Source organism: Ambystoma mexicanum, chromosome 14 (assembly GCF_040938575.1).
Source record: "Ambystoma mexicanum isolate Mex_15411 chromosome 14, UKY_AmexF1_1, whole genome shotgun sequence".
Classification (NCBI taxonomy): domain Eukaryota; kingdom Metazoa; phylum Chordata; class Amphibia; order Caudata; family Ambystomatidae; genus Ambystoma; species Ambystoma mexicanum.
In genome coordinates this window covers 203,403,750-203,980,465 of record NC_090940.1, presented here as the reverse complement: position 1 = coordinate 203,980,465, position 576,716 = coordinate 203,403,750, and the positions used below count along the sequence as shown (strand labels likewise).

Sequence of the window (576,716 nt, the reverse complement as noted above, 5' to 3'; positions counted from 1 at the left end):
CACTTACCTTGCACTTGCCACCAGCTGGCCCTATTTATTTATTATTTTATTTCTATTCTACTATTTGTACTGCACTCCCCCCTCCCCCTTCCCCTTGCACTTTTTCCCTTCCCCCTACCCCTGCACTTGCGCGGTCTGAATGACACCTGGCCTAGTAGGATCGTTGTCTGTCTTCCCCTTGTTCCCCCCTCCCTGCCTCGTCGCGCCTTGAAACACTTGTGTATAGGCGCGTTACAAATGCCTTATCATATCATATCATATCACTCTGCTCGCAGATCACACTGTACCTGGAGTCTTGAGGTATGATCTGCGTCCGAGACACCGGACTTACAGCAGAGCATCGGCTGTGCCCACAAGTAATCATCGTTGAGCCAGTCCCTTGTCACTCTTTTGCTGAAAAATAAATAAGAGGCAGGGACCGGCAAAGTTTCCTTCAAGCAAGATATGCCACGTGGTCAGGAGCCACCGACGGATGAACTAAAAGAGCCTAACGGAGAGGCTTCTAAACGGACTCTGAGAAACAATGTCCCTTCCTAAATCCACTCATGCAGAGCACGCGATCGGTCTTGTGGCTGGCAAAGAATATTTTCTTCAGAGATCATGGTCCTTGAGGACCCACTGTTTTTTTAATCACAGTACTGGTTTATTTAATAATTGTATTTGCGCTTGGGTTCTGGTACATGGAAAGGGTGCGTCCACTTGAGGCTTTGTTACCCACTGAATGATCTCCACTGTGTCTCCACCTTTCGTGCATCTGCACACTCTTCCTCCTCGGGACTCCCATCATAGACAGGGTTACTATAATAACACTCTCTTAATGTTCATGAATGTGACCCATGCGATTCTGAACAGAACACATTGCTGGGTGTGTTCACATTTGCCACAGCATGGGGAAAAGGGACTGGGCTGGTATATTCATCCTTTTCCTTTAACTACTGCATGCTACGCCTCGCTCAGGGCATTATTCTTTGGTCATTGGAACAATAGTATTTCTGGGAACTTCGATTGGACAAAACTAAATGAATTTGAAAAACGAGTCCTAACACCGTTGGGATGTTCTCTCTTTGCAAATAGAAGCAAACTCAATGTTGTTTCTATTAGGCCTTCTGATAGACTCTCTAGACCTTTTCAATCACTGATTTCCTTGAAGATGGCTCCCGTAGGCAACCGGGATGCCATGCCTCCTTCCTATACTATTCATCATAGCCCCAACTCTGTTCCCTTCTGTATACAAAGGGAAGGTTCTCAGCCAATGGGTAAGTTTGGGGGTTGTACTAACATTGTGAATCTAACCAGTGAGGACAGACCTTTGTATGTAGGAGACCCTGTTTACTTTGTTTGTGGCAATGAAGCTTATAATTGGTTACCCAGAGATTGGCAGGTTACTTGTTATTTGGGTATCTTGTTACCAGGGGTATATGTGGCTACCACCTCTGAAGTCTCTAGAGCTCTTCCAGGGTGGGATGAGAATGGTGATACTTCTTCACAAGTCATGGGTGATGTAGCAAAATCCTTTGTGCCATTTTGGTTGACAGATAATGAACTCCAAGGATATCAGAAGACTAGCAAGGGTACTGGAAAAAACCATCAATAGAACCACCGATATTCTGTACAACATGACGCTGGAGCAAAAGGCAATTAGATTAGTGGCCCTCCAAAATAGGATGGTTTTAGACGTCATCCTAGCTGAGCGTGGTGGGGTATGTAGATTGGTGGGATCCACGTGCTGTGTTTTCGTACCTGACTCCTATGCTGCGATATTCAAGGCAATACAAAATCTACACACCTTGAGTACTGAAGTACATGTCCCTGAGGGAAGCTGGAATCTTGGTGCTTGGTTCTGGGACTTGTTGCGTTCATGGAATTGGAAACTCTTTGCAGTCCTAACGATAGCTCTTGGTATTCTATTGTTTTGTTGTTGCTGTATACAATGTCTTCCTGCCATATATTCAATGATAGGAGGATGGTGTGCACAAACGATAGGTACACTAGGACCAAAGGTACAGACGCCCAAGGAAACTGCTAATGCTTTAGTAATGAAGGATATTACTATCCAGGAACTGATGGTGATTGATATTTCTGAAAGAATGTGATTCAGGATGTAGGGAGATTTGAGGCGTTGGGTTTTGAATGAAGCAAATGTTTGAGTAATGCTCTTGGCTCAGGCCAAAAGGAGGGCTTGTTAAACTGTATTCGTATAATACTGCTTTGTTATGAATATTGGCCTAAGCCCATTCGCGTTGCAGAGAAAACCGTGTTTGTAATGCTCTGATTTCTAATCAACTTTTCTGCCATTTTAAGAATCATCTGCCATTTTGATTTTAACTCTTGCTTTGTGTCCCAAAATGATGGACTGTGTTTTCAACTACAGCCGAGCTGAACGACCTTTGAGTTGTGTCAATATTTAGGGTGACCGAGAGCAGACTGTTTGTTCTGTGAAAAGAAACCTTGTGACTCGTATGGACTGCAATACAAGTGTTGTCTACACTCACAAGCCTCATCCTCATCTAAACAACGAGACAATGCAGAACAAACTCAAACCGTTTGCTTTTGTTGTAATATATTGTTTTCTTTCTTGAAACTAGGCTTACTATGAGCCGGAGACCCAATACGACCATTGTATTTTCATGGACAAGCAAACTTGTTAAATCTGTTAAACAATATTGTTATATTTGTTATGTGAACTGGGCACGAACCCTAGCGTGTAAATTATTAGTTTGGAGAGGGGCTGGACAATGATTGGAAACATGTATAAAACAGCCTGCATTAATATGTCCAGCACTCTCACCCCTCACTGTGTCTGCTGGTACACATTGCGAAGTGTTGGGGGCCAGATACCTATCTGTTTTGCTTTGAATTCTGTACAGTAATAAAGATACTTGTATCTTTCGACCCGTAATTGGCGTATTTAATTTTGTGGTACTAAGCCTCGATATTTCTTTGGTCTTTCACTTGGACCAACGGGTCCCACAGAGATGCAAAGACAGAAAAGGTGGGCAGTCCACAAGAACGGCGTGGAGCCTGCCGGCTGAAGGACAAGACGCCTGCAAGCAGCAGCATGGAAAACCCAACCCTGGAACAACCGGAGCCGTGCCTGACCCCCCTATGAAGGTAAAGTGGAGCACAGGAGGTCTAGTGTAGACACTAAGTGAACCGCTAATGCTGGAAGCATCTGGGGAATGCTTCCTCGTCCCACTGGCGTGCATAAGACCACTGGACACCAGAGAAGCGTCTGGGACCCAAAATTGGACATGGAAAGCACCTGAGAAAATCTTCCTCGTCACAGTGGGAAAAGGAAAACCACTAACCACCAGAGAAGGGTCTGGGACCCACAAACCAATATGGAAGGCATCAGAGGAAATCTTCCTTGTTACAGTGGGAAAAGGAAAACCACTGACCACCAGAGAAGGGTCTGGGACTGTTACAAGATTTGGGACTTTGTTGAAAAGTAGTCAAAGTGTCATAGTGTGCGTGTAGTGGAAAGCAGTGAGAAATAACTGTATCAAGCTATACCAATAGAAGGGAGTCATTCTCCTGGTACCACATCAGGAGTTCTGATAAAGACATCAGGGGAAGAGAGTCATTCCTCCTGGCCTTGTGTTGAACTATACCAAAGCAGACTAAGAGAAGGGAGACATTCTCTTGGTCCTGAACTGATACTTGAGCCAGAGACACCAGGGCAAGGGAGTCATTCGGCCTGGCCTTGTGTTGACCTGTGCCAAAGCATACCAAGAGAAGGTAGGCATTCTCTTGGTCCTGAACTGAGAGATGAGGTAAAGAAACCGAGGGACAAGAGTCATTTCCACTGGCCATGTTGTGAATTGTACCAAATCATTCCAGGAGAAGGGACCCATTCTCCCGGAGGCAACATTTTGCTAGGACTGGGTGAAACCCGCAAACCAGGAGAAGGGAGTCATTCCCCCTGGTAATTTTGGTTTGAGAACACTCTTTCGAACATTCCCCAAGAAGAAGGAGAAGAGAACCATTCTCCTTAAAGAAGGAACTTTTTGTTAGTTTACCCTTCAGTTATATAGTGTGAGGGATAGAAATGGATTATGACAGAGGACAGTGGAATTTACATTGATGGACATTCTGACAGACCATTTTAGTATTAGTTTTCAGGCAGGGAAACCCCTCTCAAAAGTTAGGGTAGTAAGGACCTTTTTCACAGAGAAATAAAAGTCTATAACCAATACCATGCCACCTTTGTGACAGCGTCCTTCTTCGACACCCTTACAGTACGCAGAACCTGGAGAGGCTAAGCAGATGAAGTGGTAGAAAATACCAAAAGCTACTCCTGTGCCTCCAGCCCCTTCAAGACACATGAATCTGTGTCTGTTAACAGGTTAACAGCATTAGCCATAATTGATTGCGAGAGTAAACAAACTGTTGTTCATTCTGACCTGGTATATACAAAAGATTTAAAGGGGGGAACAAACTGTCCGAATCATATGTGTACACGGGGATGAAGAGACAAACATTAAAATTCCCTTTATTCTCGTAGTAAGAAATTAGCCTATACTCATTAAGTCAGCAATTTTACCTGGGCTTCCTGAGGAGGATATTAGGTAACGATTTCCCAAATTTTAATAACCCATTAGAAAAGCCTAATCATCCAAGTAATACCTATTCAACCCTAGATACTTGGAAAAGAGACTTTGAGAATTTAGAACATTACTATTGGGCTTGGTTATGGTCAACTAGCACTCTATTAAAGTACAAAGATGCTTCAATTGATGTTATCAATCAAACACAGGGCCTTTCATTACTGTGGTTTAGGCAAGAGATTTTAAGTGACCTGGGCATTGGGGAGTATTGGAGTAATCCAGGTACCATATCCAATGATTCGAAGGCAGTGATAAAGGTGGCAGCCCTAGGCAAGGTCTTGCGAGACAACAATTCTGGGGTTGTAGGCTCGACAGTCTTAACACGCTTCTGCAGCACAAAGGAAACTGAGGGTTACAAAGAGTATTTAGACTACGTAAACCCACATTTTCAAAGATCCCTGTTCATCAAGTTGCAAATGGGGATCTTGCCAACTGCAAGCCTTTGCCACAAATGGAATAATAATGTATCTGCTACGTGTCCATTATGTGGTAACATGAATGAGAATTTAGTAAATTTTTTGATGATATGCCCAGTAACAATACCAGCGAGGCAACAATACCTAAAGCCACTATTTTTGGCTCATGGTTGCCGGATGATGGATGAAGCCATGATAGTCGGTCTTAATTCTATTTATGTCCTTGAGTGCATGCCACTTCTAAATATCTTGTGTGTGCTTAAGAGCAAAAAAGATATTGGTGCACTGATAATGATGTTGGGTAATAGATTTTATGAGAATATTTTATTGAACACTTATCTAGATTTGTAATGTCATCTTTTTATCTTCTTGTGTGCATTGTTTGTTTTAAGATGTATGCTGATTTTATGACATTTTATGTCAAAGTAAAGCGTTATGAAATTAATTTAGAACATCCAATCTGGAATTGCGGAACAACTGAAGGAGTCCCAACATACGAAGTACAATTTAGGGAAGATGGAGAAGCCAATATCATAAGGAAAAAAGTATGAGATGAATCGTGGGATTCAGTCACTTCTCCCCAAAGGGGAGCCTTTCCTTGTGAAGCTAGGGAGGTAAATCGACTATGCAATAATCCCCCTTTGAGTAGCAGCATGTGGGACCTCACAGGGAGAGACTCCTCTCTGGGGGAAAGGGACTCCCATTCTGCATAGGAGCTCCCTAGAACTCTATCCTCTAGAACAACAGTAACATCAGAACTTCAGTGACATCCATTAAACCAAACCACGATATGTTATTGTAACATAAAATCTAAGATCCAAACTGAGGCTCAATGTAGTAAAACTACTGTGAAGAAGAAGAATGAACAGCGAGTATAAGTGATTACTCAATGGTTGGAAACCAACAGTACTGTGACGAGGAAGAATGAAAAAATAATGAAGAGTGATTAACTAAAAGAGAGAACTGACTATAATTCTCCACTGGGGAGGACCCAGCAGCCAATCACAAAAAGGGACGATGGACTACTGTGCATGAGAAGTGGAACCTGGAAGTTTCAAACCAGCTGAGTGAGTAGTGTGAGAGAGACTGGGACATCCTCCATCCGGAGGAAACCACAAGGTGCTATGGTTAAGAAGTACAAAGGAAGCTGAAAACCAGAGAGCGAGGGGAACGAAAGCCCAGGAGAAGGAGTGAGCCGAGAACAGTGGTGTGACCCTGGAGAGGTGAGCTGTTCAGTCTGGTTACAATGCTGCGACCGCCGGAGCACAGGTGCTGCACAGCCACAGAGAAGGAACATAAGGTAATGGGAACGACGGGAGACTCGGGAGCGAAGACAGGGATTAAGAGTACACTCTACCTACTCGTCCCAGTGAGTGGCCAGAAAGTAAGAGGTGTGAGAAACCCTCTGGGACTCATCCTACTCATCCCAGTGAGTGGCCTAAAACTAAGAAGAGTGAGACACCCTCTGGGACTCAGCCTATTCATCCCAGTGAGTGGACCAAAACTAAGAAGAGTGAGAAACACTGTAGGACACAGCCTACTTGTCCCGGTGAGTGGCCTGAAACTAAAAGGATTGAGAAACATTATCATATTCATTCTACTCATCCTAGTGAGTGGCCTGTGACTAAGAAGAGTGAGGCCCACTCTGTGACTCAGCCTCCTCACCTCAGAGAATGATATAAAGCCTAGAAGTGTGAGAAACAGTTTGAAACTTCTCTTACTCGTCTCAGTAATATAAGAATTCAACAGGAGAATGAGAAAAACTGTTGGGTATGCAATCAACCTCTCAAGGAGAAAGACGTAGGAACAGAGGAGGTGGAACAATATGTTAAATGCCTCGTTCATTTAAAGAACTACAGAAACACAGAGGATTATAACCACAGAATGAGGGATTCAGTATCCCTGGTAATCACAGAGAAGGAGACACTTTCGGAGACACCTAGAGACAGTGTATACGAATATCAGAAGCCGTAATATTGAGGAGAAGCCTACAAAGAGAACTAATAGGGGAGCTAAAGACTTGGAAAAATCGTCTAGAACAACTAAATAAGTGAATCCAAGACATAGCCAAGCATATCTCAAAATTATCTACTAAAGCTGAGGAAGCCTATCGAGGAGAAGGGAAACATTTTGTTATTTTGTATTAATAGTAGGGGCAGAGTTACTTAGCTTTGGATGGAGGACAAATCGCTCACAATTTGGTCTTCACCATAGATGATGAGCACCTTAGTTGGTTTGGTTAGTCAGGGAAATCCACAGATTAGGGATATTGATTGAATACAAATGGTTTAAATCAAAAGTAGTGTGTGGTAGGTCAAACTGGTCTCTCGCCTTCTGACCTACCACACACTACTTTTGATTTAAATACGTTTTATTCAATCAATATGTTTTAATACGTTGATTGCTTAATGTATAGTCTAAATTTTATACTTAACATTTAATGGATTATATTGTGGATTTACAGGTAACCTTTTATGGGATAGATGTATCATCCAGAAATAAAGAAATAAAATAAAGTTTTAATCAATTCTTGTAAACAAGCACCTAGTTTACAAATCCTTTCCTTATGGAGTAAACGTTACTGCTTAAATAAGTCTTCATGTTTCTTAAAAAAAAAAAAGAGATTTTGCGCATGTGTAATAGGGTGGGTGGTCAAAATCTTCAATGTAGTGTCAATCAGTTGGCATCAGTACACACATCATTTTCTTATGCATTATTTAAAAATGTGTAAACACACATCCTATTTAAGCTACATTATTCTGTTACATGGCCTTTCTAAGTGGATTAGTAATAAGATACAAATAGGATGATCATATATGTAAAAGATAATACTTGGTTCATGTTGAATTTCATAATGTCACTGTTTATTTTAAAGTGATACAGTGTGCGAAACCTATTCATTCGTCGCAAACCTATACATAACTGAATGTATTTAAAATGCATAACAGAATCCCTAATCAATATGTTAACCTTTTTTCAAAGTGGTCAGTGAGCATCAGTGGATCCCGTAGGGAGATCCCGGCAGGTTACTGGTTCTCGCAAACCGTTCTTGCAGCTCGAATCTGCCCAAATCTCTTTTAAGAAACATACATCTTTAGGCAAGTATGTTAGAAGTTCAGGCAGGTTCAGGGTGATATTTGTGAAAAAAACATAGGCAAAATATCTCTACATTATGTGGTGCACAAGGGAAAGGTTAGCATATATGGAGGGTGCAGGTGAAGCTGGAAAAGGGGTTAGTAAGAGGAAATTTCGCCATTTGCATCTGCAAATATCATCAAGAGAGGACAGCACATTAAACTCTGCAGTAGAATATCTAAGCAGATGAATGCGCATGTCGCAGAGATCTGCGTGCCGCCGGAAGGTCCCAGGTTTCAATCTGAGTAAGAACAACTCAGCCTTTCACCCATCTGAAGTTGATTTACTTGTAAAGATGAAGTGGGCAATTTCTAAATGCCATGTCAGACCAGCAGCGTCAGTCACATTTAAGGCATGCCTGGTTCTGCTTTTCATCACTCAGAGGTCTATACAGTAGGCATTATTGAGGTTTATAATATTAAAGTGTAGAGAATTCATAACAGACATTGACCTCTGGAAAGCCTCCAGGGCTGAAGATGAGTCAGTCATGAAGTTTCATTCTGCTGAGTTTGCGTCCTTGAGGTTACTCTATGATAGAGCATACCCATGTCTGCCTGCCAATATCTTTGGAAAGGCCAGTAGGGCTCAGGCAGAGTCAGTATCATGTCAAACATTCATGATGGAGACTTTCATCTCTCTAGCATTGCAGAAGTGAATACCAATTCATCAGGAAGTATTACAATGTTATGAGTTCTCTGCCTGGGAAAACCACAACAAATATCTCTACAGCATGTGGGTTTAAAAAAAAAAAAATGACTTTTGACAGCGGGAAACAAAGAGTTAATTTAGATTTGTATATTAAAGAAGCAGCTAAGTGTGAGCCAATCATCAATTATGTTTTATTTTGAAATCCCTGGCACCTTTTCTTAAGTGTATCCTAAATCCGCTGGGATACCTCTCAACGCAAATAAAGTTTCCGCAACTTGGTCCGGATCCCACATTCCGGTAATGAGGCCAATCCCCATTTATTTTGAGTATATAGGATTCTATGGGGCATTTTCGGCGCATTTACCACAGCGCAAATTGTGGAAATGGGCAGGAAGTCGGCACATTAATGCTCCGCGGTACGCCCAAACTCGTGATTGGGTGGAACGGTAATGTGCCTGTAATAGCAGTACCACTGCATTTTTACTGCTCCGCCCAACCCGTGATGAGGCCCGATTGGCCCTTAGTCACAACGCTGGTGTTTTGCCATTATAAAACGCTTCTGTGAATTAGGCCCAAGGGATTGTAATGTTAATTATTAGCCAGACAGAAATGTAGATTTCCATTGCACTGGCTTTGATTCAGAATCCCCCATATAGTCACAAGGGCCGAAAGGAATGTAGCATTTTAGGACTAACGCGCCTGCCATCACCTCCTTTTGGCCCATGAGTCAATTAAGCACTAATTTGCTATTTCATGATTACACCTGTTGATGCAACTCGCACACCAGCAAGCCGGAAATATTCATATGCATCCAAAACATGTTACTGGTTGGCCTCCAGCTATGTGGTTGATGCAGGCTTTGGCAGGCCTCTCTTTTGGCAGCGAGCAGTGGCAGAGCCGTGTTGTGGTGGCGCACATCAAAACAAATGTATGGAAAGAATGTGCTGCTTCACGTGTCATCTTAATCTGAGTCATACAAGTTACATTTATCAAAGCACTATTCCTAAGCACTGCATGGATATCAAAGCAGTCCACAGCGTATGCAAGTTGCCCATTCTTTTTCAATGCTTTATGAAGGAAGCACCTGCGTACTTTGCTTTTGTAAAGCTAGACACAAACCCATCATCATATGTGTTATCACGATATAGTTTGAATCCACATATATTTTTTAATTAATTTAATTTGGTTTATACAAACCTTTCAAATGAAAATGACATGCCATCTCTTCATCAACTTCAAGTATCAGCCAACCAATCAAGAAAAACAAAGAAAAACACACACACAAGTATCTTCAAGTGCAGCTTTGCTTGGTTTGTTGGTCCTAGGTTGCACTATTCCAGTAGCGCACTTCCCAAGGTTTTTTTCTAGGAATCCAGACCAGCTAGGATCCTGTTCACCAATCCTCTGCTGACAATGATGTCATTTTATCGACGAGTTTTCCAAGATAGAGTGTTCTCAATGTTCTCAACGCTAGACAACTAACCAGCAGGTGCTTTGACGTTTCGCAGACTTCCGACCTCTTACAGAAACTACACCCCGAGCTGTTATGTGGGTGTTTTTTCCACAGAAGTAAAATGTCCCCCAATTGTAGCGCATTAAGACAAACTCTCATGAAAGGCTCTCTAATGTGCCTTGAAGGGAATCGTTTTAGATAATTTGGCTCATCATGTAAGGGTCGTCCTTCCATTATGCGCTCAATGCGCCCCACATTCGGTTGCTAGCATTCAAAGATTGTCTCAGAATCCAATCTTCATCCTTCCGTTTTGTTTTAATCCTTTCAGGGTTGTTTATTAACGTGTCCTTTGTGCCACCAATCTAATGTATGCACCCACATATACTCTCCAGTGTTACATCTTCACCTTAAAAGGGTTTAAAGGCATATGTGACGATGCTTAGGAACACAATCTCAATGTGTGGAGTAAAAAATATTAAAGATTATCTCTTAGGAACACAATCTCAATGTGTGAAGTAAAAAATATTAAAGATTATCTCTTAGGAACACAAGTATCATGTTAAGTAAAAAATATTAAAGATTATCTCTTAGGAACACAAGTATCAATGTGTTAGGTAAAAAATATTAAAGATTATCTCTTAGGAACACAAGTATCAATGTGTTAAGTAAAAAATATTAAAGATTATCTCTTAGGAACACAAGTATCAATGTGTTAAATAAAAAATATGAAAGATTATCTCTTAGGAACACAAATATCAATGTGTTAAGTAAAAAATATTAAAGATTATCTCTTAGGAACACAAGTATCACTGTGTGAAGTAAAAAATATGAAAGATTATCTCTTAGGAACACAAGTATCACTGTGTGAAGTAAAAAATATGAAAGATTATCTCTTAGGAACACAAGTATCAATGTGTTAAGTAAAAAATATTGCTGCTGCATGTTAACATTCAAAACAACCCACTGAACATTAAAGTAAGCGCTGTTTTCAGGGGCGCTCAGTCTTGCTCTAAGGTCTAAGGTCTTCTAAGCGCCTCTAAGTGCTATAAATCAGGAGGGGCTTCAAAGGATATGGCAGCAATATCTTGACTAGGGACACAGAGCTTTGACTCACTTGGTTGTTGGCGTCCTTAAAAGACTCTGGTACAGAACAGGATTTCTTCATAAACTGCCACTGAGTTGGTGTAAAGAAGGACCTGGCTGATGTTTCGCTGTGACTCTGGCCATGCTCACTTATGCTTGGTTGCGTGTGCAGTTCAGTGGGCAGGCATTGCCTTTTCCAGCTGGTAGTGGGGTAGTGTGTGGCGCATCTGAAAGCTGTGTTGGCTCTGTAGACAATCAGAAAGGCAGGGTGCTCTTTTCTGCCGCAGAACTGTCATAACCACGTACGCAATCACCGAATGGAGGCGTAGAGTTTGCAGGTAAAATGCATTGACTTCCCCTGAGGTGGAAAAGCTATGAGACTGGAGAGGTACACTGCCAAGAAGCCCAGAGTTACTTGTCAGGGATGTAGTCACTGATCCATCATCTGCTCTACCTTCCCCCTTATGTCAGTTTCCCTGGAGCCCCTGTTGTCAAGGCCTTGATATATGACATCTATAACGCGCCTATAGACAGAAGCAATGGAGTGGAAACAAAGGGGGGACAAGACAACGATCAGACTAGGCCTAGTGACATTGAGATCGCGCAAGTGCAGGGGAAATGCACATTGAGGATTGTTAGTGAGTGAGCACTGCAAAGGCTCCCAATTCCACCGCCCAACTAGAGGTGAGGAAGGTCCTGTCATGGCCATAGAGTCTGTTCTATGGTGAAAGAACCTCATGTCCATGGCGAAGACAACCTGTCGAATATCTTTCCCGCCATAAAAAAATGACTTAATCATGCTACGACTGCTACTACCTTTACTAGTTCTACTACTGCTGCAACAAATATTTCTTCATCATAAAATGGAGGTTGTGCCGGGGATTTGCTGTAGGGTTTTCATGAAGACCAGCGAGGGACTAGGCCTAGCATAGCAGCCCCAGCCACTTGGCCCGGAATTAGCATGCTGGTGTGGCAGGAGCTACCGGAAAATCGTGTAATTCTTTTGGTTGTTTTTGGCGATGCTCTCCATGTATTATCTTCCCTTTCCCATTTCCCGCTTCCTGCTTTGCTGTTTGTGTTGTAGGGTTTTCATGAAGATCAGCGAGGGACTAGATCTCGCATACCATCCCCAGCCACTTGGCTTGGAATTAGCATGCTGGTGAGTAGGACCCCAGGGCAGCAGCAACACGAAATTTCGTTTTGTTTTATGTTTTTTTCGTTTTTGTTGGCGCTCTGCGCACATTGTCTCCCCTTCCCCTGCATCCTACTTCCCTGCTTCCCACCTCACTCCCAACCAACGCACCCACCCACCTACCCACCTGTGATTGGCCATAGGGCCTCCCTCAAGACCAGCGAGAGACTAGGCCTCGCATACCAGCAGCCACTTTGCCTGGAATTAGTGTGCTGGTGAGTGGGGCAGCAGCAACCCGAATTTCGATTTATTTAATATTTATTTTGTCTCAGAGCATCGTCTCCCCTTCCAAGGCTCCCCACTTCCTAGTTCCCTGCCTCCCCTCCTGCCCACCCACCGACCTGTGATTGGCTGTAGGGCCTAACTGAAGACCAGGGAGGGACTAGACCTCGCATTCAAGCCCCAGCCACTTGGCTTGGAATTAGTGTGCTGGTGAGTAGGACCCCGGGGCAGCAGTGAACCGAACTTCATTTTATTTTTTTGTTTTTTCATTTTTGTTGGTGCTCTCAGTGCATGATCTTCACATCCCAGCTCCCTGCTTCCTGTTTCCCTGTTTCCTGCCTCCCCTCCCGCCCCCCGACTTGTGCTTGGTTGTAGGGCCTATTTTGGTGACCTGGAAGACCTCTTCTGCAACATTCCTGGGGCAGTCTTGCCCTGGGCAGCTGGCAGAGGGCAGCTCCCCCCTGAGCAGCACCAATCCGTGTTTGCCCGTGTTCGCCTGGGACGTCTAACACAGACAACCTATAGTGATGGATAAGGTAAGTGTGGTGTGGGCGGGGAGTACAGCCTTTACTGTACTCCAGTAAAACCCCACCACTCTTATTAACTAATTATCCTACATTTAACCACATCTAGCCTAATTGTGTATTATGATTTCATTACACTGCAAAAGTTTGAATCTGGGGGGGCTTTCATCACATTGTAAAATATAAGTGAGTTTTACTTTCTAAGTGCACTTCCCTCTGCTGTGTGTTTTGAATTCTAGGTGCATTTTCTCTCTGCTGTGTTCTTTTACATATAGGTCAATTTACCCTCTGCTGTCTTCTTTTAAATCAAGGTGAATTTTACATCTGCTGTGTTCTTTTAAGTCGAGGTGCATTTTCTCTCTGCTGTGTTCTTGTACATATAGATCAATTAACCCTCTGCTGTCTTCGTTTAAATCAAGGTGAATTTTACATCTGCTGTGTTCTTTTAAGTCGAGGTGCATTTTATATCTGCTGTGTTCTTTCAAATCTGGGTTTCCCTCTTTGTTCTTTTAAATTGAGGTGCATTTTCCCTCTGCTGTGTTCTTTGAAATCGAAGTGCATTTTCCCTCTGCTGTGTGTTTTGAATTCAAGATGCATTTTCCCTCTGCTTTGTTCTTTTACATCTAGGCGCCTTTTACATCTGTTTGTTCTTTTATATCTAAGTGCATTTTACATCCGCTGTGTTCTTTTAAGTCGAGGTGCATTTTATATCTGCTGTGTTCTTTCAAATCTGGGTTTCCCTCTGTGTTCTTTTAAATTGAGGTGCATTTTCCCTCTGCTGTGTGTTTTGAATATCAGGTGCATTTTCTCTCTGCTGTGTTCTTTTAAATCTGGGTGCATTTTCCCTCTGCTTTGTTCTTTTACATCTTGGCGCCTTTTACATCTGTTTTGTTCTTTTATATCTAAGTGCATTTTACATCCGCTGTGTTCTTTCAAATCTGGGCACATTTCCCCTCTGCTGTATGTTTTGAATTCTGGGTGCATTTTCCCTCTGCAGTGTTCTTTTACATCTAGAAAAATGTTCCCTCTAGTGTGCTCGTTAACATCAAGGTGCATTGTACATCTGCTGTGTTCTTTCAAATATGGGTGCATTTTTCCTCTGCTGTGTTCTTTTAAATCAACGTGCATTTCCCTCTCCTGTGCTCTTTTAAATCGAGGTGCATTTTCCCTCTGCTGTATTCTAATTGTGTAAGTCAGCCACTGTTTGCATTTAACCTAACTGTGTGAGTTAGCCACAGTTTCCATTTTGGCACTGTTCTGTGAGTTGGCCACAGGTTGCATTTGGCCTTAATTGTGAGTTAGCCATAGTTGCAGTTAGACTAACTGTGTGAAGTTACAACAGCTGACATTTAACCTAAATGTGTAAGGTGCCCACGTCTAGCAACTGTCCCTACCAAGTAAGTTTGCCTGCTTCACATCTGGCCCAATTATATAGGTTTGTCCGTGTGCCCGTTGCCACTCCCTGGCATAGGCTTGTGTGGTATCTGTATTTTACTGGGGTTTCTGAGGGCAACTACACTCAAAAACGGGCATTGTGCCATAGTCACAGTCTTCTGGACGCTAATTACTGCTACACTCAGATATAGGGAGTATATTATACACAATTTGGGGACATTGTGCCTGTTTTCTCAAACAATCTGGGATAGCATCTTGCTCCCGGCTGTGCACAGGGATAACCACGTTGCGGCTTGCTGCCCTTTGACCTGCCCTGCACCTCTAGGACCTTGCCACTCCTCCTACCCGATACAGGTAGTGGCACTCTTCTTGACGACCATACAATACGAAGAAAACTCCCACAATGAAAAGGACACCCAAACAATACAACGAAACTCCCACAATAGTAAGGAACCTGCAAACCAAACAACCACTGAGGAACCAACAAGGCTGACATAAATCACTCAATGTCACACATAGACTAACGCCTCTGTGATCTAATAACATGTGCCATATACAAAGAAAGAAGGCAGAGATTTCTGAACAGCAGCACTACCATCAGTCGAAAGGTACTTACAAAACATAAACATTTTATTTATCAATCGTAAAAAAATAGTAAAAAGTATACACATACATGTAAAAACAAAATGCTAGTGACTTAAAGATAGATATTCAATAACTCTAAAGCATCACTGATGTAATCTTTACATCCGTTTTAGTTCAGCCTTATCTTTACTTATTGGGTTTAGAGGTGATCTATCATCTAAATGATCTCTATACAAAACCTGGTGATCGTGTGCAGAGCATGTGTAGGTGCAGAAAGGTCAATCAGCCTGATTGATGAAATCATTCCCATAATAAGCCCATAATAAGTAAACAAATGTGGAGCATCGTGTGGTGAAATCTATGTCTGAAGTATGGTGAATCTGGGGCACAACGGCACTAAAATGTGTCTTTAACATGCAAATGGTTCCATCAATCAGGCAGAATGAAGAGGAAAACAGTATCAACAATGTTGTGGCATGATGGCAGTTGAAGGGCAAGTGCAATAATCCTGTGTAAAGTGTTAACTGCGGTCAGAAGGTATACTGGGAAACCCAAACCCAAGGCCAGGGGATGGTTTGGAGGCACCACATGGGTGACCCATACCAGTCATCACTACACAGCCTCACCTGGCATTCAATCAGACCACATCACCCAAGCAACATACACATGGTTTGCACACACATGCATGGCCACTCACCGGACATTGCCTCAAGATCAGGTAGGTCTCCCATGCCTTGGATCTGATCCTCTGTGATGAAGCCTCCAGCAATTGACTCATGTTCTGTGAGTACTTCCTCCTCTGGTGGAGAACCACTGCCAGTCACCAGAGTAGAGGCATGATTGGAAGCCAGCTTGTTTTTTGCTCTGCGTTTGAGGTCATTCCACCGCTTAGAGCAATCATCAGCTGTGCGCCTCACAAATCCAAGGGAACTAATCTGGTCCGCGATGCACTGCCAGTGGGCCCTACGTTGAGCAGTCGTAGTCTTGCACCCTGCAGTCACCAGCATTTCGCGGCCATGGGCCGACACGTAGCCCACAAGTGCGTCTAGTTCCACATCATTGAAACTCCGCTTCCTTGACGTGCCGGAGGGGTGAGCCGTGTCTGGGGTCCCAGCCTGTACCGCAAGAGCACCCTTCTTCCTCTTGAGAGGTGGTGCGGAACCTGAGTGGCTTACGCCGCCATGGTTGGTAGGGGCTGAAGCGCAGGTGGACTGGGCACTGGAAGTAGCCAAAGGCATGATGACCAAAGGTCTCACTGCAGGCATTGGCTGCTGGGTGCTGTTGGCAGGACCAACCTTGGTGTGATGGTCTTGGACCAACACTGTCCCAGCTGGGTGAGTTGGAGCTGGGGTGGATTGAGCTGCAGCAGCCCCTGCAGCCTCCTCACCCTGGCTACTTTGGGCAGCAGATGACATTGCTGCCCCAGATCCACGTGGCCTGGTGACAGCAACTTTCACCGCAACATGCGGCTTTGACTTGGTGACACGGAAGTCGGCCTGTGAGTCATCCCATGCCAGTTCGGTGAACAATATGGGCCGGGTTAACAGGGCCTAAGCTGGGATGTCATCTGCATCTCCCCAACCCATTGGGGGGCATAGGTGTTGCTGATTGGTCCTCCACACACTGGCCTCTTGGGCCAACCTGCACTTTCTGGCCACGTCCCCTACCGCGGACACCTCTTGGAGGTCGGCCACCTTTGCCTCACTTACCACTTGGTCGCCTCCCAACCATAGCACTGATGTTCTTGTATGAATGGGAGGTGCAGTAAACAATTGTCCCGGGCACAATTGGGGTGAAGGGGGCAGGGTATTAGATGGAATACGTACCCTAGTGCTCTAGCAAGGCTGTCTGTGACCCCTGGGGGAAGATGACAGGTCACGTAATGCTCAGGCACCGCGAAAACAGAATTTAACGTGCACGCGACCCCTGGTAGCCAACATGCGTGGAATAAAGGACCTTCACTACGCTGTGGCACCCAGAAACACAAAAATACGCGTACGCGTGGTACACACAGGCTATAATGACCTCTGAATGGGTGTGCGACACACGGGGGCAACCACAATAGAAAAATACGTGCGCGACTCACCGTCTGCCTGGAAAAAGAATGTGAAAAAGACGCACGTGTGCGCGTTGGCAACACCCCCGCCAAAAGAAGAATTGAACGCTGTCTGAGTATACAAGGAGTACAAACTGGAACCGTTGTGAAGTAAGTACAAGAATAACCCGCTCGCTTTCTACAAAAAGCATGTACAATAAAATGGCATCCTACGCGTACCCTTTTAACCCTGCCCACACGTGCCACGTCACTTACATGCATACACGCTAAGGGCCTTTCCTCCAATTACACGCAGTGACACCCGGACGTGCAGTTTTTGCACGTGTACAATCATTATGCACCCGTGTAGAGGGAAATACCCGTGCGCGTTACGTCACAGACGCGCTTACGCGATAAGGGCTTTTCCTCGAATTTCACGCTGACGTTCATTTTTTCATGTGCCAAATCACTCCATATCAAGCTGGCCACGCGACAACACATGGAAGACCACACTCCTGCTCAGAAGGCCATTTTCCTGCCCCCAGATCCCCGAGCCTGCTCCCACCTGCCATCTGCTGCTGCCTGCTGGCCACGTGCCCTGCTATTTGGTGCCTGCATGTCAGCCATCTGCAGGGGTCCAGTTGCTGTAACCACCCCTGCTGGAACAGTAGACTCCCGACTGAAGTACCATCACTCCACAGCCCAGCACCAGGACCCAGTTGCCCACCCACACTTGCCTCAGCGGTTGCGATGTCGGGGGAAACACCATCAGAGACCACTAGCAACCCCCAGCCAGAGAGACAGAGGGCTACCAGCTTCAGTGCCGCAGAAGTTGGTATCCTGGTGGAGCAGTCCTGGTGCATTATGATGCCCTCTTCGGAAGACCATGCGCCGGCAATGAAGGACGGAAGAGGATCGGGAAGGACATCATGGCTGCCATCAACGTGGAGGGGGTGGCAGCCCGCCACATACAACACGTCCGGAAGCACTGGGAGGACTTCAGGTCTAGGACCCTCATCAAGGCCCGGCGCCTCTTGGAGGCAGCGTATGCATGGGGATGCCGGGTCCGCCTTACCAACAACCAGATGAGGGTCCTGGAACGTATACGCCCAGCGCTCCACCTCCAGGTCCTTCAGAGGCGACCCGTCTGGAGTCGAGCGGTAAGTGTCCATGCGTACTGATTGGACGCAGTGCATTTTGAGGTGTGCCAGGAGTGTGCTGCTTGGACATATGTATGGATGTGTATGTACAGGGACATGATCCTGCCGCATGTGAGTCCAGTCATGTGTGAGGCACATCAAGGGTGTATGTATTCAAATGCATGATGGCCAAATGCATGTGGGGATGCAAACATGTTTACATTTCTGTGTATGTACTATGGCATGGTTGGGGTGTGACACATGGATGCTGGTTCCACCTTCATGTACGTGCACGGTGTACTTGTGTGTGTGTGTGTGTGTGTATTTGACATGTGTTGGACTGTGACACACCATAGATGCATGTGACAACGACATGTAGGAGGCTGATTGGCAGATGTGACATAGTTGCCATTGATTTCACTGTGACAGGTGGTGGAGATGTACAGATGCATGTATGTCTGGTAGCGTGTGTGCATGTGTTTGGCACTCCCCAAGTTGCATGTGATGTCATGCTAACCTTCGGATACTCATGCTGTTGTATGTGTATGGATGGTGCTGTCTGCTGCAACATTCCTGTTAATTTGCACATGTGTGTGGGTTCAAATGATGTGTGTTGGGGAGTGTGATGCCATCTGTGAAGTTTAACACTGCCGCTCATTTGCAACTATTATGTGTGTAACAGACCATTGTACAGTGCCCTTATGCCTGTATTCTGTCTCTCCCTGTCTGCAGCGTCAACTGATGAAGAGGGCGGAGACGGTGCTGTGGAGCACAGCGGCAGGGATCCCACCGCCAGCCAGAGACGCAAGGCCCAGCTCCCCTCCCAGGTTGTCATCTCTTTGGGGAGTGAGGAGTCTGGTGCCACGTCAGTGGCGGCAGCTGCCGCAGGTAGGTCCAAGAGGCGAAGTTTGGAGGTGGACTCCTCGGCAGCAGAAGGGGCAGCTGAGACCCCACAGAGGCCTATGGAGGAAGATGGCACAGAGTCATCCAGGTTGGTGGGGGTTTTGGTTGACGAGCAGGCCGTGGAAGGCCCACGCACAGGGCCTGGAGGGGGATTCCATTGGTGCTAGTGGGGCAGTCCAGGGACAGGAGGCAGCATAGGCCGCCGCAGAGGTGCCTGTGTGTAATCCTGTCCCCGATCCTGTAACTGCATCATCCGGCACCAGCAGGGATGCCGCCGTCCAGACCGGTTTTCAGGGAGGGGATGCGCACACAACAACTGGGCTTCCTCTCCCTGCGGACGTGGCAATCCGGGACCGTGTTGAGCCTGCCCTGGCTGAGGTGGCGTTGCGTCAACGTGGCATTCGGGATGACGTGCATGGTTCTCGTGTGGACAATGCACGTCATTTCGAATGCCTCATTGACTGCGTCAACCTACTAGGACGGCTCAGCAGTGCTGGGTTCCTCTGTTTGCTGGAACGTCTATCGACCCCCTCCTCAACTGAACCCCCTATGCGCCAGTCATCCTCCATGCCATCTTCCTGCCCACGTATCACCTGGGCACCCTGTGGAGCTGCCCCTGACCCAGCGGCCAGGCTGGTGGAGGACAAATCCCTGCCACAGTCGGGAGTCGGAGGTGAAGCCGGGGTGGCCACCCCAACAACTGGACCCCAGCAGGAGGAGGTTGTGCAGGCATCGACAGGCAGGGCACATGCACGGAAGCAGCAGGCTCAAGGTGGGAGCGATGATGGCTCGGGGCCATCAACATCACAGGGGCAGGCATCGGCCAGAGGGCAGGAGGATCCTGGATTGTGAGTGTCTTCCGTGTAGCAGCGGTTGGGCCAGCAAATAGATGCGGAGTGGCGGCGGGCGGGAGAGGCATGGCTCACTATGGTCAGGGCAGGGAACTCCATGCGCAGAGCGTTGAGGCGGGCTGAGTGCCTTGAGGCAACTCGCAGGGAGTTGGTGAAGGCCATGGCTGCATCCCTGTGAGACCTCGGGGCCAGGGAAGAGGCCTGCCTCCAAGACGTTGAAGAGGAGTTCAATGATGCCCTGGCCTGGGACATCAACAATTGAGCTGTTGGACTTGTCCGCTGCCTTTGTACATAATTCTTTAGGGTTAGGTTTCCTTTGTTTTTTCTTTATTTTGGAGTTCATGGACTTTGCTCCACTTTATGTACATAGTTATTTTTATAGGATTTTTGGTAGGTTTCCTTTTGTTTGGGCATCATGGACCCTTTGGACTTGCAGTGTATATAATTCCAGATTTGTACATACTTTCGTTATTTTTACATCCCATGGATCAATGTTTTTTTTATTTTTTCATGTACTTTATTTGGACATTGGAAATGGACCACTTCCCTTTTGTCCTCTTGGGGATTTTTGTTTTACATTGGATTTTTTTTTTGCATTTCATCATTTCTTACTTTACAAGTTTGATATTTCATTATGTTTTTTAATTACGTATTTTAATACAATCATATATCTTCATTATTGGTGTTGTGTACTCTCATTGGTTTTGTGCATGTCTCATTGAGCATTGCCTCAGTCATGTGTTGCCACTGTGTGGCTCTGTTGTACATTTATGCATGGGCATGGTGGTTCTTTTGAGGCTCTCATGGCATGTGTAATTTGGGAGTGGGGGCAGTGGATGGTTGTGTGCTTGTACTGGGGGGCAGTGGGGGATTTGTGTTGGCATTAGGCCCATGTTGGGGCCTGCTGGCAGGTGCCTGTCAATGGTGAGTGGGTGAGTGGGTGGGGGACATGAGTCGAGGCCTGCTGGCAGGTGCCAGTCAATGGTGGGTGGGTTTATGGGGGACATGAGTCGGGGCCTTCTGGCAGGTGCCCGTCAATGGTGAGTAGGTCGGTGGGAGGGGGACATGAGTTGGGGCCTGCTGGCAGGTGCCCGTCAATGGTGGGTGGGTGTTTGGGGACATGAGTTGGGGCCTGCTGGCAGGTGGCCTTCAATGGTAGGTGCCCGTCTCGGAGGACATGAGCCGGGGCCTGCTGGCAGGTGCCCGTCAATGGTGAGTGGGTGGGTGGGTGGGGGACATGAGTCGGGGCCTTCTGGCAGGTGCCCATCAATGGTTTGGGACATGAGTCGGGGCCTGCTGGCAGGTGCCCGTTAATGGTGAGTGGGTGGTGGGTGGGGGAAATGAATCGGGGCCTGCTGGCAGGTGCCCGTCAATGGTGGGTGGGTGGTGCACATGAGTCGGGGCTCACAAGTGCATGGTGCCATGTGGGCTGCCTGCAGGGCATGGTCAGGGGTGAAGGGTACTTCCCTGTGGTGTGGGCTGCCTGCAGGGCATGGGGAGGGGGAAAGGGCACACCCGGGAGGGCCCACAATGCCAAATTACGTGTAAAAGTCCTTGCACACCCCCGAAATACATGTACCCCGCTGGCGCTAGCGAAACCGCCTGTAAAACTCCCCATGCGCCCCTGAAATACACCTACCCCGCTCGCACCAGCCCTATTGCGTGTGAAAATCCCTGCGTACCCCTGCAAAACACATACCCCACTCGCGCCAGGCCTATCGCGTGTGAAAATCCCTGCGTACCCTTGGAATACCCGTACCCCGCTCGCACCTGGCCTATCACATGTGAAACTCCCCATGCACCCCCGAAATACACCCGCTGGTACTAGTGAAATCGTGTGTGATACTCCCTGTGCACCCCCGAAATACATGTACCCCGCTCGCGCAAGGCCTATCGCGTGTGAGAATCCCTGCGTACCCCTGAAATACGCATACCCTGCCCGCGCAAGGCCTATCGCGTGTCAAAATCCCTGCGTACCCCTGGAATACATGTACCCCGCTCGCGCAAGCCTATCACGTGTGAAACTCCCCGCGCACCCCCGAAATACACGTACCCGGCTCGCCCAAGGCCTATCGCAAGTCAAAATCCCTGCGTACCCCGGGAATACACGTACCTAGCTCGCGCCAGGCCTATCATGTGTGTAAATCCTTGCGTACACCTGGAATACATGTACCCAGCTCGCGCAAGGCCTATCGCATGTCAAAATCCCTGCATGCCTCTGGAATACACGTACCTCGCTCGCACCAGGCCTATCGCGTGTGAAAATCCCTGCATACCCCTGGAATACACGTACCCCGCTCGCGCCAGGCCTATCGCTTGTGTAACTCCCCGCGTACCCCTGGAAAATGCGCAGGCACCCCATCAGCCCTTGGCAGGCCCCACAGGCAGCCCATTCACCCTCCCCATGCCCCGCAGGCAGCCCATCCACCCCAGGCATGCCTCACAGGCAACCCACACCACAGGGGATACTTTTTCAACGCAATTTACCTGGCGCGAGCAGGGTACGCGTATTCCGAGGGGTGCGCAAGTTAATTTTCATGCGTTTTGGCTGTTGTTGAGCGGGGTACGCATAGTATTTTCACACGATTACAGTGTAGCGGCCCTGTAAGCTGGTCCAGGTTTAGCGCGGCCCTTTGCGCTGTATTGGGGATTTCAATGGCTTTTCCTTGCACAAGGAGCGTTCTTGAGGTCGTAACTGGCGCTGCGGGATGTTCGCTGCGCCAGGGCTCAAAATGGTGGAAAATCCATGAATACGCAGTGCGCCAGAATGCTGTTTAGCGCACACGGCTGGCGCACGCTCCCTCTCTGCGCTGCTCGCGTGCGCTGCCTCTGTGCTGAAATCTATGAATTACCCCCTTGATGTCATATTCCGCCAGGTTCTAATGCTGTACAACCAGATGTTTGTATTACCCCATTCTACGGTAACCAATATATCAACCGTGAAAGAACGAAAGGCAACACAGAGATGCTGTTTCCCCGATTTAAGGTATCAATGAAGGGAAAACTAGCCCCACACGTGAGGCAAGCACTTTACTCCTGAACTTTCCACCTACACAGCTCATGTAGATGCCATGTGTGAGGTGCTGTACAGTGCTATGACACACACCAAAACACCTGTCTGTGCTCACTGCCTACCGCTATCATCAGCACCAATCAGCCAAGGCAACTTGCCACAAACGTAGTGTCGAAGGCACGCATCAACACAATGTGGTATGCAGTCTAACATGGTCCTGTGGAGGCATTGAAGGGCCTGGGGCAGTGTTTTCAAGAAAGTGGTTTAATATAAAACACCAGACAATCTGTCAGTGCCCATTTCACACCATTTCCATCCGCCGAACAGGACAACATTGTGCAAGAATTGTTGCACATGCAAGTACAGGAAACATGTATAGTGCTCTCTGTGATTTAGTTGTGAAATTAATAAAGCATAGCATTTCCAAGCTGGCAGTGCTACAGCACCGCCTAAAGGACTGGGCAATGGTCACTGTACACCTCCATTGCCCTGTCAAAAAGCAAAGGATTTGCAAAATAGTGGCGAAATCGGGTGTGGAATCTGAAGTGTGCTCTCTAGGGAGATGCTGTGTAATCAGTACAGGGCCTGCCACAATCTCTTCAAGCATGTGGTGGTATGCCGCACACCTGAACATCCTGCCAATGCTTCCCACCATCCACCATCAACCTCCAAGCTACATAGGGTTCTACAAATGCAACAGTGGAATCAAGTGTGGACAGCATGTAGTGTTGGTCCCTGACTAAACAATGACGCGTTTAGTGAACAATTCACCAAGAGGTTGGTGCAAGATTCTGACACAGGCAGCACAATTGGACTCAAATTATATTGAAAGACAAAATCCCCCAGAAGCCCAGCATGCCCTGCTGTGAAATCTACATAAAGGATCCCTCCGTAAAATCGTCTCTCATGACTCCTAATCCGCTGAAGACGTGGCTGTCATGTTCTTGGAATTAGTTTCTGAAGTGCCAAGATTCAGAGCATGACATACATGTCCTATTCACATGTATCGTTCATTGGAGTTATACACACATTCCTGCAGCATTTCATATTCAATTATTGTCCACAATGTCCCCTATGGAAACTCATTCTAGTTTCTCCTCTCAAGATAAAATATCAATTTAAAATAATTTGTCCTTTTTGCTTCGTGTTAAAAACGAAATAATTTCTGTGAAAGCCCTGTCTAAAATGTTCCTTTTTAAAAATCACCCTACTTTACATCTCTAATGTAAGCTGCACATAAACAACCGACACTGAGGCTGATTTCAAGTTGGGCGGTATTCCAGCGGTAAATCTGCCAGAATACCGCCCAACAATATTACAATTCCTGCCGCTTGTTCTGGTGGAATTACTGCTGGATTACAAGTGGTAGTGGCGGAGCTAATCTACATTTTGTTAGATTCAATTTTTGGTGGAATTACCGCCTGAGGAATTACTGCTGTGGGCATGCCACCGATTCTGCCAATTTCTGGCAGAAAGTCGGAGTATTTCCCACCAGCATGATGCTGGAGGTAGATCCCCCACTTCGGGGCTATACAATGTTTTCCTGCACCGCCATACTGGTAGTGAGCAAGCCGCAGAAGCATGGACCTTTCATCCTCCGGTATATCAGCATACCCAAACTTCTAAAAAGGTTGATGAGATTGCCAAACATCAAACACCATGAAGGTTCGGGTGTTTCAGGGTTTGCCTCCATGTTATGATTCATTATTTACAGGTACAAAATGGCCAATTTCAATAAACTGCCCCCACACTGCCGTTTAACTGATGTCTTTCCATATTGCTATTGGAGTCCTGCTTTTGGTGTGGGGAAGCTCGCGGCAGGGGTCTGCTGAGCTTTTATTTAGTTCGAGTAATCTGATATAAACTATTTCTCTTAGTTAGCAAGTAGAGAAAGCACTGGGACATCCATCCAGCCCAGAACATTAAATCCAACTGACACCAATGGAACCCAGCACTCCAAACAACCATCAACACTCCACAAGAATGTCAATGACATCACCACACCAACACTCCACATGGAATGTCATTGGCCCTCATTACGAGCCAGGCAGTAATGGTTTAACGGCGCCGTAAAAGGCGGCGGCGCCATTAAACCATTACCGCCTGATTACAAGGTCCCTTTGCGGGACCCGTACTTAACGGCTGGTGTAGACCAGCCGTTAAAGTGGGTGCCGCAAAGGGACCTTGGCGATAATTACGGCAACCGCTATTAGCGGTGCCGTAATTATCGCCTTCCCCATTCCCATTATGTCCTATGGGGCAAAATGGGAATGGGGAAGGGCAAATGGTGAGTGGGGAATTACCGCCCCCGCCAACCTTGTGATTGGGGCGGTAATTCCGCCACCCACCATGGCGGAGACCGGCATGGACCATGGTGCTAATAGCAGCATGGTCCAACGCCAGGGTCGTAATGAGGGCCATTGACATCACCACACCAACACTCCACATGGAATGTCATTGACATCACCACACCATCATAACAAACACATAAACATAATCCAGCCCAGCACAGATTATGACATAATCCCATAGTAAGAGGGTGCTGAGGGTGCATAGGTGTATAGTAAGATGGTGCTGAGGGTGCATAGGTGCACAGTAAGAGGGTGCTGTTTGTCCGCTACCCCGATTTCTCGAGGATATTCTACTTCTCTCCTTAGTGATCACAGGCTACCATTTGGTGAATCATTCAAGAGGACATTTGAGAAGAGAGCGGATTCTTGGCTGCATTCTAGAGACACACATTCAAGCAATAGTCTTCGAGCTATTTGCAATGCAACATTAAACACTGAGTTCTGGCCTCAAGAATGTAGCATTTTCACCACATTAAGCTTTTCTGTCCCCTGTGCGTCTACCAAACACCTGACCTTACTTTTGGAAACCTCAGTTCCTTGGGGAAGAATCTCTCTCCTAGCGCGGCATCACAGGTGGTCGCTGCGTGTGGTGCCCAACTGCTAAAAAACTCTATTCCCTTGAATCTGTACCCCATTGGGGGCTGCAATTGCCCAGGGTAGCAGCCTTTCTAAACCACCTATCCTGAGGCATTGCCAGTATTATTAGCAGCCTCCTTGGACTCCCTCTTTCCCCAAAACCCTGTGCAAACCACATCCCTCACTGCAGACTATCGACCCAATCATCTCTCAAATTCTGCAAACTCCTCACAGCCAAATTGCCCATCTCTAACTGTCGTACCTTAACCATCGACCAGATTTATAGGCCACCCGGCCCCATTGGCTCATTCGAGGCAGACTTATCCAGCCTCTTAGCCAACAACACAAAGGAAACCTCTCAAATACTATTACTAGGCGATCTGAATCTTGGTCTGAATGATCCTGATGACAAACCAGCACAAGCTATAGCCAACATGCTCGCTGAACACGGCCTAATCCAAAAAGTGCTCACCCCCACCCACAACAAAGGTAGGACCTTGGACTGGATCACCACACTGAACTGCGATACCACCATCTCCAAAACCACTCCTCAGCACTGGACAGACCACCACCTCATCGACTTCACTCTTTCGCTCTACAAAGAAGCCGGTGGGAAAAAAATCATGGCACCACCACTGCCCACTAGAGCAAAATAAAACAGAACTCCTGACAACCTCCTACCACTATTGCAGCCAACCCTTAATGCTCTCCCTGACAACCTACACCCAGAGTGCCTAGTAGAAAGTTATAACAATGCTATGAAGAAAGGACTAGACACTATTGCCCCCTAAAATTGCAAAAGAGCAAACAACAAGCCCACCTCAACTCCTGGTTCACCCCCCATCTAAAAGAAGTAAGAATGCAAAAAAGGAAACTAAAAACTCAATGGTGCAATACCCCCACTGATGAGAAAAAAATACAACTTAAACTATTCTCAAATAACCACAAAAAAGAAATCCTACTCACCAAAAAGAACCTCATCAATGAAAGAATCAAAACCTCCAGCTCCAATACCAGGGAACTATTTGCTATCCTATGGGAACTGGAATCCCCCATTCCCCCACCAGATAGCATAACCAAAGACAAAACAATGGCACACTAAAAAAAGACTCCCTAACCACTAACGACTCACCTCCTAGTAATCCTGCCAAAATAACTAACCCAGCAGACCCGAATCTCTTCAGATTCGCAAAAATCTCCATACCAGAAACAGAAAGGGTCATCGCCTCTCTCAAACCTTCTAATTGCAAAGGTGACAACTGCCCACCACAGATAATAAAGGATGCTGCCAGGGACTTAGCTCCCTTTATAACGAAACTGATCAACGCATCCTTCTCCTCCAACACCATACCAAGCAATCTCAAACAATCCTGGGTTCTGCCGTTCCTCAAGAAGCAAACCCTAGACCCCGCTATCCCCACCAACTACAGGCCCATCACCACGGTGCCATTCCTGCTAAAGATAATAGACAGAGTAGCATACTTACAAATTCAGCAATATCTAGAAACCCACAAACTCCTAGGTGCCTGCCAATCTGGATTCAGACCGCAACACGGCACACCAACTGCCTTAATCGACCTTAAAACCCAAATTAACGAGATTAACGACAAAGGAAACACCACCATGCTTCTCCTCCTCGATCTGTCGGCGACCTTCGACCTGGTAGATCACACAGTCCTGTGCGAACACCTGGCCTCGGCTTCCCACTTCTCAAAAGAGGCCATAGCCTGGATCCAATCATTCTTGGACAATCGAACCATGAGAGTCTTCTCCTCATTAGCCTCAGCAGACCCTATCAAAATAACCTGCGGTGTCCCCCAAAGCTGCTGCGTCTCCCCTACCCTCTACAATATCTTTACCAAGCCCCTATTTGACAAGTTGCATAAATTGGGTGTCTCATACACTAATTATGCAGATGACACCCAGATCCTCATACCCCTTTCAGGCAACTTCAACTCAGATACGGCCTTGGTAAACAAAATATACCTCATCATTCAGGCATGGATGGCCACACACGGCCTATGCCTGAATGATGAGAAAACTGAAATCCTGCTCCTCGGATCCAACGCCAACCTAAAAAAACTCAGTCCTGACTACAAGGCTTTTAACATAGATGGCAACACTATCACAGTTGCCAAAAGAGTGAAAACTCTAGGCTTTCACCTTGACTCAGAACCTGTCACTAAAAAAACAAGTTAACTATTTAGCATCTTCTACCGCTTACACCTGCAAGCTTATCTGGGCAAGTAGAGCATTCCTCTCCCAAGCTAGCTGCATTACCATCGCCAATGCCCTAATACTTTCCAGACTTGACTATTGTAATGCCATGTACCTAGGAGCCAACAAATACATAACAGACAAACTCCAAACTCTGCAAAATAACGCACTCAGGACAGCTCTTAACTTACCACACAAGGAACACATATCCAACAAGAGAAGAGATTACAAATGGCTCAAAATCTGCGACCGCATCTCACTGAAAACAGCATCACTCACCTTCAAATGCTTAAACAACGCAGCCCCCCCATACCTTGCAACCAGAATAGTAAAAAGAACCTTAACCAGGATGACCAACTCTTACTGCCTACAGGTACCCAAATTCAGACAAAAGAAAACGGGCGGCAGTAGCTTCCCTTTCATGGCAGCCCAACACTGGAACGCCCTCCCTCTCAACATCAGAACTGACCAATCCTATTACAGTTTTAGGCAAAACACCCTCACCTGGTTACGCTCCAACGATCCCCATGACTGAACAATGCCCTTGCACCCCTAGCCAACCTCACTGTATATATGTACATAAACTGACCTGCTGAAATGTAAAATACTGTATGTATATTTGTATATATGCCCTCTTAACAGATCCTACGAAATGTAATGCTCTGCTTACTACTCAACTGTTTCTTACCCTGCAACCAAGATGTTATGTAAACTTATTATCCTGTTCTCTGTTGTGCCCTGTTACCTCTGGGTTTTGCGCGCCATATTAAATAAATAAACAAACAAACATAAACAAACAAGCAGAACTTGTTCTTCGGTACATCAGGGCAGGTCTCTATGGAGCCCCGCACTCAGTTTCTACCCAGTGAATACCGCCCATAATTGAAAAGGGATTATACAAATAATTGGTCAGAACGAGGAAAAGGTTCAAACTTCCCATTGACATACTTGCTCACTGCTGCTGAGGGAATCGGATGCACAGTACTGATAAGGCTCAACAATTTTTATTTGTTTATTTAATAGTTCACTTATAATGCACTTAATACCAGCGAATGGTTGTGCCGGATCGGGATTCGAACCTGTGTGGCGCCGTATTGTCTTGTTTCCAAGACAAACGCGTTGCCCCTGAGCTATCCTTCCTCCCAAGCCCACTTCATGTGTAGGATTGCCCCTTTTCACATATAGAGACCACTTTGCCTGACAGTTCCGGCTGGTAGGCTCCCAATGGGTGGCAGGACACACATGGAGTGGCAAGCGGCTGTTCCTAGTCTAAAGCAATGGTAAGGCAAGCTGCCCAGAGTAATGGCAGCAATGCTTAATCACTTCAAAGCCTTCCATCCATCAGATTTTGGTTTTGGTGTGAGTGAAATGCCCCTACCTTGTTCCTCCAAAAGACTGTCAAAAGGAGAGGGGGATCCACCACGTTGTTTGCCTGGCCTCCTCCAGTATATGACTGTATTGTGCATTTCAGCCAGTCTGATTGGTTAAAGAATTTTCGACAATCCGATTGGCCCAGACAGTGATTTGGCTTTTTATCCAATCAAATTGGCAAAGTGCTTCATCAACACACATTAGCAAATATGTTCGACAGACAAGTCTCCTATTGAAATGAAAAAGAATGTTTTTTTTACTATAAAGGTAAAAAAACAAGTTTAAATAAAATCGATGGATGCCAGATTTCATTGTGGGATCCAACTACTCATGAGATTATTTAGAGCAGGGTTTGTAAACTTTGGCACTCCGGATGTTTTGGAATACAGCTCCTATCAGCCCTATCCAGCATAGTCAAGGGTTAGAGATCATGGGAGTTGTAGTCTAAAATATCTAAAGGGCACAGGTTGCAGATCCCTGGTTCTGAGATGTAACTCTCCCCCCTGGCAGGTGGATTGGCACCCTTTCTTGCTCATCCCAACCTTAAATTCGGAGGCTCACCCTTTTCCCTGGCTTTCTTTGGCATGTGTGGGGCAAACACAGGCCTCGTTAGTGTCTTTTGATGGTGCCCGCCTGTCAGGGTAACTTCAATCATCTCTTTTCATCCCTTTGTTTCTGGAGACCTGGAATTTGTCATTTTAAAGTGGTTGTCTTCTTTTCCCAAAGTAAGCATTTGTTTCTGCCCAAACACATTCTTGGAGATGGGGCTTCCGAATATGGCTTTCTTTCTGATTCAAAAAGGTCCTGGTTAAACATGCAAGCATTGGGACTTTTGCTTTGCATTTTTGTCTGCATGGCGTTCGGATGGAGTTGTGAATGTTAGCTTGCCCACACCTGGACTGATCTCTAAACACTAGCCTGCGCCGCGTCTAGATAAAAGTGTGAATGTTGGCATGACCACACCTGTATGGAGCCCTAATCATTGGCCTGCATCGCGTCAAGATGGGAATGTGAGGGCCAACAAGAGCCACACTCCCCAGAACTGCGAGTGCAAGCACTGGTAAAGGTCAGGTAACCCACTAACCAATATAAGCTCAAACTCTGCATACTTATCTCACTCAAAAAACTCACACAACCATCTCTCGCACAACACTTCACAACACTGCAACAACACATAAGCTGGAACAACAGCACACGCGGACTGACTCCGATCCGATACCCGCACCAAAGCTCAGCACCCGGTGTATACTGAGTTGAAGCTGCCAACAGAACACCACTCCTCTCACTATCCTACTCCCTTCTTCACCTTACTAACCCATCCCACCTTTATCGTTTGCAGATCCGCCTGAGCGCCTGGGGACCAATTCCGTTGGTGATGGTGCGCGGTACAATTACCTTTAACATTTAACATTTAACAGTAAAGCTTTTTCTTTAGAGCAGCTTTCGCTGGGTATGGTTGGGCGCATTGCACTCTTGGTCATGGAGTAATGGGGCTTGATGGAGGAAAAGGAAAGCGCAATTCTAGCTTTTGTCCGCATTCCATTGGTCCTGGGCATCTTTAACTTTTGTAGCAAACGTGGTCTTCCCTTGATAGAGTCATTTAAAAACAGCAACTGCAGCCTAGCAACGTTAAGCATACACCCAGCCATGCCTCTCACAACATGCCATTTAAAATAATGTTTTGCCTTGATTGGTTTCATACATACATTTGGTATAATAAAAAAAACAGCCCTAATGCATGTCAAGCATTTACCACTGGCATCTAGCATGCCTGCACGTTGCAAGTCTGAATCCCGCTGGGCTAAGTGCGACTGAGTACCATTGCATTAGGTCATAAGGACAGCTTTTAGCACTTGGAAGTCATTTTGTACCTCCTCTGAGCCAATCGGAATGTTTGGATTGCAGACATTAACTACTATTATCGACTGCATACCTATTATTCTGATTTCAGAAGCAGGTAGGGAAACAGGAGAACACATTTCTCTGCATGGAAGCAACAGAAATGCTATTTCCCAGAAAGATTTCGTTAAAAAAAGTACCCCTTTCCGCATGTTTTTTCTCTACACCTTTAACAGGACACACAATGGGCCTCATTACAACTCAGGCGGTAAGGGGTTTACGGCGGCGTAAACAGCGCCGACCCTTACCGCCTGAGTACGAGGTCCCTTAGCGCCATGGAGGTTTTAACACCTGCTTTTAGCAGGTGTTAAAATCCATGGCGCTAAGGGACCATGGAGTTAATTACGCCACCGTAATTTACGGTGGCGTAATTAACGCCTTCCCCACTCCCATTATGCCCTATGGGGCAAAATGGGAATGGGGAAGGGAAAATGTGAAAATGGGGATTTACCGCCCCGCCAAGGTTGGAATGGGGCGGTAAATCCGCCAACCACCATGGCGTAAACGTAGTTTACGCCATGGTGGTAAAGTCACGGCCCAGGCGGTAACTTACCGCCTGGGTCGTAATGAGGCCCAATATCCTATTCAATGGGAAGATGCTTTCGTGTCGGCTAGAGAAACGATGCGCATGACATAGGCGCTCTGACTGAATCATGGCTCCACCCCGCAGCAGGTACCGCACTTTTATTATCAGTCCCAGGGGGCTGCTTCATTCTCAGGGAAGATCATCAGGGTGGCAAAGGGGCAGGGGTGGCAATCATCTATCGGAGCGAATTACCTATACGTAAGGCAAACTTGGTGGAAACACCAAATTGTGAAATTGTACGAGTCAAATTGGATTGGAATCCAAATTCCACTGTAAATATGTATATTCTGTATCGCCCGCCCACTTCGACGCCGGACTTTGCGGCAAACTTATGTGGAATGATCTCCTCAATGCTCAAACCTAAATGCAAAGTGGTTCTGGTCGGTGATTTCAATCTGGGCTTCCACGACCCTCTCGATTCATTAGTCCGAGCAACCGTGATGGTGCTGGATAATCTGTGTTTTATCCAACATGTTCTGCTTCTTACACAACTATGTTGCAGAACTCTTGACTGCGTGGTGTCACATGAAATTGGCCTTGACAAAATAAAAGTGACTCCTTGTCCCTGGTTGGATCATTGTTTTATTAGATTTGAAATTCCTCTGACCTCCACTATTAAGAGAGACAAACTTAAGTGAAAGTGCTTTGTCGTAACCTAAGAAAACTTACTCTAGGAGCACTTTCTTACCCCTTTCTTTGCCCCCTGTGTGAGCAACCTTGATCAATACAAGTCGGTAGTCGAGCTTCCATTAGCCTATAATGAGAGAATGATGAACGCTGTGGAGAGCTTAGCTCACCAGAAGCTAAGACAAATGAGAACCACACTGTCAATAAAAGTATATTCTTCTGAAACCCATAAACTGAAACATAAGAAAAAGAAGCCCTTTAGGAAATGGCAAAAGACACTGGGCCTCATTACAACCATGGCGCTATTAGCGCCATGATTGATGCCGGTATTTTAACAACTCCGCCATGGTGAATGGCGGCATTACCGCCCCATTCCAAGGTTGGCGGGGCGGTAATTCCCCATTCACCATTGGCCCTTCCTCATTCCCATTTTTGCCCCCATAGGGCTCAATGGGAATGGGGAAGGCGGTAATTATGGTACCGCAAATTGCGGTACCGTAATTACCTCTAAAGTCCCTTTGCGGGTTCCTTCCTTAACGGCTGGTAAAACCAGCTGTTAAGTCGGGACCCGCAAAGGCACCTCGTAATCAGGCGGTAAGGGTTTAACGGCGCCGACACCTTTTACGGCGCCGTTAACCCCTTACTGCCTGGGTCGTAATGAGGCCCACTGACGTTTGAGGATAAATCTAACTATTTCCAGGCAGCCAAAGAGTACAAAGAGGCTATTTGTACTGCAAAAAAGAGCTCCTATGAGAACAGGAAAAAGACGCGGCCTCAGACACAAAGGAATTGTTCATAATTTTAAAAAAGGTTGAAGATCCTTGCTCAATTGACCTTTCAGTTGTGAAAGACTCCGACTGGTGTACTCAAACTGAAAAGGCCCTGTCCAGTAAGATGCTTCTGATCAAAGAGGATATTGAATCCAGGTTGGCTAATTTGAACCCTCCACTTCCTACTGTTGTGGCCCGGCACCAGGTTGCCCCACCCAAGCCCTTTAATTTTAGGGAGATAACGAAAAACAGAGGTCCTGGGAATTTGGAATAGGATAAAACCCCCAAATTGTAAGGGGGCTATCTGCCCTGAAAAAATAGTTAATGCCTGCACTCTGCCCCTTGCCTCCCTTCATTGCTAAATTTGTTAACGCTTATTTTGGAGAAATGTTAGTTCCAAAGGAGATCAAGCAAGCCTGGATAAACCCCCTTCTGAAGAAGCCTTCTGTGGATCCGGGGGTGGCAAATAACTATCGCCCAATGACAAACTCCCCATTTCTTTTGAAGGTTCTGGATAAGATGGCACACGAACAGATGCAGGCATTCCTGAGCACGCATTGCCTATTAGGCCCCAAGCAATTGGGCTTTCGGATCTTTCATAGCACTGAATCCACATTATTGGATCTTAAGACCAATATTTTACTACACATGGGTGAAGGCAAAGCTTCTCTACTGATGCTCCTGGACCTAACAGCTGCTTTAGATCTAGTTGATCATTCCATTCTAGCCAGCAGACTAGGCGAGAGGGCTTTCTTCTCCAACAAAGCAGCTAGTTGGGTTCTTTCCTTCCTGTCAGACCGTACAGCTAAGGTCTTCCATGAGGAGGACATGTCAGGGGGTTATGCTCTGGATCGTGGAGCCCTGCAGGGCTCTTGTTTGTCACCCACTCTCTTTAACAGATTCATGCTGACACTGTTTGATGAACTGGATATGGAGGGTACTTGTGATGCCAACTATGCGGATGACACTCAGTGTCTCTTCCCACTTACTGGGAATTACATCAAAGACACTGAGGTCATCAACACCACCTACAATAAAAATGAATTGTTGGATGCTGTGAAATGGCCTTGCCCTGAACAACTCCAAAACTGAGCTTCTAGTCCTACGCACTCCTCCTAAACTGCGTCCCTTAGACCATGCCTAGTCATCCATACAAATTGCTGATTGTCTGCTGCCCACTCTCAAGAAAGTGAAGACCTTGGGAGTTACTATCGGCCAACAATGAGGGCTCACATAAGCTGTTAAGTGTCTAGCTCCTCATATTACATCAAGCGCTTAGCTCAACTCAGACCATATCTTGCAATGTCCAGCTGTGCTGTCCTGGCTAGAGCAATTATAGGCAGCCGCCTGGACTACTGTGCAAGGATTCTACTGTGTGTACGCCGCCTGGACTACTGTGCAAGCATTCTACGGTGTGTACGCCGCCTGGACTACTGTGCAAGCATTCTACTGTGTGTACGTAAGGGGGAGATCAATCGCTTACAAGTTGTTCAGAACAAAGCAGTCAGGGTAGTAGTAGGCCTGCGAAAAACTGACCATGCGTCGGTAACAAGATCACTACATTGGCTTCCTGTAGCCAAGAGGGTTATGTTTCGTACTGTGTGCCTTCCACACTCTTGTGTCTATGGTAAAGGTCCAACCTACCTGACAGCTCAACTTAAACGGATACCAGGAGATGCAGGCTTAGGTCTAATAACACCGCTCTATTGCAACTACCGAAAGCAAACCTGTCACTTGTGGAAATGAGATGCTTCCCATTCTCTACTCCGCGTCTTGGGAATACCCTGGCACCTGACTTGAGACTGTGCCCTAGTCTCGTCAGTTTCAAACGCAACCTGAAACCCGTTCTTTTTGAATAACTGCACACTTCTCTGTGCTCACTCTTAAGGACTTTTCTGGCCTGTTATATGTTCTCTGTTGTTCGTTTGTCTCAGCGCTCTCATGCCTCAGGGCTCCTGTTCAGCGTTTTACAAATAAATAAAATAAATAAATGTACGTTTACGCTACAGCCAATGCAAGCTCGCGTTGAAACTGTTCCTGTTCTTCATCCATACTTACAATTAAACTGCTTACCTTCAAAAGACAACTTTGCTACTTAAATGCTACAAAATAAAACCACATTCATTTACTAACATGGTTTGCCATTTTACTGCACTCAGTAATAAACTCACTTTTTTAGTTCACCACTGAAACTCCAAAATCTATATTGCAATTATCACCATGGGTTAATAGCCATATGGACCTTGAGAAGGGACCTTGACTGCTCAGGATAATGACCCTTCCACAGCTTATGGCCCGATTTAGGTAGCCCAAAGCAGCATGTGGCAAACTCAAGCAGTGTCCTTGGTGTGGTCAACAACTCAGCAGATTGTTATTGTTTTAAAGCGAATGATGGGTCCTCATTTCATCATTCAAATACTTTTCCTCTCCTTAAGTATTGATACTTTCATTCTATGCGGATCCACGTGCTTCCTGTCAGATGCGCCAATCAAACCACACGAAGAGGGCGGGTCTAGGGATACGTGCCTTGATTAGGGGACGCAGGGCGGCATAACCATAACATTGTAATTCAGGCCGCTAAAGAGGCCGTTGTATAAACCTAGAGGAAAACCACAATACGTGCAGATGTCAAACGCTGAGCTCCACGTAATCCTTGTTGATTGTAATTGCCCAGTGGAATCTAGACCCTACAAGCTACAAAACACGCCCCCAACTTGCCACTCTAAATATGCTGAATATTATTGTCTTTTCATGAAAGACCCAGAACCCCTTATCCAAGCTTATTGGCGCCAAAATTCCAGCTGATTGCAATTCCCCTGCGATTCATCATCTGCGCAAATCCCCCCAATCGCCTGCGCGTTTTCTTGTAAGAAAGTCCAGTCCACAAAGGATATGATTAAAGCGCAATGCATCTGTTTCACGTTTCTACTCTTTTTTTGCAAACTAAATCAGAAAACCAGAAGAGCTGCTTTTAATTCAGTTTACTCGCACATGGCTTGAGAGCTTCGGGCCGCTAGGCGCTAGCTCGCGACACGCGCTGGATATCACAGGGATTCGTCGCGGACGGGGGGAATACACAGAGTACCACATTGGGTGCACGTTGTGGGAGTGGTTATGAATACTGCGAGATGGCCTCGTGCTGTGGCGAGAGCAGACTGGCATTTTATAAGAGGGGGCAGTACACCTCAAGTTTAAAAAGTCTTCATTCTTAGGGTCTCATTGCGAGTTCTAATACTGCCAAATAGAACTACTATTACCACATGCGGTATCAGCAATTCACAGCTCTATTAAAGGTCATGCTAATTCCCCATTTTGAATTCCCATTGGGGATAGGTGGAATTACTCAGAGGCTGAAGTACGCGGGAACGGTCGGGAGCGGTGTTCCACTACTTTTATTTTGATCTGTTTAGCATTGCTCTACTTCTTACGACCATAGTCACCATTCTATGTAGAGGATGTGTCCATGTATGTCCTTGTGCAAGGGTAAAGTTGTAATAGGAGCCTTAGTTACTAGTCACTTAGACTATTGCATTGCCCGGCCCGCAACACCTTGTCACATGTTGCACTATGCTTCCACCTGCCCTCTCCCCTGCCGAGACCACACTTCCACTACCTTTTTTCAGTACACCTCTACCACTAAAATTACTCCACGCAGTAATTCTGCCTAGACCATTACTACCACTTTACGTGGCGGTAGTACCGTGCCCTACATTCAGGCTTTTCAAGTATATGTGCGCTGGAACCCATAGTTGAGCAGAGCGGTAAAGGGGGCAGTATTCCATTTTACCACTCCTGCACAAACTGTAATGAGACCATTAATGGAAATGGTGGGAAAATGAAGTCACACATTACATGTAATCCTGAAGTGCATGATGTCAGCGTGTCTATTTCGATCCAGTACTTATTTGAAACTGTCTTTAATAGATTTCCTCTTGAGTGTTTGCCTCCAGTTGGTGCTGCAAGCCCTTTACTTTTTGTGTGCAATTAATGTTACATATTTCAAGTCAAAAAAGTCCCAAACTAAAAGAAAGACCTTAATATGGCTTCAAAACCTTGTGACCTGGCCCGGTGAGTGACCAAACAATATGAAACAGGGAAACATATAGCTTTGTAATTATGTAGATTGGCATCTCGTACATGTTGCACCTGTTGCAAGTAATGGTAGGGCAACATTTGCCATATTGCAAAAACAAGAATAGGCTTCATTACAAGTTTGGCAGCATTTTGGTAGTAAATCCACTAGAATACCGCCAAATGGAATGACCTCTACCGCCACTTGGTCTCACAGATTTACTGCAAGATAACAAGTAGTTATAGGTGGTTTAAGTCCCCATTTTTTTGGGGTCCATGGGGAGCTCCGCGGAATTAGCACCGGCAGCAAGTCTGCCAATTGTGCCGGTTTTTGGGTGGGCAGGTGGAGGATTTCCACCAGCCAAATGCTGGTGGTACATCCGCCACCGTGCCTCCAAAACAGAGTTACCAGAGCATTACACTGTTTATTCCCGCACCTCTGTACTAGTAATGCGGCCCACTCTCTCAATATGATAGGTTATTTATAACGCGCTTAATACCCAGAGGTTTCTAAGCGCGGACCAGGGGTCGAACCTGTGCTGCTCCGTGTCGTCTTGTTTCCGAGGCGAGCACGTTGCCCCTGAGCTATCCTCCCGAGACAAATGCAGTAGAGAAAAACTACTAGGACTAGGGAAAATATTGCACTGGAGCAAAAAATGCATTGAAAGAATATCATTTTTGCACTTGGGCAAATGTGTGTCTGGCGGTGCATTAATTAAGCATTGCGGTGCAAGTACTGTTGGGCAGTAGCTAGTGTGCCAGGCAAAATCGGTCTTTACGGATGCAATTGTTGATCTAATGCTGCAACAATTCACCTTGTGTCTAATAATTAGTACAGCTGGGAAATAATACATCCCCATGTGTGACCCTTAATGTGGGCAGCCAACGAGGGAAACACAGGTGGCTTGCAGGACAATGTATCCAACAATGCAGCAATTGGCCTAACGAAAGATTGAGCCGCCTAGAGGGTCAATCATTGAACGAGGGCATGCAACATATGAAGTACAGGTGATCAACACATAATGTAGCAGTGCAGGCATAGACCTAGCGGTGCAACAATTGCAATACTTCTGCAATAATGCAACTAGCCATGCAGCAATGTAGTGTAGCGATACAACAATTAGTCTAGCGGTGAAGACATTAAACTATGTGACCTGGGAGGGAAGTGCACTTAAACCAGAAATGAACTGACAATGCAAAAACGTATCCTCCTGTGCAAACAAGTAATCTTGACATCTGATAGTTAAGCCAGAGAGCAAATAGTCATTTTATGTTAACCAAAAAAGGAAACAGTGGGTCCCTTACTTAGATGGGCCAGACTTCAAAGAAAACCAGGGGTGGAGGAACACCTCCCAAATGACACGTGACTTGGGTGGGAGCATTGGGAGACTTCAAAGATGGGAGGAATAGTGGACTCTTAAAGGTTGGGGGGTTGCAGTAATGGGTAAGGGGTGATGAATGAAAGTGGTGGAGAAGATGGGTGATCCAATTTGGGACGATGGTATAGGGGCAAGTCGTGAAAGAAAAGGTGACCAGGGGGTGTCGACAGAACGTGAATGCCCCTGTTGTGTTGTGTGATGTTAGCTGGGCCAGCTCCCACCATGAAGTAGCAGCTCTGGTCACTAGACCCCAGACAAGTTCCTCTCCGAACACTGTTCCCAACTACAACTAAAAGGTTGTGTTCTGGTTATCACAATCTGTCAAGCCCTGCCACACGGTGAGGAATAGAGCCTCCTGTTTGTAGTGGGCTCGAAGGGGGGGCTGGTATCCCCAAGAGCTGCTGAGAAAATGGCATGAAAGAGATCATAAAGGAGAGAGCCCTCTACCCACAAGTAGGCTTATGTATAGACTAGCAATAAAGGCAGTGACCAGAAAGGGGAAGGACATCCATTGAAGGCAAAAGCATTCGGTTCTCCCCTCGGGTGCGTGCACAATGGCCACAGAGGTTCCCACAATGTCAGTTTCCCACTAGCCTTCAGAGCAAGCTACTACTGCAGTACCCCACGCTGGATGTTCATGGAATGGAGCAGCAGGAAGAGGTTCCCACAATGTCAGTTTCCCACTAGCCTTCAGAGCAAGTTACTACTACAGTGGGTCACCCTGGATGTTCATGGAATGGAGCAGCAGCAAAGAGGTTCCCACAATGTCAGTTTCCCACTAGCCTTCAGAGCAAGCTACTACTGCAGTGCCTTACTCTGGATGTTCATAGAACGGAGCAGCAGCAAAGAGGTTCCCACAATGTCAGTTTCCCACTAGCCTTCAGAGCAAGCTACTACTACAGTGCCTCACCCTCGATGTGCATGGAAAGGAGCAGCAGCAATGGACTTTTGTCACTGGTCCTGAAGGCACACATTATACTCACGAGACAGCAGCCTGCAAGGTCCAACAAGAACAGAACAACGATTGTCCCTAAACTGGAAGGAGCACACTATTAACAAATATGGTTCTACTCACAATAGAGAGACGTGACAAAGGACAGGGGTGGAAATTGCCTGCTGGGAACCCAGCAGCCAAACTTTGGGAAAAGGCTTACATAAGGACAAGTGAGGATGAGGCAACATTCCTCCCCCCTCTCTGAACCTTGTGACGCCAAAGCAGGTCAGGCCCATTGGAATTCTGGGCTTTGCATTTCTCAAGATTTCACATAGCAATATCCTGGTTTTCCAAGCCAACAAAAGATGCATACAAAGTGAATACAAAGCTAGACATATGCATGAAGATAGTTAAGGGTGGGTTGTGAGAATGCATTGTGAGCCCTACATAGCCCTGGGTGGGTGTTTCCTACAGTTCGGATGGTACAGTCGTGACAAATGTCAGATCAACTACACCTGTGAAATTGGCAAATGTTTAACTACTTAAATAACTGCATTGTTCATGCACAAGCGACAAGACACAGGGTCACATCTATGCCACCCCCCAAACTGACGGCGTGTTACTATGTTCAGCCTTTGCAAAGTGCGCTCCAGAACCGGTATTGGGGGTCCGTAAGAAAAGCAGTAGAGAATGAATTATAACGGGACACCTGGAGCCTAATCACCATATCGCATGACAATGAGACGATTATCAAAGCTTTGCACTGGTGCAAAAAAGTGAAGCAAATGAAGTTAGCACCGATTTTACTGCTTAGAAATTGGCAAAAAGGAAACAGACTGTTTTATTTTCTATGATTGATGAGTCACATGAAAAGAAATGTAGCAAACATATTTCTTTTTATGTTATGCAGCAAAAATAGTACAAAAATGTATGATTTATTTTTGCACAAATGCAAATCTTTTTAGATAATACGGATTGTTACAAAACTTGTTTGCTCCATTCTATATTATCAAAGCATTTGTTCACTTTTTAGAATGTGTGCCGATGTTAGATAATCTGGCCCCAAGGGCACAATTACTGTGGGACACAAATGGCCAGATTACCCAGCATTTGCACTTGTGCTAAAAAGTGAGCAAATGCTTTGAAATAAAGTAAATAAAACAGCTTGCTTGAATTTTCTCCAGGTGAAAACATTTAGAAAACATCGATTGGGGCTAAACCTTTTTCCACCATTCCCTATTAACAAACCATCAAAATGGGTGCTAAATTAATGCCGCTCTATTTTTTTGCACAAGTGCACATCTTTGATAATCTGGCCCTTTGGGACACATTAACATTTGCACCAGTGCAAAAAAATAAGCAAATGCTTTCATAATACAAAATGGAGCAAACCGGTTTTGTCGCAGTCCTTGTTATCTAACAAACGTTTGCATGAGGCCAAAAATGAATCAGCCTGGTTTTTTTTGTACATGGTGTGTTGCATAAAGAAAAATAAAAGTTGTTTACTACATTTCTCTTCATGTTCTACAGCAAACATAGTTAATAGAACTACCTGCTTCAATTTTGTCCTGGTGAAAACATTTTTTTTATAATGCCGATTGGCGCTAAACCTATTTGCTCCATTCTGTATTAGCTAAGCAGCAAAATTGGTGCTAAATACGTTCACTCCACTTTTTTGCAAATCTTTGATAATCTAGATTATCCAACATTTGCACCAGTGCCAAAAAGTGAGCAAATGCTTTGATAATACAGAATGGGGCAAACCGGCTTTGTCACAATCAGTATTATCTAAAAACATTTGCACTAGGGCAAAAATGAATCAAACAGCCTTTTTGCACTATGTTCGCTGCATAACACAAACATAAATCTGTTTACTACATTGTTTTCATGTTATGCAGAAGTAAAACAATCTGCATCAATTTCGTTCTGGTGAATTCTTTTTTTGAAAATACCAATTCGAGCTAAACCTGTTTGCCTCATTGCGTATTATATAGGAGTCAAAATTGGTGCAAAATACGTTTGCTCCACTTTGTTGCGCAAGTGCAAACTTTGACAATCTGTTCCATGGGAGCAAGATCACAGTCTAGCATTAATTACAGCGGGACATCAGAGGATCCAATCTCTATAGCATGAACTACAGGGACATACCGAGGGCAACATTGCAATGGCAGGCCAGGAAGCAAAATCACAGGGTATTTATTACCCATGAATTGCAAATCATTAGTCCAAAACACACCTCAGTAGAAAAATAAAATTATTCCAAAATGGCATTGATTGGAAACACACAGGGCCTAATTCCCAGAACGTTTTCCAATGGGGGTTTGCCATTATAAAGCACTTCTGTGAGTTAGGCCGACTTCGTCATGAAAAGAAAGAGATAGAAAAAAAGCAGTCCTAAATATTTATAAGTGCAAACTTTAGTTTCTCCTTAAGATTTAACAAACAGCTAACAAGTGAGCTTACAATGAAGGACGGTGAAGACGTGGTGCGCCATGGGGTGAAAGGAGTTGTGTGGTGGCATGAGCATAAGGACGTCAAGGGCATGAAGCAAAGGCGGTTCTAGGAACAGGGTGGTGAGCAGAAGGGGTAGAGTGCCCAGTGGGTTTGGTGTGGGACCAAGCCTGATTTGTATATGGTCTTTCCCCTTCTGTAATGGCTTGGCAGGCGAAGAACGATGGTCTGGAAGGTTGCCCAAAGCAATGCCAGAGGTTAGGATTAATTCCAATCCTTCCAGTCATCACCTCTTTTGTTCTGCGAGTATCAAGTGGGGGCATGGCAGATTGACAGGAGATGGACGCACAAGGAAGGGTTGCAGCAGTGAGACATAGACGGATCCAAGACATCTTTACGGAAGGTGGTACCCTGGCAGGCATTGTGTGGTACAGATGAATAATGAGGTACAAGCAGAGATTTGGGGCAGAAGGAAGAACCTTTAAGGAAAACGGTGGGCCTGCATGACAGGATTGGTGGGATTGGGTTGGGAGGCTGATGGTGGGTGGAGACTGGTTTGTGGGTGTGAGGTTTGACTTCGGCTTTAGCAAGCGGACAAGTGAGGTTTGACGTTTGAAATGTGCGAAAGTAGTGTGCTTTAATCAGAGAGAGAGAGAGAGAGAGAGAGAGAGAGTGTGTACGTGCATGCATGCGTAGCAAGGTGGCAGAGTAAATAAGGGGTGGTGAACAGAATACATATTCTGAATTGTGAAGAACTCCCTAACCCCTATCCCAGAGGGCCCCATTGGGCCTTTTCGCTCACCCTGCTACGCTAATACCCAAAAGTCACTATTTGACATGCAGGCCAGGTTGCCGCCCTCTCTGAAAAGAAAATTCTCTTTGGAATGCGTGCTGACCCGCAAGTGATAGAAACAGAGGAAAGACCATTTTTAGGGTAGGCAAGCCTAACCGGGCTTATAGCATGAAATGTTCCCGCTTGCTCTTACCATACACAAATCCTCTCACTCGCACCGAAAAAGAGTATCTTTTTTATTAAATTGAAGAGTGAGAAAAGTTATTTTTTTCGAAAGAGCAGGCATGCCATAAAAAGCATATTTTTGTATTTCCAATTCAGGGGGGCGCAAAACACGAAACACTTTTGGGCATGTGTTAGGGTTCTGAAGGATGGAGGCCTTTCGCAGGGTCTTTTTTTTGGTTGAACATTTCAGTATTTCCAACTTATTCGATTAAAGGTTTGGAAAGTTCCAGAACCTTTTACTACCCAAAATGTGTGTGATTCAAGTTGTCATCAAGCTGGTTCCCCAAGCCTCATCAGACAACACCCCAGGATGATTACATGGAGGACGCTGGCGCTGCATAAAAACACGTATTGGCTTAGAGAGGGAGGTTGTGTCGCAGTAGAATTAGTCGAATTTTCATCTTTTTTTTGCCGAATTTGGCCGCAAATATATGTGGGCGGTGTTTAAAGGTAATTAATCATTATGTTGGTGGGAAGCGAGGGGAGGCATGCAGGGGGTCTCGCCCTGCATATATTTGCAGCCAAATGGAGTAAAAGAAAAAAAGAATTGAACGAAATTGAATTCGACGAAACAACTCTGCGAAATCTCATAGAACCCCTGGTGCTACTCTAAGGCATTTCTGGGTGCCTTTCTGGGGCACCACCAGCGGAGATGCACAGTGTTGGCTCTTAAGACATCTAATGTAGCCCCCCTCTCTTAGGACAAAGGGGCCAAAACAGAACAGATCGTGGGGCAGCATCGGCCCATACACAGGCAACTCATACAGCAGAGTTCATCGGAGGGAGGGGAAACTTTCAGGAATTCACAGGTTTCTAATCTCTGCACTTATTCTGTGTTTCTTGCTTCTGTATCTGTCTCCCCACTTGGGCTTGTTAGAGTTTCCCGGTGCAGTAAAACATGAATACAATCACTTTTACCATACTGCCATGCTACAAGTTTGGTGCTAATATGGAGGAGAAACCTCCAGTAATTGGATGGAGGTATTTCAGCCACGAAATTCCTCCAAAATCCTGATTGATTGAGACTATAGACTCCAAAAATGGGGATTAACACCTCGATTCTGGCGCTTGAAACCAGCAGTGCCCGCTTCCAAGTGGCAGCAACAATAGCCTAGTTGAATGCTAATTCCGGAAGAATTACCGCCAAACTCATAATGTGGTCCAGCGTGCTGTTGGGCCTATTCCTTTCTACACATCAAATATCAATGCAGCATAAAAGGCAGTCCCATTGGCGCCACCAGTAGATAAAAGGGTGAAATAGCATCTGGTTAACTCAGCCTTTCATCATTCTGAAATCGATGAGCAGAGTGCTATTTTATTGGATTATATGAACACCAAATATCCAGGCCTGCTCTTAATGACTTAAGCAGAATTTCGGTGGATGTCTTTTGGTTGTAGCCCCTGAGCTTCAATCCGGGGTTACAACCAAAAGACCTAGGGCTATAGTCACCTCCCACCCCAGCCGTCCCCTAACAACGCCTCTGGGATCAGAATTCTCCTGCATCTCTGCAAAACTCTGAAACTCACTGCTCACAGCAAAAATTCAGAAAATGGCTAGAAACGTGGCTCTTTAACTCACCGTGCTAATAGGAAACACTGTTAAAGGGCACCGGCCAACAAAACACAAAAGAAAGACTCAAAACAACCAAAAGGTAATGAACCAAAACCTGGATGCCACAACGAAATAAAGAATTTTAACGCAAATCACTGTAGAAGGAATATGAACCCTGCTAGACCAACATAACCACCTCACAGAAGAGCACAGACCACTCACATCACTAACTAACCCTACTAAAACCTCTGCAATATCCTGCATACTCACGTTCAACACCAGCATGGGTAGTATAGCTCAGTGGCAACTAGCTCAAAATGGAAGCAAGACAATGCAGCGCAACACAAATTCGAATCCTGATCGCTTAGAAACCACTCGTTGGTACTAAGCACGTTATAAATGAACAATTACAAACAAAACACACACATACCTCTACAGCAGCAGAAACCTACAACTGCTAGAACATGCACACTCAACAACACCCAACCTTTAGGGAGAAGTTGAAACTTGCGCTTCAGTGCACTGCACGGAATATTCGCTTAAACAGGAGGTGCGTTTGTTTGGGGGTTTGGATACTGCGTGGGAGGGGTGTGGCGATGAGGTTTGTGGGGAGCGGGAACAGGCCAGCAGGGAACATAGTTCCACTACTTTTTTTCGTACACTTAGACTACTGCACAACACACTACAGAAAACTAAACCAATTACACACAAATCATCCCACACACACTCATAAAACAAACACCACCCGACCGTTATCGGCTTGAAGCAAACCCAGCAACAGTGACCGTTTCCTCTGAACTGAAGCCACCAACAGCACATCCAAGCTCTCTAGCGCTTTCCCTCTTCATCCCACTAAGCCCTCCCAGGCCTCATTCCTATTTAGATCCACCAGAGCGCCTGGAGACCATGAAAATGGCAGCGGTGCGCTTTATAAAACACAATAAGATAACATATATTCAGATCACTGTAATTTTGCATTTTCATATTATATGAGCACTGCAAGTCCCAGAATGCAAAGGAAGAAACAGGACTGCATCTGCTACACCTGATTGATATGGGTCTAGATGAGGGCGACGGGAGCCCCTATCATTTGAAACTGTAAGAATGTGACATAGGGCATTATATATTGAAATATAGACTGAATGACCCGGAAGATAGGGGAGGGAGGGAGGATTTTAGAAGTCCGCATAATCACATTTGTTCCACACATTTGTGTTGCCGAAACGACTCTCCTCATATATTTTTCCACCTACAGTATTAGTCCTGTGGCATAATTTTCCTGCCTTTGGCTGGTTCAAACAAAGTGGAAAAGATTAACGTCGCTTTGGAGTTACATAGTTGCCAGCATAACCCATTCCTGTAGGTGCTTATCCAGTCCTGTTTTGTTCTTTGCATTCTAGGACTTGTAGTTCGGCATTTCCTTTGATAAAACTCAGACTACAAGTCCCAGAATGCAAAGAAAAAAACAGCACTGGATAATCACCAACAAATTGGAATGGGCCATATTGGCAACTATGGAGTTAAACATTAAAATGCGCTCAGATTGTAGAGCTGATGTGCCCGTAGACTACAGTTTCCCAAATTGTCCCTGATTAAAATACGGAACGTGTACTTCCCGCCAAATTGTCAGCATCAGATAATATGTAAATAGAAACAAAATTCCTCTAGGTCAAACCTGCAGGTTATTCCCGGATCCGATTTAACAGCACTCCATTGTTTAGGCCTGGTACAGCTATGAATGAAAGGTCGCACGAGGAATCAAAATGCAGGACGTGACCTCGGGGTTAATTATGGCCCTGCTATCTTCAGGGGCTGCGCAGGTGGTCCGGGGCCTCCGGGCAAGGATGACCTGGGAAAAGCAGACGGAAGCATTCAGCTGCAACAAGCCTTGCACTATTGCAGCGCCCATTCTGCTTATTAAGCACGTGTATTCCTTGGTGACCACTAATCAGCCCGCCACTGACTTCCCTTGCAAGAATGTTGCGCTGCAAGGCACACTATACACACTTATAACAGTGCAGACTCCGATAGCTCTCGGTGGAAGCGAGCAGGGGGCGGGCTGGGCCTGAAGCCTCTGCTCCTGCAGGCAGGGGGCTCCTTCTCCTGCCTCCCCTCTTGACTGCAGGGATGGACTGGCCTGTAGGGGACTCTGGATATTTCCTGGTAGGCCTCTGCACCCTGGGCAGGGGTGGACTGGCCTATAGGGGACTCTGGATATTTCCTGGTAGGCCTCTGCGCCCTGGGCAGGGGTGAACTGGCCTATAGGGGACTCTGGATATTTCCTGGTAGGCCTCTGCAACCTGGGCAGGGGTGGACTGGTCCACAGGGGACTCTGGATATTTCCTGGTAGGCCTCTGCACCCTGGGCAGGGGTGGACTGGCATGTAGGGAACTCTGGAGATTTCCCAGTAGGCTTCTGCACCCTGGGCCTCTTTTGTGTATGGACATTTTCATTCCTGAATTTTCTCATAGGAAAAGGGTTGGGTTTGCAGGAGATGTGTAATATACTGCCACTTTGAAAATGATTTCCAAGGCCTCTTTTGGTTCGCTGTCTGCACCACACCTGCTTGGCTGGGATCCTGCTGACATCAGCTGTGATGCATCACACCATGAAAATGTGAAGTGCCGGTGCTGCGATTTCTGCCTCTGGGCGCTGGTGTACATTTACTAACAAATGATGCTGTTCAAAGAACGCTGACTGCGTCGTAACTTTGCCGAAAACATAAGATTTTAAGATAGGGCTTTGACGCTATACAAGTGTTATAACATAGCATAACATGCACATTTGTATTGGTACTTGCCAGTATTGTGATGCTATGGTTGTGACGTCTGCCTACACTGTACAAGAATGTCATGCATGCTACAGAGGCACTGTGATTCAAGTGTCTCTGAGGTGTCAGGGGGAGGCACAAGCAAGACTCTTGAAATTGACGACAAATTGTGGGAACCTAATCTTTTCGCTGGCATAGTGTACCCTGGCATAGCATGGCTTAGCCTAACATCACATGATATAGCTCATCAAAGAGTCAACATTGTCGTGTGTAGTTTATGAATCAGCACTATTATTATTATATTTGTAGAGACACTGTATTCTATTAAAACATGATGGAGCATTTTTAAAATAATTTGAACTGGATCAATTCTAGGGGCGTCCATATATAAGGCATAAAGAGATTAAAGTATGTGTCCAAAATCCGACACTTTAGTTAAGCAGTGAAGCCAAGATTTTAACCCACTCTGCAGTGTAAACACTTGATCGCATGCCTTCCAAGCTCTACCGAGTATACGTATTTAAGTTTTGGCTTTCAAGAGATAGAACAATGCTGGTTTATAGAGATTACTTGCACAGTAGACAAATCACATGGTTAAGCAAATATACATTTATTGTTTGCTTGTTAGGCGCTTATACGATAATAATATACTGTTTCAAAGCACCCACAGTGCAGGGAGGGAGCAAAGGTGGGAAATACATTACAACACAATAATTAAGAGCAGATGCGGAAGAGGGACGAACCTACTATGCCTTTTGAGTTTCCAGAACGTGCATCATATAACCATGCACGGCCAAAAGAGTATGATTGCAGCTTTATTTGAGTCATCCTGACTTATAGGACTACACATCCCAGAAAGCAAAGTAACGGGAGACTGAAAATCACCACTGTATTTTCAGCACTTCAAGACACAGAATAAAAGTCATTGGGCATGATTTACAAAAGCATTTCACAATGGTGCAATCATATTGAAAAACTTTTGTAAATTAGGCCCATTGTGTGATACAGTCACCTGACTATAGTTAGTAATTGGGTGGGCCAAACCTCAAGATCCTTTTTTAAGCAAAAAATGTGAATTGGCACAAAAATAAAAGCATTTTTTGTTTTGTTTCTGGATGCCAAACTAGCAGACATCGTAGCTATACATGTAACTTTTAAAAAGGGCTTTTGTTTTACAACCCCCTGAAAATGTCTTAGTAGAGGGCCGAGATGTGGTGGACAACTGGAGCTGTGTATGGTACTGTAACCATCACATTTCAAATATCCTAAACTTTCACACGTGACAAAGAAGGCAGCTTTATTTGATTGCTGGGACTTTCCGAATGTGCTGGCCTGGTAGCACTGTTTATCGCTGTCCTCCTCGTGAAAGTTCTGGGGAAAGAAGGTCCCATGAGCTACTGCCCACAATATTGGGGGTGCTAAAGCCTATTTGGCACAGTGGTGTCGTGGTGCACTGTGCCATACACACATGCATGCACATTTGGCATATCTGGGGGTGGGGGACTGAGCTGCAGGTGTGCATTTGCCCCTGGAAACCTGTGGTATTGTTCTGTGACCCACAATTTCGGTGCCTAGCCTTTACCATCCCACCCACCTCCATTTACCACTACTGTCAAAACAGGAAAGAGCCTCATTAGTAGGGCTGTGCCGAATAGCATATTTAGTATTCGCCGAATACCGAATAATTTGATAATTATATTCGCCGAATATGAAGCCGAATAGTTGCTTTATTTAATAAATCATTTTCACTTATTAAAAAACAATTAAAGCACAATTTTAAATGCATTCTATATTTTTATTTCTCTTCATTGTAATTAATGCAACATCTTTGTTTAAAGTATAAAAGCCAGGAAAAAAGCAGATTTAACCAAAATGAAGGGACCAAATTTACATAAGGTTGTTGCATATTCAAAACCAGTGCCAGTCAAGTAGGAGGCTTCACAAATGCAAAATGACTAGGTTGCAATGAACAAAATGGATATTGCAATTTGCAACTGCCTTTGTGAATCAGATGCATTGCATTCCCGATCCGGTTGCAAAGTCTCTGTGGTCAAGTTCAGAAACTTCTTTGCAGCTCACATAGAAATGTATAAAATGGTTCGTGTCGGCTCATGCAGGACACAACTCAAGAGGAAATCTAAAATGCGTGAACTCCATCTCACAACTATTCACCCCACCCCTCATTGACCAAACAAAGGAGAGGACCCTCCCAGAGAGGCTGTTGGTGTTTGGTGAATGGGTAAGCTTCCGTTCATTTATTACAATTGATTTTGCACATCAAGTCTAACTATTCATTGCATATAAATAAATACAAAAATAGAACAATTCTGGATTATACATAGGGAAAGTTTGTTTATGTAACTCTGGTGTGCACCAAAACAATTAAACACATTATAGCAGCACTAAAATATACTTTAACATTTACTTTCCCATTTTGGCATTTACTTTCCCATTTTGGCATCAGGTGAGCGTGTGCATGCAACCCCCTGACCCCCTTTTGGAGCATCATGGCTGCATTTTAAAAACCGGGACCCTCACAGGCTCCCCAGTCATGTGTGTGCTTCCTCCTCCATTGTCCCGCCTCCCACACCCTCCTCCTTGCCTGATTGGCCATCTCCCTCGACTGTATTGGTGCTGGCTGAGGTTGCTGCACGTCTGCTCCCTGTGCCATTTCCCATCTTGGCATCAAGTGAGCATGTGCATGCGACCCCCTGGCCCCCTTTTGGAGCATCATGGCTGCATTTTAAAAACCTAGACCCCAGCCATGTGTGTGCTTCCTCCTCCATTGTCCTGCCTCCCATACCCTCCTCCTGGCCTCATTGGCCAAGTCTGTCCTCATCCTAAACCAGACCTGGGCAGACCTCTGCCCAGCAGCCCCTGCGGCTAAGGGCCGCAAGGCAAAGGGCGGCCCCAACAGAGGCAGCTCCGGATTATGTCTATAGGTGTCCGCAGGGGAAGCCAATGAAGCCAGCCGTCAACAGACACCAAGTAAAACTGTAAGTGTGGCATGGGTGGGGTGTAGAGCAATTACTCTACTCCAGAAAGCCCCCACCACTCTACCTCTCCTTTCCATAACATAGACTGCCATAGACTTACACCATGCATACTTAGAGAGATTTGTGACCACCAGCCTGAATCTATTCATGGTTGAACTGTAATTGTTGCCTTGCATTACACACTAACTTACTTGCCAATGTTAACTAGTGCCACACCCGGAGAGAACTGTGAAGATAGGCCTGTGTCACACCTAGATAGGAATGTGAATGTTAGCATGTGCCACACTTAGATGAATTGCTCAACTTAGCCCGCGTCAAACCGAGATAGGATTGCGAATGTTAGAATGTGCCACACTTAGAAGAAATGCTTAACTTTAGCCTGCGACACACGTAGATAGGATTGGGAATGTTAGCATGTGCCACACTTAGATGAAATGCTTAACTTAGCCTGATTCACACCTAGATAGGATTGAGAATATTAACATGCGCCAAACCTAGATGGAATTCTTAACTTTAACCTGCGTCACACCTAGATAGGATTGTGAGTGTTAGCATGTGCCAAACTTAGATGAATTGCTTAACTTAGCCCGCGTCACACCTAGATAGGATTGTGAATGCTAGCAAGTGCCACACTTAGATGAAATGCTTAATATAGCCTGCGTCATGCCTAGATAGGATTGTGAATGTTAGCATGTGCCACACTTAGATGAAATGCTTAACTTAGCCCACGTCACACCTAGATAGGATTGTGAATGTTAGCATGCACCAAACCTAGATGGAATTCTTAACTTTAGCCTGCATCACACCTAGATAGGATTGTGAGTGTTAGCATGTGCCAAACTTAGATGGATTTATGGAACGCTTAACTTTAGCCTGCGTCACACCTAGATAAGATTGTGAATGTTAGCATGTGCCACACTTAGATGAAATGCTTAATTTAGCCCGCGTCACACCTAGATATGATTGTGAATGTTAGCACGCGCCAAACTTAGATGGAATTCTTAACTTTAGCCTGCGTCACACCTAGATAGGATTGTGAATGTTAGCATGTGCCACACTTAGATGAAGTGCTTAACTTTAGCCTGTGTCACACCTAGATAGGATTGTGAATGTTAGTATGTGCCACACTTAGATGAAATGCTTAATTTAGCCCGTGTCGCACCTGGATATGATTGTGAATGTTAGCATGCGCCAAACTTAGATGTAATTCTTAACTTTAGCCTGCGTCACACCTAGATAGGATTGTGAATGCTAGCATGTGCCACACTTAGATGAAGTGCTTAACTTTAGCCTGTGTCACATCTAGATAGGATTGTGAATGTTAGTATGTGCCACACTTAGATGAAATGCTTAATTTAGCCCGTGTCGCACCTGGATATGATTGTGAATGTTAGCATGCGCCAAACTTAGATGTAATTCTTAACTTTAGCCTGCGTCACACCTAGATAGGATTGTGAATGCTAGCATGTGCCACACTTAGATGAAATGCTTAACTTAGCCCACGTCACACCTGGATGGGATTGTGAATGTTAGTATGCACCAAATTTTGATGAAATGCTTAACTTTAGCCTGCGAAACACCTAGATAGGATTGGGAATGTTAGCATGTGCCACACTTAGATGAAATGCTTAACTTAGCCTACGTCACACCTAGATAGGATTGAGAATATTAACATGCGCCAAACCTAGATGGAATTCTTAACTTTAGCTTGCGTCACACCTAGATAGGATTGTGAGTGTTAGCATGAACCACACTTAGATGAAATGCTTAACTTAGCCCACGTCACACCTGGATGGGATTGTGAATGTTAGTATGTGCCAAATTTAGATGGAATTCTTATCTTTAGCTTGAGTCGCACCTGGATGGGATTGTGAGTGTTGGCATGCGCCACACTTGGATGAAACTGTGAAGGTTACCAGGTTCCCCACTTGGATGGAATCGTGATCACTAGTGTGCCTCACATATAGGTAGGATATTGAAGAATAGCAGATGCCACACTAAGATGAAATAGTGAAGAATAGCAAGCATCAAACCTATACATGATCGCTAGGACAGCAATGCCAATTAACCAATCCACTAGCAATCTCACCCATCTGCATACACCTCTCAAACTCTAACCAAACACAACCACAAGCCTACAACACAACAATCCGCACAAACTTCACTACACTGCAACAACAAAACAAACCACACATAGATTCTCACAACAGCACACGACAACTACCGACCGTAAAACACTCCAAGACCAGCCAACGGCCCCAACAGGACATCACTGCTCTCTTGCACTTTTCCAGCTCATCCCCACTAACTCACCCACTGATCCCCTCTTTTTTCAGAGCCGCCAGAGCGCCAGGGGACCGACTCCGGTGGTGATAGTGCGCGATACAAATATTTTTTAACATTAACATTAACATTCATACTTGATCTAAATATAGTCCTATTCTAACCAATATATTTGCTGCCGTTTTCTGATAAATTTGCTGTTGCTTTTGTCAAATTCGTCTTTTTGCCTGTTTAGTGATGTTTTTGTTTTGTTTTGATTTCTTTGGGCAATAAAGAAAGCTGCTTGGAGAGTTTGGTGTGTTAAACCAGCAGCAACCCTGAATTAATCTGAGTGGCTTGCATGTCTCACACGATTCAGGCTTTCATTCTTCAAAGTGTCATTTCAAAAGCATCACATTTTTACTGCCCAGCAATATATATAAAACATAGACAGTTGTGCAAATGTACAAGGAAATCTGCACCAGATATTGAACTGCAGCCCTCTGGTGGCTTTGAGAGTGAGCTTTGCAAGATCAACCTGTCTCCACTCCTTCGTCCAATTGTGTTCATGCTGAAGGCTCCCATGTAGAGTTTACACCCATTTCTTTAAAAAAGGCTACTCTGACCTGCCACCTTCTCCTTGGCACTGCCAGTATTCCTCTTGCCCCTGCATTCAAATGCTGCTATAAGTGATGAAACAGAAATTATGACCTGCACCCATTTCTGAGTAAACAATGGCCCGTAATCACTCATGCTGATGGAAAGGTGTTGTGTCTCAGCCTGGTCTATTCCTTTGTCACCTTGACCAGCTGTTAATATGTTTGTCAAAAGGTTAAAATGCTCATTTTGAGAAACAAGCATGTGAAGGGGCTTAACATTTAGGAGAGCCAAAACACATATCCAAACCCCTTTCATATATTAAGTAGACAGAAAGGCCCTAAATTCACATTCTTATGAGAGAATTGCTTTATGTCAGAGATGAACCCAATGCCACTAGCCCAACCAAATTAATAACGCTTTAAAGGAAACATTTCAGAGGAATAGTCCTATGTTTTGCATCACAAAAAGGCAATTTAATCACTAGCACCTGATAGTTTATTTTTTTATTCCTCGTTAAAGCAGAATCATTTTCTGGCTCGGGTTGCCTTCATTGTCTGATTGCTCCGATTAGGTGTAGGGTCTTATCTCTCTGCATGGTCTGGGGAGGTGGGATGGGAAGCAGAAATTCAGGTAGGGGATTTGTGTTGTTGGGGTGCCAGGTGGAGGTCCCAAGTAGGAAGTTTGTGGGGTTGTTGGGGAGGCAGGATGCCAGTAATGGAGGCTTGCACTGTATGCTGGCAAAGTGTCAGCAATGGTGTCTTTGGTTCCAAGACTTACATGCTGATTTTGCCGGTTCAGCCTATGTTTGCCACTTGGAGCCAAACAAGACTCTAAGGCTCAGCCCTGACTTGGTCCTTCCGAAGAATTATCAGGCTCTCCCAACTCTACATCCTACAAATTCCAGCAGAGCATAGCTCTCTGACTGTCTCATAGAGTCTTCACGCCTACTTAACTCACTGTCACACACTGGCCCACCTTGGAACTGGAGAGATTACCCAACATAAATTCCTCTGAGAGGCCTGTTAGGTGGGGGAATATTACTCTGCCTGACATAACCAAACCCTGCTACTCTCCACTACCTATTGTGAATTTGTAATGTTTCTCCATGGGTATGGCCCATAGAAACAAATGCTACTAATTTTTCACTTATCCTCGACACTCCTTCTCGCCAAAACACAAACATATGCACCTTATAATTTCTGATCAAATATCACATAATGTCAAACTCAGGACTCAAGTCCTTAAAAAAAGAAAAGGGGGAATATGACATATGCAATGGGAAGTGACATGACAGGAACTGAATGTATCCTTAAGTGAAATATGCACATTTCTTTCAGTTTGTCTTTTTCGAACTGAAGAAGGTGCACATTGCATATAAACATTCGCCAAAAGAAAGATGTTCCTATATTGTTGCTGGCTAAGTATAAAAGAGGAGCACCTTTTATGTCTAAGAATCTGTAACAAAACATGTGCTAAATAGCAGATTACAAAAGAAGATATTTTACAGCTGTGTGATAGCAATTTGTCTGGTAGGGTGACTAAGTGTCTGGTCTAATTCTATTCAGTTTTGCAAACTGAAGTCTATATTTGCCTTTCTGATTTCTTGTTGCATTGTATTCAAATGAAAATGACAAAGTATTCGGCAAGAGCCGAATAGCAGGAAACTTTTCTGCCAGAGCCGAATAGCTTTTTTTCAGCCGGAATTCGGCCGAATACTTACTCGAAGCTGAAGTTCTGTACACCCCTACTCCTTAGATAAAAAGGTAAGCCCAATTTCTTTTTTAGAAAGTGTCCCTTTATATGGTTGTTTTTCATAAATTTGTTTTTTTTAACTTTGTAAAAATGCTTTCACCCAGTATACAGAAATGCCATTGAGTACTGCAGCTAATGTGAACAACGCTCCCATTTAAAATGAAAGATAATGAGTGCTGTTTCACTTCCAACCCATATCCTCTTCCTCCGAAAGACGTCCCCTTTCCTTGCGTGCCCACGCTGCGGCGCAAGTGCTCATAGACCTCAGGAAGCAGCGTCTCCCTCTGGAGACTGACAGTAGTGGAATCTTTCTTCCCCTGAATAGCATTCACCATAAAAGAGACTCTTCAAGGGATTTTTAAATAGAAGGAAAAGGCCAGTGTTTCCCAATAGCAGAATGAAGGAGAAAAAACAATACATGCTTCTAGACAAAAACAAACTGAAGACATCTCCCATAATAGTTTTGGAAAAACCCCAAGCGAAAGCTCAGTAATACTATAGCTCTTATTCAGTAATTGCAGCAGCGATAGGTTGCTGGTAATAATGTCTAGGATAGACTAGAGACATTTGGCATTCTAAAGGGTTAGGATTGGAGTAGTTAGGGAAAGACAGTCTTAAATAGACTCCTCTTATTTAAGAGAAGGAAAAAGAAAGATTCGGAGAAGTGATTAAACCTCTGGAAAGTAAGGGCATGGCTGTGAAAACCTTGGGTGAACAAGGAGAACATTTAGATATTCAAGATGTAATTTCCGGGACGCTCCGACATAGAGCAAAGGTTTCAGGTAAATGGGAGAGTGGAGGACAGTAATTAATATTGGCACATGGAGATCAGTATTGGCCTTCTCTCAACTGCAGCCATTGGCAGCATCCTGAACATTCTGAGTTCAAAAGCAGACAGGGAAACCACAGGGCAATTTTCAGGAAGTTTTCGGTCAGCGAGACACTTCCTCTCTTGGAGGACCTTATTTCTTTATGGCAACATGCTATTACCAGACCAGTGAGTAAGCTCAAACAAGGGAATGTGCTTTCACTTTCTTATAGACACTTCCTTTTACGTGACACAGAATGCAGTCTCATGCTAAACCTACTCAAATATAACCAAGTTTGCAAATAAAATGCTTAACTTATGAAGACAACCGTAGTATGAAAGAGCCTGGCACAACAAACACCTCCAGTAAGTAGCAAGAGAATAGTTGGAGAAAGGGCCACTAGACGGCCCTAATCAAAACTGGTACATGAACTGCAGAATACTTCAAAGGGCTACCCCAAAGCAGGGGAATCAGGGTTTCTGCTTGATGGCTTCATAATTGCCTACACTGGCTCTAGTGGCACCATGGTGGCAAATGATGTAGAGTTTACATGAGAGTTTCCAAATGAACACTGAAGAATTCCAGGCAAGTGTGGTGTAGGTAGGGTGGTAGGGCCCTTCCCACACAGCATATTCCAGGCAGCGTCAATCTGGGGCTACCCCTCCTCAAGTCGTCTAGATAGCTTCTGCAGACCCCAGAATTGACGCTGCTGGATAAGTACTATATATGGGCTATCTGGCAGATCTTTGAGTCAGATGACATGTTTTCTGGCCCATCTTATTATCAACAATCAATTCACCTCATTCAAATCTCAACCAGACATTACCCGGAAGAAGGACCCACTCAGTCCGAAGTGCAATGGCCAAAAAGTTGCTGCCTGCTGAATAGCGAAGAAGATTTAACCAGATTAAAATTGGCAAGTTCTTGGCATAAATACTGATTATGTTTCTAGTATTTCTGAAGGATATTGGTGCAGTTTTACTACTAAGGTACTGCCAGTACTGAGGATGAGGTAATCCGCCTTTTTCCCACAGGGCCTTTCCCATTGCCACTGCTAGACAATCTAAAGGTTCCAGCTTTGAAGTATGTGTAAATAAAACAAAGGTGAATTAGGACTGATCAGCCACCTCTATTTCCTTCCGGGGAGGGGGTTCAGTAAATAATCATCTGGACAAAGAGCTATGTTCTGTGACTTATTCCTCGTTTATTCAGGCAGTGGTAATAGTGCAGTGCATGAGAGAAGGAGCTCTTAAAGCAGCATTTGACATGAAGTCACCCTTCAGGTTCTGCATCTGCGTTTGGAAATCATTGTTAATGAGGTATACCACCATGACAAATGACATGTTACGCCATCCTATGTTACTGGTATTTATGCTGTTCTCTGCTGCCATTTGCATGGTCTCCATGTTCTCTGACAGCTCTGAAAGAGAGTGCGGAGGAGGGGGTTGGTCAGTGGGGGGGAGAGGTAATATGCAAGATAGATTTGCGGTTGCATTGATGCATGAAAACAGGAAGCACTCAGAGCTCTGCATGTGGGTCTATTTCTAGGATTTTGTGTCGATAGCCTAGAGTCATTTGTGTCCAGTGGGGAGCCTTCTGTACCCATGTTGTAAGAACACAGTCGCTGGGGCTGTGGAAAGGTTTAGGGCCCGAATCATGGAATTATTTGCATGGAAAATAGGGCACTTGCATGCCAAACTGCATGCAAATCCGTGTTTGTCGATGCATAGAATCGAATGTGTGGTACTTTTTTTCAGGACTTGCGTGGGGTTCCCACAGGCTCGGCACGTCTCTGCGAGCTGTCGAGCGCCTTGCGTAAGACACCAAGCAGACCGTGGCTGAGGCCCGCACAGAGGGCAGAGTAGAGGGCGGAAGATGGAAAATAGGGAAGAACATGTGAAAAAGTGGGCGTTATGAGCGACGGCCCTCAGGCAATCCCTGGCACATCCACAATTGCGCAGCACGACACATATTCATGGATTCGAGCGTGCAACCTCTTGGCATAGGAATGACCACGCAAATCCCTCGACCACTACGCCATACAAACGCAGGCATAAGTACACTTGTGCATAGGATTCGCAGCACGGAGGTGGGTTTGCATGCCGGATTGAGGGGTGCGTGTACGCAACCAGGGTTCGGATCTAACCTGGGGTGCCCGTAAACAGTGTAGCAGGGTGCGGGAATGGTTTATGGGGTTTCACAAGCAGATTTTCAAAGTTTAGACTGAGCTACGATTTTTCAAATACATGTTGTCGGGGTGACAGCAGCAGTTACAGGGGACCGTGCGCAGGGTCCCCAAGATGCAGGCCTGCTTGCAGGGGACCCCATGCACTGTTTTTCGGGTGCATGTATTAGCGCCCGCAGGTGCGCACAAAGGTGTTCTGGCTGTTTATGCTTTGCATGTGGGGGTGTTGGTGGTGTTCTGGACACGACTTGTGAATATGTTTAATTTGCTCAGTGAATTCCATGAGTACGCGTGGTGTGCTTTTTTATTCTCTGCGCAGGCTCGTGCAGTGTCCTTCTCGGCGTGCAACACTTGTGGGATTTCTGCGCACATTTCCATGAATCGGGCCCTTAGTGTTCTGCTGGTTGCTGTCTGTTAGGAGGGATGTTCACTTGTCACAGGTGGGTGGCTTCATTGGTATGCATGCAGATAGTGGATACCTTGAGGGGCAGGTTGGTAAAGGGCGCAATCTTTAAGCCACTTGTAGAAAATCAGAGCCTGCCATAGCAAGTCATAAAAAGGTATGAAAAGGCATGAATAGTATAGCAAAACATCAGATGCCATAGCAAAGAATGAAAATGGCCGAACAAGGAGGAACAACCTGATCTCCTCTGTACAATAACTGCACCTACCACTATCCTCAGTGGAAGGCTCCCACTTCACTTTCCCAGCGCTTTGGCGTAAGGCGCTTTATAAATAAAATAAAATACAAATACAAAATACAATCTCTCTCTCTCGCTAGTTCTCTTTCTCTCTGTCTTCCTCTCTCTTTCTCTCTCTCTCTAGTTCATGCCCTCTCTTTCTCTTTCTCTCTCTCTCTCTCCCTCTCACTGCCTCTCTCTCTCTCTCTAGCTCGCTCTCTCCTTGTCTTTATTTTTCTATCCTTCTCTATATCATTATGGCTCTCTCTTATTCTCTCTCTCTCTCTCTCTCTCTCTCTCTAATTCTCTCTCCCTGTCTTTCTCACCCTCACTCTTTTTCTCTCTCTTTCTCTCCCGCTTTAGTTCATGCTCTCTTTCTTTCTCTCACCCTCTCGCTGTCGCTCTCTAGTTCTGTCTCTCTGTCTTCCTCTCTCTTTCTCTCTCTCTCCAGTTCATGCTCTCTCTTTCTCTCTCTCTCTCCCTCTATCCCTCTTGCTGCCTCTCTCTCTCTAGTTCGCTCTCTCCCTGTCTTTCTTTTTCTCTCTCACTCTATTTCCTTCAGGCTCTCTCTCTCTTTCTCTCTCTCCCTCGTTCTCTGGTTCTCTCTATCTCTGTCTCTCTCTCTCTCTCTCTCTCTCTTTCTCTCTATCTTTCTCTAGTTCCATCCTCTCTCCTAAATATATTTCATGATGTGCAACAAAAATCTGGCAATCTGCAGGTGAGCGGGAGGGGCACACCGGAGAATCCAATGAGTGTCGTAAGCAAAGTTGTAGAGGCTATGGGAAGCATGAGCTTTTTATGCAGAGAAAGGGCTGCCTGAGATATGCAACCCCAAGGTGCACATTTTACCTCCTTCCTTGCTATGTTGGGGGCAGGCTGAAAGTCATTTTAACTTCACTCTAATTTCCTCAGCTGTTGTGCTCAGTGGGCCCGCAGGGACCGTCTGGCTGCAAATAGCATGTGTTAGCCATTTGGAAGGTGATTGGAGCACGGGCTAGAATCCCTGGTCATTTCTCCCAGAAGTCTATGCCATTGCGTTCTCCAAAAAGCCTCATCCCCCTCTGACGCACCTCACACAGCTACCAGATAAAAATGAATTTCCCCCGCACCATCTACACCGCTGACCTGATTTTGGAGCAGCTACATACGATAGCACACGGCCTAGACGGGGTCATTCGCTACTCAGGCGACTTCCGCTTTGTCTGAAAGGTTGGGTCAGGGTCTTGTAACATTCCTATTCCCACGTGCCCAACAGACTGGGAGTGTCCCAAGCACCAGCCAAGTACAACCTGCCACATGTTCCTCTGGGTTTGGGTTAAAAATTAATACCATTGGGCAGCAATCAACACCAGCAATGCACAAGTCACCAACAATGCACAGGAGCATTTCTCAACGCATTTTAATGATGCCTTTACCCACAATATATGCCAGTATAAAGAACATGTTCATGCCGGCTGTGTCCATACATTTCCACGCTGAATGCACCTATACACGCCAGTAGTCCCATATCCGAACATGCCCAGGTTTGCTTTGTACATAATGCCAGTATTGATAGTATAAGAAAACATGTCCAATCTGGTTGTGCCAATGTTTGCCAGTAACTGTCATGAAGGGCAGGCTAGTCTTACCTGGTTCGCTTCTGCAACACTGGAAGTGGCTTCGAGTTTGTGCAGTGCCATCTTAACCACGTTTGGGGCCCTAGGCACGGACATCTTTGGGGGCCCCCTCCACCAAACCAAAGGAATGAAGTGATCAAGAGTATCTGGTCGCACCCCCCACCCCCCTGATGCTGCATGATGCATTAAAAATAAGCATATTTACTCCGTTTAAGTCCCTTACCGTCTTCATTCTTTCTCAAATCAGAATAATATACAAGTAGCATTTGAAGGCCAACATTAGCAGTCTACGAAGAGGTTACTTCTGTTCTAATATAGATACAGGATACTTTTTATCAATAGCACCCAGGAAGGTATGCAGTCTGTAGTTTTAATGCAAGACTGTAAAAGGTACATGTAATCCATAATAGACAGCGCACTATACAGAGCGCTATATAGATGCCAAATATAATAACATAGCATAACAGAGAACTCACATTAGCTGCCTCACAGAATGCAAAAGTGCTCAAGCATGGATAGAGGAGACCAATTGGAAGGAAAGAGAACTCTACACATACCATGACATGGATAGTGGATGTAGATTAGAAGCTACCAGGAAGGTGTCTGTATCCAGACAGACTGAGATAAGAAGTGGGATATGGTTTTCAAATAGTGTTGCAAAAACAAGGGGGTTCTGGGAGTTTCTCTACTACCAGCCTATATCCCGGGTTAGAGTCTCAACCAGAGTCTTTAGCTCACCATCCTTTCACAGAAGACTAAAACTCTGGTTGAGACTCTAACCCGGGATATAGGCCATTAGTAGATAAACTCCCAGAACCCCCCCTTGTTTTTGCATATTAAGTAGCTTTGGGTTGTCACCCTAAGTTACTAGGGTAATCCATCCGTGGAACCCTTGCTCACTGCTCTGAGAGAGGCACAGTTCCACCTCACTGACGAGGGACTACCAGGCTAAAACACGTGTCTGGGGTTGTTGTGGGTACTCTTGTTCAGAAGAGAATTGCCAGGCATTTCGGTGCTGGACTGCCCTTGGGCAGGACAAAGACTGATATGTAGTGCAAATTTCTCTTCTGTGAAAGGATGATGAGCTGAAACTCTGGTTGAGACTCTAATCCGGGATATAGGCCATTAGTAGAGAAACTCCCAGAACAAATAGTGTTGCCATTAGAGATCAAAGGAAAACGTGCTGTGATGTGCAATATATCAATGCCCACTATTATAGAGGAAGCAACACTATAGCCAGCAAACCTATCAGTGAGGCTTTTATGAAGATCATACCTTGAGAAGGAAATCACTCTGAAGGGCTGACAATTTTGAAAGGTTTAGGGACTGGCAATTTTGCAAGTTTAGGCAATACAAGGTTAAATGAGATGCCCAGGATCCCACATTGGTTAAGGAGTGGATTTGTGCTAACTCTGCAATTTCTGCATTCAAATACTTTCTTTTCCAGTTCTTATCATGAACTAAAACAATCTCATTTTATAAAACTGACTTGAAAAGTACACCAATCACATTAACAAACATGACCATTTATAAAAACAAAATATTATAGGAGGGTGTTACGCAAAATGGGAATGATTCTAGCTTCATTCTCTCCTCATGAAGGGAACTATATAAGTACCAGCATACCAATCAATGTGATTTAACATATTTAATCAGGGTTTATCTTTTGTATTTTTTTGAAAGCTTTAAATACTTCTAAAACAGTGGCTTGTGACATTGGCCCTCATTACGACCCTGGCGGAATCCGCGGTGCTAAATGCACCGCGGAGCATGGCGGAAAGCCGCCGATAGCGCCATGGGGGTTGGCGGATTTACCACCCCATGCCGACCTTGGCGGAGCGGTAAATCCCCAATCCCCATTTTACCCTTCCCCATTCCCATTCTTGCCCCATAGGGTATAATGGGAGTGGGGAAGGAGTTAATTACGCCGCCGTAAAGTACGGCGCCGTAATTAACAACGAGGTCCCTTAGCGCCATGGTTTTCTCCGCCCGGTAAAACCAGGCGGAGAAAACCTCCATGGCGCTAAGGGAACTCGTAGTACGGCGGACGGGTCCGCCGCGATTAGCGCTGGTGGAAACCCACTCCGCCAGGGTCCTAATGAGGCCCATTGTCATTTATAAACATGCATAAATAACTTTGACTTTTACAAAAAAGCAATGTGTTTTTTTGTGTCAAGCGTGCATACCTTAAAATATGCTTGCCCGAGGACTGCAACATCTGGTCTGCTCTCTTCTGTCTACCACCCCTTCCAGTCAAATGTCCTACATAAGAAGAAATATCAAGTAATGGGCTAAACAATGCCACTGCATGCAAGAAGGCAAACCTCACATAAGACAGCACAGTAATGTAAAAGATATTGGATGATTTGACCAGGATCACTGTATCGTCTGCTGACAACACCAGGATACAAGCATGAATGCTTTTGTTCCACAGTTTTGAATTTGGATACTTATTCACCTCTTGGACTAACAGATTATGCTCATCGTTGGAGGTGATTGTCTAGGTTTTACAACACTCCATCTGAACAAACCAATTTCTAGACCTTCACCATACAGATAATATGTTTTTATAGCAACCCCTATCTGATGCAGGTACATTGCGAATAATAGCACCTGTTGTGCTATTAAACCAAGTACAGATGCAGGTAGGTTTATAAACTTCAAACATAGGAAAGGTTCAGCCAGCCTTGCTGGAATGTGCCATTCTAATCTTGCATATGAACACATATCTCTGCAATGGGTGCTTGAAACACTGAGCTAACTTCTAAATGATTGTGGCATTCAATGTATCCATATGCATTTCAACTTTAGCTATTGCACATGATAAACATGATTCCCACAGGAAGGGAAGAATGCCACAGATTTGTCCCTATAGGAACACACAAACTATGTATGCCACAGTGAACACAGAAGGCATTATATAACAAATTGATCAAGGCAGAATGTACTTGTCAAAACAGACAGGCAATGGGCTTAGAACCTCAGCAGCATGCCATAAAATATCCTGACACGTGCTATTTAAGTCTGGTGAACAATGGAATCTTACCTCTGCCCCTTTTGCCCTCCCATAAAAACGTCTCTGAGTTTGTGGTCACTGCTACGGCCAGATCCGCATCTTCGCCACATCCAAGATGGCCTCCTCAGCATGACAATGTCACTATCTGGCCACACACAAGATGGATGCATGTCCTGTTCCAGAACGTCTCATATACGGACAGCTGATGCTATTTCTGCATGCAGCAGCTACCCGACAGACGCGTTGCAACGCTTCAGGTAACCTTGTTCCTGCAGTTGACATTTTTCCTGTTCCGTGTTCCTTCTCTGTTCCCTGCCCTCTTTCTGTTTCTCTGTGCCCTGCTTGTGTGTGTCCTCTGCTCCAGTTGTATCTTCCTGTTTCCTCCCCTGGTTCTGAAGTCTTTACTTACTTGACAACTGGAAGTCGTCAGTCCCTTTTCTGTGCTCCAGATGACTCCTGGATACCGTGCAGCTGATAGACTAGTGTTTCATCTCCTTGGAGGTTTTTTCCCCTCTGGTTGTTTTTCCTTTGTGTTTTGCTTGGTCATTTACCACCAGGTGCCTATCTGGCGGGTGGCACAATGGCGTCCGGGAGCAGAGGAGTAGACAGGGTAGGGCTGGAGCGGGCAAGGCCCAGCCAAAATATTTAAATGCCTACTCGGCAGCGCTGTGTGGGCATTTACAAATGTTAATGGCACTGCAGTGGGCCCAAATAAATTAGCTTCAGGCCCCACTTGTTGGACAATCCTTGCTACGCTTCTGTCCGGGAGTGACAGGCCATATCTACACTCGGCAAGGTGTCCTCGACAAACACTGGTTTGAAACATTGCTGACAGTACCTGCATATAACATACCCCTGTTTGCTTTGTCATTAACAATTTCATGCCAAAATAAGAAAACATGTCCAAAACATAATAACACTTATGTTTCCTTTATCATATATGCCCGGTAAAAATGCCATGCTGGCTGCACCAAAATGCCATTCTAGCCATTTAATAACAACTAACATGCTTACTTTATTGTAGATGCCCAGCAAAACATGTCATACCACAGTAAGAAATGGCTAGAATGGTTGCACCAAAATGCTGCCAGTCTAGCTACATAATATAACACTTAACATGCTTGATTTATCAAAAACACACAGAAAAAAAATGTCATGCCACAGTAAGACATGGCTAGACTGGCTGCACTAAAATGGCAGTCTAGCCACATAATAACACTTAACATGCTTGTTTTATAATAAATGCCCTGTAATTCCATGACAGAGGCAGAACACATAACCAGACTTGCTGCAGCAATGCAGTCCAATCTATCCATGTAACAATACTTATCATGCAAACATGATAAGTGTTGATAAATGACTAGGCTGGACTGCATTGCTTCAGCCAGACTGGTTACGCTTTATGCCTCTGGCATGGCAGTCTGTTTTGATTCATTAAACAAAAGAGCCCTGCTTACCAAAATGGTGTGTGCTGCTCGCTGGGCTGGTGAGCGGGCCTCTGATTTGGGGGCACTTGCTTCCCCAGCACTCACAAATCAGAACTCTAATATAAGGGTGCGGCGCAAGAGGGTTAATTTGTCACACATTCATGCACCCATAAACATTCACTTTGTCACTCACACACGTACCCACACAAGATACACTCATTCATCATACACTCAGCCATACACACATTTATATGTTTTTTTCGTACCTCTCCTGCAGGCAGTCCAGCCCAGAACCTGATCCTCCGGGTCCCTTGACGGCCAGCTGCCTGCAACATGCACAGGAACCAAGAAGCAAGGAGCAGGATCTGAAGCTTGACCTGGAGGACGCCCCAACAGCTCTGTATGTGTGGGGAGGCGCAGGTCCACCCCCTGGCACATTCAGAGCTGCGATATCCCTGCCTGCATTTCCAATGGACCATGCAAGGCTGCGTAAGCAAATATGAGCGCAGCGGTGTGAACAAGAAGCCAGCTCAGGAGCACTGCCTCAGCTGCAGGTGGCAGCGGAGGGAACGCTCAATGTTTCACTAGGATGGCTTGGCCGCAGCTTGTGCAAAACGGGTGGGTCGACAGCCCGATGCGCTATATGGATGTGCCAAACCAGAACGACGTAGAAGTCATCAAGGATCCGGGTCCGCGCTTAGAAACCTCTGGGTGTTTAAGCGCATTATAAATACGCAACTAAGACAAAAAAACAATTCCTGTAACAGCGCCTCGATGCCTGCGGGCTGTGTGAGTGCTTTAAAAAAGTAAATAAATAAGTAAATAAATAAGGAGCATGCTCTTCAGAGGTGGAAGAAGAAAGCTGTAAAAAGGGAACTTGAACTCCCACCTAGCAGTTTGGGACTGAGTGAAATATATATTCTTCACCTACCCTCCCACCACGCTAACAATTCAGGGTCCTTAAGTTGTACTTTAGTTTATGGTTGAGAGACTTTTGCCCATATAGGCATCTTGGTTCTGAAAGATAAACTGGATACAGAAAGAGGATGGCTTAAAGCGGAAAAATGCAGGTTTTTATTTTTAAAATAGCAGATCATCTCTGCAAGATCTTAAGTTAGGGACATAGCCAGAGAAGGTGGCTGGTAAAAGGCTCGGCCCTGATTGGTGAATCACACGGCGGGACAGGCGTTCTGCCAGGAATTCCACTCTTCTGCTCACTCACTGGGGTCTGGCACATGATCACGTTTTTCTCAAGGACTAGATAAAGCGAGCTGAGGCCCCCTGGATGCACTGAAGGCGACTGCTCTCGTTCCCAGCAAGCCCAAGTAAAGAGACATTACCATAAACGAGCTGGTATTAACATTATTCTTTGAGAACCCAGAAAATATGTAACAAGTTTAGAAAGTGTGATTAACTAAAAAAAAAAAAAAAAAGCAGCTGTTGGCCCAACTGTTTATTTGAGGATTCTGTTTTTTCCCCAGGTTTGATGGACATCCGCCATTGAGGAAAGTACAACCATCGTAAACAAGCCAAGAAAATCCTCTTCGCGATCGCAATGCAATTGGAATATAAACTTGTCTCAGTGCCTATTGCTGGCCTCGTGGGAACGAACATCGAATAGAAAAACTTTAACCGACAAAACGACAGAGGATCAGATCAAGGGGGGAAATAGGAGGGGTGGTCCAAGAGTGCTGGGGTGTGGGAGGGGAGAAGTGTGGGTGCACATCATGGGCTCCACAGAGTGTATGTTTCTCTCAATACTGAATCTCCACATAGTTCAATGAACATTTCCCATTGCACATATCTATGTTGCCTTCTCGTAGCTCTTTGTTTGTTTGTTTATTTATTTATAGAGCGCGCCAAACCCTCGGGTATGTAGGCGCGTTACAAGGTTGCAGTTACAATTACAAGGCCTACAGGTGTAAAACATTACAGGAAGTTGTTGCAGGTGCATCACAGATATGTACAAGTTAACAGGTTCAGCTATGCAATTATAGTGCCTCCTGAGAGAAGAGGCAGGTTTTAGCACTTTTTCCTGAAGCTGTATTAGGACGGTTCTGCTCTTAGGGCTGTTGCCAAGGAGCTCCATTTGATGATTCAAAGACACATTAGACTCCAGAATAAATCCAAGATTTCACGCCTGAGAAACCGGTGACAAGCATTGGCCAAATGAGTCAGCCCTAAAGGATTGGCTCCAAAAGTTGGGTTTTAAACCGAGGACTCAGTCTTAGACGGATTAAACTTTAGTCTATTTTCGTGTACACAGGCCAAGATTTTCTCCATGCATGCGGGAAAATTATGAAGGAGGACCTGGTATTATAAATGATAATCCATAGTAATGCATCAAGATGGCTAGCGGGTGAAGATAGAAATGAAACAGCAGTGAAAGAGCAGTGAAAGAATTTATCCTGGCGGAACTCCACGAGGCAGACTAGGGGCCTGATTTACAAAACGTTTTTGAATGGGACTTTCCCATTCAAAAACGGTTTTGTAAATCAGGCCCTAAGGGCCTCATCACGGGTTGGGCTGTTGCCCTTAAATGCAGCAGTAACGGTATTACTGCCGCATTTATGGGCTGCCCTATTACGAGTTGGGCGCTAAATGGGCTGTTTTAACTCCAGCTTTTTTCTGAGGACCTCATCACGAGTTGGGTGGTAGTCCTTAAATGCAGTGGTAACGGGGTTACCGCCACATTTAAGGGTCCGCCCAATCATGGGTATGGCATGTTTACCCCCAGCTCAGAGATGGGGGTAAACATGCCGGAAAAATGCTGATTTTTGATCCAATTACCATGCGGTAATACCGCTGGCGGTAATTGCGCCAAAAGAGGAGATGGGGAATAACGTTTACTGCCGAACCCGTGATCCACCGGTAATACCACTGGATGGGTGGCCGGTAATGCAAATAAAGTTGGGTGGTATACCAGTCGGAATACCGCCCAACTCGTGATGAGGCCCTGTTAATGTTATGCTATGTTAACGGATTTGTATCGCGCCACTACCCAACGCCTTATGTTCCTTATTACTGCTTCCAGTCGTAACTGAAGGATGTAGATCCTGCCTGGTTAGCTCTTCCCTGGTCTTTTTTTATGCTAGTTGCAGTTTGTCAGAGAAAGCTTTTTGAACTCTTATACAGTCATCTTTTGTGGGTTTGATAGTGGGATTTATGACTGAGGGTTGTTCCCAAGATCTGAGAAGTTGGAAGAGTTCTTTAGTTTGGTTTCTGGACAGATTTATTTGGTCATTATAGAAGCTATGTTTTGCTTCTATAATCATTGCCTTATATTCCTTTTCCTTGAGCTTCCATGCTTTAGGTTTTCTGGGGTCTTTTCTTTCAACCAGGCATGTTTCATATGTCTTTTACTAGCTTTAAGTTTCACTACAACCAGGAAGAACCATTTCTGATGGTTAGGTGTATCTCAGACTGTTCTAGTTTTCAACAGAGCAAAGTTATCTAACATACTTGTTATCTCCTTTTTATAAGTACTGATAAGAGTCTTGAGGTCGTCAGTTTTATTCATTGGGACATTCAGACACTCAGAAAGAATAGGTGCTGTAATGGCTTTAAAGTTCCTATTTAGAACTTAACGCAAAGGTTCATGCACTTTTTGTAAAAGGGATCAGAGCTGCAATTGGCATAGGATAGAAGAATGGTTGGACCATATGCAGGGTGTTGTGATAAAATCTGTAAGGAGGATGTTTCCACTCCCCGCCCAGTCTAGCATGTGCCCTTTCGTATGCGTAGGATCAGAGTTATGGATAATTATATTGTTATTTTTAAGGTTTTTCTCGGGCTCTAAGGCTTTTTTGTCTTTGGGGTATCCTTTCCAAAGATGTAGGTCTCCTTGCACGACCACTGCGGATTTTACAGTTAACATGGGGGTTACCACATTTACAAGATCCTCATTGAATTTAAGTGATTCGTCTGGTGGTCTGTAAAGCACACCAGGTTAATACTATAGTTAAAGTTGGGAATACATTTGATATGTAATATATCGCAACCTTCACACTCTACCTTAACTTCATAAATAGCAAGATCTTTTTTACATAGCACAGCCACTCGCCCTCCCGGACCTCCCTCTCGATGCTTCCCAAAGAAGGCATATCCAGGTGGAGTTGCTTGCTCAATAGTAGGGCGATGAATGTCAGTAAGCCATGTTTCTGTGATGCACATGATGTACACCCTGTGTTCTAGGATGAATTCATGCACATCAATCGTGTGCTTAACAAGAGATCTGGTGTCTTACAACGCTAGAGTCAATTTGGCTGTTAACAATCCTTTTGTCAACATAATATCAGCTTTTGAATCATTCTCTGCAGAGGAACATGTACCAACAGTCACAACTGGCGAGAATATGTCATTTCCCTGGTCAGTGCCGTCATCCGACGCACATTTTACCTTTTCCGCAACTACGTAGTTTAGCATTGGTATAGTATGTACTGCACTAATGTCAGTAGTCAGTACTAGGGGCTATAATATCGGGACCAGCAACAGCGTGCTCAGCCATTTGATCAACAAGTAGTGCTCTCTCGAAACTATAGGACTTACTTCTGGTTCTTGCAATAGCCTCGAGTACTTCAGAAATACACATGGGATAATAAGGAGTAGAGCTCACCGCAACCGCACGTACCGACACGGACTTGCACAGACTGCTTGACCCGTCCGCGCTGGCACGTTCGTGCTGGGTTTCTACCAAAATGTGCGCTCTCAACTACAAAACCGCAGGGAATTGTAGTTCAGATGCCTCAAAAGCATGTGCGTACAGGGAGTAGCTTCTGCTCAAAATCGCATGGGTTTTATGGCAAACACAGATAAATGCTTTCAAATAGAGTGCCAAAACACTAAGAAGAGCAGAACAATAAAATATACTAAAATTAAAATAGGTAAAAAAACGAGTGTTTTAAAATCGATATAAAGATGGATAAAAGCACGAGTGACAAGCTAGCAGCAACAAAACAGAATCAGTGAGGCAAGGTGCAAGGACATCCCTTACATACCGGAACAAACCAGGTTTCTAACAAAATGTGCGCTCTGAACTACAAAACCGCAGGGAATTGTAGTTCAGATGCCTCAAAAGCATGTGCGTGCAGAGAGTAGCTTCTGCTTCAAATCGCACAGGTTTTATGGCAAACACAGATAAATGCTTTCCAAATAGAGCGCCAAAACACTAAGAAGAGCAGAACAATAAAATATACTAGAATTAAAATAGGTAAAAAAACGAGTGTTTTAAAATCGATATAAAGCTGGATAAGAGCATGAGTAACAAGCTAGCAGCAACAAGGTGAAATCCCTGAAGGTGAAAATCCCATTTAGCACCCTGTATTACCGCCGGTGGTGTTAACGCACAGTAATTGTGTCATAAATTCCCCATTGGGTCCATTGGACCCAATGGGGAATGGGGACTTACAGTTAGTGCCCAACCCATGATCTGGCGGTAATGCCACCGGACCGGTGGGCGCTAACACTAATAAAGTTGGACGGTATTACAGACCAGATACTGCCCAACTCGTAATGAGGCCGCGAGTTGGGTGCTAAATGGGCTGTTTTACATCCAGCTTTCTTCTGGAGGTTAAAATCGCATTTAGTGCGGTGTATTACCGCCGGCTGTATTGGCATGCAGTATTAGCGCTGAAAATGCCCCATTGGATCCAATGCACCCAATGGAGAATGGGTATTTACCATTATCGCCCAACCCGTGATCTGGCGATAATAGCGCCGGACCGGTTGGTGCTAACGCAATTACAGTTGGGTGGTATTACAGCCGGGATACCGCCCAACTCGTGATGAGGCACTGTTTCATTGACACATTTTAAAACAAGGTGTGGAATGCCAGCTGAGTTAAGCCAACCTAGGAGGATGATGTGGGTGACGGTGCAAACGGTAGCCTAGAGCTTCAGTTGTATTATAGCCACAGCACCACCGCCATCTGCCATCCGACTTGGGCTGTGCAGCACTGACGCAAGAACCATTTTGGTTCCACGCCCAGGTCGAAACACCAACTTGTATGCATCTGAAAGGTCAAGTATTTCAGCCAGTAGATGTTGTTGTCTATTCAATGCCCACAGGGGTGGACCGGCCTATAAGGAACTCTGGAGATTTCCTGGTAGGCCTCTGCACCCGGAGCCTCTTTTGTGTGGTATTTCCACATTTTCCCATAGTAAAAGGGTTGTGATTGCTGAAAATGTGTAATATGGGGCCACTTTAAACATTCTTTCCAGGGCCACTTTTGGTTCCCAGTCGACCCCCGACTGCTCATAGCAACAGCTTGCCCACAAAAGGATTCTGGACATGGGGTGATCATTATTCGGCTCACATGGGTCCAGATAAGGTCTCTTCAGAAGTGGCAGCGCTCCTGCATGCTTCAGTTAAAATAGAGCATAACCCGCCATTCATAATAATGGTGTCACGTGAGTAATTTGCCACAGAGAGCTACATTTCCTCTATCAGCTCAGCTGGGCTGGGACCACAGCTGTGAAAAGCCCTGGCTACATCTCTTTAACTACACGCTGCAAGAAGTGTGCCCGGGTGAGATGTGCACAATTCGCAGGCCAGAAGCTCAGAGGGAACTCATGATATAATGTGTCTGGCCAGGTCGACCCACTCACTGTCTGCCTTCTATGTATTGCCTTCAATGCTTATCAGATGTGCTAGTTGCTTCTTTCTGGAGACTGGGCCTGTCATCATTATGGCTACTGGCCGCTGCCTCTGACGTCTTCCTTTACCAATGACTTCCAGCCGTCGCTACTGGACTCCATCAACTAAGGGTGACCGCACACAATGAAACAAGAGCTATCAAAGCCGCTCTGCGGCAGTACAGAGAGCTCCGCTTCAGCTGGGACTCAAGCCATACAGCATTTCAGAACTCTAATAGTTCCTGTCATCTCCCCTGCTCTGCTTGCCAACTTTTCAGAACTTTTCCGAATCCAAGAAGAGATTTTTTTTATAGAGACATATAACGTAGGGCCTCATGAAGAGTTTGGCAATATTACCCTTGAAAATACTGGCAAACTCAATTACTATTACCGCATGTGGTAAAAATAATTGTACAGGTCATTTAGAGTCCCCTCGGTTTGAAGTCCCATTGGACTGCATTAGGGATATGCAGCATTACTAAGTGTGCTATTACCGCATGGGTAATACTGTATCCGTCAATGCTTGATTTCTCGGTGATGGATTTTCAAAATTCACTACTATATTGGCTAGGAATGATGGGAGTTGTAGTCCAAACTTTCATGCAAAGCCAAAGGTTTCAGATCCCTGCCCTAAACACAGCTATGGACCCGTGCAGTGGTCATCCATACTATCTTTAAGACTCTTTTCAGATTAGAGTTAACATGAAAGGCAGATTATTGCAATGGGAGAATTTGACTTTTCACCTTCCTTAAAAACAGCAATGGAAAATAACTGATCTGCTTAGTAAGGATTCAAACATCCCCTTCGGCATACAGGGTCTTCAGAGAAAGGGGCTGGCCGCTTGCCTTTACAGGAAATTGCACACCAGGCATTTTTCATGTTTTCAAATCATGGAGCGGGCCTGCAGCACCATAGAGTTCTGGAGAGTGGGCCAGCGTGAGTATTGCTTTTTAGCTGAAGTCGTGTCTCCCAGTGGTCTTGTAGTCCTCCAACCTGCAGCGCATCTGCGCTAGGCCCTGGTACTTTTGGTGCCCCTACATCAATTGCATTAGGATGAATTTCGGGTACAAATAATTGAAGCCCACTATGCAAGGGGTCTGAAAGCTTTGTGTTGTCGGATGCTTTGGACTACGACTCCCACCAGCTCTATCCAACATAGTCAATGGTGAAGGATCCTGGACGTCGTAGTTCAAACATCTATAAAGCCATAGGTTGTAGACCCCTGTAGTTTACAATGGTCCGTGTCAACTACCAGATCATTTCGTTCTTTATATGTGTTGAGAATGGTCACTTCTCGTGCCAACATTTCCTTGAGATCATCATAGAGAGCCTGTTAAAGGGTAACGCGCCCTTCAGCTCTGGCCCATCTGATTGTAAAACGAGCCAATTGAAACTGGGCAGATGTCAAAAGATCGCTGTTACCTCATTTTCACGTCAGGAGCTCATTGTCTCCTGAGTGTGTCCACGCTGCACGATCACATTCTTTTTTCAATCAACCCCACATAATGGCGACAATTCCAACTAAAGAGAATGTACTTCCATGGAGAAACCCTCAGAGAGGAGGTCATAATTGCCAAGCCCAGATTGGGGGAGGGGGTCAGAAAGTCCTGCCTAGAATAAACCCTATGGAAAGAGGGGACGCTTCCGGTCTTGCCTCAATAACCCATCAGAAACCCTTACGGCAAGAATGGTGGCAAAACCAGGCTTTTCCTGACAAGAGTACAGTAAGCCACAAATATGTAAGAGGAGCACTTGGAATTGTACGATCGGACCGAAAAAAAAATTGTCCGACCGTACAAAAAGACCGAAAAATGCTGCCACCAAAGGTTCGAACACCAAAAGTTCCTTTGGTTGTCGTATTGTAGTTAAGTATTAAAAAAAATACTGCAGGGGGGTGCAGGGGTGTCCCCCGCAACACCCCGCTCACTATACTGTGTGGTATAGTAAGCAGGGTGTTGCGGGGGACACCCTCGCAGCACACCCGAAAATATATATATATATATAAAACGGGGGCTGCAGGGATGTCCCCCATAACACCCCACTCACTATACTGTGTGGTATAGTGAGCGGGGTATTATGGGGGTCACCCCCCCAGCACACCTGGGGGAAAAAAAACAGGGACTGCAGGGGTGTCTCCTGCAACACCCCGCTCACTATACTGTGTGGTATAGTGAGCGAGGGTTGCGGGGGACACCCCTGCAGATCTCGAAACATAAAAAAAAAGAAAAGAAAAGGACCCTGCGGCGCCAGTTCCCGATCACAGAAGTGAAAGGGTACTGGCACTGCAGAGACTCAGCGTGTAAAAAAGGTAAGTAGGGTTTGTTTATGTTGGGGGTGTGTGTGGGGGTGTGTTGAGGGTGAGGGTGGGGGAGTTTTGTGGGTATGTTGTGGGTGTGGTATGTAGGGGTTTTGAATGCGTGTTCGCATGGGAAATGTGCAAACCTTTTGTGGTTTGCACATTTCTCATGCACACTTTTCCGTCACTGACTTTTCTGCGACGGAATAATCACGCAGATCCGAGCACTTGACAATCAAATCATCTACTAAAGGCAAAGAAGTTCACCGGGATACCTAAAATGCTCTGAGAATGTGAGAGATTTGAAGGGAACTGTTCAGGGTGCAGACTCCCAGGGACCTGTGCTTCCGAACTGAGACTGGACAATGGACCCAGGGAAACAGGTCCTATTAGAGCAGTCCCTCTCTGGGATCAAGTTTGGCCTGAACTTTTGTCCTGTAAAGGCCGCCCTATTTTCATAGTTTAGATCTTCCCAAGTAAGTTCCCACCCTATCATCTGATTCTGCTGTGTGTCTCTGTCCGGCATCACCAACTCCTGCTGAAACAGAAATATCTCTAAATGTAATTAGTGTAGATAATTTTGTTAGCCCACTTAGGGGCTCCCTATAAGTTCCCTAGTATCCCGCCGGTAATTCCAGTGGGATACCGCAGAACTATTGTACTGTCTATGCTGCCTGATATCCCAGCGTTACTGGGATATTCAGAGTGGCAGAGACGCCTCTAACTCCAGATTCACCTGGAGTCCCATAGGACTATTACGGCAATTATCTGCCCATAGGGGCCTGATCTAGGCCTGCTGGTAGATCACAGCCCCTAGTGGCAGACTTGGAGTTTGACAGTCCGGAAAGGTGCCGTATACATTATTAACAGCATCTTATGTCCAGACCGGCAAACTTGTAATGAAGCCCTAATAGTCTTGGTAATGTTATCTGGCATATCTATATGTCCCAGATAAATATTATTTGTGGGCTTCTCAATCTGTCAAGGGGTTTATCATGGTGGCATGGGTGATCTGAATCCCTCAGTCGGCACAGGGGCTCTCACTTTCCCCTCTTAATTGATTACAGACAAGGATAACAGCGACTGGGCGCAAGGTGGTTTATCTTAGAAGGATTGTCTGGTACTCAAGATACTTAGTGGCACACCCTGGTTACACGTGTGCTGGCACTCAGCCAGGCGTATGCTCGCTTGATGTCCTAGGATGTAAAGCATGCTTTCTATCCATGCACAATCTCTCACTAGCTTAGTCGGTTAGCTTTGCACAACTGTTATGTCATAACTACAACGTCCGCCAGGTAGAACCCTAATGCAAGCCTTTCTTTAGGATTATCCCAGAAATTGGGAAGTCACAAGTCTCCATACTTGAGAGAAAGTCAGGGTCAATTTGCACCAAATTAAATCCAATGTTCACTCACATGGTGCAAGTGAAGGGTGTCCTGGAAGTATGTACAGTCTTACTCTAGGGTACTTCACGCGTGCTGCTCTGCCCAGACGCCACCTCTGTGAGTTCACATGTTGACTGACATGAGAACCAGATGGGTCCACAACAAAAACACCTGTTTGCTGCTACGTTGCTGCAGCTGATAGTCTGCAGTCTGCTGGGATTCTAGTTGCGACACACCGTGCCTTGACGTAATGGGGCTTAATTATTCCTCATTCCCAAAGATGGCGATGGAGGCTTCCACTCCTGCACGACCACCGGGTTAATTGGGAAATGTAGTTCTATGGATCCTGAAGTCCTTCTCTACTACCGCTAAGAGGGTCTCATACTCTTTTACTGCGGTTCTCTGCGTTACACCTCTACTACAGAACTGAGATGCCCTAGTGAGTTTGTAGCTATTCCAGCTGTATGGCTCATGCACCACAAATGTACCTCTTACTTATGTAAACATTTGTCATTTAATGTTTTATCTGATACGAGGCCATGCCGCAGAGCGATCGAATCCTCTTTCACATGTTCTATTTGCATATGTAAAATAAACTGCATGTACACGCAATGCATTACAAAAAAGAAGAAACTGTGTGTAGTATTACCAGTGCACATACCTCATAATGTACACATATACAATGTCCACACAAACCAAACCTAGAACTTTCCCTCTTGCTCCATTACAGTCGCAAGAGTGGCAAACACGCCCTACACGGCTCAGTCATGTGTGTGTGGACCGCCTTCCAGGGCACTTCTTTCACTAACCAGAGTGCTTTAGATACATGATTCCAACATGATGCAATCATTAGAACCTTTACATCTTATTGACATAGCACCAAAGTAAATATGCTCCCGACTTGTGCTAATTAAGCCTGGGTTGCCTATTGGTAGGTATTTGCTGAGACTTAAGTCACGTGGTGGGTTCAAACCATCACCATGAGGGGAGGGTATTAGCATAATTGACCCAAAATCATTTGACCTAAAACATTTGATCTAATTTTTTTGTCCTTTACTTCGGTCAAATTTAATTAAGTATATATATATATATACATATATATATATGGGGGTGGGTAAGGGTATATAGATTAGGATGGGGGGAGTTGGGAGGGGGTTGTGGGGGCTCTCCCCCTGCATTATAGACTAAAAAAAAGGTCAAATAAATTCGATCAAATGTGATTAGGTCAAATGTTTTAGGTCAAATAGACCCACACCTGAGGGGAGACCTATGGAAAAATGACAGAAATAGTTTGCAGGGATTGGAGGTCCAGGGACTGTGTGGCTGGATTATGAATCCTTTCATCCCCTCCACTCATTTCTGTATATATTTAATCCTGATGTGTGAGTTCGCCATTACATTTCCTGTGTTATGACGTCTCTTCTAACTGTGGACTATTGAAAGCATGAGCAGAGTCTTTTAAAGTGGAGGGACCTCAGACACTGTTCCTTCAATTGAATAAATGCTCTTGGTGCCCAATGGGGAATAAGGGACACTACTTCACTCTTTTTAGACTACATCGAAAATATCTTTTTAAAGTGACACACGCCTGCCTGGTACACGCATGAAACCACGTACTTACAGTCGTTCAGCAATCTTAAATGTAGGCCGCAGGCTTGAGGCACTGCGCCCTCGTTGTCTCATAAAGGCGCTTACATGTGCACCGAAAGAATCTCCCGCGCATAAAAACGCCGCCGCCTGATATGCACACAAAACACATATACTGCATAGTGTACTTTGATATACTGCGCTCCCTGATGCGCTGCTTTCTCCCACCTGGAACTCCTCAGTGGGGACCTTAAACTGCTCAGCTTTCCTATCTAATTGATTAGATCAAAGTGAAGCATGCTTCTTTCTGTTGAAATGTACAGTCATGGTGGGACATTTCAGCATTATTTTCTAATTCTCTGACTAAGTGTTGTAGTGACCTTTCTGCTGCATTGTCACGTGTTATTACATTTTGTTTATATGTGTTAGAACCACCTCATTCAAATTATATATCTGTAATAAACCACAGTGCAAAAGGTAGATTCTTCTGTCTGCACTGCAAATATCCGCACACAATTGCTTTCCTGTTCTTTGAATATTTCCCTATGTAACTGGACCTTTATTGATTTCCCCATGTAGTCTCTCTCAATACTCTGATAAACATTTCACTGATTCCTTTTGAAATATATGTAACATTAACCCAGAGCTCTGCAATATTTGTCTCTCTCCATGTTTTGGACTACATCTCCCATCAGCCCTCCCAGCATAGTCAATGGTGAGGGATCAAGGAAGTCATAGTCCAAAACATATCGAGATATATTGGTTGCAGGGCCCTGAATTAACCATTTCAACTCACCATAGAGTTTTTGCATGTGGTAATATCCATCACATGGTTTGTATAGAGTAGGATAAATGATGTATGAGATATTCTCAAAGGCACAAGCAGTATCTCTCTTGCATATCAATGTACAATAATAATCCTACATTCTACAAATCCTAATGACAGTTTTCACAACAGGAATTCCAAATCCTCATTCAAGCCCTTTCATTACAAAATAGTCTGTGTTCCCATTTTCTCAGGGCACCTTCTGTGTTGTCCTTCTCCAGCACCTTCAGAATCACGGTTCATACAATCTGGTTATAATCTCCAGCTAGCAAGGGTCCATTCACATTCTCTGTTCTGATGCAGATCATGTGCCAATTTATCCTAACTTTAGCCAATCTAGTAGTCATGCCTATATAATACGTGACACAGGCATCTTATCAAGTAAACCTCATTGTGAGTATTGCTTCCATAGTGTATTCAGACCTAGCTCTATATTGGTGGTGTGGGTGGTGATCTTACATGCCACGCATGAACCACAAGGGTAACACCCCTATAATGTTGGGAACTTCCACATTTCTGGTACGGTTACTTGGTTGTGTCTTCCTCACCTACTGATATGCGTATGTGTACCAGCACATTTACAATATTTTAAATCCTTCTATAGGCAAAAAGAGGTCTAACGTGATGGAATGGTCCATTCTGTAGAATATGTTTGTTTTGGGATATTGCTTTTTTAATGTGAAATGATAAATGAGTGTAGGTACCAAACACGGCAGTCTATCTTCATCTGTTGATCTTATTTTTGGTTCCATAACATGTTCTCTATGGTTCGCTCTTGCTCTTGTCTAACAACTTTCTTACGATATCCAGTTGTTAATACTTTCTAGGCTTGTCTTACTGGTTCTGACTCGTAGTTCTCTCTGCCCAAACTGTTTCTCCGAAACTGAAAAACTGCCCCATGGATGTTTTGGGTGGAATGACTCATACATTAAAAGAGACTTCTTATCTTTAGTTTTGTTGTATTGTTTCACTTTAAGCCTGCCCTTACAGGCATAAATAGTCATGTCCAAAAAATAACTCAGTGAGTAAATCACAACTGTGGATCTAACATAACAAGCCAGTTTGCAAATGCCTATGCTTGCCCTTGTGTACTCACGCATACCACCAATATACTGATTATTTATTTATCCAACATCTGTCATTAATAAATATCATTCATAAATCTTTTCCAGAGATTTGTATGGCATTGGACAACATTATCAATGTGGGTAGATAAAAGTTTCCTCAAAACATTCCACGTACAAATTTGCGATATTTGGTGCTACTGTAGTACCCATCGCTATCCCTTCTATTTGATGGTAATATTCTTTATGGAATCTCTAGAAGCTCTCTGCAAGTACTAGTTTAGTTCAAAAGCCTATTAATGTTCTTATGTATTTGGTCAAATATGGCATTGTGCAATTCCAGGTACACTTGTGCTAAGTTCATGGCTGGTTTCTGGGGAATCCTGGTGTACAAAGATTTTATATTAAGTCGTATTAGGGCATCATTATTGGGATTAAAAGATATGTCTGCAATGCTTTTGACGATGATGATTTTGATGATGTGTGTGGTGTCTTTCATATAGGATACCATTTTCAGTAAGAGTTGTTTGAAAAGAAAATCTGCACTACACAAAATCAAAAATATGCCACAAAATGCTGTAGATGATCAGACACTCCAGCGCACAACAGGGCCGCCATACCTGCGCGGGAGAGTTAAATAGACAAAAAAAGTGAAAAACATTCCATGCAATGAATAATATTCGCTCCATGGAGCGTGTATTAAATATATATAAGATTAAAGCAAGATAGGCTTCACTATATGGAGCAGAGCTCTTGAGACAAGGCAATATCAGTAATTTATTAATCACTGAAAACAAATTCTTCAAAAGTTTCCAAGGCTTTATGAGACAGTCTCCAAGAAGAGCAATATATTGTGAGTTAAGTTGGGTAGGGATTGAGGAATTCACTTAGTGAAAACCAATTCGGTATTGTATTAAACATTGCTCTTGCCTGCACTTGAGCAGATAGAAAGATTCAATTTGCAATGTGCCCCAAGAAGGAAGCTCTAAGTTACTGTAGTTTACATTTTTAAAATTAACCTTAAGTCAGATTGGGCTCCATGAGGTGTGGGCAAACCCAGAAACCATTACTGGGTAAAGAGAGCTTACTGGGAGTGGGCTGAGGATCACCATATGACCATGAGTATGCGAAGTAAGTTAATGAGAAAAATCTATATGGTGAAATCAACTAAAGGCTTTGCGAAATAGTTTGACAAGATAGGATCTCCATGCGTGCATGCTCTTTTTCTGGATCCGTTTGGATTTTTATCAGTTGCACACTTTTTAAAATCATGCAATCATGACCTTTCTGAAATGTGTCTAATGTGTAACACATGATTGCATGTAACCATTGTTTTTCTGTAATAGACTGTGTCAGGCATTGTAACTAAGCTTCGAGTCCTCTTGTATTGCTGCGTCCAGATGCCCACGGGCTTGGAGCGCATTACCAAATACATAAACAAACAAACAAACAAACTGCCAAAAAATTGACTCATCACTTTATGTTTTTATGTTAATTTTATAATGAAAAAGAGAGGCTACCCACAAACAGATCTGCAATCAGCACGTGAGCAAACGGAAACTCAAACACGCGATCAACTTCTTACCAAAAGAACAGATCGAGAGAACCCAGAATTGGTATTTATCACAACTTACGCCATACAAAGCAAGAACATTAAAGAAATTATTCAAGACAGATGGAGTATACTGACAAGCGATGCACGGATCAAGGATCTTTTTCCACAGCCACCAGTTTTTGCCTATAAAAGGAGCAACAACTTACGTAATATGCTTGTCAACACAAGGGGCAAACATACTGTCAAGAAACCTGATAAGCATCCGGGTACTTACCGCTGCATGAGCTGCAGCAACTGCAACAACGTGATGAAGGGTAACACTGTAATGCACCCAAAAACAGGAGCTAAAATCAAACTCAAGTATCATGCCACATGTATGTCTGAAAACGTAATATATGCCATTAAGTGCCCTAGTGGTATTTATTACATAGGAGAAACAGCACACAAAATACGAGTGAGAATTAATTAACACAATTCATGCATTTGCAATAACAATCGGACTTCAGCAGTACAAAGACATTTTAAAGCGAATGGACATTCTAAAACTCAATTGAGGTTTGCAGTACTTGAGGTGCAATCGACCAAAAGATCCAACAAGGACATGAAAAAATGGAGGGCACAACAAGAAGCGTTCTGGATCGACAAATTAGACTCACTATCCCCTGATGGAATCAACGAAGAGTTTGATTTAAGTTGTTTTTTGTGATTGTATTGAATGATGTGAATTAGGCTCAACCATAATGCTTTAAACATCCTGTCCCTTTAATATACTGTTTCAATAGACACATTTTTGAATAGCTTATCGTTTAGACATAATTGCAAATGTATATGAGATTTGTATAATACGTATACATAGAGGTATTCAGTTGTGTACTTATCAATGCATTCTTAGAATCTATGTCCCTGCAACACAGAGTAACAGTGTTGAGATTTACCATTTGAACATACTCAGCAGACTCCTTTGGAATTACTTGATTATGTTTCAATTTATTTTTAAAGGGCCAACATACGTTTTACTTCAATCAGTACTCCATGCTGCTGGGTGTTCCTACACTGTAGATCATTCCTTCTCGCAGGTACTTATGGGTTATTATTAATAACTACAGACTCTACATAAATTCATATGTATATTTGTTTTGTCATTGAAAAGCTCACGTTTTTTCACGTTGTTTTCGATTTATTATTAATAACTACAGACTCTACGCATATCCATATGTACATTTTTTTTGTTATTGAAAGGCTCATGTTTTGTCACATTGTTTTCGATTTTTTAACATTCTCACACTGTTTTATGTAATCAACACATATACTCACCGCCAGAGTTAACAGTGCTACTTAATTGCTCACTAAGATGCTCCCAATGAATATAGCACGGCTTTCCAAATGGACATATCCACATTATATCATGGCCGCCACGTTCTACAAACCATTTACACGACTTCTAGGCGTTCCCATAGCAACGCTATAACAACACTGATACTCGCTGTGCAACGCGCGTCCTCGCGACTTCACAGTGTTTCACTGCGATAGTCTGCGAGTCACTAGGTAAGACCTAGATTAGGTCTGAACTCAGCAATCTTTTCATTTTGCTCACACAATGTGACCATTCCCTATCTTTCTAATATTTCAGATCCTCATCGCGAGATCGCGTTACATGCCTATTGAGGCATTAAACAGCATCCTGAATATTTTGTCTTTCAAGTTACACGTGCAGAAGCTACGCTACTATAGAGGTCAGTCCAATCTACATCTGTATTTTTTCACTATTTTTGTATGACAGACCTTAGTGCCAAGTCCAATATATGATTTACCCTTCTGTATATTTTTCTAATTTCTTGCAATTTCCCTCATTCTTTCTCGCTAAATCCGACATCCCATCACTTCAACTCATTATCCCGACCCGTATGTACATTTATTATTTTTTCTTACTACAATTGTGATGTGTACTGTTAATATTATTGTTGATGGTATTTATGATAATATGGGAGTGATGGTTCTGGACTTATGGTGATGAATTCACTTTTGAAATGTTGATTAATGGGATGTGACCACAATGGTTACCGTAAATGTTTAACATTTTTTAATCGAATGTTTATGTGGAATCAACATGGCTATTACCGTAATTGCGCGATACTAACTCATTGAATATGGTCATTTTAATATTTTTTACTTCAGTGATTATGAATTTTTGTTGTGATTATGGAAACCAGAGAATTAAGGCCTTGATGAAGGAAGTTATTCCGAAATGCATTGCCTTCTTTATGGCACCTGCATAAATAGAGAATTTATAATTTGAGAACACTATGAATAAAAACACTGTAAAAACAGATGAAACATATTGAATATATTACTTTTTGTACTCTGGATGTATATTGATTATAAAACAAGAGAAACCACATTATAGTGGATAAGGGAGTGCAGCCCCCACCGCTGGCTTCACAGCCAAGTTCTTGGAACGTTAATTTTATAATGAATCGTATTGCCAGAATTTAAAAACATGTCTTAACAATTATCGAATTCATAGCCTCAAGGAGGCCAAAGATTTATGTGGCGATACAAGATCAGACGTTACTTTTTCTGCAACAAACTTCTTACAGCTAGCATGGAGACTCAGGAAATGATGGGTAAAAAGTGCTTAAAAACAATATTGAAGTGCTATTGACACAAGTGTACAAAGGGTAACTAGTCTGTATATTCTAGTGCAGCCACTGTTACTATTAAATAGTAGCATGTATTTAACAACTCAAAATGAAATTGTGTGATGTATTACATGTATATTATTCTTAGTCCTGGTGGATGTTTTAGTGACACATCAGACTTGGTATATAATGAATTGTATTGCCCATGAATGTTCTTAGATTTTGAATGTATTTCATTTGTACTGAGGTTTTATGATATTTGTTGAAATAAACTTATAATTCAAAATAATACTCAGCAAAATGAACACAGTGATAAGCAACCCTCAGTAGAGCCACCATACATGAGCAGTAGGTTCAGGAGGACAAAACTAAATAAAATAAAACAATCAAAATAAAATAGTGCGAACCTTACAGGATGATCCATTGCACCCAACACAAATCTATCAAAATAAATCACATATGAATCATACAATACTCTTGTAATAAAACATAGAAACCAATGGGGGAAAATGATTTGAAAATGATTTGAAAAAAAGTTAAGGTTACTAGCTATAAAAAGGTAAAGTCAACAAATGTTTTTGATGACAATGTTAAGTATTAAACCTATATACAACATCCACTAGCAATATATATGAAGACATATAGCAAACATACAGCACATTCTCATACACGCATTAACATGCATGCAGTCATCCTAATAAACATATTAAATGTAGTTAAACAACATACACCCACTATTACAGAAATAACTATCTCACAACAACATACACGCTTATTACAATCTTTACTTTTAATTTCACACAAAACAATAACTAACTATTACATGCCAAGTACAAAACCACATACAATAGCAATATATCAACAAACACAAAGCATGATTAACACTTTTTTAAAGAATATGACCTAAAATAAAAAGGGTGAGTTAAGGTTCCCAAAATGATGATTTTATTTTATGTTTAGGGTGTAATACTAGGAATTGGTGGGAAGTGGGAATATTCCCCATACCATCCCTGGACAACACATTACGTAGTGAGTGGTGGGGTGGGCACCATGAGGAACCTCTAAACAAACTTTTAGGGCCAAGCATTGGACATCATCATAGTATAAATCTTGCCACATTCATAAATTATGGTGTTAGTGTGTGATATTTATTTATTTGTTTATAGACTGCCTATTGTCTAGGCTCTTTACATACAGACAATTGGTACAAAATGGGTGAATCAATTAAAAGAATCACAAAGAAAGGAGGTGATCTTTGAGTTTAGATTTAAAGAAAGGGAAATGGGACAGAGAACGAGAGACAGAGGGAGAGCGTTCCAGAGATTAGGAGCCAAAATGGAAAAAGAGCGGAAGTGAGATGGAGCCTTCTGAATATTAAAGAGTTGAAAGTGACAGGCGCGTGAAAGTAAGGTGTGGGAAAAGTAGCACAGTATAGGGTCAAAGTGGACACCTAAATTGCAGGCACAAGTGGCAAGAGGGAGGGAAGCAGTGGCAAACGAAATGGACAGGGAGGTTAAAGGGTGAGGAATAGTTGAAGCACAAAAGAAATGGACCTCAGTTTTGGATGGTTGAAGGTGTCAAACATGTGAAGACATCCAAGATTGGATAGAAAGAAGACAGGCCAAGAGAGATGACTGTATTGAGTCTTGGAAGGAGGAAAAGGAGAAGATTTGAAAGTTATCTGCACACAAATGGTAAGAAGAAAAACATGCGCAAACATGACAGCCCCTAGGGGAGAGCTGTACAGAGAAAAAAGCAGTGGACCAAGTACTGTAACCTGAGAATCAACATATGAGAAAGAGGGAAAGTAGAAGAGGACTGGCCAGACCAAGAAACAGAAAAGGTGCAGTCACTAAAATAAGACCAAAACCAGTCGAGCACAGAACGCCAAAAAACAAAACATGAAAGAGAGGAAAGAAGAACAGAGTGGTCTACCGTATGGAAGGGGGCAGACAAGTCAAGAAGAATAAGAAGAGAAGACATCTCCTGACATCGTGCAGAAAGAAGAGATTCAGTTACAGCCAGGAGTGCAGTCTCAGTAGAGTGAGGAGGTCAGAAATGTGAGGGGTCAGTAATGCGAGGCAGACAACTACTTGTGTTTGTATCCAAATTAAATATTGTATTAAAGATAAAAAGTGCAATTTAATCCTCACTAAACCTACTCTATCAGGGAGTTTCCTACCTATTCTAAGGTCTAAGGCGAAAACTCCTAAAATAAACAAAACTGGCCCTCACACTAAACAATAAAACATTCAAAATAAATGATAAACGACATAAACAAATGAATAACCAACAACCAGGGATTTTGATGACTTTCACCTCTCCTGGGTAAATCCATTCCACAGGATTGTTCAAAGTCAATGGGCCTCATTTCGAAGTCGGCGGTAAGGGGTTAACGGCGCCGGTAAGGGTGCCGGTGCCATTAACCCCTTACCGCCCTATTACGAGGCTGCCTAGCAGGACCCACTCAGAACATCTAGTTAGACCAGACGTCCTTTGCGGATCCCGCTAGGGGACCAGGGAGCTAATAACGGGCCCGTTTTTAACGGGCCCGTTATTAGCTCCCTCCCCAATGAGCCCTATGGGGGCTCAAATGAGAATGGGGATGGGTTCCTTCAATGAGGAATTACTGGGTCCTCCAAGGTTGGAATGACCTGGTAATTCCTCATTGAAGGAACCCGGACCCGGTATGCGGTATGGCGGTAGTCATGGAGCTAATAGCACCATGGCTACCTCGATACTCGTAATGAGGCCCAATGTCTGCAAATGTTGAAAAGGAAAAGGAAAGTCTTGAATCAACTCTTGTGAGCTCCAAAGGAAAAAAAGTTCACCAAACAAAAATCCACTGGTTACAGCTCTTCGGCTGTCATTTGAAAAGTTCCCCTTCCAATCCTAGCTGAGAAAACAGCACCAATGGTAATCCTGGATATCCTTTTTCCAAGACTATGGGCCTCATTACGACCTCGGCGGTAGGGTCCGGGTTCCCAGAATGAGGAATTACCGGCCCATCCCAAGTTTGGAGGGCCCGGTAATTCCTCCCTCCAAGGACCCGGACCTTCCCCATTCCCATTGCAGCCCCCATAGGGCTGAATGAGAATGGGAGAGGGAGCAAACAACGGGCCGATTACGAGTAGCCCGTTGTTTGCTCCCTCTTCCCCTTGCGGGACCCGGTAAGCACGCCTGGTTTTACCAGGCGTGCTTACCATGTCCCGCGAGGGGACCTCGTAATGTGGCGGAACGGGTTTAACGGGTCTGCATCCTTTTGCGGCCCGTTAACCCGTTCCGCCAGGGTCGTAATGAGGCCCTATGTTGCCACAGTTCATAAAGGTAAAGAAACAACTTCTGCTTCAACAACTTCCCATGTGGCTCTGACCCCTGCATTGTCTCTAGTATAATTGTCAGAATGCTTCTTCTTAGGGTGTTATTTTCCTCTTAACAACCCCCTTCTATTACTGTTACTTTGGGAACAGTCTCCTCTTGTTCCACAGTATGCCACTACTGCATCCACTTTTAATGCAACACGTTCTGACAGTTCAGGTAGCTCTACTTCCCCTTGAGACTTTAGAATTGTTAGGTAGCTCAAAGACAAGATGCTTCGACCTCCACAGGTAGGTAACGCACTCTTGTTTCCGAGGCTATAAGAAAAGGAAAGCCTCTTTGCCTCTGTTTGTCTTATTGCCACCAATACAATCTGACTCTTCTTCCAGACTGCTTTTCTTTTCACTTCAACAGTCTCGGCATTATAGATTGTTGACTTAATCTTCTTACAAGCACCCAGCTCCCTTCCCCAGCTTCATTCACACCTTCTTGGTTCCAGTAGCTTCCCTGAAGTTGTATTGCCACTCTTCCAGCTTGGGATAAAACTGCCACACTTGTATCAGAGGACACTAGACCTTTAACAACTTCAACAACCTCAGAATGCACGGGGATAGAGTTCAACAGGGCTGGTTTCACTACAGAAAGGATATGTCTACTGGCTTTTCGTCAGTTTAGCAACTTCTACATTTATAAAAATACTTGTTCTGGATATTACAAGGTTCAAACTTCAAAAGAAAAACAGATTTAGGTACACACGACCACTCTTTCAAGAGGATCTTTAACGTTAAAGACCCATAAGTAATTGTATTTCCTTTTGATAACACAGAGGTATATTCTGACTTCAGTTGGAAATCACAATTGTTCACACGCGACATCTGTTTGATATAGTATTCCTTGTAACAATATGTTAAAGTCAGCTTTTTGGTTTCCAAGTGATTTAGAAAAGTGTCCTCCTTTCTAATTGGAAGCAGGCGACTACTTCGGCAACGTTAAACCATCCGACAATGGAAAATGAAAGTTTTTCTTTTACGCGGGAGCACTTCAACTTGCTTCAGAATCATGCATGATACATTGTCATTGTACTACGACCTCTTCACAACAACGAGCAATCTTTTACTCGCTCCCACTCTAACGTGAGTTAATCCAAAGCTGGTAACAGTGACTGGTAAGGGTTTTAAAGTCAACCTAAACATGGAGCTTCACTCACCAGCTCTAGGAACACTGCATTTGCGGGCTGCTTCCACTTCCTGACTTCTACTCCTTCTTCTACTATGTTAGGCACTCTTGGGATCCACACCCCTCTGCAGAACGGGTGTTTCTAGTCCGGCTTTAACCACAGGGAGTTCCCTTTACTTCTCTGTCCCTCAGCTTGCTTCTGTACATGGGCTTCGGGGTGTAGCACGATCACGGCTCTGCAGTCATAGCCATTTAGGTGCACCTGGGAAGACCTTCAATTTCGCTACGTCTCTCTCATTGCAGCCACGGCAAAGCAGGGTTTGTGAACACACGACTCTCTCAGGACTTGCAGGTGAAATCTTCTTTCCTCTTGCCCTGGCGTCCTTTAAGTGAACACACTTCCTCATGAACTGCCAACCTCGTGCTCTTCTCCTTCTTCTACTACTGCCAGCCTTCCAGCTCCTGCTATAGAGCTACATTCACTGCTCCTTCTTTTATGCCTCGTAGGTGGGTTAACTAACTTCAGGCGCAAGCCTTGATTGTTAATTGGCTGACCCTGGCAAAGGCTGTTAGGCCTACTTGCCTGTCCTTCACTTCTACATGCCTCTTCAGTGTTCTTCTTCAGCTCAGTTCGCAAGGGATTCTGGGACATGTAGTTTATTTTAAAAGAATTAGCGTTTTCCACTTCTTTTATAGAATTAATGGTAGATTGAAATCCCTTATTATTTTTAAATGAGGGATTGTAGGTTTCATTCTTATTAGCGAAAGAAGGTGTAGAGAAGGCAGCATTTCCACCATTTCCTGTAGTATGTTTTTGGTATTGAGCAGGATGTTTGTTTTTAGGGATACAAAAGATTTGTTCTTTTGGCATAATACGTTGTGAATCCACCACCTTAGAATTTACAATCTCAGTTTTACTAGGAGGTTGACAGATGCTAAAATGACAATAAGTCATAACCTCTTCTGGCACGGTGGTAAGGGTATCCCTTTTAGAGGAAAATACTGTGTCTCATTCCACGGATTTGGCTCACTACCCTGGGCCTTGTCTCCACCCAGGCGATCCTCCTGCATTACACCACCCCTGGATTGGGATCAGAATTCATGTGCCCTCTTTTGGCCACCTGGCAGGAGACTTTAGGCAGGGCTTTGGTGAGGAATCTGTTGGATTCTTCACGGAATCCAGATTGGAAAGAGGGAGGGAGTGAGTGTAAATTAACAAAGGAAGAAACTTGACTATAAACAATGCGCTCTAGTAGCTTAGAGAAAAAAGGTAAAAGAGAGATAGGATGAAAGTTGGAGCAGTGAGAGGGGTCAAGCGAGGGTTACTTAAGAATATGGTATTGCAGCATACATTTGGTAGCTCCACATGGGTACATATGGCATGGCTCAGAAAGTACAGGTGTGTTTACTTTTGTGCAGACATTGTTTGCCTAATAGTGCAACATTTGCCCATAAATTAGGAGAAGGGTGAAGGAGTGGCCTATTGGCTTGAAAAAGAAGGGCAATGGCAAGCCTGGGCAAACCACCACTTGGCCTTGCTGTCGACTGAAACTGGCTGGATACAGGGATCGCTGTGACATTGCTAGTAATCTATTCCAATTTCATACAGATGACTATTTGTATTTTACTACAAGCAAGAAATAGTGTCACAACATGCTTGTACTATGGGAGATTATGTTCTGTTCAACTGCATGTTATAAGGATTTGCAAGCCACATGGTGTTCTGCCACCACATGGATGCTGCAGGGTGAGTGCTTTTAGAAGATCATGGAACTCTACGCTGATTTGCGATATCCATTTTACATGCAGTTTGGAATGTTTGATTGCTTATAATTTACAGTGTTAGCCTAATTCCCCAAATATTTGCTTTAATATTCTGTTCACCATTATCTTGTGGTATTCATCACTTTGTTCTCCTTTAATTATTTTTTTTTCGGTAGCTGGTCTTTCCATCGAAAGGGTTTCCATCGAAACCCTTTCTAACCAAAAATGTTCATCACATTTTTTTGCATCTAATGCATTTTCTTTTGCATCGAATGCATATATGGATGGGGTAAAGGGTTATTTTTCATTGGGGTGGGATCCTAAGGGTAATAAACGGGAGGATGGGGGGTGGACCCTGCCAAAAAATGCAGAACAATGCAGACAAATGCATTTGTGCAAAAAAATTTGATGCAAAATTTTCGTTGGAAAGGGTTTCGATGGAAACTTTTTTCGATGGAAAGACCATAAACTTTTTTTTACATTTCCCCTCTCTTGGGCAAAGCATTTCTAGACTTTTCCATTTATCTAATCTAGTTTCTTGCCTCCTTTGCCTTTTTCTGAAGTAATCTTTATTTCTCATTAATTTAATTCTACTCCTTTCTATCAATCTTTCCCAGTGCAGTCCTCATTTCAGCATTTCCCACTTCCTTTACTCTTTTTTTAATCTTTTTCCTCTTTCCTTTCTATCTTATATTGTATCCAGCCTGTTCCATACCATCCTTTCCCACCAAAGGCTGTGCCTCCTCTTTTGCAAACAAGCTACACACAGCAGTATAAATAAGTAACAGACTGGCGCAGGCTGTTGCAGCTGGAAAGTGGGCTATGTTATTTTAGGGTCCTCAGCTTTCATTCCTCGCTAATTATGTGAGACTTGTCCAGGAAGTGGTTCATTGTGCCCCTAACCCGGTTAACCATACTATGGTCTGTGTCAGACAGCAACAAGTGAAATACAGAGAGGATGGGAAATGGAGGAGTAAGATTAAAATAATTAGAAACCCATTTGGCAAGATACGAGAGCATTGGAAGAAAGGGCGCATTATTGTAGCAGTAGGTGCTTGTGCGTGCGTGCGTGCGTGCGTGTATGTGGTCATCGATAGTACATCAGAACGTAACGCTGATCGTAAAGAAGAGAAATATAACTTTCCTGTGATAAAGAACATTTTCCCATGCAGGCACTGTTAGTACTTGACGTTGTGATGTCAGACGCCACCAGTAATGAGACACATAGGCAAAAGTGCCTTCTGTGGAATATTGGGTAGTAACGGCATAGTACCTCAATTAAAGGTTCTGGGCATATCAAGAGCCTCTTATGAGTGTGGCAGGCCATTACCATCATAGTACTGTCGACCACCAAAGGCATTATTGCCATTAGGACACCGGGATAACTACAGGCAAGATGGCCACCATGGAAATGGCACACGGTGCTCTTGGAGGAGTATTTTTCCATTTTCATGGGGCAGCTCGGACCAGCAATTAAAATCAGCATCTGGCAGCAGTGACAGTTAAGTGAAAAACATCAATTTTGGGATGGCAGCGGGGGCATAGATGAGGCTCTGAACTTAAGCATGGGGAAGGCAAAAATCAGGCATTTTCTGGCGGATTCATTTTCTTGTGTTCTGATCAACCTGATTGACTGCTTCCCCAGCCCTGGGGGCTAATAAGGCTAACTAGATGCTTGTGATTTTTAATTCCAAGTAAGATGTGGTATCACAAATAAAACAAAAACAAAGAGGTGATGGCTGGAAGGTTTAGACTGAATCTTAACCACTGGCATTGCTCGGGGCAACCCTCCAGACCATCGTTCTTCGCCTGCCAAGCCATTACAGAAGGGGAAATCCATATGCAAATCAGGCTTGGCCCCACCCCAAAAGGGGAAGTCCAGCCCGAACTGCTAGGTCACATCCCTTCTGCACGAGACCACAAGCATCCCCAAACATGTTTCACCCTTGTTGGGGCTCATCAGTGAGGAGTAGCTTGGGTCTCTAGGCCCAGCAGGCACGGGACCCACGTCTGGGCATACCCGTCCCACTCGGGGTGACAAAGCAAAAACAAAGAGGTGATGGCTGGAAGGTTTAGACTGAATCTTAACCACTGGCATTGCTCGGGGCAACCCTCCAGACCATCGTTCTTCGCCTGCCAATCCATTACAGAAGGGGAAAGACCATATGCAAATCAGGCTTGGCCCCACCCCAAAAGGGGAAGTCCAGCCCGAACTGCTAGGTCACATCCCTTCTGCACGAGACCACAAGCATCCCCAAACATGTTTCACCCTTGTTGGGGCTCATCAGTGAGGAGTAGCTTGGGTCTCTAGGCCCAGCAGGCACGGGACCCACGTCTGGGCATACCCATCCCACTCGGGGTGACAAAGCAAAAACAAAGAGGTGATGGCTGGAAGGTTTAGACTGAATCTTAACCACTGGCATTGCTCGGGGCAACCCTCCAGACCATCGTTCTTCGCCTGCTAAGCCATTACAGAAGGGGAAAGACCATATGCAAATCAGGCTTGGCCCCACCCCAAAAGGGGAAGTCCAGCCCGAACTGCAAGGTCACATCCCTTCTGCACGAGACCACAAGCATCCCCAAACATGTTTCACCCTTGTTGGGGCTCATCAGTGAGGAGTAGCTTGGATCTCTAGGCCCAGCAGGCACGGGACCCACGTCTGGGCATACCCGTCCCACTCGGGGTGACAATAGCAAAACAAAGAGGTGATGGCTGGAAGGTTTAGACTGAATCTTAACCACTGGCATTGCTCGGGGCAACCCTCCAGACCATCGTTCTTTGCCTGCCAAGCCATTACAGAAGGGGAAAGACCATATGCAAATCAGGCTTGGCCCCACCCCAAAAGGGGAAGTCCAGCCCGAACTGCTAGGTCACATCCCTTCTGCATGAGACCACAAGCATCCCCAAACATGTTTCACCCTTGTTGGGGCTCATCAGTGAGGAGTAGCTTGGGTCTCTAGGCATATGGTCTTCCCCCTTTTGTAATGGCTTGGCAGGCGAAGAACGATGGTCTGGAGGGTTGCCCAGAGCGATGCCAGAGGTTAAGATTCATTCTAAACCTTCCAGCCATCACCTCTTTTGTTTTGCTATTGTCACCTCGAGTGGGACGGGTATGCCCAGACGTGGGTCCCGTGCCTGCTGGGCCTAGAGACCCAAGCTACTCCTCACTGATGACGCCCAACAAGGCTGAAACATGTCTGGGGATGCTTGTGGTCTCGTGCAGAAGGGATGTGACCTAGCAGTTCGGGCTGGACTACCCCTTTGGGGATGGGACCAAGCCTGATTTGCATATGGTCTTTCCCCTTTTGTAATGGCTTGGCTGGCGAAGAACGATGGTCTGGAGGGTTGCCCAGAGCGATGCCAGAGGTTAAGATTCATTCTAAACCTTCCAGCCATCACCTCTTTTGTTTTGCCGTGGTATCACAAATATTCTTTTAATAAGAGGAGAAAAACATCTTTTCATCGATTAGTGTCCCATGTATTATAACAAATATAAACCCTCCCTTGTGTAATAAGAACATAATGCATGGCCCCTGTTTGCGCAGGATAGAGGCATAGAGAGATGGATGGATAGCAAGATGGGTAGATATAAAGATAGAGGCATTCAGGCTTCTCAGGGTGCAGTATCATAGAGCCCTGAGTGGCGCACACACTCATTTCATAGAGGAATACAACCTCGTCATATATTGATTAACAAAACAACTCAACATTGTTTTTTATAGTTGGAAACACCAAAAAGAACTATTGGTGCTGCAGTCAGAACATGCCACTATGTTGCTAGTTGCCATGTGAACTAAATAGGTTGCCTTTCAACACCTCTTCCACGTCTTCTCTAGAGCATTATTTTGGCAACAGTGAAGCATTGCTCAATTTCCATTGCTCCATTTCTTGGCAAACTCCTGGAAAAGTTGGCCATCTCTCAGCTTAACCTTCATTCCAATTCTGTTGGCTGTCTCCATGACCACCAGTCCGGCTTCAGAGCTACCAGAAGCACGGAAACTGCTATCCTGAACATCCGTGAAGATCTGCTCTCCAACCTTGACTCTAACATTCCCTCTGTCCTCATCCTCCTCGATCTCTCTTCTGCCTTCGACACGGTCAACCATACCATCCTGCTCAACCGTCTCCGTGAAAACCTGGGTATCACTGATCAGGCTCTGGCCTGGCTGACCTCTTTCCTCTCAGATCGACCCTCCCAGGTCCAACTTGGGTCCTTCCTTTCATCTATCTTCCTCTCTACCTTTGGTGTTCCCCAGGGGTCTAACCTCTAGCCCTGGCTTTCCAACCAATACCTGGTAACTCTCACCCACTGCATTGCCACTTTCTGCTCAAATTTCGTGTGCTACGCTGATGACACTCAACTCATTTTCAGGCTGCCCTCTGCCACCTCCTCTCTCTCTCTCATCTCTGATTGCCTAACTGCGATTCAAGATTGGTGTGCCGCCAATGATCTTTGTCTGAATGCCAGCAAGACGGAGATCCTCCTTATCGGCACACCTTCACCATCCTTTCCCCTCACTCTCTGGCCGGGCTCCCTTGGCCCTCCTCCTACCCCCACCTGCAAGGCTAAGAACCTCGGGGTCATCTTTGACTCCACCCTTTCCTTCTCCGCCCACATCTCTGACGTCTCTAAAAAGTCAAATTTCCGACTGCACCTCCTCAGAGGTACTCTGCCTTTCCTCTCCTTCCCCAGAAGCTCATGGTATCCCAAGCTCTGGTTCTTTCTAGCTTGGACTATTAACAGCCTCTTTCTAAATCTACCTGCCTCTACTCTCCGCCCTCTGCAACTAATCCAGAACAGGTCCGCGAGACTTGTCCACAAGGCTTTCTGGGGCCTGGGTCCAAAATACCTTCAGCTATCCCTCCGCAAATACCTCCCCTCTCAAGCTCTTCGCTCCTCTACCTCCAACTCACGCAGGGCCAGTCATTTTTCAAAGAAACAAGCTGGGGGTAGATCTCTATCTTCGGCTGGGGCCTCCCTCTGGAACAGCCTCCCTGCCACTCTAAAACTTGAGGAGAACCATCTCTGGTTCCGGAAGCACCTCCAGACCTTCCTCTTTTCTTCTGCCTTCGCTCCCCCTCTCCCCTGCTGATCTGTTCTCTCTTGGCACCGTGCACCTGGCCACCCTGTGTCCTCCGGGCCCAGGTAGCTGCTCACCCTGCCACCCTCCCGCACTGCCTCCGGGCCACCCCTTGCACTGGGGTCTGTATCTGTACCCATACAGCCCCCCTTTTTCTTCCTGCACTTATCAGACCTACCCTGTCTGCTGCCTTTACCTACCAATTGCAAATTGCTGGCAGCACTAAAACTGTTTGCTGCCTTTATTATTTATTTATTGTTATTTATCTGTTTCTCTTCTGCTTCACACTTTCCACTTCTCCCCCCTTCCATGAACTTTTCCCCTCCCCCTCTCCCATGCACTTGCGCATTCTGGGCCTAATAAGATCGCTGTTTTGTTCTCCCCTGTTCCCCTCCCTTGCCTTGTCACACTCTAAAACACTTGTGTACGAGCGCGATAGAAATAAAATATCAATATCAATACAACAAACAGCCCAGTCATTGGACTTCACTCTTACGGATACAAGAGGCCAGTGCACACAATCAACCCATCTGCAAACCAACACACACAGACTCCAGTTTCTCCTGGTTCTGGTCCTATCCTATCCTTCTACCTTCTACATAATATAACCTGTATCGATCAATGTATCTATTTTCCTTTCTGTCAAGCTACCTATCTATCCATCTACCTTCTCATCTATCCAGCTATCTCTCTCCCGCCTAATCTCCATCATTGCCATCCATCAACTGTTCACTCTTCACTGGGACAGCACATGCAAATCCCAGTCTCAAAGCAGCAAAGCTTGTCAATGCTGAAAGATACTGAACATTTCCAATGATGTAGCAGTGGTCAGATCTCATTCCTAAGCTGTATTTTGCTTTCCACGCGCACCATAGCGTGTTCTGCCCTGCTTGGTTGTGGTGCGGAGGTGAGTGTTCTGCCCTCAGTTGTAGCCATGATTAGTGTGTGCACCTTCCGATCTCCCCTTCCCTATGTGTTTATTTGGTGCAAGGGGAGTGGACGGAGGTTCTCTGATACTAGCTGTGATCTCTTATCCTCTATGTCTCCTTCTGTGACTTGTGTCCTGGAAGTTGATGATCACCTCTGCCGTTTCTCTTGCCTAGGTGAGATCATACGAGGTGCCTCTCACTCCTAACTCGGTGGTGATGAGAAGTTTGTGCGCACTGGTCCTTGGGGTTCTGCTGGATGTTGGACCTGCTGTGAGAAGGCGGTGCTTTATAAAGTGGACAGTGCACGTTTGCCCTTGTCTATCCGCCTACTGTCCCCTGTCTGTTTGCTGTGTGTGTGAATGGTATGGCACGACTTGTATGTTTCTCCTGCTGTGTGTTGCTATTAGGAAGGGACATATATGGCATACATGGCATACTAGCCTCTTTGCTCCACATCCAAGCTCCCAAGAGCCGACTGCAATGTTTTCATTAGTATGAGTGATGTCATACTTAAGAGTGTTGTACCCTGGAGGTCGCAACATTGTCAGTTGCAAGTGAGGTGCATGAGTGGTGGGAGCGGGTGGGTTCCTTGCCAAGTCCTACATAAAATAAACCTTAATGTACACTTGACTCCTGCATACTCACTACATACTCACCGTGAAGGGAGGATAGCTATATGACAATGCACGGGTCTTGGAAGCAAGACCACGCTAAGCAACACAGGTTTGAATCCTGTATCTGCGCTTGAAACCTATCTCGGGATTAAGTGCGTTATAAATAACCTGTACTTGCAAGATCCGAATGTACAAGTCCTAGTCGGAGCAATCCAAATCCCACGCCCCCTTGCTTTGTTGCATCTTGAGACACACAAGTATAGGCGCATAATAAATGACCAATAAAATAAATAAATAAAATCCAAAGGCACTTCACAATTCCACTGTATTATTGCTGTATATAACACAAGGAGACCTTGATAAATACCTCAATAAAGGCCCCACAGCCACACATTCTTAATAGCTGGGTAAAATGCAGATGTCAATGTGCCAGTCTACCACTAGTGAAAGCAATTTCCCTCACCCCGCCTCTCTTGCCTCCCTCCCTCCCTTCTGACCTGGAAATGAGCCTAGGGCCACGTGCGGATCTGCTACCTGAATGGTAGCATGAGACAGAAAATGGATGCCTATTTCCAACAGAAGGGGCCCTTCAGCTTGTCTATAAGATCTGTATATACATGGCTGAGGCTTCTCTGTATGTATGTTGGTGACAATTGTTGAAGAGGTGCAATTAACCGGCCTTCGGCTTTGATTGCAGGCCACTACATCACCATGACCTGTAAGCATGCCACCTCTTGAGCAAAATATATATAAAGTATATAGTGGACATTAGGTGCCACTCCTTTTATACTGGGTAAAATGCAACATTGGGCTCACAGCCTCTATAACCTCATAGAAATGACAAGACCACGCCTTCCACAGATGTTGTTCGGTCAGGGGAAGCAGCTATGGTAAAATAGCATTGGCATGGAGCTAGTCTTTGGCTGCTGGGTGGGTCTAGGCAGGATAGATATTGGGGCTGGGAATAAATGTTACATAGGAAAAGGATATTTACAAAAGGGGGGACAAACTTGCTTTGTCTAATTATCGACCCATAGCACTGACTGATGCGACCTGTAAGGTCTTTACTATTCTCCTTTTAAGGTATCTCAACAGTGCTATTAGGGAACTTAACCTTCTGAGCCAGTTTCAGGTGGGGTTTCGTGCAGAGATGGGTACTTCACTTAATGCGTCCATTTTGTCTCACCGGAGACATTATGTCCATCATTCTCAGGTTGGTGAAGTCTACCTAGCTTCGCTAGATATGACAAGTGCTTTCGATGGTGTGATAAGATCCAGGCTCTGTAAACAAAAGCTTTCTCTGAGTATCCCTTGTAAGCTGGTTCAGCTGATTGCTCTACTGCACTCTAACACTTCTATCTGTGTTCGCATGTCTGAGGATGGTGTCCTCTCCTCAGAGATACTTACCTTTACAGGTGTGAAACAGGCGTGTACCGCGGCACCTATGCTCTTCAACCTTTACACGTGCGATGTTGAGGGACCGTGGCAGGGTTCCTCCATCACACCGGCAAGGTTGGGGAGTGTTAGGTTGGAGTGGATGGCCTACGTGGATGATTTCATACTGTTCGACAGAACCCCGCGAGGTCTCACAGCTAAGATGCAGCATTTTTTTTAATATGCCCAGGAAAATAATCTGTTGCCCAATGCATCAAAGTCTAAGGTCTTGGTTCTTTCTCGTAGAACCAAGGATATACAATATGTTTGGACTATGGGACCTGATAGTGTGGAGCAGGTCAAGACATTAATCTATTGGGGATACCACTTGGCTAACAGGGTCAGTATTGAATACTGGAAAACCATCTTGAATGACAAAGCAAAGAAACTTACTGCTCAAATTAAATGTTTAAAGCAGAAAGTGTGTACATTTTCTATGCTCCTCCTGAGGTGCTACTATCTAGCCAAATTTGAAGCTATGATCCTCTATGGTCTTGACCTTTGCTCCCACAACATGGGTAACATTTTGAATATTATTCAGGGAAGACTCTGGAAGGACGTTCTCGGGCTTCCTATGGCTATTCCGAATGCGATTATCAGACACGAGTTGTGTCTTGTGTCGCTAAAGGCCAGGTACGTCTGGAGACAGCTTTCCTTCTTCAGAAGATTGATTGCTCCTCCTAAGAACTCCCTTTGTGAGAATCTAAAGGGAGCTATGCTTGCCAGTTCGGTTCCGTCCCTGAGAGAGTTCAACGATCGGATGTGTTCTCTGCTGGTGTGCATTACTGCCTCTGAAGACGATCTGGTTCTTAGACCAGGGCATATTAAAAAGATTCTGTTTAGGTTAGTCTGGGCTTACACAGTGGATTGTATCTACTCCTATGTCAGCTTGAGGAATACTCACAGTTTGTACATGAAAGGGAATGTCTACTGTTATACCTTCAGAAATTCCCCTGCCCTGTAATACGTATGAATTATATGGGTTTCAGGTTCAATCAACTACCTGTTTCTGAGAACATTAGGCATTGGAGCAGCCCGAATACCTTGGCTGATTTGAATGCACCTGAGAGGGAATGTAGTTTCTGTGGTGTAAGCAATTCTAGTGAAACCTTGAAACACTTGGCTGTTGTGTGTACGCTTTTTGATAAGGAACAAACCAAGTTATTCAAGGATAAGATAATTGGTAGCTCAGAGGTGTCCAGGAATCTGTTTTGGTGTCATTGCATGTGGGGTACTGCTATTTCTTTGGTTTTAGCTTTGAATCTCTTTCTTAAATTCCTCGGTTCTGAATTGAATAAGAAAAATCTAGTACTGAAAACTTTAAATTGATTCTATTTTACTAACAAATGTATTGAATGGTCTGTATTTTAATGATTTTTTTTATAGAAGATGTGATTTTTGTAATCTGTAATTTTATTTTCTTCTTTTCTTATGGAACTTATGTTGTGTAAGGTTTTTTGTAAACTGTAAATGCAACAATAATTAAAAAAAAATAAAAAAAGATAGGAAAAGGATATGTTAGGGAGCATTTGGGTTCAAAGTCTGTCTCTGAAAAACATAACTCCTAGTTCCCTACTGTGGTTCTCTCTGATCAATGGCTTTCGGTCATCAATTTTCCCTTTAAAGAGGCCCTTATGCCTCAGTCGGTGCTGATTTAAAGGGCAAGTGACATATTGGTATCAGGGTTTAATGCCTCAGATCAGGGTCTGCCACTTGTGGCACTCCAGATATGTTTGAATACGACTCTTGTGATGATCCCTTATCATGGATTATGCTATGTAGGGCTGATGGGAGTTGAATACCAAAACATCTGGAATTCCAGAGGTTGCACACCCCTGCCTTACATTGCAGCATACATGATGCAACACTTGCTAAAGGTCAAACCATGCAGAATGAAATGTTGGTTGTAGCCTCTAGGTGGAAATTCTGTATGGGTCATGCTCTGTCATTGTTTCGCCAATAGAGCACAGTTACTAAAGTTTACCATATTTGCTTAGTTCTGCATATATGTATAAGCATGTATGCTCCAGCTGTGGACATTCACCATGCTTTTTGCATCTGTGTCTCCAATCTTGAAATGTCCATTGGTTAATATCCTACTGTCTTGGCAAAATTAAACTTTAGTTACTCTTTTGCATTTGGGTCTTTCTGTGAGTTCCAGTTTGTGCATTGAAAGATCCCATAGCATTTTACTGTAATCCCAGGTGTGTAGCCCCTCATGTTACCTTTGCTCAGTCAAAATGCAGCAAGGCTAGTGTGATTTGAAGCCCTGCAAATAGCCGTCTCGTATGAGCCATCGCGGGGGATATTTAAGACGTAAGATCAAGTTGAAAGCAATCAAGATAGTTAGTTCTACACTTACAGGCACGTGACTTGTCACACACCAAAACCACACTATAGCATAATATAAGGTGTCAGCATGATGAACGCATTGTCGGGTGGTACAGAATTTCAGCTGATACATACAACGTGTAATCTGGGATTTGGTTTTTTCGAAAATGTAGAATCTGTTGTTTGTAAAAATGTATTTTGACTCAGGAACCTATTTTTAATTTTGGCCCATGCATATGGCGCTAGCCACACACATCAGAAAAAAACAATGTGTTTGGTACCTTTTTGTGGGATACATAAACAGTAGTAGTAAGACATGTGGCGGCACATTCTCTGTGTTTTCCCTGTGTTATGTAAATTGATGTTGCATTTAATTGATTTAGAACTGCCATTACTACCGGCAAAACATTGCCTGATTGAAAGGAGCTAATTGCAGCTGCCCAGCAGCTCCTGCTGTAATACAAACTTCTTAACCAAATGCGCCTTCAGCAACTTCATTTCTTAACAGCACAGCTTCCCGGCACAGACCGCTGAGCTAAAGTACTTATACTAGATTGTCTCATTTGTTTTCCTTTTGTTTACATAAGTTAGAGACTAGTAGCATGTTATTAATATTTTTTGGATGATTTGTAGAAGAACACAATAGATAAAGGTTTGCTGAGCGAAAATACATTATTTGGAACCAGCACCATATACTCTGGGAATGTTTTGTAAAAAGCCAATCCGATATTGCAAAGTGCATGTATCAAACTGAAAACCTGTACAACCTGTACGATACTTTCTTCATGCTGTCACCTCCCTCTTAAACTGTGTTGACCCCATTGCCATCGACTGGTCGGACCATGCGGCCTCCTCTTCTCCCTAGCTATAGTCATGGCAGCCCATAAAGGCCAGGATAAATGCGCTATGGTTCCACAACGATCATTCAAAACCTTCATAGTGTACACCACAGAAAAAAGATTCTCTAACTTCCCACGCTTAGGGAACGTCTTCTCCCTTTTGGACACCTTTTGCCAAACCACAAAGGAGTTGGCTGACACCAACGTGCCAGTCAAATTAAGCTGGGCCAAGACACAATTCTCTGCCCCTTGGTACACCCAAGAGCTCACATTAACAAATTTGAGATTAAGTCAGTGGGAAACGGTGGCCCAAGGCACACAAACCAGAAGACCTCCTAGCCCTCAAGCCTACATGGTACAGCTGTCAGATCTTCATCACCTTGGCCAAAGTGTCATGCAGCGCATTCCTACCTGGCATCTGTGGCCCCGATTACGATTCCACACTTCCTAATTTCTGTCATGTTTTCCGCGCTACGTCCACTTAGCGGTCCAGTCTTTTTCCGCTCAAGTGAACGTAGCGTTTCTTAGCCACGCCCTATCCTCTGTTCTGTGCATTGCAACCCTTCTCGGTCAGCTGCGTTCTCTTTTGCTGCCGTGGTTTACTATACGCTGTTTATCTGCTCCACTGAGCTTTTCCTCTCTCTTTCTTCTTACCCTCCTCGTCCACTCGGGTCCCGGTTCCCGTCCTGTTTTGCCTGCAGTTATTCGCTTACCTGGAGCTGTTATACCTTCTCCGCATTTCATTGCTGATCTGCTAGTCCAACTTCCATCAGGATACCCACCTGCCTTTGTGATTCACCAGCGTTTTTTTGCCTACCTTTGGCTTTTTTCCCCTTTCCGGTCCCTCCTGGGAGGGGGTCACGGTCAGGGCATTTTCTATCGCTCTCACTGTGGCTTCTTCTTGTGGGAGACCTACACAACAAAGAAAAAAAGAAAAGGACTACAGAGCACATCGAACTCTCAGCCCTGTCGAAGAAGACTCTGATTCAACAGGTGAGGAGGTGGAGGAGGGAAGCAGGGATATTGACGCCCTATCAGTGGAGTCTGCTGACAGTTTGCAACGCCCCCAAACCTCAAGGATGGCTACTCCTGAGCAAGTGCAGGAGTTAATAGCTGCCGTTCAAAATCTTTCTCTCGAAATGCAAAACATGAAAGTAGAGAATAATCTTTTGAAACAAATGGTGGCGGCACGCGAACCACCCACAACAGATCTACCTCCATGTCTTTGTCCTCTGGGAAGTATAATGGGTCTCCTAAAACCCTAAACGAATTCCTTGATGCTTGCAGGGTGTATTTTTCATTTAGAACTCGCACCTATGCATCCGATCATGCCAAAGTCGGGTTTCTAATATCTAATATGACAGGGATGCTCTTGCTTGGGCCATCCCTCTTGTTACAGGAACCGACCCAGTGCTCCTAAATTTCGATGCCTTTGTGGATCTAGTAAAACGCACTTTCGAGAGACCCGAAGTATCTATGGCAGCAGGGGAAGACCTGATGGGCATTCGCCAGGGCCAAGCCGATGTGTTATCATACATTTCCTCCTTCAAAAGACTGGCAATGGAGACCGGTTGGTCGGAGCAATCTCAATTCATATTGTTCCGCCGAGGCCTCAGAGAGGAACTTAAAGACGAATTGGCTCATTTTTCCCGTCCTACCTCGCTACAGTACCTGATGACTGCTGCCCTTCAAATGGAATTCCGGATGCAAGAAAGGCGGCAAGAGAGACGCAAGACACGCCCCTCCTTTACAAGAACCTCCTCACCTCCTTCAGCTACGCTCAAACATCATGATGAACCCATGCAAATTGGAGCTACTCGTCGGCCCTTGACCCCTGAAGAAAGGAAAAGGAGAAGGGAACATGGCCTGTGTGCTTATTGTGCTTCGGATCGTCATTCAGTACATAATTGTACAGAACTGCCTCATAAACCGTCGGAAAACGCAAACCCTCGTACCTAAAAGGGACGGGTTATCGAGGCCAATCTTCCAGTCCCTACGTGACTATGTCAATTGATTCTTCAGATCCCTCAGAAGACTCGCGTCTTATGGTATTAACAGTAAAGGTTACCATTCATGGTAATCAAGTGGAGACTTTGGCACTTTTGGATTGTGGTGCTGCAGGAAATTTTGCTGACACACTCTGAGTGGACAAAGTTGGAGCAAAGCGTATTGATCGCAAACACGGCCAAAAGGTAGAGGGAGTGGATGGCACGCCTTTGAGTTCTGGACTCATTGTACAGACAACTGCACCTCTGCCACTCACCATTTTTCAGCATTCAGAAGCCATCACATTCGACATTATCAGGGCGGCTCATTTTCCTCTGATCTTAGGTATCTCCTGGTTGCGTCAACACATTCCCAGCATAGACTGGAAGTCAAACTGTATGCATTTCAATTCCAACTATTGCCAAACCCACTGTTTCCAAGACACACCTTACCAGGAGGTCAAGATCCATCCCACCACTCTTCACACGACTATTGGAGTACATTCTCTTGACAAAGCCTTGGAGGAATATCAATCTGTATTTGCAGAAGCTACTCCCATGGCGTTACCTCCCCACAGACCGGAGGACTGCGCCATTGACTTGGCTCCCAATGCTCTAGTACCCTTTGGCAGGATGTTTGCATTATCAAACACAGAAAAGGAAGTACTACGCAAATACTTGGATGATAACCTGTGTAACGGTCTCATTAGACCTTCAAAGTCCCCGGCAGGTGCTTCTTTGTTTTTTATCCCCAAATGGGATTCCAAAGACCTCTGGCCATGCATTGATTACAGGGGACTTAATAAAGTAACTCTTAAGGATAGGTACCCCATGCCGCTCATCCCAGACATCTTGGAAACCGTACAAGGGGCAACGGTTTTCTCAAAGCTGGATTTGCATAACGCTTATCATTTACTCAGAGTACGTTCCGGTGATGAATGGAAAACTGCGTTCAGAATACCTTTTGGCCTATAGGAATACTACGTGATGCCCTTCGGACTTGTGAACGCACCCGCCATTTTTCAAAGGTTTATCGACCGTATCTTCTCAGATTTGTTATTTGTGTCTGTTGTCGTTTACCTTGACGATATACTGGGTTTTTTTCAGACCATGCCAGAACATCTAATACATCTCAAAGAAGTACTGGAGCGACTAAAAAGACATCAACTATTGGTCAAAAGGGAAAAGTGTGTCTTTGGAGCTTCTTCTGTACCCTACTTGGGATTTATTCTCTCATCCCAAGGGATTCAAATGGACCAAAAGAAGGTTGATGCCATTCTCCAATGGCTAGCCCCTTCATCTGTCAAGGAAGCACAACGATTCCTGGGCTTGGCAAATTTTTATAGGCGATTTGTACCAGGGTTTTCCAACATTGTCTTACCCATCACCAGTTTACTAAAGAGGTCATCAGTGCCTTTTGCCTGGAGCACTCAGGCTGAAGATAGCTTTCAACTCTTGAAGAAAGGTTTCTGTAGTGCTCCCATCCTACGCCAGCCAGATCAAAGGAGACCTTTTATCCTCGAGACCGATGCTTCAGCTGCGGCCATAGGAGTGGTTTTACTACAAGAATATGACAACACAGAACATCCGATAGCCTATCTATCCAAAACCCTTACAACAAGTCAGCGGAACTATTCCGTCATCGAAAGAGAACTCTTAGCCATGAAAAAGGCTTGCGAAGTTTGGAGACATCTGTTACAGGGGAGTTGCCACCCCTTCATAATTCGAACTGATCACAAAAATGTACAACTATTACAGTCTATGGATTGCATAAATTCCAGGCAAGCGAGATGGGCACATTTTTTCTCACAATACGATTTCCGTATTACCTACATCCCCGGAAGTCAGAATACCTTGGCCGATGCTCTATCCAGAAAGACACTTACCTCCCAGACAGCCTCTTCCTACCCTGAAAAACTGTTCCCAAGGAATCGAATAGTGGCTACCATCACCTCATTCTTTCAGCAGATCAGAGAAGCCACCTCCTCTCAACCGGAGCCCCATAGCATGACTGAATGGGATGGCCTGTTTTTCAAAGGTCAAAAAATATGGGTGCCATCCAAAACTCTCCAGAAAGACATTTTGTCTTGGTGCCATGATCACAAGACAGCAGGTCATAGAGGGCAAGCCAGTACCCTGGAATTGATAAGAAGAGCCTTCTATTGGAAGGGTTTGCCTGAGAATGTCAAACGGTATGTAAGGACCTGCAGAGTTTGTTGTCAGAGCAAAAACAGTACTAAAAGGCCCATTGGATTGTTCAGCAAGACACCATCCCTGATCGCCCGTGGAGTCATATATCCACAGATTTCATTGTGGACTTACCACCCTCACAGGGACACACATGTATAATGGTGACTATTGATTCTCTCACCAAGATGGCCCATTTTTCTCCGCTCCCAGGTCTCCCGACTGCTGACGGTATGGCATTGGTTTTCATGAAAGATGTTTTTAGACTCCATGGTCTTCCAGACAAAATCATATCTGACCGGGGGAGTCAATACGTCTCTAAATTTTGGAAATCACTTTGCGCTGCCCTTAACATCCAGCGTGCTTTATTGTCTGGATATCATCCCCACACAAATGGCCAGACAGAACGCTTGAATGCCACCCTGGAGCAGTACTTACGCAGCTACACGAACCTGGAACAAGATAACTGGGTGGACCTGTTGCCAACGGCGGAATTCGCATACAACAACGCCTGTCATTCAGCAAGTGGGATGTCTCCTTTCTAATGTTCCTATGGTTTTCATCCCCGAGCCATCATTCCTCTCTCTCCCTTTCAACCTACCCTTCTGGCGGTTGCCGAAACACTGTCCAGGATAAAAGATACTCAAGAAAAAGCAAAGTTAAACCTGTAAGAGTCTGCAAGTCTATAAGAGACAGGCCGACCGACACCGGCAGATGGTACCTGATTGTAAGGTGGGCTCTAAAGTGTGGTTATTCACTAAATATCTCCCAAGATGGTCTCGACCATCTAAACTGTCCCCTCAATTCATCGGTCCCTATCCTATCACTGATAAAATCAATCCAGTGGCTTTCCGCCTAAAATTGCCTCATGCATTAAGGCGAATTCACCCAGTGTTTCATGCTTCACTTCTTAAGAGTGCCGATCAGTCTCACAAGGCTCGACCCTTCCCTATTCTTTCTCACTCCCCCGATTCATCTGAATACAAGGTTTCCCAGTTGTTGGATTCTAGGTACCGTAAAGGGCGTCTGGAATACCTGGTACATTGGAAAAGTTTTTCCCATACTGAGGACTCTTGGGAAACCCGTTTAGATATCCATGCCCCGATCCTTCTCAGAAAGTTTCACCGATTACATCCTGGTAAACCGGGGGGTCTGTGTCTTGGAGGGGGGCATACTGTCATGCAGCGCACTCCTACCTGGCGTCTGTGGCCCCGATTCCGATTACACACTTCCTAATTTCTGTCACGTTTTCGACGCTACGTCCACTTAGCGGTCCATTCTTTTTCCGCTCAAGTGAACGTAGCATTACTTAGCCACGCCTTATCCTCTGTCCTGTACGTTGCAACCCTTCTCAGTCAGCTGTGTTCTCCTTTGCTGCCGCGGTTTGCTATACACTTTTTAATCTGCTCCGCTGAGCTTTTCCTCTCTCTTTCTTCTTACCCTCCTCGTCCACTCGGGTCCCGGTTCCCGGGACCTCCCTTCTTTCTCTCTCTCTATTACCTTTCTTTTTCTTTTGTTTTCTCGTCCTGTTTTGCCTGCAGTTATTTGCTTACCTGGAGCTGTTATACCTTCTCTGCATTCCATTGCTGATATCTGCTAGTCCAACTTCCATCAGGATACCCACCTCCCTTTGTGATTCACCAGCGTTTTTTTGCCTACCTTTGGCTTTTTTTCCCTTTCTGGTCCCTCCTGGGAGGGGTTCACGGTCAGGGCGTTTTCTATCGCTCTCACTGTGGCTTCTTCTTGTGGGAGACATACACAACAAAGAAAAAAAGAAAAGGACTACAGAGCACATCGAACTCTCAGCCCTATCGAAGAAGACTCTGATTCAACAGGTGAGGAGGTGGAGGAGGGAAGCGGGGATATTGACGCCCTATCAGTGGAGTCTGCTGACACAAAGCTACCTATTACACCAAAACCAATGCAACAGCCACCAACAGTGGCGAAAAGCCATTTTAAGCAATGTTTTTACCCCACTATGGACCGAAAGGGACAGGAATCGCAAGAAAAATGTGAGGCTTTGAACGACTCCCTCATCAGCAAAATCAACACCATCAGGACACACAATTGGTAGTCAATTAGACCCCCCATACCACGATCCATAGAACTCTGGACTGACTTTTCCCTCCTTTCTCGCAAGGAACTTCTAAAACATTTGCTTCCCTTAAGTCCACTGCCTAATTGGATTACATTATGCCGGCAAAGAGCCTCAATGAAATTAGCGGTCCCGCCATGAATCCCCTTCTCAAGATAATCAACTCATCTCTTTGTGAAGGCACTGTCTCAGACAGACTAAAACACATGCCTCATACGCCAGTTCTTGGAAAAAAACAACTTCAGCCCTGGAGATCTGGCAAATTATCATCCTATCACTTGCCTCACATGCACCGTAAATATAATTGAGAAGATAGTCGACAATCAACTACTCGCTAACATTAACCAACGTAGCCTTCTTCAGGATTAGCAATCCAGATGCCACCCCAAATGCAGCGCGTGGACAGCCATTATCCAGGTGGTCGATAAAGTCTTGCAAATTATTGATAAACGTGAAACGTGGGTATTAGTCCTCATCAACCTCTTGGTTGCAATTGACATGGTCAACCAGGGAATGCCACTGTCCCTCTTTACTCACAGAACAGGCTTTGCAGGCACCGCCATAAAATAGTTCCAATCATACATTTATGGGTGACATCTGGCTGGCCATCTGGATGGGTTCTCTCAGGTTGGCATTGATATTGATATTGATATTTTATTTCTATTGCGCTCGTACACAAGTGTTTCAGAGCACGACAAGGCAAGGCAGGGTAACAGGGGAGAACAAAACAATGATCTTACTAGGCCCAGTGACATTGAGAACATGCAAGTGCATGGGAGAGGGGGAGGGGAAAAGTGCATGGAAGGGGGAGAGGTGGAGAGTGCGGAGCAAAGGAGAAACAGATAAATAATAATAAATAAATAATAAAGGCAACAAACAGTGGTAGTGCAGCCAGCAAATGGTAAGTGCTGGGTTTAAGGCAGCAGACAGGGGAGGTCTGATAAGTGCAGAAAGAAAAAAGGGGGGGGGGGCTGTATGGGTACAGATACAGAACCCAGTGCAAGGGGAGGCCCGGAGTCAGATAGGGAGGGTGGCAGGGTGAGCAGGTACCTGGGCCACAAAATGCATGTGGTCCCCCATGAATAACTTCTCTCGCTAATCGTATTGGTATTACCCAAATTTACCTTTTACAATTGACCTTTTGCACAATTGACCTAATTATTGTGGTCCTAATTGACCTTCTGCACAATTTACCTTTATATTATTTTAGTTATTTTATATATGTATTGGGTTGGTTTTGGATTATAAATAATATAAGGAGATTAGGTGGAGGGTTGCAGGGGGTTTTGGATTGGGTGGGGAGCTTGCGGGGGGTTTCCCCCCGCATATATGTCCTCATTGACCTTCTAAATTAGGTCAATTCTCACAAGGTCAATTCTCACGAGGTCAATTGTGAAAAGGTCAATTAGTATACAACCGTCTTATTCAATCTATACATGGAACCCCATGGCACATTCCTAACTAACTCTGTCATCTCAATACATGGATATGCGGACAACACTTCGCAACACCCACCTCCAAGCATGCTTTGCCACCAATCAAAAATGGAGGTCAAGCGCCTACTTGGTACTAAACTCAATGTAGACAGAATTCCTCCTCTTAGCCAAGCAAGCTCCCACTCAAAAGTGGCTGGATGCAATGCAATTTGACAGATAGAACCCACAACTCACCAACTCAGCTAAATCTCTCAGATTAATTGTGGACAGCAACCTATCCTTTCAAGAAGACATGGCTATAAAGGCCTAACCAGGCCTGGCATGAAGTCACCCTACTCTGCAAGATCAACCGCTTCCCGCAACCCCAGGGCTTGCGAACGGTGGTGCAGGACCTGGTAACTTCTCACATAGATAGGAAAAACAGCCTACTAGCAGGGCTCCCAGCCACACTGCTGGCCCCCTTTCAGCCGGCATACCACGCTGCATGAGCCTCATCACTGAGGCACACATGTTTGACCACAACTAGCCCACCCTAGGTGAGTAACAACGGTAACCAGGTAGGATTGTGTAAGAAATGCCTGTAACACCTACAAGCATGTTAATGTGGGTGCACACACACACACACACACACACACAGTACTGCATTACTATCTGCCCCCCAACTCTCCTCCCTGTTAATGTCATCCTAATCCTGACTAACACAGTGTCCCAATGTTTCTGAGTTTCATTTGCTCTATGTAAATACAGTGTAAAAAAGAATATAAACTACTAAACACATCAATTAATTTGTGGAATATGCCAGTAAACAAGCCAAAAATGTTGACTTAGTTAAGGCCTGTTTCCGTGGCTAAAGAGAGTGCCTTTGAGCAGGTACCAAATTGGGCCAAAATGTTTGGGTCATGCTCAACTGTTAATCAAGCACTGGCCATGATTTAAAGGCTTCCATTTCATTCATTCTAACGGTCACTGGTGACCGGTCAGTGCAGTTTGGCTCGTCTCGACCTTCTCAAAAATGACTTTTAGCTCTTGCTGGCCACGAAAATAATGCAAATCAAGTTGCTTTGACATCTGTCCCTCAAAGTAACTTAAGTTCCACTGTTCCGTGTTTGAATGTGCAATGTGCATGCAGGCAAATTCATTGCACCTGTAAATATTCCATCCCTGGCAGCATGTGATGTGCTCTGCGTGTTCTAAGGGTGTATGTATACCTCCAAACATCACCACCACCACGTAAGCAGCACTGAGCCCAGAGCAATGCCAGATTATGACATTAGTGGCCCATTTCCCTGCCAGCACCCAGGGCATGGGAGGGGCCCCTGAACCATGCCTCCCTGGCTGGGGAGAGCTTAAGCCCTCTACCTTTAAGGCCGAGCATAGCACCTCTACGACACCCAGCTGGGGCTTTGCTGGCAGAGGATTGCAATGGGTAGAGCCTGTCAAATTTCTCACCTGGTTAAGCAGATTTACATTTAAACTGTCATTAACGTGACAGCAGCAAATGTACAGAGTAAGAAGACAAAAGCCTGCCCAGGCGATATGAATATATACCCCTTAAAATGAAGCTGAAGGATTCCCCCTTCCCCTGCACTTGCGTGATAAAATCCCCTGGCCTAGTAGGTCGATGTCTCTGTTTTCCCTCTGTTCCCCTCCCTTGCCTCGTTGTGCCTTGAAACACTTGTGTATAGGTGCGTTATAAATGCCATATCATATCATATCATTAACTTCCAGGCTCAGCTGTTAGATGCCCACATCTCCAATGATTAGCATCTAGGCTCGCACTGGCCTACAGGGCAGTAGGCCCATGGCCAGGCCAAAAACGCAAAATGCTGGTGTGGCCTAGTTTTTCGTGTCAATGTGGCCAAGTTTGACGAGTTACTTCACTAGGTTTGTAGTTTTAACCAGTGCTGCTGAATAAATACTCTTTAAGATGCACAATTTGCATCACATTTTATCAAAAAACTCCCACTTGGGTACTATTCAAACAGTGTCACAAAAGTAATGAATAGCCATTTGCAACGGTGGGCCACTTTTTCATTGGGGCCCGAGACAATTTTATGACCCAGTCGACCCTGTTAGCATCACTCTAACTAAACATCCTCAGAATTGAGGTCAAAGATACATTTTATAGGCCAGGCACAAGCTAAGGCAAGGCAGACAGAAGGGAGTGGCCAAATACCTGGCGACGACCTATTCTAACGAGCATGTCTGGGTGTGTTTGTTTGAGTGAACACCTGCGCAATGTGTGTGTGTCCATCTGCCTGACTGTGCCTGTGCACAAGCGAGCAGGAATATGCTGTTTGTGGGTGTCATACTTTAGTGGGGTACTAGCAAGGTTACATGTAGTGTGGGGCGGTTTTGTATGCTTTGCAAACTGGCATCGCATAATTATGGGGGCAATGCGAAAGTGGCGTTGATAATTTTAGTGAAATGTGAAGTAGGATCGGCCGTTTTGGGGCTGTGGGAGTATATCAATGGTGTCTGTGTCATGGGGCAACGTTCTGGGTCAATTTCTGATGTGAAATTGACAACCTTGTCAAAGAGGGCCAGGACATGTGGTAATCATCTGAGGGAAATGTGAAAATGGGTTGTGGAAATCAAACAGGAGAAATATGAAAGTGATTTGGGCATCAGGAAATCTTTTGGGGTAATGTGAAAGGCAGGAGAGAGACATGGGGACATTATTACATGGGCAGTGTGATTTTTGTGAGGGACGCCTCTGGAGACAACATGAAAGGGGACAAGGGATAATCTTCAGGAGGAATGTGAAAGCGGACTGGGCTAATGGGCAGTCATATGATGCAAGCCCATATCCTCTTCAAATCCTGCTGCCTCATCTACGAAGCTGTTGCTGAAGTCCCCAAGCCACATCTCTGAGAACATCTCCGGAGGCTACAATCCACCAGAAGTAAGAACATGTGCAGACTTGAACCCCACTGGCGCAGGAAGGAAAGAACCAGAAGACAGGTCTCTAGAACCTCCTCCATGCCAACATCAGACACGCCCTGCTCTTCTACAGTTCGGGATGGAGCTCAAGATCCTCCGCATTGAGGAACGGCGGAATGGCTCCTCGGTAACACCTAAGTCCACACACTCTCCACATTCCACCATTCCTGAGACTGGGTGATCTGCTCCCCACTGTTTCCTCCCCTGCTACCAAACTGCCTGCCCTCCCGCTCCCCCGTTAGTCCCCTGCTCCCTTGTTCTCTGCTTCCCTCGCCATGTTCTTCCCCCTTAGACAAAGGGCCTCATTACGACCCAGGCGGTAAGGGGTTAACGGCAGCGTTAACAGCGCCGACCCTTACCGCCTGAGTACGAGGTCCCTTAGCGCCATGGCGCTTTTAACACCTGCTTTTAGCAGGTGTTAAAATCCATGGCGCTAAGGGACCATGGAGTTAATTACGCCACCGTAATTTACGGTGGCGTAATTAACGCCTTCCCCACTCCCATTATGCCCTATGGGGCAAAAATGGGAATGGGGAAGGGTAAATGGGGATTGGGGACTTACCGCCCCGCCAAGGACGGAATGGGGCGGTAAGTCCGCCAACCACCATGGCGTAAACGTAGTTTACGCCATGGTGGTAAAGTCACGGCCCAGGCGGTAACTTACCGCCTGGGTCGTAATGAGGCCCAAAGTGCGCCATTGCTTCCCGATGCTAGGTCCGCTCTCAATAAATACCCTAATAATAACAATACTAATAATAATCTGGGGCAATGTTAAGGTGGCTGGGACAGTCTTCTGTGGGCAACATGAAAAGAGCAGGTACATGGGGCAATAATCCAGGGTCATGTTGAAACATGACAATGGGCCTCATTACGACCCAGGCGCTAATGGGTTAACAGCGCCGTAAAAGGTTGCGGCGCAGTTAACCTATTAGCGCCTAATTACGAGGTCCCTTTGTGGGACCCGACCTTAACGGCTGGTGTAGACCAGCCGTTAAAGTAGGGACCCGCAAAGGGACCTTGGTGCTAATTACGGTGCCGCAATTTGCGGCACCGTAATTAGCACCTTCCCCATTCCCATTGAGCCCTATGGGGCAAAAATGGGAATGGGGAAGGGCCATGGAGGAAGGGGGAATTACCGCCCCACCAACCTTGTAATGGGGTGGTAATTCCCCCTTTCTCCATGGCGGAGTCAGTAACTTACCGGCATGGACCATGGTGCTAATAGCACCATGGTCTTCCGCCTGGGTCGTAATGAGGCCCAATGTGTCTATTGTGGATTAGGCCGGCATGGCACTGTTGAGCGCCCATAGGAAAATGTTTTGTGGTTCTAACATGGCCTTTTTCTGGGGCAATGTGGAATCTAGCATGACTGAGGCAACGCTGAAATGGCACTGTGGAACCTGGCATGATTTTATTTTGGGGGCAATTTAAAAACTAGCATTGAAATGTTTTTAACTAAGGTAGAACTAGGGTGACAGTGACACTGTGAAACTGGCATGAACGCGTGTTTTTATCTGAGACGGTATGAAACTATAATGTATTTTATAGATGGCAGTAGCACGAGAACCGTGCGCGCACTAAGTGCTTTTATAGGGCACACTCCACCTGTTTGAAAGTTTACTGGTGTTTAATGCACGAAGTGAACGCAATGGTTAAACGTCGCAGTGTCATCTTTTTAAAGTCACCCAATACGTTAAAAGCTTTTTCTGAGGTAAAGTGGAAGAAACCATTAATGGACTGAAAAATGATCATCCGATATATACCAGAATGTCGGCGAATAATCACAGAGATGGCAGAGCGTTGCTTTAGACGCGGAGCCTATGAAAAATCCCAACAGATGCGCTTTAGGGAAGGAGTAATGTGAAAACGCAGTGCCCGCCCATCTGCCCACCTGGTTCCTATCAGCGATCACACCTTTAAATAGTACAAAAGGTGACCCCAATGTCATCCAGGAAGTGTCTGAGGGAAGACCTGGACTTCTTCAGGCGTAACCACTTCCCGTGTCTGCGAGCAGCCGCGGGGGTCGCCCTGTGAGTGACAGTTCATCTAATTTATAATTAGGACAAGCTTTCGAGAAAGCGCAGGTGGCCTTTCCCCGGGCACGTTTACAAAGGTGCGGAGCGTGGTCATGGCCGAAGCACTGATAATGGCAGCAGTCATTTCCTCCGCTGCGCCTGCACCAGAACCGATATCACTGACAGATGTGGCTTCCGCTGCAGCAGCGCCTGCGCGAGCAGCAAAGCGCGCAAGCGCGAGCAGCAACGGAAGCTGTGCTAATGAGGGGCACGCGCCGTGCACTGTCCGCCTCGGAGGGCGGGCTAAGAATGTGACCACTGGTCAAGTGGTCAGAGGAATACGGCATCAGTTACTAATGTTATTATTATTATTTTAACTCATGGCAGCCTGCAACATTTCTATACAAGTCTGGAAAGAATGTTCTCATCGCAGGCTAGTCCTGACACATAGCTCTCAACCCTTTCTGTCGCAAAGGCAGGTGAAAACACCAGATTTTGCTTTTGGCGGGTGAGAGCCCATTGAAATGAATGGCCGTGCAGGAGGTTTGGTGGGTGAGTCCGCTCTTTACAAGGCGGGTGACACCCACCAAAAGCGTGTGAGATGAGAGCTACGCCTGACATCACAACTGACCTACACTAAGAAAATGACATCACAACTGCTTTGTAATACCTAATCCCGCGCACTATCGTGAGTGGGGGTTTAGATTCTATTAAAGACAAGGAGGCGAATATTATGCATACAATCTTTACTCTGAAACCACAGCAGCAAAGAAAAATCTTTTACAAACAAAACAATTTAAAAAACTCAGAACTAAATAGAGTTCATGTCAATGCAAGGGGAACACCCCAATCCATCATGGAGGAACAGTCATGCCCTGCAGGACACCAATGGGCAGGGACCCTCCTCTATATAAGTCCTTTACTCCAATTCCAACTCCTCTTTCTGTAGCTGTCTTGAACCAAACTTCCACTGCACAGACCCGATGATGAAATAGGAAGACAAAATCCAACGAAGCTCCTGGATCACGCACTCTCCACCTCTTGTAACTGTGACCCCCGTTCCTGAACAGGACATCTCAGCCCGAAACTGTAAGAACAAACAAAGAAGGGTGGGTGGCTGGGAAAAAACAACAGACCGAAGAATGTTCTTCACTTGAAACATCAATATATATAGGTGCGCTATAAATGCCATATCATGCCATATCAAGGGTGGGTGGGTGGGATAATACTCACCTCCTTGTCTTTAATAGAATCTAAACCCCCACTCACGATAGTGCGTGGGATAAGGTATTCTATGGCAGGAAAGGAGGCTCATATTATGCAAGTTCAAAGCCCTTGCATCACCATAATTACATCATGATTAACCCAATAGAGATAATACAATAATAATGATAATAATAAGAAAAGAAGTGTTTTAAATGTTTCTACTTTGACCAATTCACGGATTGGAAACATATTCCCTAGGTTAAGCTGCCCAACAACTGTCCTGTAAGGCAGAGCAGTCTTATTGCAAGAAAATTAGGAAGTGAAACCACTTCCAGCGTTCCTCACAGGCCCCCCAAAACCAACTGGTTAAAAAGAGAGGGACGGAGGGGGGGGGGGGACCAGGCAAAAGACTTCCTAAAGTAATAGGAAGTTAAAGCATAGACATAATAAGCTCTACTGTGGTCAACATCAAACATTTAAAACACTTTAAGTCATACCATCCTATGGTAATCTAACAAACGTAATAGGATAAACACCTAGTTATCGTGGAGAGAAAGAAATTTCCACCTAGGGGTGAAATATATGTAGGCTCCATCCCATGTGTTGAAGAAAAAATATTGTATTTAGAAACAGGACGTATCACATTAGTATCCTGGAGACCAGAGTTGGAAAGACAAATCTTCATAGAAGGCCAAAGCAGAAGTCAAAAGGGCATTTTATCAACCTGATATAGAACAACCTAGTTTAGGAGGGGCTAAACTGCAATAGACTTGCAGGTCTTGTGCACCCAGAAGTGTGAGTCTTGAACTTAATCACACAATTGTCCCTGAATACCAGTAACCTTTCCCGAACCAAAAAAGAAGTACTTCTGCTGGAAGCAGAAGTGCAATGGAAGAGAAAGGCCACACCTGAAACCCAGCAGATAACTGCTAAATAAACTCCTCAGTAAGAAGAGCCCGACCAGGGGACATTGATGACAAAGAGATATATACGAAAAAGTCCTTGGAAAACCCCCCAGGAACAGTTAAATCCACTAAACCGTAAAGCCGGAAACCCCCCAGACCCTCTGAGTCCTTGAAGAAGGACTCTACTATCATGACAATAGGAAATGGTTACAAAAACCTGACCCTTAAGAGACAAAACTTGGCAAGGACAAAGATATCCTATACCCAATTGCTGCCCTCATAGCGAAGTCTGAAGTCCCCTGCTAGAGCGCCAGGTGCTAGGATCTATCCCCTCCTTCAAGGTTGGTAAATCTCACATGGGAACATAAACTAAACAAAGGAGAACCCACTAAATACCATAGCCTGAGAAAAAACCCTAAACTGCAAAGAAACGGATCACTAAAGAGCTAACATGAAGCTGTTTACGAGAGGGGAACTAACCCTCTTCTTAATAAATCCGAACTATCTTGACACCCCCAGCCCAGTGAGTTGGTACTTTATTGCAGAAAAAACTCCAGAGGGAACCAAAAGGACTACCTGCATGCAGGTGGCTAAGTGAACCCAATCACTACTAAGTGTCTCCTTGCCCTTGATCAATCGTACTGACAGACACTTGCGGGATGTCTAATACTGAGTCGCTGAAAAGCTCTGAGATAGAGAGGCCGAAATACTTAGATGGAAGATGAGCCCCACTCCCAGACCACTCTTTTCCACGTGAGGGAAATCGTCCCTTCATATAAGAGGAGAGAAATCTCCTCCATTTACCTAAGGAAAAAACCTTGCACCCCAAAGAAGAAGGATACAAACCCTGAGGTCTCCACTGAAGCCCAGAAGTTGATTCGTTTACACCTCTTGAAAACATATACTCTTAAAATTATAATAAATACCCTTGACTGAAGAAGGGGCTCCAACAAGAAACAAGTATATCATCCAGAATCCTTATGACTGAAGAGAGCCGACATTGGCTCAGCGTAACTCAGTGAAATACCAGGAAAAGGTGAAGGGGCAAACAGATAGGCGGGAGGCAACAGCCCAGTGCGAGCCCTGCACTGGCCATGAGCAAGAACTCCTGTTAAAGGAAAAACGGGAACCAACAGGTGTTCCCCCCAGAGGTGTAACTTTATGATGTAACCCCCCAAAAGTGTCTCAGGGAAAGAAAGGGGGGGAGGGGTAGGGGGAGGGCAGGTGGTTTTGTGGGAGGCAAGTCTGACTGGCCTCTCTGGAGGTCATGGGAAAAGGAAAAAAGAACCCATTGCTCATAATAAAATAAATAAAATAGCGCTTAAATAGTGCTACAAATCCTCAGGTATCTGAGCGTTGCCTATCATTACCACCCACGGTGTGTGGTGTTCATTTATTGACCCCGGAAGGATGAACATTTATTTTGACCCTTCCAGAATTCGAACCTGCAACAGCAGGCTCTGCACAGATATCAAAGCAAGCAGAATACTCTGCTGCGCTGAAGGAAAGAGTGAAAATAAACAGCCACCTAAACTGCAACAAGAAAACAACACCCTTAAGGACAAAAGACTGGGCTTGTACTCCTCGAGAATAGGAGAAATTGTGTACAACACTAGACTCATCAGCGGGAACAGGCGAAGACTTGGGAGGAAAGCGTGGGACGGGTACCATACTGTTATAATTTGGTAAATTTCCCTTCTGAAACCAGCAAGCGTGTCCTAAACACTGCACCAGGGTCAGAACCTGGGAGCTCAACATTGTCTTGCTTAACACACAGTTATCTATGACAAATAGTAAGGGAAATCACGCCATCCTTTTAAGGCACGTAATTGGTGTTGCAGAGCAGGCAACCCCGATCTGCACATCAAGCTCCGCAGCTCATGCACGTCCATAGGGTTATTTCCCTTTTCAGCAAGAAGAGCATAGATCTCCAATTATTTGCATAAGAAAAAAGGGTCTGAACTGCCTAAGGAAACGAAAGGACTGAGTTGTCCTGTACCGAACTAATGTATGGGCTGACATAATTAACTAAAAACAAAGGTTAGCGCCTGAGTGATGGTTAGAAAGGAAGGCAGGACCCCCCTAAAGACTGTCAATGAACTCCAAACACTCTTTTCTTTGAAGAATTAAATAAATAAATAATAAATAAATAAATAAATAAGGACCAAAAGTAATCCTTGCCTAGGCAGTGGGGTTACACCTGAACAGGGGCCCAAACTGTTACTGAGCCCTCCGGGCTACTGCCAACACTCACACATATCTTAAAATATTGCTTAAGAGAGAGTACACTGAGCAAGTGCACCTCAAACTGCTCACCCTAGAAGGGTGTGTGGTAACTAGTAGTACATGAGGGGGAGGGGAGGGGGAGGGTAGAGGGAGGGGGGATTTGGGCAACCTCGCACTAGAACCTAGGCACAACTTGCCACCGAGCAGGAATGGCACCTCCACCGTGAAGGTAGTCACCTATATCATATGCAGCACTAGTTATCGATTGGCAGCCCGTCAGGCTCTTGGGTGGGTGAGTCATATCAAAAAGAAAAAATATATATTGTAAATTATCATTATTAAAATATATATGGAATTAAAATATCAATATAAAAAATATGTATATAAAAAATGAATATGAACTGGACCTGACAGTAAGCGAACCCTGGACCACCTGCATGGAAAAACATGCAGCTGAATCATGGCGCTTGCTATTTTAAAATATGTATAAATAAATAAACATAGCGCCTTTCATATTAAACTATGGAAAAAAAAACAAGAATGAATAAAGAAAGTAGGCAGCAAAAAGCAGGTCAAACGCTGCATTGGGAAAGGCACAGCCGAGCAGGCTAGAAACTATTGCACACCCTAGCAGGGTGAAATGACGGCAGCAATGTAAGGATGGCAACCTTGCAAAGGGAACAGGCCTTGCCTGAAGCCAAACTGACAAATATACGCGAGCAGCATAACCATTCTTTATTTGAGCAGAAATCACAATTCTAATGCAAACTGGCAAATATACGCGAGCAGCGTAACCATTCTTTATTCGGGACAGAAATCACAATCCAATGAACAGCCGTGACGCGCGGCAGGCCTGAAGCCAAAGCTTCTTTACAGGCCACGTGCGTCACCGTTTAAAGTGAAAGTAACTTCAGGGCACGCCGGCCCGAACGGACTCACGTACATCAGGAAAGTTCCTGATAGGCACCCGCTCGCGTGTCGGTGGCCTGAAGCAAGGCTTCACACGACGCACGAGCGAGGCATAAAACTTTAAAATAAAAGAAAGGGAAAGCGCTGTTAACCACAGGCCTTTCTTAGTCTTTCTTATTTAAATGACCACAAAATTGAAAAATAAAACGTAATGGAAACCTACATTTTCCTTTCAAATACAATTCATTATTGAAGTGATAAAATCCGGACGGCACCCGGACTAGCGCCCAACTGAGGGGCATGTAATTTACTATAGTATTCACAATATAAGTCTAAAAAAGCACAGGCACGTTTCAAACGAACGTAAAACACAATAGAAAGCAAACGCTGAGGTAAGCCTATTCGTATTAAACACAGCATTGGCAACAAAGTTATACACCTGCCACACAGACTAGCATTTCTAAAGGAACACACAAAGGTGTGACTTAGCTGTGGCATCAGCAGCAAAGAAAGAGGAGTTGGAATTGGAGTAAAGGACTTATATAGAGGAGGGCCCCTACCCATTGGTCTCCTGCAGGGCATGACCTGTCCTCCATGATGGATTGGGGTTTTCCCCTTGCATTGACATGAACTCTATTTAGTTCTGTGTTTTTTAAACTGTTTTGTTTGTAAACGTTTTTTCTTTGCTGCTGTGGTTTCAGAGTAAAGATTGTATGCATAATATGAGCCTCCTTGTCGTGCCATAGAATCAGTTATTACGCTGCCATTGTGACATCACAATGCCTGCTGCTTGAGTCAGCAGAGAGAATTCCAGCTGTCACTGCAGCACTTCATTAAAAGCTTTTCAAATTCCTTACTTGAGTGGTAGCTTTCTGTGTCATTTTACAGTCATTCATTGACATGGAACTGTTTATGGTAGAATGTTTAATTTGTGCACTGCTGGAGTTTCATGTGAGCAAGAACCTGCGTGTTATTACTAATGTGAAAGCACAAAATGAAGACTTTTTTCTGACACATTTTATTACACTGTTTCAGCTATTTTTTGGCTTTTTTTTAAAAATCAAACCCTTGTATTTTGATTATAGGGATCAGCAAATGGAAGATCTCTTAAATTATATTACGCAAGAGAAAAGGGGCCTCATTACACAGTATACGGTAACCATGGCGCTATTAGCGCCATGGTTGCCGCCGGTATTTTACCGTGTCCGCCTTGGTGGATGGCAGAATTACCGCCCTACTCCAAGGTGAGCAGGGGTGGTAATTCCCCATTCACCAAGGCACTTCCCCATTCCCATTTTTGCTCCCATAGGGCTCAATGGGAATGGGGAAGGAGCTAATTACGGTACCGCAAATTGCGGTACCGTAATTTGCACCAAGATCCCTTTGCGGGCCCGTTCCTTAACGGCTGGTAAAACCAGCCGTTGAGGTCGGGTCCCGCAAAGGGACCTCGTAGTAAGGCGGTAAGGGTTGACCGGTACCGGTGCCCTTACCGGTATCAGTAAACCCTTACCGCATTCCGTGTATTGAGGCCCAAGGTATTTAAAGGAATGACAGTATATAAGGAATAAAATATCCCCTAACATACATAAAAATGATATTGCAAGTCACCTTGGAGTTCTGTGACCGTATAAAGGAACTCAGCCTTCAGCCTTGTTCCTCTATTTCAGTGGTATTCAAACCCCAGTGGTATTTCCTCCCTTTTAACAAAAAGGGAGGAAAGAAAAAGCCGGCGTGGGATGGGACATGCATGTCTGTGAAAATCCCATCTTACCATGGCCCCCACCACACACACGTGTGACGGGGCCAGGATTAGGGTCAATGGCAGTGGCTGACTCAGGAAATAGACACCCTGGATGCGTTCTCTCTTACCGTTTCCAGACAGCTCGCTTGCAGGGTGTTTGAATCCAGTCACAGGAATGAAACGGGACAAGGATTATACGAGGTAAGGCGGTAAGGAGGGGGGTCATGGGGTTGTTTGTGGAAAGGGTGGGGGGTTCTTTGGGTTGTTTCTGGAGTGGGTGGGGAGCCCTGGGGTTGTTTTTGGAGTGGGTGGGGGGCAGTGGGGTTATTTTGGAGCGGGAGGGTGGGGCCTGGGGTTGTTTGTGAAAAGGATGGGCAGTCTTTTGGATTGTTTTTGGAGCGGGTGGGGGAGCCCTGAGGTTGTTTTTGGAGCGGGTGGGGGTGCTCAGGGATTGTTTTTGGAGTGGGTAGGTGAGCCCTTGGGTTGTTTTTGGAGAGGTTGGGTGGAGCCCTGTGGTTGTTTCTGGACCAGTTGGAGGTCCTGGGACTGTTTTTGGAGCAGGTGAGAGAACCCTGGGGTTGTTTTTGGAGAGGTTGCGGGGCCCTGGGACTATTCAGGCTGAGGGTTCGGGGATCCCAGGGACTATGCATTGAGTGTGGTAGGGAGGAATGGGCAGGGGGGTCCCTGGGTAGGGGTGGCTCATCCATAATGGGCGAGGGGGCATCGACCCAGCAGCCCCTCACCGATTCTGGAGAAGCAGAGGAGCCAGCCCAGTGAAACACTGAGCGCTCCCTCAGCTGCTTTTTCCAGCTGAGGGAGTGCTCCTTGGCTGGCTGAACTGTTAAAGGGAAACACTGTTTCCCTTTGACAGCCCAGTTCCATCAGCCGCACATGCTCAATAAGCCATGCAAGGCTGTGGGTGTTGTAATGACGTGCACGAGCGTAGAATTCTCAGGAGAATGCCACGCTCGTGAGGAGAGCACAACCCGGAAGAACCATTATAACAGGTGTTATAGCTCTGCATAACTCATTGGAACTGCTAGCTGGGGAACTACATGTCTGTAAGTGCGAGGGGGGAGCTCCTGCGCCTCCTCGCACATACAGACAGATCAGGATGGAGTGCGGCGTTTCAGCACCCACACTCAGTTCCCTGCACGCATTTGCAGGAACCAGGAAGCTCTTGCTTCCCGGTTCCTGTTCGTGATGTTGGAGCTGGAGCGCTGGGGAGGAAACTTCAGGACTGGGACAGAAGGTATGTTTATGTTCATTTGATTTTTATTTAAATGTGTGTATGGGTTAGGGGAGCCTTGTATTATGAGTGAGTGTATGATGATGGCTGCTCGAGTGATTGATAGAGTGCTTGTTGTGTGTGTGTGTGTGTGTGTGTGTGTGTGTTTTTGTTGGTCTGTGGAGCTGATTTTGACAAGTGGGGGAGTTGTATAACAAAGGCATTTTAAAAATGCCTTTGTTGCACAATCCCTTACATCCTGGCAAAATCGGCTCTTCTTCTGAGGCTCTGTGGACCCCAGGGGATAGGGATGGTATTTTTTTACTGGACATCTATCAAAGATGTCCAGTAAAAAATACCATGCTTTCCCTCGGGACCTCCCAGTGCCTTGCATACATACATAATCACTTTGATTGTGTGCAAGTGTTAGGTGCTGTGAGGTCCAGGGGACAGGGATGGTATTTTATTACTGGACATCTATCATAGATGTCCAGTAAAAAATACCATGCCTAGCACCTGGGACCCCCAGCGCTATTGCAAACTGTTTGGCTTTTAACTCAATTTTCTTTAAAGTATGCTCTAAAATGCGACATTTTAACCCATTATTTTAAAGAATTTCCCAGGGGGAGAACACTCCTTGAGTGGTTCGGGCTCCTTTGCTACGTTCGGTTGCTATGGCATATCTGAAGGAAATATTTATGCCCCTCCACTTAAAAAATTCACCAGCCACCACTGACCCCAGAACTGTGCTGGGAGCAGGGCGTGGGGAGTCCAAGGACTGTGCTGGAGCAGGATGGGGTGGAATTATCGATAGTGGTGGGAGCAGGGTGGGCCGAGCACAGGGTCTTTGATGGGAGCAGGGTGGGAGAGCCCAGGGTCTGTGATGGGGTGGGAGAGCCCAGGGACTGGGTTAGGAGTGGGATGAGGGAGCCCAGAGACTGTGATGTGAGCAGTTGGGGGAGCCCAGGGAGTATACTGGGAGAAAGGTGCAGTACCGGCACTCAATTGTTCATAGCCATTTGGACTTACTGTCCATTTGGCATTTGGGGGGGGAGGGGGGCGGCCTGCCCACATTTTGCTGAGGGGGAGGGCCCAAGCCAAAAAAGTCTGAAAACCACTGCACTAATTGTTCACAAAACTCCTCTGTGACTTCCAATATCCTTATAACGAAATCTAGGGGATACATTATCACATATATTATAGGATAGTTGTGACACCACAACTGACCTGCAATACGAAAATGACATCGTAGCAGCTCTGTAATCAGTTATTACGTTTCATGATGACATCATGAGATTTTCAGCTGTCACTGCAGCACTTAAAGTATAAAGCTTTTAAAATTCCTTGCTTGCAGAGTAGTTTTCTGGCTCATTTGTGCACTGCTGGAGTTTAACTCACGTGAGTAAGAATCTGCATGTTATTACTTATTTTAAAGCACAAAATGAACGTTTTTTTCAATACATTCTGTTAAACTACTTGAATTATTTTTCTGCAACATGTTAGGCGCTGCATTTTTGATATAATTATCCAAACAGATTCTTTATTGATTATATGGATCAGCAAAATGAAGGTCCCTTACATTATATTAAGCAAGAGACGAGGAATTTAAGGGAATGACAGTGTGTGGCCATGTAGTATACGGAATAACTCTGTATGGAACATGACTGTGTACATTTTTGTTTAAGTGCAGGCAAGCTTAACCTTCCAAATCTCAAATATAAACATTGTTGGGGTAATTCATAGAATTTAGCGCACAAGTGCTGTATGCGGCTGGTGCACAGTGTGCGCGTGCGAATCTCTGCGCCAGCCGCGTGCGCTAAAATCCATTTCCGCGCACAGCGTATTCATGGATTTTAGCTATCAAAACCAGCCGTGGCGCACAGTGGTACAGCGACCCTGCAGCAGCGCCAGTTACGCCCCCAAGAAAACCCCTCGCGCAGGGAAAAACCATCAAAATCCCCAATCCAGCGCAAAGGGCTGCGCTAACCCTGTACCAGCACGGCAAGCAGGGAACGTGTATTTCTGGGGTTCGCGGGAAGTTTCACACAGGATTAGCCCTGTGCGAGTGGGGTACGTGTATTACTGGGGTTCGTGGGAAGTTTCACACGCGATTGGCCCTGTGCGAGTGGGGAACGTGTATTACTGGGGTTCGCGGGAGGTTTCACACACGATTGGCCCTGTGCGAGTGGGGTGCGTGTATTACTGGGGTTCACAGGAAGTTTCACACGTGAAAGGCCCTGTGCGAGTGGGGTACGTGTATTACTGGAGTTCGCGGGAAGTTTCACACATGAAAGGGCCTGTGCGAGTGGGGTACGTGTATTACTGGGGTTTGTGGGAAGTTTCACACGTGATTGGCCCTGTGCGAGTGGGGTACGTGTATTACTGGGGTTCGCAGGAAGTTTCACATGCGAAAGGGCCTGTGCGAGTGGGGTACGTGTATTACTGGGTTTACGTGAAGTCTCACACGCGATATGAGTAGGGTACGTGTATTACTGGGGTTCGTGGGAAGTTTCACACGCGATTGGCCCTGTGCGAGTGGGGTATGTGTATTACTAGGGTTCGCGGGAAGTTTCACATGCGAAAGGGCCTGTGCGAGTGGCGTACGTGTATTACTGGGGTTCGCAGGAAGTTTCACACGCGATTGGCCCTGTGCGAGTGGGGTACGTGTATTACTGGGGTTCGTGGGAAGTTTCACACGCGATTGGCCCTGTGCGAGTGGGGTACGTGTAATACTGGGGTTTGCGGGAAGTTTCACACGCAATTGGCCCTGTGCGAGTGGGGTACGTGTATTACTGGGGTTCGCGGGAAGTTTCACACGCGATTGGCCCTGTGCGAGTGGGGTATGTGTATTACTGGGGTTCGCGGGAAGTTTCACACGCGATTGGCCCTGTGCGAGTGGGGTACGTGTATTACTGGGGTTTGTGGGAAGTTTCACACGTGATTGGCCCTGTGCGAGTGGGGTACGTGTATTACTGGGGTTCGCGGGAAGTTTCACACGCGATTGGCCCTGTGCGAGTGGGGTACGTGTATTACTGGGGTTCGCAGGAAGTTTCACATGCGAAAGGGCCTGTGCGAGTGGGGTACGTGTATTACTGGGTTTACGTGAAGTCTCACACGCGATATGAGTAGGGTACGTGTATTACTGGGGTTCGTGGGAAGTTTCACACGCGATTGGCCCTGTGCGAGTGGGGTATGTGTATTACTAGGGTTCGCGGGAAGTTTCACATGCGAAAGGGCCTGTGCGAGTGGCGTACGTGTATTACTGGGGTTCGCAGGAAGTTTCACACGCGATTGGCCCTGTGCGAGTGGGGTACGTGTATTACTGGGGTTCGTGGGAAGTTTCACACGCGATTGGCCCTGTGCGAGTGGGGTACGTGTAATACTGGGGTTTGCGGGAAGTTTCACACGCAATTGGCCCTGTGCGAGTGGGGTACGTGTATTACTGGGGTTCGCAGGAAGTTTCACATGCGAAAGGGCCTGTGCGAGTGGGGTACGTGTATTACTGGGTTTACGTGAAGTCTCACACGCGATATGAGTAGGGTACGTGTATTACTGGGGTTCGTGGGAAGTTTCACACGCGATTGGCCCTGTGCGAGTGGGGTATGTGTATTACTAGGGTTCGCGGGAAGTTTCACATGCGAAAGGGCCTGTGCGAGTGGCGTACGTGTATTACTGGGGTTCGCAGGAAGTTTCACACGCGATTGGCCCTGTGCGAGTGGGGTACGTGTATTACTGGGGTTCGTGGGAAGTTTCACACGCGATTGGCCCTGTGCGAGTGGGGTACGTGTAATACTGGGGTTTGCGGGAAGTTTCACACGCAATTGGCCCTGTGCGAGTGGGGTACGTGTATTACTGGGGTTCGCGGGAAGTTTCACACGCGATTGGCCCTGTGCGAGTGGGGTATGTGTATTACTGGGGTTCGCGGGAAGTTTCACACGCGATTGGCCCTGTGCGAGTGGGGTACGTGTATTACTGGGGTTTGTGGGAAGTTTCACACGTGATTGGCCCTGTGCGAGTGGGGAAGGTGTATTACTGGGGTTCGCGGGAAGTTTCACACGCGATTGGCCCTGTGCGAGTAGGGTACGTGTTTCACTGGGGTTCGCGGGAAGTTTCACACGCGATTGGCCCTGTGCGAGTGGGGTACGTGTATTACTGTGGTTCGCAGGAAGTTTCACATGCGAAAGGGCCTGTGCGAGTGGGGTACGTGTATTACTGGGTTCACGTGAAGTCTCACACGCGATATGAGCAGGGTACGTGTATTACTGGGGTTCGTGGGAAGTTTCACACGGGATTGGCCCTGTGCGAGTGGGGTATGTGTATTACTAGGGTTCGCGGGAAGTTTCACATGCGAAAGGGCCTGTGCGAGTGGCGTACGTGTATTACTGGGGTTCGCAGGAAGTTTCACACGCGATTGGCCCTGTGCGAGTGGGGTACGTGTATTACTGGGGTTCGTGGGAAGTTTCACACGCGATTGGCCCTGTGCGTGTGGGGTACGTGTAATACTGGGGTTTGCAGGAAGTTTCACACGCAATTGGCCCTGTGCGAGTGGGGTACGTGTATTACTGGGGTTCGCGGGAAGTTTCACACGCGATTGGCCCTGTGCGAGTGGGGTATGTGTATTACTGGGGTTCGCGGGAAGTTTCACACGCGATTGGCCCTGTACGAGTGGGGTACGTGTATTACTGGGGTTCGCATGAAGTCTCACACGAGATATGAGCAGGGTACGTGTATTTCGGGGGTGCGCGGGGAGTCCTACACGTGAATTGGCAGTGTGGGTCCTCCCAGGTGTTCCCTCTACACCCTCCACAGCCCCTGCAGGCAGCCCACACCACAGGGGACTACCCTGCACCCCTGGTCATGTCCCGTAGGCAGCCCATCCACCATGGGCATGCCCCCCAGCCAAGCCACGTCAGCTTGCACTACTGATCACCAACTCATGTCCCCTTGCACCCCCACCGCCCAGCAGTGCGGGGCACCGGCCAGCAGGCCCCCACTCATGTCCCCCTGCACCCCCACCCCCCAGCAGTGCGGGGCACCTGCCAGCAGGCCCCCACTCATGTCCCACTGCACCCCCCAGCAGTGCAGGGCACCTGCCAGCAGGCCCCCACTCATGTCCCACTCATGTCCCCCTGGACCCCCACCCCCCAGCAGTGCGGGGCACCTGCCAGCAGGCCCCCACTCATGTCCCCCTGCACCCCCACCCCCCAGCAGTGCGGGGCACCTGCCAGCAGGCCCCCACACATGTCCCCCTGCACTCCCACCTCCCAGCAGTCAGGGGCACCTGCCAGCAGGCCCCCACTCATGTCCCCCTGCACCCCCACCCACCAGCAGTGCAGGGCACCTGCCGGCAGGCCCCCACTCATGTCCCACCCATGTCCCCCTGCACCCCCACCCTCCAGCAGTGCAGGGCACCTGCCAGCAGGCCCCCACTCATGTCCCCCTGCATCCCCACCCCCCAGCAGTGCAGGGCACCTGCCAGCAGGCCCCCACTCATGTCCCACTCATGTCCCCCTGCCCCCACGTCATGACGATCCTCAATCATGGCCCTTATGGCCAGCCTCCCCAGCCCAAAGACCCAACCAAGTATTGCATCCACCCACATAGAAAAGGCAATTACATGATACAACCCCAAAGGCAAGTATGTAAATGAACACATGTCCGTCACACACACACAATGGGTGCAAGTGAATGTGAAAACCCATATCATGACATGCATGAAACCAATGAGATAATACCACACATCGAAGTATGAAGAAAAAAATGTATTAAACACAACATGAATGTAATTTAAAAAAAAACACAACAATGGGAATAATTAAAGAAATGCTGCATGTCCGTAAAAGAATAAAAAACAAGAAATCATAATCCAAAGAAATCCAAAAGAAATGGTGTCCAAAGTCACAGTCCAACAAAGCAAATCCAAGGGAAAAAAGAAAATGAAATCCATTGCTCCATGGTGAAAATAAAAAAAAATGTGAATAATCCAATGGTGAACTATGTACAAATGAACAATCCAGGGTCCATGAGCCTAACTGATAAAATGAAACCTACCAAAAATACTACCTAATAAAAAACTATATACAAAAACATGGTGCATTGTCCAAGCGCAACCAAAATAAAAAAGAAAAGGAAAGGAAACCTAACTCCAAAAACTATTTACAATGGCAGCGGGCTAGTCCGACGGCTCACTTCCCGATTTCCCGGGCCAGGGCATCATCGAACTCCTGCTCAATGTCCCAGAGGCGGTCCTCTTCCATGGCCCGAGGGTTCGCAGGGACGAGACATCTGGACCTCTAGGTCCCTGCGAATTGCCTCGAGGCACTCGGCCCGCCTCAGAGCCCTACGCATGGAGTTCTCCGCTCTGACCATTGTGAGCCGTGCCTCTTATGCCTGCTGCCGCTCCGCATCTATAGCATGGCCTAACCGCTGCCACACAGAAGACACTTCCAGTCCTGGGTCCTCCTGCCCTCTGGCCGATGCCTGCCCCTCCAATGTTGAAGGCCCCGAGCCATCATGGCTCCCACCTTGTTGCTGCTGTGCCTCTGCCTGTGTCCTGGTTCTTGCTGCCTGCACATCCTCCTCCGGCTGGGGTGCAGTTGTTGATGTGGCCACCCCTGCTGGACGTCCGACTCCCGACTGTGGCAGGGATGTGCCCTCCACCAGCCTGGCCGCAGGGTCCGAGGCAGCTCCACAGGGCACCCAGGTGATACATGGTGGGGAAGATGGCATGGAGGACGACCGGCACATAGGGGGTTCAGGTGAGGAGGGGGTCGGAACAAGGTCCAGCAAACGGAGGAATCCGGCCCTGGTGAGCTGTCCCAGTAGGTCTACGTGGTCAACAAGGCATTCGAGATGACGTGCAGTGTCCTCACGAAAACACTTCAGGTCACCTTGCATGCCCCGTTGATGCAACGCCATCCCACTCAGGACAGGCTCAACCTGGTCCCGGATAGCCACGTCCGCAGGCAGAGGAAGGCCAGTTGTTATAAGCGGATCCTCTCCCTGAAAAACGGGTCTGGACGTAGGCATCCCTGCTGGTGCAGGATGATGCAGTCACAGGATCGGGGACAGGATTACACACAGGCACTTCCGCGGTGGCCTGTGCTGCCTCCTGTCCCTGCCCCTGCAATGCATCACTAACACCAGGGAAATCCCCACCTCCAGACCCCGTGTCTGTCCCTTGCACGGCCTCCTCCTCCACCAAACCCCCCACCAACCTGGATGACTCTGTGCCATCTTCCTCCGTCGGACCCTGTGGGGTCTCAGCTGCCCCTTCTGCTGCCGAGGAGTCCAACTCCGACCTCCGCCTCTTGGACCTACCCTCGGCAGCTGCGGCCTGGGACACGGCACCGGACTCCTCACTCCCTGACGAGATGACAACCTGGGAGGGGAGCCGGGCCTTGCGTCTCCGGCTGGCGGTGCGATCCCTGCCACTGTGCTCCACAGCACCCTCTGTGCCCTCTTCATCAGTTGACGCTGCAGACAGGGAGAGATAGGACACAAGCATCAGGGCACTTTACAATGGACTGAAACACACATGACAGTTGCACATCAGTGGCAGTGTCAAACGTCAGACATGGCATCACAATCCCCAACACACATTTCATTTCAACTCACACACATGAGCAATTCCACAGCCATATCACAACAGCCAGCACCATCCATACACATACAACAGCATGAGCATCCAAAGGTGAGCCAGACATCACATGAAACACAGGGAGTGCAGTAGACATGCACACACGCCACCACACTTACATGCATGTCTACATCTCGTCCAACTGTTGCACTGATGAGATCGCCCTACATGTCAGATCTGCCATTCAGCCTTCTACATATCAGTGTCACATGCATCCATGTTGCATCACAGTTGCACACTTGTCAAGTACACACACAGGCACATGTACACATTGCAGATACATGCATTAGGAACCACCCTCCATGCAACAACCATGCCAATGTACATACACAGAAATTCAAACATGTGTGCGCCCACACCTGCATTTGTCCAGCATGCTTACCAACACATACACCATCAATGTGTCTCACACATGAGAGGACACACATGTGGCAGCCTCACACCCATGTTCATACACATCCCTACATGGCCCTACAAAAACACATGTGCAACCTGCACACTACTGGCACACCACGACACGCACAGCGTCCAATCACTCTGCATGTACACTTACCGCTCGACTCCAGACGGGTCTGCCTCTCAAGGATCTGGACGTAGAACGCTGGGCATATGCGTTCCAGGACCCTCATTTGGTGGTCCGACAGCTGGCCCCGGTGCCCCTCGGCATCCGCTGCGTTTGCGAGGCGCCAGGCCTTGTTGAGGGTCCTGGACCTGAAGTCCTCCCAGCGCTTCTTGACATGATGTAAATCGCAGACTGCCACCCCCTCCGCGTTGATGGCAGTCACAATGTCCATCCAGATCCTGGTCCGTTCTTCAATGTCAGCACGCGAACCTCCAAAGAGGGCATCATACTGCCCCAGGACTTGCTCCACCAGGACACCAACTTCCCTGGCACTGAAGCTGGTGGCCCTCTGCCTCTCTGGCTGGGGGCTGCCAGTGCTGCCCGATGGTGTTCTGCTGGACATGGCAACCCCAGAGGCAGGAGTGGGTGGGCAACTGGGTCCTGGGGCTGGGCTGTGAAGCGATGGAATCCCAGTCGGGAGTCTTCAGTTCCAGCAGGGGTGGTCACAGCAACTGCACCCCTGGCTGACGTGCAAGCAGCAAATGGCAGGGCACTTGGGCAGCAGGCAGTCAGGCAGCAGCAGATTGCAGGTGGGAGCGTGCTCGGGGCTCTGGGGGGGCAGTAATTCGGCCTTCTGGGCAGTAGCGTGGTCTTCCGTGTGGTTTCGCGTGGCCAGCTTGATACGGAGTGATTTGGCACGTGAAAAAATTGCACGTCAGCATGTAATTGGAGGAAAGGCCTTTAGCGCGTAAGCGCGTCAGCACACGTACGCGTTTTCATTGTACCAAAGGCCCTAAGCGCGTAAGCGGGTGCACGCGTGGGCGTTTCCCTCGTGACGTGGGCATAGTGGTTCAGCGCGCGTGAAAAAACTGCACGTCCGCGTGTGAATGCGTGTAATCCATGGAAAGGGCCTACGCGCGTAAGTGACATGACGCGCGTGGGCGTTTCCCTCAGCACGGGTTAAAGGTGAGCGGGGCCAGCAGTTCGCTGTACGTGCCTTTCGTGGAGACCGACGTGTGTAGCTGCTTCGTGTTGTTTCGCGCGCCATCACATCTTCACAGCAATCGAGGACATATCTCTTCTTTTGGCGGGGGTATTGGCTACACATGTTTTTCTGCATCGCGCTAGTCCCACTGCTGGTGCCCCTGTGTATCGCACCCATTTTCGAGGTCATAGTAGCCTGCGTGTCCCACGCGTTTTTCGTGTTACTGGGTGCCACCGCGTACTGCGGGAGGTTGATTCCACGCACGTAGGCTGCAGGTTTGCGTGCACGGTTTTACTGCAGTTTTGGGGTGCCTGAGCGTAGCGTGATCCGTCACTACATCACTGGGGTCACATACAGCCTTGCAGGTGCAGGGGTGCTGTTAACATCTTGCATCCCACCCCCTTGACCCCAATTGCCCAGGTCAATTGTGGTGTACACCTCCCATTGGCACTACTCCATCTGTGCTGGCACTACTCTATCTGTGCCATGGTTGGGAGGCCACCAAAGGTGATGGGTGCCTCAGCTGGGCGTACTCCTCATGGCGGGCATGGTCAGGGACGTGGCCGGGGTGACCAGGGAGTAGGGGGACTCCAGGGTGTCCAGGGTGGCCGCAGAGGGGGAAGAGGCAGGGCAGCACCACTTGAGCACGATGTTGTGCCATGTGTCGGTGCAGTCATGCCAACACCCCCTGTGGTTCTGGGAGATGCAGCTTCTGCATCTGGCACTGGCGCCCGTGTGACCCGGCAGTCCGTTTCATCGACTGCCACGGGCCCAAGGGTAGTGGTAGCTGCAGGTGCAGCTGTGGACACCACCACCCAGGCTCAGGGTCTGCCAGCGCAGGCTGCGTTGGCAATTGAGGAGCCCTTGGAAGATTTCCAACCGGCCCGGAGGGAAACCGTAGGGGTACGCAGGGCTGCCCTGACCAAGACACGTGTCCCTGGGGCAGTAATGTCATCTGCTGCCCCGAACAGCCGGGTATTGGCAAGTGCAGGGGCAGATGCACCCAACAACACCCCGGTTGTGAGTCTGCCAACCAGGACAGTCGCGGTCAATGACCCTGCCACAGCAGATGTTGCTGCGCAGGGTCCATTAGCGGGCACCCAGCTGCCACTGACGCAAGTCAGGCCTTTGGTCGTCCCTCCACCTGCCACTCCCTTGGCTCAATCCACCGGTCCCACTGGCCTTGCTGATCAGGGCGGCATCAGCCAGCCAGGGTCTGCGCCACAATCCAAGAGGAGGAAGGTTGCACCTGCAGCACAGGCTGGGACCCCACACACAGCCACGACCTCCTGCACGTCGAGGAAGAAGCCTTTCTGCAACCAGGAACTGGACTACCTCGTGGACTACATGCGGGACCACAGCCGTGACATGCTAGTGGGTGCCAATTGTCAGACTAAGGCTGCCCACCGTGATACCCACTGGAAGCAAGTTGCACAACATGTGAGTGCATTCGGCCATGAGGTGCGCACGGCGCAAGAGTGCAAAAAGCGTCGGAATGACCTCAAACGCAGCGCTAAGGCTAAACGTGCCTCAAAATACAACTTGACTCTGGTGACTGGCGGTGGGCCTGCACCGGAGGAGGAAGACCTCACTCCGCATGAGTCACTCGTTGCAGAATTCATACCATCAGAATCAGTCGAAGGAGTGGGAGAGATGCCGGACTTTGATGCACAGTCCAGTGAGTGTTGATGCGTGTTTGTGGAGGACGTGTGTGTTTTAATTGTGTGATGTGATGTGCATGACTGCCACTACATGTCACGTGTACATGGTTATGATGTGTGAGTAATGCAATGCTTCCCTGATGCATGTCTACTCTGCTGGATGGTGGACATGTGGAGCAGACGGGGACTGTCCACATCACCACTTTTGCCTCCTACTCACATGCTGGTTACCAGTTTGCCCCTCCGGTCCATGTTCCAGCTCACTGGCACTTCTGCATGTAGCGTGGGGTGAGCTCCCTCTCAGCCCAGGAACTATGCATAGCATGACTGACGTGCATGTGTACTCTGCCTGCAAGGGGGTACCCAATGTAGGCATGCTCCCTTGCCCCTCAACCCCCTGCTCTGCACCCCAATTCCACCTTAGCACTGGTTTGCTAAAATATTGCCGTTGGGTACTTCCCTGTTCATGCCTCCTGTGTACATGCTAACATCCAGCGGCCAATCTGCCAGACATATCCATTGTGGTACATCCTTAGTACTTGATGCAGGGTGTCTCACTTGGACTGTGCAGAGTGCCCATTCATGCTCCATGTGCATTCCACGCATGCCCATATGTGTCCATGACTGGATGATGACTGTAATACAAGTCCAGGATGTCCTAAATTGCATGGCATTTCATCTGCCTTCCCATGTCAACTGTGGCTCAGTACTGCGTTGCACACATGTTTAGGGTCTGACAATCTGTGAGGGTCACAGGCCTCAGCCTGTTTAAAGGCCAATGACTCTGTCCAACTGGTGAAGTGTCTTCTTCGCACATGGGTGGACTCCAGAGGTTTCATCATGTGTCCTAATTACTGTCCCATCATCATTTGCAGTGTTGTCACTTGACTCACATGAAGCTGTTGATGCTAGTCAACACTGTCTGTCAATACACAGGTCTATGCTCAGCCTTTTTATACCATGCTAGGCATCCCTGCTTTTGCACTTGGGTGGAGGGGTGCTTTGCTTGCAGATATGCTACCCATTGAATGCACATTGCACGTGATGCCTGAAGTTGACCTTGCACTGCCTTCACATTTTCTGACACACACCATGGAGTCCTTGTACATGTAGGTAGTGAGTAACATACATATTTGCTGCACTGCATAGACCCACTTCAGTGCAAACTGCCACCTTTCAACAGGTCTAATCACAGAAGCAAATTCAAGTTGACCCAGAATGCATGCCAGGTTCTATTCTGTGTGTCACATGTCTGCCTGATGTGTTTGTTGTTGGTGTGTGTGTGTGTGTTGTGTGCTTCTAACATGTATAGTGTCCTTTTTTCTCTCTATTTTTCAGATGATGATGCAATGGAGCCAGAGGATGGCGTTGTCATGCCAGGCACAGGGTTGTTCTTACTACAACAACCCGACACAAGTGGGGGTTGTGGGGTGGTTGGCCACGAAAACCCCCAAGTGCTACAGTCCATCTTGTCTCTGGCTGCCTATGAGTCCAGCCCTGAAGAACACTCTGACGACCATGTCGAGTTGGATGAGCATCAGGTCCATATGTCAGGGGTGAGTGATTCTGATGTGGACACTCCTCTGTCCGCGACACCTGCACTGAGGGGTCAGACAGTCTTGGTACCTCCGCCCGTGGTGGATCGGGACGCAGGGTCACCCTCCACACCAGTCACTGATGTGCCTGGGACATCACGTCGACGGGGGCATGTAGTCGTGCAGCCGCGGGTGGTGCCAACACAACGAGGACACAGGGTCCTTGGGTCCCGCAGGGGTCAAGCCCAGCAACGTGGTCGCCGCGCGCAACCACAGTATACTGAGTGGGAGCAAGACATGACTGCCCATTCTGAACGGCAGGGGGCAGCAATGGAGAACATCACTGAGAGCATGGAGCGTGTGGCCCAATCTGTGCTCCCCCCTGCTAGGCAGGTGCTTCTCCAGCAGCAGGCGGCACGGTCCACGGCCCGCTCGCTCTGGCTGGGCATGGCGGCCTCAGACAGGGCACGCCAGGCTGAAATGTCATCTCTGCATCAAGCAATTGCTGCTCACGCAGAGGCACACATGAAGGCCCTGAGGGAGGAGTATGCTTCCCTCAGATCCACTCTGGGTGTCCTTCTGATGTCCCAGAGGGAGCAGGCAGAGGAGAGGTTTGCACAGCTTTAGCGTACCATCTCGGCTGAGCTACATGCTTGCCGGGAGGTGCAGCAGTTGTCAAGCCAGGCCTTGCAGGAGGAACTCCGTGTTACACGTGCTACCTTGCAAGAGGAAGCACGTGTATCATGGGAGGTTCTGCATGCAGACCTACATGTCATCACCACACAGAACCAGGCTCACCCATCCAGCAGACCTGCTGCCGACGAGGGGCAAGCTGCGGCTCGGCGTGGTCATGCTCCTGTGCCACGTCCTCCTTTCCAGGAAGAGCCAGACTCGTACGACAATCTATCTCCCACATAGGTCAGGCTGTGCAGGCGTTGAGCCCATGGAGGTTTTTTTTCCTCAGCATCATCGCATGTGGGTGTTGAGCAGTACCCTGTACCTCCCCCCTCCTGGTTGCCCCCCCCGGGTCATATATGGCCATGTTTGATTTTTCTTTTAGTTTAGTTAGTTAAGTTTCTGTTTGATAGTTAGTTTAAATAGGTAAAGTAGGTTTTTCATAGTTAGTGTAATTAGTTAATATAGTTTAAAATTGCTAGTCTATTGTGCTTTCATGTGACGGTGTGATGGTTTGTGGCTTTTGAAAGCATCCACTGTCTGTTCCAGCTGGGCCCTTCAAGCTTGTCTTGTGTATGTGTTTGCTGCTTGGGGTCCTTGACTCACATTTGCCACTCCTGCTTCCCTTATCCTTGGGCTCGCAAGGATGGTTCGGTGTAACAGCCTAATACACAAGGGCAATGGACTGTCATATCTGTGGCATGTCTGCTGCTGTGGAACTTGTGTTAACACCCCTAGTGGGGATGATTGGGGTGTAATTGTCCACTGTTCTTCTTTTGCTAGATTGGGTGTTTAATGATTCATGTGTACATGCATTGCTATGCATTGTGTAGTATGTTTCTTATCTTTAATGAACATGTGCTTGTTGCAAATCATGCCGTAGATAGTCTGTTCCACACTGTTGCTGTGAAAGACGGACTGATGGTGTGATTTCTGATGTACATCTCTGACATGGTCCAGGCATGTAATGCCTGAAGAGACACACACAGATGAATATTAAGCATTAATCATGTGTTTCATGCACTTTCTGCAGGGGGATGAGCCTCAAGACCACCTTTGCCAGCAGACATGGGCCATTGGACGTCTGGAATCAGGACACGTTTGGTGCTGCCGACATGCGCAAGTGTGCGCAGGCCGAGGCACGGGGATTGCGATCATACATCTGAAAATCGATGACGTGTTTCAAGGGACTCCAGGCAAGGTGAGTAGCACAGGGGGGTCACAACACAGTAAACCTTCCACCTGGCCAGTTGAACATGCATACTTAGTAGCAGCACTGACGGTGAACTTGGACAAATATTGGTGTAGAAGCGCACAATACAGCTCAGATGTGTTAATGGACTGATGGCTAGTTGATGTGAAAGTTGTCTGGGGCACCTGCAGGGGCAGTGGCACATACCCTCCGGTCCACCATGGTCCATTGAGGCACTTGTATTAGCCATGTAGCATTCCGAGACATGGAATGAAGCAGCTCACAGGGAAAGACAGCAAAGGACAGACTCGGGTGCAGTGCATTTCATTTCCAAGTAGAAATTGATGCATGCACTAGCTACTTTATTTTGGTCATGGTGGTACAGGACTTGTTCTGAAGTCAGACCTTGCTATATGCGTCTGTCTGCTTGCACAGGGAACATTGCATGTTTTGTGAATCGTGACACATTGGTGTTCCATTTGCCACGCACCCACCGGTGCCTGACTTACTGCATTGACTGTGTATGAACCATCAGAGGGGTAATGTTACGTATGGGTATGAAGCATCCACACATGTTTGTCTGTTTGTAGTGTATTTTGTTACTTTGGGGCATATTTGGTAGTGTGTTTGTGTGTTTTGGGCACGCACCGATTATTAACTGTGGCTCTCTTTGCAGCATTGAACTGCTCCTGTTACCGGACCGGAGAGTGCGCAGGCAGGAGGCCAGCACTCACCCCAGAGATAAGTTTCTCTTTGACTTCCATTTGAGTGATTTGCTGCTATGTGCATGTGAACAGGTTTTGTCGATTTGTGTATGTGTTAATGTGTGTACTACATTTTGTGCATTCCCTACTTTTCCGTGTTAATCCTAATCCCCTCTCCTGCCCCTCATTCCCGTTTTCCAGTATACCAATGCCTGTGCCGACTACATATCCCTGACCCTCCTTCCCCTCCAGGGTCTCAGAGGCCTGTGTGAGTTAGACCTTGCAGGCACCCAGACCACGGTGGGGGTGGTTGTTTTGTGCCACTCCTGCGCCTGTACACGGGAGCTGTGACAGTAGACATCCGTTTGTGTTGTATCATTCTATGTTATGTACCACACATGGTTCAGATCCTGTAGTGACATTGTTTTACTGTGCTACCTTGGTTGTTGACATCATTGTGGTCGTACTTGGCCTTTGTGGCGTACTGCTACTTGAAGTCATCTAGTGGAGGCTGTTCTGGTTTGTTTTACTGCCTGCAGGGTATTTGCTCGGCTTCTGTGTTGTCCTGGTTTGAGTTCTCTTGGATTTTGTGCTTTTGCAAATCTAGGTGGACTCTGAGGGTGCTGGCAACTTTTTACACACAAGGTGGGAGATGGTGACAAAGGGGAAGGGTGATCCTGTGGCCAGGTGGAATTCAAGGATATACGATGAATCCAGATGCAGTTGTTCAGTGGGTCGTGGTGATTTGTGAGTGGGGGGGGGGGTTGTTGTTGAGAGTTGCCTTGCCCTGCAGTGTGATGGGCACCCTGAAATTGTAATTGTGCTTTCCTATGTACATGATGTATTCTGCTGATCAATGCCTGTTCGTGTGTTGTGTTTACCTTACAGGTGTGAGGGGATAGTTGTGGTTTGACATGCTGGGGTATACACATGGTGAATGTTCACATGTGATGTGTAGACGACACTGATGGTCACTTGATTTCACATGCATATGTTGAGTGAATGTCCCTACTGACCCACACGCTCGCACTATGATCCACTACATGTACAACCACCCTTCCATGTCCATGTGTACACTCTGCCTTCTGGTGCCCACTGTGTCCCTGCAGCACATGTTCTCTGACCATTTGTGGATCCTGTACATGCCTAATTTGGTTTTTTATGTAGTTTATTGCTTAGATGTCATGCTCAGTGTGTGTTGTATATACAGGTGGGAGATCCCAAACCAGACTCAGGACTGAGGGCCATTAACAAATGTGTACAAAGAGGGGGGTTGTCCTGACTGGGAAAGTCTAAGCTGACTGCAGTTTATTAATTGCAGTATAAGTTTAAAGACAATATACTATCTTTGGGTGTCACAATTTATATAATTACCAAGGATATCGGTACATGAAAGAAAACCGTAATAATCCACATGTGCTAGATCATTAGTTTGTAAGGGCACAGCTTTAGTGGCTGTCCTTATTCCTTTAAACATTTTGTGAAAGAATTGTAAGTATCATACACAGGGGTGTACATATTTCACCCAAATCACACACCAAAATACAAACAAATATAGGTGCAAAGCATGACACAGAGAATAAAGTCAGTTCATACATGCAGATGCTGTGTGTTAACATTGATCCAAAACAAGACAGAAGTATAAAGGCATCATTTTGCTACTAATACATTCTCAGGGTGTGCATCACACACAATGGCTGTTCACTGTGCTGTGCGCTGAGCAGTGTGTTGCAGTAGGTGGACACGGCACACAGTAGCTGCAGTGTTGATTTTGCAATGCACATTGTGCATGTAGACAGGCATTCATTGTTATGTTTCAACTACAACTTTTGGAATGCATTTGGGTATGACTTATTTTGGGTGGGAGGTTGTTGGTCAGTCATTTCATCCGATTCCATGTCAGGCATCATTGTCTGATGCCAATTTACATTTTTCACATGGCAATGTGTACCTTATTGTTACTGTGTTGGTGTATGGCTATTGCTTGCCATGTCATGTTGTGGTTTTGGAGGGTTTGAGTGACATACCAGTGATAGTCATGGCCTGTTTGGCAGGTCTGTGTGATTCACACCTTGCATATGTGCCTTTTGGTCACACAGGATTGCTTGTGTTTAAATAGCTAGGGATGTACACAATGTGGCAATTCCATGGCAACAATCTCATGGTGGTAAGGTTGTGACAGTTGGCTGTCTCTTTGTCATCATCGATTGTCACCTGGTATGTGCCAGGCCTGTGTGGACTCTGCAGGGTGGGGAGTTTAGGTGAAAAATCTGTCCACAAGCTGGGTCCGTGCTTCCTCGCCATGTGCCCTATCCCCTCTCATGGGCAGCACCTGTGCCTGTGGTTGGGGATGTGGGGGCACCACCATGTCCACCGGTACGCCCTGCCGTGTTGCAACATTGTGCAGGACACATGCTGCCACAATGATCCTGCACACTACTGGGGGTGCATAGAGTAGCTGCCCGCCAGAGCGATCAAGGGAGCGGAAACGTGACTTGAGCCCTCCGAATGTGTGCTCCACTATGGCCCTGGTTGCAATATGGGCCGCGTTGTATCTTACCTGGGGTGGTGTGGCGGGGTTCCGGATTGGCGTCATCATGTGGTTGCTCAGAGGGTAGGCACTGTCGCCTGTAGAGGTGATAATGGTTGTGATTATTGGGGTTTGTGTATTTGTGTGTGTGTGTGAGACATGCATGCATGTGCACGGGCATTTGTACTCACCTAGGAGCCATGTGTCGCCATGCTGGCCAGCTTCCAGGGCCCGGCTCAGGGCGGACATTCTGTATATGAAACTGTCATGGGTTGAGCCAGAGTAGTTTGCATAGACAGAGGTGATGATTCCCTTTGCATCGCATACCACCTGTACATTGATGGAATGCCAGTGCTTGCGGTTTCGGTAGATGTGCTCAGTGGCCCTAGGTGGACGTAGGGCCACAAGGGTGCAATCTATGGCACAGAGCACTTTGGGGAAGTGTGCCACCCTGTAAAAGTCCTGGACAATGGCCTGCCTTTCTGCGGGTGTTCTGGGCATGTATATGTGCCTGCGGACTGGGGGGCGTGCAGTCATGATTGCCAAGACCTGGTGTAGGCAGCGTGATTGCGCGGCCTGTGAGACCCCCCCCCACTATGGCAGTAGTCCGCTGAAAAGACCCAGTGGCCAAAAAATGCAGGACATTGAGCACCTTCTCCAAGGGACTCAATACTTGGGAGCAGAGGGTGGGGGATGTTAGGTCATCTTCCCACTCCCTGACCAGGTCTAGGATGATATGGGGTGGAAACCTATACCTGCCATAGACCTGGGCATAGGTCGTCAGGCATCCCAAAAAGGCTTGTCCGTGGTGAAAAAATGCGTGCCCTGGCTATTCTCCTCCTCCTGCGGTGTCCCGCGATCAGTGCTGCGACAAATAGGGCATTCATCGTAGCTGTATATACGTGTTTGTTGTTTGCGCGCACTTTTAGACTGTGCGCTGGGATGCTTCCGCCTGCCTTCCTCTGGCGGACGCGTTGACGCCTGTGCGCGTCTTTTGCCGTGCACGGGTTTCCCGTATTCGAATCCATGAATACGGGTTGTTTGTGTGCGTGTGGGCGTTCCGTGTAGTTCCCTGCAGTACTTCCCCAGTTAGGCCTTCTTTTTCATGCGTTATTCCCCATTCCGCGTGTTACGCCCCCTGTTCCGCCTACTTTTGTTGTGTGTGCCGCACTATGTGCGCTTTCCCTGTGCGCTTAGCGCACGCTGTTTGGAGACGTGTGCGCCAGCATGCGCCATGCACGGATTTGGCGCACAACCAGTGGGAAAGTAGCGCAACGCCTTCCTTGAATCGCACGCGTGCGCGTGTGCTTGCTTTCTCGCGCTTGCGCCTCCTTGCGCCTGCTTGCGCTGTGATTTTCCGCGCGCGTTTGTTCCATGAATCGGCCCCTCAGTATTCTTTTCCTTATTTTCAGGTAATATTGTAATTTTTGTGGTGTTGTGGGACAATGTGGAGAAGTATCTATTCCAATTGCATAGACTAAGGAGCAGGTTGGTCTATACCCTAGGGGTCTGCAACCCTAGGGTCAGGTGACTGATGTCTACTTGTGTGTATATGATGTGTTTAAAACATGAACGTGAACCACTCAATGTATGTATTCAGACCATATCACAGAAGCAAAGATGGCCGCCATCTTTACTAGTCCTCTAGCTGACGGTTTGATATGTATGCCCACGTGCTGGGGAGTTATTTTAAGAAGGGGAGTTCAGGATGGCCACTGGGAGTTATCCACCGAGACCCTGAGCGGGCAATTCAAATGTGACCGAGTCCCGGTTTCCGAAGTAAGTAGATGCTGATACGTGCGTTTAAAGCATTTTCGATCGCATATATAGCGTTCAGCTATTTATTGTATGTGCAGATAGATAGCATGTTGAATTGCGAAGTGTGTACCCATGGGATGGATTGAGCCTCAGGGTATTTGCAACTGTAGCTATGTTTCTTCCATCTTCCCCATGTTAAACTAGAGGTAGCAAGTTGGTTTCTGTGCTCAGCACTTTGATGCATTTGCACTTTGTTCCGTAGTGTTCTGCTTAGTTTGCACACCACTCTGTTATTTGTATGGAGACAAGTATATGAATTCTAATTATGTCTTGTGATTTCTGTTATTGTTTTTCAAAAATATGAATACATTGATTTATTATTATTTATTTATGTGTATACGTTCAAAGAACGTTTGCAAAACACATCAATTCATAAAGATAATAATAAACATATACATCCGTTACAACCCAGGCGTTAAGGGGTTGACGGCGCCGTAAAAGGTGGCGGCGCCGTTAAACCCTTAACGCCTGATTACGAGGTCCCTTTGCGGGTGGCACTTTAACGCCTGCTTTTAGCAGGCGTTAAAAAACCAACCCGCAAAGGGACCTTGGTGCTAAGTACGGTGCCGCAATTTGCGGCACCGTACTTAGCGCCTTCTCCATTCCCATTGAGCCCTATGGGGCAAAAATGGGAATGGGGAAGGGCCATGGCGGCATGGGGAAATACCGCCCGCCAACCTCGGAATGGGGCGGTAATTCCCCATTCCGCCATGGCGGAGTCGGTAAGTTACCGGCATGGACCATGGTGCTATTAGCACCATGGTCCAACGCCTGGGTCGTAATGAGGGCCCTACACAGAAAGTTACAATCACAATTACGAGTGAAAATATTTGTTTAGTTACGAAGCAAATTTCAACGCAGATCAACACCTCACAGTGCCTTGACACCAATACATTTACCAATGAGTGTACCATACTACTTGGCTAACAGGTTGAAATCTATCAAATTTGATAAATTAGATAAAATAATATATCAAAAGTATTTACAATTAAAATCGGCGAGCGTCCGTTTAAGTCGACACTCTTTAAATATTACTAAAATGATTCAAGCAGCCAAGCAGGATACACTCAATATTAAAGTAATTAGCTTAGTACTGTGATTAAGGTTTATGGGTAGCAGTTCCGTTGCCCCACACCTGTACAAGGTAGCTCAGTAACTTACATTGTGCCCGGCAGCTGGGATTCTTCAGACGACCGTTCTACATTTACGTCAGGAAGTATTTTTGAAATATAACACCACAGGCGATATAAGGCTATCTTGACTCTTTCCGACTCAGTGTTAATACAATAGTTCCAAAATTCATCTTGGTTTATTGCCTCGTAGTCATGCACAAAACTGCCCATTATTGTCATATACACCGAGCCAAGAAGTTTACACTCAGTAAAAACATGCTTAGGTGTTTCCAGGACCAGGGAACCATACATATGCGACATGTCCTGTCTGCCTCTGGTATCTTAAGCCTAGCACCAAGAAATAATAACAGAGGCAGTTGGTTTGTCCGTAGTTTCAATAAAAAGGTCTGCATTGCAGGGTATGAACATTGTCTGAGGTATGTTTGTGTTTGTAGGTACGTGCGTGTCACATTAACTCCATACGTATAACTACGTAGGGTAGACAAGTGGGAATAATTATTGATCCAATCCCAGTTCCTCAGTTTGTTTTTAAACAATCAGTTCAGTATATGGACCCTAGTGCCACGTTTAAAATCAGGGTACCAGCCAATCCTCTCGTACATCCTGGACATTAAGTTACCATATTCAGCTTCACTATGCCTGGAGCGAGGGCCACCTGTGTCCCTTAATGTAGCCAATAATTGACAGCGGGGATGGGAATGACCTTTTATGTCCAATAAGCCTTGTCTCACCATCAATTGTCCCTTCAAAGAGACCAGCCCCAGTTCCAATTGGAGATACTCTATAGGGGTGAATGGACTCAGTTTTAGTAAGCCCTTCTAAAAGTGTCCCTCTAGGCGGTCCAACCACTTGGAATCGCCCATACACAGTGCCTCCAACCCACATAGCACCATCGGGCAGATGATATGTGTGTGTAAAGGGCAACTATTTCATCTAATGGGTAACCAGCACTTTTAAGGGCAAATTGTTCGACTAACGAGGTCAAGCGTGGAGCCTTTATAACCATAGCCTCTTTAATTTCCCTATAGGCCCTATTGGCAATCATGTAAAAACCCAGATCGGAGTACGAGTCTACATAATCAATGGTCCCTAGACTGGTATCAAAACTCAGATACTTAACTCTCTTAAAATATATTATCATTACATTCGTCTTCCCCATGTTCATTGTTAAATCGCTATCTTTTCCGTAACTAACTAGGGTATCGGTACAATAAAAATGTATGGGTTTGACCAACGGAAATGTGGGCTATGGCCACCTAAGTACAATATATTGGCAGGCTGGGCAGCCTATTCCACGGAGTACACCCAAAAGGGCCGCAATATAATGAAACAATTAAAAAGGTTGGTATAAGCTAATTGTGCTCCGCCTTGTTGTCAATATATTCCCAAAATAAATTCACATGAAAGCAAAAAATTACATAAATGTGTCTGTTTCAAATCTTCATCAGATGGTAGTTTTAATTTGTCATGAAGTCAGCCAATACGTGTTTCGACTTTATCAGTCGTTTTCAAGGCTGATAAAATATTCATATCCACATGGTCAAATGTGATCAAAATGCAAAATGTATACATACATTTGTAGCCAGTGTTGTTATAAAAGTATAACACATAATTACAAATGATACATATGAAGCATGAAGCTACATACCCATAATCATGTCCCATGCAGTGGGATGTGCAGAAACGGAAAGATACAGGCAAAGAGCAGCACATCTCACATGTGCAGATTTAACATACATGTATTTATACCACATTGTGTGTAGGGAAAAGACTCTACAGTTAACCACCTTCTGGCATGGCCCGTCATGCGATTGCCTCTGTTAAATGAGATCATATGTGATTCACTCGTGAAATATGGGCGGCCCAAACGTGGAAGAATTGGTGATCATGGGGATAGTGCCTTATGTGATCCCATGAGATATTACTCAAATGTGCTACCTATCTGCTCACCGTGGTGTGCCTTAATGCCCAATAAAGCCCAAAAAATTATGCCACATGAGGACGAAGCTTAAACTCGCCCTGTTGAGACTGGAGATATGATTCTATCAAATATAAACATTTGAGATAGAACTGGATTATCACATGAATGAGTCACTCCCTCCAAATGATAATTACCAAGAAAGATTAATATAACCAGCTATTACGGCCTACATGCTTACCAATGTTATGATGCACTGATTATATTAAAATATTTCATGATGTTTATTTCTGGGCAAGTTCCCATCTGTTTCACCCTACGAAACGTCTCAATTTCTGGGAGCTTAATACGATGTACTACCCTGAATTTGCTGCGCATTAAACGTTTAGCGTCTCTAATAGCACTATCGAGTTTGTTGACTGGTTTCGCACAGTTGGTAAGTGGGCCCCCAGCGCAGAAACCAGTTTTCCCTGCTGTCTCCTTCATACACGCTTCTATCTCATTAGGACTGAGCAGACCCAAACCCCCAATAGCCTCACTAGGGAGGTCTGCGATGTACTTACCCACTTTATGCATTTGTCTAGTGGTCCAACGTATGCAGCTACCCCCATAGTTTGACAACATCCCAGCCCCAACCCGTTTCTCAGTGGCCGAGGATTGGAGGTTAAGGGTCAGGGCCAAGATGTCGTAGTCACTGCTATGATTAGAGATCATCTTAAATTCGATAGCAGTAATAGTCCAACGTCGACTGGCCATTATTCCCAGTCCACGTGCAGTTTCCTGGGATGTCACCCGTAGTCCCGCCGTTTAACATTGCCAAGTAACATGTCCTCAGGAACTTGATCCACTTCTTACCCTTTACGTTACTTTTACCTTGCAACATGCTACATTGTTTAACCACGTTTCTGCAAGGGGCACATGGTCATTCATCTATACACTTAGCGTTAAGGTCTCCTCGCAACAAGACAAAATAATCTGCAGAGGATCCACTACTCACAGCTAACGCCTCTTCGATCAGGTCAAACATCTCGCCCATGTTACCCAAATCCGGAGGGGAATAGGTGTTTATGAGTAACATCTTCCACTTCTTTCCGATAGAATCAGACCACAGCTCGACCACCAACACATTGTCCCCAACTGTCACAGGGAACACACTACGGGAGCAGAGTTTATGGCTTACTCCAATAACAAGACCCCCGAAAGGGCGTCCCCTAGGGCCTTTGTTAGCAAAAGATTGGTATCGATGAAAACCATCCACCATTAGAGGACCGTCTAACCAAGTCTCCTGCAGCAGGAAAACACCATAATCATCCAGGACTTTACAGGTCCCCTCCGCAGCCAGTAAATGGCTAAACCTCCTAGTATTCCAGCTTGGGATCGTTAGGGGTCAATACGACCCTGCCTGGCTTTCCTCAGGGGCAACCCTTTCCTGGGGCATCATCACCCAATGTACGGCTTCAAAGCCTGGAGAGGACTGCACTGAGGCTGCGTGGGAAGAGGTAGCACCACCATATTTGTCAGAAAACCTGTCGTCATAATGGGTAACTTTCCCCACAGGGTCTGGGCCCTCCCTAAGTGGGTCAAAGCGCCTAGAGAAGGTCACGACATACAGTTAGATTCAAACCCAAGGAAAACAAAACATCAGCATTCACACACAATAATGAAACCGTAGATGGTGTGGCAAAGCGTATGAGAACCCAATTGGTGGGGCTACCCCATTTGGGTAGTTCAAGTTGGACCATGTCAGTGGAGGAGACTGTTGGTGGGTGCCCAGAGTCGGAGAGAGTAGATCTATTCAGGAATGGGCTTCGCTTCGTGGGGCTGAACCTCCTCCAATTTCGCTGAAGTTCCAGGCTTAATAGGGCCCATTACCCTGTTACCAGATGTTTCACTGTATGGACCACATAGCTTAAGGACTCCCCCCCCCCCCCCCCCCGGCGCTGCGTGTCACTCATAAACTTAACACCCCTATGTCTTCCACTGGCGTGGGGGGGGAGAAGCCTCCTACATTTACGTATGAGTGGCGCTCAGTAGTAACCTTAAACATGTTCCAGGCACACATGGCCAAACTAACTGTCCGAGGGTGCCACTGGTCCATTCCTGCCTGTTTCTGTATCAAGGCCAAGGGCAGTGCCCACCTGGGCATTACTTGAAGTGTAGGCACTCTTGGCGACAGTCCACCTGTCCAGGGACCCTTTAAGGTCACTGTGCGCCTGGAACCATCAGCCTGCACTCTATTGACATTTCACGCTTTAGTAGGTACTTTCTTGCACCCATCACTAACGTTCATCAGCTGTGTTATCGGGACAAGTAGTGCAGATGGATTGCCTAGTTGGTTGCACTCCAGCCCCTACCGAAGACCTTACAATAGTAGATGGCTTGGGTACCAGGGGAGGTATTTCTCCATCATTGATATCTCTGCACACAATGCTTCCAGTGCATCCTCCTCGTTGCCTGCCGCAATATTGACAGAGTCTTGGGAATTCCAGGACACCTCAGTCACATCTGGAGAGTCAGTAATCATAGTCACTAGCACACCCCTTGCCCTGGGATCACAGCGCAAGCTTCGACTAGGTGTCGTAAGTGTCTTAGCCCCAGGAGGGGCTTTTGAGGCAGCCAACATGTTCATGGAAGTCTAGGAATAAGCTGTATTGAATGTCCCATGCTCCACATGTAATTCCAGTAACATTGCCATTTTTCGTTTTAGGTCACATTGATCTGAGGCAATTACTGAGCATAGAGCCAACAGAGCGTCCGGCTTAGAGGTTACCTCATTGAAATGGGGTGTTACCTTGTCAACTCCACCATAGGCGCCCTGATCGTTCCTTTGCCCAGTGGTCCCAGGTTCATAGTCGCTCCAACTGCCTCCATTTCCAGGGCAAGGGCAATCAGATTAGGGCTACTGGACAAGTTAGTTAAATTGTCCACCCTGGCAGAGTGGACATTACCTTGTGAATTGCCTTGATTAAGTAACAAACCATTGTTGCCCAGTGACTGCAAAGAACAGGATAGTAATGCACAGCTTTCACCATCAGTACATTCTGCAGGCACAAATGTTTTCTTTATACAGACGTTGGTATCAGAAAGCATAAACCCCTAATTTCAGGGGGTGGGGGTACGTGGAGGCCATAGTAGATTTAGACATTTGCGTGGAGGCATTGCCCACACCGAAGAAGTATCCAGAGATTCTTGATTGACAATTAAGGTGACAGCCCCCATTAGTCCCCCAGTCTTTCTTCCCCCTTTTAGTTTTTGGTGCCCCTTTGTGCGCTTTCCTAGTAAGTGTCGGGCTATGTACACGCTTCCCCCTCAATAGCGTGTAGCTACGTAGACCTTGTCTCCGGTCAAGTTTAGGCTTCATGTTACCAAATAAGTATGAAGGGCAGCCACTATTGTTTCGGCAACCAGAAGGGTTGCACAGTTGGATCTTAGCACACACACTTGTGAGTATGTCCTGGCACACGTGCCAAAGGCTTACTTTTACTAGTTCAAGCCACCCCAACAGGCTAGCAAGGACAACGTTGACAGCACTCTCCCACAATACTCTGAGAATTAGGACAAGGTTCTGAGATACTAAGTCCAATAGACACTGCTCAAACAGAGTTTCCTTGTTGCCATCTGGGTGTTGCGGATCATTTAGCTGTCCAATGGGATACAGGGGGAAGTTCAGTCTCACCTGGTCTGGCACAGAGAGGCATTGATTCAGTAGCACCTTGAGAGCCTCACCTCCTGGGCTGCCCAGTCCTGCCCCGTCAGCACTGGCAGCAGTGCCTGTTTCTCCACCCCACTACGGAGTGCTCGGGTGGTTTCCGTTCAGGACGCACCTCCAATAGAAATGATAGTAGCCCAAGGTCTCTCCAGCAGTGGCAACACGAGAGTTGGTAAGCGTGACCCCCGCCGTGGCGCCCGCACCCAGACACCAAAACACCCTGCCTACCTCTGCCATGGCTCCGCCTGTGGAGGGAGGCTTTTAAATCCGCCTCCAGCAAAGTGCAGTAATCAAAGACAGACTCCGGTCTGTCAAGGTTACGGCGTGTCTCACCGCCAAGACACTCTGTGTCACTCCACCACATTGATATATGTGTTTTTTTACAATGTATTCACGTGTGAGATTGTGTTAATGAGACAGTGTAAAAATGAAGCTCTGACAAAGATGAAAAAATGTACTTTTGTTAATACTGTACCTATATGACAGAGTGCGGCACCTGATTAATCAGTATAAAAGCAATGTTATTGACTGTGGTGGACATTAGAGCGTAGAACGGGCTGGACGTCCTACTCTAGTCCTTATGTTGCATTCTATCTCAGACCCATCACCAGCAGGCCAATCTGGACCTTTCTTGTGAGCCAATATGGGCTTGTTTGATGACTTGGTGCCCCATGCACCTAGAAGCTTTGAACAATGTCACTACCCAACATGCTGTAAACGACATTGCTGGTCACAAATTTTCCCCAAAATAACTCATACAACTGGATTTAAAAAAGTAATTAATTGCAATTTGCAAATAAGGGGCACTTTTTTGGTTGGGCCGGGACCTACTTTTCTGTCGCAGTCTGGTCCCTGCCCAGACTGTGTAGGTGTGCCACACATTTTTTCATGGAGGTCATGTTGATGTCCTCTCTGTGCCCATTTTATTTACTTTGAGCTTGCATTTAAATGTCCATCTTCCTAGTGAGGCAGCTGCTTGTCTTCAAGTTAGGTTAGATACACGCTGATTGGGATCACGTTTTGCTTTGTTGGATATTATTTCTGTATATCATACCTCCTTTAATTAGCTTCTGATGACCTGTTTTAATTCCAAAAATCACTGACAAGACTTTTAATACATTTTCAGTGGCATGCTAGACTTGATCTCAGAGTATGGCCTTTGGTGAGGGGTCGCATCAAGAAAGATGTCCTGGTAGATTGAAGGGCCATAGGACAGGAACCACATGCCATCCATTTGCATCCAACTGTTTTAAAAGTCCATAGTGTCTTGGTCTTCTTTTCTTCTGCATGGTCCATCTTCCTCCTGTCAAGCCTTGTATTTTCCTTTGGGGGCAGACGTCATCCACTTGGTCACCTTCGGAATCAATATCACCAGGCTGACCAATGCAGACCAGTTGTACTACTTACAGATGGGTGCAAAGAAAGGTCATTTATATGGCTTTGACATAGGAAGGCATACAATAAGCAATGTGGCAAAAAAAAGTGTTGCTGCTGCTTTTCTGCTGCATATAGGGAACTCACAATGCATTGTCTTCCACCAAACATTACCGTATTATTGATAGAAAAAATATAACAAACACATATTTAAAAAACACATTCTGTTTATTTTTTGCTTTTTCTAATTAGAAACATGGAAAATCCTAAAATATCCACTTTTAATTAAATACTTTAAAAACATATATAAAAAAACATCAATGCATCGATCACATTGTATACAAAAATACAAAAAATACAAATGGCATACTGAACCAAACTCCTGTGTGCAATTCTTCTCCTTTTCTAGAGAATAATAGAATTCCATCTACATATGTGCTCGGTGTTCCCTTTTCACATAACATATAGTGAAAGTCTATCTCCTATAGACTTGTCGTCCCTGACATACACACGTTTATGTCCTCTGGTGGCCTGTGGCACCACAGACCTTCTTCAGGGGGATTGTAAATCATATTGGAAATTAGGGTCCACAGTATTCCTTCCATATAAAGTGCTTCCATGCCTTGTATTATTTCACCCAAGAAGCTGCAAAGCAACGGAAAATACAGATCACCAGAAATGCCCTATTGATTGGTGGGTTATCCCGTCCTGGTTATGGTGTGTATTTACATCCCTGACCGGTAGAAAACAATAGGACACTAACACAAAGATGTATACATTCGGTGTGCTTTTGCTTTTCTAAATCAATATAGACTTGAGTTTTGACACTGTTGTGTCATGTGAATTCCCTTTCTCTGCAAGAACATCTCAGGCAGTGGCAGCCCACCACGAGGGGCAAGGGGACCCTGCTCCTACACCTGAGTGGCAGGCATCACAGCCCCCTCTTATGCATATTTTTGTTTGTTTGTTTCAGAGCCATTTTGGCTCTGCAACAAATATAGTGCCTAATTTGGGAGGCAGCCAGGCATTGGAAGACTGGCCTCACCACATACCATTATTGAGCTAGCAGCGTAGACACGCTGCGTGACATGAGGAGTCCTCTCCTGTCACTCTGCATGTTTAGTTGTAGAGAGGTGGGGAGGGTCCTCTGGTCCTCCCCATGGCAGCACAGTTGTGTGTGGAGGGTTCATGCAAGTAAGTGTTGTTTTTTGTGTATGTGTGTATGCAAGTATGGATTGTGTGCATGTATGTATGTTGGTGTTTGTTTTTATGAATGTGTGCATGCACAGAGTTGTATGAATGATGTGTTAATGTGAAAGAGTTTGTGTGTGTGTGTCAGCCCACACCCTACATTTAGGGGTGGGTGCTGCTCGGGGCATGTTGTTCTGTTTTGCTTTTCCCTTGATGCACAGTACGGTGTATCAAGGGTAAAGCAAAAATGGTCAGTGAAATGTTATTACATGGCTAGACTGGCCTACATTGAATGTAGGCCCATCTATCACGTAATATTACTTAGGTTTGCTTTACCATTCATTTATTTATGTTATGTTATGATTATGTTATGTTATGTTTATTGAGTTTATATAGCGCTTTACGCCAAAGCCCTGTACATTATAACAACACGAATACAATAATAGTAGAAGCAATTACAAAATATGAGTCAAACCAGTAATATAGCAATTAGAACAATTTGCCAGTGGAGATAAATGAGGGAAGAAGGGGTGGAGAGGGGAAGGGAGTGGGGAACAGGAAGTGAGATAAGCTGAAGGCGAGAGAGTAGGAGAGGGGACATAAGAGGAGACAAGGCAGGGGGAGAGAGGTAAGATGAGGAGGATAAAAGAGGGGGGCAGAGGGGACGGCGGAGGATTATCAGAGTATCAGGGAGGGGAGTGGAGAAGAAGAGATTTTAAGGAGACACGAAAGGAGGAATAAGTGGGGATGGAACGGATAGAGAGGGGAAGGGAGTTCCAGTGGAGGGGGGCAAGGAGCTGAAAGGAGCGAAAACGAGAGGAGGCACATGGGGACGGGGGAAGAAGGAGAAGGAAGTGATCTGCAGATCTGAGAGAACGGGATGGAGTGTAGAATGAGAGGAGAGATATGGGGCAGCAAGATCATGAAGAGATTTAAAGACAAGACAGAGGAAGTGGAATTTGAGCTGGGAATGAAAGGAAAGCCAGCCAACTGTGAGAGCGAGGAGGAGATGGAGTGGTGAGGAGAGGAGGCAGAGGGTGCGAATGGCAGAGTTGTAGAGGGATTGAGGGGGGCAAGATGAGAAGCAGGGAGTCCGAAGAGGAGAGAAGAACAGTAGAAAAGACGAGAGAAGAAAAGGGAGGAGATTAAAAGTTTAGTGGCGTGGAAGGTTAGAGAGGAGCGTACTTTCCGAATATTGAAAAGGTGGTAGTGACATGCGCATGAAGTGAGAGAAATATGGTGGGTGAAGGAGAGGGAGGAGTCAAAGTAAATGCCTAGATTACGAGCATGGGCAGAGAGAGGAAGAATAGCGGGAGGAAAGTAAATAGGAGTGGGAGAAGGAGGAGGGATAGTGTTGGAGGGAAAGAATAAGACTTCAGTCTTGTCTGTATTGAGAGAGAGAAAGTGGAATAACATCCAGTTTTTAATGGCAGTAAGACAAGAAGAGAGCTTAAGATAGAGGTCAGGAGTGAAGGAAGAGAATGAGAGGAAAAGCTGGGTGTCATCAGCGTAGAAGTGGTGAGAAATACCGAAGGAAGAGATGATAGGGGCGAGAAGGGAGGTGTAAAGAGAGAAAAGAATAGGGCCAAGGACAGAGCCATGGGGTACACCATAGTCCAAGAGGAGCGTAGAAGAAGTACGACCACCCCAGGAGACGGTAAAAGAGCAGTGGGAGAGGTAAGAAGAGAGCTAGTTGAGGACGGAGCCTTTGAAACCTAAAGAGGAAAGAGTGTTGAGCAGTAAGGGGTGGTCAACGGTATTTATTTTATCCAATTTATTAATTGGGTATTTATAATGCACCTGTACATAAGTGTTTCAAGACGCAACAAGACAAGAGAGGGGAACAGGGATACAAAAACAAAATGATCCTACTAGGCCTTGTGACATTCGGATTGTGCAAGTGCAGTAACAAGAAGTACGGGGAGCGGGGAAGGGGAAGTGCCGGTCAGAGCGGAAGGGCCCGTGGGTTAAGTGAGTACCAGGAGAGGCCAGGTGGACAGTGCCAGGGGATGCAGAGAGTGCAGGGGAAAGAGGGTCCACATGCAAAGTGTGAGGAACGGGCTGGGAGGCCTCAGGGTTGCAGGCCCATTCTGGCAAGTGCAGGGGGAGGGAGCCTGGAAGGGCAAGTGCAAGTTGGACAGTGAGGCGAGACCATCTGCAGGGGGGAAACTGGTCCAGAAGGGCCTGGTGCCCTGTAAGAATCTGAGGGAACCAGGCAGATTGTTAGAAGGCAGAGTGGGTCATTAGCAGGGGAGTAAGAGAGGGAAGGAGGAAGAGAAAAGGAGGGTCTTGAGAAGCTTCTGGAACTTAAGGAGATCTGGCTCAAGTTGGGAACGCAGGGAGGCCATTACAGGCGGAGGCACCTGTGGAGGAGAGAGAGCTACCCCCAACTCTCTGTTTGGAAAGGTGTCTGATATGCAGAGAGTTTGAGCTAGAAGAACGAATAGCCCTAGCAGTGAGGTGTTTATGGAGGGAGAGTTGGATGTAGTGGGGTCCCAGGCCCCAGAAAGCCTTGTGGATGATGCAGAGAGTCTTGAACTTGCAGCTATCAGGAGCCAGTGGAGAGATTTTAAGTCTGAAGAGATGTGGTCCCTGGGCTTGAGGCCAAGGATAAGTCTCTCAGTCCTATTCTGGATTCGTTGAAGGGGGTTAAGGGAGGGGTTAGGCAGATTGAGGAAGTGGCTGTTACAGTAGTCCAGCCTGGAGAGAACCAGAGCTCTGGAGACATTGAGTTTCTGGTGGAAGGTGAAGAAAGGAAGAATGCCCATGAGGAGGTGCAGCTAAAAGTGGGCCTTTCTAGCAAGGTCAGTGATGTGAGGAGAGAAGGAGGGAGAGGTTGTTGAAGATGACACCAAGGTTTTTTACCTCACAGGAGGTGGGCATGAAGGACAGCCAAAGCTTAGGAAGGAAGGAAGAAGCTGCTGTCCCAATGAGAAGGATCTCAGTCTTACTGGCATTAAGGCAGAGATCGCTAGCAGTGCACCATGCGTTAATAGCAGACAGACAGTCAGGAAGGAGAGGTGTAAAAGGAGAGAAGCTTGAAGAAGAGCTGCGTGTTGGACGCATAACAGTGGCAGTTTGGAGAGAAGGCAGAGGGGCAAGGTAGATGTTGAAAAGCATAGGTGAGAGGATATAGCCCTGAAGGACACCACAGGTGAAGAGTGAGATGGTGGAGAGAAAAGGACTCAGTTGAATCTGGGAAGGTTGGTCAAAGAGGAAGGATGTCAACCAGTCCAGATCCAGGTCTGTGATGCAAAGTGTATCACAGAGCTGATTTATAAGGGTTGCATGATTTACTGTATCAAAGGAAAAGGAAAGATCGAGAAGGATGAGAACGGAAGAAAAGCTGGAATCGAGATTAGGCAGCAAGACTTCACAGGTGTACAGGAGAGCGTTTCCGTGCCCCTGGCAACTCTGAATCCAGACTGGTGGTCGTTGTGGAGGCAACCAACAGATTCAGTGTGGTGGATACGTTGGGTGGGAGATGGCCAGCTTCTCCAAGAGTTTATCCAGGAAGGGGGCAATGATTTTAAGGCTGAAGAGATGTGGTCCCTGGGCTTGAGGACAAGGATAAGTCTCTCAGTCCAGCGGTAGTTAGCTGGAAAGGAAGGGTCAGCAGAAGGTTTTTTGGGGAGAGGATGCACAAGGGAGTGCTTGAGGAGTAAAGGGAAGGATCCAGTGGCAAAGGAGTGATTGCAGAAATCAGCCAAGGCTGGAGCAAGGGCGACAATGTTGTTCCTAGTTAATTTCTCTGATGGTTACTCGCCCTGTTATTTATGCTTATTATTGTTGGGCACTGTTGAAGTATTTATATATTTGTTGGCACCTCACTGTATTGCAGCACAGTCAAAATGAACCTTTAAAATGGATAAAGGAATAAGAAAGAAATTTGGAAAAGATAAGAGATTCCTTTCCTATTTCATAAAGCACAGTATTTATCATGTGCCTCTAGGATGCTGAGCAGGTCAAAGGTTGGCTAGTGAATATAAGCCATTGCTAAAATTCGATCCTATTTCATAAGGCTCCATATTTCTAGTGTGCCTAATGAGTAAATTGCATCCAAATACTGAAAAGATTTGAGATGCTTAGAAAGTCAAAAGTTAGCTAGTGAATGCAAGCCATCAGGACTTACCATTTGGAGGAGATCCGCTTGTCCCTCTAGAGTCTAGATGTACCGCCGATCTGTGATACATTTGAGTTACAGAAATAGCAGCCTTTTATTTCCTGACATCATGACATCATCACGTTACTATGCGAAATGACGTCATTGCATCAAAGCGTGAAGTGGCCATTTTGAATCACTGTATTGAGTGCACTTTGAATATTTCCCTGATTCTATTAATATCTTGCCACATAGCTTTCCGAAGAAAAAACAAGCAATTAAGCTCTATACTCTCTTTTGCCTATAGAAGTGTGCTTATTAGTACATTCATTAGAATAAAGCACTGTATTAAGTTTCTAACTTTTGAAGTTGTGCATTTGCTTAATCCTCTATAAAGTGACAAGGTTTGTTTCCAGCTGGTTGATTTTTACCAAATTCGGCATTTTTCATCATCTGGTTCTAAATAAACATTAGCACATTTTATAACCTTAATATTTTTACACAGTTTTCTACAACTTATAACTACATGGTGTTAGCTTTTGACAGGACATACAATCCTTTCTCTAAGTTTACAGCCAGTTTGACATCTCATTATCAGAATTAAGGTCTGAAACACATGTGTCCATCAAGCATATCCATTTTGCTTCTTTTCGTCTGAGAAGTAACTCTCTATTTCCACCTCTTGGTGGTGTCTTCATGTTTTCAAGTCCCAAGAATGTAATTTTGTCCACTTCTGTTTACAAATGCTCTGTACAAAAGTGGATTGCCATTTCATATCTCAAGCCTTTGTTTCTTATGGCTCTCATATGTTCCAAAATCCGTATTTTAAGAGCTTGAATTGTGCTTCCAATGTAGTATTTTTCACAGATGCATTTTATGCCATAGATAACGAATTTACCATTGCAATTGATTGTGTTATAAATTTGGTTTTCCCATTTGGTAATTTCAAACTGAATTTTCCTCTCATTATTTGGGGGCATAGCTTGCATCTTCCACATTTATGGTTGCCTGTTGGAGATTTCATGTTCAGTAACTTGCAGAGGTCTTTTGGTTGCTTGCAAAGTTGGTAGCATATTATTGACTGACCTCTCCCGACATAAGAATATTACCTGTGTTCATGCTATTCATGTGCAAAGAGGAGGTAGTAAAACTGTTCTAAAACCAGACAGTAAATCAGATACGTCTACAAGAATATCCTAAAATAGGGAGAATAAGCTCAAATGTGTGGTCTCTCCGGTGACAATGATCTAAAATCTGTTTTCTTTAAGGGTGCCATTATTCCAAGGTGACAATTGTACCATCTGGCAGACCCCAGCAAGAAAGTGTAGCGCATATTATCTCTCTTTCAGAGACACAGAAAACCAAAAAGCTATTTAACCACACTTCCTTTGCAGATTCTGGGAAACCCACAATGTAAATGTTGTTAATACGCCAAATGGGAGTTTTCCTATTAAGAAATGTATGAATATTAGCAGCACAGGAACGTGCTTGTAGTTTGTGATTGAATAATGCATTGAAATTGGGACACATGAAAGGCAGAGTTGGAATGCTTTCAGCTATACCTTCAGATTTTAGTATGTAAAAATATTTGCTTCTGTTTGTCCTAGTCGAATCTAACTCAAACCTCACGAAACAGCGTGCTTTGAAAAAACGTATGCTATTAGTTTGAAGGAGGTGGGAATATTGGAAATGTAATTTGAATAACTTCATACTAATATGGCTCAATTGTAGATTCGGAGATGTCACTTTGGTGAGAGGAGGGGGCGAAATGGAAATTGCGAACTGTTTATTTATTTATTTATTTATTTACTTATTATTTCATATGGATAATACAATCATTCTTTCAAATATACAAAATCACATAGAAACAGTAAAAACATATTGCAATTTAACAATGTAAAACAAAGGTTTACGATAACAACCATATTGTGCACAAATATCAGATAATATCAGATAATACATGATGGAAATACAAAGACAAAAGCATTGTTGACAGAATTCATCAATAAAAAGGTTCAGATATTTGTTTATGTCTTAATGCTAATTGTAAAGGACAAATTAAATAGATCTTTCATCAGGAGGGCAATTTGGGAAGATTGCGACTAAGAAATGAACTAAGACCGCCTGCATTCCCAAATCGGGGTTGTTATTTATATGGCATCAAATTTCGTCCATTGACATGTAGTAAAGGTTGGTCAAATGGCATTTCTTGAAATGAGTAATCCTTTGATCAACTAACATTGGACAATATAAAATACAATGTTCTAAGGTTTCTCTTTGTGTCTTATCTAGACAAAAGCGGCAAAAGTTCAGTTCTTTCCGAAACAGGTTTCGTCTATCCAAAACCTCAGTTGTAGGCCAGAGATTCAACCGAAACCTAAGAAATTGATGCCTGATGTAAGGACACAGACATTTTAACAAATAGGGTGCTATTACATACAGTGCTTTGTTACTGAAAACTCGAGTGTCAAAATACTTATATTTTAGACATAACCTTCGATTTTCTATCCAATCGAAAAGAAAAAGTTTTTGCTTCGCACAAACTGGATTGGATAAGATCAAATCTAGCGAAACAGATGCATCAGATAAGGTGTCCAAAACTAAATTGCACAAGGTTTTGGTGAAAGCATGGTCCTGAGCCAGAAGATGTTGAGCCAAATGCTCAGCAAACCTCCGGAAGCGACGCCCAAGATTGATTTTCTAAATAAAGTGCACATCCTCCATTTGACTTGGGATTCTAAGGACGGGATTTCTAATTCAAGTCGAATTAGTGGTAGAGGCGTGCTCTTGGGCAGATGTAACAGTTGTTTCCAAAATCTGGCATCCAGGACTGACCACCAATTTGATTTTTTTGGAAGCATGGTTTCAAACCCGTAACTTATAATGGGGATCACTTTCTGTTGGTAAAATAATAAAATGTGTTTCAGGGTGAATTTTCAGTATTTTATTTTAAGAATTTTGGCTTGCGTGATTAAAGAGCGGAGTTTAAACTGAATGTCATCATCCGACACCTGAGATAAGATGGTATACTGAATGAAAATGTCTAAATATTTATGGCTCTGGGCTTGCGATAGAGATTCATTTAGAAGATACCAACTATAAGACTTTACTCTCGTTTTTCCATGAGGTTTACATATCATAGTTTGCGTTTTATGTGTATTGACTATGAGATTGTTGGTAGATACATATGAGGCCAAACAATTCAATAGATTTTGTAGGCCGGAAGGTGTCTGAGATATGAGAATTAAATCATCCGCATAAAGAAGGTGACTTATAGTATGGGTTCCAAGTGTCAGAGAATCTCCCTTGGTAGCTCGCAAAATGATCCCCAGATCAAAGAGAAAGAAGTTAAAGGATAGTTCCGGGACTTTTTTTTTATTGTCCCTACGGTTCGGCCATGTGTTTTTAAGCATAAATCGGTAGATCGTAGAAAACTTTCCTATGGACCTTACCCGACTTTTCGTCCATTAACGCACTCGAAATCAGCCGCCATTTTCTGATAATCCTATCATTTCCCCCCATCGCCCTGGCTCACCTGCTTTTGCGGCACTAAATCAAATCCCCCGCCCCTGAAACAGACTTTATCAAAACATTCATATTCCCCGCCTCTATCCGTGACGTGACTGTGCTGCGTAGGAAAACGCGCCCAGGCGTCTTCTACGCGACTACACACAGAACCCGGAAACCAACACAGATCAGCTCACAACACAGCGCGCCACAATTGGGAATATGAAACTGTACTTTTAAATCAAACCGCAAGATTGTAAATTTGGTAAAGTACATTTATTTGACATCAAATGTTTAGAGAATATTCAGCGATTTGCATTTTTATTTGCTCACGTTCCAAAAAGTTCGTTTTGAGGCACGCAATGTTCCTTTGCTGTACACAGGGTCTTAGATCATCTCACAATACAGCGCCACAATTCGGAATATGAAACTGTGGTTTAAAAGCAAACGGCAAGATTGTCCATTTGGCAAAGTACATTTATTGGACATCAAATGTTTAGAGAATATTCTGCGATTTGCATTTTTCTTTGCTCTCGATCCAAAATAGTTCGTCTTGAGGCAAGCGATGTTCGTGTGCAGTACACAGGGTGTTGGTTTACGATAAAATAAGCTCTTCGGTCGCACTGATAATCGCATGGCTGTTCCAACAACGAGGCACTAGGCCACCACAACGGTCTGTATGTTGCATCTAGCCGTTAGTACCGCGTAAGGGCATACTTGTACTTGGCGATCGTCCCATAAAATGGTCCGGGTGGTAACGTTGTTCACGCGGAGAAGCAACTGGCGGTTATAAAAGCCATCCGCCGGTGTCTGGTACTCGTGACACATACAATAATGAAGGATGTACCTGTTTTAAAAACATAAAAAATGAAATTAGTCTCACCATCAGATCTTTATTAAAATTATTCATTTTATATATTAGGTCGGGAAATTATTTCATAGCTAGGACAGTGCAACTGGGTATTATACGTCAAGGGGGGCTGTAGGATACGGAGACAGTCCCCCAGTGCAGGGGTTGACAGGGAGGCAGTGCAGGTGGAGAGTGGAAGGGCCCAGGACCGAGGTCGCAGACAGTGGACCAGTTGTAGCAGGGGAGAGGGAGAGAGAAGGCAGAAGCAAAGAGGAAGGTTTTGAGGTGCCTCCGTAAAAGGAGATGGTTCTCCTCAAGATAGTGCGCGGTACAAAACAATATGCCACATAGAACGAACAAGTACAACTTAACCCATCTTTAAAGCTACTGTATAGTAATTAAATTGCGGTATAAACTCATCTAAAGAGTTACTTACATTATATTTGCATTTTCCATTGTGTCTGTGCGTAGGGCAGCCCCGAAATACCACTCCTTCTATGCTGACGTTATTTCTTCTAATGAACGAACATTAAATGGCTTTCGTTTCTGAAATTATATTCATTATCGTTTCTTACGTTATTGCACCACACCCCCAAAAAGAAGTCTTTCGGGATGGTCCCGGCCTGTCGAGGTCAAATAACAATAGAACCTTATACTGAGTCGTGGGCCATTCCGGCACCCGAGAAAAAAATCAAAGCAGCTGACCTTCACTTTGAACGAGCACACATTCCTAGTTAGCTACATTCAGTGTAAGGCCATCTCACAGGACTCACAGAGCAATCACTTTTATTTACACAATACATAGCTACACATATTCAATGGACCTGCGACATGAGGAGACTCGAGAGAACAGACAATCAAATTACAATCATTTAAACCGTGATGTGTATTTCTCAATGAGCTCTTCTTTAGGTGGACATGGAACAGAGGCAATGTTGGGTGGCAATGCAGTTGTCCCCTGCAGAGGTTCGTTCACAACTCCATGTATGTGCCTATCTAGGACATCAACAATAAGTCTCTCAATAAAGTCATATTGCATATCCTCAAACACTGGTTTGATAACCCATTGTTTACTTCTTTTTGTGAAGGCCTTATTGTAGCGAAGCGTCCCTAAAGTTCCGGTCGTCCTACTTTGTTGACGGCCAACATTATGGTTAGGCTACAAAGCCAACTTTCTCCATGGCCACTGAGGATGTACTTTGTGACACCTGCACAACCACCGAACTCACAATTTTCTTACTTTCCATGTCCTGAAAGTGGTAGGTGCAGTACTTGGCTGAAAATCCTGGGCTGTCGCACTGTCCATCACCGGCTAGCCTGAACCGTTTGCCCGCGAATGTACTATCAATAGACATTTTTTCCATTCTCCAAGCTTCGCTAATGGCTGGAAATAGATAATCGGTTTGCTATTTGTAGAACTGAGTTTTCGCAATGAAATGGATTCCCACAAACTGAAAGAAAGACTCTAACTTTTTAAAACTTGAACCACTAAAAAGTGCAGCCGCTGCACAAAGTAGATTGCCTGCTGGCAGTTGCCCCAGCATGGGTTGTGCAGACCATGAGAAAGGATGATATTTTGTACAGGTGGCATGTATTTTAAGGTTAGTGCCTCTAATTGCACAAGTCACATTAATCAATGGCTCCCCACATACTTCCCCACCAACCGAATGCCCACATTTCATCCAAATAATAATATCAATCAAACAACTATCGAATACAATGAATTTGGCCTCTTTCCTTATACTGTCACTCTGCATCCCAGCTGGTTCGGCCAGTAACGTTGAGGACATGTCACTCACATGAAAGGTAGAATCTCTGATATCGTCTTCCGCTATGTTCAGTGATATTGATGGTGCTTCATTGTCGTCCACTTCATTCTCTTCCATTGCAACATCTGTTCCTTCTACGGCGATGGGTGAATAAAACAATTTCTTCAACTTTCTCGCGGTCTTAGTTTTTGCGGGTGTGGATTCTGTGAATTGATCTCCGACTGCATCCGAACTACCAGGAGGACATTCACTATCAATGGCTGGATGTGGTATAGCTCCGTTGTCAATCACTTCATATTCTTCCAATTGGCACGATGCATCTCCAGTCTCAAGTCCCTGCCAAAAGGTTTGACAAGCAACATCTCTCGTTCGCTTCACTGTCTGTGTAGATCTAGTTCGTACACCCACACGCAACTAGAGGACAGATTGGAAAAGGGATGTTCAGTTTAAACACAACTTACAGTATTGAACTATTAACAGTGAAAAACAACATAATATAGTGACCAGGACACTAACCTTCTTTTGCTTTCTTTTCTTTGAAACTTTCTTGCCTCGAACTTCAACATCGGGAAGCTGTTGCTCCGACTCGTGTGTGCATGTCTCCACTTCCTCTTGCGCTGCAACGACTATATTTTCATGATAAGCACATCCATCACGCACTGACGCTCCATCGACTCCCTGAAACATAGAACTTTCATTAGTATGTATAATAATATTGAAAACACAAAATGTACTTGGGGACCAATACCCACGTACATCTCAATAGCAAAACACGAATGAACGCTTTGTGTAGAACATTCAAACGACAATTATTCACGCATTGTTGATCTAGTTAGATGGAACTGTCAAGATCCATACCTCGGGCTCCTCATAGACTTCCATTGATGATGTTATTGAAGATGATGCTTCAGTAACTCCCTGAAACACAGTAATTGCATTAGTATGGTTTTCTATTTTGTTAAAAAGAACATACACTTTGTGCAGGCGTCAACGGCTCATCTAAATAGACCTGCACAAATGATCAGTTGTCTAAAATAAATAATGGATATCTAAATATGATTCGATTTGCTCGATCGTTGGAAGTGTCACCACCCAGATATCTGCATCAACTACTAGGGGTGATGTTCTTGTAGAAGAAGCTCCGTCATCTCCCTGAAACATAGTACTTGCGTTAATAAAGAAGGAAGTATAGCGGATGTAATCACGTCATATGATTTCGCTTGATCGAACTGTCAGTATCCATACCTCGAAATGCATAAGAACATCAAGGGACGATGTAACTGCGGTGCACACTTCTGCAAGGTGTTGCGCCGACCCGTAACTGCATGCTCCCCCTTCTTCTTGGACTAATGCTCCATCGACTCCCTGAAACATAGGACTTTCATTAGTAATGAACACAATATTGAAAAAAGAAGACACAAAGGAGGGCGACGACAGAAGGACATATCAATGGCTAAAAACGAAAGAAACATTGTGTGTAACAATCACGCTACAAGAATGCAAGATCTGATGATCTCCATCGATGGAACTGTCCGGAAACGTACCTCGAGCATCTGAGTGACATCAACGTTTGTCGTGAATACGTTGGACTCCTCAGCATCTCCCTGAAAGACAGTACTTGCATTATTTTGGATAACAATAATTATAACTGAAAACAAAGACTAGAGGACGAGTACAAGGGTGTACCATTAGGTAAAATAATCACACGATAAATTAAAACTATTGATTTACATGCCTAAAACAAGTCAGTGGCAGAATAGCTAAGTAAGATTACCCGATAGGCGCTTGAAGTGGCTGATGACTGCAACAACGACACGGATGGAGAATCTTCCGCCTTCATATTGAGTGGATACATAAATGGGGAAATTATTGTTAGCTAATGCTACACACTACCGCAAGGCCGAGAGATAAATACGTAAACTTGACTCACCAGTGGAGGGATGTGGACGAATAGAGTGGGAATAGCGGTTGAGAGCAATTTTCGCCTCGCTCGCGGTGTGTTCTTCTTTATTAGCAATGATGTGGAGTACATGTCTGAGCTAAAGTGCCTGCTGCAGATGCGGTATCGATCACCCCTCTTGTCCGCAAAGACTTCTAGGACTCTACTTTCAAGCTCAGACGGTGGATATCCGCAATATCGGACCCATTCTCTTATCTGATCTATTGTCTTAGGGAAAACATGCATTATAGTACCTTCAGATTTATTATGGGTCTTCGAAGGGCAACCGCCAATGGAACAGGCAGGCATTGTGGAAAGTTCTGAAAAGTAAAGATCAACAATTCTCTATGAATACCAATGTGTTAAAAAATTAAATGACACATAAAAGGTTCAATGCAAGGTTCGTTTTGGTTCTTGGAACTATACACGTTATTCACATGCGGATATGTATTTGAATAACTTTAAAAAAATAGAAAGATAATTTGACTAAACTCAGAACATGTGACTAGTTCCTTGCATGTACTGTCTTGAACGAAAAGAAATTGGACGCAAAATGATTATGGTACATGGCCTTACCTTGACGAACAAACAGTTAGATGCAGGGATCAGAGTAGTTTCTTGTCGTAGAACAGGGAGCAGTTCACAGGTTGCAAACTGACGAGTTTCCTCGAAGTGGTCACGGAAGTTCACAGAGACGAAGAGCAGATAACCAGCACCTTCACGGGTTGACTAGCAAAGCGCAAAGAAGTTCTCATTAGAATATGAAGTGGGTTATAAAGAATTCGAAACAGGGGTGTGTTTGTGAATGAATGACGTGTATATGTCGTGGCATTATGCGGTTTGCAGGGGGCCGTCCAGCGTGAGGGGGGATGCTTGGCAGGAGACACGGGGTCTAGAGGTAGACATGGGAACAACAACCCATGCTCTATAGACCACTTTGAAGTGTACATGGTCTTTGGCACCTCTTGGCCTTTATCGCTCCCTGACAGCTCCACTTGCCAGCACAAGTACCCTGGTGCGAACTGCCTTTGATAGGGCCGGGGGGTGGATTGGGGCGGTGGTCGTGCAGACAAGACACAGGAAGACTCGTGAATGGAGACACACTTATGTGGATTGCAGGGGGCCGTCCAGCGTGAGGGGGGATGCTTGGCAGGAGACACGGGGTCTGGAGGTAGACATGGGAACAACAACCCATGCTCTATAGACCACTTTGAAGTGTACATGGTCTTTGGCACCTCTTGGCCTTTATCGCTCCCTGACAGCTCCACTTGCCAGCACAAGGACCCCGGTGCGAACTGCCTTTAATAGGGCGGGGGGGGTGGATTGGGGCGGTGGTCGTGCAGACAAGACACAGGAAGACTCGTGCATGGAGACACACTTATGTGGATTGCAGGGGGCCGTCCAGCGTGAGGGGGGATGCTTGGCAGGAGACACGGGGTCTGGAGGTAGACATGGGAACAACAACCCATGCTCTATAGACCACTTTGAAGTGTACATGGTCTTTGGCACCTCTTGGCCTTTATCGCTCCCTGACAGCTCCACTTGCCAGCACAAGTACCCCGGTGCGAACTGCCTTTGATAGGGCGGGGGGGTGGATTGGGGCGGTGGTCGTGCAGACAAGACACAGGAAGACTCGTGAATGGAGACACATGTGGATTGCAGGGGGCCGTCCAGCGTGAGGGGGGATGCTTGGCAGGAGACACGGGGTCTGGAGGTAGACATGGGAACAACAACCCATGCTCTATAGACCACTTTGAAGTGTACATGGTCTTTGGCACCTCTTGGCCTTTATCGCTCCCTGACAGCTCCACTTGCCAGCACAAGTACCCCGGTGCGAACTGCCTTTGATAGGGCGGGGGGGTGGATTGGGGCGGTGGTCGTGCAGACAAGACACAGGAAGACTCGTGAATGGAGACACATGTGGATTGCAGGGGGCCGTCCAGCGTGAGGGGGGATGCTTGGCAGGAGACACGGGGTCTGGAGGTAGACATGGGAACAACAACCCATGCTCTATAGACCACTTTGAAGTGTACATGGTCTTTGGCACCTCTTGGCCTTTATCGCTCCCTGACAGCTCCACTTGCCAGCACAAGTACCCCGGTGCGAACTGCCTTTGATAGGGCGGGGGGGGGTGGATTGGGGCGGTGGTCGTGCAAACAAGACTCGTTTGCCGCAGGGCCTCACCAAGGAGAGGCCATCTAACTGCATGTAAGAGGCAGGCTGCAGGATCTAGTACATGGAAGGCAGGGGGGTGAGTTTATAAATACCTCACCCTCCCAGGAGAATATATGGGTGCAGTTCACCCTGGAGACCCTGGATGCCTAGGCAGTTAGTCAGCAGCAGGCTGGCCTGTGGTGGCAAGGCGGCACGGGCCAGAGGGGGTCATCTCTGTACCCGGTGCCCAAAAGGATGATTTATTATGATCAACCATATGGATTATTTACCTATAACCATGTTTTGTATCAATAAAATCCAACGGCCTTCCTTTTATTGCCAACGCTTCAACAAAGTGGTGTGGTAAGTATTTTTGGAGGAGGAGGCAAGGCCGGGAGGCTTGATGCCAACCCGCAAAATAACATATGTATGTCTGCTGCATATGGGTTCAACGGTTATATGGATTGAAGGTGGGCGGCCAGCGTGAGGGAGGATGCTGGCCGGAGACATGTGGTGTGACAAGACAAGGCACAGGAAGACTATTCAATGGAGACACACTAGATTCATTTAAAAAATCAAAACAACCATTGTTAAAATATATGTTGGGTTTTATTTTAGATCTTAATTTCAATTGAACATAAATAATAAACATTACACATTGTAAAGTTCCGGTTGCAGCACATCCAGGGAAAATCCGCGGCATTGTCCACTGTCGCTGGGGAAATGTTGTCTAATGGCAAGTACCGCACAGGCAGGTATTACTCTCCGAACGCGGTGTCCGAGCCTCCCGTGAAGCCACCAAGTGAAGCAACGATAGGCCACCAGCCTGTACCACCTGTGAAAATGAAAGATGCAAACTGTATTAAAATGACAAAACTTTCTTATCACTGTCGATTCAGGTAAAAAATGTCATTCTGCTTTGAAAAAAATTCTATCTAGAAAATGCCCAATATGGAACCAATTTACATGCATTCGAATGATATGTAGATGTAATTTTACATGTGGGAGACGACCATGAAATAGTAGTGGCATCACTGACATCACAACCAGAGTATACTTACTCGTTACTCGGATTACGCGGACGAACAGTGCCGCGAAGTTTGTGCATAAGCACCATCATCATCCTCAACACGGTCCGTGAGAGGCAGGCTTCCCTGAACTCTGGCAGCTCGGTGATGCATTGCGGACTTGGCTCGCCTTCCGAAATGTAGGCCAAGCACCCGGAATTTTCACGGCAGCAGCAGTTCTCCTCCTCAGTTGGCATTAGCTCGCACCGATTGCACGTGCACCAGGTGGAGACGCCGTCCATGCGACATGGTCCAGGCTCTTCATCCGTTGACTGGTCCTCCCAACTGCCGTCCGAATCCCCATCGTTTTCGCGTGCTTGCCTTTCCAGTAATTCTTCCTCGGTGTACTCGGGCTCGTACATATACGGCATTATTGTAGCCATTGTGTGGTAAAGAAAGTAAAATAATTTACAGAGATGGTACAGGTGTTCACAAGGCCTAGAAGCAGCGAAGGTAGCTGACCAGAGCACAGAAACGAGTCACAGAATACTCAAAGTAACACAGAGAGAGTAATGGAATCGAAAATCTGCTGCTGTGTGTTGTGAAACGGTGTGTTTATACTTATAGAGGAAAGAGGCGTCCTGCCATTTCCATGGCGACACTTCATTAGCTGAGGCGCAGCGATTGTTGACACGAAACGTGCTTTGGCGTTGGGAAATGGACGGTACGCGTCTGCTGATGTCAGGCTCAGGGGCGGGGGATTTGATTTAGTGCCGCAAAAGCAGGTGAGCCAGGGCGATGGGGGGAAATGATAGGATTATTAGAAAATGGCGGCTGATTTCGAGTGCGTTAATGGACGAAAAGTCGGGTAAGGTCCATAGGAAAGTTTTCTACGATCTACCGATTTATGCTTAAAAACACATGGTCGAACCGTAGGGACAATAAAAAAAAAGTCCCAGAACTATCCTTTAAGGATGGAAGATGCCAAGATGCAGCCTTGTTTAAGGCTTCTGACAGTCTTAATAATAGAAGAGAGTGTGTCTGCTAAAGAGAGTCTAATTTGAATGGATGCATGGGTATGTAGTAACATGACAAGAGTCAGGAGTGATGGAGGGCAATTATGTTGCATTAATTTGGAATGAAGAATGGACCTGTCAATGGAATCAAAAGCGGCTTTGAAGTCAATGTATGCCAGGTATAATAACTGGTTCTTGGCCGCATATTTTGATTTCAATATATTTAAGGTCATAAAATTAGGACAGGTACCCAAACATGCAACAAATCCCGTCTGGAAGGGGTCCCTTAAATTGTTATGGGATGTCCATAGATTAAAGTCCCTTAGAATGATCCTCGCAAAGATTTTTCCCGGCGCGTCTAATAACGCTATGGATCTATAGCTGGCCGGCGCGGAGCGATCACCTTTTTTATAGATCGGGACTATGATTGAATGAGTCCAGGTGGCAGGCAAACACTGTGTAAAGTTGATGGTGGTGAAAATCTTATGTAAAATAGTGGCCCAAAGGTCGGGATGTTTTTTAAACATTTGATTGGAGAGTCCATCTGGGCCACATGCACCAGAGTTACTAATTTTATTAATGTAATATCTGATGTCATCCATGTCAAAAGAAAGATGAAAAGGGTCATGTACAAAAGGTGTCATGTTATAAGAGTGTTTGGGACAAGCGCAGAGATTCTGATAGTGATTTATCCACTTTAACTCGCTTACACAATTAGCTTGCGAAACGGATTGTGGATAACGCGAGGCTCTGTTTAATAGTAACCACACACCTGCGACATTTTTAGATCGCATGGACCACAACGTGGCTTCTCCGTCGAACTGAAACATTTTTATTCTAAGGGCCTTACGGGCATTTTTGTGTCTAGTTCTAATAGTTTTCAGAATGGAAGCTCTAAAAGCTACTGGAGTGTTCAAAGCCTGTTGCTTTAGGGCCCGAGTATGAGCTTTCAATTTTTGAACCTCAACACTAAAGACATGAAGTTTCGGAGCTGACACCTGAGAGCGTGTACTAAGGTTTGGTGCTTTGGAGAACTGAAAATACTGCATCAAATCTGGATAATACATAATTTGATTCCAGTGATGATTGTCTAACGCTCCATTCAGTTCTCGCAAGGATCGTGCGGACCATCATAGTCGATTTCCTCCATTATTCAAAGTAAGATTTTCCTGGGAGGGATTCACAGCACTGGTGATACCAGGGGTGTGGCTCGTCCACACAGTAACTAATTGGTTGTGGTCACTATTGTGATTATCGATTATGTGGAAGTCATCCATATTTAAAAACAACTGTGCATTCACAAAAACATAATCAATTATAGATGAACTAGAACCTCTCTTCCAAGTGGACTTGGGCGGCGTATCTGATGGAAAAGATCCATTGAGCATAACTATAGTTGGAGGCCAACGCCAACCATTTAGATAATTTTGTATTACTAGAGGTTTGAGAAGTGAAGCAATTGCAATTTAGATCACCTGCAATGATAATGTTCAAAACCGATATATCAAGAGCGACCAAATTGAGTAGATCTGTTAAAGCTTTGAGAAAACATCCATCAGATATACGGACTGAGTTCCAATACACATTGATCAAGGCATAACCAACTCCATGAATACTTAATTTAACCATTTGTAAGTACTTATTCGGGCAACACCATTCTTGCACAACCATTCCTGTGCCCGTTTTGGTGGCAATCAGTAAGCCAGAGGTAGGTCTACCAGAAAAACCATGCTGGGCCGGATTAAGGAACACATCATAATTGTCCCACACTGTGACCAAAGTCATCCAAGTTTCCTGGAGCATGAGTATGTTATAGGAAGCAAGTAGGTTGTTGTCATTGCTGACCAAATGAGAAAGCCCTCTGATATTCCAACTGATAAAAGTGATGGTCTGAGCATTACTTTGGCCAGCTAGCTAATTTAATTGAGAGGCTACATTGCAGTGACATTCAGTTGATGATGCCACCTGAGAAATCTGATAGCTTCTTGGTAATTCACCACTTTTAGTTTGGAAATGCTCTTGTTGATTGAGAGCAGCTGCATTTAGGGTATCTATTGCAAGAACAAATCCCAAAGAGGTAAGTTCCGTCTTTGCCAACCATATAAGATTCTGAACAACTCTAGAGTTGATCCAGATCCTAATGGAAGAGGCATTTTGCTGTATTGGAAATTCTATAAGGGCAATATCTGTTGTGCCAACATCATCCAAAGATCGAATTTCAGAAAAGATGGTCAAAAGGGAGCTTCTGTTCAAATTATATTGAATCGAAGTTCTTGGTTTGCAAGTTTAATAGCATCGATAAATTAGCTGGAGGTTTATTAATTGGCTTCCTGGATACAAAATTTGACTGGACAAGAGGAACATTAGGTTGCTTCAAGGGCACATTCATCGCTTGAGTTTTAGGATTAATGACTGACTGAAGCAACTCCACCATTTCGAGGGTAATTTGCGAAAGTATTGCATAGGGATCATTTGCCGAGGTCACTTGAGAATTATCAGAAGGGGTTCCAGTTGCATCATTTTTGGAGCTTAAATGAGGCAAAACAGGAAGCTTTGTCAGAGGGACATCAAGAGGCCTAGAGTAGGGCACAGCTGGGGATGGTACACAATTTAAGGCATCAGTAGTGAGAGTTTTTATTGGTAAGCTACTCATGTATGCATCCACGGCCTTCCTGATCTCTTGACGGTGTGAGTCGTCAACTCTGGCTGCAGAACTAGTTAAAGTTAGAGGGCTTGCAACCTCAACAGGGACAACCTCGGGGCAGGACGGTTTACCGGCCTCAGGATGAGCTTGTACCATTGCAACCTCTACCAATTGGTCTAAAGGTGCATATGGTGCCGGAGGGTTACTAATGGGAGGCAGCTTGGTTGTCACTTTAATCTGTTTTAGTTGGAGGTATTTCTTTGAAACAGAGCGGCAGCATCAATCGCCCTTTTATTAGTCAAGTTCAAGTCCTTAATTAATAATTTCTATGTCACAGTATTGATTCTTTTGTTACCAGGAATATTTTTAGACAACTTGGATTGGTTAGAGGAACCGGAATTCTTTTTAGAGAAGATTGTGTAAATCTCTTTATTGTGTGAGGTCATTTGTGATTGAGTGGAAATCAAATTTGAGGCGCACTGGCGCAACTTTTCTGCCGGTTCAGCTGGAGGGACAATTGGAGAAGTCGTCGACTTCTTCTGCCGTTTTTCTGGCTGCACATTGTGGGCCTTTTCAGACTGGACCAATACTGCAGGTGGGCCACTATGCCCACTCAGAACCTCACAAGCAACAGTATTGCGGCTCGTGTCAGGACAGACAAATTCAACACTCTCTTCTACGGCTTGTATAGTTTTGTCAAATGCAGGCAGACAATGGTCCATAAATTCTCGAGCAGTGATCTGTGATGCTACAGCGAGCAGAGCTGGGGCCATGTCTCCTGCCGATGGCAGCGTGCCTGTAGGGGCAAAGGTCGGTAGTGTGCTGGGGCCATAAAGCCCCGGTTTGTTGACCTGATCCGCTAGCCATGTAAGATTTGTTTCCAATGGGGCCATTTGAGAGAGCAATCTAGCGTCTAGAGTGTCATATAATTTCATTAGAGTGGTCAAGGACAATTGTAAAGCATTCAAAGCAATTTGAGTTAATGACGGATTGTTCTCATTTAGCCACACCTGATTGGAAACAGGGCTATGATTTTGTTTTTTGGTCGGGGACTTTGGATCTGAAGCTCTGTCGAGACTAATTCTCATAGATGGAACAGAAATAGCATTCACATTTTCTTGAGGGACCACAGGTCTGCGAGGCGTAGGAACACAAAAAGAAACGTTAGACATAGACGAACAACTGCTCGAAAACATAATGGGAGATTTAGATAAATTGTCCGACATTAGCTGTGGAGAGAAGCAAGAATTAGAGAGGTTAAGATCGATAACAGCAACATCAGAATCTTGCGTTACTGCGAGGGCATGATTGGATAAAAGCTCTGCAGTTGCAGGAACATTCTCTAAAATGCTGGAGTCAGTGATCAAATTCAGCTCGCCAGGATGTCTTATACACGAAAGACCAGAGGAGAGGGGCTCATCACCACCTACCGAGGTGAATTGTTGGACATGTGCAGTCTGAGATGAGCTTATGGGATGAACGGAAGCCTGGTGAGACTGAATATTCATTTTATTGAGTAACAATACACCGGGAGGGACACTGAAGGCAGGCGTGTGAGGCTCGGCTACCGAAGCATCAGGAAGTTGAGTTATGGATTCTTTATAGAACTTTCGAATGTCCGGTAGACAGTGTTTTCTAAGAGTTAAATTTACACCTCTTGTGAAGCGAAGGACTTTTGGGGTGGAGGTGGAGTTCACAACATTCCCTTTTATGACTCTTGACGCCACAACTCCGGCTTCTGGGTACAGGCCCTTGGGCATTCCGGTTTTCAGAGTCGGGAACATGTTATTATGAGAGAAAACCACACTACACAATTAGTGAATCGGCAAAATTAACCCCCGGGGCTCTCCTGCCACTGGCCGCGTCGCCGCGGCGATGCGGCAAAGCAGGACTTGTGGGGACTTGCTTGGGTGCACGCGCGGTTCGTGCGCAGACCAGTTTATATAGCTCCGCCTCCAGGGGACACGAAAGCCTATACAAAAGGAAAATAAAACGTTTAGTAAGCCCTTCCAGCACCAACGTGCTAAAGTAAAGTCAGTAAAGAAGTAGCAGGGTTCACCTTCTGGTAAGAGAAGTCCTTGAATGCACTGCGGTGCAAATGTATGAAGAAAAGCAAGTCCAGCTGTAACAGTCACCCGCAGCAAAGCGGGACTTGTGGGGACTTGTTGGGTGTGATCTGTTTTACAGAAAAAGAAAGATGGAAATGTGAGAAATGCCCCCAGCCCTAAAGGAGACTCATGCTTTTAGCTAAACAGGCAAAGGAGGTGTAATTTGTTGAACTGTCAATGAAAACGAGCAGCCAATCAAAACAAACAATGAATAGAAAATCATTTCATTACAAATATGTCATGAAGGGAGTTGTTATCCCCTTTAAAATACGCAACCTAATGCAGAGAAGAGAGAGATTTAGGAAACATCGAGAGACGAACACAGTGGATCCACGAGGATTGGCGGAACCCATACAGAGACATACTTATTTTGGACAGAAGAAAAAAGTAGCCATTCTGTAAGGAAGGCCTCAAGATATTGTGGAGAATCCCGCTCTAGACTGGAATTGAAGCAGAAAGGAGTCCAGTGCTTAGCAGCAGAATGAGATTGCTTACATCTGGCATTGGTTCACAGGAGCAGCTGATGGCTCTGCTCACATCCAAGCAGTGAGAAGAGATGTGCCAGGGGTAGCCAATAGATTGACTAGCATGTGCAAAGAAACCTTAAAAGTAAATACATTGATACACTAAAAGAATACTTAGAGGCAAATCTCCATAAGAATTTAATGTGGCCCAATGCATACTGGCCTCTGCTTGATGGAACTGGATCAATATCCTGGGTTTTCACAGAAGCAAAATACATCTGAGTCTGCAAGGTTCAGTGCACAGAAAATCTTACAAAGTAACAGTGATTAAACATTTTGCTCTTCAGGTGACCATTGTTGAAATGAAAGTCTTGAATGAGAGTATTTGCTGGTCCTAAAAGGGACTAGAAAAAGGGGGTTGTGAAAGTGGATGGTTTAGTTTTGGTCTTTCATTTCCCGATGGAAATACATTGTCATTTCAAATAGCTCATTGCCATTTAAACCAGCACAGAAGTCAAGGTGCTTTGCATAAGTGGATGCTTGAGATCCTTAAGTGAGCAACTGGTTGGTTCTTTCACTATTTTGATTTCCAAATGTATTTGCTGTGCTGCATTCCAACTATTAATGAATGGAATTTTCTTTTTTTTAAACACTTTATATGTCAAAAGAAAATAATTTTGCAATGTTGTTTTACCTGCAATGTTAAGCAGTCTTATTCTGAATACCTGTCCATCCGCTGATCAAAGGGTGTGCATTTGGTTTGAATGAATATTGCAGATGGAGCTGTATTGTAATTGTGCATGCATAGATAGAATTAGACATAAATGTGTTGATCATGAAATTGTGATGTATTCTGCATGTTGTGGCAGGAGTAATTCAGGTGTATTCACTTTTTATTGAGAGTGGGGAGTCAGTTGGCTGGTTATTTGTTTCGGGGTCCAATTAATATGTGTTTTTGTCGAAGGGTAGAAGAAGTGAGATTTTGGGGAGTAGTGTTTCACCCGCCAAGGAAATGAAGCCCCAACTTTTCCAGCTCTCACCTCCTGCTACCACACTCCATAGATAACCAGAATACCCATCTCCCTTCCCAGCAGCTGCCAGATCCCAGGTGAACACCTGAAGCAGCCAAATCCAGCTCAGGAAATGCCCACGCCCTCCTCCCATCAACCCTACTAAACACCTCACACAGCTCCCTACTTTCCCATCCCTTCCCTACTCTCTCTCTCCCGCCCCAAGCCACGGTCACTGTACACACTAGTGAAGGGGAGCTTACAACCCCTCCCACCCCACAGGAACCTCAACATTTGCCCATAGCAGTCCCCCAACTCCCGACTGGGCCTAGAAATGAAGGGCCTGCTCACTATTCTAGGGTGACCAGACATCCTGGTTTTCCTGGGACAGTCCGGGGAAATCGCCCTGTGTCCCGGAAGTTTTTAATTTAAAAAACCCCTTCCGGGGTTTGCAAGGGTAGGAGCTATGGTCCCGGTTTTTGCCGGGACGCAATTTTGAAATCCCGAAATCGGGTCCCGGCGCAACTCTTCCTGTGCAAATGGAGGGCGTGTAATGCTTTTCAGGCCACCATTTCCTCACCCTTCCACTCCCCAGCGCTTTCCTCCAATGAGAGTCATGTGCCTGTGAGCACCCCCTACATGCCCCCCACAACAGGCCAGCGACATAGAAGTAGGACTACGGTTGGATTTGTATTTACGGTCGTCCTACTTTTATGTCTATGGCCTGGTCACCGTACACTATTGGCACCAGGTTCCAGAAGTAAAAGCGCTGTTAGACACACAACTGTGCAAACACGAGGCCTTGTGGCTAGGCCCCAAATGATCATGCTCTGTTACGTTGCGCCTGTGCACTGACCCAAAGACATCCTACCGCTGACATTGCACGCTGCACTATAATGTTACTGGGGCGCCAGTGGAGCTGCCCCTGTAATTTACTGACGCAGCGCGCGGATCACGTTTGAATGCTTTTGTCCGTGGAGATCGCAGGCAAGACCAATGGGGTTGATGCTCCGGGGATATAAGCTGTCATTTATTTGACCTCTCGCCCTCCGACTACATCATCGCCTACAGCTGCAACTAATCGGTGATCTGTGGCCCCGAGACGTGACCAACGCAAACAATCCCAGAGACTCCAGGCCAAGCCTCTCTGAGGTTTAGTCCACGCATATCTCGGCCAGAGGAGAAGTACATTCATTCCTTCATTGGATTGATCTTTTGTCACTTGACTGATTGATGACGAGACTTTAAAGCTCCTTCGCCGTCCAGCATAGCCCTTTGGGTGCAGGGATGTTAATGTTGGTACTGGATGGGCTATAATGTACACCCTTAACTCAATGCCACGGCTTCCGCCGCATGTTACCACCGTGCCTTCTTAGGAAAGGATAACGGCTCCTTCTGTGTCATCTGCAGTTTCCTGACCCTCTGCGCGCGCGTTTCTCCCACAGCTGGGAGGGCCAGCAGAACATTGAATGCCAGGCTGGCATCCACTCACAGGGCTGGTGTGGAGGTCACGTGACGAAGAGTCGTTAACGCACGCGCTGAAAGCTCATAGCATTAATTAAAGATCTCACTGGGGTTGGCTTCAAACTTTAAAGACAGCGTGAAACTGCGTTTATGTCTCTAGCTACCAGGAATGTATGTGTGCCAGTCATGAGGTGGCAGACTCCTTCTGAGCATCCAGGCGTCTTTTGTTCTTTTTTTCTGTAGCCCAGACGGGCGGGCAGAGGTGGACTGGCCTGTAGGGAACTCTGGCGATGTTTCTGTAGGTCTCTGCATCCTGAGCTTCTTTTGTGTGGTACCCTTTTTCATTTGCAAATGTTCTCATAGGAAACTGGTTGGGATTGCTGCAAATGTGTAGTATGGGGCCACTTTGAAAATTACTTCCAGGGCCTCTTTTGGTTCCCTCTTCCCTGTCCACAACAAAACAAACCACACATAGCCTCGGCCAACAGCACAAGTTGGATACGAAACCGAAAAACACACCTACGTTCAGTGACCAGTGTCAAACTAACGGAAGCTGTCAATAGCACCTCACTCCCTTGCTCTTTTTTCCCGCTCAGTCCTACTAACTTACCCTCCCACCGCCCCCCTTCCTTTACAGATCCACTCAGAGCACCAAGAGGCCACGCAGGTTGTAACAGTGCACAGTATAAGAACCTTTAGCATAACATGACAGCCTTGAGAACCCTCTGATCAGAAGACTCACTGCCACCACTGCAAACCCCTTCGACCGCTACCCGCGGCCCATCACTGCAAAGACCCTGTGAAACCAGCCTGTGACAGGACCACACAGACCAAGAAGAATACAAACCCACGACTACACACTCAACCCGAGAAGATGGAGTAATGAGGCTCAAGCCTCGGTATCCAAAAATCAGAACTGATAGATGCCAAAAGAAGAAGACGCGCCGGATGACCGCCCTGCGTGTGGAAGAATTCTCTCAAGTGAAGTGTGTTGACAAGAACATCAGAAATGTGTGCGGTGGAAGAGTTGGGGTCCTTTAGGATACCCCGCCATATTGGAGAATTCAATAAATTCAACGATGTGGTAATTCCCTAAATTCCGGGTGAACTTTTCGCTCGTTCTGTGCATACACGGAGAATCGCATTCTTTCAAACCATGTAAACTTGAGATGTCGCCTGAAGACCTGGTTGTTTCAGAATTAAAGGCCTGATTCACAGAAGTGTTTTATAATGGCGCAGTCCCACAAGAAAACGTTCTGTGAATCAGGCCCTTAATGTCTTCAACTTGGGAGGATGGGGGTTTTCGGGCCTGATATTTTATTTATTTATTTAATTGTTTTTTTATGATGCACTTAATACTATGCTTGAGTTCGCTTTCTAAGCACAGATCAGGGATTCGAGTCTCTGTTGCTCTGTGTGGTCTTTTTTCCAAGACCAACTCGTTGCCCCTGTGCTACCCTCCGTTCAGCGTCTCAATTCCTCTTTCGAGCCGAGCAGTGCAGTCTACAAATCTACTACCTACCTACCTACCTTATATTGTTTTGACAGGCTTGGGCTTTCGTTTAAGAGGGTGTTCTGGGGTTTGTAGTCTTGATTAACTTCAACTAAAATTGGCCACAAGGACACAATACCGAATTGTAAAAGGAAAGGCCAGAAGTGGAAAAAGAGTATGGCTCTCCCATCTGATTGGTATTTTTAAGTGGGTCCTTTGACCCGAAACCTGTTTTAATAAATGCAAGCTCCCCAATGCAGTCCTGCCTGCACAGCCTTTGAAGGGCAAAGGCAAAGTGTGGCAACTATTTGCCTGTTGGCAATATTCGCCCCAGACCCCTTCCTGCCGAGCTCCCAAACCCAGATCTCCCAAACCATTTCATGGCCAGGTAAGGAACATCACTCTTCTATAATAGTGTTCTGTCCTGCCATCATTTGGGCTCACTATGCTCATACTCCCTGTGTCCTCACATGATTACGCCAGTAAGATACCTCAGTGGGTTGAGCGCTCGCTGCTGCGATCTGAGCGTGATCTGCAGGTCGCAGGTTTGAATCCCGTCCAGGCCAACTCAGCCTTTCATTCTTCCGAGGTCGATAAATGAGTACCAATTTCGGTTGGGTGATATTGTATGTAAATATGTGCTCTGTAAAGCGCTTTGGATTAAGGCACTATATAAATAACACATCATTATCATTTGTGGCCTACTGTTAATTTTCTCCCTAGTGACCCACTATCATTTTCCTCCCTGGCATCCCACTGGAATTTGTACCCTAATTTTATTTTGCTCCTTGGTGTCATACTATAATTATGCTACCGAATGCCCAACCATAATGGGCCTCCTACTGTGATTTTCTCCCTGACACATAAATGGGATGCTGTGTTGCCCATCGAGCTCTCTACTAACCCCCCTGTGCTAACATGCTAAACTTGCCCAAACACACGATGCAAAAAACAACTAAGCCACTCCCACACAGCAATAACAGAACTCTACACTTCTTCAACCAACTTACTTACCACAGGCCGGCCTTTCCTCATAGCACAACAAGCATACACGGCACGGCACGGCACCCCTCTAGATACACAGGCCCCTAAACTCTGAAAGCCGAACATCTAGAAACAGACCCCCAGGCAGAGCTCGGGGTACTTCCCTCCGCAGCAGCACAACAGCAAAGCTATCATGCATTTCCCCCAAAACCCAAAACCCACTTACCCAATCCACCTCCTTCACTTTCAGACCGAACAAAGCACCTGGAGACCAGGCAAACTCCCAGTAACATCAAATAACATAACGCAATATAGTATCACTTAGAGAGAGGATCTGATTCACAAATAATTGGGCACTCGAAAAGGTGCCAGAGGTTGCACTTTATTCAGATGTCGATTGTCGGAAACGTTCAGCTCACTGAATTCACAAAGGGGAGCAGCGCTAGTGCTAGCACGAGGCGCTGATCAGCCTCCATTAATACACATGTTTCAAATACAAACAGTCAACAACAATGTATTTAGAGGCTCCCAGCACACATATGGGCTCTGGGAGAACAGCAGAGGATGATGGGCCTAGAGAGACGTCATGGTGAATGGTAATAAAAGTAAATGGGCCTCATTACACGGATGGCGGTAAGGGATTACCGGTACCGGTAAGGGCACCGGTGCCGGTAATCCCTGACCACCCTACTACGAGGTCCCTTTGCTGGTCCCTACCTTGACGGCTGGTTTCACCAGCCGTTAAGGACGGGACCCGCAAAGGGACCTTGGAGGCAATTACGGTACCGCAATTTGCGGTACCGTTATTGCCACCTTCCCCATTCCCATTGAGCCCTATGGGGGTTAAAATGGGGAAGGGCCAATGGTGAATGGGCAATTACGGCCCCACCAACCTTGGAATGGGGTGGTAATTCCGCCACTCACCATAGCGGGATTGGTAAATTACCGGCGACAACCATGGCGCTAATAGTGCCATGGTTACCGCCTTCCATGTAATGAGGCCCAATGTCTTCTCCTCACAAGTTGGAAATGCTTCCTCTGACGGAGGGGGACACCTCAAAAGTAAGTCCAATCACAAGGAAGAGAAGAACTAGAATGAATGAAGATTACCAGTAAGCAATCTGAGCATTAACCTAAAATGGCTGCCGCCCTAGCAGCCAATGGATAATTCAGAGACACAAATGGTGGGTGATTACCAATGGGAGGGATGCATGTAGACAGAACGACTAAAATCAAGAGCATTTTCTTTCACTGTGTTCCTATACAGAAGTGATTTTTCAGGATCATACTTCATTCAAGACTGGAACATAAAGCTAGATTTGTACTCTTTTTGTATGCCTAACTTTACTGTCAGGTTGATTTACAGTAATCTGTGTACATTTCAAGTCATATCTTTAAAACATAGAGTTATTTTGGTCCAGTGCTTTGTACACTTTTTACAACCCGGTCACCATGACTCTGGTGCAGTATAAGAAGGAGCAGTAAGGAAGCAGCAGGTACGAACGAAGAATATGTACATGTGTGTTAAAGGCAGAGGACCATGCTGGCCTGTGGGAAAGCACATTTCCTGGTGTGTTCAGTATCAGTGTGGCACCGAAATGAGCGATCCAATTATCCCACACAAGCAAGGAGATAAGCGATTGGGGTTGAGTGTGGCCTCATGTAGAAAGGATGCAGCATAAAAGGCGGGGCTTGCTTCCACCCATTGGAGCACAATCAGTTGTGATTTGCATAAGGCACATTAGGCCTCATTCCGAGTATGGAGCTAATCATAGCGCTATTTGCGCCATGACTACCTCCCATACCGGTACCAAGTCCGCCCTGGTTCAATGGGGACTTACTGGTCCATTCCGACCTTGGAGGGACCGGTAAGTCCCCATTGAAAAAAACATTCCCCATTCCCATTTCAGCCCCCATAGGGCTCAATGGTAATGGGGAAGTAGCTAATAACGGTACCGCAATTTGCTGTTATTAGCTCTAAATTCCCTTAACGGGTCCCGTCCTTAACACCTGGTCAGACCAGGCGTTAAGGAAGGGACATGCTAAAGGAACTCGGAATAGGGTGCAAAGGCATTACCGGCAGGGAAAGAGAGCTTTGATGTGCTGTTGGCAGCTTCAGTTCGGAGAAACCGGTCACTGAGCGTTGGTGCGATTTCTGTTGGTAGGCATCATGTGGTGTTGAAGTATGAGCATGCATAGGTGCTTTGTGTGTACTCGTGCTTGGTTTCAAGTTGGGTCTTGTGGATTGTGTGCAGTTTGTTGTGCGGTAGAGGTAAGGGTGTGTTTGTTAGAGTTTGAGGGTGAGTATGCAGAATATTGAGTTTTTAGTAGGGTTAGTGAGCACAGACTGTCGGGAATACACCTAGATTCAAAGCATACGCTGTGCTGAAATACACCTACACTCAAAGCATACACTGTGGTGAAAATAAACCTAGACTCAAAGCATACACTATGGTGAAAATAAACCCAGACTCAAAGAATACAAATTGTGTTGAAATGCACCCCGATTCAAAGCATACACTGTGCTGAATTACACCTTTATTTAAAGCATACAGTGGGCCTCATTACGAGGTGGGCAGTAAGGGATTACCGGCACCGGTAAGGAAACCGGTGCCGGTAATCCCTTACCGCCCTACTACAAGGTCCCTTAGCGGGTCCCTTCCTTAACGTCTGGTTTTACCAGGCGTTATGGAAGGGACCCGTTAAGGGACTTCAGAGCTAAGGGAACTCTTAGTAGGGCGGTAAGGGATTACGGCACCGGTGCCCTGACCGGTGCCGGTAATCCCTTACTGCCCACCTCGTAATGAGGCACAGTGTGTCGAAAATGCACCTAGATCCAAAGCATGCACCTTGTTGGGATTCATCTAGTTTCAGTATGCACGTTGTGTGAGTGGATCCGGCAGTACAAGAGTCTAAATTAGCCTGGGTCAGTAGGTATTCCAGGTGCAATGCATTACTTACCTGCCCGCCCCTGTCTTGCCTCATTGCCCACCCTCAGAAAGCCCATCTAAGTGCAATACACAGACCACCCTCAGAAGTCCATCCGAGTACAACACATTGCCCACCCACAGAATGTCCATCTAAGTGCAATACATTCAAGGGCAATTGCTGTCACTTGACAACGAGTTCAGGCCAGTGATTTCCTGCTGCGCACTTGGTTAAAATGAAGTGAATGAAACACTGTTACTGTGAGAGTTCGTCGGTTTAGTGGGACACCCTCCCCACCTTGCATTTGCTTGTGTGCAAAGGGTAAGGCTACTAGTAATTGTGATTAGTGCACATTCAGACTCCACCCCGGTGTTCCACCTTTCAATGCAAAGAAGTTACTGCATCACAGGAAAGGCATTTGTGAAAGACTGGTCAACGCAGATGACTCCAAGAAGAGCCTAGTGCAAGACCCAAGCAGGGGTGTAGGAGACCCATAAAATCTGGGAGGGGGGCAGGGGACACCTTGCGACTTTGCTTTTTTAATTTATTTATTGTGTTTTAGTCAAAGAACTCGACTTTTCACAAAATTAAAATAGCAGTACGTATTAAATCACATATATCATCAATGTATAAAACAAGAGAAAAGTATAAAAGAAAACAGAAGAAAATTAAGAAAAAGAAAAGCAGTTCAGAGTACAAAATCCTTTTATTTGGCATCTCACTTCAGAAGCCTCTTTTCACGTAAACATGTACCACTTCCCAGGTCAAAAGGTTTTTTATGGCCTGAGCATAGCTCGTCCGAAAACGATTGGGTGTCCACCCACCATTCCTGGCTTGTCCACAAATCTCACAAGCTTTACAACCCTCTTAATATAAGTACGGAACTACACGTCCCAGGATGCAAAGTGATGTGGGCTAAAAAGCCAGGACTCAGGTAAGGTGGCCGATGACAAGAGGCTAATTGTAAACTCTTACCTTTCTCCGATTCTGGCTCTTATAAATTAATGTGCACATTCAGGCATCTCCCCAAAGTGCCCCCTGCTGCCCATCTTTAGGGCAAGGCGAGAACTCCAGTCTCCGTGGACGTTTAGGAAGGAACGCGGCGGTACATGCATTTCATTGCGGGAAGAGCATCGCTTTGGCACAAGAGGGCCCTTGTCCCCCGGCCATAATACCTCTAGACCCACAAAGGCAAGCTGGCAAAATCAGTGAGGGGAGAATGAGATACAGGTAATTGCACGCACATGGGATACACATGACAGATATACAACAGGGAGCTCCATTGCGTGTGGTTCCTTTCAGGGACTAACAGCCTATGGCCTCAGAGACGCGGGGTTGCACTAATATCGCCCTTTGCTTTACTGCAGCGGTCCTCCATAGCGGTGCAGCATACTCCAGTTTCTAAAAGCGCTAGGAAGCACCACCCATGCGATAGAGGCTGCATGTTAACGCTATATAAAATATCACAATAACATGAAGCAGGTTCTGCCCGGACCGGGGCTGTTATTTGCACTGCAGTGGAACCTTTAAAGATAAAGCCTTGGCTTCTAGCAGCCTGATTGGCTGTGGCTACCAGGACACTTTAGGGGTCCATGGCAGCGCATCATCTCAGAAACACTTTTCAGAGATTGCTGGGGCTCTGTCCAGGCTAACCCCAGCCCACCTAAAGTCCTGGGTATAGCTTGTCCCTCTGCATGCTCTAGTCTGTCTGATTCTTTCGCCTTCATCTCTCCACCTGCTCTCCCGTGCTAAGGATCCTGAACTGTGATATCTGACCCCCTGCAGAACACACAGAGGGACCGCAGATTGACAAACTGCATTTGCGAAAAATATTTTCCATTTTAAATCATTGATTGTGTAAATATGAACAGGTTATCTACAAAGAATCAGGTGTTCCTTCAATCCTGCTCTTTGCAAAACGAGCAAATGGCTCTTCTCTTCTGTCTCGCACATTAGAAAATGTCAGCACTGAAAAACGCAGTTGTAATGAAATAAAACAACAGCTTTTATGCTGACAACACATTTAAATAATAATGGAAAAACTCCTTCATTTGACTAAAAGCTATTTGTGGTTTTATGAGCACATTTAGTCAATTCTGCAATTTGAATCTGCTCGGCCCAAGATGCGGAAATGGAAATAACGAAGGAAGTTTCTCATCGTCCAACTATGAAATGAGCAGTGTATGCCCGGCACCTTCCCGTTTTTGCACGATGCCTTGCAAAAACGCTATGCACCAAAAGATACGACTTTGATGAACAGCTAACAGAAGTTGCATGTCAAAATAATGCACAAAAAACGGGAGAACATTAGGGTCGTACTCTACACCAGCTCCCTACAAGCAGCAGCCTCTGGAAGAAAAGGACCAGACCGGCCCTGCTGCTGGCCCAGCCAAAGCCCATGGCATAGTCATGTTGAAAAAACACGTAATGAACGCCACTGCAATGTAGCCACAAACTGAGAGAATCAATACTGCCTGTCTGCCTGCAATGTCACAAGTGCATTCATCTACCCCATCACCTTGCAGCTTCCTTATCCATAAGTTACACCGGCAATCTCCCCAGAACGGAATCTCACCCGACCCATTGTGACCCTTGCAAACCATCTGCCAGTGCCACCAAACCACGTCGCACAATCCACGAGCCATAAAGACAGACTGGGAATGACGGGGGCCTTTCATCAAGTTAAGAGGTCGATAACGGAAGTACCCATTTCCTGTGATGTGGTTTTGATTGAATATAAAGCGTGTCCTGTTTAGCGGGTCCGTGTCCACAGGATGGGCAGGTCTCTGCGTTAATTGGGAGTTTGGACATGGCTGGTGGCTGATGCCTTCCAGAGAGGCCAAACGGGTGGAATCCAAGATGACAGTCTGTATAATAATAGTAATCAGAGCCATGTTCTCATGTGTTTTGCTGTTGTCAGTGAAGAGCTCCCCCTGCTCACCTGCCTTGGCAACAGCTTCCTCTAGGGACCGAAGGAGTCTAAAAGAGCCAGAACATTCTGCACCAGGGAAGCAAATAAGGGCCGTTAGTGACGAGGAGTCACCGTGGGGTGCTCCCTATATTTACTATAAGTGCAACACTGCCAGCTCTCCCCAGAACACTGATTACTCAACGCGAGAACACAGAGAACCGCCCCTCCCACTCTATGGCAGCTCGCCCACGACACTGCCAGCTCTCCCCCAGAACACCGACAGCTCCCCCTCTGTGGCAGCTTGCCCATGACACTGCTAGCTCTGCACCCAGATCAGCAACAACTCCCCCTCTGTGGCAGCACACCTATGACACTGGCATCTGACCCCGCATACCTGACATCTCACCCTGGCACACTGCTAGCTCTCCAACTCCGATAGCTCCCAACGAGAACTCCTTCTGTGGCACTAACAGCTCGTCTGTGGCACTGGCATCTTACCCGCGATTGAGATGCCAGTGTCAGCTCACCACGAGAAACTGGCAGCTTGTCCGAGTTAGAGAGATCACACACTGAAACCCTGACAGCTCGCCCCAAGACTCTGACATCCCCTCCCCCCGCTGCCCAGACACTGCCCAGCTCACCAAACGGACATCAAGACTTGAGAACACCAACAGGGCACCCTGCGGAACTCACAGCTCTCTCTGAGAAAACCAACAGCTCACCCTGAAACTGAGAACGTCAAGAGCGCCACCTGAGAAACAAACAGCTGCCCCTGAGAACGGTGTCCAGTGTCATGCTCACCTGGTCTCCACGGGGGCGTAGCACGTGGCTGCACGAATGAGGTCTGCGCTGGTGTGGTGCTGCGTGATTGGTGATGTCGCTGAGACTTCTCCCTTGTTATCACCCTCCCGAGCCTTGGGTCTGCAAGGTCAAAATAGGTATTAGCGACTGGGGAGGGAGTTGAGTTGGACCCACCTCCGCCACCACCTGATGCCCTTCTCCGCTTGCTCTCACCTTGAAGTTTTGTAAGGTAGGCTCTCCGTCCTGCAATCTAGCAGGGGCGCAAATAACACAGTCTTTCCAGGATCGAATTACTTCACTGATCCGATGAGCGATTGCCGAGTCTTGGAGAGCTTGGTCAAACGGGTAAATCTCTATGCCAATGACTGCTTGGTATAAAGTCTTTGAGTCTTAATTTGCCCCAACTCCTTTTAATCAGTGTCTTTGTCTTTACTTTCAGGCGTGACTTCAAATGTATTTTGCATGAGGGTTCAAATGGAATTAGAGAACTGAGCAGATGTCCTGCAGGTGAGTGGAAGAGCAAGAATGAAGCTCTGTAAATCTGAGGTATTGTTTTTCCTTTCCATGCGTAACTAACCTGTCACTCTTCTTCTTTTGCAGAGGCAGCGCAGCGCTGGAATGAAGAATGGAGGAACCGCTCCGAAGATGCTCCGGAAGGATGCTGAACCAGAACGAAGACCATCCCCTTCAGCCGGTGCGAAGGCCCGGGAGCGGCTGAAGAAGCAACCGATGGAAGGATGCTACAGGTAAGGCTTAGCCGTTGTACTGATTTGTCTTTCCTCTGTCTTTTTCCCTTCCAGGTACCGATGGATGAAGTCCTGGACGGGCGTGGCTGTCGAAGTTCAGGAACAGAACAGACACGGTGAGCTTTACGCTACAGGAGTGCAGAATAACGCAAAGCGTGTTCTGTATGCAGGGCGTGGCTTAAATAGCCTTGCAAGTAGTCCCAGGTAAAGTAGTCCCTTTACCACACCCTGTTTTTAGTCCCTCAGCCACACCCTGAGGAAACAGAAAGGCTCAGCCTGGCTAGACTGAGCAAGTAGTTCCACATGATTTATGCCATATTATGAGCCTGGCGTCAATGGTGCCAGGACTGAGTCCAAGACGCTCTGGGGGCTTGAAAAGCCCTTATGGGAGTCGCTGATTGGGGGGGCCCATCAGATCCATGGAGCCTTTAGTTTGAACCATGACAGCACTCCCCCCCAAGGTCCCCCTAACGGTGGGTTCTCCAAATGGGCCCGGTTTGTTCGGGTGGTTATGATCGAACTTCCTCAACAACCGAGGGGCATGAATGTGTTCGCTGGGTTCCCACGATCTTTCATGTGGTCCGTATCCTTTCCAGTCTATTAGATAAAATAGTTTTGATTTGATGATTTTTGAGTCCAGGAGATCCTTAACCTCAAATTCAGGTTCCCCGTAAACTATGATTGGTTTTGGTGGTTTCAGTATTCGGGTTCCGGGTTGCACTGGCTTCAAAAGTGAGACATGGAATACGGGATGGATTTTCATGTGTGAAGGTAAGTCTAGCTTTACAGCTACCGGATTGATGATGGCCTTAATGGTGTATGGGCCTATGTATCTGGGAGTGAAGGTGCAAGTTCATTTCATGGGAATATGCTTTGACGCCAGCCAGACTTCATCCCCCACTCGGTATTTGGGAACTTCACTCCTATGCATATCTGCTGATTTCTTGTATCTTTCTTTTGCTCGTCTTAGATGATCAGTTGCTTGTCTGAAGGCTTGAGTGATAGTCATGTGCAAACTTTTTACTGCTAGCATTTCCAGGGGTTGAAGTTGGTCAAGATTAGAGGTCCGTGGATGCAGCCCGTAGATAGTATAGAAAGGACTTTGTCCAATGCTGGAGTGTAGGGAGTTGTAGGTGAATTCCATTATCCATAAAATGTCTTTCCAATTGTCTTCTGTTTGGTGTAACATACACCTGAGGTATTGTTCTAAGGTCTGATTGGTTCTTTCAGTCTGCCCACCAGTCTGGGAGTGGTGACTGGTGGAAAGTATTACATCGATGTGAGCTAACTCGCAGCATTTTTTCCAGAACCGTGATACAAATTCACTGCCACGGTCAGAAATCAGGATAGAAGGAAATCCATGTATCCGGACTATTTGTTCTAGGAATTCCCTTGCCAGGATCGAAGCCGAGGGTGGGATAAAATGAGCCATCTTGGAAAACAAGTCCACTACCACCAAAATTGTGTTGTAGCCATTACAAGGAGGAAGATCAGTTATAAAATCAAGCGACAATGTATGCCAAGGTGTAGGTGGAATATCCAGAGGTTGCAATTGGCCTGGTGATTTCATTTTTAGGGCCTTGTTTTGTGCGCAGACCCCACAGGATAACACAAACAGTTTGATGTCTTTAAGCGAAGTTTGCCACCAAAAGTGTTGCTTTATCTTGGTTGCAGTCTTAGCGATTCCAGGGTGACCTTCGATCATTGATTCGTGATAATTTGAAATCACCTTTTCTTGAAGTTCCTTGCTGGGCAGATAAAGGCGACCCTCAAAGTATGGTAATTGGTCTGAGATTGAATGGTGAGCACTCTTGGTAGGCCAAGCTTTCAGAGTGTTGGTATCTATGAGATGAGTGATTTGCTTATGGATGTCATCTAAGGTGAGAGATGTTGTAATTCCCAAGATTTTTGCTCCAGGGATGATTGGCACTGGATCTGGATTGGCGGTCTCCTCGTCTACTCCTATACAAGATAAAGCATCCGCTTTACCATTTCAACAACCAGGGCGATAAGTAATCACAAAGTCAAATTCAGCAAAAAATAGTGCCCATCGAAGTTGGCGAGATGATTGAGTTTTTGACACCTTTAGGTATTGTAGATTGCGGTGATCAGTGATTACCGTGATCGTGTGCCTTGCTCCTAAGAGATAATGCCGCCAAGCCTTAAAGGTGCCCTTGATTGCCAAGAGTTCTTTTTCCATAATGGCATAATTCAATTCTGGGGCCGTGAATTTCCGTGACCAAAAGGCCACAGGGTGAAACTGACCGGATTCAGGGTCCTTTTATGAGAGTACCGCTCCCATTGCCAAACTGGAAGCATCGGTCTCAACCACGTACAGTAGATCTGGGCGGGGATGTTTCAGGATTGGGGCTGAGATGAATTTTTGTTTTAAGTCCTGGAATGCCTTCTCTGCTTCCTCTGACCATTGAAAACGCCTGTTCTTTCTCAGTAACGAGGTAATAGGGTGCACCAACTGTGAAAAACCTGGAATGAACCGACGATAGAAGTTTGCGAATCCAAGCATACTCTGAACTCCCTTAATTGAGGTCAGGGAGGGCCAATTGATGATGGCATCCACCTTCTGCATATCCATTCATACACCTTGAGGGGTTAGGACAAATCCAAGAAACTCAACCTCTGTGACGTGGAAGAAGCATTTCTCCAGTTTTGCAAAATAGTTTGTGTTGGCAGAGTTTGTCCAGAACAGCACAGACGTGTTTCGCATGTTCTTGTTCAGATGGGGAGTACACCAAAATGTCATCGATGTACACTACGACACACACATCGATTAGTTCTCACTGGACGTCATTCATGAAATACTGAAACGCCGCTGGGGCTCTGCAAAGGCCAAAGGGCATCACCTGGTATTTGAACAGCCCGTATTTGGTGCGGAAGGCGGTCTTCCATTCGTCCCCTTTCTTGATTCGTACTAGGTGGTATGCCCCACGGAGATCTAACTTGGTATAAATGTGTGCGTCTTTAACCTGGTCCAAAAGTTCAGAAATTAGAGGCAAGGGATAACGGTTTTTTACTGTGATCTGGTTCAATGCACGGTAATCAATACAAGTTCTAAGGTCACCTTCCTTTTTAGGCACGAAGAACAAGGGGGAGGCTGCCGAGGACTTAGATGGGCGAATAAAACCATTAGCCAGGTACTGGTCTAGATATTTCCTTAGATACAGATTTTCGGGTTCGGTGAGTGCATAGATTCGACTGCATGGAATCTGTGCGCCAGGTATGAGATTGATTTGACAGTCATACGATCTGTGAGGAGGCAGAGTGTTGGCTTGATCCTTCTGGAAAACATCATGGTGATCTTGATACTCCGGGGGCAGTGGATAAACTAGGCTCATGATCGTTGTCGCTTCCTTGACCAGGGGTTCTTTTACATGATAGCAGGTACAAACACATTCACCTGAGAAGGTCAGACTCTTAGCACGCCAGTCGATGCAAGGATTGTGTAATACTAGCCAAGGCATTTCCAGAATAACTTGGAATTGTGGGGCCTTAATTATATCAAACACAATGGCTTCCCGATGTCCGTCTTGGCACAGAAGTGTAATCTCAGTCGTTGAGTGCGTTACAGGACCCGAAGCGATCTCTGTTCCATCGACAGTGGTACCTAGATCTGTTGTTGCCTTTTCACAGAGAGGAAGATTCATCCTTGTAGCCAATTCTTGGTCCATATAATTTCCGATGGCTCTGCTGTCAATGTAAGCTTGAACTGCATGCATTCGAGAAGGCTGTTGGTGATTTATAAGGATCATTGGCAAGGCTAGGTGCGAGGTCTGGAAGTCATTCTTTTCGCTCGACAAGCGGACCTCTACGCTTGTCGGGCGGGGTAGTTTTCCGACTCTGGCTCTGCTTCCTTTTTGCAGGCAACCTCAACTGCTTTCTTCGGAGGCTTCACGGGGCACTCTCAGAGAAAATGGCCGGTTGACCCACAATATAAACACAGCTGCTGCTGCCGCCTCCGGTCTCTTTCAGCCTTGGATAGTGGCCCGCGTACCCCTCCAATATGCATGGGTTTGGCCAAGTCGGTGGTTCTAGGCGCACTTTCCTTTGGGCGTACAAATACCCGAGTGTCCATTCTAGCTCGGTCCGCCTTACGGTTCTGTAGTCTATAATCAAGCTGAACCACCAAGTCTATATATTCGGCACAGTCTCTAGGAGGGTTAACCACTTGAGCTAAAACATCCTTTAATTCACCTCTTAACCCTCGGTGAAACAGGGATGTTCTTTTGTCGTCTGGCCAGTCGGTTTCCACAACCAGCCAATTAAAAGTGGCGATGTAAGTTAACAGATGTTGATTGCCTTGGCATAGAGACAAGAGTTCGTTATCCAATGCCTGGCCCTGGGAATGGTGGGCAAAAAGCTTCTCCATGTTCAATTGGAACCTCTCAAAGTCCCGCAAAATAAGATCATCCCAACTTACTAGTGGCACTGACCAGTCCGCCGTGCTGCCACTGAGATATGACAACACAAAGGCCACCTTAGCTTGGTCATTCGGAAAGGCTCCTGGCCTACAAAGAAAATGCAGTTGGCACTGATTGATAAAGACTGCATACCTTTTTGGGTCTCCCGCAAAGCGTTCCGGAGGTGCCAAAGGTACGGCCCATGGAAGGACCACTTGGACTGGATTACTTGCCATTGTTGGAACCGTCAACCCCAATCCAGGTAACGGTGTTTGCCCCGCCTGTGACTGAAGCAATTGTCTAGCAAGGTCATCAGTACGATCCTTGGCCACGATCAGTTACCTCCTCAAGGCATTGGTTTCCTACCGAGCTGAATTTACCTCAGCCCTGAGTTCCCCCAAAAGCTGAGCTAGATGATCTGTCTCAGAAGTTTCCATTACGCCCGGGTAGAGGTTTTTGTATAAGGCCTCGCATTCTGTCAAGCTCACCTGGTCTCCACGGGGGTGTAGCACATGGCTGCACGAATGATGTCTGCACTGGCGTTGTGCTGCGTGATTGGTGATGTTGCTGCGACTTCTCCATTGTTAACACCCTCCCGAGGCTTGGGTCTGCAAGGTCAAAATAGGTATTTGCGACTGGGGAGGGAGTTGAGTTGGACCCACCTCCGCCACCACCTGATGCCCAACTCCGCTTGCTCTCACCTTGAAGTTTTGTAAGGTAGGCTCTCCGTCCTGCAATCTAGCAGGGGCGCGAATAACACAGTCTTTCCATGATCGAGTTACTGCACTGATCCGATAAGCGATTGCCGAGTCTTGGAGAGCTTGGTCAAATGGGTAAGTCTCTATGCCAATGACTACTTGGTATAAAGTCTTTGAGTCTTAATTTGCCCCAACTCCTTTTAATCAGTGTCTTTGTCTTTACTTTCAGGTGCGACTTCGAATGGATTTTGCATGAGGGTTCAAATGGACTTAGATGTCCTGCAGGTGAGTGGAAGCGCAAGAATGAAGCGCTGTAAGTCTGAAGTATTGTTTTTCCTTTCCGTGCGTGATTAACCTGTCACTTCTTCTTTTGCAGAGGCGGCGCGGCACTGGAATGAAGAATGGAGGAACCGCTCCGAAGATGCTCCGGAAGGATGCTGAACCCGAGAGGACTCTTACAGCCAGAACGAAGACCGTCCCCTTCAGCCGGTGCGAAGGCCCGGGAGCGGCTGAAGAAGCTGAAGAAGCAACCGATGGAAGGATGCTGCAGGTAAGGCTTAGCCGTTGTACTGACTTGTCTTTCCTCTGTCTTTTTCCCTTCCAGGTACCGATGGATGAAGTCCTGGACGGGCGTGGCTGTAGAGGTTCAGGAACAGAACAGACACAGTGGGCCTCATTACGACCTTGACGGTAGCCATGCCACTATTGGCGGCATGGCTCCCGGGTCCTCAGAATGAGGAATAACCGGGCCATTCCGAGTTCGGAAAGGCCCAGTAATTCCTCCCTCCAAGGACCCTGACCCGGTCCTTCCCCATTCCCATTTCAGCCCCCATAGGGCTGAATGGGAATGGGAGAGGGAGCAAACAATGGGCCATTACGAGTTAGCCCGTTGTTTGCTCCCTCTTCCCCTCGCGGGACCCGGTAAGCACGCCTGGTTTGACCAGGCGTTGCTTCCTGGGTCCCGCGAGGGGACCTCGTAATGAGGCGGTACGGGGTAAATGGCGCTGGCACATTTTATGGCGCCGTTTACCCCATACAGCCAGGGTCGTAATGAGGCCCAGTGAGCGTTATGCTGAAGGAGTGCAGAATAACGCGAAGCGTGTTCTGTATGCAGGGCATGGCTTAAATAGCCTTGCAAGTAGTCCCAGGTAAATTAGTCCCTTTACCACACCCTGTTCTTAGTCCCTCAGCCACACCCTGAGGAAATAGAAAGGCTCAGCCTGGCTAGACTGGGCAAGTAGTTCCACATGATTTATCCCATATTATGAGCCTGGCGCCAACGGCGCCAGGACTTAGTCCAGGAGGCTGTGGGGGCTTGAAAAGCCCTTATGGGAGTCGCTGACTGGGGGGGGGGGCATCAGATCCATGGAGCCTTTAGTGTGAACCATGACATCCAGTCAAAGTTTCGAATAAGTAGTTTTGAAATGCAATACTTTAGAAACAAAAGGATCGGAAAAAAAAATCTGAATGCTTTTTTTAATGTATTTTTTTGGGGGTTTCGTATAGGAAAAATTAGTGGTTTTTCCCCAAATAACAGGGGTTTTCTCCATCCTTTTGTTTCTAAAGTATTCCATTTCGAAACTATGTATTCGAAACTTTGACTATAAACCCGAGTACACAGACATATTACCCAGTGTACATTGACAGCATCTCCTGACAAATTGGCAGCTCACTGCGAGATGCAGACTGCTTATCCTGGTACCTTTAGAGCATTGTCGCAATGTCCAACCTCACCATGATTAACACGACCCCCCCCCCCTGCTTAACTCACACGTACTCGCTACTCCTTCCCCACAGGAACACCGCTTACTCCCTCCATTCCAAGTCCAACCCAACCCGATGCCGGCCCTGCCGCGGCCCCGCCTGCACTCAGGGGGAACAACGTTGACTTACTTAGTTAGCAGGATGAAGAGGTCTCGTCGAGTCTCAGGACTCCAGAGGTCGAGTCGGAGGGGCACGTGCAGTAGGTTCCCCTGGCCCGAGCTGGGCACGTGATGCTCCAAATGCACAGGCGCAGGGGGAGGGGGAGGACGAGGGGAAGGGGAATGCACGAGCGAGCTGCGAGCAGCAGCCAGCAGAGTTCTTGTTGATTTGTAACAAGAACTTTACCAATACCTGCGCTGCTGCTGTCTGAACAAAGTTTGCACACATCAATGCACAGGCTGCCGACTCCACACACTGCAGACAAAGAGACACACAATAGTCACAAAAACACAAACTGGTGCAGAAACTGGGGGGGGGGAATAAATGCCATTGTATTCCCCCACTTAAAATTGTGGGGGAATTTGTCCCCCATGTCCTACACCCATGGACCTCAGTCTTCATAATCCCAGTGGGAACCCAGAAGGAAACAGGTGAGAGCAGACACTGAGTACTGTTCTCCACTGGGAACCTTAAATTTAAGCTTACCTCACATCAAAGTGTCAACAGAGGTACTAGCTATCCCACCTTTACAGGCAGGTGATCAAGGATGTCCAGACTCCTCTGGCGCTCTCCTGGAGGACTGACGGTTCAGCAGACGACCTAAGGAGCACTGATGGTCACTGTGTTTACTCTGGCCATCTGACACCCACAATTTTCTGGCATTAGCATTCAACAGTGCATCAGAGCGCTCGGAAGCACCTGAAAGAATATTATTAGCGCTATATAATTGGAAGCCTAGCGCTACAAAGATGGTGCTAAGTGGGGACATTACGCCACCTGATAGCGCTATATCAACAGTAGCCCAAGGTCCTTTCCTTGGATTTTGATGCTGATGCCAGTCCTGTTGCTTCTTCTTGCCACAGTAATATCTGTGTTCCAGGGGAACTGATGCACAACTTTACAACCACAAGCCTTGCCTGCTGTGACTGCTCCAACAATGTCTGCCAGCACAAATTACTCTGATTTTGTTTCCTCTTTCGTGAACACTGACTTCAGGTGGTTAGTGCCATGGAATCTGTCCTCAATGCAAAGAAGCTCAAGCCAAGTTGACATGTCCTTAAAAACGACACATTACATTGTTGTTGCCCTGCATGTGTCTGGACTTCTGAAATTTATTTCCAGCTATAGCCGTCGCTTTATTGATCTTTGAGGGTAAAACAGCATGTGCAAAAGTATGATGACCCGTTAGGCACATATTCCAAGATTCATACATTTTTACACTACTTACCGAAATGCAGATAGTAATGATAATGATGTGTTTATTTATATAGCGCCTTAATCCAAAGCGCTTTACAGAGCACATATACAATATCACCCAACCGAAACTGGAACTCATTTATCAGCCTCTGAATGATGAAAGGCTGGGTTGGCCCTGCCAAGATTCCAACTTGCAACATCGTTCACATCATGAATGCTCACTGTTCTTTATGATAATATCGACCACTTTGGCGAATATATTTTTTAATTCGAGTTGTTCTATGGCCATGTTGAAATAACAGCCATAGACGGCATCCGCAGTCGCCACAATTGTGGTTAAACTAAATGCAGGGTCTTCAATTGAGGAACGAGATGTCCTAGTAAGCGTAGAGGATTTACTGTGATTAAACCGAAGCTGAAATGTTCGAAAGAGAAAAGATGAAAGTTATTTTACCGAAAATAACTTTCGGTTTTCTCTCCCCTAAACATTTCAGACTATCCCCTTGCCCCCACCCGCTTACTTACCTACGGGCAGCGCACCTCGTTGTGTGCCGCCGTCTCCAGCATCCCTCTGCAACGCCAGTTCCCTTCACTTGCATGTATGGGAAATGGCACTGCATGGTCCGCTTTTCCTTTTTCTTTTTTAAAAACGTTATTGAGACAGGAGTGGGGGCCACCCCCGCAACCCCTGCCCACATTACCGTGCACACGGGTGTGCACCGCTGCCATTCTTCACTGGAATGCAACCAATGGGAGACGTGGTTGAAATTTTCAGTCGTACATCATTTTCATACGGCTGAAATTCGGTCAACTCTCCCACTAGTTTTATTTCCTGTATTTTTGGGTATTTCCACCGTTGAGACTTCCGAATAAAAAGTAGAATCGTTGGAGCTAGATATCAGTCTTTTTAGATTGGGAGAGCAGACAGATTAGTGTCTATAATGTTATCATAATCCGGTGCTATGGGTGCAGAGACACAAGGGAGAGATACCCCTAGAGACTCCCATTGTACGTTCAAAGATAAATTCAATAGTGTCAATGCTAGGCGATATGGAGCCCTCTTCCCAATTAATGATTTGTCAAGGAGGTTGCTCCGCAGAACTAATGACAGCCACAGTCTCAGTGCATGGAGGGAGTGCCATAGAAAAATAACCTGTAATCTTGTATTGTTCCGGCACTAGAGCATCCAATTTATCTTCCTTAGGAACTGGCAGAGTTAAATTGATAACAGGATCATTTGTGAACAGACCCTGTGGTCTTTTTGCAGTGCATTTACATTTACTTTCCAGCGCATACGGGTAAGATTTAGTAGTTTTCATATTTGTAAGTTACAGCAAGCTGATGTTACATAATAACTCACTCAGAATAGATCCAATCGCCAAAGCCACAAGCTGCAAGTCTGCAGAGTCGACTATGACTTACTCACACTTCCTCCGCACGCACTGCGCTACGCGCTAATGGAGGTTTTTAAATCCGGAAGGCCAAAGTCAGTAGAGCTCGAAAACAGCAATCCACAGATGCAGATTCCACAGCGAACAGGAAAAGCAATCCACAGATGCAGATTCCACAGCGAACAGGAAAAGCAATCCACAGATGCAGATTCCACAGCGAACAGGAAAAGCAATCCACAGATGCAGATTCCACAGCGAACAAGAAAAGCAATCAACAGATGCAGATTCCACAGTGAACAGGAAAAGCAATCCACAGATGCAGATTCCACAGCGAACAGGAAAAGCAATCCACAGATGCAGATTCCAATCTGCAGAATCTGCTCTCACTTGCTCACACTTCCTCCAAAAGACAAAATCTATTTTTTCTGAAAAGGAAAAAACAAGGAGAGAAAACTTCGAAGGAAACAAAAATGTTTTTAAATGTTTACAAAAGATGAGGAGAGAAGGAGCCAAGCTAAGAGATTTGGGCAGGGCATTCCAAATACGAGGCATGGATACGGAAAAAGTTTCACAGTGTTATTTCTCCTGACATGAGGGATATCAAGGCAGGCGAGAGAGCTACTTCTGGTTTCATGCTGCCCAGCAGAGATGCTACGTTTCTCAGAGAAGTAAACCAAAAAATTAAGATGAATAGCTGTAAAGCAATACAGCAAACCTAAATCGGAATCCTGGCTTCGAAAGTAAGCCGATTAAGTGATTTTAAAACGGGTAAACTGTCATCCCATTTTTTACGGCAGAAATAAGTTGAGCACCATTGGGAAATGCTGCCTTTAATGGAGAAGAACATATTTGCTGTGAACCAAGATAAGGGCCTTTCCCCCATCAATTCATGAAAGTGTAATCACACAAGCTTTCATAGAAGGTTTAGAGAAGGGGTCTCCAACCTTTGTTGGCAAGAGCTACTTGAAGTTAATGGCCATTACACTGGAGCTACTGGCGACAGCTATTGGGGTGGTGATGTCGATGGAGTATGATAATTTGTGCCAATATATTTTGGGGTGGTTTATTTTCTCTTTATATAAAAAAAAGCTGAATTAAATTAGTTGGGGTTTTGTCGTGCCAACCTTCTAAGGTCCTGCGACCAAAGATCAGGTTATAATTGCTATGGTGTCACAGAGGTTAGAGGAAAGAAAGAGGCAAAGTCCCCTAACTCTATTTTGGAAGAGAAGAAAGAATATGCCAAACTATGTTTCATAGTTTTTATTTGTAACACCCAAAAATCCCTTTGGATAAAAGTTGAGCCATTTGAATTACACGTGTTTCAGCACTAACTGTGCCTTTTTCAAATCAGGGCAAATGACCACACCTCGTGCCATAATTATACTGCTTCAAAATATCTTCTTCTTTCCTGGTCCACTCGTCTGCCAGAACTAACTACTATTGATCTGTTTCCTGGTCGCCTGCCAGGATATAAAACCCCTTCAAATATAATTGTTCTTAGTGGCAATTTCTGTTCCAATATTCTCCACACCAGTATCCTATGTGAGAAGGATTGAACAATGGCTTCCTCTTTTCATAGTCTCTTCACTCTTGGCAATGTGGGTTATAGGTCTCCCTCAGTTGGCATCCCATACAAGGGAGTTGCGACCCTGTCGCCTTTGCATTACTCCTTTGGAGCCTTTTAGCTGTTGGCAATGTGGGTTACAGGTTGCGTCCCTGTTGCCTTTTCACTGCTTCTTTGCAGCCTTTTGGCTGTTGGCAATGTGGGTTACAGGTGTATTTATTTATTTATAGAACATTTATATGATCGTGCAAGTGCAGCAAACATAAAGTGCTGCGCGGGGCGGTGGAGGGGAAGGGCAAGGGGACGGTAAGGGAGGGGGCAGGGGAATGCAGGAGGTAAAGGGTGCAGGGGGTTGTGTATGTGCTGGGGGGGCAGAGGGGCAAGTGCTAGGAGGGGCCTGGAGGGCAAGTGCTATGGGGCAACATGAATGGTCCGGTAGTGCAAGGAGGAGGGGTGGTGGACCCGACTCAGTAGTCAGATCAGGGAAGGGAGCCCAAAGACAAGTGCATGGTGCTGAGGCAGACAGGTCGAGTGGGGGCTGGCCCCATATGACCCAGAAGGGACCAGGCAGCCAGTCATATCAGTGGGAGGGTATTAGCAAGGAAGGGAGAGAGCAAAGGAGGAGGAGAAGAGGAAGGTCTTGAGAAGCTTCAGGAACGTAAGGAGGTCCAGCTCAAGTCTGATAGGGGCAGGGAGGTCATTTCAGAGGGAGGATCCTGCCGAAGAAAGAGATGCCCCCCCCCTCCAATTTTCTGCTTGGAAAAGCGACTAACCTGAAGAGCGTTAGAGTTGGAGGACAGAAGGACTCTGGTAGGGCGGTATTTAGTGAGACAAAGGTGGATGTATCGTGGTGCTAGGCCCCAGGGTAACTTTAGTGTCAAAAAACTCACTGGACTTCCTAGACATCTCTGTTTTTTTGATTGATTGATATTTTATTTCTATCGCACTCATACCAAGTGTTTCAGAGCGCAACAAGGCAAGGGAGGGGAACAGGGGAGAACAAAACAGCGATCTTACTAGGCCCAGTGACATTGAGAACGCGCAAGTGCATGGGAGAGGGGCGAGGGGAAAAGTGCATGGAAGGGGGGAGAGGTGGAAAGTGCGAAGCAGAGGAGAAACAGATCAATAACAATAAATAAGTAATAAAGGCAACAAACAGTGCTAATGCAGCCAGCAATTTGCAAGTGCTAGGTTTAAGGCAGCAGACAGGGTAGGTCTGATAAGTGCAGGAAGAAAAAGGGGGGGCTTTATGGGTACAGATACAGACCCCAGTGCAAGGGGTGGCCAGGTGCACGGTGCCAAGAGAGAGCAGATCAGCAGGGGAGAGGGGGAGCGAAGGCAGAAGAAAAGAGGAAGGTCTTGAGGTGCTTCCGGAACCAGAGATGGTTCTCCTCAAATTTTAGAGTGGCAGGGAGGCTGTTCCAGAGGGAGGCCCCAGCCGAAGACAGAGATCTACCCCAGCTCGTTTCTTAGAAAAACGACTGACCCTGATTGAGTTGGAGGTAGAGGAGCGAAGAGCTTGAGAGGGGAGGTATTTGCGGAGGGATAGCTGAAGGTATTTTGGACCCAGGCCCCAGAAAGCCTTGTGGACAATGCAGAGGGTTTTGAATTTAATCCTTGCATCCGCTGGGAGCCAGTGGAGAGATTTCAGAGCTGGAGAGATACGATCCCAGGGCTTGAGGCCAAGGACAAGTCTTGCAGTCCTGTTCTGAATTAGTTGCAGAGGGCGGAGAGTAGAGGCAGGTAGATTTAGATAGAGGCTGTTACAATAGTCCAAGCTAATGAGAACCAAAGCTTGAGATACCATGAGCTTCTGGGGGAAGGAGAGGAAAGGCAGAGTACCTCTGAGGAGGTGCAGTCGGAAATTTGACTTTTTAGAGACCTCAGAGATGTGGGCGGAGAAGGAAAGAGTGGAGTCAAAGATGACCCTGAGGTTCTTAGCCTCGCAGGTGGGGGTAGGAGGAGGGCCAAGGGAGGCCGGCCAGAGAGTGAGGGGAAAGGATGGTGAAGGTGTGCTGAAGAGGAGGATCTCCATCTTGCTAGCATTCAGACAAAGATCATTGGCGGCACACCAATCTTGAATGGCAGTTAGGCAATCAGAGATGAGAGTGGGAGAGGAGGTGGCAGAGGGCAGCCTGAAAATGAGTTGAGTGTCGTCAGCGTAGCACTGGAAATTTGAGCAGAAAATGGCAATGCAGTGGGCAAGAGTTGCCAGGTATTGGTTGAAAAGCCAGGGTGAGAGGTTAGACCCCTGGGGAACACCACAGGTAGAGAGGAAGATAGGTGAAAGGAAGGACCCAAGTTGGACCTGGGAGGGTCGATCTGAGAGGAAAGAGGTCAGCCAGGCCAAAGCCTGATCAGTGATACCCAGGTTTTCACGGAGACGGTTGAGCAGGATGGTATGGTTGACCGTGTCGAAGGCAGAAGAGAGATTGAGGAGGATGAGGACAGACGGAATGTTAGAGTCAATGTTGGTGAGCAGATCTTCACGGATGTTTAGGAGAGCAGTTTCTGTGCTTCTGGCAGCTCTGAAGCCAGACTGGTGGTCATGGAGACAGCCAACAGAATTGGAATGAAGGTTAAGCTGAGAGATGGCCAACTTTTCCAGGAGTTTGCCAAGAAAGGGAGTAATGGAAATTGGGCGATAGTTAGCTGGACAAGAAGGATCAGCTGTGGGTTTCTTGAGAAGAGGATGCACAAAGGAGTGCTTCAGAGGGGAGGGGAAGGATCCAGAGGCAAAGGAGTGGTTGCAAAAATCAGCAAGGGCCGGAGCAAGGCTGTTAATGTGGTCCTTGATGGTTTTAGAGGAACAAGGGTGAACCTGTTTTGAAGAGGCTTTCATAGATCCCCTCTCTGATGCTTTGGCTGACCTTCTGTCATCTGTTTGCTCTTTTGCCAGCTCCAGGGTTTCTTCTACAGTCTGCACAGCTGCTTACTGTGGCTCTTACAGCTCAGTTGGTCTTCTGCACTTGCCTGCACACCGAAGTGCCACTCTTCCAGCTGGGCGCACGTCTTCCTCTCGACTGGGCTTCCCTTCCTGACACCGCTTTCCACTGCGCTTACTCTGCAGTTTCTCAGGCCTTCACATCCCGGGTTGGCATCAGCTGGCGTTCTTCTTTCTGCTTCTGCAGCAGACCCTATACTCTGGTCTGCCTCTGCCTCAGCTACTCCTTCAGCCTGCCCACCCAGCTAAAATGCATTCCTGATTTTAAATGTCCCACTTATGTGTTTTCGTCTATAAAAACCAGACCGCACATTCTGGTCAATGGCATTGTTAATCCTCACTAACTCTGAGCCCTTCTTGCTCTTCTCAGTACTATAGACATTATGGATCCTGAAGTCCATTGTGGTTTTAGGGTTTTTAAATTTAAATAGTTTGGACTGCTTTGTGAAATTAGATTTGTTAGAGTTAGGGAATCTTCTGTAAGTGGTTTGTATTTTAATTTTGGGTTTAGTACCTCTATTTAAGACATCATCATGACAATTAGAGGATGTTATATTTATTTCCTGTACCCCTAAAGTACACATCTTATTTTGGTTAGATGATTTTTCATAGCATGTTCTTTGGGTAATTTCATAGGATGCACTTGTACAATGACAGCATGCCATTATGTGTTTGGGAATTATGGCAATCGCATCTTCAGAGAAAGATGAGTACCGCTTCTCTCCCATAGGAGTCACCACTCCCCCATCACAACCAACTCCTCCCTCCTCATACAACCCCAGGGTTAGCATCAGGTAGCGGCTGCCTTCCCCATGCCACATGGGAGGAGGTCTTAGGCTGGGGTCAAGTGATGACTCCGCAGGAGTCATAAAATAGTGCAGCGTGTTTTAGTTTTGGAAGGAATGCTCACGAGTCATGCTTGGTCGCGTCGCTGGCACCCGTTCTCAGCAGATTTATGCCTGGACCACAAACGATATGCGTGTTCTAAAATCTTGGAGCAACACACAAAAAACAGTTCATTGGGATGTATATATTATATTTTATACCTTAGGTATTGAATGTGCCCAGACACGCAAGTCTTGATCCTATGCCAGCACATGAAACTGTTATTGGCCACATCAAACTTGAGAGATATATTCTCTTACAGTTTCTAACATCAACAATTATTCATAAAGAAAGTTTGTTGTTGCAGTTTGATTTATACATCTTGGAAGCCAATCCCAAGCCGACACGTGTTTTGAACAAGTAGTTATTTTTCAAGGCGTCATAAATCGCTTTAATTCAGATAATAATCATAATTCATTATTTACATTCTTAGTGAGGTACATTGCAAGTAGAACAAGTACACATTAATACATCTATGCCCGAGGCATTGTTTTGCAGAGGCAAGATAAGACATGGTGAGAACAAATATGTAAAGATAATGTATGTAGCAACAAATAATAGCGATAAAATGCAGGATTGAGGAGGAGGAAAAGGAAAAGCAAACAATAAAAGTATAGTTACAAATATAGATTACTTGATTTTTGTGTCGCACCGAGTGGTAGTAAAATGTCTCCATCGTCTTACCCATCGTTAAATAATAAGGAGGTTTCTATGAGTCTTTCATGTGATCTTATCAAATCTGAGCTTAAGACCTGTGTGACCAATAACAGTTGGATCGATTGGTATTGCTCGCCTGGCCACATTCAATATGTAAAGTATAAAATGTAATATGTACTGTGCCATTGGGCATAGCCACGCAATTCTTGTACACACACAGCAGTCACCTCGTTAACAACATATATGCAATCAAACTTGGCACAGATTATGTTGTGTTTCTTTGCCCAACCATTATTTACACATGCATACATTATACATGAAAAATATAAACATAAACACTGTATGCTTAGATATGTACATTGTATACTGAGATTTTGGGCCTCATTACGACCCTGGCGGTCTGGGAACTACGGTACCGGTAAGCATGCCGGTACCGCAGTTCCCAGACCGCCATACTACGTGTTGTGGTCGCGGGTGCCTGTCTGCCTGCCAGGTCTAACCTGGCGGGCAGACAGGCACCTGCGACCACAGCACGTCGGATGCACCAGCAGCACTCTGAATGCGCCGGTGCATCCGACGTCCCCTTCCCCATTCATCCCTATGGGGCCGAATGGGGATAGGGAGGCCCTTGTTGCCGGCACGCGCGAATGGGCAATTACCGGGTCCGCCGAACTTGGCATGACCTGGTTCTTGCCCATTCGCGGGTGCCGGAAAAAATGCAACTCCGGATTTACCGGCACGGCTACCGCCAGAGTTGTAATGAGGCCCTATGTATTGATACTAACATATATGGGGAACACTAAGATACATATATTGTATAATGAAACATATATACACTGTATATTGACGTGCATTAATTGCCTATTGAGATGTGTATGCATACATAATATATTGAAATATATGTTATGCTGAGGTACATTCATTATATACTCAGATGAATAAACAGTGTATTGAGTCACATACTGTACAGAGTTTGAGCACTAACACACATGGCAAAGTGAGAAAGCGGTTCTATTGAATCTATTTCAAGGAAGGTGTTGGACTAAATGACTAGAGGAACTTGGCAAATCTCCACACATCATAATGTTCTCTTGATCTTGTGCTGAAGGTGCTGATTCAGCGCCAGATAGGGGGGCACACCTATCTCCTAAGATAATAGGCAAGGGAGAAACAGGGCACCTGCCAGTGGGGGAAAACACAGACACACGAATAAACTGCAATCCTGACATGAGGGAGGAGGGTAACCATATGCTGGGCGCATCACTGGTCCAAGGAACCTCTGTATGTCAAAACTAAATATAGAAGAAACTCCTAAATAAACAAACTTACCAGGGATGCCCCAGGTTGGGCCTTGTCCGTGAAACCTACTCTGAATACATTACCAAAACGTCACAGTTTTGGAAGGAGGGAGACAGGGCACAAACTACGCATCTCAGGCAGGCCAAAGTTGCAAAGACAGCACTGGATGAGGTAATAGCAGGGCAGCAGGCCAATCCTGCAGGCATATGCGGTAGAGGGGAAGTTGACCTAAGCTAGAGAACTGTTCACATGGTCAAGAGTGCCGATCAGCAGCTGGCTATGGGAATAGGAAGCCGGACGGAGTGGCATTCCTGGAAGGACCAATCAAACCATAAGTTTCTACATGTCAGGGAGGCGACCAGCCTTCAGAGTATCCAACACACGGCTTGCAAAGGCCAATATCTGGCAGGTATCGTGTGGATGTCTCCCTTCCCACCAGAAGCAGGGGGTCTCGTGTTCTTTTCACAATGGTGCTGACCAATGGCAGTATATTAAAGTTCTGGCGGTCAGCACAAATATTATTTTACTAATTGCAAACTGTTCCGGGGAGGGGTGAGAATCAATGTGGCACCACATGGCAAGGCGATGAGTTGGGATAATGTTGATCAATTTACTCCATTCATGCTCCGCTAACATACGTTTATTTTTAGAATATGATGTAGCCTAGCCAATGAGAATCCTGGGAACCAATGAGAAATATGAAAGTTTAAGTTACACTGTGTCTATCTTTTCGGCTATTGTATTCGCAGTATAAAACTAATGTTCACTGTATGTCAAATAATCACTGCATACCCTTTTCCCCAACCTACCACATAGGATACTCAGAAACTCTATCCCCCCCTTTTCTGACACGAACAATTTTGCACACTACGAAAGACAACAGACTAACACCAAAGCCATTTACCTGATATGTCTCAACACAAGGGTCAGGCAAAGTCAGGCAATTGACCAGAATCACACACACCTGACTGCGCTTTCCCTACCCCACAGGGATAAAAGGTGGAGCACGAGAGCACACTACGAGACAGCTATCCCAGGGTGGCAGTTCAAGAGGAGGAGAAAAGCAGCAAGAACAGAAGAGGCGACAAGGAGAGAAGCGACCTTGCCTTTCTGACCCAGACCCATGAAGCCTCTGTAGAAGGAATCATAGGACTGCAAACAATAGCCAGCGTTTGTTTCAACAGATGTCAATGGTGCACAAAGCCCTCATACACAGATAAGCAGAACAGGGAGAGACGCTTGCTACCGTGGTACCATCCTTGAATCCAGGGACAAGTAAAGCCAAGCAATTCATCACAGCCGGTGAGTCGAGGGGAGAACCGATAAGAAACTGATCTGTGTTGAATGAAGTTCAAAGAACTGTTAACATTTTAGGGGAAACCCAGCTGCAAAGGGGTCCGACACCACGTAGGTGCTCATTCGAGAGACTCTGGTTGATTCCCCTTTTTGTTGAAACCACTGATACCAGAAGGCCTTAAGAGAGCCACCAGAAAACGGTCAAAGTGGTCATATGGGGGTCTAGCAAAATCCCCTGCATAGTCGAATGTCTTTGACCGACAAACCATTGGAAAACTGAGGGAAGCGAATCCTGCATAATGGGAAAGTAGAAAGAAGTAGAAGGAACTGAAGGCTGGCAAACATGACCCCAACAAAGGGATGCCTGCAAAGTGGGGTGTACCATGAGGCCCCGATGAACATGGTGTTGACAAGAGTGAATCCGGCAGAGGGATGTCCACAGCGGATTGTCTAAAAGGACATTAAAACTTGTGAATGCCACAGGTGAAATTGTTTTGGAAAAAAAGCCATAGTGAACCCGATAGAGGGAGGCAAACATTTGAGAAGGGTCCAAGCCCAGAAGAGAGGGACCCAAGGGTGAAAAGTCATCAATCAATGTACATACAGAAAGGAACTTTTTGTTTGTTATTTTGAACACATCAGGTCCTCGGAGGCAAGAGACATTTTGTAGAAAAGAAACATTGCTGCCGAAGGTCCTGATACAGGAGAACGGAACTGTAGTCTTGTGCTGGGAAAGCTTGAGCGTGTGCTGTGCTCAGGAGTCCCGCCTTGCCCTGTGCTCAAAACCGTAGGGAAAGGAGACTCCTGGCTAACACATCCTGGATTTTCATTTGTGAACACTTCTTTCTTTCTTGTGAACCCTATCCCATACACTTTTTGTATTAGTTGTAAGGATTAGCAATAGGTTTTTCTTAGCATATGCCCTTTTATTTGACAAGACACCATTAGGACTACCTTATTATTATTTGATAGTCGTAGCTTGCTCCCTTCTTAGATTTAGGTTTCGATTAGGCGTTTTTCCAACCTAGCTATACAGTTTAATAAACACCCTTGAAATGTGATCACTTGTGTCTTTACTTTTGCCACCATGAGTTCCTTATATATGGTGTCAGAAGTGGGATGTGACTCAATTGAAACTAATTGGGGAGCCCTACAATTTCAAAAACCTAGTCAGAGAGCTTCTAACCCTTCCATCGCCACCAGGGAATAAATAGGCTTTGATATCTGTAGCAGTAGGGAAGCTATTATTCCCACAGGCAAAAGAGTAATGATTCCTACAGACTTAGTTTGATACCCCCTCGTGGGTGCTACATAAGATTGGCCCCGAAATCTGGCCTAGCGCAGAAGTTCGGGATACACGTCTTAGCAGGCATTATTGATCCCAACTTCCGGGAGATGTGAAGGTTCTCTTACAGAATCATGGTGAGATCCCCTTTGAGGTACGTTGTGGAGATCAAATTGCCCAGGGAATTTTGAAAAGAGCTCTATTTCCTCAGTCTAAAGAAAGCAAACCAGATAAAACAGAAAGAGGTAACTTAGTCTCTGGGGAAGCTGATAAGTCACTTAACATAGAAGAAAGGCAGGGAGAAGAACCTACCATCTATTCCCACCTAATCTTTGCGCAGTGAAATGATCGCGCTCTCGCTGAAGCTATTGTACAAGCAATTCCAGAAGGAGACACTTAGAGAAGAGAAGTCTCTTTTTTTGCTTTATAGAAGAGAGACATCTACAGAAGGTTTAGTAAAAACACAATTAATAATACTCAAGAGCCACCGAAAGGTTGTGCTGGAGGTGGCGCATTCCCATCTTACCGGGGAGCATTTAGGACAATCTAAAACCTATGCGCAAATTAGTAGGACATTTTACTTGCCTGGTAACCACACTGATATAAAGGCCTTCATCCGGACGTTCGAAATATGTGAAAAGACCAGTACGCTCATCCCATTTGAACCCGTTGCCGATCAAAGAAGTCCCCTTTTCAAGAATCGGTATGGACATAATTAGACCTCAAGAGACATCCAGGCTAGGCAATAAATATGTCCTTGTGATTGTGGATTATGTGACCCGATATCCCGAGGCATTCCCAATGCAAAATAATACCACACAGCAGATCCTAAACACCTTCTACTGTATTTCTCCAGGGTCGGATTTCCCAAGGAAATACAAACAGACCAGGGTTTGAATTTTATGAGTAAGCTTATGGCCGATGTCAAAGCGCTACTCCACGTTACCTCTTTGCTAACTTTGTATCATCCCCAAACCGATGGCTTGGTAGAAAGATTCATTAAAACCCTGAAACTAATTTTACCAAAATTGGTAGATAAGGATGGGAAAGACTGGAACTGAGTGATCCCGTGGGCATTATTTGCTTCTCAGGCTTCCACAGGTTTCTCTCCTCTTAAACTGCTCTATGGTAGCCGAGAGATGTCCTGGACATCCTCTGGGAAAACCTTGGAAGAACGAGAGGAGGCCCCGATTCCCACCTCGCATACCGCCACCAGAATGCAAGAACATATGAAATTGGTTTGAGACTTAGTTTGTACTCATATTGAAAGGCTCAGAGCCAACACAAATCCACTTATGATAAAAAAGTGAACTTAAGGTCATTATGCATAAGACAAAAAGTAATGTTCCTCTTGCACCCCTCGGAAACCAAACTTGTCTCCAAGTGGCATAGACCTTATGAGATAGTAGAACGAACGGGAACCTGTACTTATAAAGTAGCCCAACCAGACAGAAAACAGAAGGTCCATGTGTATCACGTAAATCTCTTGAAAGAGTGGAGGGAGAACCTGTCAGCCACCCATGCCAGAATACTAGATTGTCTAGTTCCCGAAGAGATAAATAACTTTGACTTAATTCCTCCCGAACTATCTATCCAACAACCAGAATATCTGAAAGATGTAGTAGACTCATTTCCCGAAGTATTCTCAGAAAAACCAGGAAGAGTAAAAGGCACATACCACTATGTTAGAACACCTGAAAGTAAAGTGGTTAATTTAAAAACGTATAGACTCCAAGAAGCCCGTAAACAGAAAGTGATTGAGGAAGTCAACAAAATGTTGAAAGCCAATATTATCGAGCCTTCTTCAAGCCCATGGTCCTCTCCTATCATGTTGGTCACTAAATCTGACCGTTCCTGGAGATTCTGCATAGACCTCTGTCAAGTTAATGCCATTTCGGACTTTGATGCCTATCCCATGCCACGCAACGATGACCTAATTGATAAACTCGGAGCAGCCACCTTTCTATCTACCCTAGATTTAAGCAACGAGTACTGGCAAATTCCTGTATTTGGGCCAGATAAGGAAAAGACCACGTTTTCAACGCCTCTAGGACTGTTCCAATTCAAAGTCCTTCCTTTTGGCTTATACAGCACCCCAGTCAATTTGCATCTAATCTTACAACCCTATTCCAATTTCTGTGGAGCTTATATTGATGATATCGTCATTTATATTAAGATTTGGGAGGACCATCTGTTCCATCTTTATACCATCATAAAAGTCCTCAGAAACGCAGCTAAGTGCAGATTGGCCGAGTCAGCCATAAAATACCTTGGCTTTGTCAGGATTGGCCACAAACACTCATTACCCTTTTTGTCACCCGGCAATATCCCCAAAAGAATCCCTTTCAAACACACATCACGTTCAGATTCCCGCTACATCCACAACCGCTTCAGAATGCATACAGCATCATTGCCCTGGTGATTGTGGCGTCCCCTCCACAAGCGTAATGCTATCGCGTTCCGCAGGGGAGGAGTCAAGCGAAAGTGAGACCGCACTCACCCGTTATCTCTTCCGGGTTGCTGCACTCGTTGCTTCTGATTTTGTATCAAGGCTATTGTTGTTCGTAGCTTTGCTCTTGCTCTTGACCCCCTCTTGCCCTCCTTGTCTAATTGCTCTGCCCCTGGCACTCGACTCCGGACTGTTCCTCTGACCTGTATTGCATTGTGGATTTGTCTTACCTTCTTTTGCTCGCACATTGCTGACTCTGGACCGCCCTTCAAACTGCTTCTTCTCTACGGATACTACCTGTTTTCTCTCACGCTGCTTTACCCCGGACCGTCCAATGACCTGCTTCCTCTTTCTGGATATTACCTACATTGCTCGCACGCTGCTGACCCCGGACCGTCCAACGTCCTACCTTCTCTTCTCGGACATCATCTGCATCCGTCACACGCCATCGACTGGGGAACAGCTTCCAATCCGCTCCGGCTGGCTGGGTGGCCGTGCTTCCTTTGCCTCTGCTAGTGCCTAGAGCGAACCTACACCATCCCATTTCTAACACGCCTGGACTAGAGACTGTGATCATTTGCGCATAAGCCGCTAGGCGTCCTCGTTTCGTTGGGATAGTACCCTGGACTAGAGACTATTTCCGCATAGGTGTCCTCCTGCCGGTGAGGTGTTAGGGTCAGGTTGGATGGTGTACGAGTTCCTCCGCAGTGTTTTCACCATAGACCACAGTAAGTGTGTTACACCTAATGTCCTCGTTTCTTCTTGCACCCTGGCTATTTCATGTTCTCGCTTGGTTCTGGTATTCATGTTCATGTCCCTCTTGGCCAGTACTGCAGCTACTTTGGCTAACCCATTATTGGAGGATGGTAGCCCTTTGTTGTTTGATTGTGATGCCTTGCTGGAGGCGATGGGTCGTGTATTCGATACTCGTTACAGAACCCAAGCAACTGAGTTAGAGTTACTGTCAATCCAACAAGGCGATTCGCCTCTCTTGAATTACGTAGCCAAGTTCAATCAATTGATTGCAGAGACAGGCTGGCCTGAGGATAAGAAAGCCTCACTGTTCTACAAGGGTCTGTCTGATTCCCTTAAAGACACCTTAGGTACAGTCCCAGTGGTACCAACGGCGTTTCATGAACTCCTGGATCTTGTCCTACAGAGTGATGCTCGGTGAGCAGAAAGCAAAGGAGAAAAAAGGCGCATAATGCCAGTTCTAGTCACTCCCTCTCCTGCCTCATCCAATGCTCCTGAACCAATGCAAATAGGTGCCCTTAAGGGACCCCTGACATCTAGTGGACAGGAGAGGAGACGACTGAACAATTTATGTTTCTGACGCAGTTCCGCAGAACATTTCCTAAAAATGTGCCAAAAGAAAGCCAAAAAGTCGGGAAACGCCATGACTCGGTAGTAGATGGGGTTCTGCTACTGAGTCACACCTTTCAGGACCCTCTACTTGTTAATCCTGTCATGCTTAAAGCTTCTTTTCAGCCTCTGTAAGGATCCTCTTGGATTGGGGAACCAATACTAGATTCAGGTGCCACTGGGAATTACATCGACCTTTCCTACGCTTGGGAAAATGGTGTTACTTTCAATGCCAAATGTCATCCTGAGGTAGTTAATGCGGCTGATGGAACGTTCCTCTTGTCTGGTTTGGTTACTGAGCAAACAGTACCTTTGTCCATGAATACGGATTCCGGGCACACGGAAATCATTACATTGGATGTTATCACCACACCCCAGTTTCGGCTCATTTTGGGTTTAGCTTGGCTTAAGCGGCATGATCCAACTGTCGACTGGGTCAAGGGGACTGTAGTTTTTGATTCTACCTTCTGTGGTGTACATTGTCAAAGCAATCAATGTCTTCTTGAAAATCCATGTCGTGCTCTCATTTACATTGCACCCTCAGTGGGGGCTTTGGTTTCTACCACATTACCCACGGAGTACTGCCAGTATAAAAATGTCTTTGATGTGAAAGGAGCCGAAGTCTTACCAGCTCATCAACCCTATGACTGCTCTATCCATTTGGTTCCTGGTGCAAAGATACCAAGTGGCAGGGTGTATTCTTTGACAGTCAAAGAAGACGCCATCCTGAAAGAATACATTGACAAGGCGCTTAGTACGGGTTTTATCCGCCCGTCTCGGTGCCCTGCGGCCTCCCCTATGTTCTTTGTACCGAAGAAGGAAGGGGATCTTCGTCCGTGTATTGATTATTGTGAGTTAAATGCCATTACTGTTAGGAACCAGTATCCTATTCCCTTGATCTCGGTTCTGTTAGATCAATTAGGCAATTCCAAGATATTCACGAAACTCGATTTGCGGGGTGCCTACAATCTTGTTAGGATGCACGCAGGGGATGAGTGGAAGACCGCATTCAAAACCAAATATGGTCTTTACGAATACTGCGTCATGCCCTTTGGGCTATGTAACGCTCCTGCTACTTTTCAGCACTTCATCAATGATGTCTTTCGGGATCTCTTAGATACCTATGTGGTGGTGTATCTAGATGACATCTTGATTTATTCTCCCTCGTACTCAACCCACATAGAGCATGTGTCTACGGTTCTGCGGAGACTTCATGACAATCACTTGTACGCTAAACTGGAGAAATGCGTATTCAATGTCACTTCGGTTGAGTTTCTGGGATATGATATCACTGACAAAGGCATCCAAATGAGCGACACAAAGGTTAAAGCAGTCCTGGACTGGCCGACGCCTACGAATCTGAAACAGTTGCAATCATTCCTGGGTTTTGCGAACTATTATCAGCGTTTCATCAAGTCTTTTTCGAGTATTGTTGCCCCGCTCACGTCCCTGAACAGTTCAAAATGTTCATTTGGTTGGACTCCTGCTGCTCAGGAAGCATTCAAAAGTCTCAAGTCATCTTTTACCACAGCCCCGGTATTGATGCATCCTAATCCAGATCTGCCTTTTGTGCTAGAGGCGGATGCTTCGGATATCGCTGTCAGCGCTATCCTTTCTCAGCAGTGTAGAGACAGCGGGGAACTCCAACCGGTGGCTTTTCATTCGAGAAAACGCACTACCTACGAATCACACTACACAATCACAGAGAAGGAGCTATTGGCTATCCAGGATGCTTTCCTTGCATGGCGCCACCACCTGCTAGGGACTGCCGTGCCGGTTCAGGTGTTTACAGATCACTGAAACCATCTGGCATTACAATTCAGTGAATTGTACCACTGCTAGACATGCTCGTTGGGATGAGTTTTTCTCGATGTTCAACTTTCATGTAACATACAGACCCGGCGGACGGCACTCTAAAGCAGATGCTCTCTCTAGGATGCATAATGTCTCCCCGCCTCCCACGGAGGAACGCACCGTTCTTCTTCCTACTCAGGTGGTTTGGGCTTGTGGAATTAATTCTCCTTTATGTTCTGCCCTAACAGACTGGGTTAAGGTAAAAGCATTCACAAAATGAATTTGACTTTGCTGCATGGTCTTCCTTACCATAATGGACTGGTGTACCTTCCTGATCAAGATACTCATAATACTGCTATGCACTGATGTCATGACACTAAATTTTCAGCTCATCCTGGAGCTTGGAAAACCTTGGAACTAATACAACGATGGTCGTGTAGGACTCAGATGTCTAAAGACGTCTTGAATTATGTGGCTTCTTGTGCTGCATGTGCTCAGTGCAAAATGGTTCCGGCCAAACCTCTCGGTTTGTTACAACCATTGCCGGTTACTAAAGAACTCTGGACTATGATATAGATGGATTTCATAGTGGAATTGCCTTGTGACCATGGCTACGATACGATCTGGGTCGTTATCGACTATTTCACTAAACTGGCCCTGTTCGTTCCTTGCAAAGGATTGCCTACGGCTCCTGCTTTGGCTAAGCTCTTTATGCATCATGTTTTTCTTTTTTTTGGCCGTCCTCATATTATTGTTTCGGATCGTGTGTCCCAATTTACAACTTGTTTTTGGCGTGCCCTGACCACATCTTTAGGCATCGAGGATCATTTTTCCTCTGCCTACCATCCACAGACGGATGGTCAGACTGAAAGGATAAACGCCACCCTTGAACAATACTTGTGATGTCTCACTGTGCAATACCAAGACTCATGGTTGTCCTTGTTAGATATGGTTGAGTTCGCTTACAACAACTCACTCCATACCTCTACAGGAACTTCACCTATTTTCGCTATGTGCGGTCGGCATCCGCGCACCCTTCCCACACAACCTGACCTATCAGTCATCAGTATATGTTTGCTCAACTGCATAAAGCCAAGTTGCAACATAAAATACAGGCTGACTTGCATGGGAGTTCTGCACCCACTTACAAGGTGGGTTCCCGGGTTTGGTTGGCCACACGTAATTTGCATATACCCAGCCGGTGCTTCCTTCTGCCACGTTTTGTTGGTCCCTACCGGGTTACAGCCATTATCAATCCAGTGGCTGTGCCTTCGAAATTACCGGACAATTGGCACATCCACCCGGTTTTTCATGTTTCGCTACTGAAACCCTGTCTTCCCTCTACTAGGGTTTCTCGCGTCCTTCCTCGTTCAAAGTGCAAGGTTCTGATGAGTATGAGGTCATTCGTATCTTGGATACGAAGGTCGGGAGAGGGGTTCGGTTGTATCTGGTGGATTGGAAAGGGTACGGTCCTGAAGATAGAACATGGGAGCCTACAAACAACATCAATGCTCCCCTTTTGGTTTCTGACTTTTGATCCCGGAGAGGGAGGTCTTCTTTAAGGTGGGGAACTGTCAGGATTGGCCACAAACACTCATTACCCTTTTTGTCACCCGGCAATATCCCTGGCAGAATCCCTTCCAAACACACATCACGTTCAGATTCCCGCTACATCCACAACAGCTTCAGAATGCATACAGCATCGTTGCCATGGTGATTGTGGCGTCCCCTCCACAAGTGTAACGCTATTGCGTTCTGCAGGGGAGGAGTCAAGGCGAAAGCGAGACTGCGCTCTCCCGTTATAATCTCTTCCGGGTTGCCGCACTCGTTGCTTCTGATTTTGTATCAAGGCTATTGTTGTTCGTACCTTTGCTCTTGTTCTTGACCCCCTCTTGCCCTCCTTGTCTAATTGCTCTCCGCCTGGCACTCGACTCCAGACTGTTCCTCTGACCTGTATTGCATTGCAGATTTGTCTTACCTTCTTTTGCTCGCACGTTGCTGACTCCGGACCGCCCTTCAAACTGCTTCTTCTCTACGGATACTACCTGTTTGCTCTCACGCTGCTTGACCCCGGACCGTCCAACGACCTGCTTCCTCTTTCCGGATATTACCTACATTGCTTGCACACTGCTGACCCCGGACCGTCCAACGACCTGCCTTCTCTTCTCGGACATCATCTGCATCCGTCACACGCCATCGACTGGGGAAAGGCTTCCAATCCGCTACGGCTGATTTGGTGGCCGTGCTTCCTTTGCCTCTACTACTGCCTAGAGCGAACCTACACCATCCCATTTCTAACGCGCCTGGACTAGAGACTGTGATCATTGGCGCATAAGCCGCTAGGCGTCCTCGTTTTGTCGGGATAGTACCCTGGACTAGAGATTATTTCCGCATAGGCGTTAGGTTGGATGGTGTGCGAGTTCCTCGGTAGTGTTTTCACCATAGACCACAGTGGAAAGTGTGTTACACTTAATATCCTCGTTTCTTCTTGCCCCCTGGCTATTTCATGTTCTCGCTTGGTTCTGGTATTCATGTTCATGTCATTGTTCTTGGGAGACTACCTTGTTTTGAACTCAGGTCTTTCCATTTAGGCAGTCATCGGTATTGGAGTCCCCAACCTGAGGGTCACAACGGTGTCTGAACTTGCCAACTACGGATGCAGTGATCTCCATCTTTCGGCTAATTGATCCCTTTGTAGTTTTATTAGAAATACAAAGGGGTACATTGGTAGGAAGAACGCTACAGTGACGCTTCCAGTTCTTCTACCAGGTGATCCTCAGGAGCAGCAGCCTGACAGGCTTCTTCATAGGGAATGGGAATGTACAGCCCCAACTTGAGAAGGTAAAAGTCGTCTTAGATACACCAACCCCCAAGACCAAAAGAGTTCTTAGAGCTTTTCTCAGGTTAATAGGATATTAACATAGGTTTATCCCCAACTTTTCAGACAAAACAGCTTGGCTGACAGATAGACTTGAGAATGCCAAAACCCAAAAACTTCATTGGAATGAAAAGGATGAGATATGTTCTAACACTTTGAAACAGACTCTGTGCTAGAACCCAATCCTGAAGGTAGTCCACTTCTCTCTAAGGAGTTTGTATTACAGACGGATGCCTCGCTTACATGGTTAGGAGCCGTCAGGTCACAGGTTTGCAATGGATTGGAACACCCTATACTATTCACTAGTTCCCACGTGAAAAAGATTACTCTGTATTGGATCTAGAGGCCCGGGCCATCAAGTGGGCCATAATCCATCTTAGATACTACCTATTAGGATGAAAGTTCACACTCGTTACAGATCACTGTCCCCTAGTTTGGATAGACAACGTAAAGGCTCAAACCGTCGGATCATGCAATGGTTTCTAGACCTACAACCCTATTGTTTCACTGTGGAATACCAAAAAGGAAAATACCAGTGAAATGTAGATTTTCTTTCCTGGTTCCCATGTGAAACAAATGTGGCTACATCACATGGGGGTATGGCATGTGAAAAACCTGACTGTGTCTCCCTGACTAGTCCCCAGGGATCTGTCATCCAGGTGGCCAGGACACGGCCATCGCTATTGGATCCAGTTCCTTGGGGTGGACCAGGGAGGGAGAATCACCTGGAGGGCTGTCCTCAGAGAGTGGAAGTGGGACACCGATGGATGAGACGCGTTATCCCCCTTCTTATAACACCTTTTCTCCATCCTATAACGTAGGATACTCAGAAATTCTGCCCACCCTTTTCTGACACAAACACTTTTGCACACTACGAAAGACAATGGACTAACACCAGAGCCGTTTACTTGACATGTCTCAATGCAAGGGTCAGGCAAAGTCAAGCAATTTACCTGAATCACACACATCTGACAGACTTTTCCCTTCCCCACAAGGATAAAAGGTGGAGCACGAGAGCACACTATGAGCAAGAAAAACCGCACAACTAGACAGCTATGCCAGGGCGGCAGTTCAAGAGGAGGAGAAAGGCAGCCAGAACCGAAGCAGACCCGCAAAGCGTCTGTGGAAGGAATCATAAGACTGCTGTCATGATTCCTGCCCCTCATGTCCCCAGCCCTCCAAGATGTCAGGCTGGAGCCAGGCCACGATCACCTACATGGCCCTCAAGGGCCTCTCCATCCCTCCAAAGACCCACTTGGAGTCAGACTTGGCGCTTGTGGCACCAGACTCACTCACTCCCATAGGATAACATTGGGGATTGGACTTGTAGTGCATTGATGAGGACAAGATGGATGCCCCCACATATTTTGGTTCCCAGAACTGCATGTGCAGTCTAGTCTTTTGGGTGTGGTTCAGCCAAGAGGCACCTGGGATACCCAGAGACTATTTAAGCCACACCCAGGCTAAGAAACATGCTTTGCGTTTTCTGCACCTGCATTGTGACACTCACTGTGCTCGGATCGGTCTCCAGTAGGCCTGCATCTTTCTTCTGCGCTCAGCTCCTGCAAAAACAAGAACACTGTTAGGAACAGCCTTACCTTGCGGCGCTTCTGCCCATCAGTCATCGCTCCTTCTGTTCTGCGGGCATCTTCGGCGGTGTCATTCCCATCCCGGCACGCCGCTTCCTAAGGAAAAGGGAAAAGAACAGAAAAAAAGGCATTAGTAAGCATTCTGCAATTCTTTGCTTATTTTTAAATACTGTACGAGCTTCAAACGCTTACCTGAATCCCAGCCGCTCTGGAGGAACTCTGTCTCCGGAACTTCTCATCCATCTGCATGAGGGAAAAGACACTCCAGGTTAGTGTGGAAACATCAGGAGGCGCCGCATACCATGCTTACCCACCGCATTTGTTCTTCATAACCGGCATCCAGGCGGAAAACGTTGCGGCACCTAAAAGACACAGAAAAATAACTCAGTTCAATGCAAATACGAAAGGGGTGCATCGCACATCGCGCTCTCACTCACCTTCAGCACTACTCATCTCAGCAGCACGCTGCCATCCCCGGACGCCGGCCATCATCTAAGGAAGGAAAGGAACGAAGTTAGAGAACTGTTCAAAAGACTCATTATACTTACCTGTCGGACTCTTCCCAGTGAAGTAACTAGGCAGCAACGAGCCCGCATCAATCAACGCGCCCCTGCGCTGAAGGCAGGACGGAGAGCACACTATCCAAGAAAACAAGGCCCAGTCTCCAGTCGAATAGCCTCCAGGGGAGGGTTCGAGGTCGTAAGAGGTCAGAACAGGCTGAGTGACGTCCCCATGGATACCAGGTGAGCGTTACAACCGCAAACAATAGCCAGCGTGTATTGCAGCAGATGTCAACGGTATACAAAGCCCTCCTTCACTGATAAGCAGGCCAGGGAGAGACGCTTGCTAGCGTGGTACCGTCCTTGACTCCAGAGACAAGAAAAGCCAAGTGGTTCATCACAGCTGGTGAGTTTAGGGGAGGACCAATAAGAAACCGAACTGTGTTGAACGAAAGTGGCAAATGGCTAAGTAAGGGAAGTTCAAAGAACTGTTAACGTTTTTACACATGCTGACACTGGAAGGGACGCGTACCAAAAGAAACATATGTAGCATAAATGTATACTACAGTGCTCTCAGGGAGGGAGGGGACCTTACATCTGAAAACACCTGGTATGGAGAGATGAAGAGGGTGAGGCGATTGAGCACCAATGGCACCTGCTATGTGCACTCACTAATCCCACACCTCCCAGGAACACCAAAACAATTCTTGCTCCAAGAAGTGACAGTAGAGGAAGGGGGATGTCTGATGCATATGTCTTTGTGAAAAACACAGGGACTATTTCAGATGAAGGAGAGGAGATGTATGCAGATAACTACCTGCAGCTAGACAGCATGGCCCTGAAAAAAGCTACCAAGCACATGATATTGGAGTACAATACAGAAGGGGCACAACAGGAAACACATGTGGTGACAGTCCATAAGAGAGTATTCTGAAAATATGCAATTGGACAGGACATACCATGGTGCCACACCCGGCCCCTGATGTGAATCCGGGGCTCGGTGTATCATAATGGGAAATGGGAAAAAGGGGTGGTACAATGTCACAGAGAAGGGCTGGTGGGGTTTGAAGAAAATGTGGTGAAAAAGATAGATGCAGGGTGTAGAGAAATATGGAACTCCAATGTGAATGCCTTAACCTAGACAGATGAAAAACACCACCAGGTTTTCATAAAACAACTCACATAGTATTCTTTGTGTTTCACAGCAAATGGAACAGTGGCGCTGGGGATGAATACCGGCTGCAGGAAGACAATGAGCATTGCAGTATTGCAGAAAGGGACTACAGCAGTGATGGATGTATGGTGGGCTTGTGGGCCAAGAGCGTATGCCCAGCTGCCACCGGATTGGGGGGCGTAACGTGTGCCTTGGTGACCCTTCACAGCCCAGCATTAGTGGAGCCCTGTGCAGATTTGGTGCCACTCAACAAGCTGTCCACTCAGAATTGGAAGAATAAATAAAAAGGGCCAACCGCGATACAAGAAGAACTATCCAGATCCAGATCACCAGAAATGAAGTGTTGGGTTGGCTAATGGCCGATCCATGTTGGATTTTCAGGCTATCCCTCATTAATATTCATGAGATACATTTGCATACAAAGATTCTAAATGTACACACATTTTTTCTCATGAATAAAAATGAGGAATGTCACGAAAGCCCATCAGGTTTGAAGCCCTGGAGGCCTGGAGTTGGATAACCCGTTTTACACCCTTCTATAATAATCGGGGTAGTCTGCAATTCATTTGACAGTGTATGTATTTTAAAAAATGTGTACCTCTCAATAAACTCAACATATTTGTTCAAGCTTATTCAGTATGAATAATGAGTGCAAATTCACAGTGTACTTTTGGTCTTTGTTGCAGATATCTAAGTGAGCATTTTGTAAACAAAAGCAAAATATAGCTGTGTTGTCAATCAAATAGGCAATCTTTCTTCCCCATTATTCTTTCTGCAAATATAAACTTTCCCCACAACATACTTATTAATACGAATAGCGAGGGAGCCACTCTAAATGTGTGTTTCTCTTTTTAGAATAACTATGAATATTCGTTGGCCTGAGGAAGACGAGGCTGGTGGATATCAGTCCAGAGTTCCGTTGAAACTAGTATATTGACATGTTGTATTTTGCAGCAACATTTCAATGCTACACCCCTCCTTTGGAATTATACTATTGTTCCCTGATATGTATTCACCCCTATGGGTTGGACTGTCAATATACTATTTGGCATGGTATTATCATACTGGATCCCATCTTTAAAAAGATCATTGCAACAATCTTTGGCATTTTAAACAATACTGTTACTAGCCTACCCTGCATGTTTTGCACAACGAGTAGCACTTAAACATTGAGCATGTCTAGAGAATGTTTACTCAATGTTTTGAATGTTATATGTAAGTAATGCATGTTATAAATAATTGTTGGAATTAGGTAAAATTGTTTGTCATATATAATGATTACATTCTTTGTGCATACGCGTTATGTAATGTGCCTACATTGTGTTGAATATGTACAGTTCCGTGAAATACATTCTCTATGAAATGTTATTATTGATCTCTTTGATTTCTAGAAGATGTTATGAAGCATTGAGTAATATTTGTAGTTAATGGATGCTTGTTTGTGTAGTTTTCTGTATTCATCTGACATGAAGCCTCGGTCTGCACTTAGCTTTATTCCGGCTGCCCCCTTGGCTGGGCTTCCCCAGCCCTATGGTATAATTCTTTAGGTCTTACTCCTGTGTATCTGCTCTGCTTCTCATTGGAAGAGTTTATTATGACTTTGTCTCTTGGTTCTGGATTGGGTGACTCCTAACGGATCTTTGAATTTTCCTAAATGAGCCTCACTGCAGTTGTTAATCATTAGATTCATCTCACCAGTTCCTTCCGTCGCTTTATGGCAAGTGTGCAAGGCTGCAGCCATCTTGGTTGTCTCCCAATCATGTTTGCCTGCTCATAGTGCTCCGTGTCCTCAGGAGCTCTCCTCCTGACCCCATGAATGCGTCACTGTCACTCTTCTTTCTGAACCTCTGGTGCATTTCAGTGCCTCTTTCTTCAACTTCTTCGTTCACTGCCCAGGCACTGTCAAAAGCCACACCTTTCTGATGAATGCTAATTTCACTAAACCCTGGCATGGTGTTTATCTGACGGTCCCATCAGGAAGGTTTAGCTTTACATGTCCCTGATTGCAGAACATTGGAGACTCCTGATGGGACAGTTTCAGAGACTGTGGATGGGGTTTTAGTGGTCCCTGGCAGGAGCACTGGAGAGTTTGGACAGACCTGATGGCATGGTTCTGGATGTCCTTGATTAAGATTTGTATATTCCCCTGATGGAGCAATACCATATAATACCATGACTTGGTGGGGGTGGCGAGCCTACAGAATGCCATGCCTTCCCATTTTCGGAGGCAGATTGGATAGAACCCATGCCTAGCAGCAAACCAAGCTACATTATAATACACTGATATGGTACATTCTAATAAATCATACACACATGCTGAAATGCATGCATGATTTAATGAGGAATTGCTTATTCTACATATTGAAACACACATTGATACATTAAAATGTATCTACATGGTTAGGATTTAGGATAAAGGATTTCACCTTAGCATTGAATAGATCCACAATCAGGTGAGCTTTCTAGTGCAACAGCAAATACAAGCAGGAGCTTGTTCTGCCTTTTACAGAAATTTGCCAATATCAAAATCAGACTTCTTCATATCAATCAGCCCAGAGGAAGACGAGGCCGAAGGCTAGTCGTCGAAACTAGTATACATTGTGAGGCTCTAGACAATAAATATGCTAGAATTGGTTTCCAATAGGAATATCCCGTTTATGCATGCTAATTGACCCACTCATTGGCAAACTTGAAGAACACATGTCTTGTCTCGTAGTATTTGTAACAGTTAGAGTAGGTTGTTTTTTCTTTCTGCAACCTTCAGCATTGTATGTTTGGTTTGTGACATGAAATTATATGTGGTTGTAGATCACTACATGTATTTATTGTAATATGAAATGTGTCACATTAGCATTGGTGAATTTGGAGTTATTTATTATTTTTCATGACCTAATAAATTGTATTATTGATATTTGGGTACTCTTCCCTGTAGTATCTAGTAGCACATGTGGATGTAATAATGTATTGTATGATTATGAATGTGGTGCACAGAGATAAATTCTTGCTAGGAATTGTTCCAGGAAGGGATTTGTGTCTTCCTGAAGAAGAAAAATGTACTTAAGAAAAAATAATTCACTAAGAGAGTTGTGTTTGTTAAGTATTCTATTGCCCCGCACTTCATGAGTGTTCAGGGAACCTTGGTGTAGTAAATCTACTTGGAAACAAGGGGTACAATGAACTGAATGCATAGATGTATACGTCATACGTTGAACTAATAACGTAATATACTGAACATCTTTAGATACTATACTGTACTGTACCCTATGATGCTTGCATAATTGGATAATTGAATCAACGTGTTTTAAACAAGATCAATTTCCTCGTTTGCACATTTTTTCCCTTTGCACGTTTTTTTAAATGGGGGTTTCCCTCCACCCCATCTAACAAACTCCCACCACCTCACCTTGTCACTCAACGCCCCCAATCCTCTACACCAACACACAACATATATATATATATGTATATACGGTAGTGGCTGTGTAGTTATGGTTAAGTTGCTGTTTCCATAGGAAGAGCCTTTTTTGGGTGGCTTATAACTTCGCTCTCCTTGGACGAATCCTCACCAAACTTTGCAAAAAAAAGTATATGTGTCACTCTGAATTTTAATTTGCAAAGTCTAGGGGGGGCAAAGTTATAGGGGGGTCCCAAAACTTCTTTTTTTCCCATAGACTAAATGGGGAAAATACTTTGCTCACGCCTACAGGACAAACCGCTGGACGGATTTTCACCAAATTTGGACCAGGAGCAGCGGCTTGGTCCCGAAAGGGTGCTTTTGCAAATTTGGTGAAAATACGTCCAGTATTTTTTTAAAAATTTGACCAAAAAGTAGGTCACAAAAAATGTGTGATATCTATGTTCGGTCCACGGACACACTCCCTGTTCGATCCGCGGACAGTGTCCTGATTGGCTAACCGGCTTGCGTCATGTCCACGGACATGCAACGTGTTCGCTGATTGGACGGTGAAGAGCGTGAAGCGCATCAGATTTTCGGGAACGCCCGCCATCTTGGATTCGCGGACGCCCGCGGACAGCGCGGTGAAACTTGGTGGAAAAAATACTATTTAGTAGAGTGTGTTGGTGTGTAAAAGTGTTTGGGGAGGGTGGGGGAGTAAGAGATGGGTTAAATGTTGTATTTATTTAGGTGGTAGACCCCGCTGTTGTGTTAACTTTGTCCGCGGACAACACAGATGTTCTGAAATGTTCTAAATAAACGAAATGGGGGTATCCTGAGGACACTACGCCTGTAGGTATTGTTCGCAAGCAAGCTGAAAGTGTTCTAAGAACACTTGCGGTGTCCTGAAATGTTCGAAAATAAATGAAATGGGTGTGGTCTGAGGACGGTAAGCCTGTCCGTTTTGTTCGCAGGCAAGTTGAATCTGTTCTAAGAACACATCATGTGTCCTGGGATGTCCGTCAATAAACAAAATGGGGGTGTCCTGAGGACGGTATGCCTGTCCGTACTGTTCGCAAGCAAGTTCAAATTGTTCTAAGAACACATGAAGTGTCCTGGGATGTTTGTAAATAAACAAAATGGGGTGTTCTGAGGACACTACGCCTGTACGTATTGTTCGTAAGCAAGCTGAAAGTGTTCTAAGAACACTCATGGTGTTCTGAAATGTTCGAAAATAAACTAAATGGGTGTGTTCTGCGGACGGTAAGCCTGTCCGTTTTGTTCGCAGGCAAGTTGAATCTGTTCTAAGAACACATCATGTGTCCTAGGATGTTCGTCAATAAACAAAATGGGGGTGTCCTGAGGACGGTATGCCTGTCCGTACTGTTCGCAAGCAAGTTCAAATTGTTCTAAGAACACATGAAGTGTCCTGGGATGTTTGTAAATAAACGAAATGGGGGTGTTCTGAGGACACTACGCCTGTACATATTGTTCGCAAGCAAGTTGAAACTGTTCTAAGAACACTTGCGGTGTCCTGAAATGTTCGAAAATAAACAAAATGGGTGTGTCCTGAGGACGGTATGCCTGTCTGTTTTGTTCGCAGGCAAGTTGAAACTGTTCTAATAACACATGCAGTGTCCTGAAATGTTCGTCAATGGACGAAATGGGGGTGTCCTGAGGACGCTGTCCGTATTGTTTGCTGGCAAGATGGAAGTGTTCTTAGAACACATTATGTGTCCTTGGATGTTCGTAAATAAACAAAATGGAGGTGTCCTGAGGACGCTATGCCTGTCCGTACTGTTTGTAGGTAAGTTGAAACTGTTCTAAGAACACTCATCATGTCCGTGGACATTAAAAGTGCCAATATGGCATAGTTAAAATGTTTGACTCTATGGGTGTGATATGCTGCGGTGGTTGTAGCCAGGGCATAGAGTCTTGGGAGCATGGCCATTTGGCCATGCACCCAAGACTCTATGCCCTAGCCACAACCACCGCAGCATAGCACACCCATAGTGGCTTACAACCTTGGGATCCAAGAACAAATTTATAAGCAACGAAGGTATAAGCCACTATGGCTGTAATATGCTGTGGTGGTTGTGGGCAGGGCCTATAGTCTTGGGTGCATGGGCAAGGCCAAATTTATAAGCACCAAAGTTATAAGTCACTATGGGTGTGATTTGCTGTGATGGTTGTACTTATTATAATATACTTACTGTTTGGTTTAGTAACTGGAGTACATGTATTTCTTGTTTATTTCTGTGATAAAAGAAAAGATCATGTTAGTATTGGTATTTTGTAACGACTTATAACATTGAATAATCAACATATTTTTTTGACCCTCATATTTAGTAGATTACAAACCAGTGTACTGTGCAATTTGCTCAGTTTATGTGTTTGTTACTAAAATCATTTGGTCTGTGGGAGAAAAAAAATCCATGTTGGATTAAAAAAAAACTTTTTTGTTATGCTACAGTCTATTTGTTTGTTTGTTTTCAGTGTTCACTTGTTGTTTCTGGCTAATGCTCTATATATTGGCTTCTTGCAGATTTTTGGACCAGTTAGATACCTGTTGACATATTCTAACAGTCTATTTTTTGTTATAATGAAGTGGTATTGATTTTTCTGTTTGGCTATTGTAAAATTTTGGGGTATTTAGATACCAGTTGGCGTATTCTAACTGTCTATTTTTTGTTATAATGTAGTGGTATTGATTTATCTGTTTGGTTATTGAAAATCTTGGGGTAGTTAGATACCAGTTGGCGTATTCTAACTGTTTATTGTTTGATATAATTTAGTGGTATTCATTTATCTGTTTAGTAGTTGTAGAATCTTGGGGCAGTTAGATACCTGTTGGCATATTCTAACAGTCTATTTTTTGTTATAATGAAGTGGTATTGATTTATCTGTTTGGATATTGTAAAATCTTGGGGCAGTTAGATACCAGTTGGCGTATTCTAATTATCTATTTTTAGATATAATTTAGTAGTATTCATTTATCTGTTTAGTTGTTGTAGAATCTTGGGGCAGTTATATAGCTGTTGGCATATTGTAACAGTTTATAGTTTTTGAATAGAAGTTTAGTTAATGTTTAAGTACAGTTTAGTTAATACATTTTGGTTTTAAGAACATTAAATAAGTGTTTGTAAGATTTGCAGGTAATCTCTGCTTTAGAGTAATGGTACTATCATTATATTCAAACCATCCACATTTTCTTTTATATACGCAGTATAGTGACCTGCATTGGTTGTGGCTCCTGTGTGGTAGATTATACCTATTGTTGTGAAGGTTTTCTTACCAAGTGATACTTGACCATGTGTGAATCCAGTCAGCTTGCAGTTGTTTTTGGTACCATCTGCATTGTAACGTAGAAGCATTAGTATTACGTATTTACTATGTGTTTGTATTAATAAGGTGGAGCGATTATCCAAATTGCAGGTAGTACATAATCTACCATGGTTTGCATTTTGTACAAGTTGCTGAAATGGAACGGATTCACAATTAGGTATTGATACATACACAAAGCGCTCATTGGGGATTTGTTCTTGTGTCACATTGTTGCAGAGAGTGCATGTATGTTTCCACATGTATGAAATCTGGAAGATTTCATTTATAGGTATGTTTTTGTTTTCCAGTACTTGTAGTAAGTACATTAGAAATTCTTGTGGATCTTCCTGTGAGTTATAGTGAATTTCACAATTCCAGCACAGTAGTCCAATTGTTGTCTTATTCCATAAACACTATACATGTTGTCAGGATTGCTTGTTGCGTTTCTATGAAGTACTAACATTTGCAAACACAATTGGTCTGTACTGTGTAAGTAAATGTTGTCAACAATTGGTGGTAATTGAAATAGAATATTCATTGCTACATTTGCGTAGCAATTTACACCAATTACATTTGAAAGTTTAAATGGACAAGGTAGTTCTGTATCTGAGTGCTTTTTTTGGAGTTTGTCTTCCTTCTTTGAAGAAGTACCTGGTTTACTTTCCCTAATAGGTTCTTTTTTGATTGTGGTACTTGATGAAGTATTCGTTTCTTTTAATCTCTTTGGAGGATTTGCAGTGACATCCTGTTGCATTTCTGTTTGATTTAGTTTTCTTTTAGAAAATTTTACTTGTTGTGGAACAGGATATGTTTTTAGATGGGGGGTGTATAGTGAACGAAGTCTATTGTATTCTAAAATGCAAGGAATATCAGCGTTTACTTTACTTGCATCAAAGTTGATTAGAAATAGACCGTCAAGTTTATGTAAGCGTGATAGTGCAATGTAGCTCATGCCTTCTTTAAAGACTGTGTTACCAATGTCTATCAATGCTTTGTTTAGGGTAAGACCTTGTGATTTATGAATGGTGACTGCGTATGCAAGAGTTAGAGAAAATTGTTCTCTGCGTACATACATGTCTTTGAAGAGAAGGAATCGAGCTGTTGAGCGTCCTATCCTTTTCACTTCTGAAAGTTTGTCAAAGAGAATATTGACAAACTGAATGTTGTTGTCACGTGGGTATGTTTGAAAGCCAACAACTGTACCCAGTGCTCCATTAACTAGTCCTTGATCCACGTTAAGGTCACATTTAAGCATTACTCTGCAATTAAAGGATAATTTTAATATTTATTCCAATCCAGCTGTGTTGGAGATTGAATTTTCTAAACTATTTAGTCTTGTTGTGGCTTGTTCACACATGGGTAGTGTCATACCATGTATGTCTAGTTTGTCTGTGGTGCTAATTTCAATTATTGGTTGCATTTATTTTTTTAACATTGTTTCATTGAATTTGAAACAGCTTGCAAGAGTTGGCATTAAGGTCATACAATTGACATTTTTGTGGGCTAATTGTTCCATAACATACGTAGCACATGCATTATCGCCATAAAGTGCATGAATGTGCCGGGTTTTCCATATTGCTTGTGCTTCTTGAGATAATATACCAACTCTAATACTTTTTAAGATGTTGGCATAAGTGAGATCTGCAGATTGCTGCATGTTTTCTATTAATTCTTTTTTTGGAAATGTTGCCAAAGGTTGACATTTCCAATGCTCCCAACATTTTTACGGCAGAGTTTGTGTCCTAAGGTTTTAAAAATAGGCTCACCTTTCACTGGTGTCAATTGAAGAAGATCTCCGAAAACAATAATGTGTTTTCTTCCAAATAGCTCTTCATAGTTTGTTTTGAGTACTTCTTGTAATCTGAGGTGAATCAAAGCCAACATTAGGTTGGAGACCATGCTCACTTCATCTATTAGTAGCATTTTCATTTGTTTTAGTACTCTGCATAGTTCCATTGCAGCTTCTGTAGAAAGTTTGAAATAGTCTAATTTGTTTTGGTGTTCTACTGGCAGGAGTAGTAATCGGTGTAAAGTGGCACCGCCGATGTAGGCAGCTAAACCTGTGGGGGCAGTGACAACAGCTGACAGTTTGTTGTTTGTCAATTGTTGAAGGAATTTACTGATGATTTTGATTAAGAATGTTTTGCCAGAACCATGTGCAATTTCTTTTGTTACTTCTTCAAAAATGCTACGTTGCTCATTGTTTAGTTTTGATTGTAGTATAGTTAAGTCTTCTTTATCTTCATACTGACACATGGTGTTTTCTACTTCTGTCATAGCTAATTCTGCCTCATTTGCTATCAGTGGCTGTCCCAGTGGTTCTTGGCTTCCAGAAGGTTGACTACTGTCAGAAGTGTCCTTATCTAGTTGTGCCTGGAGTTCTTCTTCGTGTTGCTCTTCATTGTGCAACATTGTTTTGTGCTGTGTAAAGTTTACATCAGTTATAGTGCTTAAATTTTCTTTGAAAGCGTCCTCATAGGAGTCATAGTTATCTAGTATTTCTTCTTCTTTTCTGCATGGTTTAAAGAGTTGTAGCAGGGACATGTAATATAGTTCTTTATGTTGAGGAGTCTTTAATGACAATTTGATATGATTAATTAAATTTGGTTTGGTGAGTTTTACTAAGCTGCCTTCACAATTTGTCACTCTGTATTTACCTTTTTTTTCATCAGGTTTTATATTATTTTTGTATGTGAAGTTTTGGGCTATGTGGTATAGACACATGGTTTCCAAAGTGGTACTTCTGTTTGGGTAGTATGTGTCCAGTAAATTGTTTTTTAAAATGGCTTGGCTGTTGGGATCATGTTTGGCTATTGTTTCTATATCTTTGTATGCTTTTAGAACTCTAGATTTAGCAGGACCAAGACTTAGCCATACTATATTTTCAGATTTTCCATACAAAGCAGTATCAGTTAAACAATCTGCGGCTTCATAGGAGCCACATTCTCTATGGGAGAGCATTTTTATGCCCAAGCTGTATAATTTCTGAGACAGTGTTTTGTCTGATGACAGGCTATTCCAGTGGTCTTGGAACTCTGTTTTTTATGCTTTGGTTAAGTATGCTGTAACATATCGTGCAACTGCAGTGGAATTGTCTGCAATGTACTGCACATCTATGTTTTCATTCCATAAGTGGGCAATGATTGCATTGTAATCATTGATATATTTTTCTTCTTCTTTTTATGTAATATGTATTTTTAGGTGATTTACCTTTAACACTATGTCTAACTGAAGACACGGGGGGTCATTCCGAGTCCGGCGTTAAGGGAAAAACGAGGCCGGTAAAGGAATAACGACTTCCTTTACCGTTATGGTCCATTCTGACCCGCCACACCGTTATTTACGCCACCGTAAACTACGATTGCGTAAATAGCGGACCAGTGTCGCGCGCCCGACACACCATCGCGTAAATAACAGGAAGGCGTAAACCATCTCCGATTCCAATCATCGCGAACACGAAAATAACGACCTCCACAAGGGCGCAAAGTACCTTACCGCCATGGCGTTAATACCGGCATCGCGGGGAAGGTGTTAACAACCCTGATCAGTGCTTGGAAGGGTTTATAGTCATAATGTCGACAACAAAAATGTCGACAGTCAAAATTTCGAAAAAAAAATGTCGAAAAAAAAAATGTCGACTTTTTTTTCAATGCATTTTTTTTTTAAATGGGGGGTTCCCCCCCCAACCCCCCTTTTTTAATTTTTCTTTTTTCATTTTTCCCTTTTTTTTAACTCCCAAACCCCTAAAATAAATATATAATTAAAAAAACGAAAGTCGACATTTTTTTTTTCGACATTTTTTTTTCCACATTTTTGTCTGTCGACATTTTTTTTTCGAAATTATGACTGCCCACCACTTGGAAGAGGAACAGGTGCACCCAATCAGCACAGGTGGAGGCAATAGAGTCTGGCACAGCACAAAAGGAGCACACCCACACACCACACCCCCACCCACACCAAGATGATACCAATTGTAGCAGCATTCCTGGAGCTGGAGGCCCTGCTTGCAAGGCAGCAACTACGACAACAGCAACAACAGCAACCACAGCAACCACCAGAGAGGATACACAGGAGGAGAAGGAGGGTGAGACAGGGCCAGCATGCCCTACCGGTGCAGCCACCATTACCACGCCGGCAGCCCCCAATTCCCCGCATCAGAGCCACCCCCTTCAACCTCACACCAGAGCAGATCCACACCCTGTACCGGCTTGACTGGGACACCATAACCACCATAGTGGCCCTGATACATACCGACATAGTGAGCCTCATAGAAATCAGCACTGCCATCCCCCCTCTACTAAAGGTAGTGTCCGTGCTCCACTTCCTTGCCACAGGCACCTACCAGCATAGAGTGGGGCACATGCATGGCATTTCACAGCCAATATTTTCCCGGATACTCAACCAAGTGCTGGATGCCCTCCTCAAGCACAGAAGGGACTACATATGCCTCCCCCGGACTCCACAGGAGATATATGATACCAAAGCTGCCTTACATGCACTTGCAGGCATGCCAAATTGCATAGGTGCCCTCGACTGCACCCACGTAGAATTGGTGGTTCCCCATGCCATGGAGGTGCCGTATCGCAACCGCAAGCAATACCACTCCATCAACGTCCAGATGGTGTGCAATGCCAGTAAAGCCATCACACAATGCAATGCTCGGTACCCTGGATCAACTCATGACTCCTTGGTCCTGCGGAACTCAACACTACCACGCTACATGGGCCGACATGCCGGACAACGTACCTGGCTGCTTGGTGAGTAACCATGATGGGCCAAGGCAGTGCATTGGGTCTCTGAGTGGGTTGTCAGCATACCCCATTGCGAAAGGGGGTGGGGGAGATGCATACCCCACCCGGGAGGGAAAGGGGGGGGGATGCATACACCACCCGGGAGGGAAAGGGGGGGATGCATACACCACCCGGGAGGGAAAGGGGGGGGGGTGCATACTCCACCCGGGAGGGAATGACAACGCTATTGTAAGTTGTGCACCACACAGAACACTGTGCCCCATGACAAGTGGCACGCCACATTACCACCTAACCACACAGTAGTGAATACGAGCCAACACCTAATGGTACCTGACAAACAGTTACCCTGGCCTAAGACCACGACACATGCACCACACATCGGTGGACCTAACACACCGTAAGGCCATCGTGCACCATGCAGTGCAATAGCACCATGTCGCTGACTCCTGCATCTCAACACAAAGGACAGTCATCCATGGGAGTGCATAGAGGTTAGTCTGACAGGGATCCTACTGCGTGTGACTGGTTCGGCACCTCCATAGGATAGCTGCCAATCACCATGATAGGGATCAGTGCTGAATGAAGGCTATGCTACCAACTACTACCAACACACCCTTACAGCAGGTCATCAATCAATGCAGTCCAACACTGCTGCATGCATAAACGATGCACATGGAACAAGACATGAGTGCGCACCATGACCCATCAGGGAGAAGCAACCCCCTCCATCATTCCATTGGCCAGCACACATGGCCGGACCAGTAATGGGTTGATTGTATCCAGGGACATGTGTGCATGGCCAGTCATCACCCGCTGCAATGTAAGACTGGCACAGTTCTCCACCATGAATGTACCAACACTTACCTTCATTCCACTCTCATGCAGGTGATGCTGGCTACCCTTTGAAACCGTGGCTCATGACCCCGGTCCGCAACCCCCAAAACAGGCACGAGGAGGACTATAATAGATCTCATACCCGTACACGGGTGGTCATAGAGCAGGCCTTCGGCCTTCTGAAGGCAAGATTCCGTTGCCTCAGCCGGTCAGGTGGGGCCCTCATCTACAGCCACGAGAAGGTGTCCAAGATCACCATGGCATGTGTAATGCTGCACAACATGTGCATCCGTCGGAACGTGCCACTGCCCCCTGACGTGGGACTGCTACCACCAGATGAGGAGGAGGAGGAGGAGGTGGAGGAAGGAATGGCAGAACAGCAACATGGTGCCGATGCACGGGAGGGACGTACCGTGCGACAAGCATTGATCGAGCAATATTTCTGAATCACAAGTCAGCTAAGGGGGTGAGGATGACAGGGCATTGGGCACTGGGTGTGGGGATACATGTACTACATGCACTGTGAGACATTAAAAGACACATGCACAATAATGAATGTCCACTCTGTATTGTAGGATAGACCAAACTGTGTATTGTATCATGATGTCCAAACGTGTACAACAGATCCTTCACCCTCACCCCCCTCCCCCCCCAACTCCCACACACACCCTCAACCCCCTCCCCCTCCCCCTCCCACCCAACTCCCACACACACCCTCAACCCCCTCCCGCTCCCCCCCAACTCCCACACACACCCTCAACCCCGCCCTCCCCCCACAACAACCCCACAATGTTCCCATCAGTGCAGCATTGTCCACATGTGTGTGGCTGCACGGTCAATGGGCACTGCCAGAGCCTGGGGCATCCCTTCCATTCCGGCGCATCGTGCGCAGTGACCTACGGACCGGGCTGGTCTGCGTGGAGGAGCTCTGGGAGGGTGGCTCCTCCTGCTGGGGCTGTGGTCTGGGGGGTGCTGCCTCCAGGGCATCAGCAATCCTGCCAAGCATCTCACAGATGCGGTTTGTGCTGGTACTGATGACCTCGCCCAGGGCCTGAAGGTCATTATGTAGCACCGACCCTGATTCCCGGTTGTCCCGGAGGAACTCCTCTATCATGCCCGTGAGGTGCTGGCAGCGCACTGTTTCTGCAGCCGATGTGGGCGATGTGGTTGGCAGGCTCCGTGTTGTCGTGCCTGCAGGACTTACAGGACTTCCTGCAGGGGAAGTGGGCACATGACAGACAGGTGTATCCGCTTCGCCTGTGAGCCCTGGGCCGTCACTCGACCCAGGGTCGCTATGGGCAACCTGGCTGTACGAGGGAGTGTCTGGGCTCTGTACATAGCCATTGGGCTCCTCCACGATGTTGATGGTGTTTGGTGATGTGCTGCCTGGCACATCGAGGATGCACATGGCACCATTCTCCCCTGACGCACTTGATTCCTCATGGTGCAACGTGGGGCATGTGTCCCGCAGAACTGCAGGCATGTCCAGGGCCGCGGATGTGGGTTGTGTACCCTCCATGGGGGTTGCAGGGGCAGGTGGTGTGGCATGTGCCTTCTTCCTTGCTGCAGGTGTGTGCTGTCCCCTGCCTGTGGCCCGGGAGGTACTTGCCCGGGGGCCTTCCTGGTCCTCACTTTCATGACCGGTGCCTGTGGGGGGCAAGAGAGAGACAGCATGAGCAATGATCTGGGTGTCAGAATTACTTCCAGACAATGGTATTACGATGGGATAGCAGCGTTTTGGTGACATTTGGGTGCTGAGTGGGACTGTGAGCTTTGCTTGGATGGTAAAAGCATACTGTCGGCAGGGTCACTCATGTTGGCAGTGTACTGTGGTGATTGACATTGACCGGCTTTTTGTGTGGCATGCCCAATATGGGTGTCAGCCTTGCACCTGACATCTTCCTGGGTCCCAGTTGTTACGGCATCATTGGGGGGGGGCTAGTTTGCCCAAACATGATGTGACTGCTTGACCTGCCCTAGGCGATGACTTGCATTAGGGATGCATGTACTGTTTACACTCATGGCACTCACCTGCGTCAGCTGATGAAGGATCACCGCAATCCATATCGCCAACGCCTTCGATGGCTTCTGTGCCCATCATCTCTGCACATGTTTCCTCCCAGGGCATCATTTTTATGGGTGAGCCTGGGCCTCCTCCTGTCTCTAGGGCCAGATTGCGGTTTGCTGAGAGGATGGCCCGCACCCTCAGACGGAGGTCATCCCAGCGTTTGCGGCAATGCGTCGTGCTGCGGGGGGTGTTACCGACAGCGCTCACCCTCTGCGAGACCAGCTCCCATATCTCCTTCTTCCTGAGGATGGTGGGCCTGCGCATGTCGCTGCTGAAAACAGTCTCTGCATGTTCATGCAGAGTATCAACAAGTACCTGGAGTTCGTCGTGGGAGAATTTCTCCTTCCTGATGCGCGCAGCACCCTTTTTTAAGGCTTTTGGCATGATGCTTGTCTCAGGAGTCTAATTTGCCTATCACAATATGCCCACGAGTCCTGTATGGGGAGGATTGCAATGGATTGTGAATTTAAAGATGGCCGCCATGATGCTTCCCGTTCCTGTTCGATGACGTAATTTCCGTTTGCGGTATTTAACGGTGCCCGTAACTTACGGTCACCGTTAATTACGGGCACCGCTATTTACGCACTAGTTGGAGGGCGATGGTGTTATTTACGTCTCGGTTGTTGTCGGTAAGGGGTTTGACGCGCCCTTTACCGGTATGGCGCTAGGGGTTTACCGGCATGGCGGAAAGCTCGTGCCCGCGAGGTCGGAATATGGTGCTATTTACGCCCTGCTACCAACGCGGATACGGTATTTCCGCCATGCCGGTAAAGTCGGTGATTTACCGCGAACCTCGGAATGAGGCCCATGAAGTTGTTCACTTGACCTGTTTTTGTAACCGGTCTAGGGAAACCAAAGCGGAATTTGGTGTAGTATTTCCCTTTGTTTTTGTATTTGCGACGACAATATTTGCCACATTTGTGTCTTTGAAATTGTAAAATTTGTGCATGAAGATCACTATTTGTTGCTTCTGATGGAATTTCACAAGTGACATATTTTTCAATAAACTGTAACACAGTGGCATCATTGTCTTGACCAAATTTAGGAGCATCTTTAATCCATAAAAGCATGTGGATATGTGACTTGGTATTCTTTTCTCCAAAAGAAGTGTTGCACTTCTCTGAGGGGAAGAACATTTTTATTACAAATAAAGTGTAGCATAGCAATGAAGCGATGGTGAAAATATCTTGAAATATTAACAGGATCTAGAGAACAAAGTTCTCCAGGTGTAAGTATATCTATGTTTGTTTTGTTTTTGTTTGATATGCATAGGAAATCATGTAAATCTTCCCATGCATATTCTGCACAACTTAATGTAACAAACCAAGTGGGTGGGCCAAGGTTTCTTATCATACAACGTACATCTCCATGACATCGAAACCAGTACTCTTTTGTACCACGCATGTTTGCTAATAGATTTGTAATATTTGATTGTAAAACTTCTTCTTTTTGTTGCACTTTTTATAATAATTGTGTAGCTGACATATTTTGAAAGTGGGATCCTGATTTTAATGTGTGTGCAACTCCGTAAAATAAAGTTGCTAGTTCACTTTCAAAGAGTAGGTGGAATATGCATTCCACATTTTGTCTAAATCTGGGATCTTCAGACTACATCCGTATTGAGCGGTATTCTGATGCTGTTATTTGAATAGGTCTATCATCGTACCTTCCTCCTTTGCCAGGAGGAAAGAGTAGAGGAAAAGCACGTGCTTCTATACTTTTTCCCCATATGCTGATTGGTGATCCTTTTGTTTGACGCATTTGGTAAGTTTCTTGTGCATCTTCTACGGTGTCATTAGAGTGCAATGGATGAATTGTATAATGGTTTAAAGTATTGGATATTGTAGCAGGATCTAGGAGCTCAAATTGACCAGCTTCTTGTGTGTCTTGAATTATTTCATTGGTATCCTTCAAGTTTTCTTCAATATTAATTTCTTTGTAGTATTCATTATTGTCTTTTAGATATTGCAAGGCTTGTCTAACTTTATGTAAATCTACCAGTTGTTGCCACATTTTTTTGTCTTTTGTAGGTACACCATTTACTAAGATAATTAAAGATTGCTCCATGGGACGTTGCACTCCTAGAGTGTGCACATTTTGTTTTAGATCTAATGGTAAATACACCACTTTTCCACGAATACCTTTCACTAATTCAGAGGGAGGTCATTTTGCTGTTTTTGGTTGAAGGCGTATTATTGCTTGAAAGGGGTGCACTGTTTGAATTATGATGCTGTTGTTGTAGGGGTTTTGTGATTGGTGGATGGTCGTGTGACTTCTTAGCTATATCCAATGAGGGAATAGCAAAGAAAGCGAAGTGAAAATGGTAGAAGGACTGTCCATGTTACGATATGTCCGCGGACATGGCGGTAGTTCGCGGACATCGCGTGTTACATCCGGGGATTTTGGGGTGGGGAGGCATGCAAATGAGAATGAGCAGACCAAGGGATTGGTCAGTAAAGGTTAGTGGGTGTGTTGTGCCAGGAGAGAGTTTCTCAGATACTCTTTTTGCTGAGAGAAGAACAGATCGCTATGGCTGTGTGTTTCAGAAAACAGATTGTTTGGATTTTGGGAGATTCGTGGATACATTGGTTGAAGGTGCATGCAGAAAGCTGTGGAGTAGCTGCAGATCTTGGATTCCCACATGTGGAAGTGCACTGGCATGGAGTACGTGGAATGAAGTGGTTGGACTTGCTACCTCTCTGTGCTACTTTGGAGACAGAGCAACATCCAGACATAATTGTAATTTATTGTGGAGGGAACAATTTAGGACATATGTCTGGAATTTCTTTGCAATTTGCAATGAAAGAAGGACTTGGGAAGGTCATGGACATGTTTCCAAATTCTCAAGTAATTTTTTAACGGATTGCGCAGAGACAAATGTGGCTTCGTTCTTCTTCATTTGGTCCACAAATGGAGAAAGCAAGGTGCAATGTCAATAAGGCTGTTTGTGCCTTTCTAAGATATTTTGGCATGTCCTCTTTTCACAATGAAAATATTTTTCGCAGAGATGGAGTCCATCTTACTTATGCTGTCAATCAGATTTTTCTGAAAAATGTACAAAATGCATTGCGACCTTTTTTTGGAATTACAGCATCCATTTTTTAGTAGGTGTTGAGCATTTCGAATTTTTCAAACACAAACAAACACCACCAAAAGGCTCTTTTCAGAGCCACCACTTCCTCTCAGACAAAACTCTCTCAGACAAAACTGCAATGGTTATGATAGGGCAGCACCCCAAAATTTTAGATGTTCGCGGACTGTCCGCGGATTTCTAAAAAATACACACTTCTATTTTTAAAATGTGAAAGGCGGCTCTGAAAAGAGGCTTTTTATTTTTTATTTTTGTTGTTTTATATTTTTTTTGGTTTTTTATACATGACACACTAGGAGAGGAGGGAAAAGGAGGGTAAGGGGGGGACACCAACCACGGGGATAAGAAAGGGCGGGTGGAGAGAGGAAGATCTTCTCGTGCTCTGAGACCAGAGCCTCAAAAGCACTTCGAAGTCTCTCCCCCCTGCAGAGTACTGCGTTGCAGTACATACACACAACTGTGACCCTCGAAAGGTAAGGGTCATCAGTATTGCGAATGGCCTGTGAGGCAGTTTGATGAATACACTGTCCCACAGGAGTGTTCCTTGTAGTGACAGGATCGGAAACGGAGGATGAAGTAGAGGAAGTCAACCTACTACGCTCCTCACAAGGTACAACCTTGCGAATGGCCCCAGTGTGGAATGACTTTAGGTGTCGCTTCATGGTAGTTTTCCCAAAGCTTTATGAATCAGGCCTCCCGCCACTGAGTACCATTTTGCACTCTTTGCAGGTGACTCGGTTCGCACGCGCCTTAGGAACATTACCATGAATGGTAAATAACCGCCACACCCAAGACTCACGCCGAGTGCTGGTAGTAGGGAGTTCCTCTACCTCATTCTCATCATCCTCTTCACCCTCCTCTGCATCCTCACTCCTGTTCCCCTCTTCAGGCCCTTGGGGAGGTGGTGGTGGTGGAGGGGGTGGGGGTGGTGCTGAGGCAGATGTAGCACCAGGTGGCAGTACTGCAGCCATGGATGCCACCAGGTTTTCGATTAAAATCTGGATAGTTGGCTGTAAAATGCACTGTGTTCTGTAAAATAGCCAGAAACACAATGAGAATGAGCTCTAGGGTGTGGCCTTTTATAGGGGTGCTTTTGCGCGGTTCGTTGGTGTTCTACAGACACTGTTCGGGTCCTGAAACTAATTAAAAGTGCGTCACAAGTGAAATGAAAATTACGGACAGGCGTTTGTTCTTAGAACAGTTTTAACTCGCTTGCAAACAATACAGACAGGCATAGAATCCTCAGGACACCCCATTTTGTTTATTTGCGAACATCCCGGGACACTTGATGCGTTCTTAGAACAGTTTGAACATGCTTAAAAACAGCACAAACAGGTCTAGCGTCCTCAGGACACCCCGATTTTTGTTTATTTATGAATATTTTAGTATTTTAGGACATCGTGTGTGTTCTTAGGACAGTTTCAGCTTGCCTCCGAACAATAGGGACAGGTATAGCGTCCTTAGGACACCCCCATTTTGTTTATTTATGAACATTTCAGGATACTGTCTGTGTTCTTAGAACAGTTTCAACTCGCCTGCGAAGAATACGGACAGATCTAGCCCTCAGGACACCCCCATTTTGTTTATTTACGAACATTTCAGTACACAGCGTTTGTTCTTAGGACAGTTTCAGTTTGCCTCTGAACAATACGGACAGGCATAGCGTCCTCAGGACACACCCTTTGTGGTTATTTACGAACATTTCAGGACACCGCTTGTGTTCCTACAACAGTTTCAACTCACCTGCGACCAATACGGACAGGTCTTGTGTCCTCAGGACACCCCCATTTTGTTTATTGACGAACATTTCAGGACACCGTGTGTGTTCTTAGGACAGTTTCAGCTTGCCTCCGAACAATACGGACAAGTATACCGTTCTTAGGACACCCGTTTATTTACGAACATTTCAGGATACTTCCTGTGTTCTTAGAACAGTTTCAATTCGCCTGCGATCAATACGGACAGGTCTAGCATCCTCAGGACACCTCCATTTTGTTTATTGACGAACATTTCAGGACACCGCATGTGGTAGTTTGATTGCGGACATTCCGAACACCAGGTCTGTTCTTAGAACTGTTTCAACTTGCATGCGAACATTACGGACAGATATAGGGCCTCATAACACGGATGGAGGAGAACCATGGCGCTACTAGCGCCATGGTTCATGCCGGTAAAATACCGACACCGCCTTGGCGGAAAGGGGAATTACTGCCCCATTCCAAGGTTGGCGGGGCGGTAATTCCCCCTTCCACCATTGCCCTTCCCCATTCCCATTTTTGCCCCATAGGGCATAATGGGAATGGGGAAGGCGCTAATTACGGTACCGCAAATTGCGGTACCGTAATTAGCTCCCTGGGTCCCTTTGCGGGTTGGTTTTTAACGCCTGCAAAAAGCAGGCGTTAAATCCCCCAACCCGCAAAGGGACCTCGTAGTAAGGCGGTAAGGATTTACCGGTACCGGTATTTTACCGGTACCAGTAAATCCTTACCGCCATCCGTGTAATGAGGCCCATAGTGTCCTTAGGACGCTCCCATTTTCATTTCTTTACGGACATTCTGGACACCCGCGCTGTCCGCAGACACCTGAACTGTTTTTAAAAAAAAAGACAAGAAATTAATTAGGACATAATATAATAATTTTACTTTATTTTATATGGATGTTACATTTATGATAGAGAAGGTGAGGCAGAAACTGAAACAAAAACAGGAGAATTGGGGGTTTCAATAGGATTTATATGAGGTGAAGAAGGGATGGAAGTCTCATCAAAACGTTTTGGTTCATGGAGAGGGGTTGGGGATAATTGACTGGGATATGGTGAGGGGGGACAGGTACATGTGGGAGAATGGTATGTAGTTGTTTGTTTCAAGTGATCCTCCACAAAGTTTTTTAAATTGTTAAAATTTGCCATAAGTAAATCCATTTTTTCTTCTATGTGCTGAAGAGTCTTATCCAATACTTCTTTTTCTTTAGTATTTTCAATTTTTGTATGGTCTGTACAAAAACAAAATGTATATTTTAAATGTATATAAAATAATATTTATTAATTGGTTTATATAGTAAAGTGTCTACCATTAGGTTCACTATCTTCAGACATTTCCTCACGTGGGAAATGCTCCTCTAGCCACTCCAGATTTCTGTGAGAAAAAAAACATAATATCACTTTTTTGTATCTAATACATAAAGTTTACAAATATATGAGTAAAATGCAGTACACTTACTAGCTTCTGGTAAGGTGTGTTCTTACTAGTCTGTAGATCTGATGTTGATCTTAGTTGTGGAGTTTCTGTGAGGTAATCATGTTGGAAGACTATCTTTCTTCTTTTGGTATATTCCATTTTAGAACATATTGTATTTAAATGAATGGTTAAAGTGTTATATATATGGGTTACACTTCTTATTTATTACTACATATAATGTGTATGTGTGCTGGTTTGTGAATTTGTAAAATGTTCATATGTTATGATATAACAATTAAACATACCCCCCAGACATTTTGGGTAGTGGTGCTGTTGTCCACAGACATTAGAAGAGTTCACGGACATCAAATTCAGTAGATGAGGTTCAGTATGTTCTATGTTACTTGTACATAAAGTCAGAGATATTATTGTTAAGTTATGCTACTAAAAACCTATGAAATTCAGTAAAAAAACTTTATTAAAGGACCGTTATGGTTAAGTTGTGCTACTAAAAACCTATGAAATTCAGTAAAAAAACTTTGTTAAAGTGACGTTGTGGTTCCAAGTAAAACCAAAAAACCAAAAAGTGATGTCATCAATGATATTTGTGATGTCATCTTTGATTTCGTGGGTGTTAGTCTTAGCAGTGCACGGTGGTGGCACGAGTTATAGGTGCTTAGCTTACCATAACTGGCGAATTTCAAGGGTTTTTCGGTTTCACTTGGAACCACAATGTCGCTTTAACAAAGTTTTTTTACTGAATTTCATAGGTTTTTAGTAGCGCAACTTAACCGTAACGTCCCTTTAACAAAGTTTTTTTTTCTGAATATATATATATATATATATATATATATATATATATATATATATATATATATATATAACACAGCCACGCTGCTAGTGGCTGTGTAGTTATGGTTAAGTTGCTGTTTCCATACGAAGAGCACTTTTTGGGCGGCCTATAACTCCGCTCCCCCAGGACAAATCGTCACCAAACTTTGCAAAAAACAGTATATGGGCCACTCTGAATTTTTTTGCAAAGTTTAGAGATGTTTGGTTCAGGGGGGCAAAAGTTATAGGGTGGGTCCCAAAACGTTTTTTTTTTTTTCCCATAGACTGAATGGGGGAAAAACTTTGCGCACGGCTACAGGTCAAACCACTGGACGGATTTTCACGAAATTTGTGGCAGGTACAGGGGCTTGGTCCAGAAAGCGTGCTTTTGTAAATCTGGTGACCTTCCGTGCAGTACTTTTCATTAAAATGACCAAAAAGTAGGTCTGAAAAAATGAGTGATATTTATGTCTGCTTCGCGGTCACACTTCCCTGTTCGGTCCACGGACAACATACCGATTGCCTAAGGGGCACGGACACGCGACGTCTCTGCCGATTGGATGCTGCGAGACGTGTTCTGCGTCAGATTGTTTGGCTGCGCCCGTCATCTTGGATCCGCCGATAGCGGAGCAACAGCCAGCGTACACATGTTATATTTATAAAACTCTTTTTCTGTGTCACAGAGCGTTGGGACAGGTTCAGACAGTAAGACATGGGTGATCAATGCATTTGTTCTGCGGGTCGGTTTTCATGATGTCTTTTCTATGGCCACCTTGTACGCACAGAAAATGAGGGGTGTAATAACGGTAGCATTTCAGTCCATGCAGTGAACAGGAAACTTGTAACTGTTGTCAGGTCATGCGTAGTGGTAGCGAACATTGAAATTGACAACATGCCGTAGTTGCATTACTTTTTCCTATGGGTATTATAATATTCATTAGTACGCTGCCATGGGTGTCACATGGTACAGTGGTTGTGGCCAGGACCTAGAGTCTTGGATGCATGGCTGTCGGCCGAAAGGCTGAAGGCCTTACTTCCAAAACTGTAGGCCCTGGCCACAAGCACCGCAGCATGTCACACCCATGGATACACCCGTAGTATTGTGTATCGATTGCCAAGTTGTGGGGAGTGTGTGCAGTCTTGGGTGCATGGCCAAAGGCCATGCACCCAAGAATTAAGTTATAAGTATTGGACGTGCAAGCCGCCGCACACCCATCCCATGTAATATCTATGGACATACAGCTAGGAGTGAAGCCTCTGGCCAGAAGCAGTGAAGGATACCACACCTGTTACTCACCGGACGGGGAGTATACCAAATCGGTGGCCGGAAGGCGCAGGACTGAACTATTGATTGAAGAGCTAGGTCGGGGCCTCCAACCTAGCCTCCTCTTTGTGAGGGCACAAGACCTTTTTAACGATATGACTCTCTGCTGGGTAGGAACAAGCAGAGAGACTGATCGCTCAAAAGGGCGGGGAGGACACGCCACCACAAACCCAGCTGTAAAGGAAAAACAAGAGGTGAGCAATTGGGAATAAAGAAAGATCCCTTTCCCTCGATACTTCTTTCTAGTAGTACCTGAACTATGCCCTCCCCTTGTTTCAAGGCAACCGGAAACCACCTACAAGTAAGAGAGGAGAATGTAACCTGTCCTGACTATAGCTGTCAATTAGCTAAGGAAAATGGATAACCATACAAAAGAAAACCCTTACCACTAATGTGCTGTTGAATCTGTAATGTCCAAAGAGTTCATGACAACGGAAGTGCAAAATAACAAATAGGTAGGTTAGTTAGGGAAACTGAACCCGGGCGGAACGAGGGCCGCTCTAGAGTCGGGTAGGTGCACTATCCGCAAAGCGTCCCTGTGCACTACTGAAGAATGTCCAATGGAAGTCTGATTGTGGAAAGAGGATGGTAACAGCAGCAGCAAAGGACACAATTGAGTTGGAGTGTTGCAGGTGATATAGTTCAGCGGCAAGGTACAATGAGTACAGGAGATCTGCTTGTTAGAAAGTGGTGAAAAGAAGAGTCTTACCGATGCCGTGATCACAAGGTTCCAAAAGCGGCAGGAAAAAGCAGTCCGTGAATGAGGAAACAGGTCTGGTACACGGGTAAGTAGTTTTCCAAAAGCGGCAGGCAAAAGCAGTCCGTGAATGAGGAAACAGGTCTGGTACACGGGTAAGTAGTTTTCCAAAAGCGGCAGGCAAAAGCAGTCCGTGAATGAGGAAACAGGTCTGGTACACGGGTAAGTAAATTTCCAAAAGCGGCAGGCAAAAGCAGTCCGTGAATGAGGAAACAGGTCTGGTGCACGAGCAATTAACGTAGGATTGAAGACGGAACTTCTAAATATCGGGATGCAACTTTAATCAGAAGCAGCGTTTCGCCCGGTTCCGAGGTTTAAATCGGGAAGGAGAAGGCGGAACCGGACGAAACCGAGGCTCACGCATCATCGCCTCTGAGCTGACAGCGGGAGGCGGAAATCTGGGAATTGTAGTCCAAAATTGCCGCGGAGTGCTGCGGAGTGAGCCAAAGCCACTATTCTCCAGGGCAGTTGCCAGTGGGTATAGATTGGGTTTGCGCAATGACGCATACCCTTACGGAGGGCAATAACCTTCCTGCGGGCCTGCCGAGGCGTAACAGCATCCACCCCCAAAGGCGGCACCCCCCCCTACGGGCATGGAAGCGGCGAAGCAGGGTCGGGGCATGGATATTAGATAAAGGCTCCCAAGACCTATCCTCAGGGCAAAATCCCTTCCAGTCAACCAGGTAAAAAGGACGACCCCTCCGAAGTCGAAAATCCAGGATATCAGCCACCTCGAACTCATCATTGCCATCCACCCGCACCGGGGGTGGGCGGACCGGCAACCGCATGTTGGCTGGGCAAGGCTTCAGCAGACTGACATGAAACACTGGGTGCTGTTTCCAGGACGAGGGCAATGAAAGACGCACAGCAACTGGATTTAAGACCTTTGTAACAGAAAAGGGACCCACAAACTTGGGTAAGAGCATTCGTTTACCAGGTATTCTCAGGTTGCGTGATGACAACCAAACCTTCATACCCACACGGTAGTCGGGTGCAGGTGTCCGATGCATGTCTGCATATTTCTTTGCTTTTGCCTGAGCATGCAGCAGGTGTTGACGAACGACCCCATGAATGGACTTGAGGTCCCGAACACACGCATGAGCCACTGTATTGTCAATGGGAAGGTCAGGATCCAGGGGCAAGGACCGCTGATGGTGTCAGTAAAGTGTAAAAAAGGGAGATACACCAGAAGCAGCATGCAGAGAATTATTATAAGCAAATTCAGCAGGTGGTAGCAACGCCAACCAAGAGGAATGGAAACGAAGTGTAAGGCAGCGTAGGTATTGCTCGAGAGTAGCGTTGAGCCGTTCAGTCTGCCCATCGGTTTGTGGATGAAGGCAGAGCTGAACCTGTCATCGATGCCAAGAGATGCCGTCAGAGCCCTCCAGAAAAGTGACGTAAACTGCGGCCCGCGATCCAAAACCACAATAGAAGGCAGACCAAAGAAACGAAACACGTTTTTAAGGAACAATGAGGCCAATGTCAGAGTAGAGGGGAAACCCGCACAAGGAATGAAAAGCGCCATCTTTGTGAAATAATCAATTAGCACCCAGATGGTGTCAAAACCGTCAACCGGTGGCAGGTCCACAATGAAATCCATAGAGACCATGTACCATGGCTTGTGAGGGACCGGGAGTGACTGCAATAAACCCACAGGTTTAGACCTGGTGACCTTACATTGTGCGCACACAGAACAGGAGGCCAAATAGTTAACCACGTCTTGAGACATAGACGGCCACCAGGCCCAACGACGGAGCAAGTCCAGAGTCTTCTTTTGGCCTGGATGAGCCGCTATCAACGAGTCATGGGACAAAGCAAGGGCATGGAGACGAGCTTTCCCCGGAGGCACAAACAGGCGGCCCTGAATATAGGGAAGTCCTTGTACCACGTCAAGATTTAGGGCTACACATTCCTCTTTATGTGTATTCACCCAGTCAGAGATTAAAGAACGGAGCAAAGGGCGTGGAGTACATGCACATACTACCCTAGAAGGCAGCAGAAGAGGGCAATCGGGTTTGCTTTGCTCCGGGTGAGAGGGCAGGCGAGACAAGGCGTCTGCACAAACGTTGAGACGGGCTGGCCGATACGTGATGGTGAAATTGAACTGAGAAAAGAAAAGGTGCCAGCGGGCCTGCCGGGCAGTGAGACACTTCATCGACTTGAATGCCAATAGACTCCGATGGTCAGAGAAGACAGTAACCGGATGACGGGCCCCCAATAGGTGGTGACGCCATTCCGAGAATGCGTCCTTGACTGCCAGCAACTCTCTTTCCGTGATAGGATAGTTGCGCTCGTATGGTGTCAGTTTTCTCGAAAAGAATGCAACCGGATGAATCTCACCCGAGTCCTGACAGGGTTGCGACAGTATAGCCCCGATGGCCGTCCCAGAAGCATCAGCTTCCACAAAAAAGGGTAGGAGCGGATCGGGATGTTGCAGCACTGGAGCTGAAGAAAAAGCCGCCTTTAAGGCCTCAAGGCGGATTGCGCTTCTGGTGTCCATCGGTATGGCTGTTTCGAGCTAGTTAAAGCTGTTAAAGGAGCCGAGATGGTAGAAAACGAAAAGATAAAGCGCCTGTAAAAGTTCGAGAACCCCAGGAATGACTGTAGGGCTTTGGTTGTAGTAGGAACAGGCCATTCCAAAACGGCCTTAACCTTGGACTGGATCATCCGGATGCCCCGATTGGTAAGGTCGTAACCTAAAAACTCAACTTCCGATGAATTGAAGATACACTTCTCGGCTTTGACGAAGAGACGGTTCTCTCTCAGCCTTTGAAGACGAATCTCACATGTTCGGTGTGTTCACTCTTGGATGAGGAATAAATCAGTATATCGTCTAGGTAGACCACAACAAACCGGTCCAGACAATCGTGAAAGACATGGTTCATGAAGGCCTGGAAGGTGGCCGGGGCGTTACACAACCCGAAGGGCATCACAAGGTATTCAAATAACCCGTACCGGGTCTTGAAGGCGGTTTTCCACTCGTCCTCTCTCTTATGCGAACTAGGTTGTAGGCACCCCGCAGGTCAAGTTTGGTAAAGATTATAGAAGAACCTAGCTGATCCAAGAGTACAGAGATCAGGGGGAGAGGGTACTGGTTCTTAACTGTGATTGCGTTTAATTCCCTGTAATTCCCTGTAATCAATGCAAGGGCGAAGGTCGCCTTCCTTTTTAGGAACAAAAAACAGAGGAGACGCTGCCGGTGATCTCGATGGTCTGATGAACCCTGTAGCCAATGCCTTGTCAATGTACTCTTTTAGCACTTTGTCTTCTGGCAGTGTGAGCGAATAAACCCTGCCAGCAGGTATTTTAGCCCCCGGTACCAGGTCGATAGGACAATCATATGGCCTGTGTGGGGGCAACTGGTCTGCGCCACCTTTATCGAAGACGTCCCGGAAAGAAAAGTATTCCACAGGGATACGAGGTTCGATGGCATTGGTAATGGCACCTATCAAGGCCATTGAGGCCACCAGGGCTTGACAGGAAGTACCGGAAATGCTACTGGTCTGAAAACACCTTTCGTTACAGACAGAGGAAGGGAATTGTACCACCTTCCTGGCCCAGTCGATGTCAGGATTGTGGTGCTGTAACGGAATGCCCAAAATTACACAAAGCTGGGGGGCCTTAATTAGGTCAAATGTGAGTGTTTCAGTATGTCCATCGTCCGTCTGCATACGGACGAGAGACGTGCTTTGAGTAACCAGACCCGAGACCAGAGAAGAGCCATCTACAGCATGTACGGCTTCAGGTTGTGGTTTAGAAACCACAGGAACGTTATTGCTCATGGCATAGTCATAATCCATATAATTCCCAGTAGCACCGGAATCAATTATAGCCTGAGAAGAGAAAGAACAGTCAGTTGTAGTGGTAAATACCACTGGCAGACTAACAGGTATGGTAATTGCCACATTCCAGTCTAAATATAATACCCCGGCGTAGGGACTCCTGCTATCGCCGGGTTCTGGTGTTTCCCACCTTCTTAACGGGTCTTTTGGACAATCCTTGAGTTGGTGCTCAGACGAACCACAGTACATACATAAATTGTTGGATCATCGGTGTTCACGTTGTGCAGGAGACAACGGACCACGCACTGCCCCTATCTGCATAGGTTCAGAAGAAGCAGAGGAAGGAGGATTAAGGGAATCAAGGGAAAGGGGTACTGGAGCCACATTTTTCCGTTCTCCCTTCCTTTCAGATCGTCTAGCGTCTATTTGTAACACCAAATCAAGCAACTCCCCGAATGTGGTAGGGATTACTGGCACGGTAGCCAGGATGTCTTTTAACTCCTCAGACAATCCTTTGTAGAATACCGCAGATTTCTTCTCTTCCGGCCAATCCGTCTCGGCTGCCAACTGATTGAACCTAGTGAGGTATGCAAACAAGGAAGACGTACCCTGACGTAAATTCAAGAATTCTAGGTCCGTGGCCTGTGACTTGTACCGGGTATCAAACACCCTATTCATGGCTGTGATAAGAGCGTCACAGTCATACAAAACATAGCTATTGGATTCAAGCAGGGGATTAGCCCAGGCTACCGCCGTCCCTCCAAGGTGTGAAAGGACAAAGGCCGCCTTCGTGGTAGGATTGGGAAAGGCAGAAGGACGACAAAGGAACTGTAATTTGCATTGGTTGATAAATGTCCGGTATTGCTTTGGGTCACCAGTAAAACGTTCCGGAGGGGCCAATGGGAATTGTGTGGCCATCAGAACAGGGCCAGAGGTGAACCCAGAGGCGGAGGCTGAATGGGCTCCAGAGCCTGAGGCAGTAGCACCGGACGGATCAATCCCCAGAGTCTGGGGTGCAGGAAAGGGCCTCATGTTATCAATCCGCTGGTGTAAGGCATCATGCGCTGCAGTCATGTCTGCCTGTAGTTCGGATACCAAATGAACCAGAGTGGCCAACGGATCCGCTTCTTCCATGGCTTCTGATTTTGTTACTCACCGGACGGGGAGTATACCAAATCGGTGGCCGGAAGGCGCAGGACTGAACTATTGATTGAAGAGCTAGGTAGGGGCCTCCAACCTAGCCTCCTCTCTGTGAGGGCACAAGACCTTTTTAACGATATGACTCTCTGCTGGGTAGGACCAGGCAGAGAGACTGATCGCTCAAAAGGGCGGGGAGGACACGCCGCCACAAACCCAGCTGTAAAGGAAAAACAAGAGGTGAGCAATTGGGAATAAAGAAAGATCCCTTTCCCTCGATACTTCTTTCTAGTAGTACCTGAACTATGCCCTCCCCTTGTTTCAAGGCAACCGGAAACCACCTACAAGTAAGAGAGGAGAATGTAACCTGTCCTGACTATAGTTGTCAATTAACTAAGAAAAATGGATAACCATACAAAAGAAAACCCTTACCACTAATGTGCTGTTGAATCTGTAATATCCAAAGAGTTCATGACAACGGAAGTGCAAAATAACAAATAGGTAGGTTAGTTAGGGAAACTGAACCCGGGCGGAACGAGGGCCGCACTAGAGTCGGGTAGATGCACTATCCGCAAAGCGTCCCTGTGCACTACTGAAGAATGTCCAATGGAAGTCTGATTGTGGAAAGAGGATGGTAACAGCCGCAGCAAAGGACACAATTGAGTTGGAGTGTTGCAGGTGATATAGTTGAGCGGCAAGGTACAATGAGTACAGGAGATGTGCTTGTTAGCAAGTGGTGAAAAGAAGAGTCTTACCGATGCAGTGATCACAAGGTTCCAAAAGCGGCAGGCAAAAGCAGTCCGTGAATGAGGAAACAGGTCTGGTACACGGGTAAGTAGTTTTCCAAAAGCGGCAGGGAAAAGCAGTCCATGAATGAGGAAACAGGTCTGGTACACGGGTAAGTAGTTTTCCAAAAGCGGCAGGCAAAAGCAGTCCGTGAATGAGGAAACAGGTCTGGTACACGGGTAAGTAGTTTTCCAAAAGCGGCAGGCAAAAGCAGTCCGTGAATGAGGAAACAGGTCTGGTACACGAGCAATTAACGTAGGATTGAAGACGGAACTTCTAAATACCGGGATGCAACTTTAATCAGAAGCAGCGTTTCGCCCGGTTCCGAGGTTTAAATCGGGAAGGAGAAGGCGGAACCGGACGAAACCGAGGCTCACGCATCATCGCCTCTGAGCTGACAGCGGGAGGCGGAAAGCTGGGAATTGTAGTCCAAAATTGCCGCGGAGTGCTGCGGAGTGAGCCGAAGCCACTATTCTCCAGGGCAGTTGCCAGTGGGTATAGAATGGGTTTGCGCAATGACGCATACCCTTACTGAGGGCAATAACCTTCCTGCGGGCCTGCCGAGGCGTAACAACACCTATAGAAAAACCCCCACTACCACACATCACTGAGGTGGTTGTGGGGAGACCCTACACTCTTGGGTGCATGACCGAAGGCCATGCACCCAATAACAAAGTTATAACCTCTTCATGATGTATTTTCTATGGCCACCTTGTACGCACAGAAAATGAAGGGTCCAATAAGGGCAGTATTTCAGTCTGTGCAGTGCACAGGGAACTTGTAACTGTTGTAAGGACACGCGTGGTGTTAGGGAACATTGAAATTACCAACATGCCATAATTGCATTACTTTTTCCTATGGGTATTGTATTCATTAGTACGCCGCCATGGGTGTCACATGCTACGGTGGTTGTGGCCAGGGCTTAGAGTCCTGGATGCATGGCCGTCGGCCGAAGGCCGAAGGCCTTACTTCCAAAACTATAGGCCCTGGCCACAAACACTGCAGCATGTCACACCCAGGGATACACCCATAGTAATGTGTATCGATTGCCTGGTTGTGGGGAGTGTGTGCAGTCTTGGGTGCATGGCTAAAGGCCATGCACCCAACAACAAAGCTATGACTTCTTCACTTACAAGCCCACATGGGTTTTATCTAGTGTGGTGGTTTTGGCCAAGATGTGTACTTTTGGGTGCATGGTTATAGGCTGTATGCCATACACCCAAGCATGCACCCAAAAGGAAACTTGTAAGCACTGGAGTTATAAGCCACTTCACAACCATATATTGAAATGTATGGACATACACGTAAGATTTTAGGCCCGTCCCACAAACAGTGCAACATTTCAGAGCTACTGAGACACCCCTAGTATTCAACATCAGTCAGGTGGCTGTGGGGAGGGTCTGCAGTCATGAGTGCATGGCTGAAGGCCATGCCCCCAAAAGCACATTTGTATGTAGTGTAGTTATATGCCGCAATGGATGTCATATGGTGTGGTAGTAGTGGCCAGGATGCAGAGTATTTGAACAAAGTAATAAGCACTGCAGTTGTAAGTAACTGTACATTTTATATACTGTACACCCATACATTGATAACTCTATGGCCTCAAACTCACATCTGTAGCCTGTGGCTACAAACTACTGCACCATATCACAGCTATTGGTACACTTGTACTATGCCAATAACACAAAGGAGGTAAGAAGGGAAGAAAAGCCTGTGCTAGACCACCTTCAAAAAAAGGTCAACAACCTTTAAAACTATACATGAGAGTCCGACAGGTATCTTGTTTAAATTCCACGTTGGTAACCTTGGGTCAACAAAGTGATTGAGAGAAAAAAAGATCTGCCCTTGTTGCATTAAATCGATAGGCAGTTTTTAGAAAAATATACAAATTTTATTGATATACACAAAAGTCAATCATAAAAATCTATACAGAGATAATGCACTCACTGAAGAACACAGCAGTACATCTAAAGGGATTGTACTAGCATTAAGTAATTTAAGGAAGAGGAACAATATTATTAGCTAATTTTCAAATTGACCCTCCTTGTTCTTCAGTGTAAACAACAATAAAAAGGAGAAAAGGACGTCAGTGCAATAACATAGATAAAACAGTCAGTCTAGGGTGTAAAGGACAGGGCAGGATAACTGTCCTTAAAGTTTGAGGTATTATGCACCTAAAGTGTCTTTGTGCAAGTGCAAATACGCAAAAATTTACACAAAATTAAACAGGGTTTTCTCAAACAAACACAGCGTTCTCTCATTCAACACATCTCATACACACCCTTCTCAACATACAATCGTCCAACATGTTTCTTTCCGTCAACCACACACACAAAAAGAGGGGGTATAAACAAAAATGAAAGGAAATTCGTCAGGGTACTGTCACGTCTATGTCAGTCATTTGTGCACTAAGTAAAACACAAGAACCCACACTTCAAATGAGTTTCTCGTAATTCAATCCTATCTGTGTCTGTATAGAAATACAAATAATGGCATAAAAACAGTGTGCCACTCTAGTCTTCCTCTAGAATATACATCCACAGCCACAACCCTTTGTTGATTCCATTAGTTACCTACGGGAAAAGAGAAAACAAGAAGGACAAATAGAGCATGGTCCAAATGTCCTACCAAACTAGCCAGTATATAATTTACCAGTTACGAGTTTTTTTAAGAAATAAATCGTTTTGGCTAAATGAACAGTGTTCACAAATCAACACCACAAGCCGGCATAAGTACAACAGTGGGGTCCGAGTCCAAAGCCAGCCCCCACCACCCACTACCACATTAGATGGCAGCTCTTACAAACATGCCTCTGTTGCTGCACCCTAACTAGCATACCACATTTAACTTTGTGATACAAATGCTTACCATCAATCAGATGGTCCGGAAGGCCCAATAGGCTAATCTCACACGGGGGCAGCTCGAAAGGCAGTGCATGCACCAAGCATAGAGAATCTCCTTTAAGGGGTATCCTCCACCGAAATGCACATTTTTTGACGCAACTATTTTCTTCTGTAACGGAGTGGAAACAACAGAAAAACATAAGCAGACCTCAATAGGTCTATTTCAAAAGAAAATGGAGAGAGAAAAAGGGAACCAAAATGTTAGCCTTCTCCAATCCGGCCCGCGTGACAATTACCTTCTAAAATAGAATTCTATTTGTGTTTAGGTAAAGTTATCTCAGCCTTTGAGATCCAAGAACGAGGAACAGAGAGAGGGGAAGCCCAGGTGTCTCCGACTTTTCTTATAGCATGCTTGCTAATGCAGGGTCTAACATGTGTAGACACTAGCAGAGAGAGGGAGAAAAGAGCACATGATAAAGGAGAAAGGGGAGCGATGCGGGTAAGTATACTCCTCGCAGGAGCTCCTTAACCAAAACGCATAAGGCTAACGGCTGTTTTTTACCTTGCTGCAGTCAAACTTCTTTCCGTGCGTTGCCGTCTTACAATCCGGGGCGTAGGCGTGGCTGGATGTGCGTGTCTAACCGCCCTACGTAGTCCTTTATACAGGAAGTGAAAGTTGTCGGTGCATGATGATTGGAGCGCTTGTACTCTGTGTTCAATCACGTGACACTATTTAAAGTGTCAGCGCGAAATGCCCATTTGAACTCCTATTATGCGTCACGTGTCTTGTTTGTTTACACCTTCCAACGTCACATCGTGATGGTTAGACCAGAAGCAGAGCATGTGCACTGTCACGTGTTATTTATGTTACTGTTTACGTGCGTCTAAACCAATGATAACTCAATTTTCATAGTCCCGCTGTAACGCGCTATGAACACGGTGACACCCAGAAATGTACACCACGCCCTCCACCGCAGCAACCCTTCTCTGCGCGTGCCACCCATCGACATCTCTACCTGCCCGTGGACTGAGCACGGGAACCAATGCTCACGGGCACAAGGCATGCCGTGGCCTCCCACGACACACACCACGCTGCAACCGAGGGGCAATCCACTCGAAACGGAACACCCCCGTTTGGTAAGGACCGGATAGATGCCATCTGTGGGGCTCAGGAATGAGGCGAGATGTATCTGCCGTCGCGGGTGGAATAAGAGAGATATATATACCACAGGGGGTAGGTGAGTCAAAAGAAGAAAGAAAGAGGTCCCAAATGGTCCAACAATCTCATTCCCTCAGACCAACTCAAAGTCAAATATTGAGCCAATCGATTTTATCATTCAAACCTGTGATAGCGCTTTTGGTCAAGAAAATTAATTGTTGTTCTTTTCGAAAAAGTAAGCGTTTCTCTACATTGGTGTCAGTACTGCATGCTAATTTCTATATGACTGTCCATTGTAGGTCTTCGGTTTTATGTCCAAACTCGATCCAATGGTCGACCAATGGAGCATTTGCAGTTCTATTTCTGAGGCAACTCTTGTGCTCCCCTATCCTTAATTTCACCTTTCTGTCCATTTTTCCAATGTAGAATTTTCTACAGGGACACCAGATAGTGTAGATGACCATACTGGTGTTGCAATTAGTGAGCTTATTTTTTTTCCCCGGTGTACCAAGACCCAAATCTACCTCTGTGCTTCTTTTAGTAGAGTTGCAGTAGGTGCAGTGACCACAAGGAAAATGACCAATTATTGGAGGCATATTCCATGTCTCTGTAATACTTCTTTGCTGTTTCATTCTGGTAGTAATATCGTTCCTAATAATGTAATCTTTGATATTTTTGCTGCGTTTGAATGCAACCACCGGTCTAGGGACTGGTGTCTCGCTTTTGCTCAAGACGTGCCAATTTTTAGTAAAATGTTCTTGATTTGGTTAGATCTGTCACTGTAGGTGTTTACAAATACTAGTTTCCTGTCTTGGTTTTTCCGTAAATTGTGTTCTCTGTATTCTAATAAGGATTCCCAATGGTTATTTCTAGTCATTTTCAAAGCCTATGTAGTCATTTGTTTAGGATAACCCCTTTGTTCCAAGTTGTTTTTCATGTTGGTCGCACTTACTTGAAAGTCTTCTTTGGTAGAGCTATTCCTTTTTAGTCTTAAGAACTGGCTCAGTGGTAAATCATCCCGAACATGTTTTGGGTGGAGCTCTCATAGTGGAGCATTGAATTTCGGTCAGTTGGTTTATTATATGGTCTAACATACAAGGTTTTTGACTGGGTGTCTGATGTTATTGTTATGTCTAGAAAGTTTAGTTTTTTCTTGCTGAAGTTTGATGTAAATTTGAGAAACCGGTTTTGGATATTAATCCAAGTGAGAAAGTTTTGAAGGTCTATGATGGAACCCTTCCAGATGACAAATATGTCATCTATATACCTTTTCCATTCGGAAATGTTTTTCAGGACCGGATTGGTGGCGTGGAAGATTTTAGATAGCTCGAATGATTCCATATATAGATTAGCGATGCTGGGTGCTAATGTAGCGCCCATGGCTGTACCTTGAATTTGTTGAAAAAAATCGCCATCAAAATGAAAATAGTTTTCCTGGAGACTCAGCTCGGCACACCACAGGATGAAAGAGATGGGGGTATTCCCCACTGTGTGGTCATTCAATAGTTTCTCTTCCAACATATCGATGGATTCTTTCTGTGGGATGCTCGTGTAGAGTGCCACTACATCTAATCCTAAAAGGATTTCTGTTTCTGGGTCAAAAGGTACATTTTCTACTAGTTTGATCATTTGAGTAGTGTCTTGTATATAAGATGCCATCTTTCGAACCAAAGGTTGGAGAAAAGTATCACTGAACCTGGACAATGGTTCAAGCACTGATTCCACACCTGACACAATCGGTCTACCTGGTGGGTCCGATAGGGATTTATGAATTTTGGACAACGTGTAGAACTGGGGGATCCGAGGTTTAGTTTTGATGAGAAAGTCCGCTTCCTTTGGTGTGATCCACTCCCTTTGTTTAGCTTTTTCAACTGTTTGCACAATTAATTCCTTTAATTTGTCAGTGGGGTCGTGATCGAGATGCCGATAGTTGTCCAAATCGAGCAATTGTCTATTACATTCCCTTTTATATTTGTCTTTATCTTGTAATACAATTGCACCCCCTTGTCCGCCTTTCGAATAACTATTTGGTCATTCGTGAGTAGAGCTCTCATTGCGTCCTTGTCCCTTGTGGTCATGTTCATAAACGTTTTTTTGTTCTTGGTCTTTTTCTCCAATTGTTCTAAGTCATGGAGAACACATTTCTGAAATACCTTGGCCTCTGCGGTATGTGCTTGAGTAGGGACACAAAAAGTAGACTTGTTGTGGAGTTTGGAATCCGAATTGTCAGGTTCAGAGTCAATGCTTTCAAAAAATTGGAAAAGGTGGATTTTTCTCATAAAGGTAAAAAATTCTTGTCTAAAGTTGAAAGGGTCATGTTTGTTGGTGGGCAACAAATCCCAGCCCTTTCTCAATTACCTTGATCTCATCCTCAGTGGGTGTATACTTTGAGAGGCTCACCATAATGCTTGCATGCTCCGAGTGATCCTCGGTTCCAAATCCCAGTCCTCTGGGTTGTTCTCTAAAAAAGGCTGTGCAGTTGGGGGGACTCTACTTTTATTCTGGGGAGCACCACGATTTGAGTTGTTCTTCCCACAGTAGTTGTTTTTTGAATTCCTAGGTCGGCGATTAGATTGGTCTTGCCTAGGGGTTGGGTCTCCATTGGAGCTGCCGTTGCTGGAGCTGAAAGAGGTATTCCTGAATTGGACTTTTTTCTGTGCCCCTTGTGGAGAGTTTCCTAAAGCTATAGTCTGAAAATAATTATGTTGTGTATACCTGAACGCTTTTTCGTGAGAGAAATTGCTGAGATCTTTATTCATCCTCCGGACTCGTTCAGTTAAGGTACTCTCTTTAAAGGCTGTCATTTCTGCCAATAAGGTGTCAATTCTTTTTTTGTAAATATCAAGGGGAACCAATTTTTGAATCTCCTCCTCTAGCGTTTTGAGGTCGACTAGGATTTTCTCCGTTGTCTCAGATGCAGTATCGATGATCAGAATCACCCACCCTACCGCATTTATTAGCGATGTAACTCCACTGTAAAATGAATTTTTTATTGTCTAAGAATAACCTGGGTTCATTTCTAACGACTAGTCCTTGTGGTAAGGTCCCTTTCTTCAGATATTCTAGCATAATTGAGCCGTGTAATTCGGTCCTTATTAGTCGTTTTTTGAGTTGACTAAATTCATCCCAGTTCGTAATGTTACTAGTTGCCTCGGATGACCCACCTAATCCTGAGGCTTTCTCAAGCAGTTCTTTAACATAATTTTTGTCATAGCTCAAACACCGTTCTAGTGCCATTTTAGGAGAATCTAGGCTGCAAAGTGATCGTGACGTGATAGGGACTACCCAGACTCGGGCCCTCCTAGTATTGTCCCATTCGGCTAAAGATAGGTGAAAAACACCTCACGGTCAGTCAACCGTACTCGATACCAATAACACAAAGGAGGTAAGAAGGGAAGAAAAGCCTGTGCTAGACCACCTTCAAAAAAAGGTCAACAACCTTTAAAACTATACATGAGAGTCCGACAGGTATCTTGTTTAAATTCCACGTTGGTAACCTTGGGTCAACAAAGTGATTGAGAGAAAAAAAGATCTGCCCTTGTTGCATTAAATCGATAGGCAGTTTTTAGAAAAATATACAAATTTTATTGATATACACAAAAGTCAATCATAAAAATCTATACAGAGATAATGCACTCACTGAAGAACACAGCAGTACATCTAAAGGGATTGTACTAGCATTAAGTAATTTAAGGAAGAGGAACAATATTATTAGCTAATTTTCAAATTGACCCTCCTTATTCTTCAGTGTAAACAACAATAAAAAGGAGAAAAGGACGTCAGTGCAATAACATAGATAAAACAGTCAGTCTAGGGTGTCAAGGACAGGGCAGGATTACTGTCCTTAAAGTTTGAGGTATTATGCACTTAAAGTGTCTTTGTGCAAGTGCAAATATGCAAAAATGTACACAAAATTAAACAGGGTTTTCTCAAACAAACACAGCGTTCTCTCATTCAACACATCTCATACACACCCTTCTCAACATACAATCATCCAACATGTTTCTTTCCGTCAACCACACACACAAAAAGAGGGGGTATAAACAAAAATGAAAGGAAATTCGTCAGGGTACTGTCACATCCATGTCAGTCATTTGTGCACAAAGTAAAACACAAGAACCCACACTTCAAATGAGTTTCTCGTAATTCAATCCTATCTGTGTCTGTATAGAAATACAAATAATGGCATAAAAACAGTGTGCCACTCTAGTCTTCCTCTAGAATATACATCCACAGCCACAACCCTTTGTTGATTCCATTAGTTACCTACGGGAAAAGAGAAAACAAGAAGGACAATTAGAACATGGTCCAAATGTCCTACCAAACTAGCCAGTATATAATTTACCAGTTACGAGTTTTTTTAAGAAATAAATCATTTTGGCTAAATGAACAGTGTTCACAAATCAACACCACAAGCCGGCATAAGTACAACACCGGGGTCCGAGTCAAAAGCCAGTCACCACCACCCACTACCACATTAGATGGCAGCTCTTACAAACATGCCTCTGTTGCTGCACCCTAACTAGCATACCACATTTAACTTTGTGATACAAATGCTTACCATCAATCAGATGGTCCGGAAGGCCCAACAGGCTAATCTCACACGGGGGCAGCTCGAAAGGCAGTGCATGCACCAAGCATAGAGAATCTCCTTTACAGGGTATCCTCCACCGAAATGCACATTTTTTGACACAACTATTTTCTTCTGTAACGGAGTGGAAACAACAGAAAAACATAAGCAGACCTCAATAGGTCTATTTCAAAAGAAAATGGAGAGAGAAAAGGGGAACCAAAATGTTACCCTTCTCCAATCCGGGCCGCGTGACAATTACCTTCTAAATTAGAATTCTATTCGTGTTTAGGTAAAGTTATCTCAGCCTTTGAGATCCAAGAACGAGGAACAGAGAGACGGGAAGCCCAGGTGTCTCCGACTTTTCTTATAGCATTCTTGCTAATGCATGGTCTAACATGTGTAGACACTAGCAGAGAGAGGGAGAGAAGAGCACATGAGAAAGGAGAAATGGGAGAGATGCGGGTAAGTATAAACCTCGCAGGAGCTCCTTAACCAAAACGCATAAGGCTAACGGCTGTTTTTTACCTTGCTGCAGTCAAACTTCTTTCCGTGCGTTGCCGTCTTACAATCCGGGGCGTAGGTGTGGCTGGATGTACGTGTCTAACCGCCCTACATAGTCCTTTATACAGGAAGTGAAAGTCGTCGGTGCATGATGATTGGAGCGCTTGTACTCTGTGTTCAATCACGTGACACTATTTAAAGTGTCAGCGCGAAATGCCCATTTGAATTCCTATTATGCGTCACGTGTCTTGTTTGTTTACACCTTCCAACGTCACATCGTGATGGTTAGACCAGAAGCAGAGCATGTGCACTGTCACGTGTTATTTATGTTACTGTTTACGTGCGTCTAAACCAATGATAACTCAATTTTCGTAGTCCCGCTGTAACGCGCTATGAACACGGCGACACCCAGAAATGCACACCACCCCCTCCACCGCAGCAACCCTTCTCTGCGCGTGCCACCCATCGACATCTCTACCCGCCCGTGGACTGAGCACGGGAACCAATGCTCACGGGCACAAGGCATGCCGTAGCTTCCCACGACACGCACCACGCTGCAACCAAGGGGCAATCCACTCGAAACGGAACACCCCTGTTTGGTAAGGACCGGATAGATGCCATCTGTGGGGCTCAGGAATGAGGCGAGATGTATCTGCCATCGCGGGTGGAATAAGAGAGATATATATATACCACAGGGGGTAGGTGAGTCAAAAGAAGAAAGAAAGAGGTCCCAAATGGTCCAACAATCTCATTCCTCAGACCAACTCAAAGTCAAATATTGAGCCAATCGATTTTATCATTCAAACCTGTGATAGCGCTTTTGGTCAAGAAAATTAATTGTTGTTCTTTTCGAAAAAGTAAGCGTTTGTCTACATTGGTGTCAGTACTGGATGTTAATTTATATATGACTGTCCATTGTAGGTCTTCGGTTTTATGTCCAAACTCGATCCAATGGTCGACCAATGGAGCATTTGCAGTTCTATTTCTGAGGCAACTCTTGTGCTCCCCTATCCTTAATTTCACCTTTCTGTCTGTTTTTCCAATGTAGAATTTTCTACAGGGACACCAGATAGTGTAGATGACCATACTGGTGTTGCAATTAGTGAGCTTAGTTTGTTTCCACGGTGTACCAAGACCCAAATCTACCTCTGTGCTTCTTTTAGTAGAGTTGCAGTAGGTGCAGTGACCACTTGTACTATGCAACATCATTAAGATGGTTGTGGGGAGGGGGTAGCATTTTGGGAGCGTGGCCAAAGGCCACGCTCCCAAAACCAACTTTGTACATAGTGAAATGACAAGGCACAATGGTTCCGATATGCTGTGGTGTTTCTGGCCAGGACTCAGAGTCTTGACTGCATGCCCAAAGGCCATGCACCCAAGACTGAACTCATAAGCAGTGGAGTTATAAGTGAATATGGGTGTGGTGTAATGCGCTAGTTGTGTGCATGCCCTAATGTCTTGGCTGCATGGCTGCAGACGATGGTCCCAAAAGTAAATTTATAAGTAGCTAATTTACAAGGTCCATGGTTTCGATATGCAGCAATGGTTGTGGCTAGGAACTATACTCTTTGTACCTTGGTCGTAAGGCGTAGGTTACACACCGAAGATGCAAGGGCCAGCCTACAGCCACTGCAGCATATTACTACCATAGATTAGACGTGTAGATTTGCATGTGTAGAAAATGACTGCCAATATACTTACTCCTTACTATGTTCAGAATCCACATATATCTTTTAAATGCCTTTCGTACTTGGCGGAAGTATCCCTTTTTTAATTTCTGTGATAAAAGAAAAAGGTATGTTAGTCTTTGCATTTTATGAAAACTTACTACATTGCATAATAAACAGTTTACCTTTTTTTTCTGACCCACATATTTAGTTTACAAACCAGTGTACTGTGCATTGTGCTCAGTTTCTGTGTTTGCTTTTCTAATCCTTGGGTCTGGGGAAAAAAAATCCTTGTCGGATTAGAAAAACCCTTCATTTGCTCTGGTACAAACTACTTCCTTGTTTCCTTTGAGTGTTTCCTTCATCTTTCTGATAAATGTTATGTTTATTGCCTTCCTGCCGATTTTTAACAACAGTTAGATACCTGTAGGCGTATTCTAACTGTGCATTTGTTCCTACAAATCTGTGATATTCATTTATTTGTGTCGTTGTTATATCCTCTTGGGCAGTTAGATACCTGTTGGCGTATTCTAACTGTTTGTAGTTTTTCACATAATTTTTTGGCAATCTTGACACATTATTTATTTTGGCTTTAAGAAGATTAAATACGCATTTGTAGGATTAGCTGGCAATCTCTGCTTTAGAGTAATGGTGCTATCATTACATTCAAGCCATCCACATTTCTTTTTAATGTATGCAGTGTAGTGACCTGCATTGGTTGTAGCTCCTGCATGGTAGATTATACCTATTGTTGTAAAGGTTTTCTTTCCAAGTGACACTTGACCGTGTGTGAATCCAGTCAGTTTGCAGTTGTTTTTGGTACCATCTGCATTATAACTTAGAAGCATAAGTAGTATGTAGGCACTATGTGATTGTATCAGTAAGGTGGAGCGATTGTCTGAATTTCAAATAGTACATAATCTGCCATGGTTTGCATTCTGTACAAGTTGCTGAAATGGAAGGCTTTCACAATTTGGTATGGAAACACACACAAATCGCTCATTTGGGATTTCTTCCTGTATCACATTGCTACAGAGAGTGCATGTATGTTTCCACATGTACGAAATCTGGAAGATTTCATTTACAGGTATGTTTTTGTTTTCCAATACTAATAGTAAGTACATTAGAAATTCTTGTGGATCTTCTTGTGAGTTCACAGTGAATCTCACCATTCCAGCACAGTCGTCCAATGTTTGCCGTATTACATGAACACTGTATGTGTTGTCAGGATTGGTTGTTGCATTTCTATGAAGCACTAACATTTGCTAACACAATTGGTCTGTACTGTGCAAGTAAATATTGTTAACAATTGGTGGCAATTGAAATAGAATATTCATTGCTACATTTGCATAGCAATTTACCCCACTTTCATTTGCAAATTTGAATGGACCAGCTAGTTCTATATCTGAGTGCATTTTTCGGAATTGCTGTTCTTTCTTTGATGACGTCCCTGGTTTACATTCCCTAATAGGTTCTACTTTGTTTCTGGTAATTGCTGAAACTTTAGCTTCTTTTCTTTTCTTTGAGGAATTTGCTGTTGGATTCTGTTGCATTTCTATGTCATTTAGTTTTCTTTGACCACGTTTTACTTTATCTGGAACAGGATATTGTTTCAGATGAGGGGTGTACAGTGAACGCAGTCTATTTTGTTCTAGAATGCAAGGAATATCAGCTTTGACTTTACTTGCATCAAAGTTCATTAGCAATAGACCGTCAAGTGTACCTAAGCGTGATAATGCTACGTAGCTCATGCCTTCCTTAAAGACTGTGTTTCCTATATCTATCAATGCTTTGTCTAGGGTAAGACCTTGGGATTTATGAATGGTAACTGCATATGCAAGAGTTAGAGAAAATTGCTCTCTACGTACATGCATGTCTTTGAAGAGAAGGAATCGAGCAATTGAGCGCCCTATCCTTTTCACTTCTGAAACTTTATCAAAGCGAATATTGACAAACTGAATGTTGCTGTCACGTGGGTATGATTGAAAGCCAACAACTGTACCTAGTCCTCCATTAACTAGCCCTTGCTCGACGTCAAGGTTATGTTTAAGCATTACTCTATAATTTAAGGCTAATTTTAATATTTTTTCCAACCCAGCTGTGTTGGAAATTGAATTTCCTAAACTATTTAGTCTTGTTGTGGCTTGCTCACACATGGGTACTGTCATACCATGTACGTCTAGTTTGTCTGTGGCGCTAATTTCCATTATTGGTTGCATTTCTTTATTTAACATTGTTTCATTGAATTTGAAACAGCTTGCAAGAGTTGGCATTAAGGCCATACAATTGACATTTTTGTGCGCTAATTGTTCCATAACATCAGTTGCATACGCATTATCGCCATAAAGTGCATGAATGTGCCAGTTTTACAATACAACTTGTGCTTCTTGCGATAGTACACCAACTCTAATACTTTTTAAGATGTTGGCATAAGTGAGATCTGCAGATTGCCGCATGTTCTCAGTTAATTCTCTGTATTGGAAATGTTGCCAAAGGTTGACATTACGATATGATATGATATGGTATGATATGGCATTTGTAACGCGCCTATACACAAGTGCTTCAAGGCGCGCCGAGGCAGGGAGGGGGGAACAAGGGGAAGACAGACAACGATCCTACTAGGCCAGGTGTCATTTAGATCGCGCAAGTGCAGGGGTAGGGGGAAGGGAAAAAGTGCAAGGGGAAGGGGAGGGGGGAAGTGCAGTACAAGGTAAGTAGAATAAAATAAATAAATAGGGCCAGCTGGTGGCAAATGCAAGGTAAGTGCAGGCAAGTGCTGGGAAGGGGGGGCTGTAGGGATACAGAGACAGTCCCGCAGTGCAGGGGTTGCCAGGGAGGCAGTGCAAGTGGAGAGTGGCTGGGCCCAGGACCGAGGTCGGTGAGAGTGGCCCAGTTGCAGATTCAGTGCAGTTTCAGTGAAGAATTTAGCAGTGGAGAGGGAGAGAGAAAGCAGAAGCAAAGAGGAAGGTTTTGAGGTGCTTCCGGAACCGGAGATGGTTCTCTTCAAGGTTCAGGGAGGCAGGAAGGCTGTTCCAGAGGGAGGCCCCTGCCGCGGAGAGAGATCTACCCCCAGCTCGTTGTTTCGAGAGGCGGCTGACCCTGAGGGAGTTGGAGACGGATGAGCGAAGGGCTCGGGAAGGAAGATATTTAGGAAGAGAGAGTAGAAGGTATTTAGGCCCCAGGCCCCAGAAGGCCTTGTGGACAATGCAGAGGGTTTTGAACTTAATCCTCGCAGCCACTGGGAGCCAGTGTAGAGATTTCAGTCCTGGAGAGATACGGTCCCTGGGCTTGAGGCCAAGGACAAGTCTCGTAGTTCTGTTCTGGATGAGTTGCAGAGGGCGGAGAGTGGAGGCAGGCAGATTAAGATAGAGGCTGTTACAGTAGTCCAGCTTCGAGAGAACCAGGGCTCGGGAGACAGTGAGCTTCTAGGGGAAGGAGAGGAAGGGAAGAATACCTCTGAGGAGGTGCAGCTGGTAGTGTTACTTCTTAGAGACGTCCGATATATGAGGAGAGAAGGAGAGTGTGGAGTCGAAGATGACCCCAAGGTTTTTTGCCTTGCAGGTAGGAGCAGGAAGAGGGCCAAGAGAGGCTGGCCAGAGAGCTGCAGGGTAGGAGGGAGTGGGTGAGCCGATGAGTAGAATCTCAGTCTTACTGGCATTAAGGCAGAGGTCATTGGAGGCACACCATTCCTGGATAGCAGACAGACAGTCAGAGATGAGGGAAGGAGAGGAGGAGGCCGAGGGTAACCTGAAAATGAGCTGGGTATCGTCCGCATAGCACTGAAAGTTGGGGCAGAGAGCGGCGATGCGGTGGGCAAGGAGTGCCAGATACTGGTTGAACAGCCAGGGAGAGAGATTAGATCCCTGGGGGACACCACAGGTGGAGAAAAAGATGTCAGAGAGGAAGGACCCCAGTTGGACCTGGGAGGGTCGATTGGAAAGGAAAGAGGTCAGCCACGCCAGAGCGTGACCAGTGATACCCAGGTTGACATGGATACGGTTGAGCAGGATGGCATGGTTGACAGTGTCAAAGGCAGTATCTATGCTACCAACAGTTTTCCGGCAGAGTTTGTGGCCTAAGTTTTTAAAAATAGGTTCACCTTTCACTGGTGTCAATTGTAGAAGATCTCCAAAAACGATAATGTGTTTCCCTGCAAAGAGTTCTTCGTTGTTACTTTTAAGTACTTCTTGCAATCTGAGGTGAACCAAAGCCAACATTAGATTGGAGACCATTCTCACTTCATCTATTAGTAGCATTTTAATTTGTTTTAATACTCTGCGTAATTCCATTGCAGCTTCTGCAGAAAGTTTGTAATAGTCTAATTTATTTTGATGCTCTACTGGAATCAGTAGTAATCGGTGTATAGTGACACCTATGTTGTAGGCAGCTAAACCTGTGGGGGCCGTTACAACAGCTGACAGTTTGCTGTTTGTCAATTGTTGAAGGAACTTGCTGATGATTTTGATTAAGAATGTTTTCCCTGATCCAGCTTCACCACTCAAGTACAGCAGTATAGGTTTGTAATTTTGGCAGGTACATTCTTTATTTTCGTGTTGTGCACCATGTACAATTTGTTTTGTTACGTCTTCAAAAATGGTGCGCTGATCTTTGTTAAGTTTTGCTTGCTGTACATTTAAGTCTTCTGTATCTTCTTGATACTGTTACATGGTGTTTTCTACTTCTGCCATAGCTACTTCGGTCTCATTTGCTATTAGTGGTTGTCCTAGTGGTTCTTGACTTCCTGTTACAGAAGGTTGACTACTGTCGGAAGAGTCCTTAACTAGTTGGGCCTGAAGTTCGTCTTCCTGTTGCTGCTCATTGTGTAACATTGTTTTGTACTACGTAAAGTTCACATCGGTGATAGTGCTTTCATTTGCTTTGAAAGCATCTTCATAGCAGTCATAGTTTTCTAGTATGTCTTCCTCTTTTCTCCATGGTTTGAAAAGTTGTAACAGAGACATGTAATATAGTTCTTTCTGTTGAGGAGTTTTTAATGACAATTTTACATTTAATTACATTAATTAAGCTTTGTTTAGTAAGTTTCACTAAGCTCCCTTCACAATCGGTCACTCTATATCTACGTTTGCTTTCATCGGGTTTTACATTATTTTTGTATGCAAAGTTTTGAGCTAGGTGATATAGACACATGCTTTCCAAAGTGCTACTCCTGTTCGGATAGTATGTGTCCAGTAAATTGTTTTTTTAGAATGTCTTGGCTGTTGGGATCATTTCTGGCAATTGGTTCTATGCCCTCATACGATTTCAGCACTCTTTTTCTAGATTTTGCAGGACCAAGACTTAGCCATACTATGTTGTCTGATTTTCCATACAAAGCAGTACTGGTTAAACGATCAGCTGCTTCATAGGCGCCACATTCTCTATGAGAGAGCTTTTTTATGCCTAGGCTGTACAATTACTGTGATAATGTTTTGTCTGATGCTAGGTCATCCCAGAGGTCTTGAAGCTATGTTTTTTCTGCTTTTGTTAAGTAGGCTGTAACATATCATGCAACAGCAGTTGAATTGTCTGCAATGTACTGCACATCTGTGTTTGCATTCCATAAGAGGGCAATGATTGCATTGTAATCATTGATATATTTTGATTCTTCCCTTCTTTTTATGTAATATGTGTTCTTAGGTGATTTACCTTTAACACTATGTCGAACTGAAGACATGAAGTTGTTTACTTCACCTGTTTCTGTAACTGGTCTAGGGAGACCAAAGCGGCATTTGGTGTAGTATTTACCTTTGTTTTTGTATTTGCGGCGACAATATTTGCCACATTTATGTCTTTGAAATTGTAAAATCTGCCCATGCAGCTCACTGTGTGTCTGTTGTGAAGGGATTTCACAAGTGACATATTTTTGGATAAACTGCAAAACAGAGCTATCACTGTCGTGACCAAATTTCGGTGCACCTTTGATCCATAACAGCATGTGAATATGTGGTGCTCCTCTCGCTTGATATTCTTTTCTCCAAAATAAGTGTTGTACTTCTCAAAGGGGAGGAACAGTTTTATTGCAAATGAAGTGTAGCATGGCAATGAAACGATGATGGAAATATCTTGACACATTAACTGGATCTGGAGAGCAAAGTTCTCCAGGTGTTAATATATCTATGTTGTTTTTGTTGCTGTTTGCTATGCGTAGGAACTCATGTAAATCTTTCCATGCATATTCTGCACAACTTAGCGTAACAAACCAAGTCGGTGGTCCAAGGTTTCTGATCATACAACGCACGTCTCCGTACCGTCGGAACCAGTATTCCTTTGTACCACGCATGTTTGCAAACAAATTTGTTATACCTGATTGTAAAACCTTATCTTTTTCCTGTACTTTTTGTATTAACTGCGTAGCTGACATATTTTGAAAGTGGGTTCCAGATTTCAAAATGTGTGCAACTCCGTAATATAGTGTTGGTAGTTCACTTTCATAGAGTAGGTGGAATATGTATTCCACATTTTGTCTAAATCTGGGATCTTGCGAATACATTCGTAATGAGCGATATTCTGATGCCCCAATCTGAGTGGGTCTATCATCTTATCTTCCACCTTTGCCAGTAGGAAATAGCAGTGGAAAAGCATGTGCTTCTATACTTTTATCCCACATACTCATTGGTGACCCTTTGGTTTGTCGCATTTGGTAAGTTTCTAGTGCATCATCTATACTTTCATTGGAATGCAATGGATGAATTGTGAAATGGTCCAAAAGAGTGGATACTGTAGCAGGATCCAGAAGTTCGAATTGTCCAGTTTCTGATGGCGCTTGAAATATATCAGTTGTTTCCCTTAAGCTTCCATCAATATTTATTTCCTTGTAGTACTCGTTATTGTCTTTTAGATATTGCAATGATTGTCTAACTTTATGTAAATCCACCAGTTGTTGCCAAATTTTTTTGTCCTTTGTTGGTACACCATTTACCAAGACTATTAAAGAATGCTCTATTGAACGTTGCACTCCTACATTGTGTACATTTTTCGTTAGATCTAATGGCAAATAAACTATTTTGCCACAAATGCCTTTCACCAATTCAGAGGAAGGTAATTTTGCGGTTTTTGGATGAAGGCATATAATTGCATGCAATGGGTGAACTGTTTGAATTATTATGCTCTCATACAAATTGAGTTGTTGCAGGAATTTTGGTAGTGGGAACAATTCCAAATTATTTGTAATAGCACGTGAAGGAGTGTGGTTGTTGTCTAATTTTGTAGTACAGTAACTGCAACATATTAGGCATTCAGTTAGTTCATATTTGTTTTCTGCTAAAAGGTAGAGAGCTAATTCAAACCATTTAGAATCTTCATTGTCTTCTATTTTGTATGGTATGTCTACATTTTTTGTGTTCCTTTTGTAAAATGTTCTGCGGCAACACACACACACACACACATGGTTTGGTACTTCAGCCGATGACCTTTTAAATTTTACTATTTCTTTTCTGCATGTGTGTAATAGAAGGTTGCTATGTGCAGAATTGTTGCTACTATGTTCTAAAACTATTGCATTTTGTAAGTGGCTTTCACTTCCAAAATACTTTCTCTGAATACAGTCAATTTATTCTTGTAAGAATTTGGGTGTACCATGCAGAAAGAAGAGTGTTAATTAAATTGCCTAATTCTGAAGCTGGACTTTTTGCATAGTATATTTTATACACTAGATGTCTTACATTTGAATGATGTATTGATATCCTTTTAATATAATGGAAGGTGCTTTTGCAAATAGGCCCAGAAATGCAGGCTAATGAATGTCCTTGTAGTCCTGTGTATTTGCGCACTGGACAAATATCCATATTTTGCAGCACTTTCATTTAACATTTGTCTTTACCTTTTACATACTGATTGAGGAACTGACGTAAAGATTTGAAAGCTTTATTTGGAATGGCACAAATTGATGCGCACGGCCATTTGTATACTGGACGGTGTGGTTCTGCTGAATCGAGAGGTAATTCTGAGTTTTCATGGGATACTTTTGTAAGCAGTGTTTCCTGTTCCATGATGGTAGTATTGATTTTCTCATACCCTCGTCCACTGCTATGGATGGCAATGGTGTTTGTTTGAGTTTGTTTGTATGCTTCTTCATTAAAATATGGTTCTGTGGTTGTTGTGTGACTCCATTCACCACCACAAACATTTAAGACATTATTTTTGTTTACATTCCGTTTATTGCTGAGTTTCGTTTGTAGTTTGGTACTCCGTTTTGTTAGTGCTTTCATCCTATTTAACACTAATATAAACAACTACCTTTTGAGAAGGATTGCACTGTCCACGAGTGCTTGTAGGATTAACTTTGTACGCTAGGTGATAAGGGGTGAGGATGATTTCTGTCCTCTTCTTAGTAGATTCTGAAGGACTCTGTGATGAAACATTTTTGATAAAATACTTTTTCCACTATGGGTTCTTGTTACACTATCAGGATTAGTAGAAGAATTGTTAGCTGTACTGGTAGCCGATTATTTTGCCAACATTTTTGTGTTTTGTGACACATTTGATGGAGGAGGTAAAGTTTCGAAAGTTGACGCTTCCTTTGTTTTGCTAACCGACTGCATTAGCAAGTTTGTTCCAACATCTCTACAAACTATACAATAGATGGATGCTTAGATTGGGCACTTTTATTTTTATTTGCTCTACTTCTGCGTTCCTTTCTACAGAGTTGCTTTTTGGTAGGCATTCTTTGGTGTCTGTTGAAAAAAAGAAGGCATACTTTGGTCTGTTTTACAATGTATGTGTGCTGTGTGCATGCGTGCTTGAGTCTGATGGTGAAGCTCTTTGTCATGGTGTGTGAATGTGCACTGGACTCTTGCAATGATTTGGTAAGGCTATTTTACTGTTTGTATACTACTACAATGTGCTTCAGATGAGAGTACAAAGTGGGCTAGTGGTGACGGGAAGCATTATTAATAAACAAAATGCCATAAACCTACAACAGCAACTTCTTTTCTAAATCTAATCTTCTAAGGATTACGTATGTTATTTGAGTTCCAAACAGACAGGGATTTGTGAGCCATTCTGCCTGTTATTCTTTGTTCAATAAATGGATATTTGTAGGTAGAATGGTTCAGAAATCAATGTTTGCTTTGGTGCCCAAATTAAACAAATAACCCACGCAGCCTCTTTGAGGAGTAGTTACAATATAAAGGTAGTACTGTACTTACTTTTTTTTCCAAAATGACCAGGTTTCTTCGGATATGTCGTCTGCAGTGTAGATGCTGTTGATTCTCAAGAGAGTAGTCTTCACTGCGATTCAAAAAAACAAAATGAATTACTTTGTGTGTTTACAGCAGTGCTGATACTGCACACATTAATTGTGCATCTTTCGTCAGAGCATTCTCCTTTCATATTTCAACCCAGTGCATGTGTGCATTTAACTTCACTCTGTGCAGCCTTTGTATGGTATTTGCAATATGTTACTTGCAAGTCCTTCAAAATTGTTAACATTTTCAAGGTTATGAAAATGCCTTATTTTTTACAAGGTGTACTATCTATAGGAGAGAGATTTGTAAGCGATAGGGCATAGTAGTAGATGGGAAAACATTTTCTACTTGCAATTTAAAAGAACAATGCCAAAAAATCGGGAGACCCTCAGAGGGAGATGTCACCACAGCAATCGGGAGCGCTTACTTTTGTCATACGATTACATTGCAAGTAGCATTACTGTAGGCCGTACACAGTACACAACTGTGACATTTTCTAATACAAAATCAAGTTTCGCACTAAATAGGCATGCTTGCAACGTATGTATAGGTTATGCGGAAGACAGTAAGAAGTTGTGTGGTTTGTCAATGATAAATCGGACATCTTGCACTTAAAAGGGGGAGCGTTGATATGTATTGCCTATGCACATTTAGCAGCTTTCATTTGTTTAAATTAAATCATAAGTGTTGCACATGTTCTCTGATTAAAATATACATACCTGTACTCTATACTCATGCATGTGCGCATGCATGGAGCTGTACGTAGAAATTTGCAACACTTGCACAGTAGCTTCTGAAGCAGGTCCTTTGCAATGATATGCGACTTCCATTCAGAATTATCGACAGTAATTTTGAAGTGCGCAATGTTGATGACGGAGTTAGATTTAGCGATGTTCAATGTGGATGGTTGTGTGACTGCTTAGTTGTGTCCAATGAGGGACTCGATTTGCTACCGCTGTGGAAAGGATGAAAGGATGGGTAAGAGTTACGTGCCGCACATAGGCAACGCTTGTCCGCGGGTAGGGCGTGTCACATACGGGTTTTTCTCAGCAAATCCTGCATGGAAAGGGGATTGTAGGCATCAGCCAATCAGATGTTTACATTACTCTTTTGTGTCGAAAGACGGTGCGTACACTGAAGATGGTAGAGGTGGAGAGGGTCAGGGTTTTGGTGCTTGGAGACATTTCTGTCCATGGCTTACAAGATTATGCCGAGAGTAGGTATGTGGCACACCATTTCAATGTGAGAGGAGTGGAGGTGGTGTGGAACGTTTAGACTGATGCCAATGTTGCGGCAATTATGCAAGTTTGCAGAGACATAAGTATGATGACCTCTCCTCATGTGGTAATTTTGCACTACGGTGTTTGCCATTTGGGATATGTGACTGTACGTACTTTATTGGCAGATTTGGGACAGTTGGTTCAAACACTCATGAACATCTTTCCAACTGCGAAAGTAATTTTCTCTGGTTTACTCCCTAGAGCAAAATGGGACAACAATTCTTTTTTCTGTCCAGATCAAAGTATTGGGAGGTGTGTAATCGCGGCATGCATGCTTTTATGTTACGCGCTGGTATGTTTTTCTGCAGCCACGAAAACATTGTTCCAAGTAATGCAGATTATTTTGAAGCAGATGGGGTTGCGCTATCTTCTTTGGGAAATGCGATTTTCTTTTGGAACGTAAGTCTTGCTTTAGAGAAGGTTCTGTAATGGTTGTAGGAGTAAAGTAAGGACAAAAAATACAAACAAATAAACAAAATAACAGATGTCTGTAAGGTATCTGCCCAAAAACAAAAAAAAACAACTCTTTTCAGAGCCCACCTTAAAGGGGAAAAGGGGGAATAATACTTTAATGTACCGTCGTCACGCTCTGATCCTATACATGTCCGCGGACATGGCGGTAGTTTGCAGCCAGCGCATATCACCAACGGGGATTCTGGGGTGGAGACGCATGCAAATGAAAATGAGCGGAGCTAGCGGTTGGTCAATAAAGTTCAGTGGGTGTGTTCTGAACGGTGATATTTAGTAAGATCCTCTTCTCCCTGACAGAACACCACACAGCCATGGCTTTGCATGCTCGCAAACAGATTATCTGGATTTTGGGAGAATCATGGATACATTGGTTGAAGGTGCAGGCAGTTTATGAGGTGGCTGGACTTGGTACCTCTCTGTGTTACTTTACTGACAGAGTGTCCTCCAGATATACTTATCATTCATTGCGGAGGAAACAGTTTAGGCCATGTCTCTGGAATTTCTTTGCAATTTGCAATGAAGGAAGGACGGTTGAACCTCATGGACATGTTTCAAAATTGTCAAATACTTTTTCCCCGTATTGCACAAAGACAAATATGGCTGCATTCTTCTGCTTTTGGTCCACAAATGTAGAAAGCAAAACGCAATGTGAATAAGGCTTTTTAAGAGATGTTGGCATGTCCTCATTCCACAATGAAAACATTTTGTTTCGCAGCTCTTTCATTTTCCGCAGAGATGGAGTCCATCTCACATATGCTGGCAATCAGATTTTTGATTGCAATGTACAAAATGCATTGCGACCTCTTTTGGATTCACAATAACCTATGTGACAATCCGTTTTCTCCAATCCACAGTTTTTGACCCACACAACACACCACTTACTCCCAGCGTACACTTCATTGTGTTTGCTCCGCTTGCACCCTCCTTTTTTTTTCCCTACGACTGTCCGCAAACTTTTCCACAACTCTGCAGGGATCTACAACTCTACTTCATAGTTCTATTGTTAAACTGAGAAAGGCGGCTCTGAAAAGAGCCTTTTCTGTAATTTTACATGCATTGCTTCTCAGCACACAACACACTAGGAGAGGAGGCCAAAGGAGGGTAAGGAAGGGACACCAGCCACAGGGATAAGAAAGGGCAAGTGGACAGAGAAAGATATAGGGTGAGCTTCACCTAGGTAAGGAGCAGATATTCTGGTGCTCCGGGACCGTAGCCTCAAAAGCACTTCGAAAACTCTCCCCGCTGCAGAGTACTACGTCACAATATATACACACTATTGTCACCTTTGAAAGGTAAGGGTCAACCGCATGGCGAATGGCTTGTGAGGCAGCTGGAGGGAAGCGCTCCCCCACAGGAGTGTTTCTTGTGGTGGGAGGATCGGACACAGAGGATGCTGTGGAGGAACTCAATCGACTACGCTCTTCACATGGCACCACCTTGCGAATGTCCGCAGTGTGGAACGAAGTGAGGTGTCGATTCATGGTTGTCGTACCAAAGCTGTGATGTCATCAATGACATTTGTGATGTCATCTTTGATGTCCTGGGTGTTAGTCGTAGCAATGCACGTAGATCGTGCGAGTTACCATACCATGCTTAGCTTACCATAATTGGGGAATGTGCAGTGTTTTTTGGTTTCACTGTAAAGTATAACATCCGTTAAACAAAGTTTTTTACTGAATGTGCATATATATATATATATATATATATATATATATATATGGCAGGGAACGAAAACAAAGGGGCTAAACATGTGATGTTGTCAGTGATGTCATCAATGACATTTGTGATGCCATCTTTCAAGTTCTGTGTGCTAGTGTTAGCAGTGCACAGTGGTGATGGCAGGTATGGGGGCTTAGTTTACCATAACTGGCGAATTTCAGGTGGTTTTCGGTTTTAATTTGAACCATAATGGGGAGGTAGACTTTTTTTGTTTGTGAAGTACACAGGTTTTTGGTAGGGCAACTTAACCATAACATCCCCTCAACAAAGTGTTTTTTGTAGTGAATATACATATATATATATATGTATATATACAATTGATGTATTTTATAATAACTGCACTATGCACTTTATTGTGGGAATAATAATTGTGGCTGCTATAAGATCCATGCATTAAGCACTTTAAAACAAAGTTATTTTAAAGTATGTTCAATTTTGGAGTAATTGGGGGACAACTTGGAGCTACATGGAACATGGTGGACATATTTGTGCAACTCCCTACCTAGTGTTATGTGTGTATGCATAGGGTTTTTGTACCTTATGCATAGGGTTTTTGTATCTATGACTACATGCCACTAGATGCATGCAAACCATTATAAAATGGCCGACATGGTTTCTATACTTTACATTGTACACAACAATTCATGTTGTATATTGGTGAAAGAGAAAAGAGACACCTGTGGAGCCTAGACCATAGAGTTGAGGTGTTTGTATATGTATCACCACTGGGTGGTGTGAATTTTCATATGTGAACAAGCAGCGAGGATGCTGCGAAACGCATCGTACTGTGGTTCTCTCGTTTTACTTTTAAATGGTGAAGAAGTTAATAAACTGGATATTATGAGGAACTGACTTTCGTCTGGAAGGTTTTTGCTTTTGGCTCAGCCTTAATTGTTGACTGCTGATCGGCTGATCGGGTGGAGTGCATACCCCCTAGGGTTACTATTGCTTAGTTTCCCTTTTGCAAATATTTTTTGCACCAAAGTGACAGGCGCTGGTTTTGCACCTGCCTTGGATTGGATGCGAGCAAAGTTCTGAGTCGCTGAACAGACTCTACGCCTTTACGCTCCAAACGCGGACGATTGAAAGTTTGGAGCTCACAGTGGTCAGGCAGTCGTGGAGGGCACCTGTCAGGATTGCGGAGGTGCCCATGGTCATCTGAGGGTGAAGAGGGAATCCAATGCACCAGTGAGTGTTTTCAAACTTCTGTCTGGTCAAGCTGTGGGCTCTGGTCCGTGCCCGTCTCGCCAGTTTTCGCGTGACATTGGGCCTCATTACACGGTAGGCGGTAAGGGTTTACCGGTACTGGTATATTACTGGTACCGGTAAACCCTTACCGCCTTACTACGAGGTCCCTTTGCGGGTTGGAGAATTTAACGCCTGCTTTTTGCAGGTGTTAAAAAACAACCCGCAAAGGGACCAGGGAGCTAATTATGGTACCGCAATTTGCGGTGCCGTAATTAGCACCTTCCCCATTCCCATTATGCCCTATGGGGCAAAAATGGGAATGGGGAAGGGCAATGGGGGAAGGGGGAATTACCGCCCCACCAACCTTGGAATAGGGCAGTAATTCCCCTTTCGACCAAGGCGGTGCCGGTATTTTACCGACATGGACCAAGGTGCTAATAGCACCTTGGTCCACCGGGTCCGTGTAATGAGGCCCATTGATTTTCATGCGTATTTAACCACCGATTTGAAACGCCAGCACTCTCAACTGTTTTGCTTGTTGGAGTGCCTTTAAACTTCCAAAACAAACCACCCGACTTTCCTCTCCAGTACACCATATAGCCTCACTTGCGATATGGCATCTCAATTGGATAGAGAGAACACACAAAGAGAGCAAGCACAATCCCTGTTTTGTGAAACACAACATGGAAGTGTAGCTGACAGACGTATCACGCAGGTGGGCAATCTGCAAAAAGAAGAAAATTCAATTAATTGGCTGAAAGATATGGAAAATAAAAGAAATCAGCAAGTGGTGGGAGGAACACTCATTGCAAAATTATGTGGATGTTGGAAAAATCCCACAGAGTCTGCAAATATTGATTTTGCCATCATATGAAGAACAGGACCCAGCAATGTTAAAAGAATGGGTGGACTCAACAAATCTATGCTCTGGACAATTTTTGAACATCCTGATTAAATATGCACGGATCGACAGGCAGAAAATATTGGCTAAAAAGGAAGAAATACGCAACAAACTCTCCCAAATAACACTGAGTGAAGGAGGGAATAAAATTAGAGCCAGTATTGAGGAAAGTCTTAAAATATATGAAGAACACATTAAATTGCATAAACAGAGGACATTTCTCTGCGATAAAGAATACTATGAAAAGGGGAGAGTTTATACATTTGCCCGCCAGTTCGACCATTTAAGAAAGAACATGATGAGTCAAAACATCCAGAATAAATCTATGATGACAACCCCAGTCTCTAGCAAGGTAGCTTCCACTTCCAATACAGATTCCATGCCAGTGAGAGTGACAACCACCCCAGCAAGACACATTTTTTAGACGAAATGAGGATGTTGGGACTAGATGGATGCAACAATCCCAAAAAAAGTGCAGGAAGAGGTTGGGGAAAATCACAAGGACATGGAGGAAAAAGAAAACAAGGAGGGGACAGGGGAATAAGCAGTTCAGAGTCGGATGGAAGTGCAAGAACTCGTTCTGGGAAGAAATCAACACAATGAATTATACCAATACAGACAACAGCATCATCAATTTGTCTACAAAGCAGGTGTCTGAAGAACAAACTAGAGTGCTTCAATATGGGTTCAACTTCTGCCCAACAGCAAGCTATGCTTATGCCGAAACAAGGGTCAGTTTTTATAAATACATGCAGAAAAAAAGCTTAAAAAATGTTTTCATTGTCAATCCACCAAAAGAAAAAACAAAAAAGACGCTTCAAGGAAAAAAAGAAGTACCCATTGAAGATCTAGAGGGGTTATTAGACATGGCACAACTATAATCTATGGCTACAGTTAATGAAAACAATACAGAAATAACATTGGAAATGCTCAATATTGATACAGACTGGTCCATTGAAAGCAATTTGAAACCTGAATCGAAATGTAACCCCATATTCCAACCAGGCGGTCATACTGAGGCATTTCAGAATCTGGTGAGCCATGATCTCAAAAAAGTAAGATCGCAGAAACAAATAATGTCAAATTTATCGTTTAAGGAAAAACAGATCCTGCAAGAACTGCAAAATGTGAAGCACATTGTCATCAAAGCCTCAGACAAGGGGACTAATATAGTAATCCAGATCAGGGATGACTATATTAAGGAAGCCCATAGACAATTTATGAATGCTAGTTGTTATGAAGAATTATCCATCAATTCAACAGAGCAGATTACCACCAGAGTAACGTGTCTTTTGAACAAGTGGTTGCATCAAGACATTTTAAATGAAGATGACTGCAATTTCCTTTTGAACAAATTCCCCATAACACTGACCATCTATTTCCTGCCGAAGGTGCAAAAAAATCTCACATGCCCCCCTGGCAAGCCATTGTTACACTGAATCGAGCAGCCCTAGAAAACATGTGCAAATACATAGACCAAACACTTCTACCCTTGGTATTCACTTACCTTCTTGCCTACGTGATACAAAGGACTTCCTAAGCAAGACCAATGGAATTACATGGAGAAGAATTACATGTTTGTTACATTAGATGTAATTTCGCTTTATACGTCCATCGAACACAGTGATGGCAAGAAAGCATGCAAACATTATTTGGACAGCAGATCACTCAACTACTTTGCCCATGGCAAAATGATTATGGAAATGATTGACTTATGTTTAACAAACAATGCCTTCCTGTTTAATAGCAAGTTCTATAATCAGTTACGAGGTACTGCCATGGGGATGAGCTTTGCCCCAGCTTATGCTAACTTAACAATGGACTGGTGGGAAAAACAGTCGTATGGACAGAAACCATTAGCCAATACAATAATCATGTGGTCTTATGGTTATGATTTATTGATGATTTGTTTATTCTGTGGAATGGAGACAATAAAGATTGGCTCAATTTTGTGAAAATCTTAAATGAAAATTATTTGAAACTGAAATTCACAGAAACACACAGCCGGAAGTCAATAATCTTTCTGGATGTTGTAGTAAAATCAGATTTTAAAAAATCATCACTGAGCTTTACCACAAACACACGAGCTTGAATATGCCACTGCTTGTGAGTAGTAATCATCCGACCACACTAAAATGGAGTATCCCTTATGGGGAGTTTGTGAGAATCTGGCGAAACTGCTCAAGTTTAGAATGTTTTAATAAAGTGTGCAACCACACTGCAATTAACTTTACAACACAAAGATAACCGAAAGCCATTCTTGAAAGAGCGTATCTAAGAGCCTGGAATTTCAGTCGAACGACTTTACTTCTAACAAATCGAACACAAGAAAAAACAGAAAAAGATAACGTGATTCGACTCATTCTCACATATAGCACACATTCTAATATTATATGCAAGATACTTCAGCGACATTGGCATGTACTACTGTCAGATGACATTTTGTCATCCCATCTCAACGAAAGAGTGAATATTACTTTTAGAAAATCTTGTTCCATCAAGGATTTACTTGTCAGCAGTTATATGCCCCCGATAACCAAAACGTTGAACACTGCCACTTGGCTGACTGGTAATATCAATGGTTTCTTTAAGTGTGCGAACTGCAAGGCATGTCAACATGCCGTGAACAGAACTACTTATGTACATCCGATCTTAGGCCATACGGTTGAATTAAAGATGAGAATGACATGCACCACAGAATTCATGGTATATGCTCTCATGTTCTCCTGTGATATTTGGTATATTGGGAGCACTCTTGGTAAGTTAAAACGTAGAGTCTTACAGCACATGAGACCTATAAAGAACTTTGATGCATCGTACCCGATGGCAGTACACTTTAGAGAAATCCATGAAGGGAAGTTTGACAGTCTGAGATGTTTTGGTTTGCATCACATGAAGGGAAATCCCTGAGGTGGTAATCGAGAACTTGAACTTCGACAAATAGAAACAAGGTTTATTCTAGACCTCGAGACCAAAAAACCAAGGGGACATAACCTTGATGAGGAATTGTACACGTTTTGGTAACTTAGATGGATAAGCCACAGGATTTATTCCCTCACCATATGTCCTCATCTCAATGAAGTACTGTTAGTGTGTACAGGTTTTGCAAAAGATTGCCTTTTTTTTACATAATATGAATTTTAACTAATTAGCTGCTAGACTCCTTCCATGTATTTTGTGTTTCACTTCAGCAATTTAGCATTTTAGCATTTTAAGATATTTCTTTTATGCTTTTTAACAATGTTTTGATAATGTGGGATACACCATCTCGTTGTGGTCTTTTAGTTGTATACACAGTTGTCTCACACCAAAGTACATTGTACCGAAACCTGAAAGGATATGAATACCAGTATATTAGGGAATCCAGGGTTAAACAACTGTTTATCCTATGTACTACGCCAGCATTATGCACTTTTATTGTCGGCATCTTCTTTAACCCCTTAAGTGCCAAGGCCGAGTATACTCGTCCTTTTTGCATAGACTTCAATAATAGCCTGGCACTTGAAGTATGATGCACGTGCACCAGATAAATTATGTGCATTGAGTTTGGACCGGGAGGTTTACCATATACCTGCCTTGTAGGGAATCCAACAATTATTCTTCCAAATCTCCCTATTTGCTGTACATAGATCAACCAAAACTGAATAAGAGATGTTTTAGAGTAATTGCATTTAGCACTTTATCATCATAATAATAATTATGACGGCTATAATATTTATACACTAAGCACTTTATAAATACAATTGATGTATTTTATAATAATTGTACTATGCACTTTATTGTGGGAATAATAATTGTGGCTGCTATAATATCCATGCCTTAAGCACTTTAAAACAAAGTAATTTTAAAGGACGTTCAATTTTGGAGTAATTGGGGGACAACTTGGAGCTATATGGAACATGGTGGACATATTTGCGCAACTCCCTACCTGGTGTTATGTATTTATGCATAGGGCTTTTGTACTCATGACTATATGCCACTAGATGCATGCAAACCATTATAAAATGGCTGCCATGGTTTCTATACTTTACATTGTACACAACAATTTGTGTTGTATATTGGTGAAAGAGAAAAGAGACAAGCGTGGATCCTAGACCATAGAGATGAGGTGTTTGTTCATGTATCACCACTGTGTGGTTGAATTTTTGTATGTGAAAAAGCAGCGAGGACGCTGTGATGCTGGAAATGCATCGGAGGGACAGGGCCTCCGTACCTTTGTCCTTTACTGCTTTTTATCGTGTGTTCTGTCTTGTTTTCCGTGCAGGAGTTCAGGTGGGACTCCTGGCGGTGCAGCTCTCTCTACTTTTGGTTTGGTGAACAGACCCGTGGGATACCCTTATGGCACCCATGGGTAGGGGTACAACCCTGTGCCCCTAGTGTATGTTTTTGGGCACCTGTGTGTGACCCACAGAGCAGGGTACGGGCTGGTGGCAGCTCCGTGCTGAAATGACTGGTGCCCTGAGCATCCTCCATTTTGGGATGCCCAGGCCCTGTCATTGGAATCGGTAGATTCCTGATGGAGACAAAATGGCCCCCATGGCCTCTTGCCTTCCATCACCTGCTACCCTGATTTTCCCGAAGTCCCGGGAAGCCCTGCCTCTGTCCCTTCCCCCTGACTGGCTGATGGGTGGAAGTTTTGTATATGGTAGTGTGGGGAAGTGCTGACCAGACTGGCTGGAGCCTTCTCAATGACCGTTTGTTGTGGGTATGATTGTGGGTGGGACCTGGGTGAATGGAGTGTGTGACGAATATACATTCTATGTTGTGACTGTCTAGTATCTGGTGTTTGACACAATGGTTGAGAAAGCCCTGCCGAAACCGGTATGAATGCAGCTTGGAGTGTTGAATGGCTTGGTACTTGTCCCAATACACATAACTTGTTGTGAGTGTCTGGAGAGAAGTAAATGGCCTGAATACCTCATGTGCCTGATTGGCTGCCTGCCTGCATGAATGCCCGTAGTCGTGATTGGATGCTTGAGTGCGACCCAGTGGAATGAATGGGAGATCAACAGTATATCTGGGGGCCTCTCACTGTTAGGAATCGTGTTCAAAAGCTGAAGTCCACTACGACGAGTAACTGGAGTAAAGCTTAACCTTGAGCCCTACTGGACGAGAAGAATTGCTGTTGCTCTCCTTCGCAATCTGAAAGCTGCTGTGCTTCAAGAACTGACCCAGAGAGGACCTGGTAAGGCGCCCTCTTCCCGAGCCATGAGGGACCATCGTGCACAGCTGATCTTTGCCTAAGCACCCTGGTAGACAGACCTTCGACAGGCTACCGACCCGATATGGGGATTGCTGCGGAACTCCACGGAGAAGCGCCCAGACTGTTGTCCGCCACTGTCGCCGACCGCCGTCGCCGACCGGAGCCGCCATGCTCCCGTTGCCTAAGAACTTCATTGATCCAAGGACGTTCTCGTCCTCATCGTCGCCGCTATATCCTGCTGGAGAAGGCCTGACCGGTGACGCACCGAGGAGCATCCACCGGTGGGTTTCCTGCCACCCAAAGACCACAGAGATGCCGACGACTCGACGCCCTTGCTGGGCCACAGTTCTTCAACTCTTTGCGGTCCAGAACTATCGACACCGAGGTGCTCCGCACGCCTCTTCTTTGCAGGACGTTTACGCCTCCCCATCAGCGAGCACCGCTAGGAACGACGCGCCCACTTCACCGTCGTAGCTCGACCTGTTCTCCGTCGGACGTTCGCTGGCCCGTGACTCCTGCCTGAAAGGGAGGACACTCAAGAAGGGTTGTTGATTTCCCCGACGCGGAACGCTACAACACCAAGGTACTTTGGGGTTGCAGAACTATTGGGAAGTCTAATGGTGAACAATATATGGACTGGGCTTGTATCTTTCTTCTACAGGTTGCCCAGGTGGGGGGATCTCCACACAGAGCTGTGTTTAACGGTAGTTACCAGTACTCTGCCTATTGCTCAACCATCTTGCTTTCCTTCCTCTCTCTACTGCTGGTTTCCTCTTTATTTTGATCTGTGTGTCATTCTGACCGTATGCACTTGAATAAGATCTAATAACGTTAGAGGTACCACTTTAGAATTGTACATATTTACCATTGTTGATTTTCGGAGTACAAAGTGAGTTATCGTGATTGTGTATATGACTTTGAATATTAATTATATAAAGACTGTGTTTTAACCGATACAGTGTGTGGACATACCTTCGTGGGTGCTTGGGGACTACACTGTACTTAAGAACCAGCTCGCATCACCTCCCGAGAAGCTAGGCCTTGATTGCCTCGTCCATTGCTACCATAATAGAGAATCTTGGCAGGGGTCTGTGTGCCTCCACTCTACCATATAGAGAGCGGAAGTGCAGACCCCCCCTCCGGTCTTTACAGCTGGTGGCAGCAGTGGGATGCTTATGGTTTTAAGACTCAGTGTATAACCGTGCCACTTACGAAGGATATCTGCACTTTGTTAAATTAAGGTTTAGTCGTGTACAAGTTAACTGCATTACAAGCAATGGAATCTATTGTGAATGGTAAATTGACTCGGATGGGCTTAGAGGCTGTCCAGAGTGCTTGTGAAGCCAGGGAATTAGACTTTGTGGATAGGTCTAGGGCGGAGCTGATAGCTGCCCTGGTCGACTACCAGATCGATTGTGAAACTCTTGAAGGGGAGGATGCAACCAATGAGGACTCTACCCCGGGGGTCGTTGCCAAATCTGATTCTGGGAATGCCACCATTCCTGCTGCCTCTGTTTCAAACCCCAGCAGTTCCTTGGAACTTGAGTTATTGAGGATGAAGTTAGCCTTTGAATATCGCAAGTTGGAACTAGATGCTGAGCTTAAGAAAGAGGAGTTGGCCCAGCAAGTGGAACTCAAAAATAGGGATCTTGACCTCAAAGACAAGGACACTGAATGTCAACGAATCCAGCTAGAGAAAGCTTGAGTGGAGACTTCAGCTAAACCAGTTGAGAGTGTCAGGTCCCCAGCAACCAAGTTTATGAAAGATTTGGTTGGTGTGTATGCAGAGGGTTCTGATATCCTCCAATGGATTGAAGCATTTGAAATGGCTTATGCAATTCACAATGTTGATAAGAGAGATTGGGCTAAGTGTTTGTTAAGCAGAGTGCCTCAAACTGGGTATGACTGTATTCTGAAACTGAGTTTGGAAGAAAGTGGTCAGTATGAGTGCATGAAGTCTGCCTTAATCGCCAAGTTTGGCAAAACGCCTACCCAATATCTTAAACGGTTCAAGGATTTTAAGAAACGAGAGAATGTGTCTTGGATTGACTGGGTGAGTGTGACGCACATAAACATGATGGGGTGGATTGATTTTTACAAAAGTGAAAACGTTTGTTGAATTGTCTCACCTCTTGTTTTATGAGCATTTTTCGGAAGCCTGTTCACCAGAGCTGCGTCACTATGTTGCTGACCAGAACATTTTGGACCCCTTTAAGCTGGCTAGGTTGGCTGACAAGTGGGTCTCCCAACGGGTGTCCCCTAAGGACTCCAGTGGGAAGGACAAGGACAAAGAAAAGGGGCCTCTGAGAAAGCTGAGGAGTCCCAAAAGCAATCACAGTCGGGTAAACCAAAACCTTCCTCTCCGAAGACCAAAAACCTAGTGGGGATAAGTCTGTTGTGGGTGGGAGTAAGAGTAGTGGTCCGCCTGCTGCAAAGCAGGGTCCCAGTGGTTCCAGTACCGTACCCCTCATGCCCGGCACCTGCTTGGATTGTGGGGCTCTGGATCACCGAAGGGGTGACCCCAAGTGTAAGGGTAAGGCACTTGGAGTCCAGGCTGTCAGCCTGACCTATCCCTACTCCGTACCTGAGGTGGCGGCCACAGTCCACCCATCCTCTACTGGATCACCTTTGGTGCTCCCGTAGAGATTTCCTTAGTGTCCCTTGGGGCCTGGGGCCAGTACGCAGAAGTTCTGGCGACTATACCGCAAAACACTCGTAGTTTTTTTAGAAGTGTCCTCCTGAATGGCCAGCCTTCTACCGGTTTGAGAGACACTGGGGCAAGCATGACAGTGGTGGACAGGACCCTGCTCAAGCCAGAGGACTATTTAGGTGCTCCTCTGACAACCACCAGGTTAGCTGGTGGGCCTCCCAAATTATCGCCTGTAGCCTTAGTCAACATTACGATTAGAGACAAGACAGCAAAGCTTCCGGTCCTGGTTCAGGACAACGTGCCTGCGAATATTTTGTTGGGAAACGATTTGGTCGAATTGGGGATGATCACGGATGGTCTACCCATAGCTGCTGTGGCAGTCATCCGATCGCAGGTCACACAGGGTCCGGCTGCGAGCCCGGTATCCTTGCCAGTGGGGAAACCCAAGGCACGAAAGAAACGGAGGAGTAAGAAGGCCGCCCCTATGGAGCGAACCCCTACTCCTCCCGCTGTTCCGACAGCACCCATTGGGATCCATGCTCCGGACGGGCTGGGTCTAGTACTAAATCCCGTCTCAACTCCTGTGGGAGACTAGCCAGAAGACTTTCCTGTGGGAGAGGCTCTTAACCTGGAGGATCATCCCGACCTTCAATGCTTGTTGGCTGAAGGGGGACCCTCCCGGGCGGACTTCTGTAAGGGACAGAGAGAGTGCCACTCTATCGAGGGTCTGAGGACACAGACCCTGTCCCAGGCACAGGTAGAAGTGCCTAGGACATTTCGGATTTGTTGGGAGGGTGAGCTCCTTGTTAGTGAGCCCACTAAGCCTGAACCTGGTGCCCTCAAGATGTTGGTGGTACCCCAGATTTACCGGCCCTTCCTGCTGCAGTTGGCACATGAGGTGCCCTTGGCTGGTCATCTTGGTACCAAGAAGACTAAGCAGATGCTCTCTGCCCATTTCTAATGGCTACGGATGGGAGTAGAAGTGGTGTCCCACTGCAGGGCCTGCCCAACTTGTCAGTTGTCTGGCAAGACTGGATGCAGAGTCATCGCCCCACTGCAACCGTTGCCAGTGGTGGACAGACCGTTTGAGAGAGTTGGCATCGACATCGTCGGTCCCCATGACCCTCCCACGTTGGGTGGACATCGGTTCATCCTAGTTTTGGTAGATCATGCCACCAGGTACCCTGAGGCTATACCCCTTCGGACGGTTACGGCCAAGGTGGTTGACAGGGCTCTCCTGGGCATTTTCACCCGGGTTGGATTCCCTAAGGAGGAATTACAAATTCTCCACCTCTTACCACCCAGACCAACGGTTTGGATGAGAGATTTAACAAAACTCTCAAAGGCATGTTAGGCACTTTGGAAGAGCCCCTCAGGAAGAAGTGGGATCTTCTCCTGCCATGCCTGCTGTTTGCTTACAGAGAGGTACCTCCAGAGGGTGTTGGTTTCAGCCCCTTTGAGTTACTCTTTGGACATCCTGTGAGGAGGTCCCTCGCCTTGATCCGAGAAGGTTGGGAGGCCACCCCTGCAGGTCCCGCCAATCAAGTGGGGGGCTATGTGTAAGGCCTCAGACGGAGGATGCCACAGATGATGGGTCAGGCAACAGCAAATCTTAAGGCCAGCCAGGAATTGAATAAGTACTGGCATGACCTTAAAGCAGCGCAAGTGGATTGGACTCCGGGACAGGAGGTCCTTGTGATGGAGCCTACCAAGCCTCGGGCTTTGGCGGATAAATGGACTGGACCCTTCAGGATAATCTCCAAGATGGGCGAGGTCAATTATCTGGTTGACATGGGAGCCGCTGGGGTAGCCCCTCAGATCTTCCATGTTAACAGGCTCAAGCCTTTCCACAGGCGGGCCGAAGTCTCATGTCTCTTGCTAGCTTCCGCGCAAGAAGAGGATGAGAGTGAGCCCCATCCTGATTTGCTGCATAGCAACCCTCAGGATGGTTCAGTGGAGGGAGTGCATCTCTCTCCCAATCTGATGACAGAGCAGCAGAAGGCCTGCCGGGCTTTGCTCCGGCAGTACGCCTCTCTGTTCTCACTGACACCAGGCCTTACACCGTGGTGAAGGCATGAGATTGACACTGGTGGCAGTGTGCCTGTCAAAAGCAGGTGCTACCGTATGTCAGATACCGTCAAGGACCACATCCAGGCTGAGGTTACCAAGATGTTGGATCTGGGTGTTATTGAACCCTCAACCAGTCCCTGGTCCAGTCCCATGGTCCTTGTCCCCAAGGCAAATCCCCAGGCAGGTACCAAGGATTGGAGGTTCTGTGTGGACTACCGAGGAATCAATGCTGTCGTCAAAACTGACGCGCACCCTTTGCCCCGGGCGGATGAGCTCGTGGACACCATAGGTGCTGCCAAATTTGTGAGCACCTTCGACCTTACCTCAGGCTATTGGCAAATAGCTCTGACGGACCATGCCAAGGAAAAGCTGGCGTTCTCAACACCAGAGGGACTCTACCAGTTTAGAATCATGCCTTTTGGGCTGAAGAACGCCCCTGCCACTTTCCAGAGATTAGTCAACCATGCGCTCAGTGGGCTGGAAGCCTTTTGTGTGGCGTACTTAGACGACATTGCCGTCTACAGTTCCACCTGGGAAGAGCATTTGACTCATCTGGATAAAGTGTTGCAGGTGTTAAAAAGGGCTAACCTCACTATCAAGGCCACCAAGTGCCAGATAGCTCAGGGGAAATTCACCTATCTTGGTCATGAGGTAAGAGGGGGTCAAATTCAACCTCTCCCCAGTAAAGTACAGGATGTACATGACTGGGAGACTCCCACTACTCAAACCCAGGTGAGAGCCTTTCTGGGCCTCACTGGGCATTATTGCAATTTCATGGCAGACTATGGAACCATAGCTGCACCCCTGACAGTGTTGACTTCGCCCAAACAACCTCAAAAGGTTAATTGGACTGAAGATTGTCAGAGGGCCTTTGATGGCTTGAAAGGAAGTCTGTGTCGGGCACCCGTGCTGTGTGCGCGGATTACAGCAAGCCCTTTATCTTTCAAACTGATGCTTGCGACACCGGAATTGGCGCTGTCTTGTCCCAGTTAGATGACAAAGGAAGAGAACATCCGATCATATTCATCAGTAGACAACTTAAGGGTAGGGAACTTAGGTGGCCAACTGTTGAAAAGGAATGTTTTAGTATTGTTTGGAGCCTTAGACATTTTAGACCCTACCTTACCGGGTCTACCTTCAAGGTCCAAACCGATCATAAGCCCCTGAAGTGGCTTATGCAGATGAAGGCTGAAAACCCGAAACTGCTCAGGTGGTCCATTAGTCTAAAAGGACTAGACTTTACCATTGAGCACAGACCATGGAAGAGTCACGATAATACAGATGGCCTTTCCAGAAGGTATGTTGACCGTCTGGATGAGGGTGTCTATCCCGTGGGAGATTAGGCACCCTCCACCTCAGTCTGGGGGGGGTGACTGTGATGCTGGAAATACATCGGAGGGACAGAGCCTCCTTATTCTTGTCCTTTACTGCTTTTTATCGTGTGTTCTGTCGTGTTTTCCGCTCAGGAGTACAGGTGGGACTCCTGGCGGTGCAGCTCTCTCTCCTTTTGGTTTGGTGAACAGACCTGTGGGATACCCTTATGGCACCCATGGGTAGAGGTACAACCCTGTGCCCCTAGTGTATGTTTTTGGGCACCTGTGTGTGACCCACAGAGCAGGGTACAGGCTGGTGGCAGCTCCGTGCTGAAATGACTGGTGCCCTGAGCATCCTCCATTTTGGGATGCCCAGGCCCTGTCATTGGAATCAGTAGATTCCTGATGGAGACAAAATGGCCCCCATGGCCTCTTGCCTTCCATCACCTGTTACCCTGATCTTCCCAAAGTCCCGAGAAGCCCTGCCTCTGTCCCTTCCCCCTGACTGGCTGTTGGGTGGAAGCTCCATATATGGTAGTGTGGGGAAGTGCCAACCAGACTGGCTGGAGCCTTCTCAACGACCGTTTGTTGTGGGTATGATTGTGGGTGGGACCTGGGTGAATGGAGTGTGTGACGAATATACATTCTATGTTGTGACTGTCTAGTATCTGGTGTTTGACACAATGGTTGAGAAAGCCCTGCCGAAACCGGTATGAATGCAGCTTGGAGTGTTGAATGGCTTGGTACTTGTCCCAATACACATAACTTGTTGTGAGTGTCTGGAGAGAAGTGAATGGCCTGAATACCTCATGTGCTTGATTGGCTGCCTCCCTGCATGAATGCCCGTAGTCGTGATTGGATGCTTGAGTGCGACCCAGCGGAATGAATGGGAGATCAACAGTATATCTGGGGACCTCTCACTGCTAGGAATCGTGTTCAGAAGCTGAAGTCCACTACGACGAGTAACTGGAGTGAAGCTTAACCTTGAGCCCTGCTGGACGAGAAGAATTGCAGTTGCTCCTCATCGCAATCTGAAAGATGCTGTGCTTCAAGAACTGACCCAGAGAGGACCTGCTAAGGCGCCCTCTTACCGAGCCACGAGGGACCATCATGCACAGCTGATCTTTGCCTAAGCTCCCTGGTAGACAGACCTTCGACAGGCTGCCGACCCGATACGGGGACTGCTGCGGAACTCCAAGGAGAAGCGCCCGGACTGTTGTCCACCACTGTCACCGACCGCCGTTGCCGACCGGAGCCGCTGTGCTCCCGTTGCCTAAGAACTTCATTGATCCAAGGACGCTCTCGTCCGCATCGTCGCCGCTGTATCCTGCTGGAGAAGGCCTGACCAGCGACGCGCCGCGGAGCATCCACCGGTGGGTTTCCCTCCACCCAAAAACCACAGAGATGCCGACGACTCGACGCCCTTGCTGGGCCACAGTTCTTCAACTCTTTGCAGTCCAGAACTATTGACACTGAGGTGCCCCGCACGCCTCTTCCTGGCAGGACATTTACGCTTCCCCGTCAGCGAGCACCGCTAGGAACGACGCGGCCACTTCACCGCCGTAGCTCAACCTGTTCTCCGTCGGACGTTCGACGACCCGTGACTCCTGCCTGAAAGGGAGGACACTCAAGAAGGGTTGTCGATTTTCCCGACTCGGAACGCTACAACACCAAGGTACTTTGGGGTTGCAGAACTATTGGGAAGTCTAAGGGTGAACAATATATGGACTGGGCTTGTATCTTTCTTCTACAGGTTGCCCAGGTGGGGGGATCTCCACACAGAGCTGTGTTTAACGGTAGTTACCAGTACTCTGCCTATTGCTCAACCATCTTGCTTTCCTTCCTCTCTCTGCTGCTGGTTTCCTCTTTATTTTGATCTGTGTGTCATTCTGACCGTATGCACTTGAATAAGATCTAATAATGTTAGTGGCACCACTTTAGAATTGGAGGAGAGATATAAGGGCGACCCTCTTTTTTTATAAGGGGGCTTGACTCAAGAGGGTAGGAGATACTGTAAGTGAGAAGGAGAGTCAAAGCTACCCTAACCAAAGGCGTGACATAGGGTCACCAGGTTTTGCAGAGGAGCTAGGTAACTGCTAGCTCAATAGGCAAAAAAACCCACGGATGCGGGAATGACAAAAAAATGTTTTTTTTTATTTTACACTAACAGAGAACAAAACAAATATACCAGCTGCGCCGTGGCGCTGAATATATGCATTATTGAGCATATTTTTGTCTGCGTTTTTGTGAGTTAGTAGGCAGAGTGACAAACAGTATAAATTTCAAGTATTGTTTTAAATGACAATACATTCAACATTGTTTAACATTATCGACGATAATGCCTTTTCCAAAATTCTCTGAGATTTTTGATTGGTTTTCTCCTGTAGTAGCGGGACACATTCAATATTCAAGTCACCCGCAAGTATTATTTGAACGCCCCTATGAAGCATTTTGATCTCTTCCAACACCATAGCAATTGGGCCAAGAAATTCTGAAGTCTAGAACAGGCAGGGTTCCAATACACATTGATAAAAATCACCTCAGAAACTGGCCTCTGATGTTTTAATGTGACCTTGCAGGCTTGAATGCTTGTTTTATTTTTACAGATCACTATGAAATCTCCAATCGTACTATTTTTAAAAGCCATCAGCAGACCGCCTGATGGCCTGCCTTTGGCTTTTTGGAGTGCAGGTTGGGTATACACTGTATATCCTTCAATTGCTATCGGATTAACCAACCATTCCTGTAAGATCAAAATATCTGCGTCACGAAAAATAAGCTCTTTCATTTTTTTTAGGTGAAAGTGTTGGGACCCCACGTGTTCCAACATGTCAGGCACAGCTCTGTCTGCCTAAGAGACTGCATGCCCACACCCAATTTCTGCAACACCTGTGTTAAAATTTCCACCAATAAAGAGAGGACATTGTCTTGAGAGCTTTCTCCATTATCCTTTTGCCGCCTTAGTGAAGCATCAGTCCTCATAACTTCTGCAAATCCCTCCCTTGCCCTGGATGTCCACTTCGGGCGAGGGGTATGATTTGGGAATTCCCAGTGGAGCTATGCGTGCGTGAGACTGAAAGACCCTGCCTCTCCAGTTCTCTTGCTGCCCTCATTATAGCTTCTTGACCCTCCGGCAATGTGAGACTCACTTCCACCATATAAGGGTTCTCGAGGTTAGGGAACCTCACAAATTCAATATCCTGTAATCTTAAAAGAGATAGGGCCTCATCATAAGTTTGCCGGTCCAGTAACAACGGTACCGGTAAGCTTCCTGGTACAGTTGTCACCGGACAAGCAAACTACGAGTTCTGCTCGCGGGTGCCTTCCTGCCCTCCAGGTCTGACCTGTAGAGCGTACCGGCACCCACGAGCAGAGCACATCGGATGCACCAGCACCATTCACCTATGGGGCTCAAATGGGAATGGGGAGCATTTTATTACGGTGCCCGCGAATGGACAATTACCGGGTCCGGCGGGGCCGTAATGATGTGGTAATTACCATTCGTGGGCGCTGGAAAAAAAATGATACAGCAGCGGTTTTACCGGCACGGCTACCGCCGGTCTCATAATGAGGCCTGGAGACTTGCTACTTTTTTAAAGTGTGAGAAAACTCCTCCTCTGCACAGGAATTTATATTTATTGTTCTTAGACGTTGCAGAGCTAGATCTTTGGCATCGCGAAGATTGAGTTTTCTTCTTCTTTATTCCTATTTTGGCAGACCAGCTGCGACAAGTTTTGCTGGGTTGAGGGAGGCTGATATACAACCCCCCAACCTCTGCCAACTTTCCATCACCGTTAGATTTCATGTCGATCATGGAGTGCTTGCCTTGCCCCGTTCTCACTTCCTCTGACAGAGAGGTTTTTTCTGGCTCCCTATTCAATTGCTTCAAAAAGATTGTCGCTCTTTTCACGCTGCCTCCTGTGCATCAGTCACTGCTACAATGGTAGAAGGCCTTGGTTTCACTACAGGATGTTCATTCAACAAGATGATTGGAGCCCCTGGCAATTTAGACCTAATTGAGTCTCGATGATTCAATGAAGAGTGGGGCTTATTCATATCACTCTGGGGCGTATGAACCCCCTTCTCTATGTTTTTGTTGAGTTGCAAGTTCTTGTTCTTGCTTCCCGATTCTTGCCAGTCCGTTTGGAGCCCCACACTTAGGTTTATGATTTCAATCTCTTCCTGCGGGATACCTTCAAGGTACAACCCCTTGGTTTTCTGACTTTGCCTTCTTATCTCGGGGATCCCCTCTTTTGAGGCTTTTTCCTTGGATTCCTTCCTGATAGTAGTTGTAGAATTTAAGATGTCTTCTCCTACTGAGGCAACTGCTGTGGGAGATCCCAATAATGATTTAAGGAAGGAATTTGTTTCTGTTTTTTGTATTTCATGTTTTTTTTGCTTCTTTGTTTTTTTCTGCTCTTTCATGAATGGTACTGATTCTTTATTCCTCCTCCTCCTTGCTTCCCTCTTCCTTGCCCTCTTTCTACCTTTAGAAAGGCGATGGCCTGTCTGTGTCCTAATTTGCGTGACTGGTTCCAGGTCCTGAGGGGAGTCCTCTAATGAAGTCTGCTGGGGGACTATGGGCCTCATTACGACCGTGGCGGTCCGGAAATAACGGTGGCGGTAAACCCGCCGCCACCGTTGTTTCCGGACCGCCTGATCCCGACCCCTGCAGGCGGGAGGTGATGTTCCCGCCAGGTCTGACCTGGCGGGTTTAACACCGCCCGCCTGCAGGCGGACGAGGAAACACCGGCAGCATTACAAGATGCTGCCGGTGTTTCCATGATCCCGATTCCCATTGAGTCCCATAGGACTCAATGGGAATGGGGATTTACACCATTCCGCCTCCGTGATTCCCGGTAAACCGGGGTTGTGATGCCCCGGTAATTCCGGGAATCACGGAGGCGGAATGGTAATACGAGTCCGGCGTTAACCAGGCGGTTTTACCGCCTCGGTTAATGCCGGACTCGTAATGAGGCCCTATATCTCCCTCTACCCCATTGGCCAGATTTCTGAATTCCTCTATGGTTGACTCCGACAGGGGGATGTCATCAAAAGGTAGGATTGACTAGTCCACCCTGTCCTCCTCTCCCTCTCCCAAAGCCACTTGGATCATAGGTTTCAATTGAGTCAGAAGATCTTGCAGTAACATATTGTTAATGTCTTCCTCTTTCCTTCTTGCTGCAAGGGACAATTGGATTGCTGACAAATCCATTCCTTGTTTGGCTGCCTCCAGCCGGAAATCCTACAGAGTGGGGGCCAGGATAGAGTTAATAGCATTGTTACACCCTACCAAGGATGAATCAAAGTTTGCTGTTTCTTTTGTAAGCTCTAGCAAAACCCCTGCTTGAGACTGAACTTCTGCCTTTAACAGTTCAAAGACTGACACCAAGGAATTCAAAACAAAATCAAGCGCTGATAGTGTAGCTTCACTTGTTGGTGGCGCAGCCTAACGTTGCGGAGTTATTAGCAAAAGGTTTGCCACTTCTGGGTTTCCACTAATCCTCTCTTCTTCTGTTTGGTCCCCTTGGCTGCAGTTCTGACCTCCATTTCTTCGGTCCGAGCATCCAAGGCAAATCAAGGCATCCAAGGCATCAAGGCCACTGTTTCCGTTGGTATTTTACTCAAGTATAAAGAACATCTTAGCTCCGTATTATCCCTTCATCCACCCCCTTCTCCAGGGTAGGGACATGAACAGAGGATGTCATTTGTTGGTCATTCACACTTCCAAAGTGATCGTCGATTTTTCTTTGTATCTTCCTTGCGGACACTGTATATTCAAGACCCTGCTTCCAATTATGTGTTATTGGATGTTGCCCCTGGCCCAGTGCCACGTCTGCCACAGGCGATTGAGGCAACAATTGCATGTGTACTTGGGCTTGTATCAGTTGGCTACAGTTAGCTGCCACATTCTTCTCAACAGCCTGTGGAGCTTGTTGTACCGTAGCCATAGCCACTGTAGACTCTATGAAAGAGCCAACCCGCTTTGGGGATCTAGTATCATCTTGCATTAAAGTGCTACGAAGCTTCATCTTGATCTGCACCAGAAATGAAGAGTGAGGATGATTCCCCCACTAAAAAAAAAGGTTTGAGTGAGCACACTTTAAACTAGTCCGTGTGTTTCTGCACTTCTATTATCCCAGCCAATGCCCACAGATGAAAAAACAGTGTGTGATATCAAAAGACTTCTAAATAGGGCGTCAAGTCTGCGAGAAGGCTGAAACGTATTCCAAACGTATTCTGTTCCCTTCCACAGAGCAACATGGCTCTAACAACCAACTTCAAGGTCGGTACACAGCCTTATCAAGAAAAGGAGCTGAACACCACCAGTCCTCACCATAAAATAACTGCAACTGTAGTGAAAATATGGTTGAGATATAAGACCGCCCTGCCCAAACAGACTTTTCCGTGACCTGTGACCCAGCCCCCTCTCCCACTGTCCCCCACAGGTAGGACTGATCTGCTAGGGCTGGGGGTGAGGCTGGGGCTGCACCCACTAAATGGTTGGGGACACGGTCGCAGTCCGGGCGGGTGGCCTATAATTTGTCATTATTTTGGGCTGTTACTCACTGCCGCAGACCCAGCTCCACAAATCAAAGCTCCACAAATCAGAGCTGGAATTAGGGCTGGAAATCCGGGCACACTCCCCTGGCTCGCCGGGATTCGGGCTCGTTTGAATCACTGTAGAAACGCTGCAGTAGCCAGGGGAGTTGCAAGGTCTGGAAAAGACCCGGGGCTAAGCTGATGTTGGAACTGTTGGGACTGGGGGCTAGCTAGTCTTTTGGCTGTAGCTCCTGAGATTCTATCCGGGGCTACAACCAAAAGATCAGGGGCTATAGCCCCCTTAGCCCCCCCCCCCTAGCAACGCCCCTGGCAGTAGCTCTCCTTCTGCTCTGTATTGCAAAGCTGCAAGCTGCACAGCTGAGGAAAGCACCCTACCCTATGCGTCAAGCCGCACCTCACGGAACGTGGCAATCTAAATCAGAGGACTCAGAGGAATAGGGGGGGCGCTTCCGACATCAGACTAACTACCTGGAGGAGGTGATGTGTTCTCTTGTTAGCTTCACTTTTCAGAGAATTTGCCGAAAAGCAGCTCGAGGGATGGAGTTTAGAGAGAGATATCCTACCTACCTGACGGTTGGTTGTTCAAGGTTTGACCCTTGGTTATAATGGCTGCTTAGTGGCTCCCTGGTAATTATTGTTGCTTTTTAGGGGAAAGTGAAATGTTTGTTTCCCAGCACAACAGTCTGTGGCTACGAAAATATTTTGAGGTGGGCGGGGGTATTTTTAGGTAAGTTTTTCTGAAGGCAATAAGACGGGGCATCATTACGAGTTCGGCAGTGTGGTGAAAATGTGGTGGACATTTTGTTACAGACCCATTATTGGGCTTTAACAGAATGACCAATGTTTTTACTGCACTACAGAATAAAAAATTGGTGGACTTATCGTGGTGGAATGAATGCTCACAGTGATTCAGCAAAAATCCAGATGGAGTCCTCTGGACTACAAAAATTCAGATTTACACTGCCTTCCGATCATTTGTGATCCTGTGGTAAATCCGCAGGACCAAGTGGAGGTAACTGTAAATGATTTTGGGGGTATTTCTGTGGCTTTACCACTGAAATACGGCTAAACTCGTAATGAGGCTCCTTGTTTTTGAACCGTTTGTAATGTTGATTGTCAGTAGGCAATAGTTCTTATAGAGTAGTAAAAGCACAATTAGGACCCCAACCAAAATATGTTACCAGATGGATTAGAAGTTATTTAGAGCCTGCTGTTGAAACAGTTGATATTGATGTTGATATTTTATTTCTATTGCGCTCGTACACAAGTGTTTCAGAGCGTTTTCATTCATAATTTCGATAGGTTGGCTGTTATTTTGGGCTGTGGCAAATATATAATGTTTAAGGCCAAATGTATTGCTTTGTTTCGTTTAGTTTAGTGTGGAAACTCAGAGAACTCCCTGCCATGAGAGAACTGTTTATGCAAGTTTGAGGGTAGGTTGTGCCCACTGGGGGTAGTTACACTAGGTACAAGGTTCATTTATCGCCTGTTTTTTTTGCGTGGCACTTTTGCCCAAAAAACATCGAAAAATATGGGTGGGGGGCATGTAAGGGTGGGGTGGGGTAGTGTATAGGCAATACATAGTAGGGGGGGGGGGGTGCATCGTGGGGCGAAACACCCCAAAATTTAAATAAATAATTCTATTATTTTTTTCCAGCACAACACTTTCGGCAAAAAGTGCAGCGGAAAATAAAACGGGTGACAAATGAACATAGAACCAGTCTTCCTTGTGAGCTCACCCAAGTGGTCACTTGTTTCACGACAATGCTACTGAGGTGTGGACTGTTGGAGATGGGTGCAGAGCACATTCACATTGAAAACCATGTTCAGCAATCAGCAGAGCTTGTTTCCCTAGCAGGCCCAGCCCCTCCATCAGTAGAAGGCAGAGGAGAAAGAAAGATAGATGTGGATGAAACAGAAGGAGAAGAGCGGTGAGAAACAGCAGGGGAAACAGTAGGAAATTAGGAGAGAGGGTTGGTTGGATGTCGCAGGATAAGAGGAAGCGGAAGTGTATGGGGAAAGGAGAAAGAGGGGAAGTGAAGCAGAGAGGAAAAGAAATACAGGAGGGAGTTGTCATGGAGTGCAGGCACCCTCCAGACAACCCCACCAGATTGTTATGTGGGAAGGCTGCCGTTGCGGTCATCCACGAGGGGAAGTGACATTGGGGTTAGGGAGGCGGGCGTTCGGAAGGGAGGCAGTGTCTGTGTGTAAAACAATAAAGACAGAATTGTATAAGTCGCTCTCCATGTCCTGCTCTTCTTTGGGTGTGAGTCCCTGCTCCAGTGCGCATGACAGAGGTCCTGTCACGGTGCCACAATGGCGACGAGGAGATTTGCGGACCCAGGAGGTATGTAGCGGAAGACCAGCAGACGCGCTAGAAGCCAACATAGCCGCGAGGCCCGGAGGATGCCGTCGGGCATGTGAACGCGTGTCGGTGCACCTCCAACACCACGGCCAGCCCCTCCAGCCCAGTGAAGGCTGCAATGAGCCTGAATTTGTGGCGAAGACCACGAGGAGAGCCGCAGAGGGCCGAGCATTACGGCCCGCCCCCTCAGCCCTATGAAGGCCGCGATGTGGCTGCGCCAGACCCTTCAGCCCTGTGAAGGCTGCGACAAGCCTGCATTCATGGCAAAGACCACATGGAGAGCTGAAGAGAGGCGTGCATGAGCCAGAGGGGCTCCGAGAGCAGCCCCATACGCAACAGGTGCGCAACAGCGCCCGGAAGACCCATCAAAATACCAAGGGCTCATGGGCACTTCCTAATACCACAGGGTCGCATAAAGGGAAAGCACATTCTCCCTGACACTGAAAACTTGAAAAGGCAAGAGGCAGCAGCCCACAAGGGTGAGACACACCCGTATAGCAGAAGGCCTATTGACAAGAGGCCAAAGGGGGTGACAAGTCTACCCAGAAAGAGTAGTGAAAGGGGCAGGTGCTCCCAGAGACTCAGCACAATCCAAAGCCCACAAGGCCCAAGCCAGGGCCCGGTGGTGAAGGAAGCTGACACCCTAACCAATGACAGAGGCCTATTCCCAAGCAGCACCATGTCTAATCCGGAGGTGTCATCTTCAGGGGCAGATGGCACACCACAGGGCACCGCCAGGACAACACAAGCAGCAGGGGGTGCATCACAGGTACTCCACATGCCACACCCCTTTGATCTACGAGACACCACCAACCTAGGACCCTGATGCGGTACATGGTTAAGAGACTTTAAGTTCTATGTCGGAGCCATAGGGCTCACTGATGATGCCCGCTTGAAGAACACATTGTCCATGGCGGTAGGACCTGCGGTCCGGGATATTGCGGGAGAGCTACTCAATCTGGACACCGCATAATACGGACACCTGCATGGCATACTGTGAGAATATTTTGCCCCGCATACCAACATTGACTATGAAAGACACATCTTTCACACCCCGAGACAGGAAAAGTGCGAATCCCTCGACAACTTCGTCATGCGAGCGACTCCACATTAAACTCAAATACTGTGAGTTTCACCGTTACTCCAATGAGGAGGCCCTGCGGTTCCAGGTAATCCCCAGCTGCGCGTCACAGCCCTTCAGGAAACAACTACTGCAAAAACAGCGATCACTGGAGGAGATCCTCGCAGTGGCCCCGCTGGAGGCGGCTGTTGAGTCCCAACTTGACAGTCTGGGCAAAATCACAATCCAACCCCCGGCGACAGACCCCGACGTCATAAACAAATTGTCGATAACACCGTCCCAGAGTGGGAGACGCTCAGAAGCCACATGTTTCAGGCGCGGCTATGAATATCCACACGCAGGGGAATGCTCCGCAGTAGGACAGCAGTGCGCAGTATGGGCCACTTCAGAGCCATCTGCAAGAACGCTGTCACGGTGCCACAGGAGTAAGGAGAAAGGGATAAAGGAGCAAAATGTCGGAGCAAAAATGTGAGAAAAGAGTGGCAGAGAAGGGACCAATCCATGAAAGAAGGTAAATGGAGGGCAGAAAGCTTTGGATAAAGAAAAAAGCATGAAAGGAAAGGTAAGAATTTAGATGCAGAGCAAGCAGTGGGAAGTAAAAAAGAATCAAATAACAAGTGGAAGGATTGCCAATATAGCCAGATCATTGAGCAAGGGAGACAGAGCAGGCCATTACAAGCCACATCTGTAGTAGTGGATCTAGTTATAGAGGCAATATCTTGGTTACTATGCCCATTCCTGGAGGATGCAAACTGGGGATAGCCCTTTGAAAGTCTTGTATAGCTAGTGTGTCCAGTCCTAGAGGCCAAACCTGTTATATTATGCCCATTCCTTACCAGAAAGGTCTGCAGTCCTGTGTCCAGTTTCTAAGGTGACAACTGTAGAACAATCTCCAGCCGTGGGGCCACATCTGTTATATTGTTTCTAACTCTAGAGGCCACATCTGGCACAACTGATCTACACATTTGAGGCACATTTGTGAACAATTGGACACAAATCCAGGCGTGAGCACCTTATCTGAACACAGTGCCGCAGCTATGGCCTCCACAAGTGATCACAGTACCCATCATGTGGCATATTGATCTTGGAAAAACATCTGACATGTGGCTGACAGAACTGAACACAGTTACTGAGAAGTGACACTAGGCTTAGATACAGCAGCCCAAATGTGAAATCTATAAAGTTACACAGACACTCTAGGTGGTATCAAGATTTGAGAATTCTCGAAATGAAGGCTCTAGAATTACTCACAATGTACAGATGAATTCTCCAGACCCGCACAGGCAGCTCTGCATGGGGCCTTCAAGACTATATACAGTACTGCAGAACTGGCCTCCACCACTTGACTCAACTGTGGCATCCAAAAATGGCCAGAATAGAGCAGATGTGGCCGCTATGACTGAACAGAAGACCTTAGAAGCAGCCTCCGGAAATATACTATTGTAGGCGTGGCCTCCACTAGGACTGGACAACATTCAGCAGGGGCTGCCTTTGGAAGGATTTAAATCAGTGCAGAAGCAGCGTCCAAGATTGGACACTGTACCACAGATATGGTCTCATGTACCGCACACGATACACAAGCAGTGACCTCTATATTTGGACACAGAAACCACCTGTGTTTTTTCCAAATGTAGACCCTAAACAAGGCGCATTTCTGCCCAGCCACTCATAGTTGTTGTTGGTGAAATCTGGGTCAAAGACTACATTCAAGGTTCTTCACATTTCTACCCTGAGCTTGGTTGGCCAAGTTTACCGGCGTGGGAGCTGTCCTGGGATGCAGCCATATGAAAATGACTATTTCACAGTGCTTTTTTTGACTTGTAAAACATTTCACTCCTTTTTCCCCATCATGTTTTTTCCCTCAGCCTCTGCCCTGTAGGCTCATTCCAATTACCCTTTCATTACTCCATGGTTACTCTCTGCTCCCTTTCCAGCTCCATTTCTCACCTGTCCTTCCCTGTCAGTGCGTATTGTCTCTTCCTGCTCTCCTTTTGCCATCCTGCATGTGTTCCTCACTTCTCTTCCCCTAGTCCATCCCTACTTTTTTATTCCCTCCCTTTCCTACTTCTTTTTCCATTTCTCCTCACTATTTTATTTACTCTCTGATCTAATTTCTCTCATCACTCCTTTCCCTATGCTCTTCTGTTGTCTCTTACCACTTGTCATCCTCTCATCCATCTCTCCTGTTTTCCAATTCTTCTGGTTCCCACTCACGTTCTCACTTTTGTCTCACTTCTCTTCCAACTCACCTCTTTAATCTTTTTGCTGAAGAGCATATCTGTCCACTTTCCACCATAAATAAACCACATACATATTAAAGTCTAAAATCATCAAACATGTGCTTAGAATCAATTTTAAAAAAATTTCGATACCACCATTTACAAGAGAACAGGTTTGCCAAGCATAATACTTCCCCATATGTGTTCCAGGAAGACTTCATTGGAATACGAAGCAAACTCATCAAATACTCGATACATTGGTAGGACAGTCCAACCTTGACTAAGGATCCCTAGTAAATGTCTCGAGCAGATAGTATTGTTAACTCAATAAAAAGACATTCTCCTAAAACAACTTACATCCATCCGATAGGAATCTTAACACTGCCATATGAAGGGGGACGGATCTCCCATGCAGTATGCTCCACCATAAATGTTCCAGAAAGACTCCCTCAGGATACAGAACAAATCTCAAAAAGTGCTCAATACGCTGCATTCTAAGAGTAGGGCAGTACAGCACCAGGTGAGGAAGAGTCTCTTTTAAGGCCCGCCGCAAAATCGACAATTAGATAAGACAACATCTGTCCCTGCTCTTACAGCTATAATTTCCCTCCTAGATAATACATGTAATCTACAGTGCATACTATTATTACATGCCTTTTTTTTGGGGAATTGTTTCAAGTAGGGTTCAATTGAGCCCAGAGTTTTTTTTATCTGAAACAATCTGCATTTATAGCTGTGAGCTCAATACTGTATCATAAGTGCCCGCCCAATCCGAGTTCAGTTTTATCTTTTTTACATTATCAGGAATGGACATAAGCATCCCTAGACTGGTGCCCAATTCTTTTATTAACATTTGACATTCTGAGTGCAATTCACCCATGTAATCTTCATGCAATATCCCTTCCCTAATCTCCTGGCTCAATATCGTGTAAAGTGACCGATCCTTGCTAACAAAATGTTCTGTACAAACTCAGTCTCCTCCATCCTACTAGACTCTCGAAGGACTAGAGCCCCAGCTCATGGCGAATGGCGGCAAACACCACACATTTAGGTAACCAGTACATAACCGAATGCCAAAAAAGAGCTTCATCGCCTTTTCGTTCCCTCCAAAACCAACCAGGAAAGAACTCAAAGCCATAGCTTAAACAGGGTACCACTTTCTGTCGATAAAGTTTTAGCACTGGGACTATAGAAAATGTGCCATATTTGCCATCAACCTTTTTTGTTTGGGATATATTTATCCCAAAATACAGCAAATACATCTCATAATGCAAAGTAATACATCTCATAATGCAAAGTATATATCTCAGGGTATAGTGTATGTGATTATTTATTTCACTATATGCAGTGCATTTGTCTCAATCTATATATATATTTGTGAAAGTGTGTTTGTATGTTTGGGGTTGGCTCCAGCCCCATTACAGTTGGTGGGCTGAAATGTTGGCCCAAGGTCGGCATACTAGGCTGGTGTGTAATGGCGATTAGTGACATTTGACCAACCCCACCATTCGCTCTGCACGGGGTGGAGTGAGGTTCGGCCCTGTGCTATCAGTATAGGCGATTTCAGGAGATGCAAATAACATGGGGGGTCCTGGGAGACTCTCTGCCAGACATGAGTCCTGGTTACAAGAGCCTTGCCCAGAGTCTTTAGCTCACTATCTTTCACAGAGGAGAAATATCCCAAACATATCAGTCTTTGTCCTGCCCTGGGGCAGTCCAGCACCGAAATGCTAGGCAATTCTCCTCTGAACAAGAGTACCAACAGCAACCCCAGACACGCGTTTCGGTCTGGTTGAACCTCATCAGTAGGGTGTAGCTGTGCCTCTCTAAGAATAGTGAGCAAGGGGTCCACGTCTGGATTCCCCTAGTAACTTTCAGGAGATGGCCTATTTTGCAATTTTCAACCCATGCAATACCTGGTGGTACCGCTAGTACTCTATATGTGTATCTCAGCAAGAGATGTATGTATATCCGTGCTGAGTGTATACTTTTAAATATAATGTATCCATCTCAATATAATGTATATACTGTCAGAGAGGACAGAGGAATGACTACATGGCTCAGCAATGGTTTAAGGTTTTTTTATTGATTTATGTTGACCCTCTCTCTCTCATCTAGAAAAGCACCTCCTCCTAATCCAGGCATCCCTGGCCCTGGGTTAGTAGATAGTGAATGCTACCCCCTACTTTCTAATAACTGCTTATACTAGTTGGGAGGATCTAAAGGCAAGGTGCCTTTTATGATATGATATGTTATTTATAATGCGCTTAATACCCAGAGGTTTCTAAGCGCACACCAGGTGATCGAACCTGTGGTGCTCCGTGTCGTCTTGCTTCCAAGGCGAGCATGTTGCCCCGAGCTATCCTCCTGAGACGCTCTAACTAGACCCCCTCAGGGGATTCCTAAGTGTGTCCCTGCCCTATCCAGTGATTAGTGTTCTAATCGGAATGGGAATGGGCCTTGCAGGTACCCTGCTTGATTCGCTCTTGAAGCTGTCTCACTCATGCTCTCCTCTCCATTCCCTTCTCTGTACCTCTTACTGGTCTTCTCCTCCAACTCCACCCACCTCTCTTCTCTCCTTGTTCTAATCTCCAGTCCCTCCAATGTCTCTCACACTTTCTAAACATTGCTTGCACCCTTTAATGTTACACTGCCTCCTCCACACTATTGCTCCCTCCTCCACACTACTACTTCTACACAAACACTCACATTTCACTTTGAACCATACACTTCACAGTCACTCCCTACACAATTTATTCCACCGGCACTCGTCACACTAACATGCTCAATCACACTGCAGTATCAGTTCCACTCCTTAGCCAATGCCTGACCTTCTGCAGAAATGACCTCCATAACTTGCAGGCCTCCCTCCTGCTGGTCTCTTGGTCATCCACCTCCTCAACCTCTGCGCTCACCCAAACAACCCACACGTTCGGCTTACTATAGTTTTTTTTTTTTCCCCCCTTATCTTGCTATTGATTCCATGTTCCTCCCCAATCTAGGCCCTATCTTCCCCACCTTGGGCATGTCAAACATTGGAAAAACCAGAACTAGCTATATAAGCCCTGCCCATATTCTCCCCATCGATCTGCCACGGAAATAACAATGTCAATTCTAGTGGACAACAGTTAACGTTTGTTTTAGAGATCTAACCTGAGTGCCTATGAGGAAAGTATACCAGCAAATTACTCCACTTGTTGTCCGTGGTGGTCTATCAATTATCTTTTGAGCTTGAGTGGGCTCGCCAGAATTGCCAGTGTGCAGCTTGCACTCCTCTCATTGGCTTTGTTTGAATGCGGCTCTCCACCGCAGTTCTCTCACTCCACGCAAGGCCACCCCAGTGGTGTGGAGCTGTGTCGGTGTCATGGCAAACACTGGCAAGCATCTTGTAATGGAGGTATGCCTTGAGACAGAGGTTTCATCAAAAGGACATACTGGCACAAGGGGGTCAGGAATTGGGTCTTCTCAGCGGCCACAGCACTCCCCCTCAGAGGTAGGACTGGCACTGGATTTCTCCCTGGTAGGTCTCCCACCCATGGCTGAGAGGGGTTCCAATCCCCTCTTGACAAGTGCAGGTTACTGGCCTTGTCACAATGCATCTCAATATTAAATGACTGAACCTCAGTTAATAACATATATTTCAGTATATGATACATGCATTTCATTATAGGATATATATATATATATATATATATATATATATATATATATATATATATATATACATCTCAGTCGTATGCACCTTCAATTATGTCCCTAATGCCACCCCCATGCAAAGTCAATATTTTCTATCACATCTAATTGATTGCTATTTAGCCCTTCTTATATATGCACATTTTTAGTATATGAGGCAAGTTTTACACAACTGTTTTCCAAATTACATATGAACAAAACACAGACAAGTTGAAATATGTGAACCTGGCACATTTCTTAATTAACATTTATCAAATGCAAAATTTGCATTGCATATGTCATGTTATGTAATGGGATATGCTTTTACATGGTGGCATTAGCCTCTGATGTGGTCTCACAGCACCAGGGCTTCTGTGGAAAACAGAAGGGGTTGCACACATACCAGTGTTTCCAGACCATCATTTCTGGTAGGAGAATGAGTTGTTAGGGATTAAGGACACAAGGAGAAGACGGAATAGGCAGTACAAGGTAGGGTAGTGTTCATTTCTGCATGAGGGCATGTCATCTCATATTACCTGGTTTGAGTGAGAGGTCTTGCAAAAACTGCAATGGAATGGCTGACGTGCAGATTATATGCAGAGTTTTATTTTATTGGCAATTCCTTGTACTGTCATTATGAGTCCTCAATAGCATGGTTTACGGTTGCATGATGGGCTCGAGATGTGAGCAAGCAGTACAATCTAGTGAAAAAGAATTATTGATTTGGGTATGCCAAAACCTCTGATATCAACGCCTAGAAGCGGTATCCTGGGATTGCCTTAACATATGTTTTCTACTGCAGGTGATTCTGGGAGGACTGTGTGAGGAATAAGGGTGTGGAGAGCAGAGTGAAGGAAGGAAGGTAAAGTCTAGCAGGCCAATCAGAGCCTAGCTTACTTGGTAACGGTCCAGTGTTGGACAATCAGTGTACCTATAACCAACTATGTCTGCTGCTAGAGGAATAGAGTTGGTGGGTGTTGAGAGAAAAATGGGAAACTACAGGTGCTGCTGCGACAGGCCCAGCATTCATGATTCATGGGCATCTACTCGAAAACCAGTGCCTCCCATCATCCCCCATATCTCCATCTAGCAACCAAGCTCCTCTTGAGGAGTGAGTTCAATGTCAGGGCCTTGTAGCAGCGGGATCCCTCCCATAAACAACCAGAATTAACCAATTTGTGAGCCCTATCCAGGCTGGGAAAATCCAAGAGTGTCAACCACTGCCAGATCTAGATTTTGGTGCAGTGGGGTGAGTTGTTCGAGAGGGGGCACTAAATCTTCTAAAGAATTCGAGGTCAGTGGCGGTGGGTGAACATGTTTAGCGATGGGGCATAAATATATTTGACAAATTAGCATGAGCAACGGAGTTTGGTCCTTTCCCCAAGAAATGTTTTTAAATAACGAATAAAGGATTCATTTTACAGCACAGTTTTTATATAAAATTGGAGAAAAAGCAATCAGTTATCTTGGGTAACATAGAACTAAAATCCAATAGATGCCAGCTAACCACAGCACACAGGAGCATTCTACAAAATGTTCATGATGGAACTTTTAAAAGATGAATTCTCAGTCATAATTATCTACAGCCCGCCATCTCTGGAAGTAAATATAGTCTTGTGCAAAGAAGAGAGTCATTGGACAGCCAGCTGTGGGTGAATGTGTTCAATCTCTGATGTTTACAGTTGAAAAGGGAACATCTCAACTCTGTACTGCACACATCATGGGTTTTATACAATAGCAACACATTGCACAATTATTTATGCTAATATGAACCTTAGATTTTAACATGTTCTAATTGGCCATTTTACTTAAAGGTCAAAGCCTCACTTGTGTCCCATTGGACACAAACACTTCCCGAAACACATGACTCCCTACAAATTAGCAAGACTAGGTAGTTTCCCAAATTTCACTGAATCATCAACACATGTTACAACCTTAAAGCTAGACAAAAACAAGTTCCCAAAAATGACATCTTCAGTCTTTTTAGCACACTGTGTTCAAGACATAAATAAACTGTCTGGTATTCTATTGATTCATTTTTCTATCTTATCTTTTATGATTGTACACCATTTTCGTTTTATGAATCATACGACTGAGAATCACATGTTTGTATATTTAATTCTACCATCTCACTGTACCTTGGCTTCTTTACTGCCCATGGTACTTTTCCTGTGCTTCCAGCACTTTTAAACCTTCATGGGATTCTGAGACCTGCAGCCATCTATAACGCAATTGCTGCCTTTTAGCAACCTATATTCTACTTCAGAAATCTATATTCTGTGATAATTATGTTTGTGAGCAATGTAAGCATGCCTATATTGCCCTTAAATAAGTGTACCCAGTGTCACCTATTTCCAATGTGTTTGCCTTAAATAAGGGCAGCCTAGCTGCCTCAATAGACAATACTCCTGAGCTTTACAATGTTAGACAGGAGAGAGGGTATTGGCCCTAAATACCATATTTACCTGTCTGTAATTAAAGAGTGGAGGAGAGGCTTCTCCTTTACACTCCACCCTCTAGTCGACCTATTCGACCACATACCTATTGTTTACCCTCCCCCGCATGCAGTATACCTATGCATCCCTATCTCTGCCACTTATAAAGAACCAATAATGTCTCTAATCATATTGTTTTCTCCTAGTCCATTGTATATGTACCCTTTTTCATCAAAGGTGTGGCATTTTTTGCCTTCTTTTATTATTTGTATAAGTCGGGTAATATCGTTAAACAACATTTGTATCTTTTCTTCTGGGGGGGGGGGCAACCAGCTCATTCATTCATTCATTTTTCATTTTTATTATTATTTTCTTCTCTCCTCTTTTTCTCTTTTTCTTGTAGGTAGTAGGTTATTATTTACTCATTTATAAACCACATTCTTTCTCTTCTCCACCCCATGAAATTTTATCTGTGCATGTCCCATTTGCCATCTGCTTGGAGTCCATTTCCTGGTCATCATCTCGCTTAACTTCTGTTAGAAAATCTTCCAACACATTCTCTTTCCTTCTCCATTTTGATTTCAAGAATCTTTCATCAGTTCTTTATTGTTTTTGTTTCTTCTGCTTTGCAGCAAGTTCATGGGCCCCTTAATTCGGGAAAGGGTCATGCTTTAGGATGCATTGTCTTCTTGAATAAAATGGTCAGTCGAGGGGATGTAAGGATGGAGTCCATCAAGAAGATTATTGTTATTATTATTTTCTTCACTTCAGCAGCAATGAGCAGCTGGCTGGGTCACCCAAGCTCTTTTTCATGACATTTAGGGCCTTTCTCCCTCTCGTAGGCTCGGTTGCTGAGAATACTCAGAGTCAGGTGTTCCCTGTCCATCTGAAATATAATAAACTGGGTGAATCTTTTGAAAAATAAGTACATTTTATTATCCATGTCCTCCTAAAACCTAAACATTACTACTTCAATGCTCCTATTTCTCTAAAACATTACTCCTACATCCTAAAATATTGCTACTAAATTTCCTCTTCTTTAATCTAATTGAATTGCTGCTTCTTCTCCCTCTTGTGCATACCTTAGGTCATCTGTGTTTATCTATGTTTATACCTGGGTGCGCCTATAACATAGGACCAAAAAGCACACACATATGTTGCGTTACCCCCACTTGCCCCACCTTTTCAGATGCTCACATCCCATTTTGTCCTTCTTATTACAGTGTAAACTCAAATGTCATCTCCAAACTCCTCTTTAAACTGAAAAAGGAAACATTTCTCCTCTATTCTTGATCTAGGTTATTTATAAATGGTTGTGTCCTGCTTTACACTAATCAGGTTAAATCATCCCCTTGTTAATAATATAAAATAATAAAAGACAAAACAAACAACATGACAAATACAACAATAACACAAAAGGCTTCTTCTTCAGCTGCTCTTCTTTTCCTCTTGGCTCATTCGTGGATACAATTGTCCTTTGTTCCCTGCAGAAACCAGAATGGAGGCAAAAAGTAATGATAAATCAACAAAGAACTGTCCTACCCTAAAATAGGCCTTTCTTCCTTCTTCTGCACTCAGTGCACTGGTCTAATTGCTTGTGCATTGCTTTATGTCCATGGTCAGGTAGAATACAAGCTCATTTTCTTTTTTAAGAAGAAACGATGGTGCACTTTGATTTATTATTTTGCATGATGCAACATTTTGTTCTTTGCCTTGTAATCCTTCTTCCAAATACGCAGGGCCGTCGTGTTTCCTTTCTTTGCTGTATTTACTCTGGTGAGACACAATTAACACCTTTATCACCCTTTCTACCCTGATCTACCTACCCATGATGCTGGAAATAAGCATGGGTCATATTAAGTGAATGCAAATGTGGCATATATGCATTCAATGTTTGCCTATCACTACATTTTCATATCCTATTATTCCTTTGTTTCTTTATTAAAATAAAACATATATCAACCATACTTTTCATTATTTTACATTAACATAATCATAAAAGGGGATACTCCACTTTCTTATATCCAAAGGGCTTCTCTTCCTTCTTCATTAAATATGGCCATACATATATATAAATATATATATATATATATATATATATATATATATATATATATATATATATATATATATATATATATATATATATATATATATACTATTCTTTACCTACACCTGCGACACTTTTCTTGGGGAAAATACTATCAGTTTAAAACCACTGTATCCCTCACTACCTTTCACTTCTACTCACATGGGTCCTCTTTCTCCTAATAATGATCAATGAGGGGAGATTCACACACGTTTTGTGTCCACTGGTACCTACCTTTTCTTATTTATCCACTAGTACCTACCTTTTCTCATAATGTTTCTTCCAATTGTATCACTAAACTCCACTTGGCCATATAGACATTCCTCATGTGCTCTAAAAATGACGCCCTTTTTCCCTGCAACATAAATCAACAGTTTTACATAGCACACACACATATATATATATATATATATATATATATATATATATATATATATATATATATATATATATATATATATATAATAATGTTCTTGTTACTTACTCTCATACGTTGTTGTGTGCACTGGCAGGAGTTCTCTCATTATGTTTTTCCTCATAACCCCTCATTCTTGGCTCTTACAGTTGTATGGTACTGTGTGCCCTTTATGTCTTATAATCCCTCCCCTATATAACATATACTACAAAAATACTATACACTCTATATTCTCTTATGTTGTGTTTTAGCAAAACATGGGGTTACTGTTACTTAAATTGGCTCTATACTTGCATTGTAAAAATATTGTCTACTATTGTGGGGGGTATATACATATTCAGTGTGTGTGTGTATGTGTGCGTGTGTATGTCGCTCCCCCTGCTTTATGGCCATAACATGACAAATCTCTAATGTAATTATCGCTGTGTTTTTCCAAATCTCATGCATAATGCCCTCTCTTTGCATACCCCAAATTCCCCTTCTCTTCACTCCTTCTAATAAGCCAACCATCATGAATACTACTGATCCATAACATGCTCAGTACTTTTGCAAAATCCTGCTTGTTTCTGTTTGCAATCCTTTACTGCTAAGTAAACTTCCAATAAACAAGCCTATGGTTATCAAATGATTCTATCTGTGTTCTTCACCAAAAGCCATCACTGTCCTTCAGTTGTATTTCCTCATTTGTGCAACTCCTAGCTTGCTTGCACTAATTAATCCTTCTTTCTGATCCATAAATATACTGTATCTAAATAAAAACCCTATATAAGTAATCTTAATAATCTGGCCTTTATTCTTGAAAGCCATACTAATCAGGGCATGTGCTCCATAGCAAATGCTTCTTTGCCCTAATGGAACACTCTTTTATATTTCCCTTTATAGTTCCAGGCCATAAAATACTAATGTGACTTCTTGTGTATTTACATAATGAATCCCTAAAATAATGCGTTAGTCACTTACTCAAATCTCTTCTCAATATATCTATTAATATGATACAGAAAATGTAAAAATGGTATAAAAAGATCATGCTCTCCTATCATATAATGTATATAACTTCAGTCTTGGTGCTAGTGAGAGTGTTCCCTCTCATTACTGTTTCTTCCCCCAATCTGAATACAAATGTTTGTGTCAATGCATGCGCATGTAATGGCGCTCTTGCAAAAAGTGCTTATACTCTTATTAATTCCTGCTATACTCACATTAATATTTGTCGTGCATACTCTGGTGTCACTTGTTATTACATTAACCTTCTCTGTTGTGTAATTTGCATTCATAATTGTATTTTTATACCTGGTGCATACCTGGCACTATGTGTGATGTTAGGCACATTTTCTTTTTTCAATGATTATGTGCTGTGCAGTCGGGGAAATGCTGTCCCCCCTCTTTCTCTCACTAGCTACCAATAGTCTCACTGTCTAGTTATTTGCAGCTCTCTAATGTGCTTTCATTGCAATCTTTATCTTACTCTTGCTGCCCCATGCCTATTTCCTCTCTTACCATTATTTATCTCCCTCTCTTTTCTCGATCACTTTCCCATTTCCCTCTGCTGACGTACTTCCTTGCTTTTCTTACTGTTGCAATTTATGTGAAAAGGAACTGTGTGCATCTGCTCTTCCTACTAACACATCTAAGAGCCCTTCCAGCTGTTGCAGTCATGTATATGCTACTTAACGCAAGGTTTTGAGGCACCTCCATGTGCTCATTCATCGTGTATTGAAAACCACTGGGCAAGGCACCTTTCCCTCTTCCAAATATTTTTCAATAACATGCCCACATTTTTAAAATGGTTTCTTTCTGTGCATACTTATAATATATGCAAGTGTTGGGTTGCCCCTCCCTCTTAGTGTACAGGTAAGTTCGCATATCACTGGAAAAAATCAGTTTGTAGCGACAAATACTGCACATGACCTCTACTTTTTCATATCATTAATTTATTCAAACACTTCTCAATAAAAAACACATATATGTGGTTTTTACAACAGACACATTGGTGCAATTCTTTCAACGAGCCACGTTATACAATACATACATGGCACAGAGAAATATACAATGCATGCAATGTTTTCTAGGGGTTAGTGCAAAGTGCTATAAGTGCAAAAAGACATCCATATTTGAAACAGTTGTTTTGTTTATGCAAAATGGAAATTAACATGCAGATACATCTAACATTTATGCCCCTCCTACTTGATGTTGTTTTGTTTAATGATTCTAAACATTATTGTTCACAATTCTTGTGTTAGTTGCTGCAAGTTAACATTTTCCTGTGTTTAAGATGCTCTTTTTTATGTATATTCCACAATGGGGAGGGCAATTATACACAATATCTGGACGACACAGGGTGTTTCGGCCCTTCATTGAAGATCCGTCCGCTCCCGGCGTTCGTCTTTGGATGATTTAAACAAGGGCCTTCATCAAATTTATAGTGAGTTAAAAAGCAGTGTACAATCATACAACTATCCCTTCATCTTGTATTTTTGAAACTGAATTTAGTTAATACATGGGGATTTCTGAATATTCGCTTTACTGGGAACTGATTGGAAAAGCGTGTACTCTCACACTTTCTTCAACTTGCGCGCACGGGGTGCTACTGTTGCACCTTGCAGGCTGAAATGGTTGGCAGGCTGCCCTTACATTTCTGGCTGTTCTACACCTGGGTCTTAGTTATGTCCCACGTATATGTGCCACCTTGCTTATTTTCTAAACGTGTGTGGTCCTGGATGCTTCACACAGTCCATGCTTTGTGACTATTCTGACAATCGTGTTAACCGCCAAGCATACATGCCCATATATATCCTCTCTAGCCCTATTCATTCTTACCTTTTATAGTTAAAATCTATAGTTTTTCAACCTATTTTCCACATATAAATTGATGAGCCTCAGATCACACAATTTAAAAAGAGAATCATCTTGTTCAATTAACTCATTTTATAGCTCATTTTCTTCATATATTCACAGACTATCTACACCGACCACTCATTACCTTATAGAAATGTGCAATATCTATCTTTACGCACCCTCTCTCCATCATTATAATTATGTTGAAATATTATTTCTTTTCAAACTCCCATTTCGAAAACTTTGTCAACTAATAACTACCAGTTAGTTTAAAATAAATATATTTCCTTCATATTGCATTTCAGCATAACCCAAGATACATCACATAGCTCCTTAAATCAAGACCAATTAGCACTGTTCCATTTTTTTACACATTTTTAGATACAGCTGCATATTTACCGATCCAAGCTTATCTGGAATTGCACAATATTCTGGAGAAAAGGCAATCTGGCTTCAGTCCACATCATAGTACAGAGTCGGCCTTGCTAGACCTTAAAAATCAGATACTTGAAACGATGTATAACAGGAAGCCTGCACTTCTCCTGCTCCTGGATCTGTCGGCCGCTTTTGACATGGTCAACCGCAAGATCTTATGCAGACACCTCAAAGAGGCTGCTCACTTCTCAAACGAAGCCACGGCTTGGGTAACATCTTTCCTGGAAGATCGGGCCATGAGGGTCTTCTCTGATCCTGCACCGGCCATTCCATACCCCGTTGATTGCAGAGTTCCAAAGGGCTCATGCACCTCCTCTACACTCTACAATCACTTCACGTTACCACTATTTAATGATTTAGAAGAGTACGGCATTGCATTCACCAACTATGGCGATGATACGCAAATTCTCATACCGTTATCAGGCTCCTACGAGCAAGATCTGAACTCCCTTAATTAGAGCTATGCACTCATCCAGGCTTGAATGGCAGAAAACGTCCTATGTCTCGATGAGGACAAAACAGAAATCCTTCTGGTAGGCCCCAAGGAAATTCTAAACAAACTGGACAATCAATACAGCTCCTTCAGCATCGAGAACACTGTAATCACAGTCTCTGCTGCAGTACAAACTATCTGTGTCTACCTTGACTCCACCCTATCGATGAACCGGCAAGTTAGCGTCATCTCTTCGTCAGCAGCTCGCACAACCAAAATCATTAACGCAGTAAAACCTCACCTCTCGGCCAAAAACTGCCTCAACATTGCCAAAGCCACCATTGGAGCCCCATTGGACTACTGCAATGTCCTGCTCCTTGGCACCTTCCAAAAACCTCAACAAATTACAAATCATGCAAAATTATACTCTCAGAGCAGCACTCAGTATTCCCAGAAAGGGAGCATATCTCTTAAGCCAGGCGAGACGCCCACTTTCTCCCAGTCAGGGAGCGGATCCTGTTTAAGGCCCTCACCATCACACATAGATGTCTCTCTCAGTCTGCACACTCTTATCTGGCGGAACATATTCACCATGTGCCAGCAAACAGACCTAAAGGTACCCAATACTCACACCAACATTCAGTCCCCCTCTTCAAAAGAGCCAAAGCCAGTGGTGCCAGCTTCGCGGTGTTAGCACCAAATAATTGGAACTCACTACCGCTCAACCTAAGAAAAGCAGCCTCGCTCACTGTGTTTAGAAAAGCTTTGAAAACAAAGCTATTCAACTAGATTTTACTGAAGCTGCTCCCTTGTAACTTGAACTAACTTGCTGTTTTACCGTCTTTAACCATGTAAAGTTATCCTCCATGTATTCTTTACCCAAGTGAATTCTTTGTAATATTCTGTATTATGCTATATCCATGTAAAGTTAATTGCCATGTATTCTGTATCCAAGTGAAACTTCTGTAACAGCGCCACGATGCCCCAAGGCCGATGCGTGCATTATAAATTCAAATAAATAAATAAAAAATAAAAGTGCTTTTTTTCAGGAATATTTCTATTATCATTACAGCCCAATCAAAATTGGCACTCACGTGTGTGTGTGTGTGTGTGTATAACATTTCAGCACTGAAAAACATGTCCCATCTTTTTCTTCAACATCCCCAGCCCTACTGGCATCTATGACCCAATGGGTCCTAAATGAACTGGCCTCAACTTAAACTTTCAATGCTTAACTTAAACTACATTGTTCATGCAATACCTGGCTCCTCTTCCTTCCTGGGAGCTCTCTAAACATCTACAAAAAACGTCCTAATTGCATGCTACTTCATCGATGTGTGAAGCTAAACAACCATTGCCTTTACAACTGAGCTACCTAACTCTCAGACTTTGTCGTCTCCTACATTTCTTGAGGACTACAGGCTTTTTCTGCGGCACACCACTGCCTATGTCTTCCCTTCTTTGAAGTCTGCCCACACAGCAAAGGAATGCCGTCTTTTGAGACAATCATAAATCTCGCACTGCCATAGAATCAGAGCTGCTTGTTTGCTAAAGCTGCCTTCGCTTAAAAGGAATGTTGCTGTTATCTCTTCAAACCACGAAGAACTTAATTTATTAAAGAATATTTCTGCCGCACACAAGCACAGGAAAAAATATTATCTTTGCCTATCCGCTCAGCACTACTCATTTTCACAATTTACTAAATTTCAGCATGGAATAAACACTGTCTATTTTACAGGAAGATTACCACAAGCATGAAATTCAAATGCTGACGATAATGCCTGCAGAGAGTATGGGAGTAGCGGAAGTAGTCATTTAATTCCGTGCCTCTACTCCACCCATACAACTCAATGAGCATATGTCAGAATATGAAAAGTGTGCATATGCTTTTAACGCATGATTTGCACAGTCTTCCTAGCACATGAAGTCCAATTAACGTTAGATGGCTGCAGACCCAGGAGCCAGGGGACCGTTTGGAGTGGTTGAAGAGGTGCGAATGGTGAATGATTTAAAATAGGATGTATACATAAAGCTGCATGCTCTGTAACACAATGACTACAATCAGGTGCATTTTCTTTCAATAAGGCTCTTTGCAGAGGCTCTCGGTTTCCATGCTGGTAATTGTAGGCTTCCATTTAGAATGGGGAAAATAAAGCTTGACACCTGCTTTTTTGTAGAACTATATTGTCAGGTGGCTTTATTATTTTTTGCATGTTTCAAGTCAACTCTCTAAAAAGTAGTGTTATTTTAATTCTGTGATGTTTTATACCATTACACTCCTGTCAGTTGGCTGGAATAGCACCACCTTAACCGTCCCAGTGAAAAGCCAGAGTAATTTCTTTTCCATTTCCAGCGCTAACTACTTCACATTACGGGTGTCCAAAGACACCTGGACGGATACAAGTTACACCACAGCAAAACAACCAGCTGCTCTAGTGGTATCTTGAATATGGGTCAGCAGATACGACCGACTTTGAGCAAAAATACAGTCAATGATGGTCTGGGGAACTAGTAAAACTCAAGACTCTTGGGTGCATAATCAAGCAACACACACAGAAGACACACACACACTCTTCACAAACATCCTTTATTTTTAGCTTAAATATATTTATAAAATTTACACATTATTTAGGCCTAAATAAAATAGACTTGAAAAACGTAACCTTTTTTTAGCTCATACCTTTTAAAACAAAAAACAAGTGTTGTGCTTTTCTTTCAATCAAGGCAAGCCATGCTCAGGCTAGCCAGGAACATCATTTAGGGGTAGCCAGAGGTTGCAACGGCGACCCCTGAGGTCTCCCTTGCGACCAATGGTGCTGCCCTGAGCTGTGGGCAGCACCATGTGGCTCTTTCCTTCTGGAGTGGCTGGCTTTCTTGTTCAGGCCCCTTAAGAATAAGAACAGTAGTGCCACAAGTCTAGCACTTTCAGCACTGACCCTAAATAAGAAAGAATAGGAATACCAAATAATGTGTCTTTCTGGAATTCTATACAATAATTGCTAGACTCATTAAAGGTTTATTTCAGGCACACTTCAGAGGGTGAGTCAATGATTTAGTCTGTTCTTAAACGCCTCAACTCAGCCTTTCATTCTTCTAAGGTCGATAAATGAGTACCAACACAAGTTTGGGTGATATTGGGTGTATTTTTTTCTATATATACCTTTTAAACGTAAGTGCTATATAATAACACATCATTATAATTTGGCCATGGACGTCTGCTTGCATTCACGGTAATTTTGTAATATGGGCCTATACACACTGATCTTAACGATTCATATGGTGATCCATTCTTGTATGAAATGTACATCACATTATAGTGATATCGTAACCATATTTTTCGTAGTGTACAATGCTATGTGATGCCACTTCCTGTTTTGTCAACGGGTGAAAGGTTGTGTTCCATCACTTCCTGCGATATCACTTCGGGGTGGGGTCAAGTGACATCACTTCCTGTGATGCCATCAGGGGGTCAAGAGATGTCAGTTCCGCTACCCCTGGCATTTTTGTGAAATGACGTCCCTGAGGCTACCTGCCTTGATTTACTAAAAAAATGTAAAAATGGAATTCCTTTGTTTAAAAACAAAGTTTTTTAACTCAAAAAAGAAAAAAAAATGCTTTTAGATTCAACACATAATGAATGATGTATCACACAACACACATAAGCCAATGAAACTGGTACATGACAAAAACACAACAAAATATACATAATTTGAAATTGACACAGATAAACCCCCTCATGTGCACATAATATTTCGGCTGTCTTGTCCTGCTTAGCAGATGTATCCCATCACAAACTTGACCCCATTTTGGAGTATGACAACCCACTCTTCATGTTATTTTGTTGCCTCAGGTCTCTCTAAAAATGACCCCAATTGGAGTTTAGTGTGGGCCCTTGAGTTCCCTCGAAAGACGAAATTGAGGTATCATTATTTCCTTTAACACATTTTTATTACACTTTGTTATTTATATAGCTACATAACACAATATAAAAACTTCTCTTTACTTCCCGTTTCTTCTAGATTTTATACAATGCAATTTTCCCTTCCCTTATTTTTGTTCCCTGCACAACGCATATACGTTACCATAATAATTATGAGGCTGGCTGGCTTCCTGTTCTGCCAGGCACAGTGAAATGCTCTGAAAACATGGGGTCTACTGCAGTTTATCCTCACCCCTCATCTCCTGAGCAAATTCCCTGTGCCTGTCAGTGCAGGGGAACATGGATTATTGCTGTCTTAAGATGGTCCCTATCTTCGGTTTCCAAATGTTAAAAGATTAATTCTCTGCCATAATTCTCTACAGCCAGCCATCTCTGGACGTAAATATACTCTTGTGCAAAGGAGAGACACATCGGGCAGCCGGCTGGGAGTGAATTCATTTAATCTCTGCTCTTTGCAGTTGAAAAAGGACCATCTCAACTCTGTGCTGCACACATCATGGGTTTTATACAATAGCAACAAATTGCACAATCATTTATGCTAATGTGAACCTTAGATTTTAACATGTTCTAATTGGCTATTTTACTTAAAGGTCAAAACATCACTTGTGTCCAAAACCTTCCTGAAACACATGGCTCCCTTTGCAAATTAGCAAGGCTAAGTGGTTTCCCAAATTTCACTGAATCACCGACTCTGTACTGCACAAATCATGGGTTTTATACAGTAGCAACAAATTGCACAATCAGTTATGCTAATATGAACCTTGATTTTAAGATGTTCTGATTGCTCGTTTTACTTAAAGGTCAAAACATCACTTGTGTCTGATTGGACATAAACACTTCCGGAAACACATGACTCCCCAAAAATTTGCAAGATTAGGTAGTTCCCCAAATTTCACTGAATCATCAACGCATGTTGCAACCTTAAAGCTGGACAAAAACAAGTTCCCAGAAATTAAGTCTTCAGACTTTTTAGCACACTGTGTTCAAGACATAAATAAACTGTCTAGCTTTCTATTGATTAATTTTTCTATCTTATATTTTATGATTGTACATCAGTTTCGTTGTATGAGTCATACCACTGAGAATAACATATTCTCCTTTTTAATTCTGCCATCTAACTGCACCTTGGCTTCTGCCTAGTCTGCACAGGGCAAATTTCCTGTGCTTGCGGCACATTTCAACCTTCATGGGAATCTGAGACCTGCAGCCATCTATAATGTAATGGCTGTGTTTTAGTAACCTGTATTCTCCATCGGAAATCTATATTCTATATTAATTATGTTTGTGAGCATATCATTATATTCTATATTGCCATTAAATAAGTGTATCCAGTGTCATCTATTTCCAATGTTATGTATTTCCAAAGTACATGCCTTTAATAAGGGCAGCCTAGCTGCTCCAATAGACAATACTCCTGATTTTTAAATTGTTAGACAGAAGAGAGGGGTATTGGCCCTAAATACCATATTTACCTGTCTATAATCAAAGAGCGGGGGAGAGGCTGCTCCTCTACAGAACCCATAGTGTGTTCCAGCATTGCTTGTATAAATCAGTTTCATGAAGCTGTGCGCAAAATATTTGAAATTAATTGAATGATGTTGCACTCACAATATATACCAGCTTTGGACCTGTATATCGCGTTCATCATGCTGATGTCACCCCCTTTCTGCTCACCCACCAATCAAACACATGTGCCCCTCACACTTCTTGCGTGCATGTACACATACCCACATACAAACAAGTAAACAGAAACATACATGTATATACATGCACACACACACACACTCATTCAAAGTTGTGCATAAACACACAGATACACGCAGACTGCATAGCACGTGAAACATGCTTACACACACACACACAGAACAACCCTATGCAGCAAGATTCACCTTCACTACCACATAACCAGAACAGAGTACCATATAGAGCTCTTAGGCAGGAAGTTCAGCTTGGCTTCCTAACAACAAAATGGCAACCTGCATGCTTTGGCCAAGCGTGCCACACTAGTATGCTACTGCACCACTCAGCAGCTTAAACCTGGGCGCAATTTTCCTTTTTTTTAATTAATGACCAATGAGTCAGCTTAGCAGCCGGGTTGAGTGGGGGGGCTGTACAGGATGGATGAGAAACCCAAGGGGTGTGCCCACTCTCTCTGGGCCCCCGTGTCCTGCCATTAGAGCCAACCCACCTGCAAGGGGCCAGTGCTGCATGGATGCACCTCTAAGGGCAAGGACAGTGAATTAAAAAAGTGGAATAACTAAAACAGGTGAATGAGGTTCAATATAGGTTCAATATAGACATTTTAATTTGTATGGTGATGATGGAACTCAGGTACTTTAGATTTCTCTATGTCTTGTCCTTCGAATGCAGTGCACACATTTACATCTGATTGTTTAATAGCACTAGCGGAAAATACACAACCTTGTGGTGGACTTATGACAGCATCAAAAAGGCAGGGTACCCTAATCACAACTGTTCTGGGTATTGGTCCAAAAGAATCTCATAGCAACGTAGTTTCTTGTACTGTTGTTAAATAACTTCCAAAACTACAGTGTTGTATCATTTAATAACAATCCTCCAATTTATAACACGTGTTTTGACCCTTCCTGTGTCTTTTTCGAGGGCAATGGTAACATTGTTTAGTCTCAATTCTAACTCTTGAGTCCAGTTTGCTTGGTTGCGACGAACAGCGATGGAGACTGAGTGCTTATATCACATGGCAGTAGGTACTATACAAATGCCAAATAACATAACATAACATAACATATATATCCCTTGAGTCTCCCTGAAACGATTTTTGGAGCCGGTGAACGCAGATAGACACATGAGTTGATGGCCTTTTTGAAAGTGAATAATTCATGAATGTCCCTGACATGTCAAGGCAGTGAGTTCCACAAGCGAGGGGATAATAATGAGAAGGATTCTCCTCCCACGTGTCTTTTTATGGAAAGGGATGTCCATCATTAATTGGAAGGAAGTCCTGAAATGCCTGGGCGGGATTGTTCTATGGAGTTTGAAAGTAATACATGGTGACTTGAAAATAATACGCAGAGACTGGAATGCTATTCTATAGTCAACAGGATCCATCTTTCTTTTGGTAAATTCAATTCGACAATGTACATATGTGTGAATGTAGCGGTAGGGAGCTGGGGTTGGGGGCATGGGGGAGTGAGGTGGGGCATGGGGTAGGGAGGAGGTAATATTCAGGTCAACCAAAACTAGCCGACCAAACTGCAGAATGTCAAATGAATGTTTTGCAAAAGATGCACAGCCAAATGGAACAGTTCATATACAAAATGTATTCAAGGGAATGAACAATAGGACATCACACCTCACAAGCTCTCTGATATAGTGGCTCTGTCAACAAGAGAGCAGCCATTTACAACCCAACTGTATAAAAAACGGAAAACATCCTCCTACACACTGGAAAATCCTATAGAAATAAATGTATACAAAAGAATTCAAACAAACAGTATTTCTTTTTTCAACACTTTCTAATTTCTTTCTCACACAAAATGCAAACAAATCTTCCTTCCTTTGATCACTTGTAATCAAACTGCCCTTCGTAAAATATTTAATTTGCACATCGTCAGCACTCTTGCATAGGTAATTATGTATAATGGGCAACTCCATTTTGCCCCGCTGGGTAATTGCATGCTAAACCTGCAGATTTCTCTCAAACGCTGTAAAATGGCAATCAAATGAATGGATCAAAAAGAAATATAACAAACAGTATTATTTGTTTCACCACATTTGCATGTTACTTTTTCACAGTGTAAAATGCTGACATAATTCTTAATGTTGGGTGTTTACTTATACTCAAACAGAACCTGCTGAAATGAAATGTGCCAGAAAGTATAATATAGGAGGGTTGGACTGATACACTCGCATGTAAGTAAAAACATGAGCAATCAACATGCCACAGTATTATGTTTCCCTAAGTTGCCATCAAGGATATTCATTAAGAATGCTCGGTGGGTATGTTGCTGGCCAGTGGCGACCACATGATCTGAAAAAATGAGTTCACTGCCAGTGGAAAAGCATTCCTATGACCGGAGAGAGGAAAGCCATATTCAGTGTGCAGCCAAGTAAAATGGAACATTTGAAACCTGAGGCATGCAGTACTTATAGAGATGCATAACTGAGCCAAAATGTTTTTAAAAGTACAGTAATGTGAATTGTAAGTGTATGAAATGCATACTCTGAGCGATAAGAACATACAGCTTTGATACAACTCAAATCAGATTTTTATCAACCATGTAAAGATTTCATTTTATTTCTTGCATTACAAACTTCTAAATCATTGCATTTTAGGCAAGAGGGGATAATGATAAGTATGCCATAATTTGCATTAGTGTAACATTTGCATTCCCTACTCCGACAAAGCTGAACTTTTTTTTAGTAAGTTGCAAAGAGTGTAGTGTCATGAAAAGATGTGTTTTCTGTAAGAAACATAACATGAACATTTTACAATTTATAAGAGAGGTCATACATGTGAATATTGATTTGACTACTGTGATGAATCTAGTGAGATCATCACTGAGGCCCCAGTATGGGTTTCCTCTCATGTGGCTGGGGGAAGGGAGCCGCTACCTAATCCTGACACTGGGGGCGGTATTATGTGGGAGGATCACATGGGAGGTGCTCATATCAGGGTGAAGTGATAACCTCTTCAACCCAAGATTCCCCTATCATTCCTAAAACTCTGATGGTATATTGTAAAATTGAAAAAAACAATGTTTATTTCACAAAGCAATTCAAAATAATTGAACATCAAAACCCCAAATCCATTATGGACTTCAGGATCCATAATGCCCTTGGTACTGGGACAAAGAAGACAATGCCATTAACCATAATGTGCAGTCTGGCTGTTGTAGACCACAACACCTGAGTGGGACATTTAAACTCAGGAATGAGTTGCAGGTGTCAGAGGATGCTGGAGTAGCTGAGGCAGAGGCAGACCAAAATGCTGATTCGAACGCAGAAGAAGAAAGAAGAACGCTTGCTGATGCTGACACGAGATATGAAGGCATGGCACAGTAAGTGCAGTGGGAAGCGGTGTCTGGTTATGAAGTCCGACTGAGAGCGATGTGCCACCAGCCTGACGAGCAGTGCTTCTGTATGCAGGAGGACTGCCAGAGCTTTTGAAACTCCGGGAAGAAGCTGTGCAACCCACAGGAGTTACGTGGGAGCCGACAGGAAGGCAGAAAGCAGATAAAGGGTCCACTGCAGCACCAGCAAGAGAACGGGAGACGCAATAGCAGACTGGTGAGTTGGCCTAAAGCTAAATGTAACCCTGGGGCACTCCAAATAGAACATTTATCAAAAAAACAATACTTTTGAATACCGAACAGGTAAAGCAGTAAAAGGGCATAATTTCCCTTACTTGGGACACCAATTGGGGGAAACCTATAACCTGCATTGCCAACAGCCAAGAGGCTGTGAAGAAGCAGAAGAAAGTCATCATGGGCGCAACTCCCCTTATCTGGGATACCAACTGGGGGAAACTTCTAACCTGTGTTACCAAAGGTCAAGAAACTATAAAAAGAGGGAGACGTTTTTCAAACCTCCACACAAAGTAGATTGATGTGGAGAATCTTGGAACAACTATTGCCACATAGCATCATTGAAGTTGTAGGAGTTTATATCCTGGCAAGCGAGTAAACCAGGAAAGGGACCAACAGTAGTTAGTCCTGGCTGTAGAGTGAACCAGGAAAGAAGATGTTGTTTTGTGGAGTGATGGAAAGAACATTTAATTTGAAGAACAAGTGTGGCTTTATCAGAAACAGTTGCTGTGCTCTCCTGACAAAAGTTACTCATTGAAGGCAAAAAGTGATATGCTGACAATTGCTTTGATTTATGAATTTTTGTTTTTGAGAGAAAGACATTTCTGCTTTTCCAAGAGGGATATTGGGAAAGACCAATTGTTTTGAAGTGGTGGAACCAGTGGTTATGAAAGAGAAATTTACTTTAACAAGTGGAAGGTAACCTTTGAAGGAAAGGATGTTGTGTGTTGAACTGAATAGAACTTTATTGAAAAATAACTTCTCCAAACGTATTAATGTATTGATTCAGGGGAAGGGAATCCAACCCTGGTCACAAGGAGTACTTTTCAAAGCTTAAAGGTTTAAACTTTTTGAATTGAATACAGCCATATGTTCATTGTGTTATTTTGTTTTATATATTAGTGTGAGGGTCAGAAACGTTTGGACACTATGGGGGTCATTACAAGGTTGGCGGTAAGGGGTTAACAGCGCCGGTAAAGGTACCGGTGCCGTTAAGGCCTTACTGCCGCATTACGAGGTCCTTTAGCGGGAGCCGCTAAAGGACCAGCATGCTAACAACGGGCCCGTTATTAACGGGCCCGCTGTTAGCATGGTCCCCATTCCCATTGAGCCCTATGGGGGCTCGAATGGGAATGGGTTCCCTGAATGAGGAAATACTGGGTCCTCCAAGGTTGGAATGGCCTGGTAATTCTCTATTCAGGGAATCCGGACCCGGTATGCGGTAAGGGGGTAGCCATGGCGCTAATGGCACCATGGCTACCTCCACCCTCATAATGACCCCCTATGTCATCTTTCTTTAGTTAGTTTGCTAGGTAGGGACTTCCCCGTTTAGGCGTTTGTCTCACCCTTTTCATTAAATAAAATGGCAAACCATGAGAAATCTTTTCTTTTGTGTCCGTCTCGCATTTCTGACCGCTCACACTACTGTTGATAGCCACTGGGGTTTTAGGGATTCACAAAGGGAATATTCCCTAAGGTATACCCGATGTCCCATATGGCCTCAATAATACACCAACTCTTGAGGACAGTTGAAGGGTTTTAATTAAAGAAGTTGAAAAGGGGCTTACTTAGGGAAGTCCTTCTCTCGTCCACACGGGGTGGTTCCCCCTAGCCCAGGTGTCCTCGACCCCAGGATGGTCATTAGAGATCAGTTACACCTACTAGCTAATCCTCTGGCTGGGTGGTTGTGAGGCCCTATAGGCAAACACCCTTTGCCTGTGACTCCCTCTGGGAGAAATCTACATGAAACCCTAACCTAAAACTCACAATAGAATTAGTACAAGTATAGGTGCCTTTCAAACACTGAGGCCCCATTTGGTCCTATTGTTCCAGGCCCTTGTACGCCTCACCCTGATGTTCTATCCTTCCTCTTCCTTTATTTTACTCTCCTCTCTTTCATCCTCCCACTCTCCTTTGTCTCTCCCTCTATTATGCTTCCCTTCAATCCCCCCAATATTCTCTCTTTACTCCTACTCTCCTTCCCGCTCTCATTCTACCACTCTCCCTTCTCCTCTACTACTCGCCAATACTACAACTCTCCCATCTCCACTACTTCAAATCGCTCTTCTCATTGTTGTCACTCTCCACTAGTACTAATATCCCCTCTCCACACTACTACTCTCTCCTCCCATTGTTGTCCACTACACTCTTCTCCCACTAGACCACACCCTCACCTTCTTCCATAGTTACCCTCCTTTCACTCCCTGCCACCTTTCCCAATCACTATCATTCACACTCCTACACTCTCCTTTAGTCTCACTCACTCACCTTACACACACACTCACAGCCAAGTACCATTTTCTCCCATCAACCCATACTTCACCTTTCACACTCCTTCAGCAATCCTTCGGCACTCTCCTCTTCAAAATCGTTCCTCTGCTTGGTCTTTTGGTCCCCCTTCTCCTTGAGTGGCCTCACCTGAACAACCTAAGTCTTCCTGTTTCCTGTGCCTCTTTTTATCCTCCCCTTCCCTCTTCATTGGTCCTCTCCCTCAACTGGTTTCCCAGGCCAATCGCTGGCTAGCTTCTCCCCAGGGGCCGGGTTAAAGGTAAGACAATCCATGAAATGGGCTGAAAGACGCCCACCCCGTTTCCTATGGGTCCGCTGGCATTGGGGAATGAGTCCTGCTCTGAATATTGTCAATGTCCCAGTTTATTTAAGAGCTGTACGGATCGTTTGTAATGCCAGTTATATTTGGGGACTGCTCGGTGGCCCTGCAGAATGTAAATATAATGACTGCCATTCGTATTGCACTGAGCATCTGGATTGCCGGCTTGATGTGCAGACCACAGTGCAGTTCTGCTAAAGATAAGATATTGTTCACAGTTTATGTCACATAGAGTATTGAGATTGCTGGTTTGCAGTGTGGATTGCTCTACAGTTCTGCTGTTCCTCACTGCCTCTCGCTTGGTTGGGTTGCTCACTCTCTTTCCACTGCCAGCCCTTCTGGGTGACTTTGTCTTACAGGTTAAATAGAAATAAACTGTACAGCACTGTGCAATACTGGTCTGGGGCAACAAAAGATGATACTCATTTGAATCATGTAGGCACAAGTAGAAGGGGCAGAGACTGGGGCCCTCCCAAGTCAATTACCCCACCTCTGGGACAGGACTGGCACTCGTGAAAAACCTGGTAGGCCTCCCAACCCAGGATGAGAGTGGTCCCTATCCCCTCTTGACAGTGTCGGGTCCCTGACCCTGTCACACAGACCAAATGCAGTTTAGATAACAAGAGTGTTAGTTCTAGGCTACTTATGACAAACAAATAATTACAAATCAGAGATCCCCTTAGGTGGGAGGGGTCATCATGCTACTTAAGGCCTGACTCAATTGGATATGGGAGGAATGAGAAAGGTGAAATAGGGGAAAGTAAAGAAGATTTGGAAGAAGTTATTTGGGGAGTATAAGCCACAAACAAATATCTACACTTAGGATTTAAACAGAAAAGAGACTATATTGGTGGCTAGAGGCTGATCCAGTGCCAAGCCTAGCCAATTCAAGGCCCTGTAGAGACCAGACCTAATATCTGGGAGCAGGGGGAGAGCCCAGAAGCCAGGATATCAGGGCAGAGTAAAGCAGGCCTACAGATGAGGATTCTCACAGACCCACCAACCTAACCTGAGCCTTGCTATCCTGTTTTGAACTACAGCCCTTTTTTACGTAATTCAAACAATATCTCATTATGACATCTATTTAGAAGATAATGGACCTCAGTGGGTTGTTGTCATGTAGGAATAACATAAATAACTCGATTCCCCGGGCTGGAGCAAGGCTCTCTCTCCGTCTGTTTTACTTGTGTGGCCATCTGACATCACAGATTTACAAACACGGCTTATGCCACAAAGCCTTCTGTGTTACTGGACTAGCCAAATGATGCAGTGCATACTTTGCACACCACATTGTGTGGCCGGTCTCTTTAGTGGATCTTGCCCTAGTCTCTAAGCATATGGCCTGTGATAATAATGATTTTAGGGGCCATTGTAGCCTCCATAGGCTATTCCCTGCATTCGTGAGGTGCTATTAGATACGTTTTGCTCAATTTCAATCCCTCATGAACTAGTTCCTAGTTTGGGGTTCTCATCTAAGGCGAGAAGGCCCGTGCTTCACCAACATACACGATTTACATTTAGATGCTCAAATATAACACATACAGATGGTTGAATGGTATATTTTGATTTCTCTATTGAGTATCATGTGGTAATTTCCCTATTATACTCAATTCCGGGTGGACCTTTCTAGGTCTGTATTTACAGCCCATAGTGATCCAGGTTCCCAACTATGGAACAATAGGTCCTTCTCATTGAGAATGGAAGAAAACCACAGGAAATTCAGAAAACCACTAAAAACTGAACTCTTTAAACCAGCTTTCAAAAGGTGAAACGTGACGGTGAGACACTCTTTGGTGAAAGGCTAGAGTCTGAAACTGAGAGCACATACCACTGTCATTGCCTTGTACTGTGGTGTTAAAACATATTTCCCAAAGGCTCTTTGTTTCTAGTGTCCATTTGGCTCTTTTGCACTTGTACAACCACAAAAGCCTTCAAACCACCTATTTCTCTACTCTATTCCTCCTTGCCTACCTCCTTCCTCTTCTCTGTTACACGTTCGCCCCTCGCCCCTTTCCTCTGACTTTTCTTGTGCTTCGCTGTGGCACAATGAAGCAGCCCCATCCACGAAGCCTGCCTTCAATAAAATACATTCTCGCTTCTCATCCTGGGGTGGGAGGCTTACTGGGGGGGGTTTCACCAGAGCCAGTCCTATTCCAAAGGCGGGGTGATTGAGTTGGGAATCCCCAGTCTCTGTCCCTCCTACCTGTGCCTGCTCCCCACTGTCTTTCCCCCATGCAGCCAATTGCCCACACTCCGCACTAGCTCCCCTCTGCTTATTTCCTCTACTTCCCTCACTGTGTTCTTCCCCCTATGATTGTAAAGCACTATGTTGCTTCCCAAAGCTAGGTCTGTGCTCAATAAATACCCTAATAATAATAATAATAATAATAATAATAATAATAATAATACACTTTACTTGTTATGCCTTAACAACGCTAAAGCATCCCAGCACACTCGCAGTCTGAAAAAGTTCTCCCAAAGCCTTGAACGATTCTTTTAAGGAAAATGCTGGGGGTATAACTTTTGTATTTTTTTTATTTGGTTGGTTGATAAAAAAACTTTTAAAAGACAATTATATACATACAAAGCTTTTCTACATCGATATTTATGTCTTAAACAGATTTTAATTCTTATAACTTATGAAAAGTATTAGAATTCAATTACATGTTCATAATCATACCTGTAACATGTATTCAAAAAGAATATAACAACTCAGTCCATTCAGTATCGAGCTGAAATGTACAAAATTTGATTTGTCAAAGATACTAGTGGCAATTATAGCCCATTTGAATTACACCATGTTAGGCTCTGATTTTTATTATCTACCTCTCTGGTTGCGGTAGAACTAAGTCCAGAAAATTGACTATCACAACTCTAATCTTGTATTTGTGAAAATGTGTTGCCATGTTTGATCAGAGTCTAATGGTCTATGTATCTCAAGTAGATTTTTTTTAAAACATTCAACGCTTCTGATTTAACTCAGGACATTCCACAATAATGTGTTAAAGAGTCTCTTTTTGTGAGATGTTTGAACAGAATCGGCGGTGATTTTGTTCTTGGGATATTTGTCCCCGCCTAGCCAACACATCATTGGCAAGCCATAAATCGAGTCTGAAACGCAGGTATTGCTTGCAAATATATGGAAGGGACACTTTACCAAGTAATCAGCCATCGTTCGACATAACTCTTGACCAAACATCGTGCAGCAATCTTTCAAGTAACTTTAGACCTCACAACAAAATCACTCAAAATGAGTCATATTCGAGGGCACCGCTTTGGAATCTGTCACATACGGTGATGATGCATTGGAGAGCTTCTCATGCTGTCAGAATGCTGTTGGCAGAGTTCTGCCATGTGGACACAATAGAGGTAATTTTCCAGACACCCGAAAGCGTAGAAAATGGTGGTAATGATTGGTGCCACTTTTAGCATCACTTTCACAGATCTGTGGAATTTTGAAGGATTTGACAGGCAGAGTTGGGGAGCGGGATAAACTTTGCATACATTTCCACCCCCTGAGATTGTCATGTTGGCAGTAATCAGAGGATTCCTATGGCATCCTCCTAAATGTGCCTGCCAAAGGATGGCTGATGCCATAGAAACCCATTGTAAGAGCCTTGCACAAACGTAAATTGTGGGAGGCATTTCCACTTGTCCAAACGGAGTGGAAAAATGAAGAGTAAAGGCAATTTGGCCTGCCATTTACTCTTTACTTTTCCACTATGTGGCGGAAAGGATTCAAATTGCGGTCAGGGGAACTTTCGCACAAAAGTGCAAACAGAGCGAGTCCACTTTGCAATTTCCACTTTGGGGAACATGACCTCCAAGCAAGGTCACAGAGTACGCGGTTGCTATGAGGACCGCCCCCCCAAAAAGAAATCCCCCATGCACAAAGGATCAATAGACTTTCAATGGCACTCCACTCAAATCTAGCCACCTGCACCCCCTGGCAAATTCATAAATTGGCACCCAATGACTTTAAAACACTGAGTTTGATTGATTTGCAGGGTGACACTGTAAGTAAAGAAGTCCCAATGTCCAAAGTTTTCAGCTTTACGTCAATTAAAAGATAAAATGACTAACTGTATGATTTAACTACTACATTTAACTATCTTGCCCCAAAGAAGGGAAACAAACATAAGCAGCACGTATTTATAACCCCAATACTTTTCCCCTAATAACTCATCCAACCTGCTCTCAAAAACTTTAATGAAGATTTCAGTTCTAAGGTGAGCCTATTCCATGTCACAAAGGTTTACACTGTCAACATTGTTGTTCCTCTAAGCCTTGGTGAGAAATCATGTTCATTTCTATAGTTGAGCCCTGTTCCTGCCAAACTCTTACATGACCCATTTTGGACAACCAAAATGGGTACAGAGATGGATCAAGAATGGCTGTCGCCTGCTGTCACGTGGCCTTCCAGTTGTGGTGCCCCATAAAAATAGACTGCAGGACCTTGGCGATAATACTGTAAGAGAATGAAGTACGAAGAGGTGCCCACGTTCTGGGCCCACTTATGTGCAAACCATACCCACACTTCTTTGAAAATGGGACGGGCCATGGATCACAAGAAGTGCTTGCGCTTTTCAAGGGGGCAGGCTGCGCATACTTGCACAGCCATACCCCTTTTGATGAAGCAGAACCCAACTACACGTCCTGTTCCCATGGTGCCACCTTCAATGTGTAAATCATAAAATCCTGAGATTTTGAGATCTGGTTGCAAAGGTGACATCCTCATGATATATGTAGATAGAAGAGTATTTATCTCCCTCCAAAGAGGAAAAAACAATAGAGCTGCACTAAAGCTTGTAATCTCATGTTTGTCTTGAGCACCAATCCATTGGTGGGTTTGCAGCAACCCAAGGGTATTAATTGGCAGGCGTGTGATATCTCAATACCCTTCAGGCAAGTGGAGTGAGTCGAACGCGCCATGGGGCACTCCATGGCTGCGCATCTTTTAATAAATCAAAGAACTGCCATTGCCCCATGCCAATTCCTCCTAACTGTTGTGCAAGTGCACAGTGGGCAGTCCATTTGTACAATCGCTTCACTGGAAGCATTTGGTCAAGTGGCTTCAATGAAATAGCTCGTTCCTGCATAAATCTGCATATAAGCCCCCCACAAGGGCACTCCGTCATTGTGCTTCCACATGCCCTCCCTGAATAGCTGCATAAGTGTGCGGCTCCTGATCTACACACTCTGCTTTGCCCTCAATATATAATAAAATGATATGATAGGTTATTTATAACGCGCTAAATACCCAGAGGTTTCTAAGCACGGACCCGGGGATCGAACCTGTGTTGCTCCGTGTCGTTTTGCTTCCAAGGCGAGCATGTTGCCCCTGAACTATCCTCCCAATTCTCTGAGCTATACTCCTGAGACAGTGCTGCAGGAGCGGAAGCTCTGAAGTCCAAGGGTATATACCACACTGAGCATGATCATATGCAAGGCTATCACTGATGGATAACCATTGGCCGCCTGGCAATAGTCAAGCTTTCCCATAAGCCAACACTACTAATTATTCATCTATCCGTGAAAGACTCAAATGCCATATCATGTACATGGTAGTGCATGGTCCCTTTAGAGATTGAGCGACACTAAGCACAGCCAAGCTTTACTCAAGCTAGCTCCCAGGCCTTCTAAAGCACCCTTCCAACTTTTTCTTCTGGACTGAGCTGAAAAATATATGCTTTGACCGGAGACAGTTTTTAAAATTAGTGTATTTTTACAGCACCAACATATCATCCTGCAGCCACTTCAGAGGGTTGCATGTGATTTTATCGAATTAAAAAATAACTAAAACTTTTTTTAACTAAACTTTTTTACAGAAAAATATACTTCTTTTTTTTATTTGGGGGCGTCCCCCTAGCTCCCTGTTTCCCTTTGTTTGTAACCCCACCTGACACCCTGCCCATCCATTTTAACCCTGTACCCCAAACCCCATCTATATATTTAAAACAACTTGGTATTTTTTTCAGAAACTTTTGGGGGATAAAAATGTTATTCGGTATTTTAAATTTGGTAAAAGCCCTGCATACCACTTCAGAGCACTTCATGACAAATTAAATGGGGGAAGTGTTTAGTCACTATTGGCTTAGATTGTGCAAAGATTATGATCCTCGCTGCTCCTGATGGGTTGGGGCAGCTCTACAGATGAGGGGTCTATAGGACACTTTTATGCCCTAAAAATAGGCAAATACCCTCCAAAAATAAAACTATGGAGTAAAAATATTCCCAACAAAGATGAGAAACACGCAAATGGGAGCATGTCCTCTTGCTTTCACCCGCACAGCTCAATGGATATGTTTGTACCAGTAGTAAACGTAGTGCCAAAGTGCCACATGCAGACGCTCTACTATTACTGCCTGATCTGAAGGGGTACAAATGTACCCTTCAATGTGCATGAATAACTTGGTGCAAGGAAATATTTCTAAAAAAATCCTTTTTATTGTACGCGTAAAACATATTTGTACTCGCTTATTATACTCCCACGGGAATGGAACTTACTTTTTTACTCCCTAAAAAATAATTTTACTCCCAACTTTAAAAAAATAGGGAGTAAAATACTCTCACTTCAAAATCGTATCTGGAGCACTGCTTTGGGGTATTGACTGTATTTAATCACCAGTAATTTACCCTTACATAAGTGCTGAGGTTCACTGATAATGTCTCAGCTGTTGCCCTATGCTCCTACCAATGATTGCATTTTGTACTTATTGTGAAGTGCTGATTTTCACTGCTTCATGTATGTTGTCTTCAGGGAGTGGCGTCCTGTTGATATTTGATGTGTGTTTTCGCCTAATGCATTAATATTACTGGAGTTAGCAGCAAGAGTCTTTTGCCTTGAGGCTTTGGTTGCTCATTTGCATACAGGGAGATGGTGCCAGCGAATTGAGTACTGGAACATGAACTGCATTGAACAGAATGTGCCTGCTTTCGCTCATCCCAGCTAGCAACGTCCTCCCTGAGCCTCCTTACGTTGGCTTTGCTCCAAAAGCCCACCGTATTTCCCTGGTGTCTCTCACCCACCCCACTTCACCCACCATTATGTTATTTCAGATGACGCGGGTTGACAACAGGCATGTATACAGATGCAGGCAGGCTTTAGTTGGTGGGTGAGGTGTAGGTGTAACATGATCCTGTGTAACCAGCTGAATTTCACAGGCTTTCTATAGTGGGTGCCAGGGAAATATGCTGTCTGTTTGGGATTGCTCGTGGTCTAACATGCTTGTTGTGGAAATCGGGTTAGCACATAACAGTTCTAAGATGTCCCTGATAATCCGTGGACCAGTGTCATTAGGGGGATTTTCCGGCAAAACATGTCTCCCCGGATCTCAGATTCAGCTCCCCAATGTTAAGGATTTCAATCAGGCGAGGCACACCTTAGTCTCAGCCCAGTATGCAGCGAGCAATTGAAGTGCTTGTGTTTTATATTAGATTCAATATTGAGATGGTACACCACTCATATCACACCCCCTTTTCAAATACCCCGGGTCACAATGGACCATGAACCAGGCTAGTTGGTAAAATATAATATTTATTTATTTATTTCAAAATTCAAAAGAAATCATACCATTTTTAATATGGGGCAGCAATCACCAATGGGGTGATAAGAACAATAGGAATGTAAGCAATGCACTTAGTTTAACCTTCTATTGACACATCTACAAAACATCAGAAAATAGGAGCACTTTTTGATTTTAGGTAAGAAAGCACTTGAGTTAGAATTTCCCCCTGCAATGTTCCCTAAACCCACGAATAATCAATTTTGAGTGTATAAACAGAAGCTGCAGGTAATCAGGAATGACAAATGGAAAACAGAAAGGAAATCGGACCTTCCCTCCCCAAATAAGAGAGAAAAACGGATTTTAAACCCTGGCAATGCTAAAAATGACACTTGGAAATTGATGAATAAATGAATGAATGTGTGTAAAAACCTTGAAACAAATATTATTCCTCACTACAGCAGCCATGTAGAAGTACAAACAATCACAAGCAATGTATAAGCAATAGCATACAGTTTGAAAATGAGTGGCAGGCTTTATAACATGTTTGCAGCAAATGACACGTTGGAAAATTAGCAAACTTTGCAATTCCCGCCTGAAATTACCAAAACACTTTTTAATAAAAACGGGTGAAATATTGTAAATCGCAATGCGGTTTTTGTGTTGGGGTGTAGCGATAGATCATAGATAGAATATGGAAGTGCAATTAGGTCTCTAGCTGGTAATTTGAGTGAGGTATGCAAGATAGAGTGAGGTGTTTTTATGAAAATAGAGCAGTGAAAAACAGAAAAACAGCTTTAAAATGGATTGTAACTTTTACTTAGACTGGATTTAACGACTAAGAAAAGAGAATGGCACCAGTGAATCTCCACAGTTACGCGGCCGTTGTAACCCTTCACGTGGTGTACCCCATTTCCTTTTTGGGAAATTAATTTATTTAATCAAAATCGCTAATGGCTTAGGTTTTATGCGAAACAGAAATGAAGAGAAAATCGGCGTTGACACTAGGACTCAAAGGCGGGGTTCCACAAATAATACTGACAATTTTAAAAAGATATTGGGGTCAGAATAGGATAGCTTAGAGATTGGGATAGGACAAAGCGAGGCAAGGTATACTAGGAATTTCTATGGGTTCCTATTGATACAGTCCACTTTTTCGTTTTTTGGATTTTGGACAGTCAGCGTTCTGGTCACCACATGGATCTGGTCTAACAAAGGACAGCCAGACAAAATCAGCGGGACCGGATCAGCTGGGCAGGGACTGGTTACCGGGTAGCATTTCTGGACTGGCAATTCTGTCACTGGAAAAGATAGGTCATCAGGGTAGCAGGATGGCAGCAGCATGCAGTGAGTGGCGGCAAGCCAATCTGGATCAGGATGCCAAAAGTACCACCGTTTTCCCTTTGTTAATGGGAAATTTAATGGTTTTCAGAATTTGACGCCTTGCTGGAGCAGGATCAGAAATGCTTGGCCTTGTAGTTGGGATCTGGAGTCTAGATAGATGAAACAGGAACAGGAGGCCGTCACATAAAAATCAGGAAGAGTATCTGTGTAGGGTCTTGTCAGGGACCCTTATTTATAGTACAAAATTACATCATCAAGGTAGAGGCTTGGCAGGGTTAACTATACACGACCCCTAAACTACTTGGATTGGGCAGGGGTGCTAGTCTCCGCCTTGCTCTCAACTGGTTGGATTTCCAAGGGAATGATGTCAGGTTTATGAGGTGAGTTTTACAATGTCCACAAACTCCCACATTTACTTTACTTAAAATCCGATTTTGCCAAAACATACATTTAAACACTTTCAATCTCTTGGCAAATTATACACACAGGTTACACATTAAGTGCAGCACAGATCAGTATAATCCTCAGGTCTGTGCGACCTTGTTTCGCCCTTCGAATATATTTTGGCAATTTTACACATGAAAGATTTGGCCTACAATTCCACAATTTTATACACAGATGCAAATTATCCCCGGGGATACTTTCCTTGGAATCTGTCTTATTTTGTAACTTCTGTTCCCCATGCAGCAATGAGTTCTACCAAGTTTTAAAAGAAAGCCCATAAAATTAGATTTGAAATTGCAAACTTTTAACATTTTTACTAATTCTTGCTGCAAAGATAAAGTCTTTAAAGTTTCTTTATAAAATAGTCTTTGTAACCAAAAAAAGCACATTGTTACTAGATCCCTTTTTTCTTTTATTCCTCCAACTGCAAGCAACTGTCATTTCCTTCAAGGCAAGGAGGGTTTACCATCTTAATTGAAGGTTTTATTGCCCCTTACACTTGACAGGTTAGTGTCCCAGGACTTCTATTGTCCCAGCCTGCACCACAGTCTAATGTCTGACGAGCATGTGAACTTTCATTGTCCTAGCCCATTCAAAGTTTTTCAAGCTGGCAATTTTCACGTATGTATCCTGGATTTATGGTGTATCTCCCTTCCTTGGGGCAGTTTCATGGCTGGCAACTGGAAGGACTGGTTTTTCTGAGAGCTTGCAAATCCAGCCCATGTGTTTTAAACTCTTTAATTTCTTATTTTGGGTCCTGAATTAAACAAATTTGTGAAAGAAGATAGCCTATGTGTGTATTATCACCACTAAAATAATCCCTTTACACTGTTAAGTAAGCAGCCTTTCCTTCACAATTTATTTTTAAACAGGCCAATTTGTCTTTAGTCAGCAAAGCCCATTTTTCCACATGTGTTCAAACTGCTAGCATTTCTTTCTTTAAATTCAGTCTGCAGCTCCCTCATCTGCCCACACTGTCTTTGCAGCTGTAGTCATTTCCTTGAAGCAGTTTTATTTAAAGTATAGATACATTTACACTTGACCTGGCTCAGAGAGTTAAAGTCTCTTTGAACTGCTGAGCCTGGATACATTTTGGCAAGAAATAAACACATGTTCCTGTGCGAGTGAAAGTGAAGTTGCTTATTGATTTCTCCCAGAGCTGGTTTGACTGGGCCTGTCACTCAGGAATTATGCCTAGTTTTGGTGAACCACAGTGAGATATCTTGGGCATGACAGGGCCTCTTGAATCACAGTGGCTTCAGAATGACCAGATGGAATTATCGTCAAAGCGGCATTTTGAAAGGATGAAAATGTTTCATTTTGAGGGGGATTTTTGGCTTTTACAGCAAAGCAACGCTGCTTTTTCACTTGATTCCATTGAAAGGTTTCAATGAACCACTGGCATACTTTTTTCAGGGCATCCCCTTGTTCCATTTTGCCTGAAGTGTCCTAGGCAGGATGATGCAGCCATTTTTTTTTTTGTTGCTACCAAAACACAGTTTGGAGGTCCTGGATCGCACAGGAGCCAGCGCAGCCAGGTTGCTGTTCTTGCGCAAATGCAGCTTAGTGATGTGGGGCAATGCCGTTAAGTGGGTCAATATATCCCACACACCCCCTGACTTCTCCTGGGCTTTCCAAGTCGAGGGGAAGTCGGCAAGTAGGATTTCTCCATGGGCTTCTAACAGGATCAGGCAGGTATGTGTACCTCTTTCATCAGAGAACGGTGCGTCCTGCTCCTCTTGTTGTCTCTGGTCGGAACATGGAATGACACCCCCTTCTTTCCCTGGGATCTTCCTTTCATGGTGTTGAGTGACACTTCCGGATCTCCTTTGGTTTCTCCCTTCCAGGTTTCCAAGTTGGTCCTCCTTGGTAGTCAGTGTTTGAAAGAGTGTTCCCAGTCTCACTGCGCCAGCACACAATAAATTAGACACTGCTTAGTTTGCAGATTTATTGGATGGAAATAGTACAGCCTGACATGTGTTTCGAGCAGTCCTTGCTCTTCCTCTGAGGCTAGTACATGAAAATTAAAGTTAAAATTGCACGGAAACCACCATATTGTCGGTTGTGTTGGTAAAGTTAAAGCATTGGTAATAACCACAAATGTAACGAAAAAAAGAAGAAAAAAAAGGAAAAGAATATTTTAAATAACTGAGTATTTGGCAATTTGAATGAGCCGTTTAGAGATAAAACAATTGATATGTAAAGTCATGGTGTCCACAGGGGCAGTGTGGGCGGTATGCCAACCAAATTCAAAATGGGTGCCAATTTTATGACCCCATTTAAGTAAAAACACATTTGCATTCAGCCAACATTTAAAGGATACGTCAAGGTAAACATTTTTCATAAGTTGCATATATATGTGCGCATTGTAAATAATGACATGGATTGGTATTATCACAGAATAGATTTGTAAAATTATAGATAATACCAACCGTGTGATATAGTACTTTCAAATGGAGCCAAGAAGAGAAATATAAAGGGAAGGGGGAATTGAGAAGGAGAGGGGGACAAGAGAAAGAGACAAACCAAGGATGAACCATTAGTCACGTCGCTACTATGTAAATGCTCAAAGTTATATTGTGCTTGTTCTGATTAAGTAGCAATACATTGATCTAAAGTATTAAATTTAAATACCTTGAATTGGTTGTTTTCTGGTGCATGTAATCATGCATGCTGAAAATGTACTGTAAGGTACAATCCTTTGTTAGAGGGTAGTCTTATTCCATTGAAAATATGCAAAAGAATGTTGAAGGTGTTTTCTTAGGTTCTCAACATACTCATGAGTTGTGGAGGCGTTAATCAGTATCTGCTCCTGTGTTCTATAGAGCAGATGCTGAGGTAGCACCATCCTTTCTCCAGTCATCAGCTCAAATGGAGACATCTTAGTTGCAGAAGAAGGTGTAGATCTGTTGGCCATCAGGCCATCGGGACAAGCGGTAATCGGATGTCCCAACTTGACCCAGAATCTGCCACAAACCTTTTTTAAATGCTCACAATGGTTTTATTGTACCTCTCAACTCCACCACTAGAGGACATGTTGTATGCAATGTGAAGTTTCCTTTTTACCCCAAGTATCTCCCACATCTTTGTCATCACTTCGCTGGTGAAGGGACTACCTCGGTCTGACTCAACCCTTTGGGGTAGGCCAAAATGCGAGAAGATGTGATTGATCATCAGGGCAGCTGCTATTTCTGCCTTGCAATTTGGGGCTGGGAGACATTCCACCCATTTGGTAAACAAGCATGTAACGATTAACATGTACTTGTTCCCCATAGAAGAGCGAATCACAGACCCGATGAAATCTACTTGTAAATCTGACCAAGGCAGTGTCATCCCCCTCTTCTGGAGGGGAGCTCGGTGTGTGAGTGAAGTTGGCTGAAATTGTGCACACACAAAACACCCCTTCAAGTATTGGTCGAGGTCCTGCCCCATGTGTGGCCAGTATGCAACCTCTCACAAGATGTGGCTGAATAATGGGCGTGACTTAGCATTAGGCTTTGGAATGAAGTAGGGACCACCCACTGGTCACAGCCAGATGTGGATCTCCTTCCAACAAACCCTCTTGGATTCAGAACATTTTTGGAAATTTCATCAACACCCTGAGGTCCTCTTCCCCAATGTTATCGGTTTCCCTCAGGGGAAAGTTCTCTGGGTCCTCACTGTGTTGATAAAACTTACCAATAATCTGATCCCCTTTTTGTGCCGTGATTAATTCAGCATCTGGGGTCTCCTTACTCCATTGGGCAGTTGAGAGTTCATTGTGAGAATTTGTCTGGGACCTAGTGATAGCAGTGACCTGGATTTCCCCCAACAGGGACTCGATCTCGAGCAGCTCGCCCTGGATTGCTCCGGTTTTGGCCAGCTGATCAGAGGTGGCCAGATATCGATATTTTGGATGAGTTTGGGTGAGTTTGCCATGTTAAAGCGGTTTATTATTAGGACATAGCATACTTCTGCTTTTCCAATTACCCAGGTGCTCCACGAACCCGTTCAGGACATAATCTGAATCAGTGATTATGACCAGTTTGTGGAGTTGGTATTGGACAGCAGTGAGGATGGCTTGATGAACTGCCATCAACTCTGCCACCTGACTACTGCGGGACCGATTTTGTACCCAGCGAGGGTTGCGGGGCATCACTCACCCAAGCATTCCCAACACCGGCCACCATTTCCTTTTCCCTGTTGTTGTCAACATGGTAGGAACATTCGTCCACATAAACGGTGGGCATTCCCTCGCACTTGTCTTCTACATAGACTTTGTGCGGGGAATTCAGGTAGGCCTCCATGTTGTCCTGGGTTTTAAGACTTTCGTCCTCGAGACAGTTTTCTCTGTCACAATCATGCAAGTCAGCCAGACCAGAGTCCTCTCTTCTTGTTTTGGCCATATCTGACCTCCACAGGAAAGCCTTGCATTGACAGAATCCAGGAAGTAATTCTGAAATTACTCACATTTCCGGGCCAGATTCTGTCACTTTGGAGATATTGCAACGGCTGGTGTGGAGTCTCCACTATGATGTGTTCCCCCTGGATGAACAGTAATTTTTCAGTGCCCACACCATTTCCAGGAGTACCTTCTCACAATCGTTGAATTTTTCCTCCACAGAGGATAAAGTCTTGCTTGCATAGGAGATGACTTTATCGACCTTGTCATGCTTTTGATATAATACTGCTGTCAAGCATGTATTCGAGAACCCTGTCTCCAAGAAGAACTCCTTGTTTTTGACATGGTAAACTAGACAAGGCGCTTGTGAGAGGGTTCATTTGAGTTGCTTTACTGCCTCGGTTTGTTCTGGACCCCACTCCCACTTGACCCCCCCCTTCAACAGATGGATCAGGGGTCTCGTGATCTCTGCATAATCCTCAATGAACTTCCTACTGTAATTAGTCAGTCCAAGGAGGCTTCTTAGCTCACGCAGAGTTTTGGGGTCTTTAAGATTTAGGAGTGCTTCCACTTTCTTTTCCTGTGGATAAAGACCGTGAGGAGTTATCTCATGCTCCAAAAAGTTGACACGGGTTCTGCCCCACTGTGCCTTTTGGAAGGAGAGTTTTGCTCTGGCAACCCTCAACTGTGTCAGAACATGACAGATTTCCGCTATGTGTTCCTCCACAGTTGAGCTTTTTATCAAGACATCATCCACATAGGCCAGGTTACCCCTTTCAACCAGGTCAGGCATGGCCTTATGTAGGAATATGTTGAATTTGTTGCCGGAGTTGATGAATCCGAAGGGAGTCCGGGTCCAGGTGTACTGCTGCCCCCCGAAGGCAAAGGCCAGCTTGTATTGGTCCTCCCTACTGACAGGCACGGTCCAGTACCTATTGGTCAGGTCAATGGCACTGTATACCTTTGACCCCTGCATCTGGGCCAGCCCCTGGTTAATGTAGGGGAGCGGACATATGGACCTGTTTGTCTAGCTCCCTAATGTCAGCACAGAGCCTCCACTGGCCGTTCGGTTTTAAAATCCCCAGCACCAGATTATTAAAGGTGCTGTGGACTGGATGAATTATCCCACGGGACTCAAGGTTGTTGATTATTTCTGTCAGGGACTCCAGGGATGTGAGAGGCAAGTGGTATTGCTTCACAAACACTGGAGTCATTCCAGGGTCCGTGGGAATTGTGGTTGTATGGATTTCGGTGTGACCACAGTCATACGAGTCCACTGCAAAGAGATCTTGAAAATCTAAGAAAACTTGTTTCAACTTTTGCTTTTGCTCCAGAGTCTCACAGGCATCGGTTAGGTTGACTCGCTCTTTAACCATTTGCCTGAAACCTGGAAAGACTTCCGGTTTTGCTATCTCAGCAGCCTCCTCCAACTGGGTGGAGAGGTCCCTGGTTAGAGTGTTGACCTGGACAGAGGGTACCAGGTAGGCAAGGCTGTCATCGGGGACCTGGAAGATCACCTCATCTGTCTGATGTCACAAGTCACCGCTTCCACCCCATAAGGGCAGGAAAAGTACACCAGGAAATCCCCCCCTTGCTGGGTGAAGATCCTGTCTGGTGGTAGGGCATTGTCACTATTACTGTCAAAACAGTCATTGAGGATTGGTCCTATCAGTTCATTACCTAGATCCATGGAAAAATGTCGGTCATCAACCGCCATTCCAATAATGGTGCCTGCGCCCAGAGTGATACTCCTAAGGTCGCTGTTATCCATCAATATTGGAATGGTGTTGTGTTCTACATTGACAATGGTGTTGGGTTTAACCCCAACCCCTGCTGTTGGAGATGGGCATTGAGGCGTGCATATGCATCAGGATTTTGTAGTTTCTGTCCTCTTTTAATCTTTAATTCAAGTGGGAATAGTCGTGTCCGTCCTGAGATGGTGACCTCCTCTCCAATTTGAACTTCAACTGCATACGGCAGCAATTGGGCTGACCGGAATACTTTTTCTGAATCATCAAAGTCCATGGGATTACCCCCAGACCATGCTTTGTAATTTATCAGGTCCAAATTAATGATTGAGAATGTCACTGCCTAAATAGAATGCAGCAGGGACATCTCGCACGACCCAACAATTATGTACTATGCTTTTGTTTCCGATAGAGATTTTGGGCATTCTCCTGATAGGCAGGAGATGTTTGGAATTGGGAGTTTCCAGGCCCATTTCCCACTTATTGATCAATTCAAATGTGGGAATGGCTGGATCTTTTGAGAGCTGTCGGAACATGGCTTCGCTGATGAAGCTCTTACCGTTGTTCATGCACACTCGGGTGAGAACAGATTCCTTGCCCTCATTTAACTGAATAGGGATGAATAACTGTTCTCTAATTTTCTGAATATCAGCTAAACTTTGGGCTGGTTTCTCATCACTTTTGGCTATGGAATTGGGATTATCAGATTGTGAATTGGTATAGAATTTCAGAGTGTTTCCTTCCAGTGTGGAATGCCACTTGAGACTGGAAGGAAGGTTGATTTTCAGGAATGGAGAGGAGTACCCATCACCAGTTGGTTGTCCTACAGCAATTACTGTCACGTCAGGGATTTGGTTACTCTGGAAATGAAACTCAATATGATCAGATTTTTGTTCAACCATGTGGCATGTGCCATTTAAACTAACATGGTTGACACTATGTTTCAATGTTATTGGCTTACTAGTCTGGGTCCAGAGGACCTTGTTCACGCAGTCTATTAAGGGGGACAACCTTCGCAGGATGTCATTATATAGTAGACAGGGTGTGCCCCCTGGAGTTACGACTATGACAGGGTGTTTCACCTTATGTCGCCCAATTCTAATTCCCAAATCTGCAGTCCCCGTGACAGGAATTTCATTCCCATTGAAGTTCTGGAGTTGTCCAGGAAGAGGGGTAAGAGGGATCTGGTATCTTTCCCCCCTTCCTGAATTTGGCTGCTCAAAGGCCCTTGACAGAAGAGTAGCTTGGGATCCAGTTTCCACCAGTGCTGGAATTGCACATTGCCCTTGCACTTGGACGGAGGCATAGAATTTACCTTCTTTCTCCTCCAATTGTAATGGGCATTCTGGGCAAGCTGGGTAGTCAATTTCCTTATTTTTGACTCCGACACAGAGGTAGTTTGGGCATAAGTCTGTGTAGGAGTTTGGGAATCTGAAAGAAAAATGTTGCACTCGCCGATTTGGGGAGTTTCGGGCTCCCCCTTTTCTGATTCTGGGCTGCCCCACCCCCTTTTTGGAGGCAGTCACCAGAATTACACTGGGGAGTTTGAGAACCCCCTTTAAAGATTATGTCTTTTTTATGCTCATTCTGGGGTTCTAGGATGTGCGATACAGAATCAGTCCCCACTCCCACCCAGTCTTCATTTAAATCCCTTGGGACCCATTTTTCTTAGGGAGTAGTCCCCCCTTCCCTGAAGGAGAATGTCTCTTTCCCAGGATCCTCTAAGAATTCCTCTCCTTCAAATTGGAGGATACTAACCTCCTCCAAAAAATTGGTCTTTTTGGGTTCTTTATTTCTCCTACCCGTCCTCTGTTCCTTGTGTGGCAGGTTTTTGGGGACAGGAGTGAGGAAGGAAGCTTCCTCTAGGGCTTTAAACCCTCCTTCCCCCCGTGCCTCCTCCTCTGGAACCGGTGAGTTGTCCAGGTTCTCGCCCGGTCATTGTTCAGGCGTGCCAGATCCTTGGTTTGTGGGGTTCTGAGCCGCCATGTTTGTCTGAGGGCTGGTACGGGGGTCTCTGGTCAACCCTAGGTGGATCACGGGAAGGGTAACTATCCCTTCTCCCATAGTACCCTGGATATGGCAAATTCTGGTAACCCTCCATCCTTGGCCTCCCCTCTCCCGGATTGGGTTGTCTGGGATCCTGAAAGTGGGAAAGGAAAGGAGGGTTTCCTGCAGGTTGGGGTTTTGTGGGTATCGGGGAACAAGCTTAACCCAGCATTTGGGGAATTCCTGCCCTCCTGAGGGAAGTTAGGAGCGAAGTTTCCCGGGGCAGCACTTACCTGGTTGGATCCCCCCCTTGGGCCGGAGGAGTCCAGACATACCCCATGATTGGTCTGTTTCCCTTGTATCGGGGACTGATATAATCAGGGGAGTTAGGGGTCCCATTTGTGGGATTACCTCCCTGACTGCCACCTGTTTGTGGAAGAAGGCCTTCTAGGTCTAGGATTCTGCTGACTTTGTGCAGGTGCATTTTTAGGCTCCCCATTGGCTGTCTTTCATATGTAAAGTGTCAATCATCTGCTCATAGAGCTACAGGTGTTCCCAAACAGAATATTTCTCATTTCTATGGTAGGGGGTTATGACACTCATAAGGGCCTTAATCTGCCTAATGGGGTCTTTAGTCATAACTCGCTTGAGTTTGTTTGCCTTCTTTGGCTTAGTAACCCGAGTCCACTCGCTCTCAGACTCAGAGGTGCTACTAGTTGAGGTCCCCTCATGATCATCTAGGCACTCCCAGATTCTGTGAGCTTGAGAGGCGCTCGCAGAATGGTGGGGCCTAGTTTCTCTACTCCTGTGGGAAACAGGAGAGTAGTCCTCTGACTCCTCCTTACTCCCAGGGTTGGCAGAGTATCCCCCTATTGACCTAATTGGGTAGAGGTCTTCAGGATACTCTTTTTGGGCCTCATTTCACCAGGTTTTTCATGAAACTGGACCAACTGGTCCCTCGGAAAGTAATATTTCGGTCGATCTAATTCCCTGACCCTCCCCTCATAGGGGCTTTACTTGTCAGAGACATCCACCTTAATGTTTGGGTATCTATACAGGGACCCCCTTTCATCACTTTCTGTGGGGCGCTGACCTGTCAGTTCCATCATGCTGGGTCTATTGAATTCTACCGGCCCCATGAATTCTGGCTCATGTGAACCGGTAGACATGAAGCTGGCAGTGTTCACAGTATTAAATGGGTTGGAGTCCCTTAGCATAGAGGTCCTTATACTATGATCCAGGATTACCCTGTCCCCCTCTACCTGTTTGGGGTCTCTCCAGTTAAGATCAAATCTAGCACCCTCTTGCTTCAACCTTGCTGGTTTATCCTTTTCAGCCCCTGCTTCTAGTTGAGAAGCAAAGATCTGAGATGTTTGTTCAGCTATCAAGGCTTTACTGGCCTCTATGACCCGCTGTTGTGCTCCCACTTGTTTGTTGAGCCCATCATTCTTTTCACTGAGCGCCTCATTGTCTCTCTGCGCTTCCTCTATGGTCTGGGAATACTGGGACCATTTCTGCTGCAGGAGACTCACCTCCTGAGTTTTAGCATCATTGGTCTGGGTGTTCTCTTCCAGGGCACCCTCTACCAGTCTAGCGTACTCCAGTAGCTTCCCATACTCTGTTTTCAGTTCATTTAGCTCCTGGAGGGCTACTTCTCTTCCCTCTAACTTGGTTTTTAACTTGCTTATTCCCTGGTCTTGGGCGTCTTTCTCTTGATTTAGGGTGCCCCTCTGTTCAGCCAGGTCATCCCTTGTTTGCTTTGATGGCATGCTCTTCATCAAATTCCATTTGAGAGTGGAGGTCTCTCAAGATTAACTTATTATTTTCCTCTTTTAATTCATCTATCTGATTTTGCAACATGGTTATTTGTCTTGAGATGACCCTGTTATAGTTTAACTGTTGAGTCAGCTTCCGTTGACTAGAGTGTCAACCTTCTCCTGTCACTCTATTTTTGCTGCTTCTAGTTGGGCCTCTTGGTCTGCATTATTTTCCTGTTGGCGAGCCAAATCCTCTTTCAATTTTATGATGTAGTTTGCCGATTCTACCTCCAACTCCTGGCTCTTTTGTAGTGTTTGTTCTGCTAAACTTCAATCAATCTGGATTTTATTTAACAGTTCAGATTGATTCTGTGCAAAATTTTCATTTTCCCCCTGCCTTTCCCGCATCACTCCCATGTGGAGCTACAGGTAGGCCGTGATTCTGGCAATTTTGCTTTGCTCCTCTTTAATTTTTGGAGTCATATATAACTCGCTCAGAGCTTATTGTAATAGGCCACCGTCCTGCCATGTATCCAGGTCCATGGCGGTGACCTGTTGGGTTATGCCTTGTAGCCAGACTTTCTCATCCTGTTCTGGGCACTCACCTCTGACAAATAGCTTGTGCAGAAGGTGCTCCCTCGCCATATTGATCTCTACTGGAACAGCCATTTTGGAAATTATCTTTCTTTATTAATTATTTCGGGGTTGATTTAATTTTACTTTTATAGACACAGGCCTGGTACTTAGAATATTTGCTTTTGGGAGGCGCTTGTACATTGTAACCCAGTATCCACACCACACAATTACTACCCTGCTGGTTGGTCTGCTGTGTTAGAATGTCACGGGTGGCAACCAAATCAATCCTGGACAAGCCCCCAAATTTGTTAAGGAGTTCAATCAGGCGATGCTCACCCTAGTCTCAGCCCAGTATGCAGCACGCAATTGAAATGCTTATGTTTTAGATTAGATTCAATATTGAGATGTCACACCACTCATATCACACCCCCTTTTCAAATACCCGGGTCACAATGGACCATGAACCAGGCTGGTTGTTAAAATATAATATTTATTTCAAATTTCAAAAGAAATCATAGCATTTTTAATATGGGGAAGCAATCACCAATGGGGTGATAAGAACAATAGGAATGTAAGCAATGCACTTAGTTTAACCTTATATTGACACATCTACAAAACATCAGAAAATAGGAGCACTTTTTGATTTTAGGTAAAATAGCACTTGAGTCAGAATTTCCCATGCAATGTTCCCTCAACCCACGAATAATCAATTTTGAGTGTATAAACAGAAGCTGCAGGTAATCAGGAATGACAAATGGAAAACAGAAAGGAAATCGAACCTTCCCTCCCCAAATAAGAGAGAAAAACGGATTTTAAACCCTGGCAATGCAAAAAATGACACTCGGAAATGGATGAATAAATGAATGAATGAATGAATGTGTGTAAAAACCTTCAAACAAATGTTATTCCTCACTACAGCAACCATGTCGAAGTACAAACAATCACAAGCAATGTATAAGCAATAGCATACAGTTTGAAAATGAGTGGCAGGTTGTAAAACATGTTTGCAGCAAATGATACATTGGAAAATTAGCAAACTTTGCAATTCCCGCCTGAAATTACCAAAACAGTTTTTAATTAAAAAAACGGGTGAGATATTGTAAATCGCAATGCGGTTTTTTTGTTGGGGTGTAGCGATAGCTCATAGGTACAATATGGAAGTGAAATTAGGTATCTAGCTAGTGAATTGCGTGAGTTATGCAAGATAGAGTGAGGTGCGTTTTTATGAAAATAGAGCAGTGAAAAACAGAAAAACGGCTTTAAAATGGATTGCAACTTTTCCTTAAACTGGTTTTAGTGACTAAGAGAAGAGAATGCCACCAGTGAATCTCCACAGTTACGCAGCCATTGTAACCCTTCAAGTGGTGTACCCTGTTTCCTTTTTGGGAAATTAATTTATTCGATCAAAACCGCTAATGGCTTAGGTTCTATGCGAAACAAAAATGAAGAGAAAATTGGCAGTGACACTTGGAATCAAAGGTGGAGTTTCACATATAATGCTGATAATTTTAACAAGATATCGGGGTCAGAACAGGATATCTTAGAGATTGGGATAGGACAAAGCTAGGCAAGTTATACTATGAATTTCTTTGGGTTCCTATTAATACTCACAGTCCACTTTTTAGTTTTTTGGATTTTGGACAGTCAACGTTCTGGTCATCACACGGACCTGGTCTAACAAAGCACAGCCGGTCAAAATCAGTGGGACAGGATCAGCTGAGCAGGGACTGGTTACTGGGTAGCACTTCTGGACTGGCAATTCTGTCACTGGATAAGATAGGTCATCAGGGTAGCAGGATGGCAGCAGCATGCAGTGAGTGGCGGCAAGCCAATCAGGATGCCAAAAGTACCACAGTTTTCCCTTTGTTAATGGGAAATTTAGTGGTTTTCAGAATTTGAGGCCTTGCTGGAGTAGGATCAGCAATGCTTGGCCTTGTAGTTGGGATCTGGAGTCTGGATAGATGAAACAGGAACAGGATGCCGGCGCAGGAACATCAGGAAGAGTGTCTGTGTAGGGTCTTGTCAGGGACCCTTATTTATTGTGCAAAATGACATCATCAAGGTAGAGGCTGGGCAGGGTAAACTACGCACGCCCCTAAACTACTTGAATTGGGCAGGAGTGCTAGTCTCCGCCTTTCTCTCAACTGGTTGGATTTCCAAGGGAATGATGTCAGGTTTATGAGGTGAGTTTTACAATGTCCAGAAACTCCCACATTTACTATATTTAAAATTTAATTTTGCCAAAAACATACATTTATACACTTGCAATCCCTTGGCAAATTATACATACAGGTTACATATTATGTGCAGCACACATCAATTCAATCCTCAGGTCTGTGCGACCTTGTTTTGCCCTTCGAATATATTTTGGTAATTTTACACATACCAAAATTCCACAATTGTGTACATAGATGTGAATTATCCCCAAGGATGTATGTACAACATTTTATGTTTGCAACATCAATACTTTCCTTGGAATCTGTCTTATTTTGTAACTTCTGTTTCCCATGCAGCAACGAGTTCTACCAAGTTTTAAAAGAAAGCCCATGAAATTAGATTTGAAATTGAGAATTTTTACTAATTCTTGCTGCAAAGATAAAATGTATTTAAAGTTTCTTTATAAAACAGTCTTTGTAACCAAAAGGCAGTTCATTGTTACTAGATCCCCCCTTTTTTTTCTTCCTCCAACTGCAAGCAACAGTCATTTCCTTCAAGGCAAGGGGGGTTTCCTATCTTAATTGAAAGTTTTATTGCCCCTTACACTTGACAGGTTGGTGTCCCAGGACTTCTATTATCCCAGCCTAGAGCACAGACGAATGTCTGACAAGCGTGTGAACTTTCATTGTCCTAGCCCATTCAAAGTTTTTCAAGCTGGCAATGTTCACGTATGTGTCCTGGATTTATGGTGTGTCTCCCTTCCTTGGGGAAGTTTAATGGCTGGCAACTGGAAGGACTGGTTTTTCTGAGAGCTTGCAAATCCAGCCCATGTGTTTTAAACTCTTTAATTTCTTATTTTGGGTCCAAAATTAAACAAACATGTGAAAGAAGATAGCCTATGTGTGTATTATCACCACTAACATAATCCATTTACATTGTTAAGTAAGCAGGGTTTCCTTCACAATTTAATTTTAAACAGGCCAATTTTTCTTCAGTCAGCAAAGCCCAATTTTCCACATGTGCTAAAATTGCTAGCATTTCTTTCTTTAAATTCGGTCTGCAGCTCCCTCAGATTCCCACACTGTCTTTGCAGCTGTAGTCATTTCCTTGAAGCAGGAGTTTTATCTAAAGTATAGATACATTTACACTTGACCTGGCTCAGAGAGTTAAAGTCTCTTTGAACTGCTGAGCCTGGATATATTTTGGCAAGAAATAAACGCGTGTTCCAGTGCGAGTGAAAGTGAAGTTGCTTATTGATTTCTCCCAGAGCTGGTTTGACTGGGCCTGTCACTCAGGAATTATGCCTAGTTTTGGTGAAGCACAGTGAGATATCCTGGGCATGACAGTGCCTCTTGAATCACAGTGGTTTCAGAATGAACAAGTTGGAATTAGCATCAAAGCTGCATTTTGAAAGGGTGAAAATGGTTCTTTTTTTAGGGGATTTTTGGCTTTTACAGCAAAGCAAAGCTGCTTTTTCACTTGATTCCATTGATAGGTTTCAATGAACCACTGGCATACTTTTTTCAGGGTGTCCCCTTGTTCCATTTTGCCTGAAGTGTGCTAGGCAGGATGATGCATCCATTTTTTTTGTTGCTGCCAAAAACGCAGTTTGGAGGTCCTGGTGTGCACAGGAGCCAGTGCAGCCAGGTTGCTGTTTCTTGCGCAAATGCAGCTTAGTGATGTGGGCAATGCCGTTGAGTGGGTCAATATATCCTACACATATCCTGGGGAATCCATGTGCACGCCTGTGTGCACTTTACATTTATTTTCAAACTCTGCAGTACATTCAGAGACTGTGTGTCAGAGTGGTTACTAGGTTACAAGGAGAGACACTTCCCCACAAGACCGCTTAAGGATCTGAGCAGGAGTGCTCTAAAATCATTTGACAGTTTTGCACTGTACAGGAAATATTGTGCATTTTATTGGGGGGGTTTTAAAGGTGTGCAGGTTTTATACTTTGACATTATGTTATGTTATGTTGTTTTATACTGTGCACAGCAAACACCCACTAGCAGTCTCCAGGTGCTTGAATGGCTCTGCAAGAGAGTTGGGGGGTGGGGGGGTTAGTGAGTATAGGATCAGAGGCTAGGTCCAGAACCAGGTGGAGCTCTTTGTTTGCCGCTTGATGGTATCTACCCACGTTCTTGGTTGCGGTTCGACTGCCCATCTCGCCTCCTCTCTAGCTGTTTGTCTGTGATGTTATTGCTGCCGGTGTCCCTTTGTGGTTGTCATTGTCTGTTGAATAACCAGGTTTTGCGTCGTTTCCTGAAGGTGATATGGTGCTCTGTGATTCAAATAGTTTCCAGGTGTTAATGAGCCATCTTCTGAGGGGCTGAGAGGCAAATATTTATGGGGGTAACTAAAATAACCCACCTGCCTAGCACCTTGCCCCCATGCTAGGTGGGATCCCCTAGTAAAATAAAAGTCAATTTCCACCACTGCTGTGTACTGAGTTGCAATCTTAGAGAATATGGGAGCTCTGCACCCTAAAGGTGCCCCATCTTGCTTATTTTATTCGTACTTAGTTGGGTGGGCTTGAAAGTATGCATGTACTTGAAATTTCCAACTGGGCTATCTTCAAGTTTCTACTGGTGGTTTGGGCCCTTGCACCAGAAGGCCTTGGCATGCTGCTTAATATTCTGAATGCCACTCTCTTTTCCACTGAAAGCCCAATGAAGGATTGTATTGTAAGTGGGATCATGTCCCTTCATTTTGAGCCTCATACAATTTGCCTAATGTACCTTTTGGTCTAAAAAGGCTTTCTCATACCAACCAGTGTCTATTGCAGTGGTCTTCAAGGGGCTGAGAGGCAAATATTAATGGGGGTAACTAAAATAACCCACCTGCCTAGCCCCTTGCCCCCGTGCTAGGTGGGATCCCCTAGTAAAATAAAAGTCAATTTCCACCACTGCTGTGTACTGAGTTGCAATCTTAGAGAATATGGGAGCTCTGCACCCTAAAGGTGCAGTCGAACCGCAACCAAGAACGTGGGTAGATACCATCAAGCGGCAAACAAAGAGCTCCACCCGGTTCTGGACCTATCCTCTGAACCTATACTCACTAACCCCCCCCCGACCCCCCCAACTCGCTTGCAGAGCCATGCAAGCACCTGGAGACTGCGCGTGGGTGTTTGCTGTGCACAGTATAAAACAACATAACATAACATAATGTCAAAGTATAAAACCTGCACACCTTTAAAACCCCCCCCAATAAAATGCACAATATTTCCTGTACAGTGCAAAACTGACAAATGATTTTAGAGCACTCCTGGGGCTGGCCACCCTCGGGGTTCCCAAAGGATGACTAGGGGGGTGGGAAGCTCTTTAAAAAGGGAGCAGAGTGACTGCAAAAATTAAGCAATATAACCCGAGGAGGGGAGCATTACCTGTAAGGTAATGCCCGGGGCACAAGTTACAAGCTCGAGCGAAGCAAGGGCTTTAACTGTCACCAAGGGCATTACCTAACCAGTAATGCCCCCCTTCTCAGGTTATATTGCTATTACTACCCCGGCACGTTGTACCCGGGGTACTAATAGTGTATTTTTATCAAATTGAGAAACGTGTTAAACGTTTCTCAACTTGAGAAAAAAAACTACAAAAAATGATGCCGCCCTGGATTGCTGAGAAGTGAACTCTGTGTAGTGCCTTCTCCCTTTCCATGTCGGCCATTCGCAAAAGTCACAGCCACACCGGGACCACTACTGTTCCCAGTGCAGGTGAGGGACACAGCAGCGCAAGGTAAGTGGGAAGAGGGTAGGGGATTGAATATGCAGAAAGAGGGATGGGCGTGGGGAGAGAGGGGAGGGGGGAAGGGGACGAGGGTAGCACCCTAACCTGATTCCCGGCAAAGGAAAATGGCAGCCTGCCGGTCTGAGAAGGCTCGGAGCGAGGTCTTTACCGTGTGGTAAAGACCCAGTTCTGAGCATCCTCATTGACTGGGAGGCCGCCACACTCCCCTCGCCGGGTACTAATAAAAAATATGAGCATATATGGCATCTGGGCGGGCCCGGCAAGAATAATTTTATTCAAGGAGGGTTCTGCAATAATATTTGTATTCAGCCGGGCTCAACATTAAAATTTTGAATACCACGGGTTGCGCTAGCCTAATAAAGTGTGCTGCATAGTGATCTAGTAAACCCAGCTAGGTTAGTCTGGGAATGGGTGCACATTAAGAACAGGTACAGTTGTAAATAACGTGAGTTCCATTTACTTCACCACTTACCTTGGGAGCTGGGGATGCAATCATCCAATTCAGAAGGACACTTCGATAAGAATTCAGGGCTAATGGAACCAAAACAAAAAATATTTTTTAAATCAAGCAACACTCCCTAAACACCGAAAATGCAATTTGCTTAAACAATTGCAGCAAGAAAAATAAACGACAGGTGCTTTAGGGTTAGTGTATTTGCAGGGATGAGGAAATGGGAGCCGAGGTGGAGCATGACCCACAGCCCTCCCATGTAATCGGAAGTAGTCGTTTACAATGTGCTTTGCAAACTTAACAATTAGCGAAAATTACCATTTAATATGCTGGGATCGGATGTCAGCATTTGAACAGTATTTCTTTCTTGGTTAAAAGCGTATATTGGACTGGAGTCCCAGCAGGGGTGGACTGACCTGCAGGGAACCTTGGAGATTTCACAGTAGACCTATTCTTTTGTGTGGTTATTCATTTTCTTTTCCAGATTCTCCTTGGGGAGAACTCACTAAACACTTCTTATGGGGAATGGGCTTACTCACACTGTGTAGCATGGGGACACTTTGAGGAGCATATCAAAGGCCACGTTTTGTTCCCAGCCAACCCTTGAGTTTGGGAATGGAGTTTCCCTTTCTTAGGCAGTGCCCTGTGCCCATTGACAACATTAAGTGAAGGGGCACTGCAACATTTGAAACGAAGCGGCACCCCCTCTTTATACAGGATGCAACGCCTTGCCGTGTAGAAATCTCCGTGTACTTTGAAGGATTCATGCTTTACAGCTCCAAAGTAAACAATGAAGCGAGAGAAAATACTCATCCACCGCAAGCTAAACATGGCGGAAGTGTGTTTAATTGAGTTACCGAAATTCCTGACACGTTGGCGTGTAAATCTTGAAACACAACCCGATATGGTTGAAGACACAACTTTCTGAGACATTAACCCGCCGACTTCACGCTAAGAAGTTTCAAGTTTCAAGTGGCAGCAGGAGACTAATGCGTTCTCGTGAGCAAAAAAAAAAGGAAAGGGTAAGAAAACTTGACCCGAAAATTTTAAGACGCTGCAGCCATAAATAACCAATTTATGTGGGTGACTTGCAGAGCCATTCGCAACCGTGAAGTGGCTGGCGGGTTTCAGGCACCACATAGAACGGCAGAGGTGCCAGCAAACTGGCTGTGTAATTGAGATAACACTAGTCCCCACGCAGCAACGCTCAACTTAAAGGGAACGTCGCATTCAAGAAATGATCAGCTTTACTGAAAGGTACACCTCGCTAGGGTTACCCCACACCTCCCCCCACCCCTCTAAGAAAAATGCTGAGCGTGCAGAGGTCTCAGTTAAGACATGCCCAGCTTTACTGAAAAGTTTTCTCAAGAAATGGGCATATAATTACCGCGAAGGCCGTGAAGTTAAATCCAGCATTATTAGAATTTTTCGCTCAAGAAATGCTCTGCCTTATTGAACTTGGTTCTGCAAAGAGAACTCATCGAAGTAATACTCAATTTAATTGAAAACTAATCTCTCAAAGAGGACTCAGCATTCTTGAAACAGGTTCCTCAAAGAAAAGTTGAGCATGAATGACAATCTTACTAAAGAAATGCTCAATATCGCATTAATTTATTTATTTTATTTAATATTTATTATGTTTTTCTCTCCTGCTTTGCACTTTCCACCCCCCCTCCTTACATGCAGTTTCCCCTTTTCCCTTTTCCATGCACTTGCGCTTTCTTATATGTCACTGGGCCTAGTAGGTGTGATGTCCTCACTCTTTTCTCTTTGGACGGAAGTCCTCTGTTTGTGTTTGTGTTTGTTTCGTGGGATGCGACCCGCGTGTATTAAGGGGCAGGGTTACCGCCTGCAAGGCAGTTCGAGCCTGGGTTCACGGAATAAAGACGTGTTGCACCCCAGCTCTGTGTCGGCCCTCTCTTGGCATGAATGAGTGTGAGTCCGACGGCAGAGTGTGAAGAGGTCCACGTGTGAGCACATTACATTGGCGACGAGGTGGACACGAAGTCCCACCGTGCCTGCAATCTCCGGTCCGCTGCTCGTGGTGTGCTACCTGATACCACTGGGAGCCTAGGACTTCGGTTGCCTGGGGGCCTGTCACGGTGGGTGGAGCGCGAAAGCTCCCCACCATCCGCCCCCCCGGCGCGAGCGCCTCTGCTGATCCGCGGGTGGAGCAGCTGCGACAGCTCCCCGCAGGAGCAGGCAATCAGGGCGGTGGAGAACGTTTTCTCCCGCCGACGGCAACGCCTGGGAGGCCCAGCCCACGCACGTTGGAAACATCAGCGGATAGAGCGGAGACTCCCCGTTTGCACATCCCGGGCGGTAGAGGAGCACTGGCCTCCCGCCAACGGCATCACGCGCAGTCGAGTGGTGGAGGCGCGAACCTCCCGCTCCAGCGGCATACGTCAGAGGGGTAAGAGCAAGCCCCTCTCCCCTTCCAACACAAGTTTCACGAGCCACACTACGCACCCGCCGACACGCGGCACGGTGCTCTTCCCCTCCCCACCAACCGGCGCTCATCGTTGCAGAGCATTTGAGCGGGAAAGGCCCACCAAAGACTCCCAACCCACTACAGCGCCCCCTGCTGGCACCAAGGCGCCACCGCGCCAGGCAAAGGGAACCACCATCCAGCAAACTGCTACAGCACCCCGCTGGCGCCAAGACTCCACTGTGTCTAGGCAAACGAACCACCAGCCAGCTCAGCCACAATAACACATATTGAACACCTTCCCATGAGCAACTCAGAGGAAGACTCACTGACCAATCCAGTGACTCCAATCGGCACAGGCCTTAGGAAAATGACGGACAGCCTGTTAACCCATCTGCCAGCAAATTTCGACCTCACCGACACCGGCACTTTTAGATCAAGGTGGAAGAGGTGGCTGAGGGACTTAGAAGTGTGTTTGAAAGCAGCAGGTACTTTAGAAGACAAACAAAAGCTCAATCTTCTAAATCACGCTGTAGGACCAAATGTGCGAGACATTCTTGAGGAAATACCTGAGAGCAATATAGACATGTGCATCATGCTAAAAACAACGATCACAGAATATTTCACACCTCACACAAATGTGGATTATGAACGGCACATCTTCCACACCACCAAACAGCACAAAGGTGAAACCATAGATGCGTTCGTCATGAGACTCCGAGCAAAAATGAAACACTGTGATTTCAATAATTACTCCAATGAGGAGGCCCTCAGATCACAAATCATAGTGGGGTGTGAAAGTGCTGATTTCCGCAAACGACTATTGCAGCAGCCACGCACCCTAGATGAAATCCTGCGCATGGCTCGATCTGACGCGGCCCTTGCCGCACAAGTTGAAGGTCTGGACGACATAAAGATCACCCACGGAAATCACGAAAGCCTCAACAAACTGGAGGGGACAGCAAGAAACAGTGACCCTTTCTGCTACCGGTGCGGACATGAATACCCCCACGAAGGAATGTGCCCCGCAATGGGTCAGAACTGCTCTGCGTGTGGTGGAGAAAACCATTACAAAGCCGTATGTCTAATTTTCCGCAGCAAAATGAGAGGAGCAGGAAGAAACTAGAAGTCCATGCCAGAACCGGAACAGAATCAAGCAACACCCCACCACCATCGGGGATCACACCAACCCCATGAGCAAGGGCGCCACAAACACCACGATGAAAAAACGGAAAGAAGGCACGACAGGAGAGAATGGAGGGAGAACAAGACCCCACTTCCCAAGGCAAGAAGAAGACCACGAAGGTACATACGGTGCCTCATCGAACAGTCACAGTCTGACAGCGTGTCAAGTGCATCATCCGACGAAAAAGCACACCAACTGGAAAGACACCAGGAAACACCAAGAAAGAAGGGATACCTATACGCCCAAGGAAACAGCACAGAAAAGGAACATAGCCCAATACTCAGAATACAGGTGAATCAGACGGCAGCAGAGTTTCTCATTGACTCGGTGGCAACCGTGAACGTAATCAGCGAAAAGGTCTATAAAAGCATACCAAATGCCCCCTGCTTGCAACCAGATCGAACACTCATTTTTCCATATGGATCAAAGACCCCGCTGGCATGCAAAGGGTTCTTCATGGCATCGTGTCAATATAAGGAACATGAAAAGAAGATCCCCATGCACGTCCTGGAGGCAGCTACTGAGAGCGGATGCATACTGAGCTATCGAGCAGCAATAGAAATGGGACTAATCCACATATTGTACCGTCTCATGGTACACAAATATCTAGACCCCACCGCAAGCATAGACCAAGTCTTCCCATCACTGTTCAAAGGCCTCAGAAAGCTGAAGGACAGGCATATAGAACTCCACATCGACACCACGGTCACACGCATAGCACAACACTACCGAGGAATACCCATCAATATTCAAAAACAAGTTGAAAATGAACTGACAAAGCTGCTGGAGGCAGACATCATTGAGCCCGCGGAAGGACCTCCCCCATGGGTCTCTCCAATTGTACCCGTGCCCAAAAGAGACTCCCAAGACATCCAAATATGCGTAGACATGAGAAGGCCAAACGAGGCCATATTAAGGGAACGCCACCAAGCCCCAAGAATAACCGACATGGTACATCTGTTGAACGGGGCCACCGTGTTCTCAAAGCTGGACCTCAACAAAGGGTCTTACCAGTTGGAACTCAGCAAAAGCTCCCGATATATAACCACGTTCGCCACCCACCTAGGGCTCTTCCGTTACAAGCGGCTAAGTTTTGGTGTGTCGTCCGCGGCTGAAATTTTTCAAGCAGAAATTCATAACGTCATCAAACATGTACCAAACTGCCTGAACTACAGTGACGACATACTGGTGTTCGGACAAAATCAAGAGCAACACAACGACACGCTGATGAGAGTGTGCATGGCCTTGGAAGAGGCACGGTTCACACTAAACAAGGACAAGTGTGAATTTCGCAAGAAAACACTCCGTTTCTTTGGTCACATATTCTCCGAGAAGGGAATGACACCCGACCCGGAGAAAGTCAGTGCACTCCGAGAAGCCAAGCCGCCCGCCACCACATAAAACCTCAGGTCATTCCTGGGCCTTGCAAGTTACTGCACCAGATACATAAGAGACTTCGCCTCCATTAGCGAACCCCTCCAAGCGCTCACCAAGCTCAACACAGACTTCAAACGGACACCACAGTGCCAAGAAGCGTTTCAAGCAATTAAGGACTGTATCTCCGACGCCCGAAACATGGCATATTTCGACCCCAAAAGAAAGACAGAACTTATTGCCGACGCTAGTCCAGTCGGCCTAGGCGCCATCTTAACACAACTGGATGACAGAGAAGAAGGCAGAAAACACATTGTAGCCTATGCCAGTCGAAGCCTTTCCAAAACCGGACAAGCCTACTCCCAGGCGGAGAAGGAAGGTCTGGCTGTAGTCTGGGCCTGCGAACACTTTCATTTGTTCCTATATGGGAAACCTTTTGTAGTCGTAACGGACCATCAAGCTCTCATCTTCATCTATGACAACCCTCAGGCAACAATGCCAACACGAATAGCTCGATGGGCACTCCGACTACAAGACTATCAATTCTCCATCACGCATAGACCCAGAAAGGAGCAGAACCCTGCAGATTTCCTCTCGAGACATCCAAAAGACGCGTGTGGACCAGAACCATCCATAGCTGACCAGTATATAAGATATGTAATTCACAGCAACACACCGCAAGGACTAGACATGGATCACATAACTCGTGAGTCAAACACGGACCAAGGAATACAAACTATCCTCCGATGCCTAGAAACAGGGCGATGGAAGCAAGCCAAACAAATTCGAGAGACGATGAACAAAGACACCAAGCAGGACATCAAGTGCTTTATAGCTGTGAAAGAAGAACTTGCAAAATCAGACAAAGGAATGCTGCTAAAAGGCACAAAGCTTGTGATACCGTGCAGCCTGCGCCAGAAAGTACTAGAACTCGCCCATGAAGGACACCGAGGGATCGTATCCACCAAAAGGATGCTAAGGCAGAAACTATGGTTCCCACAACTAGACACTGCAGTAGAGGAACTATTACAAGACTGCCCCAGCTGTGCACTTGTAAAGCCACACACCTCCCCAGAACCCCTAAACATGACCGCACTGCCCGAGGGGACCTGGGAAGAAATAGCTGTGGATCATTTTGGGCCATGGAAGGAGGAGAATACATTCTGGTGGCCGTTGATGAATACTCAAGGTACCCCGATCTACAGATAGTCCCGTCAACATCAGCACATCATACCATACCAGCCCTGGATCGAATGTTCGCAACATACGGAGTACCTAAGGTAGTAAAGTCCGACAATGGACCTCCTTTCACCGGACAGGACTTCGAAAGATTCGCCGAATACATGGGTTTCAGGCACAGAAAAGTGACACCCCTATGGCTACAGGCCAATGGAACAGTCGAGCGGTTTATGAGCAACATCAAACGCACTACACAAATTGCTCGCATTACGGGAGAACCTGTCGAGAAGCTATTATACCAACTCATGCGAGACGACAGGAATACCCCACACAGCACCACTGGGAAAACACCTTCAGCAATAATGTTCGGGCGAACGATTAGAACACGAATACCTCACGTGGCCGTTGAGGAAGATCAATACGAAAGGGATGCAGAAATGAGGGAGAAGGACAAATGCATAAAGGAGAACATGAAAAGAGTTGCGGATACCACACGACGAGCCAAAACAAGTGATTTGGCACCAGGAGACATGGTGGTAGTCCGTCAGCCCCGGCATCAGAAAAACATAGCACCATTCAACGAGGACCCTCTCCTCATCGTCCACGAGAAGGGGTCACTTGTCACTGCGGAAGGAGACCGCAAGTCCATAACGAGAAACTCATCTCACTTCAGACGATTGTCGAGGGCCCCAGCTTTAGGTGACACAAACTTGAGTGATGAGTTCACTCCATGGGACGTTCCGTATGAAGGAGACAGAGAAGACTCGGACGGAGACGTAGTTTCCGAGACCCGGGCAGACCCGTCGGCCAGGACCGAGAGTCGACCAACGAGAACGAAAAGGAAACCCCATCGCCTCATCGAGGAAATGAACTGAACCGGACTTAAGGTTTAGTGACGGGAGGGTGTGATGTCCTCACTCTTTTCTCTTTGGACGGAAGTCCTCTGTTTGTGTTTGTGTTTGTTTCGCAGGCTGCGACCTGTGTGTGTTAAGGGGCGGGGTTACCGCCCGCAAGGCAGTTCGAGCCTGGGTTCACGGAATAAAGACGTGTTGCACCCCAGCTCTGTGTCGGCCCTCTCTTGGCATGAATGAGTGCGAGTCCGACGGCAGAGTGTGAGGAGGTCCACGTGTGAGCACATTACAGTAGGATCGCTGTTTTCTTTTTTGTCCTCCCTTGTTCCCCTCCCTTTTTGCCTGGTCGCGCTCTGAAACACTTGTGTACGAGCGCGATATAAATAAAATATCATATTTCATTTCATAATATTAATAATATTGTGATTCATGCCAGACTCCTCCCGCTTCTAAGTGCTCTAATGACAGGTGCTATCACCCCATGGCGAATAGTACTTTATTTATGGACTGCGGAAGGATGTAAAGCTAAGTCGTCCCCGCCTCAGGATTTGAACTCAGAAAGGGCAGCCTGCCCTCATATCAGAGGCAGTGTACTCGGGTAGCTGCCCGCACTTGGCTACATACCAAGCAATTATTAAAATGTCTCGCCTACAGAATGATCAGTATTAAGGAGAAGGTCTCCATCCCCTGCATCACCACCTTGCCCTGTAGACATCACCGTGTACTTTGAAGGGTTCATGCTTTACAGCTCTAAAGTAAACAGTGAAGCGAGAGAAAATACTCCAAAATGCCAGAAACGTTGCAACATATCATTTTAAAGTACCCAGGATTATTGGGCTGAAGTATTTAGGAAAATGCGTAACTAATCTAAAGTAAACTATGTTTTTCCTAATGAATTGTGGATGCATATTCGGGAATAGTAGCCAGTTAATTTGGCTACTGTGAAAATCTAAGGAGAAGTTTTAGATGGAGGTTTTAATGCAACAAAGAATGATTTTCATGCATGTAATTTTGTATAATTTTTATTGAATTCGTGATGGGCCAAACACGTAAATGAATGAATAATAAATAAATAAAAAGCCAGATGCTGAGATTTGCACCTGGTGTGAGGCCATACGGAATAGAGCAGGCTGCCAGCGCTTCAGCATTCTTCTGTTTCCTACTTTTCTCCATGCATGTTTCCCTCCCACTAGCATTTTGCCCACCGGCTGCACCTGCAGCTCTACTGGCTTCAGTGGCGCCAATTAGGGCTGGCAGAAACTTGGCTGCCTCTGTTGATGAGGACTGGCTCCTGTGCTTCGGCAGCTCTTGCTCCAGACCCCGCAGCTGACACGGCTCTGAGTCAATTTAGGACCATGCAGACCATAACTACCAGTGCAGGTTCTGGCCACATCAAATCTGCTGAAAAATCAAAAGCCAAGGGGCCAGAAATGAAGCTGACAATGCCTCAATTCACAGAATCGGAGCTCACTGGGCTTGCTGACCAGATAGTGGCACAGAAGAAGACAGCCATCTGGGCAGAGATAAGGTGGCTGTGTGGACCGTGCCCTGGGTGCTTGAGGATCTCAAGAAAATGTGGAATGGCGTTAAGGCCGCAGCCCACACCTTTATAGCCCACCGCCATAAGGTGACAGCTGCTACTGGAACTGGGGCAAGTGAGCCCCTGAAACTGGCACCGCAGTAGGAGACTGTGAGCCGCATGCTTCACGTGGTTGGTCTAGATGGGCGTCGGGGCAGCAGAATATTGAGTAGGCAGTGAGGAAGACCTTGGTGTGCAGATCTGGCCCTTAGCAATGCCAATACCCGAAATGTGTGGCAAGCCAAATATTTACCGTTATCCTGCAGAGTCTGGGGCAGGCAATGCACATGCTCAGGGAACACAACCAACACATTGAGATGAATAATGATGTCCCAAGGCAGGTGATTCCCTGAAAAGAGACCTTGCTGTGAGAAACAGCATAGTGTCAATAAAGCAAGCCTGTCTAGGACATGAACCTTAATCTATCCTGAAGTTTCCATGTGGCTTCCTGTCCATCGCCAACCACCATAACCAGTATCCCTCATACTCATGTGGTGCCAACGCATGCTGGCCAATGAGCCCTCAACCTCAGAAGCCAATAGGCGAAGCAGCCGTACACTGGGCTAATGTCATCTTCCCATGCACCAGCAGAATACAGGTGCCAAAGAGCGGGAAAAACATGCTCTGCATATAATGCGATCTGCAGAAATAAGGGGCCTCTATATTGCCTGGTCCAAGCACACCTCAACGATGAGAAAACACCTCACATTACCATTGATTTGCTCGTTCACCATGTGAAAATGGCCAACTGTGAACATGGCAAGCCAATATGTTCATAAGACCACCCGGCAACAAACTATTTGTCAAGGCATGTCATTCCAAAGAAACATCAAACGCATCGCCTTGTGCATGTAATCCCAGATCCTGTCCACAGTGTAATTGACAGCATGCAACACATTTCCAAACAGGCACCCAAGCCAGCCAGGGAAAGGAATAAGGGGCCAGCTTGTGAGGCACTTCTGCTGCTGTCCTCTTCTCCTCCCCCTTCTCTCTCCCTCTACCCTGCTATCCCAGCTCTCCGTTTTTTCCCTCTCATCCTCCTTGTCCTTACATCCTGCTGACTGTCTGTGGTGGTACCTCAGAGTCTCACTGGTCCCTGGCACCCCTGCCAGTCCTCACTCGCACTTGCCTCAGGGCCCTACACCCCACCCACACTCAATGCACTTAGAAATGAACGCATGAGAGTGTCTCTCTCGCTGCACTTACCCCAGTCTCAACCGACCGGGTGCACTTCATCCTCTCCCTCCCAGTGACTCTCTGTGCACTTGCTCGATGCGTATGCACCGCGCCGAAGATCGTCTGTCTGTTCTCCCTTGTCCTCACCTATTGTACTGTTAAAATTGCGGAATCGCTGTCAGGCCTATTTGCTGTATCCCAAAATGTTAAATGTATTTCTCACGCACTTACTCTACCTGTGCAGGCTATTATCGTCTCAGAATTTCAAGGGCTCTGAACGATTGTTTGTTTTTTCCCCATATTCCCACCCTCCTTGAGCACTTTGAAACACTTGCCTGTGTATAGGCGCTATATACATAAAAATGTCAATACCAATACCAATAAAGCCATTGCAAGTGTTACGAACATTGCAATATGAGTACGAGTATAATATAACAACATACAATTGATTGGGGAAAAAACAGCTTCCAAAGAGGCAGTTTTCATAGCAAATGTGCTAGTACGTTTTTCCTGCATTTCACAGTACACTTGTGGTAAATCAACATAGTCCATCCCACCAGTGGAGTGTCCACCATTAATACATAAAAAAAGACAACCCTGCATTGAGCATACCCCTTAGTTCTTAGTGAGGGGAACAGTGTGACTGATCTTCTGTGATCAAATGCGGGGCAAAAAAAAATACAGAACATTTTTTGATCACTCTGAGGGGAAAACCATTCAATCTGCCTCCAGTTATTAGAGCGCAATCATATAACTGATTAATCCAAGTTGGATATTTCTGTATAGAGTTGGAGGATAGAGCAGAAGGCCTTCGGTTGGAAGGTTTAATCAGTTCTCTCGGCTTGCGTGTTTCTAGTAGGGCACTAGCTGGTAGCTTGGATGGAAATCCACAGCTCGCTGAAGATTTGCATTCCTCAAATACTGTTGTGCATTAATATTTATAAGGGCAGTTTTAACTTGTCAGATCCATGGAATCGAGAATGCACTACAATAACCTAGCATTACCTTAATAATAAACTGGGTAATATTTGCTTTGGGGTTATTCCAGATTCTCAGCTGGTAAAATACTGGTTGTAGGGATACATTATCCTTGATGGAATTCAGACCCAATTCTTGGTGCAGCGCATAGTTTGATGGGGAATCTGGAAGACCAAGATTTTCTTTTAGATAAATGGTTTTCCATAGTCTGTACAGAAGTAACAGTCCCAAACCCGCAAAGCAAGGCCCCATAGATAACAACCGACAACGTTTTATTTTTATATAGTAGTAGTAGTTGCTTGTCATGTATATAGCGCCTTCATCCCATTAGTATGGCCTCAGAGCGCTTGTTGTGGGAACGCCTTTGCGGGACCGATGTCCAGGTATGAATGATCAGAAGGATAAGAATGCGTGTGTGCATTTGTCCAAGATAGGCAGTTAGGCGGGCTGGCCCAGCTCCAGTAAGCTTCCGTGAAGGTTAGGCATGTGGGTGGGTGCGGAGGTGGTCAGGATAGTGCACAAGTGCAAGAGACTCGATGTCCAGCTAGACAGAATTTTCTGTCCTAGGTCGTCTCTGCATTCTGATGGCAGAGGTGTTGTGCTTTGTGTTTTAGTCTGGTGTATGGAGGAGAAACATGTATCCAGCTAAACAAAATTATTGTCGTAGGTCTGTGATGCTGGAAATGCATCGGAGGGACAGGGCCTCCGTATCCTTGTCCTTTACTGCTTTTTATCGTGTGTTCTGTCGTGTGTTCCGCGCAGGAGTTCATGTGGGACCCCTGGCGGTGCAGCTCTCTTTCTTTTGGTTTGGTGAACGGACCTGTGGGATACCCTTATGGCACCCATGGGTGGGGGGTACAACCCTGTGCCCCTAGTGTATGTTTTGGGGCACCTGTGGGTGGCCCACAGAGCATGGTATGGGCTGGTGGCAGCTCCATGCTGAATTGACAGGTGCGCGGAGTATCCTCCATTTTGGGATACCCCGACGCTGCCATTGGGATCAGTTGATTCCTGATGGAAAATAAGATGGCCCCGGTGGCCTCTTGCTTTCTATTACCCATTACATTGTTTTCCCAAAGCCCTGGGAAGCCCTGACTCTGTCCCTTCCCCCTGACTGGCTGTTGGGTGGAAATGCCATATATGGTGTTTTTGTGAAGGCCCGGCCAGACTAGCTGGAGCCTTCCCGGTGATGTATGTTGTGGGTACCTCCTGTGGGTGGGACCTGGGTGAATAGAGTGTGTGACGAATATGCATTCTGTGTTGTGGGTGTCTAGTATCTGGTGGTTGACACAATGACTGAGACAACCCTGCCCGAAACCGGTATGAATGCAGCTTGGAGTGTTGAATGGCTTGGTACTTGTCCCAATACACATAACTTGTTGTGAGTGTCTAGAGAGAAGTGAATGGCCTGTATACCTCATGTGCCTGATTGGCCGCCTGCCTGCATGAATGCCCGTAGTCGTGATTGGATGCTTGAGTGTGACCCAGCGGAATGAATGGGAGATCAACAGTATATCTGGGGACCTCTCACTGCTAGGAATCGTGTTCATAAGCTGAAGTCCACTACGACGAGTAACTGGATTAACTGACGCTTGACCTTGAAGCCCTGCTGGACGAGAAGAATTTCTGTTGCTCTCCTTCACAATCTGAAAGCTGCTGTGCCTCCAAGGACTGACTTAGAGAGGACCTGGTAAGGCGCCCTCTTCCCGAGCTACGAGCAACCATCGTGCACAGCTGATCTTTGCCAACGCTCCCTGGTAGACAGACCTACGACAGGCTGCCGACCCGATACGGGGACTGCTGCGGAACTCCAAGGAGAAAAGGAGAAGCACTCGGACTGTTGTCTGCCATTGTCGACGACCGCCATCGTCGACCGGAGCCGCCGTGCTCCCGTTTGCCTAAGAACTTCCATTGATCATCGGACGCTCTCGTCTGCATCGTCATCCGCTTGTCTCCCGCTGGAGAAGGCCCGACCGTCTACGCGCCGAGGAGCATCCACCGGTGGGTTTCCCGCCACCTAAAGACCACAGAGACGCCGATGACTCGACGCCCTTGCTGGGCCACAGTTCTTCATCATCTCTTTGCGGTCCAGAACTATTGTCACTGAGGTGCCCCGCACGCCTCGTCCTTGCAGGACGCCAACGCTCTGTCGTTGACGAGCACCGCTAGGAACGAAGCGGCCACTTCCCTGCCATAGTTCACCCCGTTCACCGTCGGACGTTCGACGACCCGTGACTCCTGCCTTAAAGGGAGGGCACTCAAGAAGGGCCGTCGATTCCCCGACACCGAACACCAAGTTCCCCGACACCTCTCGATGATCCGTGGCTCCCGCCTGAAAGGGAGGCACTCAAGAAGGATCGGTCGACGCATCGTCGGAGAACTCTACTCCACCAGGTACATTGGGGGGGGTAAAACCTTAATAGGAAGAAGTGAGACTATTGAACATATGGACTGGGCTTATGTTATATATCTTTATTTACAGGTTGCCCAGGTGGGGGGATCTCCACACAGAACTGTGCCTAGTGGTAGGGGTCAGTATTCTGCCTATTGTTTCAACCATTTTACGTTCCTGCCTATCTCTATTGCTGGTTTCCTCGTTATTAATCTGTGTGACATTTTAACCGTACAGTTGATGCACTTTAATGAGATTTGATAACATTAGTCGTACCACTTTAGAATTGTATATATTTATCATTATTGACTTCTGAGTACAAAGTGCGTTATTGTGATTGTGTACATACCTTTGAATATTAATGATATAAAGACTGTGTTTTCAGTAATACAGTGTGTGGACATTCCTTTGTGGGGGTTCAGGGACTACACTGTACTTAAGAACCAGCCCGCATCACCTCCTGAGAAGCTAGGCCTTGATTGCTCGTCCATTGCTACCTTATAGAGAATCTTGGCTGGGGTCTTCTGTGCCTCTCCTTTACCATATAGAGAGCGGAAGTACAGACACCCCCTACCAGTCTTTACACTGGTGGCAGCGGTGGGATGCTTATGGTTTTAAGAATCAGTGTATAACCGTGCCACTTACAAAATATCTGCACTTTATTCGATTAAGGTTTGGGTGTGTACAAAATAACTGCATTACAAGCAATGGAGTCTATTGCGAATGGTAAATTGACTCGGATGAGCTTAGAGGCTCTCCAGAGTGCTTGTGGAGCCAGGGAGTTAGACTTTGTGGATAAGTCTAGGGCTGAGCTGATAGCTGCCCTGGTGGACTACCCGACCGATGGTGAAACTCTTGATGAGGGGGCGAATGCAACCAATGAGGACTCTGCCCCTGGGGTTTCTACTGAATCTGTTTCTGGGAATGCCGCCATTCAATACCTTGGAACTTGAGTTATTAAGGATGAAATTGGCCTTTGAATATCGCAAGTTGGAAATAGATGCTAAGCTTAAGAAAGAGGAGCTGGCGCAACAAGTAGAATTCAAGAATAGGGATCTTGAACTCAAAGACAAGGACACTGAATGTCAGAGAATCCAGCTAGAGAAAGCTCGAGTGGAGACTTCAGCGAAACCCAGTGAGAGTGTCAGGTCTCCAGCAACTAAATTTATGAAGGATTTGGTTGGTGTGTTTTCGGAGGGTTCTGATATCCTCCAATGGATTGAAGCGTTTGAAATGGCTTGTGCAATTCATGATGTTGACAAACGAGATTGGGCTAAGTGTTTGCTAAGCAGAGTGCCTCAAACTGGATATGACTGTATTCTGAAGCTGAGTGTGGAAGAAAGGGGTCAGTATGAGTGTATGAAATCTGCTTTGATTGCCAAGTTTGGCAAGACACCTACACAATACCTTAAAAGGCTCAGGGATTTTAAGAAAAGAGAGAATGTGTCTTGGGTCGACTAGGTGAGTGCTGCGCACATGAATATGATGCGGTGGATTGACGGTTACAAGGTGAAAACGTTTGTTGAATTGTCCCACCTGTTGTTTTTTGAGCATTTTCCGAAGCCTGTTCAACGGAGCTGCGTCAGTATGTTGCTGACCAGAACATTTTGGATCCCTTTAAGCTGGCTAGGTTGGCTGACAAGTGGGTCTCCCACCGGGTGTCCCCTAAGGACTCCAGTGGGAAGGACAAGGACAAATCAAATGGGGCCTCTCAGAAAGCTAAGGAGTCCCAAAAGCAGTCACAGTCGAATAAACCTAAACCCTCCTCTCCTAAGACCCAAAATTCTAGTGGCGATAAGTCATCTGTGGGTGGGAATAGGAGTAGTGGTCCACCTGCTGCAAATCAGGCTCCCGGTGGTTCCAGTACCGTACCCCGCACTCCCGGCACTTGTTGGGACTGTGGGGCTCTGGATCACAAAAGGGGTGACTCCAAGTGTAAAGGTAAGGCACTCGGAGTTCAGGCTGTCAGCCTGACCTACCCTTACCCCATGTCTGAGGTGGAGGCCACTGTCCTCCCCTCCTCTACCGGAATCACTTTTGGTGCTCCCGTAGAGATTTACTTAGTGTCCCTTGGGGCCTGGGACTAGTACGCGAAGTACTGGCGACTATCCCACAGAACACCCGTAGATTTTTGAGAAGTGTCCTCCTGAATGACCAGCCTTCTACTGGTTTGAGAGACACTGGGGCAAGCATGACAGTGGTGGACAGGACCCTGCTCAAGCCAGAGGACTATGTAGATGCTCCTCTGAGAACCACCAGGTTAGCTGGTGGGCCTCCCAAATTATCGCCTGTAGCCCGAGTCACACACGTAATTGGAGACAAGACAGCAAAGCTTCCTGTCCTGGTTCAGGACAACGTCCCTGCTACATTCTGTTAGGTAACGATCTAGTCGAGTTGGGATTGATCACGGATGGTCTTCCCATGACTGCTGCTGCGGTCACTAGGTCACAGGTAACACGGGGTCTGGCTGTGAGTCAGGTACCCGAGCCGAAGGCGCGGCCTAAGGCACGACGAAGGAAGAGCAAGAAGGCCACCTCTGTGGAGGGAGCCCCTTCTCTTCCTGCTGTTCCTACAGCACCCATTGGGATCCATGCTCCGGACGGGCTGGGTCCAGTGGTAAACCCCGTCTCAACTCCTGTGGGAGAAGAGCCACAAGACTCTCCTATGGGAGAGGTTCTCAACCCAGAGGATCATCCCGATCTTCAATGCTTGTTGGCTGAAGGGGGACCCTCCCGGGGAGACTTCTGTAAAGGACAGAGAGAGTGTACCTCTCTCGAGGGTCTGAGGAAACAGGCCCTATCCCAGGCACAAGGCAAAGTGCCTAGGACTTTCCGGATTTATTGGGAGGGTGAGCTCCTTGTTAGTGAGCCCACTAAGTCGGAACTTGGTGCCCTCAAGAGGTTGGTGGTACCCCAGGTTTACAGGCCCTTCCTGCTGCAGTTGGCACATGAGGTGCCCTTGGCAGGTCATCTTGGTACCAAGAAGACTAAGCAGAGGCTCTCTGCCCATTTCTACTGGCCTCGGATGGGAGTAGAAGTGGAGTCCCACTGCAGGACCTGCCCAACTTGTCAGTTGTCTGGCAAGACTGGAGGCAGTGTCATTGCCCCACTGCAGCCATTGCCAGTGGTTGGCACACCGTTTGAGAGGGTGGGCATCGACATTGTCGGTCCCCTTGACCCTCCCACGTCATGTGGACATCAGTTCATCCTGGTTTTGGTACATCATGCCACCAGGTACCCTGAGGCTATACCCCTTCAGACTGTTACTGCCAAGGTGGTTGCCCGGGCCCTCCTGGGCATTTTCACCCACGTTGGATTCCCCAAGGAGTGTGTCTCTGACCGAGGATCCAACTTCATGTCTAGTTACATGAAAACCATGTGGAAAGAATGCGGGGTAACCTACAAGTTCTCCACTTCTTACCACCCCCAGACCAAAGGTCTGGTTGAGAGATTTAATAAAACTCTCAAGGGCATGCTAGGTGCTTTGGAAGAGCCCCTAAGGAGGAAATGGGATCTCCTCCTGCCATGCCTGCTGTTTGCTTACCAAGAGGTACCTCAAGAGGGTGTTGGTTTCAGCCCCTTTGATTTGCTCTTTGGACATCCCGTGAGGGGGCCCAATGCCTTGATCAGAGAAGGCTTGGAAGCCACCCCTCCCGGTCCCGCCAAGCAAGTGGGGGACTATGTGTTAGGCCTCAGACGGAGGATGACACAGATGATGGGTCAAGCAACGGCGAATCTCAAGGCCAGCCAGGAATTGAACAAATACTGGCATGACCTTAAAGCATCGCAAGTGGAGTGGACTCCGGGAATGGAGGTCCGCGTGATGGAGCCTACCAAGCCTCGGGCATTGGCAGATAAATGGACTGGACCCTTCCGGATAGTCTCCAAAATGGGTGAGGTCAATTATCTGGTTGACATGGGAATCCCCGGGGTAGCCCCTCAGGTATTCCATGTTAATAGGCTCAAGCCGTTCCACAGGCGAGCAGAAGTCTCATGTCTCTTGCTGGCTTCAGAGCAAGAAGAGGATGAGAGTGAGCCCCTTCCTGATTTGCTGCATAGCAACCCTCAGGATGGCTCAGTGGAGGGAGTGCAGCTCTCTCCAGATTTGACAACCGAGCAGCAGAGGGCCTGCCGGACTTTGCTGCAGCAGTATGCCTCTCTGTTTTCACTGACACCAGGCCTTACACCGTGGTGTAAGCACGAGATTGACACTGGTGACAGCGTGCCTGTCAAGAGCAGGAGCTACTGAATGTCAGATACGGTTAAGAACCACATCCAGGCTGAGGTCGCCAAGATGTTGGATCTGGGTGTTATTGAACCCTCAACCAGTCCCTGGTCCAGTCCCGTGGTCCTTGTCCCCAAGGCAAGTTCCCAGGCAGGTACCAAGGATTGGAGGTTCTGTGTGGACTACCGAGGAGTCAATGCCGTCACCAAAACTGACGCGCACCCATTGCCCAGGGCTGATGAGCTCGTGGACACCATAGGTGCTGCCAAATTTGTGAGCACCTTTGACCTCACCGCAGGCTATTGGCAAACAGCTCTGACGGACCATGCCAAGGGAAAGACGGTGTTCTCAACACCAGAGGGACTCTACCAGTTTAGGGTCATGCCTTTTGGGTTAAAGAATGCCCCTGCCACCTTCCAGAGATTGGTCAATCATGCTCTCAGTGGGCTGGAAGCCTTTTGTGTGGCTTATTTAAATGACATTGCCGTCTACAGTGCCACTTGGGAAGAGCACTTGACACATCTGGGTACAGTGTTGCAGGCCTTAAAAAGGGCTAACCTCACTATCAAGGCCACCAAGTGCCAGATAGCTCAGGGATAAGTCACGTATCTTGGTCATGAGGTAGGAGGGGGTCAAATCCAACCTCTCCCTAGTAAGGTACAGGATGTACAGGACTGGAAGACTCCCACTACTCAAACCCAGGTGAGAGCCTTTTTGGGCCTCACCGGGTACTATCGCAATTTCATGGCGGACTATGGATCCATAGCTGCACCACTGACAGCTCTGACTTCACCCAAGCAGCCTAGAAAGGTCAGTTGGACTGAAGACTGTCAGAGAGCCTTTGATGGCTTGAAAGAAAGTCTGTGTCGGGCACCCGTGTTGTGTGCACCTGATCACAGCTGACCCTTTATCGTCCAGACGGATGCCTGCGACACCGGAATTGGAGCTGTCTTGTCCCAGTTAGATGACAAAGGGAGAGAACATCCTATCATATTCATCAGTAGACAACTCAAGGGTAGAGAATTTAGGTGGGCTACTGTTGAAAAGGAATGTTTTAGTATAGTTTGGAGCCTTAGGCGTTTTAGGCCCTACCTTACGGGGTCAACCTTCAAGGTCCAAACAGATCATAAGCCCCTGAAGTCGCTTATGCAGATGAAGGGTGAGAACCCGAAATTGCTCAGGTGGTCCATTAGCCTGCAAGGGCTAGACTTCACCATAGAGCACAGACCAGGGAAGAGTCACGATAATGCAGATGGCCTTTCCAGAAGGTATGTTGACTGTCTGGATGAGGGTCTCTATCCCGTGGGAGATTAGGCACCCTCTACCTCAGTCTGGGGGGGGGGGCGACTGTGATGCTGCAAATGCATCGGAGGGACAGGGCCTCCGTATCCTTGTCCTTTACTGCTTTTTATCATGTGTTCTGTCGTGTTTTCCACGCAGGAGTTCATGTGGGACTCCTGGCGGTGCAGCTCTCTTTCTTTTGGTTTGGTGAACGGACCTGTGGGATACCCTTATGGCACCCATGGGTGGGGGGTACAACCCTGTGCCCCTAGTGAATGTTTTTGGGCACCAGTGGGTGGCCCACAGAGCAGGGTATGGGCTGGTGGCAGCTCAATGCTGAATTGACAGGTGCACGGAGTATCCTCCATTTTGGGATACCCCGACCCTGCCATTGGGATCAGTTGATTCCTGATGGAAAACAAGATGGCCCTGGTGGCCTCTTGCTTTCTATTACCCATTACCTTGTTTTCCCAAAGCCCTGGGAAGCCCTGACTCTGTCCCTTCCCCCTGACTGGCTGTTGGGTGGAAATGCCATATATGGTGTTGTTGTGAAGGCCCGACCAGACTAGCTGGAGCCTTCCCGGTGATGTATGTTGTGGGTACCTCCTGTGGGTGGGACCTGGGTGAATAGAGTGTGTGACGAATATGCATTCTGTGTTGTGGGTGTCTAGTATCTGGTGGTTGACACAATGACTGAGACAACCCTGCCCGAAACCGGTATGAAGGCAGCTTGGAGTGTTGAATGGCTCGGTACTTGTCCCAATACACATAACTTGTTGTGAGTGTCTGGAGAGAAGTGAATGGCCTGAATACCTTGTTTGCCTTATTGGCCGCCTGCCTGCATGAATGCCCGTAGTCGTGATTGGATGCTTGAGTGTGACCCAGCGGAATGAATGGGAGATCAACAGTATATCTGGGGACCTCTCACTGCTAGGAATCGTGTTCAGAAGCTGAAGTCCACTACGACGAGTAACTGGATTAACTGACGCGTGACCTTGAAGCCCTGCTGGACGAGAAGAATTGCTGTTGCTCTCCTTCACAATCTGAAAGCTGCTGTGCCTCCAAGGACTGACCCAGAGAGGACCTGGTAAGGCGCCCTCTTCCCGAGCTACGAGGGACCATCGTGCACAGCTGATCTCTGCCAACGCTCCCTGGTAGACAGACCTACGACAGGCTGCCGACCCGATACGGAGACTGCTGCGGAACTCCAAGGAGAAGCACTCGGACTGTTGTCTGCCACTGTCGACGACTGCCGTCGCCGACCGGAGCCGCCGTGCTCCCGTTTGCCTAAGAACTTCCATTGATCATCGGACGCTCTCTTCTGCATTGTCATCCGCTTGTCTCCCGCTGGAGAAGGCCCGACCATCTACACGCCGAGGAGCATCCACCGGTGGGTTTCCCGCCACCTAAATACCACAGAGACGCCGACGACTCGATGCCCTTGCTGGGCCACAGTTCTTCATCATCTCTTTGCGGTCCAGAACTATTGTCACCGAGGTGCCCCGCACGCCTCGTCCTTGCAGGACGCCAACGCTCTGTCGTCGACGAGCACCGCTAGGAACCAAGCGGCCACTTCCCTGCCATAGTTCACCCCGTTCACCGTCGGACGTTCGACGACCCGTGACTCCTGCCTTAAAGGGAGGGCACTCAAGAAGGGCCGTCGATTCCCTGACACCTCTCGACGATCCGTGGCTCCCGCCTGAAAGGGAGGCACTCAAGAAGGATCGGTCGACGCATCGTCGGAGAACTCTACTCCACCAGGTACATTGGGGGGGGTAAAACCTTAATAGGAAGAAGTGAGACTATTGAACATATGGACTGGGCTTGTGTTATATATCTTTATTTACAGGTTGCCCAGGAGGGGGGATCTCCACACAGAACTGTGCCTAGTGGTAGGGGTCAGTATTCTGCCTATTGTTTCAACCATCTTACGTTCCTGCCTATCTCTATTGCTGGTTTCCTCGTTATTAATCTATGTGACATTTTAACCGTACAGTTGATGCACTTTAATGAGATTTGATAACATTAGTGGTACCACTTTAGAATTGTATATATTTATCATTATTGACTTCCGAGTACAAAGTGCGTTATTGTGATCGTGTACATACCTTTGAATATTAATTATATAAAGACTGTTTTTTCAGTAATACAGTGTGTGGACATTCCTTTGTGGGGGTTCGGGGACTACACTGTACTTAAGAACCAGCCCGCATCACCTCCTGAGAAGCTAGGCCTTGATTGCTCGTCCATTGCTACCTTATAGAGAATCTTGGCTGGGGTCTTCTGTGCCTCTCCTCTACCATATAGAGAGCGGAAGTACAGACACCCCCCACCAGTCTTTACAAGGTCGTCGCTGCATTCTGATGCATGCGGGTGGGTAGCCGGGCCTGCCGCAGATGTCCACCGAAGTGGTGCGTGAACACGTATCTTGAGGCTTAGATGGAGCTTTGTCTTTGATGTAACTGTATGATCAGATCGTCTGGGTGTAGCTGTACCTCTAGCATCATGCATCTAGCATCATGTTCAGTGGCTGCAACCTACCTGCACATTATAGTAAAGAGAAAGACCCTACCAATAGCCTTCTTCATTCTAGAGGTCATTTATGATATGATATGATATTTTATTTATAGCGCGCCTGTACACAAGTGTTTCAAGGCGCGACGAGGCATGGGAAGGTAACAAGGGGGAACAAGACAACAATCTTACTAGGCCCAGTGAGATTGAGATCGCGCAAGTGCAGCTATTTTCCTGCAATAGCTCACACCAGATAAATTATTGTTGAAGGAAAACCCCAGATATCCATATTCCTCACCAACTGGGATAGCAGAGTTACTGCATAGCAAAGAGGGCGGTTTAATATGCTCCATCAGTCTGTGGCACACAAGTGTCACAGGTTTTGAGGCGTTGATCTCCGAATCTAGAATTTTCATACATCAAGTGTAGTCATGTATAGGTTTCTGAAGTGCAACGGGGGTGCGGGCAACTAAAACAGTATCATCAGCATAAAGTAACGCAGGAAACAGCTTGGTGCCCATTCTGGAGACATCAGTTCCTAATTGAGTTAGGGCCTTCTGTAAATCATTAATGTAAAGAGAAAAGAGCAGAGGTGCCAAAACACACCCCTGGCTGACCCCTGTACCAACTGGAAAAGACTGAGCGACCCCCACCCAATGAGTGATTGAGGCCGGGAGGTGGTGTGTGCGGCGGCCTGAGAGAGCCGACGGGTATAACCAAGATGGCGACCGCCATGAAATGCCGCACGGCACAGAGGCGACTCAGCAACCCGATGACAGCAGGACTTGAGGCACCAGCCTGAGATCTCCAGCGAAGACGGAGAACTGTTGGGGGTGCTCTGGCGATGTTGAGTTGAGGAAGAGCTGTGTACGGCATTGTGCCTGGCGATGGATCCTCTGCTGACAGGGGAGACCCAATCTGCCAGCAGCTTGGTGCTTCTGTGGCAGGGCGGGGATCCCGTACAAGGTTGGGCGGCAGGGAGGATCCCGTTGTCTCCTTTGGTTCTCCAGTGCACTTTAGGGGGGGTGCGGGAGGTGGTCCTCTCGAGTGCTCACCTGTGCCCACTGTGCATGCTGCCTCCAGGACACCAGCGCTGATGGGGCGAGGAGCTGAGGTCCATAGCGACACTGGGTGGCGTTGGGGGATGCCCAGAGGACAACCTGACAGTCTTGCCGAATTGACCTGTGTGCGAATCTACCCCTGGAGGGGCTGCCCTGAAGGGGAGCAGGGGGCCTGCTTTGTTGGCAACTGAGTCCCCTCTCTTGTCGGAGTAGGCTGGACCGCTGGCCTGTGGGTGGTGCACATATGACATTGGCAGAACTGGAAGATCAGAGGTGGGTTGTTGTTCACTGTCTGTGCATGGGCTGGGGAAGAGCCCTAGACGGGGAGAATACATGACTCTGAATGCACCCTGGTAATGAATGCCAATAAGGTAACTGGCCCCTAGCCATGGGTGTTGCTACATCTGGAAAAGATATGGGGCTACGCTAATGTGTGGACTGTCGGGACTCGGGGCTAGCTAGCCTTTTGGTCATAGCCCCTGAGCTCCTATCTGGGGCTACAATCAAAAGACCAGGGGCTATAGCCTCCTCAGACCCACCTCCTTACAACACATCTGCCTCTAGCTACCTGTGATCTGAGGGACCTGAAGCACAGTGTGATATCCGTAGCTGGGGACGTACCCTTACAGTCATCTGGGTGCAATGGGGAAATGCCCAAATCAGGCAAGAAAAGTAAAAACCCAGATATCCAAACTTACTTGGCACAGTCGATCAAGAAGCCAGCCCAGATGTGTACTATGGAGGCAGACGCAGATAGGGTAGTACGGTCAACACTTGACATGCCTCTGCTCATGCCAGACATCCTGACTCGATCGCTGGACAATTTGAAGAAGGACATCAAGGACTCCATGCACTCCAAAATAGGTGGCCACCGCAAGGAAGTGGCTGACTCTGCCCGGGAGCCCCGGAAGGAAATTGGGGCACTTTGAGACGGATTAGACCACAATGAGCGGTCAGTGGCTGACATGGCAGTTGAGTTAAGCGAGGTGCGAGGCGCTATGGCTGTCCTTAAAGAAGATACTGAGATGCTGTGAGCCAAGTGCGACGATCTGGAGGATAGAGCGAAGAGGGAGAACCTGTGCATCAAGTTCCTTAAGGAGGGGGCTGAAGGAGAAGACATTGAAGGCTGTGCCAGACAGCATTTATTGCAACTTGCGGCGGAAGGTACCCAGGCCACGATCAAGAATGACAGAGCCCATAGGATTGGCCGGAAGAGAGGCTCACCAGATTGCCTCACCCTCCCCCAGGGACATAGTGGTAAAATTCCATGACTGCAAGATTAAAGAGGCACTCCTGGGGGAACAGTTAGCAGGATCCAATTCCGTGACTCCATGGTCTAGGTTTTTTAGGAAGTATCCCAGAATACGCTCCTAATGAGAAGGAGGATGAAACAAATCGCAGACGAGCTGAGGCACCGAGAAGTGAGGTGCAAGTGGATCTACCCCTTTGGCCTGTAATTGAAACTAGTGGACAAGGTGCACACAATCTTATCAGCTGAAGAAGAAGTGAAGTTATTGAACTTTCAGATCCTGGAACCGGACCGGTCTGGGACAGCGCCTCCGAGGGAGAGAGGTCCTAACCTGGGGACACGGAACGCAGTCCAGCACAGAAAGAAGAGGGCTGACCAGTGACAATGATCTCCTTGCTGCTACCATTCTGCAATAGGCCATATGGGGCAAGGCCGGTGGGCATGGGCCGGCCCCACCTGCCATGTCAGGGGCTGACTCTCGGAGGGGGCCTCAATGATGTCTGGGAAACCGTTACTGTTTGTTGCCACCAGGGCCACTAGTTATGGTGTAGTTCTCTTTATTTGGAGTGGGCCGGTGGAACCGAGAGCGGTATATCATCCACTGCAAGCATTAGGCTTAGTGGAAGCTACTGGGGGAAATGTTGGGGAACCTTGGGGGGATCTTATGGGGAGGCAGTCGGGTATCTATTGATTAAAAACATGAGATGATTGCTCATGCAGGTGTGACCAGGTGTTGGTGGATGGGGAGAAGATGCAATGTGTGTTTCTTGCATAGGCGAGGGCATGTGTTTTGGGAAAATGGAAACCCAATGTCATAACATGGTACTTAATGTCTGTACACTGAATACTTGAGGCCTTAACCTCCCCTCTGCCCCCCCGAACAAGCGCACAAAGGTATTTAGGGAATTTAAGCATCTTCGGGCACACCTGGTTGCTCACCAAGAGATGCACCTGCTGGCCAAAGACCAATTTATGATCCGTAACAGGCTTTACCTGCACCAATTTCATGCCTCAGCTGATGGCAAAAGAGCTGGGGTGGTGATCTTGATGCATAGAGACCTGTGCTTTGTGCATATCAAAACCAAAAGGGGATCTGATGGGAGATCTTTTATGGTGGTTGGAACCTTACATGGGAAACTGATGACTATCCTTGCATTCTTTTCTCCAAATACCTCCCAAGAATCATTTGTGCTGCAGATATTAGACACAACGGGGGAACACGGCCAAGGAGCACTTCTAATTTTAGGAGACATGAATATGGTAATGGACGAGGGAAGGATAGGTAAATACAAATGACCTACTCCATGGCAGGGGCAGCCTCGCACAACCTAAGGGACCGGCTGCAGGAGCTTAATCTGGTGGACCTTTGGTGCAACAGGCACCCACAGATAGGTCATACACGTACTTCCCATGTTCATTTATCAGCCTCAACAATAGAATACTTATTTCTGACACTGGATCTGGCTAGACTAGTTCTGTCCACTGAGATTGAACCAATGACCCTGACGGACCATAGCGCAGTGACAGAGGGATTAAGTGATTGAGCAAGATATCACCTGCAATAGCAATGTAGGTTACCCCTGGGGTTCTTAAGAGATCCAGTATGCCTACAGGAGTTGAAGGGGGTGATTAGAGAGTATTAAAAAATGAATGCCCCTTCTGACACGTCATATAGGAACCATTGGGATGCTCTGAAGGCAGTAGCAAGGGGTAACATTAATTATAATGCAGCAGCAATGAAGCGGCTGAGGGAGAGGGAAGAGCAGCAGCTTCTATGGAAGGTGAGGAAGGCGGACAAGGGGTATTGTGAAACCCCAACTAGAAGAAACTTTAGAGCACTCACCACAACAAAGAGCCAACTTAAACTTGTCAGGACACAGAGGTGTGAAAAGCCAAAGGGTGTCTCACCTACTAGTTCCCAGGAATCTCTCTCAGGTGGCCAGGGCACGGCCATTGCCTTTGGATTCAGACCCTGGGGGTGGACAAGTGTGGGAGGATCACCTGGGTGAGGGGTCTTTGGGGAGTGAGGGTGAGACAACCGTTGATGGGACGCAGTTTTCTCCCTTTCCCGTACCCATCCGATTTTAAGAGGGTGACTGAGAGTAAAGAGGCTAACCCTTACATATCTCACTGGACATGTCCCACTAATCGGGTCAGGCAAAGTCAGGCCCTTGACTTTAACCACATACATCTGATACCCATTACCTCTCCCCATGCGGATAAAAGGCTGAACGTTGAGACACACTCTGAGCAAGCAGGAACACGAGAAGGAGCAGAACTTCTGGGGCAAAGGCGAACCTACTGGAGCAGAGCGACAGACAGACGGATGAGAGCAAAGGGTAAAGAAACCCAGGAGTTCCCTGCAGGAGGTGGTTGCCTCCAAAGAGCTGTGAAAGATACGTGGAGAAGGCCAAATCACAGACAGGAAGACTGCATTGGGTTTAAAAGGCGCCATCGACTCTCCCGGGTAAACAACAGAGTTGGGGAGGCGAGGCCATGCCTCTGGTACTAACCTTGACTTGTGAATTAAAACTGTAAAAACAAGAAAAGGAATGCACACCTCCGTTGAGTTGGCGAGTGACATGCAAGACCGGTGTGTGTTCAGGAAAGATTGAAGTTGCAATAGTATATCTTACAATTGAAGGCTGCACGCGTGTGAATGAGACGCAAAGGAAGGCAGACCTGTGGTGAAATTTAAATCACCAATAACCATGAAGCCAGTGATACAAAGTAGCAGAGTGGTCCAGCAAAAGGAAGTAGCCCACTCGAAAGTCTCAGTGAAAGGTGAAAGGTTTTGTTATAAAGCAACAAAGTGAATGAACTTTAAAATAAGTAATTATCAAGATTAAACCCGGCAAAAGGGGAAGTCAAAAGGTGAATGTTGAACTTCTGTGCTTATGATACTGAACTACCCAGACCAAGAGACATTGGGGCAAATAACACAAGAGTCTGAGCTGAAGGGAAAGTCAAAGTGGTCCTGCAGAGGTCTATAGCAAAAACCTTGTGTGTTCAACATCAGGCAAAGGTAGGGATGTCATTTAGGGGTTGGTTGCGATCTCTGAGGTCTCCCTTGCGACCTCTAAAACATTTTATTTTGTAATGCAAGCTCCTGGGCTGTGGCCAGCATCATGTGACTCATTACCTCTGGAGTGGCTGGCTTTCTTGTTCAGGCCCCTTAAAAAAAAAAGGAAAGAAAATAAGAACAGGAGTGCCACAAGTCTAACACTTCCAGCACTGACCCGAAATAAGAAAGAATAGGAATACCAAATAATGTGTCTTTCTGGAATTCTATACAATAATTGCTAGACTCATTAAAGGTTTATTTCAGGCACACTTCAGAGGGTGAGTCAATGATTTAGTCTGTTCTTAAACGCCTCAACTCAGCCTTTCATCCTTCTGAGGTCGATAAATGAGTACCAACACAGGTTGGGTGATATTGGGTGTATATTTTTTCTATATAAAGCGCTGAAGCGTAAGTGCTATATAATAACACATCATTATCATTTTGTCATGGACTTCTGCTTGCATTCACAGTAATTTGGTAATATGGACCTATACACACTGATCTTAATGATACATATGGCGATCCATTCTTGTATGAAATGTACATCACATTATAGTGATATTGTAACCATTTTTTTCGTAGTGTACAATGCTATGTGATGCCACTTCCTGTTTTGTCAATGGGTGAAAGGTCGTCTTCCGTCGCTTCCCACGATATCACTTCGGGGTGGGTCAAATGGCATCACTTCCTGTGATGTCATCAGGGGTCAAGGGTTGTGTCATGTCACTTCTGCTACCCCAGGCATTTTGGTGAAATGACGTTCCTGGGCAAAGGTCCGTGCTCGACTGAGGGAGACCAGCAGTGTGATAATGTAGGGGAGGAGAACCCTTTAAAAATGCTAATTAAGCTTGGGGAAAGGAACCCCTGCAAGTGCTGTGATTAAGAAGTCCGGGCCCGACGGAGGGAGACCTACGTGCAGTTTTTGTTGAACTGTGAACTTTTTGTTGAACTGCGAAAGAACTTTTGAAAGATGGAATTGGAGACGTTAATGTAGAAGGCCAGGCGGGCCTCGGTCCACATTTTGATCTGCCTTTGTTTTGAGAACCTGAGCCAGAGCGTGTCATCCTGCCTACGGGGGCCACTGTACTCCATGCTGTCCAATGGGGGGAGGAGAGCTGACTCAGCCATTTTGATCCTTCATGTTACAACACTTTTTGTATAAGAGATAGGCCAGGCATTAGGTTTTGTTAGTATCGGCCATCTTTGATTTGACAGAGACTGACTAGGACTGTGTATCCTTTATTATTTGATGGTAGAGACTACTCCCATCATAGCTAAAGGTCAAAGCAGGAGTTTTTCCAAACCCCGAAAATTAAATAAAGCTTTTACAAATTGTATCTCTTGCGTCATACTTGTGATACCATGCCTCTCTTAGAGAGCGCGGAGCGTACCTTGCACCGGCTGCAACACTGCTACTTTGATCAGGGCAATGTGCCAGGGAGGCTGTTGGTTCAACTCATAAGACAGCAGACTAATTGCTCATTTATATCAACTCTGACTGACAACCAGGGCAAGGAATGGGGCGAAGAAGATTAGAAAAGGGAGCTGTACCATGATTTTTATAGTACACTGTACTCCTCCAGTGATCCCATCAATCAGGATCAAAAATATACCTGAATGGAGTCAATCTGAAGGAAATTTCTCATCTAGACAGAGACCTCTTAGAAGCTTCGATAGACTCCCTGGAGGTCATTCAGGCTATCAGATCTCTGACGATAAATAAGACCACCGGCCCTTGTTGTTCAATAAAAGGGATACTTGTGAAAATCATTTATCTACGGTTCTATGTGTTAATATTGCTGCAAAAATATCGCGATACGGTCAATATCGCCATATCTTTGCGGCGATATTGACCCATGGACCCTGCGGGGGACACCCCTGCAACCCTGCATTATTTTAAAAATGTGCAGGGGACACACCCGCAACCCCTGCTCCCACAAAATATCCTCCCCAAAAATATTGCCTATGGCGAGACAAACGGCCATATGTGCGGCAATATTTTTGATGGGGATATTTTGTAGGGATACCTTATCTACTTGCCCGCCTTGCATTTCTGACCCTTCACACCTCTCTCATACACCGGTACCAGTCAGATTTATTTGGGGAAGAAGCACAGCAGATAATATCAGAAGGGTTCTTCATCTAGTAGATAAATCAGGCAGAAATCAGGCACACTCACTCCTGCTAGCGCTCAACATCAAAAAAGCTTTTGTGGAGATTCCGGCGGTAGGTGCTCGAGAGATTTAATATAGGCCTACAAATGTGCCACATGATCCTATCCAACTATGTCGACCCAACAGTGCGCCTGCTGGTTAACAGGGCTCTTACCTCAAAGATCTGCTTAGGAAGGGGCACGGGACATGCACGAGACAGGTATTCCCCCTTTAACCTGTTTTTCGCAATGTTTATGGAGCTTCTGGCAGCGCTTAAGGGCCAACACTCAAATAGCAGGTATAAAACTTAGGTGGGGGAGTCCCAACATAAGATCGATTTGTTTGCAGACAATGTTATCCTGTGTATCACTGAACCTCACCACTCCCTGATCCATGTCGAGGGCGAACTCTGTTGATATGGCCTCGTTTCGGGGTTCAAAGTAAATTGCTCCAAGATATTAGGGCTTAACATCCCCCCTGAAGGCTGAGCTGGAAAAAAAACTCCAAAATGCCTGGGCAAACAAAACATTGAGATACCTGGGGATCAACATACCAGGGAATTTGGCCAACTTATATCGATTTAACTACCCTGACTTTGTGAACAGTGTTAAAAAGACGGAGGATCGTTGGAACTCACTACACCTATCTGGGTCCGGTAAAATGGCCATCATTAAAATGGATATTCTCCCAAGATTTGTATATCTTTTTCAGTCAGTACCTGTTCCTGACCCTAGACACACCTTGGGTAGCTGGGATGCCCACCTGCTGCAATTAGCTTTGGAGGGGGCGCTCTCCCAGGATCAATAAGCACACTTTCTACACTTCAAAAAGACTATCTGCTTGTCTTTTCTCCAACTTCTTAACTACTATTAGGCAGCGCAGGTCAGACCACTAATCTACTGGGTGCAGAGGATCTCTGGGAAGATCTGGGTGAGTATGGAGCAGGCAGTGGTGGGGCGCCACTTGTGAACCCAATCGTGGCTGCCAAGACGAGTGAGAGCGCAGGGGCTCTACATTAACCTTATCACTATGGCCTCTCTTGAAGTATGGAATAATCTGAGTAAAGTGACTGCAGCATGCTCTTTCCCGTCCTCCATTGCCCCGTTAATCCACAATGATGACTTCTCCTTGGGTAAATTTGACAAGGGCTTCACATAATGACTGGACAAAGGGTTGTACAAGGTGGGGGACGTCTTTACGAATGAGAAAATTAGATCATTCGAGGAGTGTAAGACTGATGGGGCTCACAGAGAACAATCTCTTTAGATATCTGGAGGCTAGGCATTGGGCCCTTCCCCCCACTGTTGAGAGGCTTGCAGTTAGGGAGCTTACTCCTTTGGAATTGGTCTTCCAAGAACCAGTGGAAGCCAAAGGGCTGATATCCAGGCAATATAGAGCTATTAATTCACTCTAAGTGTCCGATCTTAGATCCTATTGTGCTGGTTGGGAAAGGGAACTGAGAAAAGCCGTACCCCGGAGGATTGGGATAAGATATATAGGTGGGCCCTTTCTACATTACGCCCACTTCTGGTGGAAACACATTCCAAAATATTGACAAGATGGTATAGAACTCCTTCGTGCCTACATCTTTTTCATCCTAAAAATCCAAAGACATGCTGGAGGTGATGTGGGATGGAGATCACTCTGCTACACATTCTATGGGGTTGCCCAGAAATATAAAGATTCTTCACTTGAGGTCTGAGCCAAATTGAACAAAGAAATTGTGGTAGAGATTCCAGGGGACCCCCTGCTTTGAAACTTGGTCCTCAATGGCCCTCTAAAACAGTTATGTACGACAACTGAGCTTAAGCTGGTGGCGCTCTTAATACTGGCAGCCAAACTATCCATTCTTCATCTCGGGAGGAGGACTGAATCACCCTCCATAAATTTATGGTTGGACAAATTGTGGAACATTCTTGCGATGGAAAAGCTTACCACTAATATCAGGGACTCTTTCCAAAACAAACATCATGGCCATTTGGGTGTTGTTTCTGAATTATGTGCAAAAAGACCTCAATTCCCGACCATGTCGAACTCAATTGGGAGCCCTCAACCTGCTCGGAATACCCTAGAATGTACTGCTTAGTTTCTCTATTGCACATTCTTCCTCAATAATTTGCTGGTACTTTATTCTGATGCCTGAGTGATGGTTGATGTTAATTTAAGCTATGTAATGATTTACTGTTGAATACTAACAAAATGAAAAACGGTGTATCTTCTTGATCCAGAGGGAGACTTCCTTCATTCTCGATACAGATTTGAAAGTTCAGTTCTTGATGAGGAAACACAATGAGTGGTTCTTTAACTTAAAAGTTATTGCTCTTAAATGCTCTTCCAAATGTATACACAAGACAGTTCCCAAGTATCAGGCAGCAGTCTCTCCCCCTGTTCTTTTCTCCATTTCACAAATATAGCATCAAGTCTGGTTCCCTATCCTGCCAGCCTTGACTGTAGATCTTAGAATTCCAGAAAAGGTCTCTTCCTTTGGCAATGGTCACTCAACCTGTTGTTTTTGCTTCTTGCGCCTCTCTTCCTCTCTTCCGTGGGTCCCAGATCCCTCTGGGCTGTCTCTGGATTTCCCCGACTTGTTGTGCAGCTTTTTTCTCTTTCGTGTGGGTCCGAGACCCCTTTATATTATCTCAGTATCTCCCTGACTTACTCTGGGCCCCAGCTCCTTGATTGTGTGCTTCTTTGGACGTCTGTGGGTCCTTGACCCCGTGTGCTGCTCTTGAGGGCTTGCCTGACTTTATGAGTCCCAGACCCTGGTGTACTGTTATTGTGGGGCTTCCGTGACTTCATATGGATCCCAGACCCTTGTGTGCTGTTCTTGCAGGGCTTCCCCGACTTTGTACGGGTCCCACACCCCTCTCTCCGGTTTATTGCTTGCTACGCCCAGGCCTGGTACACTAATCTGCCAGGCACTGGTTTTCTTGTGACTGTCTCTCAGTTTCCCCCAGGTACATGTATGAGGGAGATGGGTTTCTTCAGCCTCCCCAATTGCCTGCTTCATTCTCTCTTGTCTCCACTACAGTAACCCAAATACCTTGTTTGGCATTACCGGCTTGCTCAGGCGGCTTGCAGAACTACTTCTACCTACAGCGTGCTTCCACATGGCTTCCAGCGGCCTCCGTGTGTCCTTGCAGCATTCCCAGGTCTGGTCTCTCTTTCGGCATGGGCTTCTCTGCCAGACCACATGGTCCAACTCCTGGTCTTCCCCGGGGCCCCAGTTCTCCAGAATTGAAACTTGTGAACACAGCGTGTGTTCTGCAAGGCTCCGTCAACCTTTCCTGTTCTCTGCGGCGAGCCACCAGCCAGATCTCGGTTACTCCAAGGAGGATCTTACGAAATACACAGGCCTTCCTTGCCTTTTATCACTGGGGCTTCCTTTAGTTAACTACCGCGTATGTTGGTTCTGCTGTGGGCTTTTGGCTCCTTGCCTAATCTTCTTCGTGTCAGTGGTTGTATGTACTACCTCTGGGTAAGCCTCACTCTTCCTTGTCCAAGTATGACCTGTGTGAATGAAATCCTCTACTCTACGGAGATACATAGACACGCGGGGGACCACAAGCGAATGAGTGGGGTGAGAGGAAAGAGTGGACAGAAAATGAAGTGTTAAATACTGTATTCTCCCACGGTGATCATCACTGGTGCCATGAGATCCACCCACTGAGTACCACCCCAAGGGGGTCTATCGGGTACCAGCCTCACCTCCCTGTCCTCATGGGAAGGGACTCTCCCCATGGGAGCAGTGACAATACCCTGGTATTCGTCAGAGGACAAATGAGTAATCTTAATCTGTCCCATATCTTCACACAGTTGACCTTGTCAAACGGAGTTGACAGATCTATGAATGCTAGATACACTACTTCCCCTTTGTCAAAAGGAGAATATGCCACAGTAAGATACACATTCAGAGCTTTTTCTGATGTCCCTAGCCGTTAACTACGCCCTCAACTAAACCCTAATTGGAGGTCAGATATGATGTTCTTGTCTTTAAGACAATGCTCTATTTTACTTACGAGGGCTCTCACAAACATTTTAAATTGAGTATCCAGTAGTGAAATGGGTCAGTAAGCTGCTGGACTAGCTTGGTTTTCTTTTTTACAGATATGGCAGATAAGTGCCTGTTTCCAGCTAGTTGCTACTAGGCCACAATTCAGCAGCTGATTAAAACCTATCGTCAGAATCGGTGGCCAGAGTTCTGGTAGCACTTTATACAGATCTCCCAGTATTCCATCAGGGCCTGAACATCTATAAGCAGCTTGTTTGGAAATAACTTCCAAAATATTTTCAATTGAAAATTCGAGATGATTGGTTTCATATGCTGCAGCGGAACCTAGAAAGGCATTTGCAGTTGTAGAGGCCAAACTAACGTTAGATGTTTCCGGCGTGTAGGCAAAGCTCTGTTCATTATATAAGGTAGAAAAGTAGGTGGTCCTCAGCAGAAGCAGCCGCTGTATTATGGCAACGACTATACAGAGGGCCATTGTTCAACACCTCCCAAAAGCTGCGAGAGTCCTTCATAATAGCAGCATCATGCCGAGCATTCCAGGCCTCCCTATCCAGTTGCCGCTTACAGTCGCTGCCTTTTTATATAGGGCTTGTGCCATTGTGATTTGTGATTTGATTGCAGCTTGGGTTTGTAGAATAGATAACCAATATTTTTTCACAGAGGTGCAGTCTTTGTGAAACACCCCCCAACCCCCTGTTTGAGTGCAGGTGTAGCCACATAATCTGAGAAAAAACAGTTTGAGATATTTTGTATTAGTTCAGTAAAGGCCCCCACAGTTACCTCTGATGTTATGATGTCATATGAGAGAAGAAGATTCATCATTTCCTTATTGTTGCTCATAATCTTATTTAGCAAAAAGGTCTTATTCATAGCTGACCAATTTATCCTATTACGATGAGTATTCGGTGTTAGTTGGTCACATGTGACATTAGGTTCTGTGCCCCCAGCTTCTTCTGCCAGAGTATTTTGAGTACAATTGGGTGGTGGTCGCAGCATAGATCTTCTAAAACATAAAAATCCTTTAGCCTAGGCCACTGATAGAATGATGAACAAAAATAATCAATCGAGGAATGCCCCTGGTGACCCTTAAATGTATGTTTACACGGTATATCATTTGGCATGTGCCCATTCAAGGACCTCGAACTCCATTCGATAAGCCAGGTATAAAACATCATACCTATTGCACACATTCTAGGGTCCTTTATAGCAGGTCCTGTAATGCCTATTAGGTAGTCTCCATTTTGGTCAAATAAGTCTGCGGGGGGTGCCATTCCCCAGTCTTAAATTCAAGTTACCCCCACAATAATCCCACAATCAGTATACTTGTTTTCTTGCATTTAATTATCCATAATATGTTTAAACATTTCCATTTCCATGATTAATTAATAAAATGGGGTTGTCCCTTACGGGATGCAATTCAATTGCTTGTAAACTTTTAAGGTTGCATCATGCCTCGATCCTCGAGGATTGAATATATTATTAAACTAATATGCATAATCCTCCTGATGGTCTTCTATTGTTCTTAGTAGGCAGAATTTGCTAGGCACAATAACCATTAAAAATAACATCAGATAGAGACCAGGTTTCTTGGAGTAGAATGATATTGAAGTTAGACAAGATGTTAACAGTGTTAGTTTGCATGTTTTTCCAGAATCCCTGATATATTCCAACTAATCATAGATAGTGTATTTGGTGTAGTATTTCCTATATTTGTATGATTATCAGTTGGATTAGGTAACAACCTAGGTGTCTTAAAGCAGTTCCCAATGAGTTCCTGGTGGTTGATGTATCCTTACCTTATATTATCATTTCCACCCAAGCTGACCTGTTATCACCTGCATCATCATCATCCATGTTATTGGTAGGTGCATTGTTCTCTGCTGGAAGCATGGAGGGATTCCTCCAAATGCACATGTTCTGCAGCATTGCACAGACAATGACAAGATTTCCCACTTTTTCAGGTCAGTACATTGGTTCCCCAGCTGTCTAGTGAGGTACTTGATCGTGGTGAGGTACTTGACCCTTCTACAACCCAAACACAAACAAACTTCTACAAATCAACTTGCCCCTAAAGAACGCAATATACCATGAAAACTAACAGGACCACGCGAAAGACAAATAGAAGGAAGAAGCCAAATGGAACCACACCAAATAGTCACAACTGCGCAACACCCCCCCCACCCCCCACAAACACGATTGACAATGGAACAAACATTAGGAGAAGAGAAAATTCTCTAAACCTAACACCATACCTCACGTACAGACACTCACCAGAACAAATCAATTCAACCAACGATGCAAGACATACCAACAACTGCGCAGGAAAAGAACAGAAACACCAAGGAGGAATAAGAACAAAACCAATGCCATCACTCCGTATATTACAAAAACACAAGGTCACCTCCTTCAACTGCAACAAAATATAGAATAGGAACTGTAAGAAAACAGGAACCCAATATGTAACCTAGCAGACATACTCAATGACGACACAGAGGCCACTGAACTATCATAACACTCTGAGAGGAACTTAGGACAACCACAAGACAAATCCAATATTAAAAACCAAAATAAACCACACCAAAAAAAATCACTGCAACCTAATCGACGCAAGATCAATGTCCAAACAAACCACAGAAATATACGACCTGCTATGTAACAGCGGCATCAATGTCCTATTCATCACAGAAACATGGTTAGATGACAACTAAAAAATCACACTCCACAGCTCCCTACCTGACAACCTCAAGTGTGCACAGTTAAACAAAAAGGAAAAAAGAGGAGTAGGTCTTGCAATAGCATTCAAGGAACACCTGAAAATAAAAACAGATGAACCACTAAACATCAAAAACTGTGAATCCCTAGTCCTTAACTTGACAGTAAATCCAAAAACAAACATAAATTTCATACTGGTCTACAGACTACCAACAGACAACGCAACATTAGTCGACAACTTCATAGAAGCTATCGCCAAGATAGCTCTTCAACATGGACATCTGAAAATCCTCGGGGACTTCAACATCTGGTTTGAAGAAGAAAGCCCAAACTCACAAAAACCACTAGTCAGGCAGCTAAAAAACATGAAACTATGACAACTGGTTAAAGGAGCAACACACACAATGACACACACGCTTGATGCAATCTTCGCCAACAAAAACCTTACCACCACTGCACCACCAATACATATACTCTGGAGCGACCACATCATCATTCCATTTGTGATCAAGCTACCAACTAAAGCAGCCAAAAAGCTCAATAAACCTCCAACTACCACACAAAAGAAACTGGAAGACCATCAAAGAGAGCATGATGGTCAATAATAGAACAACATGAACCCACAAAACCACCAAACACAAACCTGGACGAATCCAACCTCAACGGAAAAACAGAACTACTTCATAAATGGATGGCTGAAACAATCAATGGCATCTCCCCTGAAAAACCTTTCAACCCATCAAGAAAGGCAATATGGTTCACCCTCCTACTCGGCACCATGAAAAGGAACAACAGGAAGGTCAAACTAGAATGGAGGAAAGAATACGACCAGGCAAAGAGAGTAAAATTCCAGCGACAATTCTGATTATATAAAAAAGAAATCCAAAAGGCCAAAAAGACATACAATGACAACAGAATCACCAAAGCTACCATCACCCAAAAAGAACTGTTCAACATCATAAATGAAATGAAGAACCCGCCCGGCAACATCCACCAAATCATACAAATCAGACCTGTCAACAAAAACATAGAACCAAACCCGCCAAATGTGAACTCACAGTATAAACTCCAAAGCTTCCTACAAATATCAATAGAGACATTCGTCAAGCTTGTAAGACACAGCAACAAAGCAGGCTCCCCCATGGACCCCTGTCCTCCAAACATCTATGAATCAATCTTCACACAGGGCGCACCGCTGGAATACTACAGAAACCTCTTTAACTTATCACTGGCAACAGGGAAAGTCCTGCGGTCATTCAAATCGGCGCACATCAAACCACTCCTCGAGGACATGAGAGGCGACATGAAGACCTCTCCAACTACAGACCGATTTCAAACATCCCCAACCCAGCAAAACTGCTAGAAAGCTACGTCTACAAATTAACACAGGAACATGTAGAAGAACACCACCTGGTGGACGAGGCACAAGTCGGCTTTAGATCCTCAAGAGGAACAGAAACAGCACTCCTCTCTATCTGGGACGACCTAAAGACAAATGCAGATTCCAACACAAACTCTGCCCTGATACTACTCGACCTCTCTGCTGCATTTGACACAATCAACCATGAGATCCTCGTCAAGAGAATAGAAGAAATAGGAATAATGGACTTATCCCTACTCTGGATTAAATCACTCCTAGCGAATAGAACAGAAACTGTCTGGATTAAAAACCCTTCAAATCCACTTAACAGGGGACCAACTGTGGAGTCCACAAGGATCATACCTATCCCCACTGTGCTTAAATATCTACATGAACCCGCTAACCAAGATCATCAAAAAAGACACACTCACATGCTACAACTACGCAGATGATACACAAATCACCTATAAAATCGAAGAAGGACAAGAAGAGAACACAACGCTGGGAGAATGTCTCAAAGAACTCTATGACTGAATGAACAGAAACAGCCACAAACTCAACCCAGACAAGGCAGAAATTATGGTTATATCCAAAAACATGGAAAGTAACATCTAAATCCCATGGCACACAGAACTATGAACAGCACCCACACCATCGAAAATAGTAAAAAACCTTGTAATCCTAAAGGACAAAGCGCTAGCATTAGAACCACAAGAAAACGCAATAATCAAGAAATGCTTCTTCCCCCTACACTCGATAAAAAGAATCCTCCCGTCCCTAACCGTCACTCATAAAACACTGACAATCATCACCCTCATCATGTCAAGAATTGTCTATGCAAACAGTCTCTACCTCGGAATGACAGAACACCTGCTGAAGAAACTGCAACGGATCCAAAAAGCAGCGGCCAGACTCCTGCTTAAACTATCACAAAGGGACCAAATCACCTGAGCGCTACAAATGCTACACTTGCTGCCAATCAAACAACGACTTGTGTTCAAAACCATGCGCATAACAAACATAGCAATACACGGCCACGGAGAAGAATTCCTACAAAATAAAATAACCATTTACCAACCGACAAGAACACGAAGATCAAGCAATGACATCCGCCTGCAACCAAAACCATATTCAAGAAAAAAACTTGGGGGATCCCGTTTCTCCCAAGTGGCAGCAAAAATGTGGTACACATTTCCGAAAGAAATATGCAATACAAAGGACCTCATCACGATTTGGGCGGTATCCTGACTGGGATACTGCCCAACTTTATTTGCGTAAGCACCCACCCGTCCAGCGGTATCACCACTGTATCACGTGTTGGGTGCTAAACGTTACTCCCCATTGGGTCCATTGGACCCAATGTGTAATTTGTGGCGCAATTACCGTGCGGTAGTACCGCCAGTGATAACTGTGCCAAAAATTGCCATTTTTCTAGCTTCCAGCTGGGGGCAAACACGCTAGACTCGAGATTGGTTGGAGCGGTAAATGTGGCAGTAACACTGTTACCACTGCATTTAAGAGCTACCGCCCAACTCGTGATAAGCCCCAAAGGACCACCTACAATTCAGGAAACGACTCAAAACCTGGCTCTTCACCTCAAAACCAGACGGAATCAACTAACAGACATCAATGGAAATAGAAGCCGCCAGAAACAAGCACATGTGGCAAGAAGTTGTGGGTGAAGTAGGAAACCCAGGATTCATCCACTCCCAAGCCCCACCCAAGCCAAAACCCTTCGCTAGGCAAAGGCCAAGGGACAGGGACAGTAGCTGAAGATGAAAGAGCACTAATCATATATCATTAACTAGCACCCAATAGAAAAGGGGACCCTTAGGATTTGGAGGGAGAAGACCGCACCCCAAGAGCTCAGGGCGGCAAAATCAGGGAGACCCCACTGTCAACCAAAGAGCAACCCACAACCTTAGTGATCTCAACCCTTGGGAGGGGAGGCCACTCACCTTCCCGCACAAAGATCACCAGACAGTCACAGGGACATGCCATGCAGAGAGCAAGGGCAGAGACAACCAACACAGATGTCAGAAACAACAAGGTAACCCCACTAACCCATCTGCTAAAAAACCTCAACTCTCTGCTTATGCCTCTCACACCCTAAACAAACACAACCACTTTCTCACACTGCAAACCGGAAGCACTTCACTACGCTGCAACAACAAAACAAATCACACATAGTACAGCACATGGGAGTCTCCCAATCCATAAACCACACCCATACTCAGTGAACAGTGTTAACTGAACTAAAGCTGCCAACATTACATCACCAATATCGGTCTACCTTTATCCTGCTACACCCTACTAACCCTTGCTACCCTCTTACCTTTCAGACCCGCCAGAGCACCAGGGGAGCACTCCAGTGGTGATAGTGCACAGTATAAATGTCCTTTAACAGTAACATTCTCCGAAGCACTCCAAATGAGCACTCAATACATACCCTGGTCCAGATCGGTGCCTCATTTAGACAACCACTTGTGGAGTTCGAGGAATCCTGATGGGTGTCATTAACCACGGTAGCTGCAGTTAGCCAGAGTTACCTGCAACAAATAAGACAAGTATTTAAGGACAGGAGTGTTGGTTTTTACTGTACTTATTTATCTAAGAACTGAGCTGGTGGGTTGGTGTTCTGTCATGTATGTATAGAGGTTCCCCTCATTCTACAATACATCGGGTATCTGTCTTGTAAAGGAGAATGGCAAAACAGTAATGCTCACCCTTCTCCGTGGCATATGAGTTAACACCCATTTCCACATGCCTTGCCAAGCTGTAACATCGCCCATAGTCATTGTCAAATTACTAAAGCATCGCAGATAATCTATGCTACTTGTGCTATGCATTGTTAGGGGGGTTTGGCTTAGAATTCTTTTCAGGATGTGATGCAGAGCTTTCAAAATGCAAGGAATGGGGTGCCTGCTTTTCTGCCTGCCTTGGTGACAAATTGGGTGTTGACACAGTTCACACTGTGCTTGGGAGAAGGGGAGATATTGGGCATTTCCTATTTCAGGCATCTTGCCCCAGACATTATGGGACCTCTGTATGGGACCTGTGAAGTAACCACTTGCAGGCCACAGTGGTCAGTAATCTTGTTTATTGCATAGAAGGGTAAGCAAGTAGGAAGACAACAGACCAACGAAGAATAACGATGCTTCTTTCTCAAACACTAACTTCAACTGTCCCTGACAACAACCCCATACACATTCTATGGTTCCACACTCCACATTCCAACCCTACATTGTAATCCTAACTAAACAGACACTATAACAACATAGGATATAACACACACCCTACCTTGACAATAAAAACAAAGAAAACAACTATATACAATAACATGATATCCAAACAGGATACGGTCCATCAGATGAAGATGAAATAATGTCCATAAAACATATAAATATGACCTGAAAAAAACAATCAGTATGTTATACAACCTGCAGGACATAGGAATAAACCATTATACATCCGGTTATTCATACATCACAAACTCACGGAATTTTCTAGGTAACCTATGCACTCTATTACTTTTCTTAACCTCATTATGGACCAGACGCATATCCCATTCTGCATTCTCATTTCTATCCAGACTATGACAATCACTATTTGCACGTAACATAGGAGGGTAATCTCAATGATCCCACTGCCTTACCACAATGTCATTATCCTCCTTCACTTTTTCTTTCAACAGCTTGAATGCCCTGTTGTGATTCCAAACAGCTCAACTTTACACTCTGACTGCTTTATTGAAGCACTCTATGACCTTCACAGGGTTGGACAATTTGGAGACTCCTTTACCACTCATTCTTCCCTTTCTCACCCTCACAACATCACAAACACAGAAATTATCCCTCTTCGAGGCAATACTACCTTTACAATTTGTGTCATGATACTCCTTCATTTCTGCTGACCCCTCAACATTTTATTAGCCACAAAATCCTTATCAACAACTGGCATACAAAAGATATCATTCACCCAAAATGGACACAACATACTATTAGGTATCTGCCCCTCATCAACCGGAAAGTTGAAATTCCAGTACCACTATGTGGCATTACTCTTATACTCCATAGCAAATCACAAAGATTTTCATTCCAATCCAAACCATTTGCTGGGCCAACTGTACACAATCTCCAATTCAACCTTTCCACCATGCCATTGGTTTCTGAATAGTACACTGATGAAAACATTCACTAGAAACCCATCTTAGTACTAAAATCACTTACTTCCTTACTTTTAAATTGTGGTCCATTATCACTCTGTATTTCGCTCGGAACTCATTCTCTCCTAAACATCTTTTCCAAAAAATCTATAATTTTTCTGGACGTAACACAATCCATGACCACAACTTACAGCCATTTAGTATACCTGTCAACCTGTACTAATACGAACCTATTACCATGGCCAAGTACATCATAAGGTCCTAACACATCAATTGCCAATTCAATCCATGGACCTTCATGAACCGGTATCGGAGTTAACAGTGACTTCTTTGTGACCATATTTCTGCCACAATTATTACACGCTGAACACAATTGCAAGCGTCTCTCCACATGTGCATCCATAGCAGGCCACCAAAACCTTTCTCTAATCTTCCTTTTGGTTATAGACACACCCTGATGACCATCATGAGCCAACATTATAATTTCCTATCTCAATACTTCCGGGGGTATCATCTTGGTTCCCCTCAGAACCAAATCTCTTTTCAATCATCAACTCATCCTTGACCATGAATAACCCTTGAACGTATCTTCAACTATATCTCTCTCTGGGCATCCTGGTACTATCTACTATTTTACTTGGATCAAATCTTCATCCTCCATACTCTCTTTTCCATTTCTCCTGACTCACACCAATAAAGTAAAATTCTCCATCAGTGTTTGTTTTTCCTCATTCGCACATCCCTCACAAGGCATTCTGGACAAAACATCTGCAATATAAAAATCCTCACCCCAGGAAAATATTCAATCTCACAATTATATTCCAACAACCTGAGACTCAGCCTAACAATTATTGGTGTGGCCTTCGACATACCTTTCACTGTTAAAACTTCAACTAAAGGTTTGTGATCATTTTTCATTGTACATTTCTCCCCCATACATACTGTCTGGAATGCTCCATACCCCAACAACACGCCAGTATATCTCTCTCAATCATGGAATAGTGCACCTCAGTATCACTTACTGCTCTCAAGGCAAACATTATAATCCTTTATCTGTCTCCTTCAACTTGGGACAAAACAGCACCTAAACACTTACCACTAGCATCCACAGTAATAACAAACTTTCTTCCTAGCACAAAACCCCCCAGTAATGGTGCTTCAAGAATACATTTCTTTATAGTGTCCACAACCTTCCCATGCTCATCACCACAAATACATTTCACATTCTTCTTCATAAGCACTCCTAATGAGCCTCCCGGGAATCGTGGCTAAACTCTAGAATGCCCTCCCTCTAGCTATATGATCTGATGATTCTTTCTGGTCCTTCTGAAGAGGCCTCAAAACCTGGCTCTTTTCTCAAGACCCCCAAATTTAACTAAACCCGCCCAACCCGACATCTCTTGGCACTACCACCTTCACCCTGATCAGAAACTTTGATCCAAATAACATGTATGCATCAATTATGTTCATAACCTTTGCAATCATTACCTGTAACTAATTTACTACATATGTAACTTTGTTGTAACCTGCAATCTTGTTGTAACCAAGTGACAACTCTGCCATCTTGTAAACCAGCACCCAGATGCCCACGGGTTAGGCGCGCTTTATAAATGCCAAAATAAATAAATAAATGGTTGAGTAATTTCAGCAAAATGTTCCACAAATGTATTATAATACTCGAATAGCCCTAAGAAGGAACGTAATTCCTCCTTGTTACGTGAATAAGGGGCCTTTTTTTTTCTCAATAACTTCACCACTCTAAATGTAGGTTTATACCCACCTTTTGATAATGTGTGTCCTAGGTAATCCACTTCACAGCTGTTAAACTTACACTTATTGTACTCTACATTCAAACCCTTTTCATCCAATTTATTTTTAAACTCTACACAACCACTCATCATGTTCTTCAGTTTCCTGTCCGCACACCAAAATGTCATCTTGGAAAACATACACACCAGACATACCATCTAATAAATGTGACATAATCTTTTGAGAAAAAGCGGCAGCCAAAGCTAACCCGAATGGCATCATAATGTACCTGTACATGCCAAATGGCGTAATGAAAGTGGTATACTTCTTAGAATCCTGGTGTAATTGTATTTGGTGATATGCAGCAGATAGGTCAATCATGGAGAAGGTGTCAGCACCAGCAATTACATTTTCCATTTCCAATATCACGGGTAGAGGATATTTTTCAACAATTAAAGACTTATTCAATTCCCTCAAATCCATGCAGATCCTCACCTTACCATTCGGTTTCCTAGCAACTGCAATAGGAAACTTCCATTCAGACGCATCCACTTCTTCAATCACTCCTTCACTCTTCAGTCTCTTTAATTCTGCATTTACATATTCTCATAAGGCTATAGGTATGTGTCTCACTGCATGAAACATTGGTCGAGTACCCTCCTTCAAATGTATTTTATGTGTATAACCTTGTAATTTTCCGATACTCTCCTTAAACACATTAGAGAATGATTCATTTTCTCTTCCTCTGACATATTTGATTTCGGCATTCTCACTGTTAGCCACAACTATAGAGACCGGCTCCTGACAACCTGGATTAAGTTTAATTTGGAGTTTAGCCTGGTCCTCCCAGCCCAAAACATTCACATCTTTAGATACCACATAAACCTTAACTTCAGCCAACCTGCCTTCGAATTCCATTAATGCAAGCTTGTAACCCAGAATTTGTATTACTGAGCCCCCCAAAGCACATGGATTTCTAATATAAAGCTTCCTCAAAACAGGATTGTATCCGTTTCTACACAGTTCTTCCCACTTTTCCTTTGTTATTATAGTGTATGGGGAGTCAGAGTCCATGGTAAACTCAGACACAATACCACCAACACTAAACATGCTTTTAGGAGTAGACCTCTTACTGCCACTTCTCACCATAGTGACAACCTCTACCTCTTGTTCCTTCCCCTCACTATTCTCTTCTTCTTGTACACATTTGACCTTTTGATTTGATTTCTTGTTCTTGCACACCAAGCTAAAATGACCCTTAATAGCACAATTAGAGCACCTTTTGTTTAATTTAGCACATAATTGAGAATTTGCATAATGTCCTTTTTTTCCACACCAAAAACACTTCCCTAAATAGGTCTTTCTTGCACTGTCATCTCCAACACTTTCTGCAGTTGCCTTTGTAGATTTCTTGTACTTCCAATCTCTGCCTCTGACGATTGTCATATCCTTAGAAACTTCTTTAGGCTTTATAGCATTCACATTGGCAGGCTTAGTTGCCCAATCCTTTTCTCGTTCCTTGATAGCCTTGCTACAAGTCACAGTGTGCTAGACGTTCTTTGCAATTGCCATTGCTTCATCTAGGGATGGGTCGCCACACATCAAGTCTCTCTTGGACCACATTGCTCTTAGTATGAATAATTATTTGATCTCAAATCAACTTGTCTTGCATTACGCCTCTGCCGAGGGTTGCAAACTACTGCTAGTTTCTTGAGAGCACTGACATATTCATCCACTGTTTCATTGACTTCTTGTGTAAAACTAGTACTGTTTACAGCTACATCAGTTTTACAGCTACATCAGTTTTAGGCTGGTAATAATTGTCAAGAGTTCTCAACGCTAGCTCATATTCATCCACACCATCGCCTACACCTACTCTGAGAGGAGGCAGCTCCCTATAAATCCTGTGCCCCTAACAATCCAAGGAGCGAAGAACTAATTTCTTCTTCTTGGTTGTTGTAAAACTTTCATTATCTATAGTTTCTATATGATTTCCCCAATACTCCTTCCATTCACTTCATGGAATTTGAGACTCTCTAGTTGTTCCCAAAAATGGTTGCGGAGCATGAATAATTACACCCTGCATTGTTTCCAAATTACTAACAATTAGCAATTGGCAATCTGCCACCAACACTCAAAATGAGAACACACACAATTGCAGTTGTTAAACTCTGTTACTTTCCTACGCTCAGTAATGAATCTGTAGCTTCCACGTTGCCTGATATTATTCACATGTTGTAACAATGTAGGTTTAGATGGGCGGGTATCCCAGAGGGCACCCTAAGAGGAACCTGAACCCCATACCGGCATTCAATGTCTCCTACAGGCCCTCTCCTGCCAGCGGCCCCAGTCAAGAGGACCCAGCCACACACAACCAAGCAAATTAGAAGAAGCAATCCATATAGCCCTGGCCTGGTGGCAACGTCCACTCCCAGACACAGGCATCTCGTCAGGGACCCGTAGAGGTGGTCCATGGAAGCAATGGAGGGTTCCCAAGGACGATGAACCGAGTTGGCAAGGATGGGGATAGCCGAGTCCCTGCCCCCGGGAAATGGAGGCCATGGCGGCCCAGACCGGCAGAGCTGCACAAAGGGGGCGGGGCATACAAGGGAGGACTAGAATGCATTCTGCATGCAGATTGGGGAGGGGAACCAGCGGGGTCTTCAAGAGGGCACCGAACCAAGGTTCTTTGTTCTTTGTTTCCCGCACTCGGCAGGACCAGTCGTACTGTGCTGGGTACCGCTGGGCATACTAAGGACCAGAGAGAATGTCAAAAGGAGAGAAGCACCGCTCCATATCGAAGGGGAAAGACTGGGTCATCTGACCCTGATGTGTGAGACTTAACACATTTTGAACCATACCCCGCTGAGACCGAAACTTTATACCTGAATAAAGGACTTTTACTTTCATGCACCCCAACTACTGTGCCTCATTACAACAGTAGGTTTAAATTTTGTTCACATGCTACGATAATGTAATACATGTTGCTGTATGACATGAAACTGTTGCCACTGCATTCCACTTTCTTCGTTTCCACAAATACATTTCTCTTATAGGAAAACAAATGCATCATGAACATGTGCTACTATGCAGGCTCTCTGTAATAATCCTCCGTAGCTTGCCTGAGATAAAGATGGCTGCATGCAAGGTTACGTGCCAAGGTCCTTTATTCTAGCATTTGAGATTGCAGCGAACACAGCTTTGCGAGGACACTGGTTCACAGCGCACACTGTGAGAAACCTGAAGATGCCTCACCCGCTAGTTCCTGGAAATCTGTCATCCAGGTGGCAAGGACACGGCCATCGCTATTGTAACCAGTTCCTGGGGGTGGACCAGTGCAGGAGGATCACCTGGATGGGGGATCTTCAGGGAGTGGAAGTGGGACACTGAAGGCCGAGACGTTGTATCCCTTCCTTATAACACCCTTTCCCCATCCTACCAGGTAGGATATCTAGAAACTCAACCCATCCCCTTTTGCAACACAAACACTTTCTCACAGGCAGTTCATCGCGAGCAACAACGGACTAACACTAGAGCCGTAGACCTGACATATCCCAACACAAGGGTCAGGCAGAGTCAGCAATTACTGCTAATTACACACACCTGACTACCATCACACTTCCCCACACTAATAAAAGGTGGAGCACGAAAGCACACTGGGAGCGAGGACAAACGAACGAGGAAGCAGCTATTTCTGGGATGGCAGTTTAAATCGAGGAGAAAGGTGGTGAAACCAAAAAGGACAAGGAGGGAATTTCAATAAAGGATCGCAACTCTCAGTAAACCTCAAAGAAAAGAAACATAAGACCAGGAATACCAACTGACGAACAATGCAGCGTTTGTCAAAGGTACATGGGGTCCTCCCACATTGATGGTCAAGGCGTGGAGAAGGTATTGCCCCTGTGGTACCGTCCTTGACTCCGACAACAAAGCGACAACGTGTTCAGCATAGCCGGTGAGTCAGGAGAAGCTGATAGCAAGCCGGGCTGTGTGATGCTCAAGGTTGTAAGCATGTATGAACAAAGAACATGTGCACAATTGAACTTTAGGAAACTAAGAACACTGTCAGAAACAGAGTGGTATGGCGCCACGTGGGTCCTCACTCGAAGGTCTCTGTTTTGGTACCCCAGAGCGTGTAAAAAGAATACTAAAAGGTGAATGGAAGTGGTCCTGCAACGGGTTAAGTGAATCCTGTGCACACTCGAAACTCTTTGATCGCCTACCTGTGGAAATTGGTCTGAGACTGGTATAGGGGGACTGATTGTAAAAAGGGGGTATGAGCCCGACAATGGGGGATCTGGGTTAAATAGCTAAATCACCCAAGAAGATATTGTATTCTTGAATCCAGTGTACATTCGAAAGTCTTTGCCTGCGTGTTGAAATTGGTCTGAGTATAAAACACTCAGGGGATTATGTTTTCTGATCAATACACCTCATCTGGGGATGTAGACCTTCCTGTCAAAATCTATTACAGTATCACACAAAACAGGAGCGGGAATGGGTTCATTATTGTGACTCATTAATTACCAAAACTACTATTGTTTTCCCTATTGTAACCCTACCCAGAAGAACACCCTAGCCCTGCAGGGTGATCTCGCCCTAGGTGGCAGTGGTGCACCGCCTATCTAAGAGGGATAGAAAAAGAGATGCTAACACTAACTCTACAATGAGTGGTGGATTTGCATAGACTGCTCAGTCTGGGAACCCATCCCGGAGGAGCATAAAAAGCGTGTTATAGAGGGAAAAAAGTTAGCAGGGGAATAATTTCAAGGGTTTATTCACCCTCTGCAAAGTGTGATCCACCCGCCCACGTAAAATATTGCACCATAAACGTACAGTTCACACAATACTTATAAAACCTATTGCCTTCATTGTTTCTCATGTGCGTCTATTGCTTTTTGCACAACCAAGTCTACTAGAGGAATTGTTGCATGGTATCTTGGAGAGGATTTGAAGGGTACAGCGTAAGTCATAAAAAGCCAGTCATATGTCATATAGACCCTTGGCATTAACAATAAGGTATTTATAGCATGTGTCTCATTTAGATTAGAGACATCCATGAAATCCTGGGTCGACCGGTTTCAATTATGTTTTTGTTTGGATCATCTTCGTCAGGACCAATTTCTTTCTAAAGAGACGTCAGTCATCCATCCATCAGAAGTGACCGTGCTCCATATCCAACCTAGGATATCAAAGTAAAGAAAGCCTGTTTTAAGCAGGGTTCTGTTTAGGGAATGCATTTATACTATAGGCACTGAATGCGATTACCAATGGGTTGTGCATAGACATTTATTATTTATGTGTCACCTTGTCCCAAAAGGCTGGGTACACACCACACCTTAGAGACATTTCCCTGGTACTCAAGAAAGCACAAACAGCATGATGCGATTCACAATCCCATCCTTGTCGCCAATTGAAGTAACCACTTGGAGGCAACAGTGGTGAGTAAACTTCTTTATTGCATAGAAGAGTAAGCAAATAATAAGACAACAGACCCACAAAAAATAACAATGCTTCCTTCTCAAACACTAACTTCAACTGTCCCTGACCAGAACCCCACACATATTCTGCGGTTCCACAATCCACATTCTAATCCTAACTAAACAGACACCATAACATCATATTATATAGCAACCTGCAATTTCATCAAGCAATTTGTGTAAATGTGCCTATGAAGGATTTAAGTTAGTCCAACGCTTGGGAAAGTTCAAAGGTGTGGGCAATGCAATGTGGAGTTCTTGTGGGCATGTGCATCATTCAGAGGGCAGAGGGTGTATATTGTAGCAATGCTGAGCAATCACACAGGTGACTTATTTATAATTCAACAAAGCATCTTTATTAGTGGGCTTTATCCGAAGAGTTTTAGATAAATACTAAGTGCTATAGTGATTCCTATATCTAACACAGATTGAGCTAAAGCAAACAATGCAATGCAAAGGATAGCTCAACACAAAGTGGTAGTTTCTTCAAGTCTTTCATCACTTTCATATTCTTGTTCAAATGATAAAGTTCCCCAACCTATCATTACAAATCCTTGTTGCTCCTTAAGACACCCTATTTCAAAAGGTAATGTCAAAAAGAGGTGTCCAATGCAAACTTCCAAACCCAATTATAGTAAGTCTTTAACCTCAGGGTTATTTTAAGCCACAAATATCTCATAGATTGGCCAATAAAAGAGAGCAAATAACCTAGTCTTAAAAGTCCCAGCCTAATCTAATACATCAAAAAATGGCAAACAGGTTTGCCTGGGAATGTTCTTTCAGAGGTACTCACCTGCAGGATATCCCTGTGTCTTCTTTCTCGATGTCTCTGAAGATGTCATAATTGATGAAAGTCAACATATTAATTCCACTATACACAACTGGCAGGTTACCCCAAGGACTCACCGTTACCTCTGTTCCTCCTCCTCCTATGACTGACACCTTCCTGCAGGGGAAGACTCTTTCCGAGCGGAGAGATGAAAGCGAAAGTCTCCCAAGTACCTCTTCCCCCTCCCAGATAAAACCAGGTAGGAGAAGAAGTCCCAGGGAAACCCTCTGGGGAAGAAAACCCTTTGCCGAAGGTAGCGGTGTGATGTCTTCAGTTGCAGACGGAGATTCAGGTGAAGTCCGGAGGACGTTCGTCTTGAAAGAGAAAGAGACTGGTAAGTATCAGCAGGTAAGTGAAATATGGATATGTAAGATGTAGAGAAATGTTGATTACCCTAAACAGGAACGATGTGTAGGAAAAGGTGCCAGTCAGAACCCTCAGAAAGCTTCTATGATTATAAGAAAGGGTTAGATGAGAAATAAAGAGATAACTTAAAAGAATAATGGGAAGCCACGGGGAATTCTATACCTGGGAGGCTAGCAGGGCGGAGGTAGGAGCTGTTTTGATGGAGCAGAGTCTTGCACGGGCGATCGTAATGCCGGGGTGACATAGACCTGTAACTAAGCGAAGGAAGGGAGAATAGTAAGCCGGGAAAGAAGGAGAAACGGGAATAGATATACCGGAGAATTCCGAATGAAGCTTACCGCGGTCCGGAACGAGACCGGAAGGCAAACTTGGGAGAGAGAGAGACGGAGTCCGTGGAATCGGGAGACAGAGAGGCAGTGAGAGCTGCACTAAAAAGTGGGACAGAACAGGAAAGTTTTAGAATGCAGAAATGCAGTGTTAGCAAGCCGTATCAGGAAACCTAGAAGCGAACTTACGTAGCGTTGTTGTAGCGGAGTAGCAACGCATCTCTGTGCTGGTCTCAGGAACAGATATACCCGCTCTCGGGTAGGGAGACAGCACTTCCTGGAAACCAGGTTGTGCAGAGGCTAGACCCGCAACTCCAGTTACGGCGGCCATCTTGTTAGTAAAAATGGCTGACACCCGCCGTCCTAAGGTCCATCGATGCCACAAGGACCACCGTCTTCGAAGGGGCGTGACAGAAGATCTCTCCCAGACTGCAGGCATTTCAGATTTGTTCTCTCAGGCTTCCTCTTGACACATCTTTCAGTCCCCTTTGCCTCTTGGGTTTTCAGCACTTGTGGAAGGACTATTCCACACCATGGCTTTCTCAAGATTCACAGTAGGTCTCTTCCAGACTTTAGATCATTTTTAGAGGCCATGAGGATTTTGAAGATTGACAGCAAATTGGTATTCTGCTGCATTTTGGAGGTATAGGATTTGTCTCCAGATGTATGGTGGAGGTAAATCCTCAAATTCAACACCAAACTCAGGGTTTACGGGTGCGCAAAAGTGTTGTCTGTAAATAGGTGGTCATTACATTACTACGACTTTACCACCATTTACCCCAAAACAGCAAACTTGTAATGGGGCTCAGTTCTGATTTAACAATTTCCTTTTTGGAGCTAATTCCTCTGGAGGAATTAATACTACTAATAAAAGCTCTACTACTTCTCGTACTACTACTATTGGTATGGCAGGATTAGTAACTAAACAAATACGTTGGTGTGAAGTAAAGGGAAATGTAACCTTTTATTTTGACTCTTTCGAGCTGTAATGAATCCACAGACTCTATTATCTCTCCTCCTCTGATGTCACTTCCTCTAAAAGGACCAAAAAGAACCCAAAAACATGGAGGCTAACTCTATCAAAAAGAATGCACCATAAAGGAGGAAAATAAGATAGAATGTAAAGGTTTTTTTTAACAGGAAAATTAGCAGAAGATAAAATATTAACAGTTAAGAAAACACAATTTATTTCTGTAAAAACTGTATGTCCCCTTTAAAATCCCAAAGGACATTGGCATCCTCGTATTGTATTGTACTTGTCATTTGTAAAGCACCAATTCTACCATTATTATAGTCACAATGCGCTGTTAGTGGGAATGCCGTTGGATGACCGAATTCCACAGTGTTGGAGGCTTAGCAGGGCTGGCCAGTATCCAGTAGAGAAACAACCATGTGGTCAGGCATGTTGATGGGTGCTGAGAGGATATGGAGTGGCGTCAGTGCTAGAGACTCGCTATGTGTTCATCATGCCCAAATTCGTATGCGACTATTTCTATTTCACTATTGAGCATGCAATGTACTTCTTTGCCAACAATTTTTGTTGAATTTTTAAGTGACACTATATGAACTTGCTTTCTTTTATTACATTCTTTTTGATTTTCTTGTTTAAAAACTTCAGGAACTTCATTTAAATGTATCTGACTACGTCAGCCAAAAGTGTGCCTTGTGGTTGTCCCCAAATTGTTTGGTGGACCACTTTTCTCCATGATATTCTCCTTCTTGTAGCCAAGATATACACAGCAGCACCTACATTTTTCCTGAAATTGTTTTAAACACATTTTCACCATTTACCCCCTGAATTTCCACAATTGGAGTGTGCACCTCTACAACATTTGTTTGTTTAGGGTAGATGTTGAATAGGAGTGGTGAAAGGGAGGCTTCTTGTGGCAGCCCTTTTGTGACTGGGCGGGGGCAGAGGAGCAAGGGGGAAGGAGAACAATATGGGAGTGATTATAAATAAAGGAGGTAATCCAATTAAGGGTGGAGTAGTGTGAGGAGCCTGTACCTCAGTATTGTATGGTCGATTGTATCAAAGGCAGCATACAGATCCAAGAGGATGAGTGTGGCACACCCTTCTGAGTCTACGATTCTTTTTAGGTCATCCCAGATGCAGACCAGGGAAGATTCTATTCCACAGAGGGGTCAGAACCCCAATTGGGCTGGGTCGAGTAGACTATTGTCTTCTGTGAAAAGGCCAAGAAGCTTATATGCCGCTCAGTAATTTAGTTTGGAAATGAAGCAGTTATTGGAGATAGGGTGGTAGCTGGATTGCGAGAGTGGGTCGAGGTTGGGTTTTCTGAGAAGTGGTTTTACATGAGAAGTTTTGAAGGCCTGTGGGAAAGTTCCTGATGTGAGTGAGTCATTTACAATGGAGCTGGCTACGCTGCTAACACAGGTGGAGGTAAGGATCTTTTTTAGGAGGGGCGGTGGGCATGGGTCTCCAGGCGAGCCCGATGGTTGGCTAAGTGCTAGTAGGTTACTGAAATCGGCCTGGGAAAGAGAGACAAAAGAGGTGAAAGTAGGTCGGGAGGGCGAGTAAGGGCATGGGTTTTTGGAGGGTACGGGAGTAGATGGCAGGATCTGAGCTAATTTAGTGGTTATGGTATGGTGACTTTCAAGTGCAACATTATAGAAGTGGTTGGAAAGTTCATTGCAGAGGGCTCGTGAGCCCGGGGAGGGGGATTAGGCAGCTGGGGGGAATTGAATTACACTAGGATATTGTGGAGTTCACTGCATGGATTTTTGGAGTTGGAGATTCTGCTGCCAAAATGTTTTTTTTTAGCTTTCTTGATTTCATACAATTATGCCCTGTTCAGTCTTGCAAAGGCAGTTTTGTTAAGAGGAGAGGGAGTGGTCCTCCAGGCTCGCTCTAGGCGATGCTTCAGCGTTTTGAGAACTTTGAGGAGGGGGTGTACGACTTTTGGTGTGGTGTCCATTGTTGCGAGGGGTGTCAGGATAGTGTGAGGGGGTTCAAAGTTTCGCAGAGCCATAGGTCAAAGAGATCGATGGAGGCTGTCCTTCCTTGCAATCAAGATCTGGAAGTTTATGAAGTAGGCAATTGGCCAGGTCTGGATTGACAATGATTTTCTTCCAAAGAGGGAGGGTGGCCGGGGTAGTTGAGTGATTGATTGGTGAAGGTGGAGATGCAATGTATTGAAGTGAAAAAGGAATAGCGTGGTGATCAGTCTAGATGAGTGGGCGAGGCGTGATTGTTGGAGAGGGAGTGTGTCATGTGGTTGGCGCAGACATCAAACCAGATATTGAAATCTCCTAACATTTTGAGTGGAGGGTGCTGAATCATTGTGGGTGAGAGGGAGTCACATAGAGAATCGTCAAAGTATCGATCATAGCCGCGAGGCCAGTATAGAAGAAGGAAAATGTGGGTGACAGAAGGGCTTAGGCGGGATTTAGGGAGAAAGGATTTGCATTTGGTGTCTGAGGAAATTACTGCCAGGTGTTGGTTGTGGATGATTGATAGGCCCCCACACTCTGCTGCATCTGTTGTGAACAAGCAGGGAGTAGCCGAGAGGTAAGGTTTTATGTGCAACAGGGTGAAATCATCGTCAAACCAGGTTTCAGTGATGAATAGGAAGTCTGGGTTTTCCGTCAACATGAGGTCAAAAATGTTGTGTTTATTTTTGGCAACCCATCGGGCATTGATGAGTATGCATGATAGAAGAAGAGGGTTTTGCTGTGAGGTAGACATCAGGAGAGGGAGCTGGATGTGTGTGGGGACGGCAGGCGCATGGTTGTTTGATTGTCTTGTGGGAGGATCAGGAGGAGGTAGGTTTAGGGGCACATTGATCAGGCAAGGGCGTTTAAAAGGGGGCGTGAAAAGGGCTAGGACAGAGTTGGGAGTGGGCGTGGAAGATTGCAGATTGCGGTTGGTGTGAAGACGATGACCTGGGGAGGAGAAGGGGAGAGCCATGTGTAGCTGGCAGTATGCTGACAGTATCGTCTAAGCACTTTGTGGGGCACATATGGGGCACAGGGTTGTGCAGGAGGCTTTGCAGACGGTGTTGTGTTGGCCAAGGCAGCGTGTGCTGCACTGAGAGAGGGGAAGTGTGAGTTGGGCGTCTGCAGAGGTGGGGTGGAGGGCTTTGAGTTGGAAGCCGAGTGGCTGTGCAGCATTGCCAAGAGAGCGGTTTAGGGGGAGCTTCAACGGGGGTGGGAGGTTTATAGTGTGAGATGCAGAGTGGATGTAAAGATGGAGTTAAGGGTGTTTGCCCGCCAGCAAGATAACCAAGCTGCCTTATGCCTGTGCGGGGGGAGATTAGGGCAGGGGCAGTCATGGGTGGGTTTGGACGGGTGGGGAGCGATATGTGTGAAGGGGCCTGGATGGTATTGCGGGGGGTTGTGTCAAGTGGCCTGCCAGTAGGAAAAATAGTGCTTGTGACTCCTGCACCATTATACTCCTGCAACCTGTCTTTCTTCCCCCTAATCAGCAGGAATTCTCCTCAGTTCCTCAAATTGTAACCCTTCCCCTTAATGCTTAATGTAAACATAAAACCCTGAATATAGATGCTTTCTCCAGAAGTCTAACCAGTTACCTGGTCATGTTAAACCAATTATCAAGCCAGCATTGTATTACTGTTTGGCATAGATCCAATGGAGTTATGAGTCCTAAATGTAGGCATAGCAAAAACTTAAATGCAATTAGAGGCCCCTCCTATTGGTAATGGGCACAAAGCAGAATGGCTCTTCTTAAACTGCACTATGAATCCATAAGCATTTTCTGCCCTGTCATGCTGATGTCATTTTTTCAAAGTATTGAGTGTAGTGACAAGGCTCCCTGGCACTCACTTCTGCATGCTAAAACTTCAAATATCCAATTAGAACAACTATTCAATTATAATCTTTGTTGTCTCTTTAGCATCTTGTCAGAGGAGCCTAAGAAGGACTTTGCATTGTTTATCATTGTTTTGGTTAACTTATAACAAGCAAACTGAAGGAACAGCGCTTGAAACTGTTACAGCACAGCACACCTATAAACAAGTTTCAGTGCTACATGCTTAGATAGTGCCTTTGAGAGCACAGCATGTAGGCACTTGAATGCCCACGCAGTAAAGCACAAAATGTAATATATTCTCCAATGATGCATCATTATAGTGCTCTGGAGCAAGTCAGAGATCTGTGAAAAGTTAATTCAACTTATAGGATGCAGTTCTATATTTCTGGTCGACTTTGTTCTAGGTGCTGTATGTCTGTATTTTTCACAAAATATATGTTACTTCTAATTCAGTCATTCTCTTTAATTTCCTTCCCCAGGTCATTTCACCATACAGGCTGCATTTGCTCTCTTATTTTCTTCTATCCTTATGAAGTGTTTGTTAACTTTGCAAGGTATAGCTTGATTGACTTTGTGATTGATCAAATCTTCTTCCAATACAATAGTCCTCTCTTATTACAACTACTTTACAAATACATGATATTAATTGAGTACATTGTAAAGAGGTGATATAGCCGTTTGTATTTGGTCCTCTTTGGTAAATTGACCATTTACATAAAGGTGGCCAATTTCATCAAAGTTATATCGCATTACTGACCAGTCAGAGTTATTATCACATTTGTTAGGAAACTAAGCTTTATTAAATGTAGGAGCACTGTGCTTACTCATCTTAACTTTTCTGTTTCTTCCCCATATGCACATACTGCACTAATACGTTTGTAATGTTTTCAATCTGGCATGTTAAACATTAAACATATTTAGGATATGAACATTTGCATAATGCTTCTTTCTGCATCCCGTCATTCTTTTAACTGAGTATCAAATGTGGATCCCTATTAACAAAGATTCTTTACTCTTCATTTTGGAAGATAAATAACGTTGCTCAAATTCTGGTAAGCGCCATCTTCCCACCTCTTTATTTTGACAAAGTTTAATTGATTTCCTACTGTTCCGCTTAATGTTTCACAGAAATTGACTCACTCTAGATTAGAGTTTGCCAAAAAAGAACTTTGGTATTTCTAACGTTGTCGATTGAAACAATAAAAAGGAGTTTTGGATTGATCAACAATTTGATGTACAGAATGTGCTTCTCAGGGAGAGTCTTAGTATGCACAACCTACTCAGTTCCCTTTTTACCTCATTTAAAGAATGTTGCAGATCAGAATCAGGAGAGGGACAAGGTGGTATTCTGTTCAAACCTTATTTGATTAGTGATCAAGGAAAGAAACGTACACTGTCCCAATATCTACAAATCTTGGTCCTACTCTACTATAATGACAAAGTATGAAAGGGTGCTTGTCAGGATGTCTCCTACAACACAACAAAGTCCACCATCAAAAATCCTCCGCTTACCTAAATTCTGACCCTACCACTATAAAAGAAAGAAACAAACTCAGGGAAAAGTACACTTGGGCCTAAATGAATGGTGCTTGGCTTCTGAGCCCCACCCTGGTGTGACTTGCTCAATAGGGCTCCCCGCCCCTGGTGCAGAGTCTGTGCCCATAGACTCAATGTCTCTTCAAGCTTCTCTTGGTCTATAGAGTTCAACTCAGTCCAATGAATGTCTCTTATGTGGGAATATCTGCCCACTGCCCCCCCTCAAGTTACTCGCATTGTCTTTCCAAAGAAAGTTCCTGGGGTTTTCCCCTTCTAGGCCGTTCTTGGTCTTTATCCCACCTGGATTGTTGCTTCCTTTCACCCCGCTTTGGCATCTTGTTTCTCTTACCCTGTCTAGTGGTTGGTCGGCACTCTCTCACCCTGCCCTGGGGTCTCTGGCTTTCCACCCCACCTTGTGGTTTGGTTTCTCTAACCCTGTCTAGGAGTCAGCATTCTGTCACCCCGCCGTAAGGTCTCTGCTTTCTATAAGCCCTCCTTGGACTTTCAAGTTTCTCCCACCACATTGGGGTTTGGTTTCTCTTTCTCTTAGCCCCCCCTTGGGCTTTTGAGTCTCTTACCCTGCCTTGGGGTTTGATTTCTCTCAGCCCACCTTGGGCTTCCAGCTTCCTTAACCCACCCTGGTGTTTTGTTCCTCTCAGCCAGCCTTCGGCTTTCAGGTTTCCTACCCCACTGTGGGGTTTGATTTCTCCCAGCTCGCCTTGGCTTTCAGCTTTCTTACCCCACTCTGGGGTTTGGTTCCTCTCAGACCGCCTTGAGGTTTAAGGTTTTCTACCCCACCGTGGGGTTTGACTTCTCCCAGCCCACCTTGGAATTTCAGCATTCTTTCCCCGCCCTGTGATTTGGTTTCTCTTGCCCTCCCATCTGTAATGATTCAGAGATGATTCCCACAGAAACCTGGTCTGGGATCCTTCCCATGAGGCCAGGGAAAGGCAGATGCTTCCTGATCCTGACCCTCAGGGTGGTGTTCTGTGGGAGGAAAAGATGTCGGGGGATCAGGTCAGTAGGAATGGGATAATACCTTTACCAACTTTCCAGAGACCCTACACTATTAATGGCCTATTGTAAAATCGAAAATGTAGAAGAAAAAAATTAATTGTAACATTGGGGACTTCAAGTCCCACAATGCCCAAAGTACTGGGACGAGGAAGAGGGATCTGAAGACATTAAACTGCAAGGTGCAGTCTAATGAGTTCAACGATCCACACCCGAGGGGGATTAGGGAGTATAAAGCACCCCCTTAGGTGCAGACAAAGAGAGCTAGCAGGAGAAGAAGCAGAAGGTGGAGTGGCTCCAGGTTGCAACGGCTGCAGAAGCTGAGGGAAAGCAGAGATTCCGGAACTGCCGCTAATTGGGAAGAAGATGCCGGTTTCCTGAGGGTACCTAACCTTGGGCACCTTGTATGCAGAGATTGAGCAGTGGGAAGCGTTTTTCCAGAAGGCTTTTCCCCTGAGGGTCCTGTGTTCAGAGACTGCACGGGAGGAAGCTTTAATTCAGAATGCTTTCCCCAAAGTGAAGTGTGCTCCGGTGGCAGGTCGAGCACCGTAGTGTTCATGGAGCGAGAAAAGCTCCTCTCCCAATGGGCGTGGGCCACAGGGAGCAGAAGAAAGCAACTTACCTTGTAGCGGGAAGCAGAGAAAGCAGAAGACACAGAGGCAGCGGAGCGAGCAGACGCGTATACAGCACCTAGTGAGTTCACTAGTTGAATGTGACCCCGGAATGCATCGTAATCGCCTGCTAGCCCATGTTTACAATATTGAATATCAAACTGATGTAAAGAAGAGAAAAGGCACACTGCGAATAACTTTACATACCAAACTGATGCTTACCAGCTAAAGTGGCAGAATAAGAACATTAGGGTCAATTGTAATTTCAAAGTTGACAGAAACCATCATTGCCAAAGCCAAGAGTGTTTCTTTTAGTTTATTTTTATAGGCAGGGAAATTCTCTTCAGGGTAGGGCTAGAGAGGCGTTTATCAAACCCTTTTGAATTAATAAAATGGCATCTTATGAAAAACCTCTACAAAGTTGTCTGCCTCACATTTCTGACCCCTCACTCCTGTCCTCTGCTTATTTCCCAGACCCACTGAGTACCTCTTTTCCATGGGACATGGGAAATGCTCCTTGGGAAACTCAGGGAGTTCAGAGACTGTGGCACCACTTCTTCGTTTCCCTTTTAGCATCGAGTGTTGGGCATAGCTCACCCTGTCAGCCCTCAGAATCCAGTCGGGACCTGGGTACCAGAGTCTCAGTACACCAGTGTTCCACCTCTCATGCGTCGGCTGCTCCGCGTTGTTCATCGGTGCTGGACCTTTTCAGCTCCTGTTCCAGCAGGGCGGTGAAAGCTCTGCAGGCTGTGCCATGGTTCTCTTCACCACACTTGGTGTACACTCTTGCACTTTCTGCCACACCTCCCAGGAGGAGGTCCTCGCTCCTCTCTGCCTCCAGGGGCGCCTCTGCTCCACATCTCCAATACAGATTGGTCCTTTATCTCTTTCTCTCTGAAAGGGGGTGGGTCGGACCAGCGCTTCCTCATTCTAGGTGAATGCTGTGCACAAAGAAAGTCAGCAACCTCACCAACCATCCTTACAGGAAACTTTAAGTATTTACTAAAGTCAAGTCCCAGGTAGTCAACAAAGATACTGGGATCTGAAGAATAGGAAGGATAACGGATTCCCTTTCAGCAGGATTTCCTGTCCTCAAAGGGGGGTCAGACCGAGTGGAATCCCACTTGCCCTGTCCCCTACTGGGTGTTAAGCCTAGCAGGCTCACCTCCCTAATCCCAAAAGGGTTGGTTCCCCCTTGGGGAGAGGGACGAATTCCCATGATTTGTCATAGTATTCTCAAAGTTAAATTCATGCATTTGTTTCTGACTGGTGGAGTCCCACAATCCAAGATATTACGTTTTGTTCTTAACTATCTTTTACTGAATATTCTGCAACTTTAATAAAACCCTGAGCAAACTTTTGTATTATTTTAGTCCACTTTGGATTGTGTCAATAAAAAGGCAATAGTCTGCATACAGCACATCTGTGTACAGTCCATCCATTGTATACTGGTACATTCATCCTAATTGCCTCCTTTAAGCAACTTGTCAGTGCATCAACATACCAAGAAAAGAATACTGCTCTAAGGACCACATCACGAGTTGGGCAGTAGCCCTTAAATCCGGCGATGTAAGCGCCGCTAATACCACTCCGCCGGATCACGATCAGGCTCAAATACTGCCAGACCCAAAAAGGCACCAGCGCTATTACAGCCAGCGCTGGTAACGCTGGCGCAATAACAGCCGGCATTAATAGCGCAGAAAACAGCAAACGGAAATACAGCCAAATCACAAGTGCATTCTCGTGGTATTAGCATAGAAAACCGGCGCTAATAAAGTTGAGAAATACCTCCAGCCTCCAGCTGGAGGCAAATGAACCCAGGTGCCAGGAATCAAGCCACAGGCGAGCTCAATGCAAAACAGAGGGCTACATAAGACCCGGCCAGGCCCCAGACACTGTTTGCAACACCATGCTGACATTATTTGATGCAAGCTGGCACATCCAGCTGCTGAGGCTGCGCCTGGCCCTTCTGTTGCAGGACAACCAGGCCAGGGCACAGGGAGTACAGGGGTCGGGGGGAGGAGGAGGATGAGAGCACCCCCAGAAAGGGACCAACCATCCCCAAGGTCAGCCCATCACACTGGGCCCTCAGTTTCTACCCCACCGTGGAGTTTGACTTCTCCCAGCCCACCTTGGGATTTCAGCATTCTTTCCCCGCCCTGTGATTTGGTTTCTCTTGCCCTCCCATCTGTATTGATTGAGAGATGATTCCCACAGAAACCTGGTCTGGGATCCTTCCCATGAGGCCAGGGAAAGGCAGATGCTTCCTGATCCTGACCCTCAGGGTGGTGTTCTGCGGGAGGATCAGATGTCGGGGGATCAGGTCAGTAGGAATGGGATAATACCTTTACCAACTTTCCAGAGACCCTACACTATTAATGGCCTATTGTAAAATTGAAAATGTAGAAGGAAAAGCTAATTGTAACATTGGGGACTTCAAGTCCCACAATGCCCAAAGTACTGGGACGAGGAAGAGGGATCTGAAGGCATTAAACTGCAAGGTGCAGTCTAATGAGTTCAACGATCCACACCCGAGGGGGATTAGGGAGTATAAAGCACCCCCTTAGGTGCAGACAAAGAGAGTTAGCAGGAGAAGAAGTAGAAGGTGGAGTGACTCCACGTTGCAACGGCCACAGAAGCTGAGGGAAAGCAGAGATTCCGGAGCTGCCGCTAATTGGGAAGAAGATGCCAGTTTCGTGAGGGTACCTACCTTGGGCACCTTGTATGCAGAGATTGAGCAGTGGGAAGCGTTTTTTCAGAAGGCTTTTCCCCTGAGGATCCTGTGTTGAGAGACTGCACGGGAGGAAGCTTTAATTCAGAATGCTTTCCCCAAAGTGAAGTGTGCTCCAGTGGCAGGTCGAGCACCGTAGTGTTCGTGGAGCGAGAAAAGCTCCTCTCCCAAAGGGCGTGGGCCACAGGGAGCAGAAGAAAGCAACTTACCTTGTAGCGGGAAGCAGAAAAAGCAGAAGACACAGAGGCAGCGGAGCGAGCAGACGCGTATACAGCACCTAGTGAGTTCACTAGTTGAATGTGACCCCGGAATGCATCGTAATCGCCTGCTAGCCCATGTTTACAATATTGAATATCAAACTGATGTAAAGAAGAGAAAAGGCACACTGCGAATAACTTTACATACCAAACTGATGCTTACCAGCTAAAGTGGCAGAATAAGAACATTAGGGGCAATTGTAATTTCAAAGGTGACAGAAACCATCATTGCCAAAGCCAAGAGTTTTTCTTTTAGTTTATTTTTATAGGCAGGGAAATTCTCTTCAGGGTAGGGCTAGTGAGGCGTTTATCAAACCCTTTTGAATTAATAAAATGGCATCTTATGAAAAACCTCTACAAAGTTGTCTGCCTCACATTTCTGACCCCTCACTCCTGTCGTCTGCTTATTTCCCAGACCAACTGAGTACCTATTTTCCATGGGACATGGGAAATGCTCCTCGGGAAACTCAGGGAGTTCTGCGACTGTGGCACCACTTCTTCGTTTCCCTTCTAGCATCGAGTGTTGGGCATAGCTCACCCTGTCAGCCCTCAGACTCCAGTCGGGACCTGGGTACCAGAGTCTCAGTACACCAGTGTTCCACCTCTCATGCGTCGGCTGCTCCGCGTTGTTCATCGGTGCTGGACCTTTTCAGCTCCTGTTACGGCAGGGCTGTGAAAGCTCTGCAGGCTGTGCCATGGTTCTCTTCACCACACTTGGTGTACACTCTTGCACTTTCTGCCACACCTCCCAGGAGGAGGTCCTTGCTCCTCTCTGCCTCCGGGGGCGCCTCTGCTCCACATCTCCAATACAGATTGGTCCTTTATCTCTTTCTCTCTGAAAGAGGGTGGGTCGGACCAGCGCTTCCTCATTCTAGGTGAATGCCGTGCACAAAGAAAATCAGAAACCTCACCAACCATCCTTACAGGAAACTTTAAGTCATTACTAAAGTCAAGTCCCAGGTAGTCAACAAAGATACTGGGATCTGAAGAATAGGGAGGATAACTGATTCCCTTTCAGCAGGATTTCCTGTCCTCAAAGGGGGGGGGGGGGTCACACCGAGTGGAATCCCACTTGCCCGTCCCCTACTGGGTGTTAAGCCTAGCAGGCTCACCTCCCTAATCCCAAAAGGGTTGGTTCCCCCTTAGGGAGAGGGACGAATTCCCATGATTTGTCATAGTTTTCTCAAAGTTAAATTCATGCATTTGTTTCTGACTGGTGGAGTCCCACAATCCAAGATATTACGTTTTGTTCTTAACTATATTTTACAGAATATTCTGCAACTTTAATAAAACCCTGAGCAAACCTTTGTATTATTTTAGTCTACTTTGGATTGTGTCAATAAAAAATGCAATAGTCTGCATACAGCACATCTGTGTACAGTCCATCCATTGCATACTGGTACATTTATCCTAATTGCCTCCTTTAACCAACTTGTCAGTGCATCAATGTACCAAGGAAATAATACTGCGCTAAGGGCCTCATCACTAGTTGGGCAGTAGCCCTTAATTCCGGCGATATAAGCACCGCTAAAACCACTCCGCCGGATAACGAGCAGGCTCAAATACTGCCAGACCCAAAAAGGCACCAGCGCTATTACAGCCAGCGCTGGTAACGCTGGCGAAATAACAGCCGGCATTTATAGCGCAGAAAACAGCAAACAGAAATACAGCTAAATCACAAGTGTATTCTCGTGGTATTAGCGCAGAAAACCGGTGCTAATAAAGTCGAGAAATACCTCCAGCCTCCAGCTGGAGGCAAATGAACCCAGGTGCCAGGAATCAAGCCACAGGTGAGCTCAATGCAAAACAGAGGGCTACATAAGACCCACCCAGGCCCCAAACACTGTTTGCAACACCATGCTGACATTATTTGATGCAAGCTGGCACATCCAGCTGCTGAAGCTGCGCCTGGCCCTTCTGATGCAGGACAACCGGGCCAGGGCACAGGGAGTACAGAGGTGGGGGGGAGGAGGAGGAGAGCACCCCCAGAAAGGGAGCAACCATCCCCAAGGTCAGCACATCATACTGGGCCCTCAGTGACACCCAGTTGGTAACTGAGTACCGCCTTGACAGTGAGACCATCACTGAGGTGCTGGCCACAATACATGACGAGATTCGGAGCAGGATTAACATCTGCACAGCTGTACCCCTCCCCACCCCCCCCCCCCGTGAAGCTGGTGGCAGTCCTGCAGTTCCTTGGGACGGGCACTTTCCAGCATTCTGTGGCCATGATGCATGGCATGGCACAGTCAACATTCAGCGCAGTCCTTAGTCAGTTGCTGTATGCCCTTCTACTCCATGTAAACCAACACATCGCACTGCCCACTACCCAGGCCCAGGTGAATGACATGAAGACCTGTTTTTATGCCACCGCACAACTGCCCAATGTAATATCAGCCATCAGCTGCACCCATGTTGCGTTGGTGGTGCCCCAGGCTCATGAGGTCATCTACAGGAACCGCAAACACTACAACTCCATGAACGTGCAGGTGACATGTGACCCTGACCACATCATTACACACTGCTGTGCCTGCTACCCAGGATCCACCCACGACTCCATGGTCTTATGCAACAGCACCCTGCCAGGATACATGGAGAGGCACAGAGGACACCGGGCCTGGACAGTGGGTGAGTAGAAACCCTGCCACTTATGCACGTTGAAGCACAATTTGAAAAGTGGGTGGTGGGGGTAGCCACAGGAAGCATCACATATCAAGAGAAGGCACTGGCAGCACCTGTGCATCCCCTGCAAAACTGATGGTGGGCATCCAAGGGTGCACGCACACGTTTGGCACACCAGGACACACACATGGTGATGGACACACAGGCGCCATCATAATGACTCATCAGACCACATGTACCACAATGCATCTTGAATGTGCCACCGCGCAGATCCACACAGCAACACCCAACAGCATGTCCACCTCTGCCATAGTTGTCTACCCATGTGCAGTAAACCATGACACTCCACATAACACTCATCACAAAGTCACTGTGTACATGTACAGGACAAGTAATCAATAGCATAATATATAAATGATGCACACCCATCACCCATACACATTGCATTTCCTGGATGCACACAAGAATGCCCACAGCTAACAATTGCTGTATATGTTGAGACTGCAGACCCATGCATGAGACACATGACTGATGTCTGTATCACACCCCATGCAGGTGACTCTGGATATCTGCAGCTGGCATGGCTGATGACCCCTTCGTGTGTGCCACGTACACCACATGAGACTGCCTACAACGATGCCCACAACCGGACACGTGTTTGCATAGAGCACACATTTGGGCTCCTGAAGGCACGATTCAGGTGCCTGAACCAAATAGGAGGGTCCCTGATGTATGCCCCTGACAAAGTAGGGAAAATAGTCTTGGTGCATGCAATGCTCCACAATATTTGCCTACGAGGAATGTGCATCTACCTCCTGACGCTGACAGGCCACACCCAGAGGAAGAAGGAGATGACGACCATGTGGCTGGAGCCAGGGCAGACACCCACAGGGTTGAAGTGAGGGAAGGGAGATTGACCCGACAGATTTTAATAGACAATTACTTTAGTTCCTTGACCTGACCCAGTACACAATCTGCACAGCGTAAATAAAGAGCACAAGAACACAATAATAAATGTTCTTGTATGTAATTTGTTCAATGGTTTTTTATCTAACTTTTCCAAACTACATCCGCCCTGACCCTATCGACCACCAACATCACATGCACACAGTCGCCCCCCACCCGCAACCAACACCCTACCACACATTCCCCCATGTCCTCACCACCACCAACAGCCAGCAAACAGTCCCGAAAACCACCTACTCACCACCAACACCCCAGCACACAGTCCACCCTCCCCCATCCAACATCGTGTGCATCATATGCACACTCAGGCCAACAGTACGCATGCCATTCATGATGGCCGTGCCCTCTTCCCCCGACCCCCAGCATCCAGGGAGCGTGAGCTCAGCTGGCGCTGTACCTCTACCTAGGTATGCCTTGCTGGGATTCCTCTCTGGGGGTGGTGGAGATTGAGGCAATAGAGGATGCCATCTGCAACTGCTGCTGGTGGAGGGCATTACTCTCCCTCATCTGCTTGGCGAAGGCAGAGTGCCCCTCGCACATCTCCCGCACCCTCTGGCCAAACCGAGTCAGGAGGCTGTGCAGACAGCCACAACAGTCCTGGTCCTGCCCGGGCCATCCTCTTTGTGGCCCCTCTGATGACTTCACTAAGGGCCTGAACGTGCTGGTTGTGGGATGTGCCAAGGCACTATATGTGCCACTGCCGTTCCTCCATGGTATCAGGAGTGACATTACAGTGCCCAAGGCGGCTGTCGGCTGGGATGGGGAGGCCTCATGTTGCCTGGCGTGTCTCACTACCAGGGACCCATATGAGCTTGTATCAGTATCCTGCTCTGGGGCATGAGCACGCCGCCACTGTGCTGGGCCCTGCGGGCTTGTCCTGCATTCAATTTCAACAACTGGGCTGTTGGGCGGCATGTATGATCGCTGGAACTGTCTGTGGCATTGTGTTTTCTGTCTGGCCCGTGGTGGCCATCCCTGTTGCGGGTGCTCGACCCTCCCTCCTCCTGGGTGCCTATTATCTGGACTGTGTCCTCACTGTCAGCCTGGACAGCCAAAGTGGTCTCCATGCTAGCCACAGGTGTGCGCCTAGTAGGCTGGCCTTGTGCAGTGGGTGTACCCCTGATGCGGTTGGGAGTGGTGGGGTGCATCTTGCACCTGGGTGTGGCCTGACATCCCCTTTGTGGGTTGGTGGTGCTGGTGGTGGTGCAGGAGGCCACGCGTTTAGACATTCCCGCTGTGTCCTCGTCCCCTAATACCAGAGGTGATGGCTGTGTGCCTGTAGGGAACAAAGGGGATGGCTTTAGGACCATTCCCAGTGAAAAGATCTTTTTCAAAAGATCTTTTCACTAAAAGGTCGCTTTAGAAAGACCTCTTTGTGGCTGCAGAGAGCAATCTTTCTAAGGTGAACTGTCATGCACCTGTTGCACACGAGTGCGTGCAGGGGTTGACAGGCTCTGCAGGACCAGGAAGTGGAGGACGAGGAGAACGGGTAAGTGTGTGTGCATGTGTGTGTTGGTGTGTGTGTTGTATGTATGTGTTTTAATTTAGGGGTGGGGAGTATGGGTTGGGGGGTGCTGGGACTGAAATCCCATGGGAGAGGGTGGGGTGTCAGAGGGGGCTGGGCTGAAATCCCGCGAATATAATAAAAAAAAGGGAAAACCTCATTTTAAAGGTCTCAAGAGAACAAGACCTTTACAATGATGGTTTTCCAATCAAAAGAAAATAGGTCAAAGTAAATTGGCCTTTTTCTCTTGAGACCTTTAAAAAAGATCCTTTCATAGAGAATCGTTATGATGCATCCTTTCATGTGTTTTGGCATGCATTGCAGTAATTACAGGGTGAGGGGTAGAGTACGGGGCTGTTGGACTGATGCACAGGCCTGACCTACTTGCATTTGGTAGCGGATTGGCAAAAATGGGCCCAGGTGCTGGAGGAGGGCACTTGGGGATGTGATTTTGCTGTGTTCGCATGGCTGGGGTGCATTGGTGGCATAGTCGCTGCTTGTCTGGCATGCATCTGATCCCCATGGCCAAATGGTCTGTTGCACGTGGTGATTGGGGGGGGGGGGGCGGTCTGGTACTTGTCACTGCCAGCTACCAATAGGGCACTTCTGTGTCCCCAACATGGTTGTGTGGTGCATGGGGCTTGGGTGTGTCCCTTGGCTGCCCTCCCTACTGCGCTGGCTCACAGGGGTGGCCTAGGTGCACTGGCACATGGGTGCTGCCGTAGGTCCCTGTGGTGGCTCCCATGCACTACTCCCAGTCACAATGCCTAGTTCATGGGTGTTTCCAATGGGGGATGCTGTGGTGGGCTGTTGGTGTTACATTTCTGTTGGGGGGAGTGTTTTCACTCACCTTCTGCCTCCTGGGTGCCAGCACCAGCCTCGGCCCCTCCTGCTCCCTCTATCCCCTCCATGTCAATCACTGTGCTGCAGCGTTCATCCCAGGTCGAGTTGTGGTGGTGAGACTCCCCCTGTGGCTAGGCTATCTGTTCGATGCTAGGCCTTTCTCCATATAGCTAAGCACGGTGTGCAATGACTTTGTGCACCAGGACATTCAGTTCAGCCTCAGTGAACTTTGGTTTCCTGAGCCGATCTTGGGCTGCCTCACGCCTTACCCTCACCTGTGACATTTTTGATGGTCAGGATGTGTGGATGGCTGCCAGTGTCTCTGATTTTGAATGGATTGTGATTTTCAAAATGGCCGGCGCAATGTTCCCGTTCCGGTGGTGACGCATTTCCCGACGGTGCTATTAGCGGGCGCTGATGGTGCTGCCGACGGTAGTGCTATTTGCGCTCGGTTTTTGGGCAGTAGCCTGCTTACCGGCATTAGCATTACCGCTGGGCCGTGTGGACACGCCTGCCACTTTGTCATACAGTGCTATTTGCGCCACAGCTCCCGGTGGTAACGCTATTCACGCTCAGTGGAAATAGCACCTGCTTACCGCCCGACTCCTAATGATGCTCTAATACAGAATCCACTCCTTACATATATGTATTTTTACTTCCCCCATAAAGGTATTTTGACAAAGTGAATTACTACAAAGTAACTCACTTTGATGAAACAAAGGTGTACGGTTTCACACTCTCTAGTGCTTTTTCATGGCTTACTAATTTTTCCATAAGATTATACATTTGATATGAAATCACACTTTTTGTCTCCAGTGAGAAAAAAGACAGGTGGAGCTAGTAAAGGGACGATTTCTCTTGAATAATAACAATCTCTCTTAGCACCATACACAAAATAGCCATATCTACTTCCTTACAAAGGTACATAAAATAAGGTTTTCATTCAACAGCCATGAGACCACTAAACAAGGGCATCAGCTCATTGATGGATCCCAAATGAAAGTTCATAGACACTAATCTGGGCTGTTAAGATGGATTTGTAAACTATGACATGGTGGACAGAAGTTTAGGAGGCCACCCTAGTTTAGTGGAACAGGGGAACCTTCTGGACAAACCAGACCAATCTACGGTAGCTTGGCAGGCAGTCAAGACTAAGTATCAGGAGGGATGAGAGTGATAGAAAGGCAACAATGAGCACACACAGTAAAACTCCACAAGTTAGACAACTGTATATAAAAAATACATGTATTATAGGCCTTATAACTAACCATGAATACATCACAGCAATAATAAACAGTTACCACACATGTGTTACACTAGTTACCATATATATTTGTTTTCTTTTTTATTAAACATATGTATATGGTTTATTAAACCTTTAGAAGAAAATATAACAATTTACATTAAAAGAATGCATTATTATATTATACCTTATACATTCATAATAATTTCATTCAATCTAACTCAGTTTACAATTTCCTGATTGATTCTTCAGAACAAAAGATAAAAAGAGAAAAACCAATCAAGACAGACGAAACCATCCCGGATGGATTAAAATATATATGGAATACAAGATTGCACCAGACCGATGTGTCCAGACTACATTGGTTATAGCACTTTGTGAGAATCTTACCTAATTCCCTCTAGCTGGCCTACTGTTTTAGAAATGACAACACTCTTAACTTCAAAGGCATAGATTCCCCATGTAACATTGTTAACCAAAACAAGTACCTCGGTACCCATTCCGGATTGCTAACAAAAGACCTAAAATAATGTAATCTTGAACACTGGAGAACTAGACACATGAGTAATAAGTGAATTTGTTAAATCCACAATACCTTCAGCAATATTAACATTCCAGCACTGACCTGAATCAAGTTTGGGCGAGACAATAGTAAGAATTTCCTCAGTGGTCCTGACTCCCCCTCTCTGAGATAACCTGAATCAAGGGAGACAGAATCCCTAGGGAAACCCTCTGGGGGATAAAACCTTGCTGGGCAGATGTCTTCTGCTCTTTGCTGAAGCTGTGTAGTGACCGGTAAACAAAGAATCTCCTTTCCTGGGTGTGGTGTGGGACTCTCCGTTCTTTGTGCTGCAACATAAATACACAGATGAGTAAAGGCTAGCTCATTGGAAGACAGATGTGAGAATAAGTAAAGGTAATTACCGGAGGTCTGAATTGGGATCGCTATCAGCTGCACAGGTCTCAGAGCACATGCTGTCGTGGGGCTACAAGGTGGGCAAGCTGAGCTGGATTCGGAGCAAGCGCTGTAGTCGGGCTGCATGGAGGAGGGACGGTTAAGGAGGGACTGGATGATATAGAGAGAGAGAGAGAGAGAGAGAGAGAGAGAGAGAGAGAGAGAGAGAGGAAAGAAACAAAACCTACCCATGTTGGTGCAGTGAAAGATTTGGAGTCAGATATCCCACGCAGGGTGGAACAGTTACAAATGTGAATGCCTTTGTAAAAATCGGGAAGTTAGTGAGGTCAAGCAAGCAGAGTTTGCGATTGATGGGAGGAGAGAGAGAACACATCCCAGGAGTCGGTTGCCCCAGAGCTGTCAGCAGGAATCAATGAAGACCAGGCCAGGCGCGAAGTGGGCAAGGGGCGAAAGTGTGAGAGGGAGGATCTCGAGCTCTGTGTGAGGAAAAGTGGATGAGTACTTTGCAAGATAGTTACCAAAACAATGTCTAAGGAGTGGGATCAAACTTACAGCAGCACTGCGAAGAGTAGCAATGCACTGGCCCACAGCCTCTCCAATAGGCAGGGACTGTACCAGAAGAGAGGGAAAGACTACACCACAAATGGCGCTCGGAAGTGTCACCTTGTGAGGAGAATGTGTCATAACCCCGACCCGTCTCCACTTGCTCCAGAGAGACCACTGCCGGCACCGGAGCATGACAGTATGCCCCCTCTGAAGGGTCAAACACCCCGGTTTGCCGGGATGCCGACGATGAAACTGCTGGATCAGATGAGAGGCATGCACAGAGGTGGCCAGTTCCCAGGTCCTCTCTGCCGGTAAATGACCCATCCAATCCACTCGGTATTGGAGTCGACACTGAAAATAACGGGAATCACAGATCCCGAGACCTCAAATTCGGGGCCTGAATACATGGAGACGGGCGGAGGTCTAGAGACCAAGGTATGACCAAAACGGTATGGAATGTCAGGTTTGAGCTGAGATACATGGAAAACCGGGTGAATCCTAGACCAAGAAGGTGGAAGTCGAAGATGAAAGGCTACTAACACCCTCTGGTTCAGAATCGTGAAGTGTACAAAATATCAGGGAGACAACTGGGAGGGGACCAAATGCAGAGGGAGGAATCGGGATGCCAACCAAACCGTGTCCCCTGGCTTGAAGACCAGGGCCACGGTTCGATGATGATGAGTGAAACGTTTTACCCAGTCCTGTGCTTCCTGGATTCCTGGAGATCTGCCCGAGCGGTTTTATGAGTTGAATGAAGATTATGAACCAAGTCGTCAATGTCTGGGAAAATGAGTAGCCGCGGGAGTGAGCACCGGAAACAAACGGGCTGGTAGCCATAAGTACAAAAGAGTGGACTATTTTTTAGAGCAGTGTGCGTTGAAATATTATAGGCGGACTCAGCCAATGGGAGGAGTTCGGACCAGTTGTCCTGGGCTGCTGAAACAATACACCATAAGTACCCTTCAACTTCTGATTTAGTCTTTCAGTTTGTCCCTTCATTTGCGGATAGAAACCAGAACTTAAAGTCTGCTTGATGTCAATAATAGAACCCACTTGGTGCCAATAACAGGAGGTGTATTGAGAGCCATGGTCAGATATGATTGTTTCAGGTAAAAAAATATTTATTGCAAAACTAAACCTGCCATAAGGTGTACATGCCCTGGAAAGTTAGTGCTCAACATAGGAGGGCAGTGGTGGGACAGTGTGGAGCAGCACGGTATCTAGACTTTACATCGAAATCAAATTCATCTAAGACCTTTCCATCGAAATGCATTTTCATTGAATACAATTCAATGGATATTCAATGGATTTTTTAAATGTAAAATTAGGGTTAGAGTAAGGGTTAGGGCAAGGGTAAGGGAAAGGGCAAGGGTTTGGGCAAGGGTTAGGGCAAGGGTTAGGGTTAGGAGTAGGGCAAGGGTTAGATTTAGGGTAAGGAGTAGGGCAAGGGTTAGAATTAGGATTACGATTAGTATAAGGGGTAGGGTAACGGTTAGAATTAGGGTAAGGGGTAGGGTTAGGGCAAGGGTGAGTGCACTGAACTATGGCTGAGCTTCACTCATGACACAAACTAGCTTACCAATGATCACCATGGTAAGGGGTAGGGCAAGGGTTAGATTTAGGGTTAGGGTAGGGCAAGGGTTAGAATTAGGGTTAGGGTAAGGGGTAGGGCAAAGGTTAGAATGAGGCATAGGGTTAGAGTTGGGTTATGGTTAGGGTTAGGGGGGTGTCTTGGGAGTTGAAGAGGTTTGGTGGCCAAAATCCTTTGAAGATTTCAGCACTGGACAGCTCCATGTAACATTTTAACGTTACAAAAAAATGCACACAAATGCTATTTTTTACATTTAAAAGTCCATATCCATCGAAACTTGTCCATTTCTATATTTGATGGACAGGTTTCGATGTATATGCACTTGTATATGTAAAGCATAGCATTTTGATGGATTGGCATTCGATTGCATTTCCATCCAAGGATTTGCATTTCAATGCATTTCCATCGATGGAAAGACCATAAGCCGAGTAGCACTACTGCACCCTTCTGTGTTAATGCTTCAAACTTTCCTAGACAGTGTTCTTGCAATAGGGGTGGGCATTTGTAGTTCTTTCCATTTAGTTATCACATTTGGTCTTCTTAATTAAAATATATATAGTGTATTGACCCTTGATTGGACATTCCGTTATATTGGACTGCTATACTTTGCTGTTTGGGTCGGCCATACTCTTGGAAGTATAGCCTTCATTGGGACAGGTTTCAACAAAAGGCAAAGGAGGTGTACCCCGGACTGGGCTATGGCGATAAAGAAGGACGCGGAGCCGGAGAGTTAAGGAACATTACTTTCTTTATTAAACTTCAAACAGGAACTTGCGTCCCAGCGCCAACTCTCCTCACTCTGACACCCCCATCATTAAATACACCCCTTTAGTTGGCGGGCTTGTGCTTTAAAGGCACAGGGATGGGTAACACCCCCCCCAGACAAAATGTTCAAACTGCCGGGTTAACATTCTTCGACCCATCATAACGGCCTCTTTGTTACTCTCTGCAGTCTGGAGTGATGGTCGCCAGTTTCTCCTTCACTTGGGCGATTGACTACGGTATCTCCTTGACTCATGTCCCCTTCCGGCGGGACCCACAGGTCAACTCGTGGTTCCCGCGGCATCCATTCCGGTTCCGGCGGGGGATACTCGCTGGCTTCCCTTTTGACATAATGTTTGAAAAGGGAACTATTTCTCGTAATAGTTTGGTCTTCATTTTGGGCCATGACCATCGTCCCTTTGACAGCAGTGACACACATGGGGTTTGAGGCAAACCGGGAGTATGTCTTCTTTATCATGGGCTGCTGCACAAGAACCTCGCCCCCGAACTGGAAGTCTTTGGGTCTCACTCGGCGCCTTGCGTCGGACTCCTGTTTCGTCTTTTCCTTCACTTCGGCATCTCTCTGGGCTACTTCGATGTCTGCACCTCCTGGAGTCGAGGAATCTGTCATAATGCGTGTATGTACATCGTACCGAACCATAAGTTCAGCTGGGGTCCTGTTGGTAGCCTCCTGCGGGGTATTGCGATAGTCCCGTAGGAGCCGGCATAGGGCCTGGTGGGGATTGATGGCCTCTATCCGGGCCAGTTGAAGAGTTTTCTTTATTGACGCCATGAAGCGTTCGCCATACCATTTGCTTGCGGCCACCGGGGTGTAATCTTCAGGTGCTTTAATCCCAAGTGCTTCGCCAGTGCCTCAAACTCATGCCCGTTCAACAGCGGTCCGTTGTCAGACTTGATCACTCTTGGGATGCCCCACTCGCTGAGCACCTCATCCAGGGTGGCTGCTACTTGGCGGTGGTGAGTCTCTTAACGATGGGGAAACATGAATATTCATCAATGAGTAGGACAAATACTCCCCAGACTCTAGCGGCCTGTAGAAATATATGGTCACTCTCTCCCATGGTCTTTCCGGGATTTGTGTGGACTGCAGGGGCACTGGGGGTTCAGCCGGTGCTGTGCACTGGCAGGCCAGGCAGTTCTTAATCCACTCATCCACCAGTGAGTCCAGGAAGAGGAACCAGACATGGCAGCATAGTTGTCTTTTGGTGTTTTCAGCTCTCTGGTGTCCTTCGTGAGCTGTTTGGACCATGTCAGCTCAGAGAGCAGCGGGAATGATGATTCTGCAACCTCTCCGGAGTATGTTGTGGTCTTTTACGGCTAGTTCCGACTGCACTCTTGCCAGTCTCTCTATTTCCTCCTTGCACACCTCTGGGTGAGCCAATGTCGCTCGTCTGTAGTCCTTCCATGCATTGGTGTTCGTTAGGCTGATGGCAAGGGAGGTTGTGGGGTCAGCAGCGGATGCGGCTGCAACCGTGTCCAAGGAAAGAGCAGACGGGAGAGAGGTAGCAACCACATAGTCAATGTAGGCAACATCACCCCACGGGTAATTGGAGGGGGGAAAGGTAATCGGCCGGGTTAAGGTCGCCCTCTGGTCGGTGCACAATATCATAGTCGTACTCCTGCAGTCGGATGCCCCTTCGCTCGATTCTTGGGGGCATCTAGGTCCGTGGTTTGCCAAACAAAGACAGCAGAGCCTGGTTGTCGGTGATCAGTGTAAATTTCTTTCCGATAATAAAGTTGTGGAAATGCTCACAGGCCCAAACAACGACCAGGCACTCCTTCTCGGCCTGAGAATATGCGGACTCTGGTGTGGACAGAGCCCTGCTGGCGTACGCCACAATGTGTCATGGGTTAATGTCTGCCCGCTTGTCTGTGCTAGGATAGCACCCAGGCCTACAGGGCTAGCTTCCACTGTTACTTTTATGTGCCAGGAGGGGTTGAAGTATGCTAGGCGATGGGGTTCCGTCAGGGCCCTCTTGATGGCCTCAAACGCTTGTTGGCATGCAGGGGACCACTCGAACATGGCCTCTTTTTGTAGCAGCTTTCTGAGCTGTTCAGTGATTGAGGCCTAGTGTGGGATGTATCTGGCACAGTACCCCGCCATTCCCAGGAAGGAACGTACATCTGCCACCTGTGACGGTTCCTTGAGCTTGGTGATGGTGTCCACTTTCTTTGGGTCAGGCGTCATCCCCTCGCCCGAAAATATGTGTCCAAAAAACTTCAGCTTTGACTTGCTGAATCGACATTTGTCGATGTTGAGTGTTAGTCCAGCGGCTTGGACTGCCGCACAGGTGGCGAGGAATGCTGTGTCGTTAGCCTCTTTGGACGCCCCAAAGATGAGAATGTCATAACTATAATTCAGTGCGCGATTAATTGGCCTGATGATCTGTCACACAGCCTCCTGAAAGATCTCAGCCGCTGGGGAGATGCCGATGTTTAGCATCCGGTATCGGAACAGTCCTTCGTGGGTGGCAAACGTTGTTATCCCTCTGGAGTCGGGATTTAGTTCCAGGGCAGGCGCGAAGTGGGCAAGGGGCGAAAGTGTGAGAGGGAGGATCTCAAGCTCTTTGTGAGGAAAAGTGGATGAGTACTTTGCAAGATAGTTACCAAAACAATGTCTAAGGAGTGGGATCAAACTTACAGCAGCACTGTGAAGAGTAGCAATGCACTGGCCCACAGCCTGTGGCTTCAGATATTCTCCTATCTGTGCTCCAATAGGCAGGGACTGTACCAGAAGAGAGGGAAAGACTACACCACAAATGGCGCTCGGAAGTGTCACCTTGTGAGGAGAATGTGTCACAACCCCGACCCGTCTCCACTTGCTCCAGAGAGACCACCGCCGGCACCGGAGAATGACAGTATGCCCCCTCTGAAGGGTCAAACACCCCGGTTTGCCGGGATGCCGACGATGAAACTGCTGGATCAGATGAGAGGCATGCACAGAGGTGGCCAGTTCCCAGGTCCTCTCTGCCGGTAAATGACCCATCCAATCCACTCGGTAATGGAGTCGACACTGAAAATAACCGGAATCACAGATCCCGAGACCTCAAATTCGGGGCCTGAATACATGGAGACGGGCGGAGGTCTAGAGACCAAGGTACGACCCAAACGGTATGCAATGTCAGGTTTGAGCTGAGATACATGGAAAACCGGGTGAATCCTAGACCAAGAAGGTGGAAGTCGAAGATGAAAGGCTACTAACACCCTCTGGTTCAGAATCGTGAAGTGTCCAAAATATCAGGGAGACAACTGGGAGGGGACCAAATGCAGAGGGAGGAATCGGGATGCCAACCAAACCGTGTCCCCAGGCTTGAAGACCAAGGCCACGGTGCGATGATGATGAGTGAAATGTTTTACCCAGTCCTGTGCTTCCTGGATTCCTGGAGATCTGCCCGAGCGGTTTTATGAGTTGAATGAAGATTATGAACCAAGTCGTCAATGTCTGGGAAAACGAGCAGCCGCGGGAGTGAGCACCGGAAACAAACGGGCTGGTAGCCATAAGTACAAAAGAGTGGACTATTTTTTAGAGCAGTGTGCGTTGAAATATTATAGGCGGACTCAGCCAATGGGAGGAGTTCGGACCAGTTGTCCTGGGCTGCTGAAACAATACACCATAAGTACCCTCCAACTTCTGATTTAGTCTTTCAGTTTGTCCCTTCATTTGCGGATAGAAACCTGAACTTAAAGTCTGCTTGATGTCAATAATAGAACCCACTTGGTGCCAATAACAAGAGGTGTATTGAGAGCCATGGTCAGATATGATTGTTTCAGGCAAAAAATATTTTTTGCAAAAGTAAACCTGCCATAAGGTGTACATGCCCTGGAAAGTTAGTGCTCAACATAGGAGGGCAGTGGTGGGACAGTGTGGAGCAGCACGGTATCTAGACTTTACATCAAAATCAAATTCATCTAAGACCTTTCCATCAAAATGCATTTTCATTGAATACAATTCAATGGATATTCGATGGATTTTTTAAATGTAAAATTAGGGTTAGAGTAAGGGTTAGGGCAAGGGTAAGGGAAAGGGCAAGGGTTTGGGCAAGGGTTAGGGCAAGGGTTAGGGTTAGGAGTAGGGCAAGGGTTAGATTTAGGGTAAGGAGTAGGGCAAGGGTTAGAATTAGGATTACGATTAGTATAAGGGGTAGGGTAACGGTTAGAATTAGGGTAAGGGGTATGGTTAGGGCAAGGGTGAGTGCACTGAACTATGGCTGAGCTTCACTCATGACACAAACTAGCTTACCAATGATCACCATGGTAAGCGGTAGGGCAAGGGTTAGATTTAGGGTTAGGGTAGGGCAAGGGTTAGAATTAGGGTTAGGGTTAGAGTTGGGTTATGGTTAGGGTTAGGGGGGTGTCTTGGGAGTTGAAGAGGTTTGGTGGCCAAAATCCTTTGAAGATTTCAGCACTGGACAGCTCCATGTAACGTTTTAACGTTACAAAAAAATGCATCCAAATGCTATTTTTTACATTTAAAAGTCCATATCCATCGAAACTTGTCCATTTCTATATTTGATGGACAGGTTTCGATGTATATGCACTTGTATATGTAAAGCATAGCATTTAGATGGATTGGAATTCGATGCATTTCAATCAAAGGATTTGCATTTCAATGCATTTCCATCGATGGAAAGACCATAAACCGAGCAGCACTACTGCACCCTTCTGTGTTAATGCTTCAAACTTTCCTAGACAGTGTTCTTTCAATAGGGGTGGGCATTTGTAGTTCTTTCCATTTAGTTATCGCTTTTGGTCTTCTTAATTAAAATATATATAGTGTATTGACCCTTGATTGGACATTCCGTTATATTGGACTGCTATACTTTGCTGTTTGGGTCGGCCATACTCTAGGAAGTATAGCCTTCAATGGGACAAATTTCATAAAAAAAGGCAAAGGAGGTGTACCCCGGACTGGGCTATGGCGATAAAGAAAGACGCGGAGCCGGAGAGTTAAGGAACATTACTTTCTTTATTAAACTTCAAACAGGAACTTGCGTCCTAGCGCCAACTCTCCTCACTCTGACACCACCATCATTAAATACACCCCTTTAGTTGGTGGGCTTGTGCTTTAAAGGCACAGGGATGGGTAACACCCCCCCCGGACAAAATGTTCAAACTGCCGGGTCAACATTCTTCGACCCATCATAACGGCCTCTTTGTTACTCTCTGCAGTCTGGAGTGATGGCCACCAGTTTCTCCTTCACTTGGGCGATTGACTACGGTATCTCCTTGACTCATGTCCCCTTCCGGCGGGACCCACAGGTCAACTCGTGGTTCCCGCGGCATCCATTCCGGTTCCGGTGGGGGATACTCGCTGGCTTCCCTTTTGACATAATGTTTGAAAAGGGAACTATTTCTCGTAATAGTTTGGTCTTCATTTTGGGCCATGACCATCATCCCTTTGACAGCAGTGACACACATGGGGTTTGAGGCAAACCGGGAGTATGTCTTCTTTGTCATGGGCTGCTGCACAAGAACCTCGTCCACGAACTGGAAGTCTTTGGGTCTCACTCGGCGCCTTGCGTCGGACTCCTGTTTCGTCTTTTCCTTCACTTCGGCATCTCTCTGGGCTACTTCGATGTCTGCACCTCCTGGAGTCGAGGAATCTGTCATAATGCGTGTGTGTACATCGTACCGAACCATAAGTTCAGCTGGGGTCCTGTTGGTAGCCTCCTGCGGGGTATTGCGATAGTCCCGTAGGAGCCGGCATAGGGCCTGGTGGGGATTGATGGCCTCTATCCGGGCCAGTTGAAGAGTTTTCTTTATTGACGCCATGAAGCGTTCGCCATACCATTTCCTTGCGGCCACCGGGGTGTAATCTTCAGGTGCTTTAATCCCAAGTGCTTCGCCAGTGCCTCGAACTCATGCCCGTTCAACAGCGGTCCGTTGTCAGACTTGATCACTCTTGGGATGCCCCACTCGCTGAGCACCTCATCCAGGGTGGCTGCTACTTGGCGGTGGTGAGTCTCTTAACGATGGGGAAACATGAATATTCATCAATGAGAAGGAGGAAATACTCCCCGGACTCTAGCAGCCCGTAAAAATATATGGTCACTCTCTCCCATGGTCTTTCCGGTATTTGTGTGGAATGCAGGGGCACTGGGGGTTCAGCCGGTGCTGTGCACTGGCAGGCCAGGCAGTTCTTAATCCACTCATCCACCAGTGAGTCCAGGAAGGGGAACCAGACATGGCAGCATAGTTGTCTTTTGGTGTTTTCAGCTCTCTGGTGTCCTTCGTGAGCTGTTTGGACCATGTCAGCTCAGAGAGCAGCGGGGATGATGATTCTGCAACCTCTCCTGAGTATGTTGTGGTCTTTTACGGCTAGTTCCGACTGCACTCTTGCCAGTCTCTCTATTTCCTCCTTGCACACCCCTGGGTGAGCCAATGTCGCTCGTCTGTAATCCTTCCATGCATTGGTGTTCGTTAGGCTGATGGCAAGGGAGGTTGTGGGGTGAGCAGCGGATGCGGCTGCAACCGTGTCCAAGGAAAGAGCAGACGGGAGAGAGGTAGCAACGACATAGTCAATGTAGGCAACATCACCCCACGGGTAATTGGAGGAGGGAAAGGTAATCGGCCGGGTTAAGGTCACCCTCTGGTCGGTGCACGATATCATAGTCGTACTCCTGCAGTCGGATGCCCCTTCGCTCGATTCTCGGGGGCATCTAGGTCCGTGGTTTGCCAAACAAAGACAGCAGAGCCTGGTTGTCGGTGATCAGTGTAAATTTCTTTCCGATAATAAAGTTGTGGAAATGCTCACAGGCACAAACAACGACCAGTCTCTCCTTCTTGGCCTGAGAATATTTTCGGACTCTGGTGTGGACAGAGCCCTGCTGGCGTACGCCACAATGTGTCATGGGTTAATGTCTGCCCGCTTGTCTGTGCTAGGATAGCACCCAGGCCTACAGGGCTAGCTTCCACTGTTACTTTTATGTGCCAGGAGGGGTTGAAGTATGCTAGGCGATGGGGTTCCGTCAGGGCCCTCTTGATGGCCTCAAACGCTTGTTGGCATGCAGGGGACCACTCGAACATGGCCTCTTTTTGTAGCAGCTTTCTGAGCTGTTCAGTGATTGAGGCCTGGTGTGGGATGTATCTGGCACAGTACCCCGCCATTCCCAGGAAGGAACGTACATCTGCCACCTGTGACGGTTCCTTGAGCTTGGTGATGGTGTCCACTTTCTTTGGGTCAGGCGTCATCCCCTCGCCCGAAAATATGTGTCCAAAAAGCTTCAGCTTTGACTTGCTGAATCGACATTTGTCGATGTTGAGTGTTAGTCCAGCGGCTTGGACTGCCGCACAGGTGGCGAGGAATGCTGTGTCGTTAGCCTCTTTGGACGCCCCAAAGATGAGAATGTCATAACTATAATTCAGTGCACGATTGATTGGCCTGATGATCTGTCACACAGCCTCCTGAAAGATCTCAGCCGCTGGGGAGATGCCGATGTTTAGCATCCGGTATCGGAACAGTCCTTCGTGGGTGGCAAACGTTGTTATCCCTCTGGAGTCGGGATTTAGTTCCAGGGCAGGCGCGAAGTGGGCAAGGGGCGAAAGTGTGAGAGGGAGGATCTCAAGCTCTTTGTGAGGAAAAGTGGATGAGTACTTTGCAAGATAGTTACCAAAACAATGTCTAAGGAGTGGGATCAAACTTACAGCAGCACTGTGAAGAGTAGCAATGCACTGGCCCACAGCCTGTGGCTTCAGATATTCTCCTATCTGTGCTCCAATAGGCAGGGACTGTACCAGAAGAGAGGGAAAGACTACACCACAAATGGCGCTCGGAAGTGTCACCTTGTGAGGAGAATGTGTCACAACCCCGACCTGTCTCCACTTGCTCCAGAGAGACCACCGCCGGCACCGGAGCATGACAGTATGCCCCCTCTGAAGGGTCAAACACCCCGGTTTGCCGGGATGCCGACGATGAAACTGCTGGATCAGATGAGAGGCATGCACAGAGGTGGCCAGTTCCCAGGTCCTCTCTGCCGGTAAATGACCCATCCAATCCACTCGGTATTGGAGTCGACACTGAAAATAACCGGAATCACAGATCCCGAGACCTCAAATTCGGGGCCTGAATACATGGAGACGGGCGGAGGTCTAGAGACCAAGGTACGACCCAAACGGTATGCGATGTCAGGTTTGAGCTGAGATACATGGAAAACCGGGTGAATCCTAGACCAAGATGGTGGAAGTCGAAGATGAAAGGCTACTAACACCCTCTGGTTCAGAATCGTGAAGTGTCCAAAATATCAGGGAGACAACTGGGAGGGGGCCAAATGCAGAGGGAGGAATCGGGATGCCAACCAAACTGTGTCCCCAGGCTTGAAGACCAAGGCCACGGTGCGATGATGATGAGTGAAATGTTTTACCCAGTCCTGTGCTTCCTGGATTCCTGGAGATCTGCCCGAGCAGTTTTATGAGTTGAATGAAGATTATGAACCAAGTCGTCAATGTCTGGGAAAATGAGTAGCCGCGGGAGTGAGCACCGGAAACAAACGGGCTGGTAGCCATAAGTACAAAAGAGTGGACTATTTTTTAGAGCAGTGTGCATTGAAATATTATAGGCGGACTCAGCCAATGGGAAGAGTTCAGACCAGTTGTCATGGGCTGCTGAAACAATACACCATAAGTACCCTCCAACTTCTGATTTAGTCTTTCAGTTTGTCCCTTCATTTGCGGATAGAAACCAGAACTTAAAGTCTGCTTGATGTCAATAATAGAACCCACTTGGTGCCAATAACAGGAGGTGTATTGAGAGCCATGGTCAGATATGATTGTTTCAGGCAAAAAAATATTTTTTGCAAAACTAAACCTGCCATAAGGTGTACATGCCCTGGAAAGTTAGTGCTCAACATAGGAGGGCAGTGGTGGGACAGTGTGGAGCAGCACGGTATCTAGACTTTACATCGAAATCAAATTCATCTAAGACCTTTCCATCAAAATGCATTTTCATTGAATACAATTCAATGGATATTCGATGGATTTTTTAAATGTAAAATTAGCGTTAGAGTAGGGGTTAGGGCAAGGGTAAGGGAAAGGGCAAGGGTTTGGGCAAGGGTTAGGGCAAGGGTTAGGGTTAGGAGTAGGGCAAGGGTTAGATTTAGGGTAAGGAGTAGGGCAAGGGTTAGAATTAGGATTACGATTAGTATAAGGGGTAGGGTAACGGTTAGAATTAGGGTAAGGGGTAGGGTTAGGGCAAGGGTGAGTGCACTGAACTATGGCTGAGCTTCACTCATGACACAAACTAGCTTACCAATGATCACCATGGTAAGGGGTAGGGCAAGGGTTAGATTTAGGGTTAGGGTAGGGCAAGGGTTAGAATTAGGGTTAGGGTAAGGGGTAGGGCAAGGGTTAGAATGAGGTTTAGGGTTAGAGTTGGGTTATGTTTAGGGTTAGGGGGTGTCTTGGGAGTTGAAGAGGTTTGGTGGCCAAAATCCTTTGAAGATTTCAGCACTGGACAGCTCCATGTAACGTTTTAACGTTACAAAAAATGCATCCAAATGCTATTTTTTACATTTAAAAGTCCATATCCATCGATACATCAGGTTTTGATGTATATGCACTTGTATATGTAAAGCATAGCATTTCGATGGATTGGCATTCGATGCATTTCCATCCAAGGATTTGCATTTCAATGCATTTCCATCGATGGAAAGACCATAAGCCGAGCAGCACTACTGCACCCTTCTGTGTTAATGCTTCAAACTTTCCTAGACAGTGTTCTTGCAATAGGGGTGGGCATTTGTAGTTCTTTCCATTTAGTTATCGCATTTGGTCTTCTTAATTAAAATATATATAGTGTATTGACCCTTGATTGGACATTCCGTTATATTGGACTGCTATACTTTGCTGTTTGTGTGGGCCATACTCTTGGACGTCGGGATTTAGTTCCAGTTGATGGTATCATTGTATCAGATCAAGCTTGGAGAACATGCAAGCGTTGTTGAGTTGCACGATCATGCCCTCAATGCACGGACCTGGGTGTCTCTCCCTCTGGATGGCGGTGTTGGCCATCCTCATGTCGATGCACAGCTGCAGCCTCCCTCCTTCCTTTGGCACGATGACCAGGAGTGAGACCCAGGGGGTGGGCCCTGTTGCCGGCTTGATGATGCCATCGGACAGCAGTTGGTCAAGCTCTCTGGAGACTGCTTCTTGCAGATGGAATCTGACTCTCCTGAGGTGTTGTGGGACCGGTCTCACCGCAAGGTCAATGTGTAGCTTGATAGGGGGGCCCTTTATTCTTTCTAAGCCTGTGCACAGCTGGCAACATTCTGTCACTATGTCGGCTTTCGTGATGAGGCCGTGGGCATTGTCGGTGCAGATGGCTCTTACAGTGTTTTCGCATCTCTAGTCGACTACGGACGATGTTATCACATCATCTGTTCCGACATGGATGTCGATGAGTCCCAGACAGGAAGCCGTATAATAGCTGAGGAGGCAGAGACCTTTCATAGGACATCGAATGAAGGGGATGGTCATGTCTGTTTTCCGTCCTTTGAGGAGGAGGCAGCGTCTGAAGTGGCCGATTGTCTGCAGGGGCATGGCCGTGCCCCACTGGAAGATTCTCGAGTCGGTCCGCTCAAGTGCTGGGGTGTCAAGGATTCTTAGGTATTCTTACTCCCCATGATGTTTACAGTGGCACCAGAGTCCACTAGAAAGTGAAAAGGGCAGTTGCCCATTTTGACCTGAATCTGTGGAGCTTCCTTGGCCTCTATATTGTCTTGGACAAGGTTGACGTATTCATCCTGTGTTGATGGGTGGTAATAGGGGGCACCAGCAGTAGGCATCGGAGCGTAGTAGCTTTCTTCTTCCTGGTACCCCTAGGGGGTTCATCATATTCATCTGTCATTTGAGATGGTTGTTCATGGCCTGTGTAGCCATGACCTGTGTAGCCACAGGGATAGTCCTGGTACTGATATTCATCAATAGCCCGGACATACCTTTGTTGACCGGGTTGGTAGTACCTCTCTTGGAAGTATTGAGGTTGTGGTGGACGATATGGCATTCTGGTGGGTACTTGGGGTCTCATGGTTGGGAATGGCCTGCCCTCCCTACAGCCATATTGGAAGTGGCCCTCTCTGCCACAATTGGCACACCTTTGCGACAGGGCTGGACAATATCCAGAATGTGGGAACGCCATACCGCAGCAGTAGCATTGTCTCTGTTGTCTGGGAACTTGTTGATTAGATTGCCTGCATGAAGCGGCACTGTTGTCTCCCAGCCGTGAGACTGGCTGTTGAACTGCGGCTATGAGTTCCGAGGTGTTGTGTTTTACTGTACGCGTGCCTGCCATTGACACAACTTGGGCATCAACCCTCTCGAAGATTCTGGCAAGTTCACTGACTTCTAGGATAGTGAGGGGCTTTGTAGCAGTTGTTTTTTGAGCGTTGGCGATAGGCAGCCCTCAATAATGCATAGGCAAATGGCTTTGTCCAGGGAGAAGGCATCAAACTGACAGTGGGCCCCTTTGACTCTCAGGTGGGTTATATATTCGTCCACCGTCTCTTGTGGCTTCTGCGTGCATTGATTGAAGAGGTACCTCTCATAGTCTCGATTGGGTTCAATGATTTGTAGCCTATCAAGAGCGGCAATTAGGGAGGCGAAGTCTGGCTCATCAGCCGGAGGGATTGTTTTGATGATTGTTTTCACCTCCCCCTACCCCCAAATTGAGGAAAACATCACATAACTGAGGTGAGTCGCCATCCCCTGACCCTCTGACAAAGTGGCAGAAGTCCTCCATTTACTCGGTCCACCCGGGGCCTTTGTTGGCCTGTGGCGTCATGGAGAACGAAAGGGGCATGCGCAGCTGGATGGATGTCATGCTGCGGGCGGGGGTGGCGAGGCTTAGTTGCTCATGGTGGCTGTTGACTGTGCAGGTGATGAGGCAACCACTGGTGAGCAGGGTAATGCGCAGCAGATGGTCCAGTGATGAGCAGTGGGGGATTGGACCACCCGCCGGGATGAGAGTTTAGGAGTTCAGGGGGGCACAGGGTGGAAAGTCCCAGAATAATGAAGATATCCTCTCAAGCGCGCAATGAGGGCCCAGTGGTTAATGGAAGCCAGGACCACCTTTGAACTTAGTGTGTCGAGTTTGTGGGGATGAGGATGGTGGGGTCTGGGTTGCAGAGGATAGGGACCCGGACGCACCTTGTTTGTGTTTTGCAGGCCTTCAGGAACTCCGTGGGAACGTGGGGTGCATCAAGGGCGCAGGAGGAGGCAAGTGGGTCACGTGGATTTGTAGGCCTGCTGGAGAGTGTGTGCTGAAGTCATCGGGTGCGTAGGGAGCCATCGGTCAGGATGTCGCGAAGTTGTGGCGAGCGGGCCCGCGCCTTGTCACGTAGGCGGCCAGCACACTCAGGGTGCCTGCTCTGCCCCCGGAGACGTGGTCCACGTTGTGCAGTGACGGGCAGGAGACGTCGCAGTGGGAGCACTCCTGCGCTGTGTAGGTGCCCTGCAGGCAAGGTATTGTGCGGGCTGGGCTTTTCCTTGGGAGGGTGTGTGTGGCAGGAATCGCCGGTCGCTGGATGCAGAGCTGCATAGGAGGAGGATGGTGGCCCGGTGGGATCACCGGCTGCGTACAGGAGGATGCGAGGTGGGAATCACCCACAGAAGGAGGACTCTGGTCCACACAAGGAGAGATACTCATTGCCAGATGTAGCCCGGACCGAGCTATGGAGATAAAGAAGGACGCAGGGCTGGAGAGTTATGGAACATTACTTTCTATAATAAACTTCAAACAGGAACTGGCATCCCGGCGCTAACTCTCCACCCTCTGACCCCTCGTCACTAACTACGCCCCCTTACTTGGCGGGCTTTTGCCTTAAAGGCACAGGGATGGATGACAAGAGGTACATCTCTTAACTTTGCCTGTTTTAGCCTTATGTTGTTCAAAGAGCCACGCAGAGAACCCAAGCTACTGTATTGTCATAAGAAACCGTTTTTACCTGGTCGGGAGTCTGAAGTCTACGTTTGTTCCGAGTTTCTAGGCTGTCTGCATTAAGGTGATCCAGGCACTTTCTTGATTGATCACCTGTCTGCTGCCTTGTCTATCTGGAATTGGGAGATGAGATTGCAACATTACAAAACATCACCCAACACAAGATGGCGGCTACCAACCGAAAAAAGCACCTATGCGAAGTGACTGGTTTCTCTGAACTGATGCGGCCAACAGAGATTCACAGTTCTCTCGCTCTTCTCCCGCTCAGTCCAACTAACAAACCCTTCTTGCATTAAAGATCCGCAAGAGTGTCAAGAGACCACAAGGGTGGAACAGTTTGCGATGCAAGAACCTTTAACATAGCATAACATAACATAGCCATCTCACTGCATCTTCACAGTGCAGTGCAAGCACTCCTTGGAAGAGTTGCAATGCATTTAATAAGGCAGTATGAGCATTTCTCAACAAGGCTTCAAAACCTCATTGTTACAGTACACACACTTCTCAGGGTTGACCTGCTTTCATTGGGATAGTAATTAAGCATATTTCTATAGTAACGCTCAATGCATAATATGGTCATGGCTAGCCTCTGTGTAATTTTGCACTGTTATACTATTGCTGTTTGAGTTGCCACAGTTGTCACCTCACAGCCCTCCTGGGATTATAGCCTGCCCCCGGCGTTGTGCTATATATTATAGGCATAAAACACATTTCAACAGCATTAATAAACAGTTGTATGTCAGTTTTGGGTATCAGAGTTTTACAAACAGACCACCTATGAACTCATGGGGTTATAAAGGTGATCATTGGTAAGCTAGTTTGTATCATGAGTGAAGTTCAGCCATAGTTCAGTGCACTCAAATTCATGCATGGGATTCCCCCCACTGTTCTTATGAGGACTGGTGTAAATCTGAACATCCTTGTGGTGTGACTTGGTAAAAACGCATCTGGAGCCACAGCACAATTCTCTATCTGCCTTGAACGTGCAGCCTTCTTTTTTAGTCCAGCTCTGTCCATCATATGCACAAAAGTCCTGGACCTCTGATGCGCTGCTCACAACCATGGACTGGGAGCATTCTGTGCACACAATTCTGATCCATCACCCCTCCCACCAAAAATCACGTTTGCAGTGCCCCTGAATCATCCTCACACATTCTGTGCTGTGTATGTGGTCGCTCTGACCTATGTCCATCAATTTGCAATTATTCAAAACCTGTTTGCTGATGATCATCAGAGGTACACTTCAAATCTCATCCCCCATAAGCATACATACCCATACAGACCCGAACTCCCCCACCCCCATCTCAGCATACAGACTAACAAGCATACACCATGCATACATACCAATACAGACCGAACCCCCCCACCCCCATCTCAGTATACAGACTAACAAGCATACACCATGCATATATACCCATAAAGACCCAAACCCCCACCCCATCTCAGCCTACAGACTAACAAGCATACACCATGCATACATACCAATACAGACACGAACCCCCCCCCACCCCCATCTCAGCATACAGACTAACAAGCATACACCATGCATACATACCAATACAGACCCGAACCCCCCCACCGCCATCTCAGTATACAGACTAACAAGCATACACCATGCATATATACCCATAAAGACCCAAACCCCCACCCCATCTCAGCCTACAGACTAACAAGCATACACCATGCATACATACCAATACAGACACGAACCCCCCCACCCCCATCTCAGCATACAGACTAACAAGCATACACCATGCATACATACCAATACAGACCCGAACCCCCCCACCCCCATCTCAGTATACAGACTAACAAGCATACACCATGCATACATATCCATACAGACCCAAAACCCCACCCCTTCTCAGTGAACAGACTAACAAACATACATCATGCATATATACTGATACAGACCCGAACACCCCCACACCCCATCTCAGCATACAGACTAAGCATACACCATGCAACCCCCTGCCCGGTTATGTGGTCTGATCACTTTCTGATGCCTTTTTCGCTTTCCCTAAAAACCTCTCTGTCCTTCCAGCCCAAACCTGCTATCCATAAGCGTAGCTGGCAGGGAATATCTAACTCTGATGTGGCTAATTCCATCCAAGCCCATTGTGGTCCAGTCACTGACTGTTCTCTATCTGGACTTGAGGCCTCTTTTCTACTAACTGCCGACCTGCTGGCCCCAGTCAAACTCTGCCGACAGCAAAGTCACCCCCCGGAACCTTGGTTCTCAGGGGAGCTTAGAACATGTAATCTGCACTGCAGACAGGCTGAAAGAAAAAGCGTCTAACCCCCTGCCCGGTTATGTGGTCTGACCACTTTCTGGTGCCTTTTTCACTTTCCCTAAAAACCTCTCTGTCCTTCCAGCCCAAACCTGCTATCCATAAGCGCAGCTGGCGGGGAATATCTAACTCTGATGTGGCTGATTCCATCCAAGCCCACTGTGGTCCAGTCACTGACTGCTCTCTATCTGGACTTGAGGCCTCTTTTCTACTAACTGCCGACCTGCTGGCCCCAGTTAAACTCCGTCGACAGCAAAGTCGCCCCCCGGAACCTTGTTTCTCAGGGGAGCTTAGAACATGTAAACTGCACTGCAGACAGACCAAAAGAAAAAGCGTCTCAATTACTCTGAGGAAGCTAAAACCGCTTTTCACCTTTCTGTCACTGCCTATCACAAAGCTATTACCAACAAACACAAAAGCCTACTTTGGTCATATGGTAGAGGGTGCATTGAATAAACCCAAGACCCTATTGGATTTGGTACAGGTTCTATCTAACCCTGCAAAAGGAAACCCCTCAGTATCCCCCTGACAGGAGCTCTGTAACTCTCTCTCAGCCTTTTTCGTAAATAGAATATCGACCATTCGGGATAATATCAAAGCTGAGGCACCCACATCTCCAGCCACTAAGCCACTAAGGACTACGACGAACCGTGTGTGGCGAAGAAAGAGTGGTCTACATTCCCCCTCTTTTCCAATTCTGACATATTGAAAGCAATTCACCATCTTAAATCAGCATCCCCGGCTGATGCCATACCCTTGGACATTCTTCAAAATACTTCCAATGAGCTGATAGGCCATATTACCACCACTGTTAATGCATCCTTTGTCAAGGGTGTGATTCCTGCTTCTCTGAAGCATGCGCTAGTAATCCATCTGATAAAAAAGCCCTCTTTAGATCCCGAGGTGCTGGCCAACTATCGCCCGATTTCCCTCCTTCCTTTTTTAATGAAGATTCTGGAAGCCCTTGTTTCTCCCCTTCTATCTAAATTTCTGGAAACCTTCAGTTATTTTGATCCTTTTCAGTCTGGATTTCGACTCGGGAGAGGGACTGAATCTGTGCTTAACTCAGTACTTGATGACCTGCAGCACCTGGTAGATCAGGGAGGTATCGGAGAAGTCTGGGTGTTAGTACTCTCGGCTGCATTTGATACAGTTGACCAGGCTACCCTGATCTCCTGTCTCTCTGCGGCTGGCCTCTCAGGTCAAGTTATAAATTTGTTTAAGGCCTTTTTGGCCGATAGATCTCAATCCGTTTCCCTGCCCCCCTTCCGTTCTGATGTAGTTCCTTTATTCTGTGGGGTTCCACAGTGCTCTGCACTCTCCCCTATACTGTTCAACGTCTACATCAGACCCCTTCTGTGTCTTATTCAATCGTACGGGTTCCATTATTATTCCTACGCGATGATACCGAAATTCTTGTCCGCCTTGACCTCACTCAGATTGAAACAGCTAGCCGTCTCAAAAGCTGCCTTGAGGACCTGGGAGCCTGGATGGGAAGTAACTAGTTAAAGCTGAACGGCAGTAAGACTGAGGTCTTGGTTGTGGGCACTACATCTCCCTACCTGTTCTGGACCACTGAGTTCTGGCCCTCTTCATTGGGCCCTCCCCCCAGCCCTGTTACATCGGTTAGAAATGTGGGTATAAACTTTTCTGCATCCCTTTCTATGGATGAGCAAGTGGCAGCGGTATGTAAATCCGGACATTTCAAGCTCTGCATGCTTCGTAAGGTTCTTCCTTTTGTCCCGGCAGCCTGCCAGGCACCAGTGGTTGCCGCTTTGATTTTAAGCATGCTGGACTACTGCAATTCTCTTTACCTGGCCCAGCCCCACTATCTGATTAAGCGACTTCAGCTACTGCAGAATGCGGCAGCCAGAGCTATCCTTCATCCTCCCTTTGGAACACATATGTCTCCTTTACTTAGGAAATTGCACTGGCTTCCGTTGGCAAACAGGATCTCTTTCAAGTCTATGTGCATGGTACACCAAGCCTTCTACGGTATTGGTGCGGAATATCTGCAAACTAAGTTACCGTGCTATGTACCTACTCGAGCCTTACGCTCTCAATCAGCTCTCCTGGTAGCCGTACCCCGTTACCGGCATGCTCGAACTGGAGAACGGGGCTTCTTCATGGCTGCTGAAAAAGCCTGAAATGACCTTCCTTTTGCTCCACAGCACTACTGATCACTTCCTGTACCGACATCTACTGAAAACAACTCTATTTAAATAAACTCTCACCTCTGTCAGAACGTCCTATCTTGCTATCTAGCGCCAAGATGCCTTAGGGTGTATGTGCGCTCTCTAAGTTTGGTTAACATAACATAGCACAACCTCTATCTCCACTCTATTCCTCTCTCCCTCCTTCTCTGCACAGCTTTTTAACTGTCCGCCTGTTGTACCTCAGAGTCTCACAGGTCCCTGGCACCCTTGCCAGTCCTCTCGCACTTGCCTCCGGTACTTGCACTTGCCTCACCGTTACTGCACTTGGTCCAACCCATGAGAGTGGCATCTCTCAGCACTTACCCAGCTTCTGACTGACAGGACACACTTGTCCCCTCAAAAACTCCCCCACCCTGTATTTGTCCCCCTCACCCTGCATTTGTCCTCCCACCCCGTCTGAGCACTTGCAAAGTCTGAATGTACCATGCCTTGAACACCTTCTCTCTGTTTTTTCCCTTGTCTCCTCTCCTTGCATGGTTGCGCCTTTAAACACTTCTGTATAGGTGCATTATAAAAGAACAATAAATAAATAAAATTCATTCCTTCAATTCAAGCGCCACCTAATAGAAACAAACTAAAAATTACTGCTGATGCAGTTTCAAAAGAGTGTTTTTCCATCTTTAGAACTCAATTATCTTTGACTCTGCCATGCTATGTTCACCAAAACCTGACATTTATGTTACAACCTTTTAATTGAATGAACTAAATATTGAAATCAATATGCATAATCCTTATATATACACATGAAAGATAAACACTGTCCCCTTCCCCCTTTTCACGTCTTGCCAAGACCTCCTCTCTTTTTCTTCTAGAGAACACACATGGGGTTTCACATCAAATATATCATATTATGGAAGAATGATTCAACCTTGAAAAAAGTGCCTGCACACACGAAACAAATGCTGACTTGATCTTCAAGTAATTTGAGGACTGGTGTGAAATTATACAAAATAAATGGTTTAAAAAGCAAACCGCCATGAGTTACTGTGTAGACACAGAGAGAGTTATGGCTCTCCATAAAGGGTGCAAGTCCCACCATGAAGGAAAACCTCCTGATCTCAATATTGGTGACAGTGTTCAAACGTTAAAAGGCACACATAGCACCAATACAATTGGGCATTAAAAAGTGTTCCGATAAAGGGGCATGGCACAGCCTTTCCTTCTTCACCCATTTCCCAAAGTGTTCAAGCATTTGCTGATAGGTCATCTGATATGATAGGTTGGTCTGGAGGTCCAGATCAGAATGAATCTATTCCTGTGAAGAATCATCTTGCTGGGAAGACCCATTGCCTGATGGAGGCAGCAGCATATGTCAAGGATAATAAGGAATCAGGCAAGGATGCTGGGTGTCTCCCTTATTGTTTGCCACATACATGAGGCTCTACCTGTTACCGTAAGACTAATCGTTGAGTGAAAGGCGTATTTTAGTGTTCTATGGAATTTCATTTATGGATTGATTGCTACCTATAGATATGTTGGTAGTGACTAACGCTTTCTCCATTGCCTTGGAAATGTCCAAAAATCATTCTCATTGGACAATCTGTGCACTGTGCAAACCAGTATAGCCCATAGAATGTTCAAAATACTACATTCCAAGGCTACCAACATTGCATAGCGTGCCCACAGCAAACTGTGGGAGGGATGATAGCTCAGGGGCAAAGCGCTCACCTTGGAAGCAAGACAACATGGAGCAACACGAGTTCGATCCCTGGGTCCGCTCTTAGAAACCTCTTGGTATTAAGCACGTTATAATTAACCTATCATATCATACCTCCCTGCCACCACCCCGGTACATTTTTTGTACTAACAGCCTCTATATACTATGTACTATCAAGAGCAACACAACTTAAAATTATAATAGCCAGTACGATGGCTCAGCGGGATAAGCGGGTGATCTGCGTATGATCTGCAGGCTGGTGGTTCAAATCCCAGCGTGGTTTACTCAGCCTTTCATCCTTCTGAGTCCAGTAAATCGAGTACCAATTTCGATTGGGTAATAATAATGTAAGTAAATATGTCCTATGTAAAGCACTTTGGATAAAGGTGTTATTTATATAAATATCACATTATTAATAGCTTTATGGACCCCATCCTCAAAGCACAAGGCATTGTACATCCATCAACCTTGTGAAACGCCCTTACTGAGCTCAGGCCCTTAACCCAGTCTACAGGCCCTAACGCCCAGTACAGCCCTCAGAAGTGATACCTAAAGCATATTTAATAAATGTGACATCTGAGATATTTCCTACAGGTTACAAGGATACACCAAAAAGATAAATGGGAACAAGGTTGGCCAGTGACATGTCCCAATTGTGTCAATTACATTAGTCCCATTTACTGATGATTATCAAATCAAGTAACAACAGGTGGTAAACATTACCAACATGTTGGGCCTCATTCCGAGGCTGGCGCAAAGGGATTACGAGCACCGGTAAGGACACCAGTGCCGGTATTCCCTTTGCGCCCTATTCCGAGGTCCCTTTGCGGGTCCCGCTAAGGCTGCCTGGTTTTACCAGGCGGCCTTAGCGGGAGCCGCAAAGGGTCCAGGGAGCAAATAACGGTACCGTTCTTTGCACCTTCCCCATTCCCATTGAACCCTATGGGGGCTAAAATTGGAATGGGGAATGGTATTTTCAATGGGGATTTACCGGTCCCGCAAAGGTCCAACTAGACCAGTAAGTCCCCATTGAATGAGGGCGGACTCGGTACCGTTATTGGAGGCAGCCATGGCGCTATTAGCGCCATGGCTACCTCCAATCTCCGAATGAGGCCCGTTGTATTGCTAAAATAAGTTTGATACAAATTCAGCCCTAATTGCTGTTTATATTTCAGACCATGAAATGAAATGATATTTTATTTATATAGTGCTCATACACAAGTATTTCAGAACGCGACCAGACAAAGGGAGGGTAACAAGGGAGAACAAAAACAACAATCTTACTAGGCACAGTGACATTGAGAATGCGCAAGTGCATGGAAAAGGGGGAAGGTACATAGGGGGGGGAGTGGAAAGGGCCATTGGTTTTAATGCCCACATCTTTGTGAAACATACTCATATTGTTAGTCGATTTATTTGCGCTGATAACTCTTCCTCCCCAAAGATACGAAGGAAAAAGGATGTGTTACCAATTAAATAGGAAGGAGGGAATTGCCTGATTTGTTAACAGTAACACTCAGCTGTGACAATTCCATGGCTGAATTTGAAAGGCACGCAGATTAATGATACGCAAAGATTCTTACGAAAATGATAGATCCCTGTTGGTTGCAATATCACATGGCAAAAATCATAAAGATAAATCAAGCTGGATACACTGAGTAGGAATTAGTTTGGAACTTGTCCATTTGCGTACGGATTAGGAGCCTATAGTTCTGAAATATTCTCTCAGACACTTGTTCTATGTCCAATGAGCCAGGGTTTTCCAGTGATATACATGTTAACAGACTCCACCGGAAGGATTAAAATGTTTTCGACAGGCTTATGAGGCTGACACTTTAAAAAACATTTCAGTAATTGCAAAAAGAATTTCTGGTCCCAATTTGAATGTTCTTTAATAATCCTCAACAGTCGATTTTCCATGGGTCAAGCAAAATATCCAAGTGGGCAGCACAAAACCCATTTCTGAATATGTTTTATGCTGAGAAGGAACTGTCTAAAAAACACCTAGGTTACCCTCCTTGCTGCTGGTGTGTCCTAGTAGTCGCAACACAATATTCATTTAAAGTCAATTAGTACATTCCAACATTAGTCAAAAGATTTCCAAAGAGTTTATTTGAATGGTCTTTCTTTTTTAATAAATCAGTTTCTTCATTTTAGCAACCAGTGATGGGGAACTGAATATAGCCAATACATGTCAGTCCTCCTCACTGTCTGGTCGTATCGCTAATCAGTTTCAATACAGCATCCTCCTCCTCTTTTTCTGGAAAGCCCAAAGTTTCCGCTTTTTTTAATCAGTATTATTTTGTATATTCTTGTACAACTTGGTGGGTGTGCCTTCACTCACACATGCCACACTACAATGAGAACAAAATCACTGACTACCACCTGGCCTGCTGATCAATTTCATATCAAATATGAAATTGATAAGCAACGTACGGCCCATGCTGGGAAAGGGGCATTATCTCAAGCGATAATGACTCCTTCTGGGGTCTATAAGTCTATTAGCAGATAGTGGTAATAGTAATACATGTTTTGCAGTTTTTGTGGTGAAGTAAAAATGTTACTTTAATAGTCATTGAGGTAAATAAACAAACTGAGTTAGTAAATTAAATATTTTTTTATTTTGTAATATATAAACAGATTGTGTACATAAATTAAGCATTCACATTTCAAACTTGTTAATGAAGGAGCAGAATTAAAATGAGCATGCAGTAATTTCTCTATAAGAAAGTGAAAGTATTTTCAAATGTTTAAGCTTTGTCTTTGTTTTGTTAATTAGGATGTTGGAGCAATAAAAGCTCCTCCCTGAGAGGTATCCCTACATATTATCCCCACCTAAAATATCTCTGTATAAATGGTCGTCTGGAACGCCATAGGCGATATTTTTTGGGGAGATAATTTGTGAGAGCAGGGTTATCCCCCGCACATTTAAAAATAATGCAAGGGTTGCGGGGGTGTCCCCTGCAGGATCCATGCCTGAATATTGCCGTATTTTGTATCGCAATATTTTGGCGGGGATATTAACCCATGGAACCCTGACAGGATGAAAAAAATATTGCCTGGAAATTGCTTTGCTGTTTCCCTGTTTACTTTTGAAGACAGAATGTTCAAAAGGCAGTCAATACCAGAAGTTATTGACTGCAGTCTGAACACTCTGATTGGCTGAGACGGGATCAATAACGATCTCTATTTGCTAATATACAATGGGAATGGTGCCAAACATACAATACAATAATGTATAGGAACGGTTAAAGGTGATAAATATAACAGTGTACCGGAACTGGTAAACACATTAAATAGATTAGGGTATAGGGATGGGAAAATATATTCTGTAGAATAATGCATAAGAATGGAGAAAATGTACACAAAACTGTATGGGAAAAGGAAACGCACTCTATACCATAAATAATGTATGAAATGTGGAAACAGGTTCTATACATAAGTGTATAAAATGGGTAAATATTAGGGTAAACATGTTTTGCAGAATAAGTTATATAAATGCTGGAACACGCGCCACCCAAACAGTGAAATACCTTTTGCATCTGTTTCTCCTCTGCTTCGCACTTTCCACTTCTCCCCCCTTCCATGCACTTTTCCCCCTCCCATCCCCCTCTCCCATGCGCTTGCACGTTCTCAATGTAACTGGCCCTAGTTTTGTTCTCCCCTGTTTCCCTCCCTTGCCTCGCTCTGAAACACTTGTGTACTAGCGTGATAGAAATAAAATATCAATATCAATGGTGTACAGGAGTGGGGTTAACACACACTGATATGACCAGGGCCAGGACGGTGGTCCTCACCCTTACCTGACCTGGTGGTGGGAAGTGTTGGAGGGACACGTCGGTGCCAGACTTCAAGCCCCTCCAGCGCTGCTTGACACTCAAGTCCCAGGCCTCGCCACTTTCATCCAGACACACACAACATGGCGGCGCCCGCGGTGCCATCACACCTGCAGGCCAAAACTGCTCCCGCAGCAGGAGCGCTCTCTACTCGGACAAGAGCAACAGCTGGGCCTCGAGCAATAGGCACAGCGGAGGCCTCTTACTCCCGCCATAATGCGCTCAGTTCCTCACAGCAGTAGCCCGGCAAGGTCTGCCGTTAAAACCGTAAACCCCTCGCACTGAAAACATCTTTAAACGATTGGGACTAAATAAAACAAACCCAGGAGCATAATGGGCATTCCCCAGTAATAGAACATTAGTCTCTAAAGAGGCACCCGGGGCACGGGCCGTCCATCACAGGCAGAGCAGAGCAGAGCTGTCAAACTCCCCCAGGCTCGGACGCCGAAGGCCTTCAATCCCGGAGATACAGGCGCTCTCTTTAGGACCACGTGCGGAGTTCTGTGCAGGCATTATAAGGCCAGGCTCCGACACTTAAAATGCAATTTTTCTTGGTCGATTGACATATGGAAAAGCACAGTCTGAGACTTCCATTGAAATGTTTGCACAGATAGAGCCAACACTTACCCCCACTTCCTGTTTTGAATGGTGCCTAATTTTTCCTCTAAAAAAGTTTTGGTGTTGGGTGTGAACTGCTGTCAAACATTGTTTGATTTCATATTAAAATCATGAAGAGATTTAGCTGTTCTAAAAATCTGTCTTCAGAAAAGTTTATGACAAAACAGAGCCCAGGCAATTATCAAGATATGAAAGTGCCAGAGTAGATTAACATTAAGTGCATTATATTGTAGGATAGGATGACCAACCTGCGGATAGTGGAAGGCGCTGGGGGGATTCAATAGTCCCAGAATATAGCAGTAGCGCTTAGGTATTGGTTCCTGGTCAGATCAGAGGAGTCATGGTAGTGTTTAAAATGTATTTGCTTTATTATTGCATTTGCAATTCCACAAGGCAATTTAGAAACATCATAGTGGTGGCTAATGCCAGTCGTGGAAATTTGATGAGTGCAAACAGCCAACATGCGTTCCGACCTAAGTCTTTTTCAGGGCCAATTGAATAGTATGGTGTGCTCCGATTAGGGCTGGTAGCTGGTCTTCCCGACTGGCCGTAGCCACCACTATGCTGTTTCAAAGCAAATACATTTTAAACACTACCATGACTCCTCTGATCTGACCAGGAACCAATACCTAAGCGCTACTGCTATATTCTGGGACTATTGAATCCCCCCAGCGCCTTCCACTATCCGCAGGTTGGTCATCCCATCCAATCATTTAGCCAATTGGGAACCCTGGATTTGGTCCCCAGACGAACCAGGAGCTAGGCTGCGGGTTGACTTACCAAGTGTCCCTAAAGAAAGGTGCGCCGAAGGTAGGGAGTCCCGACCCAGACAACTCCAATCACTGCAAACCCTGCATTATATTGTACTTGATGCTGCATATGGATTCCATTCAGTGATGGAAATGGCAAAAATACTCTGGGACTCCAACTGAGGGGCAGCGGGCCTGCGTCGGAGGATGAGCTTTGGGAGTGGAAAGGGGCTACAGATGAAGTAAGAGCAGGCAAGTGACTGTTTCATTGCAAAGGCTTCAAATGTTCATCCGTCACACCCAGCCCTTTTTTTTAAAATAAAACCCACCCTTCACAACTATTAAGGGACAATAGCCACTACGGTTTAGTCACTCTCTGTCTTGTCTGCAGCCACCCAATGCTAATTGCACTTTAATGTGCTTAAATGTAAAACAAAACAAACGTAAGAGAAGCTATAGCAGAGCACAACTCAGCAGCTCGATATGTCTTTGACCGCTGGAAACAGATCATCTCTGTAATCTGGGCCAATTCCAACAGGCACTGACTCAATTGCCCCCAATTGGCCTGAAGTCCCTATGAAGAGTGTGTTGAGAAGTGTGACCACGACAGAGGGATGTCCACACTGAACTGTTTAAAAAGACATTAAGACTTGTGAATGCCACAGGTGACATTTTTTGAGAAAAAGCCGTAGTGAAGCCGACAGAGGGAGGCTGATATTCGAGAGGGGTCTGACCCAGAAGAGGGGGACCCAGGGGTGAAAAGTCATCACCCAACATAAATACAGAAAGGAACTTTTGTTTTGTTATTGTGAACACATCAGATCCTCAGAGACAAGAGACTTTTTATTGTGGAAAAGAGACTTAAACATTGAAGGTCCTGATCGCTGAGAACGGAACTGTCGTCTCGAACTGGGAAAGCTTTAGCGTATTCTGTGCTCTTGAGTACCACCTTGTCCTGTGCTCAAAACATGGGGAACGGAGATCCTCGGCTACCACATCCTGACTTATCATTTGTGAACACTTCTTTCTTTCTTGTGAACCCTATCCCACACACTTTTTGTATTTAATAGTAAGGTTTGCCAATAGTGTTTTAGTATAGGCCCTTTTAGATGCCATCTCAGATTTACATTTAGATTGGGCGCTTTTCCAACCTACCTATACAGTTTAATAAACACCCTTGAACTGTGATCACTTGTGTCTGTCTTTACTGTTGCCACCCTGAGTTTGCTACATATGGTGTGAGGAGTTCATTTGAAACAGATTGGGGAACCCTACAATTTCAAAACGTTGGAGAGCTTCTAACCCTTCCATCGCCACCAAGGAATCAATAGTGTTTGATATCTGTAGCAGTAGTGAAGCTATTATTCCCGTGGGAAAAAGAGGAATGATTCCTACAGACTAAGTTTTGATACATAAGATTGACCCTGAAATCTGACCTGCCGTGGAAGTTCGGGATAGACATCTTAGCAAGTGGTATTAATCCAGACTTCCGGGGAGATGTGAAGGTTCGCTTACAGAATCATGGTGAGTTCCCCTTTGAGGTACATCGTGGAGATCAAATTGCCCAGGGAATTTTGGAAAGTGCTCTATTTCCACAGTTTAAAGAAAGTGAACCAGATTAGACAGAAAGAGCTAACATAGCCTTTGGGGAAGCTGATACATCTCATAACATCGAGGAAAGGAAGGGAGAAGAGCCTCCCATCTATCCCGACCTAGCCTTCGCCTAGCAAAATGGGCAAAAGCGTTTCGACTGATTTGAATAGTGCAAACTCTTAATAGCACCTTCATCTTAACCTGCAAGCGAGCCTCTTCTAAAGTGTTCCTGGGCCAACCAGCAAACTGACCAGCTTGCGCAGGGCCTTTGCTCTGAAACCGCGGCTGTTTCGAGTTAACACTTGAAACTTGGTACATTGATCGCAAGCACTGGGCCCAAGGCACTCTTCTGCAGAGTTTCGTACACCTAGGCACCCTATGTCTGGAATTAGGAGATTACGCCTGAACCCAGGTGCACACGGGCACCGTGTCGCTCAGCCGCCGTGATGAGGAACTTCGCAGGTGCCTTGCTGCTGTGCCCCTCTGTGCCCTGAAACTTGCTGAGAAATCGCCACTGTCCTGCCACGGAATCGTCGCTGTAACTCAGCCGCTGAAAGCCGCATTTGAACCTGCAACCGAAGTGGACTTGACTACCGAAGTTTGGCCCGGAGTGTGCCAGGGGTCAGTGAGTACTTGCAACCCTTAACGGTGGATCCAACGTATCCAATAATTTTTATGCACAAGTGTCCCCTGAGGGCCACTCACCTTTCCACAGGTAGCCTGTGCTACCGCCCTATTCCCAACTCCTGGAACCTGTTCTGCCCTCTTGGGGAGACCATCCTGGAAAAGTGTGAACCTATTCTTCATCACCACACCCACCTTTCTGAGTCACTACAGCCCCTTCATGAGATCCCGTTTTTGCTCTACTGCACCATCGCGTGCCCCTGCATCTAAAAGTACTTTTGAGCATTAGGCTCCACTCTTCGTATGGACTGGACTGCCTCTTAGTTAGGGATTGATTGATGAAGCCCTGCCTAAAGTCTATTTGCACTGTTTGCACCCTTTCTTCATAGGTTGTGGACCCATTATGTGCACAATTCCTTTAGGCCACTTGGTAACTGTATATATATTTAATAGTAGTGTTGTATTGGTTTGAAATAGTACTGTTGATAATTGCTTTGTGTTTGATTTCAAAGGGATTCAATACATGTATATGTATTTTTGATATACACCTGACCGGGAGTCATTTTTAGTGTCCTTTACTGTGTGCGCTCATTGTGGGCTTTCAGTCACCCGCACCCCTCCTGAGACCTAGTCTTGACCTCCGCCAATGCTACCTTGATTGGTCTGGCTTTTCCAGAAGGTTACCCTGTTCCAAGAAACTAGGCTGCCCTTCTGAACCTCTGGCCGTCAGGTCAGAGTTCATAAATCCATCTTAAAAACCTTCATCCAGACGTGCGAAATATGTCAAAAGACCAGCACGCACATGCCATTACCTGCCTCTCTGAACCCGTTGCCGATCATAGTAGTCCCGTTTTCAAGAATCTGTATGGATGTAATTTGACCTCTAGGGACATCCAGACTAGGCAATAAATATGTCCTTGTGATTGTGGATTATGCAACACGATATCCCCAGGCATTCCCAATGTGAAAATAATACCACACAGCAGATCCTTAAACACCTTCTACCGTATTTCTCCAGGGTCAGCATTCCCAAGGAAATACTAACAGACCAAGGTTTGAATTTTATGAGTTAGCTTATGGCTGGGTTCAAAGAGCTAATCCACATTACCACCCTGCATACTTCTGTGTGCCATCCCCAAAACGATGGTTTGGTAGAAAGATTCAATAAAACCCTGAAGCAAATTTTACGTAAATTGGTAGATAAGGACGGGAAAGACTGGGACCGAATGATCCTGTGGGCACTATTTGCCGTAAGGAAAACCCCTCAAGCTTCTACACGTTTCTCTCCTTTGGAACTACTCAATGGCAGAGAGCCCAGAGATGTCCTGGACATGCTTTCGGCAACATGAGAAGAACAAGAGGGGGCCCCCATTCCCATTTCACAGACCGCCACCAGAATGCAAGAACATATGAAATTGGTTCGAGACTTAGTTTGTACTCATATGGAAAAATCCCAGAGCCAACAAAAATCCACTTATGACAAAAAAGTGAACTTAGGATCATTTTCCATAGGACACAAAGTAATGGTCCTCTTACCCACCTCAGAAAAAAACTTGTCTCCAAGTGGCATGGAGCTTATGAGATAGTATGGGAAACTGTACTTATAAAGTAGCATGACCGGACAGAAAACAGAAGGTCTCTTTGTGTCACGTAAATCTCTTGAAACAGTGGAGGGAGAACCCGTCAGCCACTCATACCAAAGTGCTAGCCCGTCTGGTTCCCGAAGAGATAGATAACTTTGACTTAATTCCTACTGAGTTATCTATCCAACAACAGGAATATCTAAAAGATGTAGTGGACTCACGATGTATTCTCAGAAAAACCAGGAAGAATAAAAGGCACCTACCACTATATTAGAACACATAAAGGTAAAGTGGTTCATGTAAAACCCTATAGACTCCCGAACCCCGTAAACAGATAGTGATGTAGGAAGTCAACAAAACTTTGAAAGCCAATATTATCGAGCCTTCTCCAAGCCCATGGTCCTCTCCTATCATGTTAGTCACTAAACCTGACTGTTCCTGGAGATTCTGCATAGACCTCTGTCAAGTTAATGCTATTTCAGACTTCGATGCCTATCCATGCCACGCATCAATGACCTAATTGATTAACTCAGAGCAGCCACCTTTCTCTGAACCCTAGATCTAACCAAAGGGTACGTGCAAGTTCCCATATATGGGCCAGAAAAGGAAAAGACTGCTCTTTCAACGCCTCCTGGACTGTTTCAATTCAAAATCCTTCCTTTTGGCTTACACAGTGCGCCAGCCACTTTCCAATGCCTCATGGCTCAAATCCTCCAACCTTATTCTGATTTCTGTAGAGCTTATATTGGTGATATCATCATTTATAGTAAGACTTGGGAGGACCATCTCTTCCATTTTTATCCCATCATGAAAGTCATCAGAAACACTGGCCTAACTGCTAATCCAGCTAAGAGCAGATTGGCCCAGTCAGCTGTAAAATACCTTGGCTTTTTCGTAGGGAATGGGAATGTACAACCCGAAAATGAGAAGGTCAAATCTGTCTTAGATACACTAACACCCAAGACCAAAAGAGATCTTGGAGCTTTTCTCGGGTTGATAGGATATTACTGTAGGTTTATCCCCAACTTTTCAGACAAAAAAGCACGGCTAACAGATAAACTTAAGAATGCCAAACCCCACAAACTTCATTGGAATGTCGAGGATGAGATATGTTAGAACATCTTGAAACAGACTCTGTGCCTGAACCCAATCCTAAAGGTAGTCGACTTCTGTAAAAAATTTGCATTACAGACTTATGCCTCCCTTAAGGGTTAGGAGCAGTCCTGTCCCAGGTTTGCGATGGATTGCAACACCCCATATTATTCACTAGTCGCAAACTGTTCCCACGTGTTGGAACTAGAGGCTCTGGCCATCAAGAGGGCCATCATCCATCTTACATATATTACCTATTAGGATGAAAGTTCACACTTGTTACAGATCACTCACCCCTAGTTTGGATGTAGACGCAAAGACTCCAACCCTCGGGTCATGCAATGGTTTCTAGACCTACAACCCTATTGTTTCACTGTGGAACACTGAAAAGGAAAAGACCAGGGAAATATAGATTTTCTTTCCCGGTTCCCCTGTGAAACAAATATGGCTACATTGCATGGAGGAAGGTTATGTGAGAAACCTGAAGGTGTCTCCCTGACTAGTCCCCAGGGATTCGTCATCCCTGGGGACTAGTCAGGGCCATCTCTATTGGATCCAGTTCCTGGGGGTGGACCAGTGAGGGAGGATCACCTGGATGAGTGTCCTCAGGGAGTGGAAGTGGGACACCGACGGGTAAGATGTGGGATCCCCCTTCTTCTGCAAAACAAAAAGGTGATGGCTGGAAGGTTTTGAATTAATCGTAACCATGGGCACAGCTCTGGGCATCCCTCCAGACCATCGTTTTTCAGCTTGCCAAGCCATTACAGAAGAGGAAAAACCATATGCAAATCAGGCTTGGTCCTACCCCAAAAGGGGCAGTCCAGCCCAAACTACTAGGTCACATCCCTACTGCATGAGACCACAAGCATCCCCAGACATGTTTCAGGCTTGTTGGGCGTCATCAGTGAGGAGTAGCTTGAGTCTCTAGGCCTGGAAGACTCGGGACTCACGTCTGGGCATACCGGTCCCATTCGGGTGACTGTAGCAAAACAAAAATTGTGTTGGCTGGAAGGTTTTGAATTAATCATAAACATGGGCACAGCTCTGGGCAACCCTCCAGACCATCGTTTTTCTGCCTGCCAAGCCATTACAGAAGGGGAAAAACCATATGCAAATCAGGCTTGGTCCTACCCCAAAAGGGGCCGTCCAGCCCGAACTGCTAGGTCACATCCCTCCTGCACGAGACCACAAGCATCCCCAGACCATCATTTTTTCAGGGGTAATCCAGACGTGGAACCCTTGCTCACTGTTCTTAGAGAGGCACAGATTCACCTCACTGACGAAGCCCAACCAGGCCGAAACACGTGTCTGGGGTTGCTGTTGATACTCTTGTTCAGAAGAGAATTGCCAGGCATTCAGAGCACAGCTCCGGGTGGACCCCACAACTGTTCCCATAGGTAAGTGCACATGTCCTGCAAGCCCATGCAGTGAACACTACCACCACTTTCCCAAGGATTCTTGCGGCCGACCAGGAACACAGATTACTTTTCTAATCTAGCTGAGGTTTATATCAATTCTCCATCAGCACTGGACAGAGTGATCTCTCAAGTAGAACCATTTCTCCCTTGATGCGATTCTTCTGCAGACTTCCCCAAGTGTTTACTCAATGCTTGAGGGGTTATGTGCAGCTTGAGTAGATTATGTAGAGTTCGTTTTGGCAACACATTTAAACAGAGCTAAAGCAGCAGAGACTCAGCCAGGAGCAAGAATCAGTTGAACTAAATTTGGCTTTATAGTTAGGTTATATATTTAGGGGGATTTAGAGGTAGGATAGGGCGGACATCTTTTTTTTGGTAGCAATCTGCATTTTCTTTTTTTCAACACTTTATTTTTTCATTTTACAAAAATGAGCCAACACAAACAATCCAGCATGAGCATGACAGAACATAAATCGGCAATATACATTACGGAGAAAACTGTCCACAGCTCCATTCAACATGATTACTCAGCCGCGTAATCAGATACTGAACATAGAGTGCCCACACCTCTGGCGGGCGGGCGTGCAATGTTAGAGTCTGGATAAATGCTGCCTCCATATAATGGCAGTACACAACTTCCTGCATCCATATTTGCACGCTGGGCGGGTAGACCCTCCCCAGGACATAGCCACCCTCCAGCGAGCCCCCACCAAGACCGGGCCCGTTAAGTGTCGAACCCTCCGCAGCAAAGTCCTTGTGCATTCCAAGAGTGCCACCATGGCATCGGGTTCTAGACGTTCCCAAATAATATGGGAGACCTTAGCCAGGACGTTTACCCAATTCCGGGACACCTGCGCACATTCCAAGGACAGGTGAAAAAAACCTTCCGGACCATCGCCACACCTGGCACATGAGTCCAGAGTAGAGGGAAAATGTCTGTGGAGCCTGGGGTATGATAGACCTGATGTAGAAAATTAAAGGGAATCAGCTTAAATGTACAGCTCAAGGACACTTTTTGGGCTTGACGCACCACATACTGTCAATCATCTTCTGGGATGAACCTGCCAAGATCCTTCTCTGAGGGCCACATCAGCGCATCCCCCTCCCACAGAATATCGGCCATGAAACTGCTGTAAAGCCGTGAAACCAAGTGATTCTCATCCTGTGATTGAATCACACCATATAGCAATGCCACCATAGGGGGTTTTCAGAGAAACTAGGGGAACATTGCCCTGAAGACATTCCACACTCGGAAATGTAAAGAAATATTAAAAGCAGTGCGCGCCCCGCCCCCCCTGTCCTTTGCCTGTTTCAATGAGAGAAATACATCTCCAACAAAAAAATCCCTAAAAGTGGCGACACCCAGCTTTTCCACCCACTTCAAGTAAGCACTTTACCCCGTGATGGCCATGCATACTACTTACTTTAGGGGAAGGAGTAATGAGTTCAGAGTATTGATGCCCATCTTGCCCGCCACCTTCCTCCAGATCGTGCAGGTGACCCTCACTATGTTCAAGGATCCAAACGCCACTCTTGAGGCCTGAAGGACCCCAGTCGCAACAAATTAGGAGCAGCCAGTGCCCTCTTCTCCTGCACAAGAGGCCAGATGAACTGAGTTGAGTACCAATGCACCAGGTAGTGTGCCTGTGGTGCCCATTAAGACAGTTCCAGATCCGGCATGGCCAGGCCCCTTTTCTCGTAGGACTGCATTAGCGTGGCATAAACCACCCTAGTAGGCTTCCCTGGCCAGATTAAATCAAGAATAAGCCCCCACAGCTGAAGAAAAAAACAGCAGAGAGGAACAGTGGGACACTGAGAAAAAGATAAAGGTATTTAGGAAGAACAATCATTTTCACAATTGAAATTCGCCCCACTAGCCTGAGTGGGAGAGCCTGCCACTTTGCCACCATATCTTGGAGAGACATAATTGTCCTGCCATAGTTATCCTGAAACAGCTCCTCTCAGTCATGTGGCACTGCCACCCCCAGGTATCAGACCTCAGTAGACTCCCACTGGAGGCCAAATTCATCGTCAAACGCCCCGTCCCATCCATAAGGGGGAAAACCACTGATTTGCTGTGGTTAATCCTCAGGCCCGAGAACTCCCCAAACTTGATCATGTTGCGCATCATTGGGGCCAAATTGTGCACAGAGTCAGTGACAAAAAGGGCCACATCGGCCACGTATTAAGAGATAATCTGCCTGCGCAGCCCCAACTGTAGGCCCCCCTGAATGTGGGTCTACCTCATGGTGGCCGCCAATGGCTCCATTGCTTGAGCAAAATGGAGTGGGGACAGTGGGCAGCCCTGTCACGTCCCATGCCCCCTTGCGAAGCTCTCGGACCAGCAATGCCCAACCACAATCCTTGCTGTCGGGTTAACATACAGGAGAGACACCAAGGAAACAAAGCGGGCACCAAGCCCGAGTTTCTGGAGGACTGGGAATAGGTCCATTCAATGGAGTCAAATGCCTTTTCATTGTCCAAAAAAACATGGCTGCCTGTGTCTCCAGCTCCAGCGCTGCCAGGACCCCAAAAAAATATGACGCAAGCCATGTATTGTGTTCTTCCCGGGCACAAAACCAGCCTGATCCACCAGGACAAGTCATGACATCAAGGGGAGAAGTCGGTTAGCCAACACTTTGGCAAAAATGTATAATGTACATTGATCAGGGAAATTGGCAAGTAGGAGGTGCACTCCTCTGCCAGCTTCCCTTTCTTATGTAATAGGTTAGTAATCACCTCTCATAGTGAAGACCTCCTTCAGGGAGAGCTCACAATTGAGCGCCTCTAGTAGTCAGGGTCCACCCAATACAACTCTACGCCCTCCAGATAACGCTGCAAGCCCTCTGCATCCTGGGAATACCTGGACCGATAAAGGCACTGGTAAAGCATGCAAAATTCCTCTGCAATGTCTCTCTCTGTACACAGGGGACTCCACTGGGGGTTCCTAATGCACTACACATGTGGAGGCCTCCTGTCTGCCGCCAACAGCCGGACCAACAAGAAACTTGATCTTCAGGTCCATGTTCACCCTAAATCCCTTAAACTACCGCTGCAGCTCAGCCAAAACCTTGGGTCTGCTGTGGACATGTACCCGCTCTTCAGGCGCTTCAATGCGCACCTCGCCAGCCTCCAGATCGCCCTTGATCAGCCGTTTTATTTTTCCATATAGACCACCCTAATACAGCACTTAAAGCACCCCAGAGCACCCCCTACGAAGAGACTCGGCTATCGTTATGCGTGAAATAAGCCCCAATTTCATCTTGTAGTTCCCGACAAAAAACAGCATTGTTCAACATGGCAGGTTTGAAGCACCATGAGTAGGCCCCCTTGCCTCACCCTCCCAGCAAGCACTCCAGAACCGCTGGTGAATGGTCCGACAGGGTCCGGGGAAGAATCTGGCAATCACCCCAAGCAAGCCCCCATCACGGGACACAAACGGGTACTCTAGCCTAGAACTATACCCGTGAACCCAGGAGTGGAAGGTATAATCATGAGCGTCCCTGTGCTGCCGCCTCCAAACGTCCACCAAGTTACTTGTTGCGCATATCTCTTGCACCTGTTTACTCGCCTTGGACGGAGAACCCTGGCCAGCCCCAGATCTATCCACCATCGGGTCCATCACCAAATTTAGGTCCCCATCCCGGCACCCTGCCAACTGGACCATCATCCAAACACTGTCCACATTTGGCCTATATGTATTAATCAACAATACCTTCACCCCTTCCAGGACACCACAAACCAACACGGCCCTTCCTACGTCATGTCTCGTCACTGAGACCAGCCAGAACTTAGGCCCTTTAGTAATCAATATAGCCACCCCACTCGCCTAAGACAAATATGAGCAAAAATACCTATGACACCCCCAATAAGAGGCCCACCGGGTTTCCAAGGAGGGGGTAAGATAAACCTCCACTTGCACCCGCCACCTGTGATCATCACTCCAATATCCAAACTGTACCCCACCCCATCACACCCATGGGAAAGCCCTCAAGGGTCATCCTGGACCTGATTTCTGGCATCATTCCGGGGCCTCAGATGATTTGGCTGGTGCATTCTGGGAATCCCATCCAGGAAGGTGCTTGCCGATTCCGGGCACATACAGAATTGGGTCTTCCCCTCAAGTTGGATCTGCAGCTTTTCAGGGGACAACATAGAGTACTGAATGGTATTGCCCCAGAGCCAGCGATTGACCCCCACAAAGGATCTCCTTGAAGCCTGCAACGCTGCCGAGAAATCCAGGAAGACCTGGAATTTGTCGCCATCATATTGAAGCTTTCCCTTCTGTTTGGCCAGCCGAAGATTAGTGTCACGATCCCTGTAGATCAATAGCTGTGCTATGATGGAATGCGGAGGGGCCCCGGGTATGGGACATGCTGCTGGTATGCAGTGCGCCCTCTCAACTACAAACAGGGAGGAGAAATCTGTTTCACCAAACACTGCTTTGCATAGGGATTCAACAAACCCCTCCATCCTCGACTGCTGCTGCCACTCCCGGATCCCAACCAGCCTAATATTATTTTTGCAGCCCAAACACTCCAGATCCTCATTCTTGGCAGACATCGATTTAAGCTGCACCTCCAGAGCTGACACCCCAGCCGTGAGCGACACTGAGCCGTCCTCAAGCCCGGGCACCCTGTGTTCCACCTCTTCCAGGCAATCCCTGTGCTTGTCCAGCCGATGTTGTAGCATATTAAACTTGAAGGAAAGCTAGTCCAGCTTTGAATCCAGGCCGCCAATGTCTGACTTAAGGTCCAAATTTATCTCCCTGATGTCCACCTCCGGCTCCCAGGCTCACCCGCCTGAGACTGGATGCGGGGCACTCTAAAACAGGTCCCCCCCTCAAAGGTAAGCTTCTTCTGCAGCTTGTCTGTCTTCACCATTGTGGGGTCCAGAAGACTCTGACACTAGCAACCACTGAAGAGCCAAAGGAGGGAGGAGGCCAACAGGGCAGAAGCATCCAAGAAAAAAGAAAAAAAGGGATATCACCTGACTCGGCACATCGCTCCCCACAGCCACTTATGGTGGGCCGCAGGCCCAGGAAAGTCGCCACACTACCAGGGTTGGCTCCTCACCTTCAAAAGGCTGCCACTACAGCCCCCCCTCTAGGCTGCTGGCCCCATACCTTCAGGGGCCTCATGGCAGGTACTCACAGCCAAGGGCCACACATGGGCAGCCCACACCACTGCCTGGGAAGCGAGGACCCCAGTCCACCAGGTCCAGGCACCGCACCACCACATGTTCTGGGTGCCGGCAGCCTCCAGGTCACCACCTCATGGTACCACCGGGACCCCAACCATGCAAACCCAGCCCTGGCAAGTCAGTGGGCCATCCACAAGCCCTCCACCACACCAGATTAATTGTAGTTTGTCTTGGGCTACAGATTACCAATGGCATATCACTTGCAGCCAGGGAAGTGTTTCTACCATGCACTGCTGGTAGGTCCTCAGCCACTGCCATAAAACGCATCCCTTCATCTGTCCTTATGGGGAAATCTGACAGTTCGTACTCATATGGTGCAATTTGCTCCACGGCGCCAGGAAACGCTGTGAACACAAACCAGCTTAGAATGCCAGCGCCCTCATACCATGGACGCACCAAGTAATGCACTGATGGTCGGTGGGCCGTGTGCCCACAAGGGAGTCCCTGACCTTCGCAGCCTGCCACCCCAATGACCACTGAGTATAGCCACTGCTGCGCTCCAATCTGCCTCCGCCCTTGGCCCCTGCTGCTATCTCCACTGCCCAAGCAGGCTGCTCTGGATCCCTTCCCCTGGCAGCCGATCCACCACCTGCAAAATGAGTAGGGGGTCCCCACCCTACCCTTTAGGTCAGCAGCACCAGCCACATCAGGGATCTCTCCCCCTGGCAGTCGCACACAGAGGCCGGCCACCTCCTCACCAACTCTCAGTCGCCAGCTCATGCAGTCGCGACCCACTTTGGCTGCCAACAGGCCGGGCCCCACGTTGGCTGCACTCTGGTACCAGTGGGAGCCGCCACCAGGAGCTTGCCACTCCACGAAGGTGCTCTAACAGGCCTGGTTACCGCGTGGCTGCCGCCACAGACTCACTCCCTGCACACCTCTTCTCTAGGTGATCCAGTGCCGCCCGGCCAATGGACGGCACATGCCACGGGTCAGTGTGGTCTAAAACCACAACGGGAGTCTTCACATCTCAACGGGCTGCCCCAGGGCTGTTATTTTACAGGGTTTTGGTAAGTCGGCACATGGAGCTCACAGAGAGTGCGCCATGTCAGCTCGGGCTCTCTAGCGCCACCAAGGAGGAAGTTATTCAATTTATTTTATTTTATTTAGCGATAAGTTAGTGTAGGGAGCTTAATAAGAGTCTTCGAAGGAATTTTACCAAGATATCCTAGAATAAGAAAAATTATTTCAAAGCATAACAATACTGAGAGACAAGTCAGCCCTGGTACCAGAGTCATGAAGCAAGTCAATGCCCTTTCCTTACAGCTATGAGAAGGAGCTCAGGTGATAAACTTTATCAGGGTGGAGGGAGGTCGGGTGGCAACTGTAGGAAAGTGTTTTAACCCGATATCTTGCTCTCTCGCGCTAGCGCCTGACACACACAGACGAGGCAGGTGAGTTTATTATTGTGTCCAAACCCCTATTCCCCAGATTCAATCGCATCACACCTAAGTGTACTTCTGAGCTGCTGGGGACTTAAAGCCTTGAGGGACTTGTGGGGAAGTCTTGTAGGTCCTGAGAAATCTGGCAGGGCTGACACCATCTAAGCTTGAAACAATGATTTGTCATGCACAGCAGGGGCACGGAGTACACAGGTGCTCCAGGGGCCGGGCTCCCCCCGCCCGGAAACGCCAATTTCGTGAAACTCCCTATACATTGCAATGGGACTTTTATTTGTTTGCCCCCTGCCAGGAAAACCAAAAGTCAACACCCCTGATGCACAGTCTTTACACAGTCGTGGGTGCCAGAGTGATCACACAGCATAAATCAGTTTGGCTGGGGTACTTCGGTAGTATGCAGGAATAGGGGGAGCCCCAGCACAGATTCAGTATTTGGACCCTGCCAGGGCTGCACCCCAGCTAGCCACAGCCCTCTTAAAGCCCAGGTCTGTGCTCCTGGTTCATGTTCTACTATTCAGGCATGTGTTTTAAACATAGGAGTTGCCTGTGAAGCGATTAAGAATGTGGCCTTGTTCCCTATGTTGAAGTAGGCCTGTTTCACTGATAAAAGTTTCATATTTTCCTTGCTGCAATGTATTGTCTTGGCCTGGGTACCCAAGTCTTCTAGAGAGGGCAGCTTTTGTATATTGTATTGTGTGGCTGTTCGTATGTGGATTTTTGTTTGTTCTCTATATTTATTGTATTCAGGTGCGTTGGTGCAACTCAATTGTTTTGAGCAAACTGCCCTTAACAACACAAAATGTAAAATATTTGTTAGAGAATTTTACAGAGTGTAAAGAATAATAAATGAATACGATGCGTTCAGGCTGTTCTACCCTTTCATCTGAAAATGAATTCGCGCACAAAAAGAGAGAGGACTTCATGTTGTTGCAGAAAGCACAAAAGACATCCATCCACTCCTTTCCGAATCCTGGGAGTTCGAGCCAGACATGTATGATTTTTGTACATGTGTAAAAACGTTTTGAAATATATAGTTATGTTTTTTTCATATTCCAATGGTTTGAAAAAGATATGAGAATCGTTCTGCGTCCTTTCGGAACAGGGTGACAGTCTTTTCTAAGCTAGCCCGGCTGGATGTCCATGAAATGAGCGAATAACCACCCTCACCCCGCACCTCCCCCTTCCCTTGGCCCCCTATATTAACGAATACCCCTTGCCCCACCCCAAACCTATATTTTAACAAAAACGACCCAAAAGGTCGACAAATATAGGTAAAGCCATTTGGTAATTTCTCCTTACGATTTTTATATTTAATCATTTCTACAGATACCCAGCCCGGATATCATGAAATAATCGAATATAAAAAAAAAATTATGAGAAATTAGCGAACTTATTTTGTTTCTAATCATGGGGGGGGGCAACCCCACCCAACCCCACCCAACCCCACCCCTCACCCCCTACCTTAATTAAGCCCACTCCGATATTTTAACAAAAACAAACCAAAATTTCGTAAAGAATATGGGTAAAACAATTTGGTCATTTCTCCTTACGATTTTTATATTTGATCATTTATACGGACACCCAGCCCGGATGTCCATGAAATGATCGAATATAAAAAATCATTGGAGAAATGTCCAAATAGATTTTTTTTCAAATAATGCAGGGGAGCCTCTCGCTACCCCCTGCACCCTCACCTACCTTAACTAATACCTCACAAAACGACCCCAATTTTCGGAAATATAGGTAAAACAATTCGATCATTTCTCCTTACGATTTTTTATATTCGATCATTTATACAGATACCCAGCCTAGGATCAAAACCTGTTACATATGATGGAGGCACTAATCTTAAACTGCCCGGTCAACAGCTGGGGTAAGCAACAACAACAAATAAAACGTTCATATTAATATACAACTGACAGAAATGAGAAATTGAAAAGTATTTACTAGTAGTGTAATCCTAAATTTACCAGACCTATTTAGAGACAATTGTGAAGTAAATGTTCCTTTCCTGTGTTAGAGAGCTGTTTCTTTTGTTCCCACAGTTAAAATCAAATTGGGCTCACTCTGTCAACAACTCTATAATCCTTTAATGAACTCATCCTTGAAATGTCCGTCTCTTGTAGCAAAACATGTTTCCCAGCTGTGTGGGTCAATCATCCATTTCTTGGGCCCGCCACTCACCATGTGTGGAATGTAACGCCTTTCCATGGCTTCAAAAGCCTCCTCGCGCTCCATCTCGCGCGGGAGGGGGGAAGGGGACGTTCATTCCCTATGTGACAACGTAGACAGTCCCTTCTCTCTTTTGATCAATGAATGGTTTGCTTTTACTTAGAGGAACTGGTCATCTTTATGTGGCTTTAATTCTGCAGACAACCTTTTTGCGGCTCCCATTACTCTCTATGGGAGCTGGCAGAAAAATGAAGTTGGGTAGGCCTGTGAATCCTACTGTTTGTGAGAAAGTACAAACTGCATATTATTTCTGAAAGAGGGCTCTGGTGGTGCGGCCATACAATTGTGAGCTGGCTGCTAGCATCTCTTGCTCCATCCATCTAGCATTGAAACATAGAGTTCCAGCTGTAAATACTGTACATACTGACAGGACCCTTGTAACTTTATTTCCATGACTCTACCGTGTGCTGCCTGTCATTCACAGAGACAAAGCTCTGTATAACAAACGCTGTGTAAGCAGCTGACTGCACAGTCTTCACATTGGCGAATCTGTGGTTAGGGGCCGCTGCAGCTCTAACAATGCCCTCATACTGCCATGATGGATTGGGAGGCTCTGCGCTCAGTCCATCATGGAGGCACATCATTAAGCTTTGGTTGCGATAATTGTAATGGTCGCAGCAGAAAACACAATAGAATGCAATGCAAAAGTAGAAAAGACATCAATATTCTAAGCAACATAGACCAAAACAAGAACTTGAAAGGAACTTTCAACAACTCTCACACTTGCAAAATGACTGCTGCTATAACAGAGCTTTCACCAGAATGCATTTGTTACGCATCACGGAGCAGCTGACGCTTGAATGTGTCTCTTCAAAGCTCTCTCTAGCCAGACCGGAAAAGAGAACCATTAAATTGACTGACAACTCAGCAAACCAACCAGATCCAGAAAAAGGGCTCCTGAAAGAATGCACCAGCACTCTGAAGGTACAAGGTTCAGCCATATGTCCATAGGTTCCTCTGAAAATGTTCAGTTCTAAATCATAAAATGAAAAGTGTACAGACAGCGAATCTTGGAAGGGTGATGCATGCAGATATTTTTAGTTGAGAGCTGTGAAGATGAACCATGCCTCACACTTAGAGGGAATTAGGAAGTTGAGCCATGCACCCGATTTAGATAGAATTGTGAAGAATAGCAACAGGTCCCATTCAGATAGTATTGAGAAGATTAACCATGCATCACACTTAGATAGAATTGTGACGTTTAGCCATGCACCAGATTTAGATAGATTTGTGAAGATTAGCCACAAGTCCCATTCAGATAGTATTGAGAAGATTATCCATGCATCACACTTAGATAGAATTGTGACGTTTAGCCATGCACCAGATTTAGATAGATTTGTGAAGATTAGCCACGCGTCCCATTCAGATAGTATTGAGAAGATTAACCATGCATCACACTTAGATAGAATTGTGACGTTTAGCCATGCACCAGATTTAGATAGATTTGTGAAGATTAGCCACGCGTCCCATTCAGATAGTATTGAGAAGATTATCCATGCATCACACTTAGATAGAATTGTGACGTTTAGCCATGCACCAGATTTAGATAGATTTGTGAAGATTAGCCACGCGTCCCATTCAGATAGTATTGAGAAGATTAACCATGCATCACACTTAGATAGAATTGTGACGTTTAGCCATGCACCAGATTTAGATAGATTTGTGAAGATTAGCCACGCGTCCCAATCAGATAGTATTGAGAAGATTATCCATGCATCACACTTAGATAGAATTGTGACGTTTAGCCATGCACCAGATTTAGATAGATTTGTGAAGATTAGCCACGCGTCCCATTCAGATAGTATTGAGAAGATTATCCATGCATCACACTTAGATGGAATTGTGACATTTAGCCATGCACCAGATTTAGATAGATTTGTGAAGATTAGCCACGCGTCCCATTCAGATAGTATTGAGAAGATTATCCATGCATCACACTTAGATGGAATTGTGACGTTTAGCCATGCACCAGATTTAGATAGATTTGTGAAGATTAGCCACGCGTCCCATTCAGATAGTATTGAGAAGATTAACCATGTGTCACACTTAGATAGAACTATGGAGATTAGTCGTTTATCACAACAGATAGTACTGTGTACATTAGCCACATAGAAGAATTTAGCGAGTAGCCAAAGCACTAACCACCCCGCTTCAACTTCCTCAAACACACCACCCAAACACTATACATGCCCACTGGGCTAGCCAGACTATGCCCTAACACACATCCAACACAAGCATCACACATAACAAACAAACCCGGACACTGGACCTTATGGCCACACAGAAAACATCCCAGGCATTGGACCTACACTCACGGATACTTTGAGCCAGTACACACAACCTACCATCTGCAAACCAACACACACAGATGTCAGTTCATCCTGGTTCTGGACCTATCCTATCCTTCTACCGTCACTAACCAACCACTGACCCTTTCTTGCAGAGCCACGTGAGCTCCTGAAGACTCCCCCTGGGTGGTATCGGTGCGCGTTATAAATCAACATAACATAACACGGGTCTTCAGCGCCTCATGTCTCATGCATCCCTTGTTAAAGCATACATTTGATTTGTATTTGCACTGGCGTGAATTCAATGCTGCTTTCTGAGAGCACTAAATCTTGGGGGTTTTGGAGGTCCTCATTATGAGTTCCGTGGTGTGGCCAAAAACAGTGCTAATTCTACCACCTTACCACCAGAAAACTGCTATTTCGGTGAAATTAACGTCAGCGTAAATACTGCCGGTGGTAATTCCACCAAAATCTCCATGGAGTCCTATAGACTCCATAAATGGGATCTAACACTGCCATACTGCCACTTGTAATCTGGTGGTAATTCCGCCAGACCAAGTGGCATTACCGGTAAATCCGTTTGGTGGTATCTCAGCAGATTTACTGCTGAGCTACCACCAAACTTACAATGAGGCTAAAAGTATTTTAGCTACATTCATCACATAGTAAATGTGTGTTTTAGCTGCAAAGAGAATCATTCAACATCCAGTAAGATATGTCCATGCAGGTCTTGAGGGCTGGCCCAAGGTTAGAAGCCATTTCAATTGGACAATTAATAAATTAGCGTTCCACTGTTGAGTATACTGGATTTTGATCCATTGAGTGTGCGATTGTTGACCTGTGACTATAGATGGATATCAATGTATCCAAAAGTGATGCCTTCTGATTGAGGGTCTCTGTCTCCCTGGTCAGTGGCAAGTACTTAATTGTATTTACTAAGTTCAGGCAGCAGCTGCATTTAGATATAAAAACAACCTGAAAGGTTATGCAACTCTGTGGGGGCTCCACTGCTTATTTGACTGAAGGTTAAAGGAAGCTAAGCATTGTACCGTGTTGCATTCTCTTCCAAAATTCTCAGTTCCATTACCTTCCTTTCCAGAATAAATTTATTTACAAAATGATAATGATTTGCTAGTTATATAGCGCTCACACCTAAGTGCTGTATATAGAACATATTTACATACATTAACCATCCCAACCAAAGTGGGTACTCATGTATCGACCTCGTAAGGATGAAAGGCTGAGTTGGCATTGCCCGGATCCGAACCTGCGACCTGCAGATCCAACATAGATCACAGCAGCATGTGCTCAACCCGCTGAGCTATCTTACCGGTTAACATGGGCTTTAGCACCCAATCCAATCCCTTCAGGAATTGTAAACCATTGCTCCATCCCAATATTGGTAAATTCCGTCCTCAGATATTTCAACCACGGGATCTCACAGCTTTTTTGTTGCCAGTTACCTAGAAGATCCTTAATATGCTTTCTTCCTAATTTAGAATGGATTATATAGGTAGCTGCTGATCTTGCAACCCTCAGAATAGAGCATAAACATGTATTCTGTACTATGTATAAACAGTGTCTGTTCTCTCTTAATGCTGATTAGTTGTTCAATAGCATAGGCCCCAATATTCTGTTTGAATTACAGTATACCATGGTTGACTTGTTGCATCTGACCTGCATGGCAGGAAAGGTAGTACACAAAGAGCGAAATTGAATGCTAAATAATCAAAACAGTCACATGGCTCTAATTTATCCCAATTTACATGTATTGGATTTAACAAAATCTTTCTCTTAAAAATTGCCATAATGTTTGCTTTCTTAAAATTTACAATCAAGTCATTTTCTTTCACATAACTTGTATACGACTTCACAAGTGTATTCAAAGTCTTCGCAAACAGCACTGTATCATCCGCATAGCTGAGTTTGGGTATCCGTCTTCCCCCCTACTTTGGTCACATCGGCTGTGATGCCCTTCAGAAACACTGGCAGTGAGCTGGTTTAAAGACTGAAGGGAATTGGTGCCAGGATGCTGCCTTGGCAAGCCCCTTTATTCAATAGGAAATCCTTTAGTCAATTATCCTCTCCTGCCATATCCAACTCTGGTCAAAGTCTTAGTGTGCAGTTTTGCTAAAATATCCAGAGGCCCCTTGTGCATCCCCATGGACTCAGTGAGCCCCACAGCGGTCCCCATCAATATGGTCGAAAGACCCTGAGAAGGAAACAAATAAAAGGATATTGAATCCATGCACATACTTTCTTAGGATTGATGCTAAGTTTATACCCGGATAGACTGTACCAATCTTGAAAGAACCCCCAATTGGTTAGCACACATTACATGTCTTTCTTCCAGCCAATCAACCAATCTATTATTGACTATTTTCCCAAAATGTTTAGAAGTCCCTGAAAGAAGGGATTTTGGTTTACACGATTCCGTGGAGCATCTATTACCCTTTGTATACAAGGGCACTGTTACACCCATTTTCCATGTTTCAGGAAACGTAAACAACTTCACACAGAAGTTGAAGACTAAAGTTAACAATGGTACAGATATATGTCTTTTGCTCTGGTACAAATCTGCTGGCACTCCATCCAAACGTACTACTTTTCGCCAATGTAGATGCTAATACCTGCTCGACTTCTCCCCGTATAATATTCACGATTCCAAGACCATTCCCCTTAACCATTCCGCCGGCAGCACAGCTCCTTGCCTCTTCCATCCCCTGATGCCGGTGGTCCTCACCTCACCTCATCGCCCGATGTGAAAGGGGCAGCTAGATAGAATGGACTCTGTAGGGGGCAGTGCCAGGGCAGAAGTAAACACACTTGACCTGTGTATGGATGCCACTCCGGCCACATTTGTATTAAACATTAAATTATTAGTAAACCACAAATGTGACATGAAAACACCCCACAACAACGCAACTCATCATATCAAAAAAGGACAAGTTGTCGGACCATGACTCCCAGCCCCCAGGGCAGAGCATGATGGTGAGGCCCCTGTCCCCTCCCCACCATATCTCTCTCATGGGGCAATACCAAGAGGCAGACCATTCACCACCGGCCAAAACTGCCCCCTGATCCCACCCCTCCCTTGCCGGGAGCCCCTGCTGACTGTTCAAACATTGTGATGGGGGGCATCCTGTGCCCTCCCCTAAACTCTATTCCAGCTCTGGAGTACCCTGGAAGGGGATCTCAGTGACCACATGGTCCTCCCCCGCATCCCCCTAAACACCCCGAACTCTGAAAGTCAGGGTGGGAGGGATGGAAAAGGTATGATGAAGCGGCTGGCAATTGAGAAGGCATGGGCACAGGCAGCGAGAGCATGGCAGCGTGAACCTCTGAAGGTGAGGCAGAGACCAATGCTTCCTCCCCTGTCTGGCCTGCCTTTATGTGGGATTCTCGCGCTGCCGTCCAACGCCCCCAGGGCCGAAGCCCGTAAAGCCAACCTGTACCCTGTTGATGCAAACCAGTGTTTGCTGGTGCCACTGCCCACCTCTGCCCCTGTCCAATCCCCGGCCCATCCAACCAGGCATTCCCACAAAAGGCGGGTCTTTGCCTTTGTGGGCCTTGCAGAGGGGCAGTGCCAGGGTAGAAGTAAATACACTTGACCCATGGCTGGATGCCACTCCGGCCACATTTTTATTAAACATTAAACCATAAGCAAACCAAAAATGTGACATAAAAACACCCCACAACAACGCAACTCATCATATCAAAAACGGACAGGTGGTCCTTGTGGGCCACGACTACCCACCACCAGTGCGGTGCCTGGTGGTGAGGCCCATGTCCCCTTCTCAACATGACCTTCTTGGGGGGGTGATACCAGGAGGCAGACCCTTTGTTGCTGGTCCAAAGTGCCCCTTGATCCTGTCCCCCACAAGACCCCTGCTGGCAGCGCAGACATTATGATGGGGGTTGTCCTGTGCCCTCCCCTAAACACTACTTCAGCTCAGAGGTCCCAGCAGGCAGGGGATTTCAGTGTCCACATGGTCCAACACCACCTGCCACACGGGCTCAGACCCACCGGTCTATGACCCCTCCTCCCCCTGGCAAAATGTCCTTATTATAGCCAACAGGTTCTGGAGCAACCGTTCGGTACCCAATTGGGACAAGTAAACCCTGTCCTGGAAGCAATTCCCAGGGCCCCTCAGCAGGCCATTCTCCACGACCCAAAGACGACAATGGCATGCAGCCAACCGAGCCAGTTCCTTGTTTAATTTATGAGCAGAATTGTCCAATGGGCAAGCAAGCCCCGGTTGCTCCCAGTTTAGCCTAGGAATGATTTGAGACCAGGCCAGCAAAGCTCCGGGCAGAAAGTCCAAACCAAGCAAAGAGGGACAATAGGCATTTCTTCAAGGTCTGGCTACCCAAGTTCTACATTGGGCCTCCACCACTGGGTGCACCTGGATCACCTAGAAGCGCCCAGAACCAATCTGATGTATATCGAAGACTGCAGCATCAGACAACAACCCAGGGCGATCCCAAACTCTCTGCTCCATTCGTCATATAAATGAGTGACCCACTACCCAGACCACTGGCCTCGCCATCTGTCCCATGCAGAAAACAGATAGGAGAGTATGTAAGACATGTTTGAAGAAGACCACCAGGTGCGATCCCCTACAAAACAGGTGAATTGAATGCACAAAACTGCCCCACCCCCCGCTAAACCAGAAATTCCTCAGCAGAACAAGGAATGAGGACCGAACCCCAGTCCCCAAGCCCAACCCCTGCTAATGACCTCTCGAAGATTCTCCTGTACTGAAACCTTGATAGGCACGAGCCATCCTTATGCAGGAAAGGGGGGCTGCCCAGCACCCTCCTGTGGAGCATAAAGGCCCTTAGCAACATCACTGGACAAATCCCGGCCATCCCGTGGAGTGTCACTGTCACCCTGGTACCCTTACCCTCCTGATCTGTCTTAGACCTTCTCAACCACAGGTGCACCCAGTCATCCCCTTCAAAAGAGAGGTCACCCCTGGATAATCCTCTGCCCAATCAGTCATGGAGGAACCTACTATTTCCCCTATCCGGAAGGCGCCAAAGAAAGCAGTGACGTAGGCTGCTCTGAACAAGGATACCTCCCATTCATCCCTACATATTCCCCCAATCCCTTCATGATGGAGGTCCGTTTCTCTGGATCCAATGGTCGTCGGGTGTCCCCCAGTGAGTCATCCACCCTCTTCCAACTTAGCAGTGCTTTTCTTACAGAAACGTTGGTGGAAGGGGTTGTATTCCCCTGCAATCCTGCAAAAAATCCAAAAGCGGCCATCTTTGTTCGGTTCACCCCCACCGATAATCCCTTCGCTCGCAGGTGGCCTAATAACCTAATTACAGCATTTCTTTGAAATATGTCAAGTAGGCCCCGTGCCCCTACTATGTCAAGTAGGCCCCGTGCCCCTACTATGTCAAGTAGGCCCCGTGCCCCACAAAAGTTCCTGAACTCCCTGAAATATTTCTCATAGGCCCTTTTAGTCTTCCTTGACACAGAACCCTCAATCAGCAAGGCTAAATCTGGGCACCAAGCCCCCAGAGTATTCCCGGGAAAAGGCATCATCGTCCGGTCCGCCATTGGTAGGTAATGCTGGAACTACTGACGTTTAAAACGGGACAAAGCATCAGCCACATTGTTATAAATGCCAGGTAGGTGTTTAGCCTGAAAGCGCACATTTCCACACAGGCATAACAACACCAACTGCTTCAACAACCACAACACCATTGAGCATGCTGCCCGTTGACTATTAATGGAACAGACCACGGGCATGCTATCAGGTCAAAACAGCACATCTCTGGAGGCAGCTCCGCTATATTGGACTGATAACCCACTGCCCCACCAGAACAACTGCTCTGCCCAGACTGCCGCAATGCTGCTGCTGTGCGCGCTGAAGTGCGGCAGCTTGGGTTTTGCCAAGCTGGGCTGTGAAATTGACTGCACCTTCTTCTGCTCCCATTTCCCAGGTGCATTGCCAGACTGCTGCAGTGCTGCTGCTGCTGCTGCACGTGCTAACACACGCAGCAGTGTGGTTTTAAACAAGCTCGGCTGGGCTGGGAGGTGCCATGGACTGCTCTTGCTCCGGCTTTCAAGGAAGATGTTCCAGACTGTCGTGATGCTGCTGCTCCAGCTCGTAAATCAAATCTCAAGTCATTCCACGTTTTATCAGTATATCCAAAGGATCTTGAATCACTCCTTCCACCTGAGAAAATAATAATGATTTGCTGAGGATACAGTCCTCACAACATGTGTGAAATCGTTTGCAGTTGATCATCATGCAATAAAGTATATTTTATCTACAGGTTACGTTTATTTTATATTACGCCCATCACCGCCATAGTGGCCTTACGGCGCCTGACCTTCTCCCCACCACCTGCTTCCAAGACCCTAGTCTGTGGGAGAGAAGGAAGAGTTTGGTGGGGTCGAAGGGAGAGAGAGAAGGAGGTTAGATAACAGGTGAAATGTGTTCAGTGGGAAGATAGTAATGGGATTATGTGGGAATTAACAGAAATGCGTGCTTCTTATTTATAATTCATCATAGATCATTGTGAGAGATAGTTTCAGGAGTGCATGGCCTGCAACCTTTGGCTCCCTTGATATTTTGGACTACAACTCCCATCAGCCCTAGGTAGCATAATCAACAGGAAGGGATCTTGGAAATTGGAGTCTGGAGAGCCGAAGGCTGCAGACGCGTTATCTGGACCTTGTGATGCACACTATTAGATGTATATGATGTGTGGTTGCACGGTGGGGCTCGAGATGTGCTCAACGGGACCTTGGAGCTTGGAGGGTTTCACCATATGTAGAATAATGAGTTGGCCTTGCAGGTGTGGTCCTCTAACAACTGCTGCTAGAGATCCTAGGAAAGCTGGAGATAATGAAGCGCACCAATGGGATCCCTCAATTGTTGTCAGATAGGTGTCAACAATTGTGCTTCGTGCATTCCCCGGATTAGATTGCCGAAGCAGTTTGCATTTTGTAGGCGCCTGCCACCTGCCGTTCTCCAGATATTTAGGATTAAAACTCCCATGATCTCTCAGCACTAACTATGCAGCCAAGGGCTGAGGGGAGGTTTAGAGAGCCAGAGGATGCAGCTCCCTAAGTCAATCAGGGTAAAGGGTAAATTGCCTCTTCACCTCCATTTGACCCGCTTAATCCCTCATCTTTAATCCATTGTTCCAGACAAATGTGTGTTTTTGAAAAAGGTAAGTGGGTTTCCACTCATAACACCATCACCTGACCGGATAAGAAGTCATAACAGTAAACTATGACAGGCCTCTTTCAATAAAGACAATTGCCTCCAACCGGCTAGAGAAAGTCCCACCCACCTGCTGCATTGCAAAGACCGCGCAGCAGAAGCGCTGAGCACCTGTCCAAAGCGTTAAAGCCCTTGAGCGGTTTATGAATGGACTACGTATCCCCTATTCAGGCTCTGTCATGGGTCATGACCGCATAGTAGCTAAGCAGGTTAGCACGACAGAGTGCACTTGCTGCCTGGGAAACTAGTTCTTCAGGTTCAGGCGATTAGTGCACAATAGACACAGCACATTGCATGCACCGGCGGACGCTTAGCAATCAAAAGCTTAACTATAGCTTAAGACCGCTTTACCGGTAGAAGCTAACCTCGGGTAAGACTCATGATGCAGACTGCCCAAGAGCTCCAGTCTTTAGGTCTGAGAGAGAGTCGCTGCAGCTCAGAAGGCACCTCACCTTGGAGCTCATTTTGCAAGCCCCCGTAATTTGGAAGCGGGGAGCCAGTTGCGTGAACACTTCAACGTAAACGGCCCCCTGCCACCAAAATGTGATCATTTGCCTGGCAGAGAGCAAATCTGCATGGCAAAAGGCGGCGTACGAGCGTGTACACCCCCTTTTGCAATCCGTATTTATTTATTTATTTGTGTTGCTTATATAGCGCACCAAGCCCAAAGGCATCTTTACACAAGGCTTTTTTTTATGTCTTCCATTGACGTTATAGCTCATACGAAAATGAGTTCCGTGGTGTGGCAAACGATGAATAGATCCATTAGTTGACTGTTGTATCCTCATTTGAAGAGGATCTATTCCGTAAAATGCCTTTACACAGTCTGAAGGATCATTGATGGAAAGGGCTGTACGTGGACCTTTATCCCAAAAAACGGTGATCATTTCTAACAATTAGATGATCAATCATTCAGTCACTGAAGACCTCATTGAGTGCACACTGGAACCACCAATCCATGAAGCTTTGTATAGTGCTGGGCTGTTATTGGGATGACTTTGGATCACTCTGTCCTTATCCAAAGGTGCCCTCATTGCAACACTACAAAGCTCAAAACCGGGGTGTGGCGCCTGGATGAATGGTGTTTTGGTGTAGGGGTAGCGTATTGCCCAGGTGTACTGACTAGTCGTGTCATATTGTGTAATACATGCACCGTTGCTACACATTGGGCCAGCCTTGCTGTGTGTGCAGCACAGAATGGTGCAACCATGTTTAGCTGCAATGCCGACTGCACACAGATGTTTACACGTGGGAAAACATTGAGCAACCTGATGGTTTCTTTCCTTTGCTTTGTGACATGAACAGCACATTATTTCCCCTGGAGCACAATCCACTTGTACACACTGTATAAGTGGAGGAACATCTGGGTTTCTTTCATATTGCACGAAAAGAGAAGAAAAAAGGAATGTGTGCTCAGTTTTCTTGCTTTGGTTAAAAATGTTATGTAAGAGGTTCCTAGCTACATTTGGAGTAAGCTACATTGGCTGGTTTAACATCTTGAGTCAAGGAACCACAACTGAGCACACAAACTGATTTTTCATTCTTTGCTTTTAATAAAACAAACAAAACAGTCCCACTTTTCAAATGGGAAAGATAGAGCTTTTGCAGAGAAAAAAGTGTTTTCTTTGTGTACCGCGGAGCAAACAAGAATGAGAATCAAACGGCTTCATTTGTGCCCAAGTTATGTTATTACTGGGTTCTGCACCGTGCTCCGCTGCCGGTTGTATGATCTCTGGAGCTCTGGGGATATAAAATAAGAGCACGATGGAGGCTAATGGTGGGGAAAGGGGAAAGATGCAAGCCAGCTTTGTTGTGGTGCTATGTGCAGTTCGGCTCTATGGGCCTCATAACGACTTGGGCGTTAACGGTAACGCTATTTGCGCGGGTGGTATTAGCCCTACCGCCGAACTCCCCGGCGCTAATAGCGCCGGATCACGAGTTCGGCGGTAATGTAAGTCCCCATTCCCCACTGAGCCCATTCGAGAATGCCCCATTCCCCATTGGGCTCAATGGGGAATCTTCGCGTTAATACCGCCGGCGGATTTCCCGCTGGCGGTAATAGCGCTACCGCCGGATTTAAGTGTTACCGCCGAAGTCGTGATGAGGCCCATATGTCATTCCATCACCAAGGTTTTTTTCGCTGAGATTTTTACCACTGACTTTTGGCAGAAAAACTCATCAACATTTTTTTATTTTATTCAGGCTTTCCCCCTAATTGCCCCTTCCCAGTAATTTACTACTTATTTCCCACCACCGCCATCTCTTCTATCCCTTCTACCTCTCATGAGCCATCACTGGTTCACCACCAGCTTGGAGCCGCATGGGCATGTACATTATTTAACTCCAGAAAATTGTTTTTGTCTTATAGGTCAGCTGCTATTTTAATGCATTGCTTTATCAACCCAAGGCAGACAGCTCTCAAGAACGTAAGCAACCACGTAGACATTTCCCCACATTAGAGATCATCAGTGAAGTCTGACAACCTTGAGTTTGGAGCATTAGGGTATGTTTAGTAAACACCATCAATGTTACTGTGGGTTTATAAAAGCGAATAAAAAACTTCTACCCCAATTGTGAATGCAGAATGAGCCATTTCAGTGAAGTCACACGTACCACAGCGTTACTAGTAGCCACTGGGGAACATTATTTCGTAACGTATTTCTTTCTTAAATACAGCGCAGTTTTAGGCCCGCCACTTGGGTTCAAGAACATGTCACGTGTAGGCTCTGTGGAGCCAGCCTCACAGAGACAATGCAATGTGAAAGTCTGTGTGTCACAATGCTTGGCACCATCTGGCCATACTTGTATTATGCCATTATGCCAGCACCTCCCCCTGACATTGTTTGTTTCTATTCTAACCTGGGAGACCCATGATTGGGCGGGAATGGCCGCCCTCTGGTCCGAGCTTTGAGACTATGGTAGATGAGGGGGAACAGACCAGTGCTTATGCCTGTTGTCCAATTTCTGGCTATCCTACGTTGTATGAGAGCAACTCAACACACCTCCTGGTTGGGATTGTAGGATTTTATTTATTTATTCACATTTTTAAAGCACTCACACAGCCCGGGGGCATCGAGGCGCTGTTACAGGAATATGTCTTAGTTGTGTATTTATGACGCGCTTAATACCCAGAGTTTTCTAAGAGCGGACCCGGGGAATCGAACCTGTGTTGCTTCGCGTCGTCTTGTTTCCAAGGCGAGCACGTTGCCGCTGAGCTATCCTTCCGGACCCATAGCATTTCGGTGCTGGATTGCCCATGTGGGCGGGACAAAGACTGATATGCAAATGGATATTTCCCATCTGTGAAAGGTACAGCGAGCAAAAAGCGTGTGCTGCAAACTCTAATCTCAGAACAGGTTATCATGCCATGTTCTTCCTGGAGAGGAGCGCCTGCTACCTTTTATGGAATGTAAAGGGCCTTAACTCTGATAAGAAACACAGTAAAGTATTTGCCATACCTGAATAGTAGGAGAAGTGACATCACAATCTTGCAAAACTGCACCTCTTAGCACAAATGCAAGAGATGCACCTATTCAATATTGAAAAAAGAACTCAGACAATCCAATCATGGATCACAAAAACACTAGATGACATCGCACCGGAAAAACCTTTCACCCCCTCACTAAAGAAAACAATGGTGAAATGGTCTGTCACCCCCCTCCCCCCATCTCAGAGCATTGAAGAAAAGGAACAGGCAACTGGACAAAGAATGGAGGAAAAAGTATGATCAGCCCAAAAACTCACATACCAGAGACAGATCCGACTATACAAAGCCAAAATACTCAAGACAAAAATGATATACTACAATGAACGCATCACTAACTCAAGCAACGCCCCAAAAGAGATGTCCAGCATCATTAACTAGATAAGAAACCAAAAGCTTGCAACAACACGCCCACTCCCACAGAAAATCGGTGTGATGACCTTGCAAACCACTTCAAAAACAAAATCGCAATCATCCAGCAAGTTATCTAGAGTATGCCCAACAACACCAACAGCACCCGTAAGCAGCCGATACCAGAACCAACCGCTAGAGTGACAGACTTCACGCCAATCTCAATAGAAAAATTCAACAGCCTTGAAATTGAACAAAAGCAACAAAGCCAACTCACCTGCAGAGCCTTACCCGCCAAACATGTCCAAGACTGTCCTCAACCAGAAAGCACAGATGGAATAGTTCTGCAACCTCTTTAACCATACACTAGCAACAGGAAACATGCCACAAGACTTCAAATCAGCATACATCAAACCACTCCTTAAATACCCAGCAGGAAACACAGAAGACCTTCAAACTACCAACCAATGTCAAACATCCCGTACCGGGCAAAACTACTAAAAAGCTACATATATGTACAAATCCTGCAACATGTAGAACACAACCACATTCTAGTCCAGGCACAAGTCGGCTTCAGACCGATGAGAGGAACTGAAACAGCATTGCTATTTATATGGGATGATCTTAAAACCAACGCAGACTCGAATGCCACTTCAACACTAATAGTACTAGTTCTATCAGCAGCGTTTGACACAGTCGACCACTAAATGCTCTTAAAAAACTAGAGGAAATAGGATTCAGCAAGACAGCGTTACTATGGTTAAAATCCTTCCTGACTGAAAGAATGGAAACAACATGGCTAACCCGCTTCAAGTCAGCACCACACACAGCAACCAGGGACGTCAATTAGGGGTCGCAAGGGGTCACAATTGCGACCCCTGAGATCTCCCTTGCTACCCTTAAAAAAAGGGTTTTTTAACTTTTTTTTTTTTAAATGGACGGTCCAGGGCTGGGGACAGCACCATGTGGCTCTTTGTTTCTGGAATGGCTGGCTTTCTTGTTCATGCCTCTTAAAAAACAGGGGGTTCCACAAGTGTACCACTTTGAGCCGTGACACTAAATAAGAAAGAGTAGGAATAATAAATAATGTGACTTTCTGGAATTCTATACAATAATTGCTAGACTCATTAAAGGTTTATTTCAGGCACACTTTCAGGGGGTGAGTCAATGATTTAGTCTGTTATTAAAGACCTCAAATTCACAATGCAGACAAGAAATGTTTGAGCTTAGCACATAAAATGGCCCTTGATTTCATTGTGCCACAATGAATGTCTTGTTGTCTATGTGTCTATCTTTCCTATTTCCATGGCATGCTGTTAAGGGTTTCTGTTTGCATGTATGAGGAACGAGTGCCGAGAGTTTGGGATGCTCTGTGAGGCCAACCTCTGAAGCCTGAAAAGTAGATCCACTCAGGCTTCACATGTGGCCAACTTTGCACCAGACCTACAGATGAACTGGCCTGCTGTTAAATCTGTTACCAGTTTAATGGTATCCACTACAGAGTGTAATCTGCTTTCGGACTTTGAGAACATTGAGCCAGGTCATTGCTAATTTTACTATAGCCGGTAAGATAGCTGTAGCTGGTAAGATAGCTAGCTGCAGTGATGGGCAGGTTGCAGGTTCGAATCCTGACACGACCAACTCAGCCATTTATCCTTCAGAGGTTGATAAATGAGTACCAATACAGGTTGGGTGATACTGTATGTATATTTGTCCTATATTAAGTGTGTAAGTGCTATATAATAACACCACACTATCATTTGGTCTTGGACGTCTGCTTGCATTCACAATAATTTGGTAAAAGGGCCTATACACATTGATATTGACGATATATATGGTGATCCATTCTTGTATGACATTTTTATCACATTACAGTGATGTTGTAGAAACAGTGCTATGTGATGCCACTTCCTTTTTTGTCAAGGGGTGAAAGATCGTGTTCCATCGCTTCCCGTGATGTCACTTTGGGCTGGGATCACATGACATCACTTTCCGTGATGTCACCGGGGGTCAAAGGTCTTGTGATGTCACTTTGACTACCCCTTGCATTTCAGTGAAATGGCGTCCCTAACAACAACCTGTGGAGTCCCACAAGGCTCATCCCTCCTACCACTCCTCTTCAACATATACATGATCCCTCTCATCAAAAGACATGGGGCCTCATCATAAGTGTGCCGATCCGGAAACAACGGTGCTGGTAAGCTTACTGGCACTGTTGTTTCTGGACCAGCACACAACTCTGCCGGGCGGGTGCCATCCTGCCCAGCAGGTCAGACCTTCCGGGCGGGATGGCACCCGCCCGCAGAGTTTTCACAGGAGTACCGGCACCATTGGCAACGGTGCCCATGCTCTCGTATCCCCATTCCTATCGAGTCCTATGGGAATGGGGACTAACGAAATTACCGGCACCTGACTTCCCAGCCACAGACTTGGAATAGCCAGGTGGCACCGGGAAGTCTGGCGCCGGTAATTTGTTACAGGTCTGGCGGTAACCCGCTGTAGCACAGCCCACCCGTAATGATGCACATGGACTCAACTGCTACAACTATTCAGACGACACAGAAATCATCTACACAATAATAAAATAAACACTAGTGGAGAACAAGACCCAACCATTATCAACTGCCTCACAGACAAAATCGACTGGATGAACACAAACAGCCTTCAAAGTCAACCCAGACAAAACAAAAATCATGATCACGCCAAGCAACCTGTCAAACCAACAACACATCCTATGGCCTCCTCAAACGGGAAACCACCGTAAACCTTCCAAAGTGTTTAAAAATCTGGGAATCTTAATGGACAATGACCTAACACTCGAACCACAACTGTACACAGTAGTAAAGAATTGCTTCTTCTACCTACACACAATCAAGCAGATCCCACCGTTCCTCCCCTTCCCACACAGAACACTCACGTCACTCATGTCAAGAATAGACTATACCAACACCATCTATCTCGGAATGCCAGAATACCTCACCAAAATACTACAGCAAATACAGAAGGGGGCAGCAAGACTACTCCTACTACTGACAACCCTACGTTAGTTACCAGTCAAAAAATGCATTTTCTTAAAAAAAACGTGCATCACCCATAGAACAATTCACAGCCAAGGAGCAGAATCCATACAAGGAAAAATCTCCATCTACAAACCAAACAGAACACTGAGGTCCAACAATAGCATTTGTCTCGAACCCAAACAATATGCAAAGCAGACATTTGGTGGATCGGGTTCTGGCTCCATGTCGGCAAAACTTTGGAATTTACTCCTAAAGGAAATATGAACAACAGAAGATCACCTAAAATTTAGAAAAATGCTAAAGACATGGCTCTTAAACTCCCTAAGCTAAACAGGAAACAGTGTTGAACAGGAATGATCAACACAAGAGGAAACACCCAAAATAACTGAAACTGCGCTGAGGCCTGTAACTATGGGCCCGGGGGTATTACCTTATGCGGTAATAGCACATAGCTTCAGGGCATATAGCCTAAATAAAAGCAGAGAAGGTCTTCAAAAGGATTAAATGGGATTCCTTTTCACTGTTTTGGCATGATGTGTTTTGGCTTCTTAGGGGTGGTAACACTTCTGTATACCTACCCAATGGCACTGGTACTGACCAATGCACTCAAGTTTTTCGATTGCATATATGGTTTATTCAAACCTGTATACAGATGAGAAAACAATCATTTATATAAAACATTACTGAAATAAAGTCATAATCACACAATTCATGCAATTATTAATTAATTCTTAATTCTTAATGACAACACATCCCATAAAAAGGCCACATTTCACCTAGCATACTATATATCTTCTTAATAAAGTGTACAACTCCAATAGTCACGTTGAATTGATTTCCGCATAAAAGCTGGTACCAAAATTCAATTGATCTTACAAAGTGATTATTAAAAACCAATTTATGAAAATAATGAACACACACAGCTCTCAAGTCGAGGGTACACGTGCGTGGCAGAAGTCCACCCACTTTTTTCAGAGGGTGGACGCATTCCCTGTGGGTATCTTAGAGGTTGTGTGTAAAATTAAAACATTTGACTGTCTTCTTTGAATTTATGCCGACCTGGGGATTCAAACAGCAGCCTCCAGGTTCGCATGCCAGGTACTTCACCACTGCACATATAACCTGATGAAAAAAACAATAAAACTAAAGTTTAAAAGACATATTTGGGGACTGCATGTTCCAGGTATTCTTTACAGGTATTCATTCTTGGAGTTTAAAACATGCACACCTTCTAAAATGTTCAAACATTATTAATAGAAAATATCCTCTCTTCGTTTTTGGTGGCTGTTGATTTTATAATAGACAAATGTCATTCATCCTGTGCAATTTGTATGGTTATGCAAAGCCAATTGAATGAAATTTGTAAATGCCACCTTGATATGCTAATTTTTGGTGACATCACACCTCACTACGTATCCGAAAGTGTCACCCACTTTTCTTTTTAGGATCTGACCCCTGAGTAAACAATATGTTGAGTTTTATTACATGATAAAATTAGATGTTACATGTTTCTAACCAGTGATCGAAGTGAGCGGTAACGGTTGGGAGCGATGTTCAACAACTTTTAATTTTTTCTGTTCAACATTCCTGTACTTTTTACGACCATATTCACCATTCTTTATAGAGGGTGTGTTCATTAACGCCCATGTGCAAGTGTAAAGTTGCAATAGGAGCCTTAGTTACTAGTCACTTCGACTATTGCAATGTCCCGCCGCAAAACCTTGTCACATGTTGCACTATACTTCCGCCTACCCTCTCCCCTGCCGAGACCACACTTCCACTACCTTTTTTGGTACACTTCTGCCACTGTTTCTAACTCATTTGGATCGCCACATAGACGACAGCATCTCTGCTTTGGAACTCCGCAATGAGGCCCCCAAACTTCAGGACTATGAAGTTGATTGATCCATAAACTCATGAACACGAAGCACCATTGAGGGTCGGTAAAATGGTTTAAATAGCTAAGGGTAGTGCAGGTTCTTAAGGTGTGAGCACATTCTGTTAAGGATTCATAGGTAGTTAGGGCCTCACTCCCATTCGCCCAGTCCTGTTTGCGTAATGTACGTTTAATCCTTTGGGCATTACCTCCTTGCAGATCTTCATCACACCCAAATTCGTTTAGGTCTTTGCTACATTCATTCCGAAAAGCATCTCGTACAGTCGATGAACCCTTTAATACGATTTCCTTGAGTATTTCGTATAATGACCCTCTCGGAGGATTTCATATTTTATAGAGTATCATTAATTATTTGTAGACCACCAACAAAGGCACAGATTGTAGCCTCAGATCCAACCTGACCACTACCATAAGAATACATGCAGGAAGACCTAACATTCCTTTCCAAGCGAATCCCTCAAGAGTATCTAGATCCTTCTTTCTTGGGAAATCTAGAACTTCGAGACCATACAAGAAGAGGGTATAACTCTTTGTTTGTAGAATCTCACTATGCATAATTTCAAACTACTTCAAGAAGGGGACCCAGCCGGGTTGCCCTCTTTTCCCTCTCCTGTTCATCCTGGCCTTAGAACCACTTGCAATGAAACTCCATGGCAGCGACAAAGAGTGGGGGATGACTTGCAAGGTAGCTGAGCTGAAACTCTGGTTTTATGCGGAAGGTTTGCTCTTGGTGGTGATAAACCTGTCTACTCCCAAGGTGTAGGTTCTTCTGCTCCCGTCGATGCGCCAAGGGATGAACTGGATGGGTTGAGCTTCACTAATGCCCCAAAAAGTTCAAATAGTTGGGGATCGGTCTGTAGGCACATGTTAACAAGATGACTATGGATATACACTACGGAAGTTAATTGATCGCTTGACATCACCATGCCCCTCATTCTGGGCACAACTACTTGATAAGGGTGGTATTGACCCTTACATCAATGATGTGCTCTCAGTGTAAAACTCTGCCTTCGCCTGGGAAGATTTTCAAAGAGGTCAGCACGCTGATGCAAAAGTACATTTTGGACAATACGTCAGCCAGGATTTCCCTGAAGAAACTGCAGCTGCCCCAGGCTGAAGGTTGACACAGTTCGCTGGATTTTGAAAAATGCTATCTGGCATTTTCCACCTAACACCAGGGAGGGAGGCTGGCAGGGGAAGCAGAATATGACAATACATTGACTGGTGCAGATGCCAATACAGAAGGTCCACTCTCACCCACATTCCTGATCTGACAGCCACCGGCCTAAAACAGGTTTGACACTCGCTTACCGTGTGCTGAGATCCGGCTGCATCAAGATCTGTGCACTCCAGGCAATGGATCCAGACCTATTCACGGCAGCATCAATATGATATTATATGGCATTTATAACGCGCTTATACACAAGTGTTTCAATGTATATAGTAGAAACTGGCAGTGATTGTGGATGGACATACCCTATTCCGGCCCATTTGGTACCTGTGCAGGGTGAGGCAGATCAGGGCCACTGCAAAACTTGACATTCACGGACCATTGCGGAACTGAAAAGAAGACACGGCTTGGCTGAGTTCACATTTGGTGAATATAGCACACTGCAGAGTGAGCTGAGTGCTGTAGTCACTGAGGGATGCCTGGCCTGAGCAAGACATATGGGCTTATTACAGGTTTGGCAGGGGGTGGTCATTCTGTTATTGCCATTTTTTTGGCCAGTTACAGAATTACTGCTGTTTTTGTCACACCTCCAAATTATAGATTTGGTGGTAAAATGGAGGGTTTATCTTCAGCAACAAGCTGGAGGTAAATCCGCCTCTCTGACTTAAAAAATCATTGGATTTACGGTGCAGTAAATGCGCCGGTGGTAAATCTGCCAGAAATCCCCATGGAGTACTATGGACTCCAAAAATGGGGAATTACACCACTCTACCACCACTTGTAATTCTGTGGTAAACCCACGGGATCAAATGGTGGTAATGGTAAGCAGGTTTGGCAGTAATTTGGCACATTTACTGACAAATTACCACTAAATTCCCAGACACCAAATATACGTTATAAGAGTTTGGTTAAAGCCCATCCCCACAATCCCTTGGTGGGCTCAATACGCCTACCTTTCTGTTTACAGTCATATGCACTATGCAGTTGTGCTACATAGGGCCTCATTACAAGTTCGGCGTTAGCCTTGCTGGTAAAACCGGCAGGCTGCCGCCAAACTTGCAAATTTTACCAGTGCCCGGGAATGGGCAATTACCGGGTCATTACGGCCCCGCCGGACCCGGTATTTGCCCATTCCCGGGCACCGGTAAAAAATGGTCCCCATCCCCATAGGGCTCAATGGGAAAGGGGAGGCAGGATGCACCGGCACCATTCAGAGTGGTGCCGGTGCATCTGACATGCTCTGCTCGCGGGTGCCTGTCCGCCTGCCAGGTCCGACCTTGCGGGCAAAAAAAGGCACCCGCGAGCAGAACTTGTAGTTTGCCGGTCCGGTAACTACAGTACCGGCAAGCTTACCGGTACCATAGTTACCAGACCGTCAAACTTGTAATGAGGCCAATAGTCTGCTTGGGAGCTATTTTGTGTTTAGTATGCTTAGTCCAGCAGAATCATCGCAGTTTTCATCCCCCTGAACCCTGCGCTCTCGTCCCAGCCACCAGATTTTTATTTTTAAAATCTGGCAACTGTAGTCATGGAGGATGTGAAACTCTGTCAAGACAGCACATGGTGCATCCATGCTCTAAAGGGTGTTTACTGGTGTAGACATGCCATTGCCAACTTTCTGGAGCCGCTCAGAGGAAGATTTCACGACAGAAATCGAGAGAATGTATTTTTCCCATAGGATTGCATTGGGGCTATAATTATGTAAGGCGGGAGACAGTAAACAATAGCCTAATGGGGAGGGTTGGCATCTATGCAGGTGGAGGGAGACGCGGGGGGGGGGAGCCTGCTCAGATCCTTTTTGCAGGGACATTCAGTGACTCGTGAGGATTGGCTGTCCTGGTGCTTAAATAGGAAGAATGCCTCTATTGACTGGTGCGTGAGAGCATGTCAGGCCAGTGTTTTGCACAGAGCCTATTAAACTCCATAGAAAGTGTTTAGCATGGGCCTGGTAAACACTGACACTTGCCAGAGATGAAAATCATGTCACAGGAATCTTGCACCACATGCTGTGGGGCTGTGAGAGGGTTGGGGCTTTCTCAAGTGGAGTGGCCTTGGGGATTAGCCAAATACTAGGCAAAGAGATCCCCAGTAGCGCTGAAGTGTTCATGTTGGAGCAGAAGCCAACCACAGAGTGCGACCAACATGGCAAGTGTGTATGGTTCAGAAAGGTGGCCATGATAGCCACTAAATCCATACTGCGCGCATGGAAGTCCCAGACGTACCCCTCAGTGGGAGAATGGAGAAGGGATGCGATGAACACTTAGAATGGGGAGAAGGCTGTGTTTAGGCACAAGGGCAAAGTGAGGAATTTCTGAGGGAATTGTGTGGCATTTGAAGGATATGGTGTGTGAAGTGAAGTGGATGTGCCTGTGTTGCAACCTGCACACTACCAATCGCCTTCGGATCTTTGGTGAAAGTATTTTTATCCTGATTTATGACACTGATATCCGATGTCAAGCTCTCTGGCTTTCATTATTATGGCTTTCACCCCCTAGGTGGGGAGAGGACATGGCCAGTAACAGCCCGCCAGCGCAAGCCATGGTAGGCCTGAGCAAAGCGAGGGCCCCAGCGAGGGCTGTGGGCCGTTACCGGCCATGCCCGCACTCCTGCTGTGGGGCTGAAAGCCATTCACACCCCACCAGGATTCATCCGGGGTGCAAATGTTTTTTTTTTCACCATCTGAAGATTCACTGCTTGCACAGCCAAACTCCTGCGGGAATGGGGAAAAAAGAAAAAAGATGGCCACTGCCATGGAGAAAAGGGTCTGAGTCCCTTTTCCATCTCTATGGCAGTGACAGGGATCAGAAGGAGAGAAGGGACCGGAGCTCAAAGCTCCTGCAGGAAAGTTGGGAAGGGGCTGGAGAAAAGGGTTTGTTGGTTTTGGGGGGGGGGGTGAGGGAGGGGTGGGGAGGCAATAGGGAGAGGCTCCCGGTTGCTTCACCACATAAAAGAAAGAAATTGTCTCCCCCTCGGGGAGGGCCATCTGACGGCCAAGGGCCCTTCCCCGGGTGCAAATCTGTTTTAAATAAAACGTACAAACGAAAAAAAACATACACTTCAAAATTGATCCCATAAATGTAAAATATTGAATATTAAAATCAATCATAGATAATAATTTGCAATTACTTCTTACTGTCACCATTAACAACTTTCAGGGTAATTCATGGAAATTCGCACAAAAGTGGCGCAGGCGGCTGGCGCACAGTGTTCCCGTGCGATAGACTCCATTTCAGCGCACAGCGTATTCATGGATTTTAGCCTCCAAAACCAGCCGTGGCGCAGAGTGGCGCAGCGACCCTGCAGCAGCGCCAGTTATGCCCCCAAGAACGCCCTCGTGCAAGGAAAAGGCATCAAAATCCCCAATCCAGTGCAAAGGTCTGCGACAACCCAAAACCAGTTTACCGGACTGCCAAACAGCAAATGCCAAGCGGGGAACGTGTATTACGGGTTTCGCAGTAACTTCCACACGCGAAAGGGCCTGTGCAAGCGGGTACGTGTATAACTGGGGTTCGCGTGAAGTTTCACACGTGATTGGCCTGGGTACGTGTATTTCAGGGGTGCGCGTGTGTTTACACACACGACTGGCCTGGGTACGTGTATTTCAGGGGTGCACGGGTGTTTTCACACGCGATTGGCCTGGGTACGTGTATTTCAGGGGTGCGCGGGAAGTCTTACACGCGATCGGGCCTGGGGGAGCGGTGTACGTGTATTCCAGGGGTGCGCAGGAAGTTTTACACGCAATTGGGCTGGGTACGTGTATTTAAGGGGTGCGCGGGAAGTTTTACACGTGATTGGCCTGGGTACGTGTATTTCAGGGGTGCGCGGGAAGTTCTACACGCGATTGGCCTGGGTACGTGTATTTCAGGGGTGCGCGTGTGTTTACACACGCGACTGGCCTGGGTACATGTATTTCAGGGGTGCGCGGGTGTTTTCACATGTGATTGGCCTGGGTATGTGTATTTCAGGGGTGCACGGGAAGTCTTACACGCGATCGGGCCTGGGGGATGGTGTACGTGTATTCCAGGGGTGCGCGGGAAGTTTTACACGCGATTGGGCTGTGTACGTGTATTTCAGGGGTGCGCGGGAAGTTTTACACGCGATTGGCCTGGGTATGTGTATTTCAGGGGTGCGCGGGAAGTTCTCCACGTGATTGGCCTGGGTACGTGTATTTCAGGGGTACGCGTGTGTTTACACATGCGACTGGCCTGGGTACGTGTATTTCAGGGGTGCGCAGGTGTTTTCACACGCGATTGGCCTGGGTACGTGTATTTCAGGGGTGCGCGGGAAGTCTTACACGCGAATGGGCCTGGGGGAGCGGTGTACGTGTATTCCAGGGGTGTGCGGGAAGTTTTACACGCGATTGGGCTGGGTACGTGTATTTCAGGGGTGCGCGGGAAGTTTTACACGCGATCAGGCCTGGGGGAGCGGTGTACGTGTATTCTAGGGGTGCGTGGGAAGTTCTACACGTGATTGGCCTGGGTACGTTTATTTCAGGGGTGCGCGGGAAGTTTCCACACGCGATTACAGCAGGGTACGTGTAACACGCGATTACAGTAGGGTACGTGTATTTCGGGGGTGCCGGGGAGTTCTACACACGATTGGCCTGGGCACATGTATTTCAGGGGTGCGCGGGTGTTTTCACACGCGATTGGCCTGGGTACGTGTATTTCAGGGGTGCGCGGGAAGTTCTACACGCGATTGGCCTGGGTACGTGTATTTCAGGGGTGCGCGTGTGTTTACACACGCGACTGGCCTGGGTACATGTATTTCAGGGGTGCGTGGGTGTTTTCACACGCGATTGGCCTGGGTACGTGTATTTCAGGGGTGCACGGGTGTTTTCACAGGTGGTTGGCCTGGGTACGTGTATTTCAGGGGTGCGCGTGTGTTTACACATGCGACTGGCCTGGGTACATGTATTTGAGGGGTGCGCGGGTGTTTTCACACGCGATTGGCCTGGGTACGTGTATTTCAGGGGTGCGCGTGTGTTTACACATGCGACTGGCCTGGGTACATGTATTTCAGGGGTGCGCGGGTGTTTTCACACGCGATTGGCCTGGGTACGTGTATTTCAGGGGTGCGCGCGAAGTCTTACACACGATCGGGCCTGGGGGAGCGGTGTACGTGTATTCCAGGGGTGCGCGGGAAGTTTTACACTCGATTGGGCTGGGTACGTGTATTTCAGGGGTGCGCGGGAAGTTTTACATGCGATTGGCCTGGGTATGTGTATTTCAGGGGTGCGCGGGAAGTTCTACACGCGATTGGACTGGGTACGTGTATTTCAGGGGTGCGCGTGTGTTTACACACGCGACTGGCCTGGGTACATGTATTTCAGGGGTGCGCGGGTGTTTTCACACGCGATTGGCCTGGGTACGTGTATTTCAGGGGTGCGCGGGAAGTCTTACACGCGATTGGGCTGGGTACGTGTATTTCAGGGGTGCGCGGGAAGTTTTACACGCGATTGGCCTGGGTACGTGTATTTCAGGGGTGTGCTGGAAGTTTTACACGCGATCAGGCCTGGGGGAGCGGTGTACGTGTATTCTAGGGGTTCGTGGGAAGTTCTACATGCGATTGGCCTGGGTACATGTATTTCAGGGGTGCGCGGGAAGTTTCCACACGCGATTACAGCAGGGTACGTGTAGCACGCGATTACAGCAGGGTACGTGTATTTCGGGGGTGCCGGGGAGTCCTACACGCGATCGGGCCTGGGGGAGCGGTGTACGTGTATTCCAGGGGTGCGCGGGAAGTTTTACACACGATTGGGCTGGGTACGTGTATTTCAGGGGTGCGCGTGTGTTTACACACGCGACTGGCCTTGGTACATGTATTTCAGGGGTGCGCAGGTGTTTTCACACGCGATTGGCCTGGGTACGTGTATTTCAGGGGTGCACGGGTGTTTTCACACGCAATTGGCCTGGGTACGTGTATTTCAGGGGTGCGCGGGAAGTCTTACACGCGATCGGGCCTGGGGGAGCGGTGTACGTGTATTCCATGGGTGCGCTGGAAGTTTTACACGCGATTGGGCTGGGTACGTGTATTTCAGGGGTGCGCGTGTGTTTACACACGCGACTGGCCTGGGTACATGTATTTCAGGGGTGCGCAGGTGTTTTCACACGCGATTGGCCTGGGTACATGTATTTCAGGGGTGCGCGGGAAGTCTTACACGCGATCGGGCCTGGGGGAGCGGTGTACGTGTATTCCAGGGGTGCACGGGAAGTTTTACACGTGATTGGGCTGGGTACATGTATTTCAGGGGTGCGCGGGAAGTTTTACACGCGATTGGCCTGGGTATGTGTATTTCAGGGGTGCGCGGGAAGTTCTACACGCGACTGGCCTGGGTACCTGTATTTCAGGGGTGCGCGGGTGTTTTCACACGCGATTGGCCTGGGTACGTGTATTTCAGGGGTGCGCGGGAAGTCTTACACGCGATTGGGCCTGGGGGAGCGGTGTACATGTATTCCAGGGGTGCGCGGGAAGTTTTACACGCGATTGGGCTGGGTATGTGTATTTCAGGGGTGCGCAGGAAGTTTTACACGCGATTGGCCTGGGTACGTGTATTTCAGGGGTGCGCGGGAAGTTTCACACGTGATCGGGCCTGGGGGAGCGGTTTACGTGTATTCTAGGGGTGCGTGGGAAGTTCTACACGCGATTGGCCTGGGTACGTGTATTTCAGGGGTGCGCGGGAAGTTTCCACACGCGATTACAGCAGGGTACGTGTAACACGCGATTACAGCAGGGTACGTGTATTTCGGGGGTGCCGGGGAGTCCTACACGTGATTTGGCAGTGTGGGTCCTCCCAGGTGTTCCCTGTACACCCTCCACGGCCCCTGCAGGCAGCCCACACCACAGGGGACTACCCTGCATCCCTGGTCATGTCCCACAGGCAGCCCACCCAACATGGGCATGCCCCCCAGCAAAGGCACATGTCTCCTTGCACTACTGATCACCAACTCATGTCCCCTTGCACCCCCACCCCCAGCATTGCGGGGCACCTGCCAGCAGGCCCCCATTCATGTCCCACTCATGTCCCTTCTTCCCCACCCATGCCCCAGCATTGCGGGCACCTGCCAGCAGGCACCCACTCATGTCCCCCTGCACCCCCACCCCCCAGCATTGCGGGGCACCTGCCAGCAGGCCCCCACTCATGTCCCACTCATGTCCCCCTGCACCCCCCAGCATTGCGGGTCACCTGCCAGCAGGCCCCCACTCATGTCCCACTCATGTCCCCCTGCACCTCCACCCCGAGCATTGCGGGGCACCTGCCAGCAGGCCCCCACTCATGTCCCCCAGCCAACACGTCATCACAATCTAGATCCCTGGCCCTTATGGGCAGCCTTCACATGCCAAACACCCACCCAAGTATTGCATCCACCCACTTAGAAATGGCAATTACATGATACAACCCCAATGGCAAGTATGTAAATAAACACATGTCCCTCACATACACACAATGGGTGTAAGTGAATGTAAAAACCCATATCATGATATGCATGAAACCAATTAGATGATACTACACATTGAAGTTTGATGAAAAAAATGTATTAAAAGCAACATAAATGGAATTAAAAATAAACAAACGACAATGGGAATTAAAAACCAAAAGCAGCATGTCCGTAAAATAATGAAAAACCACAAATCATAATCCAAAGGAAAGGTGTCCAAAGTCACAGTTCAATAAAGTAAATGCAAGGGAAAAACAAAACCGAAAACCATTGCTCCATGGGTAAATCCAAAAAAAAAACTAAAATCCAACAGTCAACTATATACAGATAAACAATCCAGGGTCCATGATCCCAACTGAAGAAATGAAACCTATCTAATAATACTACCTAATAAAAAACTATATACAAAAATGTGGTCCATTGTCCAAAAGGTCCAAAATAAATAAAAAAGCAAAGGAAACCTAACACTAACTACATAACTATTTACAAGGGCAGCGGGCTAGTCCGACGGCTCACTGGTTGTTGTCATGGGCTAGGGCATCATCGAACTCCTGTTCAATGGCTTGGAGGCGGGCATGTTCCCTGGCCCCGAGGTCTTGCAGGGATAATGCAGTGTCCAGCTCCAACTCCCTGCGAATACCCTCGAGGCACTCAGCCCGCCTCAGCGCTCTCCGCATGGAGTTCTCTGCCCTGACCATTGTGAGCCGTTCCTCCTCTGCCCGCTGCCGCTCTGCACATATCTGCTGGCCCAACCGCTCCCACATGGAAGACACTCCCATTCCAGGGTTCTCCTGCCCTCCGGCCGATGCCTGCCCCCCTGATGTTGATGGCCCCAAGCCATGATGCCTCCCACGTCGAGCCTGCCGCTGCCTCCGACGCAACTGCCTGTGCCAGCACAACGGCATCCAGGCTGATGGAATCCACCGACGCCGTCGTGCACATGCCCTGCCCGATGATGCCGTCACATCCTCCATCTGCAGGGATCCAGTTGCTGGTGTGTCCACCCCTGCTGGACCTCCGACTCCCGACTGTGGCAGGGATGGGATCCCCACCGAGTTGGCTGCGTTGGTCGGGGCAGGTCCACAGGGGGCCCTGGTGGCATCTGGGCCGGAAGACGGCATGGAGAACGACTGGCGCATAGCCTCCACAGAGGAGGAGAGGGTCGCCAGAGTGCCCAACACATGTACGAAACCCCCGACCACGGCCTCTCCCAACTGGGCCACGTTGGCACGGTGCTCTTCGTGATGACGTGCGTGCTCCCCCCGGGAAGCACGCACCTCATCACGAATTACACCCGTGCGCAATGCGACACCAATCAGGACCTTCTCCATACGGCCAGGGATCCCCTCGTCCACAGGTGGAGGGGAGTCAGATGACATGGACATCCCCCCTACCTGCGGACGGGCCTGGGATGGGGCATCCCTGCTGGTGCATGGTGGTGCAGTCACAGTGTCAGGGACAGTGACCTGCACAGGCACCTCCACAGCGACCTGTGCTGCCTCCTGCCCCTGCCCCTGGACTGCACCACTTGCACCAGCAGGGATGCCCCCACCAGGCCCCATGTGCGGCTCAGTAGCGGCCTCCTCCTCCTCTGTGGAAACCACCAACCTGGATGGCTCCACCCGTCTTCCGCCGTTGCAAGCCCCTGTGGGGGCTCACCCACCCCTTCCGCTGCAGTCGTGGGGGCATCCCCGCCGCTTTGCTCCACAGCGCCGTCTCCGCCCTCTTCATCACTTTGCGCTGTGTAGAGGGAGACATAGAACACAAGCCTCAGGGTACTGTACAATGGTCCCCTAGACAGGAAGCAATAGCAGATGAGTGGCACTGTCAAAGATCACTTCCATCATGTCCCTCCACAACACATGGGTCAGTGCAGGCAAAACACATGCAGTAACAGGCATGGCGCATGCTATGGACATTAGCAAACATGACCAAGGGACTCTTGAAACATACAATGTTGTTTTTGAACTCACATGCATCATGGGTCATGCCTATCACATGCACACACTTCACCGTACTTTCATCCATCTGGACTCATACACCCCAGACACAGTGGATGCAAGGATAACTAGGCTGCATCAGTGATTCTGAACATTGTCACAGACTTGTGTCATGCGTCCATGGCATTCACAAGTCACAGACATGCAGGTCAGACACACAGACATGGACACCATACATGTACATGGCATCAGCACCCATCCCTCACCCCCACCCATGTCCAGGAACAGAGACTGGCATGCTCTCATGTGTCCATTCCGCATAGGGCTCCCCATGTTGCATTTAAACACATACACCAACCGTGCGCTTCACACATTACTGGTCTCACATGCATGACCATGAGGTCCCTGCACACACACACGCGTACATGGCCTATGTCACACATACAGGCAAGTATCAGACAACCAGCACACTGCAACATGCCCTCTCTCACACAGCAATGCTTGGCCACTTACCGCTCGACTCCAGATGGGTCTGCCTCTCAAGGATCTGGGCATGGAGCGCTGGGCGTACGCGTTCCAGGACCCTCAGCTGGACGGTACTCATGCTGCCCCGGCCCCCCTCCACGAGGCGCCGGGCCTTTTTGAGGGTCCTGGACCTCAAGTCCTCCCAGCGCTTCTTGACTTGCTTGATGTTGCGGGTTGCCACCCCCTCCGCGTTGATGGCAACCACAAAGTCGTCCCAGATCCTGTCCCGTCCTTCCTTGTCGGCGCGTGATGATCCGAAGAGGGCATCATAATGCCCCAGGACATGCTCCACCAGGACACCAACTTCCTTCTGACTGAAGCTGGTGGCCCTCTGCCCCTCTGGCTGGGGGTCGCCAGTGGTCTCGGATGGTGTTTGCCCCAACATGGCGACCCCCGAGGCAGGCGTGGATGGGCAACTGGGTCCTGGGGCTGGGCTGTGGAGCAATGGTATCCCAGTCGGGAGTCTTCTGTTCCAGCAGGGATGGACACAGCAACTGGACCCCTGCAGATGGCTGATGTGCAGGCACCAAATGGCAGGGCACTGTGGCAGCAGGCAGGCAGCAGCAGATGGCTCGTGGGAGGCTGCTCGGGGCTCTGGGGGGCAGTAATTCGGCCGTTTGGGCAGGAGCGTGGTCTTCCATGTGCTTACGCGTGGCCAGCTTGATACGGAGTAATTTGGCACGTGACAATTCTGCACGTCAGTGTGTAATTTGAGGAAAGGCCCTTAGCGCGTAAGCGCATCAGCACGCATACGCGATTCCATTGGACCAAAGGCCCTTAGCGCGTAAGCGCGTCTGTGACGTATCGCGCACGGGTGTTGCCCTGGCAGGGCTTGAAGATCCCACATGGATTTCCATTGCTCTGTACGTGCTTTTCGTGGGATGCGGTGCGTGTGTTCTGCAGGCGTTGGGGTTCACACGCTATTATTTCACAGCGGGTGGGTGTTGGCTACGCGTTTTTCTACACGCAGGGCAGACGGTGAGTGGTACCCTGCTCCCCCAGGCCCGATCGCGTGTAAAACCACCCGCGAGCCCCTGAAATACACGTACCCCACTCCCCAAGGCCTGATCGCGTGTGAAAACACCTGCGCACCCCTGAAATACACGTAGCCCGCTCCCGCCGGCCCGATCGCGTGTAAAACTTCTCGCGAACCCTTGAAATACACGTACCCAGGCCAATCGCGTGTAAAACCTCTCGCGCACCCCTGAAATACAAGTACCCAGGCCAATCGCGTGTAAAACTTCTTGCGCACCCCTGAAATACACGTACCCAGGCCAATCACATGTAAAACTTCTCGCGCACCCCTGAAATACAAGTACCCAGGCCAATCGCGTGTAAAACTTCTCGCGCACCCCTGAAATACACGTACCCAGGCCAATCGCGTGTAAAACTTCTTGCGCACCCCTGAAATACATGTACCCAGGCCAATTGCATGTGAAACTTCTCGCGCACCCCTGAAATACACGTACCCAGGCCAATCGCTTGTGAAACTTCTCGCGCACCCCTGAAATACACGTACCCAGGCCAATCGCGTGTAAAACTTCTCGCGCACCCCTGAAATACACGTACCCAGGCCAATCGCGTGTTAAACTTCCCGCGAGCCCCAGAAATACACGTACCCCGCTCCCCCAGGCCCGATCGCATGTTAAACTTCCAGCGAGCCCCTGAAATACACGTACCCAGGCCAATCACGTGTGAAACTTCTCGCGCACCCCTGAAATACATGTACCCCGCTCCCCGAGGCCCGATCGCGTGTTAAACTTTCCGCGAGCCCCTGAAATACACGTACCCCGCTCCCCCAGGCCCGATCGCGTGTAAAACTTCCCACGAGCCCCTGAAATACACGTACCCAGGCCAATCGCGTGTGAAACTTCTCGCGCACCCCTGAAATACATGTACCCAGGCCAATCGCGTGTAAAACCTCTCGCACACCCCTGAAATACACGTACCCCGCTCCCCCAAGCCCGATCGCATGTTAAACTTCCCGCGAGCCCCTGAAATACATGTACCCCGCTCCTCCAGGCCCGATCGCGTGTTAAACTTCCCGCAAGCTCCTGAAATACATGTACCCCGCTCCCCCAGGCCCGATCGCGTGTTAAACTTCCCGCGAGTCCCTGAAATACACATACCCAGGCCAATCGCGTGTGAAACTTCCCGCGCACCCCTGAAATACACGTACCCAGGCCAATCGCATGTCAAACCTCTCGCGCACCCCTGAAATACACGTACCCCGCTCCCCCAGGCCTGATCGCGTGTTAGACTTCCCGCGAGCCCCTGAAATACACGTACCCCGCTCCCCCAGGCCCGATCGCGTGTTAAACTTCCCGCGCACCCACGAAATACACGCACACGCTATTATTCACACAGCGGGTCTCCGTGTTTGTCGCGTACCCCTTTGCACGTCATTTGTCCTAGAGGGCCACAGTATGGGACTTTCATCAGAGCTGTGTATACATGCTTTTTGTTAGCGCACATTTTGGCGCACATTTTTTTCATGCACAGGGACGCTACCGCCTGCTTTCGTGTGGCGGACGTGTATGGGCCTGTGCGCATCTTTGCCCGTGCGCTGGTTTGCCCTATTCGATTCCATGAATACGTGTTGTAGGCGAGCGTGTGGGCGTTCCGCGCATTTGCCTCCTGTACTTCCCCCGTGATGCCCATATTTTCACGAGTTGTTCCCCATTCCGTGTGTCACGCCCCGTGTTCTGCCTACTTTTGTTATGTGCGCCGCGCTATGTGCGATTTCGCTGTGGCCGTGGCGCACGCCGTTAGATGACCTGTGCGCCGGCATGCGCCGCGCAGTTTTTCAGTGCACATCCAATATTTTTCTCGCGCACGGACTTCCATGAATCGATGTGCGCTGGTTTCCCTGCGATTTTCGCACTTGCACTGTGATTTTCGCTCTTTCACTGCGAATCGCACGTTTTTTCGCACGTTTTCGCACGCTTGCGCCGAAATTTTTTTGGCACACATTAATTCCATGAATCGGCCTGTTTGTGTATTACTTTTTAATTGAAGTGTTTAGATTTTTATATTTTAAAATGTCTGTATTAGACACCAGAAGGTGGCATCCGTGAACACAGAACAAGAAACAAATGTTGAAAAGAAAGCATCCCACAAGAAAGTGAAGAAGTAACAAGAGGAAAAATAAATGTGAGTACTGATATGGCTAATTAGTTTGGGATGAGTCTTTAAGCAAAATCAACACCCTAAAAGGATTGCAAAATTGAAAGTGTTTGCTTTCAATTAATGGTAAGAGCAACCACAGGCAACAATGGACCGGCCCAAAAACAGAAACACTACACAATGGTTTTCTTTGTCTATATTTTTATCCGGAGGAAATATAATACTCTGAAAAAAGTGCCTTGCCACAGAGCACCGCACAGAAAGCGATGTGACCTTCAAACAGTATCTGCGCCAGTATGCTCAGGATCATAATATGGAATCAGGTACCATTACGCTACATTTTAACCTAGCAGGTCTAACACACACATTCCCGATGCATTGACATGATTGCATCGAACGATAGTGATTCGAAAGCTCTTGGCCATCCAAACATGGCCCACACATAAGGCACCTTTGGCCCATTCCAAAATGGCCACCAGAATGGCAAAAAGTAGACAAAACACGCGCACAGGGATGCGTGTTTAGTAGCAGAAACTGAGCGGTGCAAGTTTTCGCTTTTGTGGAGCCTCACTGCACGCTGAGAGACACCCAGAGGAGAAATAGGTAAGCGGCTCCGCTCGCAAAGGCACGCGCAACGAACCGCAGTGCACTCACTAGCCAGATAGAGCAGCTACACGGTAAAATACTACCGACCACGCAATACCCGCCGGGGTCATAGTCAAATGTGGATAGCTAACTAGCATAAGGGCATTACCCAGGGTCATGTAACCCTTCTTTTGAGCAGATATACCGTGTTGAACGGGTTAGGCTATGGGATACAATTTGCTCTAGGAAAACGAGCTGCCCAATCGACTGCATGAATATAAAAAACTTATCAAACCATCTTTCCCCCAAGCGGATTTCTTTCTCTTGCAGAATCACCCCGTTGGACAAAAAGGAGGGCCTGTCTAATACAGGATCGGAGTTTTGATACTCAAATCTCTGAATTTGGCTCGGAGATTTCAACTACGCGGCAACTGAGTGAATGTCAGGTAAACTGAATGAATTGTTACACAAGAGCGCCAGCTAAATGAGTCATAAAAAAGATGTTTCTCTGCATATAGAGTGGAGATAAAAAATGTAAACCTACCTTCGTATGCTCCCTTGTAGTGCAAGAGAAGAAGAACTCATGCAGTTGTGCCAAAACAGCTAACACATCCGCATAGGCAGAATAAAACCATCCGATGCACACCTGAAACGTCCAAATGGCAGACTAAACAGGTATGATCGTTTAACCACGTAAAATACACAATGGACATGACATACGCTTGAACCGAGAGGGAGGGGGGTGGACCCTGCTCTTAATGTCACAAGAGTGACGTCCATTTGTTGGCCACAGATGAATTAGAAATAAAAATAATGAATGCATGAACACAGCCTGACACATGAGAAGTCACCTTTGACTTTTCTCTCTTTGCCCTACAGAGTATGCTGTGCAACATCTGGTGGGTGAACAGGTTCAGTCTTGTAGATTGAATAAATTGGTCTTGAAGAAGATGCCACACTAGAGGAAATGTCATTGAAACCGGTCGACCAGAATTCCTGATGTCTCCCGAATAAGGGCGACAAACAGATGAATCAAAAATCAGAAATATCTAATAGTGATTCCTGTGTCCTACAGAGCAAAACCAGTCACGTATATGCTGAATCATCGTTTCTCATAATCATCTATTGTGTTCACACTCAACCAAAAAATAATTTGAGGATGTACAACAATAGAAAGAGAAAAACCTAATTGTTTTAATGGAGATTACTTTGAGCTAGCCAGACACACTTCACGGAGGGCAAAATTGTCCCCATGACACACAGTCCCACGTGATCTGCCTGACTAACCAAAGGACGCAGTCTGGGAATAACTAATCCAAACTGCAATTTTTAAATTGCGTTTTTAGCTACATAGCGATATGTCATGCACTTGCTCTAATCACTCAAATTCATTGTAGAAATAGGGTGAGTTTCTCCTTATCTATAGATAGGCAGTGCCACAGCACTACCTAGGGTTGTTTGACACCACGAAGGGAAAGGGTGCTCTTCTCATCAGGGTGAGTTCTAGGGCTACACAATAACAGTATATAGAGCAACCAGCTCCAAAGAAGCCTTAACTGGCCTGTGTTTTGTGTGATACCATGTATAAAGTTAACAGACAGGACAATGTACCCCAGTGTTGAGGTGTAATTTTATAAGTTGAAAGTATCCCTGTATTGTTTGTAACCTTCAAACAGTAGACAGGCTTTTCAATGCAGGACTCATCAAAACAAATCCTTTATGGACCTTTCGGCTTAAATCTAGCATGATTCAGAACTGACAGCTTTTTGCCAACACAGAGCCCATTTCCCGCCCAGAGCTGTCGTGGGATATGCTACTTTTATGTTTTTAGAGAAAGCGTTATAAATCCGCTTTTCAAGCTCCATTTTCCTATTGGTGGTAATTACCACGTGGATTCTGTCAAGCAAATCAGTCCAGAACAGGAATTTTGTTCACAAGGCAAACAATGCCGTGTTTGGAGGACTTGCCTTTCCAAGGACTTTGGAGGACTCGTCTGTTTCTGTCAGTCAAGATGACATATTTTTTCTGCGGGTCCAATGGGGTCTTAGTAGGACCTTCTGCCGGCACAGACGATGGTTCAGGCTTGTGTACACCTTTGGTATTTCTCCGTGAATTCTTTTTCATGTTTTTGCTCCTTCCCTTTTTGCCTAGAGTTGCTCTGCTGTCACAGTGGTTTTTGTCCAGATATTTCAAGTTGTCATTGCTTACCAGTAATCAGAGTCTTTGGGGTGTGGTGTTGATTCCACCCTTTTGCTCAAAGACCAACATACACTTTTAATTGCTGGAGGACCCCGTATCTAGACAAAGCTCCCACATTGAGTCTTCAAAATAGTCAATTGCTCCTGTGGTTCTTTGAAATGGTCAAGGATCTGGATGCCTTGATCCTTCCAACCGTCCATGTGCAGTCCCTGAATTTCATGGGTTTATTTGATTTCCCCCAGATACAGGAATAACTCGACCTCTGAAGGTCGCAACCCATTCTCGTTACAACATTTTGGTTGACATCCACCCTATTTGCTTTTCAGTGTAATACTTTCCTTGTGATCTGCACATTCATTGGCTGATCTTTGATGCCAGTTCATTTCCCTTGGGTAGGACTGCATTCACACTTCCAGATATAGTGGGCTCTATTTCCACTCTGCCTACTTAGGGCTATGTTCAGATGCTACTCTGAATAAATGCTTCCCCGATATATCATCCCGCTGTAGTCGTATTGCTCCATTCACGGAAGGCTAAATCCCCCATTTGATGTCAGGCCAGTGTTTTGCTCAGAGCCTACTAGACTCCATAGAAAGTGTTTAGCATGGGCCTGGTAAACACTGACACTTGCCAGAGATGCAAATCATGTCACAGGAATCTTGCACCACATGCTGTGGAGCTGGGAGAGGGTTGGGGCTTTCTCAAGTGGAGTGGCCTTGGGGATTAGCCAAATACTAGGCAAAGAGATCCCCAGTAGCGCTGAAGTGTTCATGTTGGAGCAGAAGCCGACCATAGAGTGCGACCAACATGGCAAGTGTGTATGGTTCAGAAAGGTGGCCATGATAGCCCCTAAATCCATACTGCGCGCATGGAAGTCCCAGACGTACCCCTCAGTGGGAGACTGGAGAAGGGATGCGATGAACACTTATGATGGGGAGAAGGCTGTGTTTAGGCACAAGGGCAAAGTGAGGAATTTCTGAGGGAATTGTGTGGCATTTGAAGGATATGCTGTGTGAAGTTAAGTGGATATGCCTGTGTTGCAACCTGCACACTACCAATCGCCTTCGGATCTTTGGTGAAAGTATTTTTATCCTGATTTATGACACTGATATCCGATGTCAAGCTCTCTGGCTTACTTTATTATGGCTTTCACCCCCTAGGTGGGGAGAGGACATGGCCAGTAACAGCCCGCCAGCGCAAGCCATGGTAGGCCTGAGCAAAGCGAGGGCCCCAGCGAGGGCTGTGGGCCGTTACCGGCCATGCCCGCACTCCTGCTGTGGGGCTGAAAGCCATTCACACCCCACCAGGATTCATCCGGGGTGCAAATGTTTTTATTTTTTTTCACCATCTGAAGATTCACTGCTTGCACAGCCAAACTCCTGCGGGAATGGGGAAAAAAGAAAAAAGATGGCCACTGCCATGGAGAAAAGGGTCTGAGTCCACTCGCGTAACTGGGGCCCCCGCAGGCCCTGCGGTGCGGGGGGCCCCACCAGCACGTGTGGTGGCCCCTCCCAGGACTTGTAGAAAAGAATTTGTTGGTTTTTTTTGCAAAAAAAAAAATCTTTGTTTTTTTTTTTTGATTTCACTCTGCATTTATAAAGAAATTATTTCTGTAACAGAAATAATTTCTTTATGAAGTCAGAGTGACTTCAAAAAGAAACGATAGGCCTCATTGCGGGTTTGGCGGCAACTGTGCCATTGCTACCGGCAGGTTGCCGCCAGACCCGTAATGATTTACCGGCACCCGACTTCCCAGTTACACCGGGGATTACAACCCCGGCGGCCTGGGAAGTCAGGCTCCGGCAAATGGTAAGTCCCCATTTCCATAAAGTCCTATCGGACTCTATGGGAATGGGGACCACAGAAGCACTGGCACTGTTAATAACGGTGCCAGTGCTTCCGTGAAAACTATGCGGTGGGTGCCGGTCTGCCCGGCAGGTCTGACCTGCCGGGCAGGACGGCAACCGCCTGTAGAGCTGTAATATGCCGGCCCGGAAACAACAATGCCGGTAAGCTTACCAGCACCGTTGTTTACAGTCCGGCATAGTTGTAATGAGGCCCAATTTCTTTTTTAAGTGTTAGGGCTCCCCTCAACCCCATGATGTGTGCGTGAGTGAGTGTATGTTGAAAGGGTGCACACTTTAATATATGGGTGGCTGACTGGGTGTGCCTGTATGGTGAAAGGGTGCACACGTAAATGTATGGGTGGCTGCCTGTGCGAGTGTATGGTGAAAGGGTGCACACTTTAATATATGGGTGGCTGCCTGAGTGTGCCTGTATGGTGAAAGGGTGCACATGTAAATGTATGGGTGGCTGCCTGGGTGTGCCTGTATGGTGAAAGGGTGCACACTTAAATGTATGGATGGCTACCTGGGTGTGCCAGTATGGTGAAAGAATTCACACTTAAATGTATGGATGGCTGGGTGTGCGTGTCTGTATATGGTGAATGGTGTGTGTGCTTGCGTTCAGGGGCACAACAAAACCTACATTTCGGGGGCTAACCCTTCAAATGTTGGGAGGGGTGCCAACTTCATGGGCGGTGGAGGAGGGGCAAACTTATTTGTTTGGGTCATCTAATTTCTTTATGCATTTTTATGAGACTATTCTAGTGCAGCTTCAATGTTACGAGCAGTTAACTCTCTCCTTTAAGGTTTAAAGCACCCACTTATGGACTGCCGTGAGAATGAGTGGTCTCCTGTTCCCTCTCTACCCTTCCAATCACTCCCCTGGCATCTAAGTATTAAACCCACATCACGATTTCAATTGCCTAAAAAAATGGTAATTGAATGCAGGTACTAACAGTGAATTGCTTTATGTTAGTAATTTGTGGGTTCTTGTTAACAGAGAAACCCATGTGCTGTTTAACATATGTGTCCTTTTCTGTCTAGCAACTGCTCTGAAGGTCAGCCAGTTCTAGTCAACATAGCCCAACATTTCAGGGGGATTGGGGGGAGTGCTGAATCCCAGTCAACTCAATGGTGTTGCACCAATACTTGTGTTTAATGACTGGATTACTTATTGGTATTCTTCATTACTCCTAGCCCTATTCTTCCTCGTCCCAGTGTGTATGAGACCGTACTTGTGTATAAGGCACTCTGCCTCATACACAAGTACTGAGATGAGGTAGAGGTACATGGAGGTAATGATTGATTTAGCTACCTGTAATCTTCATTACTCCTAGTCCCACTCTTCCTCATCCCAGTTCTTACCTATGAGGCAAGGAGCCTCAACCGTAAGCTCTGGGGCAAGGTAGAGGGACATGGAGGTACTTCTGGGCCAAGGAGCTGATTTTGGAGGTTGGGGTGGGAGGGAGAGGGGATGTGTGGGGGGCAGGATTGTACGACAAATTATAATGGCTGTCCATGTCCAGGCTAAGCAGGCATGATATGTGGTATTAGTGGCTAGAGAGGCATTTTGGTGCAGCCAGGCTAGTCATTCTTCAGTTTGGTATGACTTTTTTTAATGGGGCATTTATGATAAAGCAGTCCCGCTAAGTGAATTACCTGGCTAGACTTCCATTTGGGTGCTGCCAGTCTAGCCGTTTCTTACTGCAGCATTGTATATTTTTCTGGGCATCTGTGATCAAATGATATGATACAAGACATTTATAACGCACCTGCACACAACTATTTCTAGGCGTGACAAGACAAGGGATGGAAGATAGAGGGAGGACAAGACAAACAATCTTACTAGGCCTTGTGTCATTCAGATCATGGAAGTGTGATAACGAGAAGCGCAAGGGGAAAGGGACGGGGAAGTGCAAGGGAGAGGGGAGGGGAAAAACAGGGCAGCAAGGCTGAGTAAGTGCTGTCAGGACAGCACAGCTCTGGGTAGTGCAAGGAGAACAATGGACTGTAGGGTTACAGTTACAGCCCCTAAGTGCATGGTAGGACCAGAGGCAGTGCCAGGGTGACTGATCAAGAAAGAGTCTCGACTCTGAGGGTAGCCAAGCAACCAGTCGGTAAAGCAAACAGGTAGGTCAGGTAGGCCAGCAGGGGAGGGAGAGAGAGAAAGCAGAGGAGAAGAGAAAAGTTTTGAGCTGCTTTCAGAACTTCAGGTGGTCCGCTAAAGCTTGAGAGGGGAAGGGAGGCTATTACAGAGGGAGGCACCTGCAGAGGAGAGAGATCTACCCCCCCACTCTCTTCCTGGAGAAGCGTCTAACCCTTAGAGGGTTGTAGGTAGCTGAGCGAAGGGCTCGAGAAGGAAGATATTTTGGAAGAGAGCATTGGATGTAGTGCAGGCCCCGGGCCCAGAAAGCCTTGTGGACAATGCAAAGGGTCTTGAACTTGGTACTTGCAGCAACTGGGAGCCAGTGGAAAGATTTCAGGGCTGGAGAGATACGATCCCTGTGCTTGAGGCCAAGGATAAATCTCGCAGTCCTGTGCTGGATTAGTTGCAGGGGCTGGATAGTAGAGGAAGGCAGATTGAGAAAGAGGCTGTTGCAGTAGTCGAGCCTAGAGAGAACCAGGGCTCTGCAGACAGTGAGCTTCTGGGGGGAAGTGAGAAAGGGAAGAGTCCCTTTGAGGAGCAGCAGCTGGTAGTGGGACTTCTTGGCGACGCCCGAGATGTGAGGAGAGAAAGAGAGAGTGGAGTCAAAGATGACACCAGTGTTGTTTGCCTCACAGGAAGGCGAAGGAAGAGGGCCCAATGCGGGCGGCCAGAGTTAGAGAGGGAAAGCAGGGGCAGGAGTCCAAATGAGAAGGATCTCCATCTGACTGACATTAAGGCAGAGATCGTTGGAGGCACACCAATCGTGAATCGCGGATAGACAGTCGGGAATGAGCGAGAGATGAGAGGAGTCTGAGGGGAGCCTGAAGGAAAGCGGAGTGTCATCCGCATAACACTGAAAGTTAGAGGAGAATGTAGAGATCAGGTAGGTCAAAGGGGCCACATAGAGGTTGAAAAACCAGAGTGAGAGGATGGAGCGGGGACAAAGGGACCAAATTGGACCTGGGAGGGGCAGTCCAAGAGGAAGGAGGTCAGCCACTCAAGGGCCTGATCCGTGATGCCCAGGTTCTCATGGAGTCGATTGATCAGGATTGATCAGGATGGCATGGTTGACCGTGTCGAAAGCACAGGAAAGATCAAGGAGGATGAGGACAGAAGGAATGCTGGAATCAAGGTTAGAGATGCTGGAATCCATGCTGGAATCACAGGTGTTCAGGACAGCAGTTTCCATGTCTCTGGCAGCTCTGAAGACAGACTGATGGTCATGGAGAGAACCAACAGATTCCGTGTGGAGCGTAAGTGGGAAGATTGCCAGCTTTTCCAACAGTTTGCCCAGGAAAGGGGTGATGAAGATTGGGCAATAGTTTGCCGGGCAGGCAGGATCAGCAGAAAGCTTCTTGAGGAGTGGGTGCATAAGGGAGTGCTTAACGGGAGAGGGGAAAGAGTGATTACAGAAATCGGTCAAGGCTGGAGCGAGGGTGTCAATATGGTTCTTGATGGTTCTGGGGGAGCAGGAGAGCACCTGTTTGGATAACACTTTCATAGATCGGACTTGTCTAGAAACCTTGTCAGGTGTTGTCAGAGAGAAAGAGGAGAAAGGAGGAAGAGAGGTTGAGATGGCCAAAGGGGGGCCGAGAGAGGAAGAGGGAGAGGAAGAGGAGATCGAGGACAGGATGTCCTGAGTTTTAGCGTAGAAGTGAGATGACAGAGCCATACAGAGGGCCTGGGAGGGAACAGGAGACATAAAGACTGCAACAGGATTGACCAGTTCTTTTCAGATTTTAAAGAGTTTGGCCGTGTTGTTAGAGGCCACAGAGACACAGGCTTGAATGTGTGTTCTATTCTTGATGAGTGTTATTGCTTCGACTGCCATTTTGGTGCAACCAGTCTAGATATGTCTAAATGTGGCCTGGCAAGCTTTACTATATTGTCATTACATGTCTACACTGGTCTACATTGTGCAGCCAGTTGGACATGTTTTCATTGTGGCATGGAATTTTTAATCGCAAAGAATTAATGTTCCTGTGCACTGTTGGTGACTTGCATCTATTGGATTGGTGTTACCCTACAAAAAAATTGCAAACACTCTGGCTTTTTACAAATACATATTTATATCTTTCTCCTAGTGCAGTGTGTGGCATATCCGTGCAGCAGCATGTTTGTACGTATTGTGCAAGTGTGATAATCTAGGCTGTGATAATCTAGGCTGGCCCAGAGTGTGGCGCAACCCTTGATTTGTTGCTTTGTTTGGGGGGCCCCCTCAGCATGGCTTGCAGGGGTGCCCCCACATCTTTTGTTACGCCACTGTCTGAGTCCCTTTTCCATGTCTATGGCAGGGACAGGGATCAGAAGGAGAGACGGGACCGGAGCTCAAAGCTCCTGCAGGAAAGTTGGGAAGGGGCTGGAGAAAAGGGTTTGTTGGTTTTGGGGGGGGTGAGGGAGGGGTGGGAAGGCAATAGGGAGAGGCTCCCGGTTGCTTCACCACATAAAAGAAAGAAATTGGCTCCCCCTCGGCGAGGGCCATCTGACGGCCAAGGGCCCTTCCCCAGGTGCAAAACGTACAAACGAAAAAAAACATACACTTCAAAATTGATCCCATAAATGTAAAATATTGAATATTAAAATCAATCATAGATAATAATTTGCGATTACTTCTTACTGTCATCATTAACAACTTTGTGTATTGCTTTTTAATTGAAGTGTTTAGATTTGTATATTTTAAAATGTCTGTATTAGACACCAGAAGGTGGCATCCGTGAACACAGAACAAGAAACAAATGTTGAAAAGAAAGCATCCCACAAGAAAGTGAAGAAGGAACAAGAGGAAAATAAATGTGAGGACTGATATGGCTAATTAGTTTGGGATCAGTCTTTAAGCAAATTCAACACACTAAAAGGATTGCAAAATTGAAAGTGTTTGCTTTCAAGGAATGGTAAGAGCAACCACAGGCAACAATGGACCGGCCCAAAAACAGAAACACTACACAATGGTTTTCTTTGTCTATATTTTTATCCGGAGGAAATATAATACTCTGAAAAAAGTGCCTTGCCACAAAGCACCGCACAGAAAGCGATGTGACCTTCAAACAGTATCTGCGCCAGTATGCTCAGGATCATAATATGGAATCAGGTACCATTACGCTACATTTTAACCTAGCAGGTCTAACACACACATTCCCGATGCATTGACATGATTGCATCGAACGATAGTGATTCGAAAGCTCTTGGCCATCCAAACATGGCCCACACATAATGCACCTTTGGCCCATTCCAAAATGGCCACCAGAATGGCAAAAAGTAGACAAAACACGCGCACAGGGACGCGTGTTTAGTAGCAGAAACTGAGCGGTGCAAGTTTTCGCTTTTGTGGAGCCTCACTGCACGCTGAGAGACACCCAGAGGAGAAATAGGTAAGCGGCTCCGCTCGCAAAGGCACGCGCAACGAACCGCAGTGCACTCACTAGCCAGATAGAGCAGCTACACGGTAAAATACTACCGACCACGCAATACCCGCCGGGGTCATAGTCAAATGTGGATAGCTAACTAGCATAAGGGCATTACCCAGGGTCATGTAACCCTTCTTTTGAGCAGATATACCGTGTTGAACGGGTTAGGCTATGGGATACAATTTGCTCTAGGAAAACGAGCTGCCCAATCGACTGCATGAATATAAAAAACTTATCAAACCATCTTTCCCCCAAGCGGATTTCTTTCTCTTGCAGAATCACCCCGTTGGACAAAAAGGAGGGCCTGTCTAATACAGGATCGGAGTTTTGATACTCAAATCTCTGAATTTGGCTCGGAGATTTCAACTACGCGGCAACTGAGTGAATGTCAGGTAAACTGAATGAATTGTTACACAAGAGCGCCAGCTAAATGAGTCATAAAAAAGATGTTTCTCTGCATATAGAGTGGAGATAAAAAATGTAAACCTACCTTCGTATGCTCCCTTGTAGTGCAAGAGAAGAAGAACTCATGCAGTTGTGCCAAAACAGCTAACACATCCGCATAGGCAAAATAAAACCATCCGATGCACACCTGAAACGTCCAAATGGCAGACTAAACAGGTATGATCGTTTAACCACGTAAAATACACAATGGACATGACATACGCTTGAACCGAGACGGAGGGGGGTGGACCCTGCTCTTAATGTCACAAGAGTGACGTCCATTTGTTGGCCACAGATGAATTAGAAATAAAAATAATGAATGCATGAACACAGCCTGACACATGAGAAGTCACCTTTGACTTTTCTCTCTTTGCCCTACAGAGTATGCTGTGCAACATCTGGTGGGTGAACAGGTTCAGTCTTGTAGATTGAATAAATTGGTCTTGAAGAAGATGACACACTAGAGGAAATGTCATTGAAACCGGTCGACCAGGATTCCTGATGTCTCCCGAATAAGGGCGACAAACAGATGAATCAAAAATCAGAAATATCTAATAGTGATTCCTGTGTCCTACAGAGCAAAACCAGTCACGTATATGCTGAATCATCGTTTCTCATAATCATCTATTGTGTTCACACTCAACCAAAAAATAACTTGAGGATGTACAACAATAGAAAGAGAAAAACCTAATTGTTTTATTGGAGATTACTTTGAGCTAGCCAGACACACTTCATGGAGGGTAAATAAATTGTCCCCATGACACACAGTCCCACGTGAACTGCCTGACTAACCAAAGGACGCAGTCTGGGAATAACTAATCCAAACTGCAATTTTTAAATTGCGTTTTTAGCTACATAGCGATATGTCATGCACTTGCTCTAATCACTCAAATTCATTGTAGTAATAGGGTGAGTTTCTCCTTACCTATCTCTTTTAGATAGGCAGTGCCACAGCACTATCTAGGGTTGTTTGACACCACGAAGGGAAAGGGTGTTCTTCTCATCAGGGTGAGTTCTAGGGCTACACAATAACAGTATATAGAGCAACCAGCTCCAAAGAAGCCTTAACTGTCCTGTGTTTTGTGTGATACCATGTATAAAGTTAACAGACAGGACAATGTACCCCAGTGTTGAGGTGTAATTTTATAAGTTGAAAGTATCCCTGTATTGTTTGTAACCTTCAAACAGTAGACAGGCTTTTCAATTCAGGACTCATCAAAACAAATCCTTTATGGACCTTTGGGTTTAAATCTAGCATGATTCAGAACTGACAGCTTTTTGCCAACACAGAGCCCATTTCCCGCCCAGAGCTGTCGTGGGTTATGCTACTTTTATGTTTTTAGAGAGAGCGTTATAAATCCGCTTTTCAAGCTCCATTTTCCTATTGGTGGTAAATACCACGTGGATTCTGTCAAGTAAATCAGTCCAGAACAGGAATTTTGTTCACAAGGCAAACAATGCCGTGTTTGGAGGACTTGCCTTTCCAAGGACTTTGGAGGACTCGTCTGTTTCTGTCAGTCAAGATGACATATTTTTTCTGCGGGTCCAATGGGGTCTTAGTAGGACCTTCTGCCGGCACAGACGATGGTTCAGGCTTGTGTACACCTTTGGTATTTCTCCATGAATTCTTTCTCATGTTTTTGCTCCTTCCCTTTTTGCCTAGAGTTGCTCTGCTGTCACAGTTGTTTTTGTCCAGATATTTCCAGTTGTCATTGCTTACCAGTAATCAGAGTCTTTGGGGTGTGCTGTTGATTCCACCCTTTGCTCAAAGACCATAATACACTTTTAATTGCTGGAGGACCCCGTATCTAGACAAAGCTCCTACATTGAGTCTTCAAAATAGTCAATTGCTCCTGTGGTTCTTTGAAATGGTCAAGGATCTGGATGCCTTGATCCTTCCAACCGTCCATGTGCAGTCCCTGAATTTCATGGGTTTATTTGATTTCCCCCAGATACAGGAATAACTCGACCTCTGAAGGTCGCAACCCATTCTCGTTACAACATTTTGGTTGATATCCACCCTATTTGCTTTTCAGTGTAATACTTTCCTTGTGATCTGCACATTCATTGGCTGATCTTTGATGCCAGTTCATTTCCCTTGGGTAGGACTGCATTCACACTTCCAGATATAGTGGGCTCTATTTCCACTCTGCCTATTCAGGGCTATGTTCAGATGCTACACTGAATAAATGCTTCCCCGATATATCATCCCGCTGTAGTCGTATTGCTCCATTCACGGAATGCTAAATCCCCCATTTGAAATTAGAGTCTTTAGTCTCTTTAGGGAGAGAACAGCCTTTTTACCTTCCCATAAATTCTTACCGAACATTTTGACCAGGTCCATGAGGATGACCTTTGGCATATGAAACTGTATGTTCACATGCCGAAATCTGCAAGGAACTTGCGAATACTACTGCAGTCTCCATTTCTCCTCTCCCTTCCCTTGCCCTCTGCACTGCACTGGCCTCTCACTTCATCACTAAAACTCAGGATATCACTAAAACCCAGGATATCCTGTCCTCACTCTCCTCTACACCACTCCCTTCTCCCTCATCTGCTCTCAGGCCTCCTTTGGCCCCCTTCCCCCTGCCCTCCTACTGTCCCCTTTCTCTCCCATATCACCTGATGATATTACAAGACAAGTCCACTCTATGAAAGTCTCATCCAAAAAGGTGCTCCCCTGCTTCTCTAGAACTATCAAGGACAACATTGTCCCCTTACTCCAGCCTTGGATGATTTCTGCAATCACTACTTTGCCACTGGATCCGTCCCCTCACTCCTCAAGCACTCCTTAGTGCACCCTCTCCTCAAAAAGCCTTCTGCCGACCCCTCCTGTGTGGCTAACTACCGTCATATCTCCATTACCCCCTTTCTGGGCAAACTCTTGGCGAAGCTGACCATCTCCCAGCTTATCCACCACACTCAATCTGGTGGATGCCTAAAGGACCACCAGTCCGGCATCAGAGCTGCCAGAGGCACAGAAACTGCACTCCTGAATGCCTGTGAAGACTTGCTCTCTAATCTCGATTCTAACTCTCCTTCCGTTCTCATCCTTGTTGACCTTTCCTCTGCCTTTGATATGGTCAATCATGTCACCCTAATAAATCGGCTCTGTGATACCCTTGGCATCATGGATCAGGTTCTGGACTGGTGGACCTCCTTCCTCTCTGACTTACCTTCCCAGGTTCAACTGGGCCCCTTTTGCCCCTCCATCTCAATCTCCCCCTGTGGTGTCCCTCGGGGTTCTATCTTCTCGACTTAGCTTTTCAACATCTACCTGACCCCTCTAGCCCATTTGATCTCCACCTTCTCTCCTAACTTCCAGTGTTATGCAGATGGCACGCAGCACTCCTTCAAGCTTCCCTCCTCTGCCTCCTCCACTTCCTATCTCTCATTCCTGAATGCCTGTCTGCTATTCAGGCATGGCGCACTGGTAACAATCTCTGCCTTAATGCCAATAAAACAGAGGTCCTTCTCATTGGGACCCATGCTCCCTCCTTTCCTCCCACACTCTGGCTGCCCTCCATGGGTCCCCTACCTTCGTCCTCCTGTGAAGCAAAAAACGTTGGGGCCACCTTCGACCTCTCTCTCTCCTTCTCTCCTCACATCACGGACCTTGCTAAGAAGGCCCACTTTAAGCTGCACCTCCTCAGAGGCATTCTCCCTTTCCTCACCTTCCCCAGAAACTCAATGTCTCCAAAGTGCTGGTCTTCTCCAGGCTTTGATTACTGCAACAGCCTCTTCCTCAATCTGCCTAACTCCTTCCTTCACCTCCTTCAACTAATCCAGAATAGGACTTCAAGACTTATCCTTGGCCGCAAGCCCAGGGACCGCATCTCTCCAGCCTTAAAATCTCCCTCTGCATCATTCACAAGGATTTCTGGGGACTGGGACCCTGCTACATCCAACTCTCTCTCCCAAAATACCTTCCGGCTAGAACGCTTCGGTCTTCTAGCTCCAACTCTCTGCAGATCAGACACTTTTCAAAGCAGGGGTGGGGAGATCTCTCTCCTCTGCAGGTGCCTTGTTGTGATGTGTACTTGCAATGAGAATGTTGGAATGTTGAGAGGTGAATGACGTAAGGGGGTTCTGAGGGAGCCGTTGGGAAGAGAATGACAAGGATAAAACTGGCTGGATGGGACGCCGTTGTTTTCATGCACTAGCTTACTTGCTGATGACAATAAAGGCTAAAGAACTTCCCTTCAGTGAGAGCGGACTCCCTTAATTATTACACTGGCGATGAGGATGGGATCGCCGCCGTGGAGGGGGCGGCAGAAAGCGTGAAGACATCGCCTTCCAGGGATCGTCCCATCCGGCGGCCTGTGGGCTGAAGCGAGGGCAGGCATCGCAGAAACCAGTTGGATGGTGCTGTAGCGGACTAGTTGCTGTCCGGGGCCAGCATCAGGAGCAGGGGGCGAGGGGTTACATCGAAGACTCTGCCCTGTGACAATACGAGAAGTCAGGAGAGCAGCTGTGTCCCCTGTGGCAAGGCAGAGTGGCGCCGTAGCGGGCCTGAATGTGCCTGGGGCCGGCGTCATAAGCGTTCTGGTGGGTGGCCTTGCCAGGACCTGTTTCGGTTGGGAACTGTGCGACGCCGCAGTGGGTATGATTTAGCCTGGGGCCGGTGTCGGATTTGGAACACTCTGTATGGTGGAGGATCGGGGGCGCTGTAGCGGGCCTGATAGCACCTGGGGCCGGTGTCGGTGGTGATCTACAGGTGAACTTTATTTTGTGTGAGGAACTGGAGCAGGTCGTGCCCTCAAATACTGTGGGTGGTTGCTGCGTTTGTGCGCGTTCGTTTGCAACCGTGTCTTCAGTGGGCGGAACTTGCGTTTGGAGTCCCCTGGATTTGTGTGTTGCTCCCTCAGGGCCGACGAACGCACTGATGATGTCGGTTGCCGTTGGGCGGGAGCTACAGGGGTCTGGAAGTGAGCACAGCATGGGGTGCTGCGTAAGACGCAAGGCAATGGATTGTGATACCGAAGTGGAATACGGTGCATCTGCGGTTGGTTCCATTGCAGATTTCTTTGCGGTTGCGTCAAGTGTGGGTGGCCCGGACGACGACGGACAGTCAGTAACGTTGTGTCCTATTCCAGGACAATTTGTAAATTCTGCACAATCAGAGAGTCAGTGTGGGGTACGTTTTTGTGTACCTGGTGGTGACAGACTTCCCAAGAGGAAAAGCTGGAGAGCAACTTGCAGGCCTAGCTATTGCAAGCTAAGAGGCCACGTCTGACTTCATGTGCAGTCTGTCTGGAGGAAATCATTTCGGACAGAACATTCTGCCAACGTTGTATTGAACTGTTTGGCGCCCTTAAGGAGTTTGATCCTGAACTGTGTAGTTTTTATATCAGGATGAGCAAACTCGCCTTGTCGGTTGTCTGATTTCGCGCTGTGTGAGTGGATGAGGCTGGTATGTTTGGTGTGTGTAGGTTGCGTGATGTGTTGTGTGGCCTCGGTGTGCATGTTATGGGCCTTTGGTGTGAGTGGTGCGCATGTTTATGTTGTGGCCCGAGTGTGTGCAGTTAGAGCTGAGTGGTGTTCGTTGTGCTGTGCAACATTGATTTATAATAGCATCCTCAAGTCCGTCCTCTTAAGGCACTGTCCCAACCTCCTTGAAAACAAAGAAGGTTAATGAGAGTCCATCACCACCCTCAAGTCCGCCCAAAATGGGCACTGAAATGAAGTTGTACACTGACCATAAAAACGTCTTGTAAGAAAACAACCTGCAAGAAAGATACAATTACCACAACATAGTTTTCCAAAACCTGCAAAGGAAATTAATAGCATGCTATTATAAATCAATGTTGCACAGCACAACGAACACCACTCAGCTCTAACTGCACACACTCGGGCCACAACATAAACCTGCGCACCACTCACACCAAAGGCCCATAACATGCACACCGAGGCCACACAACATATCACGCAACCTACACACACCAAACATACCAGCCTCATCCACTCACACAGCACGAAATCAGACAACCGACAAGGCGAGTTTGTTCATCCTGATATAAAAACTACACAGTTCAGGATCAAACTCCTTATGGGCGCCAAACAGTTCAATACAATGTTGGCAGAATGTTCTGTCCGAAATGATTTCCTCCAGACAGACTGCACATGAAGCCAGACGTGGCCTCTTAGCTTGCATTAGCGAGGCCTGCAAGTTGCTCTCCAGCTTTTTCCTCTTGGGAAGTCTGTCACCACCAGGTACACAAAAACGTACCCCACACTGACTCTCTGATTGTGCAGTACTTACAAATTGTCCTGGAATAGGACACGACGTTACTGACTGTCCGTCGTCGTCCGGGCCACCCACACTTGACGCAACCGCAAAGGAATCTGCAATGGAACCAACTGCAGATGCACTGCATTCCACTTCCGTATCACAATCCATTGCCTTGCGTCTTACGCAGCACGCCACGCTGCGCTCACATCCAGACCCCTGTAGCTCCGGCCCAACGGCAGCCGACATCATCAGTGCATTCGTCGGCCCCTGAGGGAGCAACACACGAATCCAGGGGACTCCAAACGCAAGTTCCGCCCACTGAAGACACGGTTGCAAACGAACGCGCACAAACACAGCAACCACCCACAGTCTTTGAGGGCACGACCTGCTCCAGTTCCTCACACAAAATAAAGTCCACCTGTAGATCACCACCGACACTGGCCCCAGGCGCTATCAGGCACGCTACAGCGCCGCCCGATCCTCCACCATACGGAGTGTTCCAAATCCGACACCGGCCCCAGGCTAAATCATGCCCGCTGCGACACCGCTGCTCTCCTTACTTCTCATATTGTCACAAGGCAGAGTCTTCGATGTAACCCCTCGCCCCCCTGCTCCTGATGCTGGCCCCGGACAGCAACTAGTCCGCTACAGCACCATCCAACTGGTTTCTGCGATGCCTGCCCTCGCTTCAGCCCACAGGCCACCGGATGGGACGATCCCTGGAAGGCGATGTCTTCATGCTTTCTGCCGCCCCCTCCATGGCGGCGATCCCATCCTCGTCGCCAGTGTAATAATTATGGGGGGTCCGCTCTCCTTCACCTCCTTCAACTAATCCAGAATAGGACTTCAAGACTTATCCTTGGCCGCAAGCCCAGGGACCACATCTCTCCAGCCTTAAAATCTCCCTCTGCATCATTCACAAGGCTTTCTGGGGACTGGGACCCTACTACATCCAACTCTCTCTCCCAAAATACCTTCCTGCTAGAACGCTTCGGTCTTCTAGCTCCAACTCTCTGCAGATCAGACACTTTTCAAAGCAGGGGGGGAGATCTCTCTCCTCCACAGGTGCCTCCTTCTGGAATGGCCTCCCTGCCCCTCTCAGACATTAGCTGGATCTCCTTAAGATCCAGAAGCTTCTCAAGACCTTCCTTTTCTCTTCCTCCTTCCCTTTCCCCCTCCCCTGCTAATGTCCCTGTCTGCCACTTGACTGACTGCCTGGTTCCTTCAGATTCTTACAGGGCCCCAGGCCCTCCTCATCCGGTCTACCCCTGAACTTGGTCTCTCCTCATCCCCCCCCACCTGCACATGGCTTTCCGGGCACCCACCCCCTGCACTAGCCTGGCTGGGTCTGCACCCCCTGAGCCCTTCCAGCCCCTTTCTTCTCACTTAGCACGTGGACCTGCCTTCCCCTTAATTCTCTGCATTCCCCTGGCACTCGCTTATCCCATGGGTGGTTCTTCCTGACCTGCACTTACCTCTTCCCCTCTCCCCTGCAATTTTTGTTACTACCCTTGCACAATCTGAATGTCACAAGGCCTAGTAGGACCGGTTTTATTTTTGCCATCCCTGTTCTCCCTCTCCTTCTTGTCTTGTTGCGCCTTGAAACACATCATGTATAGGTGCATTATAAATAGTCAACAAATTAATAAAATGTTGATGATGACATAAAGAATCCCCCAAAGAACAGACATTTAAATTATTTTTTTTATTTTATTGGTCATTATTATGCCCCTATACACGTGTGCCTCAAGGTGCAACAAGGCGGGAGGGCGATCCTACTAGGCCTTGTACATTCAGATTGCGCAAGTTCAAGTTATTTACAATGTGCCTCATCCCAAGATCAGTTTCAAGCATGAATCCGATATTCGAACCTGTGTTGCTCAGCGTGGTATGTCCATAGAGAGAACACCATTCACCTTCATTTTTGCCCATGAATCCAGGCGTAGACCTTCCACGGCACCTATCAATCTATGACAAAATTACATATCTCTTAGCCGTTCAAACCGATGAGTTTGTCAAGGGCTTTCTCCGCTTCATTTCCAATCATTGCTCCCCAATTAATCTCCTTCATGCAGTGCTCTAAGATACCAGCCAATAGCCTTATGTCTTACAGGTCTGGGTAAACCCTGTTGGTCTTTGTGCATTCATTTCGGTGCAGCCGACTCCAGACTTTACATCAAGAGTTGAGTCAGGATCTTACTGTCTACTTTCATAATCAATGGTGCCCTCTGGTTTGCACATCTCGTGGGGTCCCTGCCAGGCTTTGCAATAATATTGGGGATTGATTTCTTCAAACACTCCTGAAATCCTCCTGTGCTTACTCTGGCATTATACAATGCTATAAGGGTTGGAACCAAGGAGACTTCAAATTGGCAAAGCATTCCACTTGGTATCTGTCAAGATCTGGAATTTGACTCTCTGCTTCCCCTATATGGCCTTGTTGACATCTATCTCTGTGATTTTATTTGATTTTATGTATATAGCACCTTACACCAAAGCGATGAACAGACAACAGTAAATGGTAAATACATTGTAAATGTAAAAATCTAAATGGAGAGGCTAGTCAGGAAGAAAGGAGATGGTCTTTAAGACGAGTTTTAAACAGAGGCAAAGTAGGAATGGAACGAATGGAAAGAGGGAGAGCCTTCCAATATTTTGGAACAGAGAGAAGGAATGGAATCGAGAGAGCGTGCCTAGAGGGCGAGGGACATGCAGAAGAAGTTGAGATTGAGACCTGAGAATACACCAAGAAAACTAGAAAGAGACGAGAGAAGAAAGATACAAAGGAAATGACACAGTGAGTGGGAGTCGAAGGAAAGGCAGTGTTGTGAGAGCAGCGCAGGACAAATTGACTCTTGAGGAGAGAGAAAAAAAAGAAGGCATATAGAAGAATTGTAAGTTGCCCACATTACGGGCAGTAAGTGAGAGAGTACAAGAAGAAGAGGGGGGAATGAGAACAGAGGGGGAGGAAGTGGAGAAGTGATGGAGAAAGTGGAAGAAAGATAACCTCAATATTGGTAGGATTCAGATGAAGCTAATGGAACGTCATCTACATTTGGATGCCTAGAATGCCGGCAGAAAGATTAGAATGGATTAGAGAGGAGATGGAAGAAAAGATAAGGACGATCTCAGAGACATCCCCATATGAATGATGGGAGACTACAAAGGAAGAAATAACAGAGGCAAGAGGACTCATATATAAGAAGTGAAAAGCCCTGCGGAACGCCATATTTATTTATTTTACAAAGCCTATTTAGCTCTTTTATCCAAAGGGCTGAACATGATGGCAAATGATAGAAAAAAGGCAAAGGAAAGAAGCAAAAATCAAGCTACAGCACATCTGAAAGGGCAAGACTTCAGGGTTGGAAATAATTAAGATAACACAGACTGGAGTAAGTGAGATGTAAAACGCTTTTTAAATTGGTTGAGAGAAGGACATGAGTGGATGTTAAGAAGAAGGACATGCCAGAGACGAGGTGCCAGGAGTAGGAAAGAGCGACAGCAGGGGGGAGCACAGGGGGGACGAAGAATACAAAGGAGAAAGTGTGAAGAGCATTGTAGTTCACGATCAGGATGGTAGAGAGAAATGAAGGAACAGAGATAATATGCGGCCAAAGCTTGAATACTCTTGAAGATGAGACAAAGAAAGTGAAACTCAAACGTAATTTTATAGGAAGCCAGTGAAGATGGGTCAGTTAGGGGGAGATGGCTAGAAGATAAGGGAAGGTAAAACAAAATACAGCAGAGTGAAGAATTGAATATAAAGAGTAACAGTAGTTAAGATGAGAAAGAACAATAGTTTGGAGGATCAGTCTAGTCGCAGATCAGGTTGGAAGATAGCAAATCTTCTTAATATTAAAAAGGTGAAACTGGCAGGATTGGACCACAGACGCAATCTGAGGTGGGAGTGAAGAGGAAGTATCAACAATAAAAACAAAATTACGCGCTGTGCTACCAATGGGAAGCTCAAAAGGGGGAACAAGATGGTCAGAGGAGGGAAAATGGAGGAAGAAGCCGGAAAGAACAAGATTTTGAAGGATTAAGACATAATTGGGTCTCATTACGAGTGTGCCGGTAAGCGTACTGGCTATGTTGTTACCGGACCAGCACACTCTGAGTTCTGTGAGCAGCTGCCGTCCCACCCGCCAAGTCAGACCTGGCGTGCGGGACGGCAGCCACTCACAGACTTTGACGGAAACACTGGCACTGTTGCACACGGTGCCAGTGCTTTCGTCCTCCACATTCCCATTGAGTCCTGTGGGACTCAAATGGGAATGGGGAGTAACATTTTGCGGCGCCTGACTTCACGGACCGCCGGGGCAGTAACGCCCCCGTGATTCCGTGAAGTCAGGCGCCAGACAAAATGACAACTCTGGCGGCTTTACCGGCACAGCTACCGCCAGAGTTGTAATGAGGTCCATTCTCTGACCATAGGTAAGAGGATGAGTAGGGGAGGATTGGTTAAGCCAGGAGACAGAGAAACTGCAGACTGATAGATAAGAAGCAAACCATTTGAGCACAGTACCATGAAAACCAAGATTGTGAAGAGAAGAAAAAAGAATAGTCTGATCCACCTTGTAAAAAGCAGCTGAGAAATCAAGAAGTACAAGAAGAGAGGAGAACTTAGAGTATCAAGCAGTAAGAATGGAGTTGGTAACAGCAAGGAGAGCAGTTTCGGTAGAGTGCAAAGGTCGAAACCAGATTGGCGAGGGCGAAGGAGAGCCTTAGAAATAGCATGGGGAGAGATCTGAGAGTAGAATAGGTGCTCAAGATGTTTTGAGAGTAAAGGTCAAAGAGAAATGGGACAGAAATTAGCTGGAGAGGAAGGGTCCAAGGAAGATTTCTTTAGAATGGGAAGAGTTGACGCGTATTTAAAGGAAGAAGGAAAAACGACCTTAGAGAAGAGTTAAATAAAGCCATGAGAAACAGAATGAGAACTGAAAGGATTAGGTAGGAAGTGAGAGTCAGTTGGGGCAGAGGCAGGATTGGCCCTAGAGAGAATAGTAGAAACATCAGCGTCGGAAAGAGTGAGGGAGCGCGAGGAATCGGGGGAGGAGGGAGTAGGGACAGGGGAGGTGGAAGCAGGAGAGATAGAGGAGCAGAGTAGAGACATTATTTTTGATTTCTGCATCCATTGTTATTGGTCATCCCTGGATAATGTTTTTACTTCTGCTTTCAGGTTATTAGTGTCAGATGGAATGGCGGGTGAAGGCCTTCATAGATGCATCATCATGTCCACACCTGTGCATAGTGGGTTCTTCTTGACATTTCTCAGGCAAAATAAGCAAATTTAAATACAAAGTTCTTAGAATCTATGAGCCAGCATATGGCTGCTTTCTTCCCCAGCGCACCAGCATCTCTACCACGGGTAGAGCACGTTCCGTTCTGCTTTTTCATTGTGATAACAATAGATTTGATACACATCAGTGTTTCATTTTTGTCTCCAGGTCAGTTTTATTTTGTGGATTTTCTTACCAGTTATTATTATTATTAAAAAATTATTGTAATGCGCAACGCGCCCAGGGGCCTCAGTGCGCACATCTAACGAAAGACGTCATATGAAAGTATTGCATTATAAATAGTCTTATAGAGACAATTATAAAGTAGAGCTTTAGCTTTCCCTAATCCCCACAACAAACACTGACAAATAAAACAGTTCTTTAAAGCGGAAAGCCATCAGTGAGATCTTGGAGGTATCTGGTTCTGGTATAGCTCAGGAGTTGGCAACTGGTTGAATGCCCTGGCATAACAAAAAAAACATTATTAAGTTCTCTAGAATCTTCCACCAGGTCTTGCCCATAGAGCTGACACAGTAGGTTTAACTGCTCTCTTTTCAAAGAAATACATACACATAATGTAAAAGGCATAATGTAAGCATGTCCAACACACACCAGTTCAAGTTCCATGTCACCTATGTCCTGGCAGAGTACACTGGCGGCAGGACAAGGTGAGAGTCTGCTTCGACCCATGAGTGCTCAAATACACTTTACAGTGGCAGTCCCTGGGTAGGATTGTGGACCAGAGGTCTGGAGATCAAGTCATCAGCCCCTTCTGACACAATGGATCGGAAATTAAGATTGACATTTGTCACGTGCTTGCAGGTCTCAGTGTGGCTTGGGCTTTCATATAGGGTGTGCCACACTAGGAACTCATAACAATGGACTGGGATGCACCAAACGTCCAATTTCTCATCATGAGTTTGCCCTTGATATGATAGGTTATTTATTACACGCCTAATACCCAGAGGTTTCTAAGCACAGACCCGGGGATCGAACCTATGTTGCTCCCTGTCGTTTTGTTTCCAAGGCGAGCATATTGCCCTTGACCTATCCTCCCTTCAATCATCTCGGGAAGCAGGAAGTCCAGTGTTCCACCCATAGTTTTCCTGCTAGGTGACAGAGCATGGACACAGAAGCCAAAATCTGCAATCTTCCTGTCCACTGTGCAGACCATTGACAGATTCTTCCGCTTAATGTCTCAGTGAGCCACTTCCTTGTTGTGGTAGTGTATCAAAGCACTTCTTTGTTCCTCAATCCTGCCCCACCTCTTCAACTCTTTAGGCAGCTGATCCTCAAACCTAGCACTTGGAACTTGGCTGCACTACCACTTTCTGCTGATTTTATTATGTATTTAATTATTATGTATCCTGTTTCTCCTTTGCTCTGCACTTTCCACTTTCTCCCTCCCTTCCATGCACTTTTCCTCTCCCCCTCTCCCATGCACTTGCGCGTTCTCAATGTCACTGGGCCTAGTAAGATCGTTGTTTTGTTCTCCCCTGTTCCTCTCCCTTGCCTTGTCGCGCTCTGAAACACCTGTGTACGAGCGCGATAGAAATAAAATATCATATCATATCTTGAGCTGCAAACTTCGAGATCAGGTACATTCGCTTCTTGCCAAGGAAATATCACTAGAACTTCAAGATATGTGCTTGTCTCGGAGGTGACTGGATCTCGACCTCATGGCACAGCTGGTGCCCCACACTCGTCTTCTCCAGCGGAAACCTTTAATTATTATTATCATGATTATTATTATCGTCATCAAAATATTCTTTATTCAGCACAGTGGCACAAAATAACATTATATAAATACATGTACATACAAGCAGCAGGAAAATAAAAAACAGATACACTTTCATATTAATAGCATGGATAAAACATTATAAGCCGAAAATATGACGAAAAGCAGTAAAAGCAACACATTCATAATCTAAAAATGAAAATAAATTCGTGCCTCATTCTATGTTTCGGGTCCGGAAACAACGGTGCCGGTAAGCTTGCCAGCACCGTTGTTTCTGGACCGGCAAACTACGGGTTTGCCTGCCGGAGCCGCTGTACCCGACAGGTCTGACCCTGCCGGGCACAGCGGTCATGGTAAGCAAAGCTGTCACCGAAGCACCGAAAAGGGGGGCTTACAATTTACTGACGCCTGACTTTCCGGACCGCCGGGGATGTAATCCCTGGTATTACCGGGAAGTCAGGTGCCGGTAAATAGTTATGGGTCCGGCGGTAACCTGCCGTATCACCGGCACGGTTACCGCCGGACCTGTAATGAGGCCTGCAACCACAAGCCCAAGACATTTCAAAGCACCAATTTAAGTCACTCATAGCCCCCTACAGGGCAGGGGTGGCAGTATGAAAAGCTGAAATGAGTTTGCTCAGTGCAGGGAGAGACGACTTGCAGCCCTGCGGTATAATCTAAAACTTCTTCAGGATGAGCAAAGTGCGAAAGCGGCCCAAGAAAGAGAAATATGTCAGTTCGTACGCCCTTTGCGCCACGCCCGGTAGATTAACATAGCCACTGGCACAACGACATCGGGGTCTACAGTCAAACTCAGATTTGCAGTGGTTCCGCTAGCCTCCGTCAGGGTGGGCTTTATGTAAAGACCCCTCAGGCTCCTAAGACTCGTGCAGAAAAATAAAAAATGGCCATCTCCACATTCAAATCGCACAGAGGGCATACATCTGTTCTACCACCACCCCACGATTTTGTATAGGAGGCTAGCCCCAGTGTGCCTAGGCGGAAGTCAATATATAAGGCTTGCACATATGGTGGTTCAATGTAGTCTGGATATGCCTCAACGCCGAATACAAGCTTCCTCTCAAGGTATTTGGCTGCCAGCCTCAGTTTATGACAATCACTGATCATATTTTCTCTCTTGATGGAGGTTATGACTTTCTTATCTTGGTTATCACAATTTTTTTAATAAGCTGAGGATGGCTCCAGAAATCCTGCGCATCCAGAACTGTCAGGGTATTCTTCACGTGGGTTTCCCATGGTAAGCTCTTCCCTCCAGTTAATCTAAGCAGATGAACATGGTAATAGATGCCAAGCCAACCTCCATACGGATGAGCGCGTTTAGGGTCCCTCAAGATAGTAAATACACTTTCTTCAGGAATGCGTTCCCTGCAATAATTAGATTTGGGGAGCTTGCATAGCCCCACATTTCTGCGTTATAGGAAGCAGACATCACGGCCTGCTTCCTGTATAATTCAATTGCCGGTAAGGTGGCCCTCCATCCATGACGAGCGTGAACGCTCAATATCCCACCACAAGTTCGTACACCCTTTGTCAACTCGGGAAGACCAGAGCCCGTTTTCGTTAAATCTAACCCCCAAATGGTCATAAAATGTCACTTGCTTGAGCACAATTCCCCCAACACTGACCATGATCCGTTGTTGTTTGGCAAACTTTACTCTGAATACCATGGGTTTGATTGTCCCACAGCTGAGGTAAAGCCTGAGGCCGCCACACTGCTTTGTGAAGGATGCCAGGACCACCATAATCCCCTGGGGGATGTAGATAGTAAGATCGCATCATGCCCAAATAAGAGTGCCAGTAGTTTGTCTGGGTCCATCTTGGGGGGGTCCAGGCAATCCTCGATTAGTGTCCTAATGACTTTGTCAATGAAAATGCTAAAAAGGAGGGGGCGAGTACACACGCCTGCCTCACCACCCAGGACACCTCAAATTGGGGGGTTGTCTCACCTCCAAAACCATGTGGAACTATTGCTTTATTGTCGTGGTAGAGAGTCTTTACTATCATCAGCAGCTTGGCCGGCATTTTTATACACTGCAAAGTCTGCCGAAGCAACTCACTGGGCACTCCATCAAATGCAGTCTTGTGGTTGACAAAGGTGGCATATAGATTCAACCCCCTTAAAATGGCACACTTTTGCACCAAGATAGACAAGTGAAAGCATTGTTCCACGGTGCCTGTACCTTCTTGGAAGCCTGCCTGCATTGGGTGAATGATGCTCTGTTTGTCGATCCAACCCTGAATATGGTTTAAGACGGGGGGCCAGGGGGGGAACGCGAAGCGTTTCCCCCCGGGGGAGTTTTTGGCGCTGCACACGGCCAGCGAGTGACCGTGGGGACAGAGCACCTCCTGGGGTATTTAAGGGGCCAGGGAAGGTTCGGGAGGCAGGTGACGGTTGGACTTGGCGATTGTCAAGTCCTGTTGCCTGCTCCCGAGCCTTCCCTGGTAGTAGCTGGGCCTTCAGGCGGGCGAGATAGTAAGTTGAGGTAGGGGAGTGTGGGAAGAGCGGGCGGTTAGGTGTTTATAAAAAAAAAAAAAAAAGAGAGAGGTATAGTGCAGTTGTGTGTTCACAATAATAGGAGAGGTGCTGTAGATAAGACACCCCTCGCTTCTTACCGTGGGTCCCCGTATCTCCGGGTCACATCGCGGGGGCATTGCAGGAGGTTGGGGGGCTGCAGGGCTCCGGGTGTGCCGTTAAGGAGTGTCGGCGTGTCACGCGTCCCCCGTTCGTGTGTCGGCAGGGTGGGGGGTCAGGGGAGGGATTGAGCACGGGTTAGCATCTTGTTTCCCCGCAGCTCCGCTGTTTGTCTCCCGGCTTCGGCGTTGAGTGTGGGCGCGGTGTCAGCGCCGTCCAGAAAGGGGGCAGTGCAGCTCCGTTAAAGGGGCAGTGTTTGTTTTTATCTGGGAAGCGTACGGTGCGGCTTGGGCACCGCCAGGTGGCAGTGTGCCTGGACATTGCTACAGCACTAGTTGGTGCCCGTGCTGTTGTTCTGGGCTCTTTTGTTGGGGAGCTTATCAAGGTAGAAGGGGGGGGGGGGGTTACAAGGGTAAAAAACATTTTTGTTAGGGTTTTATTAAAAAAAATATATATATAATAATTATAATAAATAAATACTCAAAAAAATAAATAAATAAATAAATAAAATAAAATAAATAAATAGATACATAATTAGGGAAATACATATTCTGTCTGGGGTTTCATAGTACCAGTGGGTTATTATTGTTTAATTTTACGCTGTACAAAGTTAGCAGGGTTGGCATTTTTGGTATAGGTCCACGGGTAGGTCTTGGCTCAGGGGCTTAGTTAGCTAGCCTGACTGGGAATACCCCTGGTGCACAACTAGATTGTTGGGCACAATGGTGGGCCGGGGAGCTGGCAAGGAGGGATTGGTCGATGCCAGGGCACTGAGGGAGTCCCTGGCAATAATTAGCAGGGCATCTAGGGCCCAGCTGGAGGGGGTGGTGGGGGAGGTCACGGGTGAGGGGGAGACAAGTGGGGGTAGGCCGCAGCGCAGAGCGGCAGCCGATGGGTCTCTCGCGCCAGGGGTGGCTTGCACCCCCGCGGCGGGGAGAGGGGAGGTGTGGGAATCCAGGGGCAGGAGGATGAGGAGGGAGATAGACAGGAGGGCGTCCGGGGAAGAGATGATTTCGGGTGAGCAGCCATGTGGGGAGGTAATGAAGGATAGCACTAAGGAAGCAGTGAGTGCTCAGAGGGAGGGGGCTTGAGGGAATAACGGCGGTGCTAGGGATGGGGCACAGAAGGGGGTGCAAGGGCAGCAGGGAAGAGGGGGGAAATACCTGCGTAAGAGTGCGGGTGGGAGAAGGAGGGAGAGGTCCCCATCAATTGAGGTGGATAGGGTGGGTGCGGAACGGTCCCCCGGTTAGGAGGAGTGAGGGCGGAGGGCGCTGCTCAGCCCCGCTGGTCAGGTGGAGGTAGAGGGTTTGGGAACGGCCCCTCCTCGGTCAGCGTTCGGAGAGCCTAGAGGATTCAGCATGGGCCCTAGCAATGAGGACCCCAGGGCAGAGGTCGGAGCGCCTCGCCTGAGTGAAGAGGACCAGGCAGGGGTTTCCACGGCCCCGCCGAGAAGACGTCAAAGGAGTGGCGGGGTGGACACCCCGGGCTCGCAGGAAGGAGATCAACTCGTCTGGGGCACAAGCTCGCAGCCACAATGGTATGGGACGGGTGATGAAGTTGGTTTTGAGGATTACGTGGGGCAGTGGGAGGGGGAAGGTTATAGGGAGGTGGGGGAAAGGGGGGAGGAGAGAAGATATTGGGGGTGGGATCTGGAAAGGCAGGTGCAGGAGGGTCAGGGGGTAGGAGGGCGGGGGAACTGTTGGCTGGGCGAGTCTGCTGACATGTTTTGTCCCCGCAGTAGGAGCCCTCTAAGAAAAGCGATGAGGAGCATTGGTGTGGACGCCAGACCGCAGACGGCCGGTGTGGAAAGAGGTGAGCGGGAAAGGGAATGGTCTTCGGCATGGCAGAGAGGGGTCACAAGAAGGGGGACGGGAAATGAGGGGTCTGGATTGCAAGGGGTAAGGAAGGAAGTTGGTGTGCAGGCCATTGGAGCCTTGGGGGTTGAGAAGAGCATTTGCTCAGTGGAGATTCAAACGGTCAAGGTGGTGGAGCCATTGGGGCTCGAGGTGCAAGGGGGAAAAGAAAAGGAGGTTGAAGGGAAAGGAAAGGAGAAAAAACTGCCATACATGGGGATAACAAAACCTTTGGGGGCGCACTTGATGGCGGCGACCAGGGAGAAGATTCAGGCGGGGGAATTTGTAGATGTTTTTAAATTGCTCCATAGGGAAGTGAGAGCTAAGGAGGGGTCTAAAGAAGAGGAGAGGGAACTGGCTGCGCGACCAAGGGTACCGGTGTCCATTGAGAATTGGACGTCGGCATTTATCATTTATGCCAGTGTTTATTGTGAAAAATTTCCGGAGAGGTGTGTGGCCCTACTTAAATATATGGACGTAATTAGGAAGGCTTTCACGAGTTTAGGGGGATTTGCCTGGGTAAGGTATGATGAGGAATTCAGAGCGAGGATGGCGGAAGACAGTCAGGCGGTCTGGGGGGAGATAGATATGGATCTTTGGCTGCAATGGATGGCCCCAACGAGGCCTGCCCCGACATTACACACTGCAAGTGGGCTGCCGGTGCCCTTCCGGCCCTTTCTTGGTCGCCCCGCCCATGAAGGGGTGGTGGGAGGGGGCAGAGGGCAGTCCTCAGCAGCATGTTGGGCGTTTAATAAGGATGGCTGCACAAGGACCATGTGTAGGTTCAGGCATGAGTGTAGCAAGTGTGGAGGAAAACACCCTCTCAATCAATGTTTCCAACAGGGGAACAGGGGAAGGGGGAGAGGTTCGGGCAGAGGGGTTGTGGGGAAAAGCTTTTACGCCAATTAAAGTGGGGGTCCTGCAGAAATGGTTGCAATTCTATCCAGACAGGGAAGGGGCGAAGATTTTGAGTGAGGGGTTTAGTGAGGTTTCAGATTGGGTTACCAGGGCCCAAGGGTGAGCCAGTGGGCTGAAAATCTGAAGTCAGCCAAAGAAAATGTTGAAGTGGTAAGGGAAAAATTGAGCAAAGAAATAGCGGCGGGAAGGATCGTGGGGCCATTTGATGACCTGCCGGGTGACTTGGTTATATCCCCACTGGGGGTGGTGCCCAAAAAAGCTCTGGGGGAGTTTCGTTTAATACACAATTTGTCTTGGCCGGAGGGCATGTCAGTGAATGATTTCATTGCTCCGGAAGAGTGTGGGGTTGTATATGCAAGTGTTAACCAGGCAGTGGAGCTGATAAGGAAGGTAGGGCGAGGGGCCTTCATGGCCAAGTGTGACATCAAGGCGGCGTTCAGGTTATTGCCGGTGCACCCAGAGGATTTTTGGTTGTTAGGTTTGGAGTTTGAGGACCGCATATACATAGACAAAGCGTTGCCAATGGGGTGCGCAATTTCCTGTATGCTGTTTGAGCAATTCAGCTCTTTCCTACAGTGGGTTTTCTCATTTAACTCGGGTTGGGAGAGTGTGCTGCACTACTTGGATGATTTTCTGTTTACTAGCGGGGCAGATAGTGAGGGGGAATGCAAGGGAATGCTGAAGTTGTTTCAGGAGCTAATGGAGGAGTTGGGTGTGCCGTTAGCGGAAGACAAAACGGAAGGGCCTGCAGTGGTGTTGACATTTCTGGGAATTGAACTGGACTCAGTGGCTATGACCTCACGCTTGCCGCATGACAAGGTGAGCAAACTGGTGGTGTTGCTGGAAAGGGTGGTGGGGGCCAAGAAAATGACGCTGGTGGACATGCAGAGATTGGTGGGGCATCTGAATTTCACATGCAAGGTGGTGGCCCCAGGGCGGACGTTTTGTAGGAACATGGCGAGGGCTATGGCGGTAGCAAAGTGTCCGCATCACCGGATAAGAGTATCGGGGTCAGTGAGGGAGGACTGCAGAATTTGGCTGCGTTTTTTGGAGAAGCTTAATGGGGTGTCGATGTGGTTGCAGGGGGACCCGGTGACATGCGAAGTGCAGATATTCTCGGACGCAGGAGGAGCAGGGGGTTTCGGAGTATTTTGGGGGGGAAAATGGTGTGCGGAGAAATGGCCTGATCGGTGGTTGAAGGCGGGAAGGAGTATAGCATTCCTGGAATTTTTCCCATTACTGGTGGCATTGGAGTTGTGGGGGAAGGATTTGCAGGATAGGAAAGTGAATTTCAATGTGGACAATGAATGTGTGGTCCATGTGGTAAACAGGCAATCAGCGTGGGATCAGAGGGTGGCAAGACTCATGAGGGAATTTGTGCTGCGTTGCATGGAATTGAATGTGGTGTTTAAGGCAACACATGTGCCAGGGAAGGATAATGGCATCGCTGATGCATTATCTCGTTTTCAATGGCAGAGATTCCGTGGATTGGCTCCAGATGTGGATCAGGAGGGGCAGCAGATTCCGGAGGAGCTGTGGAAGATAGGAGGATGAGAGCGCTGGCTTTGGTGGAGGGTTCCTTGGCTGGGGCGTCTAGGGAGTCTTACAGGAGGGCCTGGGAGGATTTCATTGGGGGTGAGCGCGTAGTTGGAAGGGCAGATGGGATGCGGAAGAGAGGAGGAGGGATGATGTCATGAATTTCCTCCTGAGGTGCATGGACAGGGCCTGGTCAAGAGCAACTATAGCGAGGAAGTTAGCAGGAGTTGCTTTTTACGGGAAATGGTTTTGGGGTTTCCAGTCGAGTGGGGGGGAAATGGCGAGTAGGATGTTGGAAGGATGGGCAAGAGAGAGTAAGAGGGACAAGGACAGGAGGAGGCCAATATCGGCACAGTTGCTGCAAAGGTTGGTTAAGGTAGTTGGGGGAATTTGCTGGTCGGTATGGGAGGGGGAGCTGTTTGCGACCTGTTTTACATGGTTGTTTTTCGGGGCTTTTCGGGTTTCGGAGCTGGTGGGGGGAAAATGGGGTTCTGGGGGTTTGCAGTGGGAGGATGCGCAAGTTACAGAATGGGGTTTGGACATCAGGATTAATAAGTCTAAAACGGATCAGAAGGGGAAGGGTTCCTGGGTTTTTTTGGGGCTGGGGAGCAAGGATTTATGCCCAGTGCGGGCAGGCAGGGTGTGGAAAGAGCGGTGTGGGGGGAAGTCAGGCTTGGTGTTTAAACATGAGGAGGGGTCGCCGGTTTCAGCGGCACAAGTTTTGGGGGTATTGCGGAAGGCTCTGCGAGAGGTAGGAGAAAACGGCGAGGATTTTGGTACACATTCATTCAGGATGGGCGCAGCATCAGAGGGTAATAGGTTGGGTTTCACGGAGGATAAGGTGAAAAGTTTGGGGCGTTGGAGGTCTGGGAGATACAAGGGGTATGTCAGGGAATTTTCATAAAGGGGAATTTTAAGGATGGGGGTGTATGTGGGCTGACAACAGTGTGGGGGTTGTATGTATTGTGTTGGTAATTTTGTAATTTCTTTTTCAGATGCTGTGCGAAAGGAGGGGGAGTTGGCGCAAGTGTGGATTGTCGGCCATTCAATTGTTAAATGGGTGGGGAAGGAAGCGGAGAAAAGGGTTATGGGCAGGCAGCTGGGGTGTAGCTATAAGGATGTGGTGGTAAGATGGCAAGGGTTAGGGGGCCTGCGCTGGGACCAGTTGCTGCCTATGCTGGCGGGGATGCAGGAACGCTACGGGGCGCCGGAGGTGTTGATTATTCACGCTGGGGAGAATGACCTGGTTAGGGATACGGGGGTGGCCCTGCTAAGGAAAATGAAAAGGGATTTAGTTTGGGTGCGGGAAATGTGGCCTCGAGCAGAGGTGTTGTGGACTAAGTTGTTGCCGCGCAGAGTGTGGAGGGGGACGAGGAGCGAGGGAGCGATAGAGAGGGCTAGAAAGAGAATTAACAGAGAAATGGTAAAGTTTTGTGCCTCCGTGGCGGTGCAGGTGATGGAGCATAAGGAAATAGTGTATGAGGGATTTATGATTTTTAGGGAGGATGGGGTGTACTTGTCGGTTTATGGGAACAACCACTATTTGGCGGACCTGTGCTCTTGGCTGGGAGATTGGTTAAAGAGTTGGAAGTAAAGGAATGTTGTTGGGGGGTGGGGCAGAAAGAACACCTCGGGGGAGGGTTTTTCTGGTGCCGGGGGCATGGCCCCTTTTGATGTGGGGGGAGGGAAGCACAATGGGGGAATGACACGGGAAAGGATGGGGTGGTGCTGCTTGCACAAGCGGGCCACCCCGGGGGAACAGGTATTGAGCCTGGAGGAGCATGGCCCCAGGGAGAAAGCGGGACGCCTGGAAAAGGGGTAAGGAGATGGTAGGGTCCAAGGGAAAGGTAGGGAGGAAATGGCTTTATTTAATTATTTAATTGTTGGGGAAATGGAAAGGTGTAATTAGTTAATTGGTTGTTTAAATATTTCGTTAGTCTGTAAGGCCATGGAGCCAGGTAAGCGTTTTATTGTAAGCTTTGGCCTGTCACATTAAAGCGACCTTTTCCACTTTTAAATGAGTCTGGGTTTTTGTGCAGAAAGCCAAAAGGGGAGTGCCGGGGGGAACCCGAAGCGTTTCCCCCGGGGAAGTTTTTGGCGCTGCACACGGCCAGCGAGTGGCCGTGGGGGCAGAGCGCCTCCTAGGGTATTTAAGGGGCCAGGGAAGGTTCGGGAGGCAGGTGACGGTTGGACTTGGCGATTGTCCCGCCCTCCCACCCCTTCATTTTGGTTTAGGCCTGGGGGCTGGTTTATTAAAGGGGGGGGGGACCATTGTATATTGGTATGGACAGGGTTTTGTTTTTTACGTCCCGGGGCAAGTTGTTAGGTGTTTTTTTGGTGTAGGTAATGGGGCGATTGCCTGGTAGTTTTGTGTGACAGGTCGTGGCATTAGTGAAGTTGTGATGTAAACATTTCTGTTGCTGATGTGGCAGGTCAGACTGGCTGCAGGTCATAGGAAGGAGGAGATTTGTGTAGAGGGGAGTATGTAGGGTATTGAAGTGGGGCTGGACTCCGGGGGCATGTCCCCTTTTGATGTGGGGGGAGGGAAGCACAATGGGGGAATGACACGGGAAAGGATGGGGTGGTGGTGTTTGCACAAGCGGGCCACCCCGGGGGAACAGGTATTGAGCCTGGAGGGGCATGGCCCCAGGGAGAAAGCGGGACTCCTGGAAAAGGGGTAAGGAGATGGTAGGGTCCAAGGGACAGGTAGGGAGGAAATGGCTTTATTTAATTATTTAATTGTTGGGGAAATGGAAAGGTGTAATTAGTTAATTGGTTGTTTAAATATTTCGTTAGTCTGTAAGGCCATGGAGCCAGGTAAGCGTTTTATTGTAAGCTTTGGCCTGTCACATTAAAGCGACCTTTTCCACTTTTAAATGAGTCTGGGTTTTTGTGCAGTAAGCCAAAAGGGGGGCGCCGGGGGGAACGCGAAGCGTTTCCCCCCTGGGAAGTTTTTGGCGCTGCACACGGCCAGCGAGTGGCCGTGGGGGCAGAGCGCCTCCTAGGGTATTTAAGGGGCCAGGGAAGGTTCGGGAGGCAGGTGACGGTTGGACTTGGCGATTGCCCCGCCCTCCCACCCCTTCATTTTGGTTTAGGCCTGGGGGCTGGTTTATTAAAGGGGGGGAGAACCATTGTATATTGGTATGGACGGGGTTTTGTTTTTTACGTCCCAGGGCAAGTTGTTAGGTGGTTTTTTGGTGTAGGTAATGGTGCGATTGCCTGGTAGTTTTGTGTGACAGGTCGGGGCATTAGTGAAGTTGTGATGTAAACATTTCTGTTGCTGATGTGGCAGGTCAGACTGGCTGCAGGTCATAGGAAGGAGGAGATTGGTGTAAAGGGGAGTATGTAGGGTATTGAAGTGGGGCTGGACTCCGGGGGCATGTCCCCTTTTGATGTGGGGGGAGCGAAGCACAATGGGGGAATGACACGGGAAAGGATGGGGTGGTGGTGTTTGCACAAGCGGGCCACCCCGGGGGAACAGGTATTGAGCCTGGAGGGGCATGGCCCCAGGGAGAAAGCGGGACTCCTGGAAAAGGGGTAAGGAGATGGTAGGGTCCAAGGGACAGGTAGGGAGGAAATGGCTTTATTTAATTATTTAATTGTTGGGGAAATGGAAAGGTGTAATTAGTTAATTGGTTGTTTAAATATTTTGTTAGTCTGTAAGGCCATGGAGCCAGGTAAGCGTTTTATTGTAAGCTTTGGCCTGTCACATTAAAGTGACCTTTTCCACTTTTAAATGAGTCTGGGTTTTTGTGCAGTAAGCCAAAAAGCCTTTGCAAAACATTTTCCCGTATGATCCAATAAGGAAATTGGGTGGTAATTGGCCTTGTTTTCCCTCCCGCCCTTTTTGTAGAAAAGAAATAGGAACAGTGTTCAGGTTAATGCAAGCCACAAATATTTTCCATAGGACGGGTGCCGAAATCGAGATTTCATCCTTAAAGATGTCGCCCGGGATGCAATCGGGCCCTGAAGCTTTCCCCCATTTTTGAGAACCAATAGTCGTGACAATTTCCTCGAGAGACAGATGGACACCTTCCTCCCTCAACGGCATATCCTGCCCAGACTCAGATGGTTTAGCCCCCATTGTGCCTGTGAACTATTCCCTGGTATAAAGTCTTCCAAAGTGTGCACACCAATCATCTGAAGTGATGCTACTTTCTATACCTGGTGGGCCATTAACCCCCAAACCCACTACCAATTTCCAAAAGGCGATTGTATCTCCCCTTTCACAGGCTGATGTTAGTCATTGCCATTCCATATTTAAAGACTCCTTTCCTTAGCCTTGATTAACATTTTATACGGTTGTCTGGAGGCACAGAGACGTGCTTTGTCAACCGGTGGTCCACTAGCAAAGCCATCCGGCAAAGCCAAGATCATACCAAGCATTAATAGTCAGTACATGCTTGTTGACCCTAGATCCGCTACAAGTTACAAAGGGTTATATGTTACCCACTAGCTTCGCGAACTCCCTTAAAACACTGACATCGCCAAACCCATTGTTAAGGATGTTTGTTACATTTGGCAACATCATCTCGTAAAGTGGCGGTTTGCCTTCGCGTTCCACCAACTTGGCCCACTTGATCTCATGGCACGGCTGATGCTCCACATTCATCTTCACCAGCTGAAACATTTAATTATTATTATCTTTATTATTAGAATATTTATATTCTAAACCTAAATCAGGAGCAATGAAGTGCTATACAGGTCATAGAGAAAATATTTGCTGCAACAATTTTAACAAGTCATCAAGTAAACCTTAGAAATAATTATCGCAGTACAATATACGGAATGGCGCCTGCCAAGATAGCTGGAATCTATGTTAAACTAAGGTGTTGCTGGAAGAGCCAGATCTCCTGTTCTTTCCTAAACTGAAGGATACTCGGAGCAGCCCAGATGACCACTGAGCTGGCATTCCAGAGGACTTAAGTGTACCATGAGGTACTGGTTCCTAGTTGTCTCCTTGTAAGCCAGTCTAGTTTCCAGTCTGGTGATGGTCTTACTGCAAGATGACCGTGTGTGGTTTGATGTTTGTAGTTTGACCGTCAGGTAAGCTGGCGTACCAACAGTGGTTCCTTGTAACAGAGGCATGCAGTATTGAACCGTATCTTAGCCGGGGATGGGGAACCAGTGTAATTTGCGCAAGGTGTTGGTGACACAGTGAAATCCCCTAGAGCCAGTTTTGAGGTGAGCAGCGGCATGGTGGGTCCCTTTGAGGGGGCTTGGTGGGCATCCTGAAGCCATGCAAGTAGGGCATTACACCCATCGACATGCAAGATCACTAGGGCCTGCACCACCATTCGGAAGTCTTTAGGCGGGAGGAACGGCTTGATCTCGTCAAGTAGTGTTCTATGTGGTTACATAGAATTCATAACAGAGAATGCTTTTTCAGCAAAAACAATAACAGTGAAAAAATTGCGAAACCTCCCGTTTGTCTATGTGCTTAAACCAAACCCAACCCCATTCCCACTCACTTACCCTACCCCCATATCTATTATTTAAAATGTTCGATGCTTTTTTCTCTGTTTTTGTTTCTCTGTTATAGCATTCTCTGTAATTGTATTCTCTATTATCACTGGATACCGTCAGGTAGTGAGCATCTCATACCAAGCCGGTTCAGCCTTTTTGGCGATGTTTCGTTGGAAGGATAGATTGCTACCCACAATAAAGCCTAGAGATTTTGCTGAGTGTGCGAGGTGAGGGTTGAACGCTTAAGGCCAGGATATAATAGTTCTCTGGAAGCAGAGCCAAGTAGAGATTCCCAAACTTCCCCTTCCCAGTGGGGCAGCCAATGTCCAAGTCTTCTTTGGCGAACCTCTTCATTTGTGCAGCCTGATCTACTTGTTGGAATCGGAATACACAGGTACCGCAATAGTGAGGTGACTGCCCATGGAAGCAGCTCTACCTGCACTGGTCACCGCTCTCTGCAACATGCACTTGGAAATATAGCCTCGAGCACAAGGGTTGGCATTTTCATTTGAAGATATTCTTTCCTCCGCCAGCTCGCAAACAAGGCCCGCTCTTGCACAGCGTGTCTGTTCCGCTCTGGGCTGATGGATCTTTTGGTGTGTGCATGGGGAATGTACAGACACAGGCTGACCTCATGGGTGTGGTGTGTCTGCCCACAAAGTCTGCACACAATTTGTGCCAAATGCAGCCCTTTTCTGTTAGTCATCATGGGCCAAGGTTCCCAGATCCTCAGCTGCATTCCCTGCCCCATTACAGGCTCTCTGCATGTCTGATTCCTCTGGAGAGTCCCCTGCTACACTCAGAGTGTTTTTGTCTTTCCATAGGTTATTTCCATGCCTGATGGCATGTCGGAGGATCGTATTTTTGGCAGGGAGGCTCGGGGAAGTCGCCGGCATGTGTCTGGGTACACCATGTACAGGTTCTTTTCTCCCTACTCTCTAGTCTAGGCGCTTCCATTTCGGGTTTTCTGTCTAGCTGGAAGCCCAATTCCTCACATAAGTGACCGGAAATAAGGCTGCGCGTGGGTGTGTCGCTAGTGCCTTGCTGCTCGGTTTCATTGGGAGTCCCCTTAACTCAAAAGGAGTTGTATCGGCACTGACTGCCCAAGAGGTGCTGTCTCTTGTCAAAGAGAGCCTTGCACCCTTCAGCTCCACGTGGACTTTGACGCTGTTGTACACTGCATGAGTGGCCATTGTCATCATGGGAAAATGACCCGCCCCCAAATTATGGTCGAGACAACGCTGTGGGACATGAGTTGGTGAAGGGTCCGGTTCCCAAGCGATTAAGAGCTCCTCCGAGGTCTACAAGGCTTTTAGTAAACTGTGCTAATAACAATACAGGTTTTGGAATTGCGATGCTTAAGAAAAAACAATAATTTTATATTGTGCTAGTTAAATAGATAAAACTTAGTGAATTAAATGTTTTATATTTGTAATGTTTAAATAACAATGTTGTGCTTCTATGGTACGCATTTTAACTGCAAATTTGGTTCAACTGGAACACTTTTTAAATTAGGCATGCATTATGAGTAATAATATTAATAATAATAATAATAATAATAATGTAGTGTTTATATTGGGCCATTATCACCAAAAATCCTGTTTGATAACTGATGGGCATAGGCACAGTAGGGCATTTTCTGGGAAAGCCCTGGTGCCGGCAGACCAACATGTTGGTGATGGTTGCAATATAACATCTTTAAACTATGAAATAAAATAACATAGCCCTAAATTATGACAACAGAAGACTAGAGGCTCATTACGTGTTTGCTGGTATCCCGCCAGTATTACCGGCGGGATACCGGCAAACTATAATACCATTTCAGCCACTTGGTCTGCCGGAATTACCGGCAGATTCCAAGTGGCAGAAACGCTGGTAAATCCCCATTCCATGGAATCATATAAGACTCCATGGGAGATTTGCCAGTATTACCGGCACCAGTGTTACTGGTTAGGTAATACTGGACATTTTTTAACGGTAGGTCAGCGGATATACGTCCACCCTACCAGCAAGCATGTAGTTGGCCAGTCCAGAAAAGTGCTTGTATACGTTATTACCGACACTTTGGGCCTCATTACAACTCTGGCGGTAGCCGTGCCGTTAAAAAGTTGAATTTTTTCTGCCACACGTGAATGAACAAGAACGGGTCATGCCGAGTTAGGCGGACCTGGTACTTGCCCATTTTCGGGTGCCGGAATCAAGGGCCTCCTCATCCCCATTCTGCCCCATAGGGCTGAATGGGGATGGGGACGTCGGATGCACCGGCACAACTCTGCATGTGCCGGTGCATCCGACGTGCTCTGCTCGCGGGTGCCATTACACCCGCCAGGAAAAACCTGGCGGGTGATTTGGTTCCCGCGAGCAGAGCCCATAGTATGGCGGTCCGGGAAGTACAGTACCAGCATGCTTACCGGTACCGTACTTCCCAGACCGCCATGCTCGTAATGAGGACCTTTATTTCCAGACGGGTCAACTTGTGATGTGGTCCAGCAACAGCAGAAACAGATTGTTTAAATACATTCCATCTGGCCGTACTTCCTTTGAGCAAACAGGGTTCTTCCCACTGTCTTGGTGTCTTTGGTGCGTTTCATTGGGAAAGGTGCAAAGTAGACTCATGGGCCCAGACACCTTTTGCATAAAGAAGTCCGCACAGGAAGTATGCACCAAGGATACGGGTGAGGGGTGGTTTATCGCTTTCAAAGAGCACTGTAGGGGCACCACTTTCCCACAGACATGTCTTGGAGACCTGACCCTAAGAAGCCCAGGGTGTTCTTTAAGGGGCTTTGTGAAAGCATGATATCGTGCACAGCACCAGTGGCAGGGATGCTGTGTCTTTGGGGCACCCTAAAGGTTACCCCAGAAAAGTCTAGGTAGAATGTACAGTGCTTGCCAACCTAGATCTCGGCCTACAATTACATGGGGCAACATCTGTATATGTTGGGGGGACGAAGAAACCAGAGAGTCTTGGTGTCTCCAAAAAGGGCGTCTGCATGTGAAATCCATATTCTCTAGCCCCTTGTATCACCAAGCTTGCTGGCTGGTGCTTAAGGTGCAGTTGTTGTCCTGTGTGTCCGTCTAAAATGACCGGTGGTGTGTGTGTGTCAAGGCAGCTTCAGCAATTCAGTAATATGAACGGTATGTGCTGTACAATACTCTGAGGGGGTAATTCATAGAATTCGCCGCACAAGTGGCGCATGCGGCTGGTGCACAGTGTGTGCGTGCGGCAGTCTGCGCCAGCCATGTGCGCCAAAACCCATTTCAGCGCACAGCGTATTCATGGATTTCAACATACATAACCAGCCGTGGCGCAGAGTGGCGCAGCGACCCTGCAGCAGCACCAGTTACACCCCCATCCCGCCCCGTGCGCCATGAACACCGCACAAATCCAGTACATGGCGCAAAGGCCAGTGGACCAGCAGAGTACACGTACCCCTCCCGTAGCAGTGAAAATGTGTGTAAAACTCCCCGCACACCCCTCTGAATATACGTACCCCTCTCGCGCCAGGTAAATAGTGTAGAAAAAGCCCCCCCTGTGGTGTGGGCTGCCTGTAGGGCATGCACAGGGTGGATGGGGTGCCTGCGTGTATTTGGGGGGTGCGCGGGAAGTCTTAGACGCGATCGGCCCTGTGCGAGCGGGGTACATGTATTTCGGGGTTGCGAGGGGTGTTGCACACGTGACAGGCCTTGTGCGAGCGGGGTATGTGTATCTTGGGGGTGCGCGGGAAGATTTACGCATGATAGGCCTTGGGCGAGTGGGGTACGTGTATTTCGGGGGTGCGCGGGGTGTTGCACACGCGATAGGCCTTGTGTGAGCATGGTATGTGTATTTTGGGGGTGCGCAGGAAGTTGTACACGCGATAGGCCTTGGGCAAGCAGGGTACGTGTATTTCGGGGGTGCGCGGGGTGTTGCACACGCGATAGGCCTTGTGCGAGCGTGGTACGTGTATCCTGGGGGTGCGCGGGAAGTTGTACACGCGATAGGCCTTGGGCGAGCAGGGTATGTGTATTCTGGGGGTGCGCAGGAAGTTGTACATGTGATAGGCCTTGTGCGAGCGGGGTACGTGTATTTCGGGGGTGCGCGGGGTGTTGCACACGCAATAGGCCTTGGGCGAGCGGGGTACGTGTATACTGAGGGGTGGGTGGGCAGTTCCACACGCGATTTCGCTGGGCGAGCGGGGAATATGTATTCCTGGGGTGCCCCAACGCGAATTGGCAGTGTGTGTCCTCCCAGGTGTGCCCTCTCCCCCCTCCCCAGGCCATGCAGGCAGCCCACAACACAGGGGACTACCCTGCACCCCTGGCCATGCCCCGCAGGCAGCCCATCCACCCTGGCCATGCCCCCCAGCCAGCCCACATGTCACCATGCACAAGTGAGCACCGACACATGTCCCCCTGCACCCCCACCCACCCAGCAGTGACAGGCACCTGCCAGCAGGCCCCGACTCATGTCCCCCTACCCACTCACCCACCCAGCAGTGACAGGCACCTGCCAGCAGGCCCCGACTCATATCCCCCTGCACCTCCACCCACCCAGCAGTGACAGGGACCTGCCAGCAGGCCCTGACTCATGTCCCCCCACCCACTCACCAGTGACAGGCACCTGCCAGCAGGCCCCGACTCATGTCCCCCCACCCACTCACCCACCCAGCAGTGACAGGCACCTGCCAGCAGGCCCTGACTCATGTCCCCCCACCCACTCACCCACCCAGCAGTGACAGGCACCTGCAGAAGGCCCCGACTCATGTCCCCCCATCCACTCACCCACCCAGCAGTGACAGGCACCTGCCAGCAGGCCCCGACTCATGTCCCCCCACCCACTCACCCACCCAGCAGTGACAGGCACCTGCCAGCAGGCCCCGACTCATGTCCCCCCACCCACTCACCCACCCAGCAGTGACAGGTACCTGCCAGCAGGCCCTGACTCATGTCCCCCTGCACCCCCACCCACCCACCAGTGACAGGCAACTGCCAGCAGGCCCTGACACATGTCCCCCCACCCACTCACCCACCCAGCAGTGACAGGGACCTGCCAGCAGGCCCTGACTCATGTCCCCCCACCCACTCACCCACCCAGCAGTGACAGGCACCTGCCAGCAGGCCCCGACTCATGTCCCCCCACCCACTCACCCACCCAGCAGTGACAGGCACCTGCCAGCAGGCCCCGACTCATGTCCCCCCACCCACTCACCCACCCAGCAGTGACAGGCACCTGCCAGCAGGCCCGACTCATGCCCTCCCACCCACCCAGCAGTGACAGGCACCTGCCAGCAGGCCCCAACTCATGTCCCCCCACCCACTCACCCACCCAGCAGTGACAGACACCTGCCAGCAGGCCCTGACTCATGTCCCCCTCCAGCACGTCATCACTATCCACAATCATGGGCCTTATGGCCACCCAAATCACACCCCACGCCACCCCAGTCCAAACACACAACCAAGTATTACATCCACCCCACATTGAAATCCCCATCACATGATACATCCCAAATGGCAAGTTGTCACATCCAGACAGGGATGGCTGGTTTGGAACCGCTGGCACTTTGGTCTGCCATAACGTTCCCATCACGTACTTCATTCTTACCTGTATCGCTCTAGTTGTTGCACGCACACGTAACTGGAAGTATTTATTCCACCACTTCCGGGTTGCGAGCGCGTTGCAACGTTTCCAGTTCTCCTGCGGTGTTGCTATCGCTCTCGTTTCGCTCTGTGTACTGCTCCCCCGCCTTCCTTGTACTATCCGCTGTTTACCTCTTGTTAGCCTTTTTTCCGTTTACCCTACCCTTTCTCTTGCCCCTTCTGCCTCCTTCAGTTTATTTTCTTCCTCAGCCTATCCTCCCTCTTTACTTTTCTCTTTTATTCCCTTTCCTGTTTCTCCCCGACTCTGCCGGTATCTCGTTATCGGTTCTGCTCCACTCAACCTTGACATCCCATCCACTGTATACCAGGACCCGGTCTGCTCTACGGATTGCCTTTGTCTACCCCTTGCATCCACGCTTCCGTTGTGTACTGAATTCTGCCAGTTTGCCAGACTGCCTCTGCCTTGCCCTTGGTGCTACCTGTCCGCTACTCCCTCTTGCTTGTGGAACCTTCGTTAGCACCACCCATTCAGAGGCGCCCTCATTCCTGGAACCTCCATCCACCCAAGCGCCGGCTACTCAAGTCGGAACCTCATTTCCTTGGATTTGACCTCTTCGGGGTTTTTTTGCGCCTCCGGCTTTTTCCCTGTTCTTGGTGTCTTCGGAAGAGTTCCCCCCATTTCACCCTTTATTGGTGGCACAGTGGCATCCTTCCGGGGACGTTCATTTCTTCACAAAAAAAGGAGAGACCTTCAGACTCCAAGAAAGGGAAATCCAAGAAGAAGGTAGAAGGTGAGGAGTGGGGGAGGGCGGTGAACCGGAATTGTCCAGTGAAGAAGAAGATATTACAGACTATCGTGATACAAGTATGCACAGCAACACATTTCCGTCACACACACACAATGGGTGCAAGTGATTGAGAAAACACACATCGTGACATGCATGAAACCAAAGAGAGAATACCACACATTGAAGTATGAAATAAAAATGTATTAAACACAAAAGCAAGGGAATGAAATGAAACACACAATAATGGAAATAATAAAGAAAAAGCTGCATGTCCAAAATAAAAAAAAATGTGTGAAAGCAGAATCCAAATCAATCCAAAAGCACATGGGTCCAAAGTGTCTGTCCGTTAAAACAAATCCAAAGTGAAAAAATAAGACAAAACCATTGATCCATGGAAAAAAAAAAAAAGACATGAAATCCAGTGTCGAACTATGTACAAAGTACAAATCCAGGGTCTATGAGTCCAACCATTGAAAGGAAACCTACAAAAAACCCTACCTAATGAACAACTATATACAAAAAGGTGGGGCATTGTCCAAGCGCCCCAAAAGAAATAAAAACAGAAAGGAAACCTAACACTAATTAACTATATACAATGGCGGCGGGCAAGTCCTACGGCTCACTCTATGCTGTCCTGGCCCAGGGCATCATCGAACTCCATGTCGATGTCCCGGAGGCAGGCCTCTCCCCTGTCCCTGAGGTCTCGCAGGGATGCAGTCATGGCCTGTTCCAACTCCCTGCGAGTTGCCTCCAGGCACTCAGCCCGCCTCAACGCCCTGCGCATGGAGAACTCCGTCCTGACCATAGTGAGCCGTGCCTCTTCCGCCCGCCGCCGCTCCTTATCTATCTGCTGGCCCAACCGCTGCCACACGGAAGACACCCCCATTTCAGGGTCCTCCTGCCCTCTGGCCGATGCCTGCCCCTCTGATGTTGATGGCCCTGAGCCATCATCGCTGCCACCTTGAGCCTGCTGCTGCCGTCCATGTGCCCTGCCCGATGATGCCGGCACATCCTCCATCTGCTGGTCTCCAGTTGGTGGGGTGACCACCCCTGCTGGACCTCTGACTACCGACTGTGGCAGGGATGTCATCTCCACCAAGCTGGCTGCGTTGGTCGGGGTAGGTCCACATGGGGCCCTGGAATGGGGGTATCTTCTGGAATCTGGGCCGGAAGACGGCACAGAGAACGACTGGCGCATAGTCTGCACAGAGGAGGAGAGGGACGCCAGAGTGCCCGACACATGTAGGAACCCTCCGACCAGGGCCCCCCCAACTGGTACACGTTGGCACGCAGCTCTTAGTGATGACATGCGTGGTCCCCCCTAGAAGTACGCACGTCATCACGAATGTTATGCGTGCGCAACGCGTCACCAATCAGGATGGACTCCACACGGTCACAGGTCTCCCCGTCCGCATGTAGTGGAGTACCAGATGACGAGAGCCTCCCCCCGTCCTGCGGACGGGCCTGGGACGGGGCATCCCTGCTGGTGCATGGTGGTGCAGTCACAGGGTCAGGGACAGTGACATGCACAGGCCCCTCCACGGCGACCTGTGCTGCCTCCTGCCCCTGGCCCTGGACTGCACCACTTGCACTAGTGGTAACACCCCCACCAGGCCCCATGTGCGGCTCAGTAGTGGCCTCCTCCTCCTCTGTGCACACCACCAACCTGGATGTCTCCGCACTGTCTTCCGCCATCGCAAGCCCCTGTGGGGGCTCACCCGCCCCTTCCTCTGCAGCCATAGTGGCAGACGCGGCACCAGTCCCATCGCTCCCGGATGATGGTAATTCCTGGGAGGGTGGCTGGGCCTTGCGTCGCCGGCCGGTGGAGGCATCCCTGCCGCTTTGCTCCACAGCGCCGTCTCCGCCCTCTTCTTCACTCAACGCTGTGTAGAGGGAGACATAGAACACAAGCATCAGGGTACTGTACAATAGTCCCCTAGACAGGAAGCAATAGCACATGAGTGGCACTGTCAAACGTCACTTACATCATGTCCCTCCACAACACATGTGTCAATGCAGGCAACACACATGCAGAAACAGGCATGGCGCATGCAATCAACATTTGCATCCATGTCCAAGGGCCTCTATTAACATACAATGTTGTGTTTAAACTCACATGCATCATGGGTCATACTGATTCCATGCACACACATCACCGGAGGCTCATGCATCTGGCCCCGTACACCACAAACACAGTGGATACAAGGATGACTAGACTGCATCAGTGAATCAACACATCGTCACGGGCATGTGTCATGCATCCATGGCGTTTCAAAGTCACACACACGCTACTCAGACACACAGACATGTACACCATACATGTCCATGACAGAAGCACCCATCTCTCACACCCCATCCATGGTCAAAAACAGAGACAGGCATGCATTCATTTGTGCATTCCGCATGCTGCTCCGCATGTTGCATTGTAACACATGCACCATCCATGTGGTTCACGCGTGACTGGTTTCATATGCAGCACCATGATGTCCCTGCACACACACATCCATACATGGCCTATGTCACACATACAGGCAAGTAGATGACTACCAGCACACTGCTACATGCCCTGTTTCACACAGCAATGCATGGCCGCTTACCGCTCGACTCCAGACCGGTCTGCCTCTGAAGGATCTGGACATGGAGTGCTGGGCTTATGCGTTCCAGGACCCTCGCATGGATGTTGGTCAGGTGGACCCGGCACCCATCTGCATCCTCTGCCTTCACTAGGCGATGGGCCTTGCTGAGGGTCCTGGACCTGAAGTCCTCCCAGCGCTTCCGCACGTGTTTGATGTTGCGGGCTGCCACCGCCTCCACGTTGATGGCAGCCACGATGTCCTTCCAGATCCCCTTCCGTCCTTCATAGTCAGCGCGTGAACTTCCAAAGAGGGCATCATAACGCCCCAGGACTTTCTCCACCAGGATGCCAACTTCTTTCTCACTGAAGCTGGCAGCCCTCTGCCTCTCTGCTGAGGGGGTTCCCACTGGTGCCAGATGGTGTAGTGTCGGACATGGCAACCCCCGAGGCAGGTGTGGGTGGGCAACTGGGTCCTGGGGCTGGGCTGTGGAGCAATGGTATACCAGTCGGGAGTCTTCTGTTCCAGCAAGGGTGGACACAGCAACTGGACCCCTGCAGATGGCCGACGTGCACGCACCAAATAGCAGGGCACGTGGGCAGCAGGCAAGCAGCAGCAGATTGCAGGTGGCAGCGTGCTCGGGGCAGGAAAATGTCCTTCTGGGCAGGAGCGTGGTCTTCCGTGTTTTGTCGCGTGGCCAGCTTGATATGGAGTGAGTTGGCATGTGAAAAAACTGCACGTCAGCGTGTAATTCGAGCAAAGGCCCTTAGCGCGTAAGCGCATCTATGACGTTACGCACACGGGCATTTCCCTCATGACAGGTGCATAGTGATTCAGCATGTGAAAAAACAGTACGTCCGCGTGTTAATGCGTGTAATCCGAGGAAAGGGCCTAAACCATAAGTGACGTGACGCGCGCGGGTGTTTCCCTCAGCATGGGTTAAAGGTGAGCGGGGCCAGCAGTTCACTGTACGTGCCTTTCGTGGAGACCGACGTGTGTTGCTACTTCGTGTTGTTTCGCGCACCATCACAACTTCACAGCGGATCAAGGACGTATCTCTTCTTTTGGCTGCAGACAGGAGTGTTTGTTTGGGGAGAAGTCACTTACTTTGGGGCATGGATGGTGTTGTGTGTGTGTTGTTAACACACATTCAGATTAGTAACTCACACTCTCTTTGCAGCATTGAACTGCTCCTGTTACCAGACCTGAGAGTGCGCAGGCAGGAGGCCAGCACTCACCCCAGAGATAAGTCTCTCTTTGGCTTGCATTTGACTCATTTGGTACAATGTGCATGATGAACATGTTTTCTCTGATTGAGTATGTGTTATTGTGAATAGTCGTTTTTTGTATTTTGACTACTTTCCCTTGCCAATCCAACTCCCCTCTCCTGCCCCTCTTTCTGGTTATCCTGCATACCAATGCCTGTCCAAACAACATATCCCTGACCCTCCTTCTCCGCCGGGGTCTCAGACGCCTGTGTAAGTTTGACCTTGCAGGCGCCCAGACCACGGAGGGGGTGGTTGGTTCGTGCCACTCCTGCGCCTGGACACCGGAGCTGTGACACTACCCATCAGTTGTTGCATCCTCGTATGTTATGTACCGTAGATGGTACCCATCCTGTTGGACCATTGTTCAACTGTGCTACCTTGGTTGTTCTATCATTGTGCTTGTACATGTGCTTTGACATTTCCTGCTACTTCAAGTCATCTACTGGAGACTCTCCCAGGGTTTTTGTACCTACAGGCTTTTTCCCTGGTTTGGAGGTTTGGCTCCTTGGAGTTCTCTGCGATTTGGTATTTTTACTAGTCAAGGTGGCCTCTGAGGCGGCTGGACCCTATTTGCACGCAAGCTGGAACATGGAGACCAAGGGGTAGGGTGATCCTGTAGCCAGGTAGACTTGAAGGAAGAAGGCTACATACCACAGACACAGTTGTTCAGAAGGTCACAGTGATGTGTATATGAGGGAGGGCCTTTTGTTGTTGGACAGATGGCTTGGGCTACAGTGTTTTGGGCACTCTGACATTGTAATTGTGGGGTACTATGTACATGATGTGTTGTGCTGGTCAATGCCTGTTCCTGTGTTGTCTTTACTTTTCAGGTGTCAGGGGATTGGTGTGGTTTGACATGCTGGGGTGTTCACATGGGCAATGTTCACATGTGATGTGTACAGGACACTGAGGGTCACTTGATTTCACATGCATATATTGAGTGCATGTCCCTAATGACACACACAGTTGCACAATGAGCCACCACACGTACAACCACTCTTCCCTTCCCGGGCCACAGGTGAACACAGATTGCCTTCACGGGCCCGCTGTGTCCCTGCAGCGCCCATTTGGGTATCCTGTACATGGGTATCCTGTACATGCATCATTTGGTTATTTTTTTGATTTGTCCTTTTCATGTGATGCTCAAGGTGCATCTGCAACACAATGGCTGCTCACTGTGCTGTGTGCTGAGCAGTGTGTTGCAGGAGACACACAGCACACGGGTTTGGGAGTAGGGATTTTGCCGTGCCCAATGTGCATGTGAACAGGCATTCAGTGTTGTGTTCATGCTACGACTGGTGGAAAGCCTTTGTGTCTGACTTTGTATGTGTGGGAGGTTGTTGGTCAGTCATTTCATCTGATTCCATGTCAGGCATCATTGTCTCGGGCCAGTTTTCATTTATGACATGTCACTTCATATCTTATTGGTCATGTGTTGGGCTTTTGCCAATGCATGCCATGTCATGGTGTGGCAGACAAGGGTGATGTGGGTTAGGAGAGTTTGGTAGACATACCAGGGATTGTCATGGCCTGTTTTGCTGGGGGGGGGGGGTGTGATACACACCTTGCATGTGTTCCTTTTGATCACACAGGATTTGTTATGTTTAAGTAGCTAGGGATGCACACAATGTAGCACTTCCGTGGCAACATTCTCAGGGAGGTAAGGTTGTGAAAGTTGACTTTCTCTTTGTCATCATCGATTGTCACCTGGTATGTGCCAGGCCTGTGTGCACTCCGCAGGGGTGGGAGTTTAGGTGAAAAATGTGGCCACAAGCTGGGTCCGGGCTGCCTCGCCACGTGCCCTTTCCCCTCCCATGGGCAGCGCCTGTGCCTGTGGTTGGGGATGTGGGGGCACCACCATGTCCACCGGTACGTCCCGCCGTGTTGCAACATTGTGCAGGACACATGCTGCCACAATGATCCTGCACACTACTGGGGATGCATATAGTAGATGGCCACCAGACCGGTCAAGGGAGCTTTTGCGTGACTTGAGCACTCCGAATGTGCGCTCCACTATGCCCCTGGTTGCCATATGGGCAGCATTGTATCTTACCTGGGGTGGTGTGGTGGGGTTCCGGATTGACATCATCATGTGGTTGCTCAGAGGGTAGGCACTGTCCCCTGGGGAGGTGATAATGGTTGTGATTATTGGGGTTTCTGTATTTGTCTGTGTGTGACATGCATGCATGTGCACAGGCATTTGTACTCACCTAGGAGCCATGTGTCTCCATGCTGCCAAGCTTCCAGGGCCCGGCTCAGGGCAGACATTCTGTATATGAAACTGTCATGGGTAGAGCCAGGGTAGTTTGCATAGATGATTCCCTTTGCATCGCATACGACCTGCACGTTGATGGAATGCCAGTGCTTGCGGTTTCGATAGATGTGCTCAGTGGCCCTAGGAGGGCGTAGGGCCACATGGGTGCAATCTATGGCACCAAGCACTTTGGGGAAGTGTGCCACCCTGTAAAATTCCTGGACCACGGCCTGCCTTTCTGCAGGTGTTCTGGGCATGTATATGTGCCTGCGGACTGAGGGGCGCGCAGTGATGATTGCCAACACCTGGAGTAGGCAGCGTGACTGCGTGGCCTGTGAGACCCCCCTCACTATGGCAGTTGTCTGCTGAAATGACCCAGTGGCCAAAAATGCAGGACATTGGGCTCCTTCTCCAAGGGGCTCAATGCTTGGGAGCACAGGGTGGGGGATGTAAGGTCATCTTCCCACTCCCTGACCAGGTCTAGGCTGATACGGGGTGGAAACCTATATCTGCCATAGACCTGGTCGTCAGGCATCCCAAAAAGGCTAGTCCAGGGAAAAATAATGTGGTCCCTGGCTATTCTCCTCCTCCTGCGGTGTCCCACAATCAGTGCTGCGACAAATGGGGCATTCATCGTAGCTGGATATACGTGTTTGTAGTTTGCGTGCACTTTTATATGTGCGCGGGGACGCTTCCGCCTGCCTCCGTGTGGCGGACATGTTGACTCCTATGCGTGTCTTTTATCATGCACGGGTTTTCCGTATTCGATTCCATGAATACGTCTTGTTCACGTGCTTGTGGGCGTTCCGTGTATTTCCCTGCAGTACTTCCCCAGTTACGCCTTCTTTTTTACGCATTGTTCCCCATTCCGCGTGTTACGCCCCATGTCCCGCCCTCTTTTTGGTATGTGCGCCGACATTGTGCGCTTTCCCTGTGCGCGTCGCGCACGGCGTTCGGGATGTTGCAATGACGTGTGCACCCATGTGTGCCACGCATGAGTTTGGCGCACATCCCAAGGGAAACATGCGCAGGGACTTTCATGAATCGCACATATGGAATTTAGGACATGTATATAATCGTAATTGGTTGCAGTTCCTTAGTCGGTCTTCTTGGACCTCGTTTGATTTTTCTTTTTATTTATTCACATGTACTTTGCTTGGATGGATGGTTCAGGCTGCTATTGACCTCATTGGCCTTGCTGATGTATAGTGCAAGCCAATTTTTGTAACTATCCTGGGCAATTGTCCCCTATGCCTTGTGCATTGTACAAAGGATCTTGAATATCTTGTTCTGCCCCAATGTGAGGCAATGAAGAGTTTTCAATGCAAGAGTTCAATGATCACACTTTTTGATATCGGGCCTGGCTGTTTGGGTCTGTATCCTTTGTAGCTTCTTCAATCTCATTTGAAGATCTGCGGTGCCGACGATGCTATAATGCTCGGACTAGAAAGATTAGTGCTATAGTGGCTGTGCCTCATAGATCAGTTTCCAAGAGTAGGGATCTTTTCCTCAGCATCATTAGTGTATGTTTGCGTTCTCAACTACATGTAATGCAAAGTGCTCTTGTATAGCATGCCGCTACCATTTTTGTAGGCGCGTTGAGGGTGTGCTTGGGCTTAGTGGGATGGTGGGGGAGACAGATGTGAATCATCAGATGTTGATCCATACCAACATGAAGTGCCTGCGTCCTGGGCGCTGCAATGATTCTGAGTGTTTTCTGGCAGCGGCACTTGGGTATACGTGTTATGTGGAGGGGAATGCCCAAGGTTAAGCAGTTGAAAGTCGGCAGTGCTATACCAGATTAGCAGTTGGTATATAGGTGAGGGGCAGGGGATAGGGTGAAAGAGCTAAAGATGTGGCCACTGGCATTGCTCCGTGAAATGAATGTGGTATTTCTAGACACATCACTGCTGTGTGCAGAGGTGGACATTGTGAGTAGGTAAGATGGTAAGAGATGGAGCAGAGAGTCATTTATTTGGGGCTAGGAGGGTAAGAGATCTCAGCTGAAAATGACCCCCAGATGTGTTACTTTCATTGTTAGTGATCTCTCTCTCTCTTTCACTCTCTCTCTCTCCCTCTCTCTCCCTCTTTCTCTCTCTCTCTCTCTCTCACACACACACACTCATTGTTGTACAAATAGTGGAGTGCTGGAATGGAATTTCGTTTGCTTTGCTTTTGACATTTGCTTTTTGCTTCACTCAGGCCCATGAGTGTGGCTTCCAGGCTCATAAGATCCCATATTGCCTGCAACTTCGGGCAATGACACTTTAACAAATCCCCTATCCCTCGGTGGATGACAAGTCCAATAGTACTCAAAGACTTCTGACTCAGCCTATCAGATCCAAGCTAGCCATACTAAAGTCCGATGAACACTGGTAGTGTCCTCTTTTCTTACTGCTAGTGAGGGTGCCTGAGGTGAAGTACCTTCCTTTGCTGCCCTTCAGTGTGGGTGCAGTCGCTGGACGAAATGATTGGGATTTCCTGGGTTGAATGCTCACTTCCTAGTTGCCTGTGTTTGGGCTCGGTTGGGTCAAGTGTCTGGCGTGGTTTTCCATTCAAGCAAGGCACCTTGCAATGCAATGCGTGTGATGCGACACAAACTTCATGGAGGTTGTACCATCTGCAGCTGGCACCTATGGACTTGTTTTCTGGTGTTTATTTGCTATATAAAACAGCAAGCACAGGTGTAAAGCTCCAGTTTGGGATTTTGCCTGTGGGGCTATCTGGTTTAGATTTTTATTGGTTGCTATTTGCTATTATGGATATGTGGTATGAAAGCAGCTTTATGGCTATAAAGCCCAGGACTCCTTGCAAAAGACCTTTACTCCTCCGGTCCATGCAAGGGTCAGAGAAGATGTGGACTATACCCTCCAGGTAAGGTCAGTACCAGTCCACAGGAGTCTTCCCTTGGGGAATTGTATTCAGTTCAGCTGTATTCCTTAAGCAATTGGTTAGTTATTTCTCAAGACCCTTGGGTTCTGCAGATGGTTCAGGGATTCTGCTTGGTGTTTTCTCTGAGACCATGCCAGCTGACTCACAAAAGGAAGATTGCATTAATGGAGACGACCATGGTCTTATTTCTCAGGAGCGAGAGGAGTTACTTTGCAAAGGGGCAATAGAGAAGTACTCCTTCCATCCAAGGAGGAGTGGTCAGCATCATTTTATTGTCACGAAAAAAGACAAGGGATATAGCCCAGTTTATTAAGATCTAGGGATAGAACAAGTTTCTCATCTACCATCACTTCAAATGGAGAGGAATGTGGAATGTATAGTTACGAGACATGTTGTGTCCAGATGATTGACTCATGAGGTTGGATCTGAAGGATGCCTGTCCCTTACTCCAAACCATTCAGGGAACACAGCACATTTCGTCAGCATTCCTGGGAGGGGGGTCCCTTGCAGGCTCTTAGCACTATTATTTGGTCTTTCTTCAGTCCATGGTGCTTCAAGAAGTTGATTAGACCAGTAGTGGCCTTTCTTAGATCAAGGGAGGTTTGGCCTCTGGTATAAATGAAGGACTTCCTGATTATGGCAAGCTTTGAGATTCTCAACTGTCAATAATTGGAGACTGTGCCTTCCCAAGCTCACCATGTTCTAAGATTTCAAGTATATTAAAGCTCCTCCACCTTATGGTTACCTATCCACAAAGTTCAGGAGGCTATCAAGAGGACCTGAAAAGGGCTAGGCATTGTCTAGTTGTTTCAGTCAGGCATTTGACCAGAATCACTGGCCTACTGTTGTCTTTCATTCAAACAGTGTACCCCGAACCCCTTTTTTTATGGGGGCCGCCATTGGTTGAAGATTCAGTATTAGGCAGAGGAATAGATAATTCAGTTTGGATGCCACTTTCCCTGGATGCAAGGGCAGAGATAGACTGGTGGGTTCTATGTTCATTCATCCTGGATTTTGTTTCACAGAGTTTTTTACCAAAATGTTTTAGCCGAAAAAAACGAATAGAATTTCTTCTTCCCTTTTATTTATCCTCTATCCTCCCACCATCCCTACCCCTTATATCCACCCCTCCCCCGCGCACCCATATTTTAGAATTTGTTATTTTTTTTGGGCGAAATGTTCGGCAAAAAACTGGGCGATGAATGAACGTTCCGAGTGGCGGATCTAGATGCCTGGAACAGCAGGGCTGTTTTTCCTTCTGACCACGATCTACGCTTGTAACATGCAAGCCAAAAATGTTGGGGGCCCAGTTGTGGTTGGGTTTGGACTAGAGGTCCATGGCCAGGAGTCGCTTTGGTACATCCAATGTTTGGAGATTCTGGCAGACTCATTTACTATGCAAACTTTCACCAAAGGTTACTTACACTGTGGTTAGTCTTTTGATGGATGATGTTTCTGCTCTCCGGTACTCCTGCAAGTTAGGGGAAATTAAGTCCCAGAGCCTTTCAGATCTGTCAGTGAACTTTTGGGCATTTTACCTCTGTTTCCATATCAAGCAAAAGGCCCATTTTTTTCCATGGACTACCCATCTAGTGGCAGATTAGTGTTACTGCCATTCAGTGGACAGCAGTAGTTATAGATCAAAAAGGCCTGGTTTTATATTCCGTCAGAACCATTTGGTTCCTTTCCAGTGTGACCTATTCAAATCCAGAGGGAACACCCAGACATCTCCCCAGGTTTCTCATTTAGCATCCAGGCCCCTTTGTGGTAGTGACGGACGTGCTTTCCAGGTCTGGGAACAGCATACTGTATGCATTTCCTCCTATCACAATGTTTGCCTGGGCCCTGTTGCACATTCAGAAGCAAGCCCCAGAGAGGGCTCTGCGTACTCTCTCGTACTTGCTCAAACTTGTTTTTTGATAGCTTTGTGGCTGGTCCAGGATTTTGCCATTCTCATTACCAAGCTCAGGGTGCTGCTTCTGAATAAGATTTTTGATGATTCCCCTTGCCTGGAGGGTTGAGAGGGAGTCAGAAGTAGATCTGCTCCAGAGAAGAGGCGGCTTCCGAGTCAGAGGTGGCTGCAGAGCTCATCCACTAGGCTAGGGATCTCAGCACTTTCCGGGCCCAACAGGCATCCTGCCGCTCATAGATTCGCTGGTCCGATACATCGTTTTTGGTTCTCATTCCTGCTGTGGGATATATTTTGGGGTTATACCTAATGTTGTGGTATGTTTGGTGGTAGTATCCCTTCTGGTAACTCGTTGGGGTGTTTCTTTTTTACATTTGTGAGACTAACCTCAGAATATTGCCTAACAACGGTTTTTTATCACAGTACTTCTTCTAACAAAATACTGGACTTGGTACACTCCGGGGGGTAACTAATACTTTCCCGCCTCACAGCATTGTGGCTGACTTGCAAAATCACAAACAACAAATTGAAACATCACGCATTCATTCACTCTCTAACTAGATAGTTCACAGCAGTTATCTCACTTGGAAACATTTATTATCGTGCACTTTTCTATGTGTGCAGATCAAACCAAATGACCAACTGCCACAAAAATCTACCAGAATACCATGTAGTTTTGTGATGTGCGGTTTTATCATAACAGATGAAATTACCAATTACACATGGGAACAATTATACATGGAACGGATTTCTCAGTGCGAGTTTGTTACAATGAGCAATGACACATTTCAAAAATAGAATGAGCTGTGGCCAGTCTTACCAATCCGACCTTGATAGCTAGAAACTTGGCAATAATTATATTTTGTGAAACAAGAGAACAAACCGCAAAGACATTCATGTAAATTTGAAATTGCATGCACTTTTGACATTGCCAGCACTTACAATGACATGACCTATTTCTCTGACTAACTGATCGACAGGCACTTGAGCCCCCTCACTTTTGACCTATATTAACCTAGAAGTTGGCAATATTTCTGTCTCAGCTGGACAATGGGAAATCCCCATCAGTCTGCTTGTCCACAGATAAGGACTGCCATGGCACCAGGAAGCCTGCCAGCACTGGACTCTGTCCTGCAATTCACTGTCCCTCTCAGGATGTCTGCCTGCCAGCTCATCTCAGCCCAGCATTCGAGGATGTCTTCCCCAGCTACACCCACTCAAGTCCTTTTATTACCCCTTCCTGCCGCTCAAAGAAAATACCTCCCATCTAGATCCACCCACATCATCCGATCTGCTAAGTGTTTTTCTCCATTGAAAATAACTGTCTTGCTGAACAACATGTTACATCTCTTCCTTTCGCTTCCTGACTCTACAATAGTTCTTTTCAGTAGAGCGGAATTTCATGTTTTCACCACCCAGCATGAATCTAGCCTGCAAGTTTATTTTTCCATTGAAACAGAGCCTCATGCATTTCAAAGTTGGATTCAGGTTATTTGCATATAGACTAATTTGCACTAAATATTAAGGATATGGGATTCAGTTTGTTAACTGGGATTGGATTAAGCTAGTATGTTCATGCATATTAGTAATAGTGAAGTGCAATTCAGTCAATTGAAATATCCTGAAATAATATGCAATTTAAAGCATGCTCTGCATTGCAGAACTCTGTGCATTTCCAATCTGGCACGCGCCGGTTGCATTGGCAACATATGTCTTGCATATGTTTGTATTTCTGCATTTCTGAATTTCTGTATAAAGCCCACACTAAAACTCACACTAAAACTACATGTAAAACTAAATGTGCATGCTAAACTAATAAGCCCCTGTAATTCAAAGTCCCTTTAACCCATCAACTCCTACACTGCAGATATGATATGATACAGGTGGTACATTTTCTAGCCTCACTCGCTTCTTCATCAGCTTACCATACTGTGTATAAACATCATTCTGCTGTCTCTTCTTCACATCTGCCAGTGAAAACATGGTCTCTGGGGCTCATCATTTAATCTGTTGCTCAATCAAGGGTTTTTGAATTGTGATTCCGCTCCAACCACAATACTATTGCCTCTGGGATGTGACTGTTGTTCTCCTTGTTTAAAGGTTGACTGGATAATCATGACTTGGCTTTGCAGCAGCTTCCTGCTAAACTGCTTGTGTTGATGTGTTTGGTATCCTTCCAATGCATGTCCAATGTTATCACTTCAGATATCCAAGGCAGGCATTTTACCTCAGAGGGGGGATCAGCTTTTGTATTTCTTGTAGGACCAGGGCTCTTTTTTCACTCATTATTTTCCAGAGTTTCTGGACTGTCAAGCGTTGTGTGAGGTGCGATGTTTGTGATTTTATGAGGGCCCGAGCCACTGCTCTGTGTAGGTCTTGTGACCAGTTGTTTCTTTCCTTTAGACATTCCGGTTGCGCAGTTTCTTGTCCCACTATAGCTAGATGGGTGATGTCCTTACCTGGCATGGTAGTTTCTGCTTTTGTGCATCCATTGGCTAGAGTGGCTATATTTTCTTAAGCCTTTTGTGGTGTGGCTAGACTTTTCAGACTTCCTCAGTGCAGGTCATGGGACAGAGTGTTCCGTACCTTCTGCTGTAAGCTAATTGTGCATTTCTCTTCTATTGTAATTACAGAGCTTTGAAGTTGAATAATAGAAAGCTTCCTTGCCATGCTATAGAATGTTGATTACTCCTATTAATTTAAAAAGGCGAATAGGGATTCTATTACTGGCACAGAGGTGAGAATTATCCCGACTGACTAACCCTCCCTTTGGTTTATTTTTGTCAGCAGATCAATCATGGGGCACCTACGCCGGGCAGCAGTTCTTTTGACCCTTGTGGAGGAGACAACAGGAGGCCAGTTCTTGCTAGGTTCATGTAGACTGTATTTGGCATTATCATATTTCTGCTGCATTTGGTGTCTTAAGTAGCAGTGGCAAAAAGAAGACACGGTTGGTGTTCATGGGGCTTTTGTAGAGCTAGCTTGGGGTGAATAATCTGAAAGAGCAGCTTTTCAGAACTCTGGGACTTGTGGTCCAGAGAGAGATAGATGTTAAGTTATACATCATGTTATGCATTGTTTTGTTTTTGTGCACTTCTTATTGCTGCGTGAAATAAAATAAGAAAGGATTGTTGCATTTAATCAAGTATCCATTCCTTTAATAGAATGCCTATTCTGCTTCATAAATTACTAGGGGCAGTCAAAATCATTATTGAGTTCTTTCAGGGGTGGAGCATGTGCACTCACATTAGACAAGGCTTAAATAAGCATTAGCACCCAGCAGGGGGAGCCAGCCAATCAGGTGGCTTGGAACGCAGGCTTGAACCGCCAGTGTCAGCCTGTGTTCCTAGCCGCTTGACAGCCGGCTCCCAGCACTGCCATATTGCCCCCATGCCCTGGTCCCCTTTTTTAAAATGTTTAATTCCGCCTTTCCCCTAAACTTACCTTATTGCGGCTGGGGTGGCCGCACCATCCTCTCTGCTCACAACGGCTGCCATGAAAAGGGAAGAGGGGCGTACGCAGCCCCACCTTCCCTTTCCATGGCGGCCATGTTGGTGAAGGTTTTTCCTTCCTATAACGGGGCGCTGCGCGCGTCCCATTGTAGGAATGAAAAACCTTTTTTTTAGCACCCTGGGTTGCAGCTTTGGTAAACTAGGGTGCTAATGGCCTTAACACCTGTAAGGAACTCATGTTGGCAACAGTTTGTTTGTGTGTGTGTGTTTGTTTTATTCACTTATAATGCGCACCAGACCCGAAGGTAGCCGGGCGCAGTAGTACAGAAAATGCAAAACTTAAGTTACATGGTAGGGTCATGGGTTACATACAGAGAATAAGATACAAAATACAAGATATTACAGGTAGACGGCAATTGCAGTTTACAAACAGGCAAAATGAGTGCAAAGTACAATAGGGACAGTTTATGTACAAGCACTAAATGGACATTAGCTCATCGGCCAGGTGGGCAGAGTGAGGAGGTCCATAAGAGCAAAAAAAAAGCAGTATAGTAATGTGTCTCTGCTAAGGTCTCGTGGGGATGAGTGGGCGCTAATGGGCTAATCATTAGCAGACCTCAGCAGATTAATGTAGTTGGATCTGAATTTCGGAAAGGGCTGCTCCTCGCGTAGAGGGTGGGGCAGTGAGTTCCATAATTGGGCTGCTCGAACCTGGAAGCTGCTACCCCCCCGCCTTGGTTAACCTAAATCTTGGTATGATGAGGCTATTAGCATTAGAGGTTCTAGCTGGGCGCGTGTGGTTTCTTTTTGTGAGATAGGTCGGTGCGGCATTATTCAGGGCTTTGTGAACAAGGGACGCTACTTTTAAGTGGATATTATTTTGGGTGGACAGCCAGTTGTTTTGGCGCCTGATCTTTGAAATATGCAATCTTTTAGACACACAGAGGGCAGCTCGCAAGGCGTTATTTTGTAAGATTTGATTTCGATGGGTGAAAGATTTACTGGCTCCAATGTAGAGGGCATTACAATAGTCGAGCCTTGAGAGGATTAATGCTCTCGCTAAAATAAGGCAGTTGTTGTCAGAGAGAAAGTGTTTGCCTGCTCTAATGAGCTTGCATGTCTAAGCGGTGGCAGAAGCCAAAGACTTCACCTGTTTGTCGAAGGAGAGGGTGGCATCCAGATAGAAACCAAGTGTCTTCACCTCTTTAGATACCTTGATGATATTACCATCAATTTCAAATGAGGTATAGTCCTGGCTTAGTTTTTTGAGGTTAGAATGAGTCCCTAGGATGATAAGCTCTGTTTTATCATCGTTCAGGCATAGACCGTGGGTTGCCATCCATGCCTGGACGATGATATACACCCTATTTACCAAGGCCAAATCCTTATTATAATCCCCAGAAAGTGAGAGGAGAATCTCGGCATCATCTGCATAGTTAGTGTAGGTGATACCGAGAAGTTCCAGATCATCAAAAAGGGGCTGAGTAAATATGTTGTATAGAGTCGGGGAGACACAAGAGCCCTGAGGAACTCCGCACAAGATGGGGATTGGGTCAGTCGCTGCCGATGGGGAGAACACCCTCATGGTCCTATCGCTAAGAAAGTATTCAATCCAAGTTATGGCCTCTCTGGAGAAATGTGCGGCAGAGTCTAAATGGCTACAAAGTACCCCATGGTCCAGGAGGTCAAATGCCGCTGAGAGGTCCAGCAGCAAGAGGAGAGCCATTTTTCCTTTATCTCTTAGTTCATCTATTTGTGCCTTCAGATCAATGAGGGCAGGCTCTGTGCCGTGTTGGGGACGGAATCCTGATTGGCGCTATCCAAAGAGTTTGTGTTGTTCCAGAAAACTTTGGATTTGATTATATGCAATCTTATCCAGGATTTTAAGCAGAAAGGGGACTGTCGTGATGGGGCAGTAGTTTGTGGATATAAGAGGTTCTAGCATTTGCTTTTTGAGCAGTGGTAGTACCCAAGATTGTTTTAGATTGGTGGGCACAATGCTGGACGTGAATGAGGAGTTGACAAGTTTTGCAATAAACGGGGAAATTTCCTTAGCAGCATCTTTTATGAGCTGAGCAGGGCAGGTATCGCCCTGACAATTTGACGGCTTGAGAGAGAAGATGATTTTCTCCACCTCAAGGATAGAAGTTTTGGAGAACATAAATCGTGCAGCTGGGTCTTGTACCTTTGGAGCAAGGTCTATAATTGGGTTGTGAGTCTTAGATGGTTGTGTAAGGGAGGCTTTCTTTTTGGCTATTTTCGTTTGGAGTAAGGAGATTTTATTTGATAAGGCTTGTTGAATATCAGAGCACCAAGTTTTATCTTTGGAGCATATATCCGGAATGGGGGTGGGTGACTCTAATTCCTTGAGGATGGTGAACAGTTCCCTCATGCTTGAATTGGCATTGGATATACGTTTATTGAATGAGTTCTGTTTGCCCAAATGGATTTCTTTTTTATATTGGGAGGAGATTTCTGATAATTTCATTTTATTATCTTCTGAAGGGATAAGCCTCCACGCTGTTTCGCAACTCCTCTTAAGTAGTCACAGATCCTTTAGTTCAGGGGTAAACCATTTATTTAGGTGAGATTTAGGTTTACTTGGTCTAAGTTTCAGGGGTGCAATGTTATCAAGGGTGCTTAACATAATTTTGTTATACTCATTGACTAATGTTCCTGGGTCTAAATGATCCTCTAAACCGTTGAGGATGGGTGGAATCGCCGGGATCACTTTATCTCTGGTGATGCTCTTTTTATTTCTTGTTAGACATGGCGGGGCCATGATAGATACTGGTGGAGGTGGTCTGAGGTAGATAATTCAAATGACAAGAAGAAATGGTCTGTCCAGGGTTGAGGGACAATAGCTTTGATATTGGCGGTGCAGTTGTAGTCTGCTAGCCAATCAAGGATTCTCTCTTTATTGTGAGTGGGATCTAGAGTTTTTTGCGTTATACCCAAGTTGGAAAGGGAATTGACAATGATGGTGGCATTTTTATCTAGAGGGTCATTGAAACCCAAGTTGAAGTCCCCTAGGACAAGTAGTTGGGAGGAGGTTTTAAGGTTGTTAGAGAGTAAGTTGTGGATGCCCTCCTCAAATGTCCCTATGGGTCCAGAAGGTCTATAGATGAGGTGGATGGTTAGTGATTAAGAGCTAACTAATGGAAGTTTGATGGTGAGCGTTGCAAATGAATCGGAAGCTATGGTAGGCATAATTCTCATACCTAAGCTAGTCTTTGCAATGATAGCAATGCCGCCACCGCACATATTGGATCTGTCTTGCCTGAATATTGTATAGTCTTCCGGGAGTCCAAGTTGTCGAGCACTATCAAGTCGCAAATGTCTGTGGCATGTGCTGTCAGGGATCTGGCATTTATTAGTCCTCCTTTGAGGGGGGGGCGTCAGATGAGACGGTTCAGTATTGATAAAGGTGGGGAGAGGTCTCAGGCTATTGAGATGGACGATATTTGCCTTCTGGATGTTCGATCTTTTGTTGGTGGGAGGTAGGGTTCTAGTCAGGGGCTCATGAAGTCTCGAGAGTCTAGCTCTAAGCCTGGAATTTCTGCGGAGTAGACTACATGGGTTACTAGGAAACTCTGTTGCGGTACTCAGATCCGGGTGTTCCATACTGGTATCGGTAGCTGGGGAGGTCATGGAAAAATTGTTTAAAACTCTTGTGAACACTGTGGGGAAGCTACCGTCCTCTCTCAGGTGGAAGATAATTAGGAGGTGTAAGTACAATAGCAGGCTGCGGGGTGTGCTACTCATGATGTGGAAACTAGGCTCCAATAAGCACAGTAAGCTGGATAGGCTACTTCAAATGGGCACACTGGGCAGAAAATGGCATAGGCACAGTGGGCTACAATGACTAAGGTTCAGGTAGCATAGGCACAGTGGGCTACAATGACTAAGGTTCATGTAGCATAGGCACAGTGGGCTACAATGATTAAGGGGCTACAATGACTAAAGTTCAGGTAGCATAGGCACAGTGGGCTACAATGACTAAGGTTCAGGTAGCATAGGCACAGTGGGCTACAATGACTAAGGTTCAGGTAGCATAGGCACAGTGGGCTACAATGATTAAGGGGCTACAATGACTAAAGTTCAGGTAGCATAGGCACAGTGGGCTACAATGACTAAAGTTCAGGTAGCATAGGCACAGTGGGCTACAATGACTAAGGTTCAGGTAGCATAGGCACAGTGGGCTACAATGACTAAGGGGCTACAATGACTAAAGTTCAGGTAGCATAGGCACAGTGGGCTACAGTGACTAAGGTTCAAGTAGTATAAGCTCAATAGGCTACAAAGACTAAGGTTCAAGTAGCATAGGCACAGTGGGCTACAGAGACTACGTTATACAATGGCACAGTGGGCAAAATTCAGCATATGCAGAGTGGGCTGCAGTGTGCAGTGGGCTACAGAGACTAAGTTACACAATGGCACAGTGGGCAAAATTCAGCATATGCACAGTGGGCTGCAGTGACTAAATTATACAAAGGCACAGTGGGCAAAGTTCAGCATAGGCCCAGTAGGCAACAGTAAAGATAGACACAAGTGATCACAGTTCAAGGGTGTTTGTTGAACTTCATAATGGGTGAGATAAACGCCTAATCTAAACCTAAATCTAAGAAGGGAGCAAGCTACGTACATCAAATAATAATAAGGCAGTCCTCGTGGCGTCTTGTCAAATAAAAAGGTCTTATACTAAAATAACTATTGCCAATACTTACTACTAAATTACAAACAGAGTGTGGGAAAATGTTCACCAGAAAAGAAAGAAGTGTTCACAAACTGATAAATCAGGATGGTATGGCTGGGTCTCCCTTTCCCACATTTGAAGCCTGGGACAAGGTGGGACTCTCGAGCATAGCACACCCCTTGGCCTCGTCAGCACGAGGTTCACAGTTCCAGTTCAACACTAATAAAACCTTCAGAGGCTAAATCTCTTTCCTGGAAAAATCAGTTGAAGGCTTGCTGATTCAAAGTAATAAACAAACAAACAAAAGATTATTTTGGTACTCTTGTACCTTGGGTGATTGCTCTTCCCCCTAGGATCTCCCTCCGTCGGGCTCATATCCTCCTTGCAAATTGGGCCTCCCTCCGTCAGGTTCACTACGGCCTTAATGTCCTTTTGAACAACTTCTCCTTGTGGATAACCCTCGGCCGGGTACACTCTTGTCTGATACGCAGTTCAACTTGCTTCATCACAGTACAGGATTCACTCTAGTTGGCTCTCCCTTTGGCATCCCTCCGTCGGGTTCATATAGCCGCTTTAACATACTGTTCACAGTTAACTCGTTTTATCTCAAACTTTCAACTTGGGCCTCCCTCGGTCAGGTTCAGTACAGCCTTTCTTTAACACAGTTCATGTACCTTTTTGACACAGTTCATGTATTGTTCCTTTTCATCAGAAAGTGGGGTTTTCCTTCTCCTACCTTTCTGTCAGCCTCCCTCTGTCGGGTTCACACTTGCCTTATTCCACAGTTCATAATCTTATCGGTAAGTGGGTTTCCCTTCCCCTAGCATTCCTCTGGCAACAGGCTATAGACTTTCCATTGTACAAGGGATTTGACGTGACCCTTGTAGGACCACTCTGGTGCCTCTCGCCATCCCTTCCTAGGGCCTCCTGGTTCTTGTAGTTTCAAAACAGATCCCGGTCAGAGTCTTTCGAATGAATTCCCACATGGCGCAGGACCCCTCTGCACAAGGACCTTGGGGCTTTCTTTAAAGTTCAAACACACAAACAAGTTCATTCTTATTTCAAGTTCCTTGCATTTAAAAATGTTGCTACCTGCAACCTTGGGCTAAACACAGTTCGGTTTGCTATCAGCTTCCTCTGACTCACTGGTTGTGTTGAACCCGTTGGCTTCTCTGATCTTTGGAGTCAAGGATAGTACCACGGTAGCCAGCTTGCCTCTCCGTCTGCATTATCAAAGCGGGAGTCCCCCGTGTACCACTGACATCTGTTGCTCTGCACACCAGCTGTAACCCCTAGTCTATTGCTTTCCCTTTCGTAGGCTTCGCAGATCTGAGTTGAAAAGGGCAAGAACAACTCCACCTTCGTCGTCCTTCCAGGTCTCAGTGCCTTTCGTCTCCTTTTGAACTGCCGGTTTGGTGTAGCTGTCTCCTCGTGCATTCGGCCTTGCTCAAAATGTGCTTTCGTGCTCCGCCTTTTATCCCTGTGGGGAAGATAAAGGGCTTTCAGGTGTACATGGTTATTGTCAATTGCCTGACTCTCCCTGACCCGTGTGTTGGTACATGTCAGGTAAATGGCTCCGGTGCTAGTCCGTTGTCTGTTATCGTGTAAGAAAGTATTTGTGTGGGAAAAGGGGTGGGGAGGTAGCATGTAAATATCCTACAAGGTAGGATGGGGAAAGGGTATTAATCCACCCACTATACTCTCGAGCTACTACACATCTCCCGGTATTTGACAGAAGAATTGGCAGTGCAACTCTCAGTATTAAGTCCAATCTGCTCAGAACATCATCCCAGAAACCTACCACTCTTGGACATTCCCAAAGCATGTGTAATAAGGCACCCCCATTTTGGCCACAACCCCAGCATGAGTCGTCATCAGCCATACTTAAGCTAACCATCCATGCAGGGGTCCAGTATAGGCGACACAGAATCCTTTGACGCACATATCGCAAGTTCAAATCCATCTTCGAATTTGTGCCAGTTCTCATCAGGCTATCCCACTCCATTACAGATATGGCCATGTCTAACTCCTTCACCTGTGCCTTCCGCAACTTCTCTCATGCATTCACACATGAACTGTCCATCGGCATCATTTTCAGATAGGTCAATACCATACACGGAGAAGATTGAAATACGCTGCAAACCTTTGTTCTCTCTTTCATAGGGCTATCTAACATCCCCTATCTTTCTGGTAGTACGGACTCCTATTCTCTATAACGCGTGTGTTCTCTTTTCCCTAGTCCAAAGTACCTTCCGAGTAACTCAAAAGGAATAATTTGTCCATCTTTCCACATATCACATACCCTTAAAATACCTTTCTTTACCCAACTCCGCCAGCACAAGGTCTTATTTCCAATCTGTAGCCCCAGGTTGTGCCACAACAATGCAGCATAATGAATCCAATTATTTTCTCCTCTAGTGGTCATAAAAGTTCTCAAAGCATCTCCAGTCATTTCTATAGTGGGCAATTTGGTAACTAGATTAGGCATCTTCCCCATTGTATATAGATCTTGCAGAGTGTATGGCAAAAATGTGTCTTTCTCTATAATCTTCCATAATGGCATGTCATTATCCTTCCCATCAAAGTATATTGCTGATTTCTTCAGTACAAACCCCTTACAATAATTTTCCAAATTGGGGTAGCCAAAGCCCCCCTGTCGCACTGCCCATTTCAGAACGTACAGTGGAATCCTAGTCCTCTTGCCTTCACCCCAAAGAAAATTCTGAAAGACTTTGTCAATACGTCTAATAACCTTCTTTGTAAACTTTAGTGGGATAGACTGAATGATATAAAGAACTTTGGGCAAAAGTACCATTTTTATTGCATTAATCTTCACCCAAACATTAAGCACTAACCAACTCCATTTTAACACATCCTTCTGGAGTACATCTATTATCTTAGCTACATTAAATTCCACCATCTTCTTCAAATCTCCAACCCGATGGACCCCCGAAATACTTCACCATTCCTGTATTCCACGAGTTCAAATCACTCCTTAGTTGGTTAAAATCCAACGGGAAAACCACTGACTTCTCCCAATTAATTTTGTGACCTGACAGTCGGCCCACCTCCTCATACATAATCTTAAGTGTATCCCCCCCTCCTTAGGGTTAGACAGTATTATTGTCATGTCATCGGCAAAACATAACACTTTGATTTTCTTTTCCCCAACTCTAAGCCCCAGTAGACATTGTTCCTCTCTAATATAGGCTAACAAGGGCTCTAATGCCAGGTTAAAAAGATAAGGCGACAGCTGGCAACCCTGTCTAATACCCCTAGTCAAAAGAAAGGAAGCAGAGAGTTCTCCATTTACCCATATTTTTGCACTAATGGATGAATGTAAAGCTTTAATGGTTCTGAAAAAGGCATTCCCAAATTCCATCTTTTTAAGCGTATAGTCTAAAAAAAACAATTGATCCGATCAAATGCCTCCTCTGCATCCATAAAGATTAGTAGCATGTCCCTTACCTCATACTTAGGAAGCCCCAATACATTCATGATAGTTCTAATGTGATCGTAACCATGCCTCCCACGCATAAACTCAACCTGGAAATGTTCAATCAGTCCACCAATATACATGTCTAACCAATTAGTCAATATTCTAGTAAATATTTTTGTGTCCACATTTAATAATGATATTGGCCTGTAATTCTCACATTTTATATGATCTCTACCTGGTTTTTGAATTACTGTGATACACGCCTCTCGCATCGTTGGGCACATAACCCCTTCTGTCATGAAATAATTATACAGGTTACATAGTAATGGAGCTAATTCAGGACCAAGTAAAACTGAACTGGCAGCCCATGCAGGCCCGTCGATTTACCTATATTAAGTTGATCAATTGCTCTTAATATCTCCTCCTCCCTAATTGGCTGATCAATGGTTATGGCTTGTTCCGCAGTCAATTTTGGCAAATTAATCTTCCCAAAAAACTCTTCTAGGCTGTCTGATGTCAGAAATTGGGTTTCTGCATATAAAGGCACATACAAATTCCTGAAACATTCACATATCTCCTCCCTTTAAGCATTGATATCCCCTGCTCATTCACTATTTTCTGGACTTAGGCTTTCTCGACCAAACCCTTCAATTTGTTGGTAGGCAATCTACCACCCTTGTCTCCCTGCTCCCAATACTTCTGCATCATAAAAAATAGAACTTTCTCACTCTGTATATCCATTTTGCTCTTCAGGGATTCACACGCTCTATCTGTCTCTGCCTTGTCTTCACTGTTTCTTGATAATTGATATTTCTTCTGCCACTTTCCTAACCTATCCTCCAAACGTTTCAATTCCATCATCCCCAATTTTCATGCATGTGCTGTAATATTTATCAATTCTCCCGAACAGCCGCCTTAAAACAATCCCAGGCCACTAGCTAGCAGCTGAGCCTTTATTTATTTCATAAAAGGTCCTGACAAATGATTTCAGGGATGTCAGTACTTCCTAATCCTTTAATATGTATGTTTTTAAACGCCCTCTTGATGCAGTTGACCGTACATCTCCCAGTTCCAACTTCAGCATAATCAAAGAAGTGTCTGATAGGCCTTGTTCCATTATCTTTACGCTAGTAGCCTTTTCAATGAGTCTTTCAGAAATTAAAAAATAATCAATTCTGGACTACGAATCAAGAACTGGTGAGAGGAAAAAATGCTCCCTCTCCCTAGGATGCAAAGATCTCCATATATCGACTAAATCAAGACTATGCAAAAGTTCACCAAACACTCTGCTTGTACTTTCTGCCATATATCGTCACTGTGCCGAATTGTCCAACTTGTGGTTAAGGAGACAATGAAAATCTCCCCCCAATATAATGTGCTCCCAACACACATTCTGCAACAGAGATGTTATTTTTATTTTAAAAAACGGTTCCCCGCAGCACAGGGACCATAAATGGATCATATTGTAATTACATTACCCTCATACTTTACATCAACCAGAATCACCCTTCCTTCATCATCCACAATCACACTCTCCTCACTCATATTTAACCCTTTACAAAATAGTATTCCCACTCCTCTTGATTTATAAACATAACAGTTTAACAGTATCTTGTTATATAATGTATTGTTCATTAGATTTTTCGATTCTTCTAATAAATGGGTGTCTTGTAGAAGGACAACATCCACCTTTTTCCCTTTTTAGTCTCATTAAAACTTCCTTCCTTTTCCTGGGATTATTTAGCCCTTTAACGTTCCATGAACGAAACGTCAATTTATTCATCTAGCAACTAGTTTCCCCTGCTTCTACCTTTCTCCCTTCTATATTCCCAATTCTGCAATTAAAATGCATAGCGCAAAAGATTTCCTAACAGACCGAATAACATACAGCTGCAATCATGCTCCTTTAAGCCTTGATTTGGGAGTGGAATCAGAGCCAGCTGCTACCATATAGTTATCCACTTCTGACGTGACGGAAACCCACATAATAAACAGAAAACATCCATATGACAACATAAAACAAAAACACTTACTAAAACACCCATGGAACAAATCGGAGATAAGTTTGTCTCAACACTCTCAGGCCGATTCATGGAATTAATGTGCGCTGAAAATTCCTGCGCAAGCGTGCGAAACCGTGCGAATCGCAGTGCAAGTGCGAAAATCGCAGCAAAACCCATGCACATCGATTCATGGAAGTCCGTGCGCGAGTAAAATCTGGGATGTGCGCTGAAAATCTGTGTGGCGCACGCCGGCATCTAACGGTGTGCGCTACGGCCACAGCGAAAGCGCACATAGCGCGGCGCACATAACAAAAGTAAGCGTAACACGGGCGTGACACGTGGAATAGGGAACAACGCGTGAAAATGTGGGCGTCATGGGGGAAGTACAGGAGGCAAGTGCGCGGAACGCCCACACGCTCGCCTACAACACGTATTCATGGAATCCAATAGGGCAAACCAATGCGCCGGCGAAGACGCGCACAGGTCTAAACATGTACGCCACATGAAGGCAGGCGGTAGCGTCCAAAATGTGCACTAACAAAAAGCATGTATATACAGCTATGATGATTGTCCCATACTGTGGCCCTCTAGGACAAATGACGTGCAAAGGGGTACGCGACAAACACGAACACCCGCTGTGTCAAAAATAGCGTGTGCGTGTATTTCGGGGGTGGGCGGGAAGTTTCACACGCGATTGGCCTTGGGCGAGCGGGTTGCGTGTAAATCTGGGGTTCGCAGGAAGTTTCACACGCGATAGGCCCTGTGCGAGTGGGGTGCGTGTATTCCTGGGGTTCGCGTGAAGTTTCACACGCGATTGGCCTGGGTACGTGTAAATCTGGGGTGCGCGGGAAGTTTCACATGCGATTGGCCTTGGGCGAGCGGGGTACGTGTATTTCGGGGGTGCGCGGGAAGTTTCACACGCGACCAGCCCTGTGCGAGTGGGGTATGTGTATATCTGGGGTGCAGGGGAGTCCTACACGTGAATTGGCAGTGTGGGTCCTCCCAGGTGTTCCCTCTACACCCTGCACGGCCCCTGCAGACAGCCCACACCACAGGGGACTACCCTGCACCCCTGGTCATGTCCCTCAGGCAGCCCATCCACCATGGGCATGCCCCCCAGCCAAGCCACATGTCACCTTGCACTACTGATCACCAACACATGACCCCCTCCACCCCCACCCCCCAGCAGTGAAGGGTACATGCCAGCAGGCCCCCACACATGTCCCCCAGCACCCCCACCCCCCAGCACTGAGGGGCACCTGCCAGCAGGCCCCCACACATGTCCCCTTGCACTCCCACCCCCCAGCAGTGCAGGGCACCTGCCAGCAGGCCCCCACTCATGTCCCACTCATGTCCCCTTGCACCCCCACCCCCCGGCACTGAGGGGCACCTGCCAGCAGGCCCCCACTCATGTCCCCTTGCACCCCCACCCCCCAGCAGTGCAGGGCACCTGCCAGCAGGCCCCCACTCATGTCCCCTTGCACCCCCACCCCCCAGCACTGAGGGGCACCTGCCAGCAGGCCGCCACACATGTCCCACTCATGTCCCCTTGCACCCGCACCCCCAGCAGTGCAGGGCACCTGCCAGCAGGCCCCCACACATGTCCCCCAGCACCCCCACCCCCCAGCACTGAAGGGCACCTGCCAGCAGGCCCCCACTCATGTCCCCTTGCACACCCACCCCCCAGCAGTACAGGGCACCTGCCAGCAGGCCCCCACTCATGTCCCCTTGCACCCCACCCCCCAGCAGTGCAGGGCACCTGCCAGCAGGCCCCCACACATGTCCCCTTGCACCCCCACCCCCCAGCAGTGCAGGGCACCTGCCAGCAGGCACCCACTCATGTCCCACTCATGTCCCCTTGCACCCCCACCCCCCGGCACTGAGGGGCACCTGCCAGCAGGCCCCCACTCATGTCCCCTTGCACCCCCACCCCCCAGCAGTGCAGGGCACCTGCCAGCAGGCCCCCACTCATGTCCCCTTGCACCCCCACCCCCCACCACTGAGGGGCACCTGCCAGCAGGCCCCCACTCATGTCCCCTTGCACACCCACCCCCCAGCACTGATGGGCACCTGCCAGCAGGCCCCCACTCATGTCCCCTTGCACACCCCCCCCCCCCGCAGTGCAGGGCACCTGCCAGCAGACCCCCACTCATGTCCCCTTGCACCCCCACCCCCCAGCACTGAGGGGCACCTGCCAGCAGGCCCCCACTCATGTCCCCTTGCACCCCCACCCCCCAGCACTGAGGGGCACCTGCCAACAGCCCCCCACTCATGTCCCACTCATGTCCCCTTGCACCCCCACCCCCAGCAGTGCAGGGCACCTGCCAGCAGGCCCCCACACATGTCCCCCAGCACCCCCACCCCCCAGCACTGAGGGGCACCTGTCAGCAGGCCCCCACACATGTCCCACTCATGTCCCCTTGCACCCGCACCCCCAGCAGTGCAGGGCACCTGCCAGCAGGCCCCCACACATGTCCCCCAGCACCCCCACCTCCCAGCACTGAAGGGCACCTGCCAGCAGGCCCCCACTCATGTCCCCTTGCACACCCAACCCCCAGCAGTGCAGGGCACCTGCCAGCAGGCCCCCACACATGTCCCCCAGCACCCCCACCCCCCAGCACTGAGGGGCACCTGCCAGCAGGCCCCGACACACGTCCCACTCATGTCCCCTTGCACCCCCACCCCCCAGCAGTGCAGGGCACCTGCCAGCAGGCCCCCACACATGTCCCCCAGCACCCCCACCCCCCAGCACTGAGGGGCACCTTCCAGCAGGCCCCCACACATGTCCCACTCATGTCCCCTTGCACCCCCACCCCCCAGCAGTGCAGGGCACCTGCCAGCAGGCCCCCACACATGTCCCCCAGCACCCCCACCCCCCAGCACTGAGGGGCACCTGCCAACAGGCCCCCACTCATGTCCCACACATGTCCCCTTGCACCCCCACCCCCCAGCAGTGCAGGGCACCTGCCAGCAGGCACCCACACATGTCCCCCAGCACCCCCGCCCCCAGCACTGAGGGGCACCTGTCAGCAGGCCCTCACACATGTCCCACTCATGTCCCCTTGCACCCCCACCCCCCAGCAGTGCAGGGAACCTGCCAGCAGGCCCCCACACATGTCCCCCAGCACCCCCACCCCCGGGCAATGAGGGGTACCTGTCAGCAGGCCCCCACACATGTCCCCCAGCACCCCCACCCCCCAGCAATGAGGGCCACCTGTCAGCAGGCCCCCACACATGTCCCCCAGCACCCCCACCCCCCAGCAATGAGGGGCACCTGTCAGCAGGCCCCCACACATGTCCCACTCATGTCCCCTTGCACCCCCACCCCCAGCAGTGCAGGGCCCCTGCCAGCAGGCCCCTACACATGTCCCCCAGCACCCCCACCCCCAGCACTGAAGGGCACCTGCCAGCAGGCCCCCACTCATGTCCCCTTGCACACCCACCCCCCAGCAGTGCAGGGTACCTGCCAGCAGGCCCCCACTCATGTCCCCTTGCCCCCCCCACCCCCCCAGCAGTGCAGGGCACCTGCCAGCAGGCCCCCACACATGTCCCCCAGCACCCCCACCCCCCAGCACTGAGGGGCACCTGCCAGCAGGCCCCCACACATGTCCCACTCATGTCCCCTTGCACCCCCACCCCCCAGCAGTGCAGAGCACCTGCCAGCAGGCCCCCACACATGTCCCCCAGTACCCCCACCCCCCAGCACTGAGGGGCACCTTCCAGCAGGCCCCCACACATGTCCCACTCATGTCCCCTTGAACCCCCACCCCCCAGCAGTGCAGGGCGCCTTCCAGCAGGCCCCCACACATGTCCCCCAGCACCCCCACCACTGAGGGGCACCTGCCAGCAGGCCCCCACTCATGTCCCCTTGCACACCCACCCCCCAGCAGTGCAGGGTACCTGCCAGCAGGCCCCCACTCATGTCCCCTTGCACCCCCACCCCCCCAGCAGTGCAGGGCACCTGCCAGCAGGCCCCCACACATGTCCCCCAGCACCCCCACCCCCCAGCACTGAGGGGCACCTGCCAGCAGGCGCCGACACATGTCCCACTCATGTCCCCTTGCACCCCCACCCCCCAGCAGTGCAGGGCACCTGCCAGCAGGCCCCCACACATGTCCCCCAGCACCCCCACCCCCCAGCACTGAAGGGCACCTGCCAGCAGGCCCCCACTCATGTCCCCTTGCACACCCACCCCCCAGCAGTACAGGGCACCTGCCAGCAGGCCCCCACTCATGTCCCCTTGCACCCCCACCCCCCAGCACTGAGGGGCACCTGTCAGCAGGCCCCCACACATGTCCCACTCATGTCCCCTTGCACCCGCACCCCCAGCAGTGCAGGGCACCTGCCAGCAGGCCCCCACACATGTCCCCCTGCACCCCTGGTCATGTCCCTCAGGCAGCCCATCCACCATGGGCATGCCCCCCAGCCAAGCCACATGTCACCTTGCACTACTGATCACCAACACATGACCCCTTCCACCCCCACCCCCCAGCAGTGCAGGGCACCTGCCAGCAGGCCCCCACACATGTCCCCCAGCACCCCCACCCCCCAGCACTGAGGGGCACCTGCCAGCAGGCCCCCACACATGTCCCCTTGCACCCCCACCCCCCAGCAGTGCAGGGCACCTGCCAGCAGGCCCCCACTCATGTCCCACTCATGTCCCCTTGCACCCCCACCCCCCGGCACTGAGGGGCACCTGCCAGCAGGCCCCCACTCATGTCCCCTTGCACCCCCACCCCCCAGCAGTGCAGGGCACCTGCCAGCAGGCCCCCACTCATGTCCCCTTGCACCCCCACCCCCCAGCACTGAGGGGCACCTGCCAGCAGGCCCCCACACATGTCCCACTCATGTCCCCTTGCACCCGCACCCCCAGCAGTGCAGGGCACCTGCCAGCAGGCCCCCACACATGTCCCCCAGCACCCCCACCCCCCAGCACTGAAGGGCACCTGCCAGCAGGCCCCCACTCATGTCCCCTTGCACACCCACCCGCCAGCAGTACAGGGCACCTGCCAGCAGGCCCCCACTCATGTCCCCTTGCACCCCACCCCCCAGCAGTGCAGGGCACCTGCCAGCAGGCCCCCACACATGTCCCCTTGCACCCCCACCCCCCAGCAGTGCAGGGCACCTGCCAGCAGGCACCCACTCATGTCCCACTCATGTCCCCTTGCACCCCCACCCCCCGGCACTGAGGGGCACCTGCCAGCAGGCCCCCACTAATGTCCCCTTGCACCCCCACCCCCCAGCAGTGCAGGGCACCTGCCAGCAGGCCCCCACTTATGTCCCCTTGCACACCCCCCCCCGCAGTGCAGGGCACCTGCCAGCAGACCCCCACTCATGTCCCCTTGCACCCCCACCCCCCAGCACTGAGGGGCACCTGCCAGCAGGCCCCCACTCATGTCCCCTTGCACCCCCACCCCCCAGCACTGAGGGGCACCTGCCAACAGCCCCCCACTCATGTCCCACTCATGTCCCCTTGCACCCCCACCCCCAGCAGTGCAGGGCACCTGCCAGCAGGCCCCCACACATGTCCCCCAGCACCCCCACCCCCCAGCACTGAGGGGCACCTGTCAGCAGGCCCCCACACATGTCCCACTCATGTCCCCTTGCACCCGCACCCCCAGCAGTGCAGGGCACCTGCCAGCAGGCCCCCACACATGTCCCCCAGCACCCCCACCTCCCAGCACTGAAGGGCACCTGCCAGCAGGCCCCCACTCATGTCCCCTTGCACACCCACCCCCCAGCAGTGCAGGGCACCTGCCAGCAGGCCCCCACACATGTCCCCCAGCACCCCCACCCCCCAGCACTGAGGGGCACCTGCCAGCAGGCCCCGACACACGTCCCACTCATGTCCCCTTGCACCCCCACCCCCCAGCAGTGCAGGGCACCTGCCAGCAGGCCCCCACACATGTCCCCCAGCACCCCCACCCCCCAGCACTGAGGGGCACCTTCCAGCAGGCCCCCACACATGTCCCACTCATGTCCCCTTGCACCCCCACCCCCCAGCAGTGCAGGGCACCTGCCAGCAGGCACCCACACATGTCCCCCAGCACCCCCGCCCCCAGCACTGAGGGGCACCTGTCAGCAGGCCCTCACACATGTCCCACTCATGTCCCCTTGCACCCCCACCCCCCAGCAGTGCAGGGAACCTGCCAGCAGGCCCCCACACATGTCCCCCAGCACCCCCACCCCCCAGCAATGAGGGGTACCTGTCAGCAGGCCCCCACACATGTCCCCCAGGACCCCCACCCCCCAGCAATGAGGGGCGCCTGTCAGCAGGCCCCCACACATGTCCCCCAGCACCCCCACCCCCCAGCAATGAGGGCCACCTGTCAGCAGGCCCCCACACATGTCCCCCAGCACCCCCACCCCCCAGCAATGAGGGGCACCTGTCAGCAGGCCCCCACACATGTCCCACTCATGTCCCCTTGCACCCCCACCCCCAGCAGTGCAGGGCCCCTGCCAGCAGGCCCCCACACATGTCCCCCAGCACCCCCACCCCCAGCACTGAAGGGCACCTGCCAGCAGGCCCCCACTCATGTCCCCTTGCACACCCACCCCCCAGCAGTGCAGGGTACCTGCCAGCAGGCCCCCACTCATGTCCCCTTGCCCCCCCACCCCCCCAGCAGTGCAGGGCACCTGCCAGCAGGCCCCCACACATGTCCCCCAGTACCCCCACCCCCTAGCACTGAGGGGCACCTTCCAGCAGGGCCCCACACATGTCCCACTCATGTCCCCTTGCACCCCCACCCACCAGCAGTGCAGGGCACCTTCCAGCAGGCCCCCACACATGTCCCCCAGCACCCCCACCACTGAGGGGCACCTGCCAGCAGGCCCTCACTCATGTCCCCTTGCACACCCACCCCCCAGCAGTGCAGGGTACCTGCCAGCAGGCCCCCACTCATGTCCCCTTGCACCCCCACCCCCCCAGCAGTGCAGGGCACCTGCCAGCAGGCCCCCACACATGTCCCCCAGCACCCCCACCCCCCAGCACTGAGGGGCACCTGCCAGCAGGCCCCGACACATGTCCCACTCATGTCCCCTTGCACCCCCACCCCCCAGCAGTGCAGGGCACCTGCCAGCAGGCCCACACACATGTCCCCCAGTACCCCCACCCCCCAGCACTGAGGGGCACCTGCCAGCAGGCCCCCACACATGTCCCACTCATGTCCCCTTGCACCCCCACCCCCCAGCAGTGCAGGGCACCTGCCAGCAGGCACCCACACATGTCCCCCAGCACCCCCACCCCCCAGCACTGAGGGGCACCTCTCAGCAGGCCCCCACACATGTCCCACTCATGTCCCCTTGCACCCCTACCCCCCAGCAGTGCAGGGAACCTGCCAGCAGGCCCCCACACATGTCCCCCAGCACCCCCACCCCCCCAGCACTGAAGGGCACCTGCCAGCAGGCCCCCACGCATGTCACCTTGCACACCCACCCCCCCAGCAATGCAGGGCACCTGCCAGCAGGCCCCCACTCATGTCCCCTTGCACCCCCACCCCCCAGCAGTGCAGGGCACCTTCCAGCAGGCCCCCACACATGTCCCCCAGCACTGAGGGGAACCTGCCAGCAGGCCCCCAGACATGTCCCACTCATGTCCCCTTGCACCCCCACCCCCAGCAGTGCAGGGCACCTGCCAGCAGGCCCCCACACATGTCCCCCAGCACCCCCACCCCCCAGCACTGAGGGGCACCTTCCAGCAGGCCCCCACACATGTCCCACTCATGTCCCCCAGCACCCCCACCCCCTGCAGTGCAGGGCATCTGCCAGCAGGCCCCCACTCATGTCCCCTTGCACCCCCACGCCCCAGCACTGAGGGGCACCTGCCAGAAGGCCCCCACTCATGTCCCCTTGCATACCCACCTCCAGCACTGAGGGGCACCTGCCAACAGGCCCCCACTCATGTCCCACTCATGTCCCCTGCACCCCCATGCCCCAGCAGTGCAGGGCACCTGCCAGCAGGCCCCCACTCATGCCCCCTTGCATCCCCACCCCCCAGCAGTGCAGGGCACCTGCCAGCAGGCCACCACTCATGTCCCCTTGCACCCCCACCCCCCAGCACTGAGGGGCACCTGCCAGCAGGCCCCCACTCATGTCCCCTTGCACACCCACCCCCCAGCACTGAGGGGCACCTGCCAACAGGCCCCCACTCATGTCCCACTCATGTTCCCTTTCGCCCCCACCCCCCAGCAGTGCAGGGCACCTGCCAGCAGGCCCCCACACATGTCCCACTCATGTCCCCTTGCACCCCCACCCCCCAGCAGTGAAATGGCGATCTCATGACACAAACCAAAAGTCAACTATGTACATCAACACATGTCCGCCACACGAAGGCAGGCGGTAGCATCCCTGTGCTAACAAAACGCCTGTATATACAGCTCTGATGAATGTCCCATACTGTGGCCCTCTAGGACAAATGACATGCAAAGGGGTACGCGACAAAAACGGACACCCACTATGTCAAAAACAGCGTGTATTTCGGGGGTGCACGGGAAGTTTCACACGCGATTGTGCTTGGGCGAGCGGGGTACGTGTACTTCAGGGGCTCGCGGGAAGTTTTACACGCGATTGTGCCTGGGTGAGCGGGGTACGTGTACTTCAGGGGCTTTACACACGATTGTGCCTGGGCGAGCGGGGTACGTGTACTTCAGGGGCTCGCGGGAAGTTTTACACGCGATTGGGCCTGGGCGAGCGGGGTACGTGTATTACTGGGGTGGGCGGGGAAGTACAGGAGGCAAATGCGCGGAACGCCCACACGCACGTGCCAAAAAATATGTGCTAATCCGGAAACACGTACGCCAGCAGGAAGCAGGCGTACGTGGACCCGCACAGCATAAAAGTGCACGCAAACAACAAGCAAGCTCAGACGCTAGGATGAACATACTGTTCCTAGCAGCAGTGGTCATGGGATACCACAGGAGGAGAAGGAGGATAGTCGGGCCGAGAATTTTCACACCCAGAACCAATCTTTTTGGCATGCCTGATGACCAGGTGTATGGGAGGTACAGGTTTCCACCTCACATAATACTCGACCTGGTCAGTGAGTGGGAGGATGACCTCACATCACCCACCCTCTGCTCCCAAGCACCCAGCCCCCTGGAGAAGGTCCTCAATGTACTTCACCTTTTGGCCACCGGATCATTTCACTGGACAAGTGCCATAGTCGGGGGGGGGTGTCACAGGCCACACAGTCACGCTGCCTACACCAGGTCTTGGCCATCATGACTGCACGCCCATCAGTCCGCAGGCACATATACCTGCCCAGAACACCTGCAGAAAGGCAGGCTGCCATCCAGGATTTCTACGGGGTGGCACAATTCCCCAAAGTCCTAGGTGCCATTGATTGCACCCATGTGGCTCTACGTCCCCCCAGGGCATCAGAGCACATCTATAGAAACCGCAAGCACTGGCATTCCATCAACGTCCAGGTAGTATGTGATGCCAAGGGAATCATCACCTCAGTATATGCCAACTATCCAGGGTCCACCCACGACAGTTTCATTTACAGAATGTCAACCCTAAACTGGGACCTAGAAGCTGGGCGGCATGGCGATACATGGCTGCTCGGTGAGTATAAGCCACAGCACATGCATGCATGCCAGATACTGAGTAATGTCACAACCCTACTAATGATGCCCATCACCACCTCCCCAGGGGACAGTGCCTACCCTCTGAGCACCCATATGATGACGCCAATTCGGAACCCCACCACGCCACCCGAGGTAAGATACAACACAGCCCATATTGCAACCCGGGGCATAGTGGAGCACACATTCGGAGTGCTCAAGTCACGCTTTCGCTCCCTTGACAGTTCTGGCGGGCAGCTGTTATACGCTCCCCCAGTAGTGTGCAGGATCATAGTGGCAGCATGTGTCCTGCAGAACGTTGCAACACGCCGGGGCCTGCCGGTGGACAGGGTGGTGCCCCCACATCCCCAACCACATGCATGCCCGCTGCGCATGGGAGGGGAAGGGCACGGGGTGAGGCAGCCCAAACGCAGCTGGTGGCTAATTACTTCACTTAGAATCACACCCCTGTGGAGTGCACACAGCCCTGGCACAGACAGTGAACTGTCACAACCATACCAGCCTGAGATTGGTCACCTGGAAGTGTCACAATGTGTGCATCCCTACCTACAGAAACACCACCAATGCTGTGTCATCAAAAGACACATATGCTGCTAAATGCATTACCCCCTTGCAAAATACAACATGAGAACAGTGCCATGTCACCCAACCCCTCCCCAGCACCACCACCCAACACACCATGGCATGTCATGCTATGTGAGAGCAAACAAAGCAATCCCAAAAACCTGACACAAGTACAGTGTCCCTAATGGAAACTGGCCACACACAATATGCTCCCAGTAATGTTGAACTAACAACACACATGACCAAATACTTACCAACAATACAATGCAGCTACACAAGCTCAAACATAACTAAAACATGACAGTACTAAGTTAAAGTAGTCGTAGTCTTACAACCTGAATATGCCACCACATCACCCCCTTCCAACTGTAGTCTTGCAGGCTTCAAAACTTGTCTGTGTACTGCATACAACATGAACTCCATCTCCAAAGTAGACGGCCTTGTGAAGACATGAGGAATGAACCTGCAAATTCAGAGGGAGACATGGAAGCAGAAGCATACATAATTCCAACATGCAGTGTACAATACAACAACAATATACACAAGGAATGTCTACACAGTATTGACTACAGACTGCCCACACAGCTCATGGGAGCCCAACATCACTGTGTACATCACTGTCACTTGGTCACACCCTTTGCAAGCCCATGGAAACGGGAAGCAGGAGGGGTGTGTGTCTCACGAACCCAAGCATCGAACCCAAACTCAGGACAAGCCTGCATGTGCCCAGCCGGAATACAGAAAATCAAAAATCAAAAAAGCAAAAATCAAAAATGGCCATGTGGGGGCTGGGGGGGGGAGGCCACCCAGGAGGTCCGAGGACAGGGTGCGCACTAACAGCCGCCTGTGTGGATGTTGGGAAAAAAAACACCTCCATGGGCTCATGGCCTGCACGGCTATGCCAATGTGGGAGAACTGCTGCTGTCGCTCTCATTACCCTCTGCTGCTACCACAGGAGGTGGTGGTGCTATGGGAGGCAGCCCACGCAAAGCCCTGGTATGGTCCTCCATGGCAGCAAGCATGCGGGTGTGGAAGGTCTCATTCTGGAGGATTATAGTGCGGAGATCCCCATGCAGCACCTGACGTGATGCCCGGATCTCCTCCCAAGTTGCCTGCATCTCAGCTGAGAGCGAACATGTGAGCCGCTCCAGCTGCTGTTCTGTCCTCAAGTTAGTGGAAGTCTGAAGGTCAACAAGAGTCTCCCTGAGGTAATGGAGTTCTACCCTCAGGGCTTCCCTGTGGCCCTGGGACTCTATTGATATCGATTGGCGTAGAGTCTCCAGTGCCGCCCGTCTGTCCTTGTTGGACGCCAACATGTCCTCCCTGTGTGATTGGCAAATGGAGTCTGTTGCCTGCTGTAGCTCCATCTGCCTTTCAGGGGGGACAATGGAAGTGGCCACCCTCTCCATTGCGTGAGCCATCATCTCAACAGATGCTGCCTGTTGGGTTGCCATACCGTAAATTGATTGTTCCCATGCGGTATTGCCTGGTGGCGTACGGCCACCGCGTCGGCGGGCACCACACCTGTTTGGGGCAAGGCGATCTGCGCCTTGCTGTGCCGGCACTGCCTGAGGCTGCAGAACTGCATTCCCCCTCTGATCTGCTGACCCAGGATCAGATGCTGTGGAGTGTGACCCTGCACCCGTAACCGCCAAAGGCTGACTAACCAACACTTACATCCCCATAGAGGGTTCTACCCCTGGTGCAGGTGCGTTGGACAGAACAGAACCCGTTCCAGAAACACTTACCTGCAACGCCACATAGGTCTCATCATCCAAATCAACACCTGAATAGAGGTCTGTGGATGTGCACCCAGAGACACCCCTTGACAGAATTGTCTGCAGCAAGAGTGGGTTCTCACCCACCACCACACCACATCCCCCACTGGTGGCCGGTTGTGCCTCAGGTTCCTCCTGGGTCTGCACCATCTCCTCAACCTCAACAGCATCAAGTGCGTCATCCCCTGCAAAAACATGAAAGACAAAAAATGGAAACAGGCATTAGCACCATAGCACACAAATAGGCCTGACAAGCTACAGAACCAGTACATGATTTACACATGTCCCACATGACTATAACCCTGCCATGCATGCACTGTCACAGAGTTGGAAGGGGAGGCAAAAGTCTGACACTGATGACACCAAGATGGAAGAGCAACACATTTGCTGCATGCTGGGTAGCACTGCCATCAGACATTGGCCTGTGAGTGGCATGTCCTATACACATAAATGACACATGCCATCACACAGATGGCATCTACCACAGCCATGGTACATTCCACAAGTACATCCATATGTCAGTGAATAAGTACTGTCACCCATCCATGTGAGATGGACATGAAGAGATGAAAAATGCCACATAGTGTGAAAAGATACGGCATGTGCCACACACTGCAACACATCCAGTGTACAAAAATACAGTGATTGCAGGGCCATGTACACATCAATGGTTGTGCACTTCAACATGACAGGAAACAACTAGCATGTTCCACATTCAAACAGGCCCAAAAACATCATGTGATCAGGACAATACTCATTCAACCTGTATGGTCAAATCATTCAACTACCAAGGTGACACATGTGGGCCAATGTGGGGTTCTTCACTGACAGAAGCATGTCACATATGTCACAATAGGGCTGAGGAATGTGTTGCAAAAGTGGGAGAATTGAAACAATCAGCCTGAAAGAACACTGAAAAATACAAACAATGTTGTTGCATGATGCCAGCTCAAGGGCAACTGCCGTAATGTTGCACTAAATTACTACTGTGGGCAGAAGGGATAGTGTCACACCCAAATTCAAGGCCGCAGAATGTTTTGGATGAAGCACACGGGTGACCCACACTACTCAGTCACACACACCCTCACCTGGCACTCAATCAGAACCCGTCACCCAAACAACATACACATGCATTGCACACACACGCATGGGCACTCACCGGACAATGTGTCATAATCGGGTTGTTCTCCCACACCTCGGATCTGTTCCTCTGTGACGAAGGTCCCAGCAACAGACTCATGTTCAGTGAGTTTGTTGTCCCCTTGTGGAGACCCACCGCCAGTCACCAGAGTAGCGGCATGACTTGAGGCCAGCTTGTCCTTTTCTCTGCGTTTCAGGTCGTTCCACCGCTTGTAGCAATCATCTGCTGAGCGCCTCACAAATCCAAGGGCACTTATGTGGTTGGCGATGGTCTGCCTGTGTGCCTTACGTTGATCAGGTGTGGTCTTGGACCTTGCAGTCACCACCATTTCGTGGCTATGTTGCAACACATAGCTCACAAGTGCATCAAGTTCCGATTCATTGAAGCAAGGCTTCCTTGAGTTACCGGAGTGTGTAGCCGTGCCTGGGGTCTTAGCCTGTCGTGCCAGAGCACCCTTCTTCCTATTTTTAGTCGAAGGTGGAGCGGAGCCAGAGTGGCTAACGCCGCCCTGGTCAGTAGGGGCAGAATCACCGGTGGACTGGGTTGTTGGAGTGTGCGAATGCACATTGACCATAGGACTTGGTGCAGGCATTGTCTGAAGTGTGATGTTGGCAGGGGGAACATCAGTATGATGGACCAGGACCGACACTGTCCTGGCTGGGAGAGTCAGAGCTGGGGCGTATGGAGCTGCAGCTGCCCCTGTAGCCTCACCACCCTGCATACTTGGGGCAGCAGATGACATAGCTGCTCCAGATCCACGTGGCTTGGTGACAACTTGCACCGCCACACGTGGCTTAGACTTGCTGACCTGGAAGTCAGCCAGGGAGTCATCCTGTGCCAGGTCAGATGCCACAATGGGCTGGTCCAACAAGGGCTGAGCTGGGATGGTCTCAGCCACGTTTCCCTCAACCATGGGGGGGAGCATGGGTGTCCCCGATTGGTCCTCCACACATGGGGGTCTAGGGGCACCCTGCAAATCCTGGCCACATCCCCTACCGTGCCCACCACGTCCACCTTTTGAAGGTCGGCCACCTTTGCCTCCCTTACCGCTTGGTCACCTCCCAACCATGGCACTGATGTTGTTGTGCGTATGGGAGGAGCAGTAAACTATTGTCCTGGGCAATTGGGGGTCAAAGGGGTAGGGTACTAGATGGAATTCATACCCTTGTGCTCTAACAAGGCTGTCTGTGACCCCTGGGGGAAGATGACGGGTCACGCAACACACAGGCAGCCCAAAAACAAAAATAAACGTGCACGCAACCCCTCGTAGACCATGTGCATGGAAAAATGAACCCGCACTACGCTGTGGCACCCAGAAACACAAAAATAAGCGTACGCGTGATACACGCAACCTACAATGATCTCTGAAGGGGAACGCGACACACGGGGCAAGCACAGTTGCTAAGTACGTGCGGAACTCACCGTCTGCCTGGAAAAAGAACGTGAAAAATACGCGCGTGTGCGCGTTGGCAACACCCCCGCCAAAAGAAGAATTGTACGCTGTCTGAGGAAACAGGACAAAAGGAGAAGTGAACACTGTTTGAGGAAACAGGCCCAAAAAAAGTAGAAAAATGAAAGCTGTCAGAGGTAACAGGGAGTACGAACTTGAAACGCTGTGAAGTAATCACGTGTGAACTGACAAGAAGTACAGAATCCACCCACTCGCTCTCCACAAAAAGCACGTACAAGGAAATGGCGTCCTACATGTACCTTTTAAACCGGCCCACACGTACACGTCACTTACGCGTGTACGCGCCCTTTCCTCCAATTACACGTGCTGACACTCGGACGTGCAGCTTTTCCACGTGTGCTCTGTCATCACGTGCTATGAGGGAAACACCCCCGCGCGTCACGTCACAGACGCGCTTACACGCTAAGGGCCTCTGGTCCAATGAAATCGCGTACGTGCGCTGACACGCTTACGCGCTAAGGGCCTTTCCTCGATTTACACGCTGACGTGCAAGATTTTCAGTGCCAAATCACTCCGTATCAAGCTGGCCACGCGTTCACACAAGGAAGACCACGCTCCTGCCCAGAAGGCCGAATTACTGCCCCCCCCAGCCCCGAGCACGCTCCCACCTGCCATCTGCTGCTGCCTGATTGCCTGCTGCCCATGTGCCCTGCCATTTGCTGCAGTATGATGCCCTCTTCGGAAGGTCGCGCGCCGACAAGGAAGGACGGACCAGGATCTGGACAGACATCTTGACTGCCATCAACGCGGAGGGGGTGGCAGTCCGCGAATTCCATCATGTCAAGAAGCGCTGAGAGGACTTCAGGTGCAGGACCCTCAACAAGGCCCGGCGCCTCTTGAAGGCAGCGGATGCTAAGGGGCGCCGGGGCCACCTGTCGGAAGACCAAATGAGGGTCATGGAACGCGTATGCCCAGCGCTCCACGTCCAGGTCCTTGAGAGGCAGACACGTCTGGAGTCGAGCGGTAAGTGTACATGCATACTGATTGGAAGCTGTGCGTGTGGTGGTGTGCCAGTAGTGTGTAGGTTGCACATGTGGTTTTGTAGGGCCATTTATGGATGTGTATGTACAGGGCCGTGAGGCTGACACATGCAAGTCCTTTCATGTGTGACACACATGGATGGTGTATTTGTGGGTAAGCATGCAGGCCAAATGCAGATGTGTGAGCACACATGTTTGAATGACTGTGTATGTCAGTTGTCAAGGTTGTGGTGTCACACATGGATGTTGGTTCCAGCTGCATGTATCTGCACTGTGTACATGTGCATGTATGTGTATCTGACAAGTGTGCAACTGTCATGCAACATGGATCCATGTGAGACTGATATGTAGAAGACTGTTTGCCAGATGTGACATGGATGCCGATCTCATCACTGCAACACTTGGTGGAGGTGTACACATGCATGTAAGTGTGGTGGCGTATGTGCATGTCTAGTGCACTCCCTGTGTCTCATGTGATGTCTGGCTCACCTTTGCCTGCTCATGCTGTTGTATGTGTATGGATGGTGCTGGCTGTTGCGATATGGCTGTGGAATAGCTCATGTGTGTGATTTGAAATGATATGTGTGTTGGGGATTGTGATGCCATGTCTGAAGTTTGACAATGAGACTTGTGTGCAACTGTCATGTGTGTATGAGTCCATTGTACAGTGCCCTGATGCCTGTGTCCTATCTCTCCCCGTCTGCAGCGTCGACTGATGAAGAGGGCGGAGAGGGTGCTGTGGAGCACAGCGGCAGGGATCGCACCGCCAGCCGGAGACGCAAGGCCCGGCTCCCCTCCCAGGTTGTCATCTCGTCGGGGAGTGAGGAGTCCGGTGCGGTGTCCCAGGACGCAGCTGCCGAGGGGAGGTCCAAGAGGCAGAGGTCGGAGTTGGACTCCTCGGCAGCCGAAGGGGCAGCTGAGACCCCACAGGGCCCGACGGAGGAAGATGGCACGGAGTCATCCAGGTTGGTGGGGGGTTTGGTGGAGGAGGAGGCCGTGCAAGGACAGAGACAGGGTCTGGAGGTGGGGATTCCACTGGTGCTAGTGGTGCAGTGCAGGGGCATGGACAGGAGGCAGCACAGGCCGCCGCGGAGGTGCCTGTGTGTAATCCTGTCCCCGATCCTGTGACTGCATCATCTTGCACCAGCAGGGATACCTACGTCCAGACCCATTTTAAGGCAGGGGATGAGCTTAAGACAACTGTCCTTCCTTTGCCTGCAGACGTGGCTATCCGGGACCGGGTTGAGCCTGTCCTGGGTGGTGTGGCGTTGCGTCAACAGGCCATGCGAGGCAAAATGCAGTCTTTTCATGGGGAGACTGCATGTCGTCTCGAATGGCTCGTTGACCACGTCGACCTACTGGGACAGGTCACCAGGGCCGGATTCCTCCGTTTGCTGGGCCTTGTTCCGACCCCCTCCTCAACTGAACCCCCTATGCGCCAGTCGTACTCTGTGCCATCTTCCCACCCATGTGTCACCTGGGTGCCCTGTGGTGCTGCCTCTCACCCTGCAACCAGGCTGGTGGAGGACACATCCCTGCCACAGTCGGGAGTCGGACGTCCAGCAGGGGTGGCCACCTCAACAACTGCACCCCAGCCGGAGGAGGATGTGCAGGCAACAAGAGCCAGGGAACGGGCAGAGGCACAGCAGCAGCAGCAACAAGGTGGGAGCCATGATGGCTCGGGGCCTTCGTCATCGGAGGGGCAGGCATCAGCCAGAGGGCAGGAGGACCCAGAACGGGAAGTGTCTTCAGTGTGGCAGCGTTTAGGCCATGCCATAGATGCAGAGCGGCAGCGAGCAGAAGAGGCACGGCTCACGATGGTCAGGGCGGAGAACTCCATGCGGAGGGACCTGAGGCGGGCCGAGTGCCTCGAGGCAATTCGCAGGGAGTTGGAGGAGAACATGTTGTCGTCCCTGCGAATCCTCTGGGCCATGGAAGAGGACCGCCTCCGGGACATTGAGCAGGAGTTCGATGATGCCCTGGCCCAGGACATCCAAAAGTGAGCCGTCAGACTAGCCCGCTGCCCTTGTAAATAGTTAGATAGTGTTAGGTTTCCTTTGGTTTTTTCTTTATTTTGGTTGCGCTTGGACAATGCACCATGTTTCTGTATATAGTTTTTCATTAGGTAGTATTTTTGATAGGTTTCATTTCTTCAGTTGGGATCATGGACCCTGGATTGTTCATCTGTATATAGTTCACTATTGGATTCATCTCTTTTTTTTGGATTTCCCCATGGAGCAATGGTTTTCACTTTTGTTTTTCCCTTGGATTTGCTTTGTTGGACTGTGACTTTGGACACCTTTCCTTTGGATTATGATTTCTTGTTTTTCATTATTTTATGGACATGCAGATTTTCTTTTTTTATTCCCATTGTTGTTTGTTTGATTTAAATTCCATTCATGTTGCTTTTAATACATTCTTTTCTTCATACTTCGATGTGTGGTATTATCTCATTGGTTTCATGCATGTCATGATATGGGTTTTCACATTCACTTGCAACCATTGTGTGTGTGTGACAGGCATGTGTTCATTTACATACTTGCCATTGGGGTTGTATCATGTAATTGCCTTTTCTAGGTGGGTGGATGCAATACTTGGTTGGGTCTTTGGGCTGGGGAGGCTGGCCATAAGGGCCATGATTGAGGATTGTCATGCCCTGGGGGCAGGGGGACAGGAGTGGGGCCTGCTGCCAGGTGCCCTGCACTGCTGGGGGATGGGTGTGAAAGGGGACATGAGTGGGGGCCTGCTGGCAGGTGCCCTGCACTGCTGGGGGGTAGGGGTGCAAGGGGACATGAGTGGGGGCCTGCTGTCAGGTGCCCTGCACTGCTGGGGGGTGGGGGTGCAAGGGGACATGAGTGGGGGCCTGCTGGCAGGTGCCCCTCAGTGCTGGGGGGTGGGTGTGCAAGGGGACATGAGTGGGGGCCTGCTTGCAGGTGCCCTGCACTGCTGGGGGGTGGGGGTGCAAGGGGACATGAGTGGGACATGAGTGGGGGCCTGCTGGCAGGTGCCCTGCACTGCTGGGGGTGCAAGGGGACATGAGCGGGGGCCTGCTGGCAGGTGCCCTGCACTGCTGGGGGTGGGGGTGCAAGGGGACATGAGCGGGGGCCTGCTGGCAGGTGCCCCTCAGTGCTTGGGGGTGGGTGTGCAAGGGGACATGAGTGGGACATGAGTGGGGGCCTGCTGCAAGGAGCCCTGCACTGCTGGGGGGTGGGGGTGCTGGCGGACATGTGTGGGGGCCTGCTGGCAGGTGCCCTGCACTGCTGGGGGGTTGGTGTGCAAGGGGACATGAGTGGGACATGAGTGGGGGCCTGCTGGCAGGTGCCCTGCACTGCTGGGGGGTGGGGTTGCAAGGGGACATGAGTGGGACATGTGTGGGGGCCTGCTGGCAGGTGCCCTGCACTGCTGGGGGGTGGGTGTGCAAGGGGACATGAGTGGGGGCCTGCTGGCAGGTGCCCTGCACTGCTGAGGGGTGGGGGTGCAAGGGGACATGATTGGGACATGAGTGGGGGCATGCTGGCAGGTGCCCTGCACTGCTGGGGGGTGGGGGTGCAAGGGGACATGAGTGGGGGCCTGCTGGCAGGTGCCCCGCACTGCTGGGGGGTGGGGGTGCAAGGGGACATGAGTGGGGGCCTGCTGGCAGGTGCCCTGCACTGCTGGGGGGTGGGGGTGCTGGGAGACATGAGTTGGTGATCATATTGCAACGTGACATGTGGCTTGGCTGGGGGGCATGCCCATGGTGGATGTGCTGCCTGCGGGACATGACCAGGGGTGTGGGGTAGTCCCCTGTGGTGTGAGCTGCCTGCAGGAGCCGTGGAGGGGGAAGATGGGACACCTGGGAGGACCCACACTGCCAATTCACGTGTAGGACTCCCCGTGCACCCCCGAAATACGCGTTCCCCGCTCTGACAGCAAAATCGCGTGTGAAACTTAATGCGCAGCCTGGTAATACACGTACCCTACTCCAATCGCGTGTGAAACTTCCCGCAAATCCCTGAAATACACGTACCCAGGCCAATCGCTTGTGAAACTTCCCGCGCACCCCTGAAATACACGTACCCAGGCCAATCGCTTGTGAAACTTCCCGCGCACCCCTGAAATACACGTACCAAGCCCAATCGCGTGTGAAACTTCCCGTGCACCCCTGAAATACACGTACCCAGGCCATTCGCGTGTGAAGCTTCCCGCTCACCCCTGAGATACACGTACCCAGCCCAATCGCGTGTGAAACTTCCCGCGCACCCCCGTAATACACGTACCCCACTCGCACAGGCCCTTTCGCGTGTGAAAGTTCCCGCGAACCTCGTAATACACATACCCTGCTGAAATCGCGTGTGAAACTTCCCGCGAACCCCAGTGATACACGTACCCCACTCACACAGGCCCTTTCGCTTTTGAAACTTCACACGCACCCCAGTAATACACGTTCCCTGCTTGCCGTTTGCTGTTTGGCAGCCCTGTAAACTGGTCCAGGGTTAGCGCAGCCCTTTGCGCTGAATTGGGAATTTTGATGGCTTTTCCTTGCGGGATGGCGTTCTTGGGGGCGTAACTGGCGCTGCTGAAGGGTCGCTGCGCCACTCTGCGCCACGGCTGGTTTTGGAGGCTAAAATCCATGAATACGCTGTGCGCGGAAATAGATTTTAGCGCACGCGGCTGGCGCAGACATTCGCACGCGCACACTGTGCGCCAGCCGCGTGCGCCACTTTTGTGCGAAATTCTATGAATTACCCTGTCTGTGTCTTCACAGAATGATTCTGAGCCACAATATTTACGTTATAATTGCAATTCCGAACTATACCCTCTCCTTGGTCTGCACCTCAACTTGTCAGCACTCGAAAATTAGCACCTGCCCCCATCCCCATTTTAATTCTCCTTAGTTCCCCTTGAATTCTGTTCCCATCCAGCCTTGCTTCCTCGACTAGGCAACAGTTTTCTGACATATTGTCAGCCAGATAATAAACACCAGACCTTTTAATAAACTTTTGATTCCCCGTACAAATGCAATACCATCTAGGAACCAGCATTAGCTAAAATAATGAAAATGTCAGCCCTTCTCAATCATTGTTCCTTCCTACCAGTCTCACGTTGCAGTACATTAATTCCATTAATTATATGCCCCTTTCCTAGTTCCCTCAGCCTGTCACTTCCAGTAATCCCCTATAATTTGCCTATTGATCTTCCAAACTCCCATTTGCAGTATAACTCTGCACTGCCACACATCACTCACTTGATCCCCTCTGGATGCAGTTTACACTCTGCCATTTTCAGAACCCACATTCTAATTTCCACTGTAGCGGTTTTCCTGAGACAGCTTTTAATCCTACTCAACACTGCTATCTTTCCTCAGTTCGCCTCCTCCTTCCACGTTCTCCTTTCCAGTAGTTTCTTTATTTACACAAACATGCAAAGCTTTAACTGCTTGCCCTGCCAGAACCTCAATGTTATTGCATATATGTACATTTCACAGATTAGCCAGTTGAGGTTCAGAAAATGAAAGAATGGGACTATACACCATCTCTACTTTAAAATAAGTAGCGGTGAAAGCTCCTCTAATTGCCAGCCCCACCTGAGCAAACTGTACTATATACCCAGTATGGCACAAGTGCCCATTGATTGTATAAAATGACAAACCCTGCCACAAATAAGACATCTCTTGATGTGTTTAAGCACAGCCCTGACCCAGTCCTCATTAGTAGTTATATTATCTATAATGACCATGCAGATTATTGCCATGAATAATAGTACCCTTTCCAGTTAACTACACGTTAAGACTCCAAAGTTTTAAGGGTAGCTAAAAGTACAATAAAGTCCTCATCAGTCTCTGACTCTGTTTTTTCCCATCAAATAGATTGCACTATGACCTTCATTCTTGAAACAGTAGTAAAGGCATTTAGAGTGGCTACCGTTTGTAATACAATTGCCTGTTTACTCGTAATCAAGCCAGCGTGCCATCCTATCACCACAAGTCACAGCGTGTAAAATACAAAGCTTCATGGGGCCATGCGGAGTGTCTCAATAGCTTTTCCAACTGATTACAAATCCCTGTTCGCGCAGATTTCACATTAACATTAACATTTATCCCCACGCTTCACTTAATGGCAGTAAAGTTGCACGCATGGGCGTTTGCAGGTTGAATGTCGCTCCACCCCCTAGCCTCCGGCATGTCCGCTCACCGTCTCTGTCTCTTTTTTACGTACTCCACAGCCCACCTTCCCATAACAAACGTACCACTACCAAAGTTGCAGGGAAGGCGTAGGATGACGTTCCATCCATTTCTTCTTCCCGACCACAGACATAGGAGTCCCCATGCTGCCATCCAGGTTCTACGCTTCCTGCACTGTACGTGCGTCGAAGCAACGTTGTGGCTGAGTCCTTTCCTCTAATTGCTCCGCACTCACAGAGCAAAAAAAAATCAAACTGGAACACATTTTAACGGTTTCAATAACTGCACATTTAGCCATAGCTCTCAACTCACACGCTTTTGGCGGGTGTCACCCGCCTTGTAAACATCTGACTCACCCGCCAAGCCTCCTGCACGCCCATTCATTTCAATGGGCCTCTCAATCGCCAAAAATAAAATCGGGTGTTTTCACCCGCCTTTGTGACATAAATGGTTGAGAGCTATGCATTTAGCACAATGCCAACACATTATATATTATGTATTTTAATAAACAAAAATAAGAAATCAAATAATAAAAAGAAAAATAAACAAACAATTAAATCCACTGCATATCAAGAGGCCAAAGCT

General features: G+C 46.5%; 1 long non-coding RNA gene and 1 pseudogene across 1 annotated transcript; both read right to left on the bottom strand.

Moving 5' to 3' along the window:
• Positions 1–297,305: 297,305 nt before the first annotated feature.
• On the bottom strand, positions 297,306–576,295 carry LOC138527614 (uncharacterized). The gene is made up of 5 exons (XR_011283955.1): positions 576,197–576,295; positions 382,958–383,057; positions 343,757–343,815; positions 301,140–301,370; positions 297,306–300,483 (listed from the first exon to the last, which is right to left on the bottom strand). It is a non-coding gene; the product is annotated as an uncharacterized lncRNA (long non-coding RNA).
• Positions 510,071–553,995, bottom strand: LOC138527522 (aurora kinase B-A-like; annotated as a pseudogene).
• Positions 576,296–576,716: the final 421 nt, after the last annotated feature.